The 469,645-nt window shown below is 41.1% G+C and overlaps 5 protein-coding genes and 1 long non-coding RNA gene across 16 annotated transcripts; 3 read left to right on the forward strand and 3 right to left on the reverse strand.

Moving 5' to 3' along the window:
- The first annotated feature begins 118,171 nt into the window (after positions 1-118,171).
- LOC133346000 (CD63 antigen-like) lies at positions 118,172-129,365 on the forward strand. 4 transcript variants are annotated; one of them, XM_061557230.1, is made up of 9 exons: positions 118,172-118,307; positions 118,749-118,848; positions 124,946-125,131; positions 125,252-125,326; positions 126,166-126,255; positions 126,377-126,547; positions 126,716-126,799; positions 127,320-127,386; positions 128,066-129,365. In XM_061557230.1, the coding sequence occupies exons 2-8, from the start codon at positions 118,783-118,785 to the stop codon at positions 127,383-127,385; spliced, it is 738 nt and encodes a 245-aa protein (XP_061413214.1). In that variant the 5' UTR covers positions 118,172-118,307; positions 118,749-118,782; the 3' UTR covers position 127,386; positions 128,066-129,365. The 4 variants fall into 4 exon arrangements, with proteins under 4 accessions (XP_061413214.1, XP_061413213.1, XP_061413215.1 ...); XM_061557229.1 differs by having other exon boundaries at positions 127,320-129,365; XM_061557231.1 differs by lacking the exon at positions 127,320-127,386.
- Positions 129,366-134,943: 5,578 nt separating this feature from the next.
- On the reverse strand, positions 134,944-142,934 carry LOC133346233 (coiled-coil domain-containing protein 14-like). The gene is made up of 5 exons (XM_061557773.1): positions 142,614-142,934; positions 137,907-138,045; positions 136,997-137,076; positions 135,791-136,009; positions 134,944-134,972 (listed from the first exon to the last, which is right to left on the reverse strand). The coding sequence occupies exons 1-5, from the start codon at positions 142,831-142,833 to the stop codon at positions 134,944-134,946; spliced, it is 687 nt and encodes a 228-aa protein (XP_061413757.1). The 5' UTR covers positions 142,834-142,934.
- An 8,834-nt stretch (positions 142,935-151,768) lies between these two features.
- On the forward strand, positions 151,769-232,500 carry LOC133346001 (low-density lipoprotein receptor-related protein 2-like). Its single transcript, XM_061557233.1, is given in 84 exon segments — positions 151,769-151,997; positions 159,215-159,322; positions 160,655-160,777; positions 164,570-164,686; positions 165,900-166,010; positions 167,497-167,610; positions 167,865-167,981; positions 168,596-168,739; positions 168,959-169,075; positions 169,335-169,463; positions 170,018-170,187; positions 171,657-171,880; positions 172,759-172,965; positions 173,569-173,771; positions 175,436-175,576; positions 176,068-176,271; positions 176,633-176,825; positions 177,324-177,458; positions 177,584-177,714; positions 177,840-177,977; positions 178,562-178,843; positions 180,069-180,311; positions 181,192-181,311; positions 182,256-182,372; positions 182,646-183,026; positions 183,883-184,131; positions 185,385-185,596; positions 186,204-186,388; positions 186,671-186,899; positions 187,451-187,628; positions 188,112-188,240; positions 188,465-188,631; positions 188,822-188,965; positions 189,148-189,257; positions 189,729-189,906; positions 191,035-191,245; positions 192,072-192,311; positions 192,794-192,979; positions 193,501-193,928; positions 194,441-194,764; positions 195,794-195,962; positions 196,913-197,078; positions 197,833-197,991; positions 198,358-198,647; positions 199,410-199,613; positions 200,932-201,174; positions 201,642-201,767; positions 202,275-202,394; positions 203,717-204,050; positions 204,529-204,824; positions 205,342-205,496; positions 205,989-206,350; positions 208,088-208,240; positions 210,244-210,414; positions 211,205-211,428; positions 212,567-212,744; positions 213,906-214,102; positions 214,225-214,355; positions 214,357-214,471; positions 215,683-215,811; positions 216,817-216,936; positions 217,160-217,276; positions 218,362-218,478; positions 219,042-219,127; positions 219,129-219,180; positions 219,569-219,691; positions 220,298-220,426; positions 221,190-221,321; positions 221,783-221,799; positions 221,801-221,915; positions 222,764-222,907; positions 223,567-223,732; positions 223,883-224,011; positions 224,762-224,982; positions 226,214-226,393; positions 226,963-227,082; positions 227,280-227,370; positions 227,502-227,569; positions 227,753-227,867; positions 227,978-228,104; positions 228,299-228,400; positions 229,714-229,812; positions 230,595-230,669; positions 231,179-232,500. Coding segments are annotated over 84 exon segments (13,809 nt in total). The 5' UTR covers positions 151,769-151,933; the 3' UTR covers positions 231,218-232,500.
- Positions 188,564-201,044, reverse strand: LOC133346002 (uncharacterized). Of its 2 annotated transcripts, none has more exons than XR_009755496.1 (3): positions 200,908-201,044; positions 189,557-189,623; positions 188,564-188,701 (listed from the first exon to the last, which is right to left on the reverse strand). It is a non-coding gene; the product is annotated as an uncharacterized LOC133346002 (long non-coding RNA). The 2 variants fall into 2 exon arrangements; XR_009755495.1 differs by lacking the exon at positions 200,908-201,044 and adding an exon at positions 193,542-193,674.
- Positions 232,501-245,684: 13,184 nt separating the features above from the next.
- On the reverse strand, positions 245,685-438,923 carry LOC133346003 (acid-sensing ion channel 1-like). 7 transcript variants are annotated; one of them, XM_061557241.1, is made up of 11 exons: positions 438,782-438,923; positions 416,604-417,293; positions 264,343-264,493; positions 263,391-263,518; positions 259,684-259,834; positions 256,345-256,401; positions 255,382-255,535; positions 254,322-254,413; positions 253,828-253,907; positions 253,389-253,451; positions 245,685-252,592 (listed from the first exon to the last, which is right to left on the reverse strand). In XM_061557241.1, exons 2-11 carry the CDS (start codon positions 417,162-417,164, stop codon positions 252,485-252,487), a joined length of 1,545 nt encoding a protein of 514 aa, XP_061413225.1. In that variant the 5' UTR covers positions 417,165-417,293; positions 438,782-438,923; the 3' UTR covers positions 245,685-252,484. The 7 variants fall into 7 exon arrangements, with proteins under 7 accessions (XP_061413225.1, XP_061413223.1, XP_061413222.1 ...); XM_061557239.1 differs by lacking the exon at positions 263,391-263,518 and adding an exon at positions 262,690-262,817 and having other exon boundaries at positions 438,750-438,923; XM_061557238.1 differs by having other exon boundaries at positions 438,750-438,923.
- LOC133345771 (large ribosomal subunit protein uL23-like) lies at positions 368,577-369,080 on the forward strand. The gene has a single exon (XM_061556738.1). It carries the CDS (start codon positions 368,577-368,579, stop codon positions 369,024-369,026), a length of 450 nt encoding a protein of 149 aa, XP_061412722.1. The 3' UTR covers positions 369,027-369,080.
- Positions 438,924-469,645: the final 30,722 nt, after the last annotated feature.

A 469,645-nucleotide genomic window follows, 5' to 3' on the forward strand; every position in this document is an offset into this window, starting at 1 on the left:
GCACATATAATGGGATTGCTCTTCCATGTGATCCACATTCAGATTGAGCTGCCAAGTGAAAAATAACAAGACGAAAGCGCCACCCGACTCGTTTCATGGGAGGATAAAGACTTGCAAAGGTCCCAAACGACACGGCTACAATCCCTGTATTTCATGCACTTGCAACTGATGTGGAGAGGCCGAAACTGTGCATCTGGATATACATGTTTTGAAATGAATACAATATTTTTAATTAAAATAAAAACTGCAGCTGAAGTAAACCCTGCGGAATTTCATTGACTATTTGATGGAGTTTCTTTTTAGAGCTAGACTCCATAATATCAGCGGCATTTGCTTACAATCACACCCACTGGAATAGTGTACCGATATGACAATATATATGTATATAAAACATAGCATTTTGGCAATTAAGTCATTATTATGCTTGTTTGCTCAGGGAAGCCTCACTGAGTACAAGACAATTTTTCAGGAGGTTGCTGATACGTTTTTTTATCCCATAAAAGTTGGGGGAGGAGGGGGGCGATGTTCACGTGTGCAATCCCCAAGCGAGTCATTTGCATAAATGTTTTCAGCATACGGATGCTTGACCGAGTCCAGTTACATTGTATTTGTGTTTTTTGCCGATATATGAGGTTGTGTAATCTGTATTGAAATTGTAATTCTTTAAACATTTTTGTTTTGCCTCTCCATACCCCAGCAAAGTGAAGAACAGCATGCTCTTTCAACAGCCAGTGCAAATGTGTAGTGGCGGGTTGCTAACCGTGAAAGCCACTGGGTCTGATAGCTCGACGAGTCATTAAACATCGGTGGGTTTGTTGGTGAACCATAACACTTGGGTCAATCTTCACAGCCGAGTTGAAGTTAATGGGACAAAAAAGTCGCATGTTGTCGAGAAACGTTCCACCAGAGTAACAGTGCAGTGAGCTCTATCGAAATTCATAACAAAAAAGAAACACTCGTACATGTACAGTCGATTTGTAAATCCATTGTTGAATGAGCCCCCCCCCCTCGTCAGTGGTGATACAACAAATGAAATGCCGCATTCATGGAATGAAGCCACAATCAGACGCTTATTCAAAAAGGGTGATAAAACTGACTTGAAGGACTCCGAAGCCAAAAGCCGTTGTTTGCACTATATACATTGTTCACGAAAATCACGCGGAATAGAATAATGAAAGGATGAGAGACCAATAATCCATAGGAACAAGCAGGGTTTAGTAAAATTGTCTCTACCATCGACGGCATGAAACACTCATAAAATTGAATAAACACGCGATTAATGACGAAGAAATTTCAATAATTGTTGTGCCTTGCTTTTGTAAATGATGAAAATGCGTCTGGCGAAGTGGAAATTGATGTAGTCTTCCAAGCTCTCTCAAACCAAGGCCTAAATAATACATATGTATATGCATTATTAAAAAAGCCACACTGAGAATACTTCAATGGAGAAAAGTATAAAAATACACATTAAAAGGTCAGCCTAGGTGTCACTTTCGCGAAAGTTATTCACATTATCGGATATTTTCTGATAAATGGATTGGAGAAACAGATTGATAAATATTACTGGAGAAATCATAACCATCTTAGATTTGTCGAATACATAGTCATTATAACGTCCAATGGGAATGAACTATTGAACAACGTTTGGCTCAGGATAAATATGAGCAATACAATATCGTGCAGAGTAGTAGTTCATTAAGCACAGCAGAGTACGTGTGCCGAGAACAGCAATTGAGAGCAGACCAGAGTGATGAAATAAAGAGGTGGACAAGCAGCTTGGAATGTGGAAAGCGGAATTTGATCATTAAAATCAACATACCGATGTGCCTATATTTGCAATCGATGTATATACTTCCTCCGATGGCATTATATTCCAGGGAATTCCATTACATTTACAAGTCATTTTATATATTTCACATAAGTAGAGTAATTTAAGACCGATTTCTTTTCTGTTAGCAACGCCATAAGTGGGTCGCAATTCGTTCATGTATTGCAATATCAGCGTGTGCATCGCATGAATCATGTCAATAGGCCGAGAAAATAACTCCACAAATTTATGATCACCCTAATTTTTTTTATGTATAACATTGTTGGGAATATTTTTCATCCTGCCAATTGGAGGAAAAGACAGACTTTGTCCCATTTCCACTCCAAAGCAGACAATTCCACAAACGAGGCAACTCCACAATCCACAACATGTCAGCCTAATAATACATGTGGGGAGCAATTATTTAAGGTAATTTTCGAGAATTTTAGAATGTGTGGCATATTTATGGAATAAGTCAGTGAACTGACGTATTGAAAATTAAGGCACTATCTCAGCATGGATGAAAAAGTCAGTTCATGTGAGTACGTCTGACACCGTGTTATCAAAAATGTGGATAAATTACTTCCATTTGAATTGCAGTCCGATTTGGTTGACACGCTGTGTCCAAGTAAAAAGCCACTTTACGATTATACTAACAATTACCGATATCTTTAAAGTGTCCAAAATGTAAGTCCGAAATCGTGGAACCGTTCAGTTTAACACTTTTCTGCAAATGGATTTGTGCAATTACTGTATAAAATTAGTCAATTTGCAGTTTTTGCCAACTTCGCATAATAAGCCTCAATTAACGCACGATAATATATAGCTAACATGATCATTGACGATGGATATTCACAACTTTGTACAGCATTAAAGTAATGCATACACTTATTATTTTGGTCTTTCGGTAAAGTCACGTAGATAGGTTCAAATTACGCCCGTCCTTATGGAAGAGGAACGTAGATGACAAGTTCGTCATCTGGCCACATGGCCGACCAGCTCTGAACCAATTCCTCAACCACATTAATGCCATACACCCAGCCATGAAATTCACCATGGAGGTGGAAAAGGATGGCAAGCCACCATTTTGGATGTTCTAATCGAAAATATACCAAATGGCTCAATGGGACACTGTCTACAGGAAAGCAACTCATACGGATGCCTACCAAAAACCTGACTCCCGCCACCATCCATCCCAGAAGAATTCGTGCGATCTGAGCCCCGTGAGAATCCCGTGTTTTGGCGTTAATGGCGGGTCCTTGGGAATCGTTGGCCAGATATCGGCGACAGTCTATATTGGAGAGATCCAGATGACAGGTCCGGTGCTAGCTTCTAAGTCATTGGCTGTACCCTGTCTGTTGGGGACCGATTTTCTTGCGAGAATGCCCCTTAAGATCTTGGTGAGCAATACAAGGGTGCATTGAGCTGCCATCGGACCGTCGATTGTCATTTATGTCTTCGCAGACATACGGCCAAGGCAACAAAGGAGTGGCTCAAGAAGAAGCACATTAAGGTCCTGGATTGGCCTAGTCAGTCTCCAGACATTAATCCCATAGAAAATCTGCGGAGGGAGCTGAAGGTTCGAGTTGCCAAACGTCAGCCTCGAAACCTTAATGACTTGGAGAAGATCTGCAAAGAGGAGTGGGACAAAATCCCTCCTGAGATGTGTGCAAACCTGGTGGCCAACTACAAGAAACGTCTGACCTCTGTGATTGCCAACAAGGGTTTTGCCACCAAGTACTAAGTCATGTTTTGCAGAGGGGTCAAATACTTATTTCCCTCATTAAAATGCAAATCAATTTAAAAATTTGAAATGCCACTGTAATGCAGATGCGCTGTCACGACGGTCGCCAAATAGCCAGTGTGCATGTCTGATGGCTGCCGGGCGCTGTAAACCCACGGAGACAGCATTATCTCACACTTTTGTGGCATCGGTGGACATCCTACCCCCCGATACAGCCTACGCGTGCGATAGCACTATTGGCCTCGTGCACACTGAATGGGGGCGACTCCAAGTGGAGGACGCCTCCTTGCCTGAAATTGAGGCGCCGCATGGGGAAGGCAGAGGGTGAAAAGGGGCGACAGAGGATGCCCCCGTTGGTCCTCATAGGGGGGCTGCTGATGAGGAGAGACGGGAAGATGCAAAATGCTCTCTGGGGTAGAGTTATACAGGCTGCACATGAACGATTGATGCACCTTGGGGTGCAGAAAACATTGTCAAATCTCAGGCTCGATTCCTTCTGGCCTGGGATGGCAGAAGATGCTTATAATGTGATTTTGGGGTGTGTGGAATGTGCTCGCCGAAAACTGCCATTGAGAATGGGTCGTCCACAGTTGAGAATGATTTTGGTGTGTCCCGGGCGAACGAACTCGTCGCGCTCGACATCCTCGGGTCGTTTCCCGCCACTCCGCGGGAAAATAGATATTTATTGGTGGGGGTGGAGTGTCTTTCGCGTTGGCCGGTGGCTTGGCCGCTGCCTGACCAGTCGGCTGCGTGTTGGATAAGGGGGTCCCGGAACGCCTCCTTACACGATCAGGGACGAAATTTTTATGTTGTGACGTTTCATGGGTCACTGCGGCGCCTCTCGCCAGTTACAAATAGAGGGAAACTGGGAGTGTAGTTGCCCTCTCTGCCAGCAAGGTATGCTATGTCATGGAAAAGGGTCCCTAGGGAGCATGGTTCTGGTGGCTGGCAGAGAGGGGGTATCTGAGGACGTGGCAGCCTGGTTGGCTGGCAAGGGCGCGTGACAGGACAGGGTAAGGATGTGGGCCAAAGGTGACAGAAGGGATATGTGGTGTATGGCCCAGAATCTTCTGGGAAGTTCCAGAAGGGGGCATGGCCGAGGGCGACGCCAGGCCACGCTGGGGGGCATAAAAGGGATGTCCCGGGGTCCCATTGGGGCTGTTTGCTGGAATGGAACCCGCCGTGCTACGTCTTCTCTTTGGTCTCCGATCTTCGTGCTCGGCATCGTAGATCAGGCAGTGTGCCGACTGACCTGACCCATTTATATTGTTGCCCCGTGGTGGTTACTGGTTATGTAGTTACCCCGTTGTGGTCGTATAATAAACGTGTTGTCTCCTGAATTAGTGTGTCTCTCAAGTGAACCCACTACACAAGTAATGACTTACTAGAATATTTTTTTTATAAGTGAATACACTATAAACTATTTTCTTTTATGTTACCAGATAAGTCCTACTGAGCTATATAGCTCTTTTTCAGAAGTGACCTGGCCACAAATGATAGCCCAATAAAGTGGTTTATCATGTGGAAATTTACAACAGCCAAATATTCTCCAACGCATGTTTCTAAATGTGGAGGGAGAAACCTGAGGACCCGGAGAAAAATCTACGCGACCACAGGGAAAACATGCAAACTCCAAATATACAGGTGTCAGGACCGGGATCGAACCCACGACTTCCTGTATACCAGGTGAGGTAGTTAACATCTCAACAGCTCGCTACAAAACTATCATGATGCTTGTATTTGCAGCCTTACTGTACAATACATTATATATATATATTTTTTTCCCCAACATCGGGCTTTATTACTGCCAGAAAATTTGTATTTGTTCAGCACCATCCCTTTTGTAAACAAAGCTGGTGAAAACTCAAATGTGAGTCGTATGTGTAATTTTATACTCCGCCGATGTGTTGGTAATCTCTGAAGTGGGGGATGCTGGAAGAAAAAAGCTTTAAAGGGTGACGGAATATATGTGATGTGTTTTATTGCATTTTTTTTAAAGTACAGATGTACTGCATATTAAAAAACCCCCAAAAATGCTGACTTTCTATCAAACGCAAAGGTCCATTCTGGAAGTGCTGGAGCCGGCCTCAGGGACTAAGGGTTTAAAGAAGTCAGCAGCCACCACATATCGACCCAGGAATTTTGCACATGACCGACTATCGATTTTACAATCTCACACCTAGTGATGGCCTCCTTTGATTCTTTTTTTCTACTCCCCTCAGAAATACAAAATAACAAGGTACAAACACCTGTTGGGATTTGAGAGCTTTAACAGAAATCAATCAAAGCCCTCGTGTGGTGCACTGCCCAGCATCTGCAACGACGGCTCGTGCACAACAATGACCCCGTTGTGGCTGTATTCAAATTTGACTAAGCTAATCGTGTTGCATGAGCAGTCGATATAAAAAATATATTTGAATTATAAGAACAGATTTTTCATTATTAAATACATGTTGAATGTATTATACTTCCCCTGTTCGATGTTCATTACCATTCTTTGTAGATCCCAATATTCACGACTCCAACGAACAAATAGGACAAAACACGATTAACCGTGATGTTTAAATATCACAAATGTCAAATCAACACAGAATCTTTGAATAGTCAATAATTTTTCAATCCAAACAAGTTACAGAAATGCTAATAATCGGTTACACAAATACGTTTGAGAAAACAAGACGTGTGCATTCATTTGTCAGCAAGCAGTGAAATTCTAAGCACCTGTCATGTTTGACTTTTCCCTCATCAGCTCAAATTTGCAGGATCAGCGGTTGTGCAGCAGTCGGAGCCGGTTTGACGGCCGTCTTTCACAGCAACATGCAATTACTGCTAAAAATAACGCACCTGCAGGAGGGCAGTCGGAGGCTTGACAGCAGCACGACGCGGTTTGGTCTGCCAAGCCGAGGGAGGGTGGAAGGGCAGCTCTTCAAAATCCGAACCCAATTTAATAAGGTGGGCTCTGACCCACGTCAGCCCCAGCACGTCTATACCTTCAGCTTTTAAAGGTGGGAAAAACGCAACATTTGCAGGGTCACCGCGTTCTTCAGCTGTACAATTCCATCGTTGCCTTTGATTGGGCCCAGTGAGTGACCCGTGATACTAATTTTAATTGCAGAACAAGCAAATGCAACACGGTGCGAGAAATGTGTAGGCATTTGTATTGAATAAACAAACCGCACAGTTTAAATTGGGGATATACTGTACAGTACCTTCGTATATAATGCTCGTTAACATTTGATGCAAAGCAATAACAAGCTGCCAGATGTGCTTGAAAGTAATGGCCTTGCTCCTACATGCTGAATTGTAATTTAGCACTGCACTGTGGAAATTTAAGACCAGCAAAACGTTTAGCTATTCGTTAACAATCTAATCCCGTAAATGCTGTCCAGATGAACAAAACGACAATCATACATTTCAATTGGTACAGAGTATCTGGACCTGCACAATTATCATCAACCATTTGTCCCTTGTCATCTCTGCTCACGATGTTTTTAACGACTAATCTTTTGCTCTAATCAAACCTATATTTACAGATGAATTTGTCGTTTAAAAAAGAAAACATCCTTGACTCTCTTCTGCCTGAATTATTTCAAAACCTTTTTTGAATGTTTTTTTGAGTAACTTACGCTTTCAGATTATGTTATTTCATTGTGAATACCACACTCGGCGTTTATCCGCATAGCATGACTGGCAGAGCGCTTCCAGACATTTGTATTCACGCACAAGTTACATCGAAGGCAGGGCAGCAGTCACATAGGATCATAGAAATATAGTAAAACAATAGATGTTTGCTGTGTTGCCCTCTGCTGCCCACAGCGATCCCTGCAACCTAAAACAACCGAGCGTGTGATGGTCACCCATTCATATACCTGTCCAGGCTGAAGCCTGCTTTGCTTTTGATATCTTGTGATGGAGATTGGATGCATTCTAAGTGATTTAGTGAGAGGAAAATAACAAGATAACTTGCATGGAAAAATATATAAAGTCATACTGTAATCAATTGATAAATATATTGCATTTTTAAAGTTAAATCTCAGTGGTACATAATGATGTATTGTATTGCACAATCTAGAAAATACGAACAAAAATACTGACAAGTCACCATGAAACCCGAACCATAAATACGGATGGCAAAGCATCACGTACAATTAAACACGCCTCCTATCCTATTCGTACACATTCATCCACAGGCGTTGAATTCAACATCCGTTCTCGTCTACGCTCGTGTGAACGCAGGATGCGTCGCGACGATGGCTTCGTCCTGGCAAACAAGCTGTTTGCTCCGAACGCGGTTTTGTATTTCTCGGCACAATCCTCCCGCGCCCGTCATCAAGTGGAGAGTGCAGCCGCGGCGTCAACACGTGACGAGATGCTGCCCGATTTAGCCGCTGCCGTGCAATGCACGTGAACAGCGCGGGTCTCGGAGCTTTGGGAGCTGAGAAAAGGTTGCGTGCAATAAATCATGCACGTGTAACCACGGGGCACTGTTGCAATTCTTTTTTTTACTCTATTGTCTTCCACCCCCCCCCCCCCCCCACTTTTGTATTTGCACCGGGAGAATATTCTTGTGGCTATGTAAAGGTCGTGCGCCATGAGTTTGCGTCATTTGATAGTTATATTAGGAACTATTTTTTTTTGGTGTATTGTGCGTTAAAAATAATGGAATGATTTTTTTTTCACGTAAAATGTGTGCCTCCTGCACCTCCAACAAAAACGGAGCAGAGCGGCAGACGGCGAAAACGCAGCGAGGTGGCACAGCGGGGAGCGCAGAAAGCTGAAATCTCAATCAACACATAACACCTGGGTCTGTCTAGTGACCACCTGGCAGTGAGTCTTTGACACTTCATGTGGCCTTAAGGTACACCTAGCCTGGCACACTCACCATGGCGATGTTACTGCCGCTTAGTGGAGAACGACGGTTGTGAATGTTGTGTACCTGCTGAAATTTCGTTTCGCGTATCCCCTGCGGAGCGCCTCCACTTTCACCACTTTTGTGCCTCACTTTCTGCCGCTCTTACATTCCTTCCCATCTTCTCTTTAACACCATCTTCACATGATTTTCATTGCTGGCCTACCGCTGGCTTTTCTCATAATTGCTCAAATCAGCTACATTTCCATTTAGTCTCTTTATTTTAACTTGCAATTCTTTCAGTGCTCATTTCTTGATGTCCAGCGGGTGCAAAGAGTGTGGCTGTCGCACTGCATCTTAAAACATTCGAGCCTCATCTATTTTCTTAATTGGTCAGGACTCACATTCATACGATACAATAGGAAAGACCATTGCACTTAGATGCGTCAATTTTTTTTATTTATAATTCTGTTGTGTTTCCCCTCCAACTCTATTCTGATTCTCAAAACTGTAATTTAGTCAAATTAAGTGCCAGCCCAAATGCGATGGTGTTATTGTGTACAGTCATTGGTAGCTAGACTGAGATCCTTAACTCACTATGCTTAATAATCCAGTTTTGATCACACGTGGCTGGCTACCAGGATTCAAAACCCATGATCACACCTGTACCAGCTTAGTCGTCTGGCCTCCTAGACACCCCAATACCACTTTAATTAGTTGTTTTATGCCTTGTGCTATGAGGGTGTTTATCATTTATGTAAAGTGACCCTTTGCTACAGCCAGTCTCCTTAGTTAGTCTCTGTAGCTTAATTTGGTGTTAATCTAAGATCCCAGACATTCAAACATGCTGACTTCCTTTGATGGTTTCACTTGCTATGATAATGGCTCTGTCCCACTCTCACCTAGTCAATTACCATCACATTTATCCTTTTCCTCATCATCTTTGACCTTCAGCAATATTCCTCGTATTCCCTTCGGCACTCCCGGATAGTAGTGTGACGCCAACTGCATATCCAAGGTTATTGATGCACATTCCACCTCTGTTCAGACTACCCTCCAATTTGTCTGGTACATCTCTTCTTTTGTCTCGTGCATTTCTCCGTGTGGGTTGTTGACTCTTGAACATTTCGCAGACTAAATACGAGGCTCATTATACTGGGTGGCCCACAAGTCAGGACACATCGGGTCGTTTAATTTATTTTAACAATGGCATTCAAATATTTTAATTGTTTATTCTATAAAATGATATTGTATCTTTCGATTTAAAGCTTTCGTGACTGCAGGGATTCATCTTCTTGTTTCTTTCGGTAAAGTCACGTAGAAGGGAAGTAATAAAATAATAAAAATAAAACATAATAAAACAATTCTCACGACGTTTCGGCTACAACGCAAGCAGCCGTCTTCAGGTGAAGAATGAGACACTACCAAACTAGGAGCTTATATATAAGCTGCATTGGGGGTTGAAGAGCGCCTTAACAAAAAGAATGTGCATGTGAAGAGGGATTTAGCATATTCATGGAAAATGCGTAGGCGTTGGGCGGGGGGGTGTCAAAGTCATATTATGCCCATGCATTATGCAGGATCAGCAGCAACCAAGGGGGGTGCAGGGATTAGCAGTAACAAAGGAAAGGAATGTTAATGATATGTAGCTGCAGTTACTCAACAACCACGTAGAAAACTAAAGTATAAACTACATAAAAAACTAAAGTATAAACTGCATCGCACCATCAGTATACTTACTATACTCTATAATAAGCTGAGTTACTAACAGCAAGTAATACATTACAATTTTACCTCGTAAAAATTCTATAATATGCTTCCATCTAAACCTTATTCTCTTACATCACACGAGCATATACCGTACTATATACTGCCATAGATAAACCCAACATTAAATTATATACTGTATTGCTGTAAACCAACCTATATCTTATACATTTAATATCACACTATGTATTATTCTACACACCCTAATGTGTATCGAAATGGTTTATTACGTCCTTCCAATGATTGCTGAGCCAGAATCCATCTTCTCGGTTAAAGTTGTCTCTGTGTTTGTATATGTGGATCGCCTCATGAACGAATCTCTCATGATAGCCAGATGGCTTGCAGAGAACCTCTGTCTTGGAGAAGTCAATATCATGTGAGCCCACTGAGTTGTAACAGTGATCTGCCACGGCTGAGGTGTTAGTCCTACCGTGTTTCAGGTCAGCTTTATGTTCACGGATGCGGTCCGAGACATGTCGTTTGGTTTCCCCAATGTAACTGCTACCACAGAGGAAACTTAGTTTGTAGACGCCAGGGTACTGTATGTCTGGAACCACATCTTTTACAGACGGTACCAGATCACGGATTTTATGTACTGTGTTGAATCGGACCTGGATCTTGTGTTTAATCAGGATTTTGGAGATCTTTTTTGTGACCCCAGCAATGTAGGGTAAGGTGATGGTCTTGAAAGGCTCCTCAACAGGATCCTTCTTGATGGTTGAGGAGCCTTTCAAGACCATCACCTTACCCTACATTGCTGGGGTCACAAAAAAGATCTCCAAAATCCTGATTAAACACAAGATCCAGGTCCGATTCAACACAGTACATAAAATCCGTGATCTGGTACCGTCTGTAAAAGATGCGGTTCCAGACATACAGTACCCTGGCGTCTACAAACTAAGTTTCCTCTGTGGTAGCAGTTACATTGGGGAAACCAAACGACATGTCTCGGACCGCATCCGTGAACATAAAGCTGACCTGAAACACGGTAGGACTAACACCTCAGCCGTGGCAGATCACTGTTACAACTCAGTGGGCTCACATGATATTGACTTCTCCAAGACAGAGGTTCTCTGCAAGCCATCTGGCTATCATGAGAGATTCGTTCATGAGGCGATCCACATATACAAACACAGAGACAACTTTAACCGAGAAGATGGATTCTGGCTCAGCAATCATTGGAAGGACGTAATAAACCATTTCGATACACATTAGGGTGTGTAGAATAATACATAGTGTGATATTAAATGTATAAGATATAGGTTGGTTTACAGCAATACAGTATATAATTTAATGTTGGGTTTATCTATGGCAGTATATAGTACGGTATATGCTCGTGTGATGTAAGAGAATAAGGTTTAGATGGAAGCATATTATAGAATTTTTACGAGGTAAAATTGTAATGTATTACTTGCTGTTAGTAACTCAGCTTATTATAGAGTATAGTAAGTATACTGATGGTGCGATGCAGTTTATACTTTAGTTTTTTATGTAGTTTATACTTTAGTTTTCTACGTGGTTGTTGAGTAACTGCAGCTACATATCATTAACATTCCTTTCCTTTGTTACTGCTAATCCCTGCACCCCCCTTGGTTGCTGCTGATCCTGCATAATGCATGGGCATAATATGACTTTGACACCCCCCCGCCCAACGCCTACGCATTTTCCATGAATATGCTAAATCCCTCTTCACATGCACATTCTTTTTGTTAAGGCGCTCTTCAACCCCCAATGCAGCTTATATATAAGCTCCTAGTTTGGTAGTGTCTCATTCTTCACCTGAAGACGGCTGCTTGCGTTGTAGCCGAAACGTCGTGAGAATTGTTTTATTATGTTTTATTTTTATTATTTTATTACTTCCCTTCTACGTGACTTTACCGAAAGAAACAAGAAGATGATATTGTATCTATTATAAATAATAATATCCATTGTTCTTCTCCCTTTGCAGATGAGACGTACAACATTCGACCAAGAACCCTAAATGAATTGAGACAAAACATAATGTTCTTGGTTCTTTCGGTAAAGTCTCGTAGAAGGGAAAAAATTTAATAATAAAAATAAAACATAATAAAATTATCACGACGTTTCGGCCACAACACAAGCAGCCGTCCTCAGGTGAAGACAGAGCTGTCTGAATAACCATGTGTGTCCTGACTTTTGGGCCACCTTGTATGTGCCACAAATCCCATTCGTTTTAGTTTCCCAAAACGCCAGGTGTTCAACAGCATCAATTGCTGTTCCATACAAATAAAGCACGTGCAATCCTTGGTTGAACTGGAGTAATGTTTTCATGATGGTCCTGATGTTAACAATCTTGTCTCTGTTCTCTCTGCCTTCTCTCAATCATATCTCTTCCATGATGATCTCATTTTTTTCATTTTCCATCCTCATAATCTTCTAGAAATGTTTGCTCTCGTAGCCGATCAACGCTGTAGTTTTGTTGTTTGAAGATAGATTTAAATATTCTTTATTCCTTAACGGTATGAGATTTGCTCTTGTCTGAGAATCTAGCCATTCTCACATCTTCCAAATGTTTGTGTAGATGTTGTTTTCTATAATTCATGCTTCTTTCACCTAAATTTCGATTTAAAGCTTTCGTGACTGCAGGGATTCATCTTCTTGGTTCTTTCGGCAAAGTCACGTAGAAGGGAAATAATAAAATAATAATTATAATAAACAGAATAAAATACAATTCTCACGACGTTTCGGCCACAACACAAGCAGCCGTCCTCAGGTGAAGAACAGGTCTGTCGGAAAGACAGCGTCCGAATGGCGCTGTCTTTTCGACAGCGTTGCTTTCATTTAATTCCCTTTTCAAGCCACCACTATTTAAATTGTCCCAAAACATTTCAAACATTCTCATTTCCTTTGTGAAGTTGGATCAGTTGAGTCATATAAAACAGTGTTTGTTAATAATGTACATAGTATATGCCCTATCATAGAGCATATACAAAAAAGTGTCATGGACGCTTAATGACACTTTTCTTACATCAGTATTTAGCATTGACATTCTCCCATATAAACCAGACTTACCCTCATTGCAGGAGCTTTTGATTCACAGCTTCGCTGGTAATTTTTTTTTTACCCATTTGGTTTTCAGTGATTTTCTGCCATAGTTTTTTTTTAAGTTAGTGGTGTTGGCTGCAGCTGGATTGTGGGTGTTGTGCTAAGCTGTGTGGTTGATTAACTCAAGCCACGCGACGAGCTAATCCACACCTCTCGAGTCGTTTATGCTCTTACAGCAGCATTGTCAATTATCACACTTTTCACAGCCGTAAGAATCGGTATTTTGTATATAGCAAAAGACAGAAATGTGCAATATTGACTTCTCCTCCCGACCACTGGTTCTTATACAGATGCGAGTCAATATCAGGCCACCGACTTTCTAATTTTACGCATCATGCATTGCCTAACATGCAGCTTCAGAAGTCAGTCAGAACTGTTGAGAATTTAGCAGGTGCTCAGACACGTATTTATTTGAAAGGTTGATATCATGTCTGTCTATGTATTTTACACGTAGGCTTTCGCGACCAGTATTATTGATAATAGAGGCTATTTTGGGTTAGATCGCAGAAATATAAATGCGTCGTTAAACTCGCCACCACCTAACACAGCCAATTAGTAAGGCTTGTCACGCAAACAAAACATGCTAATTCGCTTCTATTTCCGCACACCGCTGTTTTGGTGAGGAAACGCACCACAATTATAATGTGCTGTATTTGTATGCGTAACACTGGCAAAATGTCCATTTTGTTTAGGTCCTTGAAAAAAGAAACTTTTTTAGAATTTGTAAACAGCACGCCATTTAAAAAAAAAATAATGCTGACATCCTTAAAATATAATTCTCCAGTTATTAAATGCACATTTAGGCACATTCATTCATCACTGGTAATTCAAATAATAGCGTTAATCCATGGTCAGTTTTTAATTTCCTGAGATCCAAATTGCTTTGTGATTAAGGGGAAGCAATAAAAAAATATATGCACAGCAGCCCATGGTTATCGTCATTACAATGTTCTGTGTAATAAACTATCTCTTAATTCCATCTTCTCATTATGGACCCATTAGGACTGCGAGTCCCCGTTGGGGGAGTGAAACGCGGGATCTTGACTAATTTATCACTGTGAGGCGCTCGTTGGACTATTTAATTGCATGGCCGTGAGAGATTGGGGTATGCCTTCCTCCAGCAGTGGACTGATCATGGCTGAAGGTAACGATGATTGTACGGGGCTGTTCAGTGTGGGGTTTTTTTCCAATCTGGCAGTTGCTGAGCACAGGCCCAAAGGCATAGCATGCAACAAACAGCACTATTAAAGTTGTATAACAGATATAGGTTTATGGGGGGGGGGAAAGGTTATAAGATCTTGGGGGAAATAGAGTGTGGTTAGCCGCTAGCAAGGTTAAATCTCACTTGTAAATGTTAACACCAAGTCAAAATTAACGGGGTGGTGGGGATTTCAGTGCCCGTCAGGTGTATTTGAACGTGAATTGTGTGTTTGTGATTTGTTCATCATCGCAGCGGATTTTGGATAACCATCGAACAAAGACGGCCACTGCATCGCGCGCTTTCAGATGCGCTTCTGCAGCCGTCTGGAACGCTCTTCCTTCCAACATTCGGAAGCCACTTGAGCGATGACCTTTTAAATCTAGATTGAAAACTCTTTTCTTTAGAGCTGATTTTTGCGTTTAGTTTGTTGTCCTTCGCCCGCACCTCAGACTAGCACGGTTGGTTGCGTACGGTGCGCAAGAAGTCCAACATGCATGCGTGTGTGTGTTGTGTAGCCCTAAGCTGGGGATGGATAATGAGCGAGTCGTCCGTGCATTCAAGTGTGAGGATGTGAAGCTCTCCGATCTTACATTTACATGCAAATTTCATCTCTAGCCCCGCCCACTTCGCGTATGACCCTTGGGCTACACCCATCCCAAACCTTTATAACATCCTGCCTCAGCAGCTCTCGTCACCTGATGACGGTTGCTTGTGTTGCGATTGAAACGTCGTGATATTATTATTTTTTCTATCTACGTGGCTTTACCGGAAGACCCAAAGAATATGAATAGAATGTGAATGGGCCCGATTGCGTGTGTCACAGGGGCCGTCCATAAATGACGTCACGCACCTAGGGTGGGGGGGGGGGTCAGACATTTGTGACGATGTGTGACGAGGGGAGGGGGTTTGAGAAATGTGACGTCATATCAAAATGCGCAATTTTAAATAAATATAGACAACACGTTCTACTTAATTAAATAGACTTTTTAATAAAATGTTATCCTACAACATCAGAGTGCAGCGCCAAATGAAATACGCACTACAATGACAATAGTTTAAAGCGATTTGAAGCATGTTTTATTTCGGGGGGGGGGGGCAGAGCTTTGTGACGTCATATTTGAGGGGGGTCTGACTTTTTGTGACGCCGTGTGACAAGGGGGGGGGGGGGGTCAAAAATCGTCCAAAATCGCGTGACGTCATTTATGGACGGCCCCACAGGCGCCGCACATGCGAATCGACTGCCCTGGTAGTATGGGATCAATTGATAGTACCTGGATTGTTATTGCTGCAGCAGTGTACTAACACGGTGCTTTATGATTGAGTAAACTGAGTTGACGGTCGTCTATTTCTATCTTCTGTTTAGGGGATATCACCTCCCTCCACTTCTTACCTGTCCTCCTCCACCAGTCTCGCCGCAGCATTGTTCATCTGAATCCCCATCCATTCACTCTCCGTTATTCAACGCTTACATTGTGAGCTAAGGGATTGACATGAATTGTTTAATTTATTCATCATTACACCCCTAGTATTAATAAAACCGCGTTTTAGTACCAAAGTAAATTAATAACATATTTTCCCTTGCACAAAATAATATTTAGTAAAAAAAATTGTATTACAGAAGATTGCTAGATAAAGCCATTGCCAATGCAATTGTTGGTTATTAATGGTAAGGTCAGGTCACGAATACGATTCTAAGCTTTTATGTTTAATCACAACATCACATTGTTATCAGCCTGACCTGTCCCAAGCCCTATAGGTCTGCATCTCAGCATTTCATATCTCCAGAGAAGGTCTTATCACACACATTGTATTCCGGAAGAATCAACAGCACCCTAAGATTAGTAGAAAAGCTCTGTATCCTTTGTGCAATGAAACATTCTCCTCGAAAAAAAAATCATATGTACAGGCAATAGTAATATATTATATCCACCATAAATACAATTCCATATTGTGTGCATCTGCTTTTTTGACAAAATAGCGGACTGTTGCCAGCGAGCGTTAAGAATATGAAATCCACATTCATCAGCTACACTAGAAACATATATCAAACGTTAATGTTTCAGGTAATGACCCTTTTTCAGAGCAGAGCGCTTCTAGTTATAGAGATCATACTTTACACTGTGGAATCATTAGAAAGCATGTCAGTGTTAAATGCGTTGACAAATGCATAGTTTTGAGTTGATACAAGCATATTCTTTGTTTTTTTTCGGTAAAGTCACGTAGATAGAAAAATAATAATAAAAATGAAGTGAATAAAAATAATTAATAATAAAATTAATACTGTAGCCTGGTTCTTAATCGGAATGGCAGCAATGGTCCATTGCTACAGTTTATATTATAGACTGCCAGTACACTCACCACACTTAATAACCAGGCCACAGTGTACATTACAGACTGTCAGTACACTCACTCCGATTAAGAACCAGGCTACAGTACTTTTTATTCACTTAATTTTTATAATTTTTCTATTTACGTGACTTTACTGAAAGAACCAAAGAATATGAATTCCTGCAGTCACAAAAGTTTTAAGTCAAAATTGTATACAAGCAGTTCAGAAGGTGGACCATTTCCTGAAACGTTCGCCAATTATAATTTTTTTCCGTTTTTATTATTATAAGGTGATGCTGCTGCATTAGCAGTGGAGCATACAATAAACATCGGCACATTCGTCAAGAAAAAGGATATACAACGAAACGAAACAATATTTTATTTTAACCATGTAAAGCTCACTGAGGTATATAGCTCTTTTTCAGAAGCGACCTGGCCACAAATGATAGCTCAATGGAAGTGGCTTGTCATCATGTTGAAATGTATCGCAGCCAAATCCTCAAAACGGATGTTAATCCTAATTGGGGAGGACCCACAGAAAACTTCACGTGACCGCAGAGAGAACATGCAAACTCCAAATATACAGGAGTCAGGGCCGGGATCGAACTCATGCCCTCCTACACATCACGTGAGGGAGTTCACATTTTGCCACTGCGGCACCCCGATACAAGACCTTTTGGGTAATTGCCTTTTCTTTGTAATCGCCTCTGCAAGTGCTGTGAAAAAGGATCATTGCCTGAAAAATTGCCTACTATACTTTTATACTTTTATTGTTAAGGCATAGCCATTGACAAATTTGTTAGTTATTTTTAGTTATGCTTGTGTACTTCAAGTGACAAATATATACGAGATCAACTTATACAATATAGATTTGTATTTATTTCTTAATTTTTGTTGCCCAAATAAACGTGGAACAGGTGTATCGGTAATTGTGCAGAAGTTACAGTTTTACAAGTTCTACACAACATTCTACAGATGCAGCAACTACAGCATGTGCATTCCCTCAATATTGGCCTTAATTGAGCCACCCCTTCTGGGCACAGGATCGATTAAATTCGAGGCAGCACTACGATAAACCAGAAGGGTTCTGCCAAACCGCAATCTATGCGGACTGCAAACTGGCTGGCAAAACATGCCTCTGGGATAACGATACTTTTTTGGTTATTTAGCTGACAAAAACAATTCCTTCCTTTATAGTGAATTTGTTATAACATTTTAAACCCTCTACAGGGCATTTTTGTGCAATAACAATAACTCATCCTGAAAAATACTGCAACGTTCTATAAAGTACGGTAAGTGACCCACAAGCAAGCTTTGTCGGCTGAGAATGTGATTTAGAATGAAAAGAGCCTTGCAATAAATAGTCGTATTGAAGTCGAATCAAATGGGGCTTTGGGAAAAAAAGGGCACTGCCGTGGATACGTTTCACAATTTTCAGTGAATTTACTCTAGGTAGTCGCCATGTGAGTGGGTGTGTGTTGGGATAAATGCTGTACGTGTTTGTGTCCACATTCCGGTGGGTAGATTTCTATTCCCAGCCGTTGTGTTTACTGCACGTTTCCCGCATCAACTCTGCCCAAAATGCTCAACTGTGCCAGCTCAATTGCATACACGGTGAGAGTTTCTTACAGTTTCAATTGACCTGGAATATATGTCTGCTTCTGTGAAGTTTTTAAGACAGTAACGCTTAGGTAGCCATCATTCGCAGCGGCCATGGTCAATCCACTGCTGGTCGAAAGCATCTCTAAGCCATCAACATGTCTTGGCAATCCTGCGATGTAACAATCCATCGAGCAAGTGAGCTGATTTCATCGCTCCATCTCCCCAGTAGACGACATCTTGAATGCGTTTCATTCCATGCCTGCTATATTGTCTAAGAAAAATATGCAACTTTTGAAGCACTTCAAATTAAATTATTGTTTTAATCTAAGCAGTTAATGTTCAATGCTTGTATATTAGTCACTTTTTATGGCATCATATAATGTATGATGTCGTAAACGTTGTTTAAATTCCAGCCATTCTCAGTTCACCAGCAGACCAAGGTCTCCCCCACACCATGTCGATCTCGAGGTGTATTTGGACATAATGCCAGAGGCTGCTCAATGCAGCTTTTATGAAGTGGGGCAGAGGGCCAGGACCAGTTGTGAGATTATTGCCACTGATGTTCGCCGTGGCCGGGAATCAAACTCGGATCACAGGATCATAGTACGCCTTTTGGCGTCATCTGGTCCAACACCAATGGAGACTAGGCTCTAAGAAAAGCTGTCTTGGGTGTGGACCAATCAACTTCAAGGACAGTGCATATCATCATCAGAGTTGTTTCTTTTTGTTTGCATTTTGACTGCTTGTGTTGTGGTTATTGCAAAAATGATGCCTTGTATTAAGGTGTCAGTTTTTGTACCAGTTGAAAGGGTAAAAACCTATTACTATATTTTGCCACTGTTAAAGGAGATGTCTCATAGGAGCATAGTCTTCTTACACTTGATACAGCAGATCTAGCAGTGACGGTCCCACCTGATGACGGAGACTTGTGTTGCCTCCAAAACGTCGTGATTTTTATTATTTTATTTTTTATTAATTTTTTTACCTACGTGACTTTACAGAAAAACTAAGAGTATGAATCCTTGCAGTCACGAAAGCTTCAAATCTAGAATTCATAGTCTTCTTCTTCGTCGTCATCGTGTCTAGGTTCAGGAGATACGCGTAGTGACGCGTGTCTACGAAATGCATATTGAGAGTTTTTTTGCTTCAAATAAATAGTATTGTATTCATTATTATTTATATTATTATTTGTATTATGTATTATTATTAGGCACGCCGCAGCAGCGATATGTTAACTACCTCACCTTGTATGCAGGAGGTCGTGGGTTCAATCCCGTATATATACTGTATGTATATTTGGATTTTGCATGTTCTCCCGGTGGTCGTGTGGAATTTTCTCCGGGTCCTCTGGAGTTTCCCTCCACACATAGAATCAACGTGCGTTTAGAGTATTTGGCTGCTATATATATTCGGCTGCTATACATTTCCACACCATACGTTTTATGTATGTTATTATTTATAGTATTGCATTCAAAGCTCTTCTAAATTACATCTGAACACCCATGTATCTTGCATATTTTGTTTCATGGTCTTAGTCTTACCGCTTATATTGTGTCTACAGCAGCTCCATCTCTGTAACTGGGATTTAGTAACTTAGTGCATGCACTTCATTGATTCATATATAACTTTCCGCACAGTTACACAGTGACATTTTAGGGATAACATTAACCTTATGAGAGCTAGTTATTAAAAAAAATTGTATTGATCAATTGCTGCCCTTTTCGACTCCAACGTTTGCATATATCATCATCATTAACAATCATGATCTATCCACTGCTAGTTGAGGGTTTCCCTATGTCAACACTATCCCTCATGGTCTCGTGATCGCACCTGGCTTATGCACAAAAGCTGATCTAATTGCCCCTTCAGTGGCGGTTGCCATCTCAGGCATGTTCCCTCCTTTAGCTGCTATTCCATCACCGGTCTTGTCCATCGAGCATCATTTTTCTAAACGTCGTGTCATGCCGAAGCCCACTCACTATTCTTAACAGCCCCTGATTTTTGTTTCTTCTCTGGTGCGCTTTGTCGCTCTCTGAAATTCCCAGCATGCATTTCTCTGTGCTTCTTTCGGCATTTTCAGATTTTGTTCCATTTTCTGTGTCACTGGCCATGTTTCTAATCCATTTGTAATGTCAAGTAATATGTACTTTTTATCATAGAGAATATTCTTTTTATTGTATTATTTTATGCGTCCAACTCATTCATCATGCAATAAAAAAAACCCTTATGAAATGAGATCTCTGAAGAACAGCACTTTTTTCCTTAGCACTGCATAAAATAAGAAACAGATTCTTAATTTGCAGATATTCATCATGTTACATGTATTTTATAGCTTGGCTGAAAACAGTGTATTAAAAAAATTATTAAATGAATAATTCATGACCTAATGAACCGTCTGCATCGAGTACGGTGTAATTGCTTATGAGCAGATCAGTTGTTTCGTAGAACGTTTGTTCGATAAATAAACATCCAGTCATGAAGATGATCCCGTGCATCTACATTGCATTGAAGGAATAGGGCTTTGAAACAATACGCCAGGAGAAATACGAGCCAAGAAAATGTAATATGTCCACAAATAAGGTACGTTCAGGGACACGCAATTTTATAATTTTGCAAAAAGTGTTGGACATTACTCAACTGGTGCGGTTGCCGATGGGATTGTGCATTGAGAACCACCCCAGTCGTTTATGTCAGCGTATTACTGCTCACGGCATATGTGCATCTGTGACCGACAACATCCATTTTAATCATTGACAGCTGCTTTCAAGGCATGTGTACTGTTTGTGTTTTGATATGAGTTTGCATGAGAGTGGCAAAGTGGTTTGACTACTGTTCACAAAAGGAAGGTTGCAAGTTCAAATCCATGGTTGATTGATCTCATCATCAAGGGGGTCAATAAAATGAGTACAATTTTGTGGAAGTTAGCAATGGTCCCTGCAGTGCAGAGACCTAGTAATATCTAATAAGAGGATGTGCAATTTCCAGAATTGGCTCAGAGCCACCAGCAAAGATGAACACCACTCTATTGCTCAATTGAAGATGGTAACACTTTGCCTCGACTCATTATTGTATTTATTATAAAAATGTCAATTAATGCATACAACCTGCTATGTTATGCATCGGGAACACGGCAATTATTTAATACAATTTAACAAAATATGTGTGCTGAGAAACATGGAGCTATATATATGTGTGTGTGTGTGAAATCGCATGGAGGGATAGAAAGAGGGACACACTGATTGAATAAAACACGCAGGTGTAAGGTTATTCCAACTGTTCAGAAAGTTAAATAGGCCTGGGCAGCACACGTTGCTAGCCAGGATGATGGCCGATGTATGTTGAACTTCTTTTGCACCGTACGTAGCCAACCATGCTCATCGGAGGTGCGGGGCAAGGAGAGTACGTGAGGTAGTAAATTAGATATTCTATACATCTGGGTAGATACGATGCAGCATTATAGATGAACATTAGCCTCATTAGTATTTTTAAGATTACTAACATTATTACTGATATTTATATACTACCAACATTATTCGTGATTTTAAAAATTCCCTTCGTTTCATAACCCCTGCTCTCGACCAGGGGTTATGAAACGAAGGGAATTGTTTATCTCTTCCACACCCCACGAGCCTCCTTCTCTTCAGCGGTCTCTCCACACACGGGCAAGGACCCCGCTGATTCCCCAACTGTTCCATTTCAAAGCATGGGAATGGAATGCAAATCTGGTATCATCCTCATCCTCCCATCTTCTGTCTGTCTCTTTGTTGGTCTCTCTAAGCATTCCTCCTGTTTGCTTATTTTGTTCTCTCTCTCTCTCTCTCCAGAATTATACATTGTGGGCAAGACAGCATCGTATGGGCAGGGGAGACCCAGAAGCTACCATTACTGATACCACAGCCAAACTGGAGACACTGAAACGCTGGATGATATATGTAGTCGGGCCAAGCTGGGCAAAACACTTGATTAGAGTAACTTCATGTTACAAACAACGTTCTTAGACGACAAAGGAGTAAGTGTCAACCCACTAAGGCAGGCATGTCCAAAGTCCGGCCCGCGGGCCAATTACAGCCCGCGGGCAGATATCATACGGCCCACAGCTTCGGTCTTATAATATGTTAGTTATGGCTCGCTAGCTCTGTCAGAATAAATACATCATACAACTCATGGAAATGTAAGGTATTCTATACAGTTTGTTCAATGTTATCTGACTGAATGAAAGGCAGAATTGCGTTTTTAGAGTTGTTCAGGTCTGCCTGAGTGGCTTATATTTGGTTACATTGTCATTTGAAAAATAAAGGTAATTGTGACAATGAAAATTGTTTTATAACAGTGTGTATTTCCACGTAACTTTTGTGGTTAAAAAAATGTCAAAATGAACTATTGGCCCCGGGCATCTTCACTTTATCAAATGTGGCCCTCTTTGCAAAAAGTGTGGGCACCCCTGCACTAAGGGGTCCTAATGGCTATTCATATGAAGTCGCACGATAAACTTGAGTCCGAAGACCTCCTGCGTTATGGAGACGCCACTCCCTTAGCTCACACAAAGCGGAGGGCTCCGGGGCATAAGCCCCGAGCCGGTAATGATCCACACCAGGACCCCCGAGCATTTCGCTCACAGTCCTTAGATCGGCCCCAAGGCACAAAGTGCCTTTCCATATTTGAATATTACTGCGAAGATATAGCTACGTTTTGAGGACCTCATCCGACACCGCGGTCTGCACCAATTTGAGCGTAAAGTTCATCTTGAACAAGACGTTCCGGCTTGCCTAGCCCTGTGGCCCAGTGTTGAAAATAGATGTGGAACAAAACAAAACTGAATGGGGGGCTCGCCCGAGGGACGCCCACGCTCAACCTGGTGCTCACGACTCATCGCGCTCGATGCAGATGTGATGCCACAGCAACGAAGCAGCCCCCACACAGACATGCCTATACTGTAGACCTGTGTAGGGGAGATGGATCATGCCTCCATTTGGACCATTCTAAATGGTCCATTGATGGCTTAGTGACTTCTACGTAGCTATGACTCAACACCAATTGTCTCCCTTTGGATTGCCTCTCCTACGATCTCCCCCCCCCCCCCACGCACCCACCACCCACCTCTGGTTGTCTTTGAGTTCATACTTAATTTGGAGCTTTCGTGACTGCAGGAATTACTCTTTGGTTCTTTCGGTAAAGTCACGTATAAAGATAAAATAATAAATTAAATACTAGCATATTTAATTTAATGGGAGTGAGTCTGCCGTTACAACTCAAAGACACTCTTTGGTTTTTTCGGTAAAGTCACGTATAAAGAGTAAATAATAAATTATTATGATCCGACCTGGTAAATAACTTCGGCTCGTCTGTCGTCTCCAGGGCACAGGACAGACCTCGCGGCGGCACCAGTGTTGCCCTAACTCCTTCCCCTTAGCCCTGCACCCCTGAGATGCTAAAGCCTTTTCCATCCACACGCAGTCAAAGGAAATCATGATGCACCACGTGTGATGGAGCCTGGTCACCTTGTTGACAGGTGACACCTGAAGTGATGAATATGAATGTGGTGTAAAGTGTGACTGTCAACACGAGAAAAAGATATGGTTTTGGGGTCTTCAGTTAGCCGCTGTAGGTCCCAGAGTTTGCAGCCAAACTTTGAATCAAGGATTTTAGGAAGAATGGATGCTTCGGTTTTGCTGGCAGACAATATGCATGGATTTCGGCCGATGAGATATGATCTCACCTCATCAGTGACATATCTCATACTTTGAAAATGTTCACATTCGGGCAAAGAAAGCCACTTGCTATTTTTCCATTAAAGCATAATTGATTCATCATCTTGTACTTGAGCGTTTTTCATTTTATACCCGAGACCACTTTTGACGAACATTCATCATGCAGTGTGAAAATGAAACACAAGATTAATGCAAAGACGTTATCACACCGTGTATGCAAAAAAAATCCCGTATTTCCTCACGAGGAGCACAAAATAATAGCCAATGTTTTATTCTCCGACCCGCCATTCATCACGAGTATGAGAATAATGACACCCAAGTTATTTGGATGTATAGTATACTATGCAGGTGATTGGCAACGGACTGTGGAAATTTCAGTTCACTTTTGTTGCGCGCATAAATCCAATTTAAAATGAAGCGTCCGTACACCTGAGTCCCATGCAGCGATGGTGTTGAAGTGCATTAAACCTCAGTGTCACATCATACGGTTCTTTGCAACCCAGCAATTAGATGTATGGTTTATGCAGCAGATCATATTCATTTTAGAATGTGTTCGCATTTGGCCGGATGTCAGTCGATTATTATCTCCGTAGTTTTCAGGAATTTTACGACACATTTTATAATAAAATGTTTATGACAATCAGAGATTCGTTTCTCACTGATGTGTTTTCTTCGGATCACTGCTAGACTGGAGTAGACATGTGACAAGTAGCCGCAGCCATGTGATGCACTGGGTGTGGAAATATTTTACAGGTCGCTTCCCTGAACAGACGCGGCTGAAATTAAGCCTTGATGACAATCGTAGCATGCATATAAAATCTGTACACAGTAGGCACTTACATTTATGTCATGTCACCAAGTGTTCATTATTAAATGTTGCATTGGATTCACGACATATGCACGCATTATAGTGTTTATTAGTATCAATCGGTTAATAGTGTCTTTTGAACTTTCTCATAAACAATTGAAGAGGTAATGGTTTCACTATTTGTGTTCGTCTGCAAGGGCGTCTTGCAGTGGCAACTGAGGTGTGTGTTCATGCGTGGCCCATCAAAATATTTTATATGCCCCCCCTATCAGGGCCCTTAGTTAGGAAAGAGTTCCCCAGTCCTAGCTCTCTGGCAATAGATGACTCATTCAGCAATTAAGAAAGATAATGGATGAGGGTTAGCAACACCACTTTAATGTTATGTACAGACAATGTAATGCTCTATTGTATTTAGTCTTAAATCTATATCAAGCAAGAGTTGTCTCACTGTAGGTTTCTGTAGATGTTTTTACGGTACCCCATTACCTTTTATGTAAATGTAGATAAATCACCTTACATTTTCCTGCTGTATTTCAAATATTACATTAAGCTCAAAATGCAATTATAGTGCTTTGAGGACATGCTTGTTGCGCTGAAACTCATTAATCAAGTGGTCGACAGAAACGACAGTCTATCTCGTTGTTTCTACAAAATTTCACATATTTAGTTATTGAATTAGTGCGTGTTCATAAACATGTTTATTTAGAGACCAATTTAAAATCAATGTATGGCTTTTTTACAGTTGGTAAACCAGTGGCAATAACTTTCAACTATAGGCAATGTTATTTTTTTGTGTGCTTTTAACGGCATATTATGATGTAATGTTTTATACAAATTATTTTATATTACGTGATTTTTCAGGGCAGGACATACAGTGAGTCATTGTGCGTGGATTTGCAGGGTTATTGAAATGTATGTTTAAATAGCCCATGGCCCAGAGTAGTGATGTGCCAAGATAAATCATCCAGGAATGTCGAGGTTGGCTTTGGCAATCGATTAAAAACTGACATTTTCAGGTTTCTAGGCAGAGGTAGACAGAGTAACACGTGGTCACAGGAGTTGCACCAGGGCAGGTTTGAAGAGTTACATAAAGGTACGACCTTGAAATTACAGCTCGCCTACTGCCTTTGCCAGATTTTCAGCCACAGAATGAAAAGCGTCGCCACGGACCAGAGTGCTAAAAGTGCAGGCCGCTATACGGCCCAACATTGTGTGGGCGAGAGCAGGCCAGCGTGTCCCAGCATTCGGTTCCAAGCAGCGGCAGGGACCACCCCACCCTGTCCTAGAACTGGATAGCTCCGGCATGAGCAGGCGATGGACGGCAGCAATGGGCACCAGGCCCTCGGAAGCAGCGGCAGCGAAGGCGAGCGATGGCTTGGCTACGTGATGGCGACGATGGCAGAGGATGAAGAACAGCTCCACTCACGAGGAGCAACACCAGCTATGCCGGCAGCAGGGTGGAGACTCCAGAGGCAGTCGAGGCAAGGGTGATGATGAAGATGACGGCCAGCACCATTTGCACGCAGCAGTGAACAGCAGGGCCGACGAAGCAAGAGAGAGTCTGCAGCAACAACATGTGCCGGCAATTGAAGAAATGAGTTAATTCCTATCTATTATAACGTTGATTGTTGCTGGTCCTTTGACATTTTGGGAATGTGGGCCTGTGCTCAGCAACTTTAAGAAAAGCGGCATGATAAATATAACAATGCGACTGATATATATATATATTTTAATTCTCAGAGGTGGAATTTTGCCATAGTGCAGAACCAAATTTAATGTGATGATTGTTTCGTGCACTCAATGTTGACTGGACTGGAACCATTAACTCGCTATAGGAGAGAGCCCCTTATAATAGGTCGCTGCCTGGATTTTTAACCCCAGGATATCAGCAGTGCCAGCTCAATGCTTTGACCTTTGACTGGCACCTGTCTGTAATTAGTGTTGTCCTCTCTTTGCATTGTTGCAAAGTAACTTGAATCTCACCAGCCTGTGATCAATTCCTTTAAAATGTACTGGCGACAGAGGCATACATCGCTGCTATCTTGGTGATACTGTATATCCATAATAATTAAGTCAATTGAATTTTTACATTCTCCATCTGGGCTCCTCCGCATCCAATTACAGATCTCGTTTTTGAAAAAGGTGTAAATTTTCTTCACGTGCCTGCTGGCTGCTAACTCTAGGAGCCATTCTCCTGCTTTTAAATGCCAAATTTACCAAGCATCTTCTCGCCTATGTTCTTCATACCTACCTTTGCACTGAAGTTTCATTATTACCATACCATATTCTGTCTGTCTCAAAATTTTCAGTTGGTTAATTTCTCCATGTATTTGGTCCACTTTTTACATCTTCATGGCTTCTTGTTGGGGCATATGTTTGAATTACCTTGAATCTGTAATGATTTGGGAATCTTAACCCAAGTTGGGAAACTATCGTCGTTATTTTTGAATTCTAAAACTCAGTTTTCTTTGGAGACAAAGAAATGCACTACCATGCAATTACTGTATAATTTCCCTTTATAGTAGAAAATACTTGCACTTTCAATGTATTGCTTTCTCTCCTTTTTCTTTCACCTGAGCCAGACCAACTCTATCGCAGTTTTTTCCCCCAGCCAATTCTCCCAATTCAATGAGGCTTGATTCACCAGTGTGGGTATGTGTTGTACGTAGCGATGGGCAATTCGGGGAAGGTGTCCTCTTTGTATCCAGTGATGTTTAGTACTCCCAGCTCCTTCACAATCCCATCTGATACCATGAGTGGTGGATCCAGAGCTGCTGGGAACTGAGGGCTGTGTTGTTTGATCATACTTCACCACGCTGGTCAGTTTGGGTTGGTGAAGGTAGCGCATTTTGTCACTTGTAGTATCGAGTTAAATGCATATAGAAAAACTACAAAAAACAGTTTTAAATGTTGTCATTTTAAGAATTTGGTATTTTCTTAGTATGTGAAAAATATCTCAAAATTAATGTGTAAAGATTTTTTTTCAGCCATATATCATGCACGTACCTCTAATCTTCATACACTTTCCCGAAAGACCCAAAGAATAACAAAGCATTTGGTTCATTTTCAGCTCATGTTATCTGATCTGGTGGAAAACATTTCCTACATGGTTACTGCCAGATGTGTTGGCATTTTGCATCAAATGTATTGTCTATATTCGACAATTCAGTTATAATTCATGCAAATTATAGTATCTAATGCTAATTTTATTCTTATTCCAATTGCTTGACATTTTAAAAGTGACAGATCTCTTAACGCAGATACTCATGTGATTGCTGCTGATTTTGTGCTAAATAAAGTGTCTGGCAAGCCGGCTTCCATAGCAATAAGCCTGCCCATCGCATGCTAAAACATATGGCACCCTTCCCTGTAGATTTATTTTAAGCTCCAAACAAATATTTACCAATGTGACAGTAGGGGGAAAATATGTTCTCACACCGAAGCAGGTGGATGTGTGATTATGTTTCGACTGAGTACCTGGTGTGTAGGCTCTGTAGTGATAACAAAGCAACAGCATTTTCAAAATTGAATTTCTTATTGCAGTCACATTATGATTAATAGTACGATCCATTGAGGTGACTGGGTAGATGAGAGATCAATGTTCAGTCGGCACTACTGAGATCCTTAGTTCGAATCTGGATAGCTACCTGTGATTAGACCAGGTGTAGCAAGTCGATGGTCTCAGCCCTTTCTACAATGATTACAGAAAAAAAACAAGCTATTTTATTTGAGTAAATCTCATATCTGAGATTTTTACATATATAATGGATGAGTTACAGATGAAAAAATTATAGCATTTTGGATTTTTAGGGCAATTTAGAATCTTTCTGGGATTTTTGGATAATTAATATTGTAAGTTATATATTTACGTGTGCACCCGAACAAAAATGATGTCACTCAATGTCAAGTGACACTATTATTGGCAGGGAAAGTGTGGAAGTGACAGTGATGTCCCGTCCTGTTTTATTTCAATCAGAAAAAATATCGGATCTTCTGAAATTTGATCACTAGGTTTGCCTTTCAAATTAATAGCAAAAAATGTGGAGCACATCCGTAATATATATGCTTGTCATGCAATAATCTCATTGTAAAACGAATAGGAATTTGCACCCACAAGTGTGTAAGTATTTTAAAAAGTCTCGACAGATTTGTTTTGAGATAAGCCTTGAGAAGATTGTCTCCACGGGTTATTCTGCAAAGCAAGGGGTGTGCTGCTCTGTTACATTTACAAATGTATGCTTTGTCTCAGACTTTGATGCCGATAGTGCAATTGGAAAACATTGGGGGAGGAGGGTTGTAGACCAAAAATATATCTACCACCAGTCTTTAATGAGCCTCATTCATTTTAAAATGTGCGTTCATTAGCAATAGCCTTATGATGATGAGCAATGGTACGCTAAAAGTATAGCTCAGCTAATCTCATGATTATTTATAAATTTTTGAAAGGCACATGCGCGGTACACATTATTTTGCTTTTAGTGTTTGCAATAAAAAAAACATCCATGCGCCTTGTTTATATTCTTAATGGAATCTTTTTTTCACAATGTTGTGCTTATTGCGCGGCAAGATGTTATCACTAAAATCTGTACGTAGCTTGAGTGTAGAGCTACATGTTTATCTGACTGCATGTCCGTAATGCATTTAAGCATCTATAAATTGATGCTTTTAACATGCCTGGGAAGTAATAAACATGAAACAAAGCTTGACCTGTGTTTTTATTATCAAACACAAACATTATAGACCAACTAGACAAGTATAAAAACATTTAACGATTACCTATAATAAAAACTATGAATCTTGTGTAATTAGCAACTGCATATACAGTACCATACAATTTCAGCTTTATATATTTTACACTTTCCCATGTATATTCAGGTTGCATCGCATGTTGTTCAGCTTAATGTCTGACGCTTTGTTCCACGTGCTGAAAGCTTTTCCAGGAACTTAATTGAAGCATCTCAGAGCACGTGCAGTGAAACGTCAGACATCGCGCCGAACGACACGAAAACACTTTGGAGAGCCAGGCAGCACAACCACGAAAAGCTATGCAGTATTATTAACGTTTTAAGTGTACCATACATGATGTATGATGGTAATGATAATGATGATGACATAATGTATATAAATGTGAACAATATTCTAAAGAAGCGATGTCGACTGATACCGTACCAGCATTTTGTTAAAGGTGTATTCTTTTCAATCAAATATTTTTGAAGATGTTGAGACTATCCCTCATGGATTGTGTTTCATAATATATCCATATCTGTAGCACCATGCAAGAATTTGGTGGCTGGGTCTGCTGGCTACATGACCCAGTCAAAGCTCCCTCACCTTGCGGAGGAACTCACTGATGGGACAATGTACAGATCTTTTGAGGATCTGTGACTTCCTCATATACCCCATTCTGAATTCAACGAGGGTTGATAATAGGCAGGCCAGTCTGAATTTCAAGCAGGCACAGCTATTCCAGAAAAGGGGTTCACGTTTTGTAAATATAAAGAAAAGAAGGCATAATTGTTGATAAGACTTGGAGATTTGTGTAGAGTGACAGACCAGTCAGCTTCCAAACAGAGTTACACTTACGATGAAAAGATCAGCCGTTTGACTGATTCAGAGTGAGATATTCACTGGGACCAGACGGTAATGCTTTGGCGTGTTGTGGAAAGCATGCTGGGTCCAAGAAATAATATTTGCTGAACTATATAGTGAACTATATAGCCCATGTGGTTAACACCAGTACCTACTATGAAGCTGATCGATCAACTAAACACCAGTTTATCACCTGTAAGATGCACCTACTGTGCTTCCAACCATGGGCATCACCCTAGCACTCAATTCAAACCCACAATAGCCTGCTATCGGCTAGCTGTTTCAAGAGAAAAGTCACACATATGCACACATTTATTCATGCATGAACATTGTGCACACACAAAAATAACTAAAAAGAGTTTGTGAGTCGAGTATAACACATTGTTCAAACACAAACTGCCATATGTTTAGTAAATTATGTAAACCCAACATCTCACCTCTCCCACCCTCCTGGGTTGCACTGCTTCAATCCATGTGTAGTGACATAGAATTAGTCACTATGCAGCATAGCGCTGGCTGCTGGCAGGGAAGGGGATCTGCAGCTTGTAGCAGCCCTGACTAACAGTAGGCCACGTGATAGACCCGAGAGGGATCTAGGGTAAAGGTTACGGAAGGGACACGTCGAGAGCCCGCTAGTAGGTTCCTGAAGGGGGGCGTGGCCGGGGCGGAGCGGGGCCACGCTGACAGGATAAAAAGGAGACCCCGAGCAGGAGCTCAGGGCTGTCGTTTGCAGTGGCATCCCTGTCGTCGTCGATGCTGTTGAAGATCGTCGCCATCACCGCTGTCGTCTCCACTTGATAATTGTGCTGCTAGACGTTGTTGGCTGTCTCGGTTCAGCGCCGTCAGTGTCAGACGGCTAGCGTTGTGTGTAGGCTAGCAACAAGTGTAGAATTGCGTGTAAGCGAGAGACAAAGAGTGTGTAACACTGTAGGGTGTATTGTATAAAGTCACCACACATAAACAAGGCCACATGGAGCTGCCTAGCATGCGGTCATAGGCAGAGACTTTACAGAATTTAACTGCAACTGGGGGGTGGAAAGAAGTGGAGGTCAAGTGACTATCACTCTGCACAATAAGCTCATAGAGCAGAGGTTGAATCCCAACCACAGCTAACATCAGTGGCGAGAAATATCTGAACCAATATTGCACCTCGCCCCCCTTCCTTGAAGTATTGTCAAGCAATTCCCATGGCTGACACGCGGTATAGAGGTCTTCATGCAGCAGTGGATTGACAAAGAGTTGTTAATGATAATTACGTTTGTTTTATGGAAACTACATTGTAGCAGGGTTCGGTCTATCAAGTGGTAATGTGCATGTTTATGTAATTCTTCCCATGATTCCTAAATTAAAGCCAATTGTGTCACATTTTGTGGCTTTTTGAATATTGCAGGTATTAAATCAAATATTCAATGTATTGCTTTGGAATAATTGATTTCGACGATGTGGACAAAATCTGTTGCCACTGTGAATGTAGTACTGTATAATTAGCTATATTTTACCTGTATGCATTCATCAATACATCTTCAAACGCTTCCGCTGTCTCATATCTTGTCATAAGAATATCCATTTACACAAAGGAGAATACGCGTTTTTTTGAACCAGTATTCAAAACACGCTTTAATCATGTTTTTTTAACACAATAAAACACGGTATTTTCCATCGTATAATCTGCAATTTCACTTAAATGTACTCGTGAGTGAATACCATGAATGCAGATTTTAAAAACACGAGTGTATTCTTTATCAATGTAAAAAGGCATTATGATGGCCCAGAGTGAAATGGCGATTGAGCGTTAATCTTCACATGACCTGATAAACATTTGGTTATGAATGTGTGCAGAATATTGTATTATTGGGCAAACCAGTCGCGACTGAAAAACATCGTGCTTCATCAAAGAGGAATAAATGCATACATCTTTTTGTAAGTGTTTGAAATTCAAATGAGACGAAAATAATATTTCCCTAATTCATTATAGAAATAATACTCTAGGTTATTAAATGAACCATGCAAATTACTACACAGATAAAATTGCACTTAAGAAAATGTAAAATTTGAATGCTATCACTTTGGATGCTATTGGACTGCATTTTTCAATAAAAATTTGTCTTCGTCAATTGTCAATATGTTAGTATTTTACCGACATGAAATATACATTTTGCAATTAGTAAAACAAGTTTTTATTCTCGGTGTTCATTTATCAAATTTTGTATTCTGCGACTTTATAATTTTCGATATATATTTTTTTTAGCGAACAATATATTTCCACCACATAGAAGCTCCCTGCTGACACCTCATTATGCTTGGCGTCAACCAACGAACCGAAAACTCTCATTAGCTGGGCTGTCGTGGCAAGGCACATGCTTTTAAAGGGATTCCATTAACTTTGCCTTGCGTCCTTCCATAAATAAGAACCATTTTCATGAATTGCAAACGTGTTGCGGTGTCACTTCCATTACCATCTTTTCTACATGCGCCAATATAGACATGTGCACTCTTAAAAGTGTTCGAGGCAGAATGACTACATTTAAATGATGCACAAAAATCTGTGCAAAGCAGACATCTGTTTAATATGGGACTACAATTCAGTTTATACAATTTAAGAGAAACATGTATTAAACATGGCCAGGCTTCCACTTTGTCTCTGGGGCAGAATAGAATTGGCAAGTCTCTTCTGCAATATTCATGAGTCTTGCCCTGGCTACCTACTGTCCACGGGCACTGAAATGTCAACCCACAGAACTCTATTATACTCATGTATGCCCCGAGTAGATAATGTGCAATTTAAGCATTTCCAAAAACGACAGTTGCAAATTATTTTGTGACCAAAATTCTGGGAAAAAATGGATGAACAGCTGAAATTTGAAAACATTAATTTAGCTACGAGCTTTATGCTTTATGATGGCAATTGGTTTAAAAGTTTGAGTACCTGACCTCTGCTGCAGGAAAAAAAAATGTGGAAATGTTTTTGTCACGACATTTGGTATTGAATTAACGCAATGTTTTTATTACATATAAAGCAAACCTTATCTTTGACACATGTTTTCTCATATTTTGCTTCAGTAGCTCTTCATAATAAAGGTTTTTTAGGGTTAGATCGCGTTATTTATAAATGTGTCACAACGCTCCACCACCCGACACGGCCAATCATAAAAAAATGTTTCACGTTAACAAAAAGACAAATAGTTTACGACTTCAGCTCACCGGTGTATTGAAGAGTGAATCAACAACATAAAAAATTTGAGTATGACGTTTCGCTGGAAATTACATGCAGCATTTACGGGCGATTTGCCAGCTCTTATCAGTAAATATTCTAGAACGTGCAGGAAGTCCTGATATGCCAAACTATTTTAAATAAAACAATTACTATGCATTGTTTAGTTTTCTACAAAATGTATAATAACTGTACAGTATGTTTCATCATCAGCCATTATCAGTCTATTGCCTCCTCAAGCTGTCACTGCCTCCGACTGTCTTACGCTGCGACATGCCATCGCTGCTCCACTTGAGCAGATCTTCTCACTCCATCCCTATGGTGGATGTACTCTAAGGCAGTTCATTTCCTTTACCTGCCACTCCACCATTAGTCTCGACCAGCCATCATCACTTTAAGGAATGTGTCCTGCCCCAGCTCACTTACCTTTCTTCATGGTCAATATGATGCATTTAAGTTTTATATGTGCTCTGGTCCATTTAACTCGCTTTCTGTCTCTCATTGTAAATTTAAAGCATGCCTTTGCTCCTTTGAGAAACTTGGCAGCCTTTGCTTCGCTTTCTTTATCAGTGCCCATGATGCTGGTGAACTCTTTCGCACCGTACGTGTCCAACCGTCTTAATCGGAGGTGATCCATGTAATAGTAGGTAATATACACTTATCCCAAAGTTCTTTATTTATACACATTGCTATTTATATGTTGCTTTTCATAATCATGTTCAGTTTTCACTCCAAACTGCTCTCATCCACCCACTTCTATTTAACAGTTACAAGTTGGAAAACCATTTACCACTGTGGAGTGCAAAGACATTTGCCCTTTCGTTTCCAAGTTAACACCGTCGAGAAAACCACATTATCTGAAAGAGATTCTGCAAATGAGCTGTGCGTCGTGCAGCCTCAGCAGGATGCTGTGAAATTGGTTGGCTGAGCTTGAGCTAAGGCACCTCACTATCGCTGTTACAGCTAGTTTGAAATTCTGCTCACAGAAGTGCCAATATAGACACATTACGGCTCATTTGGAATTGTATTCAGAAACTACCTGCGAGTTGATATTTTATTCTGATGGTGTAGAACCTTTGTGCTATTGACTTTAAGTGTAGCACTCCCTGTCAATTATACGTGGACTTAATTTCTGATTTACTGTTGAAGAGGGGCCATTTTATGTTTTCACAAATGCAGTGTTTTACACAAGCAGGATTATGCAACGTTTTGCACCCTTATTGTACATTTGACTTACTTATGGCAGTTGATGGGTCATCTGTTGTTAGCTTTTGAAATGAGGCTCGAGTCACGTGCCAGGTTTATTTTAAATATTAAAGTAGTTCAGCAGCGAGAGGTCAATATCCTGAATGTGCCAAATGATGAGGTCGAAGGTATTTTTTTTGTAAATGTATCCTTGTTCCCATAAACTAGACACCTCATTCATTGATGCTGGTGTAGTGGTTGAAGAGTAGTTCTGTGGAGGCCTTCTCACGCCGTGTCAATCATAAAGGTTGTTTAACGATACTTCACTATGCTGGTGTTGCCTCCGAAACGTCGTGATTTTTATTTTATTTTTTATTTTACTTTTATTAATTTTTTACCTACGTGACTTTACCGAAAAAACCTAAGAATATGCTGGTCAGAGTTGGGGCACCACAATGGCAAGGTGTTAAATACATCGCTTGGTCCATTAGCGCAGTTGTTGTGCGTGCGTACGGTGACCGGGACTCCTTTCCATTCTAGATTTGAAGCTTTCGTGACTGCAAGGAGTCATACTCTTAGTTCTTTCGGTAAAGTCACGTAGGTAAAAAATTAAAAATTAATAAAAATTATTTTATTTTTATTAATTTCAAGGGCAAGTAGGCGGGTTCCGAGATGGAAAGGAGTCATACTCTTAGTTCTTTCGGTAAAGTCACGTAGGTAAAAAAAATTAAATAAAAAATTAATAAAATTATTTTCTTTTTTTATTAATTTTTATTAATTTAAAAATTAATAAAAATTAATTTTATTTTTATTAATTTTTTATTTCATTTTTTTACCTACGTGACTTTACCGAAAGAACTAATAGTATGACTCCTTTCCATCTCGGACCCCGCCTACTTATCCTTGGGTGACACCAACCTCAATCCTGTATATAACCTCTGGTTGCAACAGCCCTTTCTTGTTCAGCAGTTCTGCTGCTGTGTCTTTCTGCCTGATGACGATTGCTTGTGTTGCGATCGAAACCTCGTGATTTATTACTTGATTTTTCTACCTACGTGACTTTACCGAAAGAACCAAAGAGTATGGAATCCTGCAGTCACGAAAACTTCAAATCAAGATTGGTATAAAGGAGCTTGTGGGTTCGATTCCGATCCGGATGCCTGAGTTTGCATGTTCTCCCCATGGTCACGTGGATTTTTCTCCAGGCCCTCATGTTTTTTATCTCCACATTTAGAACATGCTTTTAGACTATTTGGCTGCAAAACATGTCCACATGATTGGCCACTTCGTTGAGTTATCATTTGTGGCCTGGTCTCTTCTGCAGAATAGCTATATAGCTCAGTGGGCCTTACTTGGTAAAATTAAATAGTTTTATAGTTTTTTTGATTTTGAAGAGACAACGAGAACACCGATTCGGATATAATTTTCCACTGATGTTTAGCTGTGGCCAAGAGGAATTTAACTCGTGTTGACTACGGAATCGCCACTCCTACTCTCCAGCCCACACATGTGAAGAATACACAAACTCTACTCGATACGACTTAAAGCTTTCGTAACTGCAGGAATTTATATTTATCGTAGTTTTTAGTTTGTTTGTTCTTTTCGAAACGTCGTAGATTTCTTTGTTATTTTCTTTGAGCCTATCTACGTGACTTTACCGAAATACCCAAATAATATGTCCTCGATACCGTTTGTATATATTTTTCCCATTGACTTCAAAAACATTAAATTGGGCATGCTCCTTTTTCTCAAAAGTATTTTATTAACAAGACGAATTGGGTACACGCAGAGGATACGAAAGGAGGTTGACACAAACACACTACGAATTGCAGTGCAATGGAAACCTGTCTGAACCGCATGTGTCAATAAACTCTACAACCCTGGTGTCTTTCCAAGCTCTGATGCCCCGTAACAAAAGGAAAATAAGAGACGGGGGCAGAGGGGGAGTGCCTAATTGCCCTAATTAATGCTCTTAAGAATCAATGCCCACTGGAGGAGAGGTAGCGAAGAGGTTCCATGTTTGGTGGTAAGCTTCCTCCCAGCCCCTTAGTTTTGCACTTAGATAGGCATACTCCTTTTAAACACATTCCTGCGGAGGGAGCTGGTAGGAACGTTGGGTTGCTCGGTCAATGGCCAGGGTCAACGGCGGCGTGGTGTATTCCGCAAATATGCCCGACTGTGAGGGCGGGCACAAGCCGGTGTGAGTAGGTTAAACGTTGAGTTTTATAAGGGCACCACGGGGTGACCAGCCCCTCCCCACCCAGCCCCACCCTCCCCACCCAGCCCCTCCCCACCCTCCCCTCCCCACCCAGCCCCTCCCTCCCCACCCAGCCCCTCCCTGCACGACGGACGGACGGACACAATAATCCCCTGTGGGCTGGTGTTACCAGGAGGTTCCTACCAGTAAAAGCATGTTCTCTGCGATACTAACAATTTGTTCAGCCAATACAAATGAGAAAAATCCACATGAAGAAGAAACCAAATATGGGTAATCGGACAAATATGTGAAGTTACACCGTTTTCGCCAGGTGCAACACACAATACGAAATCTTAAAATAAAAGGCACTGAATGATATGACTCGAGCTAATGGGGGCTGTACTGCTGAATTAATGATTGATGGAGGTTTTTGTTTCTTCAAGTAGTGAATACAAAATAATTATGAAAATGTCTTTATGAAGTTATACAGTCCAACAAAAGACTTTAGTGACGGTACACCATGTGCCTTCGAATTTGAAACCATTTAACTCGTGCACACTTGGGACATTCTGACCAGTAGCTGCGTGTTGAATTTACCAAAGGCAGGGTAAAAGCACAGACAAGATGTAATTAATTAGCTCTGTTTCTATTCATCTCTCATGCAGTATATTTCTTCGTTTTTTTATGCACACTGAGCATACTTAATCTGAAAGAATGTATTAAAATCCACGAATTGAACAACGTTAATATTATTGGATATTGGTCCGTCCTTCCAAATGTGAATGCTGCAGTCATAATTTTTATTCTCTCGGTACATTCGATTGTGAAGTGCACGTGTAAAGGCAAAGACAAAGATCCCCCATCTATCATTTAACAGAGTGTTGGGGCAAGTGCTGTTAGCGAGCACCAAAGAAGACCGGCACGGCGAACGAATGGGGTGGGTGGCCAGTGGGCATATGAACACGCCCACCTACACCAACACAAAGATCCTTCTTATAGCCGACACAGACTGGTGTGGTAAGTGCTGTTAGCGTGCACTTATTAAACCTGGCTTGGCACACGAGAGGGTGGGGGTCCAACACCATGCCCAGCAGCCTCTGTCACACATACCCAGAAACAAAGACAAAAGGTCAAAGATCCCCTTTTATGCGCCATAGACCAAAGGTGAAAGTATCGTTAGTGAGAATTAATTTAAATTTACGACACATATGTGCATGCATTTCTAATTACAGGGAGCCTCATGTTAACCTATCTTCCTTATATCATTGACCACATTTATCTGCGTTTATTTGACACTTCAGAGGAATAATTACTTTTGACGATAGGTGCAGGAAGCAGGATCCACCCGTGGCGCCCCCTACCTCGTCGCAGATAAGGAGGAGTTTAACTGGATACGCATTTCATAATGTCACAAAAAAGGTATCCCGAGTCACAAAACATATCAGGAACCCCAGCTTGCGTTGCACGTGACCATTCCTTGTGCATGTTTTCGCACACAGCGTTGCTGATGGCCACCACATTTGCGTGTCCTTCCGAATAGTATTTCTTTATTCTCTCTGAATAAAAAAAAAAAACTCATTTTAACGTTTAAAAAATGTGTCGGCGCACCACTGGTGTAGAGCCAAACGCTGGCTGTGAGGCCATTCTGGGCAGAGAAGCACTGCCACATGTGTAATGGGCTCTTCGTGTCTTTTGGTGATCATCATTCCCGTAAAAAACGAATTCACAACGAAATGCATGATGAGCACATTCACGAGCAGAAGGAGTAGCATGCGACGACGACTAATGGAGGCTTTAATCCAGCAGTGGATGGAACATGGTTAATGATAAAAATGTATAGGGATCTTTTTTTGGGGGGTTGTAGATCACCGCTCCCATAAACTCATTAATAATGTATGCTGGGGAGATTCACGGGCAAGCAGGAGCTTACAAGCATGCATCCCCACATATGGAACAATGCACACATGCTCAGCGATCCCTTCATACATGTACACAGAGATGAATTTTCATGCAAAGCCCTTGTGCGACCATTTGCATAAACGACAGCCAATGTGTGCACGGAAACATGTGTGCAAGCAGCAGCGCTTAAGCTAATATACCAAATTGCAAATGCATATGTGCATCAGCTCACAGTTATCTCTGTTGAGGGCATTTCAGGTGGGTTTTATATTCCTGCAAGCATTTTACTGGATGCATTTTGTAAAGTAGTGTGTTTTAGTAGGTGTGCAATATTTATATCACCACCACCAGCCGTGACAAATCCACCGCTGGATGAAAGCCTCCCAAAGTGGTCGGCATCCCTTTTCTTCCTTCAATGCAACAATTCACCCAGTGCCCACGCAAGTGCTGATTTCAATGTTCCATTATTTAATATTTTGGGAGGCAATCGTTATATATATTTTATATAAATCAATAATGAATTGGTGTGTGTGTGTTGTTCGATATATTTCAGTGTCATTTTTTTGTCAATCCTGCCGAGCTCCAGCATACCTCCATACCTTTTGAAACCTCCAAGCCTCAGTTACAAAAACATCCCAAACAAACGTCATAACTGAGACGTTAGAGACGTTCAATATGCGACGAGTGAGCTTATTGTCGATGCTGTCCACATTCAACCGTCGTGGGACAACTCAATATCTTCCATTCTTGCATTGCCTTTTTAATCACCTTCATATCTGAGTGACCACAATTAATTGACATATATATTTGGAATAGGTCACTTACCAGTGCTGTGGATACTTTTCAGCGCCTTCATCGTTAATCAGGGGCCGATACTGTCGGTCTCATTGTACTCGCGTACATTAATCAGTTCCAGTTGCCACTCGTTTGTGTCGATGATTCTTTTCTGAGGGACGGAATCAGCGTTTCGCAATTTACTCATCTGAGCCACCAGGCTTCCACACAAATCCCTTAACGTCTTGGCCACGAAACTAGCTATTAAATGTATGCTGTAGTATTGTATTTTGTATTTTTTTTATTGCTCTGCTGTACAAAACTCGCTCCATGATAAACGATTCAGGCCTGACTAGTTTACGTGTTTCAGACCTTGTAATCACTCGCAGTGGGTACTCCGTATGTCTGTTTTGACAACCGTTGACATTCGTACATGGAGCAATGTACACAAATGAAAATCAATTTGAAATGCTTTATGAGCACACAAATGAAAGTAAAATTACGTTTCTTTTTTGCATTCAAATTTATTCGTAATCATTTTTAATACGGATGTTTTGTATTAGTTTCCATTATATTCCAATTTCACTAACATATAAACAATAACCTGGTAGATTTATTGGTGTTTCCATATACATTTTTTTCTTAAAGCATATTTTCATTTGGAAAATAAATCAACAAAATAATAACTCAATTTCGGTTAGATTGTTCTGTTAAGTTGTACACTATTGATTGCATTTTTCTAAATCGTTCGACCATGTACGCATACAAGTACACATTTGTACATTCTTTACAATTGTGTGTTATAAAATATAACGCTATTGTGGACGTCCGAACTGATAGAAAAAGCACTGAAAGCAAATTGTTCCTGCTAAAATATATCGAGACAATCACGGTATTTTGTGAAATAGAAATTGTTGTGATGGGGTGGCCTGTGTCCCTCTCCACAATCTCCTGTGCACATCGTGAAATATCACTGAAGCTGTAACATACGCACATAAAAAAAAAATACAAATTACATCGTGTGTTCATTATCTACAAGCAGCTATAGGCTGGAAACAAAGAGATATCATCAACCGTTATTCAACTGATGCATTTGTGTGGCTTATAACTTGATTTTATTTCATTATTGCTTGCTGCAAAAAAAAGACAAAAAGGGGTAAAAAATGAAATGGATTGTGTTGTCCACATTCAGTAACAGCAGCAGCAGCAGCCGCCACCAAACCATGTGTCACCCTGCTGTGTGCCGCCGAGATGGGAGGTGGGGTCGCTCAGCTGACAGGATGGGCTGGCTGATTCTATTTTCCGCTGGCTGCACACATTGCAGTGGCCGACGGCGTGTGACCAACTCTACGGAGAGCAAACAGGCCCCCAGAACGAACCCATCGGCTACGTTGGGTGCAAACCACCAAATGCTCCTGTTATTACATTTTATTAATCTCCTGTGGGCTTAAAAGCTAGTGCTGTCAGCGTTCTCAAGTTGTGCTCTTTCAAATGCGTTGTGGTGACATAGTCAACAGTATATAAGTATAATTCTAACATCATGGGCACAGTGGTAATTTTTTTTAATTTGTTTGTTGAATACAAACTTATATATTTCTGAAATGACTTTGTTTTAAATGCTTTATTTTTGCAATCTATTGATAGTACCGTACAGGATTGTTACAAAAGTGTGGCTGTTTTCACGTTTTTTTTCTGCATATATATGATAGTATCGAGGTTAATTGTTTTACTGATTAAATTTGATGATGATGTACTGCGATTTGGCTAACGGGAAATATCATTAAAGCAATGAAATAATTTCTATTTTCAGCACAAATTACAATAAAATGACTGTGATTTTCATGGTAGCATTTAAAAATGTATTTTTTTAGGAATGTACAATATGACAGTACTGCATATACGATTTTCGGCACTCTCTATGCGTATAAACATATAGAAGAAATAATCTGCAAAGTGTTAGTACGGTCATGGATCCTTGTATCTATTTGTGCAGAACTTGAGTGATTAACCCCCCCCCCTCCTCCTTATGCGTGGTGAGTTTTCTTCAGGCACTCCAGTTTCCTCCAACATTCCAAACACTGGATGGCAACGGCCACACATCTGAATGCAGGCACCTCATGAAAAACAGACCTGACACATCGGCTTCGCTTTCCTGGGAAATGTTTCTAGAGTTTTTTTTATGATTAAGAGCATATACAAAGAAAAACGTTTCCCCGTATAGCCTTCATAACCTTTTGGGGTAAGTGCTGTTAGCGAGCACCTATGAAGGACGACTGTACGACACTCGAGGGAGTGGGGGACCAGCACCACGCCTAGCCGCCTTTGTCTCCGTATTGCCGATGTTTATACATCACACGAAGTAGTCATATGAGGCTCGGCCGAACTCGGGGTGGTGCAGAACCAGTTCAGATAATCAATGCCGGTGTTTCCGTGAGTGAGAATCGAACTCGCGTCGCCAGTTTCGTAGCGCAGTGCGCTAACCACTGCAATATCGCTGCCCACGATTATTTTTATCTTAATTATTATTAACAATAACATATACATACACATTATAATTTTCCAAGGACAAATACTAATATATAGTAGAACAAGAGAGAAAATATGGGCTCATAAATGGAAACAATTACCTTTAAAACTATTTTTTATTTTGGCAAAATTACTATTTGTTTTATATAGACATTAACTGACATGCCAACATAAATCAATCCAAAATACTGATGTTATGATTCTAGGTTCATTGACCACAAAATGGATTTGTCGGCTAATGAGTCCTACAGAATTCAGTAACAAACTATATTTACCACCGATGTTGTACAAAGGAGACATTCAGACAAGGCACGTCAATTGATTGTGAAATAAAATAACTAACGAGGAGACTTTGGTGCGGAATGTTTGCAGACAATCGCCAATAATGGATAGCGCAGGGGTTCGGATGCTCGCTGCCATCAAGGCTGTTTGACCAGTAACGAGTTCAAGGGCCGAACGGCTCACAGGGCGATACCAAATAAATGAAACTGGGTTCGATTCTTGAAACAAATCTTTGCGAGTCGAATTTGCAAACAGACGCGGTTGGTCCACTAGGGGAGCTGGGGCGATGCCTCACCAAGCACAAGGAGATGAGAAATTATTTTTCTAATTAAAAAAACTACTTTTAAATAAATTATTTTGTTGCGTAAAAAAAAAATCCAAATATAACGATTCTTTCAACGTAAATTGCTTAATTAAGATAACATTTTAAGTTGTTCACATGAGAAAACGCTGCAACGCAAACCTCTGATTTGTGCCTCGGGGAGGTCTCGGTGCGGCTGTAAAGAAGGCGTCCGAGTGAGAGATATGCCCCCTCTGGCTCGTTGCGATGAGCTTCCGGCATTGTAACCACGCCGTTCGAGACCCATTGAGGGCAGTGAAAAAGACGCCCATGGCTTTAACGAGACGATGTCACAACGCGAGTTTGCGCTGTGCAAATATAGCAGGTCACGGCCTACACGATCTAGGAGGAAGCAGCGATAGCGATGGTAGCAAACTAAGAATTAGCAAAGAACGCTGTGGATTCGCTTAAATATTCCATTTGAAAGGATTAAACGTGCTTTGTTTTCGTATTTTTTTTTATAAATGCCTACCGTTGATATATAACATAGTTATATCACTTTCACGGGAAGGCCAATAACAACACGAGGTTTTTCTGAATTAGAACACCATCTTTTCAGAGGTCACTCACAACATCCCCACCTCGTGGCAATGTCACGAACCACCACTGTTCGCAAATAAAGAGACTCAAGCGCACTAGCAGAGCCAGTGGGGGGTGGGGTGGCACGTGCCCCCCCAATGATCCGATCGAAATCCCTCATTTCGATCGGATCATTTGGGTTTATTAGTAATAAAATCGGCATTTTGCTATCACCACTGCCACTGTGTAGCATATTATTATGTGCCAGGGACTCTATGAGATGATATGACAATAGTCTGAGTCCATAATTGGCAATAAGTAACGGCAAAGCAGTTATAAGTGACTCACAGAATTGTGCGCAGTTGCGTATTCAGTCCACGCGATGCCGATCACACAACGCGGTTCCATTGCTGGAGGGGTTGCCACCCCCTACCTGAAAATCCTGGCTCCTCCATTGCTCAAGCGATGTTGTCAAATCGCACATCTTTGACGGAAATGCGAGCTAAAGTTAAACCGTGGTATACAAATATAAAATAGAGATTAATCAAATTTCGCGAAAGGAAAAATCCGCGAATTAAGAGGTTGTACTCAACTGGCAATCTTTGCCAAACGACACCATTTGCTGTAAAGTCGACGTTAAATATTTAGTGACATTTAATGATGTCACTACTGTGTTGAGACGGTACCAGGCGATGGCGGGTACTGTCGGTGGGGTGCGCCCGGGTGTCACTGAGGTCTCGTCAAGCCGTGACACCCTGGGTGAACCCGACAGGGCACGTGGCCGGACGAAGGGGGGGCAGGAGACCCCAGATGGGGGCGCGGGGGTCACGTGGTAAGGGACATGGACCTTCCCGAAGGATCGCGAAGGGGGTGTGGCTGAGGTCGGAGTCGGCCACAAGAACGTAGCATGTGCGGCATACGTTTTCACACATACAACTTCTCGTACAGCACTAATGAGTGTGTGCATGCAAGCAACGTCCTGGATTTATTGGCGCAACGTGTGTACATGTTATCTGCTCCAATGGATACAGCTTTTATTTCTCTTGAAACGTGCATGGGTCTGTGCTGCAACATCTAGTCATGTGTGGTTCTATTTGTGAACGCATGTTTGTTAAATGCAGGTACTGTTACCGTCCGATAAGATATATCACAACTTGGTCCACCCACAATGGAAGTGTTTTGTAAGTTATTCATCATTAGAGCTCTAATATGTGTACAGTGCTCGTTGAAAAAAATATATTCAATGGCCAGCATTGCATTTTTCTGTGTTATTCAATGGGAATGTAATAACTCACACCCTAGACGATTCGACAAATTGTCACAATTCTGGGCGACCATTTGTTATACTAATTGATTGATTTTTGCAATTGTAGTGTGTATATGAAATCAATTCAGGTAATTCGGTATTGTGTAATACATAAGCAGTTAATAATTAAAATCTGGTCCTGATCACCAAATTGAATACGAGAAAACGTGGATTGGATCCTGATCGGCTCAGAAATTAAATTGAGTAGCGATTGTGTTCGACCTGTGAACCCATCACGCGTTCATAAATCAGTCAATAGTTCATGAGTTTAGTTAGTTTTTTAATGATTTACTGTTTTATTCCTCTTATAGTCGTGGGAAAAGACTCCCAAGAGGATCAAACAACATCATGAAATTTCTTTTTGAAAATGAATGTTTCGTTTCAGAAGTGTTCCTTTTTGTGTAAATTATAAATTCTGCTGCTACTGGCCTATAAATAGTGTTAACACACAATGGGAGATTTATACTTTATAAAAACATTACATTTCATTTCGCGATATAGTGAAAATGTATATGTTTGTTTACTATTCTGGGGTGGTTATATTTTGCTTATGGCTTTTTATTTCAAACATGAGTTCTCCATCAAGCTATCAAACACGGTCACGTGAAAATAAACCTCACAATTATACGTATTTTTAGATGAGGTCAAACTTATTAGTTTGAATGTCTGCTGGCAATGTGTCAATGAGCTCTGCTACTAACAATCGACTTTCAATGCTTTAGATAAGAGGAATTAATTAAAGGGTAATTCATTAAAGGTTAGATATACCGTAATGATTAAGTGAACATTATTTCAAGTAATATCTTGCCAAAAACATAATTTGAGACCGAGGGATTCTATCTGGCAGACAAAATTAGACGACCACACCTGTGCTAACACGACGCAGCCTAACGAAATTCATCACTTCAATCTAACGCAGCGGCAAATTCGATGGGTTTCAACGTGCCTTTAATTAATGCAACTGTGTTATCCTTCTCCCATTTCCCTTACCAATTTATTTAACAAGTATCAGCACAAACATTTGAATTGATTTGCACTGGGTACTTCTCTCCTGGGAGTGGCACTGACCTCATTCAGTCGGAAAAAAACAGCATAGTTTTAAGCAGACATGCATGTTTGAATAACGCGTTAAAGGTACATCTGTACTATTTACCACCAGGTTCTCACGATTGGTCATTCTTGGGTAAATTCCATTGATTTTAATGCAAATAAATAAGTATAACAGCGATTGCCCTAGGATATAAATAAATAGTGCTGGTAATTACTGCAGTAGAGTTACGGGTGCAATTTGTTGTAAACAATATATTACTGATTTATTTAGGGACACAGAAAACTAGGAAAGTTTGCAAATAATCTTGCGGCATTCTATGCTTACAAAATACTTTTAATTGGTGCATTTAAAGTCTGCCGAAACATCTTTAGGCTATTCAACAAAAATGTTGAATCATAATAAGCATTAAAAGAGATTGAAGTTACTTGCAAATGCAGGCCTCCAGCTTACATTCTGATGCCACATGCCCACGACAAATGAAAGTAGGCTGGCCTGATTCACAAACCGAGCCAAGTTGGCTTGGCATGGATTTTTACAAACAGCCTGATGGGTCAAGTGTCTAAAGCTGGGCCGTGGTGCCCGATCTCACGGGGTCCACATGAATCACTGAGGCGAGGGTGCTTCACGCTCGGGAACAGTTTTGATGTCACGGGGACAACGCAGAAGGGCGCACGTATTAAATGGTGTCATAGGTCAAATTCGTGGCCTTGTTTTCGCAAAGGAAAACATGGTGGAAATTTTTACAAGCAACCGGACGGGGACACAGAGGGGAGGGCCGAGACCACGACGCCGCTGCACGGATTTGCCCAAATCGATGGGATAAGAAATGAGCCATGCTTTGCTGTTCCCAATAACATCGTGCCACTTGAATATGCACACTTACATTTACAATTCAGCTGATAATTAAGCTTTATTCATCCCTCCCGGCGTATTGTTGACATGCCCCTGCCTTGACAATGAGGCACGTTTAGCTCAGTAACCTCAGCTCCATTTGGCATTTGGGGATCTGGCCAAATATCAGTCGGGTAGCAGGCAGTTTATTTCTCAGTCTCCAGTTACTAATTGGGACATCATTGTTTCCGATCCATAGCATTTACTGCTGAACACATGAAAACAGCTGAGAGGGAAAAAAAGTAGGGTGCTTTTTTAAGTGAATAGGGATGTAGAGAAGTGAGTTATTTTAATTGGTGTGAAATGTCAATTTCCACAGCCGATGTTTTTCATTTATGTACCCTATTTATATATCCCACGCACGTTGAGTAAAAAACACGTTTTTGTTTTGCATGTGTTTGCACACCAATTTACTGCTTCCGTGTTTTCGAATTTGCACACTCACACTGTAGTTGGCTTGTTTTCGACAAATGTGATTGGAATTTAGCTATTTCCACGTAAACTCAGCTTTCATATACAGATCACATTTATGCAGGACTCATCCTGAACTCCCTCTAATGGATAATTATTTTTCAATATCTAAAACATTTTTTGTAACTAGAACCAAGTAAATTTGGTTTAATGAAAACGAGTGGCAATTGTCAACCATGCTCTCAAATAAATGCACATTTCTCATCCAGTGTTTGAGCCACGAGTCATTCATGTGATTATAAGTGAGAACCTGATGATAAAACCCAATTCCAAATGTATTACTTTTATTTATCTTTAAATACAATCTAAATCAAGAGTTCATCATCAGCATCTGCCATTGATGTCATCTCACCTTCACTTCCTTTTGGAAATTCAACACTGTTGCAAAGGCAATGTTCGACCTCCAAGGTCAGCTATTACAGTATCCCATTATCTGACAATAGAGTGGATTATTAAGGCTAAATTTAATGCCTGCTCTGATGTGGAATGTGCTATTAAATTTGCATTTACAATCCAATACGGTGGAGTAGTGGTACGCTGGTTAGTGCATTGCCATTTGAACTTGGTTTATCCGAGTTCGATTTCCAGCCATGGCAAACATTCGTAGCGAGTGATATCTGAATTGGTCCTGTGCTCCCCTTTCACTAACCTGCACTGATCAACAATCTTGAAGTATGGTCAACCAAGCCCCATGATCACCACAGCATGGTGAGGCTTTCATTCAAAACAGAATGGGGAGGCCTTCAATGCAGGAGAAGATTGACAAAAGGGTTGTAAATTATCGTTAAAGTTCATTATCATCATCATCAGCCGCGGTAATATCATTACTGGATGAAGGTCTCCCCAAGCCGTTGTCAACCTTGCAGGACACATCGCTAGAAGGGATGACTAATGATGGTCAATAATCGTAATGGAGTGGCAGCCATGGAATGAAACGTGTCGTGTGTGCAGGTGCTAGGTGGTGAATTATTATTATGATTACAATTTATAATTCTAATTATATACATTATGGCAGGGATAGTGCAATTTACAGAATGTCATGATTGCACAGCACCCAGTCCTTCAACAAATTGCGCAGAAGACTGCAGATTCTCTTTTTTAATGCAGACTGCTGCCTTGGGGTCCTGCCACAACATTTCTTGTTAATTGGGCTGTGCCGTTCCAATAACCAGCCACATGTTCTCAACATTTCTAAGGTGCAATACATTTTGCTAATTAGCAGTGACATCGTACCACCAACACATGACCAAGCCATTTGGTAAAACGCTCCACGCTCCATGTTTAATGTCATGCTTTTAAAAAAAGCCATATACAGTGCACCAGATGCCTATCGATGTTCATTAAAACTTGAAGCTGTAACGTTTTAGTTATGGCAACCTCTTCTTGACAGACCGCTTTCTATTTATATGTTATGACATTATTGATTCATTATAGATGTGTAATGACATGATGACACCTGCTGGCTGGGAAAGGGAAGCACGGGTACGGGCACGGTTAAGGGAACATCCAATCGGAGAGGGAGATGTATCTGGGGCAAAGGTAACAGGTGGGGTTGGCTGAAAATGCTTCGGGACCCTGCTCGAAGGTTCCACGAGAGGGCGTGGCCGGAGGCGGGGCCTAGCCACGCGGGGCCGAGCCACGCCTGGGGGGGATAAAGGGGGAACAGACACGGGACTCAGGGTTTGCGTGTGGATTCTTGGCTGTGTCGCTGCTCGCCGTCATCTCTCTCCATTGTCCAGCCACGTGGAAGACCTCCTGCGGGGTTTCCATCGCCATCCTCGTCGCGCTGCCAGCTAGCGGCGTAGCCGAGTGAGGGCGGTGAGACCAGGCCGAGTGATTGTCCAAGTAGCATCTTGGAAGTTTAGGCCTGGATTTTAAGATATATATACAAATTTTTGTATTTGCCACATTTTTATGAAAAATGATGAGGATTTTGGTAAATATAGCATGCAGAGACAACTTAAAATGAGGTTCTTTATGAGACATTATACACCTTTACATGTGTAGTGACATAGAATGGGTCACTACGGTGCGTAGCGTTGGTTGCTGGTAGAGAGCAGGATCGTGGGTGTAATAACCCGGTCTACCAGCAGGGCAGTGAAGTGTGCCACTGGAGCGCGTAGCGCCGGTTGCTGGCAGTGAAGGGCATTTGAGGATACAGCGGCCGCTCTGCCAGTAGGGCACGTGACAGGCACGGATGTAGGGTAAATTAGACAGAGGGAACACGTGGGGCAGAGCCCAGAACCTTCTGGTAGGTTCTAGAAGGGGGCGTGGCCGAGGTCGGAGCCGGGGAGGATAAAAGGGAGACCCCGACGCTGGGTCGGGGCTGCTGCGGTTTGGGAATGGAGCCGTCATCCATGAAGTTTTCGTCCCCGTCTTCACCTCCTCGTCGGTGTTGGGTCACGCAGTGTGCCGGCTGTCCTGACCCGTATATAGTTATCCCCTATTCTGTGGAAAGTGTAGAATAAACGTGTATGCCTCCTACTATTAGTGTCTCCGAAGTGACTCACTACACATGTGTAATGTAGCTCTCAGAGACACTGTCTTGTTTAGTTATATGTTTATTTATTATGAATGAAGTCTGCGACTCACTAATAACTTAACGAGTAACCACGAGTAACTACATACACTTGGGTAACTTAGGTAACTCTATTCTGAGACAACATGACTCGAGCCTTCCAAGACTACAAGGTGCCCACTCCAGGATGATGAAGACGACCCGCTCCAAGGTGACGACGGCGACGGCAGTTCCCCCAAAACAGTAGCTCAGAGTCCTGGTTCACGCCCGCTTTTATCTCCCTCACGACCCGGTCACACCCCTAATCCCAACCCCTCCCTCACCGCACCTGGCCCTTATTACAATTACAACTATTAGGTCCCGTGCTTCCCCTCACGCGACCATGTCAAAGCTTGTCGCATCAATCATTATTAGCTACCACTTAGGTCCCACATTACCCTAACGTGACCCTGTCTGTCCCCGTTACGTTAATTAGTAACCATGGCCACGGGGAGCCATACTGTCCCTACATCACCCTGTACTGTCCTTACACATTTGCAGTGACATTAAATAAGTAATTGTAGCGCGTGGCGCTGGGAGATTGGTAGACAATGGAATTAGGAGTAGCAGCCCGTTCTACCAGTTGGACCCGTGGGCCAAGCCCGGAGCTTTATGGCGGATCCAGAAAGGTGCGTGGTGGAAGGCGAGCCTGGCCACGCTGGGGAGAATAAAAGGCGAGCTCTCACTCACAGTCGGGGCTGCTGCCATTGGGAATGGAACTCGTCATGCTGCCGTCATCGTGGTCTTCGCCTCTTCAAGCTGTGGGTCTGGAACCATGTTGGCTGTCCTGACCCGGTATGGAGTTATCCCCTATGGCTGTGAGAGCCGGAATAAACAAGAGGGATAATGCCTCCTACTTATGTCTCTGAATTAGTACACGACACGTATTGTAGAGTAAATACATCAATATAGAACTGCATCCTATCTCGAATTAAAAAGGATGCTCTTGATATTGAATAAAAGGAGATTCACTTAAATTTGTACTTAACTTTCGTGACTGCAGGAATTAATATTTTTGGTTCTTTCAGTAAAGTCACGTAGATAAGAATCATTTTTTAAATTAAAATAAAATAAAAATAGAAGCAAAAAAACCCACTATGTTTCGATCGCAAACCCACGACGTTTCGATCGCAACACAAGCGGTCTTCATTTGCTTTAATTTATTTTTCTTTTCTATCTAGGTGACTTTACCGAAAAAACCAAGAATATGACATTCACTTATTTTGAACACTTTCTGTTAACATCAACAGCACATACCATGTTTTATTGACTCACGGCTTGTGGATATGTTTCCACAGATGAATTTACATTGGCAACTTAAGTAATTCATTATCATTCGAATGCATCTCAACATTAGCATCACTTAGAACAGCACACTTTTTGTACTGCTTGATGTATGTCTTTCTCAGTCAGAGAAATTGGCTGGTGGAGTGCACATGAAGCATCTGTAGCCATTATCGCTGATAGCTGACCGTGCAGTGCTGTAAATTGAATGAAACCCATTAGTGTTTTGTAGCCCTGCTCCCAAGTGTGTCCATAACATCTGGTCATCTCGATCATAGTGACCACACATGTCTTCTGTATATTTCCTAAAATGACCCCAGTGCAGTCATGGTCAGGCTGTGCTACATTACCTTGATAATTAGATCCCAAGCTGACATTTACCATGGTTATCATCATCCTGGTTAAGGTGTTAAAGACAAACAACATTCTAGACAGTTATATTTGTATTTACTATAATTACAGTATGGAAATGCAAAATACAACCGCATATTGTGGGGATTGTGGGTCCCAATAAATAATAATAACTGCAACCATTTAATGAATGAATTAACATTCTTATTGCCTTGCAGTACATGACATGAAAATATATTAAAACAATTTCATCACATTATTTCCACTGTAATTGCTCATTAATTTATTTGTGTTTTCCTTGCCAATAAAAGTTTCAGAATGTTCTCCTGAAGCACTCTATTTTTGTCCCTGATTAATTGGTGGGTAATCTATAATGGATTATACAGCAAGTCTGATAAATTAATTCATCACTGTTGGTTTTCTTCAACTGTTGGTTAAATCTGCTGAAATGTATCTTATTTCTGGATTTGAAGCTTTCGTGACTGCAAGGATTCATACTCTTTGTTTTTTTCGGTAAAGTCACATAGGTAAAAAATCTAATAAAGGAAAACAACTAAATTAAATCAGTGTGTCACACTTAAGCGGTTGTGCTTTCGCTACGTTGTCCCCACCTAAAGAAGGACGCTTGTGTTGCGCCGAATCGTCGTGATTTAATTAAGTTGTTTTCATTCATTTTATTTTTTACCTACGTGACTTTACCGAAAAAAACAAAGAGTATGTATCTTATTGTAAGCTGTGGGGTAGGCCTTTTTGTAAATTTGTAATGCATTATGAATGTGCGTGGTTTTGGGCAGCTCTGACCGACGTGGCCTGAGAGACAGTGGTCAGCATTAGATGTGTCCAGGATGTAAGTAGCCGATTCCCAATTTGTTCACCTAAACCCTCAACGCCACCGCACCGCGAGAACGCTTGGTCCTGTGAGCACTGCCACGCCGTGAAACCAAAGCTCTTTCACGAGTGACTGCCTCCTGTTGCCCTCGCTGTTATTGATAATTACAAATTAGAATGGCCTTTCAGAAAATCAATGCGAATTATTGCCTATCTATAACAATGGGTTTTACCCTGTCTGGCAATAAAACAGGTGTCAAGATGTTATAACGCCAAACATAATCCTCATTCAAGGAATCCTGTCTGCATTAAGCACACGTACTTGTGGTGAACATACAAACAAGAAACATGCTCTGATAACATATGCATTCTCTTTGAAACTGATTATTGCCTATCTGTTCAGCAATTTTGTAGCAAAAAACATTCAATTGTACACTTTTTCTCTGATACTTGCGAATGCATGGAGCTATTTTCTGAGATATTTTGGTGGGTTGAGGGGAATATGCTGGTGGAAGGGAGACTTAATTATTATAATTATTATGGGTACCTAACAATTGCGTTTACGCTCTATACCCCCAGCAACGGTTCTAGATTATTTAGTGATATGTTTATGTATCTATATATATGTACTAATCTATTTATTTAAACACATGCCATATTTTCATGGCCATTGAACAAGGGTGCTGGCCCATTTATGGCATGGATCCAGCCCCCCCAGGCTCCTGTTCCCACGGCAGTAATAGTAGGAACAGCTGGGCCGAATGTTCTGCCAGGGGCATGCTTGAAGTTACATTTTTTGTAAGCGTGTTACATACGTGTGTTATACGCATGTTACACACGTGTGTTACACGCATGTTACGCGCCCCTGAGCCACTCCCACAAACACTCGTGATGTGACGGGACAATACCCTTGATGGGGTAGGATAATTTTCTAATATTAGCAAAGTGATTGCTTCAAAATTACAGGTATATATTTTTTTCTTTTAGAGTTTCGCTCGTTATGAGTTCTTGCCAACAGTTAAATAAAGGTCTACAGCTCCAACGACACTACCCGTTGTTGTGGGTGCAGATCAATGAGAGGTTGTTGGGTGTGAGTCTCGTTGAATTACGGCAGTTACTAAAATACGAAGAGGAAATGTAAAAGCCGTGCGCAAGTGAGATTTCGTTCAGAAGCGTGCTCCAGATATCTGCAAGCACAAAACAAACAGAAACAGTCCACATTGGTCATTAACCTCCAACCCTCATGTACTTTAACACACACACTGTTGCCTGTGAAGAGAGGGGCTGACAGCTCATCTTCAGGCTGGGTCCTGGCACATTTCAAGGGATTATGTTTTGTTTCTGTTATGGGTTTTTTTCTCTCAATATTTACAGATTTGATTGGTTGGCACAGCACCCCTTCCAAAGTGTGTGGGAACAAAACAACGATAATTCAGTGGCTATTTATAAGAAAATAAATAAAACCCTGGCCACCGCTCCCATTTCTGTTTTTTCCACAAAACAACTTGTAGCTTTTGTCCAATATGACCATCGCATGTGTTTATATCGAAGAGCCAAGGCCGTTTGTTAATGATTGAGAGTTTTAGCAATTTTTTGTCAAAAATAATGCACACTTCTCTCTTTGGAGAAAACAAGTAGTTCCCTGTGTTGTTCCAATTAACCCTTGGAAATACACAAGACCTAATTGAAGACTCGGCGAGAGAACAGCCTGGTTTCTCTCTGCCCTGACGACAGTGGACCGCTCACAACCGTGTCCCAACAACACAAGGAAGGTGTGGATATTTCCTTCATTAATGGCAGATCAAGGACTCGCCGAACTGCTTAATGCGGTGGGGTGCAAACCATCCGGCATATCACCGATGACTGCCAAATACCGTGGATTCTGGTGGAACAAGCGGACTCCACTCAGCTACCCGGATGCCTTGGAAAGGCTTACATAATTACAAATTCAGTTGTAGCCTGTTGCTACATACATACCAAGATAGAAAAGTAAAACAGCACGGATGTACTCTCTGCAACACTCTTAAGTTCTACTATTGTGAAAAGTTCTCAAAATAATACATTGTGCATGGCATTATCTTACTAAATACAGAATAGTACCAATGAAAACTGTCCATTCCAGATTTTTACACTGGAAAGTCTATTAGGACTAATTTATACAAAAAATATCTAGAATATCAGACTAAAAGTTTAAGGTGTTAGTGTTTGATGGCTGACAGCTTGCCTATCTGAAAAAAAACACACTATTGGAACGATTTTTTTTTTAATGAGCTCCTGTATTACTTTTTAAGGTTTTTAATAAGACAAGTGTAAAAAAATCCAGACAAGTGGAGTAATGTGGTCTGTGGCAGAAGTACTCGACATCAAAAGTGAATGGCATCGTATCATGGCCAAAGAAGCCCCATGGCTCGCACGGTGTGTGGAGACCTTAATATAGTAGACAGAATGACAGAGGGCTGTAACTCATTATTATAAAATGGTTTCATCTGTAAGATTCTTTCAGAACACCAATTTATACATTCACATGGAATGTTCTGATGTAGGATCTTGCAGTGTTTTGAAACTCTATAGAACACATCCATTTCACTCGATATGGCCTTGATGAAAAAAATACATATTATATATGATTGTAACAATTTTATATTGTGGTAATTTTTGGGAGATTTGCTTTTAAGTTGCCTCGTCAACCGTGCCTTGATCTTGAGACCATTTTCTTGCAAACGCTTCACCTCCACTCCTTCTGCTTTGGTCCTGAAACCGAACCCTGCGATCTCACGACCTCGTCAACTCTGCTTTGATCCAGTGAACTGCGTTCTTCAACGACAACCTCGTAACTGCTGGTGCAATCTTACGGCCCGAGTCGCAGAAACGCAACCTCGTTATTACAATTTTGGCACTGGACTTCTGCACTTATGGCTTCCATCTCCATTCCTGTGGCCTTGCAGAGGAGTTCTGCGAGAGAAACTTGGAATTGGAACTTGTGGTTTCCAGCCCTCCTTTTTCTATGGGGTATTGTGAATACCCCTGAGTCCCTTTGCCATTCCCTTATAATCATGAGTCCTTGGCAATGATAGATGTTTCTTTAATTTCCAGAGCCTTGAACAGCACCATAGGCTAGCTCGAACACTGTTTCCATTTCCCAGAACAGTAATGGTCTGTGATTTTGAACTATAATGTGGCGTGTCTCTTGTGCAAACCCAAAGTTGCTCGTTTACCTTTGCCATGTGTAGTAGTCAATTCAGAGACACTAACAGTAGGAAGCACACACGTTTATTCTACACTTCCACAGTACAGGGGATAACTACAGACGGGTCAAGACAGCCGGCACACTGCCTGACCCACAACGACGAGGAGGTGAAGACGGGGACAGATAATTGCGTAGACGACGGGTTCCATTCCAAACGACAGCCACGAACCAGCGTCGGTACCTCCTTTTTATCCTCCCCAGCGTGGCCTGGCTCCGCCCTCGGCCACGCCCCCTTTTGGAACCTACCAGAAGGTTTTGGGCTCTGCCCCACGTGTCCCCTCTGTAACCTTTACCCTACATCCCTTACCCCGGCCTATCATGTGCCCTGTTGGCAGACCGGCTGCTGCGTCTTCAGATCCCCCCTCTCTGCCAGCAACTGGCGCTTTGTGCTCCAGTGGCACACTTCACCTGCCCTGCTGGTAGACCGGCTACTACACCCACAATCCCACTCTCTACCAGTAACCAGCGCTACGCACCCTAGTGACCCATTCTATGTCACTACACATGTGCCCTTAGAACTGTGGTGTCTGGACAGATTTACTGTGGGTTTCATTAATACCGTTTCTAACTTGTGAGAGCAAGTGAGAGTCGAGGTCTTCAACAAACATTCAGAAAGACAAAGGTGTGTGACTGGGCTCCCGTCTCTAGCGTCACTGTGGCTGTTTGTCCACACTGCGTGGGTCCCCTTCAGATACATTTTGGTCAACTCATTTCGTGGTCTTCTTAAAGTCTCCGTGTTTCAGAGGCATTCGCAGAGACTGACCTTCGCAATTACAATGATCAGAAAATCATTATTTTCACCAACTTTGGTGATCGTATAGCACCAATGCTGCAGAATTGTGACAGGTTTGTACATATTGTGAGTCACGGACGTTTGGCGTCTTCTTCTTCTTCGTCCATCAAAGTTGATGATGACCACGGCACGTTTGTCATTTTGTTGGGTTTTGATGAGCGCGCAGATGGCTGAAGAGGCCAATCCGAGCCCGGAATTATCTGTGGCACACTGGACAGGTCAGGGAGGATGTATAGCTCTGAGGTGCAGCCACACGTCCTTCCTTGGGAGATTTGCGCTGCTGCCTCTTCAAGATAGCACAGGAGCTTCTCCTACTCTCACAGAGGACTGCACCGTCCTGTACTTTTCTTCTCCAGGCAGGTCGGTCCTGTGCGTAATGGAACACTGTACCTCTACAATATCAATACCCGTATCTATACAGACACACAGAACCCTTCACAATTACATTTAAATGTTAACCAGCCATTGTCCCACTGGAGTGTGCAGCAATTGTCAAGGCATGGTCACTAATTTGCAGAGAGACTGTTGATTCAGTGGTATGCTGATCATCATCAACCATAATCTATCCACTGCTGGATGAAGACCTCTAGCTGATTTAATTTATTAATATCTTCGGCTTATACCCTCTGAGGTTTGTTTTCTCCTTTGGCTGCCACTCGTGAATCTCGACCACCAGCCATCATCTCTTCCAGTGACGCGTCACACAAAACCTCATTTATGTTTCTTAACAGTCAATGTGCATGCTCACTAATGTTTACCTCTACTTGTCTCTATGCTTCTTGATACATTTCTTAGCTTTTGTTCCTTTTTCTTTGTCATTTAATATGGTTATCATCCATATGGAATAACACGTATATTACTATGTTTATTTCCCTAACTAAGTTCAGTTTTATAAAGAAATCCATTGTTATTCCAGTCCTTCAATAAATGTGTCTTACAGTTGTACCTCAATTGACAGATATCTTCAATGGTTTTGTGAATTTATTGTGTGACCTTTGTTTTTGCTCGTACTATATTTATACTGAACTCGACTTTACAGCCTTCTTCATTGAGTTCTTCTTAAATTTCCTGCAATTAATTCCCATTGAAGGCTATGATGAGAATATCATCGGCAAATCTGAGATGGTCAATGTTTAACCATTAATATTTCTCCATTTGTGACTGAAATACAATATTCGGAACATATCTTTCGAACGTCACTGTGAATAACTGTGGCCGGTGTTCTGTGTCTGATCACAGCGTGGCTGTCCTGTTTTAGAAACATTTTTGTATTCTTTTGAAAATATTTTTGTTGTTGTAACCAAAAACACTATGTTGAAGAAGAGGAGAGGCAATAAAGGAGATGTAGATGTTACACGAACTCTATAATATTATTCGGAAAAGAGCGCAACAACAAACACGATGAACGACGTCATAGCACGCGATTGAAGCACAGCAGGAGTAAAACGGAGGTTGACGATTTCTTTGCCGAGAGCAGCACAAGATCTACATTTATATATTTTTATGTACAGAATAGAAAATTATTGTGATGTGCAGGCCCACGAACACTACATTCTCCGATTCATGTTTGGAGTTAAGGAGGAGTGGCTCTCTGGGCTTATTGAGGATGCCTCAGTGTCCACGTTTTGAAAGTTTAATCGTTAAATTGGGGGCCCTGGGCGCTTTGTGGCACAACACATTTATTTTGCATCATTTGTCAAGAGGATTTGAGTCTGCTATTTTTCCGGCTCATTTGTAGACATGAGGAATTCCAAAGCACTCCAATGGTGTGTCACTCAGTGCAACAATCCTTGCAACATAAATACGTAGCAATAAATATTGCTGACTTTGACAGCTTTTTGCAGCCAGTCACTTTCATGACTGTGCTGGCATCAGTGGTTCACGACATGTTTGTTCGCTTACGGTAATGGACAGCGAGGATAAATTACGATGTCAAATCTAGTTAACGTAATTTAAACAAAGAAGATGTTGAATAGCACAACATTAATGTATACTGTTATCCACGTTGCACGGCAAGAGCTGTGTAAAGTCATACATAACGTATTTTTGGTACAAGTGGCTGTGCACGAATGTTAAGTGCTATTTTAAATATTTGGAAAAGTTAGCACAACATACAAAAAAATGCGTTTCACAGATCCGAGTTGTAAAAAATTGCTTTGTGGTGCCAAGCATGAAGTGCTGCAATGTTCTAAGAGCGGTCTATTGAGACCTGTCCTCTGTCGGAACCTCGTGATCCTCATCCTGCACCATCTGGCTGCATGGCAAGCTGTGGTGCCATTTTTACATCCGATACAAACATATACATCTCAAGACCCCTGTAATTTGTAGATTGTTTCACATTGCATGACAACTATGCATATTAAATGGGTCACTCGCCACCCTGTATCTAGTTCTGATATTATGTTTGTTTTATCTTCCATTGCTTCCGAATAAATATACTTCATCCCAAGATTATTTCATCTCGGATTGATTTGTGATTTGCATTATTTAGGAGAACATCTGCAGTCTACAAATACAAAAGTACTTTACTTAAAAATGTTCTCACATCAAAATTAATCCATAAAGTACATACACGTCAATTCAAAAAGAATATAGATTGCATAGAAACATGCAAATGTGCAATTGCGCAAGTGATTAAAATTAAGAGTTCAATACCTGTAGAAGAGAATTTCCATAATCTGCAGAAATGTCGTTTACAACATGGCAGATGCTATTGTTGTTAACATTTAAACATCCGTAGAAAATGTTGCCATATCGATCCATTCGATGTTCATTATACTTCATATTTATATTTTATTCCAATGGAACGGTATTAAATTGCTTCTGTGATAATGTATCTTTTTTTGTTTGCCTTTGAACGTTCCTAAAATCCTGCAAGTAACTGTATTGGAATGCTTTCACAAATATTGTACGGAAAGAAATATAAAGAAAAAAAGGCATCTCGTCTAATACAGCAAACAATCACGAGAAAGCTAGATTGTAATACATTTAAGCATTACGCCATTACTTTTGATAGAAAATAACTGCATAATAAAATGTGTCATTCCATATCAAGTCAAACAGAATAGTATTTATTATCAGTAACAAAACAAACTAGTTTGCTAATTTTGTCCAGGAGCATAAACCATCACGCAAACTCCGGTCATCTTCACAGCAGCTTTTGGCTAACCGTCGAACAAAAACGGTCACTGCATTGTGTGCTTTCAGATGTGCTTCTGCGGCCGTCTGGAACGCTCTTCCTTCGGATATTAGGAAGCCATTGGAGCTATGTACCTTTAAATGTCGATGGAAAACGTATTTCTTTAGAACTGCTTCTTGTGTTTAGATTGTTGTCTTTCCCCCGCACCTGCGATTAGCACGGTTGGCTACATACAGTGTCAAAAGAAGCTCAACATACATACATACATAATGTATTCTTCTTTCTTTTCAGTGCGTGTTGTGTTGGACCCACGGTATATAAGATGGTGTCATGCAAGGGTGAAGGTGGGAAAATGGCACCAGAAGGTAATTGGGGATGATAATAGCTTATTGCGCCTCAAATGGGAGCCAATCTGATTACATTGCCATTGTTGCGAGCACGCACACGCACATTCTAGCTGCACTGGATGGAAATAATATCCAGTCTTTATTAATCTTAAAGAAAATATTGTATTTCTGACAGGAGAACTTGAAGACAAGGAATGAAAGATGTGTACATGTTAGGGAGAGTGTAATAATTGAACTTATTACATAATTACCAATGTAACGTTGAACATTTGATAGGAAGCCCGTGTGTTTCTAGATCTTTCTTGCAAAAATGTAAATGTACTGGATGAGTTCTTACTTGCTAATAAGGGAATACATTGATGTGTCCATCATTTGTATTATGTATAAATTGGTAAAGGATGAACACTGTGCTGCCCATGTAATACATTTCCATAAAAGATCACTTAAATCCGTTGGTGCATACAAAAAAAATCGTGAAACATCGTTTTGCAATTGATTGTTAGATGTAGAGACCACTGACAATGTCAAAAGTAAAGCCCCACAATATGGCATTTTGTCATCCCTAATGAAACGTATAAAAATAGTCAGAGAGCCGAGGGACAAAATCTTTCATTGAAGCATAAACCTGGTCGTTGTTACTGTGCATTCCCTCTGGCTTTGCGAGCTCATATCAAACTGCACATCAGCGCGATGCTGTTGTTGTTATTGTTGGTATGTTCTGTGTATATTGTTGGCTGTTCCACGATACCGATCTCATTGTTGTGGAATTATAAAATAGACAGTAAATTTAAATCACATTTTTATACTGAATATTTTTGGAGCGAGTCTATTATACATGTCAGATGAAGGTGTGTATTAATATATATTACAGCCTCAAGGCCAACAGTTCATATATGCAAGGTATTAATTGTTATTCAAATTAAAAAGTAGCTGTCTTTTAATGCCTGCGCTTCTTTCTGTGTTAAGTATGGTATGGTTGAGTAACCAGTTGAATGCAACCAAAACACACGAATCAAACAAATGATGATTGCCTGCAAAGCTGCCAAGCTCCGTGTAGCACTATTCCCGTGTATTATGCAATGTGAACGTACAACGAGTACCCACACTGCACGAGTGTTTACTTTAGTTTGTGTACAAATGTTTCATTTATTTGTTCTACCTTGTTTACTCAATTTTGTGGTCACATTTTTCCGTAGTAATAATAATAGTAAAAAAAAAATTTTACTAATTAATAATAGTTCATATTTTATGAACACCTACTGGGTGGTATTTGTTGTTTTAAAATTTAATCGAAAATTAAATCAAGAGATTAATGGGTTTTTTTTTAGAATAGACTGGCCTCATATTGTGTGGTTGTTATTCATCATTTTCCAGTGTGGAACCCATGAGGGTTGCAGGCTGTGTATTCATACATTTTCACTGCGGCAACGCGTTGGCTGCGGTTTGTTAGACAAGACCCAGCTGGGAATGAAAGTTGTTAACAAAAGGCCGGATAACGGCGCCATGAAATACGGCAGCTTAAATGGCGCGGCTTATTCAATGCACCACCTTGCATCAATCTGACCTTACCATCATGTAATAAATATACAATTGTTTATTTTTGTTGTGATTGCCTTTACATATTATATTTCTTATGTTTGGACTATTAGTAATATCATATGAATACACTGTATAGTTGATAATGTTGATATACAGTCAAAATATATACCGTGGTACATAATTTTGGTGTGGATCAGTGCAAGAGTGGGTAGTGCATTGCACAATGACCCAGGACACCTGGTTTAAATTCCAAGCCAAAGCTAACACCAGTCATGGGTAATATCTGAACCTGCGCCAGGCACCTTTTTCACTAACTCCCACTGACCAGTGTGGTGAAGTATAGTCAAACAACAACCATGACGCATATGGCACAAGGAGGCTTTCATCCAACAGTGCATTAACAAAGAGTTAAAAGATTTGGATATACATAGTGTAAAATTCAGTGGAAAAAATATTAGAGGACAGTCATTGACAATAAACATACATTTACCAATGCCAGTAATGGTCCCACACGTCACTATATCTCCTTTTTTTCTGTAAAATCCTAAAAGATGTTACAACATTGACAGGGGTGTCTACTCTTAGTCTTCTACCATCTGGAATCAGACCATCCACCCTACGTTTCATAAGGGATTTGTACAGTTTTTTTTTTCAATTCAAGTTATACAGCTTTCATTAAAACAAAATAAATAAACACGTAATAAAACATCCAAAAATATCACTGAATGTACTGCATAGGCTGTGCTCCATAGCGCTCCTACGTGTTTTCTGGATGTACCGTGGGTTGTTCGGCATTACGTTCATCATTTTGCTCCACTCAACAAAAATTCCTGAAGCTCCCAGCACATGGAGTGAAATGTCGGCAATAATTGCCGAGCAGCATGAGGTAAGGTCTGAAAAAATACATGGCAGAGCTGCGTCGCTGAAGGTGTCAATTCAACTTGCCGTTGGATGTGTATATTTGCCATCATATTCTTTGGTTCTTTCGGTAAAGTCACGTAGATAGAAAAATAATAATAATAAAGTGAATATGAATAGAAATACAATTTAAAACATGTAAATCATAATAAAACAAAAAAAACACTAACGTAGACTGTAGCCTGGTTCTTAATCTGAGTAAGTGTACTGGCAGTCTATAATGTAGACTGTAGCAATGGTTATTAAGCTGGGTGAGTGTAGTGGCAGTCTATAATGTAGACTGTAGCAATGGTTATTAAGCTGGGTGAGTGTAGTGGCAGTCTATCATGTAGACTGTAGCCTGGTTCTTAACCTTGGTGAGTGTACTGGGAGTGTATAATGTAGACTGTAGCCTGGTTTTTAAGCTTGGTGATCATATTGGTAGTCTATAATATAGACTGTAGCAATGGTTATTAAACTGAGTGAGCGTACTGGAAGTAAAAAATATAAAATAAAAATGATGAAAAAAATAAAAACATAAAATTAAAATCACAACGTATCGATCACAACACAAGCGATCGTCTTCAAGAGGAAAGAGAAGGATGGTCACCGAAGGCAACCGTTTATATTGGTAGTAACCTCCTGGTTACACCAGCCCACAGGGGAGGAGCTGGGTGGGGAGGGTGGGGCTGGGTGGGGATGGTGGGGCTGGGTGGGGAGGGAGGGGCTGGGTGGGGAGGGTGGGGCTGGGTGGGGAGGGTGGGAGGGATGGGGAGGGGCTGGTCACCCCGTGGTGCCCTTATAAAACTCAACGTTTAACCTACTCACGCCGGCTTGTGCCCGCCCTCACAGTCGGCCATATTTGCGGAATACACCACGCCGCCGTTGACCCTGGCCATTGACCGAGCAACCCAACGTTCCTCCCAGCTCCCTCCGCAGGAATGTGTTAGACTGCAAGTACACTTACTCCGATTAAGAACCAGGCAACAGTCTACATTAGTGGTTTTTATTTTCTTATTCACTTTCTTTTAATATATATTTTTATCTACGCGACTTTACCTAAAGAACCAAAGAATATGAATGTCTGCAGTCAAGAAAATTTTAGGTCAAAATTTGCCTTCATTCCAATGATGAAAGAGCATGACTTCCTTTATAATGACAACTGGTTTTTGTCACCCTAAATGACTGATATAGTGTAATAAACGTGACTATCCAAAATCTGTTTCATGATAATGAACAAAATGTATTAATTGTTCCTTGCAACTAAGGGTTAGATGTACTGGACATATGTGAAAAGGAGCTTCATATCTCATCGGATTCCTCCAGTCCAAATACAGATATTGATTCTGAGATCTCTTGGTCAGATAGAAAGCTTTATTTTGTACATACTTAAACAAGAAGGACAGCTCCGGGTGTCGCACACGAGAACATTTACTTCACCTCACCATAGTATCATCATTCTAAATATAAGGGCATGAAAACCTGATTTATAATGCAGCTTGAAGTTGCTGCTTAGCTGTGTCTCAAGGCCATTTTGGAATGCTCACACCAACACACACACTTAAAGACTGCTAATACAAAAAGAAGTGGTTTACTGAGTGGTATGTGGTTGTGTCTTGTCGAATATAACGATGTTTATCGCAAAAATGTGTGTCATTTATTAAGTAACATATCCTATATTGGTCCCTTTGATTGCTATAGGACAGACGTTATTGTTTACACACAATATGGCTATAGTATTTCTTATCACTGCAAGACACACTGATGATGCCGGCATATCACAGAGGTATGGCCCAGTGATAAGATTGCGAAATGTTTGACATTTTGTCAAAACGAAAGATTATCAGGAACACCATTTTAGATGACAATGGAAACGTTTTTGCCAGGTACGTATTGATCTATGTTTTTAGTTTGTAGCGCTATCTTGACTGTAACCACCACATTGGCTTCGTTTCACAAAATGACAGGTTCTCGATCCAGAAACTATACCTATGATCTGGAGAATGCTAGAGAGGGGAAAAAGGAAAAAAATGTTATGTAGAGAACCACCTGGCAGACCGTTTTAAGACCTGTCTTGGGAAATGCTATGCAGAGAACCGTTGCAATTTATGATCCGTGTTACAAGGCCCTAATGACAGCACCACGTCACACGCGAGGTGTTGCTGGCAGCAACACAGTTTTCATGCTCGTGGTCTTTGTCAGGCTCATGAGATACCTCCACCAAGTGTGTGACAGAAAGAAAAAGAAGTCGGCTTCTTGGGTTATTCGGCACCACATCAAACCAGCGTTGGAGCGTGACATTATTTTAATGTGGAGGAGGGGGGTGCATACAAATACCCGGGTGAGGAAGGGGGGGGGGGCATGACGCAGTCAACGTTAAACTTTAAATACGTGTTAAATGCGAAACAGAATAAGTAATAATCTGTTTTTGTCTACCATGCATTCTGCTCTAGCTCTCACCCTCTGTGTATGTGAAGTACCGGTGAGGACGCTTGACACCGAGGTTGAGGCACACGTGTATTTATTTTACAAGTCGTCACGACAGGACAGTACTAGAGGGGGTATCGGCCCCCTCACCCGTATACTGGGGATACACCACTAGCTATCCCTGACCTACCCCGAGTCCTCCACTAATGGGCTAGGGGAGGCTGTCTGGCCCGACACTGGTGAGTCGGGCTACGGTACCCGGAGTCCCAGAGTGCTGACTCTGGTTCACGGGACCACGCCGCTGGCTCGGTCCTGCGCGGCCCTGACAAGGGCGGCGTCTCAGGGGAGTCCAGGGCTCTAGCTACCCGGGTCTTCAATCTTCCCTCCTTTGTTCTAATACTGAGCCCCGAGCTCTCTCTGTCATCCCCTTTTATATCCCCCCCCAGGATCACAACCCCGGGCAGCCCTACCCCCAGGCTGCCCGATGCGGACGTCGTTGCGGGCACCCCCCCCCCCCCCGTGTACTCCCGGAGCTCCGCCCACTGTGTTTGTTCGCCGTTTGATCCTATGTACAAACAGCCCCTCGATAACAGCCCTACATATGTGAGGAAAAAGCCGTGATGCCCACCACTTAAATGTATTGTATCAATTATTTGCAAGATTCTAAGAAAACTGAATTTTTAGAAAAGCTCACAGCAATAAAAAAAAAATCGTGACCTGCTCATGTCAGTGATCAAACTTACTTAACGGCCAATTAATCAATTTCAAGAAACATGAGGGCCTCATGCAGAACCTCTGTAGGATTGTCCAGATGCGTGAATATCCAGGTGAGGCCATACGTTCCACAGGATCCCACACTTTAATAGGATATGCCATACATTCTTAGTTTCCTCATGCCAATATTGGGAAAATATAGTAATGCGAGCGCATTGATATGCAGTCAATGTCTATTTAACTACACCTGCTACACTTAGAACACAGGAATTTGAAAGCCGCAAGAGACCACTTTGCAGGTTTATTTAGATTGTAGGGTCAGCTCTGTAAGCATCAGTGTCAGGTAATTTATATACTCAAAGCCACCGCCGGTGGCATCATAATGTCTGTACAAAGACACTTTGACGCAGTCTGTATTTTTACAACTGCCAGCTCATGGTACATAAGCAGCTGCCAAATGTGATTGCTTGATGAGCTCACTAGTAAACTACTCTGTGGCCAACCAACTAGTGGGTTGTGAAAAATTGTAAAGTTCGTGGCTACAACGTAAATCATATAAAATGTTCACTATTTTTCTGATATATAGCATAGTAATGACATCAATATGTCTTTCCTTGCTTGTAAACAAAGTGCCACTTTAAAATATATTTCAATATTGTACTCCTGGAGCTCCGCCCACTGTGTTTGTTCGCCGTTTGATCCTATGTACAAACAGCCCCTCGATAACAGCCCTACATCACTCCCCCATGCACAGCTCGCAGCCGTCCCGGCTGCAACAATTCCAATAAAGGTACCTTTACCCCTTGACCCTCGTGTGTGCCTCATTTTTTTTTCAACAGAACGCGAATTGAACAACAACAATAACCATACCCCCGAAGGGAGAATAAACCGACGCGCCCCCCCCCCCCCCCCGAATAAATACGAAATCCGTAAAAGCAAAGTATATACATTCGCCAGGAACCCCCAGCGTACACACAACACACACACAACACACACACACAACACACACACAACACACACACAAGACACACACAACACACACACAACACACACAGCCACAACAACAACGTGCCCAGAGCACCCCACCAACGCAGCGCCCAGTAACCATAACACGTGAAAATTTTCAAAAAAAAACTAAATACATTTTTTTTTCCGTCTTCCTGTGCATTACAAGAGTCTGCACATCTTTGCGCGCGTCCTTGCCGCAGGCCCATCACATGGGCCAACCCCAGATGGCGGACCATCCGATGGCAACTGTCCCTTTCGAGGTGAGTCCGCGATTGAAGTGGCGAGACCCTCGGCATCCCCCGTGTGGGTTGATGGGCGCGAGCCCGTCATTCCTGATGTACCTGGGGGCGGAACAGCCGGCAAGACGTCAGGCGAGAGCAACAGAGACGGACCCTCCGAGTCGGTCGACCCCCCACATGTTTGGCCCTGCGTGTGTGGAGTGGGGCCTCGCATCGCAACGAAGGGTTTCAGCCTAGAGGGGTGAACGAACCATCGGCGCTTCCCCCACTTGATACGCACGCATTGAGGTCGCAAAACCTCGACCACCTCGACGGGGCCCTGCCACGGCCGCACCAGCTTCGAGGAGGTCGCGAGTGGTACCTGGGGACAGTGCAGCCATGCCCTGTCCCCTGGCTTCCACTGCAGCACGTGCGCGCGTGCCAGTCTGAGGCGCTCATTCGCCTTTTGATGCCTGTCGGAATTTAGCATGGCAGCATCCCGTGCCTCAGTCAGTTTTTCAAGGTTAAATTTAACGTGTTCGTCCAATTTAGTCTTACCCAGCGGCGCGGGGATCTGCAGCTGTGCCCGAACAGGTGGGTCATGTTCGCGGCCATACATGAGAAAGAAGGGTGAAAATCCCGTCGCAGCATGGGGGGCCAATCTGTATGCTGCCAGGAGCCCTTGAATTTGCAAGTCCCAATTGGTCTGTGACTCCGAAACCTGGTGCGACAACATAGACGTTATGGTGCGATGCAGACGCTCGACCATCCCGTCAGTTTGCGGGTGATAGGGAGAGGTACGAATTTTCTTCGTTCCCAGGAGATCACAGACCTGTTTGAGGAGTTTCCCGGAAAATTTTTACCCTGGTCGGTCAGCAGCCGCTCCGGAGCACCTTTGTCCATGACGTAGCCTTGGACAAAGGCGTCCACGATGGCTGCTGCCGACTGATTGGCCAGGGGCCAGGCCATAGGCCAGCACGTAAAGTACTCAACCCCTGTTAATAAATATCTATTGCCCCTAGGGGTGGCGGGAAATGGGCCCAGGATATCCAGCGCTACAAGTTCGTTCACCCTGGAGACTGTGATGGACTGCAACGGCGGGTTCGACTCCCGTGCTGGTGGTTTGCGCTGCGCACACCGAGGGCATGCTGCCAACAGATCCGTGACATCCCGCGTCATGCCCGGCCAAAAAAAATCAAGCTGGAGCAAGGCGAGGGTCTTTTGGGTACCCAGGTGGAGGAGGCGCTCATGAGCAGCCCACACCACCTTACCCCGTAACCCAGAAGGGATCACCAGCCGGTGACGGTGGGATTTCCCGTCCCAATGCATAAGCAACCCCGCATGCATTTCCCATGCGTCGGCATCACCTGTCCCACGCCCCCTCTCCCCGGCGCGACGACGCAACGCGAGGAGGGAGGTATCCTCCATCTGGAGGCGCCCCCATTCGTTAACGGGCAACCCAAGCAGGGAATCTCTTCCCTGTTCCGCGATATCATCGGGGAGCAATGTTTCATCATCGGCGGCGGCCGCCAGGACTGGAACCGGCATGTCCTCTGGTGGCCTGCAACGCCCCGACCCCAGGAGGCATGCACATTCGGAGGCGGTTGGCATGCGCGACAGAGCGTCCGCGTTGGTGTGGCGAACGCCCTTACGGTAGGTGGTTTCGAAATCGAAATCCTGGAGGACCTCCAACCATCGGGAAAATTGTCCCGATGGCTGTTGAACCTTCAGGGCGTACTGCAGTGCTGCATGATCTGTACGGACGGTGAAATGCCGACCGTACAGATATGGGCGATACTGTTGGATGAAATAGACAATTGCCAACAGTTCCCTATGGGTGACACAATATCTTTGCTCCGCTGGAGACAACACCCGACTGCCATACGCAACCACCCGTTCCACGCCGTCAACCACCTGGGAAAGCACACCTCCAATACCCGTGTTGCTCGCGTCGGTGTCGAGCAAAAACGGCGTCGAAAAATCTGGGTAAATCAAGGGAGGAGCTTTCACCAGGGCGTCCCGAAGGGAGCAGAAAGCAGCTTCCTCATCCTGACCCCAGTGGAACCGAACCCCTTTAGATGTTAAAGCGTGTAGGGGTTTGGCAATCGTCGCAAAATTAGCGACGAAGCGTCGGTAATACGACGTGAAGCCAATAAAACTCCTCACCTCTCCCACCGAGGTGGGAGTCGGCCAGGAGCTGACACACTGCGTTTTGGCGGGATCGGTAGCAATACCCGAGCGCCCCACGATGTGTCCCAAATAACGCACCGACTCGCGTAACAAATGGCATTTTTGTGGCTTAAATTTCAAATTAGCAGCCCGCATCTTTTGGAAAACCGCCCGCAACCTCTGGAGATGTTCGTCAAAAGTTTTTCCAAAGACAATAACGTCATCCAAATAAATCAGGCACGACTCCCATTGTAATCCAGCCAAAACCAATTCCATCAATCGCTGGAAAGTTGCCGGCGCTGAGTGTAAGCCCATCGGCAACCGGTTGAATTGGAACAGGCCGTGCGGTGTACGGAAAGCAGTTTTAGGCTTTGAATCATCGTCCAGAGGAAGCTGCCAGAATCCCGAAAGTAAATCTAGTGTGGAGAAGAATCGCGCTCCCGCCAAGGCGTCCAGCGATTCGTCCATCCGTGGGAGCGGGTATGCGTCGGCAACCGAAATTTTATTAAGGCGCCGAAAATCCACGCAAAACCGCAACGAGCCGTCCTGCTTTTTAACCAGGACAATCGGCGCTCCCCAAGGGCTGGTGGAGGGAGAAATGATGTCGGCGGCTAACATGTCATCGACAGCCGATTTGACATGGTCCTTTTCGGCGGGACTCAACCGAAATGGATTTTGGCGAATTGGCGCGCTGTCACCCGTGTCAATATGGTGACGCAGCAGGTGAGTACAACCCAAATCGTATTTATTCCGACTGAAAACGTCGGAAAATTCCCTCAGTAGTGATCTAAGCTGTTGGCGCTCTGAATTTGACAGGTCCGTCGATCCCGCACAAAGCGCGTCGAGCCACCCTTCATCGCTGTCCGAATGCGGGTGCGTCCGGGACGCAGTGCCAACGTGGTTCGCGACAGGTACCTCGCAGGGCACCGGCGTCGCGTGAGCGAGCACCGTCCCTTGAGGAACCACTACTGTCTGCGACCCCACATTGAGGACCGCGATGAAAGGGTCCTCGTCCCCTCTTACGACGGTCTGGGCCGGAATTAAATGAGGTCCATTAACCCCGGCCCTAGACGGTCCCAGCATAACACCCTGATCCCCAACGCCCTTAGCGAAGGGCCTACGAAGTTTCAGAGGCACTAACATTTGAGCTCCCGGCGGCACACGAACTGTTTTAACGACGAACGCCGGTACTGTTGCGAACGCCGTCTGAGCCGCAGCAGGGGAAGGCAGGAACGCCATGCGTCGCCCCGACGGAAGCTCAATGCATCCTTGGTCGATCAAAATTCGAATCGGCATTTTGCCTAAGAAGTCCGTCCCCAGCAGGCACGGAACCGCCAGCGAGGAGGAAACAAAAATCGGCCCCGACAATTTGATGTCCCCGATAGAAATTTGCGCTCGAATCTGTCCCATGATGCCGAGAGAGCCCCCGTTAGCGGCATAGAATGGGACGTTAACCGGCAGTAAAGGACGGCTCTGTACAGGTAGAATATTGTAAATTAGCTCCGAAATGATTGTCGCCGATGCCCCCGTATCGACTAGGATGCGTACTTCTACCCCGTCAATGTGTCCGACCACGACCGACGACCCCGACGACGCGGCCACCACGCGATGGGCTAACACGGACCACTGCCCGGGCTCGATTTGAGTCCCCGCAGTGATCCGTGTTGGCCCGTCGCAGCGCAACATCGGCCCCCCGTTCGTTGTGGCGCGAGAGTGTGCGACAGGTGAGTGCTTTGGCCAAACATGTGTGGTGCCCCGACTCGCTGGATCATGTTGTTGGAACTTGGGAGGAGGAGGGCCGGTGTCCTGACGAGGCGTCGTCCCACGCTGTCGAGGAGAGCGGCACCCCGAGGCGACGTGGCCCCGGACGCCGCAGTTGAAACAACGCGGGAGCGCCGTCGGAGATGATGGACGGTCGAAGCGGCTCGACCCGTCCCGGCCCGACCGTGCTCCTGTCGCCTGTTGCCGTCGGTGGTCGACGGCGTAGAGCTCTTCCGTTGGAAGGGTGGCTGCAGCCACCGCACGCCCGGCCGATGCCCTGCTGGCTTTCCGCCGCAGTGACAGAAGGTTGGCGTGGAGGAGCCGCGCAGCCTGGAGAGATGTCATCTCCGCGTCCTCCTGTGCGACGACAGCGATGTCGAGGTCGTCTGCCAGGAGGAGGATTTTCTCCGTGACCATCGCGTCCACGCCGTCGTCGTCCATACGAGGAAAGGCCGTCTTCGCCATCGCCAGGAGGCTCGTCCGGTATGCCAGGGGCGACTCCTTTTCACCCCGCTTGCGATCGTAAAACTGCTGTCGGCATTCAGCTGAAGGTCCATAGACCCCGCCCAGCAGCTGTAGCGCCATCGGCAGCGTAGAACGCTTCTCCCTCGGTGCCGATGTGAGGGCGGCGAGCGCGTCGCCGTCGAGGAGCGCCGGCAGCGCGCAGAGAGCCTCATCGTCCGACCAGTTTGCCATTTCTTGGTGGGCGAGGAAGCGTCGCCGAAAGCCGCCCCAGTCTCCCTCCGCGCCGACAAACTCCTTAAGCGGGGGCAGTCTCTGGTGTAGCGCAGCGGTTGTTGTAGAACCCCGCAGGTTGTTGTCACCACGACTCGGCTGTGGCTCGGCGCGAACGGCCGATGGAATAGCCTGTCGCAGCTGCGATGACGCACCCTCCGCCGGTGATGACGCGGCAGCTCCAGCGAGGCCGATGTCGGAGCCGATGTTCAAGCTGGCCACGCCCTGAGCAGCCGCGGTGTCGATGGCGGGAAATTCAAATTTTGACTTTTCTGAAATGGCGGGAAGGCGCCCCGGTCGTTGGCTCCCCTCGCCCCGTGGTGGACCACCAGCCCCCAATCGCGTGATGGTCTCCAGCGTGGCGGCAGCGGCATACAGCAGCTTCGCCAGCCTTTCGTGAGCCAGCCGTAACGCGTCTGGCTGCGGCCCCTCTTCATTCCGATGCCCCGGTAAGAAGGCGTCAGGCCCCGGCTGCACCATGTCTTGTGGAGCCGTCTCGGGCTCGACGATCTCAGCAGTGTCTTCCTCCTGCGGTACTCTGGCCCGAGCTGTATTGCGCGTTTCCATGTTCGTAGTACTTCTGACTCCAGTTGAAGTACCGGTGAGGACGCTTGACACCGAGGTTGAGGCACACGTGTATTTATTTTACAAGTCGTCACGACAGGACAGTACTAGAGGGGGTATCGGCCCCCTCACCCGTATACTGGGGATACACCACTAGCTATCCCTGACCTACCCCGAGTCCTCCACTAATGGGCTAGGGGAGGCTGTCTGGCCCGACACTGGTGAGTCGGGCTACGGTACCCGGAGTCCCAGAGTGCTGACTCTGGTTCACGGGACCACGCCGCTGGCTCGGTCCTGCACGGCCCTGACAAGGGCGGCGTCTCAGGGGAGTCCAGGGCTTTAGCTACCCAGGTCTTCAATCTTCCCTCCTTTGTTCTAATACTGAGCCCCGAGCTCTCTCTGTCATCCCCTTTTATATCCCCCCCCAGGATCACAACCCCGGGCAGCCCTACCCCCAGGCTGCCCGATGCGGACGTCGTTGCTGGCACCCCCCCCCGTGTACTCCCGGAGCTCCGCCCACTGTGTTTGTTCGCCGTTTGATCCTATGTACAAACAGCCCCTCGATAACAGCCCTACATATGTGAGGAAAAAGCCGTGATGCCCACCACTTAAATGTATTGTATCAATTATTTGCAAGATTCTAAGAAAACTGAATTTTTAGAAAAGCTCACAGCAATAAAAAAAAAAATCGTGACCTGCTCATGTCAGTGATCAAACTTACTTAACGGCCAATTAATCAATTTCAAGAAACATGAGGGCCTCATGCAGAACCTCTGTAGGATTGTCCTGATGCGTGAATATCCAGGTGAGGCCATACGTTCCACAGGATCCCACACTTTAATAGGATCTGCCATACATTCTTAGTTTCCTCATGCCAATATTGGGAAAATATAGTAATGCGAGCGCATTGATATGCAGTCAATGTCTATTTAACTACACCTGCTACACTTAGAACACAGGAATTTGAAAGCCACAAGAGACCACTTTGCAGGTTTATTTAGATTGTAGGGTCAGCTCTGTAAGCATCAGTGTCAGGTAATTTATATACTCAAAGCCACCGCCGGTGGCATCATAATGTCTGTACAAAGACACTTTGACGCAGTCTGTATTTTTACAACTGCCAGCTCATGGTACATAAGCAGCTGCCAAATGTGATTGCTTGATGAGCTCACTAGTAAACTACTCTGTGGCCAACCAACTAGTGGGTTGTGAAAAATTGTAAAGTTCGTGGCTACAACGTAAATCATATAAAATGTTCACTATTTTTCTGATATATAGCATAGTAATGACATCAATATGTCTTTCCTTGCTTGTAAACAAAGTGCCACTTTAAAATATATTTCAACTAAAATGGAGAAGTCAAAATACATGAATTTGTCGGTATCATATTTTTCTGTGTGACAGTTGTGAAATTTAAGATAAACCACCTTTAGTTGAATTACCAATTATCCTGTATCACTTTTTAGGTTCCCATATTTTCACGTTTTGCCTGACATTCAAACCACACATGGTATGCAGGTATCAGACAATCGGATACATTTTTGTTGGAGTTTTGCTTAAGATGTGGTGACCACTGTTTCGTTCCATATATAGAGGCGTAGATGTGGTGACCACGCTTCAACGCCTCTATATAAGAAACAAAACACAAATCTGGCTGTCGCCTGATGAAGCTAGTTGTAATTACTGGTGAAACGTCGTACTCAGATTGTAAATGTTGTGGCTTGGCTTTCCAACACACCGGTGTGCTGTACTAGTGACGAATTGGCACGTTTTGTTTACGTGACAACCCTTACTAATTCTAGATTTGAAGCTTTCGTGACTGCAATGATTCATATTCTTAGGTTTTGTCGGTAAAGTCACGTAGGTAAAAAAACATTAAAAAGTAAAATAAAAATAAAATAAAAATCACGACGTTTCGGAGGCAACACAAGCCTCCGTCTTCAGGTGGTACCGTCACAGCCACGACAGCTGTATCAAGTAAATGAGGCTTTTTTTATTTTATTTTACTTTTTAATGTTTTTTACCTTCGTGACTTTACCGAAAAAACCTAAGAATATGAACCCTTACTAGTTGGCTGTGTCGGGTGGTGGTGGGTTTTAACGACACATTTATATATTTACGCGATCTAACCCAAAAAACCTCTATTATGGATGATATTGGTCGCAAAATCCTACGTGTTAAACTGTATATATTTGTATTATGAATCCCTGCAGTCAGGAAAGCTTTAAGTCAAGATTGTATTTCTGTAGTTTGCACGTCTCTTTTCCCGCGGTCACGTGGATTTTTCTCCGAGTCCACCCGTATCTCCCTCCACATTTAGAAACATGCGTTTAAAACACTTGGCTGTTATACATTTACACATGATGAGCCACTTTGTTGGGCTATAATTTGTGGCTAGGTTGCTTCTGAAGAAGAGCTAAATAGCTCAGTGGACCTTACCTGGTAAAATAAAAATTGTTTCGTTGAGTTTATTTCATATCTAAATAGAATCTCGTGGAGTTTATTGCACATTATATCTGATCCGCTCATGCTTGTATTTCTTCTTATTAAGTAATAATTGTAAATGCTACATAGCATGTGGAGGCTGCTACTGTGTTCGTGCAGAAGGAATTTAACATTTTTTTACTGATAATCTTTGCTAATCCGAGGTTAATCTCAGACCTTTAATTACGGTTTAACGCGTAGGCTTTTGCGACCGACATCATCCATAATAGAGGGTTTTTTTGTTAGATCGCGTAAATATTCTAACCCTAAAAACCTGTATTTTGCACCTTTAATTACCACTGCGAGATCATGTCAGGCTTTATTATATCATCGAAAAGATGGGATCCCTTACGGTACAGAACCTCCAAACGCGGTGCTCAGACAGCAGTTGAACCTTGACAAAAAGGTTACAGCAATTATCCATCTGATGCTTTCTTAGATTCATGGCATTCTTTCTCTTCTTAAATCTCAGTGGCCTATCTAACACCTGTTGTGTGCAGGGATAGATTTCATCCCATGATTATATACAGTACATCATTTAAAAAAGGTAAGATGGGTTAAATTGTAAGAAAAGTTCAAAAAGTTACGTACGGTGAAAAATAATTTATTATTATTTTACTTATTATTTTTTCACTTTTTTACATGACTTTTACCAAAATAAGCAAATAATATACATTCAACATATATATCGCCATGCTGGTCTGTGCAGGTTGGTGAAGGCAATAAATATGAACATAACTGATGGAAATTAAATGTTGTATACAATGCACACAGTATGAGACATGAATGTTTCTAGAACATTTCATTATCATCCAACATGGTCAAGCCACTGCTGGATGAAGGCCTCCCTAAGACGTTGCCATCTGTCACAATCCTGCAATGTAATGATCCATCAACCCCCCACCCTCCCATCAAACTGATTTTTTATCATGGCATACAATTGGGGTAAAATTAACAAGAATTTATCATTAAAGGCCACCAAACCCGTCTTGAAAATATCTACTTAAATATTTAATAACGGTGCTGTATAATGCAATATACTTGGTTTTAAAATACATTTATAGGTGTGTAAAGTAATACAAGTTCAAAAAGTCGAAGTCAATAACCATTGATTTTGAGTTACATGCCTACAAATCCAGTTGGATCTAATGTGCAGGGTTTGTATTTGTGGTATGAGAATGTGGGAGAGAGAAACACCCAGACGTATGCATTTTTCCTGCATTTAGCCATGTCTGGAACGAGCTACCAAATAAAAAGTGTGCCTCATACAGTAATCCAATTAATATTCCTTTCATAACACCGAAGTTTATCACAAATTGAAATAACGTGCACACCATTCAATCAGCAGGGGGCATTTTTGCCTGGGGAAGTTTGAATTCCACAGTCCTGATCTCCCGTATGGCTTCCTCAGCAATCTTCCTTCTCTATAACCATTCCTAGTCATATAAGGCAGAAAGGATTAGTTGAAGGATAAGGCTCTGGTCCCTTAGAGATTATACCTCTGCTGGTGCTCTCTCATGCACAGTGCTTATTGCATCATGGCTAACACTGCAAGCCATTTCGGCAGGCTTATGAAGGCTCTCTGAGATGCGACCATCATTATTGGTTGAAAGACGGACGACGCCACTTGAAAACTTGGATGTGTTGAACAGAGGCTTTTTAGTCTCTTACAGCTGAAAATAAACTCTCACCAGCACAATGGTCTTGATTAAGAGACAAAAACACGTATTCACGTTTAATATTTTGTCACTAATGCTTAAAAACAAGTGTTAATGTTTGATAAAATCATAATGCTTTCAATTTACATGCATGAGGCTGTTTGTACAGTAAAGCCTGTTGTCTAAAGGTTTACATGATATTGGTTTCGGTGGTGCTGTAATTGCATTGTGGGGACCTTTCTGATATTGTCTGTACAAAATGCATTTCATGTATTGACTACATGCTTTGAAAACACGAATATTTTCTTGTCATATTGGAAGTGTGCTTCCAAGAGGAATTGCTTACACATTGCTCTGGTCTCATTATGTGTGATACCAACTTTCAACTGTTAGTTACTAAAAAATGTATTTTTTAAACATCACCGGAGTGATTTTTTAAAGTCAAATTGTAAAAACGACTAAATTAATTCACATCGAAGAGGTGGTTAGTACATTATACAGGAATAAGAACCAGGCATACTGAGTTGGATTCCTGGCCACAACTAACAACATTGGTGATATATATATGATCCGAAAGAACCAAAGAGTATATGATCCGTTCCTATGTGGCCCCCACAACCCAGTGAGGTAAAGTATGGTCAAAGTATGGTCAAAGTATGGTCAAAGTATGGTCAAGCAACCCCCATGGCTGACACGAGATATGGAGGCCTTTATCCAGCAGGGGATTGATAAAAGATTGTAAATATATTAATTTATTATTAAAACATAATGCTCACACAGGCGAGTGTGATCTCACGAGTGATATGATTTATATATTCTTAAAGTTTGCAGAAAAATGGCATATTTTTGCTTCTCAATCCCAACTCCTACCACATACCTTTCTCCGCAGCAAGCCCACAACGGATCAAACTTTTTCTATCTGATGAGTTTGGGTTACCGTAGTAAGAGGCTGCCCAAAACCAGATGAGCCATCCCAGGGCCCCTTTTCAAACATAATATTGGAGCCCCTCTTGTTGCAATCCATAGATTTTAATTCAGGTAACACAAACCACATATTCTCTGCAAATGCATCGGTCTCTAACAGCCATGGATTTTGTGACTTATTTTGTGGTACGTGTAGACCTAGTGGTGGTATCCGCTATAATGTCCTTGCCATGTGCATCATCTATAGCCTTTGGTGAAAACTCGTGTACTGGGCTGCTCCAGATGCTGAAGTGCTCCTGAGCAGCAAATAAGGCGGTAAAAATAAAACCTCAAAAGCTTACCGCAACACGTAGAACTCCCGCATGATGCTATATGATTTGGCTCGGTGCACAGTGCTCATTAAATAAGAGGACACTGAGCTCCTCTTCTTGGTTGCCTTGGTGCAGCGGGAATCCTGGATTTGCTGTGGTATATGGAAAATGTGTCTGTCCTGACAGGTGGAATTGTATCACTCACTCTGGACCCCAGTGGGATTGAAACTCCGAGCTATGAGCATGGATCACCGTTTCAGATAAAGCGAATTTTCCTGTTCGAGAATGGTTTGCTGATTTGAGCGCCCATTTCGAAAACTCGTGATATATTGTTGCTGGTGTATTTTTTCCGGGGGAAAATGGTTTACGCACAGATATATAAGAAATCACAATACCCTTGGCGAGAGTGGACTGTCGTGTCCCTGAAATTCTGCAAGTAAAACATGCCTGCAGTGTCTGATATCCTCACGAGAAATCATGAGAAGGCACAGAGTTGCATTGTTAATATGCTACTGGCAGCCCCATGGAATTATACTAATGTAACACTAATAGAATATATCAATGAGTAACAGTCAAACTCACGTATTCATAGCAGACAATAGTGCTCTCTAAAATTTTTAATAACATTTTCTTTTTACATAGATACGATTCTCATTTGGGGGCATAACCTTTCACTGAACACAGACGATGATTATACTTAACTGAACATTATTGCACAGAGGACAAGAATTCTTGACTCCGGAGTTCACAAGTCGCACTTAATAAGCGTAGTCATACAAGGCATTTTGAGAATGCAATGCAGCACAAAAATATTTCACCTACAATTGGATTGATATATTTCTCTGTTATATGATTATATCATATTCATTGTAAATGAATCAGACCGCATGACAAACGTTTTCATTCCAGTGCCTCTCTCCTGACGGAAGATATATGTCGTCACCATGGGACAATTCCAGTGGATGTCACCACAGGACCACTTCTTTTGTATGTCGAGGAGATTTTTGTTATCCAGCAAACGGGTCGCTCTCCCATTCGTGCTGTGTTGTAAAATAATTGTCGCCTTCGATAAATTGAATGGATTCACTGCTTGCTGATACCACCAACTTATTACATCCGAGGACTTATTTGGAATGACCACCATTAAACTTGAACCCAGGATCTAAGTGATACGAGCTCAATTTATTTACGAGTCAGCCAGCCACCTCCGTGTTGGAATTTGTCTTTTCCGTGCGTTAATCACGACCAAAAAAATGGAACGAGTGCGTTCACGTTAAGAGCAACTTTAATAATAAAATATATATATATATATGGGTGCTTTAAATATATACTTTATGAAATAATTTTTACCACTCATAATTACTGCCCTTATTGGAAGCAAACCTTCTGGCATACTTGGATAAAAACAGGTCAACAGCCCTCTGGCCTGATGAAGGGCCCCTGCCTGAAACATCAGCGTACTACTTTAGTGTATATTTTTTTCCATTATATACGGCAGTGTTAATTATGAATGTGATGAGTGATTTTTTTTGGTGGCTATTAAAACTATGCAGATGATTATGACAGTAGAAGTAAAATGTAAGTATGTTTCCACTATTCGCAAAATATTCGATATCTGCTGCCTTTTTATTTATCAACAAATAGAGATGATAAGGTAGTGCAGCAGTGGTAGGGTTGTTAATGTGCTGCACAGTTTTAGTAAAACGCTCTAATGTGCGTCTCTTTGTCAATCCAGTCATGTATGAAGGCCTCCACACATCTTGTCAGTCACTGGTGTTGTTTGACCATACTTCACCACGCTGGTCAATGCGGGTTGTGACTGATGTCAGCTGTGCCGAGGAATCGAACTCCGGTCACGGGGTGCATATTAGCAATGCGCTAACCAGTCTGATATCGCTCTTGATGCTGAAGCCACTTGTATACTTTATGTTAAGCTGTACATTGCCTCCCCATCAAAGACCAAACGTAATTTGTTCCCTTATTGTATCTCTCTGATATTCTGAAAGACTTTCTGCTCCTTTGAAGACAGCCATGCTATTTTCCCATAATTTCATTTTTGGGGCCATAATGAACACCCCCATTACATGTAAAAGGTATGATGCATTGTATTTCCTTCCATCTCGTGTGGTGATATTTATGAAGAGAGCTCCTCTTTCCCATCTTTTTCTATTCACTGTTTCCTATCTTATGTCTTGTCTTTGCAATAATTAACATTGTGAAAAGCAAAAACAAAAACAGTAACATGTATTAATTTGGAATAGAAGATATTAAAACATCCTGTGCAATAGTGTGGTATATCTTGGCACGCTTTCCATATTGTGCATTGATGATTATTGTTGTATATACTGACTATAGGTGATTGGTAAAGATGCTTACATTTTAGTTTTTATTATAACTATGAAGGGTACCGTGGTGGCAAGATGTTAACTACCTCGCCTGGTATACAGGAGGTCGTGGGTTTATTTGGAGTTTGCATGGTCTCTTCGTGGTCGTGTGGATTTTTGTTCAGGTCCTCCGGGTTTTCCCTCCACACTTAGAGACACGCGTTTAGAGTATTTGGCCAATATAAATTTTCACGTGATAAGCCACTTCATTGGGCTATCATATGTGGCCAGTCGCTTCTGAAAAGAGCTATTTAGCTCAGTGGGCCTTACCTAGTCAAATATCTATTGTTTTCTCTCCCAGGAAAGCCTTCATGTGTTTGGCTAATTCCAGTTACATTGCATGTTTATATATATATATATAATTACGTATCCAATCTTCTTTGGGTCTTTCGGTAAAGTCACGTAGATAGGTTAAAAGAAAATAACAAATATAACAAAAAACTACGACGTATCGATCGCAACACAAGCGTTCATCATCAGGAAGAGGGGGTTAGCTTCTAAAGGTAAACTGTTTATAAAGGTTTGAAATGGGTGTAGTCCAAATGTCAGCAGCCAATGTTGATGTAAGTGGTGGACAGTGACCACAACGGTAGTGGGTTTTCCCACCAATCAAAGGGCTGCCCAGTAAAAATTATCATGATAATGTAAGATCGTTGAGAGGCCTCCACGGCGGGCGCCCTGAGGTGGCTATGTTAATGTGAGAGATTAGCATGTTAATGGAAGATCAAATATCCGTCCCTCCACATAATACATATATCGATTGTTTAATTATGTTACCTATATTCTCCACAACGAGGCCCCTTGCCCCAAAACACCCCAACAGTTCACCAGCATTTATTCCAGCAAGCCTGACTCTGCTGATGAGGCACTGAATGTTGAAACTGGTCCCGAGTTTGCTTGTATTGAACTAATGTTGCTGAAATACAGTAATGAACTCCCATAAGGCCGTGTGGCTGATGGAATGTGTAAAAACATATGTAAATGTTTACCGAGATCACACTGATAAATTATGAAATGTATTTTTACTCTTGAAATACCCCTATAATATGTAACATTTCATAGTCATATTCTCCAAAGCCTATTTTATATAGGACACTTATGGTAAACGGTAAAACGACATGTGTTTCTGTTATTAATTAACGTGTAAAATTGCTTTTGCTGTGAGGAAACAGGAATGAAAATAATTCTAATTAATAGAATCCTTTAAAATGCATCCATTACTTGAGAAGTATCACTAAATTACTGGTATACAGTAATTTAGTTTCAAAGCACTGTATACGATCAAATAAAATGACCACCAATGATGCCCAATAATAATATATTTGTAATTAAAATGTGTAAATAACTGTTACGATTTGCTGCTGCGAATGTACAAGACTGTGGAGGGTCATCAAAGCCATGAAAATACTACATTTTATCTACATCCATATTACTTGTAAAGCAGCTACGGAAAATCTGTGCTCATGTTCAGCCAATTCAAATCAATGTTTTATTAGCCCTCTTTTCTATTATGGTCATAAAATGGTAATAAAAAAAGTTATTACCGTACGGTATTATCGGGAGCCTCCTTACAGAGGGGAGTTTGTTTTAATACAGTATGTCATTTTTATAAGTTTAATAACAGTTTGAGAACTGCAAAAGTTTTAAAATAGCAATATTACAAATTACTAGCATTCGACCATTCATGCAATGATTTGATTTTATGGAAGAATATATCGGAATGTTACAAACTTAGTAGCAACAAGGTAGGTACCCAATAGGTGAAAATAACTTCAGCTTCATAAAACAGGTTAAGTTATAAAAATACGAGTCGCGAATATTATTTCACACTTTAGCATGTTCCAGAAAAACTACATCATGGCATTTTTCCACGATTCATGGTAATGGTTTAAAATAGCACACAATTTGTTAAATCTGAGTTCCAAAGGCAACAACGAGTTCACAATATATAATGAACATAGGTGAAGGTTAAAGTGCAACCCAGCAATTGCTTGCTCATGCCACGGCTTGTAGTAGGGCCTCCACTATATATAATAGTGTAGGCCCTTAAATTTCGATTTAAAGCTTTTCGTGACTGCAGGGATTCATCTTCTTGGTTCTTTCGGTAAAGTCACGTAGAAGGGAAGTAATAACATTATAAAAATAAAACATAATAAAATAAAATAATTCTCACGACGTTTCGGCTACAACGCAAGCAGCCGTCTTCAGGTGAAGAATGAGACACTGCCAAGCTAGGAGCTTATATATAAGCTGGGTTGGAGGTGGAAGAAGAGCGCCTTAACAAAAAGAATGTGCATATCAAGAGGAATTTAGCATATTCATGCAAAATGCGTAGGAAGTGGACGGGGGGGTTTCAAAGTGTAGGCCCTACTACAATGTCCCTATACAGGGTATATGTTTTACTTACTCTTTCAACGTGGCCTGATGCATGTCTACATGTTGCACTTTTGTCGCGCTGTACATAGCCAACCAGATGTCTTGGAAGAGAAGGACTATCCAAACCTAACGCCACGACAAGCACCTCCAATTAGCACGGTTGTTTACGTACGGTGCGAAAGAAGTTCAACATACATACGAGTGACCTGCCAATCGACAAGCTGGTGTTCCCATTTAATGTGTGCACAGATGTTGAACGGCGACCTTTGGATTGCTTAACCATTAGCCCGCAACAGCATCCCCTATTTAAAATAATGTATGCTCAAGCACATGTTGGATGGAGACCCGTCTCTAATTCGCCTGGCCCCTCTCTGTGAGGCTGGTCAAAGACCATGACATAAAATGTTACCATAACTATAAAAATTAACCCGTAAAAACAAAGTTTTTCACTATAAATCCTTTATATGCGTGGCGGCTAGAGTCCTCTGGCTTGAGATGGCTGCCACCTATGGGTCAGGTGATTGCCTGCCACCATTAAGCAATTGGTAATTACATATTTAAAAAATTCCCTAAAAAGTGTAAAATTTTGGAGAAAAAAAATTCACGAAAATTAATTGTCACGCACAACGAGTCTGTGTGCAAAATGTCAACTGGATTGGATCACGGGAAGTGGGTAAAAAAACGACCGAAATATTTGCACGGTCGTAAGCGCGCAAGCAAGCAAGCAAGTGAACTTAATATAAAGGATTTAAAAAGGAGCTCTGATCAGAGAGAAAACTGGAATCAAAATTAACCGCATTGAGTTCGACAATGATCATGAACGAACGATAATGAAGGATATCATGTCCCCAAACGTCCTGGACTAACATAAGTCAATCCATATTCTTAGGTTTTTTCGGTAAAGTCCCGTAGGTAAAAAATTAAAATTAAAATTTATAAAAGTAAAATAAAAATAAAATAAAAATCACGACGAGTGATACAGCCATCGTGCTGTGACGGTTCCACCTGAAGACAGAGGCTTGTGTTGCCTCCGAAACGTCGTGATTTTTATTTTACTTTTATTAATTTTAATTTTTTACCTACGTGACTTTACCGAAACAACCTAAGAATATGAATCCTTGCAGTCACGAAAGCTTCAAATCTAAAAATAAGTTAATCCACGTGACTAAAATCGCAAATACTCTCCCTGGAATCCCACTGGGTTAATTGTGGAGGAGATAAATCCTTGCTGCATTTCATGACCATGTGAAGTCTTTATATTATTTATGACTGAATGCAATTATATGGTCTAAAGTGACTTGAAAAGAAAAGATCTTAAGAAGATATATATAATGTATTGCATCCAAAACAGTCTCACAACACACTCTAGCATGCAGTGCACTGCACTGCAATGGCTAAAACCGTAATACTATAAAGTCACGTAGGTAAAAAATGAAATAAAAATTAATAAAAATAAAATTAAAATCACGACGTTTCGGAGGCAGCACAAGTCTCTGTCATCAGGTGGGACCGTCACAGCCAGATTTGCTGCATCAAGGTGAAACGTCGTGATTTTTATTTTTTATTTTTATTAATTTTTATTTCATTTTTTACCTACGTGACTTTACCGAAAGAACTAAGAGTATGAATCCTTGCAGTCACGAAAGCTTCAAATCTAGAATGTAATACTATAAAGTTGTATTTTGTGCACAGTATTTCACTGCAGCAAACAATGCATCTGGTATTTTAGAAATGTTCAATTGTAACCACTTATTGACTTTTTTACACAATTGTACTGACAAAGCTTAATCAATATTTGTTTTTGTGTGTGTATTTTATTTTGGCTATGAGGGAAAACAAAAGAATGATGGATATAGGAGTCAGCAATGCTATTAGAGCAGGGATATTAATATGCAGTCAGCTTTTCACCTCAAAACACAAGGCCCCGGAGGAAACTTGTCCACGTCAACACAACAACATCAAAGACAATTCTCCATTCATTTTATTCCCTGCTCTATGATTGGTACATTATTGATAAAGACAATAATCAATATGCCTGCGTATATGGCTTTACAATTATAGCCGAATGGATAATCATGCATTGAAATTATTATTGAGATGAGATTTACATTTCATGTAATGTTACAAAGGTGATATTTTAAGTGTGTGTAAACTTGGTGGTGGAAAGTTTGACTCAGGGCACCCAAAGGTGCTTTTCCAAGAGTCTCAATTCAAGCCTCAGGGATGAATTTGAATGCACAGAGATACCTACATAGTACAATATTCCCTCGTTATTCACGAACTTGCTATCCGCGATTTTGGCTTTCCACGAGTCGCATCTGGAACTCTATACGGCTGCATTGAGAGAGATAAAGTGATGAGAGAGAATGTGATGTGAGAAAGTGATAAGTGATGAGATAGGAGCAGTAACGACATCACAACGATCATCGTCATTGTCGTCAGCATCGTTGTTACTGCAAAGTTCTACTGCACAGCATTATCATGTTTTAAGGTAAGTTCATTTATAAATTATTATTTAATATTTTAATTTTTATTTCTTATTTATTTTGTCTATTGAAACCACTCTTTGGTTCCTTCGGTAAAGTCACGTAGAAAGAAATATAATTAAATAATAATAGAATACGACGTTTCGATTGCAACACAAGCAACCATTATCAGGTACAAATGAATGAGAATAACAAACATAGTAAACTTGGAAATATAATGCAATAAAACACAGAGAGTTAACACCCGACCTGGTTGAAACCAATTAGTATTTTTTTTGTTATTTTGATCATTTTCACGTATTTAATAGCTTATTTACGTATTTATTTATGGTAATTAAGTAAAGGGCTAAGTTTTCATAGGCTAATATCATTATCCGCGAAATTAGCTTTTCACGAGCATCTGTGGAAAGTACGCCTCGTGAATAACGAAGGAATACTGTTGATATGAACTGTTCTTCACGATTCACCTGAACTCAAATTAGCAAAGGTGCAGCCCTGAAATTGCTCCCTCATGCCACGAGAGGGAGCTCTCAAAAGCCCCTACACAGGGTAATTTGGCCTACTGTTCCACACCGACTAAACACCTTAGGGGCAGTCCATAAATGACGTCACACGATTTTGGACGATTTTTTGACCCCCCCCCTCCCCCCTTCGTCACACGGCGTCACAAAAAGTCAGACCCCCCCCCTCAAATATGACGTCACAAGACTCTGCCCCCCCCCCCCACCACAAAAAAATAAAACATGCTTCAAATCGCTTTAAACTATTGTCATTGTAGTGCGTATTTAATGTGGAGCTGCACTCTGATGTTGTAGGAGAAAACATTTATTAAAAAGTATATTTAATTAAGTAGAACGTGTTATCTATATTTATTTAAAGTTGCACATTTTTATGTGATGTCACATTTCTCAACCCCCCCCCCTCGTCACACATCGTCACAAATGTCTGACCCCCCCCCCTCCTCCAGGTGCGTGACGTCATTTATGGACGGCCCCTTAGAAGAGGTGGGTGTACCCATGACTTTACCCCACCACACACAACCTGACGATCAACCATCTGTGGCGTGCCCATTTTTACTGTCTGTTGGTTGCGCAGTGCAGAGGTCGCAATCGGGTACCCGATACCCGTACCCTACCCGATACCCGGCTACGGGTACCCATTTGCGACCCTGGTGCGGCCGGGTACGGGTACTGGGTAGGCCGTGAGTCACTGGTGAGTAACCGTTTGTCACTCATTTCCCAACGTCTTGTCTCTTCTCACAGTTCAAGTTCCTAGAATCAACCCACCCGCGCCTGCAACATGGCTTCATCCCAGAGGTCGCAATCGGGTACCCGATACCCGTACCCTACCCGATACCCGGCCGGGTACGGGTAGCCGGGTATCGGGTAGGGTACGGGTACCCGTTTGCGACCCTGGTGCGGCCGGGTACGGGTACGGGTAAGGAATCAAAACCCGTTTGCGACCTCTGGCGCAGAGGCAGGGAAGGGGGTTGGGAATTTAAGAGACTCCGCACCATTGTTCCAAACTGCCAGGCCAGGAAACGCTGGATTGCAAGTCAAGTGTGGCCTTCCATTGGACCAGGGCAGCATTCCCAACAGCCTAAAATATCTACAATTAATTCAGGTTCAAGTTCATTTATTAGGTATAGCCCTGTGAGCCATTCGGCTCTTGAATCGGGTGCAACCGCAACAAACAAAAAACAAAAACATGAACAAAAAACATCTTAAAGTGAATATGTGACTGAGTGCAAACAGAAAATCCAAGAAAAGACAGCAAAATATTGCAGAAAAAAATCACCGTACACCAATGCTGTGTGCAAAAATCCCAGTGGAATGCAAGTCAAACAACCAACAACAACCACAAGACAAGTTAGATTAAGGCCATCAGTCTAACTCTGTACTACAACAAACAAACATGGCAATGCCAATTTATACAAATAAAACATAGTCTAATGTAGAGAGAGGCAAGCCCCGGCATTCTACAGCTAAAGAGCACCCTCCATATCGCCCGTGACAGTAATTACTCTTTTAAATCTGAATATATTCAAGTTCTGGCGTGCCATATAACGGGTCAGAACTCTCCCACAATGTGTTGCAGTGCTTTTAATACAGATTTTTTTGGGGAACCTTTGGACTGACAAACGAGTACAAACTAAAGTAGTGCAGTAGTATATGTTAACAAAATACTGGAGTATATGTCCATGACTGTACGATATTTTTTGTATGGTCTTTGTAAAGGCATATTTAGTCAACATTGTTCAGAGCTTAGTGTCAATGATATGTCTTAATGTTTCAGTGCAACATCTGATTAAATTCAAGAAAAGCAATGTCTCATTCAAAATAATTGTGACTATAACTTTTTTTAATACGTTGCACCAAAGAGGAGAAACCGAAATAAAATTCCTCAATCTGACTTTAATGGACGTGGCAAATGGTTAAATTTATAGTTAAACATGAAGCCAAGCGATACACTGTATTTTATTTAGTGTTGAATAGTTCTATATATAAAAAAAGCATTCCCAGAATTTTCATGAATTCTGCAATGTGAGGAAAATATCGAGGCTTATTTATATGCTGAGACAATGTTGAAATACCTCAGTGCTCATTTGAAATGCCGTCATTTGCAACACAGAATGCAGTCATAAATACAAATCTCCCCACCTCTCAGACAGAAATCTGCACGACACGTGTGTGTGGATGTTGCTCAGTGAGGGTACCGTGGAGGAGAAAATATAAGGCACCTCAACCTGTGCCCTTTACAGTGAAATACTCCAGTCAAGGCCCACCAGGAGTGTGTGCAGCCAACCTTATTCCTGTGGAAAATCACTTCTGATGGATGGATGTGCTATTTTATGTCAGCTATCAAAACAATAGGTAACATCTTTTCATCCATAGCAAAAAATGTTGATATTTTTTTCATGCAGTGTAACCAAATTTAACACACGGCCAGGAGTTAAATCTTTACAAAAACAGGTGTTCATGCTTGCATGCAGTTTGCTTTATTTAAAAACTGTACTATATATGGTCCCAAAATAGCCTCTAATAATGATGATCACAGTCGTGAATATATACTTCTAAATATACTTTTGTTAACAATGACAACTTATTCTGAAAAATCACAACAAACTCGTCCACAAGATTGCCTTAAGAGAAAAAATATATATTTTTTATTTGCGACGTGTCGGGTAATATCCTCTTTTTCATCGCGTCCGTGACACGTGTTAAGTTTATTGTTTTGCTAATTGTGCTTGTGAGCCACTGTTAGTGCTGCATCATCAAACATTATGGAAAGTGTTTTTTGGAATCACGCAGACACAAAATCACGATGCAAGCAATACTGTAACAATAACTTTGCTCTGCATGTGTTGCTCGTTTCTACTGGTGCTTCGCAATATGAAAACGCGGGTTTTTGATGGGGTGGTCATAGCTCTGAAATATTTAGTTTGATATTACTGCAAATAAAAGTTCTGCCCTCAAGGTTGTAAATGTAATTGGCCAGCAATAGATATTATATCGGCAGTGATTTAATAAAGCACTCTCAAGGTCACAAGGGGTAAGAATGGTTTAAAATACACTACTGCAATACAATGCGTGTTTTATTTAGCGTCTGTGGTATGTAAAAGGTAAACAAAAAAACTGAACCAAATGCAGAATTTACCATGTTTGACTCATTGCCTCATTCATGTGACTGAATTATTTATTTTCTGAATTATGCATAAATTACTTGTTTAATCAGTTACCCAAATAATTTTGTATGGAGCAGCTTCTTGTTAAATTAATTCTACTGAAATATTTAATGTAGGGTTGACATACTGTATAGAGTACAGTATGAGCATTTTGTCAACATATAAAAGCCATAAGCTTAATATAACACAAAACTGTATTCCTTTTCCATCATTGACAACATAGAAAGCTTAATTTAGATATTTGGACAAAACTATTTTAATGCTCATGACAGTCATGCTATACACAGAGCAGCACATTGTTATTGTTTTACTCGTAATTGTTTGTATCATTAGTCATATGTCCACACAGGCATATCATCGTGTAATATAAAATAAAAACACCACAATTTAAACGAATCATAACCTGTGACACAGACGGAAGAACGTGCTTATTTATTTTGCCATTTTTATCCTTGTTAGTAGTGGAATAATTTGTTTTATAATTGGACCCATACTAATTAGATTTGTTTTGCTATATAAAGGTAGGTTTATTGCACAGCTCACGTCTAAAGGGCAGGATGGGCCAACATACCAAGCTACAATAAAGAATGTGTTTTTCCTTCAAAATAGCACGACTGATTGAAAAAAAATGATAATGATGCTTATATGATGACAAATATCTTAAATCTATTGACATGAAGATATTCAGTTAATGCTTTTGCTGTTCATTAACATCAGAGGTGGCTAAGGGGTCAGAGTGCTCTGCTGGCACTGCTGAGATCCTGGTTCAAAATGCGGCAGCCACCCACCCATGATTAAAGCAGCTTCTCAACCCGATTGATGGTCTCAGCCCAGTCACCAGTGACTGCACAAAAAGCCATGACATTAAACCCTGGGTTTTCACTTAAATGAGCCACATTTCAGGTATTAATATAAAACACATCAGCGTGACTGTCATGCAGCAAACATTTATCTGTAGTACAGTGAAAACTCGATACTGTACAATGTGTGAGGACCTTGAATTTTCCTAATTTATCATGAAAATACATTAATCTGAAATGACAAAATAAAAAATAATGTTATTTTCTATCAATAATCTAAAGCCGAATAAGTATTAATTCATAATAATAGGGGTTTCCCCCCAATACAAGTATTGTGGTTAATGTACTCATGATTCCTTGTAAAAAGGTTTCAGTTTTGTTGCCAGAAAAAAAGGGGAAAAGCCCTATTATTATATTTTGCTACTGGAAAGGAGGTCTAACGAAGTATTAATTCATTTCACGTGGAAATGTGAATGCATTAGCAACCCTGCCAACCTCAATCAAAGGCATTGCTGTCAGCGAAGCCTGCATCTATCGCTCAGCGATATCACAGCTGCTCATACGTCACAGAGCAACTTGTGTTGGCTTTGCTAACATATGTTGCACGGCATTGTCAGAGTAAATGTTGTGAGGCTACTGCATGTCGTTCGATGGATAATCATGCTGCTGCAAATGGGTTATATGCAATATAGTAGGAAGTAAAATTCTTACCAGAGAGCTTCAATTACATTATAAGTATGTTATTTTAAATATTATATTATTTACGTAGGTGAATCCTTCGTAGATTTGAGCAAAACACGTTATTACGAAAAATACATTAACCTGAGGTCGTTGGAGATTTCACTGAATGGGGTGTGAGGACGAGTGTCCATTGTTATGTGGATAAAAAGGGCACTTGAAGGAATCTCAGAAGCACCTTGAAATTAGACTTCCATGAGCCATTCTCTACTATATTTGGTGTGCACCGCTCTATGACATTTACAAATGGAGATTGGTCTCCATCTCATGACATGGCCCTAGCACAGTTAAAATACAATTGTGTTCAAAAATTACAGAAACTTTTCTAGCTCAAGCCCCAGTTAAACTAGTGAATGCAATTGCCAATTTCAGAAGTGGCTTTGAAATTATGTATATTACTTGTGGGAAGAGATACGGTTATAAGTACAATATCAGCAAATAAATAAACTTAGAAAAAGCTAAAACCTAGAACATAACAATAGAATGATATAAAATTATAAAGTACAATGCTCATAAATAATTCGATTAGTCATGTTACTTTCTGTTTAACAGTAACACTTTTAATTAGCACAAACACGCTTCCGTTTTTTTTAAGCTAAGTTACTAAGTGATCGCAAAGTCTGATGATAAAGATATGCATATCTTCAAAGTACCAGTACCTTCAATCTGCATGCAGCTGGTGAAAAACTAGGATGAAGTGAGCTACACATACAGACAGGCTACACACTGCATCCTTACGGTGCTAATTTAGTATGAAAATAGTCTTTAGGTTTTGATTTCGTCATTCTTTCATAGTGGTTTCAGATAGCTGCGATATACGCGATATCGTATTTAAGTTGTTTCGTAAATTAACATCCACGAGCACAATAGCTGTCCATCAAATGTATGTAATCTGTTGGCAGAGATAATTGGTCTCTATTTGAACATAAGAAAAACAATTCTTCTTAGCCCATCTGGGAAAATGTCTCTTTATATATTACGAAGCCATCTGCTGCTGAGCTCCTGTAATTATGATAAATGATGATAAATGTTTTTGTGCGTAATTACAGAATCAGTGGACATTAAACAAGTAAATTGACACTTCTTAGAATTGTAATTAAGGACATGTGCAACGTAAGGCTATGAAGTAAGATGTATAATGTTAATCTAGGCGATGTAGTGATGGGATAAAAGAAAACAGCAGACATCAAAGAATGGAAGAAAAAAATGTACTTCTAAAATTCTAAAATATAATATATCAATGGTCTGTTAATGACAATACTGTTTCATAAGTACGAACTTAACCACTAAAAATGAATTGCTGAGTTGAATTGAGATCGACTTTGGAGCTTGTCTTCTTGTTGGACTTGATCTAAATTTGGCTAAATTCCACCTTCGATAATAACAAATGTATTTGTGTGGGGACCTTGTAAATTTCTAACTTTTATATAGAAAAGACTTTATAAATCATTGTGGCTTTTATCAATGAGCTAAATCCGAACAAATAGAATGTAAATGTGAATACATAAGCAACCTTGCCAAACACTCAAAGGCAACACCTTGCAAACAACATCAGTCAAGACAGCATGCATCATTATCTATGACATCACAGAATTAATATTTAGCTGAATCTGATATGTGGTTTATCGTGAGAGAAAACGTTGTTAAACCCGGCTTGATCGTGTGGTTGGTAGGCCTCTAAATGTTGTTATCAATGTTGCCAATGATCTTCGTAAACAATTGATATATGTGACATGAAAGGGCAATGGCTCGGTGATTCTTTAAGCCAGTGTTTTCACCATTTTTGGAAAGAAGTGTGATTAGGCCATAATTCCATGAAATATTATTTAATTTCTGTTTAAACATAAGGTAGGTATCGAAAAGAAACATATGAGATAAACAAATTGTGGGTTTAGGCAGGACGCGGTACATTGGATGTTGGCCAGAACAAGCCAGAAAGACTATCACGGAGACAGAGAGACGAGAATAGATCATGAGTAAGATTATTGCATCGCATACATGTGAGGGATGTCAATGGCATGGAGAAACCTTAATCCAGCAGTGGATAGATCACGACTGGTGATTATGATGTATGACTTCGTTGTTTAAAAAAAACGTTTCTAAACATCGTTATTCAACTTAAAGCATTGTGTTTACGAGGCCTTTTGAAAATTGAGAAAGAAACTTAACTCTGTATGATATTGAATATGTTGGAGTTCAATTGTGTTTCGACAAATTTTCTTTTATATAGCGTCGTTCATGAAAATTGCATCTCCTGATAGTTGAGGAATCACAAACAAGCGGGAAGGCTGTCAGGTGGTAAGCCGGCGACAATAATTGCTCTGCAGTTCTTTAATTGTCTGGAAACATCTTAATATACAACGAGTGTTTGTACACGTGGGAGGACAACGGAGCACCTGGAGAAAACACACCCATGCGAGGGGGCAACGCTATCCCATACGGAAGGGACAGATGATGTGACTGCACACTTTGCTGTGCTGCATTCTAGTGGCGAGCCAGGGTATTGCACCTGTTGCCGGTAAGGGCTTAAATGTAATTAATCGTGAATGGAGTTAATGATGACCATGGATTTGGACTCACGTGACTGCACAGTAGGGCCACGCCCACCAGTGGAGTAATCAATTCAGGGTACAGGGCACCTATTCAGATTCGGGTACATTACAGGGATTGAGCAGTGAGGTGCTGTGTAACATACTCTTAGGTTTGTTCGGTAAAGTCACGTAGGTAAAAAATAAAATTAAAATTAATAAAAGTAATAATGGAAATAAAATAATAAATCACGACGTTTCGGAGGCAACACAAGTCTCCGTCATCAGGTGGGATCGTCACAGCTAGATTTATTTTATCAAGTGAGGCAAAAATTTCCAAGATACAAGTTCTTAAATACATGTTAAGGGGGGGGGGGGGGATGAGGGGGGAGGAGCTTATCTGAGTGTGGAAGCCAATGAATGGAACGTATTGGGGGGGCAGGGCTAAAAGAGAACAACAGGTGCACATGCTAAAGGACACATGCTCGAAGAGAACGACACTGCGCATGTTGTTTAACCCAGTGTTGGTGACAACCCAAATACAAAGCTGCTGTGTAACGTCGGGTTGATTGGTGTGTATCTGGTCATAATTACAGATGCACGAATGCTCCTCAGAAGAACACTTTGAAATACAGAGTTGCCGTTCCACAACCCTCTGGTGCCCTTGGTGGTGCAGTTACTCGATCCCTCATCACTTACTTCTGAACTAGTCTAACACGTTCATTCGGAAGTGGGCAGGTAGGAACTTGGTTGGACGGCGCATTCGTGCGATCCGTGTCACGTGGCGCAAGCTGCCTGGGGCGGCGCGTCACGTGGTGCTGAGCCCGCCCGAAGCGCTCTATGAAATACAAATCGAGGGCGTGGCTATGCACGACAGACAGACAAATAATCCCTGATGGGCAGTGTGGAACTGTTGTTCCTACCTGTATTAATTGTTGTCTTTATTAGCCGGGCTGTCCCCTCGTTACGATCAAGGGAGGAGAAGGATAGGGCAAGTCGGTTACGCACCTTTATGAAGGGAGTATATTTTGTCATTTGTCCGATCCATGAACCATTGCCTCCACCAGTGCCGGATTACAGGCGTGCACCAACACCACCCAGCTGTTTGTGACCATCATTGAATTAGAGAAACGATTATAGTAACAGTATGTTAATAAATAAGCCTGACTTGTGTTTGCACTTTTAGTCATTTGCTGCGTGATTAATTTTAGATGCACCACATATAATTATGCCGTAGAGGGTTAAGCAACATTTATGGGATTTGTGTAATAATATATGACAACTCCGGATGATTTTTTTTTGTTTACAAACCTTGGACTCGTGGTCTTTGCATTTCAGATTTAGAAACTTTGAGAGTTTCCCATGTGTACAGTTAATATCTTCATGTATGTTTTTCTGTAAACACTGAGCAAATCTACTTGCAGAGCAATATAAACAAGACAGCTGGGTAGAATAGGTCTGAGACATTTCGACCGCTATTCTTGAGATCCTCAATGATTCACGGTGCTAGAGGGAGGGATAATTTCAAATTTAAACGATAACCAAACTGTACCACCCGACAGAGCCAATCAAATCAAGTTGTCACATGAGTAAATATGCCAATTGATTTGGTTTTAAAAAATTGCATACCTATGTAGTGACATTGGGAGATTGGTAGCCAATAAAATTAGGGGTAACAGCCCGTTCTCCCAGTTGGACCTGTGGCCAAGGCACGGATCCCTCTGGGGGATCCAGAGGGGTAGATTTGAAGCTTTCGTGACTGCAAGGATTCATACTCTTAGGTTTTTTCGGTAAAGTCACGTAGGTAAAAAAAGTAATAAAATTAAAATTAATAAATGTAATAATAGAAATAAAATAATAAATCACGACGTTTCAGAGGCAACACAAGTCTCCGTCATCAGGTGGGACCGTCACAGCTAGATTTACTGTATCAAGGGTACAGTAAATCTTGATACAGTAAATCTAGCTGTGACGGTCCCACCTGATGACGGAGACTTGTGTTGCCTCCGAAACGTCGTGATTTATTATTTTATTTCTATTATTACTTTTATTAATTGTATTATTTTTCACCTACGTGACTTTACCGAAAAAAACCTAAGAGTATGAATCCAGAGAGGTGCGTGGCCGAGGGCGCAGCCTGGCCACGCTGTTCAGGATAAAAGGCGAGCTCCGACTCACAGTCGGGGCTGCTGCGATCTGGAGTGGAACTCGTCGTGGTGCCGTCGCCGTCGTGATCTTTGCCCTCTTCAAGCTGTAGGTCTGGCAGCATGTTGGCTGTCCCGACCCGGTGTGTGGTTATGTTGATGATGTTGATCACTCTGGGAGATCATCCAGAAGTGGACATAAAATTACTGATGATGATGATGATGACTAAATGTGGAAAAGTTTCTAAGTTGGTATATTTTTTACAATATTAACTTTAATGGCAACTAAGAGAATCACGTGATGTTTATAGCAAGTTTCAGATTAATTAAGACACTGCAGTATACAATAAATCAAGCGTGGAAATATGATTGCTAAGTTGATGTATATAGGCTGCTGTTGTGGAAAAAAGCAAGAACACTAAATATATTCTTAGGTTTTTTTCGGTAAAGTCACGTAGGTAAAAAAGTTAAAATTAAAATTAATAAAAGTAAAATAAAAATAAAAAATCACGACGTTTCAGAGGCAACACAAGCCTCCGTCATCAGGTGGAACCATCTGACACTAAATATATTGAGCACTGGAAAGAGCCTTGATATCTCGTTATTTGGTTTGACAGTGCTGTGAAAAGTCAGCTTAAATTAGTTTTTTCCCTGATCTATGCAGATCTATATGACAAATCAAGCTTTCAGTTTGATTAATTGTCAGAGTTTAGTTTAACACGCAGGATTTCGCGACCATGGTTATGGATGTCAGAGTTTAATTAAATATAAAAACAGCATGAACGTGCATGTTTTCATCATTTCAGGTACAGTAATCCCTCGCCACTTCGCGGTTCAAGTTTCGCGGCCTCAGTGCATCGCGGATTTTTCGAACTGATTTAAAGGCCTCATTATACCTGTGCAGTAACACCATCATCATTCATCATCACATTCATCGAACTGCACAGGTCTGTCATCGTCGTCATTGTCATCGTCATTGTCATCGTCGTCATTACTGGAGTCAAGTCTCAAGATACTACTGTCATTGGTGAGTGTAGAACACCATAATTCGTATCATATGAGAGAGAGAGAGAGTGAATGTATAATATTAAGGTTTTATAATTAAATAGATTTAAGTAAAATATATATATAAAGTATAAATATACATATTTTAAACATTCTGGTACCCACACACACACATATACGGAAATTCCTAGGGGGCCAATCCTTCTTCGCGGATTTTCACCTATCGCGAGGGGTTCCGGTCCCCATTAACCGCAATAAACGAGGGATCACTGTATTAAAGAATGTTTTCAATTTTTATGGTATTGTAAAGCTAGAATGAACGTAGGGAGTTTTGATTTGGTCCTTTGTCTATTTTATGTTTTGTTTATAAACACAATAGCTCAAATAGATACTGAAAACGTGACTGTCTTTTTATGCATTCTGCCAACATAAATCAAACCCCTTTATTTGAAATCATGTAGGTTGCCTCTGAGAAATGTCCCCTCCCACATTCAAGACTGGCAGTAAACAATAAAGCCGTGAAATTGCGCAATACAAAGAACAAAACTACATAGGTTTGAATAAAATAGGTAATCATGAGATGTACATAGCAATATTGTATTACACCACATGAACACTTATTGTTGACAATAACTGACAATACATGTAACACTGGAAGAAAGAAGTAAAGATAGAACAATAAGGCTCTTAGCACGATGTAGTGAGGCTTAATTTTCATCTACCCCTCACAAACAGCGGCAGGGTTGGGGGTCCTTGCAAAATATTCCGTAACAAATTAAGCGTTGTTACATACACATTATTATGTTAACTTAGTGACATCTCCAATTTAAATGATTTCGCTATGCTCGAAGGTGCTGCCTTAGCATGTAATTCCCAACCTTCACATTACAGCAGTTACGTACGGCCTTGGGCCACTCAATAAAATGCATGTTTTTTTTAAAATCAGTAATGAGATTAGAACAGGTAAACATTATTTGGCGTTGTTGTTGTTGTTGTCCTTTTATGTCGAAGTAAATCATTTGTCAGCCATTTACAGTGCTTATTAATACATGGACAGGCAGACAGTATGTATGACAGAGCCCCTTTATACAAACTCATCGGCAGTACATCCCTATCCTGACTCCCTCCAGCACCATGGTCCAACTTCGGCTGACAAACGAGTGATAACTTTCCCATAGGTACATCGTAAATACTATATTATTGATGGTGCTATGTACACACGTGTCGGATTTATGGCTGACCGTGCCTCACTGTGGTCAGAGCAATTACCTTCAAACAGGTTCTAAAATAAATTCTCATATTTCACATGCATGTGATTACAGCCAAATATAGTAGTGTGTGGAGTAAAATAAGAATGCATTTGAAAATGAATAAAAAAAAAACAATTATTATGATTTAGTGCTGTATGTATCTACGAAAACGTACAGCAAATGTATTAGCAGTGTACATTCACGAGTAATGGTGACTAAGTACACAATTGTGTGCTTAACCTTGTGCGTATAGAAGTGATTAATGATATTTTCATGACATTATTAGAATTTATGAATAATATTTTTAATCCTGCACTTTGTGTACATAATCCACTTGACTCCACTATTTAAAATAAAGCCGAGTGTAATTGCTGCAGACATTTTCTGTCTCACAAATAGTGGGATGCTATCAGAACTCACAGCTTACCAGTCGGCTCTTGATTGTAAGTGGTCATTGCGAAGTTCAAACTATTGAAATTGTCTCGTTCACATCACAATCCTCACTGCCACGCTTCCCCACTACCCCCTCCTTCTATCGCTGCCTTCCGAGGGGTTTTTGGCACTACCATGTAACAAAACAAGAAGATGCAAAGCCCGTGCTCTGAATTCAGGCTTGCGCTCACAGGGGAGTAATAAATATTCCAATTTCGACAACTGCAAGAAATGGCCCACTCTCATGGACAATATTAAGCAGATCTGATGACTATTTGAAATACAAATGTTCTATATAATACAATATTTATATGATGTAAACAGAGAGCGAGGGATACATGTGATGGTACATTTATTCTTTCATAGCACCTCATAACAGGACATCTTCTTGAATTGACCATTGTATACAACGTGGAAATTATCTGAAGACTCAAACCTGGTCGAAAAGGACATAGAATTTAAATAAAGAAATTGTAACATAGGTGGCATCGGTAAGGTGATGTTGGTAGGAGATAACACCACACTTATGAAGTTGGGTAACGTGTTCTATCATAAAGGGTTAGTTTGTATAAGTTATAACGATTTACTAATATTCTTTGTCTCCCCAGGGATTAAATATAGAGTTTTAGGATTCAAGAGTTCATGGGATAGTTTCCCAGCTTACACGAAGACTCTCGAAACCCTATAATCTAAATATGATTCATTATGTGTCCCAACAACAAGCCGTTGTGATTAAGAAGAAGACAAAATGTATGAAGAAATTATCCAATTTATAAATTGGGATACAAATTATTTTAACAGCGTAATAGTTTACTTATATGCAAAAGTATGTAAAAGGTCCAGAGAAGTTGATTGTTACGTTTGCCATTGGAGTGAGTCGTGAGAGAGGTGAGTGGATTTTAGAGACTGCAGCCAGTAAACACACAAGATCAAAATCTTTAAATGACAAGAAAATCTATCCCAACACACACATTGTTTAGGTAGGAAACCCAGTTTCAATAATATACCATCCAGTCAGAAAAACGGCATTCTGGTCAAATTACCTTAGATCACCATCAATAAATTTAGAAAATGTGATCAATCGACAGGCATCAGTGAAACAAAAACACAACTAATCTAGATTTGAAGTTTAAAAATACAACTGTCGACCAGTGTTATCCTTATTACGAATCATCAAAAAGATGGAATAACATCTGTCCTCGACACAGGAAGTAGTCAAATACTGATGACATGGAAGGGAAATGCTAATTACAGGCAAAATCAAGATAGTTAATTAAAACAAATCTAAGCCAAAAGGTAGCTGATTATAGACTAACATAAAGCAACATTCACAAAAATGTTGCAATGGATGTCACCACATTCAATAATGCATTAACTAACATAGTAATGGATAATGCATTTAAAGTTTGGGGAATGTTATAAAGCAAACATATAAATATAAAAATTCTGAAACCACAAAATACCTGTTACGAAAGATGAGAAATGTGAAGAGAGATGGAGATGCTCAACAAAACATTGAACTCACAGAATTCTTACAATAAATATTTGTAAACAAAGGAGAAAATAAATAATGGAACACAACAAGAAAAAATATTGAAGATGTCATGGCAAGCAATGAGGCATGAAAGCAACAATAAAAAAGGTTGATTGGGAATGTGAGTGCTTGAGAAGGCTGAGCATGGAAATAAAAAGCAAAACAAACACAATGTTCCTGAAGAGAAGGGTTATTTTTTACCAGGGAATGTTGCCTGCTATAACGTAAAAAAGTCTAACTAAAAATCTAATCATTAATTTGATATCGCATCGTTCACGCAAATGGAATCTCACAATTGACTAAGAACCACAGACAGGTTCCAACAATTGTTCAGTAGATATCTATAAATTCATATGTTTTCAGACTGAGTGAACGTAAATTTATATACATATGGGAGGAAACTGGAGCACCCAGAGAAAAGTCACGCAGGCGAGGGGGGAAACACTCTCCGACACAGAAGGGACAGATGATATCAGTCCACACTTTGCTGTACTGTATTCTGCTGTCAAGCCAGGCGATTGTACCTCAATGCCCACGGGAAGGGCGTTTCGTAAAATTTTGTTATTTGTATGATCCACCAATCCTTGACTCCACATCACAAAAATGTGAAAAATGTCAAAATCTTGAGAAGTCTTTCATACAGCAGTGGATTGATCATGTCTGGTGACGATTATATTTAACCAGGAAGGTTCAAAATAATAATAATACAGAAATCTGAAAATAAAGTTGAGAAAGCTTTTAGTGCATACGCATTACCATAATTTCAAATAATTTATTGAAGCAATGTTTTAGAATATTGATCAATTGTATTGCTGTAACTTCATTCAGTATATGCAATATATGTTATATATTTAATACAATTCAAAGCATTTTAAATCTGGACTCTTGGCACATCATGAAAAATGACAGCTGTGATCTGACGTTCTCTTCACATGACCTTGTTCACCCCTTCAACCCCTACCAGCAGATGCTTAAGATTGCCTAGGGCATTTATTACATCAAACATTGCAGCGTATTTAAATATATTTTCTTCGTGAACGAAAATTTATTTGCATTGTTAAAGAAAGAGCATTAGACGAATCATTATTAACATATGTCTTTATATTTTCTGGCAGGAATCTATTTAACACCCTAATAGCACTTTGTGCTTTACAGTACTTTATCATATTTCCACGGAAAAAGAAAATCACAATACAGAGCATTTGCAATAGGTTCTGTTTGTGAGCACTTACCATAGACAAAATATTTAATTTTTAACAAGACTACAATTATACCTTCCACTCATATGCTCTTCCACTTGTCTTCACTCTAAATGAACATGGCACATTTGCAAATGTCGAAATCATTACTATTAAAGGGCACATTTATACTTTTTTTTAAAGGCACAGGATTAAGTTATTCTAATTGCACAGGTAAGTATAATATAATACATTTCCTTGATTTTAAACTCAACTTTCAGGTTATATAATAAAATATAACAAAATGTTCTCTGAATTAAAAAATAAGTTTGCATTCCAAAGTCACAGGAATATCACTTTTTTTAAGCAAGCACACATCTTAATATAGAGCTATGTATGGAGGATTTTGCCATGGAAGAATATGCTTTCATATCTTTAGTCTTTTCATTTTCCTTTTGCATGTGTTCAACTAAATCGAGACCTCATGCAACTCACGTAACGTCTAAATAACATGTAGCGAACTATGTGTGTGTGTATATATATACACTGTACATTACAGCAACAATTTCATTTTTTGCTCTTTATTTTTTTCGGTAAAGTCACGTAGGTAAAAAAATAAAATAAATTAAATCACGACGTTTCGGGCGCAACACAAGCGTCCTTCTTCAGGTGTAGACAACTCAGCTGTGTGCTTTCGCGGTGTGCTTTCGCTTAAGCTGTGTGCTTTCGCTGACTTGTCCCCACCTGAAGAAGGACGCTTGTGTTACGCCCGAAACGTCGTGATTTAATTAAAAAAAATTTGTACCTACGTGACTTTACCGACAAAAACAAAGAGCATTTATCCTTCCAGTCACGAAAACTTCAAATCCAGAATTTCAATTTACTCTTTGGTTCTTTCGGTAAAGTCACGTAGAAAGAAAATAAATTAAACAGAATACGACGTTTCGATTGCAACACAAGCAGTCATCATCAGGTAGAACTCAATTTGAGAGTCAAAACACAGACACGGAGACACACAGACAGACACACAAGCAGAGAGAGACAACACAGACACAGAGAGAGACACACAACATAGACACGCACAATGTCCACCTCATCCACACAATGTGTGTGTCTATGTTGTGTGTCTCTCTGTGTGTCTCTGTGTTGTCTATCTCTGCTTGTGTGTCTGTCTGTGTGTCTCCGTGTCTGTGTTTTGTCTCTCTCTCAAATTTAGTTCTAGCTGATGACGACTGCTTGTGTTGCAATCGAAACGTCGTATTCTATTTAATTTATTTTCTTTCTACGTGATTTTACCGAAAGAACCAAAGGGTAATTCCTGCAGTCACGAAAGCTTAAAATCAAATTAAGATTTAATTGACCTGCTAATTTATTTGATAATGTGTATAAAAACATAAAACTGCAATATAAATGTTTTTTCCTTTAATCACAAATTTGCATGTACATTTATAATGTTTTTTGTCAAAGCAAATATTTTCAATCTGTGTTGAGGTGACATTTAACGAAAGTGTGTTAACATATATGTACTGTACGTGATTTTATTTCAAGTCATATAATACAATTTTCCATAAAAGTTAATGAATTAAACCAAATAAGTACTGTATAGGTTAAAAAGGCAAAGTACATACAAACGTGATTTTAAATGCAATTACAATTTTCAGCTTTCATGCAAAACATGTCTTAATGACAACTTTTAAAGAGTATTTTTTTTGTAATATGACCTAATACTACTGATACTGGTACGTTATTAATTTTCATTTGTTGGAGGTGGAGGTGCTTTCAATGGGGCATTTAATCACTGTCACCCAGTTTGTTGTGTGTCTTTGTCCACCTCATCCACTGTATCTTTCAGACACCATTATTCTTCTCATGAAGATGGACGATGGTGACATAGCATACTCTCGGTTCACACATCATGCAAGTGGGCGGCCAGATAAACCACCCGTGCCCCAAAGGAGGGCGTAAAGAATGGCAGTATAGTCTGAGGCCCTCATGTATCCCCTGAAATGTCTAATATCTCAGGAGCAATTAATAATAGGTCCACGATGCATGATGTTATCAAGCACCATTTATATATCACTGTGGAAAATACAATTTGAATGGTTAAAATTTGTATTGTAATAGGCTTGGCTTTTGTACAATATTCTTTTTGCGTGTGGCTCACGTAAAAAAAATAGCACCATTGGGCTTACAACAAAGTCACAGACTATTTACTTCTTTGCTTGAGAATAACACCTGTCTATTTGCTGATATTTTGTCCCAGCGTGCTTTGTTATTGTTAATTAACAATAATATAACCACATGTTATTTTTTATTGTTGGGTACATTGGAAACGACACATTTGGCAAAGCTGCTGTATTTTCGCTCTCCTATGACTCAACATAGGAATATGCATTTTTTTTCCACCAGTAAACCAGCTCTGCCAATAGAGTAAAATGGCAGAGTGGTCGTGCATTTCCCAATTATTGCAAAGGTTTACACTTTGAGGCCTTGCTAATAATGTGGGTGTATTAACACAATACACATGCAGTCTGCTTCTCAATGAAGGGCATTGAAGATTCCGTAATGTGGGCAGGTGTTCAGGTTCAAATTCGGAAAATGTAACAATTACAATTACCTGTAAATTACTTAAGTGAGTAAAACCACATAGCAACATTGTCCACTACTGGCAGTCTATAATCATCTGTGAAATATATCACCTTAGTGATATCTTTCTGCTCTATAAATGGCATGAACACCAAAAGGTACGAATTATTACGTGTCATCTCATTGGTTTTTGAGCAGGGAGACACTTTAAGTTTGACATAAGCGCTCTCCTACATGTACAGTTTTTGTAAATAGATGTGTGGAAGGCACCTTACAAATAAATGTAAATTATTATTATTCGATAAGGTTCAAAGACACATATGAACATTACCTTGTTTTGTTCTACCAGAAAGCAGGTGATGGATTATAATTCGGGGATACAGAATTTCATTTATCCGTGACAACATAGACGACCAATATCACGGAGTTATCCATGGAATGTACTCCACTTATTCATGGGAAAATTCGAGGAAAATTGAAGTAATATGCCACTCATCTCCTTGTCTGCGGAATGTGTGGATAACAGAGAGGAAAATGGTGGTCAATATCTGTATAACCCGTGGGTAATTTAGGGAATTTTCTATGTAACTCCACTAATGCAAAAAAAATGTGCACATAATTGGAAGAGTATTTAATTAGCGACTGAAACGCTGTTTTAATGCGTGGCCAGGGGGGATCTTTGAAGCACCACTGCTTGTGCTTCAATGATGAGTCTGTCTTCGCCTACGTTAGTCTCTCTGCAGCTGCGTTTCTCCGTGTACACAGAAAGAGACAGAGATGTGTTTGAACTCATTCAAACACATCTCTGAACTGATTCAAACACATCTCTCTCTTCCTCCGCAAAGAAAATGTGGCTGCTTCTGTGAAGGTCATGGTACTTTTTAAAACACGCTGCCCGGGCTATTTGATGCGTGCAGAATTTTTAAACACATCTTAATATATACTCAAATCTCGGTGCATCGCAGATTCATTATAAGAGGAATTAGCCATTCCTGGAAGTGATGCAAAAAATCAGCGCAAATCCGCAGACTTCAGGATCTCTCTCCCCGCAGATCACGGGCATTGCCGCAAACTGTGGGGACTTCCGTAAATTACAGGATTTGTAAGTTATTGAAGAGTGGATGATCGAAGTTTCACTCAATAATTAAAAAACACACATATGACCATAATTCATATATATGCCAAATGGCTGAAAAACATTGTTTGCATTGGAGTGACCTTAAAAACCCTTAAAAAGGAAACCACCCCACACGTAAATAATATTCATAGTTATGGCAAATCCAAACATGTTTATGCCTCTGTGGAAGGAAAATGGACACCCGAGGGGGCAACAAGCTGTGACGCGTGGTAGTGGACTGTTGCTTTGGCCCACAGAACCCATTTCTATATTCTGTCCCAGACGCGTTTGTATGCTCTCTGTGCTGTAAATCTTAAGAGTATTGGATGAATCAGATAAACCTATACTGGTGCAACGTAATAAATTATTGCTATATTTTGCCTCGAATACCAAAATAATGTGAGGCTGATGATACCAGTGATAAAAATGCGAGAATGTCGGTGAAGATCAAGATTACCCAAACTTGAACCAGTGTACAATACTGTTATGAACAGTTGTGACTCAAGCAGCAGGTTAAGCCAATTAAACTGTGAAAAACATATATCTGTTGCGGGTTACGTTGCAATCATTCACAGCTGAAACCTGATTTAATTTTTCATAACAAAATAGTTTCCTTTGCATCTGTAACGCAAATAGACATATGGGAGCCTTAAAGGAGACTATTATTTGTGTTTTCATTTGGAAATGCACGTATATATTTCTAATGTCTCTCCGTGTCTGTAGATTGTTAGTAGATGTACTCAAACACCAGTGGGTTGATGACCCTGCTTCATTATTTCACGGTGGTGGTAATGTGATAAAGGATTCAAGATTTAAATACTTAATGAGACAAATATACGATATTATGCCTTTATATATAGCATCTCATGTGGCTAAATCGTCAATAAAAAGATATTAACATGCTGAAAAATGGTAAAATCAACATTTTCTCTATCCCACCTGAGGACGATTGCGTGTGTGGCGATCGAAACGTCGTGATCTATTATTTTTTTCTGCCTACGTGACTTTACCGAAAAAAATAAAGAGTATGGATTCCTGCAGTCACGAAAGCTTCAAATCAAGATTTTCGTAAGGTTTGCTTGCTACACGGGAAGCTATATAAAAAAATCACAGTCTGTTATACAATGGGCATTTGACTAATGGCCCATGACAAGGTATAATCTGCTTTGGTTAGCTCTTGGCAAGAGTGGCCCTGGAAGTAATACAACATTTGGGAGCTGCATTACATTTGCACCTTTGAATATAGCGTGAGTGCATTTTTAAATGGTGAGTCCAAAATAATTTCTCAGTTCTTACATCTTTAAACTTCTAATTAAATATATATGATCATGACCCTTCTTTCATTTAACATTTTCAGCAGCTAATGTGGGCCACCTAGTGCACAAGTATTATTTTTTCAGTGTACCTCGACACCAGGACAAAGAGTAAATAAATAACTGTGATTGGATTTGTTACATTATACATTGACGTATGCTCAGTTCTTGGCATACAGAATTGAACAGATATTTAAAAAAATAAGAATCCCCTCTGCTTTAATTCACAGACATAGAAAAATAATAGTGTCAAGGTAACTTATTGAGAGTACATAAAGCCGCAAATATTTATCAAACAAAAATATTGCATTGAACCAGCTTCTTTAAACACAGTACAGTACGGGAAAATATATTCACATGCAGAATGTGGATACGTGGTTTCAATGAACAGTTTTTTTAGCTTCATCACAATAAAAACAAGTTAAAAGGTGAAAGAAAATATTTTTTGCCTGTATTAACATTTAGTGGTATAATAAATTGAAAAACAAACATAGAATAAGGCTTCTATAGATAAATTACTCTATAGCTGTGAGATATTGCTTGAGTATCTAATTGAAAGCCATCTGATTCCATTTGCTTGTTCTTATTTACAATTCATGCAAATTTATACAATAGACCTGATGTTCTACACTGGAAGATTCAGAGGGCTGTTTATGTTCCCATTACTTTCAGTAACTCATAATGAGCTCTTAGTAAAGCGGACACTTTTTGATGTTTAACAGAATTCCAAGCAAGTTATGCACTGTGAGGCAGATGGGTAAATTTGCATGAAATTCAGAAATGTTTATGTTATTTGTCCCAAGAGATGCGATTACTGTGTAATTGCTGTATGAATGTGAAAATATGGCACGGTCGGACTCCACTTGTTCACGCCCAAGTAAGAGGCGAACTTTGCGGATCCTGTTATTCCACGGGCTTATTTGTGTTTTTACTCCACTTGTGTGCAAGCAAAATATGTGAATACAAGCGGGTGATCAGAAGAAGTTACCAGTAAACATGGAACGTTGGGTCAACGTTGTTCCAACGGTTCCAACCCACATGCCATCATTAGCACAACATTGAATGATACCTTGATTATTCTTAGGTTTTTTCGGTAAAGTCACGTAGGTAAAAAATTAAAATTAATAAAAGTAAAATAAAAAATAAAATAAAAATCACGACGTTTCGGAGGCAACACAAGCTTCCGTCTTTAGGTGGAACCGTCACAGCACGATAGCTGTATACAGCACGATAGCTGTATACAGCACGACAAAATAAAAAATCACGACGTTTCGGAGGGAACACAAGCTTCCGTCTTCAGGTGGAACCGTCACAGCACGATAGCTGTATACAGCTATCGTTCCACCTGAAGACTGAAGCTTGTGTTGCCTCCGAAACGTCGTGATTTTTATTTTATTTTTAATTTTACTTTAATTAATTTTAATTTTTTACCTACGTGACTTTACCGAAAAAACCTAGGAATATGAATCCTTGCAGTCACGAAAGCTTCAAATCTAGAATTGATACCTTGATTACTGAGTTGCTATAACATTGCTACAAGTAACCCTCCTCTTATCGCAAATAGGAGGCAGTGAATACTGGGAAACACACGACTTCCCTGCGCTCTGGGATTCCAGAACACACTACGGTAAAAGGCCATTGCTCAGTGATGATGAAACAAAAATCTAATATTATGTTTAAAATATGTAATTGTATGACAAAAATAATTCAGGTGTACAATAAACCTAAACAAATTATTTTGGTGATGCTGTGTTCGCAGTGGTGTAAAACACACACACAAAAAACACCTCAATACATTTGTCAATAACACTGCCATAAACTCAGAAAATATAAAATAGGCGATGTTTCAGGCAATGTCCCTTCTTCATAGCACATGACAGCTTATAATTATCTTGTATATTTATAGAGCGCCTTAGCTCAAGGCCCTTATGTGATATGAAGACAGACATTGCCAAAAACGTCACCTATTCTATATTTTTAAGGCCACAGATTTGTTGTTAAATGAGTCGAGTTATTTTTAAAACAACAATTACATATTTAATGCCACTATATCTACAGTACTTGTAATTGTACGCATATATACGTGCAGTAAACATTGGCTTGTCTGGCTTCAGATAATGGATGTAATTACCAGAATAGTTTTTCACGAATTTCCATTTTCTCCTCGTGCTATTTGTGTTTACTCTGTTGAGATCATTTAATCTGCCACCTACTGCACAATGTGTATGGTGTTTGGAAAATTATAGTATGTTCCTTAATGAGCCTTCACTCTGATTTGTTTTACTATTAATACAATAACTGTAATATGCTCTATATACGTTGTACTAATGTGTGCTTATCCATTATTGACTGTTCAGCAATATCAATGAATCATGTTATAACTGCACAATGTCATAGTTTGCAATTTCTACTTATAGTAATTTTCACAAGTGTGCAGAAAATATATCACTTTTGATGATCGGTACCACGTGCAATGACAGATGATTATCTTTGTTAGTCGTGTTCTAAGTGTAAGTGAAAAATGTTCTCAGCAAACCTTGTCATCTGCTGTATGGCTTGAGTTCATAATTTCACTTCTGGTTTGAAATCAGCAAGCATGCATTGACAGCAGAATGAATTTGTACCCATAAAGGAAGCTAGCACTCTTACAACCGTCATAAAAATGACTATGAACACATTTTTTTTAAAAGCTTGCTACTTCACTGCAGCAAATACCCGCAACACGCTTGTTAATTGAGTGGTTTTAAAATTACTGCAATGTATATGGCATGATGTATTCCATTTGTCTCGCTATAGTCTATATGAAAAACTAAGCAGGTAAAATGTTAACAACCTATCCATGTACACTATGTAATTGCCTTTTGCATTATACAAGGCCTTCTGATTTTCATTGTTTATTAATTACGTGTTTTGGAGTTTAATTTTCGAAGCTTTAGAGGTCAATGTTTATCTCTAAAAACACACGTGCTTTCCTTTTTAACGCGTTCCAAATAAGGCAATAGCACAATACCAACGTTGAAAACCTTAGCTAATGCATATAACTCGTTGCTGAATTATAACTATGTCCGTCTCAGTATAAACCAGGGGAGGACGCAATACCTATCCTAATTATGATTCCAGTATGAATGAAACTTTGATAATTGTGCCATTCAAAACTTAAGCATTCGGAAACCGGCCATACTGATCAATTGTTTCCAAAACGTGGACAAAAAACTAGCGCTAAAAGATTTAAAGTGTTGCGTTTGCAGACGACGTCACGTCTTAACGCCGTCTCCTGGCGTCACACATTCATCTCATTTGTAATGTAAACGGCCACACACACATTAATACTGCCCTTTGTTCCAATACACGTCAGAACAGAATTAAAGCGTCATGAAAGTAAAGAAAATAACACTGCATTAAATGGGAAAAAATATATACAATAGGTGACGTTTCGGGCAATGCTCCTTCATTACTAAACAATATGGGTATGTTTCATTATTAAGTGCAGTTTGAAAAAAGAAATACCACTTTATTACGTCTATTTGATACGGGGTTGCTTACAATAATTCCCCAACATATACATAGTAGAACACTCTAAGCACGTGGTGGATCGAGGGTGCCCAAGTGTATGGGGTTCACCAATTGTGTAATTCTCCCACGTGCTCTGACGATGCTAACCTTGCACCCTAAATTCTTTGAACATTGTCACAGTGTAACCTTTTCCAACGAGGCCAACACAAATGGAAAACAACCAAAAACAACGCGCGTTTTGGTGATTTAAGAGTTTATTGAATAAATAATACTTTTATTTTATCCTTGTATTGGCCGTGGTCACCATTTAAAAACCGAAAATCATAAGCAATGATTTTGCCTGTGGTTTGAAAGCCTTCCAGCTTCAAAATGATACCTTTTTTGCCAGTATCGTATGTATTTTGCCAGAAAGGGTAAAACCTACTCTTATTTTTTCAAGCTTTCCCAGCTTTTCTGTGGTTCCTCAGCGATTGTGAGATTCAATTTGCCTAAACTACGTAAACTAAAACGAAACGTGTACGTTGATGATGTCCATGGACCTGGTTAGCAAAGTCCTTATCTGCACAATAATTAGACAATCCTAAGAAAAATTAGCTCGTGTTATCTGCAGTGGATATTTCCCATATTATGCTGATGGGTTATGTTACTGTACTTTGGCAAAAGCGCACCATATGAACATATATTTTGGTCACCAATTATAGTACTCCACTAGATGGCATAAAAGGACAACCTTTATTATTTAGGTACAGTACCATAAATACAGTACATTCCCGCATTGAATTATCCATTGTCATTAGCAACAGCAGGTTGTTGTGTTTTAATAACGGACAACTTACAGTGATTCAACACTTTCAATTATTTTACGAGGAAAATTGGTTTGGAAAAATTACCATTCTGTCCGGATTTGATGAATGGAAAGCTAACGCAATGAAGGTACTGATTCAAATACAGTAATTCAATTCAGTACAGTGCTGTGACACAGTAGTTCATTAAATAATTGTAAAATACATTGTATGCACTGCAAATTACATACATTTTTTCATGCATAAAAAAAGAAACCAATTTAGAAAACAAGAAAAAAAGTTTTATTGCAAAAAAGTTAGACAAATCACTTTCTCAGAAAACAGGACGTCGGGCCAACGTTCCATGTTTACTAGGTCGTGGAGAGAAGCCATTGTTGGCAATTTCACATTGGGAATTCTGCCACGGTGTGTATTGGTTAGCAGACTGGAACTTCGGGGCAGTCGTAGAAACATTGCACAATTTTCCTGCATCCTCTTGTCTACTGGGCGATATGCCGTGAATGGGTTATTCGTTCGTCTGTTTCTCAATCCACTTGTCCTGGTGAGGGTCGCGGCAGCAGAGTGTTGAGTAGTGGTGGTCCAGACCTCCCTTTCCCTGGCGACAGACTCCAGCTCTTCCTGGCGAATTCCCAGGTGTTCCCAGGCCAGCCGAGCGACATAGTGCCTCCAGCGTGCCCTGGGCTGGCCCCGGGGTCTTTTCCCAGTGGGACGTGCCCGGTAGAGTTCAAGGGGGAGTCTACCGGAGGGCACCCTTACCAGGTGCCCGAACCACCTCAACTGGCTCCTCTCGATCCGGAGGAGCAGTGGCTCGACTGGGAGGCTCTCCCGGATTACAGAGCTCCTGAAACGGTCACGAAGAGTGAGCCAGGCAGCCCTGCGTATAAACCTCATTTCGGCCCCTTGTACTCACGATCTCATCCTTTCGGTCATTACCCAAAGCTCATGACCACAGGTGAGGGTGGGAATGTAGATTTACCTGTAAACCGTGAGATCTGTTCGAGAACTCGGCTCCCAATTCACTGCCAAGGAACGGTACATTGCCTGCAACATTGTGGACGCCGCATCGATCCACCGGCCAATCTCCCGCTCCCACCTACCATCACTCGCAAAAGAGGCCCCGAGGTCCTTCTACTCATCCACTTAGGGCAAGTTGTTCCCCAGTGGCGGATTAAGCTAGTGCGGGGCCTGTAGCATGTACTACTATAATGAGCCAAGAATGTCTGTGTGTCCCGTGCGTGACGTCACTCCACGTCGGCCAGCCCCCCCCCCACCCTCACTAATTAGGAGCGGGTGACGTCACTCCACATCAAACAGCCCCCCTCTTTAATAATCATGAAGAGGTGATGTCTTCCAAATGGACACCCCGCCCCCCCATTAATTATAATTAGCGAGTGACGTCACTCCACAATGGGGGGCGAGGCGCCTCCTCCACCCTCCTCAACGTCAACTTACAACCCTCACTACAAAGGCAGAACCCTCACATCACGCGATCTCCGTAACGCTATTGAGACATAGAAGTAAAAAGGACGTCATGATGATCAAGGGATTATAACCTTTAAATTAAATAGGTCTGTGTCACCGCGGCCTTACAAATTGCACACGCATTGATGCAATGAACATCACGTCGCGGTCTACTTTTCGCTTGCAAGTTTCAGATTTACTGCAATAAACCCGTCCTTGGACGGGCAAAATGCTAGTATGTTATAAAGGGGCCCTAAATTAAAACACAAAAATATTAAAACACATACTATTTTTACTTGCTATACAGCCGGATAATACGACACATCGCCAACCTTAAATATCCAGTCGTTCATAAAAGTTTAAGGCAGTATAGTACTATAGTAATAGAGCAAGTGCAGAATCACTGAACCGGAATTGATAGCTTCAAAGCATTTAGCGTAGGGCCCTTGAAAGTGCGGGGCCCATAGCTACGAGAATAATCCAGCACTGCTGTTTCCCCCTGACCTGGAGAGAACAATCCACCATGACTTCAGATTTGGAGGTGCTGATCCTCATCCCAGCTGCTTCATATGCTGGAGATCACACACTGACGAGGCAAAGAGGACACGTCATCTATAAAAAGCAGCGACGCCACCTCGATCCCCCCCATACGAGATACTCTCCATACCCCGGGTTATCATCTGTCGAAGTCTGTGAGGCTAGTTCGAGGTAGACGCGAAGCTGCAGGAGCGGAGTTGCAGGGTAACGTGATAAGATTTAATGTTTAGCAAATTTTTTTTAGTTTGACATCTGTACAAACTAGCTTGGTTGATGTAAGTTGTTAAGTCGTAATTTTTTTTCAATTTTTAGACTTGGATATCAAATAAACCGTAATAAGTGGCTAATTTATTGCGTATTTAGCTGCTCATCATATGCCGCACTTCCCCTGCAATCCACACATTTGTATTTATTAATGGAATCACGGAGCTCTTTCTTCCCATAATCTGCGACACATCGCGTCGTTGCAAACATTTTCACGATTCTTTGGTCAAACCTCCATGTTCCACCACGTCCCTCCATATCAACATGGATAATTATTGATGGAAAATGAAGAGCAGTCCGCAATGTGGCTACGGTCACCAGCCCATGGATCACATCATCCAACACTGCCCTCACCGCTGATGTGCAGGCAATATCACAAACGTACATTAAGCCTCCAAAAAGGATATTAAATTGCTTGATCACCTCAATATACAAATATGTTGCAAATATCACATTGCCTAACAAAAAAAGACGAGTATGGTTTATTGGAGTTCTGTATTTCCAATTCCGTGATTTACAATTACTGTGGTCCGTTTTTTTGTCTCGATAGCACTGACAAAGCAAGCTACAGTTGGTCTGTAAGCTTCAAATTACAACGTAATTACATTTTGAGGCAATTTTCTGAATCGACATTTTCAATTAAAATCTTCAGTCGACAGTCCGATGTATTTATAACTCATGCTATTACTGTACAAGGTAACCCAAAAAATAAAAATAAATCCCCCTTTCACAGTCGTAGTGCAGTAATATGAAACATAAATCATCCTTTATTAGAATCCTTAAGACTGGCAAAGCTTGAGGCTTAGATAACCAAACTTAGTTGCTTCTAACAAGGAAAATTGTATTTGTAGGACAATGAACAAGCCCACATATAATAAAAAATAGAGACTGTACAAACATCTATTAAAAATTTTTTTGGAAAGGGTGGATTAGGAGCTGTTTAAAAGTTGTACATTTCCCATGTGTTTCATTTTCCAAATCTTAAAGGATTTCAAATGATGCAGTGTTCCAATATGCATTAACGTCAACCCCAAAATATTCAATTCAGTGAGACCCCTACTTAAAAAAAACCATGGGTAAACCCCGAGAAACCGAGAGAGACCCAAAAAACTGAGAGAGAACCCAAAGAAACCGAAGCAGAGAAATATTCAAATGTCACGCAGGCAAGGGCGAGTCTGCTTTTGGAGAACAGATGGGGCGGGTAGCTAAGCGTTTATATAACAGCAATAGGCTAATGTCCACCACTCATTGACCCCTCCATAGCAAATGAATAACCTTGGATAATTATTGGTTTCTTGCTTTTTTTCTCTCATTCAAAAAAGTTTGTAAGCAAAGACAACATTTTTGGGGCTAACCCTTACATGAAGCCTGAACCATTGGCAGCTTCCGCTGCACTGCAATGGGTACAGCCAAGTATTATTTTCAGATTTAAAAACAAAAAGAAAAAGATTCCATTACACGGCCTGAGATGCTCAAAATTGTGAAAAACTTTGAGTCTCAATGGCAATCCTTGACATATCCAGTAAATTAATACGTTTCTTCCATTCGCTACACTCTTTATAGGAGCGTAACATTTGCTTGTGAGGTTTGTAGCAGCACCACTTGTAACTCACATATTTTAAATGCCCCGCTCCACAAAAAATGATGGACCAGTTCCTGCCCCTCAATCAGCAAGCTGCACTGCAAAGACAATCACACCACCCAGGGGCGGCCCTAGACTAGCTGCCAGCAACTGGCGCCCTAGGCGAACCATGCTATTGGCGCCCCCACCCCCAAACGCAAAGGGCAGATCTAGGCTGAGATTGTTGGTAAACTGGGAAAGATTTTGCCCCTATTTCCCGTTTAAATTCTTTAAGCGTATGTTTTTAAACAGGGGCATAATTAATCGATGTGTCCGTCCGTCCGTCTGCCCAACCAATGTTTATGAAATCGGATAAAACAGAGACACGACGTTTTCAGAATAGATGTGCACACAACAGCCAGACAATATTTCAGTCTGATTTCAAATAAAAATGCATAAAAATGTTTAATTATAATTTGTATTATTACAAATCCAAAATCATCCTGTCATTACCACCACATCCAATTTAGAAATATCTATGAAAACTCGTCAATTAACTTTAACCTGTAATTCAATAATACTCCGAATGAAACACTGTACCCTTGAAACATTACTTTTCCTGCTTTCAGTTTTTGAAATTCAGTCACTAGTTATGCTAGATCCAGTTTTCCAGCTATTTCATGCTCGATTGGCATTGTGGCAAGTCCTACAAGTCTCTCTTGCACCATTGTTGAACGCAAGATGTGTTTTTGTTATTATCAATTTTAACTTTGAGAAGCTTCGTTCCCCAGACACTCGTTCGACTGGCTGATGAATTTTTATAATATATGTTAAGGTTTGTCATTATTGTACAGCCTGTGTTATAACAATCATCTTGAGCATAATCCAGCATTGGACCATCTGTTTTTGACCAAGGGAGATGATATGACTCGAACTACAGGTAACCTGACACTGTATTATAATGTAGATTAATATTACAAGAGATTTAAAGCTACTTAAATTCCCATGGACGCCCATGATCTTCAGTATGCAAGGGGTCGGGAAGTGATATTTTTGACTATCTGATTGTCTTTCTGTTTGAAAGTGTCTGTCTGATTTCCTTACTGTCTGGCTGTCTGTTTGTTTGTGGCTGTCTCTCGATCTGTCTATCCGCTTGTCTGTGTCCGTCTGTCTGTTTGACTCTTCCTGTTTGTGTGTCTTTAGGCCATGTTTGTCTCTGATCGGAGATCTCAATAATTTAATACATAAACAAGTTACCAACATTTAGGGGCCGGGACGTGCCACTCACACACCCACACGAACTCTCTCTGTTTGAATGTACGCTACTAACATTACTGTACTGAATTACAGACCACCCGCCCCCTCACTCACCTACCCAAGAACTCACCCACCCATTCTCTTTCTCGTTTCTCAATCCGCTCGTCCTGGTGAGGGTTGCAGCGGCAGCATATTGAGTAGGGTGGTCCAGACCGCCCTTTCTATGGCAACGGACTATGGCTTTTCCTGTGGAATTATCAGGCGTTCCCAGGCCAGCCGAGATCTATAGTGCCGACAGGGGGTCCTGTGCCGGCCATGGGGTTTTCGTCCAGGGGGGAATCCTTACCAGATGCCCGAACCACCTCAACTGGCTCCTCTTGATCCGGAGGCTCTCCTGGATTACCGAGCTTCTCACCCGATCATGGAGAGTGAGCCCGGAAACCCTGTGAAGAAACCTCATTTCAGCAACTTGTACCCACGATCTCATCCTTTCAGTCATTACCCAAAGCTCATGACCATAGGTGAGGGTGGGAACGTAAATCGACCTGTAAACGTAGAGCTTTGTTCGAGAACTCAGCTCCCGCTTCACTACCACTGAATGACACAGCGCCCGCATCACTGCGGAAGCCGCACTGATCTGCCGGCCGATCTCCCGCTCCCACTTACCATAACTCGCGAAAAAGACCCAAGGCACTTAAACACCCTCAAGGGCAGCTGTTCCTCCCTCACCTGGAGAGTGCACTGCACCGTCTCCCGCGAGTGAACCATGACCTCAAATTTGGAGGAGTTGATCCTCATCCCAGCCGCTTCACGCTCAGCATCAAACCGTTCAAGTGCATGCTGGAGGTCATAGACTGAAGAGGCAAAGAGGACAACGTGATCTACTAAAAGCAGCGACGCCACCTCCATGCCCCTGCACTGGATACTATTCATACCTCAGTTGTGCATTGATATCCTCCTGTTCATGAAAATCACAAACAGGAGTGGAGACAAGACACACTCTTGACAGAGTTCAACACCCACAGTGAACGACTTTGATTTAACACCAAGAATACAGACAGAGTTCTCACCCCGGGAATAGAGGGACCGGATAGCACACAAAAGTGGCACCAGTACATCCTACTCCGTCAGCACCTCCCACAAGACATTCCGGGAACACGGCCATATGCCTTCTCCAAGTCTACTAAATAGAGGTAGACCGGAGAAGCATACTCCCATGACTTTCACTTCAGTGACTGCTTGGCAAGCTGATTACCTCTCAATTGAGTGGGTAGGCCTTTTTCCGAGCATAGCTCAGAAAGCCTCCTTCAACTTGACAGCTTCCCTCACCACTGGTGTCTACCAGCGGGTCCTAGGGTTGACGCCATGACAGGCACCAACTGCCTTCAGGCCACAGCTTTTCTCAGCTGCATCGACAATCCAGGTCCTGAACATGGTCCACTTGAACTCAATGTCCATAACCTCATCTTTAGTAATAGTCTATCCACTGCTGGATGAAGGCATCTACAAGCCATTGTCATCCCTCATGGTCTTGCTCCTTCCCACAAGCGAATCTCGGCATTCAATCTCTGTGATGGAAATCCTTACGGGCGTTTTGCAAATGTAAGTGTTGTGGTTGGTTTGATCGAAATATATAAGGAAACAATTTACGACTTAAATACATTGATGTGTGAGTGTACCCAACCACAATTGCCAGTTTGAAACCCAAAATCAACATATTTTATAAGACCACAGTATGGTATATATTTCCATTTGTTGACCTACCACAATTTAATATATATTTAAATAGCAACGTTTCAGGAAAATGCTACGTCGATATAAAATACTTGGAAACTTGCAGTGACTATTCTGCACTGGTGAGTCATAAAAAGAACAAAAACGGTCCACAATTATTATCTTTGTTCACTGCTTCCTGTCAATAACATTTTCTCAAATTTATTTTGATGGTCATCTTAGACAAGAGGATCACTGAATTTTTGTCATGAAATGTTGATCGTTTTTGTATATGCCCAGGGGCTGTGCTTTTTGTGTGATTTGAAACATGGTTTTCCGGCCTAAACTATTATTCTATTGAGATGGGGTTTTTATCGTAATTCACAGACTTAACAAAACCTCTTGTGAAGTTGTGACTAGTTTTCTCTTTTTCACATACAGTACAAGTATTGTGTGCATGTTAGTTGAATGCGGGTTTTTTCCTGGATATTGTCGGGGAGACTTGCTGATTAAAATTGAATTCTTAAAACTACAGTTTGTGCGAGATTACTCTAAACCACTCCCATTGATATCAAGCAACCATATTTCAAATATTATTTCCGTTTGTTACAGTGTGTTGTTATCAAACGTTCTGCTAAGCAATACTTTAACACATGAATCTTAGTTCTTATTTCTTGGTCAAATATCAAATTATATTTATAAATATTGATGGCTTTGAAAGTGAGATCCTTCCTGCACTGACAGATCCAATCCCCATTTTGTATATGTTACTTCAGAGGTGGCTAAATTATGAGCACCTCTGAGATATTTAGTATTCATTTGTACAATGAACAAGGGTCATTGCACAAAACGGTCTCTTTATGCACGATTTCCTTTTAAGGCAGTGCTATTATCGTTATTAACATGTGCAGTATATTTTTTACTTTTAAATAACATGGTGACGCGAACATGGGCACCTGCAATGCAGGTTGTTAAACAAAACTGACCGTGTGCCTTGTGCATTTGTCTCGCCCACCCCCCTCAACAAATATATATCACACTGCACATGCTGCTTGCTTTTTAGCTTGTTGAAAACTGGTTCCTAATTTACAAGTACAGTAGTAGCTTGTCAACCTACTTTGCAAGAGCTCTTTGTAGTATTTTCAAAACTTCAACTTGACGGTCTACGTAATGAGCGTTTGAAACGACAATTCTGTTTATCAATTGCGAAAGTCAGCAATTGGTAAATTGTAAGAAATGTATCTTGATTTGAAGCTTTCGTGACTGCAAGAATCCATACTCTTTGGTTCTTTCGGTAAAGTCACGTAGGTAGAAAATAATAGATCACGACGTTTCGATCGCAACACAAGCGACCGTCATCAGGTGAGACAATCACAGCATCTATAGATCACGACGTTTGCAGTTTCCCTGCTGTGGTGGTGGTGGAGGAGGAAGTGGTGGTGGTGGTGATGGTGGTGATGGTGGAGGAGGTGGTTGTGGTGGTGGAGGTGGTGGTGGTGGAGGTGGTGGTGGAGGTGGTGGTGATGGTGGAGGTGGTGGTGGTGGTGATGGTGGAGGAGGTGGTGGTGGTTGTGGTGGTGGAGGAGGTGGTGGTGGTGGAGGAGGTAGTGGTGGTAGTGTGGTGGTGGAGGAGGTGGTGGTGGTGGTGGTGGAGGTGGTGGTGGTGGTGGAGGAGGAGGTGGTGGTGGAGGAGGAGGTGGTGGAGGTGGTGGAGGTGTGGTGGTGGAGGAGGAGGTGGTGGAGGTGGAGGAGGTGGTGGTGGTGGTTGTGGTGGTGGAGGAGGTGGTGGTGGTGGAGGTAGTGGTGGTGGTGTGGTGGTGGAGGTGGTGGTGGAGGTGGTGGTGGAGGTGGAGGAGGTGGTGGTGGAGGTGGAGGAGGTGGTGGAGGTGGAGGAGGAGGTGGTGGTGGAGGTAGTGGTGGTTGAGGTGTGGTGGTGGAGGAGGTTGTGGTGGAGGTGGAGGAGGTGGTGGCCCTTTGTCTGACTTCTTGTCGCTGTTGTGATTTATTAAAATGAGCTGCAACGGGGTCATTTGATTTCGCAGCGCGCATTGGCCGGCGGCGTCACTGGAGGATGTTTTTTGTTGTTGTTGTTGTTGTTGTTTACATTCTTTGGGTCTTTCGGTGAAGTCACGTAGATAGGTTCATAAAAAATTATAAACAGAAACTACGACGTTTCGTTCGCAACGCACGCTTGTGTTGCGATCGAAACGTCGTTTTTTTTGTGTGTTGCGATCGAAACGTGGTAGTTTTTGTTTATTATTTTTTCTGAACCTATCTACGTGACTTTACCGAAAGACCCCCAAAAATATGAATTGCTGCACTCCCAAGAAAGCTTTAAGTCAAGATTGCGGTTGCGGTTGTTGTTGTCGTTGCGAGCCGCGCTTATCCGCGCTGGGGAATACAAACGGCGATGACGTCACGGCTCGGCAACCCACGGCCGCTGACGTCGTCGCCGCCGCCTCCACAGCCTCAGCAGCCGTGGACGTCTTTTTCTTTTTGCTCTTCTTACGCAGAGAGGGTTTTTTTCTCTTTCCTCCACCCCCTCTCGTCTCTTCGTACTTTAACCGTAAGCAATGATTTTTTTTCATTTCTCAACTAACACGCACGCACGCTTTTTCGCCGACGTTTTAAAATGAACAAACGTTGCGCTTTTAATCTTTGGCGTCGAGGTGCGGGATGTTTTTTTCGCGCGCGTTTCGTTATTGTGTTGGCCGCTTCCACGCACCAAAAAAAAAAATCTTCTTAAACGAGGCCCACCCTCCTCCCACCCCTTACCCTACCCTTCTGTTCTGTGGTTATTCTAACGGGACTCGGCGGCGGGGAGAAGACCGTCGTCGGTGTTGTGTTGCGCAACAAACGAATAAGCAACGCGGACTTTGACGACGAAACCCTTCGACGATTAACCGTAAACAATTGTGCCGATGTGTTTGCCGTGTCGTGTTGTCTTTGAGTGATCGTCGACTGCGTGGCGCACATCTCGATTCCGCGTTGTTTTGTGTGTGCGAAGGACTTTTGCGAGCCACACCGCAACCCGTGCAGAGATGGCGTTGGAAGGAGGAATGGCGTGCATCAAGTACTTGGTGTTTCTCTTCAACCTGTTGTTCTGGGTGAGCACGTGGATCATTGGGGTGGCTACGTGTCATTAGCCGCTTCATCCAACACCGCATCCGCATCGCACGACGAGAGAGAGAGAGAGAGGCTTCGTCACCCTCCGTCGTTCACCGCAAAGCCATCGTCACGGTGGCAATTGTCAACAAGTGCCCCTTTCGCAGCGTGGTGCATGCATGTTACACGGCGTCTTGCCAAGATTATGCAATGCTGTCTTCATGTGGCGCTCAAGTCTGTGCCGTAGTCACGAGGATGTTGGCTGATGCGTTCATTGTTGCTGGTTTTTATGATTTTTTTAAAAGCATCGCTGCATTTGTCATCACTGCGAGTGTGAATATTCTCGGTTTCTCGTGACCGTGAGAATAATTAGTCGCACTACCATAATGCCATCATGACGATTACCATGGTGCGAAAATCGTATGATCACCAGCACCACCACCGTGTGATTTCTTGTATTTACCATGATCGTGCACAAATACTTCGCTTTTTCACTCTCGTCATTATAACCATGATCACGCAGAAAAAACACATTTACATTGTGACAATGAAAGTCGTCCGTCTTAACGCCACCAACATCCACATATCACGACCACCACAATAATCGCGTGCGAATACGATCCATTATCCATTTTGACCTGTCACCCACTCTCACCGCATTCATCAAACCAACTCGCTTATTGCATCAGTTCAAACTACTGTGTTATGATCTTAAACATTTTTCGGTGCCAACAACTCGGTCACTCGTTGCCGTTATCATCGTCACCCATCACCGATCACTTTCATTAATCATATACCATTCACCACCTTAAAATCATCATCACAATCCTTTCACCATCTCAGAATTCATATTTGGTTCATCACACTTATCACCAAGTTTAATCGGCAACGTACAGTACATTATTTGCCATGTGTTAGGTGTAATATACAGTAGTTATTGTTGATCATAACCTTTATTTAAAGCCAGATGAGAATTCTCTTTTGAAATAACAATACCTGTCCTACGTTTGTAATAAATCCTGGAATTACAATTCATATGTAGTAAGCTTGTGTGTATGTATGTTTAGGTAATTGGTTCAAATCAAATAACAGTAATACCTTAATGTGTTGTGACAATGGTAAGTATTTGAACAATATATTTACAACCCTTTGTAAATAAATTGTTAAATATAGGCTTATTTACAGCATGTTACTAATGACGCTTGTTAATTATACTTTTCTACGCTAGTCATTGTGGGTTGGTGAGAGATATCACCACTGATTTTTATCAGAGGCAGGGAATCGAACTCAGATCATAAAGTGCAGTAATCTCTACCAATGCACGGAAATGAAAGATAGCCTATCCAAATATCCCATAAAATACAAGATACAAGGTGGCCTATCTAAATATGCTTATCTAAATAGGCCTATCTAAATAAGCCATCTTGTATTTATTTGTATTATAGTTAGAAAAAACCCCAATTCAAATTCTTGCTAAGTGCTCTCTGACATGAGAAGCCTCTAAACTGATTGGAAGAGGTTGCTGCATGCCAAACATTTGATGTGTGCTTGATGAATATGTTATGGTAATCCTGCATCTACAGTGTTTACATCGTCACCAATATAATTAATCAGTCAGGTTAAAAAAAAATGTGAAATTTAATTTAATGTTATCAATTTATAACCACAAAAATACTTTTTCATAAACAGCCATTCATTTGTACTAATTAACAAATGAATGTCATCAGTCAGATTTCACAGTGTTTCCCTATTTCCCAATATTTCGGTCATAAATAATACTTTAAATGCATTGTGAACTCATTATTGAACATAAAAGTAATGCCATGCATAATATTTTTTCATTAGTAGTGAAACATAATAAAATAAATGTAATGATACATTAGACATGATTACCACAGATACATTTTCCAGTAAATAATTCCTGAATCAATGTAAGGCAGTGGTTATTTAAAAAGGTATAAATCCAATTATGGATTAATCTTGCTGTTTTGAATAATTTAGAAATTATGTAAATGTCAGTTATGTCAAGAAAAAGATACAAACTTTAATTTGTACAACATGTGTTGGTCAAAGTTAATTCCCTAATACAATCAAACTATTTTAGATATTCATGGGTAAGACAGCAAATGCTGGTTTTAAATGTGGCAGACAGCCGAATGAGAGACTAAAATTAGTGGCATCTTTGAGGGCAGACCACTCGTACAGTAATCAAGGAAAACATTGCAAATGACATTTCCCACCATCTTGAAGCCATGCCTTGAAATGAATGGGGTAGTAACCTCATAATATTAAACTTTAAAACAACTTACTGTCATTTCTGTTTATGCTTTTACCAGTAAACTAGAATGATATATGAACTATTATCACTGCTGCAACAGTAATAATAGCTATAGCAGTGATAATAGCACATCAGTGATACAAGGTTGCATATTTTACAAGGTGGCATCTTTTCATATTCTAAAGTTACGTGTTGAAAGTACATGGCCTGCAAGTATTGTGTGTAATTCGCTAGATGCCATGTGGTCAACACTTTAGAATGCATATATTTTACTAGAAAAAATGTGATTAGTTTCCAAATAATTTGTTGATGGCAATCTCAATAAGTGTGCATATTTAATCTTACTGGTTTATGGTGTTGTAAATTACAGAAAGGCATTGCTTACAGTGCAAGCATTACACCTTAGCACATGGAATATCCAGCATGCCCTGTGAGAACATTGCCTGTTTGTCAATGTTGAAATTAGACCACCAATGTCCTTAGAAAATTTGCCGTATTGTACTGTACATAATCTTGCGCTCATACATATGTCTGACTCACTATAAAAATAGCCACAATCAGCAGAATTGAGCAGGGTTTGCATTGTTGATAATATAGCATTTACACATGCATGCTATACTAATTATGCATTGTTTGTTTTCCTATGCAAATGTACCAAAATGCGCATCATACATTAATGATCACACTCACATTGGACAGCTGTATGGGTGGTTGGACCTACCTTGTTTCTAGAGCTTTTCCAGGCAAACCCATTACGTGTTATGAATACTTTATGAGTTTAGTAGACAATGCCCAGCTGAGCTTACACTGTTTGAGCTTAGTAAAAGAAGCAGTATGCTTATCAAAGGAACCCATTGTGTGGACACGCTCATATTTCAGCTAGTCTATGGTAAACAATAAAATTACGAAAACAGAAGTGTCTTATACTGTCGTGAATGGTAGACATTTAACGTTGACAGCTGTCGTAGTAACTCTTTGAAAATAAATGTAGATGCAATATACTATATTTGCAAACAATAAAACACGGAAGTGTATATTACAATGATGTGTACAATGAGCAGTATTCACTCGTGTACATACAGATCGAAAAACATAACATAGATCGAGAAACATCTGTTTTTTACAGTGGTATTGTATTTTATGCGGTAGTAACTTTATTATATGCATCAACGTGGCTAACAGACAGCACGTGATGCTAGTCGGATGTAAAAAAAATCTGAAATGGAAAATGCAACGTTACTCCATTGTAGAACCTCTAAACTGTATGTGTATATATTGTGTATATGTACAATATACAGTTGATATACAACGTTATCATTGTTTTGGTGCTGGGTAATAATGATATGTTCTTTTAGTTGCCAGTACTGTCAATTGATGTTTAAACGGCTTCTTGTTTCCACAGCTGAGCAAGCAAAGCTAAACTAAGTATAGTGTTAATGGATTGTGAGAGTACTGAATGAAGGTTTAAAACTACTGTTTGTCTTTTCACATTAGAAAACATGTAATGGGGTTTAATATATCGTTTAAAAGAACTAATACAATTTGGTGTGTACAATAATTTAATCATGGGAATGCGGTTTAATCCTGTTAATGCAAAGCTGGACCTAATATAAGCATATTACCAATGTCAACTGCACATTGCACTTGTCCGGGGAAGGCAAAGGCCTACTTTTGATAAAATCACAATTTAGTTATAAGCGCACCTTGCCTTATTCCCAAGGGAAGTGTTTTTTTTTCAATTATAAAATTAATCAAGGATAGAATGGTTTATTACACTGATCTACCAGACATTAAGATAGACCCGTTTTATTCTCAGTTGTGCCACTAGTTAAAAAAATATATTAATTTGACACTTCTAAATCGGACTGTTTTAGAGATGTAGTTTATGTGAAGATTTGCATGCTGAAATTCTATTTCTGTAAAGCTTCCTTAACACAAAAATGTTGCTAGCATATATGGCAGTTACACTTTTTATCGAGGATATCAGCCACTTGTTACCTTTGTAGACAGCATTGTACATGTTCTCACGCGATAGTCTGGTAGTTGAAATAAAAGGCGTACTTTGTTAATGTTCTGGTGTTATCTCCACTTGAGTGCAATTGAAATTGTTGTAAACTGTATTAATTTCTATTCTTTGGGTCTTTCGGTAAAGTCACATAATAGGTTGAAATAAAATAACAAAAGACTACGACGTTTCGATCACAACACAAGCGATCGTCATCAGGAGGAGAAAAGAAGAAAGCTGCTGAGGCAGACTGTTTTATAGGATTAGTAGCCCAAGGGTCATAAATGAAGTGAGCGGGTCTAGTGATGTTAATGTAAGAAATTAGCATGTTACTGTAAGATCAGAGGACAACCTCCACGACGAGGGCACGGAAGTGGCTATGCTAATGTGAGAGACGACGGCGAGGAAACATCACAGCCAGTTATGATTTAAACTGGTTAATGACGTCCTTCCAATGATTGCTCAGTTTGTACCCATCTTCTCGGTTGAAATTGTGTCTATAAATATGGATGCATTCATGAATGAATCTTTGTTGATAGCCAGTGGGTTTGCAAAGTACCTTCGTCTTGGAGAAATCAATTTCGTGTGAGCCCACTGCATTTTGCTGAGGTATTGGTCCTACCGTGTTTCAGATCTGCCTTATGTTCACGAACATGGTCCGAGACATGTCGCTTGGTTTCCCCAATGTAACTACTGCCGCAGACACAGTTTGTAGACGCCGGGGTATTGAATGTCAGGGATCACATCTTTCACAGATGGGATCAGATCACGAATTTTATGTACTATGTTAAATCGAACCTGGATCTTGTGTTTGATCATGATTTTGGATAACTTTTTGGTGACTCCTGCTATGTATGGCAAGGTGATGGTTTTGATTGGGTCCTCAGATGGTTCTTTCCCAACGGTTGGGGTGATAGCTTTACGGATTGTGTAGTCTGAATATTCTTTCATCTTGAGAGCTTGGTGTACGTGTTCCAGTTCACTGGCTAGGTTATGATGGTCGGAAATACATCTAGCTCTATGAATTATTCTGGGATGGTTGGTGGTGGGAGTCGGTTTTAGGTAGGCATCCGTATGGGTGGCTTTCCTTTAGACAGTGTCCCATTGAGCCATCAGGTCTCTTTGTGATTAAAACATCCAAGAATGGTAACTTGCTATTCTTTTCCACCTCCATGGTGAATTTGATGGCTGGGTGTATGGAATTGATGTGGTTGAGGAATTGGTTCATAGCTGGTCGGCCATGTAGCCAGATAACGAATGTGTCATCTATGTACCTCTTCCACAAGGCCGGACGTAGAGTGGATGCCTGGATAGCATCTGTCTCAAATTTTTCCATGAAAACATTGGCTACAACTGGAGATAAGGGAGAACCTATTGGGGTACCTTCAACTTGTTTGTAGAATGTTCCATTCCAGGTGAAGTAAGTGTTGGTGAGGCAGTGTCTCACCAGGGCCGGTACATCAGCATTCAGTCCTTGTTGGACTAAATCTTCAATGATTACAATGGTGTCAAGCACAGGAACTTTGGTAAACAAAGATACCACATCGAAACTAACGAGCAAATCAGCTGCAGATAGTGAGATGTCCTTAACGATACCAAGTGAGCTGAGTTAAGTACAGCTGAGGGGGTCTTACCAGTGAATGGTTGTAAGGTCTCAGACAAAAATCGGGAGATATATGCACATCTCCATAATCATGTGGAACTCTAACAAAGCAGAGATGCAAATCTTAAATAGACTGCCATTGTATTTCCATTGAAATTACTGGAGTTAGATTAAAAAATGTCATACTAACATATGCTTATATCTTGTTTGCAGTTGTCTGGACTGGGACTTATCATTGTGGGCGCCATGGCTCAGATGCATATCGGGGCATTCAGCGTGGTGACAGGTAACCTCAGTGGTGCCCCCTACGTCATCATTGCAGTGGGAGTTGTCATTTTTGTGGTCGCTGCCTTTGGTTGTTGTGGGGCTCACAAGGAGAGCTACTTCATGGTGGCTACGGTACGCTTTGACAAAATCTTTCCTTGAATGCATATTTTATTGAATAATGCGAGTAAATTTGCAATATAAATAACTTGAAATGTTCATGGATTTTAAATGCTGCTTGTCTTTTCCTCCTAGTTTTCAGTGTTCCTCTTCTTGATATTCGTGGCGGAGCTGGCTGCTGGGATTGGAGCCTACATATTCAAGGATCAAGTACATGATACTATAACTTTATATGCACTACAAAAATTCAGATTGAACATAAATTGCCAGTGTTAAAATACTACTTGAGTGTAAATGTCTACAACTGCACCACAAGGCATTTTGCTACCAAATAAATCCTTATCTCTACCATAAACAATATTCTACCCTCATAAACTGCATGATGACAAAGGCAAGATGAGTTTTGGTGAGACTGGATTCATGATGAGTATGGGACAATGGGGCGATAGAAACCACAAGTTAGAAGAGCGTGAATAGGTTGTATGAATAATTAATACTTCCTAAGGTCTTTAAAAAATAGCCCTTTTATCAATTCACAGCTACGTGGAGATCTGTACACCATGTTGGTCATGGGCTTCATTTGACCATACTTCACCATGCCGATTCGTTTAGGTGGGAGGTCATTTACCATTATATAGGGAACATGGGGTAACGTGGTTGTGCATTTATTAGAACACGTGACAATTTTAGAAGGTTGTAAATTAATTTGTCCATCAGAGGTTGACCCAACCCTTTCTGTTCTTCGGTGTTGATAAAATAAATACCACTTTGTGGTAAGTAAGTGGGACAATCACTTGCCCACACCATAGAAATGTGATATTTTCAATACTTTGAGCTAACAAGTGACTTTCTGAATAGCAAAATAATTTTTGCTTTTATTATTCCAATATACAAATTACAGGTGGTCGTGTACATACGTCCATCATTGGACATATCTTAAACTTTCAATGTATATATTGGTACTCATCCTACATTCATGAGTATATCTATTTTGTTTCTATAATTTTCTATTCTGTGCAAAAACATTTTTCTTTGTCCCTTTTTAACAGCTTAGAGATGTAGTGGAGACCAAAGCTAAGGTGGTTATAAATGAGTATCCCACCAAGAACAAGGATCCTGTGGATAACATGCAGAAAGAGGTAGGTTCATATATTGTGAATGTCTAAATTGTTGAAGATTAGATAAACCTGAAAGCATTTGATTGTTTTTAATGTAATTTAACCCCCTCTTTCGTTCTCATCCTTTCTATGTGACTGCCAGCTTCAATGTTGTGGTGTAGTCCACTACCAGGACTGGTTTAACAGTACTAATTGGGTTACTAGTGACCCCAACAATCCGAATAGTGTCCCAGATTCATGCTGCCGCAATGTGACATCTGGCTGTGGCCAGGACATCCGGTTCAAGAATGCCACAGCCATCATATATACTAAGGTATTGAATGAGCACCTCATAACCATTGAAAATATTTCTACATTTGTTTACTTATTTTGTACTTATGAATAAAAATTGACAATAAAGTACTTGCTCAAAACATCATTTTTTTAAACTGTGAATAGAATTCCCTCCTGAATATTTTCATCTGCTGTCTGCCATCTCTAGGGTTGTGTGGAGAAGCTTGAGGCAACAATGAAGGAAAACATTGTCCTTGTTGGTGGGGTGGCCATTGGCATCGGGTTTGCACAGGTAAGCCATGAATAAGTAACTGTATAAAGGTGAATATGAACAAACAATGCTTTATTTTTACTGAATGGTAAAGTTATGAATAGCACAATATAGCATCACTGGTGTTGATGTTTTTACATTAGATAATGGTAACCGTTTTTGCAAGGCACATTTTCATAGGTAAAATTAAAAGATTTTAACTAATTGTTGAGTAGGATGGTGAGGTGTATATTTATTCTCTTAGGTTTTTTCGGTAAAGTCACGTAGGTAAAAATGAATAATTCAAATATTATACACAAGTCTCCGTCATCAGGTGGAACCGTCACAGCTAGATTTACTGTAACCACTGGTTACCTTGTGTTGCCTCCGAAACGTCGTGATTTCTAATTTTTATTTCTATTATTTTTATTATTCATTTTTACCTATGTGACTTTACCAAAAAAACCTAAGAGTATGAATCCTTGCAGTCACGAAAGCTTCAAATCTAGAATGTATATTTATTGATGCAAATGATACTTGAACAATGTTTTTCTTTCTGCAGCTCATTGGCATTATTCTTGCTTGCTGCCTCATGCGTGGCATCAAGAATTCTTACCAGGCTGTCTGAGGTCGGCTTTCTCCGACGCAGCTTAATGTTTCTTAATTTTTCTTTTTTGAAGTTATGCCATAGATTTTTGTTGCTTAGTGTCCTTGTTGCTAAAAACATGAGTTTATGCCGCATACTGGTGCATGCTTTTTATGTTTAGCTCAATAGATTACGTATTTGAAACCATAGGAATGCAAATCCATGTCATACCTTGTGGATTTTTATACATACATTTTATGTAAATTGTGTGGTTGTAAGGTTTTGTTTTTGATGGAATATCAACTTTGAACATTATTTTATTGAAAATTGAGCATTTGGTTAGTTTTGTTCCCATAACGTATCAGACTAGTGATGTTTTGCTTAGTAGTTTTAATAAAGATATTAGGCATAAAATATTTGTATCCATCCTTGAAAAATCATAAAATGTTTTAATGAGTATTATATTCTGATTTTATAGCTATGAAGGGTTTAGCATTCATGATGAGCAGCATCCAGAGTTACCGTTATTCCACATTTTTCTTTGCTTTCAATGTACGTGAAATGTTGCTATAAATTCTGTCCACAGTTCTTTCCTTCTCACTCACATTTTTGTAACTTTTACTGTTAATATTTTAACCTTTCTTAACTAACACCAGTTCCTTCATGTTTACTAATAAGTTTTTGCATGCTACTTTCTGCATTTCTATTCTTTATCTTTGCAGATGATCGGCATAGCTCTTTCATGCCTCCTCATGAAGGCAATCCGAAGCGACTATGAAGTGATGTGAGGTGGCCAGCACCACTGCTTATACTAACTCTTTCCAGCTGGCATACCCCATTTTTTAAATATATATTCGAATGAAAAATATGTCCAGGAAAAGACATTGAGCAAAATCTCTCATTTTGCAGTTTGCCTTGAATGTTCATGCTTTATAATTTCAAATAGGCTATCAATTTAATATATTGATCACGTTTCTAAAAAATTCAAAATAGTTTAAACCTATAATATCAAGATAAATCGATTGTGCAGGTGTCCATGGAGAATCACGTTTCTAATTTAAATTACTCCCTAACTTAAATATTTGAATAATAACGAAATTGCTGAATGAGTTATAACATTTTCACATTTGCTGGCTTATCCATAGTGAGCGAAACAAACTTCATGTAAGTGATTCCTGGAATAGGATAGACAGTAATGGTTGGATGAAGCTGCTGGGTTGTTGGTCAGAGTTAATTGTCACAAGTGTTTCAGAGAATAAGGTAATTTAGGCCAGATAAGTTATTGTTTTCTACATTTGTGACATTAAAATAAAATATACTGGCATTTTAGAATGCACTGGATGGCTACAGTCCGACTAATGATGTACTTTGTATTAAAATGGGTCTCGACCAATGTGGTCTTCAGAAACTAACCATGCTTTATATTCATTAAAATGGGTATTTGTTCATTCCATGTATTGCCTTCTGATTGGCTAGTCACTTTATAAATAACATGTTTGTATTGCACGACATGTTTTGGAAGCATTTTCCGCAACATCTGCTATATATGTTGTAGTTTGCTTCATCATAGGTAATTGTTAATGTAATGGTTAATATTAAAGAATAATACGGTTTAGTGCAAAAGGTGCATGTAAGTTTATCAGAATATGAATGTTATTTTGGCTCGCATGCCTTTTCTGATTTATACCTTCATACAGAGTAGGTCGTTGGTTGAAATTCGTTTTATTTTCCTCAGTGTATTTCTTATGCTTGTTGAAACACAGTGCCTGGAATTATGGTATATATTTTATTTGCTCTTCGAAGTGGACCAAAGTAGATTATTTTGCAGACTAAGTTTTATATTAAACTTTTTCTGACCGTTAACTTGGTAACCACAGCTCTGCTTTGCAATGAATATCTGCCTTGTAATGGCTTTTTTGAAATGTTACAGCTGCATGCAAAACTGGGCTTGGACTTTGCCATGTCTTCTTGTGTTTAGGTATTGTAAAGCTATAGGAAATAAAATAATTTGTGCCACCTAAACATTGTCTGGTGCTTTACATAATGTATTGGTTTTGTTGTATCCCTCCTGCAGTGTCTAGTTTTAAAATATATTAACATCCCTGTTTATATTTCCTTAGTGCAGGACACTGACCTATATGATATATTGATTTCAATCGATGTTTTTTGTCATTCTGTTTTCATCGTATAGGGACATTGTTGTAGTCACCACCTTCAATTAATACAGTAATTTCAAGTTGTAAAACGCACAGTATTCACTTATTCTCTGAGAGAAAAATAAGTCGGACAGAAGGAAAAACAGCCACGCGGTGAAGAGTCACAACATTTCCCAAGTTTTGTGGCCTATATATTAAGGTTTAATTGGCCAATTAATGAGTTTACTGTGGGAGGAGACTGGACCCCCTCCAGAGAAAATGCGCATGTGCGAAGGGGCAACACATTATCCCATACAGAAAAAACAGTTGGAAGTATGCATTTTCTCTACCACCTTGCTCTTGCAAACCAAGGTATGGCACCTCAGCACCCATGGGAAGAGAGTTTCACAATATTTGTATGAGCCACCAACCATCGCCTTCACAGTGCTGGATTATAGGCGTGTGCCGCTGCTAATTAAATTTGAATAAAACCTTACTGCTGATAAGCATTTACTGCCAAAATTTTCAAACAGGAAGTTTTGGAGAAAAAATATTGTAATCTTTAAAATTTCTATTTCTACAAAATGTTTTATCATTCGAACATTCCAAGAAATAAATGTTGTACAGTGTGTAGATATTTAGTGTTTATGGTTATTTTGATAAGACCCATTTTATTTTCAAGATGTTTAAAAACAAATCTAGCTCTTCATCACTAGTTTTAATATGGGGTGTTGCAATAAACAATGACAGTTACAGCAGCAATATATCAATATTGTTAAACTTTACAACTGGAATGAAACTTAAAATCAATATCTTTGTAGACTGCAGATAGGGCACTTCAATACTTTACAAGAGTGTATTCATTGCATTTTTTTGTTTATAAAATGCCTATGCATGTGTCGCCATGGTGCAGTGTACTCAAAACAAATTCAAGTGCAAATTGGGCCATTCATCTATAAGAGGTTTTTTGGGTTAGATCACGTAAATATATAAATGCGTCGTTAAAACCCGCTACCACCCGACAGCCAATTAGTAAGGGTTGTCACGTAAACAGAACTTGCCAATTTGTCACTAGTACAGCACACCAGTGTGTTGAAGAGGCAAGCCACAACATTTACAATCTGTTTAACACGTAGGCTTTCGCGACCAGTATTATTCATAACTAGGTTTACTACCCGGCTTCGCCCCGACACTTGGATTCACCATGCCGGGCCGCCTTTGTCTCCCCAGTGGCGATGTTCACACACCACACCACTTACTCGTTTGAGGCTGAGTCGACATAGGGGAGGCCCAGGACCTGTTCAAATAATCGTCACCGGTGGTGGCCGTGATCGGGAATCGAACTAGGGTCGCTAGGTTCGTAGCGCAACACGCTAACCACTACACTACTGCTCCCCCCACACACGTGCGCGCGCGCCCATAGGTACACATACACGCGCTTGCGGCAGACACACGCAACTTTCAGGGTGCGTACGGCAGTAAACGACTGAAATAATAAAGCAGCAATGCTGCGCGAAGAACGCCTTAGACCTGCAACACATTTGTATGGCACTGTACCCGTGGAGGGTTGGGGGGTGCGTGACATCAGCAGGCACACTGCGTGACGCTTCCGCATACGGGTCGCATGACAGATGTGACGTCACAGCTCACTTGCCGTGCAAAATATATGCATTATTGCGCCCCCCCCCCCCAAAAAAAAATACAAAAGTCTATTTTTATTTTTGCATGGTGTACAGTCTGGAAAGTACCCACATGGCAAATTTCAAGTTTGTTGCATGTCAGGAAGTACGCTAAACATTTTGAACAGACACATTCACAAATTTCCCTTTTTTATTTATATAGATAAAGGTTTTTGGGTTAGATCGCGCTACTTATAAATACGTTGGGGCATGATACGCTGGTTGACCTGCTGACACGTGACCGAATGATATTGGAGGGGGGGCTGCTGGGTGGTCACGTGGTCTAAAAAATATCTCGGGAGCCTTCGAGAAAGCTCGAGAGATCTGGAAGGTGGGCGGGGTGAAGGGCGGAGCCAGCCCCAGCCCAGGGGGATATAACGGGGCCCCGTGAGGAGCTCGGGGTTCTTCGTGTGCTGGTGTGAAGAAGATCCACGTCGGGGAGAATAAGCCTCGAACCACGCGGTCCGGGACCCAGCTTGTGGTCCGGGCCGGGATAGCGAACCGTGTCTAGGTCTGCCGTAGCGTGGTTAGATGGACATTCGATACCCGAGTATATATTGTGTGATGTTAGGTTGAAGTTACTTAATAAAGTGTTGCTCCCAAGACAACGTCTGCGACTCGGACTAACTACACAGGTGTGTCACATGATAAGTGGCTGATTACTGATCTATTACATACTTCATTTCTAAACCCCGCTCTACCGGAGCGGATAGCATTTCCGTCTTTGCTCTGCTAACTGTTGGTCACCTAATTTACAAACCTATAGCCCATATTTTCAACCTGTCCATCAAAGAAGCATCAGAACCTCTAGAATGGAAATATTCCTATGTTCACTTCACAAACGGGGCCCTAAAGATGATCCAAATAACTACCGACCTATCTCAATTTTGTCCCCGTTGATGACATTTAACAAAAAATAATAATTTCACCAGGACATAACCGGATTCTCCAGAAGATTTTCTTGTAACTATCTTTGCAGTAATTTGAGTTTCGTATCATTAGGAAGGAAATTGTGGATTGCAACCTGTAATTACACTATTTACAGTGTCAATTGCTTTGTTGTAATTTAATAACCATCGTCGACCGACATGTTCGTGATTCGCACGAATTTTGGTTATAAAAGTGGACTTATTTAATTTATTGATACATGAAAGAAAATATATATGCGTTGTAGTTTCATTATTTTGTCTTCAAAGTGTTAAATGTCCATTACAACTTGATGGCATAGAATAGTCGCACCATTTTAATAATTAAAAACATCTTTATTCATAAACACAAACATTGTCTTAAGAATAGCAATTGCTGCCATGCTGTCATTATACTTAATACGATTTTTGTTATGCTTCATTAAAACATGATTGCGTTTTACATTGCAAACATGTGTTCAGGTGTTCATGTAAAGTATTGTGTCCAGCTATTTACTTCTTATTTTCGTAACCATTCAGATCTCAGATTGCTTTGCAGTCTGGAGATATTAGAATCCAGTACTGCCAACCCGTTCCTAAATTCTTGATCATCGTGAGTTGTAAATGAGGAAAATGTAGATAAACTGTCAGAGAGTGCCGACTGCACTTGCATCTTGTTAAAGCTGACATTTTCTGCTGGTTGGTATGGCTCCTTGTTCAATGAATTACGGATCACCCTGGGTCCAGATGGGGTAAAGAGACCACTATCCTCCATTCGATTGCGTTCGTTCACACTTATCGCGTTGGTTGTTGGAGATTTGTACGATTGTTCTTTTTCTTCAACCGCAACACCACTGTCCCTTTCAGGAACCATTGTTTCTATCAGCAAAGCTGGAGATATTGGAACGTGAAGAAGCTTACAAACTTCCTTTTGTCGAGATGGGCGTCCTTTATTGCATGTAGCTCCTTTCGTAGCATCATTTCCTTCATTGTTAACAAATTGTTTAATTGCAGGTGAATCAGTCCTTTGGACCAAACCACCATTATTACTCGAGTTATTATTTGTACCTATTGCTATGGATAAGTAAGAGGTATGTTCATGTTCTGGAAGGCGCCAAGTTGAATAGTCGTTGTCTTGAGATGTACATTTACTTCGGACAGTGTTTACATCCAAGTCCAACAAAAGGAGAGACATTTTATGCTGCAGGGCCCTGTGAAAATACAACGATAAAATAGTTTACCTTTTTATATGTAAACAATGAAATAGAGTACGGGAATGTGATTGTATAGCCTGCCTTGTCATGTCTTGCATCCTCTTCATCTCAAATTCTTTCCCTTTCAAGCTCATTTGTAGGATCTGCTTTTCTCGATCAGAAGCTTCCAGCTGCTCATGCAGGTTCTGTACGCTGATATGAACGTCTGTCAGGTCTGACAACAAATGATCATGGTTAATGCTCATAACATACGTACATATTTTCATGCCGTTTGGCCAGTCACACAGTGACTCGCAGTAAACCCACAAGAATAACATTTGTGCAACATTTATTTGAATGAAATGGTAACGGTGCAGCCCTGTAATTGCTTGATCGTGCCACTACTGGTCGAAAAGGCCTCCACCAGGAGCTCTGGGGCAAAGAAACATCTCTACCACCTCGACTTGTGAAATGAAAGCTAAATTGTCGTACTGTATGGACTTCATTATCCCGGCCACAATGTTATTAATCCATGCTCCTATTATATATGTCTGTGTCCTGTTAAATAAGTATAATTACAGAAGTGTGTATTATAGTAATGATCATAATAGTTGCACACCTTATTAGTATGAAAGAGTGAACATTATCCTAAGTATACAGATTGACCACAGTTTATATGAAATAGGCTAGCCACTCAATCTGACGAACAATTATTGAAGGTTATACAATAAAGGATGTTAAAGGCTTTTGGTTCAGGAAATATTTTTCGTAATGAGATACCATATTTACCCAAAAATAAATTATTTTAGTGCAGAAAGTCCTTCCAAAGTTACTTTAGAAACCTTAATGAGAGCCCATCTCATTGTCTTATTCCTCTTCTAATGTGTATCTTGTTACTTTCTTTCGCATAGATAATGAATCCAATGTTCTCTCCCAGGAGCGAGTATTTACAATTCCCCAATCATAAACTTTCTTTTTGCTGCTTTCATGCCTTCCATTGTTGTGACCTCTTACGTGTTATGATCCCTGTGTAATTTTTTTAGCACAATAATTTTATGCAGCTCTCTCAAGCAAAATAATGTTTTTGAAATGAGGGGAAGCCTTTGATGTGAAATTTAAAACTTGAACACTCGCCTTCACAGGATAAAATAATGAAGGCTACTAGCTGTGGATATCAATCAAAAGTGGGATAAAATACTTAATAAAAATGAGATGCATGGATCAGGGAACGGGCACAAACAAAGACGTCATATTGACTGTAAATAGTGTGGCTGCTGGGATGTTGTATAAAGTACTTGTTTTCTCCATAATAGAGGTTTTTTTGGAGGGTCTACATGTTTATTTTATTACTTATATTCTTCACAATTATGATTATTATCATCTTGTGCTGTGTATTATATAGTTTTGCATTTAACTGAGACATATCTGAGAGAGTCCTTTCCCATAAACATCTGTCAGTTTACCGGCTATGGATGAAGCAAGTCTGACTTGTGATGAAACAGTGTCAACATAAATCTAGTTTTCTTGTGTTGAATCAATGTCGTGGAAATGAAGGGCACTCAGAAGACCGTGTGGCTGATGGGATGTATAAAAACATTTTATATTTTTTTATGTGACTGGACAGATATGGGAAGGAGGTGTATTATCTCCTTGAAAAAAAAAAGGAAACTGGACTTGGGCAGCACATATCACTTGCAGGGATGATGGCCAATGAAGACTGAGGATAAATGGCAGCCGAAGGAGAAAACATTCCCAAGAGGATGAGGACTACAGAGTGGGAGTAATGAGAACAGCTTAAGTGTGGGAGTGAGATGGATTGCGGCATCGTGTGACTATGGGACGGGGACGGCGGCGGTATAAAGAGGCCTTCATCTAGCAGTGGACTGACCATACCCGACGATGATTGAGAAAGTTCTGCAGGCATTGTACGATATAACAGTATCATGTAATAATCCTTGAACCAGTAGTTAAATTTATATACCCTGCATTGTATACAAATCTTTTGCATTGATCTACTCTCAGGATAGATGATGAATCTGTGGGCTAACACGTGCCAATATGTCAAATTAAAATGAAAGGCAATTGAATGAGAGCCCAGAGTACCCTGATCACTTTCATTGTCATTCTGATCAAGTAGGTATTCTTGATTATCAAAATGTTTTTCCACTCGTCTGATATGATTTTTAATTGCCAAAGGAGCCTAAATCCTTATGGGACTGCAATGCGACCTTAAGGGTCTGTGATGAATCTGTGATGAATCCTTTACAAATATAAGTGGCGAGTGATTTCTGAACAGGTCCTGCTCCCCAACTTCACCAACCCCCACTGAGCAGTGTAGTGAGGTATGGTCAAGCAATCCCTCTAAGCATGGTGTGGGGAAGCCTTCATCCAGCGCTGGATTAACAAAGGGCTGAAATCTAGCTCGACGAACTAACAATATGGCACTGAATCTGAAAATGTACATTTTGTATGAAACTGTTCTGTATAGATGGGTTTTTTTTTGTTCACACACATGCACTTTACTGTATAACATGCCTGACTCTGCACGCCTTAGCTCAATTTCCAGCTGCTGCTTTTGGCAAAGGAAATTCCTCTCGCGCTCTTGCAGATTCTGTGCTGCCCTGTCGTGCTGTTCGTTCTGCTGCTGCAGTGCCTCGTGTAGGCCCCATTTTTCCTTCTCCAGCTGCTCCGCTTGCTTCCGGCTCTCTTGCAGTTGCTTTTGCAGAAATGAGTTTCTTTCATGAAGTGCTAATCCTTGGGAAAGAGTGAACATACATTTCAATACATTTTGCTTTTGTACAGCGCTCTTAATGCAGAGCATCCGAGGGCACTTAACAAAAAAAACTCTAAAACCACTGGCCAATCAATCCAGCCAAAGGATAAGCAAATGCAAATACATTTAATGTGTTTCACATCAGCATGCCTTGGGACAAAGTTCCATTGCCAAAGGCAGGGAGCAGACCGACTGAAGGCACTTGGCCCACTTTAAACTACATCTAGGAACTACCAAGAGTTCAACATTCATGGAGCGTAAGCTACCAACAGTTCTTGTAAATAGACAGGCCCAAAACCACGAAGGGCCTCATAGATAGAAAGTCTTGCACATAGAGAATAACATTGATATGTAGATTAGACATACTTTAGCCATTAAATTAATGTTTCTAAGGTGTATCGATTTAACGCCCCCCCCCTTACCGCCCGTTTTTGTAAAGTTATTGCCATTCAGTATTGCATTCCATTCAATAATTTTATTTAACATTGTGGTGAATGTAGTGGCCACGAGTGGGGTTAGTTATATGAACACATTACCTTACTCGATTCTTATATATGAGATTCTATGCAATTATCGTCTGCATAAAAAATTATATTAATTGACGAATCGATGCATCGTTACACACCGAATGTTAATATCACCAGGGGTGTAAATAGCTCAAGTATTCACCAATATACGCATTCATATGCTGTACATTAAAACGTGTTTGTTAGGAAACGAATAAGTAAATGCACTAGCAATGAAGCTAAATATCATCTGCTAATCTTAGTTGTTTGCAGGAGGTCTTGCAGAATGCATCATTGCTGAAATACAATAGACTCAATGCCCTACAAATTCAATCAACACTTAAAGGTGTACTGTACCACATGAGAATTTCCTGTTCAAATGAATGAGCCGTCATGGTGGGAGCGTTTTGCTTTTATAGCACAAATGTCAGTACATCTTTTAAGATTAGAGTTTGTACATACCTTTCACGTCTGATGCTGCTGTTGTTGCATTCGCTTGTCTTTCATGTTGTCTCAGTTCTTCATTCATCTCTTTAATTTTTCTAAACATAACACAATTGAAAGTGTGTGTGATTGTTTTAACATGCTTATATATTTTTTCTCATGTAAAATATGGCAGCATTCATATTCTCTGGCTGGGGCAGAATATAATAATGATGCCTTTTAATTGTCCAGAAAAGCCTCACCGAGTCTTAAGACTGGGTCCTAAGACTAGATATAATTCGCCAGTTTGATTGAAGAGTGAACGTACAAACTTCATATTCTGAGTCAAACACCACCTGGCCGCACGAAGTGTATGTCAACAGGTGTAATTGGAGAATGCTCAGTGTAAATACATTCTTTACATATTTTCTGAGTATATTTTAGTCTTGGATTATAATATGAATGTTGTGTCTAAAGTCACAACAACACTCCATGTCTTGAATACATTTAGTTTCATTTACAGGCTGTTATCACTCCGCTGCCTGATTAAGGCCTCTGCACACCATACTTCACCATGCTGCTCCATGTAGGTTGGTGAAGGGGGTGGGGGGCCCAGGACCAGTTCAAATATCACTCGTCACCGATGCTAGCCATGGCCAGGAATCAAATTCAGGTTGCGAGGTTCATTGCGCAAATCTAGTTACATGTTATTACTGCAGTGAATAATTTGTAATGCACGTGGGAATGTAATTGTGCTATATAGCACAGAGCAAGGTAGAGAACAAGTGTTTCAGATGGGGAATTAGGTAGGGAAATGGAATGGCCTTCACCACCTCGATGGGAAGATGCTAAAAACATATACAATCCGTGAATGGCAATGCATTTTCACTTTTTTCCCTGTTTAGAAAGTTGCATTGGTTCAACGTGGTGTCAATGTAATGAGTTCCACCTTCGCAGTTGGATGTTCTCACTGCGCAGAGGCAGCAAGGCCAAAGCGATGTCAGCCTGGGTGGTAACACCGCTCACTGCTGACGGCAAGGTTGGGACCTTTTCTTCCAGCTCTTTCACCAGGCGTGCTACGTTCTCTCCTGCACACAGACATTAAACAGTTACGCCATGAGCATACCCCATATATTTTATATTTAACTCTGTCACTCGAGAGATAAACCCACACACACTACATACAGTCTTGAGGGATTGCCTGGCAGGGTCTGTGCCTTGCTCTCTGTCTGCCAAGTGCTGTCATGTACCAAAATATGATACTCTATAACACTCGCGCGTGTCATTCTAGCACGTCGGTAAATGCTTATTATTGTTTAATGTCAAATCAGTCACACTCAACCCTATTGGCCAATTGTGTCGCACAGAAATGTTACCAATAGTTGCGGTCAGCTGCCATACCCACCTTAGATCAGCAGTGTTGCAAATATATTTCCAAAGAACGAGGATAATACTTCTTTACAACCCTTTTGTCAATCCACTGCCCAGCGCATGGATGTTGATTGACCATACTTCACCCATGCTGGTAGGTGCAGGATTGGATGCAGTTGACAAAAAAATATTATCAACTTGATGCTAGTCTTTTTTAAATCCTTTATATTAAGTTCACTTGCTTGCTTGCTTGCTTAGGAACGTGCAAATATTTCCGTCGTTTTTTAACCCACTTCCCGTGATCTAATCGAGCTGACATTTTCCACACAGACTCGTTGTGCATGACAATTAATGTTCGTGAAAAATTTTTTCCAAAATTTTACACTTTTTAGGACAAAAATATTATATTTAATTACCAATTGCTTAATGCTGCCATGCAATCATCTGACCCATAGGTGGCAGCCATCTCAAGCCAGAGGACGAGAGGACTCTAGCCGCCACGCATATAAAGGATTTATAGTGAAAAACTTTGTTTTTACGGGTTATACTTGTTTGTTCTCCTTTTAGCCAAGGGGATATTAACGTGACATTGTGTGTGCATTGTTGTGTGCATTGTTGTGTGCATTGTTGTGCGCCTAATAATAGAGAATCAACATCGTGCATGTGTTCCACCACACGGAGCTCCCCCTGTCCTCCTCCCTCTCCCCTGCTACGTGAGGAAACAAAACAGCCCCCCCCCCCCCCCCCCCATTGTCTGATGGGTGTACCGAGGTGCAATTCCTCCCTCCTCACATCTCTACCCCTCTCCCCCCATCTCTGCTCAACCCCATCCCTCTCCCCCTGTCTCTTGCACAGCTCTTTCCGCCGCCCACTCTGGAACCCTGAAAGCAGCTACATTTGGAGGCTGGCCCCCTCTTTTCTCTCCACCTGATGAAGACCGCTTGTGTTGCGATCGAAACGTCGTGGGTTTTTGCTTTAAATTTAGATTTTTGTTTTCTATCTACGTGACTTTACCGAAAGAACCAAGAATATGGCAGGCGCCGCAGGGAAGAAGGGTGGGAAGCTGGGTCATAGAGACCCTCTGGGAGAAATATTTTGAAATATAAACCTTACACTATAAACAGGCCATTATTATACTGTATACAACAATGCATAATAGAACAATACTATATATTTACACTGTGGGAGCAATGTTTTGAGAACAATATATGCACATACAGTACACAATGTGCATTACTGTAATCAAGCGTTGTTGATTACTTATATATAATGATGGAATGGAATTCGTTCAGCAGAAATAACAATCCAACCGTAAATGAAAACATTTGTGCCACTTCTCCTCCATGGTTTCCCAATCACAAAGTTTTTAGAATGGTATAAAAAAAATAGTTCTCGAAAAAAAGGTTCATTTGAAGGGCAGTCACAAAAATAGAACTCTGCCTCAACCCAAATATTGTCTGCATATTTGCACTTTTTTTTCATCTCCTATTTTCTCTTGCACTATTTGTCTATTGGTTTTGCTTAGATGGGCTTGCTACACCACACATTCAGGAGTGAATTCAACCGTACACTCCAATGAGATATATCGATTGTGCCCTACTCGTGATACCCATGCCCCACGTTTCTAGCCTGGGGGGACGCGAACGGCTTCTGTTTGTCGAGTGCCCAGCCTCCGAAATTCCCAACCCTTGAAGAGGTTGGGGAATTCGTAGTCAATGGAGACTTTTACGTCCATGTTGACGACCCACCTGTTTATAAGGAATTCTCTTAGTTCTCTATCTTGTCTCTTTTAGGATTTCTCTCCCCAGTTACTTCTTACTTATTTTATCCTTCACCATGCTCAGCGATCAAAGGTCCATTGTTTAAGGCAGCCTTATTAATCGAATTAATTGTTGAGCTGCCAGTAAAATGATCGCACGTGCATGACAAAAAAATTGCAATTATTTTCAGCTATGTTTTATAGAAAAAATTTAGCTACTGTATGAGTTTAGTTATCCTGTGTCCTAGAGGGTCATAGTTTACTTCAATTTGACAAGAAAGTTTTTTGCAGCCAAATCAACTCCTGAGAGCAACACATGGGAAAAGCTTGAGAGAATATTTTTTAACATGTAGCCCAACCAATAAAACCAGACCTTGTTTACACCACTGCCTTCAACCTTTCCCTACTTGTAGAAGTTGGTGACTATTTCTCCATTGCGTGTTACATATTGCAGTAGGAGTCTATTTTTCTCTCTCAGTTATTTAGTAGTAGGTGGGTAGTGTCTAGTTGCTACAAAACATGGTGACCTCATCTTCTTGGTTCTTTCGGTAAAGTCACGTAGAAGGGAAGTAATAAAATAATAAAAATAAAACATAATAAAACAATTCTCACGACGTTTCGGCCACAACGCAAGCAGCCGTCCTCAGGTGAAAACCAGGTCCGTCGAGGCGACAGAGTCTGAATGAAACAGCACACGGGCTTGGAGCATATATATAAGCTGGGCGCATTGACAAAGGAATTTGCATATCAACAGGAATTTAGCATATTTATGGAAAATGCAGGAATGTGATTAGTACTGCATATGCATGTACATTATGCAGGATTAACAGCATCAAAGGGAGCTGCAGTTACTGCTGCTGCAGCAGTTGCTGCTGCTGCTGCAGTTTCTGCTGCTGCTGCAGTCACTGCTGCTGCTGCAGCTGCTGCTGCTGCACTTGCTGCTGTTGCACTTGCTGCTGCTGCTGCTGCAGTTGCTGCCTTATCCATTTTAATATAACACTATGTATTAAAATGGATAAGGCAGCAACTGCAGCAGCAGCAGCAAGTGCAACAGCAGCAAGTGCAGCAGCAGCAGCAGCTGCAGCAGCAGCAGTGACTGCAGCAGCAGCAGAAACTGCAGCAGCAGCAGCAACTGCTGCAGCAGCAGTAACTGCAGCTCCCTTTGATGCTGTTAATCCTGCATAATGCACATGCATATGCAGTACTAATCACATTCCTGCATTTCCCATAAATATGCTAATTTCCTGTTGATATGCAAATTCCTTTGTCAATGCGCCCAGCTTATATATATGCTCCAAGCCCGTGTGCTGTTTCATTCAGACTGTCGCCTCGACGGACCTGGTTTTCACCTGAGGACGGCTGCTTGCGTTGTGGCCGAAACGTCGTGAGAATTGTTTTATTATGTTTTATTTTTATTATTTTATTACTTCCCTTCTACGTGACTTTACCGAAAGAACCAAGAAGATGAATCCCTGCAGTCATGGTGACCTCAGTTTATTTCCTGATCACGGCTAACATTTGTGGGGATTGATATGTTAACGGGTTGTGAACTCACCTCTACCAATCCATCCAAATGGGTGTCGTAAAGTATGGTCAAACAACCCCCTGACACTTTGGGAATGTCTTCATTCCAAAGTTGATTGGCAGAGGGCTTTATCGTATATTACCTTTTTATTTTAACACACGAATATGAACATGCTTTTTTGTAAAGGTCAGCTGATAGCGATGGTAATTAGCATTCCACTTGAAGGTATAGTGTGCACATATAATCTATCTTCAACATACAAACCAATTTGTAGTTGCACAAATAGGAAACCATAATGTGCATATTACCCCCCCCCCTCTTTAATGTTAAGCAAAAGTTGGGGTGGGGGGGGTGTCTTATATGGTTTGTATGCGTGACCAGATTTGTATAACTTTATTGGCATTGAGTACAGGTTTAGGGGTGTGTCTCACTCTCCAGTGTCTTATAATCTTGAAAACATGGTACAGTATATACCTAGTGATACATTAATTTATTGATTCCAAATCTTGACTTAAAGCAGGACTGAGAAGGCGATGGCTTTGAACCTATCTACATGACTTTACCGAAAGACCCAATGGATTATTGATTGATTATTTATTCCACACTGATTTCTAATGACCCTCTTTCGTCTCCGCAGGTGATGACATATTGTGAACGCGACAGTGTTATATTTTGGAAAGAGTGTTCAGAGACTTAATATCCATGTGTATTGAGATTTGTGGGAGGATAGGCTCGGAATGAAAATATTGTTTCTCCAGAATGTGTCCCTATCATTTTTGTGGGGTACCTAGAAACACATGGGTCAACCTGTATACTGTATTTTGCTGCAGCCATACAATATACAGGAAGGACTCTTCAGTGTGAATTGCCAGATGGGTTTAAGAGAGCTTTGGAAGAAAAAAAAACAGCAATGCTCGCAGTGTTGTTTGTAAGAATGCCAGCTGACACAACACTAGAGGTTCTGACTGTAGAGTACATGCAGATTAAAAGAAATCCTCTACCTTGTCCTGTGAGCAAGGATTTGAGCTCCACAAGCAATTCTCTCACTGTGGTGGTTTTTGGCGGCGACACCTGGTGGCTGGTGCTGTTGGTACCATCCTCATTTTCAACGATGTGGTTCCCAGGTTTGTGGACTCTGTCTGTAATCGGCTGGCTTAGCCCCTGATCGACATGTGACGACTCTTTAGCACCGTGCAGCCAACTCTGATCCATCACTGTCATCCCATGGTGGTTAAGACCTGTAAATGTAATATTACAAAAAAATACATGTCATGCAAAACAAATACTGCATACATGTTTAATTAATTTAACACATGCACTATATTTTGGGTGGTAGCACTAATCCTTGTGTACAAACGTTGAGGCACTCGATACAAGGATTGTGCAATCCTTCAGCATTGCCCGAGGGCGTTACAGAAAATGTTACATTGTAGGACTAAGAAGGCGACGGCTTTGGGAAGGTCTTCATCAAGCAGTGGATTGATCATGGCTACTGATGATAAAAGTATGAAGTGGTTTTTTTTCGCTCCCAATTCTAATTATGTCTATCCTAACCAACCTGGTGTACTCGCTCTACTGTATAGTATTGTAATATTGTATGCTTTATAAAAAAAAATATTGTGATGCAATTTGAAAGAATGTAAAATGATCCTGGCAGCAGCAATTAAAAAACATTTCATTTACTGGACATGTGTTGATATGATGGTTTTAAGAATTATACTTTGAATATCATAAATGCAGCACTAAAAATTTATGATAATTTACATCCATTTGTTAATCCCCTATGCCTATGGCATGAAAGCCTTCCCATGCCTTGCGGACAGACATGATCAAGTGTGGTCAAATTATCCCTATGGCAGAAAAGCGTGGGGATGTCAAATTTTCATCAGGCATGAATAAAACTGTCGTTACCAAAGCAGTTACGTCTCGGCCATGCCTTCTTACATCAGTGGCATTTAAATCTGTGCTGTGGGATTTGAATCTGTGCTGTGGGCTCTGAATCTGTGCTGTGGGATTTAAATCTGTGCTGTGGGATTTGAATCTGTGCTGTGGGCTCTGAATCTGTGCTGTGGGTTCCGAGAGCGGTGCGCTAAAAAGCCCCACTTGTTCCATAAGACACGTCGCGTAAAAGCTTCTAAAATTACCTTCACAGCTCCTTTTAAAATGTGCTTTGAAATTGACGTGGAATACTAATGGCTATAACGGTTGGCCAAATAAATATACGGTACTGTAATGCTTTACATTACTCGCATGCACATTTTTGTGGACATACGATTATGACCACGTATGCACGATTCATTTTATAGGTTAAACAACACAAAGCGGTGATTGTGTTTTACATCACGCTAGAATCAATTGCCCCGAGGTCTGCAGCCCACTGGTAGCACAACACCATGGGGGTGATGATAACAGAGGGCTTCTCGCATTGAGCCAACGCGCAACCATTGCGCCCCCTACCAACGGACCCCGTCATTTGTAGAGGCGAGTGCCCTAATACACTCTGCCCTGTTTGAAGATTAGGAATGGGTCGCCAGGGAACTGTTATCATGGTTACAGTTTCCATAGCTGCGTGCACTCCTCCGAGTGGACCCATGCTCGGCGGCGTTGGTGTTCGTGCGGCAACAAACCCTGAGCAACAGGGGCGAGCCTTGCCTCTGGCACTCGTTGGCCGCACGCCACCGCGAAACCCCTGGCCAAAGGCATCACCACCTTCGCCTCCGCGTAACAGTCGGTGGCAGCGTGGGAGGAGAGTTGGGGAACACCCTGCCTGAGCACCTGGGAGGATGCTATTGGGGATAAGGAGGGGCCGGCCAGTCACACGATGGATAACGTGGGTTAAATAGGTTTACACAAAATATATATAGTACGCTAAAATCGCCCCAACAACACGTGCGTAATAGGATACCGCTTGCCTTAATATCCTGTCAATTTGATTATCTGTTATTACAAAAAGGATCTCTCCGTTGTAGGGAATGAAATGTAGGGTGGCATGTTGTCGTATTATTATACTCATCTTGCAAGCCCCCTCCCCCCCCCCCGAGTCTTGCATCAGGTCAGGTTACATGGACATCGTAATTATTAGTCGCCTCTTACCGTTTTCAATTCTGACAAGCCAGTGGTGGCAACAGCTGGGGAGGTAATTTTTCGATAGGTTAATATTAGACATTTACCTATGCCCTTTGCGGCAGGTTTAACTGCATATGCTTCTGCATTAATGTAGCCTTGGCTATATTTGTCCTCCAATGTCTCCCAAGCCAAATTCTGCAGGTTATTTTTCAGTACTCTCCTGTTCCAGTAATGTATTGCCACCTGCTGGCCGCGACATCCAACAGCCGCAATTACAATTGAGCAGCGCTTTGAGGGTGCATTATTACACACGATTAGGGACGATGATGGGATATTCCGGATTAAAATAATGACTCAAGGCATTGTCTTACAGATGAGATGCTGCCAACACTTAATTTTTCACTCCATAATTCCGTACAACATTACATTCTAAACACGCATTGCATTATTCAAGCTACCCCAGTTTGCAGTATTTGCTTGCTGTCTATACAAATATCGAAGTTCACATCGCAGACAATGTGTTATACTTTCACGGTGACGAACACGGGTTGTCAGAGGGGACGGGGGGGCACGGCGGTAAGACATTTATTCTTGCATCTGACCTTTTTTGCTGCCAGCCTGAGATTTTTTCACGGTTTTGGCCGCCTGCTGTCGTTTCTCCTCCGACTTGGCCACTTGCGTCTTTGTCTTGGGGCCAGAAGGGGCATTTCTCTCGCCCTTCTTGACGGCGCGCTTCATTGTCGGGAACGTGGCTTGAATCGGTATGGTCGAAGGAGAAAACGAAACATATAAGTTCCCCAGTTTTCACGGTGACAATATTGCCGTTGCACTCAACATTGTGTTGGAACATACGCAGTGCTGTATATATATCTGCTTACCTTATGGTTGAAACATATTTCAAATACGTGGTATTATCTCACCCCAAACATACCGGTTTAAAAGCTATGCCTTGCTGTGGGAAAATGCACTGTGATGTGGTCCTCACAACAGCGCACTCACGGTACCCTTGGCGCTGGAGTTTGAGTTTGTGTAGACTGTTAAGCCAGCTGTGTTTGACCTCTTGAGTTTAATCAGTTGGCCATGGGTGTGCAGCCTGAACTCGGGAGAAATGCAAAATGGGGATGAACAAACGGCATTTTCTAACTCATCGAGGTCCCCAATGGTACAAACTATCTTCTTGGTTCTTTCGGTAAAGTTACGTAGAAGGGAAATAATAAAATAATAAAAATAAAACATAATAAAATAATTCTCACGACGTTTCGGCCACAACGCAAGCAGCCGTCCTCAGGTGAAGACCAGGTGTGTCGGGGAGACAGCGTCCCACTACACCCCATAACAACTCCGGTCAGCACCTCCGATTGGCACGCTTGGCTCCGTACGGTGCGAACCAAGTTCAACATACGCACAGGACATACAACACGTGGGTGTAGGTGGAGGATTGCAATTAAACGACGCCGTGCAATGTTTGCCTGTAACCAAATCACCCAGAATGCGCGCCCGTTCTCATTTAACCGAGCAGAGCGAGCACTTGAACGGGTGAACCACGCGATGCAAGGCGAGGGGCAACAGGTCGCTTGGTGACCAGTAGGTGGCAGTACAGCAAATTGTCTCGGTCCACATACTATATAGATTTACTGCAGTGGGTCTGCGTGTAAATTAAACGATCTGTGTGGAGCTATGAATGACACCTCCTGGGTATGCTCGAGTTTTCTCCTGGTTCTCTGATGATGTCCTACTACGTACCAAACACTCAAAAAATAACGTTGGCCAAGTTTCCCAATGCAGGGTGACCCTTCTGGAGAAAAAAAAAACAAGTATTGAGCGTAAGTGAGGCTTTTTTGGGTAAGTAACTGCCATTATTAAGTAATAATAATTTACAGCCCATACAGAGGCCGAGCACACACATTTGCCCCGACTCCGCTCACAAGTGTTTCGCATTGCACGGAACACAAACACACACATCCATCGCCGTCTTGTCGGTTTCTAAATACAATTCTGGACGAAGGGCGCGCCCTATGCAGTTTTGATCGTGGGCGTTGTTTGACCATATCGCTTGTCAGTAAAGGGATGTGCGCAACCCCTGAACCAGGTCAAATATTACTCACCACGGATTCTACTGCGTAGGAGTTTTTTTTTGCTGGTGTGATGTGCGGCTTTCTGATGTGTTTTCAGGTTGTTACCGTGTGTTGTTTTGACATCACGTGCCCCGCTTCGCTCCATTTGTTGGGAGTTTCTTATTAGGAACGAATTGAAGAATCTCACTTTCTGACTAGATTATGTATCATTGTTGCCTGCAAAACGTCGGACTTCATGCCAAATAGACCGTAAAACCCCCAAACATCCGAGGGCTATGCGCATCGGTGTTGTTAGCCGTGGCAAAGAATGAAACTGGTTGCTGAATCCATTGTTTCGTGTGCCAAAGGGACTGTATCATAAATTATGATTGTGTGTAAAAAAAAATTTCCATTCCCCAACAGGTGTTCCTTTTCTGCACTTGGCTTCGGCATTGCCTTCAGGCAATTTTAACCGCTATCCCGTAGCTCACTTATGGCTTAGTATGATACATTTCAGTAACAGACCACTGTTTTGCAAACAATATTGTAAACATTGTTTCACTTTACAGAATACCGATTAATCTGTGAATGCAAGCTGCTCGAGCGAAGCACTGCAAACTAAGTTTGTGGAGTTCTCTCTCTCTCACGTTTATGGTTCTCACAGGACAGAAAAGTTTGATCAGATTGTCATGTAAAGTACAAGCACGTACAGTGATGTTTGAATGGATTAGAACATGTACGAGCCTATTTAAAACACCCTCTAGCCCAGGTTATTCTCTGTTCAGATGGAGAAAAGAAACATCCATTAACAATGCGTGATAGGTCGGCCTCTGCAGCGTATGGAAGGTTATTATTTATACTCAACTTTATGGGACTTACTGCTATTTTAAATGCATATGTCTACATGGCTGTAGTTTTTTGGTTAATATATCATTCAAATGGAAAACGGGAAAAGGGGTAATTTTCTATCCAGTGTACAAGTTACAGAATTGCAAAACAACGCAATCATGGTTCTGGTACACTTCATGCCCACATTATTTATCAATGCAAAGTAATACAGGTACACTTTCAAGTATATCATGCATCATTGTGTCGTTTCAGAGTTTGTTGGCAAGAGGAACAACACTCACAAGATGCAGGAATACTGGAGTCCTTCGCATTAGCTGTTGAATAACTCAACAAAATGAACTCTCCCCACGACACAAGCCTGCACAGACGAGTTCGCCAAGCTTCAATTACCTTTTAACTGCATAGCAGCACAACGCGAGGCTAATTATTTACACCTGAAATCAATCGGCTATGACCAAGTTTGAAAGATGTGCAATGCAAGATTCCTTTTATCTCTGAAAATGTTCACACGTTTAGCTATGAGTCACATTTCTTGCTTGTCCTTTGCTAAATGGGAGGGTACTGTTGTATTCATGGGCAGGTGTGCTCACATATGAAACGGATTGCCTTGTTTAAAATGAGATTATACGTTAATTACGGGAGCATTATGGCAGTCTCGAAAAAACTGGAAATGGTTTTTGGCACTTTTGTTGAGACGCAGGTGTGAGGCATTGTGTGATGATTGCGTACATGAGCAATAATGGGTGACAAAATGGCACAAATATAAGTATATATTAATCATAATCATATTTGTCGCATATTAATTATTTGACAGAAAGAAAGCCCAAGTTTAATGGCTGGCCGTGTTCCATTTAATTAAGTTTGTAATTTCGATTTAAAGCTTTCGTGACTGCAGGGATTCATCTTCTTGGTTCTTTCGGTAAAGTCACGTAGAAGGGAAGTAATAAAATAATAAAATAAAACATAATAAAATAATTCTCACGACGTTTCGGCCACAACGCAAGCAGCCGTCCTCAGGTGAAGAACATGTCTGTCGATAAGACAGAGTCTAAATGACACGTCTTAGGCTTGGAGTGTCTATTTAAGCTGTGAGGGAGGAGGAAGAGAGCCTTGACAAAAGAATTTGCATTTGAAGAGGAATTTTGTTGGTGCTGCCCCTGCCCCTGCCCCCTCCCTTTGATGCTGCTAATCCTGCATAATGCACGGGCATAATATGACTTTGAAAACCCCCCGCCCACCTCCCACGCATTTCACAATTAGCACTATTCGCATTCCTGCATTTCCCATAAATATGCTAAATTCCTCTTCAAATGCAAATTCTTTTGTCAAGGCTCTCTTCCTCCTCCCTCACAGCTTAAATAGACACTCCAAGCCTAAGACGTGTCATTTAGACTCTGTCTTATCGACAGACATGTTCTTCACCTGAGGACGGCTGCTTGCGTTGTGGCCGAAACGTCGTGAGAATTATTTTATTATGTTTTATTTGTATTATTTTATTACTTCCCTTCTACGTGACTTTACCGAAAGAACCAAGAAGATAAGTTTGTAATGTTGGTTATAATTTTTTTCGGGCAGATTTACGATTTGAGTGAAATATTCCATTCAGCAATAGAGCACAGACAGGATGCGCCGCTTTAAAATGTTCAGATTTTAGGGATGCATTATTAACCAATTAAAAACAGGCCTTCCCATCAATGTTATATATATAAAATAACCACTGGCAAATGATATGCATTACTTTATTTTAATTACCACAAAAAACAGTTTTCTCAGTTTAACACGTAGGCTTTCGCGACCAACACACCGGTGGGCTAAAGTAGTGAACTATTTGTCTTTTGTCAACGTGACACTTTTTTTGTTGATTGGCCGTATCGGGTGGTGGAGGGTTACGACACATTTATAAATAACGCGATCTAACCCAAAAACGTTGATTATGAACAGTTTTCTCACCGTCAAATGCAAATGCTTTTCGGTGGGTGTTAACTGTATTGACATTGGATTTATAAATGTAATATTTCCCCTAGATTTGTATCTTTTTGACTGAATATTATAATGTGATGGAACTATTCTATCATACCCCAGATGCACATTTACTTTATAATAGAACAGTAAATGTATTTATGTTCAACAAAGCTGAAAAAGAGTTTTGTTTTCCACAACTCTCCCACAAATGTTCTTCCTAAATCTGCAAACGAACAAGTAACAGATAGTACCGCAGAATACTGTAATTATAGAATCTGGGCCATACAAATTATTATGGTGAGTGTTTAACTGGGTGTTGGTTTGCCTTATCACCGGGCTTATTATTTCTTCTGGTGACACTTTTTGTCTGTAAGTCCAGATTGCTGGGACGCTGACACTAACATCTGTAATGAGTTGTGAGTTAATGATTGCATTGCAATAATGGAACTACACTGTGATTCCCAGAAAAGTACCTGAGGAATTTTCAGAATCACAGGGTAAAACAGCTCTGAATCTTACACCGGTTGTAACTGCAGGCACCATGCTCAGACCTCTTTATCCGATTACAAACTGGCAGCTCCAAGAGAGGAGGGGCAGGGCACACATTTCGATTTAACGCTTTTGTGGCTGCAGGGATTCATCTTCTTGGTTCTTTCGGTAAAGTCACGTAGAAGGGAAGTAATAAAATAATAAAAATAAAACATAATAAAATAATTCTCACGACGTTTCGGCCACAACGCAAGCAGCACGTGTGCTGTTTCATTCAGACGCTGTCGCTTCGACAGACCTGGTTTCACCTGAGGACGACTGCGTTGTGGCCGAAACGTCGTGAGAATTATTTTATTATGTTTTATCTATATAATGTTATTAATTCCCTTCTACGTGACTTTACCGAAAGAACCAAGAAGAAGGGCACACATTGTCAGACGTTATGTTTATTATGTGCGAAAGGTTTGACCAGATGCATACGTAAAACTTAACAATGATAGAGGGAAATAGTATGCTATAATATTAATTATTAATCTCATAAATGAAATGTTAAGTCAAAGCTAACCATGTTTATTTTTTTCAGAAAAGGGAATCACGTAAACACTATATAGAGGGACATTCATTCAGGATTTTTTTTATTCACCTCTCACAGAGAAAACATGTATTTAAACGATTATGAAGAGAACACCTGGATTACATTTTTTTAAAGCACCCCCTCTCCCCCACTGGTCCCCCCGCTTTTTTTTATTTGATAAAAAAAATACTCTACTCATTCATATAGTCTCTCAATAAAAAGCGGGTAAGATCACAAAAACAAGTGTTTAAATGCTCGTGACCGTTTTTTTTGCTGGAATTGTATTGTACTGTGGAAGACACGAATAAAGACAATTGTAAAAAAATGTATTCCTCAAGAGAAGCGATTTGCATGGACAGCGCTTTTAACGAGGCAATTCTCAGCGTTGGTAAGAAAGCCACTAACGAGTTGCGTTGGTTGTGGTTTGCACGAGCGGCGTGAATGTTGTTGAGAGAGCAGAGCTTGCTTGCTCCCCTCTCCACTGGAGCGCGCCCGGGCGGATTTTGGTACCGTGCCGTACCACGCGTCCCGCGGCGCCCTCCGCTTCTCAGCCCCCACTCCTCTCTTCCAACACACGCGACCACCCTCCCTCAATGACTCCTTGAATGTTAAAAAAGAAAATGTGCCCAATGACGCAAACACGCCGATTTTTTTTTAATTCTTCCACATCGACTAACATTGAACATAAAAAAAATTAATACGAGGCTTGCTGTGCACAATGTCGTGGCTTTACATTTGTATGCCAGGACCAATTTGGAACATTCGCAAAGGCAGATTTTGGAATTCCGAGATGACTTCACTTAAAGGACGACCCTTTTTTTAAAAAAAGCTCGTTTTTACTTAATTCTATTTAGTCGTAAGAAAGTGGAGTACAGTAGAGTTGTGGAAAATGAAGTGTGTCATTAACTTGTTGTGGCACCACCGTTTAATCCTGGCCTCCCGTTTGATGGGCAACCAGGGAGGGCATGGCTTAGATATTTATTGGAGGGGAAGGGAGGCACTTTGTGGTGTTGGGGGCGGTGGTGGTGGGTGGGTAGAGAATAGCTCATAGAGGGAGTCCGTCGCATGCAGGGGGAGGTCAAATTGGGGGCGGGTCTTAAACATCTCGACCTTCCTCAAATAAGGCCGAGATGCCAGTGCATCTTGCACCCACACTCACGATCTCCCCAAGATACTACTCTGCACGACGCCAAGGAGACGTGCCTCTGCTGGAGGGGGCGGTCACACAACTCTATCCGGCCCTATGTGTTAGCTCAGCAAGCAGAATTTCATTCTGACCTTAGCGTGGAAAGCAAAATAATCTCAAAGAGTTGGTGTGACAGCTGTAATGGCTGGCCACCTCCTCATATCTGCCGTGATCCTTTGCAGTATTTTCAGTGGAGCTGTTCAAGGTAAGGAGATGATGCAGGCGCCTGCAGATTTAGCGGGTGCCAGGAGTGTCTTGTAAAATTACACACGGCAGGTCCCTGGTAAGTTTGTGCTGTGGCTGTTTTGAGTGCAAAACAAATACAAGGGCATTCATAATTAGTTGATGTTTTTTTACAGGTGTGGAAAAAAACTCAGGAGTTTCGAAGCGATAAAAACGCATCAGTGTTACATGCCAGTATGCTCCGTGATATTTATTGCAAACATTCCAAATTAGCTCTTAGTGTGAAATATCGCTTTTAATATAATTGACATTTAAAAATCATCAACCTAAATCAAATTATTTTGATGTGTTGTATTAAACACTCACATTTACTTTTTCTGTCTAGTTTATGCAACTAATACCATAAGGAAACTTATATAACCATTGTTTGAGATGCACTTTTCCTATTCTAGTATCATGTAGTTATTAGTTGCTTTTTTTCTAAAATAATACATGAGCTAGGAAAACTTAATAGTTAGAATAATCACAAACAGGTGTATAAAGAATGAACAGTTCCTTCTTGGATGCATTATCAGTAAGGTGTGAATAGATGTGTTTATTTTACGTGATGTTTTTCATACAGTGTAGTAAATCCAAAGCTGTTTCAAAAGCTAATTGCAAAATATGGGCTTGAAATTTAAATCGTTTTGACGCAATACATTGCTGCTTCGTCAAATTAACCCCACTTTATACCTCATCAGGGGTACGTTGAGAAATAATTTGTGTCAGCAGGTCCAAGTATAAAGTCCACAGGGTAATGAATAACATTTTGTCATGAATAAGGTCAAAGAATTATAGTGGCAGGTTGTCTGCTATTGTATTAACTATAATAGAGGGATTTTGGGTTAGATCACGTAAATATAAATGTGTCGTTAAACGCGCCACGCCTGACACAGACAATTATATTTACGAAATCTAGCCCCAAAACCTCTATTATGGGTAACATTGGTCGTAAAAGCCGACGTTTTAAACAGTTTATTCAGGGAAGCTGACATAATTTTTATTTTAGATGTACACAATACATTAGTTGAAATCAAATTGAAATCGAACGATTAATTAAAACATAATACTCCTAAATTTAAGTGTGAGGACTATCGAAGAGATAGAAATGTATACTGAAGGTAATAGCACTGCTACCAAGGCTGCCAAGAACGACCCATTGATTATTGATGTCACCACATATCTTCTCTTAATTACTGAGTAGTAACTCATTAACCTTATTTGCCAACTGACATGTTGAATACACATGACTAGACCCACAGTCTTAATCCCTTTATCGGTTTGTTTATTAAGCCAGTAGCAAGCATTTCGTTATTTATATGTAAATGGTCTTACTAGGAACCCGCATTATGTATGAAAGAGGAAATCAATTTTGCAAGGAACAGAAAAATATGTTGCATTGTTATGCTGGTGGGTAGTGCTTAAATGTTCTGTAGGATAGAGACCAGCGAAACATTTATGTCAGTTAATTATGCGAAAAGTAGTGCGGTGAGTTCAGGGTGCTATGAACTTAGTGAGCTTCGTTGATTCCTGCCAATGGCTAACATCAGTGCTTAATTATACTACTGATAAGTGAACCAGTTTTTCACCAACCTTCAGAGAGACCAGCGTGATGAAGTATGGTCAAACAATCCTCATGACCGACCCAGCATAGGCAGACCCTCTTTCAAGCAGTGGACTGACGAAGGGCTACAAATAATTGTTATAGTAACGATAGATTTGAATGAATGTGGTAAGAAATTATGTGTAGAAATGTAACAATGTTTAATGTTCGTATTCTCTTTTGATCATTGTGTGATCATAATCATAGTGATCGCTGGACAAACGGCACCATATGTCTGATTTGTTATTAATATTATACATTTGTCTATACATTTCTCACTCTAGAATTTGAGAATGCTAAATATATTAGTACAGCATTTTAAAGTATATAGTATACACATTGCCTCGTGTGTTCTACAATTTCTAGTGTAAAAAAAAACAGGGTAACCTCTGAATTATACGTGTATACATACCTGTCAACCCATACGGGTTACCCGTATTCTTCTACAGGGAAATTGAGTTTCACGTCTATAAGGTGCACAGCCGTGTCAATACGGGCTTTGCAGGATGAACGTTGATATGTATAAGGGCACGGAGTGACCAATAACGTCTGAATTGGTCTGTAATAAGGTAAGCACTGATAAGGGGTTGACAGGTATGGTGTACACAACAAATCCTTGCAGGTTGCAATAACTCAAACCAATGTTATTCATAATACAGGTTTTTTTTTGGGTTAGATCCCATAAATATAAAATGTGTCGTTAAACCCGCCACCACCCGACACAGCCAACGAGTAAGGTTTGTGACGTAAACAGAACGTGGCTAATTCGTCACTAGTACAGCACAGCGGTGTGTTGGAGAGCCAAGCCAAAACATTTACAATCTGAGTAGGACGTATCACCAGTAATTACAATTAGCTTAATCAATTACTGGCAAAACGTCATACTCAGATTGTAAATGTTGTGGCTTGGCTCTCCAACACACCGGTGTGCTGTACTAGTGACGAATTGGCCACGTTCTGTTTACGTGACAACCCTTACTAATTGGCTGTGTCAGGTGGTGGCGGGTTTAACGACACATTTAGATATTTACGCGATCTAACCTAAAAAGAAAAAAATCTGTATTATGGGTGACATTGGTCGCAAAAGCCTGCCACGTGTTAAACTAACAATGTTATTTAAAATGTATGCTTTCTTGAGTCAATTTCATTACGCAGAGCCACATTATTACGTGCGTCTGTGCTAACTGGCCACAAGCGGATGACAGTTAGTGATGCAGATCACTCATTTTTTAATCCATGATTTTATGGTGATAACGTTTTGAGTACAACATGCGGGAGAATGTTTGTAAATAGTTTGATTGATCAATGAACGGTTAATTAACCGTTATGCAAAATTTGGGAGTCTAGCTAGATTGGTATGGTTCACACGATTAAGTGTTCCATAACTAATTAACCCTTGCTATGCTGACGGCGCATAAAACTTTGTGCTTGGTAGGGCTTCTTCTGATATTGGTAACAAAGTAAATGGTTAAATGGGAAGGGAGTGGGGGGGGGGGGGCTTGGGGGGTATAGAATTTGGTAATTTATTTCCCTTTAAAAAAACACAAGAATTGTTCAAAGGTCCATGTGGTTAGCGAATCAATGTTTTAAATGACTGTTTAAGAATGTTTTCATTCCCACCTGAATCACGTTTAAACTTAACACCATGCACTCTATTGGCAGTGTCATTTTGCTTTGTCATGTTCAAAGTAGTAGAGAAGGAAAACATTCCACAGGAACAAAGTTCTGTAAACACCCACCAACAGTGACCACGCATTACACAAGAGCATAGCTACAAAAAATACACCTGTTATTCTTACATTTCAGGTTTGTGTTATATGTATTATATATCATATATGTTTATGCAAACAGAATGTCTCTCTTACTAATACAAAACAAATTTGCGATAGTATCTTGTAACAGCTCAGGTGTCAAATATGACAAGAATTTAAACAATGTTTTAATACGCTCCACAAAAGATACCTCCATCCCAAAGTTCAAGGCATCCATCAGTCAGATGCATTCCAGGTAATGCATATTTAGAGCAAAAAGGGAACTACCAGGCAGTAACATTCCCCTCCCTGGCACGATGCTATCAGTAGGATTGGCCCCTTTGGGAGACAGGGAGAGGCCTGGTACCAGAATCACAGAGCCCCGACCTGAGAGATAGCACAGCGCTGTCAAAATGGTTTCTGCGGCACATGGGGGGGTGGGGGGGCTGCCGAATTTGACAGCTGGCAGGAACACGTGTCTCTGTGCGGCTTAACGAAAGCATATTTATAATGGCATTGCACGCTACCCAAGGGCAGCGCAATTATGCAGCGGGATGTTGACGCGTGCCACGCTGTACGATAATAACATTAAACATATAGATTAATAATATATGATCATTTTCTTTTCATAGTTGGTAGAAACATCGGACGGATTTAAATGTTTTATTTGTAAAATGTGGTGTTATGTCTTAAAATGGTATTTATCATGAAAAACAATAACTAGCAGTTTTGTTAGGAGTTTGTTATTGATATATTTAAGCAAGGGGATTTACCTTCTAAGTCAGAACATTAGCTGGGAATTGACAAACAGACATTTTAATGCTCTAAAATAGACATTTGTTTTTATTAGCAGAAATCTCCACTGTTAGGTGCCACAATGTGGACATTCAGGCCACGTGGTTATAATTCTGATATACTGTGCCGTATTTATGATATTCACCCAAGTAAAAAATATTCATTACGTCGATCATTATTGATAGGTCAGGAAGGCATTTATAAAAGAGCCATTGAAACTTTTTGTCTAGATTCAGGACAGCAGGACTAAGCATTGCTAAGCATGATTAAGGGTGTGCGAGTAGACTATTGGAGGTTAAGGGTCAGGCTGGAAGGAGAATTTTGGGGGAGTGAACAAAACGCTTTTGACCCAGTGGCTCTTATTCGTGCCTTTAATGTCAGTGCGTTGTGCACTTTACTGGGTAGTCATTCGGTGCTAGAGCCAAGCTGTCATAAGTCCACTTTACAACAAACTTAATGTTCTACAATGTAAAACTTACAGCTCTTTGTCACGTGGAGGGTGGACCACCCACGTCCTGCCTCACTGTACTTGATATAATTAAAACGTAAAGCAGCCAGGGAAATTGATGATCCAGCACTCACAAATTCCCTCCGGTCACTCGCTCACGATCGTCAGTCGCCTCCTGATGACTCTTATACCATGGATACCGGTCCCCTTCGCTCATTGATTCCTGCTTTAATGTTAAGGGATTACACCTACCAGACTGACTCTTGCGTCTTATCCACACTGTGTTCAACCAACACACTGCATGTCAAAACTCTTCTCTTTAATGCTTCTTCCCTCGCACTGCTCGACTTTGGAATTCCTTCCCATCTTCTCTTTTCGCAGGCTCTTCTATTCTTGCTCAATTAAATAAATGTGTTAACTCTTATCTGTTGTACCTCTGATGGTGCTGACAGTTGCTGGCCTCTTCACGTTTTGGGGATTTTGGGCCTGTGCCCAGCAACTACGTTTCAGAAAAGAATAATAGGCAGTGAAAAATCAGTGCACATATTGGTAATTTAAATCTTTAGAGAATTCAATGTACGAGTTGATACATATCTTTAAATAGAATTCACAAGTATGATTTTTGTATAACTAGTTCGTGCAATCATAATTTATTGATATATATTTACATATAATATAAATGACATGTAAATAAAAATGCATATGCTATATAATGCGGATTCCAATATGCCATAGACGAAATAAGTACGCGTAACTTTATTTTACAGTTATTTTAATGAAGGCACTTTTATTGCAGTATACATTTTCTAAATCTTAAGTCTGTAAACATATACACATAAGCGAATACTTAGGCATTCCGATTTACACACAAATACAATTTTGTTTGTAAACGGTGCCACTTAAGGATAAAATCTAATGATAGAAATGTTATCTTTGATCATAAGTGAGACACAAACACTTCAGCTAATGATAGTGTGTGTCAGCTTATCTGACTGAGAAAATGTGAAGTTAATTATTCAATGTACAGGAGACTCGTGAAGATTGTTTAACCCGTAAACGCCCACATTAGATGCACCCATAAAAAATACAAATTTAGGTGAATAGACGAGTCTAAAGTAACACACGTTAGAAAGAGCTCAAGAAAAGTGTATATAGTATACACAGTTAACCCGCAGAACTGCACTCACCTCGCCATCATTATTAACACGATGACTTCAGGGCATCAGGGCAGGCAGACTAGTAGTAAGCAGCAGCTAAGGATGGCTAACTATTACTTTAAAAGCTTACAATTCATTCAACACTACCTTCACATCGCATTCATAATTATCAAAGGGTGAAGCAGTGGCACAGTGGATCATGCAGTATATGTATGTATGTTGAGCTTTTATCGCAACGTACATAGCCAACCGTGCTAATCAGAGGTTCGGGGGGGAAGGACAACAAACTAAACACAAAAAGCAGATTTCGATTTAAAGCTTTCGTGACTGCAGGGATTCATATTCTTGGATCTTTCGGTAAAGTCACGTAGAACGGATAAAATTTAATGATAAAAATAAAACATAAAAAAATTATCACGACGTTTCGGCCACAACACAAGCAGCCGTCCTCAGGTGAAGAACAGGGCTGTCATTAGGACGCTGTCTTTCCGACAGATCTGTTCTTCACCTGAGGACGGCTGCTTGCGTTGTGGCCGAAACGTCGTGAGAATTTTATTATGTTTTATTTTTATTATTTTATTATTTCCCTTCTACGTGACTTTACCGAAAGATCCAAGAATACAAAAAAGCAATTCTAAAGAAATGTACTATGAACCGGCAAAACTGGGTTTGATTCTCAGCCAGGGCTAACATCGGTGGCGAGTGATATCTGACCTGAGGGTAGACAAGTGGTTGAAAACGCCTGTTTAATTATAAAAAAAAAACATACAAAAAATAATACGTGCGCAAGTATATTGCATTGTAAGATTAACCAATGATGCTATTTATTGACATGAGCGAAATTTATTACAAATTCGCTTCAGGTTGCAAAGGGCCCTTTATAAATACGAACTGGAATAGCAATCGAGGTGGCAGTGTGTTTCAAATGTTGCCCTTGTAATTATTGAGTTATGATTAAATACAAATCTACTCTGTTGGACCAAAAACTTTAATCCCATTTCCCTACACCATAGCTTCTTTCTCCCTTTCAGTGCTTTGATGTTTACTGCAGAGTAGGTTTTTTTTTTAAGTCGTGCTTTCCTGCTTCAGTCTCCAATGTGTTTGATGTGAGCCTCCAGGAACTGAATTCAACTGAATTCTGAGCATATGCAGCAAAATGTTGGACATCATGCTGAATGACACACGGTACAACCAAAGACTATATCAGAGAGCTACACAGCGAAACCGAAAATACCCTCACATTGAAGAGTTGCTCTGATATACACATATATACGTGTGATGGGCTAGTTTTCTCGTTGCACTGCATGTTACTTGGCACGAATTCAGACCGTGTGAAGAAACTTCCAGCATGTTGACCGAAAATAGGACATCACATTGGAGAGTTGCTTTGGTATATGTGTATAATACATGTACGTGTACGCATCATGTGCTGGTTTGTCCACCCAGGCTGCGACAGTGGGCAGTTCCGCTGTGGCTCGGGCGCGTGCATTCCCCGCAGCTGGGTCTGCGACAGCATCAACGACTGCTCCGACAACTCAGATGAGAGAGGCTGCTGTGCGTCCCGCTCTTCTTGCACACGTTCATTACGACGAATGCTTCCGTCGATACTCAGGAGGCGATATGACAGAGTACAAGGGCACCCGCCATGATATTTTTGTTTGGAGCTAGAGCATAACAGGGGAGAGGATGGGCGCCAGGGGAGGGCTTGTGCAGCAGGTTCATTACATTCCTGTCCAAAACAAAGATCTCCAAACCACTTGTCTCCTCATTAGAGTGGAAAACATTTCGGTTCAAAGAGCAGCCTTGTTTGAGATGACAAAACACACTGGCTCACTCTCCCCGGTTCATTACTGCTGCCATGGCTATACATGTAAAAGTTAAGTAAATAATCGATTACTAGATTTAGGTTTTATGGCAGAAAGCACAGTATATTGCACAATAGTTTACACAGCATTTTACATGAAAGAAATACTATATTTCATCATGTAACTCAAAGCATCAACCATCAATATGGACTTGTTGATTTATTAAAGCAATATTAAAATACTATGGGGACCTCATTTGCCAGTAAAAATATGATAATTGGTTCTTTACCCTTCTATCTGGCAACAAAACTGACACCTTTTTGCAAGGAGTCATGTTTGCATAGACCGCAATACCTGCAGTCATAATACAAACAAAAGAACATAACTCTGATAATGTGCACTGTCCTTGAAGTTGATTGGTCCACACCCGAGACAGCTTTCCTTCGAGCCTAGTCTCATATGGGTTGGACCAGATGACGCCAAAAGGCGCCTTTTGGCGTCATCTGGTCCAACCCATATGAGACTAGGCTCGAAGGAAAGCTGTCTCGGGTGTGGACCAATCAACTTCAAGGACAGTGCACATTATCAGAGTTATGTTCTTTTGTTTGTATTATGACTGCAGGTATTGCGGTCTATGCAAACATGACTCCTTGCAAAAAGGTGTCAGTTTTGTTGCCAGATAGAAGGGTAAAGAACCAATTATCAATATTAAAATAATTATAATTATTCGACAATACATAAACTAAACCAAACAATTTGCATTTTTTAATTTTAACTAGATAATGCCCACTGAGCTCTATAGCTCTTTTCTCAGAACCTACCTGGCAACAAATGATAGCTCAAAGAATTGGCTTATCACGTGAAAATGTACTGCAGCCAAATACTCTTAAATGTAACGAAGATAAAGGTGCAGCCCTGAGCAGTTGGTGGAAGGGCGCTATCGAGAGCCCCTCTCAAGGGTATTTTTGGTCTATTGGACCAATATTACATGCATTTCATAACTGCATTTATAATATGTGATGAAGTATTGTGTGTGTGTGTCGCAGGCCAATTCATAAACTTTTCTTCTGTGCATTTGCAGCCCCTGCAACATGTTCGACGCTCCAGTTCAGGTGTCTAAGTGACAACCGGTGCATCGCACGCGCATTTGTGTGCGACGGAGAAGCGGACTGTGCGGACAGATCAGACGAGCACCAGAACTGCCGTGAGTTCAGTCTTGCCGTCGTCCGTGTCTCCTGCCCATAGCTGTCCCGTGTTTCATACGCTGCAATCAAAGTGCTTCCTCACTCACACATGCCATTAAACAGGTAGAGTTTTGGTGTGTAAGCAGCACCCTAGTTGTCAGGAACAGAGTGATGTAATGTCATATTCCGTTACATTATTTATAGGTGCCTGTATCTTCTGAGAGAGGTTTGAAAACTCACGCTGCATTATCATCACCCAGAGCAATGCTAACATTAGCAAACCTAGAAAAAAAATGCCATAAAATACATTTATTCTACAGAACTGAACATTTATAAATGCCTGTATTCTTATTCTTAGGTTTTTTCGGTAAAGTCACGTAGGTAAAAAAATTAAATTAATAAAAGTAAAATAAAACAAAATAAAAAATCACGACGTTTCGGAAGCAACACAAGCCTCCGTCTTCAGGTGGAACCATCACAGCCACGACAGCTGTCTCAAGTAAATGAGAGATCACAAGAAACAGGTCCCTGAGGGGTGGGCTGGTAGGAACGAATAACCAAGAATATAAACATAATGTATTATTACACTTGTTTAGCCAGGAAATTTCTCACTGAGTGTAAAGGTTTTTGTACGGTCCTGCCAAGTGTTTGTAGTAAGGGGCGATGTTGCTACACCTAATCGGACGATACGAAGGGAGAGTTTGAGGCCTAGTTCTAGGCTTTAGGCCTAGCTGTAGGCTTTAGGCCGCTGTGAGTTAATTTTTAATTTAAATGTTTTAATTATTAATGTAAAAGCTTTAAATGTAAATGTTTCTATTAAAAAAAACATCAGGGAATGTAACATTGTTACACATTAACTCCCTTTCACACACGCGGGGGTACGATACGAAGGGAGAGTTTGAGGCCTAGTTCTAGGCTTTAGGCCTAGCTGTAGGCTTTAGGCCGCTGTGAGTTAATTATTAATTACATTTTTTAATTAAAAGCTATCTCAGGAAATTATAAGGGAATGTTACACTTGTTTAGCCAGGAAAGCATCACTGAGTCTAAAGGTTTTTGTAGGGTCCTGCCAAGTGTTTGCAGTAGGGTGCGATGTTGCTACACGGACGGACGGACGATATAATCTATTCTAGGCTGGTTCACTTCGTTCCTACCAGTAGTACCACTCCGTATATATAACGGTTAAGGGGGGAAGGGCCAGAAACGGCACACTTTTTATTAATATAGTAAGGTGAAGCTTAAGACTAAGAATAGACTGCATAACAAAGGACTGAGACTTTGTTATGGAGAGGTGTGGTTTGTAACTAACACCTAGCATACATAACAAAAGTGTGAAAAAAGAAAGCAAGTAAAAACTAAAACTGGTAAAACAACAAACTGGCTGTCTATCAATAACCTGTAATAGTTGTCGGTCAAATAAGATGGTCCAAATAAGTGTAGTTACATCTTTTTTGCATGGTTAATCACATCTTTCCAATGATTACTCAGTTTGTAACCCTCATCACGGTTGAAATTATGTCTGTGTTTGTATATTTGTATAGCTTCGTGTACAAACCTTTGATGGTAGCCAGGAGGTTTGCAGAGCACCTTGGTCTCGGAAAAGACAATTTCATGAGAGCCCACAGAGTTGTAGCAATGATCGGCAACAGCCGAAGAATCAGTTCTGCCGTGTTTCAGATCTGACTTGTGCTCGCGGACACGATCAGAAACATGACGTTTCGTTTCTCCAATGTAGCAATCACCACAACTGCAACTCACTTTGTAGGCTCCAGGATACTGTAAGTCAGGAACGACATCCTTCACAGATGGAATCAGATCACGGATTTTATGCACTGTACTGAATCGGACTTGGATCTTATGTTTGTTTAGAATTTTGGAGATATTTTTGGTCACGCCTGCTATGTATGGTAACGTGATAGTTTTGGTCGGAGTTTCATATGGCTGTTTCTGTATGGTGGGAGAAACAGCTTGGCGTATGGTGCGGTCAGAGTATCCGTTCATCCTGAGGGCCCGATGTACATGTCTTAATTCACCGGCCAGGTGGTGTTGGTCAGAAATGCCATGGGCTCTGTGGTATAGCGTTTTGATGAGATAATTCTTTTGAGATGGGTGGTGGTGGGAATCCGGTTTCAAGTAGGAATCTGTGTGGGTGGGAGAATATGAATCCTTGCAATCACGAAAGCTTCAAATCTAGAATTAATGCCAGTATTCTGTCTAAAAAAGTAATTGCAACGCCTTTAAAAATACTGAATGAAAAATGATTATGATGAATTTTTATATGGAGAAAATTTTCAATGATTCGTGAAGTTGTGAATGCAGATTAGTGGTTGGCATTCTATAGGGTTTTTTTTTCTTAATATCGGAGCTAACGATAACAACTGACTCCTACAAATATTACAGTTCATTTACCTCCTCAGTCTCTCAATGTGAAGCCTCATGCATGGATCACAGGAGTAGAACTGAGGCCTATTGGTAAGCTGGGCCGGGTACAGAAATAACATCAATTAAAAAATCTACCAAGAATATGCAAAGAATGTCATGCAATTTATATAAAAGCTAATGTGCAGAGGAGATGCTTTATTAGGATGAATTTCAAATTACTCATTTAATTCAGTGGTGAGATTATATATAATTAATTAGTTATCAACGCTGCATACTTTATTATCATATATAATTGATAGCTATACTATTTTAATGCGATAACATGTGTAAAACATCCATTTGCAGACTCTAATAGTGCAAGAAGGTATTTTTAATGACACCTTTCTACACATAACTCAGACATACGACCACTCCATCCCTACTGCCGTCTCTCTGCAGGTATTTTATGTGCAGTTCTTTCTGTTATTTTGTGCTTATTCACCGCTGGTAACAACACTGCTCCAAAAGCCGTCAGACCTCATGTTCTTTATTTCCTTCACCATCACTCCCTAATGCCTCCCCCAAAGTCTTAATTTTCACTGCTTACCATTTGCACATTAGCCCAGCTGACAACACCGTAGATAAGATTCGTTAATGAAAAAGTGCTGCAGTTTTATCGGAGTTAAGAGATTGGGTGGAAAGCACGGATGCCACTGCCTCGACAAATATCTTATGTCACTTATACGTTCAACTACATTTATATAACGGAGTGGAGTGGTGGTTCAACGGTTAACACACCGTGCTATGAACACGGCCACCCGAGTTCGATTTCTGGCCAGGGCTAACGTCAGTGGCGAGTGATATTCCAATTGGTCACGGGTACCACCTTCACCAACCCGAACTGACCACCAGCATGGTGAGGTGTGGTCACACAGCTCCCATGACCAATAGGGCATGGGGAGGCCTTCATCCATCAGTGTATTGACGTGCGGCTTAGACGTTATATTTGATCCTTATGGCGGTATCCCGGGGTACCAAATAATACAAGATGGCCGAGGCAATTCAATGTTATATTTCTGGGACACTATTTTTCCAGGGGTGTACTTAACTCTGCGACTGGGGTTCCAATCAATCCGAAATCAGTGCTATTCCGCGATGTCGAAACGCCAAACATTATAGCATTAAAAAAATCCGTTATCGAAAATCAACGTTGAATAGGACATCGTGTACAGCTCGTCGAGATGAGTCGATTGCCACATCGCCGACCATCAACGGACTAAAAATGACTGCATCACGGACATCGTGCGAGAACAGGGGTACTATGGTACCCCCCGGGGTGCCGCCATAAGGTTAATTTGTATAACACCCATGTCCATTTAAATAACCCTGCCCTGAAAATGGCTGTTTACTCTTTCTATTGTTCGTACCGATCCTCTCCGCCCTCCCCACTGCAGCTGGAAGCACGTGCTCAAGCAGCCACTTCACGTGCGCTTCTGGACACTGCGTACAGAGCGCGTTCCGCTGCGACCACTTCCAGGACTGCGATGACCGCTCCGACGAGCAGAGCTGCCGTGAGCTGCACAGCCGACTCACGGGGGCGTGCGCGGCACGGCCACAAACACCTCTTGCCCCTTTTCTAAGCCTAAAGTCACATTGTTCCACGGGTTCGGCAGCTCGGATCTTCCTTCGCCATGCACTTATATAATGCGCCCATACACCGGCGACATCCTCGATCCGCTCCCTCCTTCGATCTCACCCTCGGTCTGCTCCTTTAATTCCTGCGTCGGCAGCATGTCCATAGGGCTTTGAGTTCCATGGCCACATGCTTGTGCACTCGAAGGGAATTCGTTCGATCTGGAAATGCTGTACTAGGTTTCCAAGTGCATTGCCCTTCTGTCACTGTTTATTTAACGTAATTTAAAGTGTACCACGCTCAACGTCCCTTCGAATGAAGTAGCCCTTTAAACAGTACCTTTGCTCACGAGACTCAAGACTTTTAGCCTGTTAGTGCTTGCTACAGCATACCTTTTGGACATTGTTTATATTTGCTAAAATCATGCTTAGTATATTTTGGAACATATACATCCAGTAAAATAAAATGCATATTTTGCTTTACACATGAGATGTACGTATTATGCACGTCGATATAAACGCATGTGTCATCGATCCTTAACAGTGCAGTAAGCATAACCTGCAACAATAATCGTACGTATTCGACATCATCACAGATAATGCTAAAACTCCACACTTGCAAAAGGTCACTAATGTATTGTTAATCAATCATGAACAATCTTATGGCGATCTGCATTGTTAATAATTATTGGTGTTAATGATCATGATCCTTTTTCACAACCCTAAAACAAATAAACCATTATTTGATGGTTGTACAAAAGACAAAGATCTCCCTGTATAGCCTGAACATACTTTTTCAGGCCATTACTAAGGCCGGCACGGCACACGAGGTGGTGGGTGGCCAGCACCATGCCCGGCCGCCTTTGTCTTCCCAGTGGCGATATTTACTCACCGCACAAAGTACTCATTTGAAACTGATTCGATCTAGGAGAGTCCCAGGACTGTTTGTACTACACATTGGTATATGTTCTTGCTCAACTCAACATGCAGAAGCTGTGCACTTTTCCAACAACTGCCTGCGGCCACATGCACACACGGCCATAAAGCAGGTCACGGAAGGTTGAGCGCAGCGGGTTCGCGATGCTACAGTTTACACATTGCAGGACACAATTATGCACCGCCGTCTGCTGAATACGTGACGCCGGCGTGCAGAGTACCCGACATGCGGAGAGATGACCTGCGCCAACGGAGCCTGCTTCAACACAGCGCAGCGGTGCGACGGGGTGGTCAACTGCCGGGACTTGTCTGACGAAGCCAACTGCAGTAAGTGTGGCACGAACTCTCCCCTTCACCCGCTGTATGAGCTCAAACCAATTCAATCACACGCGCACCTCTGCCTCTACACGCATGCGAGGAAGGTATTGAATGAAATCGCGGTTTGCTGACCACGGGGGCTCAAAGGTCACACAATGCCCAGCGGCCAGCAACAATCAGCCCTTATTTAAGATGTAATAGATGCGAGTTAAGGTGTTTCTTGAAATGGGCAAGGTTGTAAGGACTTATGGAAAGAGATTGAGGTGGGGTTGCAAAGTCGAGAAGCTCAGAAGTGTTTTCACCTGCAGTGTGGTGCTTGAACATCGCATGGATGAGACAAAATCGTCAATCCGGTAGACCGGACTGGCTGTTTTGGGTGTAAGAATTATTTCACGGAGTCCCTGTGAATTGTAACCATGGCAGGAGCAATGGACGAGTAATACGGAGGTGGCTCGCCGCTGGTGAGCGATTAACTGAAGTGAATCAGCGAGTGGTAGATCACCAATTGACCTGAGTTCTACATTTAGCGTTCCTTTCACCTCATTCAGATTTCATAATGCTATTTATCACTATTTGGCATTTATGAAGATGTTTTATTCGTAAAAAAATTTGTAGGGACCCATATCATGTTTTGTTTCATATTATGTAATATAATTTGTAGATCTAGGATTTTATATTACTTATGCTGCATGTTTTCAAGTGGTGTTTTCTGCATGTTTTCTTGTTAATACGCTGTTATTTGCATTTTTGATTAACCCAATCCCAGGTCTCCCTATACAAAGAGACTCAATGGGATCTTACTTGGTTATGAACTTCACCTATCTATAATTACAACGTTCTGTAATATATTGATTGTATTGATCCCTTCACATTGCTTAATCATTTACAGCCTAAACATCCAAGTAGTGACGTTTGTTTAGCATGTGCGTTTGAGACCGAGATTCGCAGAGTTGCAGCTTGCAGGATTTGGTCGCCACTGTTTGGATCATTAGCGTCTCCAGGGGGAGGGGTAGGGGGGGGGCAGATACGGACCAGGGGTGTCAGTGTGTTTACCCAGGAACATTTCACTAAATCCTAAGGCAGACTGGGGGAGATGGATTTAATTGTTTGACCAGTTACTTTATTGAGTGTGTGTGCGTGGGAGGAAACCAGCTTACCTCAATAATATGCATGCATAAGAGAGAATAACACTCAATGGTCAACATATATTTGTCCACAAACCCACTTGCCGTACTGCCAACCTTTAACAACCTTACAGGCTTGTGGATTCAGAAGTATCACAAATCTCCATGGTCCAGTAACGATCACTCCACATTGTTAGATTTGCAGGCATGTGCCACCATACCCAACTATTAGCTATGTAAGTGTACTCTGCCAGAACAGTAGTGATTGGTAGCTTGTGATGTAAACATGCTAATGTTAGGCAACATATGAATATAATTTTTATTGGAATAACTTGGTCCACAGAGCGTTAAATTGCCTTTCACTTTTCTAGCGGCAAGATGCCCAGCGGGTGAATTCCAGTGTGCGAATGAAAGATGCGTCCCCCAGTCCTATCGCTGTGACCACATTGATGACTGCACGGATGGAAGTGATGAAAATGGCTGTGGTGAGCTATTACCAATCAACACTTCTAACCACGTTGAATTATATATAGCCTGGAACATTGTTGATTTTTTGTTTACTGTGCAGGTCAATTGCATTAAAAAAGAGTATATACTGTACTTCCAAAATGAAAATAGTGAATTAAATGTACTTGAAAGCATACAATTGAATGACACACCGCACACTTAACACACATGAGGAGAGTTTGCTGATACAACCCAAATCTAAAGGTGACGTTTGGCTTTTCTCTGGTGGCAGTTTACGGGACATGCCAGGGTAACCAGTTCACCTGCGCCAGCGGCCGCTGCATTCTGCAGAGCTGGGTGTGTGATGGAGACGAGGACTGCTTTGATGGGAGTGATGAAAGAGGATGTGGTGAGCCACCAATGTCAAACTTTCCACATGAATGTGTGATTCAACAGTAATACAAACTACCATCATTTGTACACATGCTTAAATTGCATCACCATTTCCATGAACACTGTCTGATGAGTGAAAAGTAAAGCTAACATTTTGGGCTTTGGCTCTATTCAGAGTAGAGGTGGGAAATAGTGACGTAGTTGGAGTCGGATTTGTAAGAAGTGTTGTATGAATCAAAACGTTAATTTACTACGCCTTTTGGCGTCCTCTGGTCTAACACTGTTTTGAGACTAGGCTCAAAAGAAAGCTGTCTCTGGTGTGGACCAATCAGTTTCAAAGACAATGCATATATTATCAGAGTACTTTTTTGTTTGCATTCTGACCACAAGTATTGTGGTTAATGCAGACATGATTCCTTGTAAAAGGTTTCAGTTTGGTGTTTTAACATCTTAACAACAACTGTTGCCAGAAAAAAAGGACAACCTATTCTCAGATTTTATGCATGTGCACCGTACATCACTTCCAGCACATTGCATTAAATATCAAATGAGGCTAAAACCTCGTAATTTTTTACGTGCATGAAAAAAACGAAAACACTTGCTACAATCGGTTGTTCACTGTGGGTGCAGCGAGCGACGAGAGAGAATGCTACCCGGAGGAGTGGCCATGTCCTGGCAGCAAGGCGTGCATCCCCTTCAGGAAGGTCTGTGATGGGAGACGCGACTGCCCGCACGGCACAGACGAGAGCAACTCCACTGCTGGACTCGCCTGCTGTGAGTAGTCCCTCGCATTCAAACCTTTCAGAAGAAGAAGTAGAAGTGTCAATGTCACTGTTTTCTGTTAACAAAAAGGGCAAACATTGGTTGTTGTGAAACCTCTCTCACATTTGGGAGTGGAAAAAAACGAAATACTTTGTTTCGTACCTCATTTGACATGCCTTACAGTACTGCAGAATGTTATGATAATAACTTTCTGACCTTTACACATTGCAGCTATCGAGAATTGTGGAGCCCTGAGTTGTGAATATCGCTGCCACGCTTCGCCCGCGGGGGGCGCCTGCTACTGCCCGCCCAGCTTCGTCGTCTCAAACAACAGCATCACCTGCATGGGTGAGCACACAAGAGGACAACATTTTTCCGTGCTATACCCGGGCCATCGTTTTAGCTGGGTTGGCCGTCGAGGATGGGAGCGGCTAAAGGGAGGTGAGCGGTGCGGGTTGCAAAGATGTTGGGCGGGGGGGGGGGGGCTCAGAAATAATTAAATGAGAAATGTACCTCTGGATGTAAACTACTTGGCTGTTTTTTTTTACTGCTCAGAGTTTGTGATTGGAGTCCTCTTTGTTGTCAATTCTTTGCATGACCCCTGTAGATTTTGACGACTGCAAGATGTGGGGAGTGTGCGACCAGTTCTGCGAGAACCGCCCGGCAGGACACACGTGCCAATGCAGCCCTGGTTACTCGCTGGAATACAACAAGCACTGCCGTGCTGACGTGGCCAGTGAGTCTGTTTCCTGTGAAACAAACCCGCTGCGCTGTAACTTAGTCGACATGTTGCAGTTCACCCCATCCCATTAGAGATTGATGAAGTTGTGACGATTCGAGGTCATTATGCGATTCAAGAATTACATTTTTTGTCTTAGTTTTATTGTCTGGTTTTTATTGTTTCATCTATTTTCTTGCCTCTATCATTTGTTTGCTCAGTTCACCTGAATGTGACATTGGTTAGATAATTTTAATCTATAATTTTTAAAATAATTTGTACTGTAATTGATTCTCACACCATATGATTTGATGTATGTATCATGAGCATAATACTCACTTGTAATCAATTACTTGATATGTGGTTACATACTTGTAATTTTACTTTTAAAACAATAAAAAGTGTGTACATATTATGTTGTTTTTGGTGTGTACATGTAGTTTTTAACACATTTTTCTAATTTCCCACAAATATTATCCTGATTGTCCTTTGGGTGTCACGTCACAGTGTTCAAATGTTGTAAAGGCCTGGGGAGCAGCACCACTCACGCCGTTGCTCTTGTGTTGACGAAGGTGGCGTTGCGTCGCTCCTCTTCTCCAACGGAAAGGACCTCATGATGAGCGACCTGCAGGGCCGCACCGTCCGTGTGCTGGTGCCTTCGCAGAACCGCGGAGTGGCCGTCGGTGTTGACTACCACTACATCCTCCGCCGCGTCTTCTGGACTGACACCATGCAAAACAAGGTTCGTTCAGCGCATCCAAAATAATACTGTGAAAGGTGTAGCGTAACAATAGTTGTATGATGTGATGTACTATGTTTTTTTAAGCGCAAAACTAAATTGAAGGCGATAGTTTTCTTTCTGCGGACTCATTGGTAACTGGAGTGAGAACATCAACTCACCACAGATTCAGAACCCGATTGAAATCTAGAATCTCAGCAAAGCTCTGACCTCCGAGCCACCTGGCCACTTCAAGATTGGGTGACCTTTTTTAAGTACCATGGGTTATTCGGCATGATGTCCTACGATTCGCTCCGAGCGTTGGGAGCTCTTGGAAGCTAATTCAGAAGCCATACACCACAATGGCAGGAAATGCCGATTTGCCTTGAGGAACCTGGTTCCTTTATGAACGACTCTCACCAGGTACTGCCTTCAAGCCTTCAAATTAAAACACTGATGTACTCGAAGAGATTAGTGAGAGCCGAGGAGGCAAAGGCTGGTGGCAATGTGAATAAGTGGAGGCTCAGGAATGATCACAATGTAAATGTGGAAGAGCCAGGGAAAACATTTGAACACTGTTCAATGCAGTGCCCCGAATAAAACACCTGAGGATGTATTTGGGTCATGTGATAACACAAGGTCTTGGCTGCAATTTCAAGCAAATAGCTATGATGATGAGTTCAGTGTGTGGGTTAACTGTTGATTAAGAGCAGGGTATTCTATTTAATTCATATATTCGTATTGATTATTTACCTCCGATTCGCCCGGTTTGTTACATACTGTGTGAAAGAAGTTCAACATATATACGTACATTCAGCGCATGATAAATACGTAGAATTGTATATTGTACTTAAGAATATAATTTGTTTAATGTGTTATATGTGATGGGTTCACTTGACCTCTGCAGCCACCAGTGGCTGCTACGTTCATCACAATTTCAAAAAAGTGATAGATTATTCGATCGAATCATGACATCTACTGCCAAGTGTGTGTTTCACACCAAGACCTTCATAGATGTTCCCGAAAGTGTGCGCCTGAGCCACAATTGCCACAGATTCCAGTAACCTTTTGATATTTTGTTTGCTGTCTCCTTTAGCTAAATTATGATAAAATTTATCATGATAAACTGTGCAGCACATATGACCAAAACACAGCATTTAATCAGATCTCGGAAACTACGCAGAATAGAGCCCAGCTCGTGCTTAGAGGGGCAATCATCATGCAACAGCAGGTGCCATAGACAGTGGCCTACCTTTTAATAAACGAAGAGCAGTGCATAAAAAGCTCCTGTTTGCTGCACTGCCACGCTCCCACGGTCTGTGCGGTCTGTGTGCCTTCACCAAACCAGCGCTGTGCAGCGTGGTGAAGTGTGGTCAAATAATCCCGATGGCCCACGCGGGTGTGGGGATACCCTCCTTGACACGTGTACATCCTGTACAGCAAAGTCCCCCCCCCCCCTCCTCTTTTAAAGTCACGTCTATGCTATGCAACAGGTACTTTCGGTAAACATGGACACATTGGCAGTGGAGACGGTGCTGTCAGTGGCCCTGGACATGCCCGAGAACTTGGCCGTGGACTGGATTAGCAACAAGCTGTACATTGTGGAGAGCTCGGTGGACCGTATCGACGTGACTGACCTGAACGGAGCGAACCGACTAACGCTCATCGCTGAGAATCTGGGGAGACCCCGTGGCATCGCTCTCGACCCGACCGTCGGGTGAGATACCTCGCCGGATGACGATGATGATGCTCTCCCCTTGTGTTGTCATCGCTCAGCATGAATGTCCACATGAGCTATGCAAAATAAACTCGATGATCACCACCTTATCTGAATATGAAGGACCAATGAAATAACTTTCAATGGGAGGTGCTAATATACATTAACCATTAATATGCATGGCCAAGAATTGAACAAGGATTGGCTGAGATTAAATCTAAGTTCATAAAGATGAATATCTCTTGTATAAAGAACTCAATTTCCGTAGGGTCTAGCCAGGTCTGCAAGCTACAAAATATTTCTGCACCTTATAGCACCACATCCAGTATACCTTTTGCTTTGGCGAACACCACACCTGTCCACCTTTGTCTTCCCAGCGGCAATGTTTATGCATTGCGCCGTGCTCCTCATTTGAGGCTGCGTCAACCAAAAACAGGTTGAGATTCTGCTTGTCACTGGTGATATCCGTAGCTGGGCATCGAACCCAGGTGGCTCGGATCATAGAGAAGTGCATTATAACCATCGGGTTACCACTCCTCACTCTGCAAATACAAAGATCCCCCATATAGCCTTAACAAACTGTTGGAGCAAATGCTGTTAGCAAGCACCTATATAGGCCGACATGGCACACGAGGGGGTGGTTGGCCAGTACCACGATTATCTCCCTAGTGGCGATGTTTACATACCACACCAGGTACTAATTTTTTGGCTGAGGCGACCTAGGGGAGGCCCAGAACCAATTCAGATAATCGTTACTGGTGTTAACCGCGTGAGCGGGAATCGAACTCGGGTGGCCAGGTTCGTAGTGCGGCGCGCTAACCGCTACACCACCTCTCCCCATTCTGCATACACATACATACACACACCTGTGTGTACAGGTACATGTTTTTCTCAGACTGGGACGACGTGTCGGGCAACCCTCGGTTGGAGCGAGCGTACATGGACGGCACCAACCGCTTGGCCCTTGTGCGCACCAAGCTGGGCTGGCCCGCCGGCATCACGCTCGACTTCGTGCTGCAGCGCGTCTTCTGGGTGGACAACCGCTTCGACTACATCGAGAGTGTCACCTACGACGGCCTGAACAGGTGCGACGCCTCTCCTGTTGAGCGTGTTTTTAAGCCACAGAGGTGTTGAGCCGAACTGGTGCTCGGTTCTTTGGGCTGACTGGTAATTAGGGTTGCCACTTCTGAGGTTTGATATACAAATCAGGGAATATAATGGGAGGGGTGGGGGGTCTCGTTACTGCAACAGAGAAAAACTACCGTAATTGTAAATACGTTGTCATGCGTGGTGCATTATAATTATCACACAAATGATAAAAAAAGTTGCACTGCATTGTACCTGGAAGACTTGTGGATTTCCCAAGTAGTTATCCCCAAGAGAGGACGATTTTTGGAAACCTAGGAGAGGTGGCAACCCGACTAGTAATACTGAACACTGCTTCCGCATGAAATGAGATGTTTTTTTTTTTATTGGGTCGTTTTTTTATTTGTGATTAATTATATTCTAACTACATCATCATTTCTTAATTATATTTTAATTATAAATTGTTTCTGGTTCATAAGTTGCCCTTTCCATTATTTTTTTAACCATGAAAATTTCAATTTGCGAGGCCTGTGAGATAACGAGCGTGGCTCTCAATTCGTGTTGTTACATCATCATCGAGTCACCCTCTCGCTCACTCACAGGAAAACGATCCTGAGTGGCGGTGCGAATGTTCCACACCCGTTTGACATCACCACATTTGAGCATTACGTCTACTTCACGGACTGGACGCGCATGGAGGTGACTCGCGTCAATGTCTTCAACGGGAGTGACCTCCAAGTGGTGCACCGCTCCAATATTCAGCCTTATGGGGTCATCGTCCACCACTCTCTGCGCCAGCCCCAGGGTATGTATGTGTATGGTGGTGGCTTCTGCCAAGAAGTCTGTTCATCTCAAATGCAGCGTCTTCAGATGCAGTTATGTCTGACTACTACATGAATGAAAATTGGAATTGTATGAAGGCAATCGCATATAATAAAAAAATGTGACCATTCCTTTAAAGAGGAAAGCCTCCACCGAGTTCTCAAATTTATTTTTCAAAAGGTCACTGCATCGGGATATTTTGCCAATTCCATTATTTATAGGCACGTCGGAGGAAATCGGAGTACCTGGAGAAATCTCACGCATTTCGAGAGGGGGATAACATTCTAAGCTCCACACAAATGGATTTAAAAATCCATTTTACGTGCTGCCATTGCCTGGCCATCTCACATCCCAGCGAGTTTTGGAGTTTCACAAATCTGTGAAATCCACTAACTCTTACCTCTAGCGCTGGATCACAGGCGCGCACATCCATATCTACCTGTAATGACATGTGACTTTAAAAAAGGTAATAACTTCAGCTGTGAATGTTTATTAAATAGCATAGCATTTAAATTCAAATGTAAGTTAGACCATGTTATATAATTCCGTGGATAAAATTAACAAGTAAAACTATATCCAAATTTAATATAAAGAGATGAGCATGGCAAAGGGATTATGGTTCTGCGCTGTGAACCCAATGACCTTAATTCAATTCTCGGCCACGGCTAACGGCAGGGGGGAGTGATATCTTCACTGGTTCTGGGCCACCGCTTCCTGTGCAGCTCCACAGAAACCACGACGGTGGAATACGGTCAATGAACCCCCAAAAACTTCCACAGATGTCGACACCTTCGTTTAGCAGTGAATTAATTAATGACTAAGATGTGTAATTTAAATGGTGTTACTGTTTCATCTTCTTGGTTCTGTCGGTAAAGTCACGTGGAATGGAAATAATAAAATAATAAAATAAAACTTAATAAAAAAATTCTCACGACGTTTCGGCCACAACGCAAGCAGCCGTCCTGTTCTTCACCTGAGGACGGCTGCTTGCGTTGTGGCCGAAACGTCGTGAGAATTTTTTTATTAAGTTTTATTTTATTATTTTATTATTTCCATTCCACGTGACTTTACCGAAAGAACCAAGAAGATGAATCCCTGCAGTCACGAAAGCTTTAAATCGAAGTGTTACTGTTTGTTTGGTTCTGATAAAGGCCATAAGGGGCCGTCCATAAATGACGTCACGCACCTGGGAGGGGGGAGGGGGGTCAGACATTTGTGACGATGTGTGACGAGGGGGGGGGGGGTTTGAGAAATGTGACGTCACATCAAAATGCGCAACTTTAAATAAATATAGACAACACGTTTTACTTAATTAATTAGACTTTTAAATACATGTTTTCTCTTACAACATCAGAGTGTAGCGCCACATTAAATACACACTACAATGACAATAGTTTAAAGCGATTTAAAGCATGTTTTATGTTTTTTTTGGGGGGGGCAGAGCTTTGTGACGTCATACTTGAGGGGGGGGGGGTCTAACTTTTTGTGACGCCGTGTGACGAAGAGGGGGGGGCAAAAATCGTCCAAAATCGCGTGACGTCATTTATGGACGGCCCCTGATAGAAAAAAAGTTAAACCAGTTCTGAGCTAACGGAGGCGTGTGGGGATCGTTGTGTGTGTGTGTCTCGTGTCCGTGGCACTGTGCAGTGCGCAATCCGTGCGGGTCGAATAACGGTGGCTGTGAGCAGATCTGCGTGCTCAGCCACCGGACGGACAACGCGGGCCTCGGCTATCGCTGCAAATGCCGCGTGGGCTTCGACCTGCAGCCCGATGGCCTCCACTGCTTCCGTAAGCCACGGCTCGTCCCCCCCGTGGCCATGTCTGGGATTTACACTTTGGGTGTCAGATGTGAGGTCAGGCCTCACTTTTGCAGTGGATAAAGTTTCGTGCTTCCTGCAAGGCAGACATGGAAGAGGAATATATTTTTTGTTGGGGGATTGTAGTTGATTAAACAAAACTGCCTCTATTAAAGGCAATTGTCCATAGATTCACTTTCCACACTCTTCTACGTTTGTGTAATTTTGCATTCTATAATTTAAGTTTTTTGTTTATCTTCTGCTCTGAACTACTTGTTAATAGATGTGTATAAACTATTGCAATTTGTAAGTGTTCATGTTTGTCCCAAAATGCTTGATGAAGTAAAATGTCTCTAAACCAATATATAAGAGATTCTGCTTGGCTTAACCAAGGCAGGCGACTAATTGATGGTGATGATGGTCATTGAACATTGAAATTGATCATTATGATGACAATAACTGTGATTGTGCATTCTGTTACAGCTGTCACCAAGTTTCTGCTGTTTTCCGCGATGACATCTGTGCGGGGCATCCCTCTAAACCAGTCCCAGCAAGAGGACGTCATCCTCCCCGTCATGGGCAGCCATGTGACCTTTGTCGGGATCGATTTCGATGCCGGCTCACAGCGAGTGATCGTCTCCGACACATCTCAGGGGAAAATATTCCAGCAAAATCTCGACGGCACCGGTCAGCACGATGGGTTTCTTTCCCTCGACCTCTTCTATGTCGCGTGGCCACAATTGGCTGCGGTCTGTAGGATATTCTTTTGCATTTATATCTCATCCTGTGCTGATTTGTGGCTAAATAGAGCATACTATATTGTCTAAGTATTTGGACATCATTAAAAAAGTTTTTTTTACATTTACATGAATGCTATCTATTGTTATACACTTTAAAAAAATGTGTATCCTTAAAACGAGTATTGCTTTTGAAGGATGTGATCATCGGCATACCTATTCAAACAAACACGAAAAGACTAATTCACACCAGGTAACACATTGGCGTTTGTGTTACACCCCTCATGAGTCCGTCAACTCTTCTCGCTCAGGGAGGGTGAACTTGACGTCGCGCGATGTCTCGTCTGTGGAATCCCTGGCCTACGACTGGATCTCTAAGAACCTGTACTGGACCGACACACACAGCCGGGTGGTCACTGCCATGCGGCTCGTCGACCAATCCCGTCGCAACGTCCTCGCGAACCTGCAGAACCCGCGCTCCATTGTCGTGCACCCACTGCAGGGGTCAGCACTGCCCGCCCACCATGCGCGTTTAGAGAGACAGAAGAATTTCAGACGGATAGTTCCAGTGATATGTTTGCAATGCCCATCATTTATTGTCGCACGTAAATGTTTACATGGGATAATGGTTTAGACGCTTTTTGACGTTTCTCTGGTTTAACACTGGTGAGATAAGGCCATAACGGAGGACGTCTCTAGTGAAGGCCAGTCGATTTAAAAGACAATGCATATATTATCAGAGCATCTTTGTTTTCACGTTTTGCCACAAGTATGTGTGACTAATGCAGACTTGATGCCTTGCAATATGCCTATTTGGTGTTTGAACACCTTAATACCTCATGTTTTATTGCCAGAGAAGGTATAGCCTATTCTTATTTTTCATAATTTCTCCTACTGGTTAAAGGTCCCATAGATATGTGAAAATTAGTTTTTCATAAAGATTTTTACAATAAAAGTAATATTTCATGTTTGTGGTGATGTGGAACGCCCTATTTTTTCCAGGTATATTTTCTACAGTGACTGGAACCGGCCAGCCAAGATTGTGCGAGCCTGGTGCGATGGTTCTCATGCCACCCCGATTGTCAACACCACCCTAGGCTGGCCCAATGGCCTGGCCATCGACTGGCAGAGCCCCTGGTGAGACAGATATCAGTAATGAGCAATCATTTTCTCTGCAGAGATTTCAAATTGTGAATGGCCACTCTGAACAGCCAACAGCTCATTGACAAACTCCTTAAGTAAGCCATGTGTTTCTCTTGCAGGAACCCCAAGTTGTATTGGGTGGACGCATTTTTTGACCGCATCGAATTTAGCAACTTCAATGGACAGAACCGACAGCGGCTGGATCGTATTAGTCATCTCGCTCATCCATTTAGCATCTCCATTCACGGAGGTACAGTGGTTCACCAGTCACTAGGCATTCTGAGCCACAATGAACTTGTTGTAGCAAGGGTTCTTTATACTTCTCACCTCATAACCTCTTCTTCCTATGCCCTCATCCGAACTGAAACTGTGCAGGATTTGCCTATTTCTCGGACTGGCGACTGAATTCAATTGTGCGTGTGCGGAAGATGGACGGTGGGGAGGCAGTAATCATCCGCCAAGGCATTCAATATCTGATGAATGTGAAAGTCTATGACACAGACATACAGACAGGTAAGCACTGCAGAGTCACGAGACACATGCTCAGATTGTGCCAATATAGATGTTTTTAAATAAATATATTGAGAATAACGTAACGACGTTGGCTACGAACAAAAAACTCTGAATGCACATGATCTCATCGTATCTCAAAAGCTAAGAAGAGTGTAGCCTGATTAGTACTGATATGGGAAATGGCTTGGGAATACCAGGCATTGTAGGCCCGCGCTGCGAAGCGGCGAGGAGATGACAGTACATCAATGGATTATTGAATCTGTGTAGACTTTTACATGATACCCTCTCGTATATATGGGGTTTCTTCTCCAGGCAGGTTTTCTCCCACGTGCCAAACACTCACGAATGGAATTGGCCAAACATCTCAATGCAATATTCTCAAGGAGCCTTTACTTAATTTAAAAGAACACTAATCAAGAAACATAAAGGTCAAAAGTAAATCCACACTTCTCTTCGGATTTCTGATAACATGTGTCCCCTTGCCGCTTCCTATCCAAGGAAGTACATATCCACGGGCTCTGTGCTGATTTACTCCGCCATGCCACTTACCATTCGTAACGTCGCAATAACTCTGCTCTTTAAAGGCAGCAATGCTTGCAACCGGCCAGCGAATCCCAACGGCGACTGCACCCACTTCTGCTTCCCGGCCCCGAGCGGCGCGCGCGTGTGCGGCTGTCCATACGGCAAGCGTCTCGCCGAGGACGGGAGAATGTGCGCGGACAACCCCTTGGAGCCCCCCACGCCGCAGTGCTCGTCCGCCGAATTCTTCGCCTGCGCCAACGGCCGCTGCGTCCCTCGCCTCTTCCTGTGCGACGGCTACGACGACTGCCACGACGGCAGCGACGAGCGTGGATGCGGAACTGGCAGTGAGTTGACTTCTGCTGCCACGCATGCCGCCACTTGGACCCGTGTGTGTATTTAACGTTCTCCCATCACGAATTTGTTGTGAAATGCCATTAAAGCATAAAGATTGTACAGTCAAAGACTGCGTAACATACTTTTTTGGGAAAGTGCTGTCGAGCACTTATGAAGGCCGGAACAGCGCATGAAGGGCGTGGGTGGCCAGCACGACACCTGGCGATGTTTACATATCGCACCAGGTACTCATTTGAGGCTGAGTCGACCTAGGGGAGGCCTAGGATCGGTTCAGACAATCATCCCTGTTGTCAGCCTTGAGCGGAAATTGATCTCGGGTCGCCAGGTTCGTAGTGCAGCACGTTAATCACTACGCTACTGCTCGCCAATCGGTGCGAAAAAGTTCAACATGCAGTCATACATACTCTTGTGCTGTGTAGCTCTCTGATGTGTGTTCCAAACTCCACCTTAGTGCAAACTGCCCCATGACAGATCTCATTCATCGGTAAAATCTGGCTTTACCCCACCTAATAGAATGCAGTTCTAGTAATGTCACCCACAGCCAATTGCAATAACACAAACATGTCCCATCAATGTTTGAAGGGCAAAGAATACTAGTGTGGCACATTTGGAATGGACCACTCTTTTAATTATTTACTCGTGCAGCAGCAAGGGAGTAAAGTGTGGTTTTGTGAAAGTCCTTATGTGCTGTGCAGTACATCAATGCATGTGTGTACACCAGCGTGCAATAACTGAGTTGGGCCTGTGGGTGGCTGGCAGGGTTATTTATTAACCAGACTTGTACACCAGTCACGTGGTTAATGGCGACTCGGTTGAGGATTGCTGTGTGTGGCACACGTGCTGTTGCATTTTACAGATTTACCACAATAAATGTGTTTGCCCTCGATTTGGAGCACCTGCCCACGTCCTTCATTTCGAGTGTGCAACAATAAGATGATACCATTCTGCAGGTGTTCATGGTTGTGCTGTGCATGTCTCCCATGTGTTTGCGGTTTGGACTGCTTGCTGTGAGGCGGCATGACTCTCGAATCACATGCTGTGCAAGCCATCAACACGTCTGAGCTCAATTCAATTTTTTCTTGACGCAATTTTTTACTGAAGTGAACATTTGCCACGAAGGGAAATCACTTGTTTCATTGGAGTTAAGCGTAGCGCGGGGGGGGGATTTCGTGCGTACGTTTCAATTTAGTGCAATGTCAATTCTTTTCATTTCAGACGTGACATGCTCCCCTTTCGCGTTTACGTGCACCAACCGGCGCTGCATCCCGATCGACTGGCGCTGTGATGGCGAGGATGACTGTGGAGATCACAGCGATGAGCAAAGCTGTCCCACGCGTCTCGCCACCACCTGCCGGGCCGATCAGTTTACCTGCGCCTCGGGAAACAGATGCATCCCTCGCTATTGGATCTGCGACACCGACAATGACTGCGGGGATGGTTCGGACGAGCGTGGATGTGGTGAGGCATTTGCTATGTTCCAGCGATGGAAATAGATATTCGCCCTTGTATTATTTGTGCACAGTGTAAAGGTTATCTCCTACAGATTTTTGTAACAAATCTAACCTTTTCACATTTCTATAGATGTTCACTTATCCGCCTATACCTCGGTCCCCAGTGAGTCGGATATGCGACTTGGCACTCTATGTGCATACTCATCAGACGTTTAACGATTCATCTTTCCGGTGATTGTAATAAATTGCCATGATTTGGGGTTCATGAATTCATGTCTCTTGTGTACACTAGCCTAAATTTGACAGCGCATAATAAGTCGTTTATGATATATATGTATTCTAAATAACTGATATGCACAGACATGCATACCTGTCAACCCCTTATCAATGGCTACTTTATTACAGACCATTTCAGACCTTATTGGTCACCCCGTGCCCTAAATCTCAACGTTCATCCTACAAAGTCCCATCGCAAGGTAGAAACACAAATAAATAAACAACAAAATGTTGTTGCCCCTATTGCAACGGCTGTACGCCGCATGGACCTGAAACTCAATTTCCTGTACAAGAATACGGGTAAACCGTATGGGTTGACAGGTATGGAGATGATTAAATAAGTGTAAGAATTAGTTTTAAGTGATGCATTTATTCATAACTAATACGTACACATATTTAGATGAACTTCGCTGCAATTATCATTTATTGCCATATTAAAAACTGGTCTGTGAGCCATATTTGGAACCTAATGAAATATCTAAATGTTACTGCATTCTTTCAACTTTATTACGGAACACATTTACCAGTAGGCACATTCAAAATATTATGCACATTTCTGCTCTGATTGAGATAAATGCCGCCAAGTTTGACTGCGTCCTCTGTATTCCCAGATATGTCTGGAACCTGTCATCCAATGCAGTTCCAGTGCCCTGATCACAGATGCATCGACAACGCGTACGTGTGTGATGGGGACTCGGACTGTGTTGATGGTGCCGATGAGAGAGGATGTGGTGAGGACCTTTTCTTTAATATCCAGTGTTGCTGCTTACGTAAAACAATGAATGTGGCATGAATTAGGACTGCAGTACATAGATATATGTCACCTATAATAGTTTTTTTTGGGTTAGATCGCGTAAATATATAAGAGTGTCGTTAAAATCCGCCACCACCCGACACGGCCAACTAGTAAGGGTTGTCTCGTAAACAGAACGTGGCCAATTCGTCACTAGTACAGCACACCGGTGTGTTAGAGAGCCAAGCCACAACATTTATAATCTGAGTACGACGTTTCGCCAGTAATTACAACTAGCTTCATCAGGCGGTAGCCTGATGAAGCTAGTTGTTGTACGGTATTTTGATCGTTTTAATTACTTGAGTAGTTTCAATGCTCGTGTTATTTTAGTTGGTTTTGGCATTCAAGTGCCCTGTTGATTTGTGCATCATTATAACCGTTCATTTGCAGCGCTTCTTTAACATGTTGAATTTTACTTCTCAGACTATCACCATCTGAAACTTTCTTAGCTCAATGAATAAGCGTCTTGATAAGAGTAGATTTTTGTGCGGGGTGATGGTGTGACTGCATTCAGATAGGCGTCAATATACTTTTTCTAACGGTAAATGCTGAGTGTTATTTTTCCATTTGGACCCCGTCCGAGCAGAATATCCAGAAATGGCAGAGTTCTGTCAGCTTTCACTTCCATGGTGAACTAGATGGATGGGTTTTGCTAGTTGAGATGATTTAGAAATTCGTTAAGTGTATCTTAACCACACATTTATATATTTACGCGATCTAATCCCAAAAAAACCTCTTATGGATGATATTGGTCGTGAAAGCCTATGTGTTAAACTGATTAACCTACTGTATATGTCACCTGTTGATCCACTACAGATGTATCCGTGCATTGTTTGAGAGTTCCCGAGTGATGCTTTCACTGATAATTTGATGTTTTTACAGTCTTCAATTGCACATCATACCAGTTCTCGTGCTCTAGTGGAGACCAGTGCATCTCCACTTACTACCGCTGCGATGGAGCCCTTGACTGTCGGGATCGTTCAGATGAAGTCGGCTGTCGTAAGTGATTTTCCTTGGTTGTATTTGTTGACATGCTTTACACCTTTATTTTGACAAAAATGTTTAATAAGATAAAGCGCGAACAAGTACAAAAGGACACAAAGAAGAAATCCGTGTAATAACCCCGATCGTGATCGTGGCCAAAACATCGTCGTTGTCATCATCAACGTGATGTATGAGCGTGGTTGAAATGCAGGGCTGCCTGTCATGCAGCTGAGACCCACTGCTAACCACTCTCTCCTCCACCCATGCCCGCCACCATCGTGGGCTCAGCCACACGTGCACCCGGCCTGTGCCACAACGACGAGTTCCAGTGCCAGTCGGATGGGCTGTGCATCCCGGCTGGCTGGGAGTGTGACGGGCACCCGGATTGTGATGACGGGTCAGACGAGCACCCCGGCTGCCCCCCGCGCACCTGCGCTGCGGGGTACCTGCGCTGCGACAACGGCAACTGCGTGCCCGAGTCGTGGCGCTGTGACGGGGACAACGACTGCCGTGACGGCACGGACGAGCGCGACTGCCCCACGCCGTCCTACCGGTGCCAGTCGCCCTCGCAGTGGCTTTGCCCCAACCATCGAGTGTGTGTGGATCTGCACAAGGTCTGCGACGGGGATTTCGACTGCCCCGACGGCGGCGATGAGTCCCCGCACTGCAGTGAGTGCCGAGTGCGGAGGGCCCGTGTTCAGGCTCGCGCCTTCGCTGCAGAAATGTGGACGTTTCAAAATTCTGCGGGTTTTACATGTTATGACGGTGCTTTGGTAGTGTGAATGTAAAGAATGCACAGATTGACTGATTTTTATTTTAATGTCGTATTCATACATTGCAATGTTATCTGCCCAGTAAAGCAAAATAGAGGATGGTCAACGTTTTAACTTTACCCTCTTGAGGATTCATTCACGAATTAGTAAATAATGCTTATTTTTTGTGTCTTTTCCCATTTGTTACGGAACAGACCACAGAAGTTGACTGCACAACACTTATTCTGAGATACTGTTTCTTCAGTTGATTTGTTTTAACCCACACACCACAAGGGGTGCCCTTTCTGACATTGCCTGCTATATGAGAGACATATCTATCACAGTGACAGTGAAAGCAATGGGTTTTTTTTTTTCTGAGCTGGAACGTAGACAAATACATGAAACATTAAACTAAATACATAGGTAGAAAAATAATAAAAATATATATATATACCTACGTGACTTTACCGAAGACCCAAAGAGTATGGATTCCTGCAGTCACGAAAGTTTCAAATCAAGATTAAACTAAATACGTGTTTTTTTTGCGCAGTCATTGGTAACCTAACTGCAAAAAAGTCGACATTTTATTTCCAATAACATTTAAAAACAACTCATTTAAAATCACTTGTCACTTCACTGTCGGATGCACTGTACGCCAGTGCATCACGTTAGCACATCGATAACATTCCCAAAACAAAGTCCTTTAAACAAGCTCTCATCCGTTTTGTATTCTCAACCGGCCGTGTTACAAACGTTCCCCCTTTGCCTGGCAGATGAGCACGACTGCTCTGTGAACAATGGCGGCTGCTCGCACGGCTGCGTCCAGGGACCGTTTGGCGCCCAGTGCACCTGCCCTCCCGGCTTCCAGCTCCTCGACGACACTAAGAACTGCGCCGACGTGGACGAGTGCCAGCCCCCGGGCACCTGCAGCCAGCAGTGCGTCAACGAGCACGGCTCCTTTCGCTGCCACTGCGACCTGGGCTACACGATGGAATCCGACCGCCGCACGTGCAAGGCTAACGGTGGGGCGCTGCTGTCCGAGCCAGAGGAAGAGGCCACGCTTTCACGATCATATTATTATCTCCATTTAAAGCTTTCATGACTGCAGGGATTCATATTCTTGGTTCTTTCGGTAAAGTCACGTAGAATGGAAATAATAAAACTAATAAAAATAAAACAGACTCTGTCTCCTCGACAGACCTGTTCTCCACCTGAGGACGGCTGCTTGCGTTGTGGCCGAAACGTCGTGAGAATTATTTTATTATGTTTTATTTTTATTAGTTTTATTATTTTATTATTTCCATTCTATGTGACTTCACCGAAAGAACCAAGAATACATATTATTATCGTTGTCAAAATTTTATTAAACCCAATTGGTTCAGATGCAGCCCTGCAATTGCTTGCTCATGCCGACACATCCATGCTGGCAAGATGTCTTGGAAGAGATGGGAGTATCCACACTTTACCACACCACTCACATCCTGCTGATAAACTCACTGTGGTGTACCCATTTAGACTGGTGGGTGGACAGGATTTTAATAGATTTCCCCGATGTTTCAACTGCCGCACTGGAAGCTCGAAGTCCAGTGTCCTCACCATTACACTGTGGCAGCATCCCGAATGCAATAGAGTTTGACACACAAAAAACGTAATTCACAGTCTAATTACAAATTCATACCAAACTATGAATCCCCATTTTGCATGAGCTAATCTTAATGCATGAACCATGAGTGAATGCCTTTTGGGGCCTGTTTTACACAAGGGGCAAAAAGGATAATTTCTGTGCCCAACTGCCTTTTATTCCAAGTGTTGATGTTCTCATATGGGTTAATATACTCATTATAAGCTCGTAAGACCTAGAGAAGGCTTAGGTCAAGTTAAGATGCCAATTGCCACCGCTGATGTGCATGGCCAAGAATGGAACCCAGGTCAATGAGACTGCAGGGTAATGTACCAGCCGCTAGTGGAGAAATAAATCATCTTCCCCAGTGGCTCCAGGAGTTGTCAGCATTTAGAGCTGTGAATAATAATAATAATAAAATGACATTGCCATATATCATAGTGTCTCTATTGGCTGCAGAAACAATTTAAAAACATAACATACCACAAATACAAATAAACAAACGTTGATTATTACACGTGCAATGCATGGATCGTGAGCTTAATCGATTCATCTTTCGACCACTGCGAACCACTTTGCCCACCTCTGTTTCCAACGGACACACATGCACGCACTTTCACACACATGCACACTGCCGTTTTATTTTCCAAACAGATCGACATGAGGTGTTGCTGCTGGTGCCCAGCCGGAGCCAAATCTACTCTGACAACATCACAGCCACTCCCAACGTGCTGAGCTCCGTCGTGCGCAACGGTCGGAGCATCGTAGCCGTGGACTTTGACGCAAGGGCTGGCCGCATTTACTGGACAGACGTGGCCGAAGACAAGATCTGGAGCGCCCTTCGCAATGGCACTGACCGTCAGCTGGTAACACAAACAAGTTCAACTCTGGTTATCTTCGCAACGGCTTTTGGTTGGCTATCGAACAAAGGCTTACTGCCTCGTGCACTTTCAGATGCGCTTCTGCGGTCATCTGTAGCGCTCTTATTTCTGATATTAGGAAGCTACTGGAGCTATGCACTTTTAATTCTAGATTGAAATCTCATTTCTTTAGAACTGATTTTTGTGTTTAGTTTGTTGTCCTTTCTCTGCACCTCCGATTAGCACGGTTGGCTACGTATGGTGTGAAAGAAGTTCAACATACGTACAAACCTCAGGATTGTAATGGGATGGCGGGGGCCACGGTGAGGGAGACATTCGTGTTGCAGGTGTTAGCAGTTTAACTTTTTTCTTACTGATGGAATAATTTACTTCACCCAGCATTTTGTTAGTTCACCATCATCATCACTGGCTTTGGCCAATCCACTACTGGACAAACGCCTGCCCAAACCGCAGCCATCTCCCACGACCCTGCAATGTAACAATCTACCTAATTTTCTCAGTTATGCTTAAACTAAATTTAAACAGCCTAAACAAGTTAACCCGCTAACCATCCGAATCCATCTGCATTCCTTCTGCCACCAAAAACCCTTAGATTTTTAACAGTGGCCTAACGGTTACCGAAAACCTGGCTGTGGACTGGATTGGCAAGAATCTTTACTGGCTGGACTTTGTGCTGGAGACGATCGGGGTGTCGCGACTGGATGGCAGCCACCGCACTGTGCTCATCAGCACGAACGTCACCAACCCTCGCGGCCTCGTGCTGGACCCCCGTGACGGGTGAGCCCCTTCTCTGGAGAAGCGGAGACACGTGGGACCGGGCAATGATGAACTATTTAAATGTATTTAATATGCACACATGCTAAGACTGGGCCTGTGGTTTTGTGTCCAGCTGCCCACATTTCCACAACCACCTTTGAGAGATGATTTGAGACTTCCAAGCATCTGTCCTCTCGCCCAGCGCGGTACACGATATATACGTCGAAATGAATTTGGTTTGAATCTGGTTTGGCAGATCAACGGCTGGTGTGTTGTGCTTCACGTGTGTCCATATCTGCGCAGCTCACGCACAATGTTTTGGACGGACTGGGGCAAGAATCCACGGATCGAGCGAGCCGGCATGGACGGCAGCTTGCGCAGAACGATCGTGAGCAGCAAGTTGTACTGGCCCAACGGGCTGGCTATTGACTACGCCACAAATTTGCTCTACTTCGCCGATGCATACCTGGACTTCATTGATTTCTGCGACTTCAACGGACAGAACCGGCGTCAGGTCCTCGCCAGCGACTTGGTGAGACTGCGGAGGGCTCACACTGGAAGAGAAACTTCAATTCTGTTGACACACTCACTAAGTAATCCTCACGTAGTAATCATAATGAGGGTCATACAATGGCTCGAGGTAAGGCGTTATTATTCTTTGATTTCCATGGGGGGGGGGAGGATTGCTTTTAAAAGCAGTTATAACTACATCTTTCAAAAACCCACCATTTGAATATTAAATGTCTTAAAAATAGTGAAAGCCAAACAAGCCTTTAGCAGAATAGGTCAAATGATAAACTCTTGCTAATCACACTCTACTATGAATTACATTTTTATTTTGACAAAAATAGCAAGCCATTACTTAATATCGTAATTTTACTCTTAAACACCTAAGCATGGGAAAACAATCACAATATAATTTGAATGGATACAACACTAAAGTATAATTCATATTCTCTTAAGATGCAAATAAACACCGTGTCAAACTATTATGCTATGCTCATTTATTACAACAGTTTAGCTAACAAAACAATATGAACACAATGGAATGGCGTTTAATCATGAGTATATTTTCTGACTCAGATCCTGCAGCATCCCCATGCCATCACCATCTTTGAGGACTTTATGTACTGGACCGACCGTTCTACCAACCGCGTGATGCGAGCCAACAAGTGGCATGGAGGCAACCAGTCGACAATGATCTACAACCTCCAGCAGCCCATGGGGCTGGTGGCCAGCCACTCCGTCAGACAACCCACAGGTGGGCTCTTCTTGTCGTTTTGGTTTTAATTCGAGTGAACGAGAAATGAGATACATTCCCGTTTTTTTTGTTGCAAGGGGGATTTGCATGAGGATTTGCATGAGTTGTTGTGAGTAATTACCAATTTTTGGAGTATGGGCTGCATATAATGGTTTTCGATTAAAAGAAATGGCTCCGCCACCTTCAATATCCACATGAAAGCACCGCTGGGCAGCCACAGGCATCGAGCCATCAGATTTTTACAAACCAGTTGGGGGTTCACTGCGCCATCCCATGAGGTTATTCAGTCATCTATTCTCGATGTGTAATTCCAAAATGTTTCGTTTTATTCACTGTTTAATTGCGTGCCTTGTTTTTCTTTTTTCAAACCTGGGCATATATACGATTCAACAAAAAATTATAATTGATCAAATTGTGTGGCTGCAGCCACACTCAAATTGTGTGGCTGTTTTAACACATTTTCTCTTGGTGTCTATGTCATAGCTACGAACCCCTGTTTGGGCCAGCCCTGCAGCCACTTGTGTCTGCTCTCGCCGATCACACCCCTCTTCTACTCATGCGCCTGCCCCTCGGGGTGGAACCTCGGGCCAGACGGCCGCACCTGTCAGAAGGGTACGTGGCAGAACATGTGGCTAAAACCACAGGGGAGTCCTAACACAAATAACCCTTCAGGGCACTTGTGGCCTTCAAAATTGAATCGTTGCATATTGTGTAAAGCACATTCTGATGTTACACATTGATTTATATAATTGCTGCTGATCTCACGGAAGTGATGACACCTTTATGCACAAACGAAGTTTAATGCTGCGAGCTCGCGTCTGTGTGTGAATGCATAGAGGATCGGCCATTCCTCATTGTGGTGAGGAGCAGCATCATCTTTGGCATCTCACTGGATCCCAACCAGACAAGCAACGATGCCATGGTGCCCATCGCTGGAATCAGCAATGGCTACGATGTTGACTTTGATGACCGCGACCAGTTCATCTACTGGGTGGAGAATCCTGTGAGTCGCTGGCTTCGTTCCGTGGAACCTCTCAGCAGACACACACTCTCTCTTGTGGATACTGCAAGACCTGTTGACAAACATGCGTGTAAAGTTTAATTGGCTGCAAATTTAGCAATCCAATTTACGAGCTTCTGATATATTCGCGTCCTGATTCTCCATTGCGATGTGTTGCATCCATTGATTTCAGGGGTCGATTCACCGGGTGAAGACGGATGGGACAAACCGGACACAGTTTGCTCCGTCAGCCATCCTCGGCGCCCCATCGGGCTTGGCCATTGACTGGATAAGCCGAAATCTTTACTACACCAACCCTCGCTCACAGACCATTGAGGTGAGGAGCACGGTGATGCATGTGCCATTAACGAGCAAGCTTGCAGGAGATGTTTCGCATGGCTGCACAAAGTGATCGATAACACTTTTTTCACTGAACCGGAAAGTGATTATTTATTTCTGTTTAAAAAATATAAATTTGCAGCAATTAAACAGCCACGTTTTTTTCCCCCACACCATCAGGTGATAAAGATGGATGGAGTGCAAAACTACCGGAAAACAATTATTGGTAACAACGGACAGACAACAGGTGTCGGATACCCAGTGGGAATTGCTCTCGATCCATCTCGCGGGTACGGACATGCACACTGCAAATTATTATCTTATAATGTCAACCATAACTCTTAGGTTTCTTTCTGCATACAGCCAAAATTAATGTTTTACAGATTTAGCATTTTCACCTTGCCGAAGTTTTTTTTTCCTACACAGACTGTAATTCCCTAGTGTGGTGTGAAGTTTGCAGCAGAGTTGAAAGATGTAACCACATTATCACTTTATCATGGCATGGTCAAGTGGTTATGACATTTGCCACTTGTGGCAAAGGCTTCTGATTCGTGCCCAGTGATGCCTCCCTGGTGTACTCGCAAGTTACCTCATACTTGGCAAAGGCACGTAGCAACATCCCTGCCTTCTGTACGGCTACTGCAAGCTGTAATTATCTGTGAAACACACGGCGCCTTTGTTATCACCTTGCACTATACAAAGCATTTTTACGACACCCAACGTACGAATTCCTTGAATGGATTCGATCACTACTGTTTCAGGAGGCTGTATTGGACAGACCACGGCTCTGACAGTGGGGTCCCTGCGAAGGTCGCCGCTGCTGACATGGACGGCTCAAACCCCACGGTTTTGTTCAGCGGCAACATGGACCACGTGGACTTCATCACGCTCGACACGCGGGAGCAAAAGCTGTACTGGGCAGTGGCTGGCACCGGCGTGGTATAATTGGCTTTTCAAAATATACATTTTTCCTACACAGGCTTTGTGTAGCCTATAAAAGTGTCCTGTATTGGCACAAATTCAATACGGTTGTTTTCATGGATGAAATTAAGTTTTGAAATACTATTGTATATGTTTTCGCAGTTGTGGTGTATAGCTCTCCGATGTGTTTTTATGTTGTGCCGCATGATGTTCGGTATCATGAATGTTATTCGGCATGAAGAAGCTCCTACCTAGCATATGCAGCGAAACGTCGCACATCATGCTGTACATTGTGCAGCACAACCCAAAAGCACACAGAAGAGATTAATTTTTATGCTATTCTTTAATTTCTTCAAAGTTTGATGAAATAATAATCTCATGTCTTGTATCTTTTTATTACATTAAAAAATGTGTCAAGTAAAGTATAAGTTTTGAAAAAAAAATTATATAACATTATCATATAAATAAAAAAGGAGCAAACAATTATATCTAAAATTTGAAACATATTAGTTTAATTTCAGGATAACTCAAATGTCTTACATGCATCCCATCCAAGCTTTGATGTAGTTTAGCCAAGAGAACCCCCGGTGGCAGCAGTCCCTGTGCGGCCCAAGGTGAATGCAGCTCCGTCCTGCAAATAGGCTTTAGTCTGCCAGTTGGTGGCGATGTATCTACGTAGCTTTTCCCAATTCAGTAATTTGTGAGAAATCTATTATAAAAGCCTGGCGTTCCATTTGTCCGTTTACCAAATTATAAGAGCCTTCTGAACCAGTATGATCAATCTAATTATTGTTTCATCAATTATATTTTCATCCATTATCCAGAAATACTAAATTTTCCATTTATTGAGCATTTATTTAACGTTTTGATAGTTGTGGCCATGGATGGAGGGTGAAATAAAGAATATCTAATGAACTTTGAGGTACAACTCAGTAGTATCTGCACACATTGGCAAGGGGGGGGGCGAGAAGAGGACATCAGTGGGGGCGATGGGCGAGTGGCGCAGCACTGAGAAGCCCTCCGCAGGAGTTGGCATAAGGCGGCCACACATGCCGCCGAAAATTCTAGTTTTACTAAATTTGCCTCTGTTACTGGTCGACAACTTCACCCACCTCCCTTCGTTCCTCACCTCCCCACTCCCTGCAGATTGAGCGTGGCGACGTCACAGGACTCAACCGCATCACGGTGGTGCAGCATCTGTCACACCCGTGGGGCGTGGCCGTGCACGAGAGCCACCTCTACTACACCGACTATGACTACGAGGTGGTGGAGCGCGTGGGCAAGGACGGCTCCACGCCTGTCCTCATGCGCTCCAACATTCCGGGCCTCAAGTGCCTCAAAGTGCATTTCCGTGACAGTGAGAGCCAGCACCGGCGAACACAGACACACACACACAGCATTCCCCACCTCCGGTTGGCTATGTACGGTGCGAAAGAAGTTCAACATACATTCTTACACCTTGAATCCTCAACAAAGAGAAATATCCCCCGTATAGCCTTAATAGACTGTTTGGGCCAAGTAATGTTAGCGAGCAACTATGAAGGCTGGCCCGGCACATGAGGGCGTGGGTGGCCAGCAATACAACCACACACGCATTGAAGTTGCAAAAAATAAAGACACACACACCTTCCATAACACACACCCACCCACCTTAGAGGTGTAACACCAGTGTTAATTTAGTCAGCATTTTTGGTTGTAATGTCTAAATTAATTCCACACATTAAGATTTGACTCAACTGCCATCGACTAGACTAACACTAAAATCCTGATTAATTAACAGTGTACGACACCCACACAGCTTGAAGAACTGTCCACAGTATCGTTAAAGCACTTGAGTTCATTACTTCACTGAAAAGGTCTTTTGAGTGCAAAAAACTCATCATAGGTTTTAGATTTCCCTCTGATACAAAAGTTTTACTTTTCGTTCCTGATCTTTGTTGTTTCCTTTATCTTCACAAGAGTATCTTCAGAAATGTCTTTTGCAGAAGCTACTTTTGTTCAACTTAAACTTTCTTCAAACGTAAAACACAGCCGCAGCACTTTATGTTTTATTTTACTAAAGTGCTTCATCATGGTATGCATTTAATAAGTACCTTAGAATGTATTAGTATTCAGTCAGCCTTTTGGCTTCATCGCAATGTTCTTTGAACTCTGACCCCTGCTTTTAATTCTCTCCTTCACAGCCTCGTCGGGCACAACCAACGCCTGCAGCAGTGGCAATGGCGGCTGTCAGCAGCTGTGTTTGCCACGGCCAAATGCCCAGCGTGCTTGTGGCTGCGCTACAGGTTTCCAGCTGGCACCTGACCAGATCTCTTGCCAGCTCTACGAATCATTCGTCATTGTCTCCCAACTCAGCGCCATCCGTGGATTTCACATCAACAGCACTGACCACTCGGAGGCTATGGTGCCCGTAGCTGGAACAGGTCAGCATGAATGATTAGCGAATACTATGGGCTGTGACTATCCCTACCATGTGTTTCATTTTGCATTATTGTAAATGATATTATTGCACTCTGATACATTTTTTGGTCGCATAATGTCTTGTTTGAATCAAATTTCCCACCTCCGATGAGCACAGTTGGGTACGTACGGCGCAATAGAAGTTCAATAAACATACATACAGGAAGAAGCTCCCAGAGCATGGAGCGAAATTTCAGGCATTGTGCCCAACGGCACGGAATACAACCTGAAAAAACATTGGAGAGCTGTGTAGCACAACTGCAAAATCCTACGAAGTAGAATACCTTTATTGTTCTTTGTCATTTAAAAATTCATGGGGTATGTTTGTGATGTTGTAATTACCAGTAGGTGAGGATTTCTAGGCGTTGTTTACACCATTGATGTATGAGCTCTGCAATGAGGCAATGCTGCTAAAGCGGAGGTCTGGTGCATTGTTCGTGAATAGGCCGCAACGCGCTGCATGTGGACGTCCATATGCCATCGGGCTTCCTCTACTGGTGTGACCACGGCTCAGCGTCTGCCTACAGAGGAATCCGCCGCATCAAACCGGATGGGTCCGGCTTTCAGACCATTGTCTCCAGCGGCATCGGGCCCAGCGGGGTGGCAGGCATTGCTGTGGACTGGGTGGCAGGTCAGAGAATGCCTTTACTTTGAACACACACAATCGTTGCTCCCTCAAAAGGGCAAAGTGTTGTGAATAGAAGTAATTGTATACAGTAAAACCTTGGATTGCGAGCATAATTCGTTCCGGAACTGTGTTTGTAATCCAAAGCACTCGTATATTAAAGCACTCGTATATCAGTTGTGATCACGTGACGCACGGCAGACAAAGCGTATACGTACTACTCGTATTGCAAGACCTTGCTCGTTTATCAAATTAATATTTACTTTAAAAATTTGCTCGTCTTGCAAAACACTCGCAGACCAAGTTACTCGCAATCCAAGGTTTTACTTTATATTAATAAAAACAAGGTTTTCATAGCTTTTCTGCAGAGTGCTTGTTTGCAATCAGTTTATTAAATTCAGCATAAAAGTTGTACGTTTACATGAAGATCAGTTGTAAAATTTCTAAAAGTTATGAAGATCAATAATGAAGAGTGGGCGATTTTGGATGCCTCGCTTAATGCACCGCACACTGCCAACGTGACGCAGGAAACCTCTACTTCACCAACGTCTTCTCGTCGGAGACCCACCTGGAGGTGCAGCGTCTGGACACGTCCTTCCGGCGCGTGCTCTTCAAGACGAGTGTGGACCGGCCGCGCCACCTCGCCGTAGACCCACGCGCACGCTTCCTCTTCTGGGTGGACGCCGGTCAGCGGCCCAAGATCGAGCGAGCCTTCCTGGATGGCACCAACCGCTCGGTGGTGCTGGATGTGGGCCTCCTCTCGCCCCGTAGCCTCACCATCGACCGCGCCACTGACTGGGTGTACTGGGCGGACGACGGGCTCGACCGCATCGGGCGGTTGGCTCCTGATGGCAGCACGTGGCAGGTGGTGAGAGAGGGCCGTGGCTACCCGGCCCCCTATGGCCTGGCGATCTACGGCAGCAACTTGATCTGGGTCGACCGAAACTTGCGCAAGGTATCTGTGAACCAGCCTTCCGTTGTTAATGTACAATTTTTATTATTACAGTTATATTTTTGTGCGTTTTTTTAGCACATGTCTTTTTTAAGGGCATTTGAAGTTCATATTTAAAGTTTTAGACTAAAAAAAAAAGTTAGTGGCTACTACTAAATGGAGCATGTGGAGGTGCTCGTCTTCTATGTACAGCCACTGTTGACTTTCCCTCAATGTGTTACTCACTTTATCGACTACGGAGGGATAAAACGCCAAATCGACGCCAAAACTAAATTTAACTCGGAGCTTTCCAATTGCAATTGGCACAGTCCACTGATGCACTACATGGCTCATTCTCATTTAAACTGATAAAATACATATTGGTGCGACACTTGTTATATTCATTATTCATCTACGACTGGAAAAGTGACGTGGTTTTTTTTTGCCTTCATTTTGGGCAAAAGGCTTTGGGAAAAAAAAGCTGGATGTTTTGGTCCTCCTGTGAAACAGTTTTCTCCCTGCTGGGTCCTTCACAGGTGCTGCAGGCCAGCAAGGAACCACAGGCCTCTCCACCGCCACCAGAGGTGATTCGCGACAACCTGGGCACACTGCGTGACGTCACCATCTTCGACCCACGTGTGCAGCCCACAGCTCCCGAGCTCATTAACTTCAATCCATGCCGGCTGAACAACGGCGGCTGCCAGCAGTTCTGCTTCGCCCTGCCCAATGTCACGACAGCCACGTGTGCCTGCGCTCACGGAGAGCTGGGCTCGGACCGAGTGAGCTGTGTGATGCCCTCCGACGAGTACCTCGTGTTTGTTACGGAAGACTCCATCCGCAGCATGCGCCTCGACCCAGAGGTAATAACCCCGCTCAGGCTCACTGTGTGAGCAGCAGCAGTGGGCACGATCATAAGCCGATGGGTGCTCCGTGACTGAAGATGGGTGCTGAGAAACGCCTGGCTTTGGACAAGATAATTATGTTCTAAATATAAAATAATGAATTTATTTTAGAACGTGTTTTCATGTAAATTGAATTGTTTGCATGGTATTCATATTTAATACTCTAGTCAATAATACATGTGCATGGATTTCATGTTCATGAATTTAAATGAAGGCTGCAGATACCTCACATCTATGCGCAGGCTTTTGTCTCTGTTGCTTTTGGTATTGCTTAAATAGGTACAGTTAGTGGTCTCATAATTATCCTTGACTTAGCCACTGCTGAATGAAGGCCTATTCATGACATCGCCATCCATCACGATGCCACAATGCCACAACTCATCTCACTCCTGCCCTTGAAGTGGTCTCATTTCTCCGCTTTCCTTTTGGAGATGTCCCCACCTTTGATTCATTCCACACAAATCTCATCCATTGGCCGTCTTCCCATCTAGTAATGTGTCCTGCCAAAGGTCACTTTATGAACAGTCAATCTGAAATCTCTAATGTGCATTTGTTCTCTGATCCATGAGATCTTCTTTTTGTGTCTCAGTGTCATTCAGGGGCATGCATATCTTCGTGCTTTCTTTTGTGTGCATGTTTCCATTCCATCTCAAAGTAGATAAAATACACTGAAAACGCTCCTCTTTAGGCACATAGATGACACTGTAATATTTTGTTATCGTACTATATTTGTACAAAAAGACAGTGATTAAACATGAACTTTACATTAGAAAGGTACTACATTGATCTCATTATGTTGATCTCCCTAATATACTCTCATGTACAATATATGATGACCAGATTTTCCCAATTACAGCTTCTACCGTGGATCTAAAAAAACACAAGAGCTGCCACTGCACAAAGAAATTGGACCTTAAATCAACGAATGTGTTTGCCTGCAACAACAACTGCGATAACGAGCGTTTGATTTTTTTTCGCCAATCCCAGGACCACAGCCTGCCCATCCCAACTGCACAAGTGTCACGAGTGGCAGTGGCGCTGGACTTTGACATCGCAGATGGGCGAGTGTACTTCACGCAGAGCATGGGTCTGGCTCGCAGCCGAATCAGCTTCTTCAGTCTGAGTTCCCCCTCCTCTGTCACCGTAATTGCCAGCGGTATGGCATCTCAACACACATACACTCCCACCAATACCTTATCACTGCCATTGTGGAATGCCATACAAACCCACTTGCACCTTGTCAGTGTCAGTGTGGTATAGCACTCAGGCCCATATCCAGCCTCGATGTACTTTATCACTGTCATTGTGGAATACCAATTGAACCCAGAGAAGCATCTCGCCCATCCATACCTTATAATGAATTTAAACATGTATTTTATAAAGTCCCATTCCAACAGTTATAGCTTAACAGAAACAAAAACGTCAATGCCATTCCACATGGAAATATATCTTTAGTTGAAAACATGAAAAATAAAAATTCAAAAAAATACAATATTCGAAATTGTCAAATATAATTTCACGAAGTAAGTTTGAATATAATTATATTTAGCATGACATGGTTCATGGCATTGGCCTTAAAACATTCTTAAACTGTACAATTTCAGTGAAGTTATGAGTATTAACCAACAGGCCAAATTATGCAGAAGTTTACCCTCTGCATAATTTTACATTTGAATGCAATGCATTTTGTTCACATTCACTCAGTTCTTGGAGTTATACAACATTCCCATCAAGTAACAAATACACATATTTACTTATATTCTTTAACAGACTATTGGGGCAAGTGATGTTAGCGAGCTGCTATGAAGGCCAGAACAGTACACAAGGGGGTGGGGAGCCAGCACCACGCGCGACCACGTTTGTCTTCCCAGTGGTGATGTTTTATTCACCACACCAGGTACTGAATTGAGGCTGAGTCGACTTAGGGGAGGCCTAAGACCGGTTCCGATAATCGTCTCTGGTATTGGCCGTGAGCGGTAATCGAACTCGTGTCGCCGGGTTCATGGCTCAGCGCGCTAACCGCTGCGTCACTGCTCCCATCCACTCGCCACCGACGTACACACACACACAAACGCATTTGTCCACATGGCGCATTTCCCTTACCAGATCTGGGTTCCCCTGACGGGATCGCGTTCGACTGGATCAATCGGCGCATCTACTACAGCGACTACGCCAACCAAACCATCGGCTCCATGGGGCTGGACGGCGGCAACCGCACGGTGGTGGCGCTCGTGCCGCGGCCGCGTGCCATCATGCTGGACCCGTGCAAGGGGTGAGCGCTCTCGTCTCGCGGCCTCCATCGGTGCACTTCATTCGCCACCAGCTTTTGAAAGCGCGCGGAATGGCGTAGCTGTTGACTGCGCAGGCGGCGCGACTGCACCGGGGCCCGCAACAGCGGGAGGGGCGCCAGGTGCCGGGCTTACGGAGAAGGGGGTGAAAATTGGACGGGGGGGCCACGTTTCTTTTCTTGAGCCATCGAACAAAGACGGTCACTGCATCGCGAGCGTTCAGATGTGCTTCTGCGGCCGTCTGGAATGCTCTTCTTTAGGTTATTAGGAAGCCATAGGGGCAATGCACCTTAATATCTAGATTGAAAACTCATTTGTTAAGAACTGCTTTTTGTGTTTAGTTTGTTGTCCTTCCCCCGCACCTCCGATTAGCATGGTTGTGTACATACAATGTGAAATAAGTTTAAACTACATACATACGTGCTGTACCAATGAAAATCACCCGTGTTTACCCCGACATTTCAAGAGCAAATTAAATCTTGGTTGTCAGTAAGGGCTTACATAAAAGACAGCCAAGCATTAGCGTCTCCATTAGTTAGAACACGCCATCGATTGGACACGCTGCTCTCCCTTTGCTAAACACCTTGTGTCGCTGCATTATCCAGATACTGGCAAAATAATACACTTGACGTGTTCGGTTGAATACTCTGCTCCAAGTGAGCATCCAAAGAAGAAGAAATGAGTGCCATGTTTCACCATGTGTTATTTGTTTCCTCTGACAAAATGTTCTTTCATCAGTTACATGTACTGGACAGACTGGAGTGTCAATGCCAAGATTGAAAGGGCCACGCTGGGTGGAAACTTCCGAGTTCCAATCATCAACAGTAGCCTTGTGTGGCCCAATGGACTCACACTCGACTACTCAGAAAACATGCTGTACTGGGCTGATGCTTACAGGTAGATATATTTTATAAAAGTTCCACCATTGTTATATCTTATCTGTATTAATTGATGAGTTATGGATTCATTAATCTATTGTCTTTCATTGTTATTTTTTACAATGAAACCACATCCAGACATGTTTTAGATGGCGATTTTATGGATAAAATCAATTGAAGGAGCAGAATTCCACGACGAGCATATTTAGTTGTTTATCTATCGGATGTTTTTTTTGTTATTTTGGCGTTGTACTGTGTGCTGTTCGTCACAATGTTCTGACCTTTTTGCTCCACGTGCGGGGACCTACTCAGAGCGAGCGAAATCAGTTTGCGTCGTCTCGTATTGTGGTGTAACATTACCTGGCGCCGTCCAAATCTGCCACAGGCAGAAGATCGAACGGTCCACGCTGTCCGGCGACAGGCGTGAGGTGATCGTCAGCATGGCGGTGTACCCCTTCGCCCTGACCATACACGAGCAGCACGTTTACTGGACGGACTGGAACACTAAGAGTGTGTACCGTGCCACCAAGGACGATGGCGCGGACCAGGTGGTCATGATCCAGAACCTGCCCTACCGGCCCATGGACATTCACATACTGACGGCCAGCAAGCAGCAGCGTTGCTCAAACCCATGCAACCAGTTCAACGGCGGCTGCAGCCACATCTGTGTGCCAGGTGCTCGACCCGTTTATTCGTGCCCTCATAAGATTCGTTGCATTTCTTCTTTTCGTGCCATCGCTGTGGTGGCATTCGCAGGGAAATTATGCTTCGTGGGGAACTGCTAAGGGTGCATATCACGTGGCTCTTTCAGTGTTTATAGTGCTCACTTGCATCCACACTGACCAAATCAGATGAGGCAAAGCTAGCACAGCTCGTTTCCATTCATACCTTGAACAACTTCCAAAAACCAGCAACGGCATTCACAACAGCAGCTGTAGCTCTGACGTTCTCTCTAGGTGCCAGGATGCCCAAACCAAAACCAAAGTCTGCCTAACCTGAAGATGTATTTTCACAAACTGTGCCCAAATCATAGCTCTCTCCTCCAAGTGAGACGTGCTTATCGAAGGAGTTGCTCAGCATTTCTGTTGCGCGTAGTCACTTTAAGATGTTGTTTGTTCATGTTTTTGTTTGTTGCGGTTGCACCCGAGTCAAGAGCCGCATGGCTTACAGGGCTATCGATAATAAATGAAACTGATGCTCGGGGGGCGGTCTTATTGGCCGCTTAGCACGTGTGGATGCACCAATCAGATAAGCCTCTTTGGGACCGTTGGACGCTCGTGGGCAGTCTAAATTTTCCCCTTCACTCCATGTACGATAATCTCTGCACCTGAAACCATCATCGAATTGTCTTTTTTTTTACCGATAGCCCCGTGTAATGAAAGTTCAGCACACTTAACGCTCACGTCCAATTTTACGCCGCTTTGCGAATGCGCCCAGGTCCCGGTGGCGTGGAGTGCCAGTGCCCTGCGCAGGGCCGTTGGTACTTGGCCAACGGCGGCAAGGACTGCATCGACGACAACGGGCAGCAGTGCGCCACCAGCCAATTCACGTGCCTCAATGGCCGCTGCATTCCATCCCGCAACAAGTGTGACAACCGGGACAACTGCCGTGACGGCAGTGATGAGCTCGAGAGGGTCTGCGGTGAGTTTGTGCTGCCAAGCACGGGTTTCCCTCGCACATCCGATTCATTATCAGTTTACTACGTACAGTGTGAAAGAAGTTCAATATGCATATATACATTTATGGGGGTTCGATTTGTACGATTTCGCGTAGATACGGCAAACCTATTTCTACCCAACATTCATCATATACGGTTTTCATTCACTCATGTGAGGCTATGCGGTCTGAAGTGGGACAAGATTGTGTGTGTGTATTGTGAGTGTGTGTATTGTGTGTGTGTGTTGTGTGTATTGTGTGTGTGTATTGTGTGTGTATATTGTGTGCGCTACTCAGCAGGCAACTGTCTCGTGCAGTTTCGCTTTTTGCGCCCTTTTTTTTGGAACGCATCTACTGCATGAAGCGAGGGAAACCTGTATAATTTAGCTTCCGTTATTCGGACTGTCTGCCCTGGTGTGTCATGGTTAGCACACTGACTTCTAGAGTAATCTAGGGAACATCGACAGCTGGTACAATGGGCACGTTTCTAAGATCCCCCGCCCCTACCGTGTGTGGCGGGGCAAAGTGTTGCGTACTCCCACCTCAGCCAAAACGTCTGTCCAGTGTGGAAGAGTCGATCAGACTACCTGAGAGAGGGGCTTTCAAGAGCTTCCTGTAGCGGAGGCCTTTCTTCCAGCGGTGGCGTGAGCGAACAATTGCAAGGCTGTACCTTTACCTCGTTTCGCCACTGCATCATCCACACAATTCACCACTCTACATGACTATACCTGCATGATAGGCGTAGCTGCTACATCTCGTGGTAGGTTAAGCAAGAACGAAAAATGGATTTCGGAATGTGTTGCATTTATGCGTCTGTCCGTGGAAGTATTTATTTAGCAATGATAACGTTACATTTCTAGATGTACAACTTGACAACGTCACAGAGATTCCACGATGTCATCACCTTGGCCAATGAGCCCAATCCTTTTTGCACTGGCTTTTAAGTTTTGGGCAACCCTTTGATGAATGAACGACTATAAGTTAACTCCCTAATAGCGACACAACGCTTATCCTGTATGTATGTTGAACTTCTTTCGCACCATACTAGGCAGCTGTGCTATTTGGAGGTGCTAATCATGACCCCCACTCCCTTACAGTTACAGACAGAAGGACAGAGCTAATGCATTAAGGCTTTCAAGATTTTGTAGTCGTAAAGCATTCCCAAAAAAAAAAACTAGGAGTCAACATACACAGTTGCAGACGACGCCTTTGCAAAATTGCACGTATGCACACATGTTGAACTTCTTTCGCACCGTACGTAGCCGACCCCGCTCCTCACCAGTGCTCCCCTTCGCCCCCGCAGCTTTCCACACGTGCGAGCCCACCGACTTCACGTGCCGCAACGGGCGCTGCGTGCGCTACAGCTACCGCTGCGACCACACCAACGACTGCGGGGACAGCAGCGACGAGGAGGGGTGCACCTTCCGCACCTGCGACCCGGCCGCCGAGTTCGCCTGCACCAACGGGCGCTGCATCGCCCGCTCCCAAGTCTGCAACGGCGTCAACAACTGCCGCGACAACGCCACGTCGGACGAGCAGCACTGCCGTGAGAATCCGCTGCCCGTTGAGCCCCCCCCCCCCCCCTTTAACTGGCAACCTTGGTTCTGAGCAGAAACTGTTTGTGAACGTCATCTGCCCGTGAGAAAATAAAATATTGGTACCACGTTATCCGCGGTTTACTCTGTATCTGTACGCATAAAATTACTAAGATGCGGGTCTGTCACCTTTGTGTCCAAATTGTGAACAGCTCTGATAACAAGGATGTATTCAGTATGAAAGAGGTGAAGTTTTAAAGTCCCGTGAAAAATGTTATATTTCCCTTTCAGCTTTGGTAAAATATATCTATATAGTGAGGATACAGGTTCTACTGAAAATTTTACTTATGGTACCTTTTAACATTTTGAAAACTCGAATTCTATGGCAGTGATTTATCACGTCGACATTTATAGCCGCCAAATACTCTAAACGCATGTTTCATCTTGTTCAATAACGAATGTGATGTTCCCTCCCCAGCTGAGCGTACCTGCCGGCCAGGCCTCCTCAAGTGCCTGACGACTAACATCTGCGTACCTCGACATTACCTCTGCGATGGTGATAACGACTGTGGCGACAACAGCGACGAAAACCCCATCTTCTGCCGTACGTTGCCCTGTGTATTCCATTGCGACACCACACGCGAGAGTGTTCACTTTTCTCTATATTTCAATGGATATACAGCACTGCAATTTTTTGGGAGTGGAGTGGCGGCGCAGCGGTTAGCGCACTGCACTTTAAACCCGACGATTTGAGGTATTGGCCATGCGTAATGTCAGTGCCGAGTGATATCTGAACTGGTCCTGGGCCTCCCCCTTTACCACTCCACACTAACGAGTCGAGCCAACAACAGCTCTTATCTAGCGGTGGATCTACAAAGGGCTGTACGTTAATTTAATGTTATCATCAATTGTTTGAATTTGTTGTGAATGCCACAAATGTTACTAAATTACCATATTGTACCCTGGATAGAAACGTCACAGGAAACTTGGAAACATGAACACACAAAATAACTCCTGTACGTAAGCTATTTAATGCGTTACATTTTCCACGATACGTTTTCCTCGGCCGAGCTTGACTTGCAGATGCCGCGATTGTCCTGTTGGTTGGCAGATTCCGTGTCGTGCAGCGCCAATGAGTTCCGCTGTGGAAACGGCCAGTGCATCCCCCTCGCGTGGGTGTGCGACAGTGAGCAGGACTGCACGGACAACGCAGATGAGCCCTCCTCCTGCTGTGAGTGCGACAATGGGCACAGAACTGTACAAGTCAGAGAGTTTGACAACAGCACAAAATTGCATATCCGACCGTTACATATCTGCCCCTGAACTAGTGCAGTATCTGTGCACGGTGTAACTGTCATTCTTTGTAGATGTTTACATATCAGACCTGTGCACATATTCGCCTATACCTCAGTCCCCAGAGAGTCGGATATGTGATGTACTACATTTATAATTTGTGTTCATGTGGGGTCAGAGCAGTGATGCATTAGTTAGTGCCACGTGCTTAGAACCCAGCAATTGGAGTTTGATTCCTGGCATCAGTGATGAATGATAACTGTATTGGTATTGTCCCTTCCCTTTCCCCAACCCATAATGACCGGCATAGTGAAGTATGGTCAAACAACAAATTACCTCTGGGAGCCTTGACAAAGGAACATTACTTATTGATTATTTCGGTAAAGTCACGTAGGTAGAAAAAATAATAGATCACGACGTTTCGATCGCAACTCAAGCAACCGTCATCAGGTGTGAAACAAACACAGCAGGATGACTGCTGACGTAGGAGGTCAGCAGTCCTGCTGATTTTTTAAATTACTTATGCCATTGAAAAGTTAATTTTTTAAACCATAATTTTCATTATATGTACACAATATGTAAATGTGTTTTCATTGCCACTGGGAGGATGTTTTATTGCAAAATGTAAAATGTAAACATAATCTGGATTTATAATATAATTGCAACTGAAGATATCACTCAACAGGAAAGGGAACACCAGCGTGGTTGGGTGGCAGGTGATCACAATTGGGGAATAAACAGCAGCAGCATCATCATCATGCTGTGCCTATGACCATATAACCCAGAAAGGGCCCAATATTATCAGATCATAGAAGCTAATCAGGTCTGAGCCTGGATATTGTCTGCATGGGTGACCACAATACACAAACAGGTTGCCATCGGGCTGTGGGATTACGTGGTGGGCAGCAGAGGGCATTGGAGCAAAGCGAATGGTTCTACTTTGCTAATAAGCTTGCACACCCATGGTCCCCACCTTAACCAACCTGCACTCACCAACATGGTGAAGTATAATTAAATAGTCCTCCAGGACAAGCACAGCCCAGAGATGCCCTCATCCAGGAGCGTATTGACATGCTGCTACAAGGTAATCGTAACAACAAATTGTATGCAATATGGGTAATATATAACAGGAAAGTTGTCTATGTTGACCTTTGCATAACGATTGTTGTCATCAAACAAACAAACATAGTTTCCGCACAAAACAAAACACCGCTGCAGTCACAATGGCCTGACGCTTCAAAAAAACCCGTGTCCTCCCAGCGGACCCGGGACGCACCTGCCCCAGCACGCAGTTCACCTGCGACAGCGGGCGCTGCATCCCTGGCAGCTGGATCTGCGATGGCGACAACGACTGTGGGGACGGCAGCGACGAGGACGGGAGGCACGCGTGTGGTGCGCGCACGTGCGGCCCCGACGAGTTCACGTGCGCCAACACGAGCCCGCCGCGGCGGCGCTGCATTGAGCGCAGATTCGTGTGCGACGGCGACGCCGACTGCTCCGACGCACTCGACGAGCATCAGAACTGCACGCGGCGATCCTGCACGGCCGGCGAGTTCGCCTGCGACAATGGCCTCTGCGTGCACAGTCGATACCGGTAATGGACGGACTACGCGCCGCCGTTGTCGTCGTTGTCAACGGTCGCGCGATTTTGATCGATTGCATGCGGTCCCGGCAAATGTTAAAACATGACGTCACCGTAAACAAAAGTTGACGCGTGACGGCAAGAAAGCGTAGCCCTGCGATTTCTCGCTTGAGACTCATTCCGACAAAAAGGGCCTCTCCTCGAGGGCAGCTCTGGAGGGGTATTTTGAGCCTCGTTGTCGACACCGGCCTAAAAAGGGAAAAAAGAAAATCTACAAATAATCGTTCAGTTGCAAACTTTGCAGGAATTCACAGCCTCACGCCCCATGCCTCCAATGTGTAATTTCAGCTGCTGTGGCCACGTGAAGTTATCCCCGGCTACCGAACAATTTGTCGGACTCCGGTTGACAAACCCCAGAACTAGAGCACAGCTAAAAGTTGCTTCCCGATCAAAGAGAACGACCCGTGGTTTTTATTCCTATTTCGTGCAGGTGTGACAGGAGGAACGACTGCGGTGATGGGTCAGACGAGCGTGGTTGCACATACCCCACGTGCCGGCAGAACCAGTTCACCTGCGAGAACGGGCGCTGCATCCCGCGAATCTTTGCCTGCGATGGAGATAACGACTGTGGGGACGGATCTGATGAAGACACCCACTTGTGTCACCAGCCGCGCCCCACCTGCGCTCCGGGATTCTTTCAGTGCGGTGGGGGAGAGTGCATAGCCGTCCACCTGGTGTGCAACCAGGCCAACGACTGCGCAGATGGCAGCGACGAGAAGGGATGTGGTACGTGTACTCAATTATATCAAGACACGCTTTTTTGACCCACTTGTGATGATTGGTCCAGATAATGCTTTTAATTTAATTACATTGTAAGTGGGTTACAAAACAGCGAAATGTCTGTCTTTAAAGATTTTGTTTAATGTGAATTCTATTGAGATTTAATTTTTGCAAACGCACACAACAATTGGCTTACCTTCATCAGTTATTGTTTACACAAAAGGTCTCTATGGGACACGAGATGTCCATGCCCATAATCTCTATAATCTGAGAATTGTCGTCGCTTAATTGTAAATTGGGGCGTACCTTTACACCTGACGAATGTAGATGTCGATATGTGGATTCATGGGATTTGCAACAACATACACAGGAGCTACAGTAATGTATACGTGCTAATGTGACAACGAACAAGAACACTCCTGTATATAAACTGTTTCAGATGTAAAAAAAAGTGTACAAAATATGTTCTTTAATAACACTATATTGCTTTATTCTTGGCTTGTGTCGTGCATTCTCTGTTCAGGCATTAATGAATGCCTCTACGCATCCATAAACCAGTGCGCCCACAATTGCACCAACACCCTCACGAGCTTCTACTGCTCCTGTTGGGCTGGCTTCCGGCTCATGGCGAATGGCAGGGCATGTGAGGACATTGACGAGTGTAACGAGACCCCGCAGGTAAGATGCCGTGGATGCAGAGATTGCTTCATTCATCACGTCTCCAAGCATGCTCTCCGTAATGTGAATGCAATGGAGTTCAAAATGCATGGGTACCAGAGTCTGTTTTTAGACTCACTGATTTGTCTTATAAATCAATCTGTCTACTGAATGAATACGAGCCTAAAGGTTGTGCTGTATAGCTCTCCGAAATATTATTTGGTTATATTGTGGGTTATTCATTCAGCATGATATCCGACGTTTCGCTGCACATCCTAAGGAAGCTCCCATCACGGAAAATGAAACGTCGGACAACATCATGCCAAACAACACGCAGCAAGATGTCCAACTCACATTAAACAGCTGCCACCCTAAGGCGTTCACAATAAAGGAGACTCTACTTATTAAAAGTGACATTGCCACTTTGTTGACAAAGATACGGTAAAAAATAAATAAATTACACGACCCCAATGATGCATCCTAAGGCGCCAATTGCATTCCGCCCGGCCTCAGGTGTGCAGTCAACTGTGCGAGAACACGGCAGGCTCGTACTTCTGCAAGTGCGCACCAGGTTACGTGCGCTTGCCCGACGGGCGCACGTGCCGGCAGAACAGCGGGGTGGAGCCGTACCTGATCTTCTCCAACCGCTACTACGTACGCAACATGACGGTGGGCGGCGGCAGCTACACGCCTATCCTGCAAAACCTCACCAACGTGGTGGCGCTGGACTTTGATCGGGTGGAGCGCCGTCTCTACTGGGTCGATTACGGCCGGCGCACGATCGAGCGCATGTTCCTCAACCGCACGGGGCTGGAGACGGTGATGAAGCATGATCTGCCAGCACCGGAAGGATTGGCCATTGACTGGGTGGGCAGGTGAGTGGTGTAGGTGAAAAACCGTAAGAAAGGCAATGTCTTATACTTACCAGGTAAGGCCTACTGAGTTTTTTCGCTCTTTTTTCAGACCTGGCCACAAATGATAGCTCAACGAGGTGGCTGATCGAGTGGAAATTTTTGTAGCAGCCAAATACTCGGAATGTCAACGTGTCTCCTGGCTTAAACTTGCATTTGGGTTGTAGCCGTCAATGTTGGCAGCCATGAAGTAGTGGTGGAAATTCCACGTTCTTAAGGCATGGGCCAGTCTCTGTAGGGTGATTAATTATCCTACGAATAAGCCAGTTTAATGCAATTGATTTGACTAAACCATTCATGTAATTCCAGATTAAAACGATACACTTCTGCAAAACATTTACCATTTCAGTCCACTCGTAACTTTATTTTATGTTTCAGTCAAAACAGTTGCTTTAAACAAATGCATAATCTGTATCTAAGGCTACTGTTGACAATTTGTGCAATTTATTTACCCCAGAAAGATGACAATCTAAGTGCACTCAGAACTGGTAACCTCCAATTATCGAATCTAACACTGCACCACTAAACATGCCTTTTCTCTCATATATTTCTTACCTCCTCAGGTTTGACATTGAACGTTAAATATTTTATGGCTGTAATGTGTTTCTTGTTGACCGAGGTCAACCGTACAAAAGAGAATTTCATTCTCAATGGGCTCTCACCTGGTGAATTCAACTCAGTTATTTTGTTATTGGAACCAGAGCTACTTGACTGGAACATTGTGGCCAGTTGCAAAAGGACCCTTAAGCATTGTGTCCCTTAGCTCTGAGCAATGCTTTTAATGGTAGCCTTGGAGAAATGTCAACGTACTGTGTCTTTAAAAACAAGCCACTTGCGTGGTCGTTATCCAGGTTTTTGGATTGCTCTGCTTGTTATCCCGAGAAGATGTAGCGTGTGCATACACCGAACATTATTTAAAACCAATTCAAATGTCACCTTTTCTTTTTTTATGGTTAATGCAATAGTGTGATGTATAATAACGTTGAACTAATTCCCGTGGAAATGAATCTACTACACCTGCTATCTTGAGATGCTGATGGATGTATGCGTTAGAGCAAATTAAATTGCTGCTGCCGTTAACTGATGTTTTTCTCAGCACAGAGACTGTATAAGAACATGACTACTGCATGGCATTGTTTGCGGGTGTGTTGGATAGCTATCACGATGTGTTTTCAGATTGGACCGCGTGTTGTTGGAATGATGTCCGATGTTTCGCTCCACGTGCCGGGAACGTCTTTCGGAACCGAAGAAAAACACGCGGCACAACCCGATGCACACACATCGGATAACTATGCACGACACAGTGTTCTTCACTGGCGGTCCCTGGTGGCTTTTTAGTGCGGCCTCTGACGTGCGGCCCACGATAATACACAAAGAGTGAAAAGGCCCCCATCGTGCTGCTGTCAAACCCCAATGGTTTCAAATGTGTGAAGGCCCTCACACAGTCACACTGATGATGTTTTATCGGCTAAAGTGAGTCCCCCTCTGAAAATTCGTGAAGAACACTGATCTCCCGAGCACTCCTTGAGCTGACGTTCGGCCTCGTGACCGCCAGGTGGCGCGGTCGTTTGTTATTACGCTCGCGCAGGACTCTTCATTGTTCCAAAGCCGGTTTTCCATCGCTCTCCCGAACTAATGAGCCAAGGCCCCCTCTGTTCTCTGTACAATACTGAGTGATCTAACGGAGCCCTGTGGCTGTAGGAAGATGTACTGGGCGGACGCCGTGCTGGACTGCGTGAACGTGGCAGAGCTGGACGGACGCTACCGCAAGAAGCTGCTGTCGGGATGCGTGGATACCAACCACACGTACTGCCTGGAGAATCCACGAGGGGTCACACTGCACCCCAGATTCGGGCGAGTGCACGCACAAGACAAGAACTCCCATATTAGCGGACGCAGACTGGTGGGGAACGGGGCAAGGGCTGTTAGCGAGCACCAGTCAAGGCCTGCATGGCACACAGCAGGATGGGTGGGGCCAGAACCACCCTTGCCAGTACCAAGTAGAAATGTTAAGGCTAAGTTGACCTAGGGGAGGCCCATAATTGGTTTAGATATGACTCTCCACGGATGTTAGCCATGGTTGGAAATTTATGTCAGCTCGCCGAGTTCGTGGTGTGCCACATGGTACCACTGATGCATGGTTTAAGGCACATGTGCCTTGAGATTCATGGGAAAGTAAAGCAACCACATTCTTGGAGGCTCAACCGGGACACATGGTGAGGAGTCTGGCAGCCCCATCCCTCTCTCCGTAAGCCCACCCACTTCACGTAGCCCCGCCCACTTCACGTAGCCCCGCCCACTTCACATAGCCCCGCCCACTTCACATAGCCCCGCCCACTCAGCCACTGGCCCATCCACTGGGCGTGGCCTCGCTCTTTCTGACATTGGCCCCACTCACGACTCAGGTAGCCCCACCCTTTGCCTGTAGTACTATCTTAAGTTGACAAAATGCTAATTTTCACTAAAGCTTCTGGACAGCGGAACCACCATTCTGTCCCGGCCAAACCAGAACGCTTGGTAGCTTTAAAGTAGATACATCTCATACTCTCAGGTTTTTTCGATAAAGTCACGTGACTTTACCGAAAAAACCTGAGAGTATGAATTCTTGCAGTCACGAAAGCTTCAAATCTAGAATAGATACATCTCAGTTTAATGAAAGTAAAAATTTAGCAACCTTTCAGAAACAAAATCGGAATGTTTTTATATATATACTGGAGGAATCCGATTAGCTATAAAGCTATTTTTCACATGTCAATCCACTGCTGGAGGATGGCCTATTATTAGAATAAAAATGTATTCATATACTTTGAATCAAGGTTTTACAAACCAACATTGCCTCTCTAATGGCAACTGTTGGTGCCATGAACTGTGATCAATGTGATTGCAATGTTGTTGATGCGCAATGTGTCTGACTATACCGTGTTAAACTTCACGTGCAGCGTATTAGATTTACAACTAATTGCGTCCTAAAAATATATATATGTATATCCTGGTCATGAATATTATGTAACATTTTTATCCATCTTATAAACGTTCTGAATCATTTTCTTTATATATAAAAAGGCACTTATTCAAGCAATAGTTTTTTTTATTTTAATTATAGTTATTTTGCGTGTTTGCATGTTCTGGAGCCTAGGTGGCGGAGCCTATGATCATATACTTCAGCGTGAGCAGGCTCCCACCATTATATAGTTTATTCCAGTCAATGGCCCATCACAGAAACCCCTCTCCAAAGTCGAGAAAGTAATGGCAGTGTGCGGAGCACTATCATCATTATCATTATTGACGACTAGGTCGGTGTATACTATAGAGCCATTGGTGTCTTCGCGTGAGGGATGTGGCTGAAGCATGTGCCAGACTACACAGAGATGGGGTCCAGCTACCGTCTGTGGCCACAAAAATTATGTGTAGCGTGTTTCAATTTGTCTCTGTTTCCTCGTCTCTCATGTTCTTTCTTCGTCTCTATGTCTCTGTCTCTCGGTATTCCCCGTCTCCGTGGTGCCTGTGTTTTGGTTTATATATCTCTCTCTCCCTGTGTTTCTCTGTTTCCTTGTCTGTGTTGTATCCCCGTCTGCTCCCGGCCCTGCTGCGTATTGTATTTACATCCCCCTGCCTGTTGGGAGTCTCCTTGAACCCCAATCTCTCATTTCGCACCTGTCTCCTTTCAATCTATTACATTCCACTGCTATTGTTTAGTAAATTTGTAAAACAAAAATATATGTGTGTGTATATATGGTACTATGCTCAGTTTGAACTCTTAGTTTTTGCTAAGCAAAAGTTAACCACCACGATAAGACACTCATCGTCAGATGAAAATACATTCAGCGATAACTGAACCTTACATTGTGTGTCTGCAGGTACTTGTACTGGACGGACTGGGGAAACACGCCGTACATTGCCCGCATGGGCATGGATGGAAAAAACAAGTCTGTTGTGATCAGCACCAAGTTGGAATGGCCCAATGGTCTCACCATCGATTACACCACGGATCGCATATTCTGGTCGGATGCTCATCTCAATTACATTGAGTAAGTGTGCTAGCCTACGTGACCTCACGCAATTAATACCCCTGGTGGGGTGGAATGTCAGGGCATTGATATTATTCCTATTGCAAAGATGGGTCTAGATTTGTGTGGGGGGTATATAAAATATATGATAATAGCAATATCGTTTATCTGTCGATGATTAAAAAAATATTTATATCTAAATGACTTCCTGCTCAAATGAGCATTGAGGGGGTGCTTATCTCCTCTTGGTACCCCTTAGCCTGTGGTGGAAATTCCACATTCCTGTGGTGGAGGTGGATCCATCCTTCCCCACACATTGGTGCTCACTAGCATTGACCCCAGCGAGAAATGGGTGGAGTCAACCCCCAACCGGGATTTTAACTTGCAACCTTCAGATTGCGAGTCACCCACTCTCCCACTGAAAGCACCACCCATCAAATCTGAAGTGTTCATCAGGAGATTCTTGCATTGGGATATTTGTCCATTTCATTTTAAGTGGTGTTATCTCCAGACCACCTTGCAGCCAATTGGGATTTGGAGTTATAGCTGCTTCACCAACCCCTTTTGAGCTGTTTGACGGTCCTCTCCATGACAGATACTAAATATCGCAATAGATGGAAGGAATCTGTCCATCTAGGGCATTAACCCTCAGTTATGAGGACAGCACTCAATCAAATAGAACCCTTGCATCCAAATAGCGAGACTGCAACCATAATCTCATGCATTTCTGTTGCCGTGAGTGTACGTGAACCCGTAAAGTGGCCGCCAAAGTACGGCATTGATTGCATCTGCTTTGCTTCCCGAATGCAAGGTACGCAAACCTAGATGGAAGCCATCGGCACACAACACTGGCGGGCTCATTGCCGCACGTCTTCGCGCTCACCGTCTTTGAGGACACGATCTTCTGGACTGACTGGAACACGAGGAGCATTGAGAGCGCGCACAAGTACACGGGCGAAGGCCGCACCATGCTGGCCAACACCACGCACCGGCCCTTTGACATCCACGTGTATCACCCCTACCGCCAGCCGCCAGGTATACTCCATGAGGGCCTTGTGAAGGACACCTCCCGCCCGCCCGTCCGCTCGCCTGCCTGGCAGAATTCTTTGTAAAATGTATATGTTCACCCCCGATGTAGTCTGTGTGTTAAATATGCATTACATTAATCTGTGTAAGCATTACTGCTTGATCTGTCATCAATTTCCCTACATGCAATTTAAATCAGTGACAGGTTGACCGCTTTGTGTGTGTTAAATGCTTACCTTGCATATTTTTTAATGACAGTAAGTACATTATCAATTTCACTGACAATGCACACTTTGCATTCACTTGCACTTGAATGAGCAGAGTCTACAATTAAATAAATAAAAATTGTATAACTCTTCCACAACTCAACACCTCTCATGTAAAATAAAATAATATTTATAACAATATGACAATATCAGTCATAGATTTTGTTACATACTTGCATTCGTGTCATCTATTAACATGTATACAGTGTGAGCTAGTGATATAAACTAAAATAATGATGAGAAATTATAGAGATATCAACATTTATTTCAAAGCCTCTGCTTGTCTCCCTCCAATGCCAATACACTCATAAATCTGTTATCACTCTCCTTTGTGAGATCATATATCTGTTATCACTCTCCTTTGTGAGATATGGAGCCTTTGCTTTCACAATCTCCAAGCACCTGTTGAAAAGAAAGCAAGAGGGCCGTTTTTTAAATTAGTGGGGCATCGATAAATGGGATACCCTGTGTAAAAAGGGACGAGATGTTAACTCCCTCGCCTGGTGGCTTCGATCCCGACTCTGATGCCTATATATTTGGAGTTTGCATGTTCTCCCCGTGGTTGTGAGGATTTTTCTCCGGGTCCTCCAGTTTTTTCCTCCACATTTAGAATCAACATGCATTGAGAGTATTTGGCTGCTATACATTTCCACATGATGATAAGCTACTCCGTTGAGCTGTCATTTGCGGCCAGGTCGCTTCTGAAAGAATTGCTATAAAGTTCAGTGGGTCTTACCTGATAAAAAAATACAAAATTGTTTAATAAATATAAAAAAAAGATTACTTCATTTGTTTCTAAACTTTAACTGAATTGACCGCAAAACATTAACACGGCCTCAATCAACTTTCCCCACCCTCCGTCCCTCCTTGCGGCCACCAAGTGCCCAACCCGTGTGGCAGCAACAACGGCGGCTGCTCCCACCTCTGCCTGGTGGCGGCCGGTGGCGCCGGCTTCCAGTGCGAGTGCCCCGACGACTTTGCGGCCATCCACGTGGGCACGACCGTGCGCTGCCTGGCCCGCTGCACCAGCACCCAGTTCCGTTGCCAGGACGATGAGAGGCAAGGCCGCAGAAACCACAGAAGACAGCAAAGCAACCGTTACATACGGTGCCGCACTACTACACTGTGGAGAAAGATACCGTCGTAGTAAAAAAGTGTTATATTTTCAGAGTAAAAAAAAGTTATCGTGTTATCGACACGCCAGAGGTTGAAAAGAGGTTTGTACAAAAAGTAAGAGAGGCACAGATGTAAATCCAACACCAGACCCAAAAACAACAGTAACATTAAATACAAATCAGCAGAGTGCAGTGTTAAGGAATCTAAATAACAAAAATACAGATACAGCACTAATTGTGCGTGTGTCTGGTGTAAACACGTTGTATATAAAGGTCCAAAAACTAATTAATGTGTAATTGTACAGCTCTTTGTCAATTTACTGCTGAATGAAGGCCTTTTCAATTCCACATCAGTCATAGGATTTCCTCGACCATACACCACCATGTTGGTCAGAGCAGGTTGAGGCGAGGCTCAAAAGAGGCTGTCTCTGGTGTGGACCAATCAGTTTCAAAGACAATGCATATATTATCAGAGTACGTTTTTTGTTTGCATTCTGACCACAAGTATTGTGGTTAATGCAGACATGATTCCTTGTAAAGGTTTCAGTTTGGTGTTTTAACATCTTAGCACCTGTTTTGTTGCCAGAAACAAGGGGACAACCTATTCTCATATTTTGGTACTGGCAAAGGAGGTCCCATGATATTAGTTTATGCATTTTCCTAGATATTCAAGATATATAATGGTTCACTCCACCTACAAAGTTATACGTTGTCATGTTTAGTAATATTTTGATAGAAAAAAATGGAAATGTCTTCCCTTGTGCATCCTGAATCTATCGTGGCTGCAAGGTTTCCATTAATCAATGACATACAATATATATGAATTCAAAAACATCGATTTGTTGCATATATTGTGACTGTAGTAATCGATTTTAATCGATCAATCAATTAAACTTTACAAGCATAATATTGTCTACTCAACATTCAGGATATGCACAAGACAGGCAATTTTTTTTAGACTCTTCACCATCAATTATGGGTCAATACACTGCTGGCTTAAAATCACGAATATTAATGGTGGAAAATATTAACCAGATCAGCTTTGCTGACAAAATAGTCACTATGACGTCCAAAATGTGTGGTTTTTGTCTCTGCACTTTGACAGGTGCATCCCGATTTGGTGGAAGTGTGATGGGCAACGGGACTGTCGCGATGCCTCGGACGAGCCGGCGACGTGCCCTCACCGCTACTGCCCCATTGGGCGCTTCCAGTGCCGCGACGGCAACTGCACCAGCTCCAACCTCCTTTGTAATGGCAACAACAATTGCCCCGACGGCTCGGACGAGGAGGACACCCTATGCTGTGAGTTGCATCGCTTTACCCCTGCCAACTGGCTAACTGAACCTCGAACGCTCGCCCGTATCGCCCCAACTGCACGCTCCCTCTATCTGATGCCGTTCTATGTTGCGTGTGTGCACGCACAGTCAACCACCGGTGCAACAGCAACCAGTGGCAGTGCATGAATAAGCGCTGCATCCCAGCGGCGTGGCTGTGCGACGGCGGGCCGGACTGTCAGGACGGCAGCGATGAGGACTCCGCCACCTGCGCCGCGCGGCACATGCGCCCCGGGGCAGTTTCGCTGCAACAATGGGCGCTGCATCCCCCGCTCGTGGGTGTGTGACGTGGACGACGACTGTGGGGATGGCTCTGACGAGCCTCACGACACCTGCAGTGAGTCCACAACACATTGCTGATCTCGTCAAGGAGCATACTCCATCACGTGAACTCCGGTCATCATCACAGCAGCGGCTTTTGGGTGGCCATCAGATGCGCTCTGTGGCCGTCTGGAACGCTCTTCCGATACTAGGAAGCCACTGGAGCTATGCACTTTTAATCTAGATTGAGAACTAATATCTCTAGAACTGCTTTTTGTGTTGAGTTTGTTGTCCTTCCCCTGCACCTCCGATTAGCACGGTTGGCTACGTACTGGTATGAATGAAGTTCAACATACGTAAATACATACATACAAACATACATACCGTCGTCTGCTGCGCACTCTGCCACAAAAATGGCACGTGCCTGCGAAACACACTTCAATCCACTGCTGGATGAAGGCCTTCCCAAGCCATCACCATCCCTTCCGATCCTGCTTTGTAACAATCCACCTAGCACCTGCACACGAGCCGATTTCAGCACTCCATCTCCTCTGTGGATGTCGTCTACGTTGTGTTCCGTCACTTAGCTGCCACTCATCGTTATTCTACACCGTTATTCATCATTCCTCTTAGCGAGCACAGTTAAACGAGCGATATAATGATTCATCGATTTAATCATGTAAATCAATACCTCAGCTCACGATACACGTGTCGAATTATGCGGGAAAGAGTATATTATATATTAACTGTGCAAGTCATACACAAATCGTGTGCAAATGGTACTTTTAAACTAATAGAAAAAACAAGAAAGAATAATCAAGCCTGGACAATGAGGCAGCTCAAACAAGACAGTATAAACCAGACAACAATGATAATCAATTCTTGAATAACATTTAGGCTGATACTTGACAATTCATCAAATTTCCTGGGGATAAATCATTACATGCCTCTAGAGGAAATGCCTTCCATCATAGGTAAATGACAAGCTTATAGAGGCATCTTCCCTCTTGGGAAGAGGAGTGGTGGCGTGTCTTTTGTGCTGCACTTTTATTCCATTTATTTATCTAGATACATGAACTCAATCATAAATAAGTGCCCAGTTATATAAGAATGAGGATAATGAATTAAAAGTAAAAATGTAGTATCCATGTCGCTGACAATCCACTTTACAACTGGAAGCAAGGGAAAGGACATATCGTCAGCACTTGCTCTTACTGTGCTCAATAACTGCATTGATGGATCCATTGCCCTTCTCAAAGTTTCTGTTCGATCATCGTGTGCGTGCAGTGGGTCCGAGCCACCGGTGTGACAGCCACACAGAGTTCGCCTGCAGGACCAACTACCGCTGCGTCCCGACGTGGGCTGTGTGTAACGGCATGGACGACTGTCGTGACAACTCTGATGAGCAGGGCTGTGGTAAGCTCGTGTAATCATCGTCAGTCATGCTCTTTCCGCTGTTGGATGAAAGCCGCTCCAAGCTGCTGCCATTTTTCATCACCCTGCGAGGCAACGATCCATCTTGCACCTCCACATGAGATGAATTTACTGCTGCATCTCCATAAAGGACATCCTCTTGGGAGTGTTGTCTCCTTTGGCTGTAATTCTGTCATTGGTCTCAACCATTGGCCATCGTTGATGTGTCCTGCCCAGGCCCACTTACTTTGCTTCACAATCACAATGAGGTTTCTAACCTGCACATATCTCTAGTCCTTGTGCTCCTGTTTCCGTCTCTCAGTGGAATCCAAGTGTACACATCTTCATATTGCTTTTCGCTTTTCAGTTCTTTCAAATGTCTTTGTCAGTGTCCATGTTTCTGATCCATATTTGACAGTAGATAATATACATGGGTTAAAATGTTATTTTTTCGGCACATTACTATGTGGCTTTTGATAATTAAGTACAATTTTACAAAAACACTCCAACTTGTTCTCATACAGTACTTTATTTCGTAATGTTGATCCCAGTCCACCTTCAATAACTGCCCTCGGTATGCGTACTCTGATATGGTTTTCAGTTGTGACCCTCCAAAAGATATCTCCAATAGTTTAGTGAACGCGTTGAACATGACCTTTGCTTTGCTCGCATTTATCTCAATCCCCACTTTGCAGCCTTCTTTATTCAGCTCCTCCATCATGTAATTCGTTTCCATTGAATGTCATAAGACTCATTAGCAAAATGTGCACTGGTTTATATATTTTTTAAGTATATTTATGCGGTTTTTTTCTCCAAACCAATTTTTAGAAAACGTTATCTAATGTCGTGGCAAATAACATTTATGAAAGTGTGCGTCATGTTTAATTGCATTCGCGATTCATGCTTTTCATCCATCCATGTGAAACTAACTGGATTCCACATATGGTGACCTCCTCGAATGATGAGTGTTTGACCGACAGCTGTTCTCCGTTTGTACTATGTTACTAGCGGAGATAACTTGTGACCCTCTGGGTGATTACCGCTGTGACAACCACCGCTGTATCCCACTGCGATGGAGGTGCGATCGATACGATGACTGTGGCGATGGCTCTGATGAACGCAACTGTGGTACGAGAAAACCCACACACATTAAAAGGTTGCAGTGTTTAATTTTTCCAAACAATGTAAACATTTTCCCATTTGATATTTATTGGGTTTTTTTTATTGGGGAACTAAAATCATAATAATCATAAAAAACACATAAAAACAATACAATTAGCTCACTTCCGAAGAGTGGCTCTGTGGTAGCCCTACTCTGTCTCAGCCATCGATCTCTTCCCCATCTGCTCAGCCCCAAGGCCATGCTCCGAAAGCGAGTTCCGCTGCACAAACCAGCGCTGCATCCCGGGACGCTGGGTCTGCAACCATGAAAATGACTGCGGTGATAATTCAGACGAGCGCGACTGTGGTGAGAGATCCAGCAAACATTCACCACTCTGCGTGTCAGTAACGTTTACCAATTATGGACAGTTCCGACATAAGTGCACATCATGCAGATGCACATCTGGCCTTAGGCTAATTAATCACTTAACTCTGTTTAGTCATTATCGCATTACCGCCTTTTGTGTGTACTTAATGCGAATTTAATGTATACGTGTGTGCCAAGTGTGCATTTAAGATTCTGATGAGTGTTTCAATACATGCTTTTGTATACAGCCTGAGTGCATCCACCACCAGGACTGGCAAGGTATACTATATTCCCAGGATGCCACCATGCAGTCGTGAAAAACTTCTCTGGAAATTATGTAAATAATCATGGGATTGGCCATGCAGATATTGATCCAAACACCAGTTTTATATATATAATTGTATTCGTTTATTGCTTTGTTATGTTTTTGATGGAGAGGACCTGCCCCTGTGGTTGACACTTTGTTGATTCGGCAGACTGACATGCGGTGTGTTCCTAACTGTTTGGTTGCCGAGCTTGGCATGTCTTTCTGGCCCATTTTTCGTGCCTTGCTACCAGTCCCGTAGCATGCCAGCAGGGCATGGTGTGCCTGTACGCCTTGAGCCCCTGCAGGTTTTGATCGGTGGGCCTGAGCCCAGGGACCCGGCAGTGCTCAAAGAGCCTTGCCAGCATAAGGTAATTGCTGCTTTTTAAAAGCATTATGCCTCTCTAGGGCAGACAGTCCTGTGGCCTGCAAGGCCTTTGCGGACATTGCAAAGATGGCGAGTTTCGTGATTGATATGGGCATTGATTAGCAGAGAGTAGCCAATTTATCAATGGCACCCTGAATGGTTGGGTGCAGATCCCTCTGGCAGAGAGAGGACTTCCCAGAAAGTCTGAAGAAGGTGGACAAAGGAAGATCCCCACCTTATTTTATAGGCATAGGTGGAGGTAAGGTGACCTTCCAGAGAATTCTTCTATGCATGACTTAGTGGCATCTGGAGAATATAACTAACAGTAATAGCTATGGGTGATGCCAAGGGAGGAAAATAACTAAATGTGTACGTAAGTACGAAATCATACATTGGTCGCAATTTGTAACGCAGAACTGCGGACGTGCCTGCCTGGCTACTTCCAATGCGGGAGCGGTCACTGCATCCCTGAGCGCTTGAAGTGCGATGGCTCTGCTGACTGCCAGGACTTCTCTGATGAGTCTTTGTGCCGTAAGTATCCCTTTCCCCGTTCAGCACACTAACATTCTTAGGCCAAGTGTGAACTGTCTGGGTTAGATAGGAAGGTGTTGGCTTGTGGGTGCACAAGGAACAATAATGTGTTATAGAAGAACTATGGAGGATGATAAGCTGACGCCAACATACTTTAGAGTGATTAATAACACATTACTGCGGAGGGAGCTGGTAGAAACGTTGGGTTGCTCGGTCAATGGCCAGGGTCAACGGCGGCGTGGTGTATTCCGCAAATATGGCCGACGTGAATAGGTTAAATGTTGCGTTTTATAAGGGCACCACGGGGTGACCAGCCCCTCCCCACCCAGCCCCACCCTCCCCTCCCCACCCAGCCCCTCCCCACCCTCCCCACCCATCCCCTTCCCACCCTCCCCTCTCCACCCAGCCCCACCCCTCCCATTTTTGGATGCACGACGGACGGACGGACACAATAATCCCCTGTGGGCTGGTGGAACCAGGTGGTTCCTACCAGTATAACGTTTTCTTTACCTATTTTAAACACTCTAACAGCCTTTCCACTGTTTTCGGTGTGTCCTCAACAGCCACGCGCTATCCAAACGGGACGTGGTGCCCACCATCCTCGTTCGAGTGCGACAACCACGTGTGTATCCCGCCCTCGTGGAAGTGCTGACGGAGACAATGATTGCGGCGACGGCTCGGATGAGGAGCTGCACCACTGCTGTGAGCCACAGCTGCCGATCTATCTACTCTTGTGCAAATTTCCATCATCCACAAAATGTGGTCCTATGATCACGAGAGACATTGAGTGATCTGTGGAGCCTACCACTAGTTTCAGCATGTCTTACACACAGGTCACGCATCTTATTTCAAGGGTCATCTCTTAATGTCAGTCAAATATTCCTCAGGGTGATGGTCTCTGTACATTTATGTAGGAGGCACATGTGGAAATTATGCATTTTCATTGCACAAAAAGGATCCCAATAGATATAGACAGACCCTTCCACAAATTCTATAGCGGACAATTGTACGTAAGCCAAAGTTTGTCTTCATGTTATTTTATGTGCTGGTGTAATTTCGTTATGTCCCTGCGTCACCCTTGCGCTGACAGTGGACGTACCTTGCCATCCACCCGGACGCTTCCGCTGCGATAACAACCGCTGCATCTACAGCCATGAGATCTGCAACACCGTGGATGACTGTGGAGATGGGAGCGATGAGACGCCCGACAAATGTGAGCAAAAGCTGCAGACAATAATGCATTTTGTTTCTATGCCTGCAATTTACTGAACTTACCAGGTTGCGCCTCCTAGTACACTCGTGAGAGATTAACATTTTACGTTACTCAGCCGCGATACGTTTCTCTGTATCACTCGTCAATGTTGATTGGCGTGGCTGCTGATGATGATAGTAACAATCTTCTTGGTTCTTTCGGTAAAGTCACGTAGAAGGGAAATAATAAAATAATAAAAATAAAACATAATAAAATAATCCTCACGACGTTTCGGCCACAACACAAGCAGCCGTCTTTAGGTGAAGACCAGGTCTGTCGGGGAGACAGCGTCTGAATGAAACACCATCACGCTGTCAGACGCTGGATCCCCAACAGACCTGGTCTTCACCTGAGGACGGCTGCTTGGGTTGTGGCCGAAACGTCTTGAGGATTATTTTATTATGTTTTATTTTTATTTTTTATTATTTCCCTTCTACGTGACTTTACCGAAAGAACCAAGAAGATGAATCCCTGCAGTCACGAAAGCTTTAAATCGATAATAACAATGTTCAACGGATTCTGAAACGTTACCAGCGTCGGGTGTAACGCCCGTTGTCTGTGCGGCAGGTAAGGAGCCCACGTTTGCGCCGTGCACAGAAGAAGAGTTTAAGTGCACCAATGGGCGGTGCATCCCGATGGCAGCCGTCTGCAACAACTACAACGAGTGCAGAGATAACACCGACGAGACCGGATGCAGTAAGTCTGCACGTTATTGATGTGTCCGTTGGGCTGCTTTCTCCTAAGTCAAATAAATCACAAATTAGCATCGATACGGGTGCTCGTCTCCTGTTTACAGCAGTGATGGGAATTCCACGTTCCTACGACAGGAGTGAGTTTATCTGTAAGGCAATTACTGTTGATAATACAGTTTTTTTTTTAGGTTCGGTTGCGTAAATATAAATGTGTCCTTAATCCCCACTGCCACCCAACATAGCCAATTAGTAATTAGTAGCGACCTAACCCGAGAAACCTGTATTATGGATGATATTGGTCGTGAAAGCCTACATGTTAAACTAACCACTGTTGACTTCCACACAAAAAGGGGTACTTGTTTTTTTTATTAACCCTGAGGGGATGATTTGCAAGAAATTGAGATCTCTCAACGACTGGCTGAGCAACCTAACTGCATATAGCCAGTTCAAATGGGTGGGGGATTTCATCTTACACCTTCTCAACCACCCTTTCCAAAGTCTATTGCTTTTTAAATTCAATTTAAAGTTTTCATATTCTTTGGGTCTTTCGGGCAAGTCACTGTAGATAAGTTGAAATAAAATAACAAAAAACTACGACGTTTCGATCACAACGCAAGCGATCGTAATCAACCTATCTACGTGACTTGACCAAAAGACCCAAAGAATATTAATTCCTGCAGTCACGCAAACTTTAAGTCAAGATTTAAAGTTTTCAATTTAAAAGTTTTTAATCTAACCTATATAATTCTCTTTGTTTTATCACAAAGACCAGGGACAGGACCGAACTTGCGCCGAGCGGATTTGTGAGCAGAACTGCACAAACTTACCTGAGAATGGATTCATTTGTTCCTGTCGACCGGGCTTCACGGCCAATGCTGAAAACCGCAACAACTGTGATGGTAAAACACGATTGTGTTCATAGCAGGGGGGGTCACGAAATTACTTTCCTCACAAGAGAAACACTCAATTCACGAGCAACGTAAAAGGGAGAAAAAACTAATTCGCATGAATAACAGAGTTGAGCAGAACGTTCACACGGTATTCTCTTATTTTGGACGTTACTTTTACACTCAGACGAATGTCATTTCTAGGATCAATGCATTTTTTTTTGTAAAAACTGTTATTCGTGTGTTAACCAGCACCATCATAGTCACTATCATCATCATCATCATCATAAGTTTCAGCAACATGAAAGAAAAACTAATATTGGTGTCACGTGTATGTATTGCTGTGGTCTTAGCTGCCTCTGGTGTAATCCAGCATTGAAGACATAAGCAGTGAAGAAGAGTATATTGTACTTTTAAAACCACATGATTTCAACCATCCATTTGTGCATTGCTTTGTTTTCATTCCTGGGCAGATGTGAATGAGTGTGAAGGTGTTCGGAACATGCCCTCAGGACTGCCAGAATGCAAAGGGTACTTACGAGTGCTTCTGTGTGGATGGCTACCACTCAGCTGCGGGCAGCTACGGCAAGCGCTGCATTGCCAACGGTGAGACACGTCCTGCCAAGGGAAATCAGCAAACAACTGACGTGGCGTGTGGTTTCACTCCAGTAGTGGAACATGCAGCATAGTTTCCATTGCATCGTTAGAATCCTCTTTTTTTCCGAATTTATATTAATGCCAGAATGCATGATTGGAGTCATGGTTAGCACATTGGACTGGAAAACCAGTGGTTGCCAGTTTGTTCTCCCGGCGTAGGCAGTTGAAACAATGGGCAAGTTTCTTCAATCTCATCTGCCTCTATCCATCCAGCAGTAGAAATGCATATACAACAGCCAATCAGCAGGTTGCGTGTCGTGAGGCAATGTGTGGGGGTACTCACACTTCTTCTAATTCGTCCGGCCTGTGTGGTGAGCATGAGGACAACATTTAATCGAGATGGACTCTCTAGAGCTCCTTCTAGTGCAGGCCCTTCTGTCAGCCATGGCTTGAGCAAGCCATTTGAAGTCTTACACCTTTACCCATAATTCCATGCTTCCCGTATTCCAATCCTCATGATCCACCACTATTTATCTTGAGTTTACCAATTTACCTCTGTTAATATAAGACAATGTTGAGCAATTGTCAGGCACAGGCGGTGAAAAACATCCCATGCTCTCTACAATTAAATTCAATTAAATTTGGCACTCTACAATTTTCAGGTACTTGTAGTGTGTACTGGTTTATTGATACATTTGATAGTTGTACCATAGTTTTCATGAATAATGGATTTTTGGCAAACTGCCATAATATCACTCCATTTAAATTGTTAGATGTGATTACTAAAGTGTATTTGGAGTTGCTCATTGATGTGACAGCATTTACTGACTAAAGTGCACCGCCGTTCATTGCTACAGATAATTCGCCGCTGCTGTTGCTGGCTGACAAGGTGCGTGTGCGCAAGTACGACCTGACATCGCAGAAGCAAGCGGATTACATATCTAATGAGGAAGACATCCAAGCCCTGGACTTTGACTGGGATCATGATGGCACAGGGCTCAGTACGGCTCTTTCCACATTGTCACGTGCTCACCCTGATGTGCTGTGTGCAGTCGTTATTACATGAAATTGTCAGTTGGTAGCAAAACAAATGATTAAATAATCATATTACTTTATCGTATTTTTGTGGCTTTGTTTCTGTAACTAACCTTGCCTTTTCTTCTTGGTTCTTTCGGTAAAGTCACGTAGAAAACAAATGATTAAATAATCATATTACTTCATCGTATTTTTGTGGCTTTGTTTCTGTAACTAACCTTGCCTTTTCTTCTTGGTTCTTTCGGTAAAGTCACGTAGAAGGGAAATGATAAAATAATAAAAATAAAACAATAAAATAATTCTCACGACGTTTCGGCCACAACGTAAGCAGCCATCCTCAGGTGAAGAACAGGTCTGTCGGAAAGACAGCGTCTGAATATCTTTCCGACAGACCTGTTCTTCACCTGAGGACGGCTGCTTGCGTTGTGGCCGAAACGTCTTGAGGATTATTTTATTATGTTTTATTTTTATTATTTTATTATTTCCCTTCTACGCGACTTTACCGAAAGAACCAAGAAGATGAATCCCTGCAGTCACGAAAGCTTTAAATCGAAATTTAACCTTGCCTTTCTTCATAATATTTTCACAAGTAGAAGGTGCATATCTGTATTTCTTTATCTCCCAGGTATGGTGTACTACACTGTTTTGAGGAGTGGCGGAAAGTTTGGCTCTATTAAACGTGCTTACCTGCCGGCATTCTCCAATTCCAGCGAAAACTTGGCAACTGGCATCAACCTGGGCCTACGTTACATTAGTCAGCCAGATGGCATTGCCGTGGACTGGGTCGGGAGGTGAGTGTACAGTGTCCGTGGAGAAAATCTCCTTTCATATCCACCTTCGTATTCTCCACACGGGTAGTGAAATGTGACTTGACAGATTGACGATGCAGAGTGTCGGTGCCTTATCGTGTTGACGTATAATTATTTCTGTACCTATGACAGGCACATCTACTGGACAGATGCACAAACAAGCAGGATTGAGGTGGCCTTGCTGGACGGCAGATACCGAAAGCAGCTCATCAACTCTGTCTTAGACAAGCCAGCGGCAATTGCCCTCAACCCCAGGCTCGGGTATGGAAAGCTGATTTAATACATCGTATTTTATTCTTCATTTAATAAAAAATAAAGTACATGTAGCATGGAAGAAATATCATCTTCAAAGGAAGATTTAATTCAAATAAAAATTCTGTATCTCTTGTGTTTTATATACTTAGGCTGTGTGTGCTGGGTTGTCTGACTTACGTTTTGAAGCTTTGTAAATTAAACAAAGGAGCATTTAAATTTATGTCAGGAGGACTCGAGTGATATCACTGCAATGGTTTTGTATTTGGAAATATGAAATCCAAGTATTTAAGAAGTTAATATTACTATGCTCGTTTTATATGCCTCCATAAAGTGCAGTTCAGGATATGTGAATGACGCTCAAGGCTTGGGGAGACCTCCATCCAGTCGTGGATTTGAACATTGCTGACGATGAGTTTAATGGGTTTTTTTATCTTGACAATTGCGTGAGATAATTGGTTTTTACCCTTCTATCTGGCAACAAAACTGACACCTTTTTTACAAGGAGTCATGTTTGCATAGACCACAATACCTGCAGTCATAATGCAAACTAAAAATATAACTCTGATAATGTATGCACTGTCCTTGAAGTTGATTGGTCCACACCCGAGACAGCTTTCCTTAAAGCCTAGTCTCACATGGGTTGGACCAGATGACGCCAAAAGGCGTACAACTCAATATTTTTTACTGGCAAATGAGGTTCCAATGGTGTAATTGCGTGAGAGTTGATGTTTTTTTTCTCCTCGCGTGCTTCACAAGGATGATGTACTGGACTGACTGGGGTGTGGTGCCCAAAATTGAGATGGCGTGGATGGATGGCCAGCAGCGCCAGCATCTTGTGCAAGGTCTGTTGGGATGGCCAACAGGCCTAGCTGTGGATCATACCAACAACGGTCGAATCTATTGGTCTGACGCCAAGGAGAATGTCATCGAATCTGTGAAGCCTGATGGAGGAGATCGACGGACTGTCATCTCTGGAGGTGGGTCGAGGAGAATTTGGTAATTAAATAGCAAAAATAACAAATTGCTCTGAAGCAACACTTGGAATAAATGAGCAATATTTTCTTCGTAATTGTTATGTTATTAAATGTAAATTGCCTATGAGCAAATCACACTAATTGTGCCTGATTATCATCAGATGTCAGAAGCTAAGCAGCGTTGAGCCAAGTTGGTACTTGGATGGTTGACCAGCAGGCAGGGCCGGAATAATATTGTGTAGGCCCCTGGGCTACAGGTACTGTCGAGGCACCCAGTAAAATTTTCAAAAGGAAAACAAAGTTAAAGAAAAATAAAATTTACTTTTACAAGGCTAACAACAAATAAAATTCAGCATTCACAAGTAAAATAACTTTTCACTTCATCTCTGGAGGCCCTCCAGCTGGCGGAGGCCCCTGGGCTGCAGCCCGTCAAGCCCCGTGCCTTAATCCGGCCCTGCCAGCAGGGCGTGCCAGGTGTTATAGGCGTGGGGCTGCGGCAGAGGTCGCAAACGGGTTTTGATTCCTTACCCGTACCCGTACCCGGCCGCACCAGGGTCGCAAATGGGTACCCGTACCCGTACCCGGCCGGGTACGGGTACCCGTTCCCTACCCGTACCCGTACCCTACCCGGCATGAGTGACAAATGGTTACTCACCAGTGACTCACGGCCTACCCGTACCCGTACCCGGCTGCACCAGGGTCAAACGGCTACCCATACCCGTACCCGGCCGGGTACGGGTAGCCGGGTATCGGGTAGGGTACGGGTAATGGGTACCCGATTGCGACCTCTGGGCTGCGGTAGTCATGAGATGAAAGTACTGAGTCTCAGTCTCTGGTATATGTAGGGTTGTTCCTGCTACTTCGCATATCCTATCCCATGAGACCAAACACTAATTCATGGCATTGGCAAAACATCCAAATACGGGACCCTCCTAAAATAGTCTTGGGATTCGGTGAGACAATTCTTGGTAAATAATGGGCATTATTAGTATAAGGAAAATGCCACAACCAAGACTTTATCTTTTTGCACGAAATAATAACAGGTGTTTGTTAAGTTTTATGTCTTCTTGGTTCTTTCTGTAAAGTCACGTAGAAGGGAAATAATAAAATAATAAAAATAAAACATCATAAAATACAATTCTCACAATGTCTTACGTAAGCATTCAATTAATTGATTCTTTAAAGTTTTTGAGCGTAACTGAAAGTGCTATATATTTGTTATCCACTTTCATAGACCTCGGAAACCCATTCACGCTGGACGTGTTTGAGAACAATGTGTACTGGACCACACGGGAGACTGGACAAGTCTGGCAGCAGAACAAGTTTGGGAGCGGTGTGAAGAGCCACATTCTCACGGTCAACTCCTGGCTGTCCCAGGCGCGGGTTTTTCAGAAGCATCGCTACAATATCAATGGTGAGTGCCCCACCCGTATGCTTGGTCGTGTTCAAAACCAATTTCAGCCGTGATCTTTGCCTCTTTTTTTTCTAATAGCGTTTAATCTGGCTGGTTTGCTTAATTTGCACGATTAAAATTTATAACGCGTCTGAATGCAATAACATTACAAGACGCTTTATAAAAAAAAACTGGATTAGAGGGGGGGGGGGATAAGTTGTAGGGGATGAGTTAGGGGTCAGGCCAGGTAAACAGGGGAAAGGAGAGAGAGAGCAATGCACAGCCCAAGATGAATAACCGCAGATCAGCATCAACCGTACGGACAAGCCAGGGTGTTGTACATTTATTTTGTGTAGAATGCAGAATATCACACACTTTATTATTTATATATAGTAAAAGACTGGTATATTTATCAAAATTGCTTTCTGTAAAGCATGTTCGCAACAGTGACACTTGTGAAATAAGACTACTTATAACCAGATCAGAAACCATTTACATGTCATTTGTTTTTTGAATATATATTAATGGACATCGTGTAAAGTACATCTGCATGTGACATGTCACCCAAATATTTTTCTGTTCCCTGGCAGTAAAAAATCCATGCAAAGGCACCTGCAGCCACCTGTGCTTGCTTCGACCACAGGGATACACCTGTGCCTGTCCCCAAAATGCACAATTCATTCCAGGCAGTGAAACTGAGTGTGATGCTGGTAAGTATGCTCCATTGACGGGCTGTGCATCAGCACCCGCTCGCAAATGGAATACGCCAAAGATTCGCATTTGCAAGCATTTTAAAATATTTTAAGACTTTTGTGTTGATGCTATGAAGCATTTTCTTGGATGTGATGCAATAATATGCAGCGCAAAACAAATTAATTGTTCGGACGTGCTCTAATGTGTTTGACAGCTATTGTGCCACCTCCTACGATGCCACCTGCCTGCTTCTGTGTCAATGGTGGGACCTGTTATTTCAGCAGTGATGGGAATGCACATTGCAGGTTTGTGACTGGGATTGTCCCGTCTCTTAATTACCCACTTTCCGTGATTATTTAGTTTTAGCCGATGGCATGACATGTGATGAACGGTTAGCTGTTGTAATGATTGAGTATGTCTTCGTTATTCTTTCCAGATGCGTGTCAGGGTACACTGGGAACTACTGTCAGATGTCAACATTTATCGGACTCATATCTTCCTCTGGTGAGTCTCACTAGATCTGTTCAGCATCATTTCACGTTTTTGGTCACACACGTAGACATTATTAACTGTTGATGCAAATGTTGTCTTTCAGTATAAATTGTTATGTAGAACCTCTAAACATATTCATACAAATATCCATTCACTTGCTGTTGGGGTTTTTCCCCCCTGTTCACTACTTTGCAGTTGTGGCTGTGATTGTTATTATGGTCGTCATTGGTCTCATCGGAGGACTGCTCGCGTTTGCCCACTTCAATTACAAGCACAAAGGATTGCCTTTGCCACTGCCCAATCTCACCAGGTGAGCTGTCTCATTCACTTACATAACACCCACCGTGGTAATGCATCTGTGCCTTGTGCCTTGTCATTTATTTATTATGTATTCACACGTGTCCATGTGTGCTCTGGTAGCATTGTCAGCATTTTCAAGTCACAGAGAGCAAGTGCACCTGAGGCTGAGAGGGGACGAGATGTCTACGTAAACATTGAGAGACCCGGGATGAATACAGACGCTGCTATTAATGCAGCCTTGGAAATGGTAAATGTTTTGATTTGTAACATTATTATTATTATTTACATGTGCTTGTCTGTGAGAGAATATAAAATAATACATTATGTTGTGATTATCACATTATTCTTTTGATCTTTTTACACCTTTTTTACATATGCATAAATGGTTTCAACGAAATTTCAGATGCTGTAAAGTGTTAATTCTTTATTTTCTTTACAAAGGACAAGAATATGGCAGATGGAGGGAGGCCTCCAGTGAATTTTGAAAACCCTTTATATGGAGCCCATGCTGATGCTGAAATGCGCATCTCCAGACTTCCCAAGGTCAGGTTCTCATCTAAAATTGCAATGATTTCATCAGAATCCAGCCATGATCTATCCACTGCAGAATGTATGCCTTTGACTTATTCCCATCTCTCACAATCTCACAGATTCACCAATCCCATATAGCTCCCACACAGGAGCTGATCTCCTCGTTCCATTTGTGTGGTCTTGGATGTGTTCCCACCTTTGGCTGCCACTTCATCGCCAATAATGACGATCGGCTATAATTCGTTCGAGCTGTTTGTCTTATTTAAGCTCACTTTTCTTAGCAGTCAATGTGATGCCTCTCATTTGTACTTTTTTCTTTGATCCACGTGGCTCCGCTTTTTGTCTGTGTAATTCCAAGCTTGCATCAGCACGTTTCCCACGTTTCCAATCCATATATCAAAGCAGGTTATAAATGCACTCGTTCAAACAGTTATTCCTTCGGCACATTGGTATGTTACTTTTCATTCGGAAATTCCAAAAGCGCTCTAATCTGCTCGAATATTTCATCATTGTAATCCAGGTCTGCTTTCAAGAACTGCCATAGGTACATATACGTACTCTGAAAATTTACAGTTTCTTACAACATTGGTTTAGCAAACGTATTATACTAGACTTGTATTGCTCACTGTATCTGCAGCCAAACTTTGCAACCCATACTTGTTAAGTTATTCGGTAATTTCCTGTAAATGTATTTCATTTTGGCTATGACTATGTCATCAAATATATGTGATGGTTAACGTTTTCTACGGTAAATATAACACCTTTATTTCTCCAATACAATTTTCAGAAAAAAATCTTCGAATGTCGAATTTGGGCTATCGATTACATTTTGAAATATACTCATAAAAATAAAATCATTATGCCTCATGGAGACGGATTCAGTACTCTAAGGGCTGACAAATGAAAGCCTGAATACAATATATTTAGAAGTGATCATTAAAAACAAATTGGCAAATATGGAAAAGCTACACTGAGATTGAATTACATATTTATTTGTATACAGTATTTATTTTTACGTTTTGCTTACAATATATGGCTGTTATTTGATAGTGTGCAATAGAAATTGTAAGTTATTATCATCAGTGAATGAACAGGGGATGATGATCATGATTACACTTACCATTTTGAACAGCATCACGTGCCTGATAATGATAATAACAACATAAATCGACTGAGATAATGCATCCAATAATTTATTGACTCGAGGGAAATAAATTGAAGGGGCTGAGGATGCACAGAGTGCCATGATCGCCTATTTAGCCCCCTTTGGTTTTGTCTGTTAGGAGCTGATTCAGACCAGAAATAATGTGAGATGTGATTTGTAGGAAATGGTGAGCTCTGGACAAATGGAGGGAGCTGCTGCTTCTGAAAGCCTCGGCTTTGCATCAGAGGCCTCAAGTACAGCAGATGCTGCTGCATCACAGGTATGGAGCACAGATGTGTGCATGCAAATCCACACGTGCACCAAAAACATGAAGTTCTAGATGCACTCAAGGCATCATAACTCTGATCTTCATTGATGACCAGAAGCATATTTTATTGGACAAGATGCATCTATTTTGATCTCCCTAACATTTTCTTTGCAATTTGGAAGCTGTTTCCCCAATAAGCCATAGGTGTGAATCCACTCGTCATGTTTGCCCATGGAACAATCAAGTAATTGGCGTAATATTGTCAATTCTTAAATCTCAACAAAGGCTTCTAATACTTGACTGGAAATGTATAAGAATCCCCTGTAAGGATTTCCCTTGTCAGATTCATACCCACTGGAAATCATGTTTCTGTACCTCAATGATTACCCTCCCTTTAGGATAGCAAGGGAAACATCCTTTCATATGCTATTGATCCCCAAATCCTTTAAGGTCCAAGACAGGTTTGGAGGTATAATACCTCCCATAGTTGAGGGCAAGTGAAAGGAGATGCATCCCACGTCAGATACATTTTCTAAGACTGGAAGACAAGCACTTGCTTGAACACAACCAATGCAGTCCATATATACGATTCAATGCACATCGCAAGCCTATTCATCTTCATTTAATTATTAATTCACCCTTTTCTACTCAAACCATGCTATGTTATCGTTATCCTTTAGAGCCTGTGAAAGCGCCTGTCAGTGGTAATTGTTGAAATTTTTAATATAGTTATTCGCCAGAATAAATTAAGCTGCATTATTTCTGACAATTATGTTTTCAATATTTCATTTCAGGAAAAGAAGAGGTTTAGCTTCTTTGGGAAGAAGGAGAAAACTGAGAACAATTTTGAAAATCCGCTATACTCTCAGGTAACTAACTGCACTGCACAGACATCGATTTTTTTTTTAACACGATGTTAAAACGGAAAAACAGAAAACGCAACACTGCAGGTTTTACCTCCAATTATGTTTTTATACGCACTCACATTTTTTAATTTGAATGAAGTATTTTTTCTTCTTGATATAAACAAATAATTTATAAGGCTCACTCTGTAGTTTTAAATGTCAAGCAAGCTGCCATCAAACAAATTTGGTCCTTACCTATTGTCACTGCCTCAGGCGCACACTTGTTTCATTGCCAGACAATTTTGTATTCACTTTCAAAGTCATGCTGAAAGAGCCCAAGACCTGCGGTCCTACATTGTGTGAGCATTGTGAAGATAAATGTATTATTTTTTGGTGAAACATCTTCAGTGTTGCACGAAGTTCAGTTTGTAGCGACATCATGAGGAGCCACAGCTGAAGTGAAATTCACCAATATAAAGGAAAATATTTTATTGTGGATATTAACCATTTTAACATTTTTTTTTCCCCTTCAGAAACAAAGTGACCACGAGGGAAACACAGGCGACACCTGAAGCTAATCTGTTATTCGGATCCTCCGATACACTGGTCACGTGTCAGGGACTCACAAAGAGGTTAGATACTTAATACATTATTAGGCTCACAATGATTCACCTCCCCAGAAATTTGATGCATAGTTATGATTAATTGTCATGATTCAATCTTGACTCAAAGCTTTCGTGACTGCAGGAATTCATATTCTTTGGGTCTTTCGGTAAAGTCACGTAGATAGGTTCATCTGATGACGACCGCTTGTGTTGTGATCGAAACGTCGTAGTTTTTTGTTATTTTGTTCTTTGGAACCTATCTACGTGACTTTACCGAAAGACCCAAAGAATATGGTCATGATTGAATTTAATTGATCGGAATTTTTTCCGTCTCATTTGTACTCCATCCTTTTTTTTTATCTTGCTTGTACAACCATGTTCACTCCTTAGCCTGAACGTAACGGTACCATATTAGTAGCAATAGTTGTGCATCCTATACGATTATAGTAAACTAATATGGCCAGGATTCTAAACATTTATCGTGAGTGTAGGAAATGAATTTTAAACCAATGCATCATTACATGCTTAGATAAACATTGGTAAAAAATGCCAAAGAAAACACCAAAGCGAATTGTGTCTCTAACAAATGTAGTATTTCGATGGTTTTTTTACAATGTTCCTGTCAAAGCTAATTTGTCAAAGTTAAGGAATAAGCTTTTTTTAATGATTTTTTTACCTCTAATTTATTTTACATTATTTACATATGTAAAACCAGACTAAGAATCACACACCTCTGTTCTATAATTTATTCTTCCAATGGCTCACTGTTAATGCAAGTCTGTTATTTAACATATTAGAATAGCCACCTACTGCTGATCTTATATCTATTTTAATCCAAATGTAATTGTGTAATTATCTCACACTGAGCCAAGTGCCGATAACCTGAATGTAATGTGTACACTGGCTAAAATCTTTTACAATTTAATTTCCTGTTGATGATGAAGACATGGAGACATTTGACCTCCAATACCGAAGTGTTGACTACTGATTTGCGCAGTTGTGGGTGTTTCAGCTGTTGTTCTTATTGTACCTGTGACTCATTTTGCGAGGCTGATTAACACGTAAACGTTTAAATTATGCACTACTGCAGTGTTTGACGTGCATACAAACTGTGAACAATTTTGTAAAATACCAAACACTATACCCCCTTCTCACTCTCAAAGTCTGGTATGATGACGCTTTGATTTTGTCGCGGTTGGGGGGGGGGGATGATAGGTTTTCATGATAAATAAAGTGATTTTCTTCCAAAACATTGACATGTCCATTTCATCAAAATCTTTAATTACGGCATATTTTTTAAAAATAAAACTTTGCAGCTTTTGTGTATCCAACCTGATGGTGCAATGTTGCTTTAATAGTTTATTAATAACTAGCTTTTTTGCCCGTCCAAGGACGGGTGTATACTGCAGTAAATCTTAAATATTCAATAGAAAAATTGTTCAGCTCATGATTATTAATGAGGGGGGTTGCCCCATGTGGAGTGACGTCACCCCCTCATGGTTATTGTGGAGGGGTGCGGCATGTGGAGTGACGTGACCCGCTCATGATTATTAATGAGGGGAGGGGTGCGGCATGTGGAGTGCGCGACCTTGTGCTTTAGTGTAAATTTCCACGCAGGCATGAATATTCTTGAAGGGGGGGGGGGGTCCTCTTTTGCGGTGACGTCACGCGGGGGGGGAGGGTGGGCCTCGTGGAGTGACGTCACGGGGGGGGGAGGGTGGGCCTCGTGGAGTGACGTCACGCGAGGGGGTGGGCCTCGTGGAGTGACGTCACACGCGGGACACACATTCCTGGCTTATAGTAGTAATTCTGGTGCATTTTTATATTTTGCATGTGTAAATACATTCCGAGAACTGTGTTGTATTTTGCTTCAAATGGAGTATTCTGAAATTTACCGTGAGCTGTACTTATTCAACATTGATTTGGAAAATTACTTTGGTTGTAAAAGACTATAATGTGCAGCCCCCTTGTCAATCCACTGCTGAATGAAAGCATGCCATGCCATGAATTCGTGATGGTTGTTTCACCAAACTTCACCATGGCGGCCAGTACGAGTCGGTGAGGGGGGCAGAGGGCATGACCGGTTCAGTTATCACTGATGTTAGCCGTGGCTAGCAATTAAACTCATGTCGCTGTGTTTATTACGCAGCGTGCTAACCACTGCACCGCCGCTGTTACAGTCGCCACTAAATCGTATATCACAGTGCTTTGGAGAATATGCTGGGTGGATCATACAGAGATTTGTGAGACTCCTGAACCCACTGGGATGTGGCCAAGCGAATGGCAAATAAGGTGTTTAGTCTTGTTGAGAGGACGTTTGAGTTGTATCCCCTTATATGTGTGGATTTTCTCCCGGTACTCACTTTCTAACGTAATATAACAGTACATGTATCGTATTTTTGTGTTTACGTATTGCATAATTTTAATCTGATCCCTTTTTATCAGATAAAAGGACTACCGTATCAGATCTGTGGAGTTGCAGATCGGATGGGTTCGGGAATGGATTTTTGTAATGAACTGTTCCACACGTTCGTTGAAAAAAATAACGGAAGCATGGACCGCTGATGCTTGAGGACACAAAGCAGAGAAGCAAAGTGGATTCAGCAGCATTTTGGTTTATAGTCAAGCCTTTTGATCTGTTTCGAAACTTCAATGTGTGTTTTTTTGGTGGGTGCTCATGAACCAAATGGAAACCCTGCAGTCTTCCTCATAGACAAGCACAATACAGATGAAAGAAATACTAGAAATGTGTACCAACATACGATCATTTAAATGTTCTTTTTACGTTCATGTGCATATAAAACGTGTATGTTTTGTTACATTGCAAGTCGCAGAGCTGATCAATTACCCTGACAGCGTTATGTGTTGAAACGGTGGCTTCACAATAAAGTAGGCGCTTTGCAGTATGTGGCCATTGCTAGCATAAGCATTCATGTGGCATTTAAACCGGTCCGAGCCACTCTTCCCTCCCTACTTCATCAACTCACGTTGACCAGCATGGTTCAGTTTGGTAAAAAAAAACTATGACGAACACGGAGTGGAGAGAACTATCTTGCTGCATTTTGTAATGTTTTAAGTGTTACAAATGCTAAAGAGAGCTAACGCACCCAGCCAGCATAGCAAGATTATTAATATGATTTGGGTCTTTCGGTAAAGTCACGTAGATAGGTTCAAATAAAATAACAAAAAAACTACGACGTTTCGATCGCTTGTGTTGCTTGTGTTTCAATGGAAATGTAGTTTTTTGGTTATTTTCTTTTAACCTATCTACGTGACTTTACCAAAAGACCCAAGGAATATGAATTCCTGCAGTCATGAAAGCTTTTGCCCTTTCATCATACAACACCTCTTATAACGTTGATTAATGCGAGATTATTGCTTAAACTGTACATCTTATTAACAAAGCTTGCACAATTCACTATTCTCTGTCTCGTTGGTTTTGACTTTGGAAATTACCATCACAAAAAGTTATTCTACGAAACACAAACTTTCTAACCGTGTGTGTTTAATGCTCTGATGTGCATATAAAAGTGGAAGAAATATGGTGAAACTAGCATTCGAAGAATTATAATTACAATAATGTATTTACAATTTAAAAAAAATCAAGAATGTTAAATATACGGGCCATTATTCTAATGTTTTCACTGAAACGTGATTGCTTCTGAGCTATATTCGCCATCTGCAGTGAAATACAGTTCCTGTGCAAGAATTGTTCATGCAAAAGACTTCGTTGATTCAAGATGATATTAATGTAATTCAAATAACAGTAGAGTATGTCTCTTCTTAGGACTGCAGGATCAGTGAATCACAGCTTCCGTATGACTATAAATGTACAGTCTGCCTCTCATGGGAATCACGGAATCGATTTTTTTTTTGTAAACTGAGGCGTGTTTGGGGAGCTGATGTCCTCAATGCTCTGTGGATATTTAGATCAGATTTGGTGTGTTCATGGCTGTGGCAGAAAAGAACACGATCGCTCCATCTACCCATTCCACTCACGACCCATCCTAAGCTCTGCTGTATTTCCACAATGATTATAAACGCTAGACCATTTCTGGATTGACCTGGCATGATTCAGGTCTTTTCCCAATGTATGTTTCCATGAGCTTCGTTTCTTCCCGCCGCTGTATGTATTTTCTATATGCTGAATTTCTTTCACACCGTACGTCGCCAATTATACTACCTGCTGCTCTTCCTCTACCTTCTTAATCAGGTTTAACTTACACTTTTATTAACTTATGCTATCCAAAGTTAAAATGCATCATATTAGAATATTTCTGCCATATTTTGTTTTGTGCTCATTTTATCGACAAGCATAGAATATGTACTACAGATTTAAGATACAGGACTGCAAATTCCAAGAATTCAAGGCACCGATTAATTATAACGTGTCCAACCAGATGGCTAAACAGTAGAGCAATCTCGATTGAAAACTCATTTCTAAAAAACTGATTCAGTTAGTTGTCCTTCCCCTGCACCTCCGATTAGAATGGTTGGCTACAAAAGACAAAATAAGTTGAACATATACTGTACATACAGCAACTTTCAGTCTGGTTGGGGTTTGACTCAGCCTCTAATTTCTCGGGGATTATTAAAATGAGTATTACTTCGTGGGGAAGCCCACAGTGATCCTCTTGTAGATTGACTAGCCCCCCCCCCCATAGGAATTGTGGAATTTTCCATCACCGGCTCAGGGATCTAAACAAGAGATGAGCACCGTCTGAATTCCCATTTGAGCAGGAAATCACTTTGACTTTTTGGCTTAATCTATGTATAACCTTGCACGGGGAACTTGCTATTCTGAAATACACGCGATGAATAAATGTTTATTCGATTTCTATCGTGAGCACAAGGCTTGTAGAATGCAGCGATATAATTCCAAGTTTGGTGTACAGCTGGTGAGTCGTGGATTTTAATGTGGTTTAACGGCATGCATGCTTCAACATGTCAGCCGAGTTGTCATTTCTAATATCACACAGGCCAAAAATGTCAAACATATCGCCGCATCTGAATATGCACATGTCAAGCCACAAACGAACAATGCTCAAACTTCACAGAGATAAGTCAGAAACCAGTGTCACCTGTGACATTGGATTGGTATCAAATTTTACATGCGGTTTTAAACTGTAAATGGCATGTAAATGTGGTAAATTTTCTTGCCATTTTCATGGAAATAAATATAATGTACGATTAAAGCTCCCACCACACATGAGCAACACTTAATCGTCTTTTCAAAATGGGTGTCTAAATATTTGAAAACTTTCAATATACAGGTAATGTACCCTTGCATGTCCTCTTTTGCTGACTTATCGTGGAAGTTGCCCCGTGAACATGCAACTTTGGGGCCAACGTTGTCATTCGGTTGAATCTGTTGGACCAATGTTCCGTGTTTACTGGGTGGATGATTTCATGGCGCGAAGATGTGGACGGTGTGCCATTCAATCAATACACTGTTCCATTAACGGAGTTACAAGTGAGCTTATTTTGTTAAGTAAGACTGAGCTTGGAGCTTTTTGTGAGGCCATAGAAATTCTGTACGTACTTTAGAAAACACAGAAATACGGACCCTGCTTTGTAAGTCTTGGAATAATCATTAGGTCATCTCGTGACATTTCTTCAACGAGTCTCTCTTTGCAGTTGACACGCAGTGGAGGCCGACCTTACCATGGCAACCACGGTGAATGTGTTGCCGTGAGACAACATTGATCATAAAGACTCATAGGTTATAATTTATTTTACCTTCATTGATTGACTCAACTGTCGTAAAACTGATCAAAAATTAACACAACTAACAAAGCGTTGTGTTGCTGTTATGGACTTACCTGAGAAAACTAGCCACATTGATCAAACGGTTACTCAACACTTTGCAAACATAATAATCAGTTCTAAAAGGGTTCATATTGCCAATAATACCGCCGTATACATCATCAGCCACAATGTATCCAGTGCAGGATGAAGGCTTCTCCACATTGTTCACCATCCCTTAAGTTCAAGTAATTTTATTTCATTTATTAGGTATAGCCCTGTGAGCCATTCGGCTCTTGAATCGGGTGCAACCGCAACAAACAAAAAACAAAAACATGAACAAGAAAACATCTTAAAGTGACTATGTGCAAACAGAAAATCCAAGAAAAGACAGCAAAATATTGCAGAAAAATAGAGTTAGAGTCTGGCAATACCACAATCCATCTCGTTTCTGCACACGAGCTATAATAATAGTTCCTCACAACAACAAGGTATAATATGAGTCAATGCCACCTTCCTCACTTCGCCAAACCAACCCTGCTCGCCAAAGCAGAGCTGCTCTCCGAGCCCCGTTCTCTCATTGCGTCCTGTAGTTGCTTTTCTTCCCCGTGCCTGGTGCGAGCGCTCACCAATATGATTGGTAATTACACACTTACGAGGAAAAGCATACAATGGAAAGCGTTACATGATCATACATATCAACACTCAGTGATAGCTAAGACACTGAGAGATAAACTGCGAGTCTCAAGGGATGATCGTTGAGTCAATGCCACATTCCCCATTTCAGGTAATCCTTGAGAAGTGACGTGTATGCAAGATCCATGCGTATGCGTGGTTTGTCATCCTTGTGCAAGAGCTGCAACATTTTGCAATGCTTCATTTTTAGATTTGTACACACAGGTTTTCCTGATACTGTATTTAATTATTCCACTTGTTAACTCAAAGAATTTCTGTGAGACGTACGGTATGTCACACATGTTTTATACTGATCAAGTAATGGAATAAAAAATATGTTTTGCACATTACAGAAATGTTCTTAAAGCAAGTTTATGATTTAACTTGTGTGTAATGAAAAAAGGGTCATTGCTGAAAATGTTGCCTATTATAACAAAACATTTCCTTACAAGCTAACACTGTTGTTGACAAATTTGTTGATTTTTTTGTAATTGTGCTTGTACATCACTGCCAGTGCAGCACCAACATCACGAAATCATTTGTTTGATATTGAATTTGTGCAGATGTTATCCAGAGAGAAGGAGCTGTGGTAAAAAAAAGTCCACGCACATAGCAAGCAACTGTTTAAGCTTTCTTTGTATCCGGAGACTCTTGACTGCAGGAACAGCAGCCAATTCTGCTCTGGATGTGCAACTCCCTACATTGCAATTTCTCAGTTCATGGAACTACAGCAGTCTCTTGATATGTCTGAATGCTGCGGGAAGCCACGGTGACATATTACCTCGTAATTAAATTTTTATTTACAGTCCCGTTCAAGGCAATGCTTGTTGACAGCGACAATTAAAATAAGATCCATACTGCTCGGGGAATGTATGTTTTTTTTTTAATACGAAGCCGTCTGCCGCTCTAATGTGATTTGGCGCACACAATTAGTGCAGGTTATGAAAGATCACTCCCACCCGAATTAAGTGCCAAGGATAATAAATATTCCTTGTTTTGTAATTTTTACCTTTTAATCCATTCGTGATTAGTATTGCTCCTCTAAGGCTCTATATGCTTTGGCAATATGCAGGTATGTTTGAAAGAACATTTTGTTACGGTGCAACATTTCCCAAATGTATTGATTGTATATTAAGGAAAAGCAGATCAACGTCGCACCATGCTGTTGCCTAAGAGTAATGTTTGCAACATAATGTAATGTACTTATTATTATTTCAGCAGGTTAAATTGTATTAAGGTATAGTCTGGAATTAGAAGGTTATCGATTTTTTAAAAATATCAATACTCTACTGCACATATGAATTTTTATCAAGAGATGCAAGCATTTTTAATACATATGCGTATGCGATTTACTATGTACGTTATGACATTATCATTGACTTAGCATCATGTATCCCTTGGATAGATTACGGAAACTGTATAGCGAATATTTTACACAATTACAAATGTATGCTTTCACTCGGCTAAAATATAAATGGTAAAATAACTTTTCACCGGTAGGTCTATTCTAATTATAAAATAAGCGTCTATTTCAAAAACAAATTCTAAATGTCTGCTCATAATTTATGAAATGCAGTGGTTGAGTTTATATGCCAACTTATAGTTTCATAAGTAATTAGTGTGGATAAATGAAGTTTTAATGCGCTATCTCTGCCCATCTGTCCACCTATCTGTAATGGGGAATCACAATAACTCTCGCAAATATAGTGCATTATGAACATAATTTTATCTTTAAAAAAATTGCTATTTGGAACCTACTCTAGAGCAGTGGTTCCCAATCTTTCTGGACCACTGCCATACTTTGCCAGGGTCTTGCAGAGACCAGTGTTCCGAGAAACACAGGTTGGGAACCTATGCTGTAGAGAAAACTGACCATTTTGATGAAACTTGGTAATAAAAACCAGCGCTTAAAAGATTTGCCTTGCCATCCTAGGTTAATACATCATCATTGCACATGGCATCGCGAGATGATGGCATACTCTTCCAATGTCACATGTTACCTCGTTTTGGGGCTTGGGATGTAATGTTATTGTTGGTAATTAAATACTTGTGAAGACAAAATCATGTTGGAAAGCATAGAATCCATGCATGTGCATGATTTTTCTTCTTGTGTTAAATGGACTGGATATTTGGTCATTGTGATCTGAGAGTAGATGGCCTCATGGTGATATAATATACTTGTAATTAATAATTGCAACAGGAAACAAATAGTATATTTAATTTACTCTTGCAATTATACTAAGGATGGACGTGAATATTTCACGTACATGAAGAAGGCTCCATAAATAATGTACAGCATGATACATGTAACATTTATTTGGCATGATACACATTTCACACAAAACTATAAACTAAACTATTTTTAAATTTTATTTTACCAGGTAAGGCCCACTGAGATCTATTGCTCTTTTTCAGAAGCAACCTGGCCATAAATGATAGCTCAACAAAGTGACTTATCACGTGGAAATGCATGCTCCTAAATGTGGAGGGAAAAACTGGAGGACCCGGAGAAAAATCAACGCGACCACGGGGAGAACATGCAAACTCCAAATATATAGGCGTCAGGGTCAGGATCGAACCCACGTCCTTCTGTATTCCAGGTGAAGTAGTTAACATCTCGCCACCGTGGCGAACATTCATTTTCAAGACAATCAGATTCGCACGGCTGACTCGGCAGACATTAGGTTCATGCTTTTGGTCAATTTGTCCTGACCTGTGGTATACTCCTCTGGTTCATAATGCATCAGTGTCACCATAAAAAAAACAGCTGATGCTGATGCCTCCTGAGGAACATTCACAGAATAGGGATTGAAAATGTCAAAGCAACAATGCCTTATGGATTTACAAATAAGGACCAGCATACTGCTTTTCTCAATAGGGATGGAAGTCTGTATTGGAAAGCACAGGATGACACAGTTGCTCCAGCTGATTGACAATAAAGTATCAATACATTCTCCAACACCGGTGTGTTGGAGAGTAAACCCACATTTCCAATTTGTACTGTGTTGTACTGTACTGTATGGGGCCGTCCATAAATGACATCACGCACCTAGGGGGGGGGGGTCAGACATTTGTGACGATGTGTGACATGGGGAGGGGTTTAGAAATGTGATGTCACATCAAAATGCGCAACTTTAAATAAATATAGAATTGTTATAACAACACTAATTGTTATAACAACACTCCTACAACATCAGAGTGCAGCGCCACATTAAATACGCACTACAATGACAATAGTTTAAAGCGATTTGAAGCATGTTTTATTTTCAAAATGGAAATATGGTTTTGGGGGGGGGGCAGAGCTTTGTGACGTCATATTTGAGGGGGGTCTGACTTTTTGTGACGCCGTGTGACGAGGGGGGGGGGGGGAATCAAAAATCGTCCAAAATCGCGTGACGTCATTTATGGACGGCCCCTATTGTCAAAGAAGCCCGATGCCTGACAGGGCATGGGGAGGCCCTCATCAACGAGTGTGTTGATAAAGGGCTGTAAATTATTATTATTTTAATCACGATGTTATATTTTTGTAATGAGATCAAACACATTCAAACGTGATTAAATAAGTCATTCATATATGCTCATTAAAAACAAAATCACAATTAGTGTTGGCAAATTCCTTCTTAAGTTGTGTGCCTTGTTTGATGTGTTTGAAGCCACGCTCTAAGGATGAAAGGTTTACCAACTAATGTAAGAATGAGATCATATATATGTAGTGATGTTAAATGGATCACTCCGGCGCGTCGCGCTAAGTGCTGTAGAACAAGGACATTTGGGTGCAGAGGCTCACACATCGTGCAGTGCCATGCAGTGGGTTACTAGGGGCGTGGTACCGGGTGGTAGCAGAGGGAGGCAAATGAGTCCTACCGACAAGTAGGGGATACTCTTGATTTGAAGCTTTCGTGACTGCAGGAATCCATACATTTCGGTAAAGTCACGTAGGTAGAAAACTAATAGATCACGACGTTTAGATCTCAACACGAGCAATCGTCATCAGGTGGGACAACCACAGCAAGAAAAAACTGCTGAAGTAGGCGAGAGATCTGCCGTGGCACGAGGTTATATAGGCCTCGGCAGTAGGGGGGGAGAGAGAAGGGGGGGGGGGGAGCAGGAGGCGGGACAGAAAGTGGACCCCGCAGCAGCACCCGGGTCACTGGAGTAAAGTGGACCACCGCAGCAGCACTGGAGAGGTCGGCTGCAGGGGAGATAGCAGCCACTCCGCCAGCGCAGCGAGTAATTGCCACATCAGGAGTAATTGCCACATCATTGGTCACTGGGGAGCGTGGTGGGGGCTGCTGGCGGATGGGGGCATATGAGGACGAGTTACTCCGGCATCGGGTGAAACACGTGATGGGCCGGGGTGAGGAATGTGGAGAAAAGGTGACCGAGGGGACACGGGAAGTGTATCCAGGAATCGTCTAGAGAGTTCCCGAAGGGGGTTATGGGCGGAGCCGGGCAGGTGGCAGGTGCAAGGTCGTTTGGAACCTTCGGGAATGTTCCAGAGGGAGGTGCGGCCGAGGGTGGAGCCAGGCCGCGCCGAGAGGGATAAAAGGGAAGCCCTGATCGAATATCGGGGCTGTCTGCAGGTGAAGTGGAACCCACGTTCTACGTCTTCGTCTCCGACGTAGTGGGTCAGACTGGCTGTTCTGACCCGCTTATAGTTATCCGTTATCCCGTGTGCGCCAGAGATAGGCGTGTTATAGTCCCGTGCGTAACGAGTGTAAGAGGTGTGTATTGTGGTCCCATGTATAACGGTGTTATGCCGTGTAGAATACACGTTGTGTCTCCGAAGTGACTCACTACATATATATATTTCAGGGAACACCGACTGATGAGAATGTGACTATGCTGTGTTCCTCTGTAAAAGATACTTGGATATAGTTTGCAGGTCGATGTTTCGTGTTGCTAGGAACAAACATGAATTATTATGAGAGTTTTAATTTCCCCACTCTTAAACATGTTCCCACTCGACACAAAGCCGTTCTCTGTCTCCATGGTTATCTCCAGAGCTTTTAAGCCATGGTCATCTCACTTTCAGACACTTATTTATTTCATAATCACAACGTATTGTCCGTGGTTGTGATTTACAGAAACAGTGTACGTCAATGCTTTATAGATGTGATGAATACGAGTCCTTCTGAAAATGGGACGGTCTGTATTCCCAGTGGAGTTAAACTATTGACTTTAGTGACTCACATTAACCATTTTCTATTGAGCATGATGATGCATTGATGTTCGAAATGACTATAACAAGAGATGACACGAGAAAAAGTGCTTTGAAACAAGTTTGCGATATTTGCAGGTCATTCTTTAGAATATAGGGCATGCAAATATTCGTGTGTCACTGTTAACATATTCCTAGGTGTGAATAACGACAAAGGAAGATAGTTTAACAAAACTAAGGGAGTTCATCTCATGTCTGGGATTGCATTGTTTATAAAATGGTAGATATCACAAATGTTATTGCATTTTTCCTGAAATGTTCGCAATGAGGCTAGACCTACCGTGATTTGAAATACATCTTGAACTTAACAGATGCCACATTATTTTGAAGGGACTAGACAGGCAGTTGTTGTTGTTTGGCTTGCATCCCACTGGGATTTTTGCACACGGCGTTGGTGTACGGTGCCTTTTCTGCAATATTTTGCTGTCTTTTCTTGGATTTTCTGTTTGCACATAGTCACTTTAAGATGTTTTCTTGTTCATGTTTTTGTTTTTTGTTTGTTGCGGTTGCACTCGATTCAAGAGCCGAATGGATCACAGGGCTATACCAAATAAATGAAATTGAAACTGTATTATTTCATGCTGAAGTGAAAAATCTTTACCAGAAAAAAATTGCATAGAATCCTAATAATTCCACGTCCATACATTAGTTTTGTACAACATTGCATGACAATTCTGTAGGCTGAGGAAATATTTGATATATTTTAATTGGCAATGTCAAGAATGCATGTGATGCTGGCTGCACAGGCTGATTTCCAATCTTTTTGTAATAGCAACCTCTTCTGGATCAACTCCCAATGGAGCCATTGACCTCAACTTATTGATGTTTCTAAAGGCATCAGCAAAGATGGTTCCAGTAAAAAATAAACAAATAACTTTGGCATCACGATAGATGTTGTTGGTCACAGGGAGCCTCATCTCTGCACACAAATGGGTATTTAATGAGTTTTGTTTGACGTAATTAGATTTTGCCTGAAGAATTTATTTGTAAATGAAAAAATACAGAATTCAACGGGGTCCATAGAAATGATTGGCAGTCGCCTTCAAATTGGCACTCCATATACATCGTTAGATTATTTTAGAAATGTTTACAGAGGCTGCCTAATTCGTAGAACTGCCCATGTAAAGTGTGTATGTCCATAACTCAAATAACCATAAATGCACCGAATGGTAGAAGGCAGTGGAGCATGTTTCATTCTTGGATGGGTGACCACAAGTGCATTTCATGTGCTAATGGTATATATATAATGCTATATTGTAGTACAGCATTGGGTGTGTTCCAAAGTGTGAATTGATTCACTCATTGGCTTGAAAATGTCATTCGATTTAAAGCGTCTGTGTGGAGCTGTGAGTGGTATCTCCTCGTATGCATGGGCTGTTCGTGGCTACTCCAGTTGACTCCCATATGGCGAATATTCTCAATGGTATTGACGAACTTTCTGATGCAGGACCCTTCTGAAAAGTTTTGAAACTCATTTAGGCTATCCTGGAAAATTATTGATGTTTAAATGCACGTGTTGCATACCATGTACTACATTTTATAATGCTGTTTTTGAAACCTTAAATAATCTATGACAAATGTATACATTTCGATTTAAAGCTTTCGTGACTACATCCACAGTTTTCTTTGTTAAACTGTGTCTCTTTCAAGGCAAACATATTCATAAAATCTTCTTGGTTCTTTCGGTAAAGTCACGTAGAAGGGAAGTAATAAAATAATGAAAATAAAACATAATAAAATAATTATCACGACGTTTCGGCCACAACGCAAGCAGCCGCCCTCAGGCTGCTTGCGTTGTGGCCGAAACGTTCTTCGCCTGAGGACGGCTGCTTGCGTTGTGGCCGAAACGTCGTGAGAATTATTTTATTATGTTTTATTTTTATTATTTCATTACTTCCCTTCTACGTGACTTTACCGAAAGAACCAAGAAAATGTATACATGACAATGTGAGAAGTGAAATGTCATTGTTTCTTTCCGTTATCATGATTATGGATACATCGTTTAACATGCTGTTTTTAAAGTTAAGTTGTGCCTGCTCATCCTAAAGTAATAAAATATTTTTTTGGTTTTATAAATCCAAAACGATGTGTGACAGCACTGCACGAAAATTACAACCTGGAGCTATGAGCACTGTTTTGTAGGTCAGTGTAATTTATATTCTAAAGGCAAATCTATTTCATATCTAGGATCACTTATGAATCTAGAAGAAATAAGTGGGAGATGAGCACAATGAATTACTGTATATCATAACTGGATCGACAGATCACGTTTTTATCAGCTCTTTTGTAGCATGATAACATAAAACCAAACTTCAAAGGAAAACTAAATAATTAAATAAAAACTAAATAATTAAATTACGCGACCTATTTCATCAACGCCAACGTAACTTTGATTTGCATTCTAAACGTATTACTTTTTGACTTAACGCTTTCGTGACTGCAGGAATTCATATTCCTTGCAACTGGTAGAAATGCCTCCACTAGAAGGAGCTCTAGTGGGTCCCACCAGATGCGATTTGGGCCTACTCTCCCATGCTGGTCAGACGTCTTGGAAGAGATCGGAGTGACCCACACTTTACCCCACCGCATGCGACCTGGTGATGGACGAACTGGATCTAAGAAATGTGCACATTGCTTCAACTGCCCGGATTAAAACGAATTGAAAAGTCACGTGTGCGAGCCATTATAACACCGTGGTAGCATCTGTGCTGAGTGAAATACTTCGATAAAAGCGATGCCACCTCGTGACAACAGAGCCAGGTGTGTACAAAGACTCAGATAACATTGTATGAATAATGCATTTTATTGTTTCGTTTGATATTACATGTATGCAGTGAAACGTGCACGCCCATTTAAACAGAGCAGAACACAGAGTAGGTGGAGAAAATGTACTTTTGACAGATGCAAGCTAGTCTGCTACAGATACCACCTGAAGAGGTCTCATCAGAGACACGATTGGCACTATCCCTAGACAGAGCTGCAAGAGATATCCTCAACCTTTCCTTGGTGTGTGGCACATTGACATTGTCCCATCAATCTCTCATGGTAGCTCTGTTCTAACGTTTACAATCACACAAGGCAACATTACATTGAAGCTGTATACACTTATTAAACATTAAACAATAATCAGTGTCACGGCCATGGTCATAATAAGGCATTTTATACACACAAATCACATGTATACTTTTAAAATATGTTGAAACATCAAAAGAACACAATATTCATGTACTTGTTACAGAGGTATACAGTACTAAAAAACTGTATTTCATTTAACACTTTTTTTTATATAAACATCATTCCTGCTCTCACTTCCTCTGCTCCCACCTTCCCACTTTCAAACATGTACATATAGTGGCTGTACTTTTGCCATCTATTAGCACAGCCAGAGGGATCTACTTAAAAAAAAATAATTACCCCACAGCAGATCTGAGCACTTGTCGATATTACTGCTGCAGCCCTGTTCTGTACTTGAAGGATCGGTAAATAAATGAATGAGAGGCTATGAAGCGTAAAAAAACAACGGGTGTGTACGTTCGTACAAGTCACTTTAGATTTGCGTTTTTTTTCATCCCCGTGGCTACTGCAGCAATGCTGTTTTTCTGCAGCTAATTTTGAGGTTTATCGAAATCCCATTCCGAAACTGCTCATAACAGAGCTCCCATCTGGAAAAAATACCGATGCTGTCCCTCTGTACGTGTTTGTGTGCACGTGCGCTAGAACTTGGTCATTACTACAGTATTGACATTATTACTGAATTGTATTTTTATATTACGTCACCTCAACTTTTGGTTTAGCAGGAATGGAGGTATTATACATCTGACATTGATCAACATGCACAACTCAGCATCATAAATAAATAGGGTAAATCATATTTAATACATGATACAACTTTATTCTTATCAGTTTTTTGTGTATTTAATAATGTATGTGAGTTATGCACTTGCAATGACTTGTTCCAACGGGTTATTTTTCAATTGCCAATGGTAGGTTGCTAAACCATGCAACTTTGCATAAAATCAAAGTTAGGTGGAATATCATAAACATGCGGTATATTTACTGATATTCGCATGACATCGTTTAATTAACAATTTCACATGAATAATAATCCATGCAACGCATTAACATGAAAACCAGTTATATTAAAAAGCATATATCACACTGCATAAAATGTCTCTTTAAACATATTCTCTTTATCAAAATAAGTATAAAAGCACCCAAGCTACCATATCCATAAATCAATCAATCTTAGAGAGTTTGGTTGAGATTATACTGATATTCAGGGTTGCACTAGATGGCGTGGAGCGGTGATGCAGTGGTTAGCGCATTGTGCGAATTCATACCTGTCAACCCATACGGTTTACCCGTATTCTTGTACAGGCAAATTGAGATTTCAGGTCCATACGGCATACAGCCGTTTCAACACGGGCAAAAAAAACTATTTGTTTGTGTTTCTCCATTGTGATGGGACTTTGTAGGATGAACGTTGAGATTTATAAGGGCACGGGGTGACCAATAAGGTCCGAATTGGTCTGTAATAAGGTAGGCACTGGTAAGGGGGGGTTGACAGGTATGTGAATTACGCAGTGGTTTCCCCTGGCCACGGCCAACATCAGTAGCGAGTGATATCTGAACCAGTCTTGGGCCACCCCCTTCATCAACCCGTACTGACCAACTTGGTGAAGAAGGGTCCAACAACCTCCACGACTGCATGTCTGTGGTGGGGGGCCTTCCTCATCCAGCAGTGGCCTGTATTTTACGATACATATTTCACTCGATGACATTCGCATGGCGAGCCTTTCATATACATCCATGTAGTTACAGCAGTATAAGAGAACAAACACCTTCAATCAATGGATGTGAATCTCTAACACCAATAAGCAATTTTCATAATCATGTTTCCTTGCATGCTATCCGTTTTTTTTGTAGGGAGGAAGTATTTTTCAGTTACACAGCAGGTATATGCATTAAATACACTCGTCAATCCAAAGCAAACATTAATGATCGGAACTGTTTCTTTGTTTAATTACTGAAGAATGTCAGACAAATCAATCGTATATTCAAGTGTGTTGGTTCCAATGTTTTAACTCTGCCGCACCGAACAATTAGTTGCTCATTAAAAGCTCAAAATGACACGTACCGTGTAAGCTATTGTTTATAGAATGAAGACAAGAAGCTACGATACAAATTATCCCACAGAGTCGATTAATTCATTGCCATACGCATTATTTGCTTCTGTATATTGATATAAATAATACATATTGTAAAAAAAACATACTACAGTACGGTTTTTTAAAAGCACAATTTCAATGCATTGAAGAATGTGGTCTTCACGTACACCGTATACTGCCGCTAATATGCAAGTGCAGTTATGTGCTGTACAAGTGTTTTATTGGATTTTATGTAGCGAACATTGTAAGAAGCATTACAAATCATAAACCCCACATTTTCACTGAACGAAACGGCAGACTGAATGTAACTTTCGTCAGTATATAATCAGGAATGCTCTCACATTCGTATTTGAAATACAATGTATGCTTTTTCATATTTCCAACATTCTTTTCATATTAAAGTATATTTTAACCTGCAAGCTATGTGTTCAACTTGAATAAATTTGGACAGATGTTAGATATTTTAAAATAGTCTTAGAGAAACACAATCAAAAGGGCTATTTTGATTGTTTTGACTCGTGTACATGTTTAAAACTCATTGATGATAATTTAGGTATTCAATAATCTGGAAATCAAGTATCAGTAAGGGGCCAATCAAATATGAACATCAGCGTAAAACAGCTGATGCATTTAAGTAATTCACCATTCCATAGTGTCGGCCATTTTGTGCTTTTACGTCTTCACGTGTTTACGCCCGTGGATATGATAGAAATTTCACTACAAAATTCCAACTTCTCCAAAATTTAAATTATGAAAATCGTATTGACAATAACAAATGTACTCATTACAACGCAAACAAATACAAAATAACCACATACGAGGATGAATGTCCCTATTTGTTGCTACAATTTAAGCACATATTTAAGGGTTGAGCAGTTATATCTATGGTACCCTATTTCCATAGTCTTGATACTGGTGAAAATGGTCCCATAGATATAACCGCTCCACCCGAGTTATTAATGCTTTGATATTTGCATTGCCTTTGTGCTGTTCACCTTTTGGCATTCTCTAGTCTAACGCCGATTAAATATTACCATAAAGGAGGCTGTCTCTGGTGTAGGCCAATCAGTTTCAAGGATAATGCATAGTTTATTACACTGTGTAACAAAAAACACATTTTTGTTCCTGGGTCGTAAGAGTTACTTCCTAATTGCTTATGCCTCAAAAGTACAGAAAATGGATATTATACCACAAAAACTTTGCTTTTGTGACCAGGACAGTGATGTTTAGAAATTTACCTATTTTCAATGAGAAAACGTGTGCATTTGTGTCTTTCATTCACATAAAGTCCTGGTCACAAAAGCAGGAACAAAAATGGTGTTACATAGTGTTATAAAAGCACGTTTGTTTGCATGTTTACCACAAGCATGTGTGGTTAATGCAGACGTAATTTCTTGCAATAGGTGTCTATTTGGCGTTTGACCATCATAACACCTGCATTATTTCCGGAAAGGGTAAAGCCTATTGTTTATTAACCACCAATTGAAGGGTTTTGTGTTATAAAGACGCAAAAGTCTGAAGAAAAAACATTTTTATTAAATAATTGTGAGTAGTCTCTGTGCATCACCTACACTTCAATGAAGTGAAATACTTCTGTAATAAATGCCTAAATTGTTCTCTGTATAATTATACCGTATCGTATTATTGTAAATCGCTAAAAAATTATGCCACTGAGGACGGTTTGTGTTTGCGTATTGATTTAAATGAACCCACTGAGCAATCAAAATAGATGTCGATTTGACTGATTTCTGTTTAAGGCTGCAAGATTAATTTAATTGATGGAGGCACCTGCTGAACTAAGTTTTTAAAATAGAATAAAATATTGGTATTTTTTCCCCTCTCCAATGTATAATACTACAAAACATGTACCACCTTCTTTCATTGTAAATGTATTGATGCTTTTGTTTGAAATTAAAAAATAAATAGCATAAGATATGGAGATAAAGGAATCTTATAATTCCTATTTTATGTTAGACTTTTAAAATATAAACGCTTAAAGGCATATATTTGTCACAAAACATAACAATAAGCAATATTAGGAATATTAAATCCAAACAGTAAATATATAATGTATAGCATAATTTAGGCACAAAAATACAATTATAATGTGTATATCTATGCTCACCGTTACCTAATCTATGAATATTGTATAATATTTCAAATGCTACGTATAAATTACAATACAAGCATGGCTACAAACCAGTTTGGGAAAATAACACAGATACATGCGATAGAAATTTCCAGAAAAAAAATCTTTACAAGCAACGTTTATTTACCAAAATGAAGTACTCTTTAATTATGAATTTGTATTAATTTTTTTTTAATATTCAGCTTAAAAAACTAACAATTGTTGATGAAAGAAAATGTGTTTTACAAGAACACGTATGCTGCATGTATGGGCCATCATTTGCTGGTGGCATGGTCCAAATAAAAAAAAATTTAATTACTCACAAAGAAATTGAATAAAATCAAGTCATACCTATTGTGTGCTATCCGTGGTAGAAAGCTCCTGCGGGGAGCTGCAAGAGTTACTGCATTAGCTAAACAATAAAGATACAATACATTCATCAATAACTCTGCCCTTAAGAGGACACATATAATAGCCAATATATTGGGCAATGGCTCTTCTACATAACATGAATATCTGCTTGATCTCTCTGCTCCGAAGAAGTGCCATTGCCAGAAACGTCGCTTATAATACAATTATTCCTCTCTAGGGCAGTCTTATTGACTTATGCGTTGAGTTTTTGTCATTTTTTCGTGCACCACTGTCAACGCAGTCCCACAACATGTTTACATTAGTCAGATTGCTACAATGCTATTGGCATGTCATTACCGGTTTGATTTATTATATATGAAAGCACAAATGGGTAGCACATTTGAAAGAGAAACCCCAAAATTGTCTCATTGTATTTTTAAATGGTGTAAAGGATTGTTCACGTGAAGTCTAAAGTTTTATCGGTAAATATGTGCGCCAAAAGTGAACACGTACATTTATATACTTGTGTTAACATTTTTTCTCAAACCTTACGTACATAATCATAACCCTGTTATCTGAACAAACATATTTTTCCGGCTTAATAGTTATTACAGATTATACTTGAAGAAATACAGTAGTATAAATGTTATTACTGAAAAAGTGCTCATTATACAATGACCAAAAATGGCCACTTATGGTTTGATATTTGTCTTAGCACTTATCTATTTTCATATTTGCCCACTGTGTGTTTTGTCATGTGATAAAACAAAAACTGTTAATACCATTACATGCATGTTTGTTCTTTAAACCTAAGCTGAAAATTTCATTACCGCAATAAAAAAGTATTATATAAATGATTAAGTATATTTCAATACAGCAGATTTTATTTATAATGGAGTTTTTTTGGGTTAGATCGCGTAAATATATGAATGTGTCTTTAAAAACCCGCTACCACTCGACACAGCCAACTAGTAAGGGTAGTCATGTAAACAGAATATGCCAATTCGTCACTAGTACAGCACACCGGTGTGTTGGAGAGCCAAGCCACAACATTTACAAACTGAGTACGACGTTTCGCCAGTAATTACAACTAGCTTCACAACATTTACAATCTGAGGACATGGCTTATTTCTCCAACACACCGGTGTGCTGTATATATTTACGCGATCTAACCCAAAAAAAATCTCTATTATGGATGATATTGGTCGTGAAAGCCTACGTGTTAAAACAGATTTGATTTACCTTGACTCATAAAAGTACCATAATTAGCTGTTTAAAACAGTGAATTTCAATCTTTCATTCACTTAATTAATATTGGTCGCGAAAGCCTACGTGTTAAACTCAATTAATATTGGCCTACCTTACAATAATGATGTGAGTGAAGAGTGAATATGCGTCTGGTTAGGCTTTGGCAGTCATGTGTGCAAATGTTTGCAAAAATCACTTAGAACTAAGGGTGTATTACTTATGTTCACTCTCAATTATCCGTGGGTGGATTACATGGGTTGCGGATTAACCATGCTTCAGCTTCCAAAATAAAAATGTAAATCTTTACATGGGCTGCTTTAGTTATTACCGACTTCTCATTCGAGAGGGTCAACGACTCAGTGGCCACGTGATTGCAAGCATGTCGGCAAATAAACCTGTTAATTTAAGGAAGAATAAAAAGAGCACAGTCATCGTTTTTTCCCCCATTCTAAATTAGTAAGCAATTAACTAGTTTCCATCGGCTGAATCACGTACGTTCTGCGTTGCCCGTGTTTTTGTTTTATCCGTGCTACCCCTTCCTCCCCATTACCCTGAATAATCGAGAGTTTCTTTTACAAAACTCTGCACCTAGTGGAACGGATTTTTTGTTTGTTTGTTGTGTTTTCTCATCTTATTGGAGATCGCTAACTCACCCTTCCGATTGTTTGTAAATACATGTAGGAGATTAATATAAGCCATTAGCACGCAAAATCCTCAAACGTCCCTCTGACGGTGTGATGAGGTAGAATGCTGCTGTTGAAGTGCACGTCTTGCGAGTGGTGACTCCGCAGGGTCTCACAAGGTGTCTACAAGTACAACACAGCAGAGGGGAATACACCACGAGTTGCGATGTCACCACGGATTAAGTTCAGCTGCCAACACCAATTCTAGTTTACTTTGCACTGTGGCTATGGCTACATGCCAACGCGCCTATTCCAGTCTACCGGTGATCCAGAAAATAGTGCTGCACCTGCACACCAGATCTAGTATACTCTCTCCTGATTGCCGTGACTACTCGTCACGACTCTATGAGAGTCTAACAGGGACCCAGAAAATATTCAGTGAAATATTAAAGCCTTGGATGTCACACCAGATGCTAAGAGAGAGAGCAAAAATAATGTACACAGGATGCGGTGGCAAAATACTAGATTTTTAATTGAAAAAAATAAACCAGAATAGGATATGAAATTAAGAGCAATTCTCTAAGAAAAATATCTTAAATGCCACGCTTAAAGCGTACCATTAATCGACATGTACTTTTATTTTCATAAAGGTGCAAAATAAACGTAATTCCATGACAAATTATAACCTTAATACGTATGTATCAATTATCACATCTTAGACAGGATATATAGTAAATCTTGGTTTAAATTTTTTCACAATGTTTAGCATTATTTACATGCAACATATTTTACAAAATACTACACAATGTCAACCTAACACAAGGGTATGTATGATGGTCATATTTTTTACATCAATAAAATAATAACTGTCATGGGTTACCATGTTGTGGAAAGAAATAGCACGCATGATACGTAGATGACTAAATACCAACATTATACAGATGTATTTTATGAATTGTGCAGCTAAGAGATAACTTACCATATTTTCACTTCGTTTCTTGCTGTGTTTCTTGCGGCACTTGCAAACCTTGTCCTTTAATACCTAGTTGGCAAACAAACAAGGATCACGAATATAATCATAATCCTGTATAATTGAATTGACAGTGCTGTCAAAAATCATTAAACTTATATCATTCATTTTGAACCTTAAAAATATAATTAACCATTCAATGGGAATGCAATGACCCTCAATAAGGGAAAAAAATAACCAATTGCAAACGCGTTAAATAAAACAATAAAATAGCAGAAATGTGTTTGCAAGAACAATACCACCTAATGTAACGATGAACATAACAAAGTAATTTTCATTTAAAAAAATCTACCTTAAGGACTATGAGTACTGCATTTAATATAAACGTTATATACGATAAAATTTAAGTTACGTGACAATAAATAAATATACGTTATGTGCATATTACCTCATAAAGGTAGTCAAATATTTCCAGAATGGTCAAGATGCTTGCTCCAATGAACAGACCCATTTGACCACCGATGTCGCCTGCATCCAACACACATCAGGCATTGCAACGTAGAGCTTCTACGAGCAACGAGTATCACTCTTGCTTAAATACGTTTTAAAAAACTATAAATATTAAAACGCAATAGTCTATGCGCGTCATTTATAAATGACAGATGTCCATTCTAATGTTGTATACTGGCTTTACTTTACGTGTAAACGTGAATTCGTTAAGGAGGTTGGTTATGCATGTTTAGCTCCCTGCGAAAATTATATAGCTGACACAAGATAACGTTTCAAAATCTATATTTCTTGCAATTGTTTTTTGTTCAGTTTTCTTTTTCCCCTGAATAAAAACTTGGAAGCAAACAGTGACCAATGTATTACACATTCGAATCATGTGTTCTTGGCAAAAAGTCACCAACATGTGAATAATTGAATTACATGATCCCTTACCCAGGAGACCAGCAACTTCGTACGCTTTCTTCTGCTCAATCGTCTCATAGTTGAGAGCCTCGAAAAATATGTCGAGAACCAACACATTCTCCCTGCGTGGTGGAAAAAAAAAAACACATGTTTTTTTTTAGAACATATCTGTGTGAGCCAAACATTTATTCGCTATTTATATGCATCTACTGTATAACATTACGCTAGAAAGGATTGTGGTCGGTGATGGAGTAGAATGACATAGTGACATCCAATGAAGAGAATTTAGCCCACTAGGGCATCCACTGTGGGGTTGTGAGTGATGAAATCAGCTCATCTGCGGGCACGAGATGGAATGTAACATGGTAGTGGATTGATCACGGCTGATGGTAATATGCATTGTGAGGGTTTTTTTCTTTTTTTCTTCTTCAGTTTACAAAAAAAATAACAACCCCTAACCTAACCCATACACCAACCTGCACTGACAAGCATGGTGAAGTATAGTGAAAACAACCCATGACCGACACGTTATGGCAGTACATTAACAGTGCTAAGGATTATTGTACATTAATTCTAGATTTGAAGCTTTCGTGACTGCAAGTATTCATATTCTTAGGTTTTTTCGGTAAAGTCACGTCGGTAAAAAATAAAATAAAAATTAGTAAAAGTAAAATAAAAATAAAAATCACGACGTTTCGGAGGCAACACAAGCTTCCGTCTTCAGGTGGAACCGTCACAGCACGCTTGCTGTATCAAGTAAATTAGAGATTCCAAGAGATACTACTTTACCGAAAAAACCTAAGAATATTATTGTACATATACGGCCAGTGTGTCAATCCACTTCTGGATGAGGGCCTCCCTATGCCGTGCATGCAGGAAGGGTTCATTGAACATACTTCTCCATGCTAGTCAGCGTGGTTTGATGAAGGAGGGGGGGGGGGTGAAAGTACAGAACAATGGATTTTGCTGTGCTGCTCTCTGTTAACCAAAAAGCCTACTACACCTGTGTTGTGATTGGTGGTCACTCGTCAAAGCACTATCTCGGCTCAAGCCTAATTGGTTCACATTCTGGGTAATTTGATCAGCTCACCGGATGTAATCTTCGGTCTTGTTATATTTCTTGGCGAGATATTTTGCCGAAGCCTTGCTTGGGATTTTCACCATGGAGAGCTCCTTTCCGTAGCGTGTGGTGTTGCATGGTGTGTCGCAGACACAGTAGTTGTTGTCCTTCTCCACTAGAAAGTCTATGAGGATATTCAGTGAAAGCACAAAGCTGAGAACACGGAAAGCAGACAGTCTTTGTACGTCCTTAATAAAAAAAAAATCTCAATGATTTCTATGAAACAAAATTGTTAATGTGTTAGGACACCTTTGTAATTGAATATCATAAAATGACATTGATTACAATACGTGAAATATTGTTACAATGTATTTAACGGGCATTTGTTATACAGAGTGATTCATTTGCAGTACTTTCTTATCAAGAGGTGATTTCATCTCATGAATGTGATGGCTCATTATCTTATAGAGGAGAGTGTTAAAAGATTGAACAAGTGAATTGAGATCGGTGGGAGAAATGTGGAGGCTTTGAAATAAAATTTTGTTTTCTCAATTGCTCCGTATTGTTTTGCATGGGATATCTATATACGCATCACCTTGGATATTATTTTTGACATTTCAAAGCAACCGATCTCCTGATTATAAATCATGTTTAATTGATGAAAGTGTAAATCTACATCTACGGTGAATTCACGGCATTTGCAGTGGCACTGGACAAAACCAGGAAATATCACGGCAATGATCTGTGATGCCCTTTCCCAGTGCGGTAACAAAGTAATTTGTTATGATTTAACACTGACAGCGGTACCCTTCTCAAATAAAAGCGTCCAAGCACCATCAAAATCCGCAAAGAGCAGCATACAATCTCAAACACTCAGGGGGGGGGGGGGGGGGGGTGAAACAGGTAAGAATGTTTCAAAAAGGGGTGCTGCATGACCAAAAAAGTGGAACACGAGGAGAGAACTCTCTCGCAGCATCAGAGCTAGATGCTTACCCAAGGCTGGGTCTGCACACTCTTTGTACTGCTCCGGTGTGCAGTATGGTGCATCGCCTGCAGGATTTGACCAACAACACACATGATAAACTCCAGTCAAGAAGAAGCACCCTTTCACATCTATTCAGGTACAGCCTTGTTTTAAATGCAATTTATTTTCAGAAGGTAAATACATGCTCATAAAAGAGAAATGGAATTTTTTTTTACAATAAACTAATATACATTTTAATAAATTAGCAGTGGGGACAAATGATCTAGAAAAAACTTCTAATTAATAGTAGAAAAAATAACAATTAGGGTATTTAAGGCAATACTTGTTATCGTGTGAAAATATAATTCCCTGTAATTGTATATGACTTTGAAGAGGCTAAACATGAGAAGACATTCGAAACATCGATCAAATTTTTTAATCAAATAATAAAACACTAGAATAATTAACTTAAGTCTGCATACATTTACATGGTAAATTGAACGATCTAATCAAACGCTTACGTGTTTGTAATCTTATATACGTGATTATGTTTCAAACACGAACACGTTTGGTTGACTAGCTTCAAGGCCACTTTAAGGACAGTGATACATTTTCCGTTCAGACATTTAATAAAATCAACCGCGAATTTGTGGCCACATAAAATTAAGTGAAGTCAATCAATACTCTAAACCCAAAATTATTTTGTGTTTCCATCCCACGTCATGGTTTTTATGCTTCGCAGACACAGCCGTCATTTTATATTTCTTATTTCAAACATTCTCCGACATTTACTGAACCAGTGTTTTCATGTGAAAGACCCTTTTCACGACCATCTTCAATTTTAACTGTGTTCAGTGGATATGCAATTTTATTTGGTACAATACCAAAGTAATGTACTGCACTATTCATGATACTATTGACAGCTTACACTGTATATATGAACACACAATAATATGGACGTCTGCATGTTTTAAGAATATGCTCTTAAAAGAATATGCTCTTAGAATTATATGCTCTTAAAAGCTGCACTCGTTTCCTTTTAAGCTTGTTTAGAAGACTTAAAGGAAATTGATCAGAGGGGGTAAAAAAACCTCTCTGCTAAATAATGACGGTATCCATCGTCAACTCTGGACTTTGGCTAAGCAACAATTCAACATTTCAATGTGGGAACAACAGTCCTAAGAGCACAGTCTTGAATTGAAATGCTCTGACTTGAGTACTTGGTATATATGTTTTTTCTTAACACGGTCATGAATTGCACTAAAGTACAAGCACGTAACTGTTTAACTGCTTACATAAGCAACCTATGTAACCTTGCAAGCATGCATCTTCATAACATGCGATTTAATATCAAGAATATTGCTTAATTATTGTGTATATTTTTTGGAGTAATTTAGACATAAACAAATATTTTGCAAAATTGATTTTCCTTTTGATGGATTGTATCCTGTCTTCGCATTTTAGAATGTCTACTATTTTCTCTGGGCTGTAAACAGGAGAAGAGGCTGTCACATTCTTGCTTGTGCACGTGGGAAAGAACCCACTTTAGATGTTTGTTCCACTATGCCAATAATGGTCACTATGACACATTACCACCAGTGACAACAGCCTTCTGTATTCACGAGCATTTTAGCTACCTCATACGGTACTACAATTGTTTAATCATTATCATAGATTTTGTAAATAAAAATTTCAATACACTGTATATGGATGGCTCATATAATCATTCCCTAAAGAATCAAAGTTAGCAGCAAACTATTTTAATGAATACCATTTATAACAAGAAATGGACCTGCACCTTTTGGTGTACTGATATTTCAAGATATATGATTCAATGCACAAACCCACACTTAGCAGGTGCCAAGTGTTGTAGTGCGTGCAGCCGATTAGGGATTGTTGGAAGGACATATATGCTGGCTGCCATGTGAAACCATCTATGTAATTAGATTAAGCCAAGCATACAGGTACACCAAGAGTTGTAGTTTGGTGCAAGCCAAGTAATTTAGTATTTTGAAAAAAATAATTATTGTGTCCTGGCAACCATAATAAATTTACGTACCAGTTGCATTTCTAAATAAAAATACATTCTTTAATTTTTAATGTTAGATCTAGAGATGTACATTTTAGAATGTACCAGCAGATATCAAAATAGTTCCATTAGAACCTCCTTTGCCAGGAGCAAAATAGGATTATTGTTTTTTTTACCCGTTTATCTGGCAACAAAACTGACACCTATTTTTTACAAGGAGTCATGTTTGCATTTACCACAATATCTGCGGTCGGAATGCAAACAAGAAACACAACTCTGATCATGTATGCACTGTCTTTGAAATTGATTGGTTCACACCCGAGACAGCTTTCTTAGAACCTAGTCTCACATGGTGTTGGACCAGATGACGCCAAAAGGCGCACAATTCAAAGACAATGTACCATCAGAGTATGAGAGCTCGGGGATAAGCATTTACACCATTGTAACCTCCTTTTCCAGTAGCAAAATATGATAATTGTTGTTTACCCTTTTATCTGCCAACAAAACTGACACCTTTTTTACAAGGAGTCATGTTTGCATTGACCACCATCAGAGTATGAGAGCTCGGGGATAAGCATTTACACCATTGTAACCTCCTTTTCCAGTAGCAAAATATGATAATTGTTTTTTACCCTTTTATCTGCCAACAAAACTGACACCTTTTTTACAAGGAGTCATGTTTGCATTGACCACAATACCTGCGGTCGGAATGCAAACAGAAAATACAACTCTGATGGTGCATTGTCTTTGAGTTGTGCGCCTTTTGGTGTCATCTGGTCCAACACCATGTGAGACTAGGCTCTAAGAAAAGCTGTCTCGGGTGTGGACCAATCAATTTCAAGGACAATACATACATTATCAGAGTTGTGTTTTTTGTTTGCATTCCGACCGCAGGTATTGTGGTCGATGCAAACATGACTCCTTGTAAAAAAAGGTGTCAGTTTTGTTGCCAGATAAAACAGTAAAAAAACAATTATCAAATAAATAGTTATTTATGTTTTATAAAGGCAATGAACCATCTTGCCCTTATATGGGAAATTCCACACCTATAAGAGGCCAACAGCACAGTTTGAAGAAAACTATCGTTCGACAAATACATACACAATTTTGCTTATAGTGATCAAACACCAACGCACTTATACGTAAAATCAACAAGCACATAACAGTTCGAGCACGTTGGAGCTGGACAGCAAGTGGTACAACCCAAACAGACATCGGAAAGCTAGATACAGCACAACCCCAAACATATAGAGTATGTAGTTGTACGGACAAAATGGTATTTTTGTTTTACACACAGCGCGTTTCCCTTAATTAGCCAACAATTAAGCGTGTGGCAGACCTGGCATGTGCACCATGCGGCAGTTGCAGTTCTCGACCACGTAGCGCGTCTCGCAGTCGATGCGGCAAGCCGTGATGCTGTAGGTGTCGAAGAAGTCTGAATTGATGGGGTCAGCCTTGCAATCGCCCCAGGGGGAAGGCAAGTAGATGAGCTGCGAGGAGACCACACCACAGAAGAAAGTGGCTGAGACGGGCTTTTTTCTCCCCTAACGTGAAAAAAAAATCAAAGTTCAGCTTCACAAATTAATTTGCTTTGTTTGAATAAGGAAAAACATATATTTATACACATGGTTCGGATTTACGATGGTACCATTTGTATGCTGTATGTTGCACACACTCATATGAAGCAATGAAATGAAAATCAGTTTTACATCCACAAAAACCGGCATGCAAATTATAAAAAAAAACATGATGCTTACCACTGGCATATGACAGGCTATGTTACGGCATGATATTTGTTGCTGTGTTGGATTTTATACCTATGTTGGATTTTCCTTTATTGAAAAAGTGTAATAGTTTATCTTCAATTATTAAATAACGTATTTAATGTATCCTCAATCATCGTCAACATGGAATGAAGATGTATTAAACACGTTTAATTATCAAACACATATATATGAATAAATATGCTGCATTTCAATGTTGTCGGTTTTCTACTGCTTATGCTGATATTTTATATAAGTTCAATTCTGGTTGGATAGTGTGCGCGATAGAATGCTCTGGTCTGGCAAACCACGTGCAGCTAAATATCGTATGCTCCTCGTTGTACTGATTGATGAGTTATAAAGGTTTGAAATCCAGCAATGTACTTATAAAATGTATTCAATACATCCTCAATTATCAACAACATTGTATATAGCTTATTTAATGTTGCTGATAATATACACTAAATACATTGTGGAAAATCAAACAAAAACTCAAACAGCAACAATTATGCCATACCATGTTCATTCCAATACCATTTGCTAAACAACTTGAATAAACGTGTACATTAGGATTCAGGTGAAAAAAACCCTGCATTAATGCAGTAGAAGCTGGATATCAGTGCAAAGGGAAACTTTTATACAAGCACACTACTTAAGATATGAGCGCACTAGCCTTACTCCCACGGGATGTGTTTATATCCAGCTACTGCTGTACCATCATTCGTGATGAACGATAATCAATTGGACTGTACATTGATTTTCGGGTCAGATCGCGTGAGTAGAATGTGTCGTAAAACCCTCCTCTGCCCAACACAGCCAATTCATAGCATCCCATGAACTAACATGCCAACATAATTTATTATGGGCTAAAGGTAATATAATTGACGTGGATTCATTACGCTTACGGTATCACCTACTTCTCCCTTGTGGGGGGTCACATCAAATGACATAATGCGCCCTATTTAAGAGCCCAAGACTGGAGAACGCAGTTGATCATCGATTAAAAAAGCCGAATAATCATATTATTTTAAATAGCTTATTTTTTCACATTAGTGCATCACATTGTTTTTTTCAGGTGTTCTGTGTGTATATATACTATTGGAGTGTTTTAAACCTCATGGGACCTCCTTTGCCAGTACCAGAAAAAGGGGAAAAACCTATTCTTATGTTTTAAACGTGTTTACGATACGAACTTGCCATAAATAAACATACAAATAGGCAAAAATAAATGTCCTACTGTGAAAAGTGAACCTTCATCCTATTTTGTCATGCTTTGATACTGGTTAAAGGGTCCCATTTTGACTGCATAGGTTGATGTACCTACTACTATGCTTTGTTTCAACAACTATGTGTTTGACGATCGCCAGACTGATGTAGTATTTAGACCGGTGCTGCGGCGAACTGAATTACACCCCCTTTTCGCCGGATCGAACTGCATATTTTGTGGGTTTTTTACTAAAGTTATTAGTCACGAAAAATCTATATACGTGCAGTATTTTCATTGTTTAAGTTGTTGTATGTAGCGTGTAATGTACGGTGTATATTTGACACTGAAATCAAGCATAGCTACTTTTTTTGTCATGCACATGGTGCCGTTCGCCGGATTGGGGAGCAGTTTTGCCGGATCGGCCCGGAACCCCCAGAAATTGTTGGAAGCCGAATAATCGCGTGCCCGATAATCGATCATCAACTGTATTTCCACAATTCTGGCAACTCCCTGATGATGCTTGTTGTTACTATCCGCAAAACGTGGTACCCAATTGTTCAATGGTGTGTGATTTCTCTCCAAGATACCGGTGTGCTGAAGCAGTAATACATTGAGACGCTTGTTCATGTGACAACTTTATTAAATATCTGTCTCCGGTGGAGGAGGGCTTATTACACACATTTTGCTTACACGATCTGACAAAAAAATCTATGATGAATCGTAACATTGGTTGCAAAAGCCCATGTGTCATCGGGACTGTACTTACTATAAATATCTGTAATATATTTGTTACCGCATTCAAAATCAAACATGCATCCGCCTGTAGAAATGCCACTGGTGGGTTTCCAAGCACGGATAGTGGTAGGGTGCTCAGTCGGGGAAGGTTTTTCTGGAATTTACCCCAATGTTTTGCAAAACATGATTAACTTTTTATTTTACTCCAAAGATCAGGAGTCTCAGAAAATTCCATTTTTACACAACCCACCAACTATTATCTGTAGTGGTGGTCCACATCTGAAAATTACATTGCATCTATTATTAATCGTAATATTGGGAATTATTACAGCATAAAAAAACAATATTAAATAGTTCTAAGCATGCCTTATGTTTGCACATATATTAAACATTACATTCCCGTCACTACTAGCTTGAATTATTTTACATTCAATTGTGCATGCAATAAGGATAGCACATTTAACAACACGACGTTGGTGAAACTGTTCCAGCAAATTGCATGAGGCTGGGCCAGCATTGATTGCCTCAGTGACATGCATTGTCAGCATGCCAATAAGCACTTTGAAACAAACAAACAAAAACCACACTGAAACATGCAGGGAAGCAAGAGATGCAGGCAGCAAGTCCCGACTGACTCTACCCGCTGTTCTTGAGTGGAAACAAAAGTCTGGAAGCCGGGAGCAACTCCAAATCCGAGCTCGTGTATGAAGGGCGGCTCACTCTGACTGTGAATCTGCACCCTAACACCGGCCTCGAACGAGGTTTCATCTTCCATGTGGACACAGTGAGATGAGGTGAAACATGACCGAAAAGAAACCAAACAAAGTTGCGGCATTATCAATCCCACACTGACCATTTACAACAGATGTTACATACTTAAAACACATCTATTTTAAAACCTTCACCGTAATTACGTGTTCTTTTACTTCGTAGCTTTTTACCTTTCCCTAGACTAAACATGGGCCTTACTCTGCATGTTAGTCAGTAAGGAAATTTATTGACTAAAAAAAATACAATTTGGTGGTAGAACGTCTGTAGCTGCAACAATTTTTTTTTAAATGGTCAGTGCTGATTGACTTTAAACTGCGATTACATAGTAAAAGAGTCCTCAGGTTAATGGTTGAATAAAAAAAAATTACACTGCTACAAAATGTAAATTATTTTACGTAAATTCCTTTCAAACATCTATGTCGTATTTTGCAGAAAGAAACCTCTAATAAAGCAAACATCTGTGGAAACCACGTTTGATCATTTCATGAGTATTCAGTATTTACTTCCTCCATCGCTGAGGGCTCTTTCTCGATTTCAATTTTATTATTATAATTTTTTTTGTCAAGATACCCGCTGTTCCTGACAGGAGACAAAAGTCTGAAATCCGGGTGCCACACCAAAGCCCAGCTGGTGCACGAACGGAGGCTCGTCTTGGCTATGTATCTGTACTTTAACACCTGCTTCCAAGGAGATCTCATCTGAAAGTAAACGGTAAAAGGGCGTTGCCAGCTGACAAGCAGCACAGAGTCACTAAGTGTGGAGGCTGTGAGTAATGCTAAAACGGGTGGCTTAAAACAAGTGAAGGAAAGCGTATCATCATCATCCATAGTAATGTGAGAGCAGAGAATGCACAATGGTATAGAGACAGTGTCGATTGGTAGGGCTAACGTGAACAAGAATTAATTGGAATGTGTTTCCAAATTGTAATATTTTTATTTTTAAATAACTAAAGTAAACGATGTTTGTTAGGAGAGACATCAATACAATTTAGCTCACGATAAAATGTTACTTCGAAAATATGCAACTGCCTCTTAAAGCAGTGGATGAGAGGAGCCCTCGGTGCTGAAGATAGTGCAGATGGAGGTTGGAGAGAATACAGAGTTCAGTTTTATGGGAAGAATTTCAAAGCTCATGATCAAATGTATAAGATCTCGAAAATGTATTGTTGGCTTTACTGAGTATTTTTCATTTATTTGTGAACTAATTGAAAGCATCTTCTTGGTTCGTTCGGTAAAGTCATGTAGAAGGGAAGTAATAAAATAAAAAAATAAATCATAATAAAATAATTCTCACGACGTTTTATTTTTCTTATTTTATGACTTCCCTTCTACGTGACTTTACCGAAAGAACCAAGAAGATGAATCCCTGCAGTCACGAAAGCTTTAAATCGAAATTTAATTGAAAGCACTTAATTACCAAAACCAATTCAAGTAATTCATCACATGAATCGTCCCCTCTCCCTGCCTCCTGCCACTCAACGCCTGTCCGGCATGATGCCCCCTTCGTCTCGGAGTCATCTCACCGGTCTCGCCCCACACGGGCAGATACTCGTCCTGCTGAATGTCCAGCATTATCTCCAGGCCGTTCCCCGTGCCGCCCTTCAGCGTCGTGAGCAGCGGTCGCCCATCCTTGCCCGAGTTGAACATGTAGCACTTGCCATAGCGCGTGAACACCTGGCGAGGGGGGAAAAAACGGGTTACGACGCCACTAATGTGAATTCCGCTCATTGGAAAACTTGGCTGCAAAAAGAGAGAATTTACAGCGCGGAACACGAAGGAAACGTTAAGGAGCCATTCGTTGCAAGTTTACTGTCCATTTAGTAACCCTTGTTTTACATTTCTGAGTTTATTTTGCATAAATGTCCTTGGCTTACATTGTAAACATGGTTGTTAATTTTGTCAGAGCGCTGTTGCAGGAATTATTTTGGCACACCAAATTCATCTCGACTTATTTTGTCAACATATGTTTTGAAAAGCTGTTCATAAGATTATAGAATATTGGGTACAATAACATAGGATTATTTTAGATCGGCATACCCTGTACGTCCATATCAGTATAGTATGATCATCAACCTTTTGCTGCTCTCATATATGGCTATCAACACAAATTCACATCACATTTAAATCATTCACCTCACGAACCTACTTTTAAACATTACTGGGATAAATCTTGTGTAAATATTGTGTAATCCCATTATTGTATGTATGTATGTTGAACTTCGATCGCACCGTACGTAGCCAACCCGTGGTCACCGGAGGTGTGATTGACGGACAACAATAATAGCAATTGTTATTGTTTTATCATGCAAATATCATGAATACAATTTCATTTGTTGATTTGCCGGTGTCGGGGGGGGGGTTATAAGCTCCCTCAGGTAATGTATTACCATTGAATCTCAACAGGCGTCTTTGTTATGCAACATAACGAATATAAAACATAACAAATAATATGTAAAAAAATTATAAATGCCCGAAAAAATAAAAATGTTCTATCATTTTTAGTTCACAGTGTTCTGCAATTGTTTATTTCTGCTCTCAATATTTACCTCGCGTTCTGTGTCCATTGAAAAAAAGATTTTTTTTTAGTGAACTGGATGCTGAAAATCACTTTTAAACATTGCAAAATTTGTTCGTTCTAAATTTGTGTTGCTTACTTAGCAATATTTAAATGTATTGGGTTTTTTCAAGATGTATCCAAATTTACGAATAAAAAATATCAGAATTAAAACTGCACACACACGTTAGTCACTCCACTAGAAATCTAATAGTGTACTGTGATAATTTTTTTCTTTCCAAAATATATCTAGCCAGAATATATTTTGAGATTCGTTTGTGTTTCTATCATCAAGCTGCAATTCCCAAGATTTTAGAATTCATGAAATACACCACAATAGTTAGACATATATATATTTTTTATTAAATCAAAGTTATGAATTATAACATTCTTTTTGAGTGCTCAATCCTTCTTAAACACATAGGCATTGCATAATACACTGTAGATGTCTAAATTATCGATTGTTTTGTAACTTCCACTTTTCTTTTAGACATGATGAATGCTTTCCAATCGTAGGCACTCCTGCATTTTTTCAACCCGACTTTATTAGATTACAGGATCAAAGTGAGTTATCCCGGTTTGTTGAGTGTCTTTGGGGAATCAAAGTACCTTCAACGAACACCAGCGTTATTCATAAAAAAAATCACATACACTGCATCAAGTTGCATTGGGGTGGAGTGGTGGCACATCGCGCTGTGAACCCAGAGTTCGATTTACAGCGATGCCTAACATCAGTGACGCGTGATAACTGAAATTGTTCGAGACCCCCTTCATTAAACCACATAGACCAGCGTTGTGAAGTATGGTAAAACAACCCCAATGACTGATAAGAACATAGGGAGGTCTTCATGAATGCTGGGTTGACAAAAAGCTGTCAATTAACATAGCATCGGTTGACAAAATACAAGATCAATGAGGCCCACTCACATGCTTGTCATGTTTGACCATGCAATTTCCTACATTTCGGTAGGCCGGTAAGACCAACAACTAAACAATAGATATACATACAAATTTTGGAAGCCTTTATCTCAACTAGCTCTGAGAGTCTTATATCACGACGACTATACATATAAATGTATATAATACCGTTTTTCTTGTCAACCGGCTGGGCATTCACACGTAACTTTAATCCTTAAATCGCGACACCAAATCTTGTTTGATTTAACTCAGTGAAAAAAAGTACAATGTCTTTTGAATAAGTCAGTGGGAGAAAAAAATTGTCGTGCATAATCTCAGTTGTAAAATTTACGTCCATTCAAACGTGAAAAATGTGTTATGCTTTGCACATAATTGGATAAATGTAAGTATTGCCATTAGGGGCCGTCCATAAATGACGTCACGCGGTTTTGGACGATTTTTAATCCCCCCCACCCTCGTCACCCGACGTCACAAAAAGTCAGACCCCCCCTCAAATATGACGTCACAAAGCTGTGCCCCCCCCCCCAAAATAAAACATGCTTCAAATCGCTTTAAACTATTGTCATCGTAGTGCGTATTTAATGTGCCGTTGCGCTCTGATCTTGTAGGAGAAAACATTTATTTAAAAGTATATTTAATGAAGTAGAACGTGTTGTCTATATTTATTTAAAGTTGCGCATTTTGATGTGACGTCACATTTCTCACCCCCCCCGTCACACATCGTCACAAATATCTGACCCTCCCCCCAGGTGCGTGACGTCCCCTTAATCAGAGTTTGGAGTGCAGTGCTGTCGACAGAATGTACTTCCTTTAGATATTAAATGAAAGGTAACAAAAAACAGTTACATTTTCAACGTGGATTAAGAGAAGCAACATAACTATGTGCTTGATACATTTGGCTTCAGCATTCGATATTTCGATTATTAATACTATAACAAGCGTTGGTTTCATTAAGTGGTGGTTTTAGAAACCAATTACTACACAATATGCATACGGGAAGGGAGATGCTCTAGCTTCATAGAAAAATGTCACCTTAATATGTTCTCTTTTTACTGAAGCACGGACAAATTTCCCATGCAATATGTGCTATACTTGGTTTGCATATCATGTTTCTGCACTCTTAATTTAATGTAACAACCACAGACAGCTACATCATGAGACCTCATTGGCCAGTGTAGTGACATCGTGGATGTGACATCGTGGATGTCACTGGGTAACGCCGGCTCTAGCGAGGCACGCGTGTGATGTATTGACACCGCGGACACCCCGTACCAGCCCGAGAAGGGCTCGGTGAGCGCTGATAGAGAGCGCTGAGTGAGTGGCACCACGCTCGGCGTGCAGTGCCGACCCCTATAGGAGGGGGTGTGAGGGTGCCGGCCATGAATGGGGTTACTGTAGGCCATGGCACTCTGGTTGACCCTGGAAGGCACGTGACGGGTAAAGTCTACACAGGGGCCCCAAGTGGGGGGCTAGGGGTGGTCACGTGTCAGGGCGAGATCCTGCTCGAGGATTCGAGAAGGTGGTCGTGGCCAAGGGCGGGGCCAGCCACGACCAGTGAGGATATAAACCGGGTCCCCAGAGGGACCGGGGTTCAGCGTTGCTGTTGTTCATCCTGAAGATCTACGATTCTACGTCCGTGAGGTCACCAACACGTGGAGCTGGACCCAAGCCGGGAGCCTGTCCGTTGTAGCTACTCCCAGTGTAATTAGCGTAGTTAGCCTGGTGGTCCACCACCATAGGATGTTATCTGGTAAAGGGGCAGTTACCCCTTTGTGTTGGTATCAATAAATGTGTTGCCTCCAAGGAGTACAGTAGTTGAATCCACTACACCAGGAAACATTAAAGGAGGTCTCATGATGTAGCTGCTCACCTCGAGCTCTCAATGTGCGTTGTCTTTCTGCTGTTCGCCTTTTGGCAGTCCTCTGGTCTCACACTGTTTGAGACTAGGCTCTAAAGAAAGCTGTCTCGGGTGTGGACCAATCAGTTTTCAAAGACAATGCATATATTACCAGAGCATGTTTCTTTTGTTTGCATGTTCACCACAGGTATATGTGGTTAATGCAGACATGATTCCTTGCAAATGTTTCAATTTGGTGTTTTAACATCTTAACACCTGTTTTATTGCCAGAAAGGGGAAACCCCTATTATCATAACCACAGGCAGCCTTTCTTGTGAATTTCTACAGTAGTTTGCATACTAATATCAATATGCAAACATTAGAAGCTACCCATACCCTTTATAAAACAATTATAAACAACGTAACATGTGGTACACATTTCATATAAAAAGTATATTAAATCATCAAATAAATTGATCTGATGTTTTCCATAAATATTACCTTAATTTTGTGAGGCTAATGGAAGCTTTATCACTTAGGGATATTTGTGTTTAACATCCATTACGTGCACGCACATATATATGCAAGCAGTATTCATCTCGAAAAACCACGCGCACATAAAGAGTACTATCTGACAAAGTGGACATTTCGAATGCGCCCGCAGTTTCATTCCTGAGTCTCAACTCTTTATCACGAGGGTCAGAATAATGTTTCCCTGTAGAGGGGCGATGTTACTACGTGTGATCCCAATTGAGTCGTTCGCAGGTATATTTTTAGCATTGGGATGTTTGGCCAATACCAGGTACATTGCATGTTTTGGGGTTTTTTAAATCCTTTATTAAATTCCTTTATATTAAGTTCACTTGCTTGCTTGCTTGCGCGCTTACGACCGTGCAAATCTTTTGGTCGTTTTTTAACCCACTTGCCGTCATCCAATCGAGCTGACATTTTGCTCACAGACTCGTTGTGCGTGACAATTTATTTTCGTGAAATTTTTTTTCCATAACTTTACACTTTTTAGGAATTTTTTTTTATATTTAATTACCAATTGCTTAATGGTGGCAGGCAATCATCTGACCCATAGGTGGCAGCCATCTCAAGCCAGAGGACGCGAGGACTCTAGCCGCCACGCATATAAAGGATTTATAGTGAAAAACTTTGTTTTTACGGGTTATTTTTATTTGCTTTAGGAGGAAATTGGAGAACCCGAAGAACATACAAAACATACCTGAGTCGGGGCAATGGAACCCAAGGCCTTGTTGCTGTGAGGCACAAGTGTTACCACCACACCATCCTGCTCCCCAAGTATAACGAACAGTAATGAGATCATTTAGATACCCAGTTTTTTTTTTACCTAAAAAGTTACTGTTAACATGTGTACTGTTTTAATATCAGTCAAGAACTTTACAAAAAACTGAACTAAATATGTATCTTAATATAACCAAATGCTCATATTAAAAACGATTACCTCATTCATCATTAACGCTGCCTCATACAACTATCTACCATCTCTCTCGTTGTTCAGAAGGTTCATACTACCGTAATATACGTGATATATGTTTCTATTAGAAAGCAATGTTAATGATAAATGTGAGTTTCTCTTATTTATATTTGCACATCACTTCCAATACAGTCCAATATGTTATGTTTAACCTAATGCATGTACATTGCAAGTACCATGTTTAAATGTTAACTGTATTGTAATTTTTACGATATGGTCAATGAGTTGCTCATTTACAGTTCTAGCAAATGAACGATATGGTTCCAAAATAGACGTTAAAAAAGCATACACTGAATGAATGAAAATTCAGAATGAAATTTAATTAGTTCACTAAATGTATTTTTTTAAATGCACAATAACAGTGCCTTGTACTTTTTTGTGCACTACCACCAACTAGTTTTACTTATAATACTGTCAGTCACATAAAACAAATATAAAGCTATATTGACAATAATGTACAATGACATTTGGATTTATATCGTGTCTAAATGTAAGCGTATCCCAAGATGCTCTGCAAAACGCAATCAAGGCTGTAGAGAGACATTTTCACAAAACCTTTCATACTGGGAGCAACATAGCTAAACAAATAATTTTACACAGCCATCAAACGTAGGTTGTGGTCTTCAGAGTGAAACAAATAAGCATGCACAGCTTGCTGCGATCAGCAATGGACAGGGGGTGAGAGGCACTGCAGAATAATGATGGTGCTCATTTGGTCATTGTTGAGCCCATTTGCAATCCATCTAAATGGACCAAATCCAACTGGTTTATTGACTCTTGACGAAAACACAACTTTTATTTTGCTACTTTTTGATGATGGAATTTTACTATAAGATTGGCTACAATTCTTTATTCACTTAAAACAAATATTTCCAATTTTATTGTCATTATTTCCATTTGACTCGATACAAGGCTGTTCCATTAGGGTGCTCAAGTGTGTTAAACACATTTCCGCGATGAATATTAACACAGAAGTTGGTCGCTTTGGCCATTACTCAGACAGAATACAGCGCTTATATTTTAGAAAATGGTACAGTATTAAAATAAAAGTATCTTCTCTGATAATAAACAACATTTTCAGTATTGCTACTGAACAGGAAGAAAAAATTGGTGTTGGCAGATTGATAGACCTTTAAAATGGAGGGCCTACCTTTGAACATTTTTTTCAAGTCGTCGACTAAATGATTTAGACAATTAGCAGTGAGACACACCTCACATTTGGGGCCTGCTTCAAATTTCACGACCGAATTCAAGAGTGCAAATGCTGTAATTAAATCAAGCTATGAAACGTACGTTTACTCACAATGTATCAAAATGATTCACCCACCACCGCGAATGGGAATGCACCGACTCTCAATAAATTATCTTGGAACCCATGAGGACCCCCTGCATTAGAGCTTGCTCTTAAAAGTAAAGAGAGTGGATAATGGAGACATTTAAAAACATGTTTAATTCGATTTAAGTGCACTTCAACTCAAAACTACAATGACTAAAAAAACACTTTCTTTTCAACAACATTCCATATTTTAAACTTCACATTTTAAAACTTTTAAACTGTTCCACCTTTAGTGAATGTGCAAAAATTGCAAATGCGGATGGATTTTTTTTCTCACAACTTAACAGATATTCAATGGTGAAAATGAATGTGCCCATTAAACACTCAGACTGCTACTCTTAGTGATAAATATTCCTGTCTGCAATTATATTTATAATGTAGGAAAATTCTGAAAGATTTTTTGGGATCATGCGAAACTCCGCTTATAGGCCTGGTTTTCACAATATTATATATGAATAAAAAACCAAGAACACATTCCTACAGGGTATGAACAGCAATAAACATATTAAACAAAAGCAGCGCAGTGGTGCAGTGCGTTATGAAGCTATAACTGTTCCTTTTCCACTCCTTACAAAAACCTTCACTGACTAGCATAGTGAAGTATGATATTGAAAAAAAAATCCCCATTATTGACATAGCATGGAGACGTCCGCATAGAGCAGTGTATTGACAAAATGGCTGTAAATTATTAGAACTGTAATATGCACAATACAAGTGTAATAATACTTACATTTGTATTACTTGTATTGCTTGTTTGATATAACACAGATAAGCAAAGACAATTTAGAAGACGTTACAAAATACTCCCATGTGAAATATGCAATAACATATAATGAAGGAATAATAATTAATAATAAAGGAGCAATAATTATCTGAGGCAAATCAATTAAAGGTTTGAATACATTATATATATTAGGTACAGTATATGGTAGGGTATTAAAATGTGGAAGAGAGCCATGAGAAATACAGCCACATTTGGTGTTTATTGAAGTGATTAAATAAAGGACTTGCATGCGTGTATGTGCATGCATCAGTGGTGGTTAAAGTATTGGCGTATTGCGCCACTCACTGCCAATGTCAATGGCAAGTGAAATATTAATCAGTCCTGGGCCTCCACTAGATTAACTCGGCCTTAAATGAGGAGCTGGTGCCTTGTGTGAACATGAGCACTTGGGAGACAAAGGTGGCTAGGCATGGTGTTGGCCACGTCACCCCATTGTGTACTTTTCCTGCCAATAGGCGCTCACAAAGAACACTTCCTCTATAGAGAAATCGTTGTTGTGTGCACATATGAAAAATGGCAGTGGTTCTTACAAACAACACTTGCCCGAAGAGTCCAGGTTAAAAGGTATACCGTTTGTCTGGATGTATTGCTATAGGGGATACACGTATACTCTGAAGACATGATTTACAATCCTTGCAAAGCACCCTGCCACAGACAAAGCACTCTGCTCAGTATTTCAGACCTCTGGAGAGCAATTATAGTGAAGATTGCATGTCTGCTTGCTGGCACTTACTGGTGCCAAAGCCAGTGCAATAGTAGGCACCCACAATTGGCACATCCACGAGTGAATGCAACTGTGAAGGAAGCAAGCTGCTCTATTATGTTGTGTTATGTTTTGTATTCTTTTGGAAAGTTTTTTTTTTAATAAATTAAACAAAAATCCGCACAGGACCAAAGGCCCAGAATATGAAATGGCCAACAACACCAATTAGCACGTTTGGCTACGTGTGTAAGAAGTTCAACATACATACAAAATAAGTTGTATTAGATAAGAGTTAACACCCTTCTTGAATTGTACAAGATGATAAGACTTTGGAAAAATAGAACGTGGGAGGGAATTCTAAAGTGGAGCAGTGCAAGGAAAGAAACAGAGAGACAAGTATTGTGACCTGCAGTGCGTTGGTTGAACACTGTGGATGAGATAAAAGGATCAGCTTGAGTGCAGTTCATGAAAACATTAACTATGGTTGATAAAAGATAAATAAGGTTGGCAATTGACAGCCAGTGAGTGATTGACTGGAGTGAATTGGTGAGTGTTGGATCATCAATCACCCTGGACTGCTTTCCATCGACAACTATCAAGTGTACTGATTTAAGAACTGGGTGCTCCACCCCAGATATGACAAGAACATTTCAAATTGGGCCAAATTTGTGCTTGTTTCGTAGCTATTCGGAGTGAAAAAATGTTTGATACAAAAAATAAAAACAAGCTTCTTCGATGCCTCTTTTCGCCAGATTAGTAAGATAGCCATTCCATTGCAAGCCAGATAAGATTGTTGTGTTAATCAGATTAATAGTTTGCTATGGATAAGAATATTCTTGTTTATTATGGGATAAACTATGGGATTGCCAGACTTACCTGATTTCATCATTGACTGGGTATTTATTAGTTGAACGTTACCAGGTGTTTGTCACCCCACTCAAGAATTGAATACCAGTCAGTGGTAGCTGACAGTGAATTATTTGCACATCGGGCAGCTAAATGACTCATGCTTTCAGCTGGTGATTTAAATGAGTACAATGAATAACGTCTACTGTCATTTCACCAATGACAGGCTTGAGCCCGAAATATGAATTACATAAGTTAACAGGTCACCTGTAGATACATCTTAACAGAACCAATAAATGGTTATGGCGATTCCAATTCATGGAGCTGATAGTCTAGGATAGATTCCATCACTTTGCATGTTAATGAAGTCAAGATGAGAGGACAATAATTACACATATGAGACGAAACACCATTTTACTTTTCCATTTACAAAAAGGCTGGCAAAATCCTGCCCTCTAATGAAGTTTCCATCATTGTTTGGCCAATTCGATCGCACACAGGAAATGTGCCCATAGAGACACGCTAACCAACATACAAATGCTAGACGCCTGCACTTACACCGTTGTACACATTATAATGCACATATATATATTAACACTGTGTGGTTTCATTGATTTAGTGTTCTTGTATGGACAGACTGGCAGACGGGCCTAATATATATGAGCAAAGAAATATTGGCCTATTGGCTGTCTTACAAAAGCCACTTACATGTGAGCAACAGACCCCTCAGCATGCATTAATCATATTGTACTGAAATATCCAGATATTTATTATCTATGGTTCTTTCGGTAAAGTCACGTAGATAGAAAAAATATTCTAACAATAAAATAATAAAAATAAAGTCAATACAAAAATAATTTTACAAAATATCACGACATTTCGATCGCAACACAAGCGGTCGTAGTCAGGAACATATATTATTTCACAAGAGTTCTGAAATGTCATTCATTGTTTAATTAAATTCCACTGAATATTGTCGCACATTTTTTGCACATTACTTAAAATTATATTGCTGCACGTGTCATCCTTGTAGCTGAAAATCTGATTGTTGTAAGTACATGGGCACAATTATCACTCTAACTTGCAACGATATTGCTCAAGGGAATGTATGAGGGATATTAGCAATAACAACCATACTCATTTTTGCGTGTGTATATCTTCAACAGCGTATTACAATCATAATAGATTTGAGCCATAAAGTAAAGCATATATTTATCAATATACTTTTTTCACAAATAAACAATTATCCATGATGGAAAATTTTAAACAATTATAACACAAAACAAAATACTTTAAAGTACACGGCATTGTAAATCGCATCATTTACCTCATGTGTAACTCGTGTTAATTTCTGTAGCTATAGATGCCGAGAACTCTAATATTTTATAATCCAATCTGGGCACTCGCACATATAAATTCTATTCACAATTGCATTCAATGTGGACCATATAATTCCACGAAGGCAACGTGTTTAGTGAACACCACCCTCAATCAAAATGCCATAATCGTATTTTTAATTTCATAAAGTAGTCTTTATTTTTCATCTATTTGGGTAGCAACCGAAATGCTACATCTTCCCTTACCTTGTTCGAGTGCAGACTCAAAATTATTCTCATCTCCTCTGCCTATTACGGACTGCCGCTTCACTTTGAATTGGTTTAAACAGCACCTTACCACACGATATTCTCCGTCTGCCCTGCAGTATCTTATAGACCCTATTTGAATAGCATGTCTTCAGATACAGCCACATTAATATCCTCGCTAAGTCCAAATTGTATTCTATGTTTGGCTACTACCTTGCTCTTAGGTGTGTCATTGTCAATTGTGTCCGGACAAAATATTATTCAGAATCCACCTTCATTTAGATCACGTAAAACACAGTGACTTTCATAATTTATATAAAATTTGCATAGTTGTATGCATAGCTTTTAAAGCACAGGGAGAGCCTCTCTAAGCTACAGTGATGTCCGTGACCAATATGGCAGATCCTATAATGTATGGCAGTAATCCACAGATTTGGTTCAATTATCTACAGGGGGAAACATTGTGGATAATCACGGAAAATATGATAATTTACGGTGGGGGACTCCTGCTATCCACTCCTTACAAAAACCTTCAGGATAATAGGAAGACATTCTACAAAGCAAGGGAAAATGCAGATAATAGAAATTAAAAAGTATTAGGCCGCAGATAATATCAATTTTGCGTGGATCCCACAAGAGTGGCGACTAATAGGATAGTGTTTAATAAGAATGATTATACATACCTAAAATGAGTAAAAAAACTTAAAATAAGTGTTTTAATATGAATACCATTTATATTTGATTCACAATTTCATATGCAAGGTTTTGTGTAGCATAAACTAATTTTGGTATACAGCAGTTAAATTTTAAGTTTTTAACATTAAATTCAAGCTAACTCTTCTAAATAATGATGGTTAGATTATTTTTCATAACAACCAACTTCTTCCCCCCCCCCCCCAATAAAAGCCAGGTTATGATTCGAAAAAATCAACTTAACATTATACAAATGAGGTCTGCATGAGCTAGGTGATGTGGTTGCTATGCACAATGTACACTACATGCATTCTAACACATTGGCCTTTGCCGAAGCATCGTATGGATCCCGCTCCCAAGTGTCCGATGTTGACAGCATATAAAGCAGAATACGCATGTTTTATGATTGAAGTGGAACACTTTTTTTAGTCCATGATTAGATTATTTAAATAAACGTGTACCTGCTTACATCGTGGCATGATATATCGTGACATATGGTGATATGAACTGGAAGTGATATTAACTTAATATTGCACTACGATTATTCTCAACATTGATTTTTTTTATATTCGTGAAATCACTTTTTAAATCGGTAAAACTTGTTTTAATCATATTCGCATATTCTAAATGCTGTTACGAATTCGTTAATGGAAAATACAGCTCGTAATTATAATAAAACACATGCATTTACATTTATATAGGTAAGATAAACCCACATTGTATTGTCGACTCACCCACCTACAAACTGGCCCGATTTCTGTCTGAGACTTTGCTTCCATTCACTGGCAAGACTACCTCAGCTGTACTTAATTCAGCTCATTTGGTTTCTCTAATTAAATACATCTCACTATCTCCAGGTGATTTTCTTGTTAGTTTCGATGTGGTCTCTCTTTTCACCAAAGTTCCTGTGCCTGACACAATTGCAATCATTGAAGATTTGGTCCAACAAGGACTGAATGCTGATGTACCAACCCTGGTGAGACACTGTCTTATCAACACTTACTTCCCCTGGAATGGTACATTCTACAAACAAGATTAAGGTACCCCAATGGGTTATCCCTTATCGCCAGTGGTAGCCAATGTTTTCATGAAAAAATTTGAGACGATGCCATCCAGGCATCCACTCAACGTCCTTCCTTGTGGAAGAGATACGTAGATGACACGTTCGTCATCTGGCCACATGACCCGCTAGCACTGAACTAATTCTTCAACCACGTAAATTCCATACACCCAGCCATCAAATTCACCATGGAAGTGTAAAAGATGTCAAGTTACCATTCTTGGATGTTTAATCGAAAAGAGACCAGATGGCTCATTGGGACACTCTGTCTACAGGAAAGCCACCCACACGGATGCCTATCTAAAACCTGACTCCCACCACCATCCAGGCCAGAAGAATTCCCTAATCAAAACCCTACACCATAGGGCCCATTGCATCTCCGATCAGCACCACCTAGGCAATGAACTGGAGCACGTACACAAAGCCCTCAAGATGAATGGATATTCGGACCATACAATCCGCAAAGCTGTCACCCCAACCGTAGGGAAAAAAACATCTGAGGACCCAATCAAAACCATCACCTTGCCATACATAGCAGGGGTCACCAAAAATATTTTCAAAATCATGAGCAAACACAAGATCCAGGTTCGATTCAACAAGGTACATAAAATTCATGATCTGATCCCATCTGTGAAGGATGTGATCCCTGACATGCAATACCTCGGTGTCTACAAACTAAGTTGTGGCAGTAGTTACATTGGGGAAACTAAACGACATGTCTCGGACCGTGTCCGTGAACACAAGGCGGATCTGAAACACGGCAGGACCAATACCTCGGCCGTGGCTGATCATTGTTTTAACGCTGTGGGCTCACACGATATTGACTTTTTCCAAAACGAAGGTACTCTGCAAACCCACTGGCTATCATCAAAGATTTGTTCATGAAGCCATCCAGATATATAAACAGACACAACTTCAACCGAGAAGATGGGTACAAATTGAGCAATCATTGGAAGGACATGATTAACCAGATAAAGTCTTAACTTGCTATGATGTTTCCATCCTTTCTACCAATGTTAACTAACTCTCTGAGTTTCATTACTAGGTTGGATGTCTTTGTATTGACAGGCTGGGTGTCCAATGCTTGAATAATTAAAAACATATTGGCATCAGTATCCATACATATGAAGTACATAATATACATAATATAAAGAAATTCCATGGATCGTTAATGATTAAGCATTTGTAATCTTTTATTAAGACTAGATCATGACTACATGCCAAAATTTATATTTTACACGAATATAAATACTAATCAGCATTACAATGTTATAAAGTACTGTATTTTTACCCGAACAAAGACCAACGATGGCACAAAAACAAAACTGTCACGTTTCATCCTACGAGAAGCATCTCCTACAAGTATTATGATTTCCCTTCAAATGTCCTTAGCTTTAACGAGGGACATCTAACAGAGGTTGAATATCCTTGTTGCTACAACTATACGTTTCATAACTTATTGCTATATTTTAATGGCTCATTTATACAGATTTGTACTAAAATCAGAAACATGGCACAGCGGTCATGGAAATTAAATGCCAACTCACTGTGGAGAAGTTGTTCAGGGTACAATGTCTCCCACGGAACTTGCAGTCAAGGAGCATTTCATCCAGTTGGTGGCCTGACCGGTTAATCAGATGGAGCGTTTCCAAATTGGAGACGGGTGCCGGCAGGAACATGGAAAAGTTTGCGAACTTCTTGAACCAGGTTTTTCTACCAGTGTCCTCCAGAAAATCCAGCACCTCCGGCCTGGCTGTGCCATTATCGGTCAACAGACCCAGCCAGTTGCCTGCCAAGTGCAGGTCCTGCCGTGTCATCTTGTAGAAACGCAGCAAGTTGTTGTTGCAGAAGGTAACAGTCGGAAAGGTGAGGTTGTGAACAAAGACCATTTGCATATTCGTGTGTACTGGATGGGACAATAGGTAGTGCACTCGGTTATTGGACCAAGTGAGCAGGAGGCTCACTGATGTCAAGACAGCCAAGAGCCACAAAAACCAATGACGGCTAAGGAAGATGTACTTCACACCGTGTAACTTGGTGTTGTAGGCAAAGTGATGATGGGTTTGCAACCTCGGTCGGCAGGGTAATGCATTCTGTTCCCTTGTAATAGTTTCTGGCTCCTGGTCACGCTCTGTCTCTTCCAGTTCAATCATGGCAAGGTTGGCCAAACATCAGAATAGAATACCAACAAAAATAACTCTCAAGATTCTACAAAATACAACTCTCCAAGAATTTATAAAGCAAGCTAGCTGTTTTAAACAATGCGAATTTAGTTTCTGGATGTGCACATACTACTATATTATTTTCCCTAAGTGTATAGTTTATAAGCAAAGATGGTTGAATATTTTGCATTCAATAAATGTGTTTTATATACATTATTAAAGTAAAAGTATATCAAAATGTAATGCTTATCCTATTATAAACACGTATTCAATTATAATGCTTTCGTTTATATATTCAAGAGAAGCATAATACAATAACAAATGTGAAAAAATACTGTACTTCCCATCGGCAGAATCATGAACTCACTGACGGTAACTTGATCTTCAATTCATTCAGCTCTTACATTGAGTATTCCATTTCGTTAACGCAGCAGTTTCCACGTGTTTTTTTCCCGATTTCCTTTCAAATTCCAAACACAGCAGCACTCTTGACCACCGTGTTACCGGCAAACTGCGCTCCAATGACCTTTTTTCCACAGGCGCGAATGGTATTCCTCGTCAGATTTCACGCCAGCGCACATCCAGAGATGTGACGTGTCAGCTGATGAGCCACCCAGTGAGGAGGCAGCCTCCAACACAGAAGCTCACCGAGCCGATGTTCTGATAACGGTGACTTCACGCTGCGAGTGTTTTTTTTTAAATAAAAGCAACAACAGTGCCTGGAATTGTCTTGCTATCGACAGTGGGATGCACACTGCCCTCACAAGGTTTAACTGATGTCTTACAGCACACCGAATGTCAGGGAGACACACCCCGCCTTACAGCCACACTGAACTATTTTGTAAATTATCCAAATACTAAAGGCATATCACACAACGGTTTTTTTGTAACGCGCGTCTAACAGCTTTGTCAAATTGTCTACATTGTAGGTTTTCTTTAGTTTACCAAGATGACTATCCCAATTATGAACAGATGCATCACGAAACAGTGTATGTACGTATATAACAATGTATAACTGTATGCAACAGATGCTTTTACAAGTTAAGAAAATTTATAATACAAAAATTCCAACAAATTTGGACATTGCAAACATCAAAAGATCTAAAAGGTGCCTTTAGGCATGTCTATGCAATCTGCTTGAGATGCAATTGATAATGATGATAGTCCGTATCATATGAATATACTATCAACGTAAACCTTCGCTGGAGTATGCAAACAGGAATGCATTTCGGAGAAAATACTTAAATAAAAGAGTGTGACAGACAAGTCACTATTTGATTAATTATTTACGTTGCAAGCAGTCCCATCAGTGAATGCTGCCCTCTTCCGTCTCTCCACAGATTATCAGGATAACGCGTATCACTCCACAGATGATGTGCATATACCGGAGCACAAAACTGTGGAGAATAACGCAATTATTACTCACCTGCCCTGAAACAAATTCCAGTAACTGTCCTTGCTAAAGTTGAAACTCATAGTTAAAACATAATTAATTGTGACCCAAAAGGTGATTAGTGTTCAACTTATTTCACAGATGAATGATCAATAGGCATCACCTGATGATGGATGTTCTATTACATTTGCAGCAGTCACAGTCAATGCCTTTTTATTGTTTTTTTTACATTCCATAAATTTAGTGCCCATTAATGTATATAGTATAGACCCGACACAGTGTAGATGAAATGTGGATTTGAACACGTAATCATTGGCCAACTTAAACAATTGCACAATATAATATATGCATATGTAATGAAACAATATAACATACGCATGAACAAAGACTGTTGATGTTTAACTTTCACAAATTTCACGCATAAAATTGCCTAGTAGACAATTTGGCTTGGGCAGGATATGTCAATGGAAGGGATGAAGGCTGATGGTTGAGATTGATAGAATGGAGCGACAAGGCAGGTCATGTGCAGGAGTAGACGGATCATTTCATCGTGAGACCATGAGGAATAGCGACCACTTCGGAAAGCCTTTATCCAGCAGTGGATAAATGATGGGTGATTCTTCTTGGTACTTTCGGTAAAGTCACGTAGAAGGGAAGTAATAAAATAATAAAAATAAAACATAATAAAATAATTCTCACGACCTGAGGACGGCTGCTTGCGTTGTGGCCGAAACGTCGTGAGAATTACTTTATTATGTTTTATTTTTATTATTTTATTACTTCCCTTCTACGTTACTTCATCGAAAGAACCAAGAAGATGAATCCCTGCAGTCACGAAAGCTTTAAATCGAAATTTGATGGGTGATTATTAGGGTATAACTGAGTGCACTGACTGATGGAAAGTCTGAAGATGCTCTAGAAGACATGAAGAGCTGTAATTTTGGTACAAATATAGTTGAGACTATGGTTTCAACTAGAAAAATACGATATCCCACATTTTTTTAATTTTGAGCCCCAGAAAATTGGGAGGTAACAACTGAAAACTATCGTTCAAATTTCAACTACAGGTAAAATAAAAACAACTTGGTTCCATCAACTCAGACTTATCACAAACTGCTTGACACGGTCACACATGAGACAGCACATTTACGAAAGGGAATTGCCCATCTGCACAAACATTTTGAGAGTATTTATTTTTTAAAGAATTAAGATTCATATACACTCTACATAATAGCCACAAATATGCTGTATATTAAAAAAAAACAGCTGAAGAGCCTAAATAATATGCTGACACAGCCCAGCAATTCATGACAAATACTTTGAGCATAGTCAATCGGAACCTACAACCGTGTTAAAAAAAATTGTAACGGCACTGCAGCAGGCGTCCACTTAACACTTAGCTTGACGATCAGTCATTAGAAGATGTGATAGCATTTGTCCAAGCAGTCGACATCCATTATGAAGCCTTCACTCCGTACAGCTGATTGAAAAAGATCAACATCTTTACTGATTGGAATTGATCTCGGCAATGAGAATTGGTCACAAGGTTTCCAGGTCAGTAACAATTCCAGCTCTGGTAATGTGTGGCTGGAGCAGCTTCACATTTTAATCCTAAAGCTGGGGGGATGAGGATTTGACGTTCCATTTGTTTTGTCAACACTGGACGACCAATGACACTCATTGGAAAAGCAAGGCATTGCACGTTAGGTTTCAAAACGAATGTAAACATTTGAGCAAAGAGGAATATGTTCCACGGCCGTCCTGACTGCAGGAACAATGCGTCATATACGGTATTTGCTAATTTACGGGTAAAAATATATTGCATTGCGTAAATTAATGTAAAGTGCTTTGTCGACTAAAGTGGTTAATCCAAACACTCTTAAACAGTGAACGTATGTATAAGGAGAGCTTTTTTTGCCGCTCGTCACACAAGCTCTTTTCCCCTAATTTTAACACAGCTATTAAAAAAGTCATCTTGTTTTATTTGGCTCTTACCTTCCCAATTGAGAACCCGTTTCTACATATATAAAAAAATGCACGTTTATTCATTTGCATTCGGATACGGCAGATACAACGTGTTTTGAAAATTGGTCAGATAGAAGATATAAAAGACCTGCCAAATAAGATTGCTTAAAACGATGTTTTTTTATGTGTATGGAACATATGCTCTCACCATGCACATTTGCCACAGATTTTCTTTTAAAATACTGAATACAGCATAATACACTATCAGCTCTTCCCAAAGAGTCTGCTATAGTCTGTAGATTGCGATTGCTGTGCATGCTTTTCAGCATATGTAAGCATGCAGGCCATGTATTCTATATAACAAAGCCAGGGTTGGAAACATCCAAGATGAACTATACATGCCAGAAACGCATGCCCTATCGTCCCATTTCAAACAAATACTAACGGGGCAGTAAATATACCAGCCGTGAGCTTTCTCACGAACGTGGTGGCTGGACAATTTGCAAGCACCCCAGCTTCCAATGAGGCTGGTCTTGTGGAACAAAGCTCTAATGAAGCTCCCTGGTATTTCAATAAACTACTCAATCAGTTCATTTATTGATTTCAAGTAACCATAACCTTCAAATGGAATAGAAGGGACTGAATGTGGTGCCTTCTCCAGTTGGATTAATGCATCGCTTCTGGAAAAAAAATCTGGAAACAACGAGAGTAGTTGTAAGGTTGTGACATTTACACTGTTGTAAATATTTAATGTTTGCAACCACATTTGTACAATCTAGAAATATAAAGGACATTTAATGTAGGGCAATGCACGTTTCTTGAAGAACAGCATTGGCTTCGTGAAATACAGTAGAGTATTAAATCTGGCTTTCCACCTGAACATTTTAGCAAAGTTCTAAGGTTATTATTATAAGGTTATTATTGTCGACTATTAAATACCATACACCACCGCTTTCACACAAAAGGCAATTTCCATTCATGTCATAAACTCTTAATTATCCCTGCTCAATTTACATTTCTCAGACCAAAAAAGTAGAAAATGCAAATGCAATACAGTACCACTTATACGTGAATGATCTTAATCTACATCATTTATATAACACACACTTTTACAGTCTTTTTTAAAATATAAATGATTGCCAAAAAATACTGTCAAATATCACGATATAGAATATTCACGATTGTGCCGCATAGCTCTCTGATGTGTCTTCGGGTTGTTATTGTGCGTTATTTGGCATGATGTCCAACATTTAAGTGCAATTGCTGAGAGATTCTTCAAGAACCGAGGAAATTAAGCTCCCAGAAAGTGGAGCATGTCGGGAATCATGCCGAACAAGACGTGAGACAATCCAGAAACACATCGGAGTATGATCAAATCCATTTGTATCCCAAGAGGCTGAGTATATTGTCATAACTGGTTTCATATAACATGCATCGTAGCTGTTTCAATCATTGTGAAAAGTGCTGTAGTTAAAATGTACACTTTGAAACTTTATTTCATTTCCAAAAAGTGGAATGAACTAGTATATGGGATGTGCAAGCTGTAGGCTCGCATGGGCTTTCTCATCTGCCTCCTATGCCAGGCACCTGCTGGATAAAAAGAAAGTTACGCTATCTGATATTAGAGCAGTGCTCATGCAAACAGTTAATTGAACAACGTACCAAGAATTTTCACTTTTTTTTTATAAACCATTTTTTTCTTTTTTATAATAATGATTCATGGTCACCACCGTTCAGTCCTATATAATGACACAACATGTCCACTAGGTGGTACCATTAATATGGCTGAATCAAAGCCACGTCTGTTACAGACTTTGCATGACATCTGTCGGACAATAAGAATTCTACTTTTGAAATAAGGCTTAGTATACACCGCATACAGACCTGTGTACAGGATACCACCATTCTCTAGACACAGTGTAAATTGTAAATGAATCCAATATTAAAGTTACCGCACAATGTATTGATTAACTGATTAAAATAAAATATGATGCTTACGATACGTTCATACTCCTGCGTGAGAATAGATCAGTTATAAATGCATGTAGTGAACAAACCTGTACAAATTTGTCTTCCGCTACCCACCCTTAGCACCTCTGATGAGATGATTTTGTTTGGCTACATCTTAAGAAGTGTGAACATGGTCAATTTGGGGCGACCAACCTAAATTAGATTTCCCTCCGGGACGTGATTTCCGAATCAGTCATTACCCCCTCCCATTACCCCCCCCCCCCCCCCCCCATTAACCCCCCCGCCCTCACCCTTTCTTGCAGGTCTCAGTTCGAGGGGGGTACAGGACAGGAGGGCCTAATAATTGTCCAGGGAAAGCTACAATGATTGACAATTTTAACAAATGTGCAACTCATAAGGTCAGTCTTGCCTTTAACTTCATCGCCAAACATCGTGGGTAGTGTCGAGCTTGCAAGTTGCAGAGGAAAGGATACAGATCAAATATATATATCCACGGGCTCATAATGAGTAATTTCCCACTCCAGTAATGTATAAGAGAAACCGATGAACGGAAAGAACTAAACGCATTAAAATCGTCGTGACCCATTCGTGCACATGTGTGGCGCTCATTAAACGTGTCGCTTCAAAATCATATTGCATTTACCCTGGTGATTCACCGTATAAAAATGTTCCAATTACAGTCGATGAGCACAGGTCCACGTGACCAAAACGTCAAAAGGCCAGTAACGAACATCACCATAAAAGTTATAATAGATAAGAGTTAACGTGTTTCTTGAATGAAGCAAGGTTATAAGCGCTTTAAAATATCGTATTTCGCGACCAATATTACCCATAAGAGTTTTTTTTGGGTTAGATCGTGTAAATATAAATGTGTCGTTAAACCCGGCACCACCCGACACGGTTAATTGGTCAAGTTTGTCACGTAAACAAAACCCACAACATTTACAATTCGAGTACGACGTTTCGCCGGGAATTACAACTAGGCTCATCAGGCGACAACCAAACGTGGCTGTCGAATTGTAAATGTTGTGGGTTTACTCTCCATGTGCTGAACTAGTAACGAATTTGCATGTTTTGTTTATGTCAAAAAACTTACTGATTGGCGATCTAGCCCAACAAAACCTCATGGATTATAAGAACTTTGTTGGAAAAGAGACAATGGGATGGGAATCCCAAGCAGTATGAGGCAAGAAACAGAAGGAGAAAATGGAAATATAAGTTTGCAATTAAATGAGATTACTTAAAATAATTATGAGGCACTAGACAGAGACAGAGTAATATATACAGGGCAGTACATCTTAGAAAGTTTTATTTAAAAAAAAAGTTATATCACCACCAATCAAGTTCATGTTCACAATTATTCATGTTATTAAAGACAGTGCTGGCGTTCGAAATATATTTTTTTCTACTCACGCGATCTGATTTCGTACTGTTAAATTGTGTGTTTTTGCGTTACCGGTAACCAAATAAAAAAGGGTTAAAACGGTTACTGGTTTGCTGCACATCTAGACATGTCGAGTAATAAAGAGCTTTTATAGCTGTTTAACTGAGAAACGTGTGGCTGGTACGTTCACGTTTGACATTCAGTTGTAATCTTTACTAAAAAAATGTCACTGGAAACGGTTACTGGTTCCTTACTTTGACAACCAATACTCCACTCGGAAAAGGTCACCGGTTTAATGGCTGTCGTTTGACGACCATGTTAGAATGACTACCTTATACAATTTCAGGATTGCAAGTACTGGCCCTAGTGCTATGTCCTGGTGCGATACACATTGGACAGCAGGTGGCAATATACATCAGCTATTTAATAGAAAAATAAATTACATTCCAGGATCAGTACCTCGCTGCCATTGCTCAAGGCATTTTACGTACACCGCATTGAAGTCCCCTGCATTTATGCATTCAGCGCTTGACCACATTATAATTAAGCTTATCAAACTAAAATAAATCCCATTTTCAATTTTCTCAGGCGTCTGTAAATCATGATGGACTACTGCAATTATAATTTCAGTTACATATCTTTAAGTTTGGTAATTACATGAAGAATACATCACCTTAACCATTTATAGTCGTATAGATTGCTAACAACTTTACTTCTTTGTAATATTGTATAGTCCCTAAGAGGATACTCATAAACTAACCGATGTTATTAAATATTAGTAAGACAAAATAATGAAAAATGTGTAGGTCATTGCCGTGATAATAATCTCTATCAGCATTCAGGGGACTGTAAGGCTCTGGGGTAAGGTATTATGTGCTCATGAATATTTTAGTGTATTGAAATCTACCCTCGTCTTGGTTTTCAGTTAACAATATGGCATGCACTACTAACTCTTAGATTTTATTTTGCGAAGTCTGTTCTTGCTATTTAAGAGTTTTAATTGTGTAAGGTGCCAGTCTACAGTGGTTGATCAATGGAGTTTTCTACTGCGTCGCTATTAAATGACTCAAGTGGTAATGCTTCTTGTGTTCACTATTAATATTCAGCGACATATTCTTACTTATGTTTCAACAAAATCTCAGCTTAAAATCCTTTTGCAGTTGATAAAATAAATGTAACTCTTTAAAATATGGGTTCTGTTGAGATAAAATCAGTAAAAACAGACGTAAATATTTAAAATCTAATCATACAACTGCTGCACTGGCTGTGCCACAGTCCTGGTCTCAATGGTTTAACTCATGCAATGTTTTAAAAGTGGAAAACAGACCATGAGAGATGACGACGACTTGTGGGAGGCCTTCATCTAGCAGTGGATTGGCCATATCTGCTGTTTATGATGAGTCACTGTTGTGAATTAGCATCACAATTTTTTGTCAATCAGTGAATGAACGAACAGACTAATTGAGAAAGTGCTAAACATTTTCAATCATTAAAATGTTTGTATGTTGGACATTCACACAATACATAGCCAACCATGCTAATCGGAGGTGTGGGGGAAGGATAACAAACTTACTAGATTAGTACGTAGACACATTTTCAAATCACAAAAGTAATTCCACTGTGTAGGTATTTGCAGTTCAGCTTATAATTTTCAGATCTGTATTCAGGTTCTTACATGTGTTGTTCGGCATGTCTAATTCAGTTCCGAAAGAAGCTTCCAGTACATGGAGCAAAACGTCACACATCATTCCGAACAGCACGCGGCGCAACCCGAAAAAACGTCGCAGAGAAACTAAAGTTAAAAACAAAAAAAACAAATACCGTCCAGTAATATCGTTAAATGTTGTTATCAACAACAAATACCTGCACAGTCATATGGTATATTGTAAAACGCTGATGATCACTCAGGAAAACCTTCCTATTTGAAGATACAGTAATATATTCCTCAACATAAGACAATGAAAGGACGCTGTTGTTGTTTTCTTCTTTCCTTACATCTACTTTTCAAAGTGCCCTGTCATGTAAACCACAGGGCATTTCATTGGCTCAGTGTCACATATGAATCACTCTGAAAAGCTCCTCGCTGAAGACATTGCATTAGCAGCTAAGCTGCTATAAATTGTAAAGCCATTACAATGCAAGCAGAAGTCGAGTCAAATGTAACGCAGGGGGGCAATTACACACTCAAGTCAATAAAGTCTTGTGGGGGGAAACTGAAAGTGATCGTTTATTTTTGAACATAATGAAAATAGGTAAATTATTAATGAAGTTAGTTAAACACTAACGTGTCAGGAATGTAATTGTTTTTGTTGCTGTAATCAGTGGAGGCGCTGGGCAGAAGAACAGGGAAGCAAGAATTCAGGACCCCAAGGAGCTCAACGGGCCCCAGATTCATGGTTTAAAAAAAAAAGTTATACCAAAGATCCTAAAAAAAATAAACACCTACATTCTAGCTTACACTCTTACAATAAGTTAAACTATAATTACGTAAGTATTTAAAGCAACTATGATATTATAAAGCTATGGAGCTTGTCCATAATGTGTCTGTAGTCACGTGCCGCACTTAAAGACAGATCTGCTTGAGGGCCCTAAATGGGCGAGCACAATGACCGATCATAATTCCAAGAATACTTTTTTGAGATGCCTGCTAAATTTGATTATTGTGACTGAATAAAAAAATTGCTGAAAAAAACAATACGATGGCCAGGTTGCTTCTGAAAAATAAGTTAATAACACAGTGGATTTACCTGGTAAGATAAAAAAAATATATAGTTTAGTTTTATTTGTATATTTTTTAAAAGTGATTTGTTTACCTTTCCTATAATGTGCACTCCCTTCGTGGTTTTAAATGTTTTTCTGACTCGCCCCCTACTGGACATTGTTAAAAAGAGCTTTATAGCTCATCAGATTCCTCCAGTATAAATACATATTCTGATTCTGAGATTAACTGTTTCAAAGTGTCTCGCAGGAATTGAGGTTGATGGCTATTAGCCCTGCTGTTTATCCAGCCGTATATAATCAAATTCATTTCAAGGTGCTTATTCACTCTTGTCTACTGTCATTATTCTAGCTTTTGCTTCATTGGCCACTTCGTGGTATGTGCTTTAGCTCAATGTGGTTCTAAATATATAATGAAGCACTATAATACATTCGTACAAGCTGTACTAAAATATGACAACGCACAAAATACAGGATGCCTCCCAGATGAACAGTGTCAGTAATCTGGCATGTACAGGCTTCTACACGCCACAGTCCATGAGAGTATGTTCCAGATGTAAAGCTCGGAATGTTGCAATGCTGTCCAACGGTGTGAAACATTGATAGCAGTAGCTGTTAAAGGAGTAATGTCATGGCAATGTGGAATTATAGACTTATGTAATTATATTTCTTCACACATTTACGATTATGAGAAGGCAAAAGTAAGCTATAAATAGCAAATTACCACAAGAATCTCAAAGCAATCACAGTTCACTCAAGCATTTCACTGAACACTATTTAAAATGCAACAAGCACAGCTGGAACTAAACCGTTACAAAATAGCAGCCCAAACTTGTTCAACATGCGATACAAAGCACTTGTCATTCTGCCTTATTAGGCAGCCCATCTGGATGTCTAAAGCCTACAAATGTCAAAAGAAGGAAACAAATGTCATCCATGTAATATGATCTCAGTGTTAAATTGTGCTGATTGTAATAGAACAATAAATATCACCGAGCATTGTGCAGTGACTGTGTAAGGAATACATATGCACATGACTACCTGCATTTTACAGGTACAGTGCTGATAAAAAGTTTGTTAAACCCAATGTTAATTATGGAAATTTCATAGTTTTACCACCAAAGCCTTCTTGAATCAAAACCGGCATTTTCCTAAATATCCAATGGTGTTTATATTCATCAATTCCATGTATTTTGAAATAAAATTATGTATAAATTAAACAAACAATGCGTAATTAAGGTTCAGGGTAAGTGAAAAAGTAGTGAACACCTAGTTTAATTAGCTCAACGGAAAAATTAGAATCAGGTGTGTAAATAGTTGAGTAGATCTTCAGGGATACGTTTGAGAGGCCCCACCCTATAAAAAGATCAGAAACTTTGTGAGTTTGGTCTTCACCATACAGGTGTGTAGAAATAAGGCATGCCACGATCAAAATACATTTCTAGAAGACCTTAAAAGAAATGTGTTTTTGATGCTCATCAGTCCGGAAAGGGTTACAAAACCATTTCGCAGGATTTCGGGCTCCACCAATCCACTGTCAGACAGATGGTCCACAAATGGAGAAAGTTCAAGTCCACAGTCACTCCACCCAAGAGCGGTTGTACTACCAAAATCTCTCTAAGAACAAACCGGAAAATCATCAAGGAAGTCACAAAGAACCCTAGGGATACGTCCAAGGATCTGCAGGCCACTATAGCCTTGGCTAATGTGAGTGTTCATGACTCCACTATCATAAAAATACTGAACAAGCATGGTGTTCATGGAAGGATAGCAAGGAGAAACCCGCTGCTCTCCAAAAAGTACATTGCTGCCCGTCTGAAGTTCGCCAAAGAGCACATAGATGATTCAAAAGACTTCTGGAATAATGTTCCCTGGACAGACGAGTCAAAGGCAGAACTTTTTGGCCTCCATGAGAAACGTTATGTTTGGCGAAAAACTAAACACTGCTTTTGAACAGAAGAAACTCATCCAAACAGTCAAGCATGGTGGTGGGAATGTAATGGTTTGGGGCTGCTTTGCTGCCTCAGGTCGTGGATACCTTGCCATCATTGACACAGCCATGGATTCTGCATTGTATCAGAAGATTCTCGAGGACAATGGCAGGCCATTCGTCCATGAGCTGAAGCTGAACCAAAAGTGGGTCTTGCAGCAAAACAATAATCCTAAACATACAAGCAGATCTACACAATAATCGCTGCAGAAGAAGACATTCCGCGTCTTACAATGTCTAGTAAAAGTCCGGACCTAACCCCCATTGACATTGTGACAGGAAGCGAGCTGTCCATGCAAGGAAACCCTCACATGTCACCGAGTTGAAGGAATTCTGTAAGAAGGAATGGGACAAAATTCCTCAAATCCGATGTGAGAGACTATCCAAGGGTTACAGGAAACGCTTAGTTGCAGTCATTACTGCTCAAGGGGGTGTCACCAATGACTGAATTTAGAATAATTTGAGGAATAGATGTTAAAAGAGTATCATGTTTTTGTGTAATTTTTTAATCAGGTTATCTTTTTCTATTATTAGGACTTATATTAAGATCTGTTAACATTTTAGATTTGAAATATGTGAAAACCCTAAGGGGTTCACAAACTTTTTCTCAGAACTGTAGTCCATATTCATGCAGACATGGAATTATAATCAGCCCTTTTTATTATAAAGTTGCTAATATGATGTAATAAACAACTTATTATAATAAACAACTACATGAAGTGGCCAGGGGGCTCAGAGATCAGAATTGTGGAAGCAGCCAATTTTGAGCTTCTGGGTTTAAATCCTTGATAAAGCCAGGTTCTCGAGTGTCGTGAGTCGATGGGCTCAGCCCAGTTACCAAAGACTACACGATACTTCATTCGGCTAAACAATCTCTTAGCATGAAATGAGACCTCAACTATATGAAGATAAAGATGCCATCTGAGGGATTTGTTGAACGAAATTTTGTACTGAAATTGTTGTCAAAATATTATAAATTTGAAAAATGAATTGCAAGCTACTCAATTGGTATAACCAACAGCAACAGCTAAAATTGAGACAATACTACAGTTGTGTATTGGAAAGATGGAGATCAGATGTGATATAAGGTACTTTGAGATGTTGGGGCATTTAAGAGTCCAATACATGTAAATCCTTATTCCATAAGTCTATTCTGCAGCCATTCTCTAATGTATGGGGTGCATTGCTCCCTGAGATTCCCAGAATTATTCTTTGTCTTATGACATGACAACGGATAGCACAATTGGAATAGTTTGGGGGGGAAAGACAAAAATATTAAAATAACAGCTGCATGGAGATTTGGTGAATGGCTCATCAACTGAAAATCAACACTGTAAATTGCACAGCCATTTCCACACGAAAAAACAAGAGCTGCACTTGCAAAAATATGTACGAGAGGATTGCTTAACAAGCAGTATAAAGCAATTAATGCGTTTTTATGCACACACTCACCGTTTCGCCTGGCCATACTATATTTCAAGTACATTGCCGTTTGTTCACATTCCCTTTGCAGAAACTGCATCGTCTGAGACACCCACATATGTTTTATTTAGTGTACGCCAGAGTGGTCAGTATTGGCCATGCTAAGTAATCATGCAGAGTCTGTATTTGCCCTGTTGGCAGACGACCCAACGAGCAAAGGAGATAGAGGTAGGGGCAGGTGAAGGCGAGCCAGACGATACCGCTCCACGATGTGGTGCAGCTCCCCTGCGGCCATCTCCCTACTGGGGAGCTGGGCCACATGCAGGCTCTCCTGACTGAGTACGTGGACGTCTTCAGTTGTCATGGTGCAGATGTGGGGCACACCGTTCGGGTGAAACACACACAGACACTGGGACAATGTGGCCCATGACGATTCGCCCGTACCAGGTGGGTGCCCCAGAGTGAGCCCAGATTAACGAGGCCGTCTACGGTATGTTGCATGATCGTATTATTGTTTCCTCCAGCAGACCCTGGCCGGCCCCAGTGGTGTGCGTGACTAAGGATGGGTCAATGCGATTCCGTGTGGACTACCAGAAGCTGAACTCCGTGACCCAGGTGATGCCTTCCCGATACAACGAATCGACGAGATATTTGACAGTCTTGTGGGGGACAGGTATTTTTCCATCCTAGACCTTGCCTCTGGGTTTTGGCAGGTCGAGATGGCCCCTTAGGACTGACCAAAGACTTCCTTCTCAACTCCAAAGGGATTCTTTTGGTTCCAGGTCATGCCCGTCTTATTGATTAATGCACCAGCCACGTTTCAGTGACTGAAAACTCGTTATGCGAGGATTGCAGTGGGAATAGTGCCTCATTTACCTGAATTATGTGATTGTGTTTGGTAGCACATTGTCAGAGCATCTGTCCAGTTTACGAGCAGTGTTTGGGCGACTCCGGGCAGCTCATCTTAACCTTAAGCCACGAAAATGTTTCCTCGTAAGTCAAGAGACTGCACACCTGGGCCACCAGGTGAGCACCGAAGGGATAAGGACCGACCTGAAGAAGGTACGGGCTGTGGTTAAGTGACCACGCCCAAATAACATCACGGAGGTGAGGTCGTTCCTATTACCAACAATGTGTGCAGGGATTTAGTGACGGCTGCCCACCCCCTCATGGTCCAAGGCGTGCCAGGAAGCTTTCACCAAACTGAAACGCCGACTGACCCATACCCCCATCCTTGCCTACTCCGATTTTTGCCTGGACTAACCTTGGACACTGAAAAAAGTAGCTGTGGATTGGGGGCTGTATTGTCTCAGGGGCAGAAAGGGGAGGAACGCGTGATCGCGTACGTCAGCTGTACACTCTGTTGCACGGTGGTGTTTGCGTGCAAACAGTTCCGCCCTTACTTAAATGGGCGAGCCTGCCAGGTTCGCACCGACCATTTTGCCCTACATTTCCTGATGAATTTCCAGAAAGAGTGAGGGCAGTTGGCTCGGTGACTCACCCAGATCCAGAAGTATGGCCTCTAGCTCCAGTATCAAGAAGGAAAAACGCACAGCAATGCTAACACGCTGAAACGGTGCCCCCCCCCCATTGACCCAAACACCCCGATTGGGGACACTTGCCCGTGCTTCAGGGGAGGGCGGTGCCAGGCGAATCTGAAAAACAGGCCAGTCTCCCCTACTAAACCACGGGTGAGTATAATACACAAACCCAACCTTACCTCAAAAGAGCATGTGTGCAGGGCCTGTATTGCAGACCTGGACAAGGGGAGCAGAGAATCAGAGGGAGAGAATGAGGACCGGATCATGGAGGACATCGGGTGCATCTTCCCGGGACTGATGGCTGATTTGCTCCACCAGAAACAACAGAAGGAAGCCAAATTGGTGGAGGTCCTCCAGGCGTTCCAGGCAAAAAGGACAACTCTTTCCAAGACTGGTGCTACATGATGGCATAGTGCAATCGGCGGCCCAAGTGGATGGAGGGAGACTGTGGATATGCGTGCCGGTGCAAGTGTGGCCTGATCTACTCCGCCTGGTGCACGACCATCCTCTCAATGGACATGATGGACAATGACGTACAAGGAACATCCTGCGCCGCTCATACTGCTGGCCAAAGCTAGCTGAGGACGTCACGCCATGGGTCCAAGGGTACCGGGGCTGCCAGCAGCAAAGTCGGAAGCCAGAGCACTACCCGGTGTCACTGGACCTGATGGGGCTGCGTGCAGAAACAGTGGCAGAGGTGTTCACCACTTACTAAGTGTGCACGCACGGGATCCCCGAACGTCTCATTACGGACCAGGGCACAGAGCTCGAGGCCACTGTTCCAGTCGTTGTGTCAGTGCTTGGTGATCACCAAGCTGCGGGCCACCGCCTACCATCCACAGACTAACGAGATGGTGGAGCGGTTCAACCGAGGCCACCAAGCTGTCCCATATGGTTGGGGCCAACCAGAGGGACTGGGATCGACACCTTCCATATGCGCTGGTCGCATACTGCACCACCCCACGTTTCTCGACCCAGCAAGGTACGAGGACCTGAGTAGAGCCCCCTTCACTACGACTGTGCTGGGAAAGTTGTTTCGGGCCTGGCATGGGCCCCTGGCAGTGGTACAGCCCATCTCTCTAAGTGGAGATACGGGGAACAGACATAGTTCCGTTTAACGTTCCGTTTAACACGTAGGCTTTCGTGACGAATATCATTAATAATACAGGGGTTTTTTGGGGGTTAGATCGCGTAAATATATAAATGTGTCGTTAAACCCGCCACCACCTGTCAGCCAATTAGTAAGGTTTGTCACGTAAACACAACATGCCAATTCGTTACTAGTACATCACACCGGTGTGTTGGAGAGCAAAGCCACAACATTTACAATCTGAGTACGACGTTTCGCCAGTAATTACAACTAGCTTCGTCAGGCGACAGCCAGATTTGTGGAGAAATCCTCCTGTTTCGTTTCTTAAGTGGAGACGAAGTGGGGGGGAGGGGGGAATTAATTAACGTATATAAATGACTATGGGTATCCATTGGCGTTTTGGTTCTTTATGTGAGATAGCTCTTCGGCGGGTGGTCAACGTTCACCGGCTGAAGAGGCTATACGTCCCCCGCCTAGTGGCGGGGCCGGGGAACTCCAAGCCGGTGTCACAGAGCCGCCTGGGGTCAGCCCCGAGATGCCGGCCCTCCCCCAGCAGGGGACGGAGCTGGGGCCATACCAATGTAGCGACCTGGCGAGGCAGCGCTGAGCAACGGAGGACGTAGTGCTGCGGGGGGGCGGGGGGGTAACTTAACCCTTTGGACAGGTGATGCGTGGGGAGGTAGCACAGCAATGAATGCAACACTATTAAAACAAACGCAAGTCGTGTTTAATTGCTGTGGCATAGTGTGGCCTGTTTTTAAGTACTGTATTTAATATTTCGATATCGTCACTCCTACCGCGTGCGTTTACTTTCAGTTACAGGATTTAATGTTTCGTTAGTTCGTGTGCAAGCTGCAGGGTATAGGGCTCGTAATCCGAGCTAACCTACCGCGTATGAGGCCGTCCATAAATGACGTCACGCGATTTTGGACGATTTTTGACCCCCCCCCCCTCGTCACACGACGTCACAAAAAGTCAGACCCCTCCCTCAAATATGACGTCATAAAGCTCTGCCCCCCCCCCCCCCCCCACAAAAATAAAACATGCTTCAAATCGCTTTAAACTATTGTCATTGTAGTGCGTATTTAATGTGGCGCTGCACTCTGATGTTGTAGGAGAAAACATTTATTAAAAAGTCTATTTAATTAAGTAGAACGTGTTTATATTTATTTAAAGTTGCGCATTTTTACGTGACGTCACATATCTCAACCCCCCCCCCCCCCTCGTCACACATCGTCATAAATGTCTGACCCCCCCCCCCTAGGTGCGTGACGTCATTTATGGACGGCCCCTTATATCATGGTTAACTTAAGAGTTGCGTGAAGCAACATTAGTTAACGATGATGGCAGTAACGCATTTTTAATCTGTGCTTTTACAGCACTGATGACACCTTCCTTGTCATTTTATTTGGCGAACAAAGGAACGGATTTAATTGCGCTAGCCATGACAAACAAAGGGAGTAGTCTGAAATACACGGTGACGTATCTTTATAGACATGTCACAGATATCCTCTAAACAAATGTCACGCAAGTGCTTATCCAACATGTGCGGTTCAATGCAGCATTTCAACCGGCTCACCGGTCATAAAACTCAACACGAACATATAAAATATATACAAGGGTTTCTGTATTCTCTACACAGTGACACAAGGCGACAGTTTATATTTATGTTCCAATATCTTTCTACAAATGGTTTAATCATGCTCGACAAATCCTTCCCATGAAGAAAACAACATCCAGCAATAACCCTCGATAGGTTTTTGTGGTCATTTTTTTTTTGAACACGAGCGACATCTCGATTAATGGGTGTTATCAGAGATGATCACACCTTGAATGCCTGGAGCGGCTTTTGAAACATATACAGGAACAAAATGCCTAAATCCCCAAATCCTAATAGTGTATTAATTTAATCAACAGCAGAGACATTGCAATGATTGTGTGTTATTGCCTTCAATAAGGAAATATTGCTTTAACTCACGAACGTATGTGCTGTGTGCAACTCTCAAACATGTATGCAGCAATCGGTTAACTGAAGTAACTAAGACCTATACAATGTTTTAGTTTTTCACGACTCGATGTATGAGAATTTATCTTAAACGTTACTCTTTCGTGATAGAAGTGGCGAGCGCTGCTCCCTTCTTCATGATGTTTTGCCTTACACGTTGGAGGTATTTCCAGGTAGTGTGGCGACGTGGAGAATGCACACTTGCACAGACATTCGGTTGTCCTAAAAGAGTAATTTTGAAGAAATTTTTTCAAAGATATATACAGTTCAAGGCAGTGCGCTATAGCCGTGCATATGTAACATTTAGCTGTAAAAACAGGGTGCTAAGAAAGGTAATCAACGAGTGAACACTAAATAAAGTGAAAAAGCCCAAAGTGTATTTGCCACTATTCGAAATTAAATGACGTTAGGTCATTAACATTTTTAATGCATCCAAACCCTTGGCTATTTTCCAGTATTGGATGCGTGATGCCTAGAGAGGTAGAAAAGGCACTATTTACAGAATGTACCACTGTGAAAAGGAGACGTTGTATTGACACATAGCACTATTTGGTGATGCTACGTTGGCAGTGGTGCACAACCACAAAAAACAATAAAACGTAACACATTCGTCAATAGCATTGCCTAAAAAGGAAAGCATTTGGTAGGCAGTGTTTCAGACAGAGGCTCGTTTTCATTTATGTACTGTGGAGAACAGCCATTGTCAGAAACGTCACCTATTATACATTGTTTTCTTGGTGAGAGTATGAGGAATATGGTACAGAACAATGGCATTTGCTGTACTACCATCTACTACCCACAATGCTTCCTACATCTTATTTGTGCGTGGTGGTCACTCATCCAAGCACTTTCCAGGTACTATCTAGGCTCTACCCTAAGTTTTTATGGGATTTCGTGGACATTCTGGGTGATTTAGTCATGACCAGTTGCAGTTTAAAATACACATTTATTACAGTCCTAAAACAACATGTAATTTATAAGGAATATAATGTAATTAAAGTAACTGTGACTAATACGGATTTAGAAGAGACATCGTACGATATACATGCATGACTTTGCAATATATTGCAATACATGGTAATTCAACTCACAAATATCTCAAAATAGACCAACAATATTTAAGCAGTGTAGCGGCTAATGCATTGTGCTACGATCTTAGCCACTACGAGTGTATTCATGGTCGTGCATATACAATGAAATTGATACTTAAAATCGCTTTGGCCCCCCAGAGGGAAACAAAACATAAAATGAGCGGCCTGGCATCTGTGTTAATGTCATCCGCAACCCTGCACAATTTTCCGTAGCCAGGCGCACGCAAGCCCGAGCCTCCACCTCCTCCCCACCCAACGCGGCCCTCTTATCAGGTAGCCTCACCCTTTGGGCTTGTCATGAGTCGATCATGAGACGAGAGTAAAATAGGACTCAAATCCGAATTTTCACAACAGCTACAAAACACCGAGATGGCCTTTCTGAAACCGGGACTATTTTGGAAAAATTGAGATATTTGGCAGGTTTAATCACATACTTCTTTAAATAATGTTTTTTAGAACAAATTAAATATAGATATTATAATCGTATTTTACATTCCATTTGTCAGTCGATTCCTGGATGATGGCCTCCCCATGCCATGTGTAAGGTCTTGGGGGTTGTTTGATCATACTGTTTTACTGACCAGAGTGGGTTAGTGAAGAGAGAGACCCAGACATTACTCATAATCTTAATTTTGGAGCTTTCGTGACTGCAGGAATTATTCTTTGGTTCTTTCGGTAAAGTCACATATAAAGATAAAATTTAATTTATTATTTTATCTTTATACCTGACTTTACCGAAAGATAAAGTCACGTATAAAGATAAAATTTAATTTATTATTTTATCTTTATACGTGACTTTACTGAAAGAACCAAAGACTAATTACTCATAATAAATAGCTGTGGCCGTTAATCGACCTCATATCACCAGGTTCATAGCGAAGTGCCCAAATTACTGCCCCACCAGTCTACACAGTAATAAAAAATTCACATACTGTGGGTAAATAACAACATACAAATTAAAAAATCAAGTAATTCCACAGTTTTTAGCTTGATCATTTATCACATTTGCCAATACACCAATGTGTCTGAAAACGAATTTGTATATACCGTAGTCTCGATCTATGGATAATTGTATATCGGGCTTTGATAAAAAAAAATATTAATTAACATGCATCCTCTTTGCAAACAAAACGGACTTTAACCTTTTGTCTGCTCCATCTTTAAATCGAATGGCTTCGCCTAAGCCACATTTCTGCCATTATGTTGTGTTTGCTATACTTATAATATCAATTCCAATTTTTGGTTAAAAAAAAATTAAGTATACTTGGGAAACAAATATTTTTCGAAATCTTTCCTCGTTAAAACTATTGTGATGTCAATGTTGGTGAAGAAAGATTGCCCGATGTTTGCAAAGACGATGATTGTTATTGAATCTCAAAAAACATTTTAAATGGTTTCATATGCACAAAATGTTCACGAATCTATACAACACCCAATTACTGTATAAATAAACATACAAATAAATACCATATAACAAAATAAACATTAAATACCCATCTGCTCATAAAATGCACATGAGCTACTGTTCATTTGTAATTTGATCTCGGGCAATAATGAACTGAACCTGCAATTACAACTTGCCAATTAAGAGTTTGCAACAGCATACCATGGTATACAGTGTAAAATGCTGCTGATAAATCAAGGTAAACTACAAAAGTTATTTTCATCTTATTCGTACCCATAAGAATGTCATTGTGACTTTTTAGCAACAGCGTATCTATGGAATAATATTCTCTAAAACCAGATTGATATGTCGATAGGTTATTGACATATAAACATCATACAGGGAATGGGTCACAACCGTTTCTATGATTTTGCCTAGCAGTGATAACATAGATATCAGACAATAGTTAATTAAAATAACTGATAGCACCATTTGTATCTTTTAGTGTTTAGTCACACAAGAAGTATTTTTTTACAAAGTAGGCACGATTACTGCTGTGAAAGATGAATTCACGAAAGCTCTGTAATGTATGTTCTCTTACTGCTTTTAGGGAACACACTGATGCACCAGTGTGTAATAATGCATCAATAATTTTTTTTCGAGAATTAGAAATAAAACATTTGTAAATTAAGTTATTAATATGATTACATACTAATATTTTCATTTTATATCGCGTCATTGAAGCTAATTGCATCCCATAACGCTGTACACTAATTAAATATGAAGACATCCTCTTTACAGCTATTATCAAGCAAATCAAAACCCTACTACCAAGCAAAATAAAAAAAGAAACAAATAATGAAATTTGATTTGAAGCTTTCGTGACTGCAGGAATTACTCTGTGTCGTGACACAGAGGCATTGGGTCTCTGTGTGTCTATGTTGTTTGTCTCTCTCTGTGTGTCTCTGTGTTGTCTCTCTCTGCTTGTGTGCCTGTCTGTGTGTCTCCGTGGCTGTGTTTGTCGCTCTCTCAAATTTAGTTCTGCCTGATGACGGTTGCTTGTGTTGCAATCGAAACGTCGTATTCTATTACTTTATTTATTTTATTTATACGTGACTTTACCGAAAGAACCAAAGAGTAAATAAAGAAGTTGCACGAAAAACAAAAGGCACAAATGGCAAAAGAGTTATCACAATAGAGAAATTACTCCATTATCTTACATCCCAGACCACAATCCCAACTTATCAACCAAGCCAGTCAATTAATAAAATACATGTAACATGCCATAATTTAATGTTGCCCATATAAAAGAATATGTTGTGTAATTGTGCAATACTTTAAAACCGGAATTTTACTGATCATTGTCAACGTGAACATTTTCTGTAAAATTGTATTTTCAACCACGTACTCAAAACATTTCAATCATGAAAATTAATTGTAACTACTAAAAAACTATAATAAAGCGTTGATGCAAAACAGTCACATCACAGCACAAGTTAGCTTAATTATCAAGACTGTATAGACAATAAATCAGCTTGACTGATTTCATTTATCTGTAATTTGTTAAATAAAGTTGCTAGATAAATGGATTTTGTCAACGTTGCTGAAACAATGTATTCATTTATGTGCAATGTGTAAATTCACACGGACACACTATCTGTCTTCACCGACAAAACATTCTCATCATTATTTTTTTCCTTATTAATATTCATTGACATCGCCAAGTTGCAAAATTATGAATGCCAACATTCCTTTATGGCGCTTTAATGCACAATGTGTACGTAGTCTTTTTCTAAGTGTATTTGTAAATGTACATAATGTGCAGAAGAATGTTACATCTCTGCCGTACACTTGTATTACAAAGCTGCACCAATTTTGAGGTTATTTATTACCATTTTACTTGTCTACGATCAATAAGTGAATACTTAAATTAATAATGGGATTTACAATATTGAAAAGAACGTACTGTTACTGTTTTGTGATCATTTATGAGGGCAACTTGGGTACTCAATGTTAACGTTGCTTATGAAAGGTGCTATACAAGCTAGAATTATTATTAAGGCACAAGTCCATCCTTCCCACCTCTATGGTGACAACCTCTGCTCGTAAAGACACCCACGCTTGGTTTAATATTCTTCAATACATATTTTTTGCATTGTTTGATTCCTGACAATAGATAACAGTTAGCTTGTGACGGGGATTATCTGAACAGGCAGGGCCGTACCCTTGACCAAAGCGTACTAATCAGCAGGGGGAAGTATGGTTAAACAAGTGAAACGTAAGGATAGGCCTTCATAGATTAATAATAATAATGCAATTTATAACGCGCGCAAATTTGTGGACGTAACGCCCGCAATAAAGAGCTGTAAATTATGATTATTATGATTTACATTATCACTGTTTAATTGGTACAAAATTTACACTTACAATTTGAAATGGTAGCATATCCGAAACATAAGCTACGGCTTAAAGCATGTCATATAATCTCAACACTTTATAAATAATGAAAGTGATCATTCCGATTTAAAGCTTTCGTGACTGCAGGGATTCATCTTCTTGGTTCTTTCGGTAAAGTCACGTAGAAGGGAAGTAATAAAATAATAAAAATATGTTTTATGAGTGATCATTCCGCTTAACAAAAAAAAAACGGTGACCGCATCGCAAGCGAGCAAAGTGTAAAACAAGGAGCTTAAAGTTACTCACGGTAGTGAAATTTGTGGGTCCACACTCTTTGTCACGGTAACGGCAGCGCAGCAGCATTTCTTCCATGGTGTGACCGGCACGGTCATAAAACTCATAGGTGCTGTAGCGGCTCCAGGCACGCAGCAAGCGGACATCTACAGTGGCTAAATCAGGGTCGTTGTCTGGGATGCCCAGGATGGGACCGGCATAATGCTTGTCGACGGGTGTCACTTTTGAGCGCCTGAAACTGTTGAAGTTACAAAGGGTAATGGCTGGGAACAGCATGACGTGGCTCTCTTGCTCATCTAGCTGCGTGACATGGTGGTGTTCCAGGTAAAAGACAATGCGGTCAGCAGATTGGTATAGAAACATGCCCAATGAAGCAAGGAAGGCACAAGCCCAGAGAGCGCGCCGGAGTGAAAACTCACCCGGCGTAAATATATGGTTGATACCATGCAGAGTGCTTCCGCTCGCAAACTCTGTGATTTCCGACGCTTGTGGCTGACCATCTTCCTCAATAGAATGCATGTCTTTTAAGTCCTGCTCTGATTTTCCCCGCTCTTTAATACCTAGCTTACTATCCTCCTCAAGAGGCAAGGGGATGGTACAAATTATATTGATTGGCATTCCAAAAAAAAATGAATGTACCGAACACAAAAAAATATGTCTACTGCTCCAGTATCTCAACTGAATCTGGCTCAGAAATATCCTCGTTGAACCCCACTTCAAAAGCTGAAATTGTACAGTTCAATTTGAGCAAAGAGGCAGCTTGAAACGCGGACGCGCCGATTGTCGACGCTGTAGTAATTACAAGGTTCTTGCGAGGGTGAGAGCAGTTTTGTGTAGCGATGTAGACAGAGAATTATCGTCTGTGGAAACCCTCCCTGCTTGGAGGGAGGTGCGCTTACTTGCCCTAATGGACTGCCCTTTAATAATTTATAACGCAGAACACATATAATCGACCTTAAAGACTTGGGCGTCTTCTTATTTCCAACACTTGAAGTGCGAATGAAATTTCAAACCACCTCACTGTTTTACTTGCACGGCTGTTGCTTGAGGGAATTATTTTATTTCTGCTTTCTAGTACCTTGCAGGGCTTTTTTGCCATCAGAAATAATTGCTTTCGAGCTAATGCCAACAGTCTCTTCCTACCGGAATGAAATAAAAGTCATTCCCACGTCTAATAATGTATGAAAATTACGTGTTGTTTAATTAACATGACACACATTATATTTTTTCAAGAATGAACATTCAACTCCTGTTATATAAATGTGCCTATTTATAATCTGACTATCACTCCTTCACCCTCCAAATTAATAAGTTGCTAAGTTAATGATGCCCACATACAATTTAATTGAAAGGACTAAAGTCTTAAAAATACAATTGTTTCAATATTGTTATTATAGCAAAATGGCGTATTCCTATTTAAATTAATCATGTGTTTGAATGTATTAGTATAATATTTGATTTAAAAGAGTTGGATGCGGTATTATTGTTTAGTTGATTCATTTGTATTGCTCAGCAACTACAATAGAGCACTCCTGATTGATTTTAAATTGAATAATAATAAACCTTTAAACTCATGTCCGACAGTCGGTGGACGCAGCATTGGTATGTATCTATATATGGGGTGCATCTTCCTTTAATGCAACTCACAAAGCCAAACAATAAAGAGAGATCAAATAAACTGACAACTCACAGCATAGTTTAAGGCAAAATCCTAAAAGGTTTGCAAAAGTTTGCAAAATATTGATGTTTTATGCACTTTTTATGGGACATATAGATACACTCTGCTTTCATTTACAGCGTGTTTTCCTCTCTGACAGTTCTGAGTGGTGTTGAATGAGCTACAGAGCCATAAATGGTATCCCCCTGTTCCCTCCACAGCCTGGCAGTGACCAACCAGCAGGAAAGGCATAATTGCCACAAGATTCACATTGTCTACAGCAGGACACCAGCTGCATTTATTTTTACTTTTACATTCGGTGTAATATTTAAATGATGCCATGTTGTCTGTGAGTGATATCCAATTGTGACATCTACAATGGTCGTGGGCTACCCTCCTTCGCCAACGCGCACTGACCAGCGTGGTGAAGTATGATGAAACAACAAACCTCATGACTGATACGGCACGGGGAAGCCTTCATCCAGCAGTGTATTGACAACAGTTACCTACATTACATTCAATGTTGTGTTACACAGACAATGTTTGGTTTTATGAAATGTTCAATTTCCTGTCGTGAGCAGCCCAGCAGGGGTGGTTCTGGTGCAGACTTAGAAACAGACCTAAAGTACCACTGTGAGTATTCTGAGGCAGGGTTTCAGACTATTGCTGCCATAAACATACTTTATCCAAATATCAATAATAGAACACACAATATGAACGCTAAATATTTGAACGGAGCCATATGACGTGATAAAATTACCTTGGTAATATAGAGATACATTTTAAATGAAAATGCGTACTCATTGGAAGCTATTGTCGTTCATGTATGTTCTTAGACAAATGCAATACTTTAAAATGCATTTATTCCACAGATTCCTGCTGCATATGCACTCCAGCATGAAGTAATAATGTCTTCTCAGTGATCTCTTTTAGCACATTAGATATCAGCTACAAACTCTATTCAAACACTTATATGCAGTTGGGTGTTTTAGGAGATATATTAGATTGTGACAAAAATATGGGGTGTTTGGAGCGGTAGGAACGGTAAGCGGTCATGAACCCGACAACCCGCGTTCAATTCCCAGCCACGGTGAACATCCACTGCACATGATGTCTGAACCAATCCTGAGCACCCCTTTTGTAAAAAATACACTGACCGGCATGATTAAGTATGGTTAATAACGATTGACTCGAGTGAGTTTATGCTTTCCCGTACATTGTTAGGTTGTTACGTATTTTGAAATCAAGTGAAAATTACTATTTTAATGAAGCCCAGTTTTGCGCATGATACGAACCAACAAAGTTAAGTAGGAAAAATAAATATTTCCCCGAATAAAACAGGTGAACCATTTTCATGTGTTCATATGAAGTTGCTGATTAATCGATATGAATTATTGCAGAGCCTGTTATTCAGTTGTAAGTGTTGATCGCCTCCGTGTCATTCTAAACCCCCCTCAAAAGCATATCATAGTCGAATATTACATTCACGCAGCTCGAGAACGATGACTGAATAAAACCTACATTGTGACATATCTTGGTCCAATCAACTCTCATTAATTATGAGGTATAGGTTATTAAACAGTCAGTTATTATCTACAATAATTGGATAGCAAACCCTTTTAAAAACTGTAAATTCTTCGCGAATTAATAATACACATCATTGTCGCGTTGATAAAATAGACTCAATGACATGCAATGTTGCAATAAAAATATAAAATCTTCGCCATTGGAGAAAATTGCATGCTTTGGCCAAATCACTGGAAATTAAAGAGTTGCATGACACCTTTGAAATGTATACAATTACTTAAAGACATTGAAGATACTTCAGAGGAAATGTGGTCATTTCTGTTGACTCTACATTCGAGTAAGCTCACAGAAAAAGGTAAATGTTTGCAATTTTCTATTGTAAAATATTCAGAAAAATAGGTGTATGACAATACCTTTTTAGAAGCCCATTCTCAAAGTGACCAAAGCTATGCAGAGAAATGTCACGTTTTATTGTTCTGACATTTTTGTAAATTAAAGGCATACAAACAATAAAAAAAATCACAAAAAATGTGGTCAATTAAGATATAATTCAACATGCAAATGGAAATGTATGGCCCAGTCTTATGAGCGAGCTTATAAATTGTGATTTTAAAAATTACAACTTAAGTCACAAGCCTGCAATTTGGTTGTTCATATTTCAAGTCTGTTTAATTCATGTTTTTCCAAGACAATCTGATTTTTTAAAGACAATCTGTTCAGATGTGGCAGACCACTTGTCCCGTTCACATGGCATTATTTAGTCTTTGCCTTTTATAAGCATTGATTAGATGAGGCATAGGGCACTATTTGCCTTTTTTGTGTCAAATGTATCCTCGAATAAAAAAAAGACTCGAGAAGATGACAATGAATGCATCCAAATGAGTTACAAGGTTCGCCTATAAGAGGAAGCTTACCTGCATTGACATGCCAAGCAGGAGCTTTGACGACGACCATAACAGTGTAATGAAAGCTACTTGAAGTATGGCTTTTGATAAAAGAGAGAAGTGCAAGACAATAAAAGGACGAACCTGGGGCACTTGTGTTATATGGCCATGATAATACCACTGCCAATGAATCTACTGTCTTTTATAATATACAGCCTTTTGTCAATCCACAGCTGGACCATGCAGGTCGGTGTGAGTTGGTGAAGAGGAATGGATAAATAAAAGTTCCCAAATCATTCAGTAGGGTTTTTTTTTTAGTTTTTTTTTTCATTTATTATGTATAGCCCTGTGAGCCACGCGGCTCGACTTGGGTGCAACCGCAACAAACAAAACATGAACAAGAAACATCTTAAAGTGACTACGTGCAACAGAAAAATCCAGGAAAAAACAGCAAAGTCTTCCAGAAAAAGCACAGTATATCAACGCTGTGTGCAAAAATCCCAGTGGGATGCAAGTCAAACAATAACAACTATAAGACAATTTAGATTAAAGTTATCAGTCTAACTCTGTACTACAACAAACAAATATGGCTAAACCAAAACGTTTTCGAAATCACCAAAATAAAGCTATAAAAACAATTTAGCAGTGATCATAGGAACTGTCATTCAAATGTAACAATAAACAATATACATAACGTGTCCCACCAACTTTGCAGCCATAGCTGGCATCATGAGTCACTCCATAACCACAGGAGTATCAGGGGTGGAGCACTCGCTAACATCATAAGGTCTGAGCCACCGGTCTGTGCCCCCCCTTCAGCAACCTACACTGACCAGCATGGTGAAGTATGGTCAAACAACCCCCATGACAGACACAGTATGAGGAAAGCCTATATCCAGCTGTGGATTGATAAAGAAATGCAAATAAGCAACACATTTAATGAATGTCTAGTGATTCTCTTGAGCACGTGTCCTCACTGAATTTCAGAATTTTCGCAGTAACGCCATTTAGGTTTGAATGTTGTTTATTGTATTTTCACAGAGTAGAGAATAGATATAAGCAAAGAGTATAGAGAATAGATAGTTAAAGCAATTACCTACAGACCTTCTAACCATCATATAAAATAAATGTACCGAGAGCACAATATCAAACCCTGTAGGTTGCATAGTCTATTACTCTGCGAGATTAAATTGACATCATATAAACAACGCTGCAACGGTACAATATCATGGTTCGGACATTTGACTTTCCATCTAGGGGTCGTCGGTGTGGCAGTTGAAACAATGGCCACCTTTCTTAAATCTTACCACCTCTGTCCACCCAGAAGTATAAATGTATACAACACAGTCGATCGGCAAGTCGTGTGTGGTAAGGTAAAGTGTGGCTACTCCCACCAAGATGTCTTGCCAGTATTGAAGAATTGGCCAAACGCCCTCTGAGGAGGGGCTCTCTTGGGGCGCATCTAGGCAAGGCCCTAGTGCTAGCAATGAGGTTACCAAGCACATTGCAGAGCTGCACAATCACCATATTTTACCTTATAAACAACGGTAGTACTGTCCAGTCAGTACTCACAATTTATATTGGATTTAAAACGGTATGAAACATAATGCATAATTGAACGTGACTACAATTACATGCGCATGTAAAAATGTATTGACTCTTACTCTTTCAGGATCACGATACAGCCTCTGGGGGGTGATTCAGTGGTTAAGGGATCCATTAATGCTTTCACAACGGGTCATCGTCTAGGACAAAAGGTATCCAAAAGTACACTTTATTCAACTAAATGTCATGATTTTACATATGTTTAGTAATTAATGGTGAATGTCACCATCAGAAAATATTATTGATACACAAGTTTTTTTTTTTAAATACCTCTACATTCTGACAATAGAGAGGTTTTAAAATCCCCAGCTTCAAGCAATAATAATCAAATGCTGCCGTGTAAATTGTTGACTGCAGGACAGTGATATGTAATATACTGTACACAATATATGAGTTTTGTGCGTAGATTTAAATTTTCAATGTTTCTACTGACACAAAAGAATGGCCATCACTGCCTATAAAATAGTGCATAATGTGAAACACACACGTTTCACGATAGAGCACAGCACATGACTAATGTTATCTGATTTACATATGGCCTTCCGGGACTGAAGGATTTAATTTAATTTTTGATTAGTGTAACCGTCCTATTGTTGCGCACGCCCGACTCTCCCCGACTCCTGCAATCGAAATTGTAGACCCATCTGTCCTCTAAAGCACGTGACTGATTGTGCTTCACCTATACTCATTGTGGATGTTTTTGCTCTGTTCATACGAAGTGGCCTAGAATAAAGTAAAAAAAAACAACCAACAGGGCAATGTTGTACTCGTTCCTTAGGACACAATTTAATCGTAGATTTGTCTTATTCTTGTCCTCACTCTCACTATGGTCGTATAGACAGCGTTAAGTAAATACGTTTATGAATTGTTATAGACTGTGAAACACAATTGCACGTGGGGTTTTACAACAATGTGGTAAAAATATGCATAGAGAGTTGTTTTACAGCATTTTAATTCGACTAAACATGTGCAATACTTGTGGAGCCCAAATGGGAAAGTGTGGTCCATTTGTATAAGATCCCATAAATGTCAGCATCTCACACTTTCCAAACGGTTTACATAAAATGTTCTTCTTTAATAATTTACGCAAGTATTACCTAATAATCATTTAATGCATTATTTAATTGTTCAAAGGAATTGCCTACATATTATAAACTGATTAAGTAGATTATACATATTAGAAGAGTAGCGCTGTGACGAAACAGTGCTAACATTGTATTGGGTTACGTGCATTTAATATATATGTTAAATGTGTTAAAATCAAAGTTACCATTAACATTAAAATAACCAGATTTTTTAAGATAACAGTCTAATAGGGTACTTATGAAAGCTTCAAATTGTACATAAAACATTTCGAGACACACACAAGAGAGAACTTAACTTGTTTCTAACGAGAAGGACATGCACTATTAATCTTTTGGTTGAATTCATATGGGACAGAGCCATTCTCCTTGGGACAAATAAGGCGCTTCTTGTCAGGGTACAAATTGGAAATGTAAAACATTTTTCATTTTGAGCTGTCAACTTAGCACACGCGCTAAGGGTACCTTCTATAGCAGCTTCAAATATTTGCAAACTAAACATAAACACTTGACTTGCAGATGCCTTTTAAATGTTATTGCTGCCTGGTCAAGGTCCTCTTAAACAGGAAGAGGTCACAAGCAGATGGCTTAAAGTGTTCAAATATTACATTCAAAAGAGACCCTTTCTTAAACGTGACCTTTATACGTCTATACAATAAATAGAGTACCAGATAAATGACAATATTTATCGTTTACAGTCAATTCTCAATCCACTACTGGATGAAGGCACCTACCCATGCTGCGGCAGTCATAGGAGTTCCTTGACCATACTATCAGCAAGCTGCTTTGCGCAGGTTGGTGATAGTTGCACCCGGGATCGGTTTAGGTACCACTCGCCACTGATGTTAGCTGTGACCGGGTGATGAACTCAGGTCTCCAGGTTCATCGCACAGTGAGCTGACTAATGCGCCACCGCTCTTTCCCCAACATTATCTACAGTGTATAACGCATAAAACAGTGAGAAGGCAAGGATGTGTTGTCAAGCTGTAGGGTGATCAACTATGTATTTTTTTATGCAATCAAACACAATAGGGAAACACATTTGCAATGAGGCTTACGATCAATATTTACTCTCCGTTTCGATTTTTTTGTATTTGCTTAATATGTGCAAATTGTGGAATTTATATTCAAATATCTGCGGGTAAAATAGTTGCTCAGATTGTAGATCTGGGCAGTTTGTTGGAAAAATTGATGAGCAATACCATATCATGGTCATCGCTGTGTGATTTCATCACAGCAGAATATATTCGGCTTAGATTTGTCCAATACTGTACAGTCATTACAAAGTAATTGATACACCATTCTCATTGTTACGTGTTCCCATGTGTTTTTTATTTGTAAATGCCAAGTATGCAAAGTAAACAAGCAAAATTACTATATCTCTAACAATAATATAATATTTCATGTAAATGCACCGGACTTAATGCATTTTCGCGTATATGGCTACATTACTGCGTTATTTTAATGATGGGAAAAAGTTGCTGTTTCTATAAAGCAATTTAAAAAATAGTGTACGAAGATAGAGTACATGCAAAATTATCAACTATCCTGGCAATTCGTGTCTTGTTTTAATGCATGGCTTCTTTGGAAACAGATTTTAGAACAAACAAAAGTATACTGTGTTACTACCGTGTTTGATATAAAACAATGATTCCACCTTATATTTGAGGTAATTTCCTGAATGCCGAGCAGTCCCTTAAAGTATTGCATAATTAATTTTGAACGTTCTGAAAAATTAAGTAAAATCATTTTGAACGGTAAATACCATTTCTAACGAATGGAATAAAAACTGATCATTTTAACGTCACAGTGATATGTTTTATCCTGCTGTAAATAATCTCGCACTAGCAGTAGAAATACCGCTCACTCTGTTTGTGATTGTGAATTATGCATGAGTCAATGTGTACTCTGGACGTGCCTGATTGATGCTGGTTTAATTACCAAATTGAAAATGAAAATCACAAGCATCAAAAATATGTTTTATTTTTCCTCTTTCAAGAATGTTGTTTATATAACGCTTTTAACGAAAGCAAGACAAGTGTTGTTAATGAACATGTTTACCACACTATACGGTATCCTTGCAGTGGCAATGGAAGCAATTTTTCTTCAAAATTGTAGAACGTTATTAGCAGCCTAATAGCCTTTAAGTACATTCAGCAAGCAATTCCCACTGATCAAACGGATTGTATTGGCACTTTTAACATGTGAAGTCTATGACTAAACACCCCTCAAGGGTACTAATACATACCTCAAGCATAACACAGGATGTCGACTGTAAATAATGTACAATAACATCACCACACAAAGAATGTGTTAGTGAAGGACTTGGGCCGACTCTTTCTGTTACGTATAGATTTCAGAGACTGTGCATGTAGTTTCTTTCCACTATAGCACACACACTACATTTGAAGCATATGAGAGATGGCATAATTGAACAATTTTGTTATTTCCTCAGCGCTAAATGGTATTATTTTCATCTGATTATCAGAATTTGTCTAAAAAATAAATATTCATTAATTTATTTCATAAGTAGTGGGGGTTTTATTTTTGTATTATATCTGTGTACGGAACTAGATAATTGATGTGCAGCGTTGTGGGATTCAATGGCATAATTATATAAAATGTAATTATTAATTTAATGTTATAGTGTTTCGTGCAATGTTTTCGTGGACAAAAGCAAGCACAGGACATCACAAGTGTAGGAACAAAATCACTACTCTTGCTGCCTGGTGTACAAGTAAAACAATGGAAGAATCGTCCAGTACGTGGAGCAAAACGACAGACATCGTGCCGAGCAACTCATGGCACATTGAACAGCATACATAATGTATAGCTCATGGAATAAAAGTATGGATTGTAATAGCATTTCTTCTTCATAATCTCTCTATATAAGGCCATACTCATGTATATTCCAACAGCGGAAAAGTGATGCACTCCTAAGGGTTTGAGTATCAGTAGTAATGATTAAGTTATCGCATCCAACAATGTAATTTGTCTTGTAGCTACACAAATACTTATGTAATGTAAATGGGATTCTGTGACTTATTTACGCCGAGTGCATTGGTGTTTAACATTTTCAACCCTTCAACACAAGGTCGTAATTATAATATATATTGTGGGGGACACATCCCCCCGAAGATATTGCTATAAAAAATAATTGCGATGCTATGTAAATAAAAACAACACTTTGCTAAACCTTGGCCACAATATCTGGACTTGTCTTCATATAAATCAATGCAAAGAATTATGTTTATATGATTGTGGTTAAGGTTTGTACTTTATTAATTCCTAATCTCTGCCATTACATACAATGAAACAAGAAAAGGTAAAAAAAAAGAAAAAACAGAGCAATGTAATACAATACACTATTAGACATTATTTAAAAAAAAAAAGTCCATTCCATGTGTTAGTGAATTTTTTTATATTTTAGGCAGGAAATGAGTTTTCAAATTTAGATATTTTTCTGGGTTGGGACCTCAAGACACCCTGGAAGATTTGGTCCCCCCCCCCCCAATGTTGACTCCATGGCTACGGCCTTGCCTAAACATTTTTCTCTTCGTAATATTTGATCCCGAATGTTTACTCCAAGTTTAGTGGGTTTTACCCCACAGGATTGAGCACCTATGACTGAAAGAAAAAAAACATTTTCAGAAGAAAACAACCGACTAGCTCACAGTACCACCGCACTCTGGCCTTCACGAGAATCACTCTCTGGTTGTGAAGACGAAAGGGAACCTCCTACAGTTGTTATTGAACAGCAGTCGAAAATCAAATTTCGCCCCCCTATCTCTCACACTTTGCAATTTGTAAGATAAATTGCTTCAATTACCAGCCGATCAAAGAATTGAAAAAAAAAGATGATTTGATACAAATATAAAAACAAATATCAGAGCACTATCTTTTGATTGTTATTATGTCTTCCCACAAGAGATTTCTCACACACATTTGTATTTATAATTGTTATTGCGCCATTTAATGTTTTTGACATGTTGATTTATGAACTTAATTATATCTGAAAAAAACCGATGGTAACATTCTACTTTTAACAGCTAAGAGCTCTGGACATAAGATTCATTGCTTTTATTAAATGCATTGCAAAGAAAAGGGTTATGTTCGTGACCACAATGCTCACAATGGATTCATCGTTATCTAGTACAACATTAACTGAAGTATTTTGCATAAAAACATATTTTACCACTACTGGTACTCATTATTGATGACAAAGGCTACTGTCGGGACAAATGTTATAGTTGAACACAAATTCAGTATGTGTATTAATTAAACAATTTAATTGCATTATTATATTTCGCCCAACCCGTATTGTACCTAACCCAAACTCCCCATGACGTCAGCCAGGGCTGCACAAAAGACATTTTGTAAAACTAACACATTGCAGAAATGAACTACAGGATATGATTTAAGAACTTAATAAAGAACTCTTAAAAGTTTAAACGAAATAAAACAATAAGCTGCAAAGTGGGAATTAGGATGAATGAACAAAACAAGTCATGGATAGCAAATTGAATGAGCATTTAAATATATCTGTCAGAAGGACACAACTGGAAAACACATCAGAGCATTTATATCTGGGGCAGCTATTAAAGACGGACCAGGATCAGAATAATGAACTGAAAAGACAAACGAGAGGAGGGTGGATTTATTTAGGAACATGTAATGAGAAGCAACATATTAGTGTGCGTAGAAAAGAAAATGTTTCCTAATTGGTGTAGGTTAATTAGCATGACATGATTCGCAAACATTGGATGTTGACAAACAAAATGGAACAAAGATAAGTGGCAGAGGTGCACACTTACAATTGAACCGACAGAATAATAGGATGCTTAAGATGCTTTTATGTCGTATTTGTTGACGCTTATACAAGCTTTTTTTGGAGGGGGGGGGGGTTGCCAAGCATGCAACCTCAATATTCAACCATGATAATTCTCAGATAATGAATGCTACCTTGATGGACACCCTGTATTTTATAAATCAGTGAATACAAATTTTGGCAAGCCAGAAATGTTCTTTAGATGCTATGGTCTTCACACCCCCCCCCCCCCTTAGAAATCCAAGGTTAAACATTGGTTGCATTTAAGTGAAAAGCCTTACAATACAAAACAGTATCGCCAAGAACTTGGTTTTACATCAGCTAATATCTATCCGGCAAAAAAGACCATGGTGTTGAGTACTGTACATGGCAAAGGTTATAACGCGGTGAGTGGAGATGGGTGGAAACAGGTGCAGGGTACTGTACGAGGGAAGGTTCGAGAAGGGAAGTAGAAGATCGTAGAGACTGCTGGAAGGATCTACCGGGGAAAGTGCTGGAAGTTACCAGCGCTCGAGAAGGGCGTGGCCATGCGGGTATATAAGGGGGAGCGGGGCCTGCGGTCGGGGTGCTTGCTCGGGGGCTGATCGACGACTGGAGGTGGACGACATCGAAGCTGACTACTCAAGATCTACATCGTGGAAAACATCTAGAAAGACTGTTTAAGTTAATCCAGTGAGAACCAACGGGGCTGCAGATCGTCATAGCCGTCGCGGGTTAATACAATTGCACTCTCGCCTTTGTAAATACGTTCTCGGGAAATAAACATCATTCCCCTGAAAAATGGAACCTGCGAAGGCGCTTCTTTACACTGGTGGCAGCGGTAGGATCTCGTCAACAAGTTTAAGGAGGAAGACCCACCGAGGAGCTCCTACTGAAGACGAGTCGTTGACCCTAAGCACCATGGGTTCCTGAGACCCGGAATGTGGCGGGAATGAGAGCCGGACCCCATTGGCGGCCAGGTTCATGACGGAGGTGGAGGCCCCGCCACAAACACAAGAATCAGTGTCGCTGGACCAAGAGAGTTGGCGGCAGCTGTCTGAGAGATTGGACCACCTTATCTCCAGGATGGATCAACGAATTTACGGCGATCCTGAAGGGAAGAGAATAGAAGGGAGTGGGTGCTGCACAATTTGAGACGGAGCTGCCGCCGCCATGGACCCTGGAGCGAGGAGAAAGTGCCAAAGGGCGGCAGTCACGACTTCCCCTCAGTGAGCAGCAGGGAGAAACCGATCAATCGGTTCAACCACAACTGGAAGCTGCACTGCAGACCTCGACCACCTTGAAGGAGAATACGAGGAGTCCGGGACCCAAACAATTATTTACAGCAATGGACGGCGATTGTACGGCGTTCATCAAAGGATTTGAAACAGCTGTGAGAGTCAGCCAATGGAGTAACAAAGAAGCTTTACGAGCGCTGCCTACGGTGTTAGATGATGGAGCGCTAACGACCTTCTTTACGATTCTGGAAAATCAATGCGCCACACTATGACAAGCTTGTGAAGGGATGGCCGAGATTTTCTGCCCTCCATCCAGCACAAGGCAGCAATTTTCAGCCCGTAGAAGGGAAGAGAATGAGCCACCAATGGCTTAAAGAAGTGCCTTGTTAGCGCTTGCAGTTGTGGCGTACTTGACGATGGACGAGGCGACCCGCGATACGCTGTTGGCAGAGTGGCTGCGAAGCCTCTCCATCAGAACAGCAATGCATTGCCGATCATTCCAGAGAGCGACCAAATGTAAATGTGGTTCGCTAGATGTCTCTGGGAGCACGAAGAAGCCAGGGTGCCATGTGACATAGTAGTGGCAGTCCCCGCAATAGCGGGGACTGCCACCAAGCCCAGCGTGGAGGATGATCTTCAGGCGGACTTGGAGGAGATGGCAGTGGCCATCCAGGGGTTCAACGATCCAAGGCGCCAACTACAGCAGTAGTGGCCATGGCAGAACCACGGAAGAATCCAGGACCGTGCAGTGATCCAATGCTACCGGTGTGGGAGGCCGGGCCACATCATGACAGGATGCCGAGAGGAAGTCGACCCAAGACAAACAAAGCCAGCTCCAGACAGCATCGCGGGACTTTACAAGAGGGACCCAGACTAGTTGTGACACCCTGGACACGGGAGCTTAAGTAACCATCGTTTTGATATGCTACCCACGAATAAAAAAAAATTGGTTTATAACAAATGTGTGGCAGCTAATGGCAGTAGTCTGTAAATCGTCGGGAAAGTCATTACAGAAATTCGTATAGGGGAAATGTGTTTTACGGGCCCCGTTTTGTTCTCCTCTTCCATAGCAGTACCATGTCTACTAGGTACCGATTATTTAAGTCGGCTACCCATTAAGATAATCATGGACCAAGGATATATTGAGAAGCCTTCAGGAAAACGAATATATTTTTGCGGCGTGATATGGAGATAGGGAAGGATGCCAGAGTTCATGCCCTGGTTGAGGAATCGATGATGATTCCACCACTGGCACAGGTGTTGGTTCCTTTGAGATATCAAGCGCCGTTAATCACCTCACGTGCTCGACATTCGCTAGCGGTGGCAGACACCATTCTAAGATGTAACCAGCGGCTTTGTATGCAGGTTTAAAACATGTCGGAATGGGTGATTACACTGCGGGAAGGGACAGTAATTGCACAGATTTCCCCAGCGAGTGATATTCAAGAGGATAGAGTAGTAGTGGGGATACAGGAAATAAAGGAGGCAGTAGAGTCTCCCTGGGCAGAGGAAATCTTTGGTGGAACCCTAAATTGACTCATGGTCAAAGAGACTGACTTAAATTCTCCTCCTAGAAATTAAAGATGTTTTAAGTAAGGGCCCATATGATCTGGATTGCACAGACTTGATGCAGCACCATATTGAAACAGGGAATTCTCAACCCGTGAGACAGAACTTATATAGAGTAGGACCAGCCGAAAAAGAGCTTATTCAAAGCGCTACAGACTAGATGTTGAGAGTGGAAATAATTTATCCAACCAGCTCATGGGGAGCACCAGTAGTACTGGTTAAAAAGCCAGATGGTTTCATGAGGTTTTGTGTTGCTTTCCGACGACTCAATAAGGTTACAATTGCGGACAATAATCCCCTGCCATGCATTGATGATTCGCGAGATGAATTAGCAGAAGAAAAATATTTTACGACCTTAGACCTATCATCAGGGTTTTGACAGGTCCCCCTGAACGCCGAATCCAAATTAAAAACTGCTTTTTGAACACTGCAGGGATTGTAACAATGTAATAAACTCCCCATGGAGTTGCTCACTGTGCCGGCAACCTTGCAATACCTGATGGAACTTGTACTGTTGGGCCTACAATGGGAGATTTGTTTGATTTATTTAGACGATGTCATTGTTTTTAGTAGGTCGTTTGACATACGTCTGACAAGACTGCGACGGGTTTTCTTGAAAGTGTGAGCCGCTAAACTTAAATTGAAGCCATCTAAGTGTCATTTTGTGCAGGGTTCTGTTAAATATTTGGGTCATGTGGTCAGTGATAAAGGGGTAGCAACCGACCCTGACAAATCGTCGGCCATGAAAACTTGGCCAATGCCCACTTCGGTACAGGTGTGGAAATTCCTAGGATTTGACTCCTATTATTGAAGATTTGTTCGCCGGTTCGCAACAGTAGCCAAACCCTTGCACGCCCTCACACCAAAAGAGGTGCAATTTTGGTGGGGGGAAGAGGAAATCATCATCATTCAAAGCGCTTAATTCGCGGTTAGCTAATGCTCCCCCACTACCATATCCGGATTTCCCGCTACAGTTCATCCTTGATACAGATGAGAGTGATGTTGGTATAGGTGCGGTCCTGTCACAAATACAGGGGGAAATGGAAGTTGTAATTGCATGCGATAGTCACATGCTTTCTTCCGCTGAACAACGCTATTGCGTCACTCGTAGAGAACTCCTGGCAGCAGTTAATTTTGTCACATTGTTTCGGCCCTACCTATACGGCCGCCGGTTTAGGACCGATCATTCTCACTTAAAATGGATAAACCCTCGGGACAAATGACGAGGTGGATTGAAAAACCCCAGAAGTACTCTTATGATGTGACACATAGGAAGGGTACTCGTCATTGTAATGTGAACGCTTTATCGAGATTGCCATACAAAGACCCATGTGCATGTGCTACGGGAGCAGCACAGTGTAGACCGACCCTCCCTGTACTTTCCGAGACAGGCGACGTCGATAAATGCAGGAATGATAGAAAATAATGTACTGCCCGCAGATCATGATCTCGGGCTGAATAAGAACTGAATGGATCCAATTCCAAAAATATTATAAAAGTATACAGTCCTTTGCTGCACAGGCAGCTGAATATGCTCAAAATGGTAAAAAGGGGCACCATTTATCACATGGCAAGGACTCTGATGAGGTGGAACGCGAAAATGCAGCGTCGTTGCCGAGTGGTGCCAAAACCCTTGCGGTAACAGTTGTTACTAGAAGTGCACGCCAAACAACTAATACACTTGGGCCACCGAAAACCTTGCTCACGCTGCAGGTTCAATATTTTTGGCTAGGGATGAAGGATGTACGCAAGTGGGCAAACTGTTGTCAGGAGTGTGCAAAAAGAAAACCTCCTCCCCAACCCATACAGCCTCCACTACAGTCGATCGCAGTGTCGAGGGTAAACGAGCAAGTGGCATTGGATATCCTGGGTCCATTCCCTAAAACAGCAAGGGAAAATACATATTTGCTCGTGGGGATGGAGTATTGCACACGCTGGCTCGTTGTATGGTCGATACCAGACCAAACGTCTGCGACCATAGCAGAAGCTTTTCTTTACGGCTATGTATTGGACAGGGTCGGAATTTTTCTGCTAAACTGTTGCGAGATGTCTGTGATATCATGGGCACTAAATTCGAATGTCACCGTACCACCCACAGTGTGATGGACAAGTAGAGAGGCTTAACTGTACGCTGTCCCCAATGTTGTGCCATGTTGTCAATGATGATCAGATGGAGTGGGACTTGCACATCCCAGGGGGACCTAGGGACATATCTCAGAGCACCACATGCATCGACCGAGCTCTCCCCCTTAGTTTTGATGTACGGAAGAGACCCTGCACCACGTATTGAGGATCAACTGGTGGCTCTCCATGCTAAAGCTGTTTCGTGGCCAGCCTCCCTCAGGCTGCCACTAGAAAGGCTCCGTGAAGCTCGCGAAGCCGTGATAGCGGAGTCGGGCAGATCGCAAACAGTGAACAAATGGTTGTAGAATAGAACGGAGATGCCTCTACCCTATGAGCTGGGCGATTGGACCTGGTTACACTGTTCCCAGGTGTGGGGTGACACTTCAGCCAAACTACACCGTCCATGGCAAGGCCCAGTGGAAATTGTCAAAATCCTCCGCCCACAAAGTGTTCACATCTAAATGGGACGCCGGCAATGGGTGGTTCATCCGAGCCGCCTTAAACCATATACAGAACCACCGACACAAGATGTCGTTCAATTTCTGAAAGGCCGGGTCCAGGGGCATCGTGACAAATGCCGTGGAGGGTGGCACCCTTCTCGGAAAAATATTGCTCCTGCGCTCTCTTTCCATCTTCTCAGGAACGACCGGAATGCGGATTGCCGCGGTGAGGGGGACCGACGGAGTCATTGAGAGAGGCGCCGAGAGGGAGAGTCACCGGGTTGAATGTCCTGCTCGACCACATAGATATTAACGGCTTGTTCTAAATGTATGGCTGACGATGTTGTGTATTGCTTACCTTATAATGTACACTCTTAACAGGGTAACCCACGGAAGTGTTTAATTATTGTACAGAACGGTCAAGTTGGGTTGTAACGCCTTCCCCCCTTGATTAAAGGGCCGATGTTATGCATTAACCCAGAGGTTAAATGTCATGCACTCCATGCCCCCAGGGTTGAATCCCTTGTGCGATCCCATTATTGCCCACATACAGTCCCCTATTATACGCAGGGGTCTACAAACATTACATTGGTGACATACTGAGATAGTAACAGGCACGCGCTTACTGCCCACGCTCCATCCAGTTACTGAGGGGTTGCGCAAAGAGAGGGGAGGCTGAGCTCGTCGCAGCCTCACCTCTCGTCTCTCCCTGTATTTGCAGCGGAGCTCCTTAAATTTGCCAATTTTGACTATAAAAATGATTGGAATCGTACAGAAATGACATTTAGAACACAAATCAGTGGGAAAAATCTTAATATTTTTTTATTTTTATTTTTCGTGCATCTATTTTCATTGGAGTATGACAGGTGATGCTCTGCCTCCCCTGACCGCACGTGACTGCTGTACATGACAACGGATATAGTTAAATTTCGATTTAAAGCTTTCGTGACTGCAGGGATTCATCTTCTTGGTTCTTTCGGTAAAGTCACGTAGAAGGGAAGTAATAAAATAATAAAAATAAAATATAATAAAATAAAATCATTCTCACGACGTTTCGGCTACAACGCAAGCAGCCGTCTTCAGGTGAAGAATGAAGACGGCTGCTTGCGTTGTAGCCGAAACGTCGTGAGAATTATTTTATTTTATTATGTTTTATTTTTATTATTTTATTACTTCCCTTCTACGTGACTTTACCGAAAGAACCAAGAAAACGGATATAGTGTGGTGAGTGGAGATGGGTGGAAACAGGTGTAGGGTACTCTACGGGGGAAGGTTCGAGAAGGGAAGTAGAAGATGGTGGAGACTGCTGGAAGGATCTACAGGGGAAAGTGCTGGAAGTTACCAGGGCTCCAGAAGGGGCGTGGCCGAGCGGGTACATAAGGGGGAGCGAGGCCCGCGGGGACTGATTGACGACTGGAGGTGGACGACATCGGAGAAGACTACTCAAGATCTACATCGTAGAAAGACTGTTTAAGTTAATCCAGTGAGAATCAACGGGGCTGCAGATCGTCATAGCCGTCGCGAGTTAATAAACATCATTCCCCTAGAAAATGTAACATGAGCTTCTTTACAATGGGATGCCACTCTCTTGCAGCAATTTGACACTCCAGTCCTCAAGCGCATCATCTACATTTTATCCACTGTTGACTGCATATTTTAGAATTCACCTGACAGTGCATAACATACGTTGTTTGGTACCACCTAAGGCCAACAAAATCAGAGTTAAAGCTTTTTTTTTAAGAAAGTATTTGATATGAATGTATAAATACCTTATTTAACTCCACTCACATCCAAATCTTTTAGATATTTTCCATTTAGATTGCTGAGTATAGCATCCATATTGATGCAGTAAAATTAACAATTTGTAATATGGTATATACAGTATTAACAAAGGATATTGTTTATAAATACTGATGTCCATCTATTTCAGGATTTTTTTAAATTTATAATTATGCTCGAATATTCTACATTTATTTTATCCTTAGACGTATTTATTTGTAATTTGTTTTCTGTAAACTGATTGCATAACTAGACAAGATATTGAGAAAAAAGCAGCACATCAGTATAATTATTCAGAATACATAGCATGCTTTATGCATGATAAAAGTAAAAAAAAACTTATTTATTCACCAATGTAACTACTGAACCATAAAACACAATTAAGCAGCTAAACGCTAGCTAATTAAACTCTGTTCAAAAACAATCATAATAAATTAATGCAATATTTTGTCATTAACATGATTAGAATAGTTGCTGAAGACAAATTTAGGAATGCTCGCGTGCATCAACTTTCTAAAGGAGTACATTGATAATCAAACAGCTTTTGTTGCTTTCAAATTAAATCCTTAATCATGAATATTCGTTGTGTAACATTGAAATTGTAATAAATGAGTTAAGTCATTATTTGAAACAGTGTCTAAATGTTAGACCGCATGTTTACGGTGCAGGAGACAATGATGTATTGTGAAATAAAATATAAAAAGAAGACAGTAGAACTAAACCAACTTGGAGAAGACTGAGAAGGAATAAGCTTCTTGAAATGGAAATGACAAACAGGGAATAAGCAAATCGAGCAGTCAAGCAAAAAAATACTCCATGCACAAATTATAGAACCCCATTATTTAGTAGATCTAAGCCTGCCTGATTTCACCTCTGCCACATCTAAAATGATTACCATAGAGTCGTTTCATCAGCATCAACTGCCATGACCGATCCACTGCTGGATGAAGGTCTCCACAGGCCGCTGTCATCCATCGTGGTTCTGGGATGCAACAGTCCACCGAGCACCTTCGAACGAGCTGATTTCATCGCTCCATCTCCTTTGATGGATGGACTCTTTAGTGTGCTCCCTTCCCTGGCTGCCACCATTATTCTCGACCGCCGGCCATCATCTCTTCTAGTGATATATCCTGCCTGAGCTCAATTATTCCTCTCAACAGCCAAGATGATGTCTCTAATTTGCATTCGTTTTCTAAATCTAATCGTTTATTGCACGCTTTAAGTTTTTTGTTCCATTTTTTAAATGACCATGTTTCTGATCCATATTGCATAGCAAGTAGTATGCAATCATTAAACTTTTTTTTTCTTTAGACGTGTTGATAGTTTGCAATTCCTTCTCAAGTTAATCTTTCCAATACCACTCCAACCCACTCGCATCCCACTCTTTTCAACAGCTATCCGAGGTAAACATTCTGCCATTTTCTATTTGTGTTCCTCTGACAGATATCTACAATAGTTTAGCGAACCTGTTGTATGTGACCTTGGCTTTTTTTCTCAGCTCCTCTAATATTTCCTGTCATTCATAGCCACTATGCTTTTGGAAAATTGAATAGGTAATGCTCTCCACATTAATAAAGTCTTCATTTGTTTATCCAATCAATTGTTTTGTTAAATATATTCTACGTGTATGCTGATCTCTTATGGAAATTATATATCACAGGAATCAAAATGTTACTCAGATGAAGGAGATGAAGCTCCCGATGTCAAACGTGAAGGACTAAATTCACGTATTTGCAGTATGACAAAGGCCAGGGAGAAACTCCTGGACAAGACAGTAACAAGCGGGACCAAATTTTGGAACGAGATGGGTGGACTTGTTTTGCTGAATGTTTACGCAGAAAGAAACACTGCAATCATGGAATGATGCTTCAATATCTTTCCAGTAAACAAATTGTGAAAACCGAGACTTTAAAATCGAGAGACTCAACGGCCTCTTATTACACGCATCAAAATTGTCACAAAGACCATTGGGAACAGAAAGACAACCATACTCTTAGGTTCTTTCGGTAAAGTCACGTAGGTAAAAATAAATAATAAAAATTATAGAAATAAAATAATAAATAACGACGTTTCGGAGGCAACACAAGTCTCCGTCATCAGGTGGGACCGTCACAGCTATAATAAATGTACCTGTGACGGTCCCACCTGATGACGGAGACTTGTGTTGCCTCCGAAACGTCGTGATTTATGATTTTATTTCTATTTTTATTATTATTATTTATTTTTACCTACGTGACTTTACCGAAAAAACCTAAGAGTATTTATCCTTGCAGTCACGAAAGCTTCAAATCTAGAAAGACAACTAAAAAAAATGTGGAGGCCAACCAACCACAGGACAAGCAGGGTTGTGGATAAGACTAATGCATTTAAACTTACCTTACAAAAATAGAAATAAGAATATTTGGGCTACGCCCATTTCAAACCTTTATAAACAATTTACCTTTAGAAGATAACCCCCCCCGCCCCTCTTCCTGATGACTAAAGCTTGTGTTGCGATCGAAACGTCGTAGTTTTTTTGTTAATTTTTGTCATTTTCTTTGAACCTATCTACTGAGGTGCAGTCGTTTAGGTTTCAACAAACCAGGATTTAAATTTAAAAAAAACATCCTGAATACCTGATATTGTATTTCCAATAAAACGCTCATCATTGTTACAATGTTATTTTCCAACTACTATTCGTGCCACAAGAATACTAATTCAGGGAGCTCCCAGTCGGTGTTAATTGGTGACTATGTCGATAATGCCTTGCATTAAATGTTCACCACTTTCTATTGCGCACACATGTATCATGGCTACGAGAGGTGTGGGAAACCGCTCAGCCTTAAGAAGCCTGAGGCGGTAACCGTGATGTGCCGTAATAACAAAGTGGCCTCCGTTTGACTTTGGCAGAACAAACAGTGCCACAACTCCTGACATAGCGGCGTATGTTATAATGCCAGAGGTCTTTATAGATCCGTGTGTGCATTTGTTTCTGTTTTACAGTGTACATCTTTTTTGGTTAAAGTTTCACAGAGGTACGGCATGGCAATCTGCGACATTATTCCAATACATGAGAATAGTTTGACAATTTTTTTCTGGCAACAAAACAGGTGTTAAGATGTTAAAACACCAAACTGAAACCTTTTACGAGGAGTCATGTCTGCATTAACCACAATACTTGTGGTCAGAATTCAAACAACAAACATACTCTGATAATACAGGGTGACCCAAAAAAAACGGGCCCCGTGCACACGGGGCCTATTAGAGTTGGGGCCCGTTTTTTTTTTTGACAATGCATATACAGGGTGACCCAAAAAAAACGGGCCCCGTGCACACGGGGCCTATTAGAGTTGGGGCCCGTTTTTTTTGGGTCACCCTGTATATGCATTGTCTTTGAAATTGATTGGTCCACACCTCTTTTGTTGCCAGAAAAAAGGGAAAAACCTATTCTCATATTTTGGTACTGGCAAATGAGGTCCCATGATACATACATATATTTTACCACTTATGTTTCAAATAAAAATCCTAAGCTGTGAAGATGATAAGAGGCTGGGAATATTTTATTTGGTAAGGGAAGAAATGTATCTCTTCCACTGCTGATTCACATTAGGTTGAGAAGGGAAATCATTAAATTGCATCTTTCTCCTGTATAAAGAGAAGCCGTTTTTAATGACCTAACATGGATAACATAATGCCTTCATTTTTAATTATTTATCTTTGGTGGTAAAATAATGATTATTAAGTTGGATGTTTTACAACCTTAATATAATGCTTGCAGTACCCCATACGGGTGCCATCGACTACGCTGTTTATATGAAACACCTCATCATGTCCAATTCCGTGGCCAGGTTTTAAATCAACAAAACCAAGTGCCAATCAAGAAATAATACAGTACCATGTGTTACATTATTCAGCTTATGTATTTCAAGTGTCTGACTAGCTTTCACAATTCCCAAAGGCAACATAAAACAAGATGACATCTGAGGTCACGCCCTCTCTGAGTTACATTATACCAATTCCTAGGAAACTCACTGGGGATTTAACAATGGTAAAATACTTTAAAGCACAACAGTTCATGGAAGCCTACAGAAGGTCACCTCTCCATATAGAAGGAGCAAGTATCTTTTCATCCATGGTGCTCTGTGGAGGAAGCCAATTGGATACGTGTAATATTGGCAGTGATAATAAATCTAACAAATGCCAAGGTTTATATAAGTGCAGTAAGTTAGGTGCCAGTGAACTGAACATAGGTATCCAGAAATGTCATCATACAACCTAAATAAATATAAAATAAACTGTTCCTTATCAAGGTAGCACCATGAAATAATATTTACAGGGACACATCTTGCTTTGGCAGTTTCTAAATGTCATTGGAGCATGACAATCAGCGCCTAACAGATATTCCTACTTGAATTCTTCAGATTGACAGGCTCTAGTCACCTGCCTTGTGAGTGTATGACGAAGGAGAAATGAAGTCACATGGGAGTGTTTTCTTTCTCCAGATGCTGTTTGAACAAAGCAAGGTTCCACCCACAGAAGCACAGACTTGAAAGGTTATTTATGAAAGCCTCTCTCTGGAGAGCATTCACGTTGTCTAACATCTCACACTAAGGTGGGGTTTTTATGCTTTCTATACATTGGTTTCACATGCGACATATGGATATTGAAATGATGGATTATTGTTTCTTAAGAAAAATTATTGTGGAATCTCTTAAAATTATGTGACATGCCCGAATATTCAAAATGTGTTGACAAAATTCCTCCGTGCTGATCATAACTGTGCTCTTGGGTCTCCTGCCGTTGCGTGAAGTATTGGCCCACTAGTAGTGTGGGTTGCAGTGCGGTTACGAGGCATCAGCCCAAGGGGATGGAGGGCAGCAAGGTTAGGAAGTGTTGTTGTATATAACATTTGCAATGGTCAGAGGTGACATGGCCTATGGCTGTCTACCTGCTGAGTAAAAAAATGCCAGTGAAATAAGTATGTCTTCTTGTGGCCACCACAGTTTGCCAATAACACTGAGTAGTTCAAGCACTTCCAGCACACAAAGCTCAATCATATGCTCTTCAGTCAGGCTTCACGTTTGTGAACCCTGACTGCTGTCAATATCAAACCCCTTGACCGGTTTAGTGTAAATTACAACCTATATATGCGTGTTGAAATCCTTTTGCACCGTACCTAGCCAGTCGTGCTAATTGGAGGTGCTAACCTGACACAAATTTTGAAAGTCCATTGAAGTAACTTTTGGCACCGGTCCATGAAAATGTTCAGGATGACCTCTGGTGGCATTCCAAGCAGATATACCTCAATTCCAAAGCAGGTGCTTCAGTCAGCACACACTAGTTAGTGGCATCTTCCCTGAAAGAGGTGTGACGAGGTGGCCTACACAAATATTGTAACGCCATTGTATTTGTGTAAGGACAGTACGGGGCCTAATGGCCGCAAATAAGGATTGCAGCGATGAGGACAGGCAGGGTCAAGTGAGGTAACTGGGTGAGGAGTCACCGCAGGGGGAGGGGTGGAACCCACGAGGTATTATGGTGATGCTAAGGAAGTCTCTGACAGGAGAGAGTTCGGGAAAGGGGGCGTGGCGGAGCCGAGGTGAGATTAAAGGCAGCGCAGAGCAGGGCTCGAGGCTGTCGTGGGGGAGTCGGAATCCGGACTGTCGTCGCTGTCATCTCTGTGGATCGGCCTCATCGTCTTGGAAGACTCGCGAAGGGAGTTATATATTTTCGCCGTAGCATCTACGTCGACGGCTCTGATATAGTCAGTCAGCTATGTAGTGAGCATCATGTAGCAGTGACATAGAATTCACCCAGTTGTAAATGATTCAACCTGCATCCATTTGTTTACCTGTCATCAAGTCGGGTGGGCTGTATTGTACAATAAATATATATAAATAACTTAAGAAGACAGCGTCTCTGAGTGCTACATTACATTTGCATAATACATTGTGCATGCTGTGTGGGTGTATATTTCACAATATGTATGTTCCATTAAATATGTGGCTATTGATATTCGTGTCCATTACATCACCCCTGCGGCAAATGAACAATTACAGGTTCTGGAGGCCACACCGCCTGTTGTGACTTTTTTTTTCACTGTGGCCAGGTGCTTATAAATGTCACATTCTATTTCCAATCCAAGGGTGTCTGAGACAGCTGCATTGGCCAGGGAAATTATCTTTCTAGTCCTTCTGTAGCCTCACCAGTCCCCAGTGCACTGGGTGTTAGGAGTGCACTGTGAGGATTTTCACATCCTCTTTGTTGTTGTACTGCGGGCAGCCGGCATCAAACATCTTCGTATTAGCATATTTGCAGCAGTAGGTTGACTTTGTGAAAACCATTTTCCATGAGATTTCTGAGCAATTCACTCTACCAATAGACATGCATCATCTTGAATCTTAAACAGCACAGCCACAGTAATTCATACTTAAGTTGGATGAATCAAATGAAAACTCTTAGACTGGCAAGTGCACATTAGTTATCTTCCACTGGGGTATGGTTTGGCTGGGACATTTTGACAGCACTGACGATGTTCACCTAAGTCAGAGTAAAAAGGTAAAGCCTTGGATACAAATTGTCGCAGACCGAGCGATCACATTATCCCTAATGAAAATTACTCCAAGCACTGGCCTTTCCTTTAAAATTACAAGAATGTGCACTTACCAAAATCTACATTGTGAAATCCAGAGGTAGTTCTGTGGTACAATTCTGCTGTTAAATTTCCAAAAAATATTTTTTTTGACTTAACCTTTGAGAGTAGGTTACCAGCCTCTATGTAACATATTTCCTCTGTAGATATTGCAGTTTTTCCTCGTCTTACCATGCGTTTTTTCATGAAAGTTAATCATGCTAACTATAATTTTCCGCTCACACAAATCATGTATTTTCTCAAGTACAATTATGTAGATATTATAAAATGGAACATTATTGACTTGAAGACTTACAGAATTGGCAGATAAACTATGTTATTTTACAAATATGTACATTATTGCGTAGTGAACAATAAACCGGTTGATGAGAGGAGTTCATTCACTGTTTTACTTGTCAGTTTTACATATTTGGATGAAAGAGTAATATTGTAAACGCAACTTAAAGCAAAACAAACATAAAGTGTTGCAGGAACATGGCACACATTTATTTTATTAAACTCGTATGCAGTATGTATATACATTTTAAATAAAGCAAGATACAATACAAACATCAATATTTTGCACTGCCTCGTTGGAGCATACTTCATTAGCCACTTCAAGTATCAGATGACATCAGTCATATATTCACGTTGTCCCGTGGCCCATTTGTGGTGGTACTGTAACATAAGTCTGCAAGGCAGTTCAGAGCATTACTCACTGTGCTTTATGGTCTTGTCGCAATACGTTCCTCCCTTTAAACACATTCTATTTTTGTAATGTTCTGTTTTGTCTCCCGTACATGGGGATATAGAACAAAATATATATATTTAAGTAAATTATTGATGTGTTCAGTGATGACCTCGTCTTGCTCTATTTAAGACCAGAAGCAGGTGGATGGCTTCACTATTCTGGCAAATCGCCCGATGATGATGGATCTACTTACCAGCAAAACGTCGTATTCAAATTGTAAATGTTGTGGATTTACTCTCCAACACACCGGTGGGCTGAAGATAGTAACTAATTGGTGACAAACCTTACTGGCTGTGTCGGGTGTTGGAGGGGTACGACACATATCTACTTCCGCGATATGACACAAAAACCTTTATTATGAAATTATTGGAAGTTTGTATTAAAGTGAAACTACTGAAATTGTTTTGAATGGGTTACCTTTAGGTGTAAGAGTGTAGTGTAATAGCGCCGGCTGGTGGACAGCAGCGGCAACTGTGGTGGACAGACAGCACACACGCCGGTGAGGGCGTGCACGGTGTGTGGGCAGAGAGGAAGAACTGGGGCAAGGGTCACAGAGGACCCCGTCTGGAGGCCCCTGAACCTGCTAGCGGGTTCCAGAAGGGAGGCGCGGTCAGGGCGGGGCCAGGCCGCGCTGCGAGCATAAAAGGAGCTGAGAGCGGGGGCTCGAGGCTGCCGGTTCTGGGAGTGGACTTTGTCTCGTCATTGCTGTCGTCTCGTCGCCGTCGTCGCTAAACGTCTCCGCTAGATATTGCGCTAGAAGATAGTAGTTGGCTATCTCAGTCAGCGCCGTTAGTGTTAGACGGCGAGTGTAATGTACAGGTTAGGTTGAGCTTCTGTGGAGAGTGTATGGACGAGACCGTGAAAGTTGTTCATGAAGAAAGTGCCTCCTAGAAACTCTGTCTTTGAATCGTTAACACTACGATAGAATTGTGAATGCAATGTGTTGTTATAATCATCTTTTTAAAAAATCCAGGATAATTCCCAATGATAAATTTAGACATAGTCTAGTAGAGTAATGATAAATTGTCATTATATTTCGTATTGGTATCTTGCACTTGAAACTAAAATTCAACGAAATAAACGCGATATTTTGCTTAAATCAATATTGGCAGTGCTGTACTTACAGTAGTCTATTACAACATATGTAGGGACCATGTACTTTTATACTTTATAATAACAAATTCTTTCATGTGAAATTACAATACACTGCACAAGTATACAGTGCACGTTTGTGCAGTGCATATATCATTTTGCCTTCTATCAATAAGCTAAAGCGGAATATATACACTACCTTTGTCTGCTATATTGACACGTGTTTACCATTTATTTCAAATGGAAATGTAATACAGTAACATACGCAAACCATACTAACCTCTTTCCAATAGAGAGCCGCACAGACTATGTCAACCAAGTCAACGCGTGTCGCTATTTTACTTGTTCTGTGACGTCACCGCTACTCACAACTAGCTATGACATCATAGAGTGACACGTGCTCGTTTGGCTGATATTACAGTCGTATCATTGTCACAGCTCGTGGTCATGAAGCTACTGCTTTCTTCCATTGACTGCATTATCATTCTGATTCAAATCTCCAAATGATGAGAATACCATTCACAAACCTAAAACATTGTGGTGCTAAGTAAAAAAAACTACCAGAACTCCTCACATGAATACATTATTGCGTAATGTTTCAATGCTATTTGTCGTAAATCTTCCGTCAATTTGTAGAGAATACACTGTTCCGAAAGAATGTTAATCTGATGGACTCCGTTTTGAGATGTTAACTGTAGATCACAAGTTACTTGATGTTTACTTTATTTTGTATGAGGATAAGTGGATGTTGTCAAAGTTTTGATCTGTGGTGGTATTACACTGATTAAAAGAGCTTCTCTCTGTGGGATATGAATCTCATCTGTATTATTTATCATCAGTGGCTCATTTTAAATCCCAATTACGTGCGTGTTGTTGTTAAACGACGTAATTCATGTTTTACGATTTAATTTTCATGAGAAATTGAAGGTTATCTACTAAAAATAACATAATGTAAATTGACATAAAAGAGCATTAGAGCATTCATGCGATATCACATCCATTAAAATATGGTTTTTAATCTAGTTCATTAGTTAGGATGAACGTACCTGTTTTTGAGCATTTACTACAATTTTGCACGGATAGTTTTTTAGTGGAGAAAATTGGGTAGAGCAGGCAATTCAAGTGCTTTTTTCAACAGCTATATTTTTTTCAAATCCATATAATGGAGAATACATCATTGCATGTGGATCCTTTGTCCATGGCACAACCACAAAAATGGTTACAATCGTCAAAAGTGTCATGTACGAGCAAATGTAGCATCCCAGTATACTGGCAGGGGGCAATGTGGCTATAATACTTAATCAACGTTCGAAAGTTTGCAAATGACAATCCTAGTCTCATCCCCACGAAGGTAGATAAAACAAGGACCACTTTGTGAGACATCAACTGTGGTTATCCGATTAAAATGCACGTATCGAGTGTTATTATGTAAATTAAATCTGCGCTGGAAATAGTTTGTTCGTGGATTTGCATATGTGGTATAATGCTTTTATTTGAAGTTAGTTTCTGTAGCACAGCCACAGACCATTATTACTGAACCAAATTTGTCCGTAGCTTTCAATGTCACAACCTTCAAAATAACAATGCACATCAAATTCGATAACTGTACCCTTCAATAATGTATGATGCCTGTGTGATAACGTATAAACACTGTCGGTTTCAATTCCAATAAGGCGAACTTACATTCATTTTAGATTTCCAGGCAATTACCTTTACATGATACCATTACACAGTGCTTTCACGTGAAGAATATCTTTAACCTAGAGTCACCTAAGGTGATTAGAACAAACATTTACTCAAGAAAATGGCCAAACAGTGCCCTCTCACCACAGTTATGTTTGATTGATCCACAAATTAAGCTGAACACACATACAATGGGGTGCAATTTTAACAGGTGGCATAGTCCTTTAATGTAGCAGTATGGAGAGTAAATGAAGTGTGTTTACCAGTTTCCTCGATCTGGTTTCTGAGAGTTTTGCAGAAGAAAATTCAATTCTATAACATATATTTTAAGTGGATTTTGAAGACGTAGATTTAACAAAAGGGAAATCAAAGACCATCGCCACTGGCCAACTTACATCAGGCATGTCTGGAATAAAAGGGATTATGGTAGGATGTTTGGGGAAAGCAGAAAAACTTGGTGGGTTAGGAAATGAGTTTGGAAATGGTTTCACATTGAATTAGCCTTGGGTCATAGAGAGGCATGCTATATCAATCGCATTACAAGGTAATGATAAATAATTTATAGCCGACAACAAACAATATATGTTCACTTTGTTTGGATATGCATATAGACGGTGTATTCGGAAGTGAATCTCTACACGGAGGCAGACACATCGAGATTGTGAGCTTACCCACATCCTTAATTGTAAAGGATGAACTTAACTTTATAAAAGATGATTCTAATGTTATAAGCACCAATGTGTTTTTCTGTACAAGATGGTTAATCTTAGATATCCGTACGTATTAAATGTTGACATTCAAGTTATACATGTATAACGTAACTAATTCATCGTAGTATATTGTAATCGTCCGTGCTGTATTTTTCTTACCAAAGAAATATACGTTGTAAATGGAGAAGCTGTGAGAGGGCCTGTGAAGCTCCGGGTTTCTATGATAGGTACGCACAAAGGTGTAGTTTATCAGCTGACCTGCCATTCTCTTCCAATTTCGCATGCTGGCGCTGACATTCAGGGTCATTCGAGTGTAGGTAGATGAGGATGAGCCAAAAAGATATCCACCCAGTCGACAGCAATAAAGAATTCATAGCCATCCGTCATGCTGAATAGCTAGCCCCAAAATGGGACCAAACTGTCAGACCCACTCCTCGTCATGGCAATCAAAGCCACCGCTGAAGCCAGTGAGCATCGGGCCTGATAGTTTTATCTCAAAACCTTGATGGAAAGCCCAGTGGGATAATCATTACAGAGTTGACATTGCGGTAAAAAAAAAATGTGTTACTGGCATTGGCAGTGGCTCACAAGCAAAAGTTTTAGATATGTTTTTAATCAACATGTTCATCATTGGCATTGCCCTAAAGAATTTATTTTTTTAATTGGCTATGTTTTGAGGAATGGCCATTGTTTATAGCAGAGATGACATTGTGGTGCTTACATAACTTTTAAAAAATTCATTTATTAACTTGGTGCCATATTCCTACATTATTGTTTACATCGATGAACATGCCTGACCATGAAAAAACATTTTTGCAGGAATGTGTTTGTATTCTAAAGAAAACCCTACTGTCGACAGTGGAGGTTATCAACACAATTTCCATTTTATTTTATCTGTAAGGACAAGCATAGTATGCTATTAATATATGGTACTTGAAAAATGATACATAAAAACTATCGGCATTTTTAAAATCTAAACTTACAGTTTTAACGTGAAACCAAATAACTTTTCTCGAGATGCTAATCTTTGACATTTTGCAAGACACACACACACGGTGCATTATGTGATTAGATAAGGCATCAGCATACATATTTGAACGATCCTGCTTTTGAATTGTATTTGGCCATTTGTGAATACGCTGTGCTTTGATAAGCCCCCATGAGCTTGGTGTTCTAAAACATATTTTTATCATGCACCTGAACAGTGACACCTCTGAATACAATGCTTATGCATGCTTTTTTGGGGCAACAAAGCAAAATAAACGGTTTGGCGTTTTATATATATAGCTATTTCAATCATTCACATGTATTGGACTATCCAAATTACGAATCAGAAATAATTTGTGTTCTCAATCTAAGATGTGTTTTCAGGTTCTGGCCCGGTTTGTTCGGCATGTGGAGCGAAACGTCGGGCATTTTACTGAATAACACCCAGTACAACCTGGCAAAACAATGGGCAGCTGCACTGCACAAATATGAAAGCCAACACGTGTATCCTGCTCATGGCATGTAGCTGTATGAACAATGATTATTCATATGGCATAAAAGATCACAGGAAAAGTAATCCAGATCAAGATAAACTTGTTATATTTTAGTGTTATACAGGGTGTTTCAAAAAATGGAACCCGATTTGAAATCGCTATATCTCTGCAACCACGAACCGCCCATGAATGAAACTCTTACCACTTGAAAGGGCGGGGCATAGAGAGGGCGGGGCATAGAGAGAGGGCGGGCATAGAGAGAGCGTGGGCATAGAGAGGGCGGGGCATAGAGAGTGCGGGCCATAGAGAGGGCGGGGCATAGAGAGGGCGGGGCATAGAGAGAGCGGGGGCATAGAGAGGGCGGGGCATAGAGAGGGCGGGGCATAGAGAGGGCGGGGCATAGAGAGAGTGCGGGGCATAGAGAGAGTGCGGGGCATAGAGAGAGGGCGGGGCATAGAGAGAGGGCGGGGCATAGAGAGGGCGGGGCATAGAGTTTCACAATGATTACCGTGAGATGCCTCTCCCAGCGCACAGACAGCCCCTAGCCTCAGTCATTCGCAAGACACCGCTGCCTCAATGTTAGATCGCTCACACGGGACCCCAAGACTTGGTGCTACACTCTTGGCCCCCAAGATCCCCAGATATCACACCCTGCGACTTTTTCTTGTGGGGATACGTCAAAGACTGTGTTTTTGTGCCACCATTAGCGACTAATCTGTATGACCTCAAAAACAGAATCACGGCAGCGGTGACTTCAGTGGAAGAAGACACTTTGAGAGGCGTTTGGGACTAATTAAACTATCGTCTCGATGTTGTCCGTACAACAGGTGGAGGGCACATAGAGCATTTATAAAATGGTTAGTAAAACTTAATAACTCATTAAACCGTTTGTAACTTTTTGTGTAATTGTAACATGTTGCCATCGTGAAATATACTGCTTTGAAATTGGGTCCATCTTTTTAAACACCCTGTATATATATAAAAAACATAGTATTTAAAGAAAGTCTAATTAATTACTTCACTGCAGTTTCATTAATCGGATCTTCATTACTTAATTTAATCCAATTAAATATCTGGACCATTGGTTAAATTAATGAGTATCATCATCTTCGGCCATGAGCAAGCCACTGCTGGGTGAAGGCTTCCCCAAACCACCGCCATCTCTCACAATCCAGCAATGTAATAATCCACCCAGGACTTGTGCACAAAGCTGATTTCATGGCTTTATCGCCTCGCTGGACTTCCTCTCGGGCACATTCCATTCCCTGGCTGCCACTCCATTACTATTCTTTACCATCACCCATCATCCCTTCACAGGAAGTGTCCTGCCCAAACCCACAAAGTTAAAAGCATGTCAACACATTCATGCGGAGGGAGCTGGTAGGAACGTTGGGTTGCTCGGTCAATGGGCAGGGTAAACGGCGGCGTGGTGTATTCCGCAAATATGCCCGACTGTGAGGGCGGGCACAAGCCGGCGTGAGTAGGTTAAACGTTGAGTTTTATAAGGGCACCACGGGGTGACCAGCCCCTCCCCACCCAGCCCATTCCCCTCCCACCCCCCACCCAGCCCCACCCTCCCCACCCAGCCCCTCCCCACCCTCCCCACCCAGCCCCTCCCCACCCTCCCTTCCCCACCCAGCCCCTCCCTGCACGACGGACAGACGGACACAATAATCCCCTGTGGGCTGGTGTAACCAGGAGGTTCCTACCAGTATTAACTTGCATATGAACCCTATGGCTGTACCCCGGGGTACCATAGTACCGCGGCTCTAGCGTAAAGTCCGTGATGCAGTCATTTTTAGTCTGTTGATAGTCGGCGATGCGGCAATCGACTCATCTCGACGAGCTGTACACACGATGCACCACCACGGTGCGTACCGCGAGCGTTCAGGGTTTCGGCGCAATCGTCCTCGCTGCGTTTCGACATCGCGGAGTAGCACTGATGTCGGATTGATTGGTACCCCAGTCGCGGGGTTAAGTAAACCCCTGGGAGAAAATAGTGTCCCAGAAAAAAAATATTTAATTGCCTCGGCCATTTAATATTATTTGGTACCCCGGGGTACCACCAGAAGGATGTTGCTTGAACCACGTGTTTCTATGCTTTTCAATGTCATTCCAAGCACACATCTCTCCATGCTTCTTTGAACAATATTCAGTTTTTTGCTCTATGTTTAATTTAATGACCATGTTTATGAAGCATATGGTGTACTAGGTAGTATATATGCTCACGTTTTCACAACAAGATAAATAATTCGGCAATGCATATTGCAGTGAGAAATAATACATTATTAGTGACATAATTTTAAGGAAAATGTCATCCAATTGCATTCATATAGCATCTAATTAAGCTTTAGCCTGTTTATGTGTTCTATGAAGACAGATCTATGATATTGTCAAGGGATGGTATAAGCGGGAAGAGGAAGCACCATTGGTAACTAATGTTAGCTAGTTATGGTATATGGCTATGCTTGTGCAATGCTAATTAGTTCTCTAACGATTTTCCAAGGATGTTAATGAACGGTCTGCATGCGTTATTAAAGCCTCATTGGAGTATACTAAGTTCGTTTTCTCAAACTTCCTATTTCTCTCTCATAAATTTACTAGGCTTACATAGGTAAATTTGCTCTTTCTCCCCACCCCCAGTCCGCTGCGGGGTGGATTTCCACACAACGCTCTCTAAAATTTACCAGGCTTGTATGGGTCTTTCTTTCCCCCGGCCGCCGCGGGGTGGTTTTCCACACAATTCTCTCATTGACATGCTAATTTCTCTGCTCCAGCACCCCCACCTCTCTCTCTGCCCCCCTTCTCTCTATTTAAGGCGTCGACACAAAGGCATTGTGTCTCTGTGTGTCTGTGTCTCTCTCTGTGTGTCTGTGTCTCTCTCTGTGTGTCTCTGTGTTGTCTCTCTGCTTGTGTGTCTGTTTGTGTGTCCCCGTGTCTGTTTTTTGTCGCTCTCAAATTTAGCAATCTTTGGAAGAACGTAATCAACCAGGTAGGGCGTTGACTGTTGTGTTAGCCGACACTCTGTGTTGTATTGCATTGTATTTTTAAGTTTACTAGGTTTGCTTTCTACCTGATGACGATTGCTTGTGTTGCAATCAAAATGTCGTATTCTATTATTTAATTTATTTTCTTTCTACGTGACTTTACCGAAAGAACCAAAGAGTGTATACGATGTTTATAATATGTAAACAGTGAAGCATAAATTATATTTGAAATGTTGTGAAACTTAATCAATGATTAAGAAGACATTTCTTCCAATCACCTTTCTGGCTTAAATGCAAATACTGTACTTAAATTTCTTTCTTTGAAAATTAATATTGCTTTCAACCAACGATGACAAGTAAAAGCATATCCCTGCAAGCACAGTCGTATCTCATGGTAATTGATTGTTTTTGGCGTGTAATATTTAGATGTCAGCTGCATGTGAAATCTCTTGTAAACCTTTTGAGTTTGAACTATGTGTTAGCCATACATCTTCGCTTGTGTCATTAAACTGATAGGTGTGGACATGAGACATTGACAGATGAGCCAAGAAGACTGTTTGTTCCAATTTGTAAATAGCTATCTTCGCAGAAGAAGAAACAAGATCATGCAAGTGCTGTTATAAAATGTCAAATGCATCCATCATGACATCCAGCAGACCTGTATATTCTGTGCAATGAGCACACCTTTGAGCATAGATTAGTAATTAATATTCCACTTAATATGAAGTTGAAAGTACTGTATTTATTTCTGGAAAAGTACAAATGGAAAGCCAGAAGGTTGGTAAATGATTGTCATGTTGCTAGAATATCGTTTTTAACATTGCACATATGAAAGAGTGTATGTCCCCAGAACAATAATATTGAAATAGTTTAAATAATTTGGTCAATTAGCAAAGGCTAACATTAAACAGTCAAATTAAAAAAGTAATGATAGTATAATGCCATTCTGACTAAAAATAAGTGCGGCTAATATTTATTTTGAACATTGCCAAAATACACTTCTTACCTTCCCCCCCAACCTCTCAATACATTTTCACCTCAAGCATCTGAAACCACTCCCCCATCTTTTCACCAAACCTTCAAGGGGCATTATTCTTCTAGAGATAAAACAGTAACAGCCTTAATGGTCAGGTAATTGTTTACAAAATACCTGGATCAGTACCTGTTGAAGTAATTAATCCGAAGAATGTGACCAATTCAAAACAATGTCACTTTTACGAGTCATTACAGTCAATTCCATGAGGACATACCAGTTATTAAATGTCAGTGCATCAGGAATATTAAAGAATAAGTCTCACGTTACAGGGAGAACGTGCATCGGTAAGCTCAACGCATTTTTCTTCGGACTTCATCTTGAATGTTAGAGGTGAATGTACAATAATGCTTCTGTAATTATGTAATGTAGCACGTGATCGTGAGCAGATGTTGTTTCATTTAAAGAGAAAAACCTGTCCTTTTGTGATGATTGACTTGGATTATTCAAATAAATTCCAAGCAGGTATTAAGTATGCAGAGCTGAAAAAGCAGTAGAAGTACAGTACAGTAGAGACTGTACATGTTACATGTTTAAATAATTTACTTGTAGAACAGAGCATTGTATAAATAATAAAGATTTTAAACAATATTTACAAAATCACAGCATATCTTTGCTCGAATGGGTAATGGGATGCTACTCCTTTTTGTGGGACACACCCTTCCTATGGTGGAATGTTCACGTTCGCACGGCATTCGTCAGTCTTATCAATCATCGCTGACTTTTCACAAAGTGGTTATTCATCTTTAGGCCCCCAGAGGAAATACAAGATTTATACAAGCCTCAAACGCGAATTTGAACCTGCGACCATCCAAAATGCGAGCAAAGTGCTCAAACTGCAGTGCCAACCAGCTGGATAAGCAATAGTGCCACAACAAACATTTGAACAATTGTGCCCCCAATTCAAGGCTCTTCATGATCGATTCAGACAGAGCAAAAACGTCAATTGTAAAGATATAAAATCACACTGCAAAAAAAAATCACATTTGCTCTTTTGATCTTTCTTCACACTTATTTTAGATTATAATGACAAAAATGGTTCTGTTGATGTAGAGCTCGAGTCTGTTTTGAGTGAGGAAATTGTTTTTGAGAACTCGTACAACTGTTGCAGATAGAAGACTCCTTGGCCGCATGAAATGTGTGCAGATCTTTTCAAGGAACATTGGCTTTGTGTGCAGCCTATCGGATTGCTATGTCGTAGAGGAAATAACTTTTTTTGCTTCCATTGCTAAGGTGAAAACTCAGAATGCAATACACAATGCAAAATCAATATCGGTTCAAGGTTCAGTTTTGAGGAATAATATATTTTGTGGTTATTTGTTTTCAGTTATGTACTCTGCACGTGATCGTTTATGTGGCTGAAGCTCTACGCATTTGCTGCTGAATATATACTGTACCTATCACTGTGATGCACACAGATCACGATCAGTTTAAAAAAATCAGTTTTCATGGGAAATTAGTTATCCAAGCGTTTTAGTTTAATGTGCAGCTGTGATTTTTAAAAGGGAATATTCAGATTGCTTGCCCCCCCACCCCATACTTAGTGATACCTCTTACTTGTTGACGGTTTGGTCCAGGTATTCTGGTAACAGGAATGTTTGATCATTTAAATATAAAGACAATTTTAACGTCGCGGTGTTAAACAAAGTATTGTATAGAAGGGGATTTTGTTATTTGCAGTCCCACAGACAGTTGTTAAATCTTCCCTCAGACAGGACTTTACCATGAAAGTCTCTCCTGGGACACTGGGACAGACTGCATCTCAAAATGTTCCAGCTACGATGTCACTGGCATCATGTGTGTTGCCCTAAACTTTAAGGATTACAGCATTTTAAATAAGATGTGCAGTAATTGCTTAAACTCACCATATATATATATTTTTTTTCTTTTTTCCCAGAGATAATAAAGAGATGGGTTAGGAAGGAGTGCACCACATTAACTCGTTTCTTGAAAACGGCTATTTTTAAATCCTTTATATTAAGTTCGCTTGCTTGCTTAGGACCGTGCAAATCTTTCGGTCGTTTTTTAACCCACTTCCCGTGATCCAATCGAGCTGACATTTTGCACACAGACTCGTGCGTGACAATGAATTTTCGTGAAAAAATGTTTTCGAAAATTTTACACTGTATAGGGAAAAATATATATATATTTAATTACCAATTGTTTAATGCTGCCAAACAATCATCTGACCCATAGGTGGCAGCCATCTCAAGCCAGAGGACGAGAGGACTCTAGCCGCCCCGATGCCACGCATATAAAGGATTTATAGTGAAAAACTTAGTTTTTACGGGTTAATTTTTTGTTTAACTTGTTGTCCTTCCACCCACACCTGCGATTAGCACAGTTGGCTACATACGATGCGAAAGAAGTTCAACATACATACACACACTATAAACCCAGAACCCTGAGTTCGTTTCCCAGGGACGGCTACCATCAGAAGCAAGTGATATCTGAACCGGTTCTTCATCAACCCACACTGACCAATGTGATGAAGTATGGCCAATAACCCCTGATGACTGACACACCATGAGGAGCCCTTAATCTAACAGTGGATAGACTAAGGTGAGTATCTTATTGTTACAGTATGTTTTATTTGTTGTTAAAACCAATTTATAAAGGTGCATAAGACGCATGTACATGCATCGTGCTGTGTGTAAATGTAATATCTCTGAACAAGGCTTATTTTAATAGGTAAATATGATTCTACAGTCTTATAAATGTATTTATTTGGTTCTAACTACTGCATGAATTGTACTTCTACCTTGACAAATGTAACACTGCAGATTTCACGTTATTCTGTACAGAGGTTTACCATGTGATGTCACACAACGCACTTTATTTCAAAGTGCAAAGTCCGCAAAAGCACATCATACCGCTGAATATACACTTTAGAGGAAATGGCTCGTTGCGTACTCAAGCGTTTAAATTAGAAAAAATAATTTTAACACATGTGGCTTTAGTTGGTAATGTGCACTATTTAATGTTGGTGCCATTTATGCTGAATATCAATATAACATAAACAATAAAACATATAAATGTATGGTTATTCCAATCACAATATCAAATGCAAAATATTTATTTTATCTTCTGCAAGAGGTTAAGCTCAAGTCAAATAATTTTTCGAAATGCATCAATTCACGTGTCACACCTTTCGTTAGTATGGTACTTGTACTCATGTACACAATTATTCTAGCACAATACTTACAAGCATTGACGAGATAACATTGAAAACTAATATGCTGTAGAAACGCAGAATAAAAAAATATAAGAAATTGTACAAAGGGCAAGGCAGGAAGATAAATCAAAGCCGTGTACAGTGTTTGGAATGAGTTAAAATCCATCTTTGCCAGAAAGCAAATAATTAATTGCAACCGTTGGACCTCTCTGAGACTTTGCTTGGGCTTGCCATTCGAAAATCCAGTGATCAGCGTGAAGTCATCTCAAGGCCTTACATAATTAATGTAGCAATTTGTCTGCATGCCATATAGCAATCTTGCAGCTCTTGTACTAGAATAAAGAATGGAGGGGGGGGGGGGATATAGTTGCTGAGTCGATGGGAGATGGCGTTGGAATTTTAAATCAGTTTCATCCATGTCTCCTCGAAGCCTGGGGAAAAACTCTAAGCGAAAAGAATCAGTTCACTGCATAAATACACAGTCAATGTATTAAACAAAGCACCTGAGAATAGCGAAACTCCGAGATGAACAGCTGCTAGCTGCTATTTTTTTATGAGTGCAATGACAGAAAGGAAACAGAGGGGCCACAGACAGTTAGTGGCAGCTCGCGTTAATTAGGAAAGAGCATTCATCCCTGACGGACACTGGAGTAAAAATATCCATAAACGACTTGGAATGTGCATCCACAAGCCAGCAGCAGCATAAAGACCTTCCTTAGTCCCCAATGCCATTGAATCCATACATAGTATGCGATAACATCTGAATTATTACTGAAACTATTAAGTGAAACGTTATATGTGAGGAAAATGTTAAAATTAAACGCAATCTTCTTGGTTCTTTCGGTAAAGTCACGTAGAATGAAATAATAAAATAATAATATAAAACATAATAAAATAATTCTCACGACGTTTCGGCCACAACGCAAGCAGCCGTCCTCAGGTGAAGACCAGGTCCTCAGGTGAAGACCAGGTCTTCACCTGAGGACGTTGTCTCCCCGACAGACCTGGTCTTCACCTGAGGACGGCTGCTTGCGTTGTGGCCGAAACGTCGTGAGAATTATTTTATTATGTTTTATTTTATTATTTTATTATTTCCATCTATGTGACTTTACCGAAAGAACCAAGAAGTTGAATCCCTGCAGTCACGAAAGCTTTAAATCGAAATAAAACGCAATGTTGTGTTTCTGACATTTAAAAGCCCATGTTGGATTACATAGATGTATAAATAAATGTGTATTTCTATTTTACAATTAGCCTCTTTACTATAATGCCTATAATGTAAAGCCTCGCTGAGCCTCACAACTCGTTTTAAAGAGAGTCCTGCATATGGATGTTTGGCCAGTTCCAGAGTACAATACTTGAAGTAAACCCATCTACACAGGCAGACTCAATCCAGTGAGTGGACCAAATGTATCTCGTGGACCAAACTCAATGCTGTACTGACATCTTCTGGCACCTTACAACTTAAACGGCTTAAACCGTCAACTGTAAATATTAGCATAATGCACAACATTTAAAAATCATGGAAAGGAATTTTAAAAATAAACTGTATTTCAATGTTAATTACGAGCCATTGCTATTCAATGACGTCTACTCTCTAAATATTACACCGCAACATTTGATTAACTGCCGTGATTGACGGCCACGATTCAAGCATCAATTATATCTTCAAACAATGTGGTGAATGTAGCGGTGTCTAGTAGCTGCAAGGATCTTATTAACCAATTACAACAGTACTTTACATGAATATAAAATCCTTCATTTTTGTTACATATGCAATTGGATGCATGTTTCGTGAGCATCGATGGATCGATGCATTGTTGCACTTCAGAATATGTTTATTATTCAGTGTTGACTTCCAGGTAGGTGTTTTATCGTTGTTATTCTCATCATACATGTATTAAACAACGATACTAATGATAATTCTAAAATATTTGTAAAATACATTTGAGTTAAGATGTACATCAGTCTATGTGATGGTACGTATTCCGTGTGGGCTGGTACATATTCTGCAAGGGATGCTCCACATCATATATAAATATAAAGGTACCACGAGAAATATACGTTAAAGCATTGCTCAGGATTAACTCAATTAGCACACTTGTTAGACAGCTGTGGCTGAATAAAAATGCTTTCTGTATCACTCACGATTAAGATGCAGACAGCGTCGTGTGATTTTCCGCTGGACCAACATGAGTGACTCGAATGGACGTATTCTAATTTGGCAACTTGGCTAATGAACCTCACGCAGCTATTACTTTATCTCAAACTAAAATATCAATGCATTGGCTGTGGGACACACGTACAAATAACAAAACAAACCCCTCATATTTGTCAATAACATTGCCTGAAAAAAGTATATTGGAGGTGAATATTTGAGCAATAGCCCTTCATCACGCCTAGAGACCAGGGAGATAGTGAATTAATGTGCACAATCATGAAACGTGCAGGTGAAAAAAAATGTGTTCGGGTGCATGCAAGAGGCCAGTATTTTTTTGTTTGAACGATCTCATTTATGCTGTTAAATTGTAAAAAATACAAAATATATATCAGCTTGAACAAGGCACTACTCTTTGACACAGTACTCTGCTTATTCAAGTAACAGAGTTGCGAATAACCTATATTATTCTACTGGTGTGGATTTTAGAAGCGTGCCCATTGTTTCAACTGTCGTGCCAGGAGACCCAGTCCAGTGTACTCATCATTACTCGACGGGTATAAATTCTATATTTTTGCAACCGCACACTCTGTACTGGATTAAATTGGAATTCACGTAGGTGCACTTACTGGAAATTATGCTTTCTTCATAAAGGGTGCGTTCGTGTGCTGCCAGCTCGGCAGTCGTATATCGGATGTCTCAGAATATACATATTTAATGTAAAGGGCTGCTCTGCTTAGAAAAAGAAAACTATTCAATAGATTAAGACGTCAGCTTCCTTTATCGATTAATCTTTTCCTGCATAATGAAATAATCCAGATATGGTGCAAGTGGAGACACGGGCCATTGAATATCCTCATTGTTTTTCATTGTGCTGTTCAAAAAAGCATCCCTTTGTAGGTTATTGCAATGCTTCATTTATTAAGTTGCTCATCATTCATGATATTAAAACAATGTCAGCCCTCTTGCCAATCCACTGCTATATAAAAGGCTTTCCCATACTGTGTCGGTAATGAGGATTGTTTGACGATACCTGACGATAGGATGTCAGTGCAGATTCGTGATAGGGGTGCCCAGAACCAGATAAGATAGTAATCTCCACTGCTGCCAGCCAAGGGCAGGACTCCAAAGCAGATTTCTTGGTTCGTAGTGCCAACCACTGCACCACCAATTCACTGAATTATTTAAGCTCATGAAATTACAAATATGCGGACAACAATGCCACAGCATTTGCATGCTACATTTACTTATCCAAAGTAAAAGGTAACTAATCTTGATTTGAAGCTTTCGTGACTGCAGGAATCCATACTCTTTGGTTCTTTCGGTAAAGTCACGTAGGTATAAAAACAAAACTAAAAATATAAGTATTGCAATAACCTTTTTTTTTATACCTACGTGACTTTACCGAAAGAACCAATGAGTATAAAGGTAACTAATTGTTTATCAATAAGATGCCTTTACAGTTCCATTACATAAAACATATCTTAAAAATACAGTATATTTAACATTTTTGCACTGTAATGGGTACACCGGGGTTAGTCGATGTGTGCAGATCGTGCACGGTGGGGTCGAGTGTGGACAACTCCCATCGCTTCCAAGACGTTAGCCCAAGGTGAAAGAGTCGGCTGAGTGCCCTTGAGCTCCCTCCAATAGAGACCCCTTCTGATAGCAGTTGTCCGAGCAAGCCATCATGGCTGTACCTTTACCTTTCAAATATGTAGATCACCATGCAGTGAAATATATTAATTATTCAGTTTTAATGTCATTTTGAATCACATTAATTGAAATAAAACGACAATAACTTGTTATTTCTGGAACTACAACTAAAGTGAAAAGTTTAATAATTGAATTTGAAAATGGAAGATAAAATTAGAAAATTGACACTAGGTCTTTGTATTGATAACGATACACTTATATAATTTAATGGTTTTACTATTACCTGACTAAATAATTCTAGACTTTAAGCTTTTGTGACTGCAAGGAATCATATTCTTAGGTGTTTTCGGTAAAGTCACGTAGGTAAAACATCGAAATTAATAAAAAATAATAAAATAAAATAAAGATCACGACGTTTCATGTAACACAAGATCATGTGTTGCCTCCGAAACGTCGTGATCTTTATTTTATTTTATTATTTTTATTAATTTTGATGTTTTACCTACGTGACTTTACCGAAAACACCTAAGAATACCTGACTAAATAGCCCATTCTTTACATATTGGGCCAAATGTAAAGAGCTGCGGATAGATATTCTTGGGTCTTTCGGTAAAGTCACTTTTCCTGAAGACGACTGCTTGTGTTGCGATCGAAACGTCGTAGTTCTCGGTTATTTATTTTTTGAAATGTTTACTTGAACCTATCGAAGTGACTTTACCAAAAGACCCAAGAATATGAATTCCTGCAGTCACGAACGCTTTAAGTCAAGACTTCGCATAGATGTTATCAACTGCTGCATACGTTTGCATATATAAAAAATAAATCTCACACAGAGAGTCATGCCTTGTTAATCTATGTTTTTAAACGTCACATTTACAACACTGATGATTATGCCGCATAAACAGTATGCATACGTGTGCTTGGCTCTAAGGCAATTGCAGTAGAACTTCAATAATATAATCCACCAGATTATGTGTGCAGAGCTGACTTTGTTCAAGCGTGCCTAGCTTAAAAGCAGCCTCACACTTAAAACAAACCTTTCTCTTTGTGAAGTCTCACAATGTGTTTGAAGAATTATAAACACGTCTCTGTCTTTCTGCGTGTTACGTGAGGAACACGGAGAGGGAGATTCAGTCAGACAAATTGGACTCCAGAGAGACAAAACAGAGGTACGCTGCAGACCTTTTTTTTATTTTGGTTACGTTGTACAGGCTCGCTGTGCTGGTGTAATCAGTTGAGTAGTTTTATGATGTTTGCTACTTAACACAGACCAAGTTGGCAGATTTGCTCCATTTGCGTTTAAGAAAACATGGTGAAACTCCTTTAATCCACTTTATTTCCCTGCAGATTATATATTAAGAGTCGGAAGTTACGTGCCATGCTTCTCCTGTACTTCGTGTTTCTCCTGGGGAATCGCAGTCACACTGCTAAAAACTCCTGAAATCCACAAATTACTGCGATTGCGCGAATTTGAACATCCCCCACGGATTAAGGGATCAACAATCAACAATGGATTATTAACATTTTACGATCATTTTAGATTTTCTGGTAAATAAATTAATCTTGATTTGAAGCTTTCGTGACTGCAGGAATCCATATTCTTTGGTTCTTAATGTATCTGAGAAACTACTCAATCTTCCCGAATACGTGCATTCGGCAACACATTTTAATTGAAGAATGCACAAACAATTTTGGGACAGGTAATTAATTATTGAAACCTTTGCGAAATTGTAGAAAAACACCATTTAGCTACAGAATGTAAAATCTGTTTCCCACTCCACCTTCTGTTGACAGGCCTGCGGCAGTGATGAACATGTCACATTTCCTATGGTGGGGACAAATCTTTAAATATTAAAACCACTACTGACTTTCCCACAAAGAGGTACTCATTGTATTGACCCTGAACGGATCAATCGCTGAGTCAATAAAGGGGTAAGTCAATAAAGCACTGAGTCAACAACAAAGGCTTGAGTCAACGATCCTGATCATGATTTGAACTCTGGTTTTGAGCTGCTTACGCTACCACTGGGCTGGGTGAGCATTATAGGCTACGGGTCACTTAAAATCATCCCAGGAAGACCTCCTGAAAGTGAATTTAATTAAAAAAAGTCTTTGCAGCAATTCTATTCTCATTGCTATATTGACGCAACGCCATTAGATGAAGGGATTTCTATTTGGAACTCTCGCAGAGCGGTGCATATTACCCGGATAAAGAATGACCCGCTGAAGCACAAAATGCAGAACTACTGCTGAGACCTTGTCATTGACACGGAGGGCTGCTGTCCATTCACACGTGCATGTCTGCAGAAATATTTGTCACAATGGTGCCAGTTAAATGTTCTTGACTCCTCAGCCACCCTGCCACCTAAGATTTGCAATGTAAACATTTGCTAATATTTTATTATAATTCAATAATCTGAGCAAATAAAGGTGTGTAATGACTCTATGCATAGAAAAAAAGCATTAGAGATCCCAAATATGTTTTATTGAATGTAACACATCCTAAAACAACTAAATAACATTTTACTGTACGTGAAGTGTACTGTATATGTTGAATTGCAGGATAATGTTACGATAGAAAGTGCAGTATAAATATGAAGTTTATGACAGAAACTGAGGTGGTGTAAAATGGATTTAAATTCGTAAGGCCTTTTTCAAGCTCATATCCACACAACTATACACCTCTTATATCCCTTGTCATTTAGAAATATTGTCTTTGATATAAATATATAAATTACCTCAGAAACAGATAGACTTACAAATAAATACAATTTTAAGCTGGCTCATATACTTATCCCTCAAACAACTTTGGCTACACAGGCACAAACACATTTTAATTCTTCAAAGCCCCTGAATATTACAATGTATCAAACAATTCACGTAAAAAAAAAACTCTGCAGTCTCAAAGTCATAAGCTTGCATTTTCAGTTGCATTGGATATCTTAACTAATTGGCCCAGAGGTTGTAAATTATTGCGATATATTAGTTCTCTGAAATAAATCAAAAGCAAGTGGTGCATGAGAGGGCTTGGACAACAAACATGCATGATTTATGCTCCAATATAGCATGTTTGCGAGAACAAGCTTAGCTGTTCAAACAGTTTGCAGTTGTTGTGGGCACAGTAATCTCTCCCAAAGGAGGCTAAACACAGCAAGGCGCTCGAATCAGTGGGCGTGATGCAGCTTTAAGAGGGAACTTCATCTTCTAAATCAACTAATCATGTGCACACCATCCTCCACTATCTCCTTGTGGGAGACAGGTTAGTTAGGGTGCACATATGTCAAGGCGATGTTTATAATGGCAAAGCAATATTATTTTGTGTCTTGATGTAGTTGCATGTGTGTGTGTGTGTGCGGTTGTGATCTCAATCAGTTAATCCATAACACCTGGCCCTGTTCTGTGACCTTCTCTCAGCTTTGTAAGATGATAAATGTCCTCAAAGTGCACAAAGTCTGGCACAAGCGAGGTAGTGACTTGCTTTCCTTTTCTCTATTTTATACTCCTGCCGTGTTTTTGTACTATTTGTTGTTGCAACTCGCTGACCCGCCCGTACTGGACACGTGTGAAAACGGAGCTTTATAGCTCATCAGATTCCTCCGGTATAAACAAAGATTCTGATTCTTCTACTATGATTTTTTTTGGTGCAGTTTGTGTGTGAAAGTTTGTGGCTCTGGTTTTTGTGGTGTTGTGGTTTTGTGTGTGTGTGTAAGCTGGAATGATCGCGTAGCACTCCCAGTGGCCCTTGTTTGATTCCTGGCTATCCACAACACCAACAATAATCGGTATTTTAGCCTGGCTTGTGGTTCCCCCAAGCCCAACTCAGCCTAAATTAAGTATTCGATACAAAGCAGCAATAGCAGCACGAGGGAGATGAAGGCAGCTGAAATGTGATACGGAACACAACCCCTGCGAGTGTGATGGCAGGCTCACTAGGGGCTCACTGACAGCGCTTACACCAACAAGACAATATGCTTAATAGGGGTCTTCATCTTTGTCGGGGGTAGTGTATAATAAGGACAAGAAGAACAAACAACAAACAACACCACCAAATAGTAAACCATGTAGAAAATATGTAATCTATATAAAATCTGACAATTCTATGAAAAAAAAGAACAATTCATGAAAAAGAGAGCACGGTAAATGGACACATACAATATTGAGCACGTTAAACTCCTGTACTCTGGAATAATTGTGGCCTGGTAGTTTTTTTTTATTTAACTCTATTTGCTGTAAGCTTTAATTTACCTACCAACTGGAAGGTGAGTACAGGATTTACTGCAATTAATACCCAAATGCAGTATTTAAAACAACACAAGGGACAAGATCTCTCGTTTTCAGTGCCTTACAATCCATTTTCATTAGATGCTTGCAGAAATAATTTATAATGTAATACATAATCCATTAACTAGGAGCAATACATTTAAAGTAAATTAATACAACTAATAAATGACGAGTATTACTGCTGCATGTATGCTTAACCTCTAAAGCTATAACAGTAAATTACACACAACTAGATCTTGTAACACAAATGTAAAGCAAACATAGTACTTTATTAACATTTTACCACAGAATAAAGCGATTCACTTCTACACAGCTCAATCCTTATGTGATCTTATCATCACGGGCCATGTTCTATCCACACATGAGCAAATTTCATTGCTCCATCTCTGTGGTGAATATTGTTTGAGTTGTAATCCCTCCTCTGGTTGCAACTGCATCAGCAGTCAATGTGTCCTGCCAAAGACCACCTTTATTGAGTCAGCATGATGCCTGTAATGTTCGTTTGTTCCGTGATCCATGTGTTCCTCTTTCGATCTCTCCGTGTAATTCCCAGCATGCAATTTAATGCCAAGGATGTTTCCTTTTCCACATTCACCTTCCTCTCCAGCTGTGCGGGGAGCAGCCGTCAAAGTGGAGACCATAACCAGTACAAGTACCAATACGAGTGTGCATTGTAAAGATATGGATTCCATTAGTAAACGAATCCTTTATATTCATTTCACTGACTTACCATCATTTCTCATTTGACCAATCACGTTCCGATTGCAATAATATTCAATGTATGCATATATGGTTTTTAAAAAGACATTGAAAGCGATCAGATTATTAAAACAATAAAAATACCATTTATCTCAGGAGTAACTGATAAATTAGCCCGTGTTTTGCAAAAGCAAAACATTACAGTAAGATTTGGTACAGTACACAAAATTCAACAACTAGTAACGTGCACTAAAGACGAATTACCTAAATTATCAACAGAAGGTGTATATCGGATTAATTGTGTATGTGGCAGATGCTATATTGGACAGACAGGGCGTAACGTTAGTGTAAGACTTAAAGAACACCAGAGAAATATTAAACTATCACAAACACAACTGTCGGCAGTAGCAGAACATGCATGCCAACAGGGACACTCAATTGATTTTGACAACGTGGAAGTGTTGTGTAAAACTAGTTACTACTGGCAAAGACTAATTAGAGAATCGATTGAAATTGAGAGAAACAGAAATAACTTTAATCGCTCAGACAGCTACAGGCTTAGTGCGGCCTGGAAGCGTATTATTAAATAAGATACATTACAATTACTTATAAGGGAAACAACCACTAACAGATTACTAATGTAGCATAATCACAATAAAACACATTCCAAATGATTACTAATCTACAACTCGCATCGTAACAATAGCCTGATTACTAATCTAGTATATAATTACAATCACTCCCCCCTTGAATCTTTGCACCTGATGAGTTAATGAGTTAATGATGACGTCATCCTGCTGCTGCTCTATATAAGAACGGGAGACACAGGAGAGCCTCACCATTCTGGCGAATTGCCCGATGATGCTGGTTGTAATTACCAGCGAAACGTCGTACTCAAATTGTGAATGTTGTTGCTTCAACACACCGGTGGGCTAAAGCAGTGAACTATTTGTCTTTGTCAACGTGACACATTTTTTACTGATTGGCCGTGTCGGGTGGTGGAGGGTTACGACACATTTATAAATAAACGCGATCTAAACCCAAAAATCGTTGATTATGAATAACATTGATATTTTGTATACAAAATAGATACTTTACAGTATTGCATATATAACAGAAATTTTTAAAATTTTAAAATACAGTATATTTTACTTAAGTATAAGGATTTGCAGTTATTCACGACAACCGAAAGCACTTGACAAAGCACAATCACGGAAAAGACTACATCACCAGGACAAAAACCTCCAACACATTGTATTCTGATGTTGCCTTGTTCCTCCGTAAGTATTCATTTTATGTTATTCCTATTTTGTGCTAATCCACTGCGGATCTCCCTTGCAAACAAGCTGGGTAGCAGACTTAATGAGATATTTTGTGTACCAACTAAAGATGGAAAATTAAAAAAGGGGGAAGGTAGAACAAGAAAACATTGAAACCCCATAATAAACGCTGACCACCCGTACACAGACACACTGGGCACACACAGTCACTTTGAAAAGTCCAACAACACGACGGGACATAATGACCACCATTCCAGCACTCCAAACAACCACCACCACCAGAGATCACCACTAACCTGGAACACCACCAACAACCAACCAACCTCCCCAACCACGAACCACCAGCAACAAATAGCCCACACAACTGCCACCACCACCACCGATTTCCACCAATCCACATCACCACAGACCCATGCCACCCAACCACCACCACTCATAAACCACGAACCCACGTCAACCACTCACCCTAGGTTCGTGAGGTAACAGTAACAAAAAATACATCTATTTTTAAATCCTTTATATTAAGTTCACTTGCTTGCTTGCTTGCGCGCTTACAACCGTGCAAATCTTTCGGTCGTTTTTTAACCCACTTTCTGTGATCCAATCGAGCTGACATTTTGCACACAGACTCGTTGTGCGTGACAATTTATTTTCGTGAAATTTTTTTTCCAAAATTTTACACTTTTTAGGAAAAAATAAATTATATTTAATTACCAATTGCTTAATGGTGGCAGGCAATCATCTGACCCATAGGTGGCAGCCATCTCAAGCCAGAGGACGAGAGGACTCTAGCCGCCACGCATATAAAGGATTTATAGTGAAAAACTTTGTTTTTACGGGTTAATTTTTATGGTTTTTTTTAAATGTGATCCACCATGCTATTGTAAATGGTAGAGCTATGAAGCAAAAGCAGGACTGATCAGCTGGCTTAGCCAAACGATTGGGTTAAATTTCACATGTACTCAAAATGTTGACATCATTTGCATAATATTTAATAACGGTAATTCATTAAAACTGTATCCAGAAAAACTGAACAGAGCCCAATGACTCAATTTTTTTTAGGAAGGTCCTGCATTGAGTTTGTATTTCATTATGTTTTCAGCCAACTTATGAGTCTCTAAACAAGTGGGAGGAAACCGGAGTGCCCAGAAAAAAACCCCACACACATGAGGGGGAAATACTGTGTCCCTGTACAGGTGGAAGCACATGTGGATTAGTCCACTTGCAGTCCTGCCTTCTTCTGACACGCCAGGGTATGGCACCTCTTCGGCCACAGGAAGAGAGTTTCACAACATTCACGTGATCCACCATCCCTTGCCTCCAGAGTGCTGGATTACAGGCGCGTGCCACGACCTACAGACACATCATAAGCTTTCAACTGACACCTCCTTCATTGAAATTTGTGGAGCATAAAACACATGCATACCGATTAGCCATTTACTAAACAGATATTACAAATAATTTGCGTAACACCTCCCCTCTTGTTGTTGTTTTTCGCAAAAAAAACTCAAAGTTATAAAATTTTCTCATTTTCTGAAGAACACTTGAGTTCTGCAATTACCACACATTAATAGCAAAAACACTCAGGGGGTACCAGTGTTGGGATTTCTCCATCTGAAAAACAATCACCAGCGACGTGAATATCACACCAAGGACTGTATAACCACTACCTAAGAATGTATTCTAACACATTATTATCTCTCTCAACAAGGGACTCATGCTGAGCAGCATGTGCAAAAGCGCGCTGTTAAAATTATCATTTTAATATTGATGTGCCACTACAGATCCATTTCCCAAAAACATTGTCTGTTCACTTATTAAAAATGATGACTTCTATCCTCACTTCTTCACTGAATCTGATTTTTTTTGTATTACCAGCATAGTGCAAAGTCAATGTAGACACCCACGGTCCCCAAATAATGATCTTGCACACAGTTCGAAAATCTATAAAGTTTGCGTGAGAAGCTTGCATGGAGGCCTTGTGAATTCGTAATGGTAATAATCACAGACTGCTGAAAATTTTAAAAATGTAAAACTATGTGTAGTGGGAACATTAGGAGCAAGTCAAAATACAGTTTTTCTGTTGTACCAAATTGCTCACGTAATAATAAATATTGATAGGGTTTTTTTCATCTTCTACTTAGTAGTTTCAGAAAGTCTACCTTACAAAATAAATGCTGTCTCAACAGGCTTTCACCTGGTTATAAAGGTGTCATATACAATATAGGTTTCATATACAATATATAAAATATTATATTATTCATCGTGATTTTTCTATATGAGAAAATCACAAATTAAGCGAAATCTAACAATAAACAAATGAAAGTAGTCACTGAAGTTCAGGCAATGAAATGTGAAACTGTAACTAAGTTAAACGCACTTCTTCTCTTTAGAACACGCTATTGTCCTCAGCCTGGCCTCTTTGATGTAGTTCCTAATCACCCAGCATGAACCCACTGGAAAAAACAAGCCGTCCAGCCTCCAGTATATCTTTGGGATGCAATTTTCAAAAGGGAATTACTCATTGTATTCAGAATGTCAGCACGTATTCGAAATGAAGTCAAGGACATTCATAAACGCTGCTATGGTTTTGAAAAATATATTAGTTCATTTACAAAAAACATTTAAATTACTACAAATATTAACGGTGAAAATTATACAGTAAGTAGATTCTACGATGTTGATATTCATTATTAGCAAGAGTGAAGCTCGATGCTTTTGTACAGAATTGATTAGAAGAGGTAAATTGACAGAAATATATTTCAGATGACCTATATTTGAGGAACAAGTAAAAATTATTCAAGAAGCATAATACTGGTAGGAACCACCTGGTTCCACCAGCCCACAGGGGATTATTGTGTCCGTCTGTCCGTCGTGCATCCAAAAATGGGAGGGGTCGGGCTGGGTGGAGAGGAGAGGGTGGGGAGGGGCTGGGTGGGGGTGGGGCTGGGTGGGGGTGGGAGGGGTGAGGCTGGGTGGGGAGGGGCTGGGTGGGGAGGGTGGGGGAGGGTGGGGGGTGGAAGGGGTGGGGCTGGGTGGGGAGGGGCTGGTCACCCCGTGGTGCCCTTATAAAACTCAACGTTTAACCTACTCACGCCGGCTTGTGCCCGCCCTCACAGTCGGGCATATTTGCGGAATACACCACGCCGCCGTTGACCCTGGCCATTGACCGAGCAACCCAACGTTGCTACCAGCTCCCTCCGCAGGAATGTGTTAATAATGTGCTGTGGAAAAGGGCCATTGCCCGGAACGTCAGCGATCTTTTTCCTTTTAAGTCAAAGTTAGAGGAATGTTTTTATTTGTACTTGTTCACCACTGCCAATGCAGCATGACTAAATAAATTTGTTTCATTTATAAATAACATAAGGAGCAGAATGTTTGATCACATAATATGGTTTCCATTGCCATGCAATGGGGGGAGGTCAACTGGAAAGAAGAAGCAGTGATGAACAAAAGTAATCTGCTCGAAAACAAACGCAAGAATGTTGATCATTCACAGCCCTTTGTCACGGCATAGATATCGTGAGGGTTGTTTGCTCATACTTCACCACGCTGGTCACTGGGGTTGGTGAAAAGGGGCGAGGGGGGGAAGGCCCAAAACTAGTTCGGATGACATGACCCACCACTCGTGTTGGCCATGGCCAGGAATCAAACTCAGGTCGTCCACTTCATAGTGCAGTGCACTAACCACTGTGTTACCGTTGCTGCAGCCAGTCTTTTTATTAGTGAACCAAAATACAGTGATCATTCTAGGAGTTTAACAATGTGTAGTGACATTGAACGAGTCACTGTAGCGCGTGCCGCTGGGAGATTGGTAGACAATGGAATTAGGGATAGCAGCCCGTTCTACCAGTTGTTCCTGTGGGCAAGGCACGGAGCCCTCTGGGGGATCCAGAGGGCCGAGGGCGCAGCCTGGCCACGCTGCGGAGGATACTACCCAAAGGTAAGCTCTCCAATGAATAGCATTATTATGCTATTAATCACAAAAATGATTAATAGAATTGCTAAACTGTCAAAATGTAGTGTTTTCATACGAGGTATGAAGTATTATTGATACAAATCTGATTTTAAAAAATGTAAATGATGAAAAATCCCATCAAAACAGAGAAATCAGTGCAGGCCGGAAAGATACGAGTTGAATACACAGTGCACAAAATGACAACATATGGTGTAACATTGTCTGCTCTGAAAAAACATCTTACGACGTTAAGAGAGACATGAACAGGGCATTTCCTTAGTCTCTGAAGATATCACGAAAACCAGCAGCTTGTATAATATGGCACCAATGGACATGGTACCAAAGGAAATACTAAAACTGATGTTTAAATATTGATGGCTAATTGCCTACCTATTAGCTGATTTACAGCCAACCATGTAATTAATTTGTTGAACCAGTCTTTGTGAATTAATGTCAGCCCAAAAACAATTTTCATTCATTTTCTTTTAGACCATTCCAGAAGACACCATGGATGCTGAAACCGTGTTTCAGCTCATAGGCATCGCTATGAAACGAGCTTCGTTTATTAACTTTTTTTTTTCATAGAACATCTTAATTCTTATTCGGACTTCATGGCCAGATTCGTAAAGCGACATTTATGGAATCCAATGTTCTGCTTGCAGAAGGTGTTGAGTAACAAATGGCTCGTTAGTACAATGAGTTTGTGCATTACTGCAGCTATGATAAAGCTGCGAACATTTCTCAACTTAAGCATGCATATTGAATCCACTCTTTACAATATTCTGATGTGTGTTGATGTGCACATTTCCAGTTATTATCTTGTCATGCATTTATAATTATTGCTCCTTGTTTGCTGTCCTATATAACCATGCTCACAAAGCCCAATTTGAAGGGTAGATGAAGCCAAAAAGCTGCCGAGATGGTGAATTGTAGCTGTCAGTATTAGATACCCGATAAAAATGTTAAATAAACATGTAGGGGCACACACACAGATCTTAAATAGAGTAAATGCCCCCCCCCCCTCCCGCCATCGTCATTTATATTTCATAATTTAATTGTAAATCTCACACATTTTCTGATCGTTTCAAATTTAATATTTGGCATCTTATTGAAACAGAATCATAAACGTAGTGGAGCAATGTAATTAATGCCTCTCCAGGAAAAGAGGAAACTGTTTGATGAAAGCCTCTCCTCACACCGTGTTGGTCATAGGAGTTGTTTGACCAACAGCCAAATGGCTCACAGGGCTATACCAAATAAATGAAATAAATGAAACTGCCTCACCACACTGGTCAGCGCGGGTTGGTGGAAAAGGGGCCCAGGACCGGTTCAGATATCGCTCGCTACTTATGTAGGCGAGCCTTGGCCAGCAATTACTGATACTCAGTTCATCAGGTACACGATGCACCTCTTCACCCAAACCCTTTGTATCGCTCGTGTTGATATGCTATGCTTCTTTAAGAGGTAAAGGTACAGCCATGCAATTGTTTGCTCGTGTGACACTGCTGGTAGAGTAGCCATCACTAGAGGGCGCGCAAGAGCGCCTACTCTTCCACGCTGGTCAGAGCGTCTTTGAAGAGGTCAGAGGACCCACACTTTACCTCACTACGCGTGAACTGCCGATCGGTTAACTGTGGTTTTCCTGGACGATGGGAGGCCAAGGAGTTTGTCTGGATTAAAGAAATAAAAACACACGGATACTTGCAAATTATACACAGATCAGCGTACGGAAACGGATGTATCGTTCACCTACGTATAATGTGGTGAACATGGAGAATATGTTGTCTGTTCTTATTGCTTACTTAAATCAGTGTACCTGTGGACGCCCGCGGGCATGTGGGCAGTGAGCCACTGCGTCTAATTAAACCAGCATGCATGTAAAATATTTCATTTATTCGGCAGGCACGGTTAATCCACAAACCAGATATAGTCCGCCCATGGATAATTGAGAGTTAACGAAACAGTCATGTCATTAAATCAAGGCAACACTTGAGATTAATTCGGCAAATACACCTGGGCTCAATCACCTTCACCTTCACCCTCGAACATCCAAGCCTTTGGGGTCATCATCAGAAGCCACGTCCCTTAACTCCGTGGTCTTGGAACGCTGTCTTCTGGATCATTCCATGAGCTAGAGAGATCAGATTCATCACACGACCCCAAGAGGCGACGGGGAGACGCTACGGCAGTGGTGAAGGAAGTGCAAGTAAATGAAGATGTAATTTACATGCTTAAATACTCAATGTGGGTGACGTAACCGTTACAATGTTTGATGTGTTATTACAGTCGGTAACTCGTCGTATATTCAACCCGCATGCCTCTATTTGAGCTCATCAATAGGCATGCTGATCCATGAGGTTTAGTTACTGTTGTCTCTTATTTTAATACAATTGTATATATAAATATCAATACATTTTCTTACATTAGATTTGGTCTGAATTTACTGTAATTGCTTTCAGACTTTATTTTAGGTTATTCATTTTCATTTTCGGTGATATCAACTTACCATTTTGTTTGAGCAACATTTTGTAATGGCAAAATAAAATTGTGTGGCTGTCTGTCAAAGTACATTCGAAAAGGACAATGAATCACAAACATAAATCACAATAAAAGCCACTTTAGAAAATTGTAATTTGCTTTAAAACGGTAGGAATATACGTACAGTATATTTGTAATAATAACATTCACTTTAAAACGTAGGCTTTCACGACAAATGTTCTCCATAATAGAGTTTTTTGGGTTAGATTGTGTAAATATAAATGTATCGTTAAACCCACCACCACCCAACACAGCCAATTTGTAAGGTTTTTCACCTAAAAAAATATTCCAATTCGTTACTAAAATAGCACACCAATTCACACTGGTGTGTTGTCCGATTAATGAATTGCCATGTTTTGTTTACATGACAAACCTTAGTAATTGGCTGTGTCAGGTGGTAGTGGGTTTAACGACACATTTAAATTCACGTGATCTAACCCAAAAACCTATATTATGAATAACATTAACTTTCAGACACACCCAAACTAGTTATATTACAAGTGTTGTTCAATATCCTTCAAGATCCACCTCTTCTCCCTTGACCATCCTTCCCTCCATCCATCGATAGGTACCCCGGTAATTCCCGCACCCACTAACCTCCCTCCTCATCTTTTTGGTTCTTTCGGTAAAGTCACGTAGAAGGGAAATAATAAAAATAATAGAAATAAAAATAATAAAATAAAAAAAATAAAACATAATAAAATAAAATTCTCACCACGTTTCGGCAACAACGCAAGCAGCCGTCCTCAGTTGAAGAAACAGCTGTCGGAAAGACAGCGTCCTAATTAGGACACTGTCTTTCCGACAGCTCTGTTTATTTTATTTTTATTATTTTATTTTTTCCCTTCTACGTGACTTTACCGAAAGAACCAAGAATATGAATTCCTGCAGTCACGAAAGCTTTAAATCGAATCTCCCTCCACATACCCCATCCCTATTCACCATATCAGTATTACCTACCCTCATTGTTCTACTCATAACCTTTGTAAAGCGCCTTGGATAAAGGTGCTACTTAAATAATAAAAGATACGATTTTCTGCAGCGTACAAATTTTTAAGCTTTGCAAACTTAATTTTGTTCTTTTACAGTTCGACGAGTGATGATAACAGGCCAAAGCAATACTATACATCAAAATTGTTAACATTAAGAGCCTTAAATAATAATGCTTACATAATCAGCATCACGAAATAAATTGTCAATTTTATTTAAGGAAATCTCATTGACTTTGCTATCCATCCGCACAAACCAAGACAGATGCGGTTACTTGATGCACAAAAGGAAAATAAAAAATAATGCCGAGTGTGCGACTGTGGTCACCCAGAACAGACCATGGACATAAAACGACTCAACACCCAATTCACAAATACGAAGCTACATACTCCGCTCCTCCTGATACAATCATCGAGCTCAGGGGTCGGCAACCAAAATAACAAGAAGAGCCATTTCTTTCCAATTCGGTACAAAATTCAGTATTTCAAGAGCCGCAATGCATCTGAGTACATCGTACTCATCGTCAAGAAGCAGCCCGTAAAGAGCCGCATGCGGCTCCGGAGCCGTAGGTTGCCGACCCCTGATCTAGCTCAACCACCTAAGTTTAAAATTAAAGTTGTTGCTCGACATCAACATCACCCATAGGAACAAATTATTGAAACAAAAACAACCTCACAGATGAATAAATTACCAACAGAAATGCTTCATGCGATTGTGCACTTGGATTTTCAAGTCTGCTTTAATGACATTGCATGGGTACAATCGGGGGTTCTCAAACTCCATTAACAGTGTTCAGATAAACTTTCATGCACAATAATTGTTTACGTTTATAAGAGCGTTATACTGCTTCTGGATTTTATCCATACTCACAATCTTTATTTACACGATTTGTGAGTGCCTGCAAAAATCTTTCACATGCACAGGATACTGTCACCTTCTTCTCTCGGCACATTGTGATCTCGCTTTTCGTGATCGTATTTGAATGTTCCAAAATTACTCAATCGGCATCTTTCTCACCTCTTAAAATCATACGTTTTATCTCTATGCCATGTGCAGGAGCTAGATGGATTGTTACATCTACATGAAGGATGGAATATATGTGGGAAGGCCTTCATCCAGCGATGGATAGAACAAGGCTGCTGATGATATTTGTGTAATAATGATGAAATCCACCCTCAACAACTACCCTAGACATATATATACATACTCTACTCTGGTGTGTTTCCAATGGTGTCCTTTCAACACCAATTTGTATTTCACTGTAGTTTTACTCGACTTAAAACTTTCGTGACTGCAGGAATTCATATTGTTTGGGTCTTTCGGTAAAGCCACGTAGATAGAAGAAAAATAAAAATAAAAATCACGACGTTTATATGTAGCCCTAATTCATAGCTTTCTGTGCTAAGTTATTCCCATCTTTTCCTGTAATATATTACCATTGGATGTTGCAATGACTGTGTCGTCACTGCATCTGAGATGATTCATACTTACTCCATTGCTGGTTGTGTTTTTATATCTTCAATCCAGTTATGAGAAAATATCTTCGATTGTCACTGTGAATAGTCTTGGTGAGAGCATATCTCCTTTCCTGGTTTTGATCATTTTCATATATTTTTTATTAAGGCCTTGGTTTTTGAGACCTTGAAAGACTGCATCATGTCCTTGCATTCAGTGGAGACTGAAGCATTAACACAGACAATGGGTTTCGAAAGTAAAATTTCCATGGCTCTGCAGCATTGCCAACTCATTTGTCCTGTCTTTGATTTGATTGATAGGACAGTACTATGTTATAAATTAAAGAAAACCATTTTAGAAAATAGGTTCGCTCTTGTAACTAATTAGCCACTACACTGATTGTGATTAGGTTATCCGTGACCTTGGTAAAACGTTTGTATGTATCATGATAGGCAAGTGGGTCTTATATTCTACACATCTGTTTTGTTTCCATTTATTCACAGAGGAATGATAGAGATGTCATTGAATAACTGAGGTACTTAATTTATATGAATAACATTTTGTAGAAAAAAAGTTTCTAATTTTGATCCATAAGTTACTTGAGCTTCTTGAACGATGTCTACTTTGATTTATTCTGGTCCAGGAGCTTTATTTCCCTTTCTCCATTATTTGCTGGACAGCGTTTGCCTCTTCAGGTGTGGCATGAAAAACACCCTTCTCACCTGAAACATAATTTTCTTTTCTGGGCATTGTAATTTTGGTTTTATATAATTCCGCCACTATTTTTTTACGACTGTTTCCATGGATGTTGTCACAGTTACATCTATCACTTAGCCTCTTTTTTGCTACTTCGTGTTACAACATATTTAATCACTTTTGTGTGGCGCTTTCCTCTAATTTGTGTTCTCATTCTTTTCCTTAAGGATTTACAGATTTATGTATATTCTCTTATTTTACCTTTAAATCCCTTTTCGTATTTTTCTCTTTTTTGCAACATGCATATTGTAGTTTCAGCCGTGTCTTCTGTTTTTATTTAATTTTGCCCCCTCACTGTCAGTGCACTGTCCATTAAAATCAATGTTAGCTATTTAGTCATTTTAAATGGTGACATTCATTTTAACATTTCCCATCTCGAAAGATGTTATGATGCTGCTTAGATTCAATATAATATTACTTGTGTCACGCACTAGATTTTGACATCTTGTTTTTGCCCGTGATTAGATGTATCCACTGTTCGGAAATATTGAAGTGTAACTTGTAAAAAAAAACTATCAATCAGTGAATATTGCCTACAATAACGAATTGATTGGAAATATGCACTGAAAACTTGGAGCAAAACCTGAAATGTGTGCAAAGCATGGAGAGATGCATGCTGGGAACTGCACTGAAAGACAGGGAAAAAAGATCGCATGAATAACAGAGAAAACGCAAATTAACTGATGTCATGTTGACTATTAATAAAGGGAGGTGGGTTTGGACAGGGGGAATTGCAAATGGACAATACTGCTGATGAGACAGCAGCTAAAGAAGATAACATGCCATGTGCAGGAGCTAGATGGATTGTTACATCTACATGAAGGATGGAATAGGTGTGGGAAGGCTTTCATCTAGCGATGGATAGAACAAGGCTGCTGATGATATTTGTGTAATAAGTTACTTTAAAGCAATTGAATGAAATTATGCTTTAATGATGAAATAATTATAGAATCTGGTTACATAAGAAATCAATGAAAGACTGCAGGCAAAATTTGGATTTGAAGTGGCGTTTGATAGTTTCAAATATAATGTATCAGTTTGTCCTGCACATTGCATCAAAAACTGGTGAATTTCCTGCGAAGGCCATCAGTAAGGAAAGCGTTAATGCTTGTTATCACTACCAGAGTAGAATATAAACAACCGTGATAGGGACATGTCTCATTGAGAAAGTAATTGCCTCTCAGAGGACCTGGTGTTCAAAAAACGCATTTGTATTTTCACCCTGTCAGGGTCCACCACTCATTAGCAGAGTGAGGGCCTGACCCTCACTTACTCCTAAAATTGTTACATAAATAATATAGTACAAACATTGGCTTTACGCTGTGATAAATGTTCGTAATATTGTACAACCTATGACTGCTTTCAGTCTGTGTCCGAGGTAATTAACTTCCCTCCAGGGTTACAAAACATTATTATCTTGCCATTGCTTTAAGTACCATTATGTGATGAAAACATAGAGTCGTAGGGCCATCTGCCAAGGTATATAAATAATTTCACCACAATTTTCATAAATGATTGCATTTCAGTCTACAATAAGACAGTATTTTTAAAAAATGTACGTATGTTGTGATTTATACTAATACATTTATTTTGTATATACTGTCTATACAGTTTGTGACATTCACTTTAAAATTTTAAAAGGTAAATACATATTCATTCAAGTAGACAAGACGTACAATTTTTTAATAAGTGTTTATTGAAGCTCTTCTCTAACAAATATGACACGAAGCAAGTGATTGTGAGAGCAACTCCCACTACAATATTGCTGGTCATAATATAACTCTACATCGGTCCACCCTACAGAAGAAACGTGCTGATTTTGTGAGTTGTACCCTAATATCTGAATGTTTTTGCTACCACTGCAATAAAGTGATTACACATAAAGCAAGATGTATAGCATCTCCTTCACACCGCAAAACCTTTCTCCAGTGACACCGCTGCAATTCTAGGAAATGCATATGCCCTGAAGCTTCACTCACACCAAATCAGTGAATCTGCTGCAGTATAAATGTCAATTCACTATTGGTTTAAGGGCATCTCTCCACCATGTGGGGTGGGAGTTATTTGAGCATGCTGGTGAGTGTGAGTTGACAAAGACAGGGAGCATATATGTGGGGAGCATAGCAGTATAGCACAATAATGGATGTTTTCTGCACTGCCCACACAGCATCTCCATTACGTTTATTGTGCATGGCTCATAATGGTTGTTAGATTTTAAGCTTAATTTTTTTTATCTGAGTTGAATCAGCCGTATTTATGTCAATTATTAACATTCAAATTGTGGTCACCGTACTACCTGAACAGTCTCTTCAACTGCTGAATACGAAGAGGATCTTAGCCAGTCTGAACAACCACAGAGAAGTACTCAGGTAATCATTTATTATTTGTAATCCCGTGAAAATTGCTGATAATTTATATATACGGGTTGTCTATTTCAATAATCACATTTAAAAGTACACTTTACACTCTTACCCGAATATAAACATGTATTGTTTAATTATGGGTTTATATGTAGGGAAACAAGATAATATATATATAAATCAATAGCCAAATGCTTTCCAAGACATTTTCACCTATTTGTAATGAGGCTTGATACATTTTTCCATAAACCATTTTACAAACACATCTCCAGCACATTTCCCCCCATACCGCTGAGCTGGAGATAATTTATTTTCTCAATGGATCAGGGAATAAGAGCCCAGTCCCAGATTTAGACAGTCTAAGTGACTTCGCAATCATTCTGTAGCATCTGTAATTGGAATGAATTAGTTTTACGAACAGCAATGGTTTAGGCACAGATTGCCAGGGCTTTTGAGCGAGGCCAAATCGAGGAATGTGTGAGTGACTGTGTACGTCAAAAATTATCGCCGTGAAACAGTGTACACGGGGCCACTGACATGCACGGGTTCATCCTCACTGAGAACACGACCCATTTTGGTGAGCAAATTACCCTGAAGTAAAAATTACAGCTGTTTGGAATTGAATTTTAGTGACTTGGTGGAACTGCATGACTTCACGAGGAGTAAAGACAGACCACATTGGCCTAAATTACACAGCCAATAGAAAATAGCATTTGAAGGAGCTTTTCTTAGGAAATATGGCACAAATATTATTTGTGCCGTTACCCATGCTACGCACGTGTTGTAAGGTATAAGATCAGTCACCAATGTCAGATAGGTGTTGTTAAATCTACTCCAGGTTTGTCGTTTCTTATTACTACACCTTTATTTGACACAGCAAGAAATATGCACTTGCCTTGTATGTGATAGGTGTTCATAATATAATTCTGCCTTTCAAATATTAGTTTACAGCATTGTTTATGTTTACAAGACACACGGTATAACATATTACAATATGAAATATAGCTTCATGAATGCAGTTTGACTTTAAAACGACACGCGCATGTAGTGAAACACACCTTATCTACCTGTGCTTGAATTTGTAGTTTATTGATTTTAGTCGGCGGCTTTGCGGGAAGCAGGAAGGGTTGAAGGGCTCAGGGGTGGTTTGCCAAGTTGTCAGTGAAGTCCCTCGTGTGTGCCTGTCCGTGCACGAATGTGTCGGAGTGTCAATGCACGTGAGCAAGCATGACTTTGTGTGTGACAGCCTGCATTTGTGCCTGATTGCTAGAGATAGCATTGGATCCACAACCTTTAAGTCTGAAAAATAAACCGAAGGTTTGTGCAAACAAAAACAACAACAATCAATCAAGAAAACGTTCCAAGGTCACCCATTGTACCTCTGGGATAATCTGTGCCCATGTGGCATGATAAATCAAGTGTAATGCTAGGGAATTCTCACTGTGCATTTCTGTAATTGCATGTCAAATATCATTTACTTGGCTCGACTGCTGGCAACAAGCACATTGTTGTCAGATATTTTTTTGCTCTCGTGGCTTGGTCATTGACCAACACAGGCAGTGTGCAATCAATGTGGGATTCCAACACCACGTGTTCCCTGCTCGTGACCTTTCCCTTGCTAATTCAAACAGCCTTTTTCGGTTGAAAAATGTATATTTAAAATGTACAAGTATTTATGATCGACAAAAAAAGTTTAATTAGGATGGTGGCTACACTGAATTTTTGAATGAGTCCAATGGAGAAAAAAAACCACGTTTTACCATAACTCGAATACCAACATGTGTTTTTAACAATTATTACATGGAAATGGCTTTATAAAATAAAAAGGAACACATTTTTTATTGATATTGTATCTCCTTTAACAATGTAGCCTGATCAAGAGGTCACCTTTCCAACGTCAACACGTGAATATTTATTTGACGTACCCTTTATGATTACAGATAACTATAATGACGAACCATTGTGCTTTCTCAGATATTTTTAATAGCATTTTAAAATAGTCAAAATATGTGCACCTTTAAAAATCTCAATCTAGCAAATGGCTGTCATTTAATAGTTCCAAGCAAGTATGAATGTCCTTGGCCAAATCACCTGGAATGTGCTTGACTTCATGAGATCCCAGAATACAAGTAAGGCTGAGCCTGGATAGTCATTGCATGAGCGACCACCATTAACATTTAAAAAAATTAACCCGTAAAAAAAAGTTTTTCACTATAAATCCTTTATATGCGTGGCGGCTAGAGTCCTCTCGTCCTCTGGCTTGAGATGGCTGCCACCTATGGGTCAGATGATTGCCTGCTACCATTAAGCAATTGGTAATTAAATATAAATGTTTTTTTCCTAAAAAGTGTAACGTTATGGTAAAAAAATTTCACGAAAATAAATTGTCACGCACAACGAGTCTGTGTGCAAAATGTCAGCTCGATTGGATCACGGGAAGTGGGTTATTTGCATGGTCGTAAGCGCACAAGCAAGCAAGCAAGTGAACTTAATATAAAGGATTTAATAATAATAAACAGCAGGCCGCTGTGGGGCGATGCTAAGTCCAGACAACTGTATTGTTGTACTGAACTATGTTATCACCAACGCTGACCACTGTGTTAAAGTATGGTCAAATAGCCCCCCCCTCCCACAACTCGCATGGCGTGGGATAGCCCTCACCCAGCAGTTTGTTGACAAAGAGGGCTGTAAATATATATATGCATTAAGACGTGTTTTTATTTTATATTGCATCTATGGTATGTATTGAGTGTTTGAGCAATTGTGTACATTCGTTTGATTTTGAGAAGAGTGCAAGTGCATGCAGCAGCGTGTACTCTCTAATTCGACTGAATATCTATGTATGTACGTCCCCGTGTGTGTTTTTGTGCATGAATGTGTCGGTACATGTATTTGACTGAAACTGCTTGTGTATGTTCCATGAAATGGCTATTGTAACTACATGTGTGCTTATACAGGCCTCCAATACTATATTTGTTGTACAATGTACTTATCATTGTGCATCTACTCCAGGCAAATGCCAGTCAAGCAAGTTGTACATTCATGTTTTCAACCAAAATATGCCAAATTTCACCCAGTATTTACCCATGACGCGAAAATACAATAGCTTACTGAAACTATTATGGTTGGATATATATTTTTAGACTGCTTAAAATTGGCGTAATAGAATCAATTACCTCACTATCATTATTTTTTTATGCAGTTTAAGGTCTGGTAATGGAGAGTGCATATAATAAGCAGGCATTGAAATTGCCATGCAATGGAATGTTAAGCACAAACCATAATATTCATATTTTTTCTGTAAAGAAGCCAGTGTTCCATGCACTTAAAGTTGGGTTAACTTAAATACAATATTTAACCCAAATCATACATTATTTTGTAAGCACACTGAACATCTAAATAAATAATCTTTTTATGATTATCTCACATATTTCCTCTCTCTGTAACCTATCAGAATCAAACTAATATATATTCTATTGCAGTATTTACAGTCCTGCTGCATCCATAGAATATTAAAAAGCAGCTACAATAATTAGCCAATTAAAAAAACTTACAAACCATCCTGATAAAAAAATTGAATTACGTGAATGTAACTCAATTTGATGCCATCAGCGAATAGTGTCCAGTAATTACCAAAAACTAATTTGAATCAACTGGGAATGTTTTGTCAACTCAGTCCGTTTTAATTTTATATTAAAAAAGCACAATTATTATGAAAACGTTAATAATTTTAACTCTATCCAAAGTACTTTGGGACTTCAATTTCTCCTTTTAAAATGAAGCAATGCTGTATACTTTTTATGTTTTCCATAAACTCAATTATTTATTCACGAATTATTGGGGAAGTTAGTATTTATTGACAAAGATGATTAGGGTGCCAGGTCCGTAGCATTACTTATTTGTTTTCACCTCCAGCCATCTATACATGATGAGCATCGTGCCTCCTATAATAAACTGCGAATGAAACAAGCATGGCATTACAACACCTGTCACATTGTTCTGTGGGAACCTAGTCACTCTACAGCAATTCGATGACAATTTACTCATTCATGTTTGGGGGAAGGGAAAGGGGGTAGAACAGACAGTGCACGGTATCATTTATGGATATAACTTTTTGAAATAATGGCTTAAGGAAAGCGTGAATCCTATCTCGAGTAGACACCTGAGCAAATCACAATAAACGCAAACTTCGTCAATAAAAGCATGTACACACTACGAGCGTGTATGTTGCATAGGAAACCAATTTCATCATAACTATCGATGACTTTGCTAGCAATGAGACGTTTTCTTGCAGTAAACTTCACCTTTACTCGGTCGACGGTGATAATGTTTACTAGCAGCTGTACATATATAATATAACTTGGTGAGAATGTTCCATTGGATTCCAAACTGTGTATGCACCCGCTGAGAAGGTAAACACACTGAACACATTATACGAATAGAAGAGTTATAAAATGTAATGTGCAGTCTTTGTCCAAGGTCCCTTGATAATACCCACAAGCGCAGGATCACTGCGAGGCACACAGACGGTGTTTATAGACAGCTGCTCGCATCAAGCATAATGCGTGGAAGCGCCACAGTGGGGGCACAACTGCCAGGGTGGTGTCTGCAGGTGTAAAACTGCAAGTACAATTTATCACCAAATGGAATATTGCACATACCACCGACTGTGCTGGTCTGCATCACTATTAAAGGATGTTAATAATGACAGTCATTTAATTATGGGGTAGATTATCCTGTACACCGTGGAATCTCAGAATAAAAAAAATATTGTAGCGGTGCATTATAAAAAAAAAAATTTTTACAATAATATACCATTTGCCAATGATTTATGGACGAAAGTCTCAAGATTAGTTTTTTTTTTCCATGGGGGCCCTACATTGGGATGTCGGGCCAACACCATCAATGTGTGACTTCACGTGGGAGGAAACCGGAGAGAATCCACGCAGAGGAAGGGGGTGATGCCCAGCACTACCTTCCCCTGTAAGCCACGCGCTGCCCCATGCTCACACCTACCTGACAAGCCCTGCCGATAACCCATTCAAGTACAGTATATTCCAGATGTAAACCCGCCTTGTGTGATCTGACTGGATTGCGCGTGTTTACGGTGATTTGATCATAAACACAGATGACAATTATGTTTTTTTTATTTCATTATGGCATTTTAAATTGTGTGTCATAAAGACAATAAAACATTGATGGAATGCAAATAAAGTATCTCAAAAGCATGTTTAAATAAAATAAGAATTTATTCAGAGTAGAAAAAGTGTGTGGGGGTGGGGGGGGGAGACTTCACAGTTCTTTTAAAATCGACAATTGAAAATGAATTCCGTCTACACTTTTAATAACCCCCACTGTGAAGGGGAGATACAGAGGCAGAGACCAGAGAGAAAGGAGACAGAAATACGCATAGACAGGGGAAAATACAGGGTGACATAGGGAGACAAATGGACTTGCTAGCGAATTGCAACAAAACCACAAAAAATACTCTTTTAATTTTGAATTCGGATTCACAATATGAGCGAAGCATTAAAGTGCTATGCGGTGTGCCCCTACTCTGAACAAATGGGTTACAGTATTTGCTTCATGACATGGCATTATGGTCCCAGCTGTCTGAGAGGACATCATCACCTGTCCTTGGCAATCCTGAGACGACAAGTCCTGCTTTGGTGGTGCTGCAGTTTATATGGCCCTCGTGACAGTCGACAGTGACTTTCAACCTCAACATAAATTGGGCAGCACATCCTGTTAATCACCAAGACAATTGGTTATCATCGACCAAGTTTTACTACATTGTGAATGCTACGCAATTTACAATTGTTTTCTAGCACAATTTCAAAGAGAATCAAACTTTTAATGGATTCGTTTTTTTATACTCAGCAGGAAGTAAATTTACAAATGTTCCTTCTTGGCATGCTCCATTTTAACCAAGCACGTTGAAAACACATGACAGGACTAACAGCTCCTATCATTTTTAATTGCTGGAGGGGTTGCCCCCCCCTACCTGAAAATCCTGGCTCCACCATTGTCTGCGTGAAAGACATGGCTTCTTCTTCTTTAGTGCTGCCTAACGGCGTGTGCGACTTCACGATGATATTGGTCCCGGTCTAGCACGGCGTGTAGAGTTTGTGCTGTTGTTAATTGTAGCCATGTGTTGATGTTACTGAGACATGGCTACACTAAACATACCATCATGTATGACCGAGATATTCCTGACTTGTAAAATTATCTACGAAGAAACCGTCACAGTTCAAACATGTCAATTGCTTGTTGATTTATTCAATTTCCCAGTGCTCGGGTAAATTTCTGTGGCACATTAGGAATGGACCACTCTTTTAATTGTTTTCTCGTGCAGCAAGGGAGTAAAGTGTGGTTTTGTGAAAGTCCTGATTGTGCTGTGCAGTACATCGATGCATGTGTACCCCAGCATGCGATAACGGAGTTGGGCCTGTAGGGGGCTGGCAAGGTTATTGATTAACCGCACTTGTACACCAGTCACATGGTTAATGGAAACTCGGTTGAAGATTGCTGTGTGTGACACACGTGCTGTTGCATCTTACAGATTAACCACAATAAATGTGTTTGCCCTCAATTTGGAGCACCTGCCCACGTCCTTCATTTCGAGTGTGCAACATTTTATGGCGAGCCAGGCAGGAGAGTTTCCCAGAGTACACTGATGGGGATCAACTCTTCCAACGAGACAGACCAAGAAATTGTACGGGCACCATATGTAAAGACAGTCGTGCAAGGATCTGAACGTTCTTCACATCATGGTGCCCAAGCCCCGCAAGGAAGCAGCGGCCGCGGCTCCGGCCAAGCCCGAGGGGGACAAAGGCAAGGGGCATCCTGAGGGCGGCAAGGCCCACGGGGCCGAGGGTGGCAAGGCCCGGGGGGCCAAGGCGCGGCCCAAGGGCGAGGCGAGGGCCAAGGCGCTGAAGGCCAAGAAGAACGTGCTGCGCAGGGTGCACACCTTCCCCACGTTCTCCAGGCCTCACATGCTGTGGCTGCAGCGGCAACCCAAGTACCCGCGCAAGAGCGCACCCACGCGCAACAAGATGGACCACTACGCCATCATCAAGTTCCCACTGACGACTAAGGTGGCGATGAAGAAGATCGAGGACAACACGCTGGTGTTCATCACAGACGTGCCCACCAACAAGCACCAGATCAAGCTGGCGGTGAAGAAGCCCGATAACATGGGTGATCAAGACAAATTATAAGCTGTGGTCATTTGGTTGTTAAGTTGTTTAAGATATTTTTTTGTTAGTGTTGTGTTTAATATGTTAAGAAGGGGTTATTGCTTAAGATGGAAAAAAATGGTTAGGAAAAGGTCTCAAGTATGTTGGTAGGCTGATATGTAAGTACCCAAGAACTAAATTCCACAAGGCATTATCTTAACAGGTACTGGGAAAAGAATCCTAACCATTTCTGATCCGTAAAATGTGAAGCATGGATAATTAATACCAGAGTGTCTGGTAATTCCAAAAGCATAATCTAATGCTTGGGTTCCTGTCTCTTTGTGCACAAAGAGTTGGAGCTCACCCAAAAAAGAGAGCTTATGGAGTGGCGCTATCTTGGAAGGGATATGATCTCTAGAGAAATTGTTTTCACGATTCTATAAACTCCTTTCATGACCAGTTTAAGAAAAAAGACTGCAAAAGGTTGCAAGGGGGAAAATGGAGTGTCGAAATGACACTCATTCTGTGGGGGAGAGTGTGGCACATTAGGAATGGACCACTCTTTAAATTATTTCCTCGTGTAGCAAGGGAGTAAAGTGTGGTTTTGTGAAAGTCCTTATGTGCTGTGCAGTACATCGATGCATGTGTGTACACCAGTATGCGATAACGGAGTTGAGCCTGTAGGGGGCTGGCAAGGTTATTGATTAACTGCACTTGTACACCAGTCACATGGTTAATGGTGACTCGGTTGAAGATTGCTGTGTGTGCATTTTACAGATTTACCACAATAAATGTGTTTACCCTCGATTTGGAGCACCTGCCCACGTCCTTCATTTCGAGTGTGCAACATTTCTGTTACGCGTTTACGGTAATTACATTTCACAGGTGTTATAAATTAAAAGTATCAATTTAAGTAAGAAAACCTCGACTACTTCCCATGTAAAACGCTCCATATTTCTTTATGCTTTTCAACACGAGTGAAAATACAGCATATTATGGGGTTGTCACATATGAGGGGGGGCGGGGGGGCACCAGGGAGTGGGGAGATGGGAATGTTGGGGGTCTATCGTCCAGCGACGGGGTACTTCCTCTGGTATCTAAATTCTCTTGAAGCAAATGGAAAGATACTCCTCCGCTAAACACCGTATTGAATGTGCTTTTGAACATTCGGCCAAAAATGATGCTGCATTCAGGTTAAAACAGTTTATGAATAGTTTATTCAAATCTTGCATTAAATGTTAGTGTCTGTTCGACGGCCTTCAAGTTCACGTAAATCTCCTGGTATGGAATATGACTCCTTACAACATGCAACCTGCCACATTCTTAAATAATCCACAAGACATTCCAAAAGGTTATGGATCACCTACAAAACCACGTATTTCATGTTTTTTCTTCAAAGGCAAATATATTTAAGGAGTCTACATCACTCCGGAATTTTTAAGCGGTTTGTAAACTGTAGATGTGTGCCGCTGTAGAGTATATTTTATGGTAAAACAAATATTATGCAGCTTAACTTGTGATGACAGCCAACACCTCATATACCATTCTATAGCCAATGGCAAAATAATATCACACCCCATTTGAGCCAACCTCAATTTCACCAATTTCACCACGTGAATGTAGCAGTTGTACAATGCAATATAGTAAACTGTGAATATAGATATTTTAAAAAAATGTGCACTGTAAATAACTCAATTAGATTCTTAATTTTAGAGCAATTAAATGTACAAATTAAGTCAATTAAAATGAAACCACTTATTTAGTGATACTATGTTGGCAGTGATGCACAATAAACGAAAATAGTGTCCATGAGCTGCACTCTCTGTGGCTGTAAAGAACGTCCTTCGCCCAAAACGTCACGTGTCATACTCTACAGCTGACGCTTTCTTTATAAGGCAGTGTTATTGACGCATGTGAGTTTTTTGTTACAAAAATGGTAAGCTTATTTAACCTTAAAATATACTCATTGTTATTCCTGAAAAGTGTAACTTCACCAGACGCCTAATTTTGTAAACAAACAAAAATCCTAAGCACCTTTGAAAGGGTAATTTCTCCATAATTACGATAAATAGGAAGGTGTCTTCGTCAGCAATCCAGATGGAAACGTAAATAAGCACCACGCTTTAAATGGATGAACTGCCTTACCGTATGAGCTTGATATAATTCAGTTTAATCTCCACCTCCCCTCCCCTCCAACACAGGGAGAACCATTAAATAAGGGCAAGTGTCAGTCAGTCAGTTTATTTCAGGTAGGGCCCACTGAGCTAACAAAGCTCTTTTTCAGTGACGATGGGTCGTTGTCTTAATGGGGTAAAGAAGCACGAGGGGTCGATGGGCTATGACTTTGTCTCGTATAGCCTGCAGGCACATGAGGCGTAACACTTCTCAATGGCCGACAAAGTAGATTTATCCATCACTACAAGCATCTCAGCTGTGTGTCTATTTCGAAAATGGGACATGACATCGATACGTTAGTGCGAGGAAAAAGGCACAGGCATTGCAATACAGTGGCACCCCGGAGATCGAACTTCATTCGTTCCAGAAGGCCATTCGAACACCGATTTGTTCGAACTCCGATTTAATTAATTTTCCCCATAAGAATTAATGTAAATTACATTAAATGGTTCCAGACACAAGAAATCTCTAATTATAAAACATTTTTACACGAAGTTTACAGTAATTAAATGCTCAAAATCATACAAAAAACAAGAAACACAATAAATAAATGGAATAAATGAATATATGGAATAAATGAAATAAATTTACATTGAACTTCACTTTACCTGTAGTAAGGAGAGTTGATGGCTTGAGTGGAAGGTGGTGAGGAGGAAGAGGTGGTGGTGTTATTGTTTGGAAGGGGAGTCCCCTTTGTCTGGGCAAGCGTCATGCACGCTGGCCATACGCGTCTCAGCCGTACAGGCTTTTTTCAAGTCGTGATTGCCCGTTCGACCTCCAAATTTCGTTCGGTTTCCGGGGCAAAAAATGTTCGGAAATATCGTTCGAACACCGATTTGTTCGAGTTCTAGTGCGTTCGATCTCCGAGGTTCTACTGTATTGCGCTATTGGTGAGCCCTAATTTTTTGCGGTCTTGGTTAATGTTTGAATAATGCTAAACACAAAATGAAAAGGTTCCCCATCTCTGCTTTAAGATCTGAGGAGCTATACTGGACAGGGTTACCCCCACTGGTTCTATTATAATCGGTGAGAGGTGAAACAAAATGTGCTCCCTTATTGAACTCGTACTGCCCTGAATGGTAATGTACTGTATTGTGAAGCAGCACCCATAACTTCACAGATCCCAGTCCCCAGCAGCTCTGGGTGCACGAGCCATAACTTTGTCTGGGGAGGTGAAGGAGCAGGGGTTCTAATAATCACCGAGACATTTTATAGGCCAACCATTCACATGAGCATGCTGGATTATTTATTTCAACCACTGACTATATACTTCTGCATTTGAATATTGCCACGCTCGACAGATACATCTGATGCTCCAGCATTATAACGACGTCGCTACGCAGGAAAGCAGTGGTGTCTGCATCCACTTCAGTGAGCACATCACCAACGCTGAGGTTCCTCGTTGAACAGCATCTACTGTGGTCTGCGCGGTTGGATGCCTCGCGCAGAATCATCAACAGCCTACCGTGGGACTGGAGCTGACCTCTGGGCAGACCACGATTGACGTGGACGCGCACTGTTGAGGCTGACATTCAAACATCACCGTCTTGGACTGTGCTCAGCGTGGTGGTGGTGGTGGTGTGCTCAGGATAGGGTCATCTGGAGACATCTTGTGGGGACCACTGCACTTTGGCCAGGGCCAAGCGACTGAAGATGATGATGATGAAGATGATACATAAAACATGCATACTCCTCTTCAGAGTCAAACCTTGCTGAACGGGAGACAACAATGGGAGAAATAAATTCGGACGTAAAAATAAATTGAGGTGAGAAGAAATGAGCACACTCCATATATGTCAATAGTGACAACGCTTTCTATTGCAGAGGGTGACATGACAGCAATTATGGAGGTGTGTATTTCTTAGCGTTTATGTGAATCAAATACGGCATTTTAGAATTCAATCGTAATTCAGAGAGAGTTGTTTAGTTAATATTAAAGCTCTCAAACCACTACAACATCAATGTATTTCATACGTAGGCCCCAACAGTAAGTCATGCTGATGTAGCATTCCGAATGTATGAAGAAATGAACCAATTTGTAAATGGGCAAAACACACAACACTATCACGTTGGGAGACGTCAATGCAACGTGAGGGATAAGGAGCAGAGATAGGAGGATTGGTTATTATTACATCAGAGACAGGAAAAACAGAGGAAAGCATATATTAGAATTCACAACCAACAGGGATATGACGGTTACCACTCATGGTGCTGGAAGGATTAGCAGAAGGCTCAAGAGGATGTGACAGATGGTGCAAAATAAGTTCAACATACATACATAGACTAGGAAAACGTATTTAAAGTCATTTTAAACTGATGCAGTCATCAAGCTCTCATTAACGAAGGCCCTATTCAGAGATACAAGATCAAACCCATTTAAAATATTTAACAGCTACAATTATATTGTGTGTAACAAATTAGTAGAGGAGTCAGGAAACAATATACAAGGCTACTGATAGAATAATTAGAAGATATGTTCCGAAAATTTGAATGAACAAATAAAGTCAAACATTTAAATGGAGAAAATATTCACCATCTGACATTTGCTAACAACACTAAAACAAATAATAAATATGAACGATAAGAAATGGTAGAATAAAAAAAGGCTGCAAAGTTGAGCTCAAGATAAAGAGCAAAAAAAGTCACATCTAAAAGTTTGTACAAATTAAAACAGCCATTTGAGGACACAACTGAAAAACAACAGCCTAAAATGTATACCTTGGGCAATTAATGAAGGCAGACTGGGATCAAAGTTATGAAGTAAAGAGGCACCCAAGAACAAGGTGGGGTGCTTTAGAAAAAAATTTTTATCATAAATATAACAGAGCAATGTGTTGCAGAAGAACGTTTTCAATCAGTGCATATCATCCACTGTGACATGGATTGGAAATACGCACTCTAAAATAACGTAACAAAAGTTGAAAACTATGCTGCGATGCATTCTGGCAACTACACTGAAGAGGCATCAAATAGAGTTTTGAGTAAAGTAAGGAGGATTGGGAAGTACACATGGCAATAAAGGATGATGGTTGATGGATGAGACTGGTGATGGAATGGCAGCCAAAGGATGAAACATTCCCAAGCCCAAGAGTATGAATAGTTCAATCAAGGTAGAGTTTATGGATGTGTTAGAACTCAACCACGTGCCATTGCAGGAGGACTCAATGTTGAGTGATGTATCCAGAGATATGAGATTTGGCAAGTAGGATTGCTGTTAGATCACATCCTACTATGGGAGATGCACATGTATTCCCATGAAAGTCTGCACTCCATGAATAACAAAATCTAGCAGTGGTCCCAGTACCCTTTCATGTCTGTCATTCACATGCCCTTTACCCCTGCATATTATTCTGGCCACTCCACTCTTTAAAAATATAATTAAATCACTAAAATCCATCCTCCCCTTCAGTGCACCTAACTTGGGACGCTTGCTTTAATTTTAAAAGAAAATTTGCTGTCATTGATCGCATTCATTTGGATCAATCAAATGTCCCCCTAGTTTTTGTCCATAGGGGGGTGGTTGAAATTGGTTTCACCAGCCCTGGTTCATAAGTGGTTGGGGATCTCACCAGAGGCTCCCACTTGAAGCGTCTCCAACGGTGAGACCTCTCGTGAAGTCAATGACATTTTAAAATACTTCTCAAAAAGTATTAAATAGCATCGTATAATTAATAGTTACAAAGCACTTTCAATATCTAGAAAAAGTTGTAAAATCAATGCAAGACTTCAGACTCATTGTGTGCAAATTATATAAATGGTTAATATTACATGTTTAAATCTTGACTTAAAGCTTTCGTGACTGCGGGTCATTCGGTCAAGTCACATAGGGCAACATTTTTTTTACAAAAAACTACGACGTTTCGATCACAACACCAGCAATCGTCAATCGTCATCAGGAGATCTGTGAAGGATGTGATCCCTGACATGCAATACCCCGGCGTCTACAAACTAAGCTGTGTCTGCGCAGTAGTTACATTGGGGAAACTAAGCGACATGTCTCGAGCTGTGTTCGTGAACATAAGGCAGATCTGAAACACTGTAGGACCAATACCTCGGCCGTGGCTGATCATTGTTTTAATGCGGTGGGCTCACACGAAATTGATTTCTCCAAGACGAAGGGACTCTGCAAGCCCACTGGCTATCAACAAATATTTGTTCATGAAGCCATCCAGATATATAGACACAGACACCATTTCAACCGAGAAGATGGCTACAAACTGAGAAATCATTGCAAGGACGTTATTAACCAGTTTAAATCATAACTGGCTGTGATGTTTCCATCCTACCTTCCGATGTTAGTAGTTATTTTCGACTCTCTGATTTTACATTAACAGGTTAAATGTCTCACACTAACACAGCCACCGTCGCTCGTGTCCTCGAGGTGGCGGTGGCTCTGCGATCTTACATTGACATGCTAATCTCTCACAATACAATGGCCACCTCTGCATGCGATCTTACATTGACATGCTAATCTCTCACAATACAATGGCCACCTCCGCATGCGATCTTACATTGACATGCTAATCTCTCACGATACAATGGCCACCTCCGCATGCGATGTTACATTGACATGCTAATCTCTCACGATACAATGGCTACCTCCGCATGCGATCTTACATTGACATGCTAATCTCTCACAACACAATGGCCACCTCCGCATGCGATCTTACATTGACATGCAAATCTCTCACAATACAATGGCCACCTCCGCATTCGATCTTACATTGACATGCTAATCTTTCACAATACAATGGCCACCTTCGCGCCCTTGTCGTGGAGGTAGCTCTCCGATCTTACATCAACATGAAAATCTCTCATTTTAACATCACTAGCCCCGCCCACTTCGGTTATGACCCTTGGGTTAAACCCATTTCAAACCTTTAAAACATCCTGCCTCAGCAGCTTTCCTCTCTTTTTTCTCCTGATGACGATTGCTTGTGTTGCGATCGAAACGTCGTAGTTGTTTGTAAAAAAAAATGTTCTACGTGACTTTACTGAAAGACCCAAAGAATACTACATGTTTATTTAATAAACTGTAGCTGGATTAAATATGGAGGAAAAAATCACGTAATTTTTTTCATAAATAAATTTTTTAATGCACATGTAGAAGTATTCACTGTGAAAGTAATTTGATATTTGCTTATGACTGAATATTATAGTGTAATGCCCCAACATGCATTTAACCAGAAAAGTAAATTATTTTTATAGCGTTTAAAAATGGCTCAATTTTGTAGCACCGCATATGTTGTATAAAATATTTACTTTGTCAACATCTTTTTTAAATACAGCAAAACATTCCCACCGACACATTTGCCCTCACAATTTTTTTTAGATTGATTATACAGGCGAATCGCCTCATTGTGTTCCCAAAAATTGGTGACCATTCCCGTTTGTCACTCAGTAGAATGACTAACATAGCACGTTGATCCTTTAAACAAGTACTCACTCAAGACAAATTCTGAGAATTCCTCTCCCCATGTTCTTTAATAGAAGGATTTTTTTAGGACTTACGTTAAAACTAATATCTCCTTCATATCACCACCATGTTTGCTATTCCATATGAAAATTTTTGTCTACTCAGCCACACTATCAGGCACATCTCACAACTGCATCATGTATCCACCATTCAACTCATGTAACATGTGTTTGCAGCTCAACTATACTTTGAATGGTACAGGCCACCTTGCAGTGACCTATACCCAATGACATGCGGATATGGACTCATCCAGCCCTTTCTGAAGTGATATCACCTCCGGCTGCTATCAGTCTCCTATGACTCAGAAATCCCATAGGTGGCAACTTGTAATGGAGAGCTTCACAGCTATCAACGCCCTTGACTCTGAATGTCCTCCTACAGCTCTTGAATACCTATGATCAGACAATCCACAGGGGAGGTGGGAGGGAACTGGAGTGGCGGTGACATGTATGCGTTTTTTTTTACATTAGTCCTAAAAATATATTTCTTCTCAGTGTCACCGCCACCCTCACCATTCTATATGATTAACCTTTGCCAGAGATGAAACTGAGGAGGTGGGAACCCACGTTGATCAATGACACAGCAGCGGGGAGAACACCCCTACCAAAAAGCGACATCAGCGGAGGCCAACGTGTCCAGCCTATAGTGCTGGATAAAGGAACCCAGGGTACTTTCTGTGGCCAATTTACCAATGGCCATCATTGGAGGTCCATTGTCACCATCACTATCGGTTACGTGAGGGTAAATTTTCACGAGCACCAGCGACCTGAGTTACGATAAGACACGGTAATCCATCTCTTCAACCAAGCAGCTGATAGATCCACTGAGCTATCGGATATGCCTTTCTGAAGGAAAGTTCTTGCAAAGCAGGGTGCGCAGGCCTTGTGAGGGAATCCCGCCTTTCCAGCGAAAGTCTAACCACACCGAGGCACGTAAAATATTATCTGCGCTTTCACATGCGCTTCTGTGGCCATCTGGAATACTCTTCCTTCCGATTTTAGGAAGCCACTGGAGCTATGCACTTTTAAATCTAGATTGAAAGCTAATTTCTTTAGAAATGCTTTTTCTGTTAAGTTCGTTGTCCTTCCTCTGCACCTCTGATTAACACGGTTGGCGACGTATGGTGCAAAAGAAGTTCAACAAAAGTGCATACAACCAACACAAACTCTGAATAACAAAAAACACGGCCATGCAGCAATGGCAACGGCACAGCATATTGTCGCCAAGATCCATGGTGAAGAATTTTGCAACGAGCTTCCTTAAACCTGACACTGACACCCAGTGTATAATTACAATTACAATTGTGTAACATGTATTGAATTGCAATCACAGTGTCATTGTAATTTCAGCTGACCAAGCTCCCGCAATTGTAATTACAATTCATCCGAGGTCAGCTGACACCAGTCATCGACACCAGTCATCGCACGTGAGGGTTTAAGGTTGAGTCGCACACACCGGTTGATCATGTGTGTTGTGTGAATGTCTGTAAATGGAGGCATAGGCTTTGTGTGAAAACAAAATTAGTAATGATTTATTTTGTAAGATATGGCTTGTAGTTTTTTTTGTTGTAAAAGACAAAATTCATCAAATGGAATGGTGAGTGGCAAATGGAATGGTGAGTGGGAAGAAATGTACCTTTTCCAACACAATATGCTAATTTAGGATAATCTCCAGTGTGAATGTTAATTTTAATGACGGATAATGCCCTAAATGTGCCCATATCATATGCATGAACATTAATGTTTACAGAAACCATGCATGCAAGGACAGAAAATACCAGCCTGGCTTTGACCTATGAGTCTCTCTGCAGATAATGTGATTATCGCAGCTTACTCCCAAGAGTCGCAGCACCATCACACAGGGCTGCATGTGAATGCACAATCCTGCACAATCCTTCTTTTGTTCTTCCATTTGGGATGTAGAGCCATGCCTCAGACACCTGTTTTTCACAAATAGTCCATCTGTAGTCAATAGCAACTACTACTAGCAATCAACCCCTAAAAGTATTTTCATTACCACCTAGTCTAAAAGACACTTCTTCCCTGCTGATACACGGGGCTCGAGTTCGTTTGCAAATCTTACTCATGAGACTGAAATTTCCTTGTGGAATGGTTATAACTGCACTCCACACACAACCACACAGCGCGTCAGTAGCCAGGGGAGCGGTCATGGGATTCATCAGCATGCTCACCCTGCCAATGGACTGAGGCAACCAATTAGGCCTCGTCCGTGTGAGACCTTCTCTGTACTTCGCTTAAGCAAAGAATTGTCACACTCAGCCAAAGTTGGCTTGGATGATGATGATGATAATGATAATCATGAAGAGGAAGACAATGATGATGATGATGATAACGTTGGAACTCATAGTGGTTCTAATGATAAAGGATGATAAATTAGTATGGTAAATTAAGATTATGGTCATAATAAATGAGGATGATGATGATAATAGGTGAAGATGATGATGATTCTTATAAATGGTTGTAAGTAAAGATGATGGTAATAACAAATGATGATAGTTGAAGATAATGGTGATGATAAATTATGATAAATGAAGACGATCCTGTGGCAATCCACTAATCCTTACCACTAGAACACCACCATACCAGGTACTAATTTAAGGCACAAGCAACATAAGCAGCAGCAATAACAGAAATAGCAATATCATTATCACAAATAACATTACCATCATCTTCTCCATCTTGATCATGATTGTCATATTCATGCATGCATGCGTGTGTCTTTGTCTTTGCACTTCCATTCTTCAAAGTTTAGAGCACCATGCCTCTTACACCTGCCGTTCATAAATAGTCTGGAATGCTTTGGGGCCATAGAATTTGCTGAAAGCGATGGGAGGGCACGGTGATCCTTTCAAAAGGTTTTTAGTTAAAAACTTGCTCTAAATATTTCATGGAAAAGTAGGGGGAGAAAGCTTTACAACCTAGTCATCAAATATCCACAAGGATTTTTGTAGAATGGACCATAATGCCCTCTCAGTTCCCAGAAAAAGCCATGCCCCCAAAGTCTTCATATTTAGATTTGTACACGATGCAAAATTTACTCGCCACCGTTGGCCCTGCCCTAACCCCACCTACTTTGGGCAATTGTACAATCGTAGCATTCATATTGGTTGAATTCATGTTTTTATACAGCCACACGTAAGTTGGAATTTGTGTAAATTGGCCACTGTTGGGTGGAATGAAGGCCATTTGTCAAGCAAAAAGGCCATTGTTGCACCAAAATGTGGCGGAATGCAGGGAAAAACAACCACATGAATCAGGTAGGTCTGAATTGTGATTTGCCTCCTTTACTTGTTACACAGTTGAAACAGGTACCTTCAATACCACTATTCATTTAAGTAGAGTGTTCGTAATTTGTATACATTCGTAGTATGCATTCTCCTCACCACCATGTGAAGACAGATAAGGGTTCCAGTCCTTGTATTCTACCTTCCTACCCACACAAAGCTTCCTCCATCCACAGCACTCTCTCCCCCGTCACTCTTTCCGACATCCCTCCCTCATCCACATGGCCCCCTCTCCCATTTCCTCCCCTCATCCCTGTCTCCTCATTCCCAGCCATCAATCTTTCTTCACACCATGGACCATATCTCCTCGTCTCCAGCAACCAATCCCCTTTCTTCATACCTTGGGATTACTCCTGGTCAACTAGTTGCAGGGATTAACATCAGCATGTAAGGGGTAAGGAATGACAATGTTTTGGGGACTGTTACGGGGAACTATTACACATTTATAGAATCACAATTCAACATTCTAGCTGAGACAATACCTACATTTCAGTTTAAAAAGCACAATGTCATTTGATGAACCACACTGAAATGATGTATGCGTAGTGACTGACTTGGAGATGTAATTTATTGGGGGCAATTATTTAATTAAACACCGAGCACACTTTGTACACTTTATACAATACACCCTACACTGTTACACACTCTCTGTCTCTCGCTTATACGCAACTGTACACTGGTTACTAGCCTACACACAACGCTAGCCGTCTGACACTGACGGCGCTGAACCGAGACAGCCAACAACGTCTAGCAGCACAATTATCAAGTGGAGACGACAGCGGTGATGGCGACGATCTCCAACAGCAACAACGACGACAACGAGAGGGATCCCACTCCAAACGACAGCCCCGAGCTTCCCTCCCGGGGCCCTTTTTATCCTGTCAGCGTGGCTTCGCTCCACCCTGCCCACGCCCCCCTTCTGGAACCTACTAGCGGGTTCTCGACGTGTCCCTTCCGTAACCTTTCCTCTAGATCCCTCTCGGGTCTATCACGTGGCCTGCTGTCAGTCAGGGCTGCTTAAAGCTGCAAATCCCCTTCCTGCCAGCAGCCAGCGCTATGCTGTTTAGTGACCAATTTTATGTCACTACATATGCACCATATATGTGTGCACATCGTACATGGCTTTTGATCATTCATATTGAGCTATCCTGACATTTAAGTGTATATTTCAAATATATTTCATTTTTTAAGTGACAAACATCACAAATTGGCTTTGTTGAGTGGTGGTGGGTTTAACGACACAGTTAAATGTATGCAATCTAACCCCAAAAAACTCTATTGTGGATAATATTGGTCGTCAAAGCCTACATGTTAAACAGACATTTCATAAATAATAATAAAAAATTATAAGTAATACTAAACAACAATATATTTCAACATGATTGCACTTTTTGTTTGCTGTAATATGTAACATTTGTGTTTAGAATACTGAGGGCAATAAGGGGAAAATCTGGTGGTCTGGCAGGTGGACTGCGCTATGGACATGAGTGCAATTGCTAAACATTACTACCCTCAGTGGCACATGATCTCTGATCAGGTCCTAAGCTTCCCCTTGACAAAGAACTGTAAATTGTTTTTGTAATTAAGATTAATTACAGACAAAAAAACAACACTTAATATATGCAATCTCTAACATAGGAAAATGTATTTAAATAAAGAAAGAATCCAAAGAATACAAACTGGTGGAATTATTAAAAAGGTACATTTTCTTGCACCTCCGTTTAGCACGGTTGGCTACATACTGTGCGAAATAAGTTTAACCTACAATATTCTAAATAAGTCTGCGTTATTAATAGTGACATAAATTCACAATATATATGTAATAGATACAAAATTCGAACAAAGGCCACTCATAATTGTTTTCATTAAAATGTAACTGTTAATGCAAAAGGTATAAAATGCACAAGGGTTTGTAATATTTCAAGAAAGGTAATCTGGGATAGTACAACATTATTGCCACGTATAGGCAATAAGCTGTCTTGTGGTTGTTGTTGTTGTTTGACTTGCATCCCACTGAGATTTTTGCACACAGCGTTGGTGTACGGTGTTTTTTCTGCAATATTTTTGCTGTCTTTTCTTGGATTTTCTGTTTGCACTTAGTCACATATTCACTTTAAGATGTTTTTTGTTCATGTTTTTGTTTTTTGTTTGTTGCGGTTGCACCCGATTCAAGAGCTGAATGGCTCACAGGGCTATACCTAATAAATGAACTTGAACTTGAACATATTACTGCCAGCATCACGACTGGATATTTGTGACATGTAACTATTGTAGCTGAATAACAGCTTTATTAACATGAGGAATTATCAGCACAGCATTCTCTACGTTTCTTACGTTCATGTTTAATATAATTGGAGACGATTATTGCATTCCCAGGTTCTCTTTTAACATAATTACGTGGTATCCCTGCCCCTACTGCTCCCTTTTGCTCCCTTTTGACATGGTCCAATTGGAAATTAATGGTGTTTCACAACTGTGCACAGTCGAATTACTTTTTAGAGAATGTACAAAGTAGGACTAGAACCACATGACACAAGACCTTGTGCACAAGCCTGAGTGCCCATGGGATAAACTCTTGGCTGAGAAATAGCTTGGATTTGGTCTGTATCACTCAATAAGGTTTCCAGATGAATGCCAGAGGGAAGTCAATAAAATTTGTTGGCCTGTGTTTATACCCATCCATAAAATAGCAAAGCAACGATAACTTACACAACAGCAAACTCTGCCGCATGCATAAAGTACGGTGAGGTGAGATTGACAACGCGTGTTGGGTAGTAAGTCTAGATAGATTTCCTTGATTTAAAGCTACTAAGGGCCATTATGTTTGTATTTGTTTTAAGAAAAATCTACTTTAGTATTTGCATGTTTTCCATGGGAGCTGTAGCTACGAAGCACATAACTTCAGCAAATGCTCATAATTGTTTTACCTAAAAACCGTAAGACATGCTTCGCAACGCTGTGTTGTATGTTTCTCGTTTCCTTTATCACCCTCAGTTTTGGATTTGAACATCACCAAAACATGTAATACACCTGTGCCATCAAAGGCTTGCTAGACATCTGTGAGCACTGACCACCTGACAGTCACAATGGGTGCATTTTCTTGGAGGCACTCCAAATCCCAGACTTCCTTGCCAGTAGGCATTCCAAATATATGACTGCAATGCTGGTCTGCAGAACAATGTGCGGCCAGCAAAGAAAATTTATTCGTACACGCGCCCATTTTCACTCTTACTGTAAGATGGTTGCACGGCAAGACCTTGTTTTCACTTACGCATACAAAAAGCACTCATGCCATGTTGTATTCACGTAACAGTCGAGCGTACTTGAGTCTCCTATGCTTTTAAAAATGTTTTGGTGCTGAATATGAGCTCAAGAAATGTATTAACTCTTATCTACTCTAACTCTACAGCGATGGTATGTTGCTGGCTGCTTGTGCGATTGGGCCTGTGCTCTGGAACAGTGATGAAATACACACACATATGGATGGTCAGTCGTGCAAAAACTCTCAAATCTTAGAGATAAATTTAGCTCCACCATATTGTAATGGTAATTGGGTGAAACCGTTGGAGCATTCATGGCAATCTCCAATCGTTGAATCAGACAGTGCTACTATTTTGTATGTACATCCAGAGTTGTATTAAAGAAAAATCGATACAAAAAGAGAATCCAATGAAATAGGATCTACATTAAGCCAGTCAATGAATCCCAGTGACCACTGTAATGAGAAGCGGTCATTGTGCTCATATAGCATTCAAACCAGTTACCAGAAAACCAGTTCAGGCTCAAATGTCTTTTCCACCTTAGGTCACATGCAACCATGTGTGTATGTGTGCATTTGATGTATTCACATATTGACTATCAGCCAATATACAGAGGTAAAATCACTTCCAAACCAGTTACCTGCTCCTTGAGGTCCAGCTACGCAATGTGCAGTATTGGCCACGTTATAATAGAAAACATAACAAGTAATTAAAAAGGCCATGCCTCACTACCTCCTTTGTCCATTGTCTTAGCCTTTGAAACAATCTTCTGCAAACAACCGAAACCTAGGGGGGGGGGGTAGAAGCCAATGGCTTCTTCCAACTCCCTCGGTGTTGCCACAGTGTCTTCTTGCCAGTACAGAATGTTTGACACGTTATTCATTTACTAGTATGCTTTGTATTTCTGTATATATGGGGAGTGGCGGCACTAGTTCGGGCACTGGACTGCACATCATTTGAGTTCGATTCCCAGCCATTGCTGACATCAGTGGTGATATCTGAACCGGTTTTGGACTCCCGTCACCAACCCACACTGACCATCGTGGAATGTGGTCAAACAAACCCCTCTGATTAACATGACACAGGGCAGCCTTCATCCAGCAGTGGATTGACACCTGCACATGAGCTGATTTCAATGCTTGATCTCTGCGTGGACGTCCACTCGGGTGTCATCTCTCTCTTGGCTGTGACTCCATCGTTATTATCACGCATAAGCCATGATCGCAGGACGTCCGTGAAATTGACAGTACAATTGGCCTTTCCTGCTGAAATAAATAAAATATCTCATTAATCTATCTATCCCTTCAGGTGTTCTGCCGAACAGTCAAAAGTATGTCTATATGGTGCATATGTTCTGTTTCTCATATATATTTACCAAGTGTAGGAACTTCATTTGAAACAATGGTTGATGATCACATCGTCATGTGGCACAGATTACAACTAGGCCATTGTGTGCCAGTCACACCGTAAAAGTGCAGTAGAGAATTATCCATTACTCTATTAAATGGGATTCAATGTAATTTAATGTAGCCTTTGCTATTCGAGAGATTACAAACGTAAATATTTGAATTATTTTTTGCGAGGGAGCTCTGGATTAATTATATTAGTTATTCATAATTTAGTTGTGGGTATTTTTAGTTTTCGACCACCGGCTATTATCCCTTCTTGCAACCAGCCCAAGGCAAGCCCACTTGCTTTTCTTAAAAATCAGTGTGATATCTCTAACATGTGTTTGTTCTCGAAACCATCTATTTATGTCTCTTGGCATATTTCCCAGTATGCACCTCTGCACTTTTATTGTCAACGTCCACGTTTGTGATCTGTGTCAGGGTAATTAATACGCAGATTAAAAGACGAAGTGCGACCGAAAAGGAGTGAATATCCCCAAGAGGATGTCCGCCTCGGATATGGAACAATAATGTAGAGGAGTAAAATGGGGACGTGACGTCAGGTGTGCCGTTCAGGGCGATGACGTCACGTCTCCTAGGGTACTTAAGGGATACCCGTGACGTAAGCGGGGTCACTGTGAGAACGGGTAGAGTAAGCAGGGTGAAGAGGGAACCAGGGGTAGAGAGAGGGATCGAATAGGGAGTCTGGGGAGAAGCCGGTGGTCGCCGTAGAGGTGCTTCTCTCTCCGGTCGGTGGAGTCGGCAGAGTCCACGATCCGACACGAGAGAGAGAGAGACCGGAGCTAGCCGGCAGGGACCCGGACTCAGAGTAGGACCCCTAGTCCCTGGGAGTTGTGTACCCTGTGTATTATTGTGTCCGTCGGAACTTCTCTACAATAAGATGAGCTCGTGTGCAGCCGCTCGATGGCTTTTTGTATGAAATTACTTTGAGGATTGGCAATGGCTTGGGGAGGCCTTCGTTCAGCAGTGGAAAGATCAGAGCTGATGATGATGATATTTAGCTTTGGATTTTAACGAATAACACTCACACAAAAAATACCTATTTTCATGAATTACATCCAAATTGTATTATATTTTACATTTGAGGATTGTCACGCCTCGCAGGTATTTCAGGAAACCTGCACAAATCAAACCGTGGACACTTTGCAAGCCTGTTCTGTGGGAATGGCTGTGGTCACAAGATAGCCTAGCTGCTTAAATTTGAGATCTATAGTAAAAAAAAAACTCATTCTCCATTTGCCAGGGCCAACTATAGCCCAGATTTTAGTGTGATCATATGAACATCTGTTAGCAAAGAATATTGCTTATTTTGCATATGAATGAACACTTCATTTCCATACAAATGTAAAATACTGGCTGATGGGAAAACGGAATGATACAGGTACTTGAATACGGCGCTCGAAAACCTGTGCTAGGCAGCAGACTTATTACAAAGGCATAAACAAAATATGCAAATGGTTTATTGTGGTGAAAATCAAGTACTCTATTGTATTTATAAATCTGACATAACAGCATAATATTTTGTTATAAATATGAATACTGTATGCTTCGGTTGTCAAATTTTCATCAGGGCTTTGAAGTCGGTGGCGTAGCAATGCAGTGCACAGGCAGTGGAAGTGCTCCAGGGCCCCATGGGTTCGGTGCCAAGGCGGATAGGGGGCCCCATTTAATTATTTTCACGAGTGCACACGCCAACCACGATGAGCAATTGAACGAAGGCCCAATGCTGATTGCCACTATGCAATCGGGGGTGCTGACAGTTCATATTCATAGTCATTATTTTAAGGAAAAATGTAAAAAGCAGCAGTTTAACACCATCGGTAAGCATTTTTATTATACATGATCTGTTGATTAATACATATATATATATTAATACATATATATTAATACATATATATATCATATAAAAGGGGATTTTATACAATGTACTTAATTGTTACTTTATCACATCGATGCATACGTGTGATAAACTTAAGCAAATATCAACTATCCACACGCAAATATTGTTTTGTTTGTTTGTGAACTCGAACTTCAACGTTTCTTATTTTTAGTAAGTATTTACCCAGGAAAGCCTCACTAAGTTTGAAGACTCTCTTTCAGTAGGATCCTGCTCAGTCTTCACAGAAAGGGGCAATGATCGCTATGTGTTACGAATTTAGTTTTTTTTGGGACTATGTTCTCAAACCTGAACCATAACACCAGTACACAATGGCCCACTCTTCGTCAAATTACATCATGGGATTTTTAACGTTTACTGTGAAGCTACGGCATGTATTTCATGGTTGTACCCTTGCAATTCTAACCAGTACGGTGGCCTGTCGTAGTACAGCCGCAACCATTTATCTGCAACAAGCACATAACGCACTCCCGCTGGCCAATTTAAATACTAAATCGTAAACATTTGAATTTGGCCTGCTTTCATGTCATGCTGTGCACAAGAGCTGTTTTCATAGTCCTAACCCATTGAATGTATATTGTCCCAATAATAAAAAGAGCAAGTGTAATGAATAGAAGATCAAAAAATGCATCAACAAGTAACAGTAATTAATTATTACAGTGAATCGTATTTTAGTATGGGTGTATGTGTTTGTGTATAACGAGGCAGTATCACTGATTATAATCTTTTATAATAGAATGGGCCTGCAATTGAACTCATTTTAACAAGCAGTAAGCGTCCCCAGCTTGTTATAAACTCTATGTTTTATAAATGCAACCAATCTTTAAATACAATACCGTAACTGCAACCTCCAATGAGGGTCACTTTCCACCACTTTCCCATTTTCCGATTTAAACCCCGAAAAATTGAGTAGTGGTCTATTTATTGATGTTATCTGTCATTGATAAGTTAAAATGTAACAAACGCATCGGTGTTCCGTAACTATACATCGAGAGTCAGAGATATGGCTGTTTTGGAATAAGTATCAGGTTTCATAATCCTGAACGGTGACAGTGGCCACATTTAAGCTTCTGCCTTTGATGGATGCATCCCAAACCTGGCCAGGTATAAAGTATCAAGTCATGTTGATAAAGATACAAAGGATTAACTGAATTCCAGCCAACTTGAGACATCGGTTTAATAATTCCCCCAAAATAAAAGCTTCCCATTACATTGCAGCAGCCTTAGCGAGGATAGGGACCACCCTTTAATTGCCATTTTAAAAAAGAGTAATGGATGACCAATTCACATTTTTTTGCAGCGTGTCGTCATTTGCTGAACAATGCTACTATGGTGATTTAAAGCATCAAGGTAGATTAATACAGTCTGGGAAAATGTCATCATTATTCGAGGCTTGCCAGTTTGTTTGTTGTTCCAGTATTTTATGTTGCCCATTTTTCCCCTGTTGGTTATTTTAAATTGCCTATAAAATAACTATTGATTAAGGGCTTTCACACAGTGTGAACCAGTAAAAAAGTAAATTAAGCATATTAAATAAATAATGGCCATCACAAAGAATGGCTGCAAGGAAGACAGGTTGGGGCATTCAATTTGCATCCTTATACGTTGGGGAAGGTCACTTAAATAACTCTTGGAGAGAGTGGTGGCTTCGTGGTTAGCTCCTGTGTTAACACATTCCTGCGGAGGGAGCTGGTAGGAACGTTGGGTTGCTCGGTCAATGGCCAGGGTCAACGGCGGCGTGGTGTATTCGGCAAATATGCCCGACTGTGAGGGCGGGCACAAGCCGGCGTGAGTAGGTTAAACGTTGAGTTTTATAAGGGCACCACAGGGTGACCAGCCCCTCCCCACCCAGCCCCACCCCTCCCACCCACCACCCAGCCCCACCCTCCCCACCCAGCTCCTCCCCACCCAGCCCCTCCCCACCCAGCCCCACCCTCCCCACCCAGCTCCTCCCCACCCAGTACCTCCCCACCCTCCCCACCCAGCCCCTCCCCACCCTCCCTTCCCCACCCAGCCCCACCCTCCCCACCCAGCCTCTCCCCACCCTCCCCTCCCCACCTAGCCCCTCCCTCCCCACCCAGCCCCTCCCTGCATGACAGACGGACGGACACAATAATCCCCTGTGGGCTGGTGTAACCAGGAGGTTCCTACCAGTATGAACCCGGTGACTTGAGTTTAATTCTCGGCCATGCCTATATCGGTGGCGAGTAACATCTGGACCAGTCCTGGACATTATCCTTCCCCCACCTGCACTGATCAACAAGGTGAAGTAAGGTCAAATAGCCCTTGTGCTTTATCGTGGAGAGGCCTTTGCCCAACATTGTATTTGATAACCGGCAGTACATTTTTAGCAGACCTCAGATCCATCCAGTAGAAAAGCAACCAACTACTCTAGGTGTGCTGAAGCACCTTGGCACATCAGCTTGATAAGAGAAAGCCGCTGCAAGATTGTAAATTAAGTTCACCGCCAGCTCTTTTCAGTATAAGCCAGTAGTATACTGCTTGGGGCTGTTTGCTGGGGACTTGGACACCTGGTTTGACCGTATACAGTGTTGTATTGTGCATAGCTGGAGCTGACTTGTAAATATGTTTGGATCTCATATGAAGGACCAAAAATAAGACTTCCTTCCTCGACATCTCGTTGCCTCACCAAGTTCACGGCCACGCAGCTCGAATGAGAGTGGAGGGCGGTTCAAGAGATTGAGTGACGACATTTCTGATTAAATGTGCATGAATTTCCATGGTAACAAAGGAGGGCTTTTTTTGTAGTTTTTGTCTCATAGTTGTTTCGCGCTCATATAAATTAGCGCTAAACAGCCTGGCTTGTGTTCAGACTTAAGCTGTTTCATTGTGAACTTTCTGCGGCATACGCAGCAGACACGAATCCACGTTTCGCTTCATGGGCTAAAATTGATTCTTACACTATCGGCATATGCATCAAATCATGTGCATGAGTACAATATATTATTTATAATGTAATAAAATGGTATGTAATTTATTAAAAACCGTATAAACGAGACCAAAATAAAGAGGTAAACATTTGATTGAGGTTGCATTTGGATTTGCGTCCTCAAATCGCTGAGTGTGGCGATGAGTGTGGCGATGAGTGTGAACAGTTGCTGGCCTGGTGTGCACAGCTTCGTCCGAAATATAAAAAGTGGCAACATTTCAGGTAAGGTGTTACTGACAAGCGAGTAAGAATATAAGTGGTGGCTTGGTCAAGACATGACCGAACACTGTGAACATTGTACATAGTGGTTTACAAATTACAAATAGGATGTTAAAAGTTGGTTTCACTCTAAGGTGACTGGATGCTAAGGTTTCTATATAACATCAATCATGATCAACTCTGGTCAATCTACTGTTGAATGTGGGCCTCACAATCCTGCGATGTGATCGTCCACGTAGCACCTACACAAAAAGCTGATTGCATAACCCCATCTACTCTATTTACATGCATAGTACTACAAATGGAAAAAATGTGTTTAGTTGCAAATACATTTATACTCATAACCATGGATTACTAAGCACACATCTAAATTAAGTTTATTGAAGCATTAACACAGGGTTAACTTTGTCCATTTTCATACGCAATTGAACATGATTATAACAATTTATGCAAATTAATATCACTATATATAGCGTTTCCCATCTCTTTATCATAAAATATAGGGTAATATATATAGAACACTTAATTTATCCTGGCACCAAACATGTACAGTATGGTGGATCTTTCAAAATTCCTCAATGTTATTATAGAAATCATCCAAACAAGCAGTACATTGTATTGGTTGCTAGAAGAATACTGGATGAGGCCCTTCACACTTCACGTGACTTGCCAGGGTTGTTTGACCACAATTCCATCACGCTGGTCGGTGCTGGCTGGTGAAGTTGAGGGGGGGGAGCATGACCGATTGAGGTGTAATTTGCCACTGCGGTTAACATGGTTAAGAATCTTACTCATGTGGCTTGCCTCAAAGTGTAGAGAATTTAACCACTTCACCACTATTCCCCACCCTCTCCCCATGTCAGCCGAAATATTCAACTGTTGTTAAATCCATCCACAATGTTGTAATACGATACTGAATCAGTACCAAAGACGATTACATGCTCCAAGGCAGACATGTATCTTCTTTAAAGCTATTTGGAGAATTCAAACATTAAATAATTAACGTCGAAAAAAATATTACAATGTTTATAGCTGATGAATGATTAGACCAAATTTAATGAACAGTTGATTTGGGGGGGTATTCTGCTCGTGGTAATTTGCATTGTAATACATTTCATTATACTCTGTAGTTGGTTTTCAGGGCTGTTAACAAGCTAACTTAGATTGATTAAAAATACTGTATTGAAGGAAAGTTTTCTTTGGATATGAAAATTAAGTTGTTATGATTGCAATATGAACACAGATCGATGCTGAAACACTTTGTGATGTGATTGAAATATATTACAGAATCTGTTCGAGATGTAGTCAATCTATTTGATGTGTTATGTATCTTACTAATATCTCACTAGATTAACCATTTATAAAACAGAGGACGTTCAAGTTCCATTATGCCGTAGCAAGTTCAAGTTATATAACTGGCGTGTGGTTGGAGCACACAACTCACACTCAGAAAATTGCAAGTCAAAGTATCAGTCATAGATCATCTCGATGATATTCCTATCTACTCGCCAGCGAGAACAAAATAAACAACACTTCGTGGGAAGTCAACTGTGCTCATCATAAACACTGACCCCCGTCATGGAAAGGTAGAAATGAGTGCTATCTCCATTGCTTGTTCGAAGCGGATACTTTTCGAACCATAATTTCTGACCGTAATAGACCAAAGAAAACCGTGTGCATTGTATATATAAAAAAAGAAAACAGATTATCTGATGACAAACACTGGAACATTCAACAAAAGACATTTATTCTCAGTGTGAACGTGCCTGTAAATCTTGAACTTCACCGCCACTCTCAAAAGTGTTAGATTTTTTTGTATCTTTCAGGAAAACATTGGTAAGGACAGATTGTGCACATTGTTGGGGTTATCTGCACATATTCGCTTAGTCATATGGAGATGAAGGTCACCTTTACAGTTGTGTTATCATCTTTTAAAACCGAAAGAACCAAAGAGTAAGTAAAAAAACATTGATGTGACAAAAGAGTATTCAGCTTCTTTTGTTTGATTTCCAAATGAGGTTGAAAGCATTAATACATTAGCTCTGACCGTCTGTCTCGCCAGGTTGGCGGACACAAGATAACTCTCATAAATATAATCAAATATCAATGACATTTTAATATAGTGGCACTGCTATGAGGGACTTACCCAAGAGAAAACCAGACAAATTGATCAAAGGATTTCCCAAAACTTTGCCATAAAAAACACAACTAAAATTATGATTCATCACTTGTGACACCATCTTGTGAGGTTACACATACGGCTAATTAAACACTTCCGAGGACAAACGACTTTTATAAAATGGTACATAATCCACGTGCATGCTTTACTTTTTTGCTTCGTATCAACTACATTTACCTAAATAAAATGTGGATATATCCATGTAATTGCATATCCAGCACGCAATTATTTTGATAATTACACACCAAGGATAGACATTAAATAGTGTATCTTCATCCGACATGGTTTTTCCAACATACTCATGCAAATAAAATGGCCATGAGAATTCATGCAAATTGAACACTAAAATAATTAAGATAATTTCGTCACAGCTGACAATGAGAAGTGGGAAAATGCTGCCAAAGAGCACCGCTGTGGCCATGCAGCTGCCCATCGAGAATAGGGCTCTTCACGTTGTGCCCTCGTGGACTCTGAGTAAAAGTCACTCGAGCAAACATGCTCCGACACCGACCTTTAAAACATTCACACGCTGGTGCATCCTGAATAAACCAGAGCGCCGATTTCTCGAGTAAAGATTACTTTGCACATCTCTTGATGAATAAACATTTCAGATATGTTTAATAACTACTACCTCACAATTTATATTAAATCAGTTGTTTATGCTAATAATGTAACACCAACAATCTATTTAATCAACCTTTACCACTAATTCCGCAACGCTAATCCCCATAATACAAATTGAATTAACCCTATTACCCAATTAATGCTTAACTTGAATCATAACAGCATTATAACATTAGCTTTAACTCACATAATATACCTTAGCAATTTAAAGAAAGCATATTTTCACCAACCACAAGCTGGATTCACAGTATTATACTAACCTAATCTGTCAATCAAAACCAACCAATCAGCAACCAACTCTAATTATTAAACTGGTTCACATGTATAGCTGTCCTGAAGATGGCATTGCACCTATTTGAAGGACACGGATCAGGAAGCTTTCAGACAAGAGCTGGGCTTTTCTTAAGCACCGGATAATGCTGGGTGTAATCTCGAGGGAAAGCTCGTATAAAATTGAACATTTTTGCTCACGTTTCAACGTTCCGATTGGCTGAAACCCCAAATCAATTGGCATATTTGCCTACGTGATAACTTGATTTTATTGACTGTCAGGTGATGTTGGGTTATAGTAAAAAAAAAATACGTACCTACACAAACCCAAAATAAACTAATTACGAATCATTTCATAGATAACCACTTCGAAAAAATAATAATTGGCATGCATTTTCTAATTACAGCATGATACTTAAACATACGTTACTCTCTCCTCCACAAATACATGTCCTCTTCACCATAAGATGTAGAATTAAATAAATAAAATACACCCTGCTGTCACAAAGTGTACTCAACATACTTTAATTCCCAAAGAAGCAAAGTGAGGTCGAGGAATGCAAAATATATTAATGCAGCACAACGACCACCTCTTCAAAATAAGAAGTCATCGCAGTGTGTGAATGCGTTGTACTTCTCCGGGATGCAAGCCTAACTCCAACACCTCCGCACGTATTGACTCCAGCACTAATTAACCATGAACTTTTGTTCCAACAGGGAGCACAGTCATAGAGGACGAGGGGGGGGGGGTCTTCATTTTATTCCTGTTCAGTTCTGTATCCTTCCATGGCTCTGGAATTGTAAACATGTTTGTATATTGTATGATTTAGTCTTGGGTTAAATTGCGATTTTTTTCTTCTTCTTGGTTCTTTCGGTAAAGTCACGTAGAAGGGAAGTAATAAAATAATAAAAATAAAACATAATAAAATAAATTTTTTTTTGTTATATTTTCTTTCATTGCTTAACGTCGTCACTCTTCCACGACTGACATGATCATGTTGTGGTCCGTGTATACGTGTGTGCTCGGTTGGGGAGCGGTGACCCGAGTTCGATTTCCGCCCACGGCCAACACCAATAAGGATTCATCTTCTTGGTTCTTTCGGTAAAGTCACGTAGAAGGGAAGTAATAAAATAATAAAAATAAAACATAATAAAATAATTCTCACGACGTTTCGGCCACAACGCAAGCAGCCGTCCTCAGGTGACAGACCTGCCTGAGGACGGCTGCTTGCGTTGTGGCCGAAACGTCGTGAGAATTATTTTATTTTATTATGTTTTATTTTTATTATTTTATTACTTCCCTTCTAAGTGACTTTACCGAAAAAACCAAGAAGATGAATCCCTGCAGTCACGAAAGCTTTAAATCGAAACCAATAAGGATTATCTGAGTCGAATCTGGGCCTTCCTGAGTTTGACTCAGCTTCGACTCAGTATTTGGGGGATGTGTAAACATCTCCACTGGGGAGACAAAGGCGGCCGGGCGTGGTGCTGGCCACCCACTCCCTCGTGTGCCCTGCCAGTCTTCATAAGTGGTCACTAATAGCACTTGCCCCAAACAGTATGTTAAGGCTATACGGGGAATATGTATCTTTCTACGCACTCTCTGTGTTCTGGCCACATCACCTGGTCGTGTGCTGTGCCACACTTTATACATTATCCCTGACAGCAATTGCTCAAACAGTCTCTACAGCTATCGGGAAATATTTTATCTTTGCCCTCTCTTTGGGTGTGTGCAAGTGCATACGTGGGCAAGTGTGCCGTATGTTTAACAGCTGAAGGGGTTAAACAATATATTCTAGTTAACATTCAATTAACTACATTTGTCTTTACTCATGACTCGTAAGGTTGAGGTGCACCATGTTTGGTAGCATGCGAAATTAGATCACGTCCAGTACGCCCAACAGCCATGACCAGCAGTGGAATGGCAAATGGCTGTTAACCATAATTAGATTATTACCAAATATGTTTATTTTGCATGAGACGTAATAACACAAGTGAAGTCGACAGCATAAAATGTCATCCCGATAGCTCACATGCAACAGAGTTCTGCAACAATTTGGCTGGAAACCTAATTTTACATTCTGCTTAACACACTGACGCATTCATCCATTCATTTCTCAAAAGCCTCTATAGTAGATTTCATACTTAACACTGAAACAATGACAGATTGTCCTTCAATACCATTTGACATTTTCTAGTTCAATGCAAATTTGTATTTAATGCTAAGGACTGTATTTCATGCTAAAATATTCAAGCTAATTTGTTTTAGCAATCTTATGAATACAGTACAGTGATTTTAATATGCTGTAATATAAAATGTGTTTGAATGTATTGTATTAAATGACCAAAGTCTCAAAGACAATTTACAATAACAGTAATTAAGTTTGTATTGTATTACGACTAATTCTTTGTCTGCAAAAATATAGAGGATTATATCGAAATGCTTGCATAATCTATTAAAAGATTGTATGGTGAAAGATTATAATATTGCTTTCTTGTGAGGGTGCTGTTAATCAAATGGTAAAGTGCCATCTTCAGCACAAAATCATTTGGTTCTTTTTCTTCAAAATTTCTTCTCAAAGTTATGAGTGGCCTCAACGTGCATCACCATAACGTACTCGTATATTACTTTTACCAATGTACTGTAATATTTTGATTTATTAGAAACATTTGTCATTCTGGTAATAGTTTGTGATTTATTTGCGAAGTAAACTCTTCCTTCCACGGTACTGCAACGCTCAACGTGTCTTCTCTTAGCCTCCTATCATTGGTCACACTTCGGTTTGTACCTTTTACCAGTGGAAGTGCCTTTCTCGACAATCAGTTTTACTTATCCATTACCTTTGGATGTAATACTAAGGTAATATCCGATAATCACCTCCTATAATCACCAAGAAATGTCTGTCCGTCCCGCGCGTGACGTCACTTCAAACGAGGCCCACCCCCCGCTTGACGTCACTCCACATGAGGCCCACCCCCCTCATTAATATTCATGAGTGGGTGGATTTTTACACTAACGCAGAGGAAGTTCGAGCTGAATTAAATAATTTATTATGCAAAGTCGCTTCAAATATGACGTTTATTTACAAAAAGTGACGGTAAAAATAAATCTACGCAGCAGTGCTGCGTGACGTCACTACAAAAGAGCCCCCCCCCCCCTTAATTAATATTCATGCACGCGTGGAAATTTACACTTAACGCACAAGAAGCTCGCGCACTCCACATGCCGCACCCCTCCACAATAACCATGAGGGGTGACGTCACTCCATATGCCGCACCCCTCCCCTCATTAATAATCATGAGCAGGTGACGTCACTCCATATGCCGCACCCCTCCACAATAACCATGAGGGGTGACGTCACTCCACATGCCGCACCCCTCCCCAATAACCTTTAGCGGGTGACGTCACTCCACATGGGGCAACCCCCCTCATTAATAATCATGAGCTGAACTATTTTTCTATTAAATATTTCAGATTTTCTGCAATATACACCCGTCCTTGGACGGGCAAAAACGCTACTTTAATAATAAGATAATTACATTTGCACTTCATTTTTACATTTTGGAAAACGTCCAAGCATTTTCCAAATCTACATCATACTTTATTTTATACTTTAATTGAATACAAAACTTTATTTCCACTATATAATAAAATTAGTTTATTAGCTAAAAAAGGACACGTATAAATAATGTAATTAGCAAAGGATAAATCTCAGTTACACATTTTATTTAAAAGCCAGAGAGTGTGAACAATTGCAGGTTTGTGTTCACCTAATTTGAAAGTTACAGTATACATCAGCTTATCACAGCATTCCCACAACTTCAGAGGGTATCCTCGTGTGCGAGAAACTTCCATCCTGCAGCCCTCGTATTCGCTGTTCCCCGTTATCTGTGAACATCTGTGACATATAACTTCAAAACTAATCGGATTCCTCCAGTCTAAATACAAATTCTGAATCCATCAGCCTTCCTGTTATCAAACTGATCGACCTTATTATTGTTTTTTTTCCAGATAATATGAAAAGCATGTACAAAGAGTTGGTAAAGTCAAATATTGTTCGTGATTATAAATTATGATGATGGACGGTGGATAACGACAATGGCAATAACTATAATGACAATGTATTAAAAGTGTCTAAATTCCATCACATCATAACAAGCTGATCGATAAAGACAATGATATTTGTAGGTGTCGGCTCCATCGTTATTAACTATCACCGCTGTAAATGGCTGGTGATGATTGTGATGATGATGGTGCTTGATCATCGTTGTCGCCATCATTAGTCACTGAATCTGAGGTCGCTTACCAAAGACAGATGCTGAAGCGGCAAATTCACAGACACGATGGGACGTGGAGATACAGCAAATAAATAATGCCTTTTATTTACCCGGGAAAACCTCACTAAGCCTCGTGACATTTTGGGAAGTTCCTGCATGGGGATGTGTGGCCATTTCTATTATTGAGTGTTTGGTTTCATGTAGGGGGATAACCAGAGGAGGCAGAGAAATCCCACACATCTCGGCACAGACTTAATCCCTTGATGTCGCGCTATCTCCTGGCCTCCTCGCAGTCACATGGTGTTCCCTTGGCGGTCTCCCATCTACTAACCAGGTACAATTATGCTTAGCTCCTGAAAGTCAACATGATTGGGTCGCATGTATGATGAATTGGGAGTAGACCTCTCTATATAAGCAAGAACACTGTAGAAGGAGGAGGATGAAGAGGATACTGAACAATGATGAGTTTGATGGTATTGAGGATGTCATAATCTCTGCTGCCTCTCTCCAGTCACTATCAATGCCGATGCCATTGCACCTGTGAGAGTACTCTAGCAAATTCCTACTGTTTGCTCATGGATACAGGGGCTGGTGAAGATGATGGATGAATATGATTGATGATTATGCTTGACGAAATTGAGGATGCCCCAATGTCACTGAAGCTGATAAGTACACCTCGCTGTATATGTACATATGTACATGCACAGCCCTTTGTCAATACACTGCTGGATGAGGGCCTCCCCATGCCGTGCGGGTCTTGGGGGCTTGTTTGACCAAACTGCACCATGCTGGTACAGTACAACAATGGATGCTACACTGCACTCTGCTTGCCCACAACCTACACTGCAATGTTCTGCATCATCCTCTATGTTACCCATCACTTATCACGGATAACTGTGCAGCAAAATCACCTTATCAAACCATTCTGGAGGATAATAGTCATGGTACTGTACCTCGTGCTAAATGCATTCTATTACCATGAATGATATTTGCAGATAAGAAGAAAGGTTTTTTTTTTGCTCCACAGATAATAGGCAGACATTGCATCCGATATATATTTTAAACAGAGAAAATAAATTCATAATGTTGCTCTGATGACTTGATTTAAACCACAACCCATCCAAAGAGTCATCATCATCAGCCATAATCAATCCACTGCTGGATAAAGGCATCCCCAAGTCGTTATCACCATTGGGTATCATTTATCCGTGGCAGCCCCCACGCCTTCTGGAACGCCATCCCGCTGAAAATTCGCAGCATTCAATCTACACCTACTTTAATTCCCCACCTCTTTCGCCTGGATTTTGAGCGACACTGAGCTTGAATATGCACCTCAGAAGAGTCACGGTCATTTATGTCATCTCAGTCAGGCACCTGGGTCTGTCCCGAGACCTCCTCTCAGCAAACCTTCGACACTTCACGTGGCCTCAAAGCGCACATGGCCTGGCACAGGCGCCGTGGTGAGGTCACCGTCACTTAGTGGCAAATGGGGTATTTGTATTGGTAATTTATGTCTGTCAAATAATGTGCTCATTCTAAATTGCATTATTATTATTATTATCTCTCACGGTTGTTCAAAAGTTTCACGTAATGTTTAATTGGATACCTCTTGTCATTACGTTTCACTCAATTTAGAATACACCTACACACTCTCCACGTGTCTGTCTGAAGCACTGTTTCGTTTTGCCAGTGTAAGTGGCATGCTGCTGTGAGAGACGCAATATAGTCTCCTCCATTTATAAAGAGCTGCACAGGAGAGAAAAGTTTGCTGCATTTCCACAAACACCGTTATAGCATGTGAACTCTTGCCCTTTATTTACACAAGCTTATGCCCAAAGCATTGCCGGAGAAGACTGCATGATTTATTACTGAGTCACAAAGCCCTGCAACCTATAGCTTTCCAGCAATGGTAGCAAGTTAGGGCGGTATACTCGGGAGAATCGTGAGCATGGAGTGTGCCAAGTGCTCATTAAACTGCCAGTAACAGCAGGAGAAGTCCCTTCAAAAAATGTAATCCTTTTTGTGTGCAATGACAACTGTCCCTACACCAGATGTCAAATGGCATCATTAGGCCGCTAATCTGCATGCCAAGCGCTCTCCAGCCACACATTACGAGGAGGGGAGAGGGGGGATGAGGCACGTGAGGGGCAGCGCAAGGTCGATTGTTGAAGCCAACGTCCATTCATGTCCCTCTGCATCCCTGCTGCATGCCTCGCTTCATCTGATTAATGTTGTGAAGGCAAGATGACATTTTTTCAACAATAAGAAAAAATACTATTTTGTTGGTAGACCTGCAATGGTAATACTACTGTGCTCGGATGACCAATATTACACACACGAGGGTAAACATTGTATGCCTTTTGTTGAACTGTTCACAACACCGTAGTATTAAATAGAAATTACTGCGAATACATTGCCATATACACAGATATAATTCATTGACTGTATGCAAATGTTTTTTTACATTTGCCACCAAAGGGGGTCTCTGATCCCAAGAATTGCGTCTACAATAGATAAATATGCATTCAACAAACAATGTGTATTGTCATGCAGTGGCACAGTGTTCGTGCAGTACAGTGACATACTGCGCTACGGACTCGGACATCTGAGTTCGACCATTTGCCACGGCTCACTCAAGTGATGAATGATATCTGAACCAGTCCAGCTACCTGTCCACACGCCCCACCGCCTTCACCAACTTGTATTGACCAGCGTGGTGAAGTATGGTCAAACGACCCACACAACTGAACGGTATTGGAAAGCCTGTAACCACCAATGCATTGACAAAGGACTGTAAACGAACATTTGTATGCAAGCCTCTTCTTTATCTATTACCGCTTAAATGTTTGCTTCTAATTTAACCACATTGTGCAACGTTCTAAGCTGTGGTTCTATTTGCATATATAATTCTAATCTGAAATGAATTTGATTGCTTTTTTCCATGAACAATAATTCTACATCTGACATTATCCAACATAAAACAACGTTACATGAACAGAACAGATTTTTTTTAAAAAGTACCAAAATAGATATACAGACGTTGTAATTGTATCATTAAATTTTAGCTTTTCACTTGAAGGGCTCTTCAAAATTCTTAGAAGAATATTTAAATTAAATGATATATGTATTTTTGTATTATTTTATACGTAATAACCCATGTCTTATCATATTCATGGATGTCAATCATGGACCAAATTGGCACCTTTTTATGATAAGATAAACTGATAGTACTACGCCATTATAGTAAATGCTAAATTAAAACAACTTATTGCTAATAATCTAGCACAATTCTCACTGACCTTATTAATTGGTTTATTTTTTATGTTTTGGCCAAATATTTTTCCTACACCAGTTCTTGGGTAAAATGGCGAATGACACCGAAGCCCTTTCCAGTGTCCATCTTGCAGCAAATTGACCACATGGGTGCTTCTTGCTGACAAATTAATGGCTGTCGCCTATGCAATCAATATTGCATATGTTGGCCATACCAAACATGGACACCCTCAAATTTCCTGACTGGTCAATTTCCTCCAGAGTACAGCAATAAAGCAAACAATGTGTCTCACATCCTATTTTTTGTCTAATCTAACTGATATGCAGGATCAGCATTTTTAGCTTCCCTCCTGACATTTGCCTTTGCGCCAAGCAAATTGATGTGGCAGTCTACAAAATATCCAATTTACAATTTTAACAAAAAAATTACTGCAATAACATTAACTTAGAAAGCTTACAAACCCCATCCATTTGAACTGCAGCAATGCTATTAGATAACATGTATACTCACTTTTATGTTACCAAAGCACCTTTTAAAACAAGATTCAACAATGAACAGTGCATACTTGTACAACCCCATTCTCAATTCCTTTTGATTCCCCATTGTAAGTGTATCTTATACTCCACATAGTATTAACATGAACAGGCCTGTAAACCAAACAGTGACCCTCATTAGCACAGTGAAAGACCCAATGCAGAAGATCCCTGGTCCACCCTAAACCGCATCCGCACAAACCATGGCAGATGTGGATACCTGATGCGCAAATGAAAAATGTAAAATTACCCAAAGAAACCTGTAATATGGAAAATTGCAAAGTCTCCAGTGTGTGACTGTGGTCATCCAGAACAGACCATACAACATAATACTATACAATGTACGATCTAAAAACACGGAGACATTACAGCGATACACTCTGCTGCTCCTGACGCTGTTATCTGGCTTGACCACCTTAATGTGAAATTGTAGATGTTGCTCTGCATCTACATCAGCCGTACGAAAGAAGAATATTAGCACAATCCTTTGTGCTAAAATTATAATTCTATCAGCTAAATTATTAACAAAAACCCTTCCCATATGTTATGCAAGCATCATGCACCACGGTTCCGTGCAGTGGTAGATTACTTTTTACCATTCATCACGTCCGTACCATTCCCCAGTTCCCATTTTCTTATCGTCAACCTTGGTGACCCTTGCTTTGGCTATAAATGAAGCTCTGGTGCCAATCACATCCCTCGTGGAAACAAGTCTTTCGGCAGCTGGACGAAGCAGTTGGCTTGGATGGCAAAGACGTTGAAAGGAAGCGGCCAGGGAATGGCGCATATGTTATTCATTTAATTATTGGAATATTTTAAGGGATTTACTCATTTACAAACCCGATTATTGACAGAAGGCAACACAACAGATATGGTTTTACAGCCCTTTATCAACCTACAAAAATGCTAGAGTCAGTGTAAAAACCTACATTGGTTGGTGTTACAAGTTATATTGGTTATTATTGAGACTTTCGAACTCTAATTATAATTATAAGAACAAATTAGAACTGGATTTTCTATTAAAGAGATGGAATAAGATATTAAAATCATTGACAATTTTAATACAGTTCCAAATTTGAATATGTCACGTAAGACCTTTATTTATTTTGCAAGGAGGCACTGTGTTTAGACAGCTTGACTCGAAATCAAAAGGTTGCTAGTTCAAATCCTGGTTCGGGATTCAACGGAGCTTATTACGACTGCGTCAGCGTTCACGGTTGTGCTGTTTTCAGGTTGTATCATGAGCTCAATGGTGTTCAATGTGGAGAGAAACGTCGGACATCATGGCGCACAACGCGCAGTGCAACCCGAAAATAGTATCGGAGAGCCAAACTTAGCCTATGACATCTCCGGGGTCAATAAAGTTAGAACCACTTTGTAAGCTGTGTCCCGCAACTCTTACTATGGAAATGTAGAATTTCCACCAGTAACTCAGGACCACCAAGAGAGAGGAGCATCTCCTTTTTGTGCTCATTTGTGCTAGAATAAATTATGCATTTCACGTATTTTTTGTTGTCAAATACTGTTATATTTGTTCATATAAACAACAGACAATGCATTGGCAAGCGGCCTTGCTTTTCATAGAGAAAGAGCGACTTAGACAATGCAAAGTAAACTTTCTGTAGGTCTGTGCTCAAGCTGAGCCTCAATTGACGCCGCACAGCACGCTGAGCATGACCTGTCTGATCGAGACCACACGATCCATCAATTATTTCATGGCATTTTGGTCTGGGTGGTGTGGGTGATTGACTGAGTGCGCTGCCGAGGAAGAGGGAAGAGTGGACAGGGCTGTCAGCCGCTCAGCGGGACGCTGGCAGAATTCAGAGAGACTCAGGCAGCGTGCTCCTTAGGCGATTCGGTCAAATGGTTCCATTACAGTGCCAAACCGCCTGTGGCACGGATCCACTCCTCCTTCTTCAGGCAACAGATAAATTACCTCGGCCGAAAATGTAAAAGGTTCTAACGTTGGGGCGCTTGGCGAGCGCAGGTTCTTTAACGTCGACATAAAACTGGGGGTGGAGGGGATGATTCGTGGGCCGGTCTGCCTACTCGCGTGGGTGGAGAGGAAATAGGAGTGGACAACAGCCGATGGCGACTTAAGGGGCCATCCATTTAGTGGGTACGCAAAAATCTGTCAAAACTTGACCCCTCCCCCCTCCCTGTACGCACGTGGACTTCCCCCTCCCCCACCTGCGTACATTCGCCTGACACCCCCCCCCCCCTCCAGAATCCTATAGAACGGCCGATATTTAATCCATGCAGAAACGTTTTTAAGCAAACAGATAGTCCACCGCCAGCTGCATTAAAGAATTAAGTTGCGTACCTTGGCCACTTATTTTGCTGAGCTGCGTAATAGCTGCAGTCAGGGGCACGGTGGCAGACAAGTGACACCTCTTCCACAGTCCCACTTCTCCCGATAGTACTTGTTGTCTGACAGCTGAAGAAACTAAACTATGGCTCATTTGAAGGCCAATGTAGACAAATTATTATCGAGGCTTCACCCCCCCGCCGCCCCGCCGTTTCCTATGCATACGTATGTAGGGGTATTATTGGGCACGATGCGCCATCTCCAATACACTCAGCCGGTAGTACCGGCCACGTGTCAATAGGGGGCAGAAGAGGGGCTAAGGGACGATGGCCCATGGGACCCAACGGAAACCCCTAAGGAACAGCATGCCCAGTGGTGCAGACCCTAAGAGGGGGCTGGGAGATGACGTCACCCCCAGGCCCTGCTGGAAGGATCGAGAAGAAAGGTGTGGCCGGGGGCAGAGTAAGCCACGGCTCTGTAGCTTCTGAACGGTCCCGGCAGTCGTCGTCCGCCTAAAGTTGAAGAGCCTCCTGAAGACTCGAAGAGAAGAGCCCAACGGGCAGAGCCGAACCCCTGGCTAGGGTCGGCTCAAGCATAACCAGTGGAGACTCAAGCTTTACCAGTGTAGGGTTAGAACGTAGCCAGAGAGACGCACTCTAGCCCGGAGGAGAAACCTGCCTAGCGTATCGGGTGGAAGGGGCCGTTACCCCTTTGTGTTATATAGTTGTTAATGTTATAATAAACGTGTTGCCTCAAAAGAAAGTTTCCTCCCGTTTATACCCACTACATGTACATTGTCAAGCGTAGGCATTTGGGTTACCCCCTCCTCCCTCCATGCATATGTACTAAATGGATGGCCCATAAGCACTTGACATGAAGAGACTCGCGTGGACATCGGTCATCAATATTGCGGTGCCGCACCTCCGAATAGCACGGTTGCCTAACGCACGATGCAAACGAAGTTGAACGTGTGCAGTACCATGCGTACAGATCTCGCGGCCGGATTTGAATGCGATTTACGGTGATAAGGATTACGCGGAGCATGAGAAGCATGTGAGAAGCATGTATATAAAAGAGATACATGTGTAGTGACATTGAATGATTCACTGGTAGCGCATGCCGCTGGGAGATTGGTAGACAATAGAATTAGGTGTAACAGCCCGTTCTACCAGTTGCACCTGTGAGCAAGGCACGGAGCCCTCTGGGGGATCCAGAGGGGTGCGGGGCCGAGGGCAGAGCCTGGCCACGCTGTTCAGGATATAAGTCGAGCTCCGACTCACAGTCGGGGCTGCTGCGATCTGGAGTGGAATTCATCGTGCCGTCATCATCGTGATCTTCGCCCTCTGCAAGCTGTGGGTCTAGCAGCATGTTGGCTGACCCGGTATATAGTTATCCCCTCAGGCTGTGAGGCTGGAATAAAAGAGAGAGCGTACATCCCACTAGTGTCTGTGAATTAGCACACTACATTTGTTGTCAGGAGTGCTACCATTTTTTTATATATATTGTAGGGTTGTTCGGAATTTTCTTTTTTTCCTTTTGAATCCTTGAGGGGGAAATAGACTATGTTGAAACCCGTGAAGATGGAAGGCTCTCACCCGCATATCCTCGGGCGATGAGAATTCCCAGGCGGGGCCGGCAGCCGGGACCCCTGTGGCGATCCCAGCGGGGCAGCGGGCAAAGGACGACGGTTCCATGCTGCCGCCGGCTAAAGGAGGGCTGTGGGCACTCAGCACGCCTATCGTGGGGCTGCTCTCCACGATGTCAACGCTGATGGGGCAGCTGGGTAGGGAAGTGCCGAAGGAAGGGGCTGCGGCTCGGGGGCAGCTCGGAGGCGACTCCGCCGTCTCTGCTGACCAAGGGCAGGAATCGGGTTCCGCTGAATTTAACCTGCCGCCGACAACTCAACCGGGGGCACCTTCTCTCGCGTAATGATTGCCGCTTCTCAAAGAGTTTTCAGCTGCGGGGGGTGATTGGGTGGCCTTCTGGCGGCGGTTCGCCGTCACTTGCGAGCTCGCGGGATGGTCCGATGCGGAGGTGCTACGTATTCTTCCCACCACATTGGACGACACAGCCTTGGCTGCGTTTTTTTCCATTCCCGAGGCGGACAGAACGACGCTGCGTCAGCCGTACGCCCAGTTGGCGGCAATTTTTGACCCGCCATCTAACGCGCGGCGGAAATTCGTGATGCGGAGTCGGGGGGAGACAGACACCCCTCGCCTTCCGCAGCGCACTACTGTCGCTGGCCCAGGATGCATACCCAATGATGAAGTGGGCAGGACTGGATTCTCTGGTGCGAGAGAAACTGTTGATGCTGGCTTAAGAAATGAATGTTTTTTTGCCGGCCACAGCCGAGTATGACTTATCCTCGATTCAGGTAGCCCGATGCATCCAGGCCCACTGTAACCTGCGATGACGTGCCGGGGTGACGGCCAGTGCTGGATTTCCGGGAGAAGAGGGCGACCAGGGGCACCAAGAGTCGGGACGACGAAGGAACCCACAGGGGGGGGGACCTTGCCTCCGCCATGGCAGGGCCCTGATACCTGCTTCAGGTGTGGCCTGCTGGGCCTCATCTCCAGGAGCTGCCATGCTGATTTGGGGCAGTTTTTCCCGGCTTCGCCGTCCTCCGCCCTACCGGCCTCCGCTCCTCTGGGTCCAAAGGCAGGTCGCGATACGTCACACACCCGGCCGACACAGCCATCTCATGCATCCCCAATGCAGTCCGTGTCGGGTGCACACACCATCGCCCCTCATAGGGATACGAGTTACGAAGGTGTGCCAGTGCGGTACATTCGTCAAGCGGTCGACGAGATGTTGGCCGCCAATATAATCTCCCCGTGAACCAGTCCGTGGGGTGCTCCCATTGTTCTGGTTAAAAAAGACAGGACTTTGCTGTTCTGTGTAGACTTTCGGAAATTAAATAAAATCTCTGTGGCGGCCGCATATCCGCTCCCATGGATGGACGATTTGTTGGATGCCCTGTCGGGGGGGCGGTTTTTCTCCACCATGGATCTATTGTCAGAGTTTTGGCAGTTGCCCATGGAAGAAAGTTAAAAACCTAAAACCATGTTCAGGACACCACAAGGGCTGTTTCAATTTAACGTGCTTCAGATGGGGCTTCACTCGGCTCCGGCCACATTACAGCGACTTATGGAGTTGGTACTGACGGGGCTCCAATGGGAGTCATGTCTGATTTATTTGGATGACGTGATTGTCTTTGGCCGCACGTTCCAGGAACATCTGCAGCAGTTACGTGTGGTATTTGTTCAAATGCGGGCGGTTAATTTGAAATTCAAGCCACAGAAATGTTACCTCTTGCAAAAATGGGTTCAATACCTGGGGCACATTGTTAGCGAGTCTGACGGACCTGACAAGAGTGCGTGCGTAAATGGCTGACCCCCACGTCGGTGGCTGAGGTCTGCAGTTTTGTGGGGTTTGTGTCGTATTACCGCCTCGAAGCCGCTCCACGTCGCGATGGTTGGAAATCTTGCAATATTATTCATTCGAAGTCACCGAGAGGGTTGCGCCACTGCAACCTGGATGCTCTATCATGGTTATTGTCGAAGAACCAGTGCGCATGTTTCATGGGCGCCGGCTGTTGTAAGCAGGTGGATGCGGGAGAGCCGGGCGCCGTGGTAGCATTGGTGGATGCTCCGCCACCCATACCAGGGGTGGCATGCAATAATGCTATTAGTCTTGCGCACGAGGAATGGGGGCGCCTCCTAAATTACATAGGCCATGGCAGGGCCCGCTGAAGGTAATTGAGGTTAGGAGGCCACAGTGTGTATGGATCCAGGTTGGTTGCAGGCATTGGTATGTGCATCCGTCACGACTGAAACCATATTTTCCACCTTGAGGGGCATTCATCTCTACCATCTGATGGCCGAGTGTGTGATATGTCCACCGGGGACAGACATACGTTTACGGAGGTTGTGCCTCTGCGAGACTCCCAGGGCTTGACGCCCATGGAACCGCCAGCGGTGCCGCCCACAGGCGGACCAGGGTGGACGGTACAACTGTCACCCGCTTCTTCCTCTCCTCCATCTTCGTCCCGGCGGGGACCACGCCCGTTGAGCCAGCTGCGAGTCTCCCTCGGGGTCTCTGGGAAACCCATGCCAGGCCCATATGAGATGACCGCCCCTACTCGTTGTTGGGTTGCTGTTATTTTGAGGGCTGGATTGTTGACATGCATTGCAAATCTTGCATGGATATTGCATTGTTCGTTGTCCCGCTACGCGATGTATGGCAGTCAGCCGGGACGGCTGGTTTTTTTTTCATGGGGGGGGGGGGGGGGTGATGTAGTGACATTGAAAGAGTCACTGGTTACGCGTGCTGCTGGGACATTGATAGACAATAGAATTAGGGGTAACAGCCCATTCTACCAGTTGCACCTGTGCGGGGCCGAGGGCGGAGCCTGGCCACGCTGTTCAGAATATAAGGTCAGCTCCGACTCACAGTCGGGGCTGCTGCAATCTGGAGTGGAACTCGTCGTGCTGTCATCGTCATGATCTTCGCCCTCTGCAAGCTGTGGGTCTGGCAGCATGTTGGCTGTCTCGACCCGGTATATAGTTATCCCCTAAGGCTGTGAAGGCCGGAATATATGAGAGTACCTCCTACTAGTGTGTGAATTGGCACACTACACATGTGTTGAATAGTACTTCTTGACACCCAGGAGACTTGTAGAACCAGACGGAGACGAGGATTCTTACTTAAGGCTGATTGCCGTTTATTCACACTCTTACACACTCTGTCCACTGTACACTCACTGGTTGTTACACTCTCTGCACTCGACGCTTACACCCGTTATGGCGCACGTCAGAACTCTGTCCTTCACGCGGACATCCCTTCAGCTATCTACGCCCCTGTACGGCTCCCCTTTGTATACCCCCTCGTCTGCCCAGACGGGGGATCAGCCATCACCGCCCGGCAAAGAGGTGAGACCTCTACATCTCTAGCCCTTCTTTGGCGGCGGCTGGGATGTCGTCTACGCAGGCTCTCATTCCTCTCCCAACGGCGACGATTTCACTCTCCCTACGGCGACCCCACCGTCGTCACGGGGTCCCCCTTAAGTACCCTTTGGCGGCTCCTCCCCCTAGCTCGGACCTGCCTTTGTTCCCGAAGGTACCCCCTTACAGCACCCGTGACATGACGTCATTCTCCTCTGTCAACTCGCTCGCACCTCCCTGTGTACGCCCTCTCATGGTTGCTCACTCTACTCCTCTACACATGTAAATACACAATATACACAATGTATATGTACTGGATGTGTAGTATATAGTATAGTAGATGCTAATGCTACACATGAAGTATATAGACTGCCCCATGCAGAGTCGGCCCAACGTTGGCATGTTGGTGGAACTGTTGGCCCAATGTTCGCCCAACGTTCAGTGTTTACTGGGCAGGCCCGTATTATGCAAAAAAAATAGTAGGCACTGTGCCTAGGGCCTATGCAAAGTAAAGGGTCTACGAAAAAAAAATGCCATGTGTTTTTTTGTCTATGATAAAAAAATTTTTTACCAAGATATGTTCTTAATAGATGTAAATAGCAAGGATGGGCACAGTGTATATCGACAAAGAGGCAGAGTCACGTCAATGTCAATCGTTTTTTTTTTCAAAAGGTGAGAAATTAACGCCGAAGATGGACTTTTCGAGTGTGTATTGCAAAATTAGCAACAACATCTTCAAATGGTGTTTTTCGCACACTCTCATTCCCAATAGAAAGTAGTGCATGGGAAGACGAGCGTTGTTGTCCTCTAGATGAAGTATGTGTGAAACAAGCAAGTGACAGCGGTGGTCATGACATGGGCAGCAGCAGTACGAACTGAAAAGTTATCACTGAAGGCCGACGAAACAGAAGTGCCTAGGACCTACAAGAACTTTAATTCGGCCCTGTTATTGGGGTTATTAATGTATATGCTGTATATCAACCATAATTTTATCTATCCACTGCTGAAGGCCTCTTAACATCACTGTATCTTCATTTAACTGTCCTATATTAATATACCTGTCAACCCCTTATCAGTGCCAGCTTATTACAGACCAATTCAGACCGTATTGGTCACCCCGTGGCCTTTTAAATCTCAACATTCATCCTACAAAGTCCCATCATAAGGGAGAAACACAAACAAATCGACAACAATAAATGTAGTTGTCGTATTGAAACGGCTGTACGCCGCATGGACCTCAAAACTCAATTTCCCTGTACAAGAATACGGGGTAAACCGTATGAGTTGACAGCTATGTATTAAAATATCACTATTTTAAAGCTTTATTTTTTTACACGTGTACATTGTAATGTAGGTCAGTCTTACAAGAGCCTGTCGGTGTTACCGACTTGAGGTATTAACGCAGGTCGGACTAAAGCAGCCGTCACCTTGAGCAGCACGTGCATTCACCTTTTGCACAGTGCTCTGCTGAATGAACAAAAATGTTTCAAGTGGAGATTTTTCAGAAAATAAGACTGAAAGTTATTCTTTAAACTCGCATTTTTACATATGAGGATTATTAATATAGTTTCAGTTGTATTTTTAGTATTATGATTTCCGTTACATATGCTAATTTTTGTTATGTTTTGTCTCTTAAAATAAATGCGCAGGATTTTTGTTGTTGTTTTTAGATATTTTAGCATTACCTGCATTACTTTTTAATCACGAATACCTGAAACACATTGCACCGCACTTGTAACAATGAGGGTGATATCACTTTGCTTATATTTGTTACTAATACTGTAAGATGAATGTAATAACACAGGGCATTATTGAAAATGTCAATTAATAAGGCCGCAAAGTTGTGCTTACTAATTGAAGATATCGCATCTTATGCAGGGACGCAACTGCAAAACATATCAGAGTGTAAATACTGAAGCCAGTTAGTTATTGAAGGCAGACTGGGATGAAAATTATGCAATAAAGAGGTGGAGCTGGCTGCAGCGCTCTTGTAAAACTGAATTTGATCGTGAAAAGTAGCATACCAATGCGCCTGACGCAGAAAGTGATCATCGTTGACCATTGCCTGCTACCAAATGGATGAGGACATTGCCATCGAAAAAAGAACAACAGCTAAAATGTGCACAAAGAATCATGGGAAGGTGCATGCTTGTAATTATACTGACACAGAACGAGGAAAACATTGATCAGACGACATATGTAAGATATCGACACAGTATTAACTGTTCAGATGCATAAGTGGGCATGGGCAGGACAAGTCGCTATAAGGGGATGATGGCCGGTAGTTGAGATTCATGGTGGAGTGACAGCAAAAGGAGAGAATAGCCCTGGAAGAACATCCACCATGGAGATGCGATGAGATCGGCCCATGTATACGAGCTCAATTGATTGTTGCATCACTAAATCATGCAAGATGGCAACGTCTTAGAGAAGGCTTCATCCAACAGTGAATAGATCACAGCTGATGGTGATCATTTACAACCTTGTGTCAGCCCACACTCAATCAATAAATAAATCTTTATTTTACGTGCCAATATTGCCCTCAATAAAGTATGCACCAGTGCACATTACAACGGAATGGAAATGGTACAGGGGGCACCGAGCAACAGGAATGACAAAAAGAGACCCGTTACGACCTCAGTGGCTAACACCGACTGAGCAAAGTAAATTTCAACCGCGCGCAAAATAAAGTGCAATCCTGCATAGCGAATAGCATAAGAAGGGTAAGTAGTAAATAAAAATAAATAATAAGTAAAGAGACAGTTTTTTTTTTATTTAGATGGGATTAGTCATGTGGGTTGTTTGACCAGACATTACCGATCTGGCCAGTGCGAGTTGGTGAGAAGGATTGCCAAGGACCTAAGACAATTAATCTACTCACTCTAGATTTGAAGTTTTCGTGACTGCAATGATCCATACTCTTTGGTTCTTTCGGTAAAGTCACGTAGGTGAAAGAAGAAAGCGAAAAAAAATAAGAATAAAAATAACTAAATTAAATCACGACGTTTCGGAAGCAACACAAGCTTCCGTCATCAGGTGGGACAACCACAGCAAAAAACTAAATACTGTGTCTTTGCCCACTACAGTAATTTAGTTTTTTGCTGCGGTTGTCCCACCTGATGACGGAAGCTTGTGTTGCTTCCGAAACGTCGTGATTTAATTTAGTTATTTTTATTCTTATTTTTTTCCACCTACGTGACTTTACCGAAAGAACCAAAGAGTATACTCTACTCACTGCTGATGTAAGCCATAGTTGGGAATTGAACTCGGATTCCCAGGTTCTAGTATCAAGCTGCATAGATTTGGCAGTGACATTACGGCCTAACAAAAACAATGAATGTAATAACTCAAGTCATCATAACTTAATTGTCCATAATAGAGGTTGTGTTGGGTTAGATCGCTTAAATATAAGTGTGTCGTTAAACCCACCACCACCCGACACAGCTAATTAGTAAGGTTTGTCACGTAAACAAAACGTGCCATTTCGATATCCTTTCAGTACACCGATAAATAATTGATCATAATAACATGTTCTGTTGATTCTACAATCATATTTCTCATATCAGGTGCCTGACTTCATATACATTATTTCTTAAATATTCTGAGACATTTCCTATAAATAAAAAATCTACAAAATAAATACGAAACGAACATGCACACATTTGCATATATTTCTATGAAGGCAAAAATTCCCCATATTACGAATTCCTCACTTTCAGAACCAGTTATCAATTCTGATATCTGTTAAAGGTTTAGCAACCCTACTAACCACTGCACTATCATTCCACCCTGGTACAGCATATATAATATATACAACTACTTTATTGTCTACAAACATATACAGTAATGTATTATATAATATCCTGTGCTTTATCTGTATACAGCCCAGTTATATGTATAAAAAGAAAAGTTTAGAAACAACATGTACTGCTGGGATTTCGTGAGATGTCCCCCACCCACCAGTCTGCTGGGTTGTAACAAACTCGGCGCTACAATCAATATAAATCTTCCAGGTGAAAAGTTGCACAGACATCAGCCGTGTCAACTCTATTCTCTTCCACTTCTCAAGGAGAAAAATAAAAGTTAACACAACATGTGCGGATAACCTTATCACATTTGTCGGGTAAAATATACGTGATGTGCCTTTCGATAAATTAGAACAATAACAGGCTGGCTGAAACACAGGACAGCTGCTGCCGTTTCTCACCTGCTTTCTCACAAAAAGCCAAACATCAACAATTCACTGATGCCTCTTATCCGAAATCCCAGATGCCAAATAAACCGGTTTGCATTTCCCATGTGATAAACATAGCAATATCGTATTCAACACGATGTGATACATGATTTTTAACAACATCTGTCAAGGATTTATGTGGAAAATTATTTTTTTCCTGATCAAAACACACGTTGTCATCGGACCAATATTAACCATCTGTGTATTTCCAACACAGTACTTCATGTAAACATTTCCCAAATCGTAATGACAGCACTATGACTTAAAACGTAAATAATTAATGTGCTTTACCAGTTCATTTGAACTTTAAACGGCACTAAATTTATCACTGAATATATACTGAGTCATGGTAGACTGGAATGGGCGTTCGACTAATATCCAGAGCCAGTCGAAGTTCACTGGATATGGTTTGCCATGTCGAGAAATATTATCCACGTTGCAGACCCAGACGTGGCTGAAATTAATCCATGGGTTTAAATCTGGCAATTATTAACCCTTACGAGATTAGGGAGAAAGTCTGCAACATTTCTGAATAATTCCTGTAATGCCATTTCTACCCATTTTATCACTTACTGCTCCGTTACCCACATTCTCAATTGTGAAGGCTTGCAGGTGACAATTAGCAATATATCTTTCTTTGTGCTCTATATTTGAAACCCCTACTCAACCTGCACCAGATTAAATTATTCATTTTGTTTATGTTGTTAAATTAAGCAAGTCATTGTTTTCACAATCTCCAAACATAAATTATTTATAAATTATTTACACGCAAAATAAACTTAGGTAATATGTACTTCGTTAAACCTTCCAATTAAAGATTCATTAAAAAGCATGGTAAGTCAAAATTGGTTAGCCACAATCGTTTTTAATTACCTTAGTGTAAAAAAACAGTTAATAACCGAAGGATATATGATAGACGCTCAGGTTTGAACATAAAGCACAAATGCTCTTCCGAGGTCAAGGGGAGCTTTCTGATTCTTATGACCATCAAAGTAAAATAATTTGCTGTGGCCAAGGGCAAGGCTCTATTTTTTTTGCACACTGCACACGATTTAGTAAAGCATTAAGGCCAAGCAAATGGACTATTTAGAAACGTTACTAGGCCAATTTGACATTTGAAAATAAATCTTGTTGCAATTGATTGAAATAGAGCATTTTTTAAAAATAGGAAAAAAATTTGCGTTATTTCCTGTAAATGGTGTGTTGTAAACACGTTCACCATTAGTTCTGGAATTTACCTTTTTTGTCGAAGAGTAAAAGACTCTGTGTCTGTGAGATAACGAGAGCCTTCGTGACACACACTTCCAGAATCATCTCAGTCTCCGAGGCAACACATCCATTACTTATGTATCTTCTTGTTTACCGCATGTGATATTTCACCCAATTCACGTTAGTGTACATTAACCAAAGAGGACATACGTTTAGCTGGATTACACATATCTAGCAAATAGAGCTGGGCAACTTCCCAGAATCCTAGGCTAAAATTGTCACCATGGTATTCTTAGAATCAAATACAATTCCTAACAGGTTTTTTGGGGGGCAACAGTGGAATATTGGAATCGTTGTGCGGGAGGCACGGCCAACATATAGTCCTGTGTGCTGTTCAGCCAAGAAGGGAGGGCCCATTGGGCCTGACTTGGTCTAACTAGCTGGTATCGACCAGATTCTGGTCAATACCAGCCAGCCTATATTGACGATATTTGCATTGAAATGTATGCCTGATGCCTAGTGCATGGAATTGGCCCAAATTCACCTTAATCTTGGTGTGGAAGTCAGGCAAGAAAGGAGGCTCATGTTGCCTGGCTGTCCTTGTAGTATTGCTATTGAAATTAATAGGGTTTCGACTGGATGATTCCTATTAATTAAAACAATCACCACTCATTTCGATAAAGATTCCTGGCATTGCTATTGAAATGAATTCGGATTCTAGGCGACAATTCTTCAGACTCTCATGGAATACCAATTCTTTAAATGTAGATACATAAATCACCATTGGAAGGAACAGGTAGTCTACCAAATTATTCTTCGGATCATTCATTTTGATGGTGATTCCTGCATCTCCATATGCATGAATTTGGTTCTACATGATGATTACTTTTGGTGACAGAATCCCTGTAGAGGACCCCTTTTAAGGGAATTGAAGAGTTGAATACGTGTTTATCTCCCATAGATAAAAAGTAATTCTTGAAAGTATCACCCAACACTTGTGCAAAGCAGGTGATACTAGACTGTGACCGTGTGGATATTTGTCCATTTTGGCATTGGTTTATTGTTTTTTGAATCAGATGCAGAGAAACATGGTTTACGCTGAGTCTATCACATTGTGCTACAGTACATATTGTCTTAGACTGCCTTTTTAATTTGAAAACTTTGCTTTGACTGTCATTTGTCGTATCCTACCAAGCTCCTGCAGTAGATTTGAGAGTCACAGGGATTCTCTATGGGGGTTTTCTTTTCTTTAAATCTTAAGCCAACAGCTACCACTCAGCTGAGTTAATATTGTTTCTACTGTGCTGTTCCATGACCTCATTTACTTAAACCTAGATGGGACATTCGATAGAAATCGAAGTTGATATTCTGCATCCTGGTGCATTTCCCCAAATTGTGATGAGCTGCCATATGCTGTGAAAATTGCTATGCATGTCTTTCATGAAATGACAGTCGCATTTGCTCTGTTTTATTTCATCACGGTAATAACATTCACCTATCCATCATTTGATAGCTGAGTCTTTTCAGACTCTAGCAATTAGGTCACGCCTTAAACCTTCCAGCGGCAGGGACGTGTGCTTGGTTGATTTTTCACTGTGCCTCAGAGGATTCTGAATCGATGGTCAGCATGCATGTCTAAAAAGCCCCAAAAAGCCAAGCATGTAGACGTCAGCTGTTTCTCTACGACAGATGACGCAGCATCCACAGTACCACAGAAATTTAGAATATACTCACAAGATGAGAACCACTTGTGAAGTTGTGTTGCTGCCATAGAATTTGTCAAAATGTATGCTGAACTTCTTTTAGCACCCTGCGTAGCCAACTGATTCGCACATTTTTCACGTAAGTATGGCAAGGATTCAGTGAACTTAAACAAAATCTATTTGCCGATGTGTAAAAAGGGAACACATTACATATATGAGATTCCCGCATGCAAATTTCAGAACAATCTTAACTGGTTATGTGTCCTCTTACTCTTGGCCTTTATGTTAATAAAAAAATCTATCATCATTTTACTGGTGCAATGGCACACAGCAACTTCTACATTTTCCAAGCATTATATTGCTGTGTTTTTTGAGTACTGTATATAATTTTCAAAACCTGTGTTTTTCAGATGTAATTGTCAATTTTACTATATATTTCATGTTACCCGTGTTTCCACTTCAACTAATAAATAAATAGCACCTTAACACATTTATACTTGAAATTTAAAACATGAAATACTGTCAATTACACCAATCTAAACCAATATTGTCTGCATCTTAAATCATCAGCTGTATTGTAGCACTTGAAATTACATTTTCTAAAATGTGCATCTTACATTATGCACTGAGAAGTTGAGCATGAGCTTGTATCTTGCCTTTCTCTTGCTAGACAAGTTTACAACTATTGCAACACTCTTGCGAGGCTGCGATTAGGGTTGTTAACGATTCATGCCCCGGCGATTCGCTTAATTCTCCTGATTCATGGTCATAATATTTTTTTTTACATTCCAGTGAATGTAGCAGCCTCTGGTGGCTGCAGGGATCACGTGAGCCTATTACACGATAAAAACAAATGTAAAAAATAAACATCGATTCTGATATGAATATCACACGAGTATTGAGCTTAAAGAATAAATGTTTCGATATATTACTGTATACTGTGTAGTAATATGTAGGTCTGTCAGTTTGTTTGAAAAATGCACAATTAGACATTAGAGACCTTCATAAATGTCATTCGGGATCTTGGTAGGTTAAGATGTTTAATTAGGCACGACAATATTGTGTTTCGAGCACGCCATGAGCAATGTGTGAACAAAGCAGATGTTATTCTAGCCTTGATTCTAAATATCAATGCGCTAGACCTCCAAGCAATTCGCCAGCATACCAAGTGTAATTGGGCATTTGGATGCATAAACAGGCATTTCGAAAGGTTATGAAAGTAAAGGAAGTTACTTGACTGTGCTTGCAATGGCAGAGAGCATGGCATTTCAAAAAACTATCTCTGCCAAGTCCAAGGTCAACAATATTGAAATTTTAACACCGATTTTTTTTTTATCATTACGACATTGTTTTATTGTGCGATATGCAACTCACAGTTGTGAAGTTACTGGGCGTGCAGGTCACTCCTCGAAACTTGCAGTTGAGCATCATGTCTTTGAGCTCGTGACCCGTGCGCTCATAGAATTCCCGCATGCTGAACGGACGAGACTTGAAGTTCCTGAAGTCGGCTCGCTCCCGCAACTGCGCCAGGATGTGGGGATCCACCAGGTCCGGGTCGGGCACCTCCAGGCGCTCGTTGAGGAGAGCCAGAAACCAGCCGGCATGGTACAGGTCGTTGCGCGTCATGCGGGAGAAGCGGAACTCGTTGAGGTTGCAAAACGTGACGGCTGGGAAGTTCATGCGACGGGCTGCCACCTCGTCGAGCGCGGTCACGTGCGGGTACTCGAAGAAGTACTGCACGCGCTCGGCGCACTCGAGCAGCAGAAGGCCCAGCGAACCCAAGAAGGCGAGAGTCCAGATGGCGCGACGCACCGACAGACGCCCGAACACGAAAATGTGGTTGATGCCATGGAGCGTAGAGCTGTTTGCAAATGCCTGCAGGTTGGACGGCGGAAGACTGTCAATGCTGTCCTCTGAGCCAACCTTTAGATCCATCTCTTAAGGTGACTTTGCACTCTTCCAGTTATTGATGAAAAAGTCATACGCTCTGCCGCCAAATGATTTGCAGGTGTCAGACTGTGGTGACCTTTGAACGAACGACGTCTTCTCTTTTCGTTTTCATGCCTTGCACAAGCAACAACAAAAATGTGTTAGAATACATTTCAATACAAATGCTACTCCAGACAGAAGACTATGCCGCAGTGGTAATACCTTTTTAAGTAAAACACTTAATGTGGAAACGTGGGTAAAATCGGTTCATTCTAATCTGCAGCAGCCACGACATCATCATAAATGACTGCAAAGCAATCTAAAGAATGTGTTAAAGGAATGTTAAATTGTTAACACATATAGCACCGCAACAAGCAATCTAGAATACGCAATACCTAATTCCTTTATCAGTGATGTGTTTGTCCTCATATGCTGTGCATCAGCCGCATTTATTTCCGTTTAGCCTCAGACTGAAGTGATGTTTATTTGCAAGTAGAAATATTTTTTGAAAGCGTCTTTTAATTGTTTTTACATTCTGCATTTCAAATGTAACTGTGTGGAGCAATGGCCCAACAATAATTATATGTCATGGGACCTCCTTTGCCAGTACCAAAATATGAGAATCGGGTTTCCCCTTTTTTCTGGCAATAAAACAGGTGTTAGCATGTTAAAACAACAAACTGAAACCTTTTACACGGAATCATGTCTGCATTTACCACAATACTTGTGGTCAGAATGCAAACAAAAAAACATACTCTGATAATATATGCATTGTCTTTGAAACTGATTGGTCCACACCAGAGACAGCTTTCTTTCGAGGCACCTTTTGGCATCTTCTGGTCTAACACCGTTTGAGACTAGGCTCGAAAGAAAGCTGTCTCTGGTGTGGACCAATCAGTTTCCAAGACAATGCATATATTATCAGAGTGTTTTTTTGTTTGCATTCTGACCACAAGTATTGTGGTTAATGCAGACATGATTCCTTGTAAAAGGTTTCAGTTTGGTGTTTTAACATCTTAACACCTGTTTTGTTGCCAGAAAAAAGAGGAAAACCTATTCATAATAATGATATGCCTGAAGTGTATAACACATACAGTAACCTTAACATTTGCTTGACATCCCAAAGGTGCTCGGGAGCCAGACCAACAAGAGCAGCTATGCACATTTCCATTGCTATTTGGCTACAATCCAATCTTCCCACTAACCAGTCGCATCAGATGCAAAAGCCACCTCTGATATTGCAGCGGAGCGTAAAAAGGACCAAATTCCCGAGAATAATTTGTGTACGCTGTGCCATTTTACCCGATTCCAAAAGGACAACACAAAGATTATGGTACTACCATTGCTATGCTGCAAAATTAAATAATCTAGTATTTTTTTGTTGTGAACCATATATTTTTTGTAACTCAACTTCTCACCTGTACCACTGAGGTGATTTGCGTTAATTTTCATATGAAAACTGTTGGTTTATTTGTATCCAATATACAATGGAACCCACTTTAATTCTTTTCCCAACTACCAGGGGGACATTGGACATGTATTCACACTCCCCATGATGATTTGTACAAAAACACATCAGGGTACATTTTAATCTCTGGCAATTTTTGTAAAATAAAAAAACGACATCTCGAAGAACTGCCATGGCTACACATATTGAAAGTGATTTCTTTTTAAATGAGATAAAACCGTAAAGGTGCAGCGGCCCTGCAGTTACTTTCTCGTGCCACTGCTGCCAGATGGGGCTCACTAGAAGGCCCATCTAGGAGGTATTTTGGCCTAATCTTCCAAGTTGGTCATAAGTCCTGGAAAAGATGGGCGTACTCACACTTTACCCCACCAATCACGGCCTGTCGATAGACTTCCTATGGTGTACTAAGTTTTTACAGACGAGCAGACAGAGGTGGGAAATTTAATAAAAGTTGCCATTGTTTCATCCGCTATGCCAAGGTACTGAACCGGTGACTGTGAGCCCAGTCCGCTGACCATTACACCACAGCATCCCTGGTGAGATAAAACCCAGGGAAAACACAGGATATCTATATAAATATATGCTTTATGTACAAAATATTACTCAAATATACGTATATAATGCAAAATACTATACTGATATAGCAATCAGATTGTCGAAGTGATGAATGAATAACAAATATTTGAGCATTATACTTAGCCCTTGTTAGACTATAAAAATACATTGACTGGGTGTCAATTGATGCTATTTATTTCCACATGACAAGCCACTTCGTCAAGCTATCATTTGTGCCCAGGTCGCTTCTGAAAAATAACTCATAGCTTAATGGGCTTTACCTTGTAAAATAAAACATTGTTTCGTCCATTCTACTTATTTCGAGTGATTTGCTTATTTTTCCGAGACTGCACTCCGATCGTTTTTTTGTATTGTTTGTTGTAACTATCTGACCTGCCCCTACTGGACATCTGTAAAAAAAAAAGAGCTTCATAGCTCCTCGGATTTCTCCAGGAGAAATAAATATTCTGATTCTAAATTCTGATGCATTCATTGAAGTGCACACAAAGACCTAAGTGAAACAAAAAATTATAAATGCATAAATTAAACCCATTTGCAACAAATCAACAGCCACAGTAATATTGTGTGAAGAAAATAACAATGTAAATACATTTACAAGGGTGAGGCAGACAAGGCAAGACGCTTCCACCAAAGTTGTACACAGGAACATGGATGTCTGAAAACAGTATTGGGTAGACACACGCGTAAATTGATGAAATATTAACCATCTCGGATTTGCCCATGATAGTCATGATGACTACCAATTAAAATTAAGTACGAAAAATGATTGAAGAACTTAATTTAAAAAAGGCCCCTAAGTTAGACTCAGAATAGGTATAAGCTAAACAAAAGTCACGTACAAGAATGTATCTAAAACACTGAAGATATCTGCAGGAGGAGCACAACTATAGAAAAATAAATAAAGTATATCTATGGGAGATATTGAAGGTAGACGGGGATCAAAACATTGAAATAGAGAGGACAAGAGCAGGTTGGAATACTTTTGTAAAACAATACTTAATACTCAGATGGAAATCAAATTACCAATGTGCCTAAATAAGAAATGTTTTAATCAATATACAGTATACTACTTGTTCTGACATATGAATGAGAAGAATTCACATTGACCAAAAAAATGGAACAGATACTGAAAAGTGCCCAAAGAATCATTAAGAGGTGCATGCCTGGGATTAAAACGAGAGACAGGAAGTTGGAGACACGAGCGTGGACAGGACACCGCTCAAAGGGACGCTATCCCATGGTTGATACTGACATAGGAGTGGCAACCAAAGCGGATGTCCATCAAGATAGGCTAGGGAGTCCTTCATCCAGCAGTGGATTGATCATGGCCGCTGATGACAATGATAATCTGCAGGGGCATGTGTTTTATACCCTGTTCTTTCGAGGGAAAAACATGTAACCCATGCAGTACATAATCCACAAAACGTGTATGTATGTAAGATATTGTATAGAGATTTTAAGTGGGAGTAAGAATGCATTTTCTTTCTGTCAACCTTATGGGTTGGCTCAGATAGCAAGATGTTGAAAGCTTTGCACTCACTGTAATGTAAACAGCTGGTATATGACCTGCCATTTGCCACGAGTGTGTTGTGCTCTAGTATGTGGAAAATCATATTGTGGACGATACCCTCGTTGCACACGTTACCCGTTCAGCGATCTTCAGTTTTCAAAACCCAGCTTAACTTTTATACCACTTGAACAGTGCGGCATGAAAAGGTAAGTGACATTGTAATGACTTCTAAATTCAACAGAAATCCTATTTCAGGAACTAAAGTGGCATGTTTTGGTAAATAGGCTGATGTTTAGAGCACATTAAAAAGGACTCGGCCCCCAGCTATTCTGCACAAAATACCACCGTCTGTTTCACAGCAATATCAGCCAATTTATATGGCTGGCGCAGAGCGTAATGATCATTCCAGACACCATATGGAGGAATACATCAACCAGCATGAACTAAATGCTTTTAAGTCATACCAACTGGGTGACAATATGAAAGGGGCATGGACAACATTGGTTTTCCTGAACCCCATGAACTCTCAGGGAGGCGGAGTGATAATACACTGCAGGCACTACTAGTACCATTGGTAGTTTGACTCCTTACATTTAGTATTATGCCCATACAAGTCCTCTGATTAGTGTGAGCTGCTGAGATACTTTTGGCAGGATAAGAATTATACATCCGTCTAATCGTTGCCTCCTGCCAGCTTGACTTTTGTTGTACAGCCAAGCATGATTGTCATCCACTCTCATTTCATTAAGAGAAGAGCTATATGACGTTGTGCATAAGATGTTTTTTTTACCTTTCATGGGAGTTGGCATATAATGTATATTTTCCAGGGAATTCATATATCCACGTGATAGGATTGTAATCGGCACCTCGTAACCAAAGACAATAGTTGTTCACTCATTTCCCCGCCAAACAATTGTTAAATGCTGCCTGTGCTTCTCTAACATCGCGTGTACATGTGTAGTGCTCGCACCGACACGACAGCTTTTTGTCTTTCCTCTTTACGTTATTTCGCGTATTTCGATCAACACTCCTCCATCCAGCATCGCTCAACATTCCTCCCGCTAACACCAATCCACGATTCTCCTCCGCGCTCTCCGCTCGCTCGCCGCGTTCCGCCGGCCTCACTCGCTCCGCATCACTCCTCCGTCGACTCTCCTCTCCGCTCTCTCCGCCACAGTTCGGCTGCTCTTTATCAGCTCTGCCGTCCCACTCTGTTGTAACTACATCAGCTTCTCTTCCCACACTCCAGCCGCTTCCTACTGGCTTCGTCGTCTGACTGTTACCCTACGCTTCTCCACTGCTACCCTATACTGTTACTAGCTCTGCTGATCCGACTCTTCCATCCTCTGTCTCCTCCCAGGCGCGAACTCCCGTCTCCTCCAAAAACCCCTGTCTTTATCCCCGAGCTAATTAATCCCCAATTAATCAGTCGCCATCACCATATCTGCTGGATGAAGGCCTCCCCAAGCCATCACCATTTCTCACGGTATGGTGCTTGCAAGCATCTGTTTAGATTCTCCACCTGAGTTGATTTCATGACACCATCTCTGCGGTGGACATCTGCATCGGCATGTTTCTCCTTTAGCTGCCACTCCGTTCTTCGTCTCAAGCACCGGCCAGCAACGCTTCTAGTAACGGTGTCCTGCCCAAACCCACATTACTTAAGTAAATATGATGTCTCTAAGATGAGTATGTCATCTGATCCACGTTTTCTTATTTCTGTCCTTCATTGTGATTCCAAGAATGCAACCCCTCCATGCTTCGTTGTGCACGTTGAAACTTCTGTTTCAATTTATTTATCAATGTACATGTTTCTGATCTGTTTGTCATCGCAGGTAAAACTCGAGAATAGAGTGAAGGCAAATTCTCGTGATGCACAACGTCGCATGCAAACATCACGTTGCGAGTGATGGAATTAGACCGCGCGTGCAGGCGTTGAGTACCGCATACCACACCTATCAATTGTCCACGGAATGCACGTTTTGCATCGAAAGCTGTCTCTGGTGTGGACCAATCAGTTTCAAGACAATGCATATATTATCATAGTATGTTTTTTTTGCATTTTGACCACAAGTATTGTGGTTAATGCAGACATGATTCCTTGTAAAATGATTCAGTTTGGTGTTTTAACAACTTAACACATTCTACATTTGAAGCTTTCGTGACTGCAAGGATTCATACTCTTTGGTTTTTCGGTAAAGTCGCGTAGGTAAAAAATAAAATAAAGTAAACAACTAAATTAAATCACGACGTTTTGGGCGCAACACAGGTGGGGACAACGTAGCGAAAGCACAACCGCTTAAGCGATTTTTTTACCTACGTGACTTTAACGAAAACACTTAACACCTGTTTTATTGCCAGATAAAAGGGGAAAAACCCTCTTCTCTACAATAGATTCAAATGCTCAGAGGAGCAGTATTATAAATGGATAATGCCTCTTTAATGCAATGCCGAGTGCAGTGATATTTAGTACATTTAAAGTGGTGTTAAAGGTTACATAGCAAAACAAATTACCTGAAACCAGAAAATACATGCTGAGGAAGGGGGCAGAGATCGAGAGACGATAACACTAAACTAAAGATCGAATCCACAAGACTCTGTACAACGATTAGGTAAAGAATGAGAGAATACATTGGAGGACACAACGCACGCACGCACGCATTAAAGACATCACAGTAAGAATTACTGAAGCCATCACCACAAGCAATGAAAGCTTGAGGGATGTAGAGTAAAACATTTGAGAGTCGTAAAGTTGACAATGCTGTCCTGCAATGTCTCATTCTATTGCTTTACATGTAAGGTTTACAAACAATGTAGCCCATTCCATTACACTACCGGCAATACTCTTTGGTTCTTTCGGTAAAGTCACGTAGGTATAAAAAATAAAATAAAATAAATCACGACGTTTCGGGCGCAACACAAGCGTCCGTCATCAGGTGGGAAAGCGTGGCCTGCTGCTGATGCAGACTGTTTTAAAAATCTATTCTCTTTCAAAACAGTCTGCATGAGCAGCAGACCATGCTTTCCCACCTGATGACGGACGTTTGTGTTGCGCCCGAAACGTCGTGATTTATTTTATTTTTCTACCTACGTGACTTTACCGAGAGAACCAAAGAGTATGGATTCCTGCAGTCACTACCGTCAATGTTTGCGAATGGAGTCGCATTCTATGACCCTAGAGCAGTGAATGTTGTCACGCCGTGGCGTGCACACCTCTGGTGTATGGAAGGCGTGACACCTTTTGGGTGGTGCACGAAGCAATTCACGTAACGGTGGCGGTTACGTGGCGAATGGCCACACGGTGTTAATTCTCAAACGACGCACTCATATCTGGTGTATGCAATGTGGCGAACGCGTGGGAAGCCTCTGCTATCCACGTACTGTGATCGTGCCTGCTCGCTCTTTCTCTCTCATTTATCACACTTATATTACCAATTTACTTATTCAGTGCGTCAGAAAAATCTATTCTGCCTTTCATATCACGTGAGCCTTCGAGCTTCCACCGCTGTTTCATGGTGATGGTATAACTGACTCCAATTATTGTTGTACAGTATAGATTGTTTTAAGTGCCATTAAAGTGTCCGTGATTTGGTAAGTATAGAGTTCATTGTTATTAAATTATGGCTTAGTTCATTGCGTGTATATACGTTTAAATGTTCGTATTGTTTCTGTTATTTCGTTAAATGTAACACCATTTACAAACGCCACTCATTTAAATGAATGCAAAACGTGCATTCCGTGGACAATTGATAGGTGTAAGATCAACGCCTGCACGTGCGCTCTGATTCCATCTCGAGCGACGTGACGTGCGTCGTTGCATGCGACGTTGTGTGCATCACGAGCGTCGGAATGTTTTCCTTCGTTCGATGAATCGCGACACGGATAATGACCAAAGATGCTGACGCACACACGGCGGCTGATGTATTTCATGTATTATTATCATCATCATCATCATCGTCCTGTAGAAGCTGCGGAGAAGAGGGATTGACCTTCGACTGTGCCAAGATTAATGGGAGCTGCGGAGAGAAATAGGCAGCGGTTTTGGAGAAAGGGAAGGGAGCATTGTGTTTTAACGCACCACATCTAGCACAGAACGTATGTGTTGCACGTGTTGCTAAAGAAGACAATCTGTTTTTTTTTGTCCGCATTCCTTTCATATTTATGATACGGCTATTTTCTAAATATCGTGAACAGAAATGGTTTCATCGATGCCAATGCCAAGGAATGGAGCGTGTCTGAGCAGGCTGCTGCCCTCCTCCCTCCTCGTGAGGTCGAGAGCGATGAGACGCGTGGGTTGTTGCATTGCGGGATCGTGAGAGGTGGCCGCGGTGTGGGGGGCAGGCACTCATCAAGCAGTGGATTGATCGCAGCTGATTATCATGATGAATGCCATTGGCACGAGTATGCTAAGCGTCCATATATTTACAACACGTGCTGAAGAGGACATGTTACCGGGGATGCATTGCACTTTACGTGATTGTTGAAGGGATAAAAGCATTAGGGTTTTCCATACATTTCCATGATTGATTTCATGTCTGGACAATTTTGCATCATTTATGAGTACTTCTCCTGACCTATACCCGTATCTGGATGTTAGACATTCACGTATGCAATGTCATTACCTGAATTCGCCCATAAACAATACGTGTGAGTTTTTTTTGTGTCCATTACACACTGTATATGAATACATTGCACATTGTAATATATATAGTAAAATCAGTGTGACCATTAATCTTTAAAACAGATTAGGGGCCGTCTATTGAGTAGGTACGCAACAATCTGTCAAAACTTGAACCCTCCCTGTACGCACGTGGACTTTTTACCCCCCTCCCACCCGAATCCTATAGAACGGCCGATATTTAATCCACGCAGAAACGATCAAGGATTAATAATATTAACGTGTTTAAGCAAACAGATCGTCCACCGCCGGACTATCTAACTCATTTGAAGGCTAATGTAGACAAATTATACTAAAAATTATTTTAAAAGCTTTTATTTAACTCAATGTGTCTGTTGTTGTCGTATCCTCAAATCTTGTACCCACTTTCCAATGTGGTATCGACTGCAAACTTGGTATACTTATGTCATACTGATGATAATACTATATTCTATCATTTAAAAAAACAACAAATTAAAACATTATTTTCTTTCTTTTATGTTTCGGCTTGGGTCTAATTGTCCAAGCTAAACTGACGTTGGCTGTAATTATGGCAAGCCTCGGGGCCACTTCCTAAAGTCGTGCAGTTCTGCCATTACTCGTACGGTACATTTCATTAAAGCGTGTTTTAAAAAAAGTGTTTTTCTTAATATTACTTATTATCATCTGATTATGGAATGGAAAGTGGGCTTGGGCAGTTCACATCGCAAATATAACTGTGGCAATGAGACCATGAAGGATGGTGTTGACTTGGATATGCCTTCATCCAGCAGAGGATTGATCAAGGCAGATGATGACACAGATTAAATTTTTTTTTTATAATAATCATTATTGGCAAAATTGATTTTTGTAGATAAGTTTCATGACTATTATCACATTTTGATTACTATTATCACACTGCCTATGACAAACGTACCCAGAATGTGCCCAGTCTCGTCAGATCTCGGAAGATCAGCGGGTATGAGCCTAGGTAGTGTTTGGATAGGAAAGAACCATGCATTAAAAAAGAGGACTTATATAGGCTGCTACAGGGCTACACTGTCAGCAGACAGCAATGCAGATAAATCAATTACTGCACTGTACTATGCTCCAATGTCTATGCACCTTGCCTCGTGGCCTGCATAGCATGGAGACGTCCTTAACCAGCAGTAGATTGACAAAAGAGCTGTACATTTAAAATACTTACAATAAATGTGGAGGTCTATTCTAAAACCATCTGAAAAGTCAACATCTCTTTGCCTGTGAAATTTATTCGCACTCAATACTAAAACTCGCATCATAAAATTGCAACAATGTAAGAGTTATTTTTAATTCGAATTCATGTCTAATTATAACATACACCTATCCGTTGTATGCATATTGTGTGTATCTGAAGCGACTCGTGAGAATGTGGAAACATCTTATTCAGTGTGACCATAATTTACAGACATAAGTTAATGCAAGACATGTATCAGAAAAAAACAAATACTGTATAACGGTCATATTGCATTAAAGGGGCATTATTACATTTCAATTCGTATATCCATCTCACTAGAAAACAACTAAGATTCACAAAACCCACGGATATCGAAATTGTTTTTGTAAATGATGCAATGATTTATGTGCCACATTGGACACTTAATTCAGTCCATATGGATGGAAAATTAAACTGAGCAAACATTATTTTGATGAGTATAAATAATTACTGCATGTTTTTAGATGATTTTATTTAACAAAACTTCCTAGTTTTATCAATCATGCATTGGAAAATTATCTCAAATTACTGTTAATTTATCGTTGTAATCTAACGTTTTTCTTCACTGTAAAATTAATAAACAGTTCAATACTGTTGTAAAATCCTTTACATAATACCCTTTCTGTTATTGAACAACATTCTAAAATATTAAATGATTTTCATTTACAGGTTACCCAACCATAGCATGTGTATGATTTGCGTTTCTTTAAATTAATATGCATGCAGTGAATACACATTAACAAATGTATCTTTTTCCCCTGCAGTTTATTATAAGACCATCACTCAACTCCAAGAGAAAAGCCCAGAATGTTTTACTTTAAGCTTTTGTTGTTGTGTATTCCACCTCTTAATCCATATTTTCATTACCAAGCGAAATGCATCGGTGCTATTGGAGATTAAGTCCATTTTACTGTAAATTGGAATGGCTCATCAAAACACACATTTTCTTCAAGGCCCAAGAGAAGCCTTGATTTATTTTGCTATGGTTCATACATTTCTATAAATATTCCACTCATATGCAGTTAAAAAAAATTAAATGAAGCTGTACATAATCAATATATGCTTCACATATACTTATAGCATGCAAAAAAATGACAGTTTGACAGTTCCTAGTAACTCCTTGATCACATTAAATGTAATGTAATATATGAAAGATACTAAAATTATACCATACAAATGTGTATATGTGGAAGCCAAGTTTAACAACGCTAAAAATATTGTCATCAAAATGTTTCATGTAGTCAATCCTGCATTACATGTGCACATATGTTCCATACAAAAATGTAGCTAAAGACAAAAGGCTATAATAAACTTAAATTTTGTTACATTCATAACCCCATTCAGTTGGTTTCCATTGCCATTGCAAAATGAATTCAAATCTGACTTCTGACTGCAATGACGACTAGTTTCCCTTTGGGAACAGTGAGATTAAATTTTCATGGAGGCTTGTAATTTCAGACAACATATTATTTATTTAGGTTAGTCTGTACACAATTACTTACAAATGGGCCTTGTTTCAGAAACGTGATACAATTTGGAATTCACACCCATAGCAGGTTCTATCACTGGATATCAAGAGACCTGCGACTTTAGGGGCCATCCATTTAGTACGTACGCATGGAGGGGGAGGGGGAGGGTTAACCCAAATGCGACTGACAATGTACATACACATAGCAAACGGGGGGGGGGGGGTGAAGCCTCGATAATTGTCTACTTTGGACTTCAAATGAGTTTGATATTTCGGCGGTGGACGATCTGTTTGCTTAAACAAGTTAATATTATGAATCTTTGATCGTTTCTGCGTGGATTAAATATCGGCCATTCTATAGGATTCGGGGGTGGGGGGGGGGGTGTAAAAAGTACGCGAGCGTACAGGGGGGGGGTCAAGTTTTGACAGATTTTTGCGAACTCACTAAAATGGATGGCGCCTTACGGTGTCAACACTTTTATCGTTATTACCATTACACATGATTCACAAATCATGTTTCGAATCGGCCAAAAGAAGACTGCTACATATGGATTAATTGGTATGAGACACGTGTCTATTGTATTACTTTGCTTGATACTAAGTAGCAATTTCATAGATGTGACCTCCAGCAGAGAGATGACCATCTCAGCATTACATAACGTTCAATGCAGGAGTGCATAGGTCCATGAGTATTAGCTTTCCAGCAGGAAGATCTGGAGATTAAATCAAATCATGTCCGAGGCCTATTTTGTAAAAAAAAAAAAAGATCTGCACATTAATTGGTTATAAACGTACCGTATACTCTGGTTTATAAAATGCTCCAGAAAGTACCAGATTCCATTTGCACAGTACGTATCTATATTCTGCATGGCGTTCTGCATATGAAAATCACTTTGTTTTCTCCACATGCTGATACGCGTTTTAAAATGTCGATACCACAGAAGGTGACCTCACAAAAGATGTGATCCTAATGATTTACTGTCAGAAGAAACCCAATAAGTCTGTTAATTACTGATCATCCCACCGTGGCCTTTTTTATAAACCCCATATTATCTAATGACAGGAGAATGCAAGTATAATTGAATGGAGGCAAATTGCTTGGAAAGTGCATATTGGTATTTATTCTGCCTCGTGTTCATCTTACTCGCCTTAATGTTGTCCACAATTTCGATGCTAAATCCTCAATTGGGATTATACGTAGCCATCGTTGTTACTCAATTAGAGTTATACCTAGACATCGTTGTCCCTTACAATGAGAAAAAAAGAGACTCAGTCTATTTTTGTGAGGCCTTTCTGGGTAAACAAACGTAATGATAGGTTCATAAATCTATACTGCATGTTTATCAAAGTACCAGCATAGCATACTTTGATTTACTGAATGCGATAGTTTTTTTTAAACACTCGCAAAATTACATTTCTAATCGACGCTTTTTGCAACTGAAACAGTAATTTTAACTTCAAACTTTCGTGACTGCAGGAATTCATATTCTTTCGGTAAAGTCGGTTTGACTTTACCGATAGAACCAAGAATATATAAACAGTAATGTTATGTTTTATTATGTTTTATTTTTATTATTATTTTATTATGTTTTATTTTTATTATTTTATTACTTCCCTTCTACAGTGACTTTACCGAAAGAACCAAGAAGATGAATCCCTGCAGTCACGAAAGCTTTAAATCGAAAAGTAATGTTATTGTTATTGTCCAATGAAGGACATATGAGTGAACTTCAATCAGTCTTCAGCATTAATTAATTAATCAGCAAATTCATTTTATGCCAGTGTGTCACTCACAAATATAAATACGCGCTAGTTTTGTGGGCTCAATTGCATTGGATAGTATGCATAAATGTCCGAATATTACAATCATGAAAACAAAAAATACATTGAGAGACAATATCGCTGGTACTTCCTGGAGATTGAGGGTAGAAGGATGGAGAATCCCAGGGTGAATGAACTGTAAGGAGATGGGGTGGGCCAATCTCCAGTCTGTGCTGCAGGTCTGATTAAAGCCGACCTCGTGTCACACTGGTGGATGGGGATGAACCTCAGAGTTGACACAGCGAGCAAGCAAAGCATCACAAAAATCTATCGTCTGTGACCAGCCACATTAAATCGGGTGTTTAAGCGCCTGGATGGCCTCATGATTCTGTCTCTATCACACGTTATGGTTCCAGATCGTTCTCTAAGGGCAATAATTTGGGAATTATCAAAAATTGGCTTCCCTTTTGCTTCCTATTAGGCTCCCATTTCTTGTTATAACATCTTCATAATATTATGTATTTCTATACAGAAAAAATTTGCATATACTCAAATGGAATGAATCGTTTTGACACGCTTTCATTTAACTCACTCTGTTGTTGTCATCGTTGTTATTGTCGTTGTTGTATCCTCAAATCTTGTAACTCAATTTTAACCCACTTCCCAATGTGGTATCGACTGCAAACTTGGTATACTTATGTCATACTGATGACAATACTATATTCTATCATAATATATATATTTGTAAACATTATTTTAATATGTTATGTTTCGGCTTGGGTCCAATTGTCCACGGTCAACTGATGTTGGCTGTAATTGGCCACGGTCCCTCACGTCATGGCAAGCTCCGGGGCCACTTCCTGGAGTCGTGGAGTTCTGCCATTTCATAAAAGCGTGTTTAAAAAAAAAGTATTTTTAAATATTACTTATTTTTCAGATGTAGAGAATGTTCCAGATCTCACACTTGAAGAGGTAACCACTGACCTTAATAGTATGAAAAAGGAAAATTCCTGGATGAGATGAAATAACGTTAGACATCAATCAAAGATGTGGGGACAATCGTTGAAACAAATTGGCAAAACTATTTCCTCTGTTTACTTAAAATTGATGTGATCATTATATTCAATAGGAGGGCGATAAGACTAACTTCAATAATTAAATATCCATTAGCCTTTCTAATCATAAGAAGGGTCTGGCTATACCATACTCATCAAAACATATTTCACCAAGGCCATTCACAGCCATATTTTGAAGGTATTCTTTGACATTTTTATTTTATGAATAAGACATAAACATAAACGAAACACATATTTAATCATCAGCAGATTTGCTGATAAGATCATTATAGCAACTCGTGGATATGAACTACAGGAAATTATAGCAGAACTCAGCAACATGCCTGTAGTTGGTGTAAAGATAAAGATGAGCAAAGCAAAATACCACAAATTGATAACAAAAGAGGCATTTTTTGGAGGGACATAACTGGTAAACACAACACAATGTATACCTAAGGCAATTATTGAAGACTACCATGATTAAATTGAAGAGATGCAGAGGCAAGTAAGTTTATGGTGGCAGTGTGTTTTGGAAAACTTCATTTAACAATGAAAAGCAAAGATGCCAATGCGCCTAAAGAATATAGTTTTCAATCAGTACATATGAACTACTGTGGCATGGATACAACAAGAGACAATTGACATTTAAAAAAACATTGAACTAAAGCTGAAAAGAAGTATGGAGCGAGGCGTGTTTGGAATGACACTGAGACGTAAAATTTTACTCGCGGATCACAAACAAACACATTAGGGACATCGTGATGACTTGTGAAAAATAAGTGGACTAGGGCAGGACACACATTGCGAGAAGGGAAGACATGAAAGTGATGACGCTTGCTGATGGAATGACAACCGGAAGAAGGAAACACCCCGAGAGGAAGACCAGGAAGATGGCCTGGTGAGTTCGGCCTCGTGTGCAAGAGCGAGATATGGAACCTGGCACTGTCATCGAGAAGCCTTTATCCGAAAGGAGATCAATCACGGTTGAAAATGATGACGAAACAGCCGCTTTACGTGACCTAAAGCCTACTTAAATATACGTTTTTAAAAAGTGGTCTTGAGGTGCAAATCACACGAAAAAGGTCTAACTTGAATGTTGGATATCTACATCCATTATGTGCAACGGTATACCGGTCTACAGCATACAGTTCATATAATACGTCGCTTACTTGACAGTATATTGTCGTGAAATTGTATTTGAAATAACAAAAAATAAGAATCCTCTAAAAAAGGTTTAGGGAGAAAAAAATTGTCAGGAATTCATTTTCACAGCCAGGAGTCTAATGGCTTATTTCCTTGTTTTGTGAAACAATTCATTATTACCACATGTACTTTAATTTCAAGATGAAGGTGAAAATTCACATACACAAATCACTAAGCATATGGGGTGAATGGAACGCTACACTACACAGAATATACAGTTATATATTCTGTTATATATTCTGTCCCAGTCTAGTGAACCTTCACCTGCACCACATTCTCTAATTGGTAATCTGCCTTGTGTGGGTGCTTATCTAGGTGAGGCCAAAGCACTTCCTAAGTGAACCCAAAAAATCCTGTGACCTGTTCTGAGTTGGTCATCAAGCGAGATGTGCAACGAGATTGGCGGGCGAGTGGTCCCCAATTAAAAGGTCACGCAGCCTGTGCAGACCATTGCCGACCTATCACGGAGCAACGGCTGCATCTGCCAAGATGACATCACCACCTCGCACTGCCTATGCGCTACACCGGGATAGCCACGTGGCACACGCCCGTAAACCGGCAATGTGGAGGCGAGGGTTGATGGATAGCATAATGTTTCGATTTAAAGCTTTCGTGACTGCAGGGATTCATCTTCTTGGTTCTTTCGGTAAAGTCATCAAGTAGAAGGGAAATAATAAAATAATAAAAATAAAACAATAAAATACAATTCTCACGACGTTTCGGCCACAACGCAAGCAGCCATCCTCTCAGGTGAAGAACAGGTCTGTCGGAAAGACAGTGTCTGAATGTACATTACTGTTCTTCACCTGAGGACGACTGCTTGCGTTGTGGCCGAAACGTCGTGAGAATTGTGTTTTATTATGTTTTCTTTTTATTATTTTATTATTTCCCTTCTACGTGACTTTACCGAAAGAACTAAGAAGTTAGCATAATGTTGTGAAACTCCTTTCCTGGGGGCGTCGAGGTGCCCTACCCTAGCTTACTCTTTGGTTATTTCGGTAAAGTCACGTAGAAATAGAAAAGAATAAATTAAATAATAGCATACGACGTTTCTATTGCAACACAAGCAATCATCATCAGGTACAAATGAAAGAGAAAACACAACCTAGTAAACTTAGAAATATAATGTAATACAACATAGATAGTCGGCTAACATGTTAGCCGACTATCTGTGTTGTATTACATTAAATTTGTACCTGATGATGATTGCTTGTGTTGCAATCGAAACGTCGTATGCTATTATTTACTTTATTTTTTTCTCTTTCTACGTGACTTTACCGAAAGAACCAAAGAGTAATTCCTAACCTGGCTTGTCACGAGAAAGTAGAACAGCAAAAATGTGGACTCCACCTGTTCCTTATGTATGGGATAGAGTGTTGTCCCTTCGGACACGTCAGTTTTATCCAGGTGCTCTGGTTTCTTCCCACATGTATATACTCATTATTTATATTCTTGGTTCTTTCGGTAAAGTCACGTAGAAGGGAAATAATAAAATAATATTAATATAAAACAAGAAAAATTCTCACGACGTTTCGACTGCAACACAAGCAATCATCATCAGGTGTGAAATCCACAGAAAGACTTTACCGAAAGAACCAAGAATATGAATCCCTGCAATCACGAAAGCTTTAAAGAACATTTTTACTCATTATTTGTCTTAAAATATCTTAATATATATGGGACCACAGAGCTTGGGCGATTGTTGGTACCGGCTCACCGCCTGGCTGCCTTTTCCCACTTTTCTGTGGTACCTCGCGCCCCCCGAGTCATTCTCTCTTCGGAACTGAGCAAATACGAAGCGCATTACACGTTGACATAGGATATTGCCTCTTTCAGGGAAGCTAGGGATCGCACACAGTTATCTTGCATGCATTATTTTTGTTCTATTTGATTATAAATGAACATTTCTAATTAATGTTAGCTTTTGTAACTATTTACAAAAGCCCGCTTAAGACATTCTAAAAAAAGAACAGCAAATCATGACCACCGTTCAATGTGTCGTACGTGTCTTGAACACAACAAGAGGAGACACTGAATGTCAAATATTGTTTTAATATGCCATTCTTTAGTCATGTACTATATTGCACGTCATATCAAAATGCCATCACACTTGCCACCATGAAGGTAGAAAGATGATGGTATTTTACTTTTATACTGGAGGCTCCAACAATGGAAGGCAAGACAGAACGTTCATATTCTTGGATCTTTCGGTAAAGTCACGTAGAAGGGAAATAATAAAAATAAAACATAATAAAATTCTCACGACGTTTCGGCCACAACACAAGCAGCCGTCACGAAAGCTTTAAATCGAAACAGAACGTTCAGTTTCGGCGATGCACACGCTGCTAAGCTATATTTAGTTTAAGACATCTCTGTAGGCAAATACAGTTTAAAGTGATTTAAAATTCCTTGTAAAGATACACGCGATGTAGATTGATTAATTTGATATAAAATTACAAAGTAACATTTCCAAAATATGCTGCCTTGATTGTTTCACATTTAATTTTAATGTTATTTATAAAGGTTTTTTTCCCTTAAATGCAGAATTCAATTAATTCGAGGCTGACACAACATGGAGAGAGAAGCCCTCCAGTGTAGATATGCAGAGGGCTGAAACAATTATAATGAACTGTAGAATTATAGGAAAAATAAATTACTACCTTTAGTTTCATGTTTGTTGCAAATGTAATCAGAATGTATGATTTACCAATAACTCCATGAACTGGGAAAGAAGACTTTAATTGGAGTAAAGAACACTACAACTTCAACACACATTCAAAACTTCTCCAATCAGTACAATGTTAGTGTTGGGTTAGTGTGACATGATGCAAATTGGCACCATGTTTTAAATTGCCCTATTTTTGATCAAATACGTCGTAACAATGTCTTGAATTATTGAAAATTTTTGACTGATATCAACCAAAGTTCCTTATGAATCCAGATGTTTGTACAGCCTTCAGCTAAAAACGGATTTTATTTCAACGCAAGATCATAGTCTATGAAATTCCAAATCAATGTTTCCGAAAGGCTATACTCACAAAAACAGCATGGAAGCAATAGCATGTGCTAGGCATTGAAGTGTGAATCACAGATATCTCTCTCCAGGCATGGTTACTCAAACAATGTGCCTACTGACCCATGTGCTAACTGGAAGCAAGAGGAGCTCAAACGCACAAGGCATCAAACATTTAGGAACGCAATGCACGATATAGGGCATGCTTATTCATGCACCATGTCGTGTTTATGTTTTTTATACACGACAGATGCCCAAGCACACATTTGATACTGACAGAACAAAAATTTACCAATTAAAAATGTTCAAATAAGGATGCCTTCACTCGGTAGAGTATTACAACGAGGGAATGTAATTTATCTTGAGAAACGACACAACAACAACAACAAACATCCCCGGTATAGCCTTAACAAACTGTAGGATCAAGTGCTGTTGAGCATGTATGTATGTTGAACTTATTTTGCACCGTACGTAGCCAATAGTGGTAATAGGAGGTTCAGGGGAAGGACAACGAACTAAATACAAAAAGCAGTTCTAAAGAAATAATATGCATACGTTTAACTTCTTTCATAGGAGCACCTATGAAGGGCGTAATGGCACACAAAGGGGTGGGTGGCTATCACCATGGACGGCCGCACTTCTCTCCCTTATGGCAATGTTTACACACCGCACCAGGTACTTATTTCAGACTAAATAGATCCTAGGAGAGACCCATTACCGGTTCACCGGTGTTCACCGTGAGTAGGAATCGAATACGGATCGACGGGTTCGTAGCGCAGTTCGTTAACCGCTTCACCACCGCTCCCCACAGAAATTACACAATACATACAAATACACACTCAGGGTTAACATTTTAAACAATCTTCAATAGAGGAATCCGGGAATGGTAATACATTTTACAACTCCACCATGTGCTCCAGACGATTGATTGAATTGCTGGAAAACGTTCGTGCAAATCTCTGATTTATTTTCACCATTTAATAAAGTTATATGCAAATTTCACATTAATAACCTGGGTTCATCTCATAAAAGTATTCCCTTGAAAATAATCAATTGTACTTTTTATGTGCATTTAAATCATAGTTTGTTTTTTTATTCTGTGGAAAAACATAATGTGTTCTCAAATCATCCCTTCCAAGCTTAATGTATTTTGAGAATAGTTTGTGCAATAAAATTACTAAGTGAGTAAGACACACAATAGGTGTTTGAACCACAAATTGTATGGATGCATGGGTGCTTTGCAATCTCATTACTCTCAAAGAGGGACAAACCGTACTGTATATCACGTCAGCTAATATTCATCTCGCTAAATCTTGGAATATACAGATCATTTGGACGTGAAGGGCCACCTACAAGTAGACATCTTTATCTTCACGACTGTGCATTTGAGAAACTACAATGCTTGTAGAATGGAACTCAGTATGCACCTGTCACCAAAAAAATTGCTCAGCGTGGTCATATATCCACGGCTATTGCAAAAATATAAGTAATGTTTTTTTTTACATTTTTAATTAACAATTCCTTTTCATGGAGAGGCTGCCCATAATCCATTATCAAATAATGTTTCACGTACTACCATAATATCATAAACAATACCCCCTCTTTTCTATGGACCATGAGGCCAGAGCTAATCACCCATTTGAGCGAATACATTTGAAGGTATTTTTTCATTTTCATTCATACTATTGATGTTTGAATCTGTGACAAAACCCATTTTGTGGTGTCTGCATCACTATAATACACATTAACAAATATAACACATACAGCACCTTATTGATGTACAACGACAACAACAACGAACAGCTCTTTTACTGATTGCAGTGGTTGTGTAACAAATTTGGGGAAAAGGATGGAACTTCCTCTTCCATTATTGCGTTAAAATGTTCCCGTTCAGGTGCGCACACCCTATTCAAAGGGACAGTCTTGACTTCGAGGTGCTGTGCTCAATTCTAAACATCCATAATCTTGTAATGCAAGAGCCACACTTTGAAAGCTCTACTCTTGTTACAGCAGCAAACGTGTGTGTGTGTGATTCTTTCACACAGTGTTCATGTCAGTGTTAGTGGACATCAGTGTCTGTCAGGTTACACATCGTCAATGTTAAATAGCATAATCCGCACACGACCGTACACAATATATGGCCACGATATAGCTATCTTGGTAGGTTGCGAGGTTTAAATCCTGAGCAAGGTCAACTCGACCCACATATCCGCCGGGGTCTGCACCACTGAGTGGGGATTCCTGTGGAGAGACTGATCCCCGCTTTACGATTCTCGAGTTTCTGTTTACTGCTTCCGAACCATCAATGGATATGAGCTACAGCCAATGCATGTTTGAGCATTGAACCACTGCTATTTTTGTTTAACATACAATATGTTGTGTAGTTACAATGCTAGAATGAATATTTAAAGACAACAATACAAGAAAGATATCAGGCCATTGTCAAGCCACGGCCGAATGAAAGCCTCCCCAAAGCCGTGTCAGTAATGGGGGGTTGTTTGACCATACTTCGCCACGCTGATCAAATGCAGTTTGAAAAAAGGTTTTAAGATGTTATTTTATATAAACTATTTAATTCCCATCAAAATAGTTACAGTTACTTGACACGTGCGTGTGTGTATATCTACGTTGAACTTATTTCACACAGTACGTAGCCAAAGAGCCGAATGGCTCACAGGGCTATACCAAATAAATGAAAACTGAAACTGAAAACTGAACCGTGCTAATCTGCCTAAAAAAAGATAACCGATATATACTGCACTATCGTGGAGTGCGGTTATGCCCTTTGATCAGTTGTTCGTACGTCTTCATACAATTTATATGCACACCGGGAACAAGGGTCAACGTGTTGAACAAAAACGTTTCGTGTTTCTTCTGACATTAGCGCGGCCCCTTTCCACCGACAGTGCGCAACCGGCGTAATGTTCTCCAAGAGGCCGGTGACCAAAGCAAAGATGACACGACAGTGGTGGACAAATGGAACTCTCGCGCAGGAAAGAAGCGACCCTGTGCCCACAGGTACGATGGCACGGAGTGCAACTCGCATGCATTATTCAACACATAGCAGTCCCTTTCAGATTACTCTCACGCAGGTGGGCACGTACTCATTGGGAACATTTGTTACCCTTGAGAGGAGAAAAAGACACAACTGCGTGAATATGTAACAGTTCCTACACGTGGCTCGCATCAAGCTCGCGGTGTATCAAGTAAAGTACGCGCAGATGGCATTAAATACAACCTGAGCCCGCCTAGTTTTTATACTCTGTCTTGGTAATGTAAAGATGTGCGCACAGAAATAGACACGTCTTAAATCGTCCCTTTGCATCCAAATAACTACACTCCGCATACCTCCTTTAATAGATGTTCACACAATCACGAGCCGGACAAGGAGGTAACACTGATGGGAGTAACAACGAGCTCTGTGAAACCGCGCATGCAAAGTGCTGTCCAACAGCGGGCAGCTGAAGTGCGAGCCATGACGCAGCATCTACTATTCACTCCCTTTTGTGGTTGATAACGCGCGCATCGACCACAACATACTCCTTTTACAAATCACGGAAATGGGTTATTTTACATATATACACACACACACACGTAAAAAATATATATGCATGCATAAGAAATGCACGCTCCTCCGCATACGTACAAGGTTATGGGGGCAGAATCCCGGAGACTTACGCTGTGCGGAACAGTTTGCGAGCTTCCCCCGGTCGGTGTGTGCAGCAGGCGCCAGCGAGAACACGCAGCACGCCCGCACTCATTTGCCACCACACAGTGGATTAAGATCAATACCCGCCGGCAACCCCATCAGCATTCAACACCGCGCCACCCCCACAAAACCCTCCCCACATTTCTTCCCCCTGCCCACCCCCCCACGCCCCTCCCGTCCTCCCCCTTGGGCTAACTGGGTCCTGCGCTGGCTCTCCAGAATCCAAAACAGCAACCAAAGCTGCGAGCGAGATATGGGATTTGCAGCGGCAGCGGCAGCTGCGGCGATGCTGCTCCCGTCTGAGCACACTGGCGTCGTAAACACACTGCGCACGTGCGCGTATGCCACCAAGTGTCGCTAGGAATACGCGCACGCGACCGAGATCGAGAAGTCACCGTGGCCAAAGCCCACTGATGCCACCACCACTGCACCTCTTTGCCAAACACTTTACAGCCTCTGTTAGATTCCGTAGCTGTTGCGCAGTAGACACGCGACCTCCAAGATCTGCCCACACAAGATCCCCAACAACTGCTCTTAGGTCATTCCTTTGATCACCGGACTCTTGGAGAACATTCTAAAGCATGTCTTGGTCACAGGCCCTCCTACACATCTTGTTCGCGATGTACCATTGACATTTTCTAGATTTATCGTTGGTTCCCAGGCCTGTGATACAACTCCCACGTAGAAATCCCCACCCCACCGACCCCTTCAAATCATCTATTCACTCTCAGCTCACTATTGTTGCCAGTAAAGATAGAATACAATAGTGAAAATATAAGATTCTGTGTCCTTTGTGCCTGATAACCGAGACGTACGCAAAAAAACCTTCACATTTCCATCATTTTTATATTGTTGTTCCTAAGAATACAAGCTATCAAAGGTTACCTGGCATATAATGAAAAATGAAAAAAAATGTATATGCAGATGACACCCTACTCTTCTCCATTGATTCCAATGCTGCCTCTGGATTCGAGAGGCTCTTGGAGTGCACCACCGCTCCGGCAGCAACGCTTATCAGCTCACGACATCTCCTTGAATGCTTCCAATCTAAACCACCCTGGTCGGCATCAGACATCATCTCACCATGTCCACGCTCCCTTTCACCACATCAAGATCCTGGGCGTCACTCTCAACTCCACCTTATCCTTCGCCAGCTAACCACAACAGATGTTCCAACTAACACCTCAGGGACCTGCGTAATCTACTTCCGACACACCCGGGGTTTTTTTGCTTGCTATTCGAATGAACCACAGAATGAAGCTGGAATGCACATGGAAGAGGCATACCTGGTTGTAGCAGATCAGGACTAACTCGGGTTTTGAGCCATAGGCTTGATGGGGCCTGGAGCTCAAGATGACAAAGCCAAACACGGTGGCGTGTAGCATAATATTGACTAGGCTCGATTATTGCAACTCACTATGCTACGGAACATCTGAAAAAAAACATTACCAAGTTGCAGCGTGTACAAAATTCTCTGGCATGTGTCGTGACGAGTACTGCAAGATCCGACAATGTCCGTCCAGTGCTCGCAGACCTGCATTGGCTTCTCGTCACTGACATTGCCAACAACACCCTTGCATGCAGCACAGTCAGATCTCGCCTACTTTAACTCGGTCCTTGTTCGTTCTCTTCATTTTAAAAGCATTTTTTTCAAGAGTAAAGAATACAGCGGAAACATCAAAGGGAGGGCAAAACAGTACTTACCAAGTCACCGCAACAAACTCCAAAGGTTGCAAAACATCTCGCCCGCATCGTTACCCGAGCCTACCACTCTCGTCTGGTTTCCTCACCTCCCTCTGCTCCCTCCACTGGCTTCTCTATTGCCAGCAGGGTCGGATACAACATCGCCTCTACTTACAGTAGTTAACTGCATCTTTCATCGGCTTCTGTCGCCACTGCACTACAGCTCATCTAAGAACTCTCCACAGTGTGACTCACAACCCCCTCTCTATATCAAAGAACAAGACCATCAACCCACCAGGCGCCAGTATCTCCTTGGCAACCCCACTTTCTGCAACGCCGTCCCACTGCACATTCACAGCATTCAATCTAAAGCTCATCAGAAGAGACACTTAAGGCCCTCCTCTATCACCTGGCTTTTCGAGTAACACTGAACTCAGAGTCACCGTTATTTGTCCGTGAAATAATTGCGTGGAGAATAAATTATCATTGTAAATAAAGTAAAAGTTACACTGTCAATGCAATTGTTTGCCCTGTACACACACAATTAGCTGTTTGCCATTCCAAGCAACACAGATGAGATTGGTCATTGATATGAATAGGAAATACACCAATAATTATTGGTAAAACTCGGAATAAATTCAATCAATCTATATGTAGTGGGTTCACTTGAGAGACACACTAATTCATGAAGCAACACATTTATTCTATGACCACAACGGGGTAACTACATAACCAGTAACCACAACGGGATAACTACATAACCGGTAGCCACCACACGGTAACTATATAAATGGGTCAGGTCAGTGGGCACACTGCCTGACCCATGATGCCGAGCACGAAGACCGGAGACCGAGGAGAAGCCGTAGCACGGCAGGTTCCATTTCAGCAGACAGCCCCGATGCGGCCCCGGACCTCCCTTTTATGCCCCCCAGCGTGGCCTGGCTCCGCTCTCAGCCACGCCCCCTTCTGGACCTCACCAGAGGGTTCTGGGCCTACACCACGTGTCCCTTCTATCACCTTTGGCCAACAACCTTACCCTGTCCTGTCACGTGCCCGCGCCAGCCAACCGGGCTTCCACGTCCTCAGATGCCCACTCTCTGCCAGCCACCAGAACCATGCTCCCCTCGGGACCCTTTCCATGACATAGCATACCCTGCTGGCAGAGAGGGCTAGTACACTCCCAGTTGCCCTCTCTTATCAGTAACTGGCGCTCGGTGCCTGTGTGACCCATTATATGTTACTACATGTATATTTTAAAAAAACTGTTCCAGGAGATATGTAATAAATCAAATACAGACTTCTTAAACCAAACAGCAACAAATTGAGTGCTTCACAGTAATGTCAAACAAAGGAAATCCACGCACGCTTGTTGCATGAAATGTTCGCTTCTAAAATGTAATGCATCATCGGACATCCAACACTCAACCGTCTGTGAGAGCATACATTTTATATCGAGTTCTTCTCAGCGTGCTGTGTACACCGTTTTTAAGCTTTCTGACCACAGACACAGCATTTATGAACCTACACAAATGGAACCTTTCTTGAGCAATGGATATCATTAAATGGCACTTCTTGCTGGTTTTGTGCACGTCACATATGAAATGTGTTTGTTTAGGTTTGTGCTTGTCCTACATTTACGAAAGGCAACAGGTCTTAAACACAGAAGTATGCATTGTAAATTACTTCCAGTCCAGATTTCATAAGCTAAGCAGGAGGGTTGAGTTCGGATAGTGCTTGGATGGGTGACCACCAAGAATGATGCTAGGTTGGCATGGGTAACTGCAGGGTCATGTGATGGGCAGCAGAGGGAGTGAATACAAATGATGTTTTGTACTGTATTGTACTTTCTATTGCTTTTCGCGTGGGGAAGTATGGTCCAATAACCACCGCAACCTGCACCACGTGAGGAGGCCGTCATCCAGCAGTGGATTGACATGACAGCTGTGCATGTATAAACTTATTCTTCAAGCACGAAACTGTCTTTAAATGTCCCTTAAGAATGACTAACCTTATTAGAGCGAACATTACCTGCAGTAGGGGACCACTCTGAACAAGAGCCCACTACGTGACGTGCTCGCGTGGTGGGAGATTCAACGCGATATGAGCGGAATTAAATAGAGTGGCGGTTTGTCCGCTCAGCGGAGGACGTAAATGCATATGGCTCTGGTACGATTAAAAGAAACAATGTAGAACTCAATTTGAAGATAACAATGTAATGCAAACTAGACACATTTGACTGTATGACCATTATAATGAATGGAAAACATATGCAAGATACCGCATATGCATATGCATATACCCCAACCCACAACAATTCAACGAGTTCTCACGATTCATGGAAACATTTTATTGAAAAATATGACATTTTTGACGTTGCTGAAATTTAGCAGCAGATAGTGGCCACTGGAATCATGTGATGCCATTACATAAAATGCAAATGGCAAAAAACATAGATTCTTACGTGATGCAATGCATTTATCGTGAGATTAATAATACAAATTAACCAGTGAATGAATGCATCTGTACGCCTTTACTGCCCATACGGAGAATTTGATATGAACATATTTACCCTGCAAATATTTTTCAAATCTTGAATGTAAATGTGTAAGCATCAGTCAGTCTTGGTTTTAAGAAGAAAATGTATAAAGGGTTATGTTATGTTATCTGACGGCACTCCAAATGTCCAGGCCGTCAATGGTTAAAGTTAGGGTTGTTTTTTTATATTAGGGTCATGACATTTCAGCCTCTCATCTACTACTCCACATCATCATTCCACTCTAACCAGGGGTGGGGTTTTTTTCATTTAAGACTGTAGTTAATATGCATGATGTTTTTGAATAAACATTACCACAAAACAAAGGTAATGCTGTCAGTGTGTTTAACTTTCCAAAGATAGGGTCCAAACTTCCAGTCTTCCGGCTTAATAGTGTTCAGACTTTAGAACTTTCCTTCTTTGTTCCTGGATACAGGAGCTTTTTTGAGCTGTGCTGCACAATCAAGGAGACACAGGTAAACGATTGTTTGCCTTCGCGTTGGTAGCATATCTGTTATGTATAGTCACTTTAAGATGTTGTTCGTGTTTTTGTTTTGTTGCGGTTGCACCCGAGTCAAGAGCCGCATGGCTCACAGGGCTATACCTAATAAATGGAAAAACTGAAAAAACTGAACTCATGCGGTTGACTCGTATTCTTGTGTAAGGGAATTGAGTGTGCAGGTCCATACGGCGTACAGCCGTTTCAATACGGGCAAAAAAAAAGTGTCTATTTATTTGTGTTTCTCTCTTGTGATGGGACTTTGTAGGGCGAACATTGAGATTTATAAGGGCACAGGGTAACCAATAAAGTCTGAATTGGTCTGTAATAAGCTAGGCACTGATAAGGGGTTGACAGGTATGTGATCGTGACCAGATAGCTTAGTGATGAGCTTACTTTCAAAAGAGTCGTTTTTTACTCACGCAGTGGTCCAATTCATGATCCCACTTAAGTATTTCTGCAGGATATGAGTAAAGCACACCATCTGCTATGATGTGGACAGTTGAAGACCTACGACTGTATTGTTGGTCAAGGTAGTATCGCCCAAACTATAAATTTGAAAATAAATAATAATTAAGTTTTATATAGCATCATTCATGCATTTGCATCCTACAACGCTGCAAATCAATGATCAAGTTCCATACACAGATAATACTAAAAGAAACCCCCACAACGTAGCAACTACTTAGCAAATAGCGATCTATTCCTTGTATAGATTGCGCAGGTATCCTTGCTAAGGAAAAACTCTATCTTGATACGCTCTTTCCTGGTAAAAGGAAATGAACATTGAATGTCTAATTGCGATTGTTATTTTACCAACATGCATGCCATGTGAGTTTAACACCAGTAAAGTTACGCATACTTTGACGTTTCTTTTCGAGTAAAGTCGAATTACGTTTGTATTACAGTACGTTTCCCAAATCCCTCTGCCTCTTGTCGAACCTAGCAGTACGTGTGTACCATAATTCGTCCTTCAGCAGGCTGTGTATCGTGAGGGTAAGCAGGTGGGTACTCCCACCTCTTCTAGGATGTTTGTACACAATGAAAGAGTAGGCCAAATACCCTCCAGAAGGACTTCCGAGAGCTCCCTCGAATAGAGACCCTACTTCCAGCAGTGTCGTGAGCAATCAATTGCAGGGCTGCACCTTTACGTAAAGAGCAATAATCAAAACCAACCCACTGTCAGTCACTGTTGATGTATTATAATCTTTAGACCTGTCACCATAGTACCCATCATTAAGGAAGGCAATGTTAGTGAAGGTGCTTTTGGAATTTTATTGGAGGGACCTGTCATACTGAAATTCTATTCTTCACAAAGTTGGATGATGACGATTGAATATAGTGTGTCCAGCCCAAGGTTGAGACCGAGACGTAAACAAACAGAAGTCTAGTCAGCCCTAATATATGATAACCAAATAGAATTGTGGAAGATTTTGCTAACGGTCTCAATTACTGGGATCCCGACAGCATTGCTTAATGTATACATTTTGAGCATGCTGCCAGTAAATGTTTGGTCATTAATATTATGGGTACAGAGGTTGGCAGACATCAGCTTGATAAAATAGTATCCACTTTGTGCCACGCTCTGTTGCATTTTATAAACTTTTACATCATTAGCAATTAAATTATCAGTCACACTGCAGGTATACCACCTTAAAATATAATCATTTCAGACATAAAAAGTTAAATTTAAATCAGCTTGGACAGCACCTAGATTTTAAAAAATTACCAGAGAGGAAATATATAAATATCATGTCTCAACCAGATGTTTGGTTGTATGCTTTGTAGAGAATATATCTTTTTTGACTTAAAGGCTGCATAATCGTGTGTCCACCCCATGTGACCCGAGATGCACATATGAAGTGTTTGGTATGTGGCTCAGAGTCAGGACGTTTGGTCACCCATGATATTTACTATGGTAGCCAAGGCCTAGGATGCCTGTCCTCATGAAAGTTCAACAACCAGGAAATACTTTACAGTCGTGAAATGTCTACGTGTGTGATTCCTGTGTTGATGCCACCAACAACAATGTATCATTGTCATTGGTTGCATCAATGTGAAACTAATAACATTGACAACCTTACCCTGCTCACGAAAGGCTTGTGAATGGCTCCACCACACGCTACTTACTCTCAGGTTCAGGGATTGCAGTTAGACGTCAAGTTTTCCATTCTCAGCTCTTTTTCTCAGTAACGGCTCGATTTTCTGTAAGACACCCGTTTTCCTGCAGCCCAAGGCATAAAACTGGAGCATTCATAAAATACACCTCTCCCTAAATCCCTATTGTCATAAATACTAGATCGGCTTCGACTACAGCACACATGTGTATAAATGGGCACCAAGTTATAGGTGTGAACAAATAGAAATTGAACACACCGGTGGGCTAAAGCAGTGAACTATTTGTCTTTTGTCAACGTGACACTTTTTTACTGATTGGCCGTGTCGGGTGGTGGAGGGTTACGACACATTTATAAATAACGCGATCTAAACCCAAAAAACGTTGATTATGAATAGTATTTTAGTCCTAGTATGTTTATTGTTGATCTTCTTGGTGGCTGCTGTGAGTATACTCGGGTCTAATCTTAACTGTAATACCAAATGCACATGGGATTTTATTTTTAAAAGGTAAGATTGGCATGCATCTCGTGACAATCTTAGCTCGTGAACTAATCACATCCTGTTGGGAATTTTTATTCCAAAAAAATCGTCAAATGCTAGTTATAATGTATGAAATGCAGTGTTGCATTTCAAGACCATCTTTAATTTCATTTATGGGCATGTGTGACAACGTAAAACCGAACAAAATGTGTCCGTATATTAAGCCCCGGTTATAAAACCAACCATATTTTGGCAGCAAATACCTGATTAACCAAAATTAATAGATATGTAATACATAGGTAATGATCTTTTCAGTGCACTTTGTTATCCGTAAATCGATGTACCAAACAACCATGTACATCCCTTTTATCAAGTAACTGCTGGATGAGCGCCTCCCCACGCCATGCGAGTCTAAGATGTTATTTGACCATACTTCACTGCACTGGTCAGAGCGAGTTGGTCAAGTGCGGGGAGCGTGGACATTGTTGCATAGAGGTACAGCACAATGATAGATGTTGCTGCAGTGCCCTCTGATGCCCACCACCGTATAGACCCCCCCCCCCAAAGTGCTTAGACAATGTGTGCACTGTGGCCATCCATCCAAGCACTATCCAGGCTCAGCCCTGATTAACTTCTGAGATCTGACAAGGTCGGGTGCATTCTGAGTGATTTGGTGAAAAAGGCAGTGAAATAAATCCGGGAAGGTAAATGGACTCAGGTCTTGGCCCATGGGCCCAAGATCAGATAGTTCACTTACCACCTGAGGAGGCAACAGATAGTTGCGTATGAATTTGTAATGGAAAAAATATATACTTATGAGCTACCAATTTTAAAGTGTATTTACGTATTCAATTCATTGGCCATATGAAGAGCAAGCACTTTTGTTGATGATTCAAATGAACGGTATGTGAAGCAAAACTCACCGAACAGACATCACAATCCTGCACGAATTGTGGGAAGTGGTCATACTTCACCACGCTGGTCAATACAGGATGGTCAATGGAAGGATGCCCAAGTGCAAGTCGTTCAGATGCCATGCGCCACTGATTTTAGCCATGGCCAGGAATATAACTCAGATGACCGCATTTATAGCGCAATGCACCATTGCTCTAAGCCAGAGAATTGTAAAACATTTTGAAAATGCACATAAAGTTCTGCATGCAATGACCTAGGACTAAATACTTAGTGTGAATATGGATAACTACGGTAAAATTACATTACACTATTCCCACTTTTATTTTAGACAAATGCAATTTTTGTTAACACCATTGATGGTCTAAATCAGCTAAATAACATTGATCGAGGTCATTTTGGATACTTCTACTTTCGTTCTGTGTTGTGCTATAGCCTATTACAGTGGGCTGTTTCTAAATTTATTCATATAGGGCTTTCATTCATCCGACAAAATAGTTCCTTGCCAATCCATCAATAGCCCATAAACCACCGATTGCTATTAACATGTGAGAATGCCTCTATTGTAGCAAGGACGATGTAACTAGACATGTATTGTATGCATAGTTTAACATGACTGTGTCCACAGGTCAGCATTTACACTCGGAATACATTTTTACAAATGATGTATAACCATTTCAAATGATGTCCAACACTCATTTCCTGTAATGCAAGGTGCATCACCCTCAGCAATTTCATTTAGTTTTTCCACTGAAGGAAGTACAGGGTGTTTGAAAAAGATGGACCCGATTTGAAATCGCTATATCTCTGAAACCACGAACCGCCCATGAATGCAACTCTTACCACTTGAAAGGGTGGGGCATATAGAGGGCGGGGCATAGAGAGGGCGGGGCATAGAGAGAGCGGGGGCATAGAGTTTCAAATGATTACTGCTAGATGCCTCTCCCAGCGCACAAACAGCCCCTATCCTCAGTCATTTGCAAGATGGTGACCCCACAACAAAAGGCGTATTGCGTTCTGCAGTTCAGCAAGACTGAATCCGTAATTGCGGTGCAGCGTGCGTTTCAACGGCGTTTTGGCATTGATCCGCCAATGTCAAAGAACATTCGTCGTTGGTACCGACAATTTGGGGATGAGCACAGGGCGATCACGCACCTCAGAGGAAAACATGAGGAGAGGCGTTTGGGACGAATTCAACTATCGTCTCGATGTTGTCCGTACAGCAGGTGGAGGGCACATAGAGCATTTATAAAATGGTTAGTAAAACTTGATAACTCATTGAACCGTTTGTAACGTTTGTGTAATTGTAACATGTTGCCATCGTGAAATATACTGCTTTGAAATTGGGTCCATCTTTTTAAACTCCCAGTATTTAGCCAGCAATATAACTAAAGGAGAATCTTTCCAAAAACGATTCAGTGAAGTGTCATTTTCCCTTTAGCATTTGGCAATTCATTTTTATAGCATTTACAATTCAGGTATCCGTGGTTCTGAGTTTTCACAAAAATGGTAAATTGATATTTCAAAACGTCTGTGTGAAATAACATGAAGGACACAGCCTTTGGCCTGATCTAATGAGAGACAATGACAAACCTCAACCCTCAGTCTAAATGTGTGCCTGCCACATGTGTCAAGCCCTAAAGCGGCTATAATTGCAAGCAGTCACAGCAACATAGATTTTCAATTTACATTCAAATTTACAAGGCTGTTGTTTCAGCAACAAACATAGCAATTAACATTGTCAGCCACATGGCAAAAAGCCCCACAACGTCATCAATTGATGTGATGGACTGCCACGTTATTACTTATCATTTAGATATATATATATATATAATTTACATGTAGGAATTTTAGACTTCAGTCATTTGTGCATGAACTAGCAAATACACCTCTTCTAACTCTTCACAAATGATATTTTTTCGACAGGTGGTATGTATTCAATCTTTGGTGGACAAGCAATGTCATCAAGAAGAAAGTGATATATTCGCTGATTATTGTATGCAGTAAGAAAAATACGGATTGATGTCGATAAAGCACTGCTAATTAGCATCTACTTATGATAAGCTGTAGCAGCCAACTCATTACATTTTCTTGAAGTCCTGTTGTGTTTAATGGAATAAAAAAAACACTGCTTTCCACATGTTCTACTTTGTCACACATATAGAAAAGTATTCAAATTAAACGTACTATTGCAGTCAATTTTGTATAATTAGTTGTATATTTATGAACGCATTGTGGAGCGCTGCTCAATGCACACAAATTATATTAACCTTAAACACCGCATTATGAAAACCATTTTTCATCATGCTCTTTCGTAAGACTGTATATACAGTGCATTCATGCAAGGTAAGTCGCCATGCACTCTGCACTGTTTTAATTAAGGAAATTGCAGTTATCAATATTGTGGCAAGAGCAGCCGCTCACATTGGCCATGTCCTGTTCACAAAAAGTGCATTGTCGGCCCTAAACAGCATCTACGGCAGAGATAGGATGCCATTTGAAATTCTAATCGAGTAGCAAGACAGTAAAGGAAATTTATTTCCATATCTAAAACAGCAGCTGTCAGTTTTGTCCAGTTAACAAATCATTTCATTTAAATGTATGAAAAATAAAACCACTTTTGTAAAAACAATTTTTTTTAATGCTCTATTGGACCAAAGGCATCTTCATCCTGCAATGGTAAACAAGAGAAAGCATATTCAAACTGTATTTATTTTTCTATGGCATTAAATTACTGCCCTGCATTTTATTCGTGTTTATATGTGGGAAGTTATATTCATTCCATACCATTAGTGATATACCTAACATATTCGGTTTGCACTTACACTATTAACATATATTGAGCTCAAAGAACAGTGAAGCGATTTGTATTTCTGTAGAGATGAAATGCACTTTTTGTGAACAGGACATGTAACAATATTTGCAAAAACAGCAGGTGCACCAATAATACTTTTGGCCATGTGCAAGCACATTGTCAGGCATCCAGTGTTTGAAGAGAAGCTTGATATTAAAGACTGATGGGTGCAGCTGTTTAAACGACGTTGCTTTGCTGTGAGACTTTCAGACTGGAGAGAGAAGAGTAAAATACCAGCAGCTGAAATGTGATTTCTCGAAGACGACGTGGCAAAATCCGGACGATTCAACGTGAGAAACAAACAGATGGTGAAGGCAGGATGGTGTCGGTTAGGCCTAGAGCAATGCGGTCACACGAGTGCATGGAGGAAACCGATTTGTGGGATCATCATCTTTTGAGACGTGGACAGAGGGGGAAATACCAAGAGGTAGGGCCAAGACGGAGTTGAGAAGGCAATGTTAACACATTCCTGCGGAGGGAGCTGGTAGGAACGTTGGGTTGTTCGGTCAATGGCCAGGGTCAACGGCGGCGTGGTGTATTCCGCAAATATGCCCGACTGTGAGGGCGGGCACAAGCCGGCGTGAGTAGGTTAAACGTTGAGTTTTATAAGGGCACCACGGGGTGACCAGCCCCTCCCCACCCAGCCCTCACCCAGCCCCTCCCCACCCTCCCCACCCAGCCCCTCCCCACCCTCCCCTCCCCACCCAGCCCCTCCCTGCACGACGGACACAATAATCCCCTGTGGGCTGGTGTAACCAGGAGGTTCCTACCAGTATAAAGGCCTCGTAAAAGAGAGGACAGCACTGGAGAGTGATGGGGACGTACAGAAGACAGGAACATTGGCAGGTATGGTGAGATGTGCATCAATCAACGTCGGCAATGCCTGGACGTATGGAGTGTGATGATTATGATCATTAAGACATATAAGGCTATGGGTCTCTGTGGAGCAACTGCTAACACTATCTAATTAAAATACACTTTCCATAGTTTTTTTTTTATCAAGCTGAGTTTCAATTAAAAAACACAAACACATTAATTGGTTAGATAGTTGACATGAATGTGACCTTTCTCGGCTGTATTGTAGTTTTGAAACGATAGATTGTTGAACAGACAATTTCAATTATGAACTCAACAAGCAGGGAGTACATTATTGCAAACAAGGAGAACACAATTATTGATCAGATATCGGTAGATGCTTTGCAAATGCAGAGTTATAGACATCAAATCTACTACGGGCTTGGGCGGGACTCGTCACCAAACGAAATCATGCGAGGCGGCCTTCAACTAGCAGCGGATCATGGCGATGCAGTGTCTCGCTCAACATCTATTCTGTGCTCGCCTGTGGTAACATGCGGACGTTACCAAACGCTAATGTAATTTCCACCCTTTGTGTTAAAAAAAATAGATGCATCGTGTTTCTTGGCTGATTGCCGATCACAATAATCCGTAGTCACGTGTAAATAAAAGCATTTGTTTACAATTTCACATAAATTACTGTGAAAATAAAATGTAACAAACGATACTCATGTGTGCGCGCGGCCACCACTTCTGGGAGTAAAAAATTCCAACAAAACAACATTTAGAAGCCTCCCCTCCAATATTGGTGCACGCTGAGAAGCCATTGTGCTTCAGCCACCGTCCTGCTTAACGCTCTCCACCCACCTTCTTGGGTAAACACACGTTAGTTGAAAATGTCAGACGTAAATAAATTGCAGGGCGGTTGGGGGAATTGTATAACTGTATACACAAATGTCTACTACTGCATTCAGTCGAAAGCACGAGTGAAAAAAGCAATGCACATGTTGTCAGTATTCTCTGTACATATTGCACGCGCACAATTCTAGCAAACGCATTTGTATGCAGCGCATTAAAATATTAAACAAATAAATAGCAGCGTTTCATCATATCCTGCAGTGAGACAAACAGGAAATCAATATAATCGAGTCTGCTGCTATTAAGTTGCTAACATTCAGAAAAAATATGCTCCCGTGTAAAGTTCAGTACCTCACATTGTCATGTTTACAATGACCAACTGACCATGTTAAGAAACCTTAACTTGTAACGGAACTATAATTGGTTTCTTAAAATCTCTTAATCCTATATTCCTGTGCCAAGATGTAACACTGCTTTCATCCTCCCAAAGGGAATGAGCTCTTATCCCATAGAGCAGATTCTGTCCGGCAGGCTGCCCGGGCTACATGTTAATCCACCCACCTTCGCCTGTGCCATCAAAACCATGTCTCGCTGCGAGGGCAACAGTGAAGGACGCGCCGTGGCTTCGCAGCATGGTCCACCAGCCTTGTGTGCCGCACGCACACCTGGGCTGGAAAGATAACTGGCATTTCAACTAACTACAGAGGGCCTCTCGGTTTCCTACATGCCATTGCTCGCCTCTCATTGCCATTGCTCACCCCGGGCATGTTATTGCTTGCGATTCCAAATAACGAATCCCAAATGGAAACATATGTTCGCAGAGTCAACAAAAGGACACATTAAACTATGTAATGTGGCATGCGCATGCAGCCAGATGCGCTGGCTTCGAGCAGAAATATTTGAATTACTGTAAAAGACAGAATGAGGACAAAGTGAAGGTGGTGGAAAAGGTTTAATGGAACAAGATAGCAAAAGTATAATGCTTGATATTATATGAAAGATTTCCAGAAGAGAAGGCAAAATTCTAATTAAAAGGCAAAGTTTTCAATTCTGCACATTAAGTGATTTTCTTTTTACTATTTCCTGTAAATGCAGTAATTCATCACTCAATCTCATTAACAAATTCTTAGTGTAGCTAGCATACTTGACGGCCAGAGGCAAGAACCTCGATGCAATGAACAAGAAAGTGCAATTTAAGCAGGGCGCAAATATGCACGACAAATTGTATGTGGATATTTGCTTATCTCACATATCACATGCCGTCCAGAGCTACCCAAAGAGAAAGAGAGAGAGATCCACCAATTAAGATGTTTTTGTTTAAATACCTCAGTACTACATATTAAAATGTGAAATTAGATGTAAAATTGTGAATACATAAAGCATCTGTTGTACCGGTATTAATATATATGGCAGTGGATTATGGAGCCTAACACCCAATGAAAAATGATTGCATTTGTGTGAAAACAAATGTGCTTTGGCGAATTTGACGAATAAAACACAAAGTGAAAATGCACAAATACTACAATCAGGCAAAAAATGACTAAGCAAGCACAGTTAAGCAGTGGCATCAGGAAAAGATGGATGAAGTGGGTAGGCCATGTATTACGGATGGAAGATATATTGGCAAAGTGAATATACAAGTGGAATCTCACAAGCCAAAAGATCGGGGCGGTTGACCAAATATAAGCTGGAGAGACCGCCTGGAGAAAAGACTTGGGCATGGCGGGATTATCACCACACGGGATAACAAAATCTGGAGAAACCAGATCGGTTTTTGGGAACTGGCAAAGGATCGACAGTTATGGAGGAGTTAAATGTGGCATTAGTAGTTAGACACGGCCCAATGCCGACAAGTGGCCTGATCTGACGTATTCAAGGCATGACACTATTGCGACGGATACAGAGCATATCTAAGACTAATCAGCCCTTTGCAGGGGCCGAGCAGTGGCCCAGTGGTTTAGGCAACTGCGTTTTGAACCAAGCAATCTAAGTTAGATTCTCAGCCATTGCTGACATCAGCGGCAAGTGATATCTGAACGGGTCCTGCACACGCCCTTGCTACCAACCAGCGTGGTGAAGTATGGAAAAACAACCCCTGAGATCTAACATGGGGAGGCCTTCATCTCAAAGGGGATTAACAAAGGGCTTTAATTGTTATTAGACGAATGAGATAGGCATTGCTGCACATGACGATGGTAGCAATTTACATAAAACAGCTGCATGTGATAATCAGCATGAATAAAAATCACAAGTGGTTTACTCGTGGCTATATCATGCACGTTCAACATCTTGCAGCATTAGTACACTACTGAGGCAGGCACAACATTTTTTTTAATGGTATCCAAAGGTGCATTCAATGTTCCATCTCAGGAAGACATTCACGAACAGCGTGACGCTTTGACCGCACAGGGAACCTGATCTGGGCTATAATGAGAAAAAGCATCAAGCATGGCTTCACCTGAACGGCGTGTGCTTAGTGTCTATTTAGGGAGCGCTTATTAAAAAGAGCAAGAAAAATGATGGCATACCAATCCTTCAAGGCGCTTCTTGGAAACCACGTCAGAAAGGGTGGTGCGGTGGGTAACAGTTGTGCCTCGAGCAAGAAGCATCTGAGTTCGACTCCCGACTGAGAATCCTGTCCTCCGGTTTCCTCCAAAAGCTAAAACAAAAAAAACATCCCAATGCTAAAATGAATTATTAAAAATGACTTAATCATCCTGTCATTATACAAACTTGGCAGGACCCTTCATAAAGAGAGTCTTGAGACTCTTAATAATAACAATAATAATGAGCATTACCAACAAGATATATAATTATCGAACTTGTATGTGGTACTAATTAAAATATGTTGAGTACATTGCTGGGACTAAAACATGAAATGATAATGGAATAACGTGGTAAATCATGCACACACCTCTGGTTGCGCCTATATGAGTGAAACTGAACCATTACACAGTCACAAACATTGATGTGGTAAACCTACTAATCACACCCACTAATGTGCCCTTTTGTAATACCTGATTACATTCCCCAACCTGCTTCAGCATGCAAGCACACGTTTTCATACAGTACACAAATTTCATGATCTCAACGAGTGCTCAAACACGACCATGCCCCCGGTGTGCGAAGCCTCCTTAATGCCCTGGGTAAGAGCAATTCCTCTTTGTTTGAATCCTAAAGGCCGTCCAAAAACCTCGATTTTCTCCAAAAGCAACAAAACGATATGATTTTAACTCTTGCGGCAAAGCCATCGTTCACCACCACGACAAAGCCGCAAGAAGCTGCAGAATTTATTAAACGTCGGCTACCAACTGAGGCGGAGTGGCTAAATGCCTGCAGCAAAAGGAGGGTGTTAGGGGTTGTCTGCCAGGATCATTTCAGTACGTCATCTCACAGGGCAAGTCATACCCCTGCTGCCAACAACATGCCCGTGTCACATTCTTCCAGCAGAATGAGCTCATTATAACGGTTCAAGAGTGTGATTGTTAGGTTTCAAATGGTGGTGTTTTTTAATTAGTGGTTATGAATCACTGTAAATCATTCCCAATTCAACATTGATTTCGTATCCACCCTCGAGGCGCCAGCCAGGTTCAGAAGCTGGAAAATGCAGTATTTCACACGCACCAGGAAATACTCAACACAGCACGGGGCACTTTGTCAGTGTAAACACAACCTGGTGAGAATTAGTTAACAAATGCTTACCACATGTTTAAACTGAACGAATGTATGTACATCAACAAATACATGAACAGTGAGGGGGCTTCAATTACACAACTTGCAATACTGAAGCGTATAGGTTTTGTTTTATACATTTCAATAATTAAACCAATGCATATCTACTTCATCATCATCATCATCGGATATTGTCTGCCCACTGCTGGATAAAGGTCTGTCCACACCGCCACCACCCTTCATGATCACGTGATGCCACAATCTATCTCGCGTCTGCACATGAGCTGATGACGTCGCTCCATGTCCCACAGCGGTCACCCTCGTGGGTACGTTCCCTAGCAGTGTGTCCTGCTCAAGCCCATTGTCTTTCCTTCACGGTTTAATGTTTTTTGTCTGATTTGTATTAGTTTCCTTTGAAATTACATTCTACGTATCCGTGTGTGTGTGTCCTCATACACTGAACCTGGGGGGACATGCACATGTAGATGCTGTGAATAAGACAACACATTTTTATTAAATATTTTATTACATATTCCAAAGGCATTTTCTTTTTACTGTATTGAAGCTAAAGTATTTGATTACTTAAAAGATTGTTTCAAGTCATTGATTGAGTGATTGATTTTACTTAACATTATTTTAACCCAAATATCCTCTGCATAGGAAAATTAATAACTATTATGTGACATTAATGCCTGTAATGAAGAGAAAATAAGAATATGCCAGGTGGGGAAAAAATTCAAAGACAATAATCTGACGTCAACCCCCAGTGTGAGCTGGGGCTCTAGTTTTATTACAGGTATTGAAATACCATGGTGTTTTTTTTGATAAGCAGAGCATATTCTTAGCTTAAAGTGGAGCCTTATGAGAAGTCGCTGCATCAAACTGTCATACATGATCAATTGCTGTGGATGCAACTACCACGCAATATCTTTACCTACACAGGATTTCATAAATGAGACCATCTGACATGTCATAAAACTACTTTCACAATAATGGTTAATCTGACCCTTTAAGAACCTCAATATGCAGTGACTGTCACATTGTAACCCCTTTAACCATGAACATTACTTGCATACAATTGCTATGACTTTGACAGATCTTTTACGTTAGGTTTAATTTACGAAAAAAATATCATCAAAAACATTCTGGTGTATATATATATACAGTACATGTATTGTTTACATATATATATTCAAGCAGCAACACATTGCAGACAAATGGTGGATCTTTGTCTTCATGTGTAAGTAAATAATGACATTTATACAAAAAAAACATGTTTTAAACAATGCTTTGTATATTGTTTATTAACAAAGGCTAACCCCAACACTCATCTAACCATACTACATTGTTAAGTATTATTATGCCATTTTCAGTGTTTTCGGTAGGAGGATTTACTTAAATAACTCAATCATCAGCCACATATCTCACAATGCAAGACCTTCCTGAAATAATATTCTTGAAACTCAGATAGTTATTCCTGGGTAAATAATGTGCATCATTACCCTTATTACACACTTCACATTTTATTTTTCAGTGTACACAGATTAGACATGACACATGTTTGAATGTGACAATAATGATGATCGTGAGGTCACAAATCTCATATTTCATTTTTGAATATTCATGAATTTGCTACACTATAACATTTGGCAGTCTTCACACCGGCAGAAATTTTATGAAAATTAAATCTGCACATTTTAACAATGCTCGCAATCAGCTTATTTCCATTACAGACGGCAATGGTGCTAATGCAATGGAATGTTTTTTTTCAATCTTCATGCAGCTCCCGCGAATAATAATTACTGAAATCATATCTTTGGGTTTCACTCACAAGCATGGGTTTTGTATGCCGTCGTAAAGCTGGCAGAGGAATCCCAAACAGTGCATATTGTGGTCGGCATTGGTAGTTCAAATGTTAATAAGACATAGCAATACCTGCTTTGTCCTACTTCGGGGCACGCACACCAGTACAGCTCATTTGACAAGCAAGGATTTGAGTGGCTAATCATTTCCTTTGTGCTGCTGCTGTCTAGAGAACATCCCATTATACAAGCGGTCACCTTGCCTAATCCATCAAATCGCTGTGACTTGAGGCCCTCATAAGTGGTAAGAATTAGACTTTATTGCACGACCGCCCGTCCATCAGACAGAAGGCAATGTTATGTTATAGTCTCAGAATTCCAATATCGTTAATAGCCTGTATTTTGATGAGACACCTGTGCATTTTGACATCTTTGTGATTGGACGTAGAGGATGCACAAGTAACACAATGCACGTGAAGTGTATATTGACTTTCCCCCCATGATATAATTTACGAGGCAGCTAAATAGTTTTCATATTCTCATGTTGCCCATGAAATATCGTTTCATCGTACATAATACTTGGCGTATTGCAACAACATTTTCTAATGAGATGGCATTTCTACTGCAGATGAATCACACTCAGTGATAATTTGTTGAAGGGAACGAATATGTTAAAAATGTTTATTCAATCGTATACTTTTATTTGGATAACTATGTACGCTTTAACAAACTTTATTTGTAGTGTTTTTTTCAGGTGCTAGGTACACATACCACACTTTTAAAGAACTGTACCATTTAAATGTTTGCTATTATTTATTCAGCATCTGTAAAAAAAAAATGCAACTGTATCAACATTCACACCCATATGTTGTGACATAAGAAGGGAGGGGCTGCTGGGGGGCTCTGGGTCCCTGGGAGGGCCAGGCGCTTAATCACCTTGGCGCCAGGCGTGGGTTCTCAGGCGGGTCAGACGCTTAAGCCTCTTGGCGTCAGGCGTTGAGTTCCCAGGCGCTGCCAAAGGGGGGGGGGGGCTGTGTGTGCTCTGTGGGATATCTGGGGGCGCACACGGCCCCACCCCTCGTTGGGGACTGGGCATATAAGCGGAGCTTCCTGGACGATCAGGCCCAGTTGTAACTCAAGACCCAAGACCCACGACCAGCCATCTGAAGACCCTGGGATGCTGTGAGAGCCAGTGGTGGGACTCTGGAACTCCCGACTCTACGACCTTGTGAGGGCGAGTTCCAGAGCGTAGCCAGAGTAGTGTATCTAGGCTGTGTACCTAGGCTGTGTACCTAGGCTGTAACAGAGTATCAGGACTGTTGGAGAGTTGGAGTGTTGGACTGTTGGAGAGTTGGAGTGTTGGACTGTTGGAGAGTTGGAGTGTTGGACTTTGGAGAGTGTTGGGTTGTAATACAGAAGTTACATCTACAAGTGTCTCCGGAACCCGTTACACATACAAAGATCCCCCAAATAGCCTTTACCAGACGGTACAAGTGCTGATAATTGGTTTTTTACCGTTCCATCTGGCAACAAAACTGACCCCTTTTTTACAAGGAGTCATGTTTGCATAGACCACAATACCTGCAGTCATAATGCAAAAAAAAACATTACTCTGATGTTGGACCAGATGACGCCAAAAGGTGCACAACTCAAAGACAATGCACCATCAGAGTATGAGAGCTCAGGGTAAGCATTTACACCATTGGAACCTCATTTGCCAGTAAAAAATATGATAATTGGTTTTTTACCCTTCCAAAAAAACCAATTATGATCCCTGACAGGCAGTAGTTACATTGGGGAAACTAAGCGACATGTCTCGTACCGTGTTTGTGAACATAAGGCAGATCTGAAACACGGTAGGACCAATACCTCGGCCGTGACTGATCGTTGTTTTAATGCGGTGGGCTCACACAAAATTGATTTCTCTAAGACGAAGGTACTCTGCAAGCCCACTGGGTACAACAAACTGAGCAATCATTAGAAGGACGTTATCAACCAGTTTAAGTCATAACTGGCTATGATGTTCTCATCCTACCACCTTCCGATGTTAGTTGTGCTTTACGCCCATTTCAAACTTGCACTTTCACAGTCACTTCGCGCGCCAACCTCTTGGTTCTGGCTCTGCGAGGTCACATTAACATACTAATCTCTCTTTAACATGCTAATTCTCACCTGGCAGCCCTTTGATTGGTGGAAAACGAACCACCGCCGGGCTCGCTGCCGAACACTTCCATTATCATTGGCTGCTGACATTTGGGCTACATCCATTTCAAACCCTTATAAACAGTTTCCCTTGGAAGCTAACCCCCCTTTTCCTGAAGACGACCGCTTGCGTTGCGATCGAAACGTCGTAGTTTTCTGTTATTTTTTACTTTTATTTGAACCTATCAACGTAACTTTACCGAAAGACCCAAGAATATGAATTCCTGCAGTCACGAAAGCTTTAAGTCATCATATAGATTCGAAGCTTTCGTGACTGCAGGAATTACTCTTGGGTTCTTTCGGTAAAGTCACGTAGAAAATAAAATCATATAATAATAGAATATGACGTTTCGGTTGCAGTGTTGCAACCGAAACATCGTATTCTATTATTGTTTTATTTTATTTTCTACGTGACTATATCAAAAGAACCAAAGAGTAGAGTCATCGTTATATGTTTCGATATTGTATTGTGATATATAAGATGATGGGAAATTATAACATAAAAGGAATATGAGGGCAAGATGAAAGGAAACCAGAGTACCCAGCGAAAACTGACACGTTAGAGGGGATAACACTCAAGGTTTCACACAGGTGGACTCACAACCCATTTTCTATACTGCCATCTGCTAACCAGTGTCACAAAAACCTATCGGATCCACGAAATCCATTCCTCCAAAACCACTGGATGACAGGCGTGCATTGCCACCACACCTCACTCAAGGGACATTGTGTTTAAAATGGCAAAAGTGGTCACCCTGACCTGAACCCAATGTAATCGTTCAAACCTCACACATATTCCCACGTTGAACATTCTTAACTCACATGGATAACATACTTCAAAGAGTCCAGTTAACCATTCATATTTTTATTTCATTATTGATGCATTTGCCTTTGAAATTTTTAAAAATAAGGCGATGCAAACATATTGTCAGAACTGCTGTTTGGCGAAAACTATGCCCCGTGCGATAAAGAACTGATTCTTAAAACGACAGTTGTCCTGAATCTGAGGATGGAAATGTGCATCACCACTGCCAGTTGTGAATGTCAAAGTGCTGTGTCTTCGGAATTACTTCTCAACAGAAACAAACATTGGCAAGTTTCCTACCTGCAAGTTCTCTATCATTCTCAGTGCCAGAAGTATGTATGTGTAACGGGTTCCGGAGACACTTGTAGGTGTAACTTCTTTATTACAATACAACACTCCAACAGTCCTGATACTCTGTTACAGCCTAGGTACACAGCCTAGCTACACAGCCTAGATACTCTACTCTGGCTACGCTCTGGACTCGCCCTCACAAGGTCGTAGCGTCGGGAGTTCCAGAGTCCCAGCGCTGGCTCTCACAGCATCCCAGGGTCTTCAGATGGCTGGTCGTGGGTCTTGAGTTACAACTGGGGCCGATCGTCCAGGGAGCTCCGGTTATATGCCCAGTCCCCAACGAGGGGTGGGGCCGTGTGCGCCACCAGACATCCCACAGAGCACACACAGCCCCCCCCCGTTGGCGGCGCCCAGAGGCTTAAGCGTCTGGACCCCCTGGGAACCCAGCGCCTGGCGCCCAGGGGATTACGCGTCTGGACCCACCTGGGAACCCAGAGCCTACAGCAGCCCCTCCCTTCTTATGTCACTACACGTGTGTGTTGCACTTCTTTCTTACCATACGTAGCCAACCGTGCTAATTGGAGGTGCGATAGCATGTAAAGAGATCCAATACATGTGTTTTCAAGAGGAGTGGCAGGCTCTGTTTGAACGTGGTTTCCTTGTGTCCACGTGGATTAATGTCAATGGATGTTTTGAGTGAAAATCAATAATAGCAGGAAAGCATGGGTACACCAACGCTGCAGTGATGGCCACCACAAGGATTTCCTCTGGGAAGCTTTTACAAAGCCTAGAGACACTCATCTCAAACCCTGCAAAAAATCCCCTCTGCACTGTGGTTTGGTCATTCCAGATCAAGGCACAGAATTATGAATTTGGTGTCCGTCTCTGTATGGAACTTCAATTATTTATAGTATCGTTTATACAAGGACATTGATTGAATAAAAAGGAACAAAAGATAAAAAATTTTTTAATTAGATTAAATCATAGATAGCACACTATAAATGACTTTTGAAATAATGAAGGCCTGGGCTATGTTGAAATTCAAAATATCCAAGAAATAAACATTTCTAAAATTTCTGGAGTTAATGTATAATGTAGTAAAGTTTATGTTTATTTTTTTATCATCATTATCAGCCTTGATCTATCTACCGCTGAATGAAGAATTCCCTAAGCCGCATCCATCTCTCACAGTCATGTGATGAAACGATCCATCGAGCTCCTGCACACGAGCTAATCTCATAACTCCATCATGTTCCTTCCTTTGGCTTCCACTCCATCATTCGTCTCGACCACTGGACATTATCCCTTTCAGTGACATGACCTACGCAAGCCCACTTACCTTCTTAACAGTCAATATGGTGTCTTGACGTTATGTATGTTCTCTGATTCATGTTTTCCTCTTTCTGCCACTCATTGCAATTCCAAACATACACCTCGCCATACTTCTTTGTTCACTTCACAGCAGTTGTTACATTTTCTCTGTCAAAGTCCATGTTTATGATCAATACATCATAGCAAGTACTGTACACTGCTTTGAAAACATCCACTTTAGACACATTAGTCACTTTATACACATTGGCATACAGCAGATAAAAATAAAGCATTCCAAGATTAAAACCTTTTTTAAATAATGAGAAAAAATCCATATGGTATAACTTTGGACATCATCACATGAGCAGGACCAATTGTGCAAACAAAAATAGTGGACCTATTAACTGAATGTGTATGCAATGCACAATGTGTGCCTTCCGAATTGACTGAGGAATATTTTTTCCTTTTCCAAATCTTGTTAAAATGTCACTGAAAAATTACTGACTCATGAGACTTATCGTACATATATAAATTGTTCATGCACATAATCAGGAACAGTATAACAGAACATTGAGAGGACGACTAACCACATGAGCAAATTGTATTTCAAACAGGTTTCATTCTCATCAACCACATATATACTATCAGTCAATACATATTATATATAAGCAGTCAATCGCAAATAAAATAACCACATTCAACAAAATAATCATTGTGTTCGATGACTTCTGTAAATCGGAATGCACGTGTTGGGCACTGCATAACTATATGTTAGAAAGGTAAAGAAACAATGTTGTTATATATATACAAAATGAGGTATTGGCTGTGTTGAGCCATTGCAATGTGCAATCATTGGTTTTTTACATACCTATGGTGCATTGTATCATTCTGTAGTACAAAAAGTATTCTGAGCTGATCCACCGAGCTTAATCACGCTTGAAGGACAAAGCACATGCATTTTATTTATTCTGTTAATTTATTCTATTAATTTATTATATTAAAAGTAGGGGTGTTCTTGTGGACTTAAAATGTATTGATTGCTAATGCGTTGATTATGTTTATTTTTTTTATCATCTCCACGGTCCGTGTAAGATATACATTATATTAAATTGTGTCAATGTCACGCGTCAAAGCACTTCACAGCCACACTCATTAGCAATCGTTATGGATTAAATGTTTTTTTACCAAGGCATGATGAAGATTTTAACTGTCTTACCAGGTCTTGTCAGACCTTTTGACAGTTTTTCTTGACTCCATATCATTTGCAATAAAAAAAAACATGCCCTCCTGGTCTGATGAAAATATGAAGTGTGAGCAAAGCAGCATCAGAGGACGCTCATATTGGGTGCCAAGGGTATTGGCCATGCGATGTAGCAAAAACCCTGCCTTGAAGTATTCAAGCCTGTTTTGAATTGTGTGGTGATGTTGGGAGAGATTTCTCCCCAGCGACGTCATAGCAGACAGCCAGAGGGTGAGTTTGGAATCGCACCATTCATCTTCCACTCACCTGAAGGAGTTTAATTCGAGTGCTAAGCTGGAAAGGTTATGTTCGCGGGTACAGAGATGGATTTTTTTTCCACTTGTAGTTCAAGCCTGAAGGGACAACTGTCAACAGGAAGACCATTAATTGCGAATTGCTTCAGGAACTTCCAAAGCTGGCGTAGGCTATTCATTTCGAATGAGTGGCCTGGTCTACTCAAGAGAGTGCCTTTCGCCCACTGCCTCTCCACACAAATGTATGCTGCCTGCTGCACCGTCCTACACACTGCCTTTTCTTCTCACCAATTTGTTTTTTCTATATGTGGCAACTAGCGACCCTACGTGACTTACTTAATCACAGACAAGCAGATGAACAACACAATGTGTAAATACGTCCACGCATCTGGTGCAATGGATGTGGCAGAAAAATGAAGAATAGGAATAATATGGGGGACATGGCAAGCCACTCTCTCAGCAAGTGTATTTTCTTTTGCTTAAAATTCTCAATTTTCCACCTCAGCTACTCTTTAATATATGATGAATATGTCGGTGTGTGTCGGCTCAATGCGTATTAACTATAATTGCTGAAACAAACTATTGGAGTGTTTAAATACGTGCAGTATATACATGAACTATTCCACACAGATTGTAAATTGTAGCTTTCTAAATGAAGACAAATTAAGTATTTAATATTATTTGTGTGTCTCTGTTTTAACAGCTCTTTAGCCATTCAACAATTTAAGTAAGCTTTTGCAAGCATGATCCAAAATGTTGTTTTGGGTTAGGACATGTGGTAGTTTTATGCTAAAATTGTTCTCATTAACCCTCCACAACCCGACAAGATGATCATATTTACGGATATTTTATTTATACGTGCCAATGTGTTGATCAAGTGCTAAGAAACAAAGCTCCTCACTAGTACTCTTGGGTTTATTCGGTAAAGTCACGTAGGTAAAAAATTAAAATAAATCACGACGTTTCGGGCGCAACACAAGCGTCCTTCTCCTTGTGTTGCGCCCGAAACGTCGTGATTTAATTTATTTGAATATTTTACCTACGTGACTTTACCGAAAAAACAAAAGAGTATGAATCCTTGCAGTCACGAAAACTTCAAATCTAGAACTCCTCACGAGTAGCTTGAGACATTTCATGCCTGAATTTAACCATCAACATACGACATTTCGCTTGAACTGCGTTGAGTTTCATCAGGTCGTGAGCTGAGACATCGAGTGCACTGCTTCATCGAACTCTGTGCGTACGTAGATGAAGCAGCCCACTCGATTTCCGAGGTGAGATTTTTTTTGGTCAGAACTTGATCAATACATTGGACATTAGAAACGATATCTTGTCGGGTGGTGAGAGGGTTATTGACAATAATTTTCACACAAAACTACCACGGGGGCCTCATGCAAAGACATTTGTATCATTGTAATGGTTATGAAAATGTATGTTTAAAGTTATTTCCAGGCGTGTATATTTTAAGGTATGAATGAGTGAATACCCCGCATATGTCTTGCCATGTGAAGAGTTAACAGCAGGTCGATAACTCAGGTCGCAATGGTTTCCAAGTCTATTATTCTCATATTTTCATGTTCAGTCACAATATCCCTTAAATTTATACATTTTATTCTATTGACCATGGCTATTATATTTAAACTGATATTGTTTTTTTTTATTAAATGCTAAAATGTCAAGGTCATAATATGCCCAAAGGACCAACTGATTACATTTGACTGCTGATATTTTATGAATGCAGTATTTTTGCGTATCAGCGTTTGTCTATTACAATAATATATTACAGTATCTGAAATGTGTGTTTGTGAGTGTTATTGCTTAGTAGTCAAAGCACAAGCTGTAATAATACCTATTCAAAATGTTTATTCGAGGTCAAGAGGTCATCATGTTGAATGTTGGTGACACCATACCTCACAGATGTTGTTACAGTATCCCACCATTTGGCTTCAGATTTTTCTCTCGCTTGTCAACCTTTGAGTGCCCTTCCAATCCCTGTCTTGGTCACCTGTCCTCCTACATTCTACACGTGTCCAACCCATCACATCCTCTTCTTTCTGGTGAAATCCCCAAAACATTTCTTCCTTCTGCTATATAAACTTCCAAGTTGCTTATCCTTCGATAAAATCCCGACTATCCTCCACATGCACCTGTATTCAGAAGCCGTGTGTTTATTTTCTATGTCTGGGTGTCTTAACCAGGATGCCTGATGGACAATTGGTATTTATTTTCCTGGAGTTGGAATCCATTCATCCACTAGGTTAGCTCAACCTGAAACAAGTACAGTACCCATGCAATTTTCACTCATCAGAACTGGGTGAACAGCAGTAAATGATTTTACAAACTTTCAGCCCTTTGTCAATCCACTGCTGGATGAAGGCCTTCCCATAATGTGTTGTTCATGGGGGCTGTTTGACCATACTTAACCGTGCGAGTAAGTACATCTAGAATGAAGGTTGGTGAGTTTGGGGGGGGAGGGGCAGGAATAGTTCAGATGTCGCCTGCCATTTCGGTTAGCCATGGCCAGGAATCAAACTCATTAAATTCTTGATGCAAAATGTTCACCAATGAATCACCACTCAAATGGGGTAAATATAGTTGGCCTGATACAGTTTTGGACAAACCAGCCCTTTATATGATGTGTTGGCTACAATAGCTATTTCTAATAGCACATGTCTTAACAGCTTACCCAGAATAAAATATAGATGTTTATCTTTAGTGTATGTGTTGTGCTTTGTACGTACTGTAATGCATGTTTCTGTATACATGATATATTGCAATGAGATGTTTTAAATAATGAGAGTTTAACTATCCACAGATGGAAATGCAATTGTGTGGTTCATATAAGCGTAGTACAGGAAGAGGAGAGAAAGAGATACAGTACTCAATGAGATGCAAGCTCCTAAAATTCACTCCAGGTAGTTGCCTCGTCAAAAAGAAACAAGAAAGAAAAAAACATGCGTATGCATAAATTCTACAACCTTTTCCAAAATGCATTTGTATGTCATCAGCAATAATATTACATTCCAAGCCACACAATGAGATGATGTTACATAGTACGAGTCTTGACCAGTTTAACACGTAGGCTTTCGCCACCAATATTTTCCACGATAGAGTTTTTTGGGTTAGATCGCATAAATATAAATGTGTCGTTAAACCCGCGCCAGCTGACACAGCCAATTAGTAAGGTTTGTCACGTAAACAAAACATGCCAATTTGTTACTAGTACAGCACACCGGTGTGTTGGAGAAAAAACCTGCAACATTGACAATTTGAGTACGGCGTTTCGCCAATAATTACAACTAGCATCATTAGGCGACAGCGATAAATCTGGCATGTTTTGTTTACATGACAAACCTTCCTAATTGACTGTGTCAGGTGGTGGCGGGTTTAACGACACATTTATATTTACGCGATCTAACTCAAAAACCCTCTTACGAAGCTTTGACCAATTTGGCCGGTTTCTATTGGTTAAGTACCCAATAGTAGCACAACTTCATACTGTACTGAGGTTACATTTTCCTTAAGAGAGCCTTTAGACCCCCACCCCCTACAGACAGATGCATGGAGAGCTCATGCATGATTGTGTTCTTACCTTTTAGTTGGAAAGCATTAAGAAGTGTAAAGGATAGATACCAACCTATACAACCTCATCTGAGCGCTGTAACAGCTTGTACATATTCTATCTGAGCCACTGCTCCAGTGTAACTGAAACTGCCGTTGTTTGCTGCCTAAATAAAAGTTATTTTGGAAATGTTGTCGCTGTAAATACATTTTCCAGACGAACAGTAAAAGTCTCAACTCTTGCTTTTAAAAATGCCCCTCACCAGCTTCTCACTCAAGGGATCAGAAAGCTGTTTGCAGAAAAAAATATGAATTATCAGATCATTGCAACCATTTAATTCGATGACGCGATCCACTGTGGATCTGACACTGAAAGCAATTGATGGCTAGCTCGTGCATTAATTGCATATGCGACTGGCGGTGATAATAAAATGTTACGTAACTTAGAGCACATACACATGCATTGTTAATAAAAAAAAATAACGTCAGAAAATAATGAGTGAGTAATTTAATTCAAGGGTCAAAGTTAATTAACAATACGTACACATGTGCTATGCTGCCATGGTGTAATAGTTCACACGCTGGACTTGCAGTCTCTTGATGTGGCAGTTGAAACAATAGGCAGTTCTTTACTCTCTCCCCGTCTTTGTCCACCCAGCCAGTATAAATGGTTACGCCACAGTCCATCGACAGCAGGTCGCGTATGATAGGGCAAAGTTGTGGCTGCTCCCACCTCTTCACAGATGCCAGGGCCAGCGTGGAAGAGCATGCACAAGATGCCCTCTAGAGGGGTTCTCTCGAGCTCTCTCTCGCGGAGGCCTTTCCTCCCATAGTGGCATGAGCAAGTACTGTAATTTCATGGTAGTCCCATGTTTTGACTTTTACACGTGTGACTTTATACGCGTATGCTAAAGAAATACAACATACATCTATTCATAATGTAACATTTGTTGCATTTCGCTGGGAAAGCCGTTTCGTAACGTAAAAAATACGAATTGCGTTTTGTACTAACAAAGATGGCAAATTAACATACCATTATTCCTACCACTAACATTACTCCAAACACTAACATCAGTCTAAAAGAATATGCATTTTTTTGGCATGCTCAATGTCATAAAAATGGTCGAGTTTGCTTTTATGCTTGACTTGTAAGAATTCACCCCCCCCCCCCCCCATCTCACTGACCCCACTTCCCGCTACATAGAATACGATTGTCACAATTTGGGAACAAGCTTCCACTCAATAATTGCATTTTGCGTGTAATTCATACTTGTTTGTTTGATTTGTCCTGTCTTGTACATTCCAATAGCATATAACACAACATGTACATATAATTAGCATGGCATTTACATAATACATTCTTGCATGCAAGATCTGATGCAGGTCTTGTGAACATTTTGTTCACAAGGTACATTGGGGAAACTAAGCGACATGTCTCGGACCGTGTTCGTGAGCATAAGGCAGATTTTTAACACGGTAGGACCAATACTTCTGCCGTGGCTGATCATTATTTTAATGCGGCTGGTTCACACGAAATTTATTTTTCTAAGACGATGGTACTTTGCAAGCCTACTGGCTATCAACAAAAATCGTTCATGAAGCCATCCATGTATACAGACACAATTTCAACCGAGAGGATGGTTATAAACTCAGCAATCATTGGAAAGATGTCATCAACCACTTTGGGTCATGACTTGATTTGTGTTTTCTTGTCAATCAACCTCCACCGTCAGCAGTGTGGTGTGTGGAGCGAGGTGCAACGATTGCCTAGCGGCCCTTTGATTGGTGTAGACCCACTGCGTTGGCTTTGCTTTCTCCTACATTAACATTAGCTGCCTCCCGTCCATGCTGCTGACACACTTGGGCTACGCCCATCTCTAAACCTTTATAAAGTTTAATCTTGATTTGAAGTTTGCCTTTAGAGGCTAACCCCCCTTTTCCTGATGACGACCGCTTGTGTTGCGATCGAAACATCATTCTTTTTGTTTATAAACATGTTTTATTATATTCAATTACTGAAAGAACCAAGAATAAGTCTACATTATAGACTGCCAGTACGCTCACTCAGGTTAAGAACCAGGCTACAGTCTACATTATAGACTGCCAGTATGCTCACTCAGTTGAATAAGCATTGCTACATTCTACATCATAGACTGCCAATGCGCTCACCAGCTTAAAAACCAGGCTACAGTCTACATGATAGACTACCAGTATGCTCACCAAGGTTAAGAACCAGGCTACAGTCTACATTTTAGACTACCAGTACCATCACCAAGGTTAAAAACCAGGCTACAGTCTACATCATAGACTGCCAGTCCACTCACCAAGGTTAAGAACCAGGCTACAGTCTACATTATAGACTACCAGTACGCTCACCGAGGTTAAGAACCAGGCTACAGTATACATTATAAACTGCCAGTACACTCACCCAGTTTAATAAGCATTGCTACAGTCTACATTATAGACTGCCAGTACACTCACCAAACTTAATAACTAGGCTACAGTCTACATTATAGACTGCCAGTACACTCACTCCAATAAAGAACCAGTCTACAGTCAATATTAGTGGGTTTTTTATATATTTTTTTATTTTTATTAACTTTCTTTTTTATTATTATTTTTCTTCTATCTACGTGACTTGACCTAAAGAACCAAAGGATATTATAATCGAATTTTTATTCGTGCCTTTATACATCATTACATGCCTATCTAGTTATTACCACTTAAATTACCTAAAAAATACATCTTCAGAGGTGAGTGTCATCAAACCTTCATTTGGGAACATTGAAAAGGAATAATGTATAGGGGAAAAACGGATACATCTGTTTTGCTAAAGGCTATGTCAGAGTCAAAGTTTGTTATACACAACCATGTTTTAAATAATATATGTACAGCATAATCCTAAAAATGCCAGACACATATGTTTGAAGTTTGAAAAAAAAATAGCATCCGGTGTAGCTTTG

Source organism: Lethenteron reissneri, chromosome 23 (genome assembly GCF_015708825.2).
Source record: "Lethenteron reissneri isolate LAM-NWPU_2019-01 chromosome 23, ASM1570882v1, whole genome shotgun sequence".
In the NCBI taxonomy this organism is placed as follows: Eukaryota; Metazoa; Chordata; class Hyperoartia; order Petromyzontiformes; family Petromyzontidae; genus Lethenteron; species Lethenteron reissneri.

What these genes read in the sequence shown, in the direction of transcription:
- LOC133346003 (XM_061557235.1), bottom strand. Translation starts at nt 302,059, where the DNA reads ATGCCAATCAATATAATTTGTACCATCCCCTTGCCTCTTGAGGAGGAT. An exon ending in GTGTGCAGACCCAGCCTTGG is followed by an intron (nt 255,536 to 256,344) that starts GTAAGCATCTAG and finishes ATATCCTCATAG; the next exon opens with ACTTTCTAGTGGAGAAGGAC. An exon ending in AGAAACGAAGTGAAAATATG is followed by an intron (nt 252,593 to 253,388) that starts GTAAGTTATCTC and finishes TTGTACTTGTAG; the next exon opens with ACACCTTGTGAGACCCTGCG.
- LOC133345771 (XM_061556738.1), top strand. Translation starts at nt 368,577, where the DNA reads ATGGTGCCCAAGCCCCGCAAGGAAGCAGCGGCCGCGGCTCCGGCCAAG.
- LOC133346233 (XM_061557773.1), bottom strand. Translation starts at nt 142,833, where the DNA reads ATGACAGTGATGGATCAGAGTTGGCTGCACGGTGCTAAAGAGTCGTCA. An exon ending in AGCAGCATCAGACGTGAAAG is followed by an intron (nt 136,010 to 136,996) that starts GTATGTACAAAC and finishes CTCTTTCCCAAG; the next exon opens with GATTAGCACTTCATGAAAGA. An exon ending in GCTAAGGCGTGCAGAGTCAG is followed by an intron (nt 134,973 to 135,790) that starts GCATGTTATACA and finishes ATTTATCCTCAG; the next exon opens with TCTTCATTGGCCATCATCCC.
- LOC133346000 (XM_061557229.1), top strand. Translation starts at nt 118,783, where the DNA reads ATGGCGTTGGAAGGAGGAATGGCGTGCATCAAGTACTTGGTGTTTCTC. An exon ending in CCTACATATTCAAGGATCAA is followed by an intron (nt 125,327 to 126,165) that starts GTACATGATACT and finishes CCTTTTTAACAG; the next exon opens with CTTAGAGATGTAGTGGAGAC. An exon ending in CAGCCATCATATATACTAAG is followed by an intron (nt 126,548 to 126,715) that starts GTATTGAATGAG and finishes TGCCATCTCTAG; the next exon opens with GGTTGTGTGGAGAAGCTTGA.